The 545,170-nt window shown below is 44.1% G+C and overlaps 10 protein-coding genes, 1 long non-coding RNA gene and 2 other non-coding genes across 31 annotated transcripts; 8 read left to right on the top strand and 5 right to left on the bottom strand.

The window, feature by feature from the left end:
• The first annotated feature begins 20,360 nt into the window (after positions 1-20,360).
• On the top strand, positions 20,361-23,672 carry LOC118504282. The gene is made up of 3 exons (XR_004905283.1): positions 20,361-20,915; positions 22,173-22,286; positions 22,350-23,672. It is a non-coding gene; the product is annotated as an uncharacterized LOC118504282 (long non-coding RNA).
• A 30,201-nt stretch (positions 23,673-53,873) lies between these two features.
• On the top strand, positions 53,874-55,350 carry LOC118504220 (26S proteasome regulatory subunit 6A-B-like). The gene has a single exon (XM_036038427.1). The coding sequence runs from the start codon at positions 53,983-53,985 to the stop codon at positions 55,258-55,260; it is 1,278 nt and encodes a 425-aa protein (XP_035894320.1). The 5' UTR covers positions 53,874-53,982; the 3' UTR covers positions 55,261-55,350.
• A 14,151-nt stretch (positions 55,351-69,501) lies between these two features.
• On the bottom strand, positions 69,502-73,280 carry LOC118506353. The gene is made up of 4 exons (XM_036043358.1): positions 73,273-73,280; positions 72,811-72,967; positions 70,047-70,176; positions 69,502-69,963 (listed from the first exon to the last, which is right to left on the bottom strand). Exons 1-4 carry the CDS (start codon positions 73,278-73,280, stop codon positions 69,884-69,886), a joined length of 375 nt encoding a protein of 124 aa, XP_035899251.1. The 3' UTR covers positions 69,502-69,883.
• Positions 73,281-120,016: 46,736 nt separating this feature from the next.
• LOC118503504 (ankyrin repeat domain-containing protein 17) lies at positions 120,017-430,775 on the top strand. Its single transcript, XM_036036847.1, has 10 exons — positions 120,017-120,128; positions 121,867-122,328; positions 171,430-172,745; positions 397,842-398,012; positions 400,946-401,305; positions 403,955-404,140; positions 410,890-411,105; positions 414,265-414,456; positions 416,759-416,800; positions 418,192-430,775. Exons 3-10 carry the CDS (start codon positions 172,557-172,559, stop codon positions 419,806-419,808), a joined length of 2,973 nt encoding a protein of 990 aa, XP_035892740.1. The 5' UTR covers positions 120,017-120,128; positions 121,867-122,328; positions 171,430-172,556; the 3' UTR covers positions 419,809-430,775.
• A 17,921-nt stretch (positions 430,776-448,696) lies between these two features.
• Positions 448,697-501,468, top strand: LOC118503503 (bcl-2-related ovarian killer protein). Of its 8 annotated transcripts, none has more exons than XM_036036841.1 (6): positions 448,697-448,920; positions 449,407-449,532; positions 477,296-477,435; positions 500,138-500,701; positions 500,781-501,099; positions 501,180-501,468. In XM_036036841.1, the coding sequence occupies exons 4-6, from the start codon at positions 500,147-500,149 to the stop codon at positions 501,452-501,454; spliced, it is 1,149 nt and encodes a 382-aa protein (XP_035892734.1). In that variant the 5' UTR covers positions 448,697-448,920; positions 449,407-449,532; positions 477,296-477,435; positions 500,138-500,146; the 3' UTR covers positions 501,455-501,468. The 8 variants fall into 8 exon arrangements, with proteins under 8 accessions (XP_035892734.1, XP_035892732.1, XP_035892739.1 ...); XM_036036839.1 differs by having other exon boundaries at positions 449,097-449,532; XM_036036846.1 differs by having other exon boundaries at positions 500,781-501,089; positions 501,180-501,343.
• LOC118503502 lies at positions 486,514-488,925 on the bottom strand. The gene is made up of 3 exons (XM_036036837.1): positions 487,344-488,925; positions 486,951-487,216; positions 486,514-486,890 (listed from the first exon to the last, which is right to left on the bottom strand). The coding sequence occupies exons 1-3, from the start codon at positions 488,590-488,592 to the stop codon at positions 486,540-486,542; spliced, it is 1,866 nt and encodes a 621-aa protein (XP_035892730.1). The 5' UTR covers positions 488,593-488,925; the 3' UTR covers positions 486,514-486,539.
• A 1,683-nt stretch (positions 501,469-503,151) lies between the features above and the next one.
• LOC118503501 (bcl-2-related ovarian killer protein) lies at positions 503,152-505,336 on the top strand. The gene is made up of 3 exons (XM_036036836.1): positions 503,152-503,496; positions 503,570-503,975; positions 504,175-505,336. Exons 2-3 carry the CDS (start codon positions 503,769-503,771, stop codon positions 504,799-504,801), a joined length of 834 nt encoding a protein of 277 aa, XP_035892729.1. The 5' UTR covers positions 503,152-503,496; positions 503,570-503,768; the 3' UTR covers positions 504,802-505,336.
• A 1,907-nt stretch (positions 505,337-507,243) lies between these two features.
• LOC118503500 (protein transport protein Sec31A) lies at positions 507,244-518,799 on the bottom strand. 2 transcript variants are annotated; one of them, XM_036036834.1, is made up of 9 exons: positions 518,643-518,799; positions 517,001-518,214; positions 516,698-516,941; positions 516,511-516,626; positions 513,809-514,049; positions 512,308-513,743; positions 507,992-508,462; positions 507,848-507,919; positions 507,244-507,783 (listed from the first exon to the last, which is right to left on the bottom strand). In XM_036036834.1, the coding sequence occupies exons 2-9, from the start codon at positions 518,195-518,197 to the stop codon at positions 507,595-507,597; spliced, it is 3,966 nt and encodes a 1,321-aa protein (XP_035892727.1). In that variant the 5' UTR covers positions 518,198-518,214; positions 518,643-518,799; the 3' UTR covers positions 507,244-507,594. The 2 variants fall into 2 exon arrangements, with proteins under 2 accessions (XP_035892727.1, XP_035892728.1); XM_036036835.1 differs by lacking the exons at positions 507,244-507,783; positions 507,848-507,919; positions 507,992-508,462 and adding an exon at positions 510,973-511,857.
• A 453-nt stretch (positions 518,800-519,252) lies between these two features.
• Positions 519,253-531,162, top strand: LOC118503497 (zinc finger protein rotund). Of its 11 annotated transcripts, none has more exons than XM_036036826.1 (5): positions 519,311-519,329; positions 519,365-519,442; positions 519,521-519,538; positions 528,375-529,717; positions 529,783-531,162. In XM_036036826.1, exons 4-5 carry the CDS (start codon positions 528,397-528,399, stop codon positions 530,085-530,087), a joined length of 1,626 nt encoding a protein of 541 aa, XP_035892719.1. In that variant the 5' UTR covers positions 519,311-519,329; positions 519,365-519,442; positions 519,521-519,538; positions 528,375-528,396; the 3' UTR covers positions 530,088-531,162. The 11 variants fall into 11 exon arrangements, 10 of the variants coding, with proteins under 10 accessions (XP_035892717.1, XP_035892719.1, XP_035892725.1 ...); XR_004905187.1 differs by lacking the exons at positions 519,311-519,329; positions 519,365-519,442; positions 519,521-519,538 and adding exons at positions 524,903-525,312; positions 525,389-526,274 and having other exon boundaries at positions 529,783-530,285; positions 530,358-531,162; XM_036036824.1 differs by having other exon boundaries at positions 519,253-519,442.
• LOC118508599 lies at positions 519,976-520,079 on the top strand. The gene has a single exon (XR_004905816.1). It is a non-coding gene; the product is annotated as a U6atac minor spliceosomal RNA (small nuclear RNA).
• Positions 520,347-520,419, top strand: Trnar-acg. Its single transcript has one exon. It is a non-coding gene; the product is annotated as a tRNA-Arg (tRNA).
• LOC118503499 (thioredoxin domain-containing protein 15) lies at positions 520,586-521,861 on the bottom strand. Its single transcript, XM_036036833.1, has 2 exons — positions 521,716-521,861; positions 520,586-521,626 (listed from the first exon to the last, which is right to left on the bottom strand). The coding sequence occupies exons 1-2, from the start codon at positions 521,750-521,752 to the stop codon at positions 520,701-520,703; spliced, it is 963 nt and encodes a 320-aa protein (XP_035892726.1). The 5' UTR covers positions 521,753-521,861; the 3' UTR covers positions 520,586-520,700.
• Positions 531,163-532,495: 1,333 nt separating the features above from the next.
• On the bottom strand, positions 532,496-537,423 carry LOC118503496. The gene is made up of 6 exons (XM_036036821.1): positions 537,293-537,423; positions 534,527-537,226; positions 534,227-534,453; positions 533,905-534,153; positions 532,959-533,824; positions 532,496-532,896 (listed from the first exon to the last, which is right to left on the bottom strand). The coding sequence occupies exons 1-6, from the start codon at positions 537,306-537,308 to the stop codon at positions 532,596-532,598; spliced, it is 4,359 nt and encodes a 1,452-aa protein (XP_035892714.1). The 5' UTR covers positions 537,309-537,423; the 3' UTR covers positions 532,496-532,595.
• Positions 537,424-545,170: the final 7,747 nt, after the last annotated feature.

Here is a 545,170-nt window from a genome sequence, read left to right as displayed (position 1 = left end):
GCGGCCGTGCTTCGTAGAACAATCACGCCTGTGGCGAAGAAAGGCATAAGAAAAACCCACCCCATTAAGATGCTATTAAAGCCGAATAAATCTTTTCCACAAACTAATTTTCTTCTTCACACTGGCATGGCCGGGTTGGCGGGAACAAATTCTCACTTAATTATTCATTAAAAGGATTAGGACACTTCCCGGTAGATAGGGTTTTCTTTGAAGGATCACTGCAGGGAGGAAAGTTTCTGCCGGCGTGGCAAACTTCCAGGCGAGACACTCAAACCCCAAAAAAGGGGTTAAGTGTGAGGTTATGTTATCCGTTTTTGGAAAGTAAACACCGAAGAATCCTGCTTCACTAGCAGGATGCGAGCCGGTGCCCCTGACTGTGCTACTAGTTGTGGATTAGATATCTCTAATGAGATATAACCTTGTTTGATAGCGTATAGCGTAAAGGTGTCCGTCAGACACACAAAAGACACTTATCGATTCCGGTCACATGCGTGTGTGTCTCATTTTCGGACACAGTCCAGCCCGGAAAGGGTTAGTTGACGTGTACGTGTGCCGGATGATTAAAAGCATCTAGGACGGGGACCCGCAAGAGGAAGCCGGTAAGTGTGTGTGTGTGTGTGTGAGTGTGTATTTTAGAAGTTAGGAAAGTTAGGAAGTTTATGCGAACTGAATCCAACAAATGGGCCGATAATGAGTGTAGAGCGAAGGGATATGTGAAGTGAATTGTTTTATATGCCGACAGTGTTGAGAGTAAGGGGCTTAGGGGTGAAGGATGCCCAGTGACCAGTTGGGTGGGTGAGCCGAGATTTGAAAATTCATTAGATACAGAGCCTTAAGCGCATCACACATGGGCCGAATATTAAGTGTAATTAAGCGTATAGTTTGAGAGGAAATTGATGCGTACGAGACATAAGTACCTGCCAGCTGTGAGCAGATTTTATTCGAATCAGCATCAGCTCTGGTATACAAAATGGCGATTGAATTCTCCGCCTCTGCCTCAATTAGTTTTATTACACCGGGGAACATGTCTTTCGGTGCCGTGACCAGGGTAAAAAATTCAATTCCAGCATTTGGCACTCATTTCGGCACAGCAAAACAAACTACACAATCGGAAAATTACGACCCGAAAAATTCCGTTCCGGCCCATCCGGTTTAGCTGGGATGAAAAGGAAACAACTAGCAAAAAAAAGCAACACACAAACCTAATAGAATTAATATTCAACCAGCAAAATTATGTTAGCGTTAGTGAAAAGTGAAACGAAACAACAGTGCTATTTGTGTGTTCACATGTATTAAGGAAATTCCACTTTACTTTCGGTGGATAACATTTTTTGTTTTCGTTTTTACTTCAGCCGGCTACCACCTCTCAGTCGCTTCGGTTTTTTCCTGTCACTATTCGGCGTTAGGTGAAAAAACAAAACTGGGTCCGCATTTGGAATTGGTGACTACATACTACAATCAACTTGTTACCGTGTGGTGTACGCAAAAAAAGCGAACCAAAACAGCAAAAAAAAAAACGGAAAGGAAATGGACGGAACGATAGATGGCCATTGGTGGCGCGAATTTCGATGTTTTAGCCACCGTTCGGCTTTCTTGTCTAACGAGCATTCCGTCTTGTTTGGTGGCGAACGGTCGACTGGTTGGGGCTGGTGATATGGAGTTGATGTTTTTGCCCGGTGTCAGCTTCTTCGTTTGCTCATACAAATGCAAATGGAAAAATCACAGTATGAAAATTAAATTTCCCATTCCGCGAACCGTTGTGTTCCTTGTGGTGAACTGCTAGGCCGTGTAAGAAATTCGTTATGCGGTTCTGCTTACAATGCTCTAGTTTAATGTGCGAGACAATGGGAGGCTAACTGAGTGATAACCAGGACACTTGCACAACTTTGCTTTAAAGTGTATAATTTAGTGGAGAGTATCGTTTCTTTATTTATTCTTAAAATTGAGCTTAAATAGTTGAACAAAAATTGTCTGTCAAGCAGCTATTTATCTTATATGTATTGCTATTATTGTTCTAATTTTTGTTCTAATTAATACATAAATACATTAATAATTAATACATTAATTTTGATTTCGTTTAATGTGATATTTGTTTAGCATTTTTGTTTTTTGTTTTTAGTTTATTTTGTACATTTTTATTTATTCATTTGTACACTTGTCTTTTGCTCTGTTCGTTTTAGATTCATTAGTTAATAACTTGTCCAGGATAGCTTGAGTTCTATTTATTTCACTTATAGCATTATTTTTAAACAGTGAATATTTATTTCTCACTCATATTTGTTGGAACTATTTTCCTTCTGAATGTATCAGTTTTTAGATATTCATTTGAATTATTTCCTTTTCTTTCTACTTTCTGTTATCTCAATAATATATACTTCTTTCCTTTGTTTTACACTCATATCAAGTTTTAATTGTTCCTTTTTCCAAACAAATCTTTGTTTGTTTTTGTGTTGAAACATATTTTGTTTATGCTTTTATTATTATAATTTTACAGGGTTTTTGAGTTGATAAGGCAATAGCACCCATTTTTATGGCAGGCTCCTTAGATGAAATGGCAAACAAAGCTAGCTGATACGGAAACGGCTTCAGGTGATAGGGGAATCAAATACCGTTAAATTGTGATGTCCTCAGTTGATATTGTCATAGTAACCTTTGATATTCCACGCACTTACTCGAGCGCTAAAAGGACGTGTACACTGTCAATGGCTACTATGAGAATATCATGCGAGGACGTCACAATAAAAGGTCTTTGATTTTCCTGTCATACGAAGCCGTTTCCATATCAACTAGCTTTGTTTGCCATTTCATCGAAGGAGCCTGCCATAAAAATGGATGCTATTGCCTTATCAACTGAAAAACCATGTATTGCTGAGCTTTATAGTTTTTTTTGTATTCATGTATTCGTTTCTGTTTTTTCTTTTCTTTTTTCTCATATTAATTCCTAGCTTTCTCTTAGTATGTTTTACGTCTTATTCTATTATATTTTGTTGTATTTTTTAATTTATTTTACTTAGTTTGATCTTGTATTTTCGTTCATTTTGTTCGATTTTTTATTTACTTATATTGTTAATACTTCATGCTTTTTTGTTGATGTTCTTTTTATTTAATTTTATTTTTCTTTTGAATTTTCCTTTTTATCATTCAATTTAAAGATTTTTTTGTCAGTGATGCAAGTGTTATTTTATTTGGTTTTTAATCCTGTTTAATATTATCTTTATGATTTTCCATTCTAACCCATATTTCTATTGCTTGCAATCTGTAAAAAATATGTATATTAGATTCGCCCATGAAGTTGAAACAACCGGATGTATTGCTACTTGCTATGATTACAAAACAAACGGAAAAAACCACAACAGGACAACGTTATGAATTCAAAACAAGTGCAAATTTGCTTACATAGTGTTCCGGTTTCTTTACTCTCTGCACCGTACCCGTATCGTGTCTTCACACTGACTGACAAAGACTTCCCTAATTCTGTTGACAGTTGATTTTAATTTGATAATTTGTCTCCCTTTTTTTGTAGTCGCGAGTCCTTGTGGCATATTTAGTCGTCGTACGTAGAAGCGCATCACATCACGACCGTGTGTGTGTGTTTGTGCGATGAAGATGGAAAATTAATGAATTTGAATGACGGCAAGGGATGGTTAAAAAACAACAACAGTCCCGAACAGCCCATTTCCATAATCCCCCCCCCCCCCCGTTTTCGGGATGGGAAAAGAAAGGGAAGAAAAAATCGGTGAAAAGTGATGCGGAAAATCTTGCACCAAGGTAAGCTCGCTGTACGCGGTAATCACCGTATAATCAATATCCATTTCATGTTCAATCAAAACAATCTGTTGGATAAAAGGCCAAAAGCCGCGGCTAGAAATAACGGGGGAACGTCGTGTCTGCGTTCTTACAGCCCGGACATCGATGCGAACCGGTCGCATAATCAAAAAGGTAAACGTGACAAACTTAATAAGAGTCAACGGACAACACAAAAGGTCGCCTGTGGAAGCTGGAAACGTTATTACATTGCCAACTCATCTTCATTTGCAGTCGGAAGCGGAAGGCGCACTGGCGCGTCGAATCGTTTCGCAAGGGTGGTCCAGAGATCGAGCGTGTGCCGGCTCGATAAATGACGAACGGATGTCGTCAAATGGTTTTTGGGTTTGGTTGGCTGCTACTTGTTGTACATTTTTGTCACAGTTTTCCACCTCTGTAACGAACCTTTCTTTTCTCGCCCCAACCCGGGATTCCGATGTCAGTCGGAGGCAATTTCCTCCCGAATTAATATCGGAGAGAGAAAGTTTTACGATGAGATTTCCCGCTTTTCCTTTTCCGCTTTTTCGGGTGGTTTTTTTGTTGCGTTTGACGTCCCCAATAAATAGGAAACTTTCAACACTTACTGGCTCCCGGGGCTGCTGGAATTAAGCGCCCATGAAAATGGTAACGGTTACACCGATTGGCGGCCAGCGCACAGGATTAGCAGCGTGCAGCGCTATCGGAGGTTTAATTGGTTAATTAGACAATGAAGGAGAAGGGAGGCTAGAAGAACCAAGAATGGGTGAGTTAACCGATGAAACGAAACCCAGTTCTTATTAAAGGTTAGTCAAACTTTTTTGTCGTGTGACATTTCCTGTAACGATTTTGTGTGCGGGGGATGGATGGGCAATCGTCTTATCAATGCTACTGACGTGCTCATTAGCTGCAGATGCGTTTGAAATGCCATCTTTCCGTGGCCCGATTCGATGAACCACAATTGGACAAGCTGTCAACGGTGGTGGTGATTTTAAACGTAGTACAAATACCCAACCGTTTGACCCCCAATCTTAAACCCCCATAGCAAAATTTGGTGAGCACGCCGCACGCAACTGAACATAAAATTTTACGATAGTACTGTTTTGACAGTTTTTAACACAAAACTTTTCCCAATTATCAATCCTTGTCCGGCGGCCGCTCGGGTCTAAGAGGAGAAAGGAAATGGTGTTTCACATTTTTAGGTATTTCGTGCATCTGTTTTTGATAGATTCGAATCATCTGCGCCTCTTTTGGTGGCCATTGAAGGCGGGGATTTTAACGATAAGTTGAAGTGTTAAATTTGTAACTTGCTTTTACGATTTTACGATTGCTGACTTTTCATTTTATTATTACGAGGCTTTTGCTTTAGTAACAGTCAAACCTTAAAATTAATAAAAAAAGACAAACATTGTTTTTTGCAACATTAAAATAAAAAGAGTAAGCAATTAAGCGCGGCTAAAAATATTTTTGAAGTTTGAAAAAACATAGACATTTTTAAATAAATTCAAAATAAAGGACACAAATAGTATGATAAATAAAATTGAAGTAAACGCTTCCAATATGACAAATAAGAAAAACAAGTGACCTAAAAACACATGAAAGAAATGAAAAGTTAATAATCTGTAAAAATAGAAAGTGAAAATAAGGGCAGTCTGACCGGGCTAAGCGGCGCGGTGGCAGATGCGACAGCGGTGCCGGTCTTCACACGGCCGGACCGGGGTTCAAGTCTCATCTGGGCCGTTTCTCCATAGTGAGGACTGACTATCCAACTATGCGGTATCATTAAGTCTAGTAAGCCAGAAATGGGAGACATGACCTAAGAGGTCGTTAGGCCAAGAAAGAAGAAGAAGGCCGCAAAGCGTATAGACAATAATTAAGTCGCATTTTTAAAGAAAAAAGCTTAATATGATATGAAAATAGCCTTAAACATATACATAAAACCAATAACGTTATAAGAAAAAGCTTTTAGCTAAAGAAAATAAGTGTAGAAAACAGAAACCAGACCGAAGTAGATGTAAAATAAATAGAAAATTTATAAAAGTTTTTTTACGACATGAAACCAATACATACAAATTCAATGAAAAGAAACATAAATAAAATACAAACAAGAAAAACTAATTCACAGAATGAAAAGTAGCTCAACTAAGCAAAACAAAATCAAACCCAAGAAAAAAGTCGAACGAATGACAATGTACAACAATTGAAACTGTAACATTAAAACAAAAAATGGTAGCCGAGCTCACCCGGGATAAGGTGTCCTTTCACGGCTTGCAGAAGGAAATGTCTCCAAACCACCGTGAATTGTATTCGTTATTTAATCCTTTTTTTAAAACAATACGGCCTTTAAGCAAACAACTAACACGAAATTTACTCATTTTCCTAAACCATAAATACATTTTCCTTGTTCACAGTAGCTTTGCTCAGCTTGATTGTCCCAATCAAAGAATTAATTAATTTGTTCGGTTATTACCAAACACCAGTCCGTCCCGTTTTACTATGACTAATCTAACATCGCACCTAATTTGATTCAATCGAAAACAAAGCACAATAAAACGCGAAAAATTACAGCTCATTTGTGCTCAATCCAATGAAAAGGCAATCCACTCCAATTCTTCCGTGTTCTTTCTTCTGTGTGTAATGGAGAAGCCTGGGGAAAAAGGGGTTGATTTTCCTTTTTTTATTGAATTCACTTAAACGTTCCATCAAATTGTAGTTTATGGAAGGCGAATGGGAACAGTAAAACCCGGGTGCGAGGGTGAGCAAATTTAATTGACTTAAGAGTTTTCCGCCCGGCGAAAAGGGGGCGAGATTCCTTCACGGATGGCAACCAATCATCTGGCTCATTGTCTCGACTCTGTCTCCTCTGGCTCGTGGATGGAACGGACACTTTCCTCAACAACACTTCCAGAGGGGGGTTGGGGGGGGGGGGTGGCGACAGTGAAAGGGGTGTCGTAGTAGTAGTAAGCAAAACACTCGCACAAACACATCCACCGACAAAGGGTGGAATATTTTGTCCACGAAAAAAGGGCAATAACTGACAATGACTTACTCGCTAAGAAACCGTCGCAAAAACCACTTCGTCATCCAGTTTTGGGGACAACAAGATTCGGATGGGCTGTCAAGTGAGCGATGTATTGTTTTCTTGCTGTTTGGTTTGGGGGGGTTTGGGGAGTTGAAGAAAAGCGAATGTAAATGATGGTGTTGATTATTATGATAGTTGTCGAAAACAGAACGGAAGTGGAAACTGGGGAAAAAAGGGGAAAATAAGTAGGAAGAAAACACCACCCGCAGAGAAAGCAGGATTGGCAATGGACGGTGGAATGCATTATTTACTTCCAGCACTCTATGGAAATCGAATTAAGAGCTAGAGAAGGAAGGTTTCGTAAAGTAAACTGGACGAAAGCAGATGGATTTTGAACTGTTTTTTTGTGTGTGTTTATTGGAGTATCTTCTTCTTACATATTGCCTCTTATTTCATCTTATTTTGCATTACAGACACCATTATAATTCACGGTACGACAAATCGAATCGAATGGTTCAGACGATCAAATCATAGAGATAACGCCTACTATGTTCAATAAATCTGTGAGGACGTTTGCAACAAATCGATTGTCTCATGCTCGTGTGTTTTGCCACCGTGAGTACGACATTATTTTATATGAATTTATCATTATTTATGTGATGATTGTCGAATAAGAATGAAATATTTCTGGTACATAATAAGACCGAGAGGATGGAACGCTCGGACAGTAGGATGTTTATTCGCCAAATTCGATCGGATAAGCGTAATGAAAATACTATTCCTTTGGTAGGACGTTGTTTAGTGTGATAGAAGAGAGTGAGAGTTTCTTCACTGTTTGCAAGCTATATGTAAAGCAATAAATTCTAAAAGCTAAGCCTGTCCTTATCAACACTTTTTGGGTGCCTTATAGCAATTGCATACTTTTAGGGTCGTTTTTGCATACTCATAGCTGACTGGCCAGCTACGGATGAAATCGAGCTTAAACATTTCGAGGCTCTGCAATTATAAAATAAAAGATATATTAGTATGCCCATAAAGATAGAAAAAAAAACTTGAAACAGATGTTAAAATCAATATCAATTGGTTTAGGGGCGATTGTGGTCTAAGAGACTCAAAGCCTGTGTAAAAAAATAATAAAAAAGATAACAGGAGATAATTAGCGACCAATTAGTGTTTCTTAAGTGTCCTGCTACTCCTGCCACTTTAGAAATGGACTATAGTAGTCTAATTGATAAATGAATTCTCTTAGTTTAAGTTGAATCTAAAATGGTTATCAAATCATCTTCTCAAGCCTTGACGCAAGCACACAATCTTCCCTAAAACGGCAAACTAAATACAGCTGATCTTCTTGAAACGATTATGGTATACAAGCCGTCTTTTGTGCTACACTTGAATGAGCAGTTTTTCATTATCAAGCGAATTTATGAGCAAATAAAACCATAATATTGAATTGGAATATCTGTCATCACCACAACTATCACTTATCGCCTTAATCTATGCAAATAAATGTGTGTACTCATACAACTTTCTGTATCCAGCCAGTTCCAGTCAGTTGAAATTATACATGAATTTTGAAGATGATGAAGTTCCTAGAACGTCAAGCTGTACAGCTGAGGAATCCCGGTTACTGCAGTGGTGGATCTAGGCTCTGGGGAGCCCTAAGAGGTATGAGGAGAGGAAATAGTTGCTTCAAAGGCGTGTCTCGATACGGGCCCCGTGGCTTATCGGACGATCACCAATTTTTCGGGACCCCCTAGGCGACCACCTACTTTGCCCACCGTTACATGCGCTGCTGGTTTACGGATAGAGGCAACTGCTAGATAACGATGACAGTATTTATGTATCCTTCAAGTGAAGGTTCATTAACCCTAAAGGTTTTGTGTATTGTTAATGTTAGTTTAAATTATTATGATCACAATTATAAGTAAATATTTTTTTAAGAATCTAGTTAATAGAGATATGCGCTAGAATACAAAGTGTTGGCATTATTTCTGACTTCTAAGAAGATAATAAGAGTTGATCCGTATAGGTGGCTTCATTCATAAGAACTTTCAGGGTCTTCTGATGTTAAGGTTCTTTCAAGGTTTCTTCTCGATTTCTCAAATATTTTTCTATAAAGATTTGGATAATTTGGATTTTGTAATAGTCTTATAAATCTTATCATAATAATATCAGGATTCAGCCCAGGACAGAACAATTATCGAACAGTTCACTTAACTTATCTACAGCCTGATAAATTTCCTTCCGAATCAGTAATGTCTCATTTAATATTATCCTCAGCCTGATCAGCATTAGTACCTACGAGAAGTCTCCAAGATATCAATCGGAATTAAAACTTTCGCAAAAGCTTCCCGAATAAACCTCATTACCATCTCATTACATCACCAATCATGTTATCAAATACCAAAACAGAATCTTAAAAATAGGCCTCCTGTTGCTTCCCGACCAATCGCCACCATAGAATCACCAATCATTCTGGCGAGTGCTCTTTCTGTACGTCTTTCCCTGCCTGTGTATTTGCATTTATCAAAAGAAAAGCATTCTATCACACTTTTAATTTCCCTTAGGTATTTTTGTCACACGAGCCTTCCCGTGGCATATGCCCGCGTGCTATGAATCTTTCCGTACCTATTCCCTCACTCCACCAGAGCAAGAGTATCTCCGCCACGAGAGGACAAAACGTCGTAGGAATTTCTAAAGATCATCAACCCACCCCGGGATCCGGTTCGGGCCGGATGGGTTTGTCAATGGCTGTGTCTCAGTTGGATTTAATTCATTCACTGCTCCGCTCGGCATATGAAGACAACGTTATAGCATGACCCCAAAACCACATCGGAATGGGGGCCAACCGGGGAAGGTTTCCATGCTTCCATCCCGAGATAATAATTACCATATTTATTACAATATCTGTTGATGTGTAAAATACTTCGCCTTCGCCATTCGAAGAATCTCCGCTCCGTCTTTTCACGACCGGAGATGATGATGATGATGCTGCTGGAAGGATTCTGGAGAATTTTCTTCCTCGTTGCGTGAGTTTGTTGTGTTGGGTGGTGACGATGTTTGCTAAGTGCACTTCCGAGCCTTTGCATGCATTTGTGTCGAGTGAATAGATGGTGACTCGTCAGTATTTTTCCATTCTTATTGGAAGCCAGGAGGGTTGCATTGTTGAACAGCATATCGGTTCATATCGTAAATGACGTGTTAAGAAAGGTGGTGCGAGGTTCTTATTTTTAATAATACCAGGAAACACTTCTTTAATAACTCAATAAAGCTGCCCTCGGTCGAGCGAGAAAACTAATTTCCCATGGTGTAAGAAACACCCTACCAGTGGGAATAATCATCGGTCATCCTTCGATAGCAGTGCAAATAACCTTCGAGAGTTGGGAAAACCCTCAAAACCGATATAGCTTTTGCCACTAGTGGTTGGCCACCCAGCCTGTTGCCGGTCAACGGTCCAGCATGTTGGATGAGACGTCGCTATCTCTACTTGCAAGATTGTATGATTTCCCTTATCAACAAATCACTTATCACTGTCGCCACCTCGGACACTGCCATAGACGAGATGTCGGGATCGATTTCCCCGATGGAAGTAAACAGTGGCTTGGGAAGTGGAATAGTGGAAGTTTGATTATTCTTCTATATTGGTCACTTGACACGTCTTGGAACTCAATCCTCTCGAGAGAGTGAGAAGGAGCAGGAAAAAAAAAACTTCCAAAAGGACAGTCCACCGGGAAAAGCAAAGAAGAAAAAAAAGGCTTACAGACCTCAATTCCAAACCAAAGCTAATGTCTAAATCAGATAATAAACAAAATGCTGTTTTAAGTGTGATTCCATGCAGCCAAAAATTATTAGTTCACCCACCCTCCGCCTATTAGTATTTCATTCTGGGGGGTCCATCCATCTCGGTTGGGAATGGAGGCGCCTGGTGTTTTGTAAAAGTCATCGCCATTCGGACTCGCTGGTCGCGATCGCGACGGTCATAAATAATGTTTTATTCACACTTGCCCTTTCCCCTTTTGTACCCCCAAAAAGCACGCGCAAAAACGTACGTCTGCCGCGAAGCGGTAATTTACCTAATTGCCCAGGTATTAGGCAAATTAAAAGGTGTACGCTTCGTGGCTTCGTATGGCGCCGGGGGCAGACATTTGGATTTTTGATATCAATTTTTAGCATACAGTTTTTGTGTCTCGTTTGTTTTTGTCTTCTTTTTTTCCGATTAAGTACGGAACAAAAAATCCTTTTAGTCCTGCAGCTATAAAGCACAAAAGTGGACCCTGGACACGTTTTTGCTCTCTTTATGTTGCTTTTTTCTTCGATCAAAGCAGGCATTTCCCACAGCAGACCACAAAACGGTGCTTTGTCATTCGGTAAGGGGTTCATTGTACAGGGCAGCAAAAAAAAGGATAGGCCATATCTAAAGTACGTTCCTGCCAGGTTAAGCTCTGGCGTCCGGCTGACCAGTCTCGTTGGCGGCTCGGTACGATTCAATTAGAGCGCTGCACACGTACCGCGTCAGCAGGAAAATGCGTTCTTTCGGGAGAAATGCTCTTTTTTTGTCGTTGCTGCTTGGCTCTGACTTTCCTGGCACACAGGAGGGAGGTTTTTCAAATTATGCGAATGCAACTACGGAAAGCAATTAGCGGTATGCATTGGGACCCGTTCGGTGACATCATGTAAAGTAAGCGATCCCAAATGCAGCAATAAATTGGTGTGCTCGTGTGTTTGGGTCAGAACTATACCGGTTTACGGGGAATGGTTACAATTTTGGGATTCAATTACTATAAATAATTTCGATGGTGGTTTGTTTGTACGGGGTTGAGCGACTGTGGATGAAGAGCGCAGAAAATTGGGTTGCTCATTGGTAACGGTGGCAATGAGATTGAGATTCCAGCGTATTAGTTAATTATTAACAATTGTACTAACTCATTCATAAATGCAAAATATTTCAACATTTCACATTTCCAAATTTCATCCACGAGACTTCTGATGAAATACATTCTAAATTACTGCTATGGATTTCTTCAAAAAACATGTCAAGAATATGTATAGGAGTGGGCATTCCGAAAGAACCTGATACCCGTGGTTTACACTTTAGAAAGGTAGATCAAAGAATTGATATCAAAATAATAAAGGAAATGCTTGAAAACAATGCCAGCCAGAGTGTTTATTCCAGCCAAGAGATAATTCTGTTCTGAACGAGGTACCTAGAAATCCTTGGAAGTATCTCAAGTAATCAACATACTGTACTGTCGGCGAATGTCACTCCAGAATAAAGCAGAAAAACTCTAGAAAGTTAAGTACTTTTCTTACGTTTGTTTTCCTGGACATTTATTTGCGGTATTGGCCTGCTCCATCAATCCTCGATACCGCTCACGGAGCAAAGCCACCGTCCGTCAATGGATTATCCCAGCCGATTTGGCGGACGCATACCAGTTCGGGCCTACCACGCTTCCTGTGTCTGTGTGGACGGCCGAAAAGGACTTTACGGGCTGGGTCCTCCTGTGTCATTCTCATGACGTGACCAGCACACCGGAGCCTGACAAATCTAATTCACTGTATCAGCTCGTCATTGTAGCTGCTCCATTCATCCTTCCACACACACGGGGCAAAAATTCCTTATGAGCATCTTCCTCTCGAACGCGGCTAAGAGGGCTTCGTCAGTTTTGGACAGAGTCCATGTCTCAGAGGCGTATGTGAGTACTGGGACTATAAATGTTCTGTACAGTCCCAGCTTCGTCCGTCGCGACAGGTATTTAGAGTGGAGAAGTTTCCTCAGGCTGTAGTATGACCGGTTGGCAGCCAGCACCCTTACGCATCACTCAACATCAATGTTGTTGTCGGTGCAGACTTTTGACCCCAGATAGGTGAAGTTTTGGACGACTTCGAAGATGCGGTCACCTATCTGTACATCACCCCTGCGTACTAGTTCCTGAACAAGTATTGTTGATCTTAATCCGATTATACTGGTCGACTCTCCAGCTGTATAACTGCATCTAACATGTGAGCTTACTGTGCCTCAACACCTTATCTTTACCGGGCTCCAAGAATTGTACAGTGTTTCTCCAGAAATTGAGTTTGCGACTGGTTCTGTTAAAGAACTTTTAAGTGAAGCTTCTAAAGATCGAAAAGTTGCAAAATAAAGCTAATGCTCCTGAGAAACGTGTCTAGTGTCAGATTCATTTAGTCGATAAATTGACGCAGCGGATTTCTCGGCAGCGGTTGATACGTATGTTCAACTCTATACATTTCTGATACAGTTCTGATAAAATATTATTATCAAACTGATCACGTTAAGTAGAAGATTTTTTGGTATCCTCATGGCCTTATGTTTAGGCATATCCCCATGTCTTTTTAAGGGATTATCTGGCTTTTAATCTACCAACATTCATCATACTGGATACAATTGTACAGCTATATCTCATGCAGCATACTGATCTTCTCGATCGCCGCTAATTGCCAAATTTGGGTTTGAAGACTTTTGAGGAGTGAAGTCTGATATCTTTTTGTATTTACTATCAACTTGTTCTTCGCTGCTACAAGACGGCTATCTATAAACAAGTTTATAGTCTAATCTGGAACCAATCTGGATCGTAGCTTCTTGCCACGAAGCAATCAATGTCTAGGAGTTTTGATCTAGAGCTTTTGGAATATTATGCTGGTTTTAAAGGATTAGACTCTAGGAATTATTTCATGCAAACATCCTTATTCGATCAGGTTTTAACTGGCACCAGTAGACCGACTTAATTTACAAATAAGTTTCACAAAAGTTATAAGTTTCGTCTCAAATGACTTCGAAAGATCTCCATCCTTAAACCGTAAGACCTTCCAGCAATTCACCCTTTCAAGCACAATTTGCACGTTTGTAAAGAAACCATTTCCATGCCCGATTTCTATTCTGATGGGAAACCATCGCCAAGGATGTCGAGTGAATGAACTTGCTACCATGAAACCGGCTTATTACCATGACCGGTGCTTCCAATTGCACCAGTTGGCAGTTCGGGAGCAGAAGAAAAAAACAAGGGCGTGCGGGCTTTTTTTCCACTCAATTGAATTTACTCCTCCTCAAAGCCATTTTTCGAAGCTAGCAAAACGATGTCTTTACGTTTGTGCGAACCGACAATGACATGGCATATTTGGCAGAATTTGGATGAAATTCTTCCCATCCCCTACGTGCGCTCACATGGGCTCATGTACAACATTATTGTTGAGCGCCTTTCCGACAACCGGCCGACCAGCCAGCCAGCCAGCCAGCCAGAATACTTCTAAGGCCCCATTTTGGCCCCTGTTGTTCCCAACCATCCGGAGTCTCATCTGGCAGTCGTGCTGTCGACCGAAGGAGGTGGGGAAAAATACATGTGAATTGGATTTCTGCGCTGCACGCCGCCAAGAACACGTATGCGTACGAACGTAATGCGTGCCATAATGCAATAAGTCAATGTGTAGTAAACACTGCGAAGGCGAAGGCACACACAATGAGAAAATCTTCCACGAGCAAAAGAGAAAAAAGGGAGTCAATTCGCGGTGGAAAGAAAAAGGGAGAAAAAAACGCAGCTCAAAACGCACGCAACGTTCTCGGGTACGTGCTCGGTTGAAATTGGCACCCCGACGTGTGACGTCGTTTGTCAATTTGGTGAATAACATCGTTAAGTGAATATTTTGACACGTGAAGACAAATTTTCGCCTTCACCGCGGCTAAAGGCCTCTGGAGCTAAGGCCAGCTTTGTACCGATCCGTAGTCGAAAATCGAAAAAACAGACATGGACAGAAAACGCATTACAGCTGCTAATGGAATGGTTCATTTCTATGGAAAACCGAACAGAGCAGAGCACATCATTGCATCAATTGTCACCGTACCGCAAAGCAAAATTGATGGGTAATTTAACTATTTTGGGGTGTGTGTGTGTTTTTTAGTCGTTGTTGTTGCTTCTACCTTTGTCGAGGTAATGCATGGTTCGGTGTGATGAATGTTGATGATTGTGGGCGTGCGAAATGGAAAGCGGGATGTGACTAGCCCGAGGCATTTATTCCTCTAAATGGTGATTTGACGCGTTGGATGGTTTTTTTAAAAGTAAAGTTCAAAGAAGAGTCAATAAGATTGTAAGGAATTTTTTTGAATTTACCAGTTGGATAGATAAGTCTTGTCTTTTAACTTGATCTGATGATTGCTTTCCAGTTATCATTCTTTTAAATCCTTGAAAGGAAAATGAATGAAAAAGAAATATTAGACATTCGTTTGATAACGGCGCCGGTCTGAAGACGTCAGGACCGGGGCTCAGATCTCGTCCAGACCGCCTCCCTGTACGCTCTGACTACTTTGCTAAGGGTACAATCAAGACATAGAAAGCTAGAATTTGGTAGACCGAGACCTCTCCAGATTAAAGAAGAAGAAGAAATGTAGCCTTAATGGTATGGCAGCTTCAATTCAATTTTAGTCCCTTTTTATCTCTGTGTAAGGACAAAGACTTATATACCCACTTGCTGCGTTATAAGAAATTTAACAACAAAAGTGTGAAGTCGTTATTTCGCCTGTTGTGAAACTTATAGATTGGATCAACAATATACCCCACATTTTATGATTCTCCTAAATCAGTCGAAAACTGCTAGCAAATTTATTATGTTTGTCGTTTTGTTTTGTATTAATAAGGTTAAAAAACATTATTTTACTATAAATGTTTATAATGGCTTGCTACTTTATTCTCTTATAAACTGTTTAACGCAGGAAAGTAGCAATACGAATAAATAAAACAAAATTGCATACTTTCAGGCGTTGAAAACAATATTTATTTTCAGTCCGTTTGCTATAATTTTTGTTACGTTAATAATAATCAGCACATTTTTTTATGGGATGCATTAAAAAAATTTATGAATGAAATGTTTTCCAAAAAACTATTGTCAAAAAGTGTCGAATATTCGATCGAGCTCACCCGGGATAAGGTGCCCTTTCACGGTTTGGAGAAGGAAATGTCTCCAAACCGTCGTGAATTGTATTAATTTTTGTAATTTAGTTTTAAGCAATACGGTCTGGCCGTTCTTTATGAATAAAAAAGTGTCTAATAAATTTGAAAAAACCATCGTATAATTTGAGAAAAAACCGAGGTAGTATAGAAATGTTCAGACATATTTCCAGAACATTTAAAAAAATGAGAAAATAGCAACCATATGTAAAGAAGATGAACAAGAAAGAGATAAAATCAAGCAAATCAAAGAAAACAATAAGAAGTATGAAAGAACAGTGATTTATTTAAATTTCATGCTTCAGATTTAGAGGCTTTCAACGCCTGGAAGCATGCAATTTACACAGCATTGCAATTTTTATTAAGTGTTAGAAACAGTCCGGCGTGAGCTAAATATGATAGAATGTGTAATCAAAGAGTTAACATATATTATTTATTTTATTTATTTATTTATTTATTATTACGGACTGCTGCCGTATTGTCACCACCGCGTGTGGTGATTGTGAATTAAATTCACGAAAACAAACAATGAAAGAAAATTGACTAGGCATTTCCTCCTAGTCATTTGCCATATCCCGGGCATGCTCGGTTGTGTAGTGAAGATGAGTGGTTGTTGTCCATTTCTATTGTTTGTGCGTGTGTGTGTGTGTTGTAGATTCTATTGCTGTGGCTATGGCTTCGAAGGGGGTTGGTTTGGTCCGGTTGTCTATTATGGGTCTGGACTGAAACAAACAAGCACAGTTATTTGCACAGTACAAACATGAATTTTTCTGCGTGCAATGTTCTCCAAGCAGCCCAGCAATGACACAGCCCGTGATCAACCAAGTCAACATCGAACTCAAAAAAGATCGGCGGATTCCATCTCGCAACAGCTGGAGTGACTCCACTGTTTACGAGGCTGTACCCGCCGACCACTCCCGAGCCCAACGCCAACCCAGGCGACCCCGCTGTTCCAAAGCTGGACTGACTTGGAGCGCACTACTACAGACAAAAAAAAAACACACAAGCCTGCCTCCTTTTACGGCAGTAAGAAAATTGCCCTCGAATGCAATTGCTCCGTCAACGGATCACACATTGCACAACATAAAACATTTACCACAAAGACAACACAACATATAACAAAAGGAGTGGCGGATGTGGATTGGAAGGATAATAGGGATGCGGAATCAAAGGATGAGACCGTTGTCTCTGGCGAATCGGTAGATGAGCCTCATGTAGGCGAGGTCCCCAGTCTCCAACACTTCTCTTATTTCTATACCCGGTCGTCTGCCGATGCTCTCGACTGCGCTTAACAAGGAGGGTCTTGCAGTTTCAAACTCCACGCAGGACCACAGAAGGTGATCCACATCGTGAAATCCGTCACCGCAGCCACACACCTTCGTCTGAGCCAGAGTTATACGCTGAAGATGAGCATTCAACGCGAAATGATTCGACATAAGTCGAGACATCATGCGTATGAATGCCCGGTCAACAGAGAGCCCACCGAACCAAGGCCGCAGGGACACTTGCGGAGAGATCGAGAAAAGGAATCGCCCGAGATCATCCGCCTCCCACATGCTCTGCCAGCGAGACAGGAAAAGTTGCTGTGGTAGGCGAAGAAACTCTCGGGCCGAGATCGGACGGTCGTAAAATGCGCCTTGTTGGACGCCTGTTTTGGCCAGTGAGTCTGCCTTCTCGTTGCCGGGAATTCCACAATGAGAAGGTACCCAAATTAGCGAAATCCTGAACGCCTTGTCGAACATGGAGCCAAGCAATTCTATGATTTTAATGACCAGGAAATCCTGACTCTTAACAGCCTTCGGGGATCGTAGTGCTTCGATAGCGCTAAGGCTATCTGTAAAGATGAAGTACTGATCCGAAGGTCTCGCTGCTATAATCAATAGTGCGTACAAGATTGCGGCTAGTTCTGCGGTGTAGACACTACACGGCTGCCGCAATTTGAAAAATGCTTCGGCGGACTCACTAAAAACGCCGAAGCCGGTGCCTTCCTTAGAGGATGATCCATCAGTATAATACTGGCTTCTTTGGTCTAAATGACCATACTTATCCCTGAAAATGCCCGGAACTACCATCGGGCGAAGATCATTCGGTATGGTCTTAATTTCCTCGTGCAACGAGGAATCTGTTGTTAAAAGGGAACTGTAGGTCTCAGTAAGGGCAGCACGGTTTAATGCCTGTGGAGCGCTAGGATGCACTTGTAGGGCAACAAAATCTTCGCAGATTTTCAAGATCTTGCTCTTAGAACCTGTCTCTAGAAGCGCTTTAAAATTTTCTTCGATCAAGGGATTTGATACTGAAGAACGGACTAGAAGGCGAAGCGACAGCATTTCAAAACGAAGTTTTAGCGGCATCACTCCGGTCATCACTTCTAGGGACATGTTATGTGTGGATTTCATGCTCCCTAGTGCGAGTCTAAGACAACGATACTGTAGCCTCTCTAATTTGAGGATATGCGTGTTGGATGCCCAATGGAAGCATATGCTTCCATATTCCAACACGGATAGTACCGTTGTCTTATACAGTCGTAGGACGTCTGATGGATGTGCGCCCCACTAGAATCCTGTGACTGTCCTTAGAAAGTTGATTCTTTTACTGCATTTTTGCACCAGATGGGTGATGTGTGTACTCCAGTTTAGTCTTGAGTTGAACCAAACACCAAGGTATCGAAAATTGTCGGTAGTTGATATCTTTTCACCGTACAAAAAGACATCAATTTTCGGGTCAAATAGTCTTTTCTCCCTGTTTTTTGTCGTGTCGCTGAAGGGAGAAAAGACTACCATCTCAGTTTTCTTTGCAGAGAACTTGATACCAAGGTTTTCAGACCACTCGGCAAGGTTGTCCAAAGTGGTTTGTAAAGCCAGTTGTATTTCGGCGGCGTCCCTGCTTGCAAAAGATATGACGCCGTCGTCAGCCAATTGTCTAATGCTGCAGTTCGGAGCTAGACAAGAATCTATTTCGCTAACATAAAAGTTGTATAACAGGGGGCTCAAGCAGGACCCTTGTGCTAGTCCATGGAAACTGGTCCGCTTTAGCTGAACATGAGTTAACATATATTACCATGTTTAAAAATGTATAAATTAAATAGTAAACTCATACAAAACGTAGTCAAGCTTTAAAATAATTAAAACTGAACCCACAAATTATAAAAACCCAACGAATACAACATGAACGAATGAATATAAACGTAAACCTTTCCAGTAGATCTCAAAAGCGAAAGTGAAAATTGGTACGCTTCAGTAAACTTTAAAAAGCAAAACTCTAAATTCGCTTACTTGGAAAGTAAATTCCAAGTTTCCAAGCACGTCCTTAATAGCAAACTTCCTAATCCTCGCACGAGATAAGCCACCCGCGGCAAACCTGCAGCATCAACCTCCAATTGGCTGATCAATGACCGATTGAGGGTGAGAGATTTTCCTTCTCCCCCCATCGGGTGATAAGACAAAAAAAAAAAGCATGAAGTCCAAAGTAGGGCGTTGCCATCAATTCTTCACTTTCGTTTGAAAATGTCAAGCGAAGGTGAAACGCGCAACAGTCGGTTGGCTTCGATGGGATCGAGGGTTTTTTTCCCACCATAACTCACAACCACACCATCTAGACAGTTCGACGCCGGGATGTCAGGAGAGAGAAGAAAAAAATATAGAAAAGCCAACACAGACCAACCGCGTGTTATCAGTGATTCACCTATGTAACAATTAAAGGAAACGCCTTTTCCAACCGTCTCGCTGCTTGCTCTCAGACACGAGAGAGAGCCCGTTTTTTGTGCATCCGTTTTTCCAAGATGAATTTTCCCCGAAATAAAATCTAGCGGATAGGTAAAATAATTTATCCCCCACAAGTGGTAGAAAAATGAATAAAATACGACGACGCACACAGGTGCGAAAGAGACGCACGGCTAGTGTGTCAAAGCGGGCTAGCAATAGGTTGTGCGAAAAGTAGGCGGCGAACCTGAGCCGGGGCCAGGTTTTTATGTACAGTTGGAGCCTTCTTCCATATATCCCTTCCGAAAAATGGTTTATGTAACGAAAAAGCATGGCATACTTTTCTGCTCACCCGAAAAAGCGCAACATAAGTTCACGCGAGGTCTCTCTCTCTCTGTTTGGTTTTCTCTTGATGCGATGGGTTTTCCTTGGAATGCTGGCATTTTTCTCAGCCTGCTGCCATGCTCTCTTTCGAAGGTGATCTCACTTTTATGCTGCTACAGGATCTGTCCGGAGCAAATCCATTCGCCTGGTCGAATGTTTTATGCTCTCCGGTGTGTTTCCTTTATGTACGGTTAGCCGCGCTTTTTTACGATCGTTTTGTGACCCTTGCAGCATGCAGCAGGTTGTCGTGTGTCTTGCTTCCATTATCTACAGCGAGAAAACACGGGAGCATTCAGTTTTCCTTCTCTTTTTCGGTGTGCCGGACCAACATAAGGATGTAAATAAAAATGCTCCAAGCTAGCTGACTTCACTAACAGTGACGCACCCCTTTATAAAAGGCTCCATTTTCCGTGAGAATGGATGGAAAACTTTATTACATTTGCCGTTTTCCGCTGTATAGAAAGCAAATACATAAAGCATAAAACCACGCACGTACGCATAATTGTACTCACCCCAGCGCACGCCACATGTACTCCGGAATCGTCAGGTGAATCTGAGTGTTGGAGGTTGGCGCGGTCGCACTATTTATTTCCCAGCGTTGGCTGGCTGACGGACTTTGGAAGCTTTTCTCCAATTTCCGCGTGAGCGGTTTTATGTGTCACGTTTATGGGGGCTATTTTTTTTTTTGTTACGCTCCCTCAACTCACTTACCATTCCGTGATGGCGGCAGTTTACGCGCCTTTTTATGCAATGGAAAAGTGGGAAAAAAGGAGTCGTGGCTAACACGCACCGTATGCGTGCATTATGTACCCGTGGTTTGCTTTATGGACGGGAAGCGTGAACGCGATCGTTCCAATGGTTATTTGGTGATTCCGATGCCGGTTAAAGGGTCTATCGGTAGCATGGATCGGTGGAAATTATTTATCACGGAATGGCGGCTGGTTTGCGGACAGTTTTTTGTTGGTAGTATGGTACATGAAGCGTAATCATGAGTGTGTAATTAGCGTGTCGAATGATCGTGTGTGAAAATGTGTGTGATCAGACGATCAGTTATGAGTGATCGTTTACTTAACAATAGTGAGCAAATTGATATTTTACTATTCACTGTTTTTTACGGTTTGTTTTTAACTCATTTGCAAAATGTTTTCGGTACATATACTACTTTTTTTTGACGGAAATTGGTGTTATGCTAGGATAAACGATTTTAGCAGTAAAGAATAATAATTTATTTCAAATGTTAAGAAATTTTACTTACTTAATCAGAAGAACGACCATTAGTCATAAAGCCCTTACTTAAATGTTAAATCTTAAATATTTCCAGTTTTTTTGACAGCAATTTGAACAAGTCTTCTAAAGAAGAAGGTTGGCATAAATTGATCAGATTGAAATAACATAAGAAAAAAAAACAAGTTGAATTGAGTGTAATCAAAGCTTTTTCAGTAAATAAACTATGTAAAGGGACAGAAATTACCGTGACCACATTTCCATTTCCCTTTTTTTGAGGTTTCAGGCGCCTGAATGTATGCAATTACAGTTCAACGTTTAATGTTTAGTGATGTGGGGGATATTTTAAGTTTTTGTACCGAAGCAGGATAAGCAAATCCCCTACAAAACTCTTCTTTTTTCTCACTACAATCTCTTTTTGATGCTACAATCTCGGAAGTTGCAGGCCAGCCATAGCTGAATTTATATGATTTTACCCGATTTTAGCTGGATAGTCACAGTCCTGCTACGGCGGGAGGAGGTTTGGATGGAATTTAAACCACGGTCCTGCCGAGTGAAGGTCGGCACCGCTGTCACCTCTGCTATCGAATTCAACATATGAAATGTTTTAATAAGTAGAAGCATTTAACTAACTAAGAAACAGTTGAGTCACAAATATCTCAATAAAATGTCATATTCATTTAATATTGTTCAACACCACAAAAAGTGTTTAAATGTGAATGTACGTAAATTTTTGTTATTTTATTTTCTATTTTATTTTAAAACAAAACAAAAAAACAGGTGCAATTGCAATGATACTCGCGTAATGAGAAACACTTTTCTTTCACATGAATTCTCACGATATCAAATCCTCAAATCAGCATGTCTCACAATGAGCCTGGCACTATGGATTTTTTTTTTTAGTTCAAAGATCATCATTCAAATAATTGTCTAGCTGAAAAGTGATGAATCTGCATGCTTGTTTGTGTGAAACAGCCTTCATAACATTTTTATTAAAGCTATTGCATACATTCCGGCGCTTGAAGTACGACACATTTTTAACTTTCTTATCCGATGTGGCATTTATGTTATTTGAGCGTCTTATTTATTTTATATATTCCTCAACAAAAGTTTTAAGCCTTTCCCATTCTCGCATTAAGCCTGAAAGTATGCAACGTATGTCGAATCGAATGCGTTTCTACGTCAGCGCAACTCCAACTGCAGACCGCTCGTTAGTTAAATACGGTAATGAATAGAGCCCGACAACTACTGCTACCACTGCTAACCTGTTTACCAAACCCAAACCAGGAAGTGTAACATGATTTGCGGAAATTACTACCAGGGGCAGCGTTCCGGCTAAACGGTTCGATCTGTATTTGCACGAGCAAACCCCAAATCAGAAAGCCTGAAGAAATGACCGTCGATGGCGTCACTGGTACTGCTGCAAGCTCGCTGCAGATTGAAATTGGGTCGGGTGCAAGTAACACCGGTACGTACAACTAATTTCCGATAAATTAGTTTCGATCTTACAGTGACTCCGGGCGGATGTTTCCGGTGGCGCTGGCAAGAGTAATCAAATTATCCCACCGTACCAGCGCTGTAATTAGCCCACGGCCATGGCAAGAGATTACGGCGCTCGCCCAAGAAGAGTTGTACCGTAGTTAGTAGCTGTACTACAGTGCACACCATTGTCTTGTGCGCCCGATGCGTTCTTGCTCATCCTTCACCGATCTGACCGACCACGGGGAAATTCCGAATTCGTCCGGATGAAACTTGCAACCAACCAACTGCACGGAGAACAATGGAAAAGGCGGTCAGCGCCAGACACTGGCGGACCCGGTAGAATGATTAAAAATGCATGCCGCATTTTGATTATTTCTCGCACGTTTTCACTTTTTCCCTTCGCAAAACACACACACACACACAAAGTTAGGACGATGTAAGGATTCATTGGTCGCTTTTCTCTGTTTTCGGAATGGTCGGAACAATCTTCCAAGCAAACGTACCTCAACGTTAGAATGGGGGAAAACATAAAATGGAGCCCTGCCTCTGCCAGCACTTGCAATGCTTAGTACCCCGCTTGATACGTAGCCGGTCGTCTGTAGCATCCGAAAATGGAGCGAAAATTACTTCTTTTCCGGGATAATAATTTTCAAATTAGTTTTCATTTCGAGCGTGCAGTGGCGAAACCAGCGTCGTCCGGTAGTGCGAGAGGTATGTGCGAACGTGAGCTTTCAACGGGTGTGCTCGTGATTTTGCTGCACGAATGATAGCATTCGGGGTTGAAGATGGTTTAAGGTGTGTGCTACACTGATTGTTCGAATTTAAATAGATTTTTTAGGGTTTTAATTGATCAAAACAGTTTAAAAATAGCTGATTTTCGTAGCTTCCAATCCAACCCAATCCAATGCTCCTAAATGTTTTCTATTCGCTAGACAAAACCGTACTTCTTGACTTGGAGTATTTGTTTTCAAACCGTAGCGGTTTTTTTTTAAATTTTTTTAATATAAAGTAATTTCAACACTTCTTAAATTTCGGAAAAATAGTTGAATATAAAATTATAAAATGTATGCGTCATTTCAAGGCTAATTATATATTTAAGAGCTTATTTACAACAAACTCCCCATAATAAAAGCTCAATCAACCTATAAGATATTTATTAAATAAACTGTCAATGCAGTAACCCTTTTTGACATCGATCCTGAATAAAAAAATAAATAGGAAATTAGCTATTTAATTTCATGAAATGCATATGAGTTAAATATTTATATTACCGAAATTCATAACAAATTAATAATTTTTATAAAAAAGTTCTTTCCCTCCAACAAACGAGCGTTTTAGAACAATAATTCTCATCCAGACTCCTCTCCCTGTACGCAGGATCAACAATCCAGGTACCAGTAAAGACAAGGAACACAGGAAGCCAGAAATGGCCGGCCGACACCTTTCAAGTTTGTACTGCCAATTATTAACGGGGTTGTCTGGTGGCCGAGGCGATAACGGCGCCGGTCTTCATACGGCAGGACTGGGGTTCAAATCCCATCCAGACCGCCTCCCCGTACGCAGGGCTGCGACTATTTTGCTACGAGCAAAAACAAGTCACAGAAAGCATGAAATGGCAGGCATGACCTTTAAGAGGACGTTAGGCCAAGAATTTAGAGGCGAATGAAATCTCAAAGACCCAAAGCCTCTATAAATATACGAAAAAAAAGGTAGGCCAAGAAGAAAGAGAGAGGGAGAGAGAGAGAGAGAGAGAGAGAGAGAGAGAGAGAGAGAGTAATATTGAATGCCCATAGTGGATCGAACTTTCCAATTAGCAGTGGATTTTGTGTCGAGTGTTTGGTACATTCAGCATAACTGTCTAATCGAAAAATGTTATTGAATCGTTTTATTACATTTAAACCTTTTTTCATTTTATAAGTATCGCTCCGCATCAATCATGTTCAAATGGTAGCAGTGTGAAAATCATTCGGAACGCTTAACTTAATCGCTACTTCCCCAATAAACAGCTGTTTGAAAAGTTGCTATAATGTTGTAGTCCTTTATACGATTGGAAAGTTCCACAAAGGGCTTGCTAGTATCCTCCATCAGCAAGAAACTTTCTCTTCAGTGGTTCATATGTTCCACAATATGGACCTAAAGCTATGACCAAAGAAAAATGGAAAAATAACTAATTATAATTATTTAAGAGATTGAACAACAAAAAAGTAACAAAAAGTAAAACAGTTTGTATGAAAGAAAACAAAATAAAGAAAAATGCAATAGCTTCCAGAGATAATGTTCAAATGAAAAATAAAATTTGGACGAAAACAAGATGCATACCATAAGACATTTAGACGTCTACTTTAAATTTCGCCAATTATTATGAAGTAACCTTATGTATTGTACCTTGGCATTTTTTATTGTTCCAAATCCTACCTCAAACACTCTTCGATAAGCATCACTTGGATACTTCCCAGACATACCTCCCGAAAGAAATCTCCCCAAAAATTAATAAACAAACAGAAGAAAAAGTTTCATCAGCTTTTACTTAACGAATCAGACGCCGGTACACCAACAGCACAGCGTGCGTGAAACTGCGACGTGACAGGCCCGTTACAGGACTATACGCAATCAAGCTGTTGGGAAGCAAAATCCGAAACAAAAAAAGAAGAAAAAAATGGCGCTTGATCAAAACACATGCCTCTGTTAGGCCGATTGTGAGAATAAAATAAATTACGCAAAACTTATTAAATTACGCCTTCTTCAAGTAGCCCGTGCGTCACGTGTTGCCTGATTCAGCAGCACGAAAGCTGGGCACGGATGAAAGGCTAGCTGGCAGATGATACCGGTATCCCGGTTCCGGATTCAAGGCAAACTCTGAACCAAGTCTTAATCATCGGAACAACATCTTAATCGTTTGTCCGGAAGAAGAGTGCCGTTTGTATGCGTGTGCGAGTACGAGTATCTATAGTTTGATTTATGCGTTTTGCTACATCTGTATCGTATGCGAATCGGCTTCACGTGCGTCTTACGCCCAGTGTGTGTGTGTGTGTTGAGAAGTTTGCTTGGACTAACTTTTCCACCTCGTTCGTCGCCCGGTCGCTGCGCTCTAATCAGCTCGGGTCATCTTCTGCCGAAACGAAAGTCAAACCTCATGATTCGTTGGCGATGGGCCAAAGTCATCATGCCGGACCACTGGACCACTAGACAACACCGGGTAAGTGCAAAATGAGCTGAGATGCGTCACGTTTGCCACGCAGAGCCGGCAGGCCAGCAGCCAAAAGCCAATGCAGCAATAAATGAGACTATAAATAATTGGATTTATCAACGAAGCAAGACATCAGGAGGCCGGGACAATTAGTCCGAGGACAAGACTTTCCCTGCCCTGCCTTCCTTCCTTCGCACACTGCTGACGTCTCGCCAACCCGGGGACACAGGAAGAAGTTAATGATTGATATTTACTTAAAGGAGGACGACCTTTCGCAGATGTGGCTTGGGCAGTTCTGGGGCAACCGGCTGTTTCCACCGCAGAGGGCACCGAGCTCTGAACCTACTGAGTCTGTGTCTAGAATTATGACACACATGGTCTTCTAAGGGGGTGGCGTGATTCCAGCCACACCAGGAAGGTAGGCAGTACGCAGCACAGCAAGCGCAACGCTTCGGTTCGGTTTGAAAAGTCAGCTCTACACCGTTGATGACCGGTCATTTGTTAGGAGAATTATGTGATTCAGCAACATTCATCCCGAAGGCACATCGCCAGCACCACTCGATATCCTTGTTTGTGCGTAATTTGTGTAATTAATCACCGCCACGCACTGCACTGCCGGCGGAATCGAATTGGTGCGTCCGTTCGATTTGTTAAGCTGATGGCTGTGTGCGTGCTAATAGGCGTTTATTGATGAAGCCCGGGCAGGTGCGTGTTTGAGGTGCGTTGTAATACGCGCTCGAGTTTGCTTGTGGTGCGTGTGTCTGTGGTGAAATGATATGATTAATGCGGGTGAGTATGGCATTGCTTAGCATCTGATTTGGGAAGGGGTTTGAGGCGACTTTCTTACTATGATTGGGGCGAAATCGGTAATCCTTTCTTATTGCCTCGTCCAAGCTGACAAATTAGCTGTAAACAAAGCTATTGGAAGGCAAGCTCGTTGCGTGGACTGCATACTTAGCGGAGCCATCCTGATGAAGGTATGCTATTTGTAAAGCAAATCGAGCTTAAAACTGGCCTATCACATGAAACTAAGATATTAATTCCACATTTCGTCATAGATTGCGAAAAGACATTTATATCTGCATTCAGCCTGAACATGGGCTGTTAAAAGCAAATGTTTGAGCATAGAAAATTTCGCAACATTTTTTATATTTTTTCAATAAAATTGGACATAAAATGAGCAGTTTTTGGGTTGATTATATGAATTGAATTTTACCCATGCGTTGTATTCATTGCTGTTTTTCTCTTTGATTTTCCTGCTGGATGTGAATATAAAGATCAACTAAAACCAATTTCAGGAGGTAGAAAACATAAAATTGCATACTATCAGGCGTATAGATTATTGTTAAACATTTAAAAATTTTATTCTGCACGAAACAAAAGAGATGAACATAATTTTATAAGCATTGCGAGAATTGCAGCAAAAGATGACGAGTATTTTTAGGGTAGGTTAAGCCTGTAACACGATGCGGCAAATCTTGGAGAAGATGGCGGAGCAGCACCTCCACTCCTACCATCTCTTTATTGATTTTAAAACTGTAAGACGCAATGAGCTCTTTTGGAATCCCGGGCAAGTTTACCAGGCTTGTACGAATGACAATGACCAACATTACATGCCAGCTGCAGGTGGATGAAAAACTCTCAGGACCCTTTGCTACCACCAAGGACCCGCGCAAGGGAGCTGGGCTTACCTGTCTCCTTTTCAATCTGGCGTTAGAGAGAGCCATCCACGACTCGGAGGTGGAAACTTCGGGGACCATCTTCTATAAGTCAATCCAGATCCTGGCATACGCTGATGACATAGACATCATTGGTTTGAGGCTCTCCTATGCCCTATGTGGCAGAAACTTATCAAAGGATCGAGCATGCGGCACAGAACCTCAAGATAGAAATTAACGAGGCGAAACCCGAAATGATGGTGGCACTACCAGCGGCCATGCTAACAAACACTGATTTACGCAGGAGTGTGGTACAGATAAGTGACTGCATCTTCGAAGTCGTCCAAAACTTCACCTATCTGGGGTCAAAAGTCAGCACCGACAACATCATTGATGTTGAGTTACGCTTACGGGTGCTGACTGCCAACCGGTCATACTCATACAGCCTGAGGAAACTTCTTCACTCTAAATGCCTGTCGCGACGGACGAAGCTGGGACTGTACAGAACATTTATAGTCCCAGTACTCACATACGACTCTGACACATGGACTCTGTCCAAAACTGACGAAGCCCTCTGAGCCGCGTTCGAGAGGAAGATGCTCAGAAGGATTTAAAGGATCAGCCCCGTATGTGTGGAAGGACAATGGAGGACCCCCATCCACCATCGTGCAGTCAATTAGATTTCCCATGATCCGGTGGGTTGGTCACGTCATGAGAATGACACCGGACAACCCAACCCGTAAAGTCCTTTTAGGCTGTCCACACGGACAGAGGAGGCGTGATAGGCCCAAATTTAGATGGAGTGATGGCGTTGATGCTTCCGCCAGAACGGCCGAGATAACGGATTGGCAGACGACGGCGCTAAACCGAGAACTGCATCTAGGATTGATGCAGCAGGACAAGACCGCAAAGCGGTTGTAGCACCTGATAAGTAAGTAAGTAGTAAGCCTTTAACTATGCAATCACTTCATTTGATATCTGTATTGTCTTTAAATAGAATAATCTAATAAGTTGTTTAACTAGAGGCTTTGTTTGATTTGTAGGATTATAATGAAATTAAACCATTCCAATAGCATACTTGCAGGCGCTTGAAGGTGAACCCCAAAACCAACACATAGCCTTTACATAAATATTGTTTTGTAGTCTGAATGTGTGACGTACTTTATTCCAAAATTAGAGATCATCAAACAGTAATAGGCGGTTTTAAGCTACCTTGTAAAGAGGAAAGAACTTAAGAAAGTATTGCGAATTTGTATATCCAAAATAAAAAAGAGATACATTTTGCACCAGTGCCCACCACGCTTTACATATCCCAAAAACCCCGAAAACTCTTAAACTTGATTGCAAAATGGTCCTTCCCCCAAACCTGCCAGGGCACACACACTAATTCATTGCAATGGTTAAAGATTACGATCGTAAAGTAGACTGCAGCGATGGATGAAGGAAAACACGGCTCATCCAAACGAGTTGTGATCGTTATCCATCTTTACGGTACAGAAAAACATTTTAAGCGGCGGCTGCTCCGTTTATGACCGTCGATGGTATGCCATCTGCCTGTACCAGCCCGTAAGGGGCGTAATTTTTGCTCAATAACTTTATACTAATGAAAATAAGCTACGGTGGGAATGCGTTACGTTTTAATGCTAGAGAGAGAGAGAGAGAGAGAGAGAGCGAATAAAATAGATGCAAAACTGTCACCACGCGGAAGAACGCGTGGAGTGCTGATGCGTGGGTTATTCCAAGGTACGGAAAAGAATCGTATAATTTTCCTTCCGGATGTGCATTTGTGGATGGATTGGAGGGTGCAAGGGGGGGGGGGGGGGGGAGGAGATGGAGGTTCTGGACACATGAGTCATAACCTTATCTTTCCTTTACTTCCGTCCCACGCTCATTCCACTCACCGCAGAAAAACGGGAGGACACGGATGGATACATTTTTACTGTCATTTACCCATAATCCAGACATCGGGCACTCATTGTGTCGTGTAACGTTCGCGGTGTCTCCGACGACGCAGAAAAGTGGACACTGCACGGAAAGGATATGTTGCCGGTCCCATAAACCAAACACAAAAAAGCACAAAACTTGAGCCGTGTAAAGCTTTAAGATGCCATAAATCCACGCTTTTGCGACGTTGGGGCAAGACAAGAGCGCTGGTGTGTCGTGGGAGGGTGACTTCAAGAGGAGGACATAATTTTTCGCACATCAATCCACAAACCAGCGAAGGCATCAGTTTGGCAAACTTTAGCACTCGCTTCTCTACCCAGCACAAAGAAGTATTTTGTTGCCATTTTGGCGCACATTCTTGGTGGGCTATTGTTGCGATCTTTTTACGAGTCATTGTACTACTAATGCTACTCCGGATATTCCACGGCCATTCCAGCCAGCAGACGGTGAACAATTTTTATGCTTACGATTATTTTCAATTTTCGAAACTAATTTTCCCCCAATCCGATTCCCCAAGCTCCAAAAATGCACCCAACATCGCCAAGAAAGCGCCACAAGTTCCGGTGGTATCTCCGGCGGGCGAATGGTGAATCGGGTCCAATTTTTTTTGTTCCCACACCTTATGACCTATCACCCCCCCCCCCCCCCCCTCTTCTGCTTTCCATCATAACCACAAATTGAAATGTTTGGTTTCGGGGAGTTGCTGTGCATCGTCCCGGAGGCAATTATCGAAGGCACGTAGCCGGTGGATACGTCGGTCAAATTAGTCGGCTGCAGTTTTGCTGGAAGTCCGGAAGTCGGGTCGGGCGCCATCAGCCGTACACGCCACCGTGTACCGAGCAACGGACAATCAAACGGTGGACGGTTCGGTGAAGAAGGAAAAACAACCTGAAAGAACCACACGCTTCAAGAAACGGAACTCATGTTGTGTCCGCATTTCCTTTCGCGGGAGTCTGGCGCCACACGGTAAACACTGCAGTTAGCAGGTGCATGTCAAGCGGTAGTTTGCGCATTTTAGCTGTGCTCGTGTATGAGGGATGAGTTTCACCGACGACGGCGATGACGCTGGGACGCGTCTGTTGAGGATGGGAAGAGGATGGGTGTACAAGGGGGAGCCTCCCAGTGGAGCCATCCCGGAGCCAGGTTTGGTAATCATTTCTCGTTTGGACCTTATGTCCCTAACGGATTAACGGCACCAGGTTTTGTACGGTGCTGGTGTTGCTGGTAACTGGTGATGATTCTTGAAGTTTTTTTTTTGTGCGAAGCTGTTCTTTAGAGAGCTGAAATAGCATACCATTCTAGTGAGATCGTGTACATTAAGGAGGGCAGTAAGGAGAAAAATCTCGAACTTAAACGTTAAAGCACTGCCTACTCTACTTCACAGCTTGTTTGATGCGCCTGAAAATATGCAATTTCTATTACATGACTCATCGTGAATACTGCACTGAAGACCGTATGATAGGTTAATAGCATCCCATCGATTATTCTATCTACAAGTGCTATAAACTTAAATAAATTGTGTACTTTCTGAGGACTAAGTTCAAAATTATTAGTTCAGGCAAATCAAATAAATTCAGGCAAATTTTTTATTTCTGATGAAAAGGACTCTGCCTGAAAAATAGAGCAAGTTAACTATATTTTCACACCCAGATAATGGTGTAAAGTGACAATAGCATTGTTTCTTTTGTTGATAATGGTAGAGTAAAATATTTTTACAAAAGTAATTGTCATGTTATTAAATCAACCAAGACACAGTTCCCAAAATTCGAATTTTAAGATTTTTTTTATTATTTGACAGGAACGGCTTAAAAATCATAAAATTTTAAAGGCAGCATAATTTATTAACCTACATAAAAATAGCAACAAAGTTAGGGATTTGGATGAGAACACTTTTATGGGAATTTGTACATCAGCAACAGAAGTATTAGAATTCATCACTACATTAAGATTGGGTAAAAGACTCGAGAAGGCCCCCCTTAGAATCTTTTGTGTGCAGCACTGTGGCCTGTCATTTTTGTTGTACAGTGGAATTTCTGTATGGTCAAAACCCATTTGATGTAAACATTGTGCATTGTTCCTTAATACTGTTAATAGACAGCGAGTAGAACTTGATACAATACATTTTAACAAGTGGTTTGAGATTATGATATTCTTATGTTTCCTCCTTTGCTGAATATCAATGCAAGGTAACAAGTATTAATCGAATTACTGTTCCGTTACCGTCCGAGAACGCCGTGCATGTTTTAGGCCCGATTATTCACCCCTAGTGCGACTGAAAACTATTACAAAGCTCCTGTAACCCAAAATGAATGGTAGGGTTAGCGGAGAGGGGATTTTAATCAAATAATAACAATATTTTATTCGACTTTCTTCAACCAATTTTGACCACACTGAAAGCACACTGAAAGCTCACTGTGAAGCTCTCTCAACGTGTACTGCGGATTGCATACCTTTTGGCGTAAATCCTACAGCGCCTAACAAATTTTGTCAGGGGGGGGGGGCCTTCTCGAGTCTTTTACCTAAGATTGGGAATAGCTATACCCGATCCCGAAAAATTGCGTCGAGTTGAGCAAGGCAGGCTCTTTTTAAGTTATCCAGAATTTAAGCATGTATTCTTAATGAATATGCTCAAAGCTTATATATTATATATATCGTTTCCTGATGGGGCCCTTAAGCCTATTGATTCCCACCTGGTCCAGATCTTAAATGGCAAGCTTAAACCCTAGTTTTATATTTGTTAGGGAACGCTTGACCATATTGCTTCTAGTTGCTTCTAGTTCTCTAGTGAAGACTTATACAGTTGTCTACTGACTCTAGAGGCTAACAAGTTACAGTTAAAATCAATACCATTAACTTATTGTTGATAATCTTGAGTGTTGTATGGAAAAAAAAATAATTATTAGAGAAAAGAAATATTATAAGGCCAACATAATATTATCTATGAAAAGCCATTCCAATGCTAAAACTAGTAAGACACAGTTCCTCAATTTAGAATCTTTTGATTTTTTTATTATTTGATAGGAACTGCCATAAATCTTCAGATTGCTGTGGCAGCATAATCCTCGTCGACAAAATTCTCGTCAAAATTACGGATATGGAAGACAACACTCTCATGGGAATTTCTACTTCACAAGTAGCAGAAACGTTAAAGTTCATCACGCAGTGTGTTAGAGAATAGCTGAAGAACCCCAATTGAGTGTTCTGAATAATTTTGGTTCTAAATCTGTCTTTTTCCTGGGTGTTCTTCAAAGCAAGTAGCTTATCTTACATTCACAATTTGCTTAAGAAGCCCTTGAGCCTCGTCCAGATTTTACAAGGTATGCCTAGAGTAAGTCGGTATGTCTAAGTAAGGATTGTATGTAGTTTTTCTACTGATGATAGAAGCGCTCCAGTTCTTGGAGATAAACTATGAGACAATAGTTAGAATCATTAACCAGTTCATTTATTGTTTCTTCTAGAATATGCCGCACTAAGAGCAAATAAAGTTTACGTTAAAAGGATTTTCGTAAATTATACTCCTAAATGTATGCAAATTAATTGACAAGTCTCTTTACTTGTTTAATAAATCGATAATTATATGTAATTATACCATTAAAAATGAAGGAGACTGTTTTGAGACTGGGGAATAGTAAGCATCGATAGTCGACTTGAACACATTTGCGAAAATGAAAGAGCACCTGAAATGCATGAGTTATAAGCAATGCGCCTATATGTATGCAATTCATATAACAAGCTTTCCACGGCCATCATGTGATTCCTGCAATCAAATCCCTTTTAGCAACTTAATAAGTAATTTAACCTAAGTTATCCTCGTATCGATCCTTTCCTTCATCTATACTGGCTGTGTTAATCAATAAGAGCACACACATCTCGTAATCCTTATTGATTAAGATAATTTAAGATTTTCCTTGCTACTGCTGCCCACCCTACTGCATCTTGTAAGCCGTACGCTCCTGTCCAAACAAAAACGATCCGGCTACTCACAGACTGACCTATCGAAAGGTGACAAACTGCTTCGGTGACGGTGGAAATAAATCTCTCCCCCAGAAGCTGATCGTTACAAGAATCTTGGACAAACAAATCAACCCGCGTCCTGTTATTAGCCGGCCAAGGAACCAAACGTCCCCATGGTCTGTAAAATTGTCCTCGTCTTCCATTTTCTTAGCCAATGTAGTGCTGGGAGAAGAAATCTTCACCACCATCCAAATGGCACGTACCACCCGTTCCGTCTGTGTGTGTAAGTGGATTTACATTTACCAGCCAGCTCTCGGATGCAGGATGATAACCCATATTGAATGTTTTTAGATATACCTTTTTTTCTTCCACTCGCTTTGTAGAGCGACCCCGAGTTTCCATCACTTGCACTTGCACAAACACACGTGCACAATGCGAGGGGTGAATGCGGGCGGTTTCGCACAGATTCCATTAAGCAATCCCGGCCCTCGTCCCATTTAGCTGGGGCTGTAAAGTTTTGCCGTCGATTGCAGGAAAAACGTGGAAAGCTTTTATCTTACGTGAAACGCGGTTGAAATACGTTCCAAATGCTCGCCGGGATTTTGTTTGATAATTTGTTTTTCATGTGTTTTTCCTCAGTTTTTTTACAGCTACAGTCACACTGAAAAAAGGCGAAGGGCGAGAGCTAGGAAGCATTTTTCTAACCTGATGCATTTCATATGGATTTTTATATGGAACACACAAATCTCACTCAACACTCTAAAAACGTAACGAGTGTGGAAATGGATGAGCCTTCCAACTCATTCCGTAATTCCGGTGGCACTTTAGCAGCATTCCCTCAGTAAGATCGGTGTGTGCGTGTGTTTCTGCAAATTGTGTTATGCAATTTGGTTTTTGCTCGTAAGTGGATTTTCGCAAAACGCGTTACCGGTCTCGGTTTTGTTGGTAAAAACGTTTTTGAACCTCCCGGACCATTCCCGTCCGCTGGTAGGAAACCGTTACCTAACCTAAAGCTGCCGCTCCAACAGGCAGATCCTTTTAAGATGACAAATTTGCAGCCCACATTTCCGGCCGCGGAAGGAAATGGATGCGTAAAATTGAATCATGAGTGTGTAGTAACAGCGTAACATCCAATGTCCTCATTGTGTGAGACACTGGCTGAAACAAAAACAAAAAAGTGAGAGAGATGCGTATCGGTTTCGGTGTGAAAAAAGTTTAGCAAATTGACACTCAATTGAAATAAAAAACGGCCAGCGTCTGATCCGATCGGCAAAAAGTGCCGGTGGTGGAGTGGTGTAGCAATTTGCACTTTTCAAAACTTTCGAGAATAAAACTGCTTTTTGCCAGCTTCTTTTGGGAAGAAAATTGGTTTACAGGCTATTTTGGGGGGGGGGGGGGGGGGAAGGGAAAACTTTTTATTAATATGGCACAGGCGGGAACTGGTAGACCTTTTGCTCAATTGCTAACCAAAGAGGATTCTTTATTGAAGTAGCAGGATGCTGCTGTTGGGATTAAGATATGCAAGAGCAATAATTGTTTGATGTAGTATTCACTTCCAAGGTTTACTTTTATACTTGTTACATTAAATTGAATGATGTATTTCATATAATATTCAATATATGTTTGGAGGCACAACTTTAGGTAAATTGAAAATTTGGAGATTTTATTTATTTATTTACTTATTATTGAATATGACAGCAGACAGCGGTAATTTAATAGCAATTTTAATGCTGATCAGGTATAATAATCACAAGGAAAGTTACGAGCTCTCTTGCTGAAACAATCATTTAAAGTTAAACGGCCAGATTGTTTCGATTGAATATAAAATTATATGTTAGCTATTTCATAGCCTAGAACCAGCATGTATTGACAGAACTGTCCATTTGAGTGACTGAAGTTAAGAAAACTTATTAAAAGCTCACGCCAATTAAAAATTAGAAAAAGGCTAAAAAAAACAACGTCTACTGTTTACTGTTCCTTACTACATTTCCAAATACACGTGTAAGATATAAGAACACCTCATCATCGATGCTTAACACCTTATTTTCGAAGTACAGTGTACAGACGAATTGCGAGATGCTTTCTTCGTCTTCTGTGGCACTACAACCTCGAGAGGTCTCGGCCTGCCATTTCTGGCTTTCTGTTACTTTTTTTTTACCCGTAGAAAAGTAGTCAGCCTTTCGTACGGGGAGGCGGTATGGATGGGATTTGAACCCCGGCCCTGACGTGTGAAGACCGGCGCCGCTGTCGCCTCGGCCACCGGACCACCCCCACAACAGATGCTTTAACCAGCTTTATTGCAAGTGAGGAATCATTCTTCACTATGAGTTGCTTGAGGTTCAAACTATATTTGACTTGTTTATTTTGTACCAATGGAACTAATTTTATTATATTAATAACTTTTTAACATAAACGAACGCAATAAAATGGCTAATCGTTTCGAAAAAAGTATTCCGCAGTCGTATTTATTACAATTTTAATGCAGCTGCCAATCTAAGCTATTTACAGTAGATCGGAATAGTGAATTTTATAATCCTGAATTATTCTAGCTATCTGGACGTCTAGAAAGGAAAAAAAAGCGCTATTCCAACAAATTGCTAGCTGCTTGATGCTCTAAACTGAGCTTTAAGATTCTAGACTGGACATAGATTAATGTACAATGTAATCACCAGCAAGAGGTAGCTAGTGGTTTACTTGACTTAAGATCTTCTTTCTTGGCCTAATGACCTCTAAGGTCATGTCTGCCTTTTCTGACTTGCTAGATTTGTTGATACCGCATAATAGAATAGCCAAGTCCACAATATGGGGTGAACGGCTCAGACAAGATCTAAACCCCTGTCGTGAGAAGATCGGAACCGCTATGGCATCTACCATCTGGCTTCTCCAATAGCTGTTGGTCTTATCCCTTAATCAAGTAGTATCAACTAGAGTAAACTTCGAATCGAAATACTATGTTATGCAATAGTATGCAGTAATATTTAGAGAGTTTTTAAAACAGTTACAACATCTGCCATTGAACAACACACGAACGATTACCCTTTGAATCAATAAGCAAAGGAATGAGATTTAATTAAAAGTCCCACAAATGTGCGCGACCAAAATTCAACAATGGCTCTCGTAACGCATGGAAGAGCAACAGAAACTCTACGAACTGACGGGATATAATGTCTACTCACGACAGTCTCGTTACCAATAGGACTATGAATTTGGATAATACGGAATAACTGTGAAATTAATTTTAATTTTAACTTAATTTTAAGAATTACGACAAGGCACAAGGCAGAATTACGTCAGTCGAATAAAACATGCAGTAAAAACAGTTTTAATGCCGTACACACGTTAGACTGAACGAAAGGATAACGAAAAAATAAATTAGTATAAATCGCTGTAAAGTATGCTTTTCACAAGACAAAATGCATGAGTGAAGTGGGTTTACCACTTAAGCTTTAGGATACGATTTGATGCTCTTTTTGGTTGTTTGTAAAGGACCAGTGTCCTTAGCGTTCTTTTTAAGGAGAGCTCCGCACTCATGAATTTGAATTCTTCGAATGAAATAATCTTCAAAAGGGACGCTCCTAGCAATTATTAATTGATTTCACAATCGGGACCTTTCGTTTCAAAATACAATTCGCCGAATCAATTCATTTCCAGGTAAATTATTAATATGCTATCCATTTGCACAAAAAAAAAACAAAACCACCCACTCATAATTGACGCTGATCTGAAATGCATTAACGCCCAAACACAAACTACCCTTCGAAAACAGATAACCTTTTCTCCATTTCGCATTTCCTTAAGTACCTTCGCAAAACGTAAAACGTGTTTAGAAATCGTAAGAAATAATTACCACCCGAAACGTGGGGAAACCAATAAAACAAACCATCTTTCAACGGTAGACAGACATGCTATATTTCACATTTTCCACGGCGTCTTCTCACTTGAAACGCTTACGCAATGGCATAACTCCCCACCCCAGAGTGTTGGCCCTACTCAATTAGTAGACAAAAAAATGGAAAAGAAAACGATGACAAACAGTAGATCGTTTCGAAAAGGGGGGGATTTAAACAAAAAAAAAAGGAGCAAAACTAAAACCTTGCAATCGTCAGCAGGAAAAAAAGTGATATGTTTGAATTAATAAGCCAAAACATTTGCGAAGAGAGAGAGAGAGAGAGAGAGAGACAACGGGATGCCCACGTAGTGCAGTTTGCTTTGGTATGCAAATTCTTCGCTTCCGCCAGGCGAAAGGAAAGCGAAATGCTGCCCGAAGAAAGAAAAAAAAACCCATAAATAATATTGCCAGTTGAGGCAAGCAAAGTGGCTACTGGTTCAAGGAAAAACCCCTGCTGGCGCAAAACCCGGAAGGGTAATGTCGCGAACTGTCCCTAGTTGAGGGTGGAGTGATGTGTGTTTGGGCACTTTGGAGTTTGTTTTCTTTTTTAATTTTCCCTTTTCTCGTTTTGCTTAACAGCGAATAGTACCCGGTCCGGTAGGGTTAAATGTGCAACCGAGCAGAACCACCACAGCCACGTGCGGGTTTCCACGGGAAAACGGGAGTGTGTTTTACAGTGCCGACAAGCTGAATAAAACTGAAGAAAAAAAAATAATAATAATGGACACAGGAATTCCGAATGTAAAGAGTGAGGAGAAATAAATTCGTCCCCTGCTTAGCGCCGGTCGGAGCTGGAAGTTCTTCGGAGAAAGGAGCGACCACCAACACATAAACAAGAAAAAAACCGAATCGGCCAAATACTTCTGAATACCGGCCGATTCTTAAAAGAAGGGTTGAAGACTGTGTGGTTTTTACGTTTCGCAGCTAAGTCACCGGTGTGCCCCTGTGCACAGAAATAACTTCCAGCCTTATGAAGCACCAAAACAGTCACCAAAGCTGGAATGGATCCTTTTGAATGGTCTGTTTTCGTCTCCTTGCCGAGTTTCTTTTTTTTTGCAGATCTTCTCGGCCCGGGACGTGAAGGTTTCACGACCGACGACCGAAGTAGCAGGATTTACGTGTGTCGTTTTAAAGGCCTCCACTACTACCGGCGACATTCCATTCGACAGGGGTGTTTGCAGACAAATATTGCGACCCGCTGCCGGTTGCGTATGTGGGAGGGAACTTAAGTTCTAGGAAAGGGGGAGGGGGGGAGCTGTCCGGAAGTTACGGTTCCTGGTGTGAGGGAACCGTACGATCCACCGCCGGACATAAACTAGCGACCATAACTGGGTGGAAGAATGGTCTGCACAGCTGGGACCTTGGTGAGAGCTTACCTTTTTGGCGGACTGTTTTCGGTGGACCGTTTTGATGGTTTCACGGTGGTGTAACCGGTGGACATGAGAACAAAAAACAATTAAACAAAATTAACTAAGCATTTTCTCCTAGTTATTTGCCATATCCCGGGCATGCTCGGTTAACCATTGCAACAATGTGTGGAATAAATTAATAACTTTTTAAAACCATATTTTGAAGGAATATAAATAATAAACTATCTTGAACGATGAATTAAATTGCATCTGCACAATTGTCGTTGATTGTTGTTTCGTTGGTAAAACATGAAGAAAAGCATACAAAAGCTACCTCTTCTTCTTCTTCTTTTGCTCTTCAAACTCGAAAGGTCCTGGTCAGCCATATCTGGTTTTTAATGACTTGATTTAACCTGGTGGATAGTCAGCCCTGCTGAAGGAGAGGCAGTCTTCATGGGTGATTAGATGTCGGCTTTTGCCAAGTGAAGGCCAGCGCCACTATTGCTTCAGCCACCAAATAGCCCTGCATAAAGAGTATTTGACATTCAAAAAAATCAGGAGTTAAAAAAGTAGTTTTATAGAGAAGAAAGCGTCAAATAAATATTATAAAATTGGATAACTAGAGGAATGTGGAATGAATAATTCATTCATTGAAATATACAACATGGAAAAATATATTTATGAAGATGTTTCTCAGGTACGATAAGGCAGTAAAACAATAAAGTTTTTTATGTTTGATAGTGTTTGATAGCTGATAATTCCAAGTAGCCTCTTGTGACCTTAACTTTATTGACAAACAATTGCAATAGTAATCTATAGGATAGTAAGTAATAATTGCTGTAGTAAGGTAAAGTTGGCCCGGTGTACGGGGAGGCGGTATGGATGGGATTTGAACCACGGTCCTGCCGTGTGAAGACCGGTTCGGCTGTCGCATCTACCACTGGGCCGCTTTGACCACATTTACTACATCTACTAAGTATATTTAAAAAAAGTTTTAGAACTGAAACAATTCCATAAATTCAATAAATTGTCGTTCGATTGCCTTGTTTCAAGCGTATGTCAAAGATTCGTTGACATTTTCGCCCCAAAAGTATGCAATGAGCATAGCAAATCTTGAACTGATAGTGTACAATAATTTTTGGTTTATTTAATTTTAATAATACAGTTAAAACATTGAAACACATCACGTAAATATTTTTTTCCACCCCTCATCCCACTGTGCTGCGATCGCTCGTCCCCATATCGTTCACGTACCCATTGCACCAAAAGCTGTCGCTTTGAAGGACTCCGCATCGTTACCCCTTTGCGTCAGCATTCCACCAGCTGCACACACGGTGGAAAACACTCCCGCGGGATGAAACCACCTTCCAGGAGACACAAATTTTCCTCCCCCCACTCTCGTCCAAGAAAGGCAGAATGCAGATGAACTTTCCAACTGCTACCGAGAAGAGGTAAAAACCTCTGGCTAAGGTGGACGACATATTTATGTCGCATGTCCTTCAAGAAGCGTGTCGGTCTTATTTGTCCCTCCGCACAACCCCCTTCCTCAGGTATGCTTCCACTCACTCCTCCTCCCACGGCCTTCACATATGTATGCACATACATGTCCGGGTCCGAAGTCCTTAGGTCGAGACCTGCGGAACTGCTTGTTCCGTTCCTTCCAAGACACGACTTAATGATGTTTTTTTGTCTCCCCGTCGTCGTCTGGGGGAGGCCTGAAGAGAAGGAACGGACGAGGACGTAAGAAAAATGCCAACTTTGAGCCAACGAGCCGAGTTGGTCGGTGTGCGCTGCATGCAAATACAACCAACGGACGGACTCACACGCGCGCTGCAGAAAAAGGCACCGGGAACAGACTTTTGCTGTAAATGTGCTTAGAATAAATTAAGTGGTTTTATTGAAGTGTACGCGCCCGGGGCGTACCGGGGCATGCCTTCCGAAACGAAGCTCCTTTTTTGGAGGAAAAGCACGCGAGAGCTGAAACACGGTGCTCACAGTTCTGCAGCACGACGAAGCCAGGCCGAACGACCGACCGACTGGCGTTGACCATCATCACTCGGTCATTTCGTTCCTACAGTACGCCCCCGTGTACTGTGCGCCGGCAATCAGCTAGTTTGACAATTTATTGAAGAACTTTCACACTGCAGTTTAATGCAGTTTAATCGATACGGTCGCCTGTTCCTTCTCCACGTGCCAATGCTACTCGGGAGTCGGTATGCAGGTGACACTGTTTTATGATTTCCTGCAGGGTTCCTGCTGTGCTTTGGCTGTTTGATAATTAGTTTCTTGGAGGGATAAATTTGCTCAAAAATATATGAAAATGGAAAGTTTGGCAATTAAGAACGGGTTTAGAAAGGGAGAGCGAGCAAGCGAGCGCTTAGAAGTTGATAAGCTTCGTCAAAGTTTTCGTGTGAAGTGTTTAAAGAACGGGGAGGTTAAGAGTTGAATTTACAATGTGGATAATTTGGAGGACTATTTCGAACGAATACAAATGCTAAGGAGGTGGGATTTTTTATTGCCCGATCCCGAGGTTCTGTGCCGCACGCTTGATCCTTTGGTAAGAATGCTCCTACATAGGAGAGCCTCAAACCAATGATGTCTATGTCATCAGCGTATTCCAGGATCTGGATTAATTTATAGTAGATGGCCCCCAAAATTTCCACCTCCGAGTCAAGGATGGCTCTCTCTAGTGCTAGGTTGAAAACGGAGACAGGCAAGCCCATCTCCCTGGCGCAGGTCCTTGGTGGTAGCAAAGGGCCCTTAGAGTTTTCCATCCACCTTCACCTGGCATGTGATGTTGGCCATTACCATTGTTAGCTTGCCCGGGATTCCAAAAAAGCTCATTGCGTCGTACAGTTTTACCCTGGCTATGCTGTCAAATGTGGCTTTAAATTCAATGAAGAGATGGCAGGAGTGGAGCTGCTGCTCCGCCCTCTTCTCCAAGATTTGCCGCATCGTGAAGATCTGGGCAGCGGTTGGTTTTCCGTTTCGGAATCCTCTCTGATAGTTAAATAAGTTAGTTAGTTAGTTAGATTTTTAAATAAATAAGTAAAGCAAGCCAGTATTATGGGAAGTCCTGAAGACCTGAATAGAATCCAGAGTTGAGGGCAAAGAAAAAATGTATGATAAGAAAATTGATACACAGAATGTTCCAACCGCACTATTAGACAATATTTTATGAAAAAAATATAATGTTGACGAATTGTTTACTCATCCAAAGAAATAATGGTGCATACGGTTTTTCTTTAAGCGCTGAACGATTGGTGGACCTGTAAGCGATAAAACCGCCTGAAAGTAGGCAATCTGGGAAAGAATGAGTATTTAGTCAAATTGATTGAAAGGAAAAAATATTGTTTTACATTGAATTGATTAAAGAACAATTCATCATAACTAATAACATTAAATGAAACTAATTTAGTGTAATGTTGCTGGTGAGAATTAGAATCGCCAGGCTCCAGTAGGCTGGTCATGTCATGAGAATGGCACCGGACGACCCAGTTCTTTAAGTCCTTTTAGCCCATCCACATAGGCAAAGGAGGCGTAGTAGACCAAAATTGACTTGGATTGATGGTGTTCAAGTGTCTACCAAAACGTCCGGGATAATCGATTGGCAGACGAAGGCGATAGATCGTGAAGCGGTTGTAGCTTCAGTTAAGTACGTAAATAGGCATGTGAGTTTAGAACTCTCGTCTAGTACTGATTTACTAAGCAAGAAGTTTTGGGGCGGTCCGATGGCCGAGGCAACAGCGGCGCCAGTCTTCACGCGGCAGGACCGGGGTTCAATCCCATCCCGACCGCCTCCCCATACGCAGGGCTGACTACTTTACTACGGGTAAAATCAGGTCACAGAAAGTCACATTTTGGAATGCCGAGTCCTCCCGATGTTGTTGTGCCAAGGAAGAAGAAGAAGTTTGAATTTTCAATCCTTGATACATGAAAACGATTTCATAATTGAACTACGTCATTGAGATATTTTTATAAACTTGTAAGTTACTATTATTGTGCATGATACTTTAACAGTTTTTAGTAATAATTCCATTTGCCTTTCTTTTCACTTTGTTTATTTACAAACTTTTGTATAAATTTGTGTTAAGTGTCATAGAAAACCTTTATCGTATTACCATTTGTAGCTCATATAAAATGATGACAAATTCATGCTTAAACCCTATCTCCATTAATTCTATACTTTCCTTCGCAAGAACTATATTTCACAAGTTTCTAAGCAACCACATTCTTTATGTATCGCAACAGACAACAAACCTCCCCCAAACTGCACCACGTAAAATAAGCATAATCCGCTGCAGATATCGTAGCACCAGAACCCGGTGGCGAACGCGGCGGAATAAACGATCCTCTCTCTCTCTCTCTTTCTCTTCATAAAATGGCTTCTGCAATTTTCATGCACTCTCATGCATAGCAACGATTCCGTGCCGTACATGCACGGAGCCTGCAAATACATAAATGAGGTGCAACGGATCAGAACGGTGAGATAAAAATGTGACCAATTGCAGTCACGCCACTGTCCCGCTTCAAGTGGACCGAGATAGAGTTGGTTGGCGCTCGTTTCCTAAACGACACGTTCCGATCGCAACTGGGCAACCGGACTGATACTGGAGGTGGGGTGGGACTGTTTTGAGGAATGATTCCCGTGAACATCCCCGGATCGGAGAGACCATCATCCGGAAGTAGATAATTTCGAAAACACACACACACACATACACACCCCGGGACTGGCCGCTGCCGTCTTGGGAGCTGTGGCTAGTTTAGGTGAAGGCGCTGAGCCAAGGCCATAAATTTTTGCTAGTTTATGTTTATATCCCTCAACATAAATCCATAGATACGACGGGATGTACCGAAGAGCACCATTTGCTACGCTACGCCACGATCTAGCTCCCATCCTTAAAAAAAAAGTAGCTGTGGAAAAGTTCGCTGGACATCCGTGTGTCCTGTCCTACCCAAGAAAACTGAGTACGAGGGGGTGAAAATTGGTTCTTCTTCATATTCGTGCTAGAAGGTTGTTGGTAGAAGAGAAGCACCCATTTCCACATTCGTTCACACTACAGCAACGGAAAGGATGCTGTGAACCAGAAATCGACATTCGAGGAGCTCCCAGATGACATGCGGTGCACCGTGCAAAAGTCAAACTCCTTCGGGAGCTTCTTCCCTCCAAGGGAAGCAAGGAAGGAGAGAGAGGGAAAGAATGCTGGTGAGGAAAAAGGAAGGAAATAAAACACAATTTAATATAATTTTACAATCCAGTTAAACTTCCATTAAATATGTTTTATGTGTGGCAAATTTCAGTTTCGCCCCTTTCTACCGGTACCGAAGTACCATGGAGGAATCCTTTTTTCCCCCTTTCTCCCGAGGATGGTATCCTTATACTGGATGATCCCCGGCTCATCTTTGATGGAGCAGCTCGTTGTGTGAGAGAAATATAAAACATGTCCTGGGTTGTATGGGGTGGGTTTTTTTATCCTTCTTTTAAGTCCAGTACGGTACGAGTGTGTTGTTGGTCAAGACTTTATGTTCGATCCTCAAGACATCTTGCGAGCTATCCACGTTCCCTGAGTTGGGGTTTTCTATCGTTCGACCGCAACTCTACCGATGCTTGTGGTCGAGGGTTTGCGTCTTGCGGGAAGACTTTGCCCATGAAAAATACAATGCAACAACCACGGTGAACCATTTACCAGGTCCGTACAAGTTCCCAATGTGTTCGAAGCAACCAAATTAAGATATTCCTGGTTTACCGGGAGTTTACCTACGGAATCGGGAAATAATTAAATATTTAGCGAATGGTGAACTGGAAAATTGGTGTTTGGAAAAGGAGGTTCGAGTTGAGTTGTTCAACGCGGGGAAAAAAAAACCTTGATGGTTCTTCCCAACCAATCCGGAAGACGTCCCTAAATAAAACAGTAACTATGCAGAAAGGGAGTACAACGGAATAGCTGTGCCGAATTAACCTTCACGGTGTAAGACCGGGCTACCGGGTGGACTTTAAACCATGACCGGTGGACTAACCTTCAAGCGTTGGACTTCTAGCCATCTAGCAGACAGGAAGGTGCCACTGGCTAAGGATCAGCAGGATTTGCCGAGAGGGTTCACAAACATTTCATCTCAATTTGTTATGAGAAGATCTCGGATCGGTCGGAGGTGGCAGGAGTTGCGGTGACTTTTATTTGCCGTGGCGCTAACGATGAACCGTGGACACATTTCCTTGGAGACTCGTACAGCAACCTGCACGGTTCCGGTTACAGTGTTCCATTTTTATGACGATTTCCAACGGACGCCCCAGACACATATCGTTGTCGTCGTCTTCACAGCTTCGCCGGTGCGCGGTTGCGGATGATGATCCCCCGCATACGCTCGCTTGAAGTCTTGGCCGAAACCGACGTATATGCATGTGTCTTCCGCGAAAATTGACGGTAAGGATGTGACGCTTGCATGTGTACCAAGATGAGCATAAATTTTTCACGTCTCCGGGTGTGTTTTTTTTTGTTCGTCACAGAGTCTCATCTCAGTGAAGCCGGGCGAACGTTACAGGAATACCTTAAGCGAAGGGATAAAAACCCCGCCCGAAGGAAACGATGCACTTTATGAGATGCAATAATTTATTTATGCGCGGGCCTCTTCTTTTCATCGGTGTAATTTTGCCGCTCGGCTCGAACGGAACAGTTGAATGGGCTTCTTTATGCAGGTTCTGCGGAGCGGATGAAAATAAAGGCTTCACACCTAATGTAAGTGTTAGTGGTACGGGCGTTACAAATTGGTACAAGTAATCACTTTCGGACGAGATCCGCTCACGAGGGTTGCAAATTATCATGGGGATTAGTGGAATTATTTTGTGCATATTGTGGCTTTATTGTTTTCTTTATGGACGGTGTGCTATATTGTTGCATTTGTTGTTAATCTGCAATGGTCATTTTGTGAGCAATTTAACAACATGTTGGGATAGAGTATTAAAATTAAATTATGCTCTTCGGAAGACCGGTAATGTTGTCTTGCAACTTATCAACAGTCATTCAAGACACTCAAAAGTATACAATTACTCCTTCTGGATAATTTAGATACATTATCAGGATTGAGACTGACAAAAAATGGTGATGTTCTGTCTTAAAATGGTGTTGTTCTGTTGATTTTAATGTCAATTCTTGGCCGATTGGCAATTCGACGTGGTATTTGAAATTCTGTTTCTATCCAGAGCTAATGAGAGGAATGCTGCACCCGGACAATAACTTCACCTTGTCTCAGGGATGCCTATTGATATTATCACCAAGAAGTAGTAGATCCCTCCACACATGTCCACTCTCAGAAAAGGGAGGAGTACCAGAATGAAAGTCTACAAATGCTTATGCTTGTCGAGTTTAAGCGTCAAGAAAGTAGTGTATTCTCAAAGACTTAACACAACTGCTCTCTACTGTTGTTAAGATATGGATCTACAGTAATGGGTTGTCCATACTTTCACTAAATTCTCAAGATCACCATATTCTCCAGGTTTGTTAAAGTTGAATTTGCCTAACTCGGTTTCTCCCAGAAGCATCTCAGAGACATGAAACTCGTCAGAAGGAGCTTCGATAGAGTCAAGAAATTGCGGATACTATCTGGTACAGTATAGGATAGAGTAAATGAATAGCCTTCCGGCCGAGGGATCTCTCTTTCATACTTACTTTAGATAATGATCCCAGCACTTACAACACTGTTCGGAAAGCTAATTGTTTGTTACTGACTACACTCTCATGTTAGTCCGGTGGCCGAGGCAAGAGCGGTGTCGGTCTTCACACAGCAAAATCGGTGTTCAAATCCCATCCAGACCGTATTCCTGTACTGTTCGTAGGGCTGACTACTTTGCTTCGGGTAAAACTAAGTCACAGAAAGCCAGAAATGGGAGGTCTGAGAATACCTCACTCTGAGATCTTGCTCTGGGTATCAATTTGATTTACTATGGAAGGATGCATTGATTACAGCTTCGTACCGACAAGTGCACCGTCGCAACGTTTTATAGAAAACGCAATCCGCTTCTCTACCAGTACACCGTTAACCCAGCCTGATCCCATCCTGATGACCTGATCCCAGCCAAGATGCTCTAATGCTCTTTGGTACGTTCTACTGTTGAATACGGATCAGTGGGGTGTGGTGGCCCACAACGGCACATTCCCTAGCGCGTTTGGAACTTGCGCAACTGGAGCTGGACTGACTCGCCGGCGCTGCTGTCGAGGATTAATCTTAACCTTTCCGGTTACTTGACGTGGAAGAAAGCCTTAGTCGTTTTGGCTCCTCTGATCCGTTTAGTTGAAAGCAATGACAGTTCAAAAAACTACAAATGCGAGTAATTGCAATTTTTATAAAAATTCTAGTAGAAGAAGGAGTAGAAGGACACTAAATTAAGTGATTTTTGTAAACTAAAAATATAAACTTAGGAATTAACTGATATGAATATTCCAACACTTTAATATTTTAATGATAAGAGAAATTGTTATACGATAAAAACTGCCTGATCGTATTATTTAGTAGTTGGAAAATATTTATTTTATAGCTGTTAAGATATGCAAATTAATTTTGCCTATTTTCCTACCAAAGAAGGTCTTCCTGTAGTTCTGTAAGTATAATCGTACATGGTGCATTCATCATGTGCTGCATGAATCATTCTCCAATTCACTTCTGAAACAAGCACAAAAAAAACCTCGCTTGCGCTTCAAACACTCATTACGCCGCTCGATACAAAACCAATGTCATCCAATAACTGTTATTAAAAAAAATCCGGGGCTTGGTCTACAATTAGGTGCATGCAATGCAGATATTCTCACCCCATGCTCCTTTTCGCTAAAAACACGTGTCCATCCAATCGGGAGGGTGGTTTCCCCCGCTTTTTCTTGCTCGTGCTACAGTTGATTGCAGCCGGAATAGGCGCCAATTTAGGTAGAGTTTGCTGTGCGGCACAATTATTATGGCCCAACTCGAAACTCGCTACCGTTCCATACATTAGTGAAAAATGTTCAAACGAAACTTGCTTGTTAATTGTTAGTGCTGGAGGTGGAAGAAGCCAGGGGAAAACAAAATTGTTGCAGCACAATGTGCAATGAAAAATGTATTTATACAGTTGCGCTCGGTTCTGATTTAGCCAATCCTGCAATGAGAACCGAATTTCTTGTGCGAACGATAGGAAAACAAATCATAACTTCGCCAGTCGTGCATCCTTGAACCACTTGAAGGTGACTTGCGACTGGAAGGGATAACAGCTGATCGGGTATGCTTGTGCTACAATGTTTCCGAAGCGTGTTGGATAACTTGTTGGTGCTAGCTTATCCTTTTGAATCATATTTTTCTCCTCCCTGTAATCGAACGAACGGATCGTCTGTAAAAGTAGATTCGTCCAAGAAGCAAGTAATTCGTTAGCGTATCTTTTACCCCCTGGAAGCTGATGGCGAAATCTTTCAACACAAACTCTTTCCTTTTGCATTACCCATAATCAATTGAAATGATAATTTCGCTTTCAAAAACTTTCCTCACCGTATGACCTCAAAGCAAAGCAAACAAAAAAACTACCCCACATTGTCCCGTTTGAGTTTTCGGTAAGAGAAAATCGAAGGAAAGGATTCTTTGCACAACGACGAAAGATGCGTTGGCCGTTTCGGGGCAAGATTTATGGTGCCGCGGGAGCCAAAGTTTCAAGCTCATGCGACAGATTCAAGACAGTGGAACGCACAGCCAAAACCGAGATGTCGCAAGCAGGAGGGATTAAGAGCAAGAGCGTGATCAAAGTAGAGAAAGAGGGGTTTATTAGCTAGTGAAGGGCTCTATGCTGTCTGCGAATGCTAAAAAAAAATAATAATAAAAAAGGATGTACTATTGGGTGTGTGCCAAAGTTTCATCAATCATCTGTTGATGGAGATGATTCGAATGCGTTGATTTAGGTATTTTTTAGTTTTTAGTGTCCTAGCTCATAGTACATATACTATGTATACTTTATTTTTATATAAATGTTGCCAAAATATTTTGTTTCATTTTATTTCAGAGAAACCAATTCATTTCATCCTTTAAAAAATGTTATTAACTTCTGAATAAAAGGATCATTATCAAATTTAGAATTCTTTCATATCTATTGACTCAAGTTTGAAGGTCATAAGTAATGAGGTGGAGATGAAATTGATAAATTGAGATTTCTTCTATTAAGAATTTTAAAAATATAAAAATCCATCCAACCAAGTCTCAATTTTCTCAAGCACGTAAAATATGAAATTATGGTCGAACCTTTCAATTGTTTATGATTGATTCGTTATTGAGAAGCTGGTGGTGAGAATGCATCTTAAATAAGATATCATAAATGTATCTTAGCTACTAAACCAGCATTTAGTAATTAATCTTACAAAATAACAGCAACACAACTATTTCCTTCACCTAATTTAATGTCGCGTATAATGCGTATAGAAGATACGCACTGCACAAAACGAAAAACGAACACAACGACCGGTTATTGGTATCCTTCCAGTACGCACTAAAAATTGCCTAAAAATGCTACAAGAAAATATAACAACCCCTTAGCATGCTCCCAAACAAGGACGTTACAGTTTCGCTTGCCCGTCTAACGAAGCGGGCGCCAAAACGAGCATGCAAACAATGTTGAAACCCAATCGGGCCGGGTCTATTACAACGTCTGTGTAAGTGGAAATCTCATCGCAACGGGCTCCAATTCGCACATGTTAATCAACAGGGTAGGGTAGTGGTGGTGACGGTGGAAAAACCCCTTCTTTCTTGGGGCCACCCCAAACACGGTCCATGTTGCGCAAGGAGGCGCGTTTCGGAGCTCGCGGGACGAAACCGGGTTCCGGATTTTGCGGCGCCACCGGGTCGACCGTTCCGACTAGACGCGTCCGTCTGGCGCCAGCGGCAAGTTGCTGGTTTCAGTGAGCGTTCGCGACTTGCTTTGCCAACATTTCCCCTACGTGAGTGCAGCGAGAGAATCGCGCTAGCGGTGAGATCCTTCCCCGGCTTACTGCCGATTGCTGGGTGAGAGATGTCATGTTGTCTAGGATCGGTTTGCAAGGCGGATCATGCGGAGAAATCCACAAAAGTAATCGAAAGAAAATCGCCCCCCGGAAATGGTTTCGATTTCTCGACCTCGAGGAAAGGAAAATTGCGTTTGACTGTCACACCATTCCTGTGCGCTTTTCTTTTTTATTTCCATTCCCACCAAACCCATGGTGCCCTTAGGGAGCAGCCACACAGCACAGCAAAAAAAAAAATAATATGTCGACGACCATCCGTTGAAATAATGACACGAGACTGTTTTGGGATGTGGTGGGAGAGACGATGGCAAAAATCCATCCAGACGGAGGACAACGGTTGCAAAAGGCTGATGATGTCCGTTTTCCGGGGTGGGTGTGGAAATCTCGTCTCCTTTCCGGCGTACTTCCTGTATCGAAGAGGTTGGTGACATTTTGTGTGTCTTGTGGAGAAGACGGACAGCAGCGGGACGATGAAACAATCCGGGACAAATAGTAACGCATCGCGAAACGGAACCCTGTGTGGCCAAGGGTTCCCAGCCCGACCGACCCCCATGCCAGTTCCGTAATGGTTGAAGTTTCTTTGCTTTGTTTTGGATGAAGCAGGAACTGGAACAGGGAATGGGATGTATCATCAGTGGGGTAGCATTGTTCCATCGCAGACTAGAGCGCTAACCATCACTGGGAAGACAACAGAAGACTGACGGACACACATGCTGCTACCATTAGCGATTGGAAAGTTTAATTTATTGTGGTGAACTATTGGCAGCTAGTTTAGTGTAGCAACGAATAGCAGGGCCATATGTCACAAACGAAGAAGAATTATCAGATGAGGAGCAGAGTCAAGGGGGGGGGGGGGGGAGGATGCTGGGGAGGGGGAATCACAATCTAAGAAATTGTGATACCATGAAAATGTCTCGTTTACAATACGGCCAGGCCATTCTTCTAGAACAAAAAAGACAAATTTGAATTTACAAGCGCCTAAATGCATGCAATAACATGTTCTACCAATGCCAAGGACGTTGATTTCACTAATTTTTATAATATTTATGTTTTTTTATATTGTTTTACCTATTTTGAAAAATTAACTAAAAATATTTAATGTTACCTACAAAAATAGTTTTATAAAGCGTTATTAAAACGCTATAATTATTTAAACTGCGAAATATTGCTTTCTCCGACTCACACGTATGCATTGCGACTCTGGATAACGAATTAATTCAAGTTATCATCCTTTATATTTGTTATGTAAAGCAAACATTCTGAATTAAAATTCACTTGGCTGCAGCGCAAGAAATTGTGCTTGAAAAGATGTGCTCGTGTATCAAGCTTTTAGGCAGAATAACGAAGTTGATACAATTGGGGTATTTACATGAAAACTTTGAGGTCCAGGTGGCTTTATCACTCCGAATCTTGCACATTGGAGTCAGAGTAGTAACCCAAAAAGAGAAAAGTATGGGTAGAAGTCACAGTTGGAGTTGGATATATATATTCCTGAATTGTTTCTCAACGACATTCTGGTATGTTAGACGTCAAATCGTCGCCCCAACTAAAATCCCATAGATTAGTCTTTTTGTGCTGATGTTTCCTTGGCGGATTACAGTAAGCTAAACAATAACGAGAATCAAATGCCTGTTAGACATTATTGGTTTCTCAAAAAAATATTTCGCTAATAAATAATTCTAGTTTAATGAATAGGCTTAGGGCTCTGCATGTTGTAACATGAGATAGCGCTGGAAGATAAATAGATTGAAGAGATTTTTTTCTTTTGGAAAACCTAATATGACTCATTTGTTGCCAATATATTTTTTTAGCAAAAATTCACTAAGAGTATCTTTTATAATTTAGATGATAAATATACAAGTCCATGGTAGATCTAATTTTTGCTATGTTCACATTGGATCTAAAATTAAGAAACAAATTTTGTAAATAATGTTTTTGTAGTTATCTGTAATGCAATTATTAGACAATTTATTTTTATAAAGTCTTTCATGCAAGCTAAACTTTTAACAAAAATCATTGTTTTGATCTACCATTTGTAATTTTAAAGATATCCATTCTGACCATGTTGTTCTAGCCCGTACACCTGCCGGAAAACGTCTACAAAACCATTCAAACATGTAATTGCATACATTTAGGCTCTTTGATTTAATGAGCCTTTTCAACAGGTTCTTCCAACTGCTTTTAATTATAGTGCTTTAAAATTACTCTTTGAAGGTATTCAAAGCTTTTCATAAGCCACACAATTTACCAATAAAAATATCGAAATCCCCTCACAATGTCATTACATTTACATAGGTCTATGGTCTAACAGAAACACAACATCTTACCCTCCAGCATTCAGGCGATTTATCCTCTATTAGCCTTCATGAATATTTGCCACAGCAATTACAGCTAATTCGTCCAGCCTTCCCCTCACTGCCCGCACGTGGACATACTTAGCAGCGAGGCTGTTTATTTTAGCACACATCACTTTCACCAATCTAATACACCCCGGACAGTAGTGCCACAGTAACAGACGACGACAACGATATGTGTACCACAGCACAGGGCAACATACAGGGACGGTTAAGGCAAAACTTTATCAATAACAAATTTAATTATCATAAAGTCGTCTTAATTATGCTCGTTTTTCCTTCCATTTCTGCCCGCTGGACGGTGGTAGCAAACATTCGGCAAAATTTGTCCTTCTAGCCCTTTCCACTTGCAGGAAAATTGGGCTAGGGTCAGCCCGGGGTGGCGACCCATTAGCTTCCGAGAGTCGATGAGTTTGGCGGCAATTTTCCGCGAACCGTTCAGCGTATCGGGATGGAGGGATGTATGGACAAATTTTCCCACCCTACCGAACATGGCAAGGAAGGAAAACTTTCCCCATTCGGTGAATATTTTCCGGCATGACGACAGTAAGAACAGTATTTTAGCACTATCGAAGGAAGGAAACTGGCCTGCTGCTTGCGCCTGGAATGTCCGGAATGCATCGAACCGTGACGTAAACGATATGAGTCAGCTGGAGGAAAGCAACTCAGCGATAGAGAAAGAGAGAGAGAGAGAGAGAGAGAGAGAGAGAGAGAGAGCGAGAAAAATAAGTATTGGAAAGAACTCACCCGTCATAGAAGACACCGAGCGTTCCTTTCGGCAATGCAGTAGCAGCAGCAGTACGGAAGTTTCCCATTTAATTTCGCAGATGAAAGTTTTCGTTTTTCTTCACCCCAAACCCCAAACCCGGAGCTGCACAAGCGACGGTGGAAATGAAAAACTACTGTTGCAAACTCGTTCGAACTACGCGCCGCTGACGTTATTGTGGGACGTGATTAGAATGATCGATGATAAGTGTTATTGGCGAATCTTTCGAACACGCCAACCCACGAACCGTTCGCATGCTGACGCATCCTGTTTTCATCCCGTTTTGCGCCTTTGTTTTTGTGTGTCGGCTCCGGTGTGTAGTAGTCGCTGCTCGTGAAGGAAGTGAAAATTGGAAAGAAAAATTCGATTGCAGGTTTTCGGTCGATTCGTAGTTGCTGGCGTGGTATGTATGTTTTGCAGATCAAGTTTGAGGTTGAGGTACTGGACGCCACCAGTCCAGTAGCCCTTCCTGTGTTTGATGAGTTTTTACCCGTCTGAAGTGTGCAGGTCGAAGAAAAGTTTTTCCACAGCTTTTGGTATTTATTAATCCATTTACTCGGATCCATTGCACCGGTCGATCTGTTTCCGTCCGCTCCGGTGGTGACAATTTTGAAAAGTTGTAAATTGCTACTGCAGTTTAATGTTTTTTTTTTCATGGTGATTGCCAGTTTCTGAAGAGAATTAAAAAAAAAGTAAAACGATTTAAATTGCATCATGATTGTGCGAATTGAAAGCTCACAGTACAGACATATTAAAATTTCTGTTTTAAAAATCAAATGAGAAAGTGGGAATATTTGTTGACTTACAGAATAAACAGAGGCTCCATTACAGAATAAACATCGTTTAATAAATTGTTTTTTTTTTTTAATAAAATAACGAAATTGCTGAGTATTGAGCTATCAGCAAAGGGAAAAGAACAAAAAATGGAATAGTATTGCATTTTTCCTTTCCCAACACACGTGTTAACGATATTTTCAAACAGTTTTTTGTTTATACTAGATGATTGAAATGTTAACTGGGTAGAAACGTGTTCAAAAGCGCGCGTATTAATTTTCATATGTGAGTTTCATTATGATATATTCATGAAGTGAGCTTTTTATTAATCATTCCCGAAAAACCCTCAATTATCCAGAAATTTCCCACATAAACATTCAAAAAATTACCTTGTTTACAGAGCTGTCAAAAAATTGTTTGCCTTCGCTTTCATCTGTCATTCCGCAGCATTCAAATTTTGTGCCAGTTCATTCTTGTTTATCGCGTGTGCGAATTAGTTCAGTGGAGTCGCCCAACTTACATTCCGTTACATATTACAAGAAAGTGCCAGAAATCTTCCCACAATGGAGTATGTGAAGCCTTTTGTTGGTATTCCTGAGTATATTACATTCGTTGATTCCCTGTCCGTGGAGGACCTGAAATCTGAAATCGTGCGCCTTGAATACGAGATACGTACAATGAAGGAGGAAATCGGCAGCAAAGAAAGTCGTATAGCAAAATTGAAGGAAGCGAATGAAAAAAGTGCCAAATTCATCGCACGCCACCGTAAGCCACCCTACCTGGTGGCGACCGTGCAGGAGGTGCTGGATATGGATCCGCTGGCGGACGAGTCGGACCATGTGGACGGGATGGTGCTGCGGGATTCGCAGACCAAGTGCAAGAGTGTGGTGATTAAGACAACCTCACGGCAGACCTGCTTCTTGCCCCTGGTTGGAATCGTTGATGTGGAAAAGCTGCAACCGGGAGATATGGTCGGTGTGAACCGGGATACGTACTTGATTATGGAACTGCTGCCGAAGGAGCGTGATCCACGTGTGCAGGCAATGCAGGTGACCGACCGGCCAACGGAGCAGTACACCGACATCGGTGGGCTGGACAATCAGATCAAGGAGCTGATCGAAGCGATCGTGCTGCCCCTGACACACAAGGACAAATTCGAACGTTTGGGTATCCGCCCGCCGAAGGGTGTGCTGATGTACGGACCACCAGGCACGGGTAAAACGCTGCTAGCCCGTGCCTGTGCCGCACAAACCAAAGCGACCTTTATCAAGCTGGCCGGTCCCCAGCTGGTGCAGATGTTCATCGGTGATGGGGCCAAGCTGGTACGGGATGCGTTTGCCGTGGCGAAGGAAAAGGCGCCGACCATCATCTTTATCGACGAGCTGGATGCGATCGGTACGAAACGGTTCGACTCAACCAAGGCCGGCGATCGGGAGGTACAGCGGACAATGCTCGAGCTGCTGAATCAGATGGACGGATTTGGGCCGTCGGATGACATCAAGGTAATCGGAGCGACTAACCGGGTGGACATACTCGATCCGGCCTTGCTGCGTTCCGGACGGCTGGACCGGAAGATTGAGTTCCCGCACCCGAACGATGAAGCACGGGCGCGTATCATGCAGATCCACTCGCGCCGGATGAACGTTAGTCCGGATGTGAACTTTGAAGAGCTGGCCCGTTCGACGGACGATTTCAACGGGGCACAGTGTAAGGCGGTTTGCGTGGAGGCGGGCATGATTGCGCTGCACCGGTCGGCGTTTGAGGTGGCGCACGAAGACTTTATGGAGGCGATCATTGAAGTGCAAGCGAAGAAGAAGACTAACTTGGGCTACTTTACATAGATCGTGTGGCGGTTTTTTTTTTGCAATGTTCATCTAAATAATATTAATTTTTCTGTAAGTTGTTATGAACAATAATTAATGTTTCGTATATCGAAGGCTTTTATTTTTAAATTATTTCTTCATGCTTCGGGGGGAAATTGTGTTTGATCTGTTTTGTCGGATCGTCATTACGGATGTTGTAGCCCCGGATGTATGGGCTATCGCATGCAAGTCTGGTGAGTATTCATTTCGCATGATAGTATTATTTTGATTTCATGGGTGTGGGACTTTCATAATTGCAGACCGCATGATACTTGAATTCGATGATTCAGATGACAATGGTTGTGTGTCGTACCAGATTCTTTCTTGTGAGAAGAGACATCTATTCTTTAGATATTAGATAAATCCGGCAGTATCGATGCTAAACGTTCATCTGGAAAGTAATACTACGGTTAATGGAGATGATCTGAACCTGAGATAGGTATCTATTACACATATCCCCGATATTCTTAAAGGTTTAAGTCATGAATGACTTCAAACGTATCGACAAAGGAGGTGTTTTCAATTGTTCTATTGCTTACGATGCCTCTGCTACCAGGCAGTCAACGTGGTTGGATTCTCAAATCTCGGTAATCTTTCTATTACAATGTAGTTTTAAAAAAGCGCCACATCAGCAGTCATTCAGCATAGTTAGTATAATTTGTATGATGAGTTGCTTCAACAAAAGGGGCTGTGGCGGATAGACTGACTTCCGGCGAATGGTTGTAGAATGATGTCAACTTCCGTGGGGTGGATCTGGGGAGATCAGATTCTTATCGACTCTTATATTATTTCATTTCCACTGAGTCAAGAGTGCTGATGCTTCATGTATGATCGAGGTTGAACGTAGGCATCCTATGACGTTGTCGAGTACAGACCACTTCCGTAGGGTAGAAACTGGCATTTGCTGTTCAGTCGAAGTATGTGATCGAGTTACATTAGAACATTGCTGACTGTCTATGAGCAGTTGTGAGGAAGATCCACTCTCGTAACACAGCCTGGGTAGTGTGATCTAAGTCAGCAACTATTATCGTTGGGACCTCCTTTGTCGTAGATGTTTTTTGAGTGTTTGTCTCGGTTATCTCTCCTCATACCATGGTGCTAGGCTCTTGAGCTGAAATGGAATGACAGAGTGGGGTCCATTTCAACGCTGTTCTGCTTGAACGAGGTCTTTCTAAATATATATTTTGATGATGTGTTTATTTGGAAATTTACAAAAGATTTATTTTTTATGCTTCTGGCCATGATCATCATTATCTACAAGAAGATTCAAAGTTTTTTTCTTAAGCCTTGCAATTGTATTGTTAGAGATTCTTGGTAGGTAGGAAGTTTGAGGATTTTTATTCGCTTGGATGAAATCAGATGAAATATTATCCTTAAGGAAGTGATTTTGATCTGATCTATTTTAATGTTTTTTCCGCTCTTTTTGTTTGAATTTGAATTAACGCGATTTACTGTTTGATCTATTTTTAGGAAACTTCATTCCAGGTCGCTGTGCAGCCGAGCCTAACCGAAATTTAGTTCAACTGGAACTCCACAAGCTGAAGCGCACCACAATTGGACAGTCGCACACAAATAAAGCAACAAATGATAGGATAAGAACGAATAAGACCCAATTCGAAGCCGGCCCAACCCCTTGTAACATCTTGATGTCTTTATTGCGTAATCCTACACCACTCATGTGCCACGTGCTCTGCAGCATTCGCAAATCAAGTAACAAAATGAAGCACAAAGAAAAAGGGAAAGCAAAAACTAAAATAGCATCGCTTGCCAGAAATTCGATCAGCTTTCTTATACATATTCAATCACTTTCCACCATTTCCCTTCCGTGTATTTCTGGTAGACCGAAGAAAAAGGCGTATATAGGTGATAGAACCATACCCGGCATCGACGAGAGAAACACGTGTTTCCCGATCGTAACCCTTAACCGCAAAACCGGTCACACTCCGGGGGGGGTCGTATTTGTGTGTGTGTTCACATTGGTTTTTATTGAATTTTTAATTCATGGATTTGAATTTATTGCCTTTCACTGTTCGAGCACTTTCTCCCAATATGCTCCCGTCGTTCTACGGTGTGGTCGAGGGTGTCGTCCAGCCTGGTACGCCCCTACACCCGGAATGCTCGATTCGATTGCTGAGTACACCCCTCGTGTGTGCGTGTGTGTGTGTGCGGGAAAATCATGCGTTATAGTGCTGTGGGTAGCATTTTCTCACTTGCGTTGCGTTTTTCTCCGTGTCGTGTTGCGTGTCATTTTACTACCTTTGCACGTTTGCCGATGTCTCAATTGCTGCCACTAATTCCATCATTTTCCGCAACATATGTAGGAGCGGGTTTTCTCCTTTTTCCCATCTCTCTTTCTCTCCTTGCGGGTTAAATCTTACGCCCCTCGTTAACTTTATCCGACCGGCCGTAGGGATTGGGCACGGGAAAAGCGAATGATCTTCGGGTAACATGTTCCTTGTCCATTATGCGACTTCTACGACACTTCCGATATTGGATGGTTTTGGATGGAATTTTCCCGTGTTGTCGTGCCCCTTTTTCGTCCCTCTTTCAACAGCGAAGATGCTGGATGTGATGTTATGATTTTTGTAAGTTTTTATTGCCCCTTCATAAATTACTTTCCGCCTTTAATACCGACCGGGACGAGACGCGGTGGCTTTATAGAGTCGCGTTCGTTGCTCGGTTTTTTTTTTCTTTATTTGGCCCACCGGCATTCGATTTGTACGCTTTTGCACAATTTTCCATCAGAGCCCGTCCCGTCTGTCATAAACCTGGTGGTGAAGCTGGTGTGGAGAATTTCCCCTTTTCCCCGAAGAAGAAGAAAAAAGAAAACACACAGTAACTTCCTTCCAAATGATGTCCAATGATGTCCAGAACCTGAGCAGGTCCCGGTGAAAGATGGGGTCGAGTAAATCACTCGTTACTTATGTTTTACGTGTTTAGACACCATTTTTAGACCAGCCAGCAGCGGCAGGCAGAAATAATCCCGAAACGTGTGTAATTTTGTCCAGCCACTTTTATGCATTCACCTTACTGGTGGCCATTTTTATGATGGCGAATACCCCCTGGCCAAAGCAATATAATAAGCATGGAAAGGTAATCCTGTGATGCAGGTTGAGTTGTTGGCACGTTTTACGACACTCGTTGCATGCAGTTTTTCTGGAGCTGCCGGTGTCGGATTGGAGAGCCGTTTGTACATGCCGCAGTACCTAGACTGCTTAAGGTTTTATTGGGTGGGATAAGATGTCTCGAACCCTGGATACACATGGATGCTGGTTGGTGGAACTTGTTCATATAGGTTAAGTTATTAAAAAGGAACAAAATACAACTGCATCAAAAAAGGGAATGCTCCCACCAGGATACGAACACGTACTTCCGGTGCAGTAATATGGACCTCCCCCGACAAATCCTGCCCAGGTGCCTCAGGAATGGATTAGGTAGAGGTCATAACTCCTGACGTCCACTGGGACGTCGGCCACGATGGAAACGTATCATCAACGCTCCCGAGGACACACCGATGGTAAAGAAGTGGCGTCCGTTTTACGACCAGCTTCCAGCAACACTGGATTAAGATCGGTTTGCAATAAAAAAAAGGACAAGCTAGGATGTTCATCTTACTGTGGACCGGTCCATCAAACAAGCGCTGCAGCGCTTCCCGGGTTGCCCATTACAACCATCGGTAATGGATCGGACTCGGGGTTTTTTTTGCCTGTGAGAAAAGGTGTAGTTTCACGCTAATCACGTTAGGACCATAAACAATCCATTTAGTGTCACAATTTGCGCGTATGTGTCGTATTTTGGATGACCCGGGGCCCCGTTTGTATATTCCGTGCGTGTCTTTGCAGTGTTTTGGTGGAGATATAAACTGAAACCCGAAGCGAGCGGGCCTTCTGACGGCTGGTGGTAAATTTATGTACTGCAGCTATTTGATTTTAGCGATCTATTAGGTAGATGATGCTTGATGATTTGTTGGTTAATGTAGCCCAGCCTAATGCGGTTGGCTTTGGTGATGTACAGTGTGTGTCGTGCGTACAGTAGCTGCGGGATTTCTTTTATTACGTACATTGCGATTTGGAATTAATGGGTAGTAGTACTAGAAAGGCAAATATAACGAATGAGCTACAAAGTAGGTTTATGGCGTTGCAATAGAGGGAAGGTCTCAAAATGAGCGCAGCTGGTGGTATATCTTCTCTGAAGTATTTCTTTGTAAGTAACATAATTATGTTTTATTTTATTAGAAAGAACCTTTTATATCGTGCATTTTTTTTTTTTTTTTATTCATAAAGAACGGCCTGGCCGTATTGCTATATCGTGCATTTTAGAAAACAATGATTTAAATTACTTACTTACTTACTTACTTACTTACTTTCTTACTTACTTACTTACTTACTTACTAACTTACCTTCTTATGCGATCTGTCCCTTCGAGGTCTTAGCCTGCCACACAAGTCCTCGATACCGCTCACGGTCTACCACCGTTGCCTCACAGTCCAATATCCCTTCTGGCCTTCTGGTGGACGCAACGGGTGCTTCATCTCAGTTCGGACATCCCATGTCTCTTATTAAAATTGAGAGCAATAGAAGATGGAAGAGATAGAAGAAAATATTTTAAATTACTTTGGTTGACATCAATGCCATCAACACATTGCTTTATCCGGGTTACTAATTGATTATAGCACGGATGAACGGGTTCTTGGTAACTGAGACTGAGGTGGGTGTCTTGGCTAACATCTTCAACACTGTTTGAAGTAGCATAGTTAGCTTCAGTTTAATAAGAGCGATTTCACTTCCAGTTCCAGATTATAAAATATAGTCTTATATCACGCCGTTCGAATACTCCCGGTACCTCTCAAGACGAAGCGATCGCTCAAAAAGAGGAATTTGCATTAAAGGACAAAATGTGTAAAAATACGATATAGTTTTGATTATTTCCCATGAGTGTTAGACCACTTAGTGTTCGGTTTTTATTCGACGCTATGATCCTTCAATAAACCCAAAACAATCCTGATCAAAGCAATGCGAATGGTTTGTTTGTGGCGACATTTTCGGTTCCCCCAAAAGAAGCTTATGCTTTATGTGCGGTACTACTCCTACTAATCCGTTTGTAGGTTAGAAAACAGTACAGGGTGTACTAAGTTCCTAGAAAAAAATGAAATCCTCTCTCCCTAGAGAGAGGGTTGCTTCCCGAACCGTGCAGACCAGATGGAATATATCGGCTGCATAATAAATCAGAGCCGAAGTGATGTGCATGTACACGTTTATGATGCTCCCAGTTCGGTGCTGCACTCAGTCCGAAAGAGATGGCGATGATGCTGATGATGGCGATGGTAAACTCTCTGGTGACCGTCCCAATTTTCTTCCAATGTTTTTTTTTTTCTTCAGATTTGGAGGTCGGTCCTTCAGATTATTGTGGCGGTCGGTCTGTCAGGGATAATGATATTGGTTTTGCGCCTGGACACGATTTGGAAGTTATTTCATGACGGTTGGGCTTTAGTTGGGGAGGTTCATATGGACGATGAGATCCGGAGACGATATCATTTACGTCCACCGTTATGATGTATGTGTTTTATTTCAAATCAAAGCTCTTGTGTGGTATGGTTTCTAAGTAGCAACAACACATGCCCTTCTAAAAATTGATAAAAAGAAGATGAAGTTTTCTTAAGTTATTCAGTACGGTCAAGGTGCAGCAGACGCTACTGGTGAAGTTGCAGCAATACAAATGATATTTTCCCGTTTTGCCCTTCTATTTGCAGCCATGGTGTCGTTGTGTGATGTTTGTGTCCATTTACTGAGCTCGTGTATGAGTGTGCAGTAGGAGCAATCCCTTAAGGATCAGTCTGACGACGACGACGATGATGATGATGATGATGTTGGTGAGAACGATTACGATTGATGCTGACGGTGTACGGCTTAGGCAGGGAAATATAACCCCCCCCCCCCCCCCCCTCCGAAAGCAAAAGGTCTGCAGTGCGACAACCTCCAAAAACCTGTCGCAAGCAAATAAAGGGTCCGGGGATGGAAATAAAAATCCAATCAATCATAACTGGGCACATAAATCAGGGACCGTTTCAAGGTGGTACGTGCGAATGTTGCTCTTGTGTGAGTGGCCTTCCAGTTGTCCAACACATCCTCAGGGTAGGTAGGATATAACCTCAAACTCTGTTATACCATTTGAGAACAATTTAGAATGAATGCGAGTTCTTCGTGCAGCATTTTGCAAACGAACAGCCTGTTAACATTAACACATCATTAAGAACAATTCTCTGCTGAATTATTCATCATGAATTTTTTTTTTCGTGTTTCTCTTCCGGTTGTCCCACTCAGCGAGCATCCCCAAAGAAAGTGTCCACAAGTTACAAAAGCACGCCCGTTTGCTGCATCCACTCTGGAGCAGACTGTTCTGGGTGGGTCATTGGAAAATAATCACCACCTGGCCATCCCATCCAATTCCCGTGAGTGCTTTCGACAAAACAATTAAACAAGCGGTGTGTGAACTGCTGCACTGTTCCTCGGACTGTTGCCATCAGTTGTGTGCCATCGGCTACGGGTGGAATTTTTTTAAACCATTTTCGCTCGTTCGGGAAGTCCTCCAATAAGTTTGGGCAGTTGGAATGGGTAGTGCCAGAAATGAAATCAAACGATCAGCATGCCCTTAGGTCTGCTAGCTTCCATACATCCCTCGGACTCGGTTCGTACGGCTCGTCGTTTCTGGCTAGTTAAGCAAACGGTTCGGCAGCAAATCTGGCACCGGGCCAAACATCCATGCGAAAGCAGAGGCTACAAAGTGGTTCATTTACGACAAAGGCCCTGCGGTGCTTTTTCGAGTGACTTCCGTTTTTTTTCCCTCTTTCTTGCGCTGCATTAGAAGTCCAGTTGTTCTCACAAGTATGCACTAGTGAAAATGAAGAAAAAAAAATTAAACCTCGAACCATCACCACCAACGGTTTTGCATCGTCGGTATGGTTTATTGATGGGAGATTGGAAAGATTTTTCTCAGTTTTGCTCTTTGTATATGGGACACTCGAGTGGCTTTCTTTAAGCGGGCTGCTGACAAATGCTTCTACAACGAAAGTCAAAGTGCATCCTGGTGGAAAAAGAAGCGTAGAAAAAGCGGGGTTTTAAGAAGAAGCAAATTAGTTAGGATTTATTGATCCAGGTTAAGAGCGGAACGCTGGTGAACGAATAATGAGAAACGGAACGATCATTAGTCTTGGCTGGCAAGAAAATCTTAAATAAATTCCTTACCAGAGTTGGAGTTCTGTGCCAAAAAAACGTTTACCTTCTCGCCTCGCTGCTCCATCCCTTTCTGTACCACCCTTGAAGTCATTCGATTAGCGATATGTCCGCAGACCCGACCGTCCTAACGTCGTCGAATTTATGGGACCCTGTTGCGAGTGTCTCTCGGTAAGCTAATTTTTCTTTCGCATCCCGCCAAGTTCCGGCACTGTCTTAAAATGGTTCAAAAATCGCTTTCACGTTTTTTTACTACAAGCCAGCCGGGGTAAAGCTTTGAACAGAGCGGCGATTCTGGCGTAGCGTATGGTGGCAATGATTTATGAAAACTGCAGAAGTATAATTTAAGCGCCGAACGCAAACGCAACTAAGCGGGAAAAGGTCACCGAAAACAGTGAGATAAAATTGTGAACGTTATGACAAAACGTTTACCCGTGTAATCACTAGGACCACGACGGCAAGCGTCGGAAGCGTTAAATTAAATCATCAGGTTGTGTGCGGAAACCCTTTTCCTCTCGAAATCGTTACAACTTTGAGCTCGGTGTTTTTCTCGGGGTGCGTTTTTACTGTGAGATTATGAAATAACGAGGGGCTTTTTTGTTTGTTTCTTTGGCTAGTGCACACCTGTTCTCGTACGCAATATGGGCGGAAATAATCTGCTCGCCTCTGTTCTAACGCACAGCAAAAAAAGAAGGATTATTTATGAGCCGGATCTGTGAACGAGCGAACGAACAGCGGTGGGAAAATATTTACCAAAAACATTCCTCTTCCTTCGATGCTTCGATCGCCGTCTTCAAAGTGCTAGGCAACATTCCAACACTGCTAATGTGCCGGAGAAATGGGTTTTGATTTATGGTGGCGAACGAGCCGAATCACGGCAGCCGAAACGCTGCCGGTGGACATTTCACCTATCATTAGCAGGTGTATTTTTAAAATGTGGTGCTTCTTTTTACGCGTCTGTGATGATGGAGGGTTTAAATTGATTGCTGCTTCGTATGCTGCTCCAGTCTTTTATAATAAAGTTTGTTATTAATTATTAAAAAATGTTTTAATTAATTTACTAATTTCTCATTTCAATGGTTCACTTAAAAAAAGGATAGAAATGAAACACTCTAAATTTTAACCATCCTTAATCAACGATCGATCTAATAGTATCTAATCTGTTGTTTAAAATGTCTATGAGAAACCTCCCATTACTGAATGGACAATTGAAGTAGGAAAAGAGGCTTTTAAGAAGGTTTTCGACATCAACTATCTCTCTGTCTCTCTCTCGCTCTCTCCTCTTGGGCTAACGACCTCTTAGGTCATGCCTGTCATTTTTGGCTTACTAGACTTAGAGAGCCATCCGTGACTCGGAGGTGGAAACTTTGGGGACCATCTTCTATAAGTCAATCCAGATCCTGGAATACGCTGATGACATAGACATCATTGGTTTGAGGCTCTCCTATGTAGCAGCATCCTTTCCGAAGGAATCCTCGGTTTCGAGATCAACGAAACGAAAAGCAATATGATGGTGGCATTACCAGCGGCCCTGCTAACAAACACTGATTTACGCTGGAGTGATGTACAGATAGGTAACTTTCGAAGTCGTCCAAAACTTCACCTATATAGGGTCAAAAGTCAGCACCGACAACAATACTGATGTTGCGTTACGCGCAAGGGTGCTGGCTGCCAACCGGTCATACTCATACAGCCTGAGGAAACTTCTCCCCTATAAATATCTGTCGCGACGGACGAAGCTTGGACTGTACAGAACATGTGTCCAAAAGTGACGAAATCCTCCTAGCCGCGTTCGAGAGGAAGATGCTCAGAAGGATTTTTGGCCCCGTATGTGTGGAAGGACAATCGAGGAGCCGCTACAACAACGAACTCTACGAGCTGTACGATGATCTCACCGTGGTGTAGCGTATTAGACTCGCCAGGCTCTTGTGGGCTGGGCACGTCATAAGAATGACACTGGACGACACAGTCCGTAAAGTGCTTTTAGGCCGTTCACACGGACAGAGGAGTCGTGGTAGGCCCAAATTGAGATGGAGAATGATGGTCATGATGCGTCCGTCAGAACGGCCAGGATAATGGATTGGCAGACGACGGCGCTAAACCGTGAGCGGTATCGAGGGTTGTTGCAGCAGGCCAAGACCGCAAAACGGGTGTAGCGCCTGGTAAGTAAGTAAGTAGACTTAAAGATACAACGTAGTTGGATAACAGTACAGGGGAACGGTCAAGATGGGATTTGAACTTCGGTCAGGTCGTGTGGAATAGTTTTAGAGGTGACAACTGAAATATAGATGTGTTCTGCTGCAGATTCATTTATTTATTGCAAGCCCTGAATCTTTGTTCGAATAAGCAAGTTTAAAAATCGGAGTTGTACGGATTTATTCACCATGTCTCTGCCTAATTTAAAAATTCTTTGCATTTTTTAGTCGAAAATGTTGGACACTAGACATAAATTATATGAAATGAGTTTTCTGTGTCCTAAGGAGAGCAATAATTTTCAAATTACCCAAAGTATCAGCTTTCTATGTTGATGGTCTGCGCAATAAATTTTAAAGACTTTGTTATGTTTACTACGTCTGCAATGACTACGTACTGAACTGACTATAGTTTGGTGACTACGTTCTTGAGAATAAAGTGTGGGTGCCTACCACAATTTTGACGAAGAAAACAGAAAATGTGAGTTAACTAACCGTAGGAACATCGATACGTTTTGAACGATCAGTCTGTCTAGCGACATAAGCAACGCGACCCCGATGAGTGGCTACGTGGCCATGTGATCCACCCTTCTCACTATCGATTTTTCGACACTCTTTCGCAACAACGCAACCGAACTCTGTATGATGATCAAGTTAACTTAAAGTAAAGAAAGAACACTCTTAGCTCTTGAAATTAATTTTAATTGATAATTGATATGTCTTTATTATTATATAATTTTATTAGACAATTTTTATCAATATGTTTAGCCTGCAAAGGTTTATTGCTATAAAATGGCCCTATTGTTTCACGGTATCATTAGCTATTCCCGGTTTTTATATTTAATTATGACTATCAACTTATACTGTGAAGAGTTTTCAGAACCATCAGGTTAATGACAGTTTGCGAATTGTATAAATACAGGCGACTTATAGATTGTATTGCATACAGGTTGGCGTTTGTTTCTCTTTTCTGATTTAGATAAATAGAATATATGCCATTCGTCCCTGTAATAGTAATGTATTTCAGAAGAAGATTGCGATCGCTTTGTCAAGACTATGGGTTAAAATTATCAACTGAAATTGGTTGCAGGACAGAAGCTTTCCTAAATCATTAAAGCAGAAGTGTAAACCCTCTTTTGGATATCTGCTCGATTGACTGGCATTGATCGAAGAATCATAAAACAAAGGATCCGAGGACTTCAGTCCATTTTCTGTAATGCCCAGCTCTGGCTATGAGCTTCAAAGGTTTTATAGCTTAATTTGGATACTAAGCTATACTAATAATAAGTACAAATTTATCTGCACAAAAATAGAGAAATGGAACTAAAAATGAACTTCCAATTAGAACGATAAAAAAAAAACTATCTAACTCTCTTAATAAGGTATCTTTTAACTCCATATAGCTGGCAAAAAAGCTGGCCTTTTATGAACACTGCTAATGAGTTTTCGATATAACACCCCAAAACTGTAACATTATGCAGCTACCTCGATTCGATCCGATAAAAACATCCGTTACACCAAAGCTCATCAGCCCGCAACAGAATTGTTATTAATGTCACATTATGCCCGCAATGGCTAACATACGGTACGGTCTATGAATTTATTCGATCCTTTTAGGTCAAAATTTGGCAAAATGATGTGTGTGTGTGTGCGAAAGATTATCCTGTAACGAAATGCAAATTGAGCATTACCAGTTCTGTTGTCACCGCACACGGGCAGGGCTCGCCCATTCTCCTCCAGTAACGCGCAACGCAACGGATGCATTTTTTTTTTACTGAAGAAAAACGGACTAAACGTAATTTGGTTTACATCCCACAGAAGACGTCAGGCCTTGTACCGCGGGTGGCAGTGAAAGAGGGCAGTCAAAAAGCATCCGGCAAGTAATATGAAAAAAGTACCGAATTTTTACCACTTGCACGCCATGAATAAAATATGAAGCAAGATCGTGCGTTTTCCTTCTCCCTTTCCTCGCTTCCTAGACGGGATGGGCCTTTTTTTGTGGGAGTTTTTTCTTGTGCGTGAAAAGAAGACGCGCCTCGGTTAGAGGGTTGGTTTCATTTTAAATGATTTTCAATTCCGTAGACATCCAATTTGTCAGCCGGGCAGCAGCAGCACTAGCAGCAGCACAGGAATGGTACGTTTTGGAGGCTCAATGGGAAAAAATAAAGATTAATCGTGTTTCCGGAGCAAGTTACGCGTGGCTTTGTGGCCGGCCAACAAAAAGGCGGATCATTTTGCAGTTTATCATAACATTAGCAAAAAGCAAACATGGATTTAAATGGTACCGGACCGTTACGCCGTATCGGTGATTTGGTGGGACGGGCCATGGGTAGGGGGCATGATTTGAGATGATTAGGAGAGATTTGGAGGGTTAGACCAAGTATCCTTTCCCAAAACGCGAACAAAACATTACTCTTCGTTAGCTGGAAGATGTAACATTTAGTGGAAATCCTATCCAAATCATGTCTGATTCTTGGTAAAGCCTACCCAATCTTACCACGAATGTAACTCGCCTCTTCTGCTGGACACTTTGGCCACTCACTGAATAAAGGGAAATGTCATCACCGGTTACGCAAAATTCCCATGACATCGGCGAACGGTGGCTGCATACGTAAAAGCAGCTTTTCCCACCTGATTTTCCTTACCGTACCGTGCTTATTAAACTCCCTGCAGTACGGCAGGAAGAGGTGGCGTAAAGTTTTGTAATTAAAAGTTAAGACAAAATCCGTTCGGAGTTCGTGTTCGCTGGTGCCAGTGTGTGTTGCAAATAATTATTCTTCCCAGGTGACCAGCGAGTGGTGCGTTGTTAAATCGGGTGACAGGTTGGTTGGACAGTTTCGGTCTTTTTGCGTGCACATTGAGATGTTGATTTGCCGGCAGGCGCGAGGAATTAATTAACTTATCGGAACTTACGGAACAGGAAGCGGCGTGCGTATTTTTGTGCCTGTCATTGTCGGTGGAAAGTGGCGGGTCGTTGTGATATTTTTCGTCCTATGAATAGCGAAATTTATTGTGTTTTATTATTTTCGCTGTCATTCTGGCTGGAGAATGAAAGGAACATCTTCATAATTAGGATTCTTGAAATAGGCAATTTTTGGGGTTATTCCACTTATTTGCGGGAGAAGCTGCATAGTAAAAATATTTCGTCGTAAGGTGTAAAGTTGATAATAATTTTTAAGGTCAGCGAACATTTTTAGAATCAATCTTTATATTAAATCAGTATTAAAAACTTGGACTTAATTCAGAGAGGTTACTTAGAATCTTAGATGAAATCTGATGTTTGATTGAATAGATATGGCATTACAGAAACACCAAGCACTGCTACTCTTTTTACGAGGCTCTACAACCTCGAGAGATCTTGGCTTGCTATTTCCAGCTTTCTGTTACTTGAGTTAGATAAATAGTTAGTGCTGGGTACGAGGAGGTGGTCGCGATCGGATTTAATCCCCAGTTCTGTCGTGTGAAGACCGGCTCAGTAGTTCCTCGGCTATCGAACACTCTACCTTATGCTCCTTAGTCTGAGGGAGGAGTTCGCTATTATTTTGAAGTATTGCCTTGATTGTTAAAATCTTCTTTGAAGTCGTTTACTTATTCTTTTCATTTGGCTCTACAACCTACAAAGTGCTGAGCCTGCATTTCCTGACGCGCAAAGTCCAATCCAATTCATTATTTTAACTTTATAAGGTGTAATGATGGCTCTCCCAAATCTTTCTTATCAATAAATCATAGAGTGACGCAGAGGTAAATTATCTCTATTTTAAAATACAAAACCAGCGATCTTCAATTTTTGTTTCACTTGGAATTTTAAAACAAATACTCTCGAATAAGTCAATTTAAATCTGCTTTGTATGAGTAGCTATGGGTAGAACCATGTGATAGAACCCGTAGGTTAAGACATCTTGCTGGGGTCCCCGTTCACATTTCGACATAGGTATCTTCTTCTTCCACTTGCCACCCGACCGCCCGAGGGAATCGAACTGCATTAGAGTATTCGTACCGTCCTTAATAAAACTATATAAACAGCTCTTTTTAAGATAAAAGAAGGTCTAGGAAAGATAGCTAAAATTTGTATCCTAGCAAGTTGTAAAAAATATAAAACCCAAAGTTTGAAAATAAAATTGAAATCTAACGCTTATTTTGACAATTTTCTAACAATTGACTCATGCATAATTCATCCATGTCCATCCAAATTCATCCATGCAATCACTAATCTATACCACTTATTTTTCTTTGACACTAGAATTTTGAGATGTCTCAGCCTGCCATTTCTGGCTTTTTGTAACTTGAATTTACCCGTAGCAAAGTAACGTCCTGCCGTGTGAAAACCGGCGCCGCTGTCGCCTCGGCCACCACCGTACCTATAATAACATTGATTAACGAGAATATATTTTTAAATCGTTTTATTAAACGTCTTTGGCTCCCTTTCATACGGTTTCTACGTGCAAGATAGAATTTTTTTTCAACTCCGCCGCTTACCCTGGCCCAGACAGCAGATTCGACTCGTTAGAGACCTCCACCTTTCATCGGCTTAAGAATCAAAGAGTTTGATCTGCCACTGCTTTGTGTGCTTCGGAGAATTAAAAATAGGAGTGAGGAAGGATAGTAAGAAACACTTTAGGTCTTTAACGAACATATGATTAAAATTAATGGATGTTTAAATATCTAAATGATGAATGAATTTTGACGACATTTTCAAGGTTCCTTATGGATTTTTCAGCAAATGACGGTAATAGGTCCTTTCCGAGTTCTAGTGTTGGTCACTAAAATTACTTTAAGCTAAAGTTTGCGATCGGTCTGCGAAAACTAACTAAGCTTGTCGAGAGATAAAGCAAATAAATTAAATTGAGATGGTCGCTCCATTGTCTAGAGCTCTTCCTGAGAAGATTTAATAATTACGGTAAAACTTTTCTTGGTTTCCATCGGAAAATAAACACTTTCCCATTTTTTTAATCAAAACCCTTATGCAATTTGTGCCCGATGTACTGCTCATATCCTCACGCCAAATATCAACCTCACGGATAAAATCTCACCTTGTGTAGTACTTAACCTTTCAATTGTTGTACCTGAATGCATCTCAATCTTTCTCGCGCACTCAAAACCCACTCGTCCGTGAGGGTGTGAGAATATAGTGAAGAGAGCCAAAAAGAAAAAGCAGGGAAACCCCATCACCACCAACGCTCCCTAAACGAGTGTAGCGTCTACGTACAAGCCACAGCATACGTTACCGATACCCGGCCCTGAGACCGAGCAGAAAGGCATCACTGTAAGGGCAAATGAGATAATCAGGATCCTTTCCACACCGTCCGTACACCGCTTCTTCCATCACTTTCATCATCTCACGCACCGTTGTCCTTTTTTCCGCTTCCTCCGTGATGTGTGTGTACGTGCATTTTCCCCCTTGTTGTTTTCCCGCAACGCTCAATTATGTCCCTGTTTTGCTGGTTTTTGTGCGGGGATGAGTGGGCGCGAGCCGGCTGTTGAAAGAAGAAACACGAAAAAATACTTGTCACTGCACTCATCTGAAAACCAACCCCGGTGCTTGTGGTGTACTCTCTGGGCATGGGTGGACTGGGAAAGAACTAAACGGCAACTGGCCCCGGTTGTTTGCCCTGGTGATGGGAAGGTATCGTGGAGGGTTTGCAGGTTTAGTACTAATGCTGGGCCCGGCAGGGATTTGGAGGAGTTTTCGGGAAGTTGTTGCACACGAGCAGCGCTGGAATCACATGCAGGAAGGGGACGCTACACTGAAGCCCTGCTGCCAGTGAGTGTGTGTTTGCACAAGCTGATGAAAAATTTATGTTTGAGAAAATAAAACCGAATAAATAGAACGGTGGAGAACGCGTTGCTGGGGTTGGAGGTGAAACAATAAAAAAAGGCCTCACCAACAACATGTGCGAGGGCTTCGCATTTGTTCTTGAGCGAACGAAGCTTGGGACGATGGAAGTCAAGGGCCAAATCAAGAATCCAATAGAATGCCTTGTAGTTGTGGCCCACCATCACGGTCGTAGAATGGCACAAAAATGACTTCCCATGGTGCCGAGTTCTTGCTTGGAGGACATCCACTCTCCGGTGTAGGCGTACGTCTGGTTGTGGCAGAATGGTCTCCAACGAGCCAGAGAGTTTGCGGGTTCTTCCGGGGGCATTCGTGTCTTGCCCCGAACAAGATCGTAAAACAGGAAGATCTTCTTCTTCGGTTGTGCTGGAAAAACGAAATTTGGCACTAAAACTAGCATTGGAAGAAACCCGAGCGCCAGACACGTCTAGTCTAGTGGACCGTGCTCCGTTTAGTGACAGAACCTTATGCGAAAGCCGAAGCTGCTTGATGAGTAAACAAACACACTTGAGCAGGAAAAGCGTAAAATGAAGTACCGGTTGTACCGGCCTCAATCCGCTCGGTGGACACTTTCGGCACGTACCGGTTCGAACGTTAGGGATAACCTGGCCGTTGTTCGAAGGTTCAAACGCACCCGGCATCGGATCGTTCGCTCCGTGTCCGCCAATGACGCACGCACAATATCGAAGATCTCTTCCGTCGGTCATTCAGCTAGTGCTTAAAAAATTCTTCCTTCACTAGAAGTGAAAGTGGTGTTACGAAGGAGTTTTTTCGCGCTAGTGTCTCAAACTCCACACCATCAAATTACCATAGAAATGGGTCCGATGGTCTGGCGGCGAATCGGTAGAGTGAGGTCTTCTACTACCTCCAGTTGTCGAATTGAGTTCGCCATTTCCTTTACCGAACCGAAAGGGAAATAAACATAACCCGAACTGCTCCGGTTTATGGTCAATGTGATTGCGCTAGTTGGATTTTATTTTATGTCCACCCGTATGCGAACCGTGTTCACTTTGGGTTCATTTTCCTCGGACTGGGGATGCTCCTTCCAGACAGATGGTTTGCTGGGTGCGGTGAGTATTAGGAAGTCCTTCTGATGCTTTGTTTTAGCTAAAAAGGAGCTAAACATGTATCACCATGAACAGATTTCTAAAATCTTATTTTCGTAGAATTTATCTGAAGAATTTGTACTAAAATCGACCAGACGACTGGTTTAATGGTTTATGAGTACATTAGGGTTTCGTCTGCAAACTTTCAGTTCCTAATGATTAAAATTGAAATTCAGGATATTTTTTTGGCTTCAAATTCTGTTTAGTTTCACGAAGGAACATTGGTTGTACACCACGTGAGCAACAGTATTTAGAACAGGATGCTCCTATCTCCTGTTTTATTTTATTAGTACAAGTGACGTCATTGATGTACACTGTAAAACATTGTTCAGGGGATTCTTCTGGGAGCAATATCCATACTCCCTATGTTTGTCCAGCATTAAGATATGTTCCGCTATTGCCATCCGAACTCAACACTTCCAATGCTTCACGCGTTTCGGACATGCGCAATAGAAAGGGCACATTTATTTCCACTTTATTCAACCTAATATTGGGTAAAGAAAGCAGTTTTTCCTGTAGAATTTATACCAACAGGAATTTTAAATTTCTCAGAACCTAAAAATTGATGATATTTGATTGGGAAGAGGAGCTATAAATCCGCGGAACTTTAAGAGTAAATCATCCGATGAAGTCAGTGCTCTTGAATCACTCAACTGGTGACGTCATCGTTTTTGAATGACGCTGCTTGTACTTTCCTTTCATTATTAAATAAATTGAAGAAACTATAGTGCAACGAATATGTTGAGTAGCTAGTTATAACGCCAAAAAATCCCAATTTCAATATTAACCGAGTAAAGTGAAACAGCTCTCTCAGCGTTATCCTGGACACCAACAGGACGCTGGTGCGTGTCTTCGCTAAGCGCCGGTGTCTCGACTTCACACTATTTTCCCGGAATCAAGGATTTCCTTTGTTGAACAAAAGTACACACACCGGAACAACCGCCAGCGTGCTGTGCGTGTTCCCGGTGTGGGCACTCACGCACACCGACCCAGCTGTGCTCACTCACTCACCCACACACGCACACTCCGGACCAGCGTTTTGACAGTTCCTCGGTTTGACACCGTCGGCGGTACCTTTTCGCTCTGCTCGTGCTACTGTTTGCCTGCTGTTAGTTGTGCTCTCCGCTTTCAGTGTTCTTGTGTTTTGCGTTTGCCCGCGTCCACCCTACCTTCCCAACCGCCAACCGCACGCGCAAGGTGTCCGCTGACGCTGGCCGGACCGTGAAAAACCCGTAAAAGTGGCTGCTGCTCCAAATTCCGTGCGGTTCCGTACAGTGATTTTTCGGTCGGTCGGTGACGGTGCCAGTGAAAAGCGGTGTAAAAGCCCTTGTGTCATAGGGAGAAAGGTCGTGCGTGTCGTTGCTCACGTGTCGTGTGCGCCTGCCTGCTGTCCCAGGGAGGGGGATCTGTGTTTCGTGTGTTTGTTTGTGTTCCCCGTGTGTTGTCCTCTTCCTGGCGACCGTACTACCGTCGTTTGCGGTGAACGTGTTTGAAGGCGAAACCTTCGCACGCAAGATACAAGGCGCACAACCGCGTCCACACAAACACGCCGTGAAAGACGGTGAAAGTCTTCACCACACGGCGGGCAACGGTTCCGTGGGTGAGAACTGGGGTCGAACCAAGCTGCTCACCAAGCCATCCATGACAAGGAAAACAGTGTGTGATTCCGGAACCATGCGCTCGCTGTCAGCCGTACGGTGGTGTTAGTAAACCATACGTCTACTTTACTAGTGTTGGTGTGCCAGTGTACTAGCATCCCTCGTACGCACCTCGTGTGTGGGAAAACCACTCTCACTGCTCAGCACCACTACACCCAGCCAAAGCGTGCTGTACACTTTCCATTGGCATTTTCCCTCGCTGGACGAATCATCTGGTGCTGCCTAGAGACGTGAAAGCCCACCACTACCAACAAAGCCTTGTGGGGGCCCGTGTAATGTCCGTGTGTTTACGATAGAAACGTCGTGGAAACTCATAAACAGCTTGTCCAACGGGAGGAAACGCGACGAAGGGCACGAATTACGAGGAGGAAAACATTTCACTTCGTAGAAAGAAAAGCCGTCCAAGCGGAGGAAAAGAAGTGGTAGTGAGTAAACAAAGAGTGCGAAATTTCACACTTTTCATTTTGGAAAATATTGTCCGAAATTTTGAACACATCGAAGGAAAGCTCCTACACGGGAAAATAGGCTGAAGAGAAAATCGTGCCCAATTAAAACGTTCGTCGTGTGTCTATTATTAGCCTGTTTGGCGTATGTGTATTTGTGTGTGTGCAGTGGGGTAGTAGCTTTTCGCGGGAAAACTGTCCATTCGCGCCTCATCGTACAGCTAGCTGGATGTAATTAATGCGACACTGGAGATTCCTGTGGAGCGCTGAAATAGCAGGAAAGCAGTGAAACAGGTAAGTGTGGTTATGTTACTTTTATAATAGGGGTGGGTAAGACTTAACCATAATTTTCCAATGTTGTGTCAGTTGGCATCAATCGATGTAACCGATCGAATCGTTCGAGCGATTGAAAACCCTTAGTCTGTAGTTGTGAAGGTTGCTTTGCAGTCAGAAATATCATACATTTGCATTGTATTATTGGGAATCATCTTAAGTATGTAAAGAGAATTATGATCTTTTATGGAAGCGTAGCACTCTCAATATCTTGAGAGTTCTTCTTCTTCTTCCTTGGACTAAGGACCTCTTAAGTCGTCGCCTGCCATTTCTGGCTTTCTAGACTTAAAGCGGGGAAACGTTCCGGATGGGATTTGAACCCCGGTCCTGCCAGATGAAGACCGGTGCCGCTGTCGCCTCCACCACCGGGCCGCTCCTTCTCAGAGTTATATTTCTCAAATATACTACGAGATACTAAGATCGGATATCAATCAAGATCAGGTATCTTCATAAGAGAGCTTAACCTAGTTTTGTTGCACTATCGTGAGGATGGTTAACGTTTCACAAATCTTCCATGGACCATAATTTCTTCCTCTGACATTTGTCCTTGAGATCTCGTCCATCCTCGTGCAATATCTCAGTTATTGTATATTGGTAATAGTCTGCAATGAAATAAGCTTCTGCAACCTTCTTCGACCCGTTCTGATGTATGAAGACCGTTGCCGTTATGGCAACTAACATCGAGTTACTGCTTGGTCTCCATCAGCATCTGGGATCCATTAGAGGTAGTCGACATCTGCTGTCTTCTTATTCTTCTTCTTCTTCTTCTTCTTCTTCGTTGGCACTATACAACCTCGAGAGAGCTTGGCCTGCCATTTCTGGCTTTCTGTGACTTAATTTTACCCGGAGCAAAGTAGTCAGCCCTGCGTACGGGGAGGCGGTCAGGATGGGATTTGAACCCCGGTCGGCCCCGGCGCCGTGTGAAGACCGGCGCTGTTATCGCCTCGGCCACCGGACCGCTCGATCTGCTGTTTTATGGTCAATAATGTTCGTAGAAATGGATGAAGTTTACAGGTTGATTGAGAACTCACTTTATTCAAAGTCTTCAGTAGCAATATGACATGCGTAGTAGAAATTGCATCTGCACTCAGTTGGTGGAAGTTTGCTGTGAATGATCATTCGCCATGATTAAATGATCGTGCGTTTCAACTCATGCCTAACCAGAGTCTTTATTAGCAGAAGTAGTATTTTTTGTCTTGTTCAGCTAGAGAAAGCAATGAATAAGAATAAATTGGCCCTACCAATATTCTTTTAGACGTTTCAATCCTGGTTGATCGTCTAAAATTTCTTTACTTATAACCTCACTTACTTAGCAATACGGCCAGGCCGTTCTTCATGAATAAAAAAAAAAAAAAAAAAAAAAAAAAAAAACCTCACTTACTTTACCTGCCTTCTAATCAACTGAACCTGCTTCCCTCAATTACAGAGGCCCTTTTTGACATCCTGTGTCATTGAGAGGAACGATTTTATTTTTAGAATATTTGCATGTATAAATACTAAACATATTTAAATATTAAAGAAAAAATTGCATACTATAGGGCGTATCAATATTCTCTGACAGACTTACATCTGATATCAATTGCAGGCACTATTAATAGACATATATTTAGCAGATTGGTGTACAAAATCAGTCATAGGGTCATAATAAATGCAATCGATCAAACATTTATTATCTCTTGCCAAATATTGTTCCCTGGTCGAAATGGTTTCGAAAGCCCTTGTAATGTAGCAGGACGCTTATTGGGCTGTAATTCCGTACACAATGTCCAATCATAGTTTTAGTGCGCGTTTGTTTAGAATGGCTTTTAAAAAGGTCATCCCGTTTTCGAGTATTATAGATACAATATAATCCTTACACAAGGACCCACACACACACACACACTCGCTACCTGAATGTAAACCTACCCGCCAGGAAGTGAAGTGTAGCAGCAAATCCCAATTAGTGTTCTTTAGGCTGCATTCATCGAGCAGCACTTCTCCCATACGGGCGCAGCCAATCTGCTGAATAGCCTAATAAAATGTCACTGCGGGTGCACTGTTCTAGGTGCAAACGGAAAGGATGGCGAACACGGTGGGAAAATTAGTTTTAATAAAAGTGGTGATGCAGGTGACCGTTTGGAGCGGTTGTGTTGTCAACTCACGCCGCCGACACGCGGCTGCGGCCTCAATAATTACCGCTCAAAATTGGCAACATTCGATTGCAATTATAACATAATTAACCCTAAATAATAGCCTTATTACACAGCGCCTATACAGGCCACGAACAGGTAGTGACAGGGGTGACCGGTCGGCCTAGGGGTTACGTTCGTAAGTGTATTTTTCCACGAACAAATCGAAACTCGTGTACACTTTCGAGTCATGTCGACGCGGCGCTGCATTCGGTGTAATTTTATGTGCATGCAAATTTTTTTCCCAATGCCCATGTTTTTGTTTGTTAGCGATGTATGAAAGACCCCCCCTGTTTTCAGGAACGATTCATCGTGCCATATGGTTTCTTTAGGATGGTGTGTGGAGGACGACGACGACCCATCTTACCGTGTTCCACGCGCTCCCTCCCCTTGTTAGTGCATTAAGACGCAATGCACCGCTTCTGCTAGGACGCTGATTACATCGGCCGCCCGGGCAATGCATTTGTGCCGGAAGTCGGAAACGCGAACGTTAGCAGGTCGAAACTGCAGCGGATCTGCAGTTCGGGTGGCCTCCGCTCGCTGCCGTACGGTTGCACTGGGTAAGATACGATCGCAAGTGCATTAACGAAATGAGAGGGTTTTCACCAGGCACACCAGGAGCCAGGACGGCTTTCGGGTGCGTTCCTTGGGCGGTGTGTGAAGGTGTGAGCGTCGCTGAACGGAACACCGGAAATGAGCCACCTGAATCGAGCAGGGGGGAGGTGAGACGGTCGTGCGGGTTAGTGGCACACAAACACACAAGGAAGGGGTGGTTTGTGTGACATTTGGTGCAGTACAACACCGGCCGGGGGGAGCGAGCAGGCAGGACCCGAGGTGATATTAATCTAGTTAGGTCTGGTTTGGTTTAAATTATGTGCTTTTTATCATAATGCATACGTTGAAGGGCTGGCCAAGAGAGGAAAAAAAATCCCCATATCACCCATAATTTATTCGCTTGCAAAAGCAACACAAAAAGGATGCAGTTTTGTTGGTTAAAACATTAGCCAACGGTGATGAAAAACAACCGAAGGAAGGCAAGACTTCACTGCAGAGGGTGAGAATGTCATGTGGCAATAAGATCGTTACTCATTGTTGCTTTGTAGCGTTTCGAAGCATTTTGAAATACTAAATTTCATTGTAAGATTAGTTTGACACTGTTGTTTATTAGTTTAAAATGAAAGAAACAGTAAATTCTTCAACATTTATGAACTACGCCTAAATGTATGCAATCTGATGACTGCAAATGTCCTTTTCGTAGCTTTTGATCGCAATATTGTGCGAAACCCTATCAAAAAGTCTTATTAAAGCAAATTCTAGCGAAAATTTTCAAACATAGTTTGTATACTAAGAAACAAATGTTAAATTAATAGCCAAAATAACGAAACTGTGTTTAAAAGAAAATCCTCGGCCGCACACATATCAACTGCTTAGCAAACTTTCTGGCGAAACAAACCCCGTCCCGTTTCGGGCTTTCTGTTATTATTTCCGAGAAAGTGATTAAGTGTAATTTTAAAGTAAATATCAACCCTTTTTACCGAGTATCCCCCCTCCCTCCTTCCCTCTCCATCTTTTCACCCGGGAAAGCTCCCTACGGTTTGGGTACAGTCACTGTGTCGCCTCAATCACCCCTGAGCGCTTGATTGATTGAATTCGACATAATAACAAACGACGGAGGAACGGGGAAAGGTGAGCGGAGTTTTAAAGCGAAAAAAGAGCTGCCACCGAAGAAAAAATAACCCTTTTTGCTGGAAATTTGTAATGATCCAATTGTCCGCGCGGGCGGGCGGGTGTTTTTTTTTCATTTCGCTTTTGTTTCTTCTGGTATATCCCTACTGGTGAGGTAGGGAATGAGCTGTTGGTTTATTGAATGGAAACCACAGCTCGGTACCGCTGTACCGAGTTTCTGAATTTTAAACTGAACCGCTTGTGTGTAGCAGGCACAGAGAGAGAGAGGGCAAAAAAAAAACTGGCGCCTGAAATTATGCAATCAATAATTACGCTGTCAATTAACCTGCGACCGTACGGCGGTGGTCGCCGTACGTACGCCACCGTTTGGTTTAATGTTTGTCAGTTTTCCCCGAACTCGCAAAACCAGTGAATCATCAAAACCATGTCAAGTGCAGCTAATGATGGCGCGAATTACGATATCCGCGAAAAGCTAGAAAGAGTGTGGTTGTGTATGTGTGTGTGTGTGTGTGTGGTGGCACAATATTATATTACCTACCGGGAAGCGGGAACGCAAAACCAAACAAACCGTCGTTCGTCGTTTTGATTTCCCCAATTTAAGCTTGACCTCCGGTGAAATTTCCTGCGCTTGTCGTTCGACATCAGCGAACCAGCCGATGGATTGTAATGCATACAGCGTTGAGTGTAGCTAGGAAACATAACTATGGCGGGAAATGAAAAATAGAACGAAAAGCTAGTGAAAATTTGTAATCCGATGGTGGGGCTCCCTGGATGCAATAATATTGCAGTTTTGTGCATCAAACCAATGATGGTGTTGACGGTGGCGTGGTAGGAGCTTCACGTGGACGTGGAGTATCTATTTCCAGTCACCCGGGTCAATAACGGCACGGTGCAGCGGACGACTAGACGGACGATTTGACAGCAAGCCGTGAAGCAACCTGATGAATTGTCAGCCGTCAGTGGGATTTCCAGACACGGATCTCGGAATCCGTTGTGGTGGTTGGGAATCCGGTGGTTTGCCACTCCAAGCCGAGGCAGGGAGTGCATCGGGACCGTGCAGGGAGAAAACATGACACAATGGTTTGATGGATTTCCAGCCCAGGTTCTATCGCTGCAGATCCGCACAAACCCCGGAACATGTAGCACTGGTGAAGGAAATTAGAAATGCCTATCAATTAACCAGGCCCCCGGGTACGAAAGGGTTGGGACATTTGGAGAGAGTGGGCGTCGTGGTCAAAGCCCGTGATGAAGCTTATGTTGCTAAGCCACATGATTAGATTACGCTTTGTTTCGTGTGCCACCATTTAAATGGTGACCGATGCAAAATGACCTCCGGAAGATCCCGGAGATGCTTAAAATTAAGCTCGGGAATATATTATCGTTCGCTGCGTGTGTGAGTCCACCACCGGAGTGTTGGTTGGAGAGACGCTTGTTGTGTATCACATTTCTGTCCCGCCAAGGGCAAAGACTTCTGGACATTCTTGTACGCAGGTTTGTTGGTGTGTGCGTGTGTGTGTCGGATTCTGCTGGAAGTTGCAGCAAGAACAAGCGTCTCAAGTTTCGAGCATTTCTGCGAATATGCTTACGATACACGGGTAAGGTATCGCCCTAGTGCAGGTTCTAGAAGCGCCAAGTGATTCCGAGAATCATTGCCCGGACAACACCAACTCCAGCCAGATTCGTGGGGTAGCCATCAGGCTTGATTCGATTTGGTGATGCTATCAAAATGTTTTGCCACGATTTACATAAATACCACAAATCGATACCCGCGACCGGCGGCAGGATGTTGACGATTTTCACCGACGCAGAACGCATCAAAAGGTTGGACAAAGTCTGGGGCGGAGTAACGAATGAAGAAGGAGCACGAAGGCGGGAGAATGAAAATAATACAAGCAAAGCGTGGCGCAGCCTTAGGAAATTATGTCCTTTTTGAGTGTATCATTTTTTGTTGTTGCTTTCGCTCGCTTCTCAAAAGATTTCCTTTCTTCTAGCTTTCTACCGACGTATTGAGAGGACGCAGGATACGGTTGCTAGAGGGATATTGACTTACGGGGCCTGGTGCGCCGTCTGGCAGGCAGGCAGGCTCACTTTCATCGAACTTATTACTCCCGGGCCGGGCCGGAGAACGTGGTGCGCGCGGTCTATTGGATTAGGATTCATAATTTATTGGCTTCCTTTCTGGTTGCGATTTTTGTTTTGCTGTTGTTTTTGGTTCGAGTTTTATTGCGCTGGCCGCGTTTTGTGGCCGAGAAGTGTGTCACCGTGTTGGTGGGTGCGAGCTAGTGGCTGGCCCAGTGATCATGTTTCTTGCCGTGGAAAGATATGTTTCTTTTTCCTTTGCCGTTGATTTATTGCACGTCAATGATGTATCTTCGGCTGTATTGTTTTCTATTTTGCGACAGTTATTTTTCTTAATAGCTTGACAGTTTGGAATTGCTTTTGCATACTCTTAAATGTAGAAAATCTTGGTAGGCATTTCCTTATGATTAAAAGCTTTGATTTGAGTCATTTAGAACAAGCTTAAATCGATCGATGACTTACAATAATATTTTTCTTTGAACCATTTCACTGCTATCCTTATTTCACGAGTGTTAGTTCAGACTGATTATGTTTCATTAGTCTAGTTCTGTACTCGATCTAATTCCTAATCCTAATTATTGTTCCACTGATTGCCTACTTTCGGGCGCAAACAGGAAGAATTATATTTTATTCTTCGCAAAGCTAAAGCAATTCCACCAAAAATACGTCATAATGTTGAATAGCTAGCTTTCTAAATTGTAAACATCCCTCATGAATAAAAAAAGGGGTTAACATGTTTTTAAAGAAGTAAACAGGAATTATTAGAAGAAGAGAAAAACAGTGTATTTCATGGAAAAGATAGATGCAGTTTAAAAAGATATCGCTTTTATTTATTTATTTATTTTATTTATTTATTAATTATGACGGCTTGAAGCCGTATTATCAGTACCGCATGTGCTGACGAAATACAAATGACAAAAACAAAAAAATTACAAAGAAATTACCAAGGCATTTCCTCCCTGATATTTAGCCTTATCCCGGGCAAGACATCGCTTTTGACAAATGGGTGACAATTTTTTTGTCAATTTCAAATTACAAATTGATAATGCTGTTATAATACAACTGACAAGGGAAAAAGTCGGTTTTTTATAAATAATTAAAACTTTTAAAATGGTAATATCAAGTGAAAAATACCTTTCTCAAGAACAGCAGTTAAATGAGTGCCTATTTAATTATCTTCTTCTTCCTTGGCGCTACAAGCTCGTAAGGTTCCGGCCTGCCATTTGAGTTCTTAGTAAGTAAGCAGATTCTTTAGAGAAATTAATATAAAATTTACGATTTGACAATTTATATCTACTGATTGCTCTAAAAAAGATACCATAAAACGGATTTTATTTAAAAGGCTTTGGTATAATAAATACTAACCTGGGCGGTCCGGTGGCCGAAGCGATAACATTGCCGGCCTTCACACGCCATGGAAGAAGAAGAAGAAGTATAATATATAATTTTTAATTGTTGTTAATAATTTTTGCATAGCCTGGAAGTTTGAAAATATTTTATTTTACGATTTAAACACAAAACAATTATTTAAGATAATCAAAATAAAGTAATAAAATATGATTTTAATTGATATGAAGATCTGATTAACGTAAGAAAAAGATGAACAAACAAACAAAAACATTATAAACTATCAAATCATATTTTGTAGCACAAAAGAAAAATAAGACCATTAAACTGCTTCTTATCTTCATTTATGTTTTACAACCAAGAACACAAATTCTTATCATGATTTTAATTATTGTAATCTTCGTTAGCAATTTTGTGCAATCGCTTTTAATTTGTTTACTATTCGCCAACGATAGCACAAACTTCAAAGCCAAACGATAGTTTGATATGTTCGTGCTTGAGTGGTCCTCCGCCCCTGATTCCGTCCCACAACGGAACGGCTGTGTTGTCATTTTTTAACCTAAATGAGGTTTTCGTTTCAGGTTTTCGGCAGTCGGTTTCAGTCGATCAGCCAGCCAGTTGACATGTTTGTTTGTTGCTGTTAGTTTTTTTTTCTTCCGCTCTTCATTATTACTCAAACACTCATGTTTTGCAGCCACCTACAGCTACGGTGCCCTGCACGAAGTCCTCGCGTCGCTAAGTCGGTAGGACAACAACTTTTATGTTTTGGCGTTGAGTTTTAGCTTTTTACGATTTGCCTGCGTACATAAAACCGAATGGCGAAGGTTTGGCCCGTTGTTTGGACGGGCAGGCCCACAAACAGCCGAGGGAATCGATGGAAGACACGGTGAATTTCCGGTATCTCTGCACCCCTGTGTGTCACTCGCGGCTTGTGTTTCCAGTCCAGCGTCCTAATGGGTCGCCTGATCTATCTTGATACGAACCTGAAAAGGGGAGCACAAAAAAGGACGAACACAAGCACAGATACTCTGCATATATTCCGGACGGCGATTCGTGGACGACGACGTATACGGCAGCGCAGTCGCTTATTGCCGTTTGTCACGTGAGCATTAGATAATGGACCGTAGTTTGGTTAGGTTGCACGTCCTCCTCGTCCTGCCTTCCATTTTCGAGCATTGTTTTGAGCATTAATGGTGCGGAGTGTGAGGACAAACTGTACCATCGAGTCGCGTTGGTGGGTGCCTTTTTTTCGGCCACATTGCAACACGTTCGTCACGTTGACTTTGGTGACATTTTTATGTGGAGTGTATTACGGTTTACTCGTTTGCTCAATGTAGCCCATGTAAGCGGCCGAGTTCGTGCATGAGTTGGCTGAGCTTAAAATAAAATATCGCTTCATTTCTGGCAAGCAAAGAAATGTCAAATGTTTGTTTAAGCAATGATTCTTTTACTGTTCTATTGATTTTAAAACTGTTTGAGATTTATCATTTCACTGGTTATACTCAACAAATCGAGCTATGATGAAAATGCTCATACAGGATTTTAGATAAAACAGATGTCGATGTCTATACGATTTTAATTAATTTCGAGGCAATTTTTTCAAACTAGTTTAAAAGAAAGTTATAAAAAATAATGCAAAACCTGCGTTTATAATTGTAGATTACGCACTTACCCAAGTGCTAACAGGCTGTGTATAGTATCATTTGCAACAATCACAATATCATCTGGTAACTTCAAAATGTAAGTTTATCGATTTCCCGGTCATCTGAAGCCGTTCCAACGTCATCTAGCTTTGTTCATCATTTCATGTAAAGAGTTTACAAAAGGAATCGATGCTTTCACATTAGCGATGGAAATACTCTGTAAATTTATATTTTTACAATAGTTAAATTAACGGGAAATGCATACCAAGAAAAAGGAGATATCTTAGGCGAGGTGCTTAGCAATTCCAAGCAAACAGTAACTCTAGGAACGTTATTTAGTTTTTTAGTTTAATATTTGTTTTCCAAACTGTTCCGATTAAAAAATATTTTTTTTTTTGTAAATTTTAATGAACTTTTTTAAGTATTCCTTGTTGGTTTTTTTGAATTTTTTAGGAAGTATGTCATTGTTTTGTTGTCTTACGCTGTTATTTTTTTATTTTTTCCTGAGTCGTTATTGTTTCTTTATTTTTATTTGTTTTTTATTTTAGTTTACTCCTCTCTGCTTGTTTCGTTATTTTTTTCAGTTTCTGACTCAGTTTTCTTACTCGTTTTTTAATTAACATTGTTTTCATAATTATTCTGTTATTTTAGGTTCTTTATCAATTTGAAGACTGCTTAAACAAGCTTTTTAGATAAGTTTTGCTTTTATTTGAAATTTTCTTATTGGTTCTATAAATGCGTGGAACTTTTAACAGGTTTTTTTGTAACCTTTGTTCTTCATCTGTTTTATTTCATCGCACTTTTTTATTGGCTTTGGTCTTATTTTAAGTTACTATTTTATAAACTATTTATAAATAAGTTTCAGAATAAATTTTGATTTAGGTCAATTTTACTGTTTGTCTTTATCAGTATTGTGTTTCATGTTTTGTCGTTACGATTGATATTCCTCAATGGTTGATGCTCCTGTTTGTTGAGTTGAAAAACTTGTTGTTTTGGATTGATTTTGTTATGTTCTGCTGCTTTTAGCACACTGTTTGCAATTTGTATTAATTTTTATGCATTTTGTGTATGTTATACTTTCCATTTTCATGAAAATGTGTTACGCACTCTCTTATTATCTCTTATTTATGCGAGGTGATTTGCTTGAGGCGGACTGGTGGTCGAGACGACAAAGCAGCTGATCTTCACACGGCAAGACCAGGGCTCAAATCCCATCCCAGGCAGACCGAGATCTTTCGAAGGTTGAAGGTTGAAGAAGAAGATTTTCTTATCTCTTAGTTGTGGGAGTCCTCTAAAACCCATTTAAAGCCTATTTATGAAACTCAGTTAACATTGTGATGCACTTGTATAATAGTTTTCTTTCCTTCTCTCCTGTGACGTTCACCAAGTGTTGAAGGAAGAACATCAAGCACTATGTACTTCATTATTACTACAGATACCCGTCATATCTATTGAACAGTTTAAAAACCCGAAACCCCCTGAGCCCTCATCCCCACAGCATGACCCTGGTACAATATTGGCATGCCGTTCGAAGCATCCCATATACTTTTTTATTATCCTTCCAGCGTCACCGTGCCGCTTCCGGGTTTAATGTCGCCGTTAAAAGCGACCAAACTTTTCGATTACATGGCAACCAGGCGATCGGTTGTGGGGTGGAAAACATTACAAGATACATCCTCCCCATGGTAAAGCCACCGGCAATATGATGGGGGGTTGGTAGTCGTTTAATTTTGAATCGCAAGTATCATGCCTATCCGTGTCCGTGTTTTCTTGTCACATAATGATGCCTGCCTTTTTTTGTTGTTGTCTTGCCGTGCTTCTCGGGCTGTGTTTTCCGCCCGTGCAGAACACAACTATTATCCCGGCAAGGTAGGTTTGGTTGGAAGGTGACCTTTCGGTGGTGCGCACCGTCGCGATAAAGGAGCATCTTTTTTTCTGTGCTGTTGTATTTCACCGAAAGCTGCAAGAACACTCACAAGTGCTCATAAGCATTCATAATCTGGGTTAGTGGTTTTTGGTCGTGGTTCAATACCATTAACGATTCGTGTTCGCCGTTTTGGAGGTGAACTTGTGCCGTTCTTATTCGTTCTTTCCAGCGCAACTTGCCGTTTGGGCCTACACACACACACACACCGGTAGTCGTGTGTTGCTTTGGGGGGAAAAAAAAGTTTGGTGTAGATTCTTTGACCTCGTTGCCACCCGGAGCGAAGGTTGGACGGTGGAAAGACGGTTCCTAGGAGGGGGGGGGGGGTTTCCCCCGTTTTCCTTAGGAAGTTACCGCAGCACAGAACAGCGGCAGCAAAATCGGCATGCCTCGGCAATATGAAGTCGACGATCAACAGACACACTGCGCAAGAGGATGCGCCTTCGAATGGGTTTTCCGCTGGCGCCTGGCCAACGCTCGACGGACGTGTAGGAAACGCTTCTTTTCCAAACAGGGGAAAAGTGCAATCTAGCTAGCAGCCGTTCACAAGACCGCGGGCCGGCACGTACGCTTCTGTGGAGGCATTTTTTAAGTAGGTCTTTTCGGGTGTTCGGATGTACTTTTTTCGTGCGCCATGTTCTTTGGTTTGTTGCTTGTGTTTTCAGCATTTCCGAACAAGGATTTGTGGCGTTTGTGTCTTTTTTTTTAAGTAAAAGAAAAAAAGAGCAGTTTCTTGCCTAACTAAAGCACAGCAGAAGCAAAAAGAAGCGAAAAACTTCTCGTCTCTGCATGACGACGGGAATCGTTGTTCTCGAAGCATTAACAACGGCCAGAATGGAAATAAAATAAATGCTTAAACAAATTTGCCTGCATCACAGTGACGAACACACCGAGCGAAAAACTCACAGTAGAACCCTTGGAAGTGGAGCTGAAAAAATAAAACATTATCGAATGATAGAACAAGAAACCAGCCGATACTGCTGCCCGCTTGCTGTGCCGCGAATGGCGACGAATTGAAAACAACGTCAATCGTACGTGCCCCGTTGATAATGATTCGAGTAACTCTCGAATCTGGGGATTGCTGTGTGTGTGTTTTTTTTGCTGAGGGAAATGGGCCACGTACCACTGCAGGAAAATGTCAGCAACCGCAACCAGTATAAAAGAAGAATGAAGAAGACGTGGGTAAGTAGGCCGATTCACGTGATCGAGGGAATAAAGGATGTATATGGGCCGAGTATCGTGATGTTGTCAATATCTTAATATTTTCCTATAGGGAAGTTATACACTGATGTCCTTGCGTGTTGGCTTGCCCGGGGCTTGAAGTGGCATGTCGAAGTGATGAATCTGTTGATTTTATCCGGCATTTTGATTTCGATTGCGCCAATGATACGTGTTTGTATAGTGTAGCAGATTGTATGAGTTTATTATTTTCCAGGTACATATTGGCTTTATTTTTTAATGTTATTTCAGCATTTTTGTGTTTAGTTCAATATGATATGCTTATATTGTTGCGAACAACACAAAATGCCATGCGACTATGCAAAACTACGAAACATTTCTTAACAAGTATTTAAAAAGACAACCGATATTCTCTAAGGCGCCTTAATATATGCAAATGTTTTGTATAGTCTCTCTTTTCTTCTATATCTGGACTCGATACGTCTTTAAAAGGACCTATATTAGTGGTTCCCTCACTTACTTTGAAGTACTTTACTAAAAGTAAAGGAGCCAAACTTCCAAAAACTTCTTAAGAATTAATTACAGAAAAAAAATCTTCCAGGCGCCTGAATGTATGCAAATATTTGTGGAACCTCGCTTCTCTTCCAGTGCTTGTTATTATACGTCTCTAAAAGGACCGCGATAGTCCAACGGAAACGTTGGTGATTAACTCAATTACATTGCATGCCTTTAGGCGGTGTGGTTTAAAATGAACCTAAGGCTATCGTCAGTTTAATCGAATAGTTGCTTAATCTAAAGAACAATGAAAAGGCCTCTCTTAACATTATCATTTACTTTTGTTTTATGATTTTGATAGGAGTTTAATGAGATTCACGGCGATCGCCTTTGTCGAGTAATATTTTTAAACAAATAGAATGCTTTTAGGCGTTTTGTTAAGGGTATTTGAATTTATAAATTATGTTTAGTTCATGATCTATCATTAAGCCTCATGTTTAAAATGGTTATTTATTGCAATTTAATTGCAAAATAACGTCAGAGTTAAGACACGACAAGAAAAATAAAATAATAAAAATTATTTAAGCCAAATCAAATTGGAAAGAAGGTGTGTGTTATTATAAACTAAAAACGAAAAATTGCTATAAATCGTAGCATTTATAACCTTGTTGAAAAGAAACTTAATGCTCAAACCGATCTGTATTTATTTTAAATTGCAACCACACCTGTACAAACGTGACTTTGGATTATATTTCCTTTTAAAATTGTAACACCTGACTCAAAGCAATTTTACATTCGAGTGAAACAAACAAGACGTGGTGTAGTAAATGAGCCTTCGGGGTGATAAGGTGTCATCAAAAGTCGATCGAATGATTTTCTCATTTCACTGCCCATGTAGGGCCCACTTATTGGGGAACCATTTCCCATTTGTTGCATCCGCTGTCACAGTTATGTGTTTTTTTTTTCTTCTTTGGGTAATGATGGTGAGACTGCGTGGCATTTTGGCTTTTTAGGTTAAGAATCATTTCTAGTAACTTTATTCTGCTCGGTGTTTCAAATTTTATAAACATTCTGTTACAATTTAAAATCTATGTTTCTTTTAGGAACTCTACACAATGTTGCAATGTTCAGTGCGCAGCTTCTAGTCACCCGACATCATGTTACTTATGAATAAGGAAAGCTAACGAAGCAAAGGAACATTGGCGCGAAATGGTTAGCACAGAAATCAACTTCCGCCGAACACGAAAACTCCGTACCGATGGCACACCGGGGTGTTATTGGATATTTTTAGAAAATTCCAAATCACCTTCAACTACCGCAGAAAAACCCGTGCTCGTTGCGGTCGTATTGAGTCGAGAAATTTAGCGAGCACCCGAAACCACCGTTCGGGCGCGCATAAACAGGAAACGGAAAGGTGTCGTTTATGCTGCGGGAGGACACATTTGCAAATCCGCGCATTTAGAGTGGCATAGGGTGGCCGTGAGCTAAGACGCAGCGGGTCTGGTGCAGGTGAATTTAACCCCTTTTTGTGTGAACCTAAGACACAGCCCAGCTAGGGAAGAAGAGCTGGGAAGATGGAGTGGAAGGGAGCTCAGGTCCGGAGAAAAGAATAACCGGGTGGCACCGTTGGCTTTGCCCAGAACGTCAAGCCCGGTGTTGGTTGGTGTTGTTGCCCGAGTGAATATAAAATTAATGCAGTCATATCAACCTCGCGTATCCTGAACCCTTGCGAGACACAATATGTGTGCACAAATTCATGGTACCGGGCCGGTTGTGTAGGAAGTGTAGAGGGGTGTACCAGAGGGAGGAAGAACAAAGCAAAAAAAAAACTCCCGTGTAGGGAGTTGATTTCGATGAAACAAGGTTTAACTCGATCAAAAACTGTGTCCTTTGCGAACGCTAGGCAGGCAAAGGAGGAAAAGCAGTAAGGGCATCGGCACATGGGTCAGGACGATACACTTCCCGGTTTCGCTCGGGAAATGGCGCTCGTGGAATGCAAAAATACAAATTATATGCAAATGTACATATTGGAAAATCAACTACCGTTGGCATCAGCTGTCAGCAGCGTGCGTTGTTTCGGTGTGTTTACGGAGAAAATCGCTTGCTCTTTCTCTCGGTCTGTCCCTCTCTCTCTGTGATATCGCTGGCGTGATTTTATAGTCCTTTATGGGTGAGTTAGAATAAAGGATAACAGTAGTGTGACGCATGCATGTGTGATACAACCACACGTGGTCGGGTGTAGTACGTTTGGGGTCGTCTAGTTGTCGAACACAGAGTTGCACCTTCTTTGTACCCAGACGTCTCTAATGTCTCCTTTTGCTGCTGCTGAACCTTGTTTTTCTGGGTACGAGTTTAAAGGAGAATAAATTAAAATTAACCTCCTGTATTGGAGGATATCGTTAGGATGTGTCTCCATTTTTTTCTGTCCTGACAGACAGAGCGTCATGCTGAAGATGGTCAGCAATAGAACGAGCTTGTTTGGAGAAACATTTTTCCCACGGGATGATGCTGCACTCGAATTCTTCAAACTACCTTCTGAAGGTTGAATCAACAGCATCCTTTCTGTGTGATAAAACAGGAAAATCAGCTTCCGAGATCGGCTTTGAATCTCACAATTTAAAATTCATCTTCTAAGCTTGGTTTTGCGCTTAAAAGGATATGCTGGTCAGCTGCTCGCAAGATATCAGGATAGGGAGGGAGTCTGGGAAGGAATCCGCACCCAGTCAAACGAGTTTTAAATGTGACGGTGAGGATTTTTTTCTCCGTGTCTTCGGCTGTCACCCTAGAACCGTTTTTTAAAAGTCTCCCAAGACTTGTTTTCCCTGATAAATACAATTCTCCCTAATTCTTTAACTTGAAAGGGGTAAGGAAAAAAGCAAACAGCTTCTTATTGCAGTTCTATTAACGGGACGCTAGAGGGGAAAAAAAAACTATAAGCGGCTCGAAAGGACCGATTTAGGAATCCGGCACACGCAGGTGCTCTACCATGGCAAATTAAATGTGTTAATCGGACACCCATCCCATTTACATGCCGCGGCCGGGGCACTTGCGGCCTAACCCCTGATGGGGCAATTTAAAAGGCAGATTACTGTATAATTGAAGCTAAACAGAATAGGACTTGGAATGGTTGAAAGAGTGAAACATTAAAAAAAAACACACACACACACAACTCAACAGCAACATTACGGTCGGGACTTCACCTGTGAAAGAAACTGACGACGCCTTGGATGGTAAGGATATTCCGCTACGGCGCAAGTTAGCAACCCTTAGTTTTGCATTTTTCCTCGGTGAACGTTAACAACCCTTCCCCTCTAGGGTGGGCACGAGCCGGATAAAAATGGGACAAAAGTGTGCAGTGTTGCTGCAAGCATTAGCATTTGCACAAGGTAAATATCTTCCGGGACTCTACGGGACAGTCTGTTGGTGTGTCCATCTTGGAGGCGGTTTCCCCCCCCCCCCCCCCCTATTCGTTGGTCTGTTTCATGAACGTAAAGAATGTTTTTTAAATCACTTTTGCGGTGGTTATATTTTTGTTCGCTTTATGGTTAATTTTTGTAGCCAAACAAATGCGTCCCCAGTTGGTGGAAACTCTTTCTAGGTGCGTTGCATTGAGATTGGGGAGGAGGGCTTGTGCTCTAGAGATCGTCTGGAAGGGTGGTGAATATTAGTTGTGCTGTTGTTTTAGCAAAAAAAGGAGTTAAAAGCTTTTCTTGTGCTGTGGGTGGCATTAAATAAGTTATAAAAAACTAAATAGAGAATAGAAAAATTAGAAGGAAAAATACCTAAACTGTAGAATCAGCTAGCGCCTAAGTTTATGCAATTATAGCACTGCAGCTCGATTTTATATCTATATCACACTACACATGTTTCCTCTAACAATACTTTCAAACTGACTTTCCATTTTCAAAAAACTAAGCACCAATGCGATTAAAAGCGGAATTATTGTCTAATTTTAGCAACTGTATAATAGGATAAGCTTAACAACCTTGGAAAGAGCAACTATTTTGGCTACACATTGCATTCAATCGTAGAAAATCCTTGGTACAGCACCTTCCAAACACTGTTTTAAAGAAGTTTTTAATTTTTATACAGTTAAATAACTGAATTATATGTAAGTCTAGAATAATAAAACAGAGTTGGGAGAATTGTTTGATGTTTGAGGGCGATGTTTTCTTTCATTAATGTATCTTACAGAACTCGAGTATGGTAATGACTGTTATAAACAAATGGGAAATAACCTTTTTAATTCAAAAATTCTGTTTACCTGGTTAAATAATGCATTCTCTATAGTGTTTTGGCTTAAACATTTGATTTTGGTGACGATGCGCCTGAAAGTATGCAAACTTTTGACACCAAATTTAGTTTTTGTTTTAATATTGCTTTTTCATTTGGAATTTGGATCTAATAATCTACCAGCTGCTAGAAAAGCTGATACCTTTCAAATTAAACATGAAAATATTGCTATATAGTAAAAATATTGTTAAAAATGCACCGCTTATAGCCTTAGAATGCCCTCAACCATTCACTACCCTCAATACAGTAAATAATTTAACATTCCTTCACCCCAACCTCTCTACCGCTCATCAATTAGTGAGAAAATTTGAGCTCGAATGCCCATTCTTGCTTCACTCACCTTCACTGAACGATGCCTTTCTTTTTGCAATATTTGTACCAGCATACCGGCAAAGTTGAACCCCTACAACAATTTCTCGCCTGAATGAGTCTATCGTGAAGTTGGTGGGTGCAACTATTTGTTGCAGCTTCACTCACCACCACGCGCCCAGAACCACGGCCCCCTCCCTCGGCTCGGGATTAACTTAATCTCATTAATGCGCTCCGAAGCAGCTTCCGTCGATCTAGACTGGACCCGGTGCGCTTAATTAGTTGTCCATCACAGGCCGGAGTTTACTTGGGGAAGAAAAGCCACACACAACCATCCGAATGTGGAGTGAATGGTGACGTGCCACCGAAATTCGAAACGCGTTCCGAAGACACTACAGCTTTCGGTTTAGTGCCAAAAGCAAAAGGGGGGGAGCAACATAGTGTTTGCTGCACTGCACGACTCGAAAACCCATCACTCGAAGATGAAAGTGTGTTTGAAGATGCGAAGATTGGTCAGCTTCGTATCCGTTTCGTTTGTCCTCCCCCCGGCATCTCTTATCAGGGTTGTCCTGGTTTTGCTGGGTAGCGGGGTGCACCAGCGAGGTGAGTAATTTATGCGGTCGCTTTCCCTCGCTTTTCTCGCACCGGTAGAGGACAGCAAAAGCAAACGAGCAAAAAAAAAGCCACAAAACGAAGTCAATTACGTACCGTTTACCTTTACCTCGCTGTAGAGCAACCGGAGCGCTAAAAAGGATTCCGTCTCGCACCGGGCACGTGTGTGTACGTCCCGAAAATGAATAAATGCAGGATAAGTGCCCGGGCAGTGGTGTAATGTTTCTAAACGTTGGCAAGGGTTTCGGGTTTCATGCATTACTTGCGATGGTCCGGGATGGTGTGTTTACCCATCCACGCAAGCGAAGTCTTTTTTTTTCGCACCGGTCCCGTATAGTGGTTCAAGAAGAGTAAGAGAGGGTCTTATGTGGTTCGAGCAGTTTCGGTTTTTCCTTACACAGTCCAGCCAGTACAAATATCAGTGCACCAGTTAATGTGTTGATAGGATAATGGTAGAAAATTAGGAAACTTTTCTTGATTACGCATTAGATCGAGAGATGAAGGAATAAACTGAACCCAACAATAACCTGCCCCCCGAAAGGTATGCAAGTAATCGCGCAGCTCGAATGCAAAGGTTGGTTTATTTTTGCGCCAAGGTTTTCGTCTCATTTTATTTGTTTCAGGCTTTGAGCCTTGCTTTATTTCACCAATAAATCCTCAAACAGCAGTGTCTTGTGATATTGTGTGTGTGTGCCTGAAGAAAAACAGAAGCAAGCAAAAAAAAAACAGAAGGTTTACAGCCCATGTAAACAAACTTTGCACGGGCGGCCAATGTTTCCTATTGGCCGCGTGTGACATGCTAGCCGTGTAATAATTCTTACACTGTTTGATCGATTTTGACGTTGTAGCTGGGGGTGGTGGGGGGAGAGAAAAATGGCACAAAGACGTCCGGGGTCTGCGAGTTTTTGGGGTCAGAGAGGCGTTGGTGGAGTCGGGCCGTGTTTAAATGGTTTGAGGCTATTGTAGTGTTGTACTGGTTATAGCTAGGTCGGTTTTTTAATCTTTGTTTCAGTCCAAAGGAAAATGGTAATAATGCAAATGATTATCTAGACTTTATCAAAACTGTTTCAGATGATCACTTTTTAGTGCCTTTCTTGTTGAAATAATTTTCCTTTCTCGGATCATTTTGGTTTACAAACGTCAACTTCCTTTCGTTGTTTCAAAATTGAACGAAAAGATCATTTTTATCTTTTATTGCATACATTTAGGCGTTAAAATGTTTATTTTTGAGCAGATTTTATTGATAACCATTTTCTGTATGAATAAAAAAAGTAAAAAGTGTTTGACTGCTTTTAATGTCTTCTTGATGGACTTTAGCACCGTTGAACTTGAAAAAAAGCAGCCATTAACTATCAGTACAGTTGTCGAACACTGCAATCCACTGCATGAAACGATTCGGACAAGCATGTTACAACGTTCCATGTGTGCGCACTGCATTCACCTTTATCTTCCGAAGAAATTGCTCAGTGACATTGACCGCTGCTGGTTAGCTTCCTGAGTTTGGGCTGGGTAAAAGACATCAGGATCGCCCTGTCGCAATAACGTGCCAAACTACTACTGGCAGGCAACTTGAATTCTTGCATCCGGTTCGTGCAATATTAAAATGCTTCGATTCTGCTTTCGGTTCTGCTTAATCCCAGCAGTTCACCAATAACGGTGCAGCATTCGGCGAATGTCATCGTAGATAACCACTAGAGAGAGAGAGAGAGAGAGAGAAAGAGAGAAATTGTGGGGATCCGGACGAGTGATCCTGCTGCAAGGCCGGCACCATAAGGCAATGTACTTTCGGCGGTAAAGAAAGCAACCCTAAAGCAATGGCCACTCTTGGTCGGGTGGGGATGGTGATTGCTAGAAACAAAAGAATCCAACCCCAATCGGTGGGCCACACCGTGTGGAAAGCGTCTTACGTGCGCCCCCCCCCCCCCCCCCCCCCCTTTTTGTGATAGAACCTCGGATGAGATCGTTTTTCGCGTTGTTTTGGAGTGATTTCTTGCTAGAGATAAAGCGTCCGAAGGCTTGCCCGCTGTGGATGGGACATCCTTTACCATCCACCACGGTTTCTGTGACTTTAATGTTACCTCTTTTGCGGGGTGTGGGCTGAGATACTTGCTGGTTTTGTTTAGCCTTTCCTATGACACCGTCCGCTTGTTCATTCTCCGCCGGTTGTGCTACTTTTTATTGTTTATTGCTCCGCTGGTGGTTTGATGCCCCACGCCACTACAACGGCGGCAACATACATGCATTGTTGTTCCGATCCAGCCCGAATGGGGTTAAACAATGGTTTAGAAAATGCAAACCGAAACAAATAACATAAATACTGCTTGTGTGCCCCCGCCTCACCCACCAATGGTGCCCGGTGGAGTGGTAACCCTGTAAACTATATGTGAATGAAGCGGGTAAGCTCGCAGGACCTGGTACCACGTGCAGAAGGAACGTACACAGCGAGGACTTCGAGGTGTAGGTGTAATGTGGGGAGAGGTGGATGAAAGAAAATACAACTCCCCCATGGATTCATCTGCATATCTAAGTCAGATATCGAAAACCCCTTGGATTCTCCGGCTCCAGGGTTTTTTTTTGCCGGAGGTCCTCATCCTCCGCGGCACGGTTAACCTCCTGGTTACTGTGGCTCTTCTCCAAACACATCACACACACACACACACATACACACCACCCTGATAACTGGTGGTACGGATGATTGAGAAAACTCATCCCGCTGCTTTTCATGCGCTTCTACCTCTCGCAACCCGGAAAGAAATCATCTCGAAAGCTCTCGCGTCCTTTCTGCCTTAGAGCTTTGTATTTTGCGAGGAACAGAAAATGAGGCTTTTAAAGCAGGGAAGGTTTAAACGGGGCGGAAGGTAGGCGATGGTGGCTAACATCACAGAGTAGAAGATCTTTTCCGGTTGTTGTTTGACTTTTTTTTCTTGCGGAGACTTCCGATCGAAATCGCAAAAGCTCGCTCGTGAAACATGCAAAAGAGTTGTCTAAATAAGAAAAGAAACAAGACATTCGAGCGCACACGACGCGGTGGACGAGCATAGAGACACATGTAGTTCGCAGGCCGTTCGAGGAACGTCTAGAGAGCGGCTTCCGCTTCCATCCTTTACCAGTTCACCAGCTTTACCGAAATGGAATGAAGAATCCAATGAATTGTACATGAAGTGATATTACAATTTCTTACTGCTGGTTCCTTTGGCCTTTTGCTGGCTCTTTTTGGTGGTTGGTGAGGAACCGGTACGACGGACGGCACGAGCCAGCGTTTGGCTTCACTTTATCCATTTTTCGGCTGGCGTTGGATAGTTTCGAGAGATTCGGTTTGCCTTCTTGTGAGTGCTTTTTTATTATTATTCCTCGAGTGCTTTCCTGCCTCCGACCAACGGCCTCCCTGCAGTACTTGATTTTTCTTATTTTATTTTATTTCGTTTGCCCCAACTCCAACAACGGTTTCCCCCCTTTTGCGGCAACGTACACTTTTCGCTGGAGAAACAGTTCCGAAGGTGCACGACGAGAAAGCGACGGCTGGGCCTCGGAGGGCGGAAAGCCTTTGAATTGGTTCCGTTTCGTTTTGTTGGCCCTTTTGGTGCGGCTGGTAGAATTTTCCGATCCTCCAGATCTCGGTGCCTTAATCGCGCGTAGTTGCCAAAAAGGTTAGGAACATCGGCAGCAGCAGTACAACACTGGTGAGGCTTGAAATTTCAAGGGAAAAATATATTTGTTATTGGGTGGGTCCGCGGCGGGGAGATGAGCCCACGAATCTTTAACCTTTGCTCCCCTGAGATGGAGGGGGGGGGGGGTGGTGGTGAGGGGTGTAGGGTAGGGTCGGAAGGCCAAATGTGGCCGTTAAGCAGGGAGATGCGTCCCTCTGTAGCCTTGGGATGGAAGGATGCGCATCCCGCCGTTAGGCAACATATTGCAGTCAGTACCACAAGATCACCTAAATGGTTCCACCATGGTCGTCTGCTACGTGGGGCTTTCGTGTCTTAGAACTTAAGGAACTTATCCGGCACTCTCGGGGGTGAGGGGTGGGAAAAGGGAAACGAATATTCTTAGAAAGGAAGGATTCTCCATCGTTTCCCGTACTTCCCGCTCTCTGATCGTGCCAGCCACTTGTGTCTTACCGCTTACAAACGCCTCTCGCTAAAATCTGGACGAGCGGCAAACCCACATTCAGGGATGGCCGGTAAGGGTCCAGTTTACTCTAGCCCAATCCATCAGTGAGCGCACTGTTTTGGGACGGTAGGTTAAAGGTTTTTATATTTGGGGCTCGCCATCCTTTTAAGTTGTGCCCCATCCCTGGCATTAATGGAATTAAAGCAATAGTGGGGCCATTTTTATTTCCCACCCGTGGTGGTTGATTTCATTTTTGGTCTCGGAAGCGTACCCAGGATCAAGTGTAATTAACCTTGTTTGTACGTTGCTGCGGGAATGTATCATAACTACCATCAGTGGCTAAATGGGATGTACTGGAGGCGTTCGGATACCTTTGTTCGGTTCAGTTTGTATCGCGCTTAGTTCTTTGCACTTTTCTAGCATAAGCTACAAATAAATAATTATTTATTCTTCAAAAATGGTATAGTTATGAAGAAAATAAATTAATTTAAAAGCTTTTGTCATGAAGATTGCATAGCTTACGGCGCTTTATATCACAACGTGGGTCATAATCAAAATGCTTAAACTGATACTTGCCACGTATTTGAACTTTAATTGAGCAGTTACTCTAAAAATAAAATTAAAACAATAGCTGTTAACTGAACAAACTTAAGACAAATATTAAATACCAAACTTATAACATATATAATTCATTACACAAACTTCAATCAATAAATTATTTTAAATGAATGACATCAAAGAACATTGCAAACTAATTTTTAAATTTTTCCGCTGAATTGTATGAATTTTTTCGATAAGACTATTTTTTTGATTGGTTGATATAAAAATTGGAATGCCCGTTCAACTAAAGTAGCGAGAGCTAGCAGTATTCGAGATAAAAAATGACAAAAAGCTGATGGAAAATCCAACTCATAGATCGCAAGTTATTGATATGTAATCGACAACCGACAACTTCGCCTAAAAGTATGCAATCTGTATGACAAAATTTGGAAAAATTTAAAGAGGATATAATTTATTGTAAATTAATTGCGCTTTGAAAGTAAAAGTCTGATAAAGCTCAACCTCAAGAGGTCGTTGCTCATTGCACATTCCTCACTGCAGCCTCAAGACATCATTTAGAGAGGACGTCTCATTGCCCACACAAACCAGACTATAAATCGTTAGTTTTGATTTAATCATTATCAAGCAGTGCAAGCTCGAACAAGTGCGATCCAAACACAGTGTCGCTCGCGGAATGGAATGGAAAGAAAAACTCATAGAATCCTTTTCTCCTTCTAAACATCCGTGCGGAGGTGGTCCTGAGGTGGTGCTTATGTGAGCGGTACCTAGGGATGTTGCCACGCCAGCCAGCCAGTGCCAATTCATTCCACATTTCGGTCATGTTTTCCAATTATGAAATTTTATGAAACCGATTCCTACCGGCAAGAGGAGAAACCATCGCCGGCATCACCCCCACACCAGGAATACTGGACGGCGGGATCCACGTGAGAGGCACCGGTGAGCTAATGCTACTTTCAAGACGGCGGTATCAGCGCCTCGGCGCGTCGGTCCGAAGTCACATCCACCTAAGGTTTCGCAGTCGCCAGTGTCGAACAAAGCGAAATGATGAACCTTTTGCACCCCTCTCGCCGAACGCAGACACATTCTCCGGCTCTAATTCCAATTTATTCTCTTCGTAGCCGTGGTTTAGAGCAGAAGGAATGTCTGGACCGGCCCGAAACACTCCGACACGCGCACGCTGGCGCTGGCAAACGAGCTTGTTGAAACATTCGTCGAAATGCATCATTCAAGGCAACACGTTCCAGCCGGCGTTCTTAAGAGCACACTCCGGTCCGGTCTCGTTCGGTATGCAACTCAGGCAAACGGTTGACTCACGGGGATGGATCGCTTCGAACGTCTTTTTGCTGACGCATCGCGTCGGAGTTGCGGAAAGGATGCGAGCCGCTTCCGAGTCCTGAAACCTCGAGTGACGATGATTATGAGGAAATATAAATCAACGAAGATGAAAACCGTGCCATATCTAACCACACAAAATTTTACGCCCAAGTTCCACCCTCCCAAACCCACCATGGTGGGCCGTATGCAACATGCTTTATGAATACTAAGAGCGGTAGTATCATCGGATACCGCTCAGTGTCCGCTGGTGTGTGAGTTGCACGAACTTGCAGCATGCTGCAGCACGACCAGCGAGTTCCGGTCTGTGCCGGCTGGTCGTCAAACTGTCAATTTTGGGAGGTTTTACGAAAGGGATAGAGTTGAAGAGCTGAATTCTTGATCTTTTCCTGGCCGTATTTTTGAAGTCTTTTGTTTCCTGGCTGTCATTGGCCCGCTTAAAGTAAGGTCAAGATGTGTTGGATCGGCTTGGCGGCTGGGTTGTTTATTTGGCTTTTATTTACCAGCTCGGTAAACTTCGGTCGCGTCTGCCACTGACTTTGTAGACTGGTGCGTGAGCATTTATTAAGGATTAGATGAGTTCGGTGTGTCGGTGGGTTTTTTGTTGTTGTTTTTGTTGTTGTTGTTGGCCACCTAGCAACATCTTCTAATTCACTCAAACTCTCCACCAACTTAATGAGACAGTCTGCTGCTGCTGCTTGCTGACGTGCGCCAAGGAGGGAAACTTTGCCCTCACGCCATTTGGTTGATCAAAAACAAAACATGCCGGCACGGATGGAGGACGGCATGGGACGCGGAAAACGGAAGAGAAAAAGAGGAACGAGCGAATTGAGATGCTGACTTCCGGTAGGTTTGGCAACATTCTTCGTGCCTTGTTAGTGGAGACCCGGAGACGTGACTAGATTTCATCAATAACCGACTTTCGATTAATCAACTCCCGGTTGGGGTTTGCCAATCGGTTTCGGCTTAATTGACCGGCCATCTTGTACCGGACGCATTCCATCTTTATGTGTGCGATTGTGTGTGTGCGTGTGCTTGATGTTATCTCCTGAGGGGTGAAAATGAACGATAAATTAAGCTTGCACTACAAGGAAATGCTAATTTTCTTATCGCAAGTCTCTCTTGGTTTGGGTTTGGTTGAATAGAACAATTTTGGTGATAGTTATCATGCTGATTTTAATTGTTTGTTTGTTTTTTGGATCTTTTGAAGGGAAATCATTCGAAAGATACGTATAAACGTTAAAAATGAAATTTAGCGCCTAAAAGTATGCAATTTGAGTGACGAAATCGACAATGCAAGTAAAACAATCCTAGCGAAAGCATTCAGTGTAGCTAAATTTATATCACTCATGTAGCAATTAAAACTTGACACACATCGACCGTTTGTACAACTGTGCCTGAACATAAAATAATGAAAAGTTTTAATTTCCTCGTTTTATAATGATCACACGCCCATCTGCAACTGCAACTCATGCACTGCAATTTGCTCTTGCCAGTTTTTAGACTTCCGTTTTGCATGCATAAACATGAAGTAGATCAGATCGCAAGCTGACTTTCGCATCGCTTTCCATCTGTTGTTTGATATGGAGAGAGAGAGAGAGAGAGAGACAAAAAAAAACTGACATAAGCGATGGTCGGATAGAGAAATGTGTCACATTGGAGGGCGCAGTTAAAGTGACGTAGTTGTACGAGGTCAGGATGGAAGACCAAAAAAAAAAGACGTGGAGCCAACCCAACTCGAACTCATTCTTTGCAATGTGCACTATCACTATTCATTGCGATCTGTAGTGTGGGGGGGAAGGCAAAAAAGGTTTGTTTTCTTTTCTCTCCTCCCACCAGCATGGCTCTCATCCCTTCCGAAATAGCCAAATCGTAGAGTGCATTTTCCCGTTAAAACACCATCAAATTGAATCGACAATTTTCCAACTCACCGTCGAAACTCGGAGACTTTGCCGATGGAACCGGCATGGAAGGGGTGTGCCATGCCGAGAGCGGGAGTGTGTGCGGTATTATCATCATCATCATCATCTACGGTTTGGACATGTCGAAAGGTGAGCTGAGCAGTGGTGGGATGTAGGACGAATGCGGGGGGCTTTCGGGAGCATGGAAGCTTTGTCGGATTGAAATGAAATGTTGACTCGTCAAATGAAGATAAATGGATAATAATTTCACATTGAGCAGCTTACCGATTATCTTCTGCAGATCCGGATCATGATGATGATTGGGGTCGTCGGAGAGAAGATTCGGGTGACGAGTATTAGTGGTGAGCGGTGAGAGGAAACCGATGAAAATGCATCGTGAGGAAAAAACTCCACGTTAAATCCAGGCTCCAGGATTGAGTGTTGAAATCGAACTTCTGTCACATTTTCCGGACGCGGTTCGGTGTGGCGTTCGAGTGTGTCTTTCCTACCAGTGGACCGGAGCGAGAGAGAGAGAGAGAGAGAGAGAGAGCTTTACATGTCCGGGACCTATGTCATCTCGTTTCAATTAGTACGCCTACGTTAGTGTCTGCCTCCGGACCCTGATGGCTGGTGCAGATGCAGTTCTTTTGGGGGAACTCGGAGCTTGGAGCAGGTTGGGTTAGGTGTGTGAAAGTGTGTTTTTTTTTGTTGGTGGGGTTATTGAATTCTGCAAAACGAGTTTGTTTCTGGATGCGAATAGCGTGCGTGGTCCGGATGTAGGTCCAATGTCGCGCAGGGCTGGCACTGACTCTGGTGCACGCAGATCAACGAACTAAAACTAGAGTGTGAAGGTCAGTGCACATTTTTTTCAAGTCATCAATGTAGAGACTTGAGCATGAGTGCCGGGGTATCAAAACATCCTACACACATCTTGTAAATCTTGTCAAGTCTGCGAGGTGTCTGAATGGCTTCCGATAGTGGTTTGAAGAGATGTCTCTTCTGGCTCCCATAAATTATAAACCCAGAAGAGGGCGTTATTCTTTTGTAAAAGTTTTGCAGTAGTTTCGAATTATGTATTGATTCTCTTTATCCCGAAAGTAATTCTAGAATGTGTGCAGAATATCCTTCTTGCTTTTCTGTTTGACTTTACGACCTGCTAGGTCATGTCATCCATTCGAAGGCTTACAAGTATAAATTGGTGGGTTAGTCCTGTGGCCGAGGCAAGGCAGCGCTGGTCTTCACATGCCAGGAACGGAGTCGCCTCCCAGACGCAGAACTCCAGTTAGGGGAAAAATCAAGTTCTGGACAGCTAGAAATGGCAGGTCCATGACTTTTGGAGGTTTTAGAGCAACGTAAGAAGAAGAGAAGCCTTATTGGTACGACGTAGTTGGATAGTCAGTGCTCTCATCACTACGTCGAATATAGAAGAGACTTTGCGAAGAATAGTCTGAAAAGTGCCATAACAAATATGCTCAAAGCGTGTTTTTAGCTGGTAGATTAGCTATATGGAAATCATGCAACATCTGGTTCCTCAAGGTTAAGTCCTCAAGAGTTAAAAATCAATGCAACTGATATTGTATATTCAAACCACTTGTGTTCATATGAAGAGGTATTGTTAAGGGCTGTGTATGGACAAGAAAGACCTTAGTCTTTCAACCAAAGTTATAGTCTCTCCGTTGTTTGAGGAAGTTGCTCAGACAACTACCGTAGAAATGCTTATCACTGAAACAACCCTTGAGTTGAAAATATTTTAATGCTTTTTACTCATTTCTTGGTAACTTTCATAAAGTTGTTTCGAAGCGATTAATCGCATAATAATTTGATGTGAATGGAGCTTCTAAAACTGACATCAGATACGATTTTTTTTGTATAAACTCCGAATTGGTTCGATGACTTCGTGTCTCCTACAATAGTTTCCTCAAGAATAGCTACATCGAACATTAAATTAGGCTACTCCATCCAGCAGACAAAATCGAGCGCTCAAATCCGTTGTTGCATAGCATTACTCATTGCAATGTAACGCATGCAGCCACTCCAATTAAAAGACGCCTTTCGTAAGACCAACAATCCCTATGCTGCCCTCTCCACGCTCATCCGCCGAGATTAATTCCAGTCACACTTTCACTCTTCCGATCGGCATCGCAATGGAACCCTTGGCAAAGCGGCGTTCAATTTAACATACTGTGAGGAAGTGCAAATAGGCCGTTGTTCGATGCACAAACCACCGGGGCTAGTTACACGGCGAATGGCCAGTAGTAGCCGTACAAGCCGTAAATCAGTGATCGATATCATGTAATCAAATTCAAGCGAGCGATAGAGAGTGAGGGGCGGTCCACACCACACGCCACGGATGCAATGGTGCATAATCGGCATTCGGTGTGGTGCAATTGCCGTGATATGTGTCGCAGTGAGAAATGTTGCGATAGGAAGAAATGGAAGAAAAACAGCGAGACGCATAGATGATTCGGTTGCTTGGGAGGCTGATCGATTTGAGCGAGCGAGCGCGCGCTCGTGGCGACGCAACCGGATGCATAATGATGATGGGGAGTGTGGTTGGCCGGTTGCAGTCGCTACCGTAGACATCTTTACATCGACTGGCGCAACTCACAAAACCTGTCTTCATCATGGCAACAGGGGCATTTTGTTGGGAAGGAACCTACTTGGACCGGAGCCAAAAACCGGTGGACATTGAAGTTGTGTGTGATAACTCAATTCACCTCGTTGCACCGGGTCATCCGGCTTGGGACATGTGTGGAGCACGCGTGTGACACTGGATGTGACGGATCAGGTCTGGTTTGTACGTGAATGGCAAAAGCAAACACACGCACCGCGCGCCTACTGGACGCGCGAGATGACGATTTGCGTTTGACGTGCGATTTATCGTCCGGGTCGGTTTTCCGTTGCGTGGCGCAATAACTGGGCAACACAGTTGGTGGCGTGTTGGCCTTGTGCGTGGACGTGTTCTTCGGTGCCGAAATCAAATTACTCGTCGCTTCCGGTGAGGCGGTGAAGATGCTACAATCCGCTATTTAGCCGTTTGGCAACGGTGCAACGATTGGCTTGTGTGACTTCTGGCTGGCTGTTGGGGGGTAGCAGCTTTCGGAAGCTGGTGAACTGCGTAGCCAGCAGTGTGTCTCTCTTTCTTTGTTGCAAGGGATAGAAAGGGCTGACTTTTTGGGCTACTGCAGCGATTTGCTCCCTTAATCGCGTTCGATTCGGGAAATGAAAACACTCGGCAGATGACAGTTACAAATTGAACTGCACTCGAATAGCAAACATGTTTGTTTAATTTAAGGGTTTGCTGTCGAGTTTAATGTTCAAAATAAGTTCGAGGTATAAAATTATTTTTAAAATATGTATGAACGCTATCTTATCAGATTTCTTCTCGTGTAAGCAGTTTAATGCTGTCTCATTAAAGCTTTGTCTTGTAATCAATCTTTATAGTCTCGTCATTTTTTATCATTATTCCAGACTTTAAAAGGCAAAACCTTCGATGCAAGCCTCGAAGGCATCTGCTGTCTGTGTTTTTCCCCCAGCACGGACTTCCCTTGCCGAGTTTCGATTCGACGCTTTAAGAGTCGAAACAAGAGCGGGTTTTAAAGGAGAAATGAGGTCTTTTTAAGTAGAAATGGCCGAAGCGATAAAGGTGCCGGTCTTCACATTACTAAGGGTAAAATTAAGTCACAGAAAGCCAGAAATGGAAGGCAGAGAACAAATCTTTCTGATGAAGATCAATGACATCACTCCATTTCGATTCGATTATACCTTGCTTCCTTACCAGAAGCTTGTAGAGCATATGATTGTAAAATTTTGAGTTCTACCCTATAGAGCTTATGATTGTAACGATTACTTCAGTTTTTTTTTCTCAACATGTCAATAATACTCTCAATCATATAGGCTTCGTGTGCGGCTGTTTGAAATTTGCCAGCTATGACAGTGACAGTGTCCATGTATCTGAGGAATGCTTGGGTACTAGCTTTATATATATTCTGGGCAGACCGTTTTGAAAGGTCTTTTCGAGTAGCATTAGCTTGCTGCGCTTCACGACCTTTGTACGTACCTCAAGTTCCATATTGTTATCGGTTTTCATGTTTGAACCTTGATATGATACTTAGGGGTGGCCCGTAGAGTAGATGCGATAGCAGCACCGTCCTTCACACGGCAGGAGCGGAGCTCAACTCTCATCTGGGACGTTCCCCCATAGTGAGGACTATCCAACTACGTGGTATCAACAAGACTAGTAAGCCAGAAATGGCAGGCATTATGGCAGATAAGAAGTCGTTAGGTCAAGAAAGAAGGGAAGGATATGTTGTAGAAGACTTCATAATAGCAAACTGTCCTTTTTTTAGATTAGTATAGGCGATCTTATGATTCATCCAGTCATCACCATTTTTATCGGATTATTTGTAGCAGTTTTAAGTCGTTAATATGGTTAGATCTGTTTAGTCCTTCTAGAACTTCGATCATCGATTCTTCAAGGATTGCATGCTCTATGACCTCAAACATCATTGGTTCTACTGATTGCTCTCCCGCTCGCAGTTGTTTCATTGCCTGTCTGAATAATTTAAATTGTAAATTTTAACAGCTACATTTGATACGTTAAATTAAATCTTGTCCATCCACACGATCATGTCGATTCCACCAAAAACACAATTGATGCTCAAAACACTGCCAGCCGCTAAAACCATTACAATCACACCGATAAGTGCCACTTTACATGCAGCCAAATTCTTCCATCGGTGACGGAAAATAGTCAGATAAAAGTGACTGCTGTGCTGTAAATGCTAAACAGTACACTGGTAGGTCCCCGTCAGACGTTACCCGTCTGCGATGTTTATCCGAACCCTGTCAACAGGAGATTATGTGTGTCAAAGCGATGTTTTGCTCCCGTGGAGGGTTTTTTTTTTCGCTTCGGCTCCATCCACGCTAACAATCAACGTAAAGCAACGCTTGTTAATAGCCTCCGATCAGGTGAGGTGAGAAGGAATAGAAAGAGAGAGAGCACAAAATAACAGAAACAACTTTGCACGAAAATGGATTGGCTCACCTTATCGTGTTTCGATAGAGGGCCGAATCGAACGCGATTGAGTTATGCACTTACCGGGCACGATTTTCCACACAGGAGCCACACGAGCTTGTATAGTGTTTACTTTTCCCCGGCTTTCCTTCGCCATTTAAACTCAAGCTTTATCGCGAGATCCGTCTCGCGGGAGGTATAGATTTTGTGCAAATAGCAGCAGCAGCAGCAGCAGCAGATCGCAAATCGCAACATGCATAAATCCATCGTTTCTCGCGGGCACGTTCCACGGCAGCTTGGCACGAAATTTTGAAGGTGTTTGGCCGGATGATTGAAAGGCAGATAACGATGGTGAGCGTGCTTTGCCAGCAGCGGCACCCGTACAAGGTTCCGACAGAGGACTCCCGAACGGTAAGGGCAGAATGCACGGAGGGAGGGAGGGATGTGATTACCTAAAAGGTGTCGCCGTACCGAGTGCCGCCCCGATCTGTGACGCGGAGGATAAATAGGAACGTCACTTCTTAATTAACACCTGCAGTCGGAATCGAACTACGTACGGCGTACGAATCCCGCGTGGGGAATTCATCTGGAATTGAAATCACGCTCAGGAAACGTTAGGGAAACGCCTGGACCTCAACACGATCCTGCTCTGGTATATGGAAGCAGCACGAACTCACCTACAAGGATGCTGGTTGTTTTTCTGTCTCTTAAGGATTCGTTTTAAAAAGGATTTATGTTGGTAAGGGTCTCCGATTGGGAGGATTAACTGGACTGGGGGAGTGGAGCAGCACGGGTTGCAACATTCTAACAGGGAATGAATTTAATTCCCCAAATACGCTCCGGGAGTCAGAGCTGGGCGAAGAAACGATCGTACGTGAACGGATCATCGTGTGAAGGCGTTTCCAGCACAACAGACTGAAACGGGGAAAGAGGATAATTTTTACTCCAAATTGACTCCACGGATCGCAATCGATTCGAAATGACAGAAAATAAACCAACCCAAGGGCCTCACCAGGTACGAGCTCTTTTTTTTTTGCCTTCACCTCACCATGAAATCTTGCATTCAGTTCGTACATTGCTGTGGGTTAAGAGCTGCAGGAATGACCACGCGTGTGTGTGTGTGCGGTCGAACCAATCATCGTCGATAAATGTATTCCGATGGGATTAAATTTATTTTGCAATTTTAAATTATCGCAATCAAATTGAGAATCAAGCCAGTACGGATGAGGTTGCCATACGGGAGGAGGTTTTTGCCGTGACATTTTTATCCTCTCGTTTCGGGTATGGTTTTTGTTTCGGTTTGATCGGTTTTTTGTGCAAGGGAATGATAAGGTGATGTTTTCCGTTGAAAAAAAAAGTTAAATGTTTTTTGAAAAAATGAATAAGATTATTTGTGTGTATATTAGGAGGGAGGTGTCTATTTATGCGTTTAAGCTGATAAAATGCATAATAAGAAGAGTGTTGCGAAATGTGACAGACGTTGTACGATGTCTATATTTTATTTTAATTTTAGCTATCAAATGTGTCAAACCGTTTCTAAACGTTTGTTCCGATGCTTTATGATGTGAAGGAATGTTCGTTTCCTTTCATGTTACAGGGTTTCGCTCTATATAAGTGATAAGGATGTAATATCCATATCATCTATATAATGATAATTCCCAATGCATTTTGCTGTCTAAGCTCCTCGTCGGTGAGATAGATGCACCTGATCTAATGGCTAGAGCTTACTTGAATGTCCTTCATTGAATGTTCCTTTGCCACAGACCTATTACAACAGACCTTAGAAAACATACAGTAGGCATACAGCGAGCGATGGTTCATAAATTTAATTTGCTTTATGTGTTGTTTTACTGGCACCAACATATTAATTACAACGGAACTTATTTTAATGCTTGTGTTTCGTTTGGCTTTTCTTTTAAAACAATTTCATCTCTTTGGACAATATTTAAAAGAAGCCGATGACAGTTCATTAGGGCTTAAACAAGTTTAGTAGGGGCGGTCCAGTGGCTGAGGCGACAGCGGCGCCGGTCTTCGCACGGTACAGGACCGGGGTTCAAAAGGGCCTCCTGACTTCTTTACTACGGGTAAAATTAAGTCCTCTCGACCTCTCGAGGTTGTAGTGCCGGGAAGAAAAAGAAGGGTTCAACCAAAAACTCGACAGAGATATGGCTGCTCTTCGAATCTCTCCTCAAATTTAAATGCAAGGTTCCAATAACTGATTGCAAAATTCCCTAACAGGATGGCAATATTACACTTTATATTTGAAAAATATCCCTGAGTGTTTCAACAACTCCATCCTATGGATGGAAACCCTGTAAGACCTGTTGAGATTGTAAACTAACAAAGCAGAAGAAAAAAAAAACATGTAACGAGTGCTTTCATTTTTTCGGACAGCATTTATGGTACGCTTTGAAAACAGAAAATGTGTAGAAATTAGAGATAAATTTGCGTTGTGTAACAGCTGCCTAAAACACTATAAAAATCGTAAAAAAGATGAAAAGAAGATGCAAAAATACATGTCAATATATGTCGAATTTTTTGCTTCTTTTTTGGCCAAACAGCCTCTTGGGTCATGCCAGCCATTTCTGGCTTACTAGACTTAATGATACCACGTAATTGGATAGTCAGTCCTCAATACGGGGGGAACAGTTTGGATGGGATTAAAACCCTGGTACTGCCGTATGAAGACAGATGCCGTTGTCGCATCACAGCTTATTTAAACAGATCGCAAAGAAGTAGGACATAAAAAATGTTAAAAAATCAATGTGTAAAATTAACAGCCATCTAAAAATATTCAAACGTTTGAAGAAGATACACATATATTGAAAAATAAAATGAAGTCTGCATACAACTCGAAAAACATCAATTTGATAAAATTTTAATTGCAATTGTCATGCAACAGATTGCATTAAAGCTGTTTGACACCTTTTGTCCCTCCGCTCCCTGCTATGGTCGATTAAACGCTTCCGGCAAACGCTGGCTGTAGAACGAACCCGGAAAACACCGACGCTACCACATTATTAGGCAGGAAGAATTCCATCGGGATAAGCAAGACACGCGGGAGCAACAACGAACGAAAAACGAAAAAAAAGAGTTGTGCAAAGAGATCAAGACCGATTGGCGGCGGTGATGCTACCAATGGTTCGTCAGTCAATCTGTGTTGGCAATGGGGGAATGTGCCTGCCCCTTTCCTCAGCTTTCCCTGTCGGCCGCTGTTCTTTATCTTTATCCTGAGAAGAAGAGGATAAAAAAAAACATTTCACCCACCAAAGGATGCTAACGTCTTGTTCGGTACGATCGAGTCGATTTAGCTCTTAGCTCTCTCGGCAGGAGCTTTTTTTCCCGCCGTGCGCTGGAAGTAGAAAAAAAGGGAGTAAAATAAATGGAGTAAGTACCATCGTTGCCAGTAAAAGGCAAACGATTTTCGCTGAGTACAGAAATAATAGATTTCAATTTATTTATTTCCATCGCGCCCGCACCAGGAATCGGTGCCCACCCCCTGAAGCCAGCTCTGTGTTTTTTGCTATCGCCCATCCCAAAACCCTTTTCCGGAGGGTGGGTTTTCCCATTGATGGTATGCTTCGGAAGCGTTTTCACTTGTTTTGCCTTCGTTCGTCCTTTTTTTTTGTTGTTGCTGTGTGCTGCTTCTACGATTTAGGTTTGTGCCTTACCTAGAGTAATGTGAGCCGCAGGGCCTTGAGCTAACTGAGCTGCATTCGGCCTTCGGTAGCTTATTCGTAATCGATTTTTATCTGACTTTTCTTTAGATGCTTGTTATCAATGTTCGCGGAAGAAGAAGTGGGCAAGCACGAAATGGAACCGACCGGAGTGTGAGCAGTTTAACCGAAGCTAAACTCAAAATGGCTTTAGGAGTTAAGCGGAAAAAAGAGTAATACCAAGCGGACAGTAGTAAAGGCGATCGGTTGGGTAAGAGAGAAGACAAAAAAAAAAATCTGGCAATGCGGAACATTCTTGAGGGAAACCATCCTGTCCGTCAAATGAAAAGCTAAGGATGGGTTCGGGTTCCCATTTTCCAGTCGCGGAACGGGCAAAGTCAAGCAAATTGTGCGAAAATGGCATTCCGTTCGTGGAAAGCTTGCTGTCACTTGCAGCGCACTGCTTGTCGTCGATTGTGTATCCCTTAGTGTGTGTGTGTGTGGAGTCGCTATCCAAACGATCGGCTGTCGTTTGTGTTCGGAGTCCAGCATATTCAGTGAATCTTTAAATCTGCCACCGAGCAAAACCGGTAATGGGTCCAATGAAAGCTAATTTTCTTTGTTTAATTTTCATCTTGACCACGGAATGAGGTCACTGGGTTAATAAAGAGCTAGAGGACATGCTTTTGTAGCTCGAGCAGTAATTGGAAATATTTAATGAGGCTCTTAAGCTGTTGGGCGAATAGTTTTCTCTTAACTTGACTGCTTATTCTCCAATTTTGCGATGTGTCGAACATTGTCTTTTTTTTCAGCACGAGTCCTCAATAACTATAAGAAGTATTTAGTTTAAGAGAATTAACCAATAATTTATGTTTAACTACCGAAAAAGACCAAAAAAATTAATTACTTTAATTAAATGAAACTTTAATACATCAATTTTTTCGTCAAACGTTCAAGGAATATGTAAACATATGAGGACAAGCCTGACAGAGGCTATGAAGTCATACGAGTAGAAGAGCGTCACAGTAAGGGTCACAGTAAGTTCTGACTGTCATAAGAGTGAATACCTAATTAGTTTTGGATGATCGATCATCCTTCATAAATATGTCTGCCTGAACACGTGAGTGTGTGTGAGTCTGTCAACTTGAACACGTGACTCAATCATCTTTGCCTTGCAATATAGACCAACGTCAGGATCTATGAACCGCGAAACATCTCGAAAATCTCGTATTTTACTCACACTGTTACTTATAATTTGAGATGGTACGGAGGCGATGGCACCGCCAGTCTTTATACGACAGGACCGGATATCAAATTCAATCCCAAGCGCCTTCTCGTACGCAGGATTGATTATCCAGCTACAGACCAGTCCGGTCCAGTCAAAGAAAGACAGAAATAGCAGACCGAGAAGACCTCCCGAGGTTGTAGTGCCAAGGAAGAAGAAGAAGGTACACATATTTCCCAAAATACGATCAAAGATACAAATACGAAGAATACGGTTGCTGATTGAAGAGAACATGCAGTGTATTTTTGTCAATATAGCCGAGGATCACCGATATCAATATGCCACAGATATTAGCGTGACACAAATATTTATGAAATACATAGAATAAGCCACTCTAAAGAGCTATTCAACTTCGAATATCGCTACTTAGGCTGTAATGCTAAGTAATGATCATTCCAAGGAAGCAAAACACATCTGCTATCTGACGATCTGAATCACAAGAAGAGTCGAAACAATGGAGAATATTTTGTGAAAATCTTATCCCGGATGACGAACCGTGGGCTTTAAGTTTATTTCGATTTTAAGCATATTTCGAAAGTTACTTTTGCAGAAATTCAACACACAATGACAGAAAGAATTACTTTTTTTTGTTTTACATGGTGGGAAATCTTCTCCCGATGGGGGAAGACCGCATGCCAGATTCTTACCGATTAAAACCCCCGATGTGCGCAGCCCACATCTCTCCCACATATCGCTGTCGAGGCGTGGTGGGGGACGGGATCTGGGTCCTTATAACGGGCGTTAACGGGGACGATGTTACTCTGTTGGGTACTACCTCCGGAAGTTGTACAGTGAAAATGACGGTAACGTCCTTGTAAGATGACATCGAACGGCGCCGCAGCTCGTCCATTCTGCTTTCGGCGCTCTGGAAGAAGTCTGGTAGCGAAGAGGCCACCTGCTCTTGCTGCTTTCGTTGCTGGTGATCTGTGTGATCTCGGACTCGGGCTCTGCACCTACGTACCCGCTCCCTTCCGATGACCCATCGAGCTAGAATCGCCAACGTCGGAGGCGATTGGAGCGGGGCAGTGCGATACCTCACAGGAAGAATTGCTGGTTGTATTGCTATGTCGAAAAGTTTAAGATTGAAACTATTATCCAAGATAGAACAGCCGAGTTTTTTTGTTTAGTATACTTATTCTTACTCTCGCAACAATTCCGAGACAATAAAACCGAGACAATTCTAAGTGAATGTGTTCTGAATGTCATTATTTGTTTTTAGATTATTAAACAACCGTATGCACTTTTCCCTAGAATTAAGACTTGCTGGTGCAATATCCCCTCCTAGATTCTTAAGTAACCATTAACCTCGAAACGCTTCAAGGACCCTTTCCCAATCCTTTGCATGAAGTATGAGGTTGTGAGGTCAACATTCAAATTTAACCCCCAAAAATACCTTCCGATCCAATCCCGGAAATGCAAAGTTTATGCCTCTAGAACTGGTGGTGTTGATTCGCCTTCCTAAATCATTCCCTCATCCTTGCGGGCTACAAAATCATCTTTTAAACTGGGTCCCCAACTGCCTTCCCTGCTACTCTGCCTTCGACGCCCTTCTTGTTCCATTTCACAAGAAACAAGCTTTCGCACCGACCCGTGGGACCAAAAAGTGGATGAAATTAATCAGTGCCGGCAATAAAACTGTCAATATTAAGAAATGCGGAAGGTGCGGAAATTAATCCTATAATTTGTACCTTCACACACCCTCCTCGCTTCTACTGACCCGAATTAGGGTCACCGGTCGAGAGGACGAGGAGGAGATGGAAAGGACCATTCTGCTGGGGGTGGTTGGCAGACAGGTCGTACACCTTTTGACACCGAAAGGAAAGATAGAGGATTTTCCACAGATTTTTACTACCGGTAACCCTTTTACTGGGTATGTGGGGTAGTATGCGACCCACCACCCACCAGTCTCGGACGTTTCGGATTTTCTTCAGGTGGAAATTGAAAGGGTGTGTGTGTGTGTTGTTTTTCCCGTCCCAAACCACAGCACGCTCTGGATCCTCACACCTGCAAGAGGCTAGTTTAGGGGTTCAATTGGATTTTCACTTTCATCTAAATCGTCTGGACGCGTACCGAGCGAAGAAAAGACCTCCTTCCGTTTTATTTTGGGATGGGTTTTCCATCCTCGGGAAAATAACCCCGCCACCCTCCGCCTCCCTATTGTCTTACGTTTGGGATGGAAATCGTGACGCTACGCTTTTTAATGCACAACAGGGCACCTTTTTCCGACCTTCGAATTCGCAAGCCGCGGGGAAAATCGAGGCCGGAGGTTGAAATTATTTATACTAAATCAATTTGTCATTTTAAACCCCTCTTTTTGTGCGTGGTGTGTAACCCAGGGAAACGGTTTGCTTGCGTACGAATCGTGCCCCGAAAACGGGCATTCCGTTGGTAAGTGATAGTAGTGCCGGGCAGATGGACACAAACAGCATAGGAAAACTGCTACATGCTGCATTGACAAGAAGACGAGTTTAACGGTTGCCCTTGGAAAGATGCGCATTCGGCGGGCGTTGGAAGAGTGTGAGTGAGGGATATCTGATAAAGTGAGACAGTAATGGCCGGGGAAAAAGCCTGCAAAAAAAGAACGTCATAATACACGATCGGAATATTAATCGAATCATCAACCTCATCACTTTGGGTCTTTCGGTATAATGTGTTTTCCTGTGTCTTGGCAAAAGGTAGTTTTTTTTTGGTTTTGTTTTCGATTCTGTCTCACGGTGTGCATTTTTCCCTTATTTTCCGGGCTTCTTCTTCCGAGCGTCGTCAAACGACCGCATTTTCGAACTAAGTGAGCTAACAGGAGAAAATGAGGAGCTTAACGGTGCACTACCGCCAGTACATTATGGCGGTGGAGGCTTAAGTTTTCCACTGCTGCCCGGTTCGTGGCTTTCGCGTTGGAAAATTGAGGCACGTATCGCAGGACGAACGAAAGAAACCCTGCCGGTTGTTGTCTATTGTTTTCCCTTTCGTGTGATGTCGGTCGCATATGGTGTGCCACGAATGCCGGCGCATTGGTTTCGGGTTCGAAATGGGAAATTATCGGTTGAATATTTATGTCTCATTCTGGGGGGACATTATCCGCAGCAATGCTATAATGTTAACGTCTTTTTATGTGTTTTTTTTTTAATTTTTTTTTCGATGTGAGGATATATGTTCGATTGTTTGTCCTCGATCCTTTTCGTGTAGTTATCATGCTTGCTCGAGTTAGTTGGTTAGTTTTCCTCATAAAGTTCGTACTCTTAGCTAAGTTCATAGTTGTTTTAATTTTTTTAGGGTTATTTTTAACAGTTCTCTTGGAAATCACAATTTGTGATTATTGTACAATAAAACTACAACGAAATTATGTTTTATATTTTGTATTTGATGGACTGCCTTGCTTGATTTTCAAGTTTAATCTTTATTTAATTTAACAACGTTATCTTTTTCCTAGGTACTACGACCTCGAAAGGTCTCAGCCTACTATTACTGGCTTTCTGTGACTTGATTTTATCCATAGCAACCGGGTAGTTTTGTTGTACTGCCTACAGGAGAACGTTCTAGATGGGATTTGCACCCCAGTCCTGCTGTGTGAATGATATAGTGTCGTATTTTTGCCCATATAAATATTTATTTTTTTTGTACAGTATTTAAAATTTTTACATCATTTAGTTTTATTCAGTGTTACAGTGCCGTATTGCTGCACAGTGCGTAACAGAACAATAAGGCCACTAGTTTTTTGATAATAACTAGACAATTTGGAAGCTGTAAGTTCTCTTCTTCTTTCTTGGCCTAACGATCCTTTAGGTGATGCCTACCATTCCTGGATTACTAGATTTATTGATAGCGAATAGTTGGATAGTCAGTCCTCATTATGGGGGACCGGCCCAGATAGGATTTGAACCACCCCGGACCTGCCATGTGAAGACCGGCGTCATATCTACTACCGAGCTGCAAAGGTGAAAATTAAGTTAGGCAAAAGGTTTTATTTTCATATTTTAACGCACATTAATACAATTTGAAAAGCAATTCGGTTAGGCCGTTCCTCATGAATAAAAAAAAGTATCCTTGGGTTGTAAGCTGCCACTCCTATAAACAAGTCCTATAAAGCCACTTCAAAAAATCAATTTTTTTGCAAATCATACTTTAAAAATCGTAAAAAACAGCTTCTTATTATTCCTTGGCACTACAACCTCGTGAGGCTTCGGCCTGCCATTTCTGGCTTTCTGTGACTTGATTTTGCCCGTAACAAAGAAGGCTAGATGGGATTCAAACCCCGGTCCTGCCATGTGAAGACCGGCTGTGCTGTCGCCTCAGCCAACTGACCGCCCACCGGACCGCGTTAAAAATTACAGGTCCAGAATAATGTAAATAAATTTCTACCATTTTCTTAAATTATAGTAAAACTTCGGATGCAAATTTTTGAGTTTTGACGCAAAATTTCTAAAAATATATAATTTTTTTGAGTAACATTATATTTGAACTATGTCTCCAACTTGTGTTGGACTAGTTGTGTCCTTCGTATCCTTTTTGTTTTCTCTTTCATATGCTCTCTTTGCACTTATTGAAAAAAATTATCATTTCATGTTTGTTGTTTTCAAGCATTTGTTTGTTTTGTTTTTTGACGTTTTGTTGTTTTCAAGCATTGTCGTCACGATTTAAATACTATTTTTAAGGATTTGTAAACTTTTCTTTTCATTTTTTGTTTGTTTTGGATCTACATGTTTTATGTTACCTAGTTTGTATTTACTTTTTACGCTCTGTTTGGTTATTATTTTTGTTGTTGTACGTGTGTTTTTGTTTTAATTTTTCTCATTTTATTAGTTGGATTGTTATCCAAAACATTGAGTTTATGATTAATTTATTTATTCGACTTCTATTAACTATTCTATAGTTTAAAGGTTTATAGTGTAACATTTTTTTTCCATTTTCGTACTGCAATAAATTTTTTCTTAAATTTTAATTTTCTTAAACGAATTGACTCTCAAAACCCGTCCGGTCCGGTCAAAGATGCAACCGGTGCACAATATTCTGCTCAGGTTCACAACATTCACCTTAAACGCTTTGAATGCCATCATCCATCCCATCGGCAAACATACAGATCTCCTCTGTCTCCTCTGTCAGAAGACATATCGATAAATAGTGAGACATCGATTTCCTTGGGAAAAGTCATTGAACACGTCACGGGAGGGTAGTACGCACGGCAACGGGAAAAGAAAGTCCCGAAAAATGGGCAAAAACCCCTCACACTACCTCACGCCACATCGACTTTCGCTCTAGACGGGGCATCGTTCGTTTTCTTTTTTCGTGCCAATTTTCCGGGGACTCAAAGTGAACAAGTGAACGTCGGCGACGAAAAAGGAAACACACACACACACCGACCGGTAATGATTACGCAGAGGAATCGTCTTCGCTTCATTCCTTTACATCACCTCTCCACGTTCAGCTACCCTTCCCCTTTCACGCACCCCAGAAGAAGATGCCGAATTTTTCCACATTCTGTTTGCAATGGAAAAATCGCTTTTTCCAAGCCCGGAGTATGCCTTTTTCCGCTTCTTGGCGGAGGAGAGACGAAAAGAGAGAGAGAGCGCTAGAATGAGAAGGAGGGAACACGGAGCAAAATACTTCCGCACGCATACAAGAAGCGTTTAACCGGGGGGAACGGGTGTTTGTATTTGTTTGTGTATGTGTGTGGCCCGAAGATGTTCGAGGAAAAACCACTATTCCGTTTTCCCTTTGCTCGTCGAATGCCGAAGAGATGAAGGAAGAAACGTTACTAGCCGAAGCAAGTCCTCACATTCACTGGAAAGTGAGTGATGAGATGAGTGACTGTGAGTTAGCTGAAGCGAGTGAGAAGAATTGTTCTCACATGGAATATGAGACGTAGTTGGGAAAATTCTCACGTACTCACGGCTCGGGTGTGTTGGTGAATGTGTTGAGCGTTGTTCGTTAAACAGCAGTGCTCGGTTGTATCCTGATTTTGTACCATGAAGGGTAATGGATGCGTTTAGCAGCTAGGGTTGAAAGATTTGACTTGAATTGATTCTGTTCTTCATGTTGTGTTTGCTATTGTAGTGTTAGCTTTGTTTTTATCTTGTATCAAATTTATTTAAAAATATGTTTTTTAAATTTCATTTTCGAATAGTTTTGTAATGCTTTCCTTCCTATTCTTCTATAAAAACCAGGTTCGTTTCATCGCTTTCTTTCGGTATTTTCCCGTCCAATTTTCCTATTCGCTCCCCCTTTTGCCTGTACCTGCAAATTGACATCGATAATATAAACATGACGACAAAGATGAAAATAGATGATAACGGTGTGCCAAATAAAGATACGGACACAGATGATGATGGTCGGCCGGTGGGTTGGGGTAAATGTGTATCATGGTGGAAATTTTCCCTCCCGATAGCCGTTTGGTTTTCTTTTTGTTGTCCATTTGATGGTATGTAGCGTACCGTCAGCTGGAAAAATGGGGACTTTGAATACTTTGATTCTGTTGTGCGGTATGATGTGAATCTTTGATTACCAACACACACAATTTTCCTTGGGGCTTTGCTTCATTTTCTCTCTTGTGCTAAGCATTGAGATATTTTGGGTACGAAATTTGGAAACAAAAAAAGATTGCAGATTCCGGATTTGTCGGCAAGTTTACGGGTCGGGATTAAAAAATTGATAAAAGAATTAAGCGATAATGGAGAACTACGACAGCGTACAATCTTGTACAGTGAAAGCAAATCGAGAAGCCTTTGCCGAGGCCCACAGCCAGTTCTGAAGATTTTTATTCGGTTTGTTGGTGTCCCGTTGTCGAGGTGTAAGACACCGTAGGGGATTTGCATTTTCTTAGCAGTTTTTGGTCCCCGCCACACATTCCCAGACCCAACCAGACTGGGCCAAGACCAATTCCATCGCGAGAATAGTTATAGCTAGGATTTGGACATGTCGTTTCATTTCTCAAGGACAAGATTGTTGGTGCAAATTACAATGGACAACAGCGCGCTGGCAACGCCGAGCAGGTGGGCAACGCGTCGTTGAAGTGCTTCTGGGTCCGTCGTTTCGTACCGAAGGTAAGGGTGTTGTTCGTCCTCTTCCTCCTTCTTCAGTTCTTCTTCCTTTATGGGAAGGATACCGTGGCTTTTTGCACCCGGGCAGGTGGCGTGAAATTGATGCCATAAAGTGGAAAATTGCGTCAAATACGGCGACAAACGCAACGCGAGACTGAAGAAAGAGGACCGCTGGGTGATGATACCAGGGTAAATGTCCGGGGTCCTGGTAAGGGATCCTCCATCCCGTAGCCATCATCCTTACGCAGCATTATCATTCCGCGTTTGGACCGATCGTAATCGGCGCTAATTGTTGCGTCGGTTCGGTTGGGAGCCGGTCACCATGGCGTGGGTGGGCAATATTTATCCTGAGCCGGGTGGCCGTGGAACTAAATTTTCCGCCAAAACGACAAATGCCTGGTGCTTTCTCTGGTTGGTGCTCCAATGGCATTGCCCAGCGATGGTTGATTGTGGATGGTGCGACCTCGACTCGTTATGATAATTGTTCGCGTTCGTTCGTTAGTTTGGAGCGTTGGTGACGCATCGTTACAATATGTTAAGCGCTTTGAACAATTTTGTACGAATAAGTTTATGAGAAGAAGGTTAACTCTTGGATGGGCTCAAGAATTATTTGACAATTTTTTTTCTCTTTTTTTATTCATGCTATTGCTATTTAACAAATTTTTTAATCAAGACTATTTTTAATATTTATTTATATATTTATTCATTTTTGTATTTATTTATTTACTTATTTATTTATTTATTTATTTATTTACTTATTTCTTTATTTATTTATGTTTGTATGTTTTTATTTATTTATTTAATTATTTATTTATTTATTTATTCATTTACTAATATTTCCAGTATTACGGGAAGGATAAAGCTTTTCCTTTACTCTTGATACGATCTTCATTTTCATTTGCTCTTTTCTTTGCTTTTACTTTATCTCTTACTTTATATACTTTTATATACTAGAACATTTAGTTATCTTTTCTTTTCTAAACTTTTTTTACATCTTTTTCGACGTTTTTTGTCAATAAAAATTTAAACGTTTAATGTCTTTTTGAGGTGAAAAATAATATTCAAAATGCTGTTTTTCTTTCAATTTTGTTAAATTTTTTATTACTTTTCTATTACTTTCTTTTGGTTTGCATTTTTATATTTACATATTTGCTTATTTTACCCTTGTTTTTCATTTGTAAAGTAGTTAAACCCGATTATTACTTAGTTAACCCCAACAACAAGGCATACTTAAAAAGGCTTTGGCTAATTTTTGTGCACGTTTGGTTATTGATATTTATTGTTTAAATTCAATTCGAACGATATTAACGCATTACATTTTTTGATTATTTTTTCGCAATTTATATCTATATTCTCATTAGAGAATTGAAGATTTGATGGGACCATGTTCTAACAAGAGTAAGCAATAACTTCCTGTTTAACAAATAATTAATAATTTTTTGTTTCATTTTGTTTCTTTCAGCCATTTCACCCGTAACGCAGTCCACAATCCTTCGCCTGAGTAAGTATTGGAAATATTGTTTAAACTTCGTTTACTATTTTAAAGCACAACTCCAAGCGATCACGAGATTTGATCTTCATTCGAAGCCATTCCGAAGTTTGACCTTCCGGTTACTGGCATTTGTTTGAAGCATCAGCTGCACCAGGCCGCATCAAGATTCGCTCGTTTCCCAGACTGCTGCGATGGTTCGGTTCCGGTTCAGCCTCACCTCCCTGAACTCCTGAACTAACCTGACCGGTTGAACTATTTTCCCTCCCGAAATAGAGTGAACACTCGGCGGGAACTTGTTTTTACACGTTTGATAAGATGAAAAAGGTGAATGCAAATAGCAAATAACAAAAAAAAAAAAAAAACAACCTGGACACACAATGTTGAGAGTATTGAACTAGCTTCTTGACAGGATGAACAGGGGGAGTAAAAAAGTGTTTTTTGCCTCTATCTCACCATTGAAACAGCTTAGAGGGAAGGGAAAAAAGGTGGCTCATTACTATCAGCCCTGAGACAGCTGGGGGTACAACATTACCATGATTTTGTGGGGTTGGGAAATCGAACCGAAAAAAAAGAACAGGAATCTTGCAGTCGGCCTAGCCGCTGAGGACTGCTGTCATTTTTATTAAACTCATCAGTTCGCACTTGGACTTGGAAGTCTACTTTTCGAAGCGGTTAGAAAGTTAAAACTAGTTCTTGTATCTTGTAGCACGAAAAGAAGAAAAAAAAAACTGAAATAAGTGAAGTACAAAAGAGGAAGGAAAGGTCGTACAAATCGTCGTGTCGTGTCCTTTTTTTCTGTTCCCTCGTTACGATATCTCTCGAGGGCTCCAGGGCGAAAAACGACAATTTCCTCAACTCGCTGGCTGGCAAAAGCGAACGCAAACTCTCGCCAGTTTTCCACCACGACCACGGTGCAGGATAATGAAGTCAGCGGAAAAAGTGTCTTTTCCTCTCCGTGGATCGCGTGATTTTCGCCGACGGTTGCCGAACTCTTGAGAGAAACCTGACGCCACCGACAGTCCTGCGGCCGAGGATGACGAGCGGGCAGAAAAACCCGTCGGATGGTCGACCCGATAGCGCCCGGTACCGAAATCGTGTCGCACGAGCCGAATCGCGGAAAACGGTTTTTCCAGACCCGCTGTTCCGGCTGGTGCTGCTGCTGCTGCTGCTGCGTGCACGTGGTTTCATTGTACAGCGTTTCCTTAAGGGTGGGGAGAGTTTTACGGGCACTCACGAGAGAAATGAGTTCGTGAGGTGGGCAAGCAAGCCGAGAGAGCCCATTGAAAATGCCGGAAAATGAAGGGTGAATACATTCGGAAGAATAGCTGAGGTTGAATTTTCTTACGATTTTTCCAAGTTTTTTTCTTTTCAATTACCCGATTTTGGTAATCGTGTGGGTTATTTTAAAATAAAATCAAATTATTTCTTTCCAAACGCTGCTTGAAATAAACAGATTTTTTGTTTTATTTTTTATTATGAGAATGAGTTGCTTCTTGCCTGTGAGAGAGCGAGTGTTTGAGTGACTGGAGGGGAAAAACGTTCGCGCCATTCCCGAACAGGGAAAAGACGTTTGCGTGTGGCGCTCTCTCTCTATCGCTCGCACAACCCTTACCGGGTGCGTAAAAAGTCACCCCCTTCTACCACACACCTCCCTTCAGCCCTCCCAAAAGCACCTCTTGAAAAACCCGTCCAACCCCCGATCCGGGGTTCGGGTACGGCATTCGGCGTTCGGCGTTAGTTTTATTGATCCGAACCGTGCGTTCATCGGCATGAACAGGGGTTCATTTTGCGCACCACCGAAACCGGGCTGTATCCGCGGTCTGTCGGGCGTTGAAAACATTCATTCCATTCAGTTCTACGAGCGACAACGTTAACGGAAGGTCGCGCTGTTTCGCATCCCCGCAGAAATTTTTGCCGCTTATTGCTTATTAATGTAAGCTGAGTAGTGTGAGAGAGAGTGGCAGTAAATCGAAATAACCAATCTTCCGCGTGCAAACTTCAAACCTCTGCAATTGGAGCGGCTCTTCGAGTGTGCTTTTCTTGCGGTTTTCAATACTGAGCACATAGAAATCGTGCCCGCTGCTTCAGCCCGATCTGTCCGAAAGAAAGAGCGTTTTTCGGCCCTATTTTGCCCGCATGTTTGTGATGCTGAATGTGAACTTGGCGCGTTGTGACACCGGAGCAAAGAAAAAGCGTGTGTTCTAGTGAATGGTAGGAGTGAAAATCTTCTGCATGAAAAGTGTGTGCGTGTGTTTTTGTGTCGGAAAATTCTCAACGTCCCAACACCAGTTTTTTCAATTTGGGAACACCGGAAGAAAAGTGAAAATTCAATGGCCCAGTGTGCGTAAGGCACAAACACCCGAACGCACAGTCACCCGCCACCATTAAGCCAAGATAATAGACCATAGCTGTAAAAACGGTGTGGACGACAACGAGGGCCTGTGATGTTGCGAGACATTATTGGTCGTCGTGACCGTCGTATCGCCGTTGTGTAAAGAGTCGTCGTCGTGTACGGTGGCGTTCAGTGGAAGATAGCGAAAAAAGCAACTGCCCGGGGCCCGCTAAAAGTGACACAGTGCGTGTGTCTTGGTTTACGTTTTCTCATAAGTCATCGACAACACACCGGTACCGCTTGTTAAGGGGTTCTCCTGATTCCCACCCCGCCACCTCGTGTGGTGCTTTTTTTTTTGTACTGCGGCTGATAAGATCCAACCACTGACAACCTTCAGCTCTGAAGCTCGGCTAATGATAGGGCTGGCTGGGTGACGAAGATAATCAAACACGACGTGTGTGTGTGTGTGTGTCTATGTGGGGAACAAACTTGGAGCCAAAAACGTTCTGTTCGGAGCTGAAATTTCAAAAGTTCTAAATCTAAAGTCTTGCGGGAAGATGATATGCCCCATAGTGCTTCTAGAGTGTCTGAGTTGAATTGAGAAAATTTTCATGTGGACTTTAACTTCAGATATTGAAGATAAAACTCAAAAATGTTTATCAACGATTTGTCTACAACGGGACCAAACAATTTTGGGGACTGAGCCCTGTCACTAATATGACTTCAATTGGATGTTGTATTGGTGACCGGATAGTACGCCTTACGCCCTAGTCGTGCAGGGAATTAATTGATGCAATGTGTCAAATAGCCGCTTTCACGGTTATTTGTCTCGCGTGCTGGGTTTTCCTGTTGGACGAATCTTTTGGAGTTGAATTTCCTTAACAGTTAACATTAGAAATTGTTGGACAGTGATGGAGAACAATTGTCACCTCTTTAGTAGCTGATAGAATACATCAAGCAATTAGTTTGAATTGCTTTAACAAATCTTGAACTTTGGAATATTCAAATGCTCTACCGTTTTAGTTTAAGATGACTCATATGAACAATTCTTAATTTTTGGGTCCTTTATTGGTACTTCTTAGCAGTTGTACTGGCGTTCTATAACAGTTAAAAAAATAGTTTAAAATAAAATAGTTCGCAACTCGTAAGAGTCGCTTCGTACTGTCCATCTTTGGGATTTCCTCTTGTATTGTTGTGATTTCTTCTTGGATTTTGTGTCATAAATTCTTATGACCAAAGATGCATATGACGCTCGTGTTCTACAATTATCCTCATCAAACTGTGCTGTCCTGTTCCCGCATTGCATCTCCTGATCCCCGTTTCCCTTCTTTATCAACAGAGCTGTAATATCGTGTGAAAATTCAATCGGTCGATTAACGTCGAAGCACAGTGAGAAGTAGAGCGTTTTGTGAGTGTATTACAACATCAACAGAGAGAAGAAAAGCAGGAAAAAAGAGAGAAGCCGAAAAAGCCATAAGAATAAAACAAAACAAAAAAAACCGAAACAACGAAAATCAACAACAGTTTTGCAAAACACCACACGCGTTCGGTGCAGCTCACCCACCAAAAAGCGGAAAAATTCGGGAAAAATTTCTCGTGTGCCGGAAAAAAAGAAATCCAATCGGTTCCAACCTTAATATACACACGAGAATAAAAAGGTACGCGCGTGTGTGTGTGTGTGCCTGTGGCTGTGTGCGAAAGTGTCCCCGTGTGCGTTTTTTTGTGTAAGAAAGCAGCAGTTGAAGAAGAGAAAAAATCAGCCGCGTGAAAACAAAAGGAAATCGTGAAAAAATCGATCCAGGTAAGTGGTTAATTAAAAGCCGTGTGCCCCTTCGCAGTTCCTCCATTCGGTGTGAGAGTGTAGAGGAAAAAAGGAAGAAAAGGAAATGGAGGAAAATGTGCAATTTTATTGGATGGAATTAGGAAAGGTTCGGGTCAGGGAGTTGCCCATGGTGACCGGTACTGACGGCGGTAGACCTCCCAAGTCTGAAGTGTCGATTGTTTACTTATCTCGCTGTCTCTCGGTGTGTTTCGGATCGATCGATCGAAGATCCAACGAGTCCAAGTGTTGGGGATGGTGTTGAGGTTGCGCCCAGTATTTGGAGCGTGTCTTGCGTGCCTTGCTTTATGATCTGACCTCCTCACGGTTCCGTAAATAAAATTCCCCATGCCCCGTGGAACTACAAATGACCTTAAACAACGTAGCAAAAACCCAACCCCACCGGCATATTAAACCGGCACGGGAACGGGAGTTCGCTGCCGAGCCACGGCACATTATTCTGTATGCATCGCCACGATAGCGGACCCAAAAACGGGGGCCCTTAAGTGCGTGTTTCGGTGTAGTTGTGTGACACCACCGTGTGATAAACACGGCTCTGTTTACTCTTCCAACGCGCCGAGTCCGGCCGAGACTTGGGCAGGCCCTTTCGGGTGGTTGATTTACTTGGTTGGCTGTTTTGTTTGACTTGCCGTGTGTTTTGTGGGTTGTGTTGGTGTGTCTTCCTCGTGGTGAAGTTTTTTGTGTACTTTTTTTTCTACGGCTTCTAGTCGCCGACTCCGGTGCAGGCACGGTACACGTCAATCTGGTCAGCTGGGAACTTGGGAAGTCACCTGCAAGGTGAAGGAAATGTTTTTGACCACCCAACAAAACTCGCACGTCGCGCACTACTGTCTACACGCCACATAACGTTGATGCCGCTTGTTCGATACTGCCCGTGTGAAGGTGTGATGGAGCCACCCTCGGCTGGCTGTGAATGGTTTAGTGTGGTGCGATGAATTTACGCGCTTTTATACGGTGCCGGTATCTCGCACCAACAACCTTCGCGCAACGGTCTGTCCCGTCTTGCTTGGGGGTTTTCTCTAATCCCCAGCACGCTCTGTCTCAGCGGCGAGCGTCTCGAGACAACCAGATCGGAGTCGGTGCTCGGAAGCAAAAATCGAAGAAAAAAACACACACACACACACACACACACAGCTCCAGCTTAATCGACGTAAAGGAAGGAGAGGCCCGGTTTAGCGAAAACGACAGACCCCGGTGGTTGATGTTGTTGTGGGCCACGAAACGAAAGGGAAATCAAACACGATGCGTTCGCATTTTGGTGCCATAGGCCGCGGCCCAGTCTTATACTGGTGCTGGTGATCGCTGCTGACTTGGTAGCTTGCGGGAGGAGGAGATCTAGGCGATGGTGCTTGTGTGTGGAGACACAAGCTAGAAAACAGCGAAGGAAATGAAACTGAAAACCGATGGGTCACACACAAAGAACGGTAGTTGTGTTATGTAGCGGCGTGCTTTTCATTCTTTTGTTTATTTCTCTCCCTCTGTCTTGGGGTGTGTGAGTGCGTGTGTGCATGTAAAAACCATGGGGTTTGTTTTATGATGTAGGAGATGATGGAATGCTCGAAGCAGGAACTGGTTCGCTGTGCGCCCTCGAAAAAGCGGCGGACGGAACACGGTTTCCGATTACCACCGACGAAGTTAGCCCGTGAGTTAGATTGGACTGGTGGACGGCCGGGCGTGGCACAGAATGCAATTCTGCGGTTGTTGTTTTTTTTTTTACTTCTATTTGTTTAGGCACGAGGTCTCCGTCGAGACACGGTTTTGCCCTGGAGGGATGTGATTCCATGGTGTTAGATGTTTTACCGATTCCGGGAAAGAGCTGGAGAAGCTTGTTTCGAATTGGCGTTGCATTGTAACTAGTTTGACTGTAAAACGAAGACTTTATAGCGCTTCTTACTTACTGCATCAAGATCACACCTTGTTAGATGAGTTAATAGAGATCTTCCAATTGTCTAATCTTCTGTAAGATAATCTTAGGTCTTAATAGCTTATTTTAAAAGTTAAATTTTAATAACACCTTCACTCCATCTCATTTGATTCGCAATTAGCTTCCATGGGCCTCATGGACGACTAAAAACTTCTTTGCGAGATAGGTTGGCTGGTGTCATTATAGCGATATTGACGGTTCGGTTGAAGGATAGCAAGTCAGATTAGCGGCTCGTAAAATGCATAATAGCTGCAAATCTTCAATTGAAACTCAGTACATCTTCGATCCTGAGTTTTAACAAGCAGCTTCCTGTATGACATGGATACAAGATTTGCTTATTATAAGACGTTATTAGCTGCTGCTGACAGAGTCCTCGGAATCAAGTTGGTTACGTCAACAAAGTCTTAGCTCTCAAGTGGTAATATTATTATGATATTAATTTAAAGAGGATAACTTCCTAGGCACTGTAACGTCATTATATCTCCCAGGTGCTTCCAACTCCTTATTCTATTTAAAATCTTCTAATGACGCATTGTATTCAAAGCTTCCGGAAGTCATGTATCGGAAGCTCGGCCTGTTTGGCCCATCTCCTTCAAAAGTATTGATCAAGACATCGACGCTCGCTGACATGTGTGCATCGTAAATTATTTCGTTTCGAAATCTCAACCTTAAAAAAGAAAAGAAAAACCCCAACCATGTCGTGTTCAATTTTCCAGCCCATCAGAATTAATCACACCTGATCGGGATTGGGAAATGTAAATCCAACCATCCAAAAACCCCATCACAAACCACCAAACGGGGGTGAGTGAGGTGGAATATTTTTAGACCGGGGCCGCCAGACTTTACACAGCTAATGATGCAAAATACATCCAAACATCCAAACCAAACGGCAGCTGTGTATCGGTTCACGATTAATCATTTCCCAAACGGGTGACCTAATTTCGCGCCGTTCATCCGGCATTATACGTCACCGGTGCGAGTTTGCGATTAGTGCTGAATGTGGGCAGAAAAACCTCGGAGGTGGTGTGCTTCCGGAGCTTAGCGCTCGGAGTGTTTTTATTTCTGCCTTAGCTATTAACAGGTACGCCTGCTACCTATCACCTTAGCAATCGTCAACTCGTCTACCTAAAGGACGCGGGCAGATGATGGCAGAGCAGCATCTACCGTGGGGCATTCGATTTTCTGCCGGCTTTTATTAGCCCCCGCAAGCAAACCCATCACACTAATTGACCGGAGGGATTGGGCCGTCTTGTGGGCTTATTTCAAATCGCAGAAATACTCTTCTCATAGCCATTATGAAATCCACCTAATAGCTGCACGTCAGCTTTGATTATTCATCTCTGGACATACGGTCCACGGAGAAGATAGCGACCATCGGAGACGTTCCCGGAGTAAAGTTACATCTCAATCTGTCACAACAATTTAGACACACACACACCGCGTGTGTCACTGTGACCCATCTGAAGGTCATCCTGCCGTGGCCGGTCTTTTCGAGATGGGAAGTCGCCGTTCTCGGACATACCACCTGCAAGGGTCGGTAGAAGTTGAATAGATTTTTCGGAGAGGCAATGGTTCCGCTTTCTGATTTCATTTTCATTAGAATGGGGAAAACTTTACTTGATGTGATGGGAACGATGACAAACATGTTCAAATGAGAGAGACACACATTACCGGGTGGACATTAATTGACTGCGCTTGGTAGCTTTTGTTTTGTTCCGATGTCCGAATTTTTTGGGCGAACTTTTCGAGAGTTTTTCTTTTGTTCTCGTCTATTTGCGAATCTCAATGCTGCTCAGCTAGAGTGTGTCGTGAAAGGGACATATTAATGGGCATTATGCTCCTCAATTTTAATCCTCCATCAGATAGAATCCCTAAATCATCGCTCGGGAAATTAGACTTTCACTTTCCATCCGGATTCCTGTCCAAATCCAAAGTTCAGCTACGAAAATCTGTCACCGTTCGGGCGGATAAATGTAAAACAACGGATAAACGTTGACTTAACGGCGAACTTTACCTCCAGGGGAATTGAAAAACAAGGAGATAGAAAAGGGGAGCACATAACGGGCCACCACAAGTTATCCTTATGAAATCGTATGAATAATGACCAAAAAGCTGTCGGTCGGGATAGTTTTATTTTATGTCTCTGTGTGTCCCCACGCTCGTTATGATTCATGCACGCGGTTCGACAATCGGTACGGTTCGAATGGGGGTAAGGCAAATGAAGCTGCTCCCAGCTACTATATAAGGTAAAAATAATCATTATCCCTGAGTTCCCTGAGGGGCAAAAAAAGAGGATAAACAAAGCTGTTCATCCCAAAAAAACGCCCCAAACGCAACCTTTCGTATGGTTAATTTTGCAGTCGTTCATTTGTGCGAAAATTGCGATGGCATCGTCGCTATCTCTCTCCCGGCCGGCCATTAATCAAGTCCCGGCGCGGCGGATCCGTGTGGGTTTCAAGTCGGGTGGCGCGACAGAGTATCCCTTCTGGAGCACCGGTTTTGGTGTCTGGTTTACGTTTTTTTTTTTGTAAAATGCCCACCGTCTGGTGTTTCCTGGTCGTTTGTGTCGTTGATGTCTCTCGGTTCGATAGTTGGACGTGGGACGCCAACAACGGCAGCGCCTGCGACGTGGTCCAGGATTTTGTTGAAAGCGAAAAAAGAAGGTCCAAACTACGGAAAGGAACCGAAGGGGTGAAAAAACAGGATCAGAGGTCGACACGATCACGAGATGAAGTCACGGACACAACGGACAATCCCATCGCAAAGGGAAGCGAAATGGACGAAAATTCGCTGCTGTGGCTCTATAGTTTGTGTGTTTATTTCGCCCGGGCAGGATGCTGTGCTGTGTCCAGCCGGTTTTGTCGGTGCTGGATGGAATCGATGGACGGCAACACATTCAGGACACACACACAAAAAACAGACACGCACACTGCGAAAGAGAGAGAAAAACGAAGCAAAACCAGCAAAATAGGAAACCCCAAATTAAGCAGCAAAATGTTTTTGCAACATAAAACATACGGGACGCAAAAGTTTCGGGGAACGTGAAGTAACGTGCGAGGAACGGCCGCAATCAAAAAAAAAAAAAATGGACAAAGAATACACTCTGTTTCCCTGTCGGGTTTTGGGAGCCCCCGGATCACCCTTATGTCCTGCACGCGGGTCACCGGGCATAGAGGAAGACCTTAAATCAGGATCGAAAAGCCCGCGCAAAACGCAATGCTGGAAGGAAACCACTTTTCGGGTGAGCTGAAGACGATGAAACGCAAAGACCGGTTTTCATCAGAAACCCGGTTCCCTTTTCTGCGCACCGGTAAGATCTACCGGAATGCAATCTTACCGTTCCCTGTGTTTGTGTGCGTGTGGTTTTTTGGGGTTAAGAAATTGCTCTTATTTTGCTGCGTTCGCTAAATTGCCCATACACCGGGGAACCGGTTACCACCGGGGCTTTTGCAGTGATCATATTGGGGGTGAGAAAAAGGAAAACCGGGGTTTTGCATTTTTTGTTGGTTGAGGGATGCAACAAACGGCACAAACAGCAAAACGGTGAAAGAAGGTGAGAGTTTTTGGATGCATTTTTAAAACCGTGAAATAAAACACCGAACCAATCGAAGCCGGTGGAATCGTTTTTTTCCTGCAGCTCTTCGAAAGACGGGGTTGATTAGCAGTGACTCAAACATTGCAAGGTCATGCTCCCAGCAGTGGCACCTGTAAAATTGGTAAATCAATTAAAATGAAAGTATAAAACGGCCGTATCTTCACGTCGCTTTTAACGGCGATATTGTTTTACTTCAATTTAATATTACTCGGGTAATCGATAACGGAACATTATCGACTCTCAAAAATATTAAATGTTATCTTCACACGCTTTTTTTGACACCCCAACTTGGCAAGAGGCCTTTTCGATAACGAAGGTGCCATTTTTGAGTGTGTGGTTAGTGTGCTGATTTGTATTGGTTGTATTGGTGTTGGACTGCTTCCGGTTTCACACAAACTCACTGACGAGTGGGGGAGGTAACGTTGATAAGAAAGTGCATTTTATCAGCAGCGGGCTGTGTTTTGTTTCTTAGTGATGGATGTACTGCATCACGTGTGTGAGTTGGTTGGGATTTTGTTTATATTGTTACTTGAGTCATCCAACTATTTGCTTGCAATTGTTATTGTTTGGATACGTCATCTAAGAGTCTAAATATGATTTCTTCAGTACTTCACCACGATTTGGGGTGGTCGGACCTCTAGATCTAGTAGTCTAGATCTAGTAAACTAGTTTTCTAGTTATTGATTCAATTGAGCCTTCTTGAATAATAGATTTTTTAACTACTCTATGCTTAAACTTACTCAATTCTTAACAGACTTTGCTTCAATTAACGGCAAGATTCATATTGTTCCATGCAATCCCGTAGCATCTAAAGCGTTTTAAGCCCCTGTTGCAGAGACAGCCTAAATAGCTCCAGCGGTAAATGCACAATCTAAGTAAACGGTGGCGCGCTCTCACTCACTCAATCACTCTCTCTCTCTCAGGGAACGATCCTTGATTCGATTAGCAGCTCTCTTTTCGAGTTGTTAGCCAAAACTTTGAATGTTCAAATCGTATGGGGGCGTATTTAAAAAGAAGCAGATGTGGACCCTTTCTTCACGTCAGTCTTAAATGATAGTTTAGAGTAAAATATACAAAAAATATTTCTACTTTGATATTAAAAACCTGTAGATGCTAACAATTCAATTAAATTTAAATAAAATTAAGCTCTACTCGTTGGACAACATAAACTTCGTGGCCCCAAAATTTGTTATCTTCTTTTTTGCCTTATCATTCTCTTGAGGCATATTCACAATACGATTACTCTTCCTCCCCAGCAAACCCACTAGTCAAAGAATAGTTTCTGTATGTGCAACCAGCAAGAAAACCGGGAAACGATCTACCAAACCCCCGGGGGGACACACTCTGTTGCTTGAAGAGATCGCTTTTGGGATGTCGCGTCGTAATCCCACAACACCGTGTCCAAGCCAGGCGATCTTTTCGGCTCTTGTCTGAAGAGAAACGGGGCGAAACAGAAAGAGACTGGAATACCGGTATATATGCAGCTCTCGACAGGGTTTTACGCGCGGTCTTGCCGCCCTTTCGTTGCGTTTGTTGGGCTGCGTGTGTTTGTGGTGGTGGTGATATTCGGTGTCTTGATGGCTGGCCGGGTGGGAATAAGAGAGAGGGCTGTAAGTTTTCCTTTCCTCAATATTTATTTGGGGCAGTGAGGCGTGAGTAAAAAATGCACATAATAAACCACTTTTCGTCACCACGCACTCCTACACAAGTAAGGCACCAACACACACACACCAACACATTGGCTCGTGGTTTATGTAGCGTGGCTTGATCGAAACACGAGGCATGCTAGAGACTTTCCTTCAGTTTTGTCTGCATTAATCGTTGTTTCACCTTCCGCTAGTGAGTTGCAATGTGCAAACTTGCTTCGCATCTCATTTAGGTCCGCTCCAAAAAATACAAAATAAATAAAACCAGTTCAAAATGTCACACTAGTTCCGTTTTTGGTCAGCATCGTCTGGCGTTCACCTTTTTGGAGCATAAATTTGGTCTCTGCATCAGAGATTGGGATGCGATCGTCTCAGTCGCCATTTGTGTTTTGTGCCAATGTCCGTGCGCGTGTTTCTCGGTTTGTGCGCAACCGGCTATCCCACCACCATCTTGATCCGTGATCGCTTACCCTCTCTCTCTCTCTCTCTCTCTCTCTCTCTCTCTCTCTCATTCGCACTGATGCTTCATCTTGGCAGTAACTCACTCTCTTTTGCGCGACGAACGAGAGCAGTGAAATGGGGTGTGGGGTTTCGAGGGGTTGGCAAGCGTGGAGAAGAATGCATTTGCCAAAATAAAATAAAAAGGGTTTGAAGAAACCGAGCACGAAATCTAACCCCTTTCACTAACACACACACACCACCAGAGAGCACGACGGTCGTGGTTCTAAGAAAACCAGACAGATGGATGCAGACAGAGCGTTTCTGCGCATGTGTGTTTACCTTTGTGGCCCTATTAACCTCAAACTATCGAGACATGCGCGCCGGCTGCTGTCGAATGTGTGGAACGAGGAAACGCGCGCACACACACACACACACACACACCTAGCCACGATTTTATGGGGTTGGTTTTCGGATTATTTACGCCACCTTAGTTCGGCTGAAACGCATTCCGCATCGCAATCTACCGTTTTGAGGGTAGTTTAGTGCAATTTTAAAACCATTTTGTCTACGTACACCGATGACATTACAAGCTGCGTGGAAGCGAGAGAGTCGAGACGATCGAGAGATGATCGAGTTTTCGCATCCACATCCCCACTGAAAGATAAATAAATCATTTCTTTTCGCTTGCGTTTGTGTTGGTAAGATGTATCTCACGTGTGCGATGTATCTGCGTGTGTGTGTGTGCGTGTGTGGTGTATTAGAAAAACGGGGGGGATTTGTTAAGGGCAGCCTACCCTCCACACCTTTTGGGGGTGTTGTTTAGTGAATTCTTCGCAATTTCTAGAGGCGCTCTACTCCAAGGGTGAGAGACTTACAGCTGCGTTGCACGCGCACGCATTCATCCCCTATTTGCGCGCGCGCTCACGCTGCTAGTGTTGGTGTGATACACAGACTGGGGGATGAGGGGGGGGGGTTTGGGTGGTGGTTTAATATTTGTTTTCTTTTTCTTCCCCTTTCTTCTTTCACCCCCTTGATACCCTCCTTCTGGTCTTTGAGTAACAAAAGCATCAGCGCTGAGTGGTCTCAGTCCCTGTCTCTCGGCCAAATCTTTTATATCGGACAATATGAGAAAAAAGCAAAGACACTCTCACTCAACCACACACACACACACACACACACACGTTTGCGGTTTTCTTTTTCAAACCGTTTGAGTTGATCATAACCCCCCCCCGTCTGTGGGTTGTGATAAAATGGATGGGGTTGGTGGTTGGAAGTTGCTGCGTAATCAAACATGTGTTCGCGCTTGGTTCAAACGAGTTGCATACACATGCTCTGCATCGAGCGACGTACTTTTTTTTTCTGCTGCTACTGCTGTATCTGAATATCGTTTTGCTTTTACGGCATGTTTCGACAAAACTGTCTTGGGTTTTACGATGCGGGACCAGCAATTCGTGCAGCCCCGGGGTTTGGCGGAATATTGGACCGAGGCTTCGGGAGCGCAGGCGCCAAAAATCTCGGCTGCAAGCACATTACGCATACCAGCGTGCCGACACACGACGGCAAAGCAAAAATGTTCCACATTCATAAACATTGCTTCCTGCTCACTGTACTGCTTGCATCGCTGTATGGTGCGATCGTGTCTCTCAGTAAGAAGCAGCAGCAAAAGACGATCTTCCCTTTCGCGCGTTGCTTTGGAGCAGAGTCACCCTATTTTTAGCGGTCCGCGGCACGGTCTAGTCGGTGATGTGTTTTTATTTTTAAATTAATATAACCTCCAAAAAGGAAGATGAAAATGGTCGGAGCGCGCGTGTACGAAAATGCCAATCCACCTACGCGCGTGGCGCGTGGTGAAATAGATGGTGGTGCGCTTTACATTTTAAGGGAGTACGGGATTCGGGGCTTTTGGGATTGTGGGTGAGGGGAGGGGGGGAGAGCGAAGCAACGATCTAAAGGGAAAATCAATTATGAGCTAGCTGGTGAATGATTTTCCTGATGGTTTTCATGCTCGGTTGATCGAGAATTGTAAGAGGGAGAAGAAGATTTGGGATAAATGTTTTACCAAGATGCAGAGCCTGCATTCGGTGTTAGAAGTGTGAACTTTTGGAGTTGATTTTTGGGTGGTGGTGATCTTTGTAGCAGCTCTGTCCCCGGTAGAATGCCCTTTGGAATGTGGAGCGATGCGCTGTGTGGCTTATGATTCATGCGTTCATGCGTGTTTATGAGTCTGATGGGATTAATGACATTTTGAGTCTTATGGGAGCTCTTTTCTTTCACTCAATTTAAGTTTGTATTTTTTTTTTATGTTGATAAGCTTGTTTCACTTTATTTTGTCTTAAAAAAGGTTTAAAATGTTAGTTTTTGTTTGTTGTATAAATCACAGAATTGCTTAAAAGGCGTTCAACGGACACATTTTATTTTGTAAATGCTTTATCATATTTTGTAAATTTTAAATCATACATATAAATGTATAAATGTATAGAAAATTGCATAAAAGAGCTTGAAAAATTAAACACAAGAATATAACGAAAATTAGAAACAAATATGGAACATAAAACTCAAAGTAAATGAAAGGAAGAAGAAAAAAAGAAACAAAATAATCAATAAGTGGAAAAGCAAATTAAAGTAAAATATTATAAAGCAAAGTAATAGAAAAAAAAAATCAAAAAAAGTGAAGTTCAAAAAGTGTTAAAAAATAGTGTTGTATCAAATCAGCAAATTATAACAATAATTTGCTGTCCAATAATGAATGAAAGAGGATTAAATTGATAACTGTTAAAATGATTGCGCGATTTATGTTTTTATTCTCTTTTATCATTCATAGTTCTTTGTTGCTTGTTTTAAAGGTTGTTACTTCCTTTTATTACTTTCTTTCTTTTTTATTCGCTGTTACTTTCACTTTCTCCTGTGATTCTTTCGTTTTTCTTTGTTTCTATTTTTAGTGTTCTGAGTTTGTTTTATTTTACTCTCTCTCTCTTTTTTTCATTTTATCTTTTATCAATTGTAGTGAAAAAATGCTACCAATTATTAAAAGTTAACCTTTCTTTCCCCTGTTTGGGGCCCGTACTTCCTAACTGTTCATTTCTGCTGGTCGATTTATTTCCTTTCCGGTTATCTAGTTAGCGTGCAGTTTACTTACCTGAATTGCTTCCCGTACCACCTCGTCTGCACCCCACTCTTTAGCCGCCGCCATCACCGAACCGAAACTCCTTTCTCCTCCACGTGGCTTAAAGGTGACTTTCCACGCCAAAAGCGGTAGTTTCACTCCATAATCGGAGCACAAAATTGAGCGGTTCGGCCTACACCGGCCTATCGCAGCTGAAACGGGTACCGTTGCGACGGGTGTGTAGGCTCGCGGACGGAAAGAAAAGTCATCCCCCCTCCCCCGCACAGCCAACCACTGTTTCTGAGTCCACTCAGTAGTCACCCTTTGGAGCTTGTTTCGAGTTGGACAGTTGGACATCTCGCGCATGGTTTCTTTCGGCGTCCACCAATGATTTTGTTCATTATTATTCATTCGGGTGACTTTGGGCTTTGCTGGGGGACGTCTCACCGATACATACGGCTAAGGGTTGGCCGTAAACTGCACCTTCAAGATTTTGCTCACTCTTTTTCTCTCACTCTCCTATGGGTTTACGGGTAGCTGATCAGGTTTTGTTGTGTTTGTCGTCACGATGTACATGTTGGCCCGCTTTAAGCCGGTTGAGTGTTTTTTTTTTTTTGTTGTTGTTGCCCGGTCTCCCTCACCTCACCAAAAACAGCCTCACAGTTACATGAACATAAAACTGCTCGGTATTAAGTTTCGAACGGTTTAGCTGTGTTCATTGTTTCATTTCGGGTTTTACTTTTTGCAACCGTTTCCATTCGACGGGCTTTATGATGAGTTGGCGCGGCAAAAAGAGAGAAGCTTCCAAACACCATTCAAACCTTCGTCGTGAGTAGTGCTTTTTTTGCAGCACAGACACATGCAACCTTTAACTTTTGGAACGATTATTTGTCACTTAAAATGGGTCGAACGGTCGAGCCGAGTTTGTTTTGCTGGAATCTTAGTGACGCATAAAAGAACATCAACTTACCTGTTGTCCTGTTTTTTGTGCGGTATATGCGTCTTGAAGGCAGAAAAAACACATTGAACTTTGACAATTTTGGTCGGTTGTTTTGTTTGCGGATTAGAATGGCCGGTGAGAAAACGGGCCGCCATTGTCTTCCCAGCTCGCACCACCCGTTCGTCAAAGGGTGGTGCATTGTCAATTAAACCGCTGCGAAGGCTTTTACGCCTCCCACACACGCACGGTCAGTTGCAGTGCCAGAGCTCAGTTTCCTGCCGATGCTTATCACCCTGCCGGTGAAGGCTGCCGCACGAAACGAAAGCCTTTATGGGAAGCAGTTAATCACTTTGTCATGCTATTTCTTGGGGCCCGCTTTGGAGGGCAACCCGTACACGGTTCGGTTGTCGTTTGACGGTTGGATTAACCTTGTGCGTTTGGGAGGAGGTTTCTGTTGTTGTGTTTTTTTTTATTGCTGCAAGTTCGCGAAAAACGTACAATATTCCGCTGGACTGATCATTTGGGCTTCAGGTTCCTGCACCAGCCGGGGTACCGTTTGTTCCACTGAAACACTTCACTGTGCGGGAGTCTGTTTTTTTTTTTGTAATTTGGAGGTTCGTTTTTAAGTGTGTTGTGTTGCGGGAGTTTGTCGGGATGTTGAAGAGAGCGCAAGTATTTGAACCGGTTTCGGGTGCGATTTGTTAGACCTTGGAATTAAGCGTTTCAAAAGGAACACATTTTGTGTTGCTTTTAAGTCTTCAAATGAGATTTTAAAGGAGTGTTCCTAGGTGACGTATTATGAAATGCAGAACAATAATTACTGTTACAAATGGAGAACCATATTTCACTAGGTTTTATTCGATTTGAGATTTATCGGTTTAATATTTGAGCAAATGTTGGACAATTGTAAGCGGGTGGGGATTTTTTTATTTTTCTATTTAAAGGTAAATTTATCTTTTGTTTTCTAAACTCGCTCGGTGATTTTTTCGGTTAATTACTGAGTTCTTAAAATGTTTTTCAATTACTTATATGCTATTCTCTTCGTTGGTTTGTATGGTTCGATGGTTCTTTATCCATTTTACATCTTTTCTCGTCCTTTCCGCGATCTTTAGAATTATTTTGACATTTTCCTTTATTTTTTCGTTAATTCATTACAATTTAACGGCTCCTGATTAACTCTATTTGGCCACTTTTATAATTTTGAAAAGTTTTTTGTTTATCTTTTTCCGATTCTTTTTATACTCTCTGTGATTTAATATAACTCTAATGTGATTTATAATAACTGTGTTATTTGATGTTAAAATAACCTTAAAATTGACATTTTATAACATTTTATACATTTGTTTCGTCTTATTCCGTTCCTATTCGTTTTGTATTCCTTACATATTATTGTATCATGCCACTGTTATTTACTTGTTCCTTTCAATATTTCCCTCTGACAAAATTGTAATACGCCAATTAACAGTTTCGTAAAATTGTGGTTCAACTTTCTTACAAAAAAGGAGAACATTCTGATCAACAAAAAAACGATCGTTTACTCAGAGCAGCAGCACAACACCTTCCAACAAAAAAACGAACAAGAGAACAATAACCGGCTTCCAACAAAGAGCAAGATATAGTCCACACAACAACAAAAAAAAAAAAACCCCAAATGAAAAATAGCCTCCCCAAAGTGGATGTACGAAAGGGAAAGTTCATTTATGTCGACTAGAATATTTCCCACCCTGGATGGACGGCGGGGCTAGCGCCATTCCCCCACCGGAGCAGAGCAGAGCAAAATAACTTAAAAGTGAGAGTCATCTGTGACGGGGTGGTGGGTTGGGAAACAACAACACACCAAACAAACAGAAGCCAAACCAAATGCGAAAACAACACGGCAAGAAGAGGAGATCCGAAAAAGAGCGAACTTTTCACAGGTGACGATTATTACCGCCCAAATCGACTGAATATGGGGCTGTTTTTGATTGTGTGTGTGAGAGTTTTGTATGGCTCCCCGAAAGAAGAGAAAAAAACAGCTGCCCCAAACAACAATAAAAGGTTCCACCACCATGTTAATGGTGAAGGTTCCATATCCACAAAAATTGGTGTAAGTGAGTGGCGCAGTTTTTTTTACCGTGTGATGCTTCCAACTCTAAAGAGGAAAGCTTCCAGTGTTGGGCCGTTAATTTCCGCTCCGGGCCCAACATTCAGCATTTCCATTCATTGCGAAATGGAAGGTGATTTGAAGCGTTGTAAGGTATAATACTCTTTGCCCACTACTTTTTATTCCAAACAGATGGATGAAAATACCCGGATCGTTATCAAGTACATTTTTCACGGGGTTTTTCACATCTTTTGTACTTGTTTGAATGATCGAAAGAGTGAGCGAAGAAGTAAAAAAAAGCGGCAATGAAATTTTATAAAACCTGTAACTAAACGAGCCTTACTTAATTAGATGTGCTTGTTGTAATTGGTGCTGGTTACGTTTAGCTAAAACAAGCAAAGCTAAACACCATTCGCGTTGCCGATATCGAGGTTCGAAAGAAACGAACCAACGTGTGTTGTAATCGATATGTGTGCACACACACACGCCAATCGATTTTTCAATCGATTCCACTCGACCGCGAAAAACAGCACATTTCAATCGTCTGTTTTTCTTGCTTCTTGCTAAACGGAAAAGTAGAAGAAAAAAATACACGGGGACGAGATGGTTTAGAGGGTGGCCGGTACAATAAGTTACGTTATGCTATTCATAAGCACTTGAAGATGCAAAAAGGAAACACGATGTTTGAGTGAAGGCACGAGTGAGCCTCACCCCTTAAAGGTGAGCCAGGGGTTTAATTATAATGATCCAATCCCAGTGCCTCGATCGGGCGGGAAATTATGAGCAAGCCGAAGGGGATGAGTCCAGTTAGCTATGGGTGTGCGGGGAAGATCATAATTTCGGCTAGTTTTTCAAAACTGTTTTGCCGCTCGGCTGTAACTTCACAAGGTGTGCCTCATTTTCGGCTAATGGCTCTAAACAGGTGAGGTGTATATTGGTTAACAATTAATGATTATTTGATTACAGTCAATTACAGTCGAGTGAGGGGCGCGCGATCTGGTAGCTAGCTGGTGGTTCTCTTTTAATCGTTGGTAAAAGTGCACGTTGAGGTATGTTTGCCTGAGATGGTGTGTGCGCGATTTAATTGTTTTCAATAGTTGATCCACGTGCGGAAGATTATTTCAAAAAAATGCTAGAGCTGTCATTAGCGTTCAAAAGTACATGAGAGTAGAAGTAATGTGCGTGTGAAAGAGATAAACCCATCTGTTAATTGTTGGCGTTAACTGATATGTTTATCTTGTTTTATTTGTTTATTATAATCTCTTCAATTGTTTTTGTTTTTATTAGAGATTTAGTGCGTTTAAATGTTTCATTGTTGCATTTTGTTCATATTTAATATTATCAATTCTTTCTTGTTCCTTTGTTGTATTTTATCTTTTTATTTAGCAATTAGCAATATTAAAAAAGTTTTCATTTTTTATCGAATTTTCTTTTTATTACATGCAATCTTCCTTTCTACGCGCTATCGGAGACCTTTCAAGCAACTTTCAATTTATAAACCCCCCTTCTACGTCCTCTTTTTCTTACTATTATGTTTTTGGACCGAATTTTCAAAAACTCAATCGATTGCAGTTATACATGCGATAACGTGAAGCGATTTCTAATTGTCGATAACAGTAACAAAAAACCAAGCTGGAATGCATCCCCGAAACTCCATCTCCAGGTACTGGTGAAAGGAAATGGAAGAGAGTGGATAGTGGCACTTTGCTCTCCATATTGCTCGACAAATTTTCGAAACCGATTTAGCGACGGCCCTGTCCGAGCGTACCGTCACGGTCAAACGAGCGTACCCCCCAGCTGTGCTTATGAACCTCCGAGGGTGCATGATGACATACACACACACACGCCCCGCACATGTGCTCTCGATGGAAAGGAAAAAGCCGGTACCGTACTGGCGAGGTTTTTCGGCATCATAAAAATAGTCACTTTATATCCCTAATGAAAACATTATACCACTAATTAAACTTCAACACTTTCTCTCCACCGCTTGTTGGGAGTTGGGCGTTTTGGTGTTCGGGGAGGTTGAGTGACTCGTGATCACATATAAAAAGCAGCATGTACAGCACTCGTGCCCTCAAAGGCCCCGGGTTGGTGCTCCTCTGTGAAGTTGGTGGACGAGAGGAGCACGGCTACTTTCCGGGTTTAAATATGAACATGAGCCGAACGGTTTTTGCCCGGGCATTAGAACGTGCCAGCAGAGCAGCATAATCAAATCCTGGGTTGGCTTGTGTCTTCCTCCTTTTTTTTTTTGCTGCTCAACCGAAAGGGAAGCGGATTTGGACAGGATGCAGGTCGGGTGGATAAAAGTCAAAGTCCAAGATTCAAAGAGTTTGTGATGCCTCAGCAACGTATCCACTGGGAGCAACATTGCCCGAGCCCGAGTCAGCCAAATACAAGTTGGTAGTCAAATTCGAAACGGGAGTTCTCAAAACTCTCTGTCTCTTGACGGCCTCCAGAGGGCGGCATTCTATAGCTGGGAGGGCCTTAGGAGGCGCTTACTTCCTCTTCGACACCTTCCTGGATAGGGAAGGATCCCATGTCCCAGAATTTCGCATCCACATCCACCGGAAGCAAAACGGACGATCCCAGCTGTTCGAGCTATTCGTCGTGGTCGAATAGGCTTCCAGTGGCCGGCAACAAAAAACGGGCTGACTCGGGAGAATTTCGCCCACTTTTGACACAAAGTCGGAAGGATCTTTAGCTGCCGACGGAGCGCTTAGCTGTGGCCGACATCATCGTAGCTGTCATTCCTGGGGGTAGTAGGCAGCCAACGAAAACCAAAACAAAAAAAAAGGAAGAAGAAAAGGGCTAATAAGCGGCTGATCCGCTGATCCTTTCCCACATCATGTGATGGTCTGAGCAGGGGTTCGAGTCTGTCCAGCTCGGAAAACCCCAAATCCTGACAGTGCACCACACGGAAAGGAAGAAGCACGTGGAGCGGAACGCGCGGAAGGTTCGCTATGAATACATTTATGTTGTCTAACAGTTGTTACCCGGGGCTTGCGCAAGCCCGGGGGTTGGTTGGAGAGATTGGTGGTGAAATTTAATTTTTTGTACAAAATGAAAAATATCCTTCTGCCCTCCTCTGCCGGGTGGGTCTCTCCGCTCCGCTATATGATGTAGGTTTTACGGAGGATTGTTTGTCTTTCGGGTTTTCCGCCTCGCTTCGGTTTGGAAGACTGCTGGCGAGCAGCAGTGCACCGTCGAGTGCATGTTTGTGCAAAATTTATTCCAATATCTCCAGACTGTAGTGCCGAAGTCTCGGCAAGGCACCCGTCCAAACACCAACCAGCTGAGGGAAGCTGATGACGGCGATGATGATGGTTGGCGCATGTACTGCACTAGGTAAAGCTCAATGAACCACGAGCCACTGGCTAGGCTGAATGGTGATGGGTTGGGAGGGGTTTTATGAAATTTTTGCCTCCCCCTCAAATCACCCCCCCCCTCCAAGCCGTCGCATCTTGTTCGCATGAGTGCTCCAAATATGTTCCAAGAGATGGGATCAGTGTTGTGGTGGTCAGAGTTCTGAAGAGTTGGTGTCGAAAGGAGCAGGGACGTGAAAAACCATCTGTGACCAGCAAATTGTGGAACCGTGGATCCTTCGAAGAAAAGCGGATCAAGGATTTAAAGCGTGGTTCGCCGTACACCATATGTCCGGCAGTGCTGCTCTGTTGGTTTGACAGCGGTTTTGCTGAAGTTTTAAAGTGATCTTTCTAAACGGTGAAAGGCGTGCGTGAAAACGAAGCAAGAGAGAGAGAGAGAGAGAGAGAGAGAGCGCGAGAGAGAGTTGAATAATTTAACACACTCCTGTTCGATTTAATATTTGCATTATCACGCGCCGCATCTAAGCAACCGTTGTTAAAGTGTTAAAAATGCGTCGTTACCCGGACAATTGACTCCCTCAATCGAGTAGTATAAGCTTCTCTTCTTGCATGCGTGCGTCATTCCGGGGTTTGGTTTTTACTGCCGTTTGATTGACGTGAGCTCTGAGCGGTGCTTATGATATCCGGAAGGACTTTACGACATCGTACCCTGGAGGCATTGTTTCTATAAAATAGGACAGAAAAAAAGGGTTCTTACAGCACTCCTGCGTTGGTTGTTTGAGTTTCGAAGCAGTTGCCAACGATTCCTAGCCCAAGGGGTATGGATTGTACATTTGCTCCCTCCCTTTTTTTTTCTTGCCAGAATGCAAAATCTATTGTTTCTCGTACATAGTTCATTTGCACATTGCACATACATACATGTAGATGAGCCTAGGGGGGGAGGGGGCTTGCCCTCTTAGTGCTGCCGATGTACGTCGACGTAGTTGCACGTCCTTGAACTCACCCAAACACCCAAATGAACACGCCCTGTTAGATCGGCGTTGAATCAGGGACCCTTCCCTTGCATCGCTTGAGGTGCTTCTCAACTTTAAACGGGACGATTGGCCCGTTTTCTTGAAGGGATTTTGATCCCAGCTCTACCTTTGGAAGGGGTCGCCGCCATCTAGCGACGATTAATCGAAGGGAGGGTACCAAAAAGACTAGCGGTGTGAGTGAGATCCTTCTACATTTATTACGTCAACGACGTCTCTTCCGTGCCTGGAGGTTAACAATCTTTACTGTTGGGCATACACACACACACATGGTCCGGTTTGGCCCGGCCCACTGTATGGCTCGCAAAACAAAAACCGGGAAAGCGATAAATTGTACTCGTCCGCGCTAGCGCTCACACACAAACACAATATAAATTACGTGACATTTTTCGGATTCTCAATGTGCACCCCGAAACATTCCCGAGAAGTTCCAGGGCGCGAGAGGAGGGCACCGTCTTGAGCTGCCAGTTGTCCGCTACAGAGGAAAGGGGTACAAATGTTCTCGATTTTCTTGATTCAGCAGTTTGTAGTTCTTGTTGCCCGTGCGCTGTGCTTTACTTACATATATAAACTTCCAAACCTGAGTCTCCTGTCATCATGAAGTTCGTTTGTCCCAAAAAAAAGGGAAGAATTCAATTTCTGCTCGGATCGATATCTTGCCTTCTGTTGTTTTTTTTTGTTTTGCCACTGGATATCGGTAAGGCTTCCACATCACCACATCACCGGATACGGGATGCGTTTGTTTTTCTTGCTTTGCTTCTCTTTTCTTTTGAACCCCGACAACTCGCTACAAAATTAAGGACGCCAAGTTATACCGTTGGTAGGGGATGTAAAGATATTCTCGGTGCTCGGACCAAGGGGATGGTCTAGAATTAAAAAGTAAAATTGCTTCCCGAACCCCCTTTGACCGGAGTTGGTTCGGGGTTTGTCTATTCCTCTCCGCCAAGGAATCGTTTCGGGCAACAACAGAAAAAAAAGGATGCTCCATATTCAGTGCAAAGTTCGGTGACCAAGTTTTTGGGCAAATTTTGGCACTTTTCGCCTTCACCAGGTTTCGTGCGCTTGGAACTGACCCAACGGCGGTTGGCCGGTGGCCCAAAATAAGTGCACCGTATTGTAATCTTTGCACTTCCATCCCATCGTTTTGTGATGGACTTTGGGTGAGGATTGGTGTTTTTTATGTTATTCTGAAAGAGCATCACCAACTCCTCTGGCCACTTGGCACCCCCCCGAAACGCCCGGGTTGGTCGTATTTGTGTGTTGGGTTTTGAAAGTATGTGCGCTGCAGTGTGTTGTTCCGACAGTCTCGCTTTTGCATGGAGTCTAATTTGAATTACAGATCGCTACTGCTGTTTCTGGTGCATGTAGCGTTGTCGTCTCTCGGGCTCGGAATCAGTTTACGATCATCATCATCGTCATCAGACGTCACCCGAAAACCGGACACCACCACCGTTGCTTCAGCCACCAGGAGTTTGTTTGTTGTTTGTCGTTTGCTGATGTCGAAAAATGAAAGTCAAAACGGGGTGTCGGAAAAATCGTCCCCCGCTTCCCGCGCTTCCCTTCCCCCCTCGCCCCTCGCCTTTCAGCCGGCAGCCGTTTGATGGATGCAAGTTTGACCCGGTGTCGAATGCGACCCGTGCGCTGTAGCCTAGAGTGGCAAAAAGTTGTGACCACAATGTCACAACATGGGGCGTTTGCGTGTGTGTGTGTTTGTGTGTGTGTGAAACGAGAGTGAATTTGTTTTGGGGTAGGTTTATATAAATTTTTCCTTTCTTTCCCGTTCTGCTTTTCCATCGGGGCTCAGTGTTCAGTTTTCACCGGCAAGCTCTTTCCGAACTGGTTGGCCGCGGCAGTACGGTGGCCGTTTGGGGTTTGGGTGTGATTTTCCAACCACACTTTCACAGCTATCCAAAAACGCTACGTTCACACTGACACACGTACACTCTCACACATACGTGCAAATTGCACGAATCGAGTTTCATGCATGTGACCGGGCGGTGGTTTTGATTTAGTTTTAGTTTTGACTTTTTTTTTACGGTAAAGGCTTTCTTTCGAACTGTTTTTTTTTTTCAGTTTGTTGTTGCCCGGAATGTTTTGCACGAGAAGTATACCATCAATGGTGCAATTTGAACAAGCAATTAGATTCTTTCTACACACGGCTGGTTTGTGTATGGGTCGCTATTTGTAATAGTATATTGTCCCTTGATTTGTAAAATGTTTGTTTTATTTTTTCCTACAAGCAAATTGGTAGGAAAGGTGAAGGTTTAATTTGATTTGTCAAACAAGTGGAAGAGTATGAGCGATTTTAAGGGACTTTCTGAAGCAATGAGAGAAAAGCCGGTCGAGTTTGAGCGGGGCATTAGTGGAGACACTGGATAGCATTAGTGAGAGAGCTTTCGTCGGCTGTCAGGTAGGAATGGGGATCAATTCTTAACTTTGTCCGAGTTTTTATAGTAAGTATCGCTCGCCGTACATGCTGCTTCTGTTCGAGCGTATTTTATCTATCGGTGCAACTCAAATATTACCCACAATCCACGAGGCATTCATTCTAACTTTTCCAGTTGGAGAAAAAGAACTGTGCTGAGAGAGAAGTTTCCAATTTTATATTATAACCAAAACCCCTTTTCTCGTGTTTCATTAAACAACTCCAATACTCATTCAGCAGCAAATTGGGCATTTTATCCGTTTTGAGCTGCTTCAAAATCTCCAAACCAGCTCCCCCAGACGACGACGACGACGACGTGCTGCTGCGTGGTGCGCTAGAGAAAACCCGTCCCATTTCTTTAAAAACAACTAAACCCATTATGCAAAAGTCACATTTCAAGAATCAATTATAGGTGAAACTTTTTAACTATGCACGATTTCAAGCCACGGAAAATCAATGGATGGAAAATCGATTGCGCGGCGCCGGGCTCTGTCAACGAACTTCCCGAAACCCGAATGCCCCGAATGCTCTTTTTAATGCCTTTTTCCCCTCCTTGCCTTGATAAAAAGGGCTAAACGAGTTGGTAGAAGCGGTGGGTGGCTTTTATCCATTGTTTTCGTCTGTCAGCACTGACGATGTAGTGTTTTTGTGTTTTTTTAGCGAACGAATTTTCCCGCCCGCGCACAGTTGGGCCGGTGATGCTTTTGGAAAACCGGCGAGTAGTCTGCTGTTTCACTGCTCTGAAGGTCTTTTACGCGCGTCAAAACACATTAACATATATTTTCAATATGTTTTCATGCAAATTTAATTACCATTCATTTACAATGCTTATTATTGCACACACACACACTCAAATCCGTTGTGTGTCTGATGGTCGATGAGTTTGTCCGAGTTGGATTAGTCAGTTCTCTGTGGCCGTCCGCTTTGCTTGGTGGAAAATCTTTTCTCCCCATCGGCATATGCACACACACGCTATTAGTGAAGCTTATTGACAATCGAGCGAATCCTATCGTAAGCAGAATAACCTTCACCGCTGTAAGCAACTGCCCGGAGCTGCATGTGGCATTTTCTTGGGGAGAGTGACAATTTCCTCAAGTTTGCACTGCGCGCTGGCGGAAGAAAGATAACAACACGAAACGACACGAAAAACCCTTCGGTAACCTGTGTACCGTTCCGGTTGGCTAGCTTTAATTTATGTCTCGTTGCTAAATGCGTTTGCGTTAACCAACCTGACGAAGGTGGTGGTGGGTACCGACACCCTTTCGAAGGTTTTCTGTGCCGATGGGTGCCGTGGTTGGCAGGTTGAAGTAAAAAAGGGACACCGCCAGCCACATTGTTTCGTGGTGATTGATTAGAGGACGGTGTATAATTGTCTGAACGAGTGTAACAATCAAACTGGGGGTTGATTGTGAACGGCTCTGGTGGGTGACTTACCCGTTTCCTTGAGGTGTGCTATATGTCACACACCGGTCTCATAAGCCTCGGGAAGATCTTCCGATCAATTACCACCTTTCGAAGGTGATCTTTGTTTTTGTTTACCTCCTTCAATATAGCAAAAAATAAATGTAGGAGTAGTGTACCAACGCCTACCGGAAAAGGGAACCCTAGCTTAAACCTGCAGGAAATAGGGCGTCCAAGAGACTTAACCGCTTGTCTGTTCGGTTTCGAAACGATCCATTGATCATCGCTGGTGCTATTAGCGGGCCGCACGTCCCACGCACACCTGTCTGTGCGGCTGGCGTCTTCCGTCCTTCGGCTGTCCGGTGTTTGGCGTTCAATTTTCGGCATGATTAATGCTAGAAGTCAGCAGCATAAATAACTGCGCCAGAGGTGGAGCAGCCAGATCCTACGCCCAGTTTTTTTTTCTTCTAGGGCGAGTGAACGAAGCGCCTCACACATTCATCGATATTGAGGGATTTCTAGCGTGATGCAGCTATTTTCTTCGCTTCATTGCGTGTCTCAATTTTTGGGTGGAGAGTGGGGGCCCCCAAAGTTAGTGGAGCACAACTCCAATTATGGCGTTGGGATGGCACGTGGGCGAAAGTGATTGCGTGGCGCTTTTGGGAAGTTTTGGTTGGAGTTTTGGACGCCTAATGGGCGATCGCACCCCAAGGTGGCGATTAACGAACGGCTCCAGCTGTGGAGAGGATCTCTTGATCTTAACGTAAATATCATCTCCACTTCTTGGCGGAGTAGGTGATTAGCATTAAGAGATTGTTTGTTTACTGTTTTTTCTTTTGCTGGATGAAGCTGTTGTGCAAGTAGTTCCCTTTTTTGCGGATGACCCATTGCATCATGTGGATCATCTTGAGGACTTGTTGGTGGGTTGCATCCTTAACCGATGCGTTGTTATGTTTATATTCCATATTTGTGTCGCCCACGGGCGTGAGCTCTGTGCCCTCTCTGTCTCTCTCTCTCTCTCTTTTGCTAAAGTGAAAGCAATTAAAGTGGGAAAACCTTGAAAAACTCGTTCGGCTTTTTGCTCTCCCAGCACTCGGCACGCAACTGGGACCTTCAGCTGTTGGTGTGTTGAACCGATAACCGTGGCACGAAGGGGTCGAACCCAACCACCGGCTCTAGCCTGACCAGTCCTTCGCACAAGCCTACACACGGCAAAAATTGCCCCCCACGCGGTCTCACCTGTGTTCTTGACGTTTCCCTACGGATATACATTTTCCCGCTCCAATGTTCCAAGGGGTGTAGCGCAAATCCCTTGATGATGATGGGTGTGCGAAGTGTGCGCTACGAAAATCAAACAAATGACGTGTTTTAAGCACTCTTTCACGATCCCGACCGGGTACACGGTTTCACTTCGCATGTTTATTAGATTCGCCCGTTGTTGACTAACACCCGTACCGTGCTCGTAAGGGCAAATAATTCGCCAAATGCGATCGATTCGATTTGTGGACGGTCCCATTCTAGCGCTAGCGATTGTTTTAGAATGGTTTGCTTACATTTAACGAGCAAAACGAAATGAAGAGAGGTTTTTAAATGCGGTGACGAAAAGCAGTCGGGGGTAAGCCGAAGAAGCATTAGCATAAGTCGGGGCGGGACACATGGTGGCGATGGTGGTGGAGACTCTGAATAAACACTCACAGTCAGCGCACAGACGTCTGGTTAATGGAATACTATGCAAATCGGTTGTTGTTTAAACTGACTCGGTGACAGTGGAAGAGAGACCGTGGCGAGAGAGAGAGAGAGAGAGAGAAGAGGAGGGCCTGATTTTAGCATTCTTTAAACTGTGGTAATGAGAGTTGGAAACTCTGGCAAAGAAAGAATTATGACACGGCGAAACGCTTTCGAGAACTTGTAATGGGTTTTGCGCCCAATTCCTGATCCCACGATTGATGGTGGACCGTTTCGGTGGTTGGCTGGATTCGGGGAGAATTCATTGCAATATCCTTCCTTCCCCCTAGTGAGACGCCATATTTGGTGTGCGAAAGTACCACGAAATGCTTGCCTTTAAAGTCGAAGCCTTGTTTGGGGCATGGTCACGGGAATCGGTTCCTTGTTTATAATTTACACCGATTTTGACAGTTATCTCCGGTGCGGGCCGTGGTGCATTAAGAAGTGACGTTAAGAAATCAAATTTATGCTGTTTTTATGCTCCCTCAATTACGAGCCGGACTGGACTTTTTGACCTAGATCGACTCAGGAAGAACCTTAGACGATGATTTGCGACAAAGCGACATTCTTCGAAATGGGGACCTCATACTATTGTGTACCTTGTACCCGGCCACGTTCACGGGAATGTCTTGTAATGTGGGGACACACGTTCGCTTGGGCCAGATGACACGGCACAATGCGCCGAACAACGACGAATGGAAAACCCGAGCCCTTTTGCTGCTAACAATGCCGCCCGAGCTATTTGTACTCTCACCCCGAACCGTACGATGACGAATCATAACTCCAGCCGTAAGCCTCCCTGACGCCCGAAGTAACCTGAACTGGGGCTGGCTGCCGCCCACCTACCGGTTCGCTTAGTCCGTTTGTTAAACTTTCTCCTAACCGAGGGCATCTAACAGTAGTCAAGTAGGCTACTCCCTGTAGCCCACCGGTCGAGGGCGCTATGGTTGGTGACATCTGGGAAGCTCCTTCACTCCCGTCGGTTTTGAAGTTGGCGCCTTTGACGCGAACGGGTTTTGTATGATTTAACCCAGTTTTGCAGATTCACGCCACCTCAACGCAACCCGGAGCGGCACGGTCGAGAGATACCTGAGCGAAACGTTCTCGCGGGCAAAATGTCAGAACAATTATACGCCATTCCCTATCGACATTTTGCTCGGGCTTTCACGGCGCCATGCAGGCACTCCATCCGTCAGGAGTAGTAACGGTAGTAGTAGTAGTAGTCTCCCGCACCGAGTTTGCCGTAGTGATTATTTCTGTTCCATATTGTTCGCGCTCGTGTAAGCTTACTGTTTCATGTTCACTCTCGGCGAGCTTCAACCGCGGCCACAACCGTTCGTGACTTTCTGATTCTCCGGCGGGTGGTTGAGGTTCGGGCAAACGGGATCGCAGTTCTGTTTGCTCGTTTGCAGACCGAGATGGTGTTTCAAAAATCGTCGACATCATCCTTTGTTGACAGAAACCCCTCTTGTGTCGTTCGCTGTGCGAAGCGTGCGCGAAGCTAATCGGGCCAGGACGAAGCGTCCCATTGTCCGTCGACGACATTCCGCATGGCGCTTCGAATGTGCACAGGCCCACAGCATTTGTCCACCGATTTTAGGGCGAAGGAAATGAATTGTAAAGATCGATTCTTTACATTGGCAGAGCTGGGTGGGTGGATGAGTCTTATACTCGAGAAGGTTTCGAGCAAAAGCGAGATCCGAGCCTTTATTTTTGTGTGTGTGTGTGTGCACTGTTGCACACAAAAGAACTAGTTACTGTAGTCATCAGCTACAGGAGACAGGAGTCAGTTAGGTGCGTGCTGTACTTGTAATGGCAGGCATTTTTTTTGTTTGCTGCCTTAAACCATCTCATCTGCAGTTTGCGAATGCAGAAAGAAGACACTGTTCCGTTCGCATCAGCCAGCGCTTTTGTTTTCGCACTTATATTGAGAGCCATTCCAGTCATCTGCAGCACTCAACCCCGGGTGGGTATAAACGGAAAAGAAGGATATTGTGTGCGTGTGTGTGTGTGTGGGTTGTTGGCTTACCCGGTTTTATTATCTTCGCAATGGGGCCGTGCTGTGTGCAGAGGCCTCGGACAGCTCTGCAGATGACAGGGACACAGATCCGTGCTGACCCGTCCGTTGATCGAATCGACCGTTCGTTGATGCACTCATTGGTCTTTTTGATTGAAAGATAGCTTGATTGGCACCGAGGGAGTTGGGTCGGGTTTTTTGTTGTAGTTACTCTTCTTGCAAATGGAAATCTGTTGGTGCACAATTGCACTTTGCTCCTATTGTTTCCAATTACGATCGATGGTGGATGGATGCACGTTTTGGACATTCGCCCCACAGACAAGGTAACGCCGTGTGTCCGCAGTAAGTTTCCAAATGAATCGTACGACGATAGGGGGGCAAACAAAACCGCTGTTTGCAACTCTCCAGCAGTCTCCAACGGTTGGAGAGCGCGAGACATAGGAAGAAGAGAGCAACAAAAATGAATGGTTGATCTCACTGAGTAAGAAAAAAAAACCAAGTCGTTCACTGTGAGAAAACCCACCACGTGGGTGAACTACCCCTGAACGTTCAAGAATCAGAACACGTTTCAGAACTGGAGCCGGTTTTGTGGTGTGATTGAGGGACCCCTCGCCTTCACATCGCGATTTCCCCCCACCCCCCCCAACCCTTTCTCACTACGTGCTATATGTAGGTGAATGCAATGAACTGCAGTCAGCTGCAGAAGGCGCAGCCAGAGGGGCAGGCTACCGTCAGCGTCGTCTACGTCGTCGTGTGGTGTGCAATCGGATATCGTAGCGCCATGTTCGTACGCCCACATGAGGTTCGCTTTCGCTGCTCGCCTCAACCGACCCGAAGTCTCCCCACCCTTCTTCGGGGGAAATCATTGGACCAGTTTGTCTTCAAAGTATCGGTCGAGGTTTTTTGGTTGTTGTTGTTGCGTTGCTGCCGACTGCTGTCAACTGAGAACTTGCATTCATTTCACCATCGCCAAGCATGACTTGAGAACGTTATGCCGAACCCCACGGCCAGACATTAAGTCAAGCCGGAAACCTCCGGGGTCGGATAGTGTCGTTTAATCGATACCGAGCGCCTACAGAGGTCTGTGGCCGGCTGTATCGGTTGACATTTAGGAAATCTTGAAGCGTGTTACTTTGTAGCAACGTGAGTTGGTTTGTTTGTTGGCGGAGACCCCGGATCGCTTCCCCGGATCGTGGTCGGATTATCAATTTCGCTTTTACTGGACGCTGGAGCGGTTCGCAACGGAATGTAGCCGGGATTTCCGAGGCCCGGATATCTTGTATCCACCACAACTCTCCCCCGAATAGAATCTGTCGGTGGGGAAGAAATTCCTACGGGCATTATATCTCACCATGTACTCAAGCCGCCCCCCCCCCCCCCCCCCCAAATTCAGATGGGGGGACACCCGAACGCGTCCAATGTTTGCAGATTTTCGCCGGCACATCCGGCGGGTGTATCGATAGGTCCCGCCCTGTGTGGAATAAGGTGTGCTGCAAAACGATGCTGACAAACGATCTCAGCCGAACCGACGCTCCCCTACTATCGTCCTGATGGTCGACCTAATTGATTGCGAAACGAGTTTAGACAGCGCCTTTTGTCGGGTTGGAGTCGGCGGGAGCCTTCTACGTACTGGCGGATCTGTAGTTGGAGCAAGTTAGCACACACTCGCACACGCGCCCCCCCCCCCGCATTGCTGGGAAAGTTGTCGTGCCGAGTTGCATGTGAGTCCGTAAACAAAGCAGCGATAGTAAAAGTTACTTCCTGCTCTGTACTTTTGCTCCACAAAGGAGACATAAGCAACGTTTATCGATTCCCATTTCTGTGAAGGTGGTGTTTGTATATAAATTGGATCTGATATTAGGCAGCAAACTGGTTATTGCACTTTCAATTGACTGTGGCCGTATCGCTTTAAAAGATTTTCTCCCACCCCTCCCCCCCACCCCCCCTCCATAGTCCTCCGACTACAATCCGACAATATCCGAGATGATCTGGAATGAATTGGGTTGGGTTTTTGGTCCGGGCCCGGGAAAGCGTTTTTCAATATCGAAACCCTTATCTAGCATCGTGCTCGGTGCTCTTGTGTGTGTGTGTGTGTTCCTGCGTTAGTGACAAATGCATCACGACACTGATACCCGGATTCGCTTCCGGGCTTGCCTGGTTCGGATCAGATACGCAACGCTGGCTGGCTGGCTGGCTGGTGGGATGTATCGGTGTGTCTCCTCGGCAGGGTGCCTCTTTAATGATTCCCGTGAGCTACTGGTGTGTCGCTTTACTCCGTCTAGAGCGGCGGCTAGCTCTGTACACCCTCAAGGAAACGTGCCACTATCATCATGCTCCGCTGTACAACTCAACTGTTTGCCGATGGGATTTTATGCCACAAACGATGTGCCCGCTGCCGAACAAGTTGAATATAGGCACACATGCACACACACACACACACAGATATACAACATGCATTCCCACTGCGTGCGTGCATGTTTTTGTCATTATGCTCCGTTCGGAAGCGCGCGCGAGACCCAACAGCCGTTTTTAATTGCGCCAGTACGCTAGTACGCAGTGGGAAAGTATTTGCTAATGACGGTCGCACACTTTGCGTACCGCGGTTTTCTTTTTCTCGGGGTTTGGTGTTTTATTTGTTTTTAGCGAACATAAAAGAGAAGTTCTGTTCTTTTTCGGAGCTACGGAGCGTTTGAGGTGGAGAGAAAGATATTAATTTCAGTTGTTTGTGTATACTGTTGCGTTATTAGCATATGTCTTTGGAGGGTCTTAAAATATTCACCAATAGTTTCGTTGATTCTCATTCTCAAAAAAAAACCTAGAGTTCTTCGAATATCCCAGACGTGAAACTGTCATGCAAAAACTGCACGATTTGGAAATGGCGCCATTGCCCTTTTTTGGTGCTCAGGCTCATCAAGAAGCAACCACTGGGTACTGAGCACCTTTCAAAGGTCACTCACGCACAGTCCAAAAACAAAAAACACGGCTGCCAGCAGTGTCGTGAGATTTACGAGCATAACCTGCCACAAACGCTAATGGCGTCCGATCGTCATCGGTGACCGTGATCGGTCCCCCTGCATTACGAAACCGGGGAAAATAGTTAAAATTTGAATTCAATGGACACTTCTTCGATACAATACGGTGGCCGGGCATGGCCCACGCGCTGTTACGTACGGGAATCATCAGCTGGACAAGACAAGAAATGACATTTGGGAAGAGCAATCCCATCGGATTGCTGCGGGTCGGTCCGTGTGGGCCGAAGCAGTAACCATTTGACGCTTCTTTGTTTGTTGAATTCTTACTGGTCGGGTTTCCCCTAAGCTGCCCTAGATGGTGTTGTGGCTTGGTTTGCGCATGATCTCACCCTCGGTATTGCGTGTGACACATGGTTTCTTGACTAGTTCTGCAGGCAGCATTAAGAATCGGAAAAGCCGTTTCGTGGAGCAGGTTGAGATTAAGCCCAGATTAAGCCGTATTTAAGTTTATAGATCCTAAGATGTGATCTGTTTATAAATTAATTTGCTGAAAGCATTGTGAAGCTTGAAGTTTTTTATTCCGAAGGTTTTTAGAGTAAAGAAAGAGCAAAAACAGGGAAACGTGGATACGCAACGACGTAAAAGTGGTCTGTTTAATATCTTATCTTATCATACTCTGTTTGGATCCCTTATCGACCCTTATCGACGGTACCGCCCCAAAAAAGGAACTCTCCCCCGATGTTGTTTATCTACTGCGTATGCTTAGCAACACTAAGCTCCAGTTTAGTTTTATGGATAAAAATTGCATACCGATCGCGACCGCGTGTCCATGCGTTGTGCAACTTGACGCCGGTGCCAGCATTGGAGTCCAGTAATCTATAGCCATGTGCCTTAAGCGGGGAAAATGGTTTTGTGGTCGTCTAATCCCTTCTCCGCCCTCTGCACCATTCATTGCTCCGTGCTCTTTATAAGGTGCCAATGTACACCGGTACACTGAGATGACTTTTACCGGCTCTCTGCTGCCAGCAATGTATATGACGTTCAGGCGTTGGAACAGCGTACAAAAAAAAAAGGTAAGCAAGCGAGAGCAGGGAGCTTCTGAGCACATTGCGTCATCGTTTGGATTGCGCATACGCCCCGAGGACTGTTCTCTCGTGCTGTGTTTGCTGTTCGCGTACGTATGCTGCAACGAGGGACGCCCCGAGACGCTGATGATCGCAGCTGTCGCGCCACGGAACGAACGAAGCGTGCTGCGCGTCGAGAGCTATTTTTGCGCCCATGCGCTAACTGGAGCAAGTTGGAGTTGCTCAGCGATAGGGAGTATCGGTTAGAAAGGGCTTGCGAGGCAACTTTCTCTGGCAGCGTGAGCAAGGCCCAGAGCTCTACCATTGCAGGGTTTGCTGGTTAAAGGTCGAAACGCCACCCGACGCGAGTAGTCACGATCGGCTAGACAGGCGAAGTACATGAGGAAACCCTACCGAAACTGTCAATCTCATGCACCGCGCTCACCGCTGATGCTTGTGAGGTGTTGAGCGACAAGCTGGCCGACCCCAGGTTGGGTTAGGCTGCAATCGTTTTGCCTTCGAAATTAGTTTGCCCTCCGGCGGTCGCTTCCCACCTTAGCGTTTCACCCAAGCCCTACCCGTGGCGCGGTGGATAATGTCAGATCATTGATCTCTCTCACACTCCACATGCGGTGGTTGGCGAACGGTTCGCCTTACCATGGTCTCGCAGATGGTCAGATAAATTAACATAAACATTAACTAGTGCCCGGTTGTCACCCGTTCCGGTGGGCACGTGGGACGATTTGAGGCGTAATTGACCAATGGATCCAACAGCCGACCGCACCACACGAACCTGCAGTGCCTAGAATCGCTCTAAATCGAACAGCAGGGCACTGGTTCTGCCCGGTGTGACGCGTTCCAGCGAACACCCCCCCCCCTCTCCGTCCCCCAATTGAACGTGTGATGAGAAGATGTTTGGCCAGCGTCAATCGTGGCGCGATGTTTGCCCACCGGAAAAGATGACTCCCTTCTGCGGACTTCGGCGGGACGCCAGTTTTGGGCGCTGGATGCAAACAAAGCTCCCGGCAAGTGTTTGCACAACATTGAACGAGCGAATTTGGATAATAAAGCGCGATGCGCACACGTACACTGGCGGTGCGTACACGAGAATCGGCGGGGTGATCTTGGGTTGGGTCGTTCGGGTCACATCGACTAGTTTCTTGCAAACTGCTCCCCGAGCAGGGCCAATGAACTCATTTGAAGCGAGCCGAGTTTTGGGCCGGGACATTCCCTGGTCAAAGACCTCTTGGAACCGAGCGGTCGGTGTGGGAGGCACCACAACCGGATTGAGTGTGGACCGGTGTGGAGGAGGTGTTAAATTTCGTAGCCTGACTCGAAAACATGACATACCTTTCTTTGCGTATGCGTTAATAAGATGGCCGATAAGGTAGAATCCTCGCGGGTATGGAATTAATGATCGTTTTTTTTTTTTTTGTTGCTTGTCTTTCTGTCTTGCGCGTGTCAATGAACTGCCTGGGAAACTGCGGTTGAATGAGGCACCCCCGTAATCGGTAACACTAGAAGAGGGGTCCGATGTCCAGGTTTGGGTCCGAAACCATTTCAGTGTTCCGTGCTGGACTGCTGGCGTTCGCTTTTCGGGAGTTGAGAAAGGATGTGATCTCATTTTCGGATCTTCCTTTCTATGTTCGAGCGCGTGTAGTGTGGGTTGTACGTGTATGTGTGTGTCTATATTGTGCAATCCATAATCCGCCGAGACCGCATGAGTAAGCGGAGGTCTAATTTTAAACACGGCTCGGTGGTGTGTACGCTGCTGCATGCGATATGCCACTTGAAAGCGGGCAAATGTGGCGATCGGCAGTGGCGGGATTCACGGAGACACTTCGGTCGTGCACGATGGTTGATATCCATCATCGTTTGAGGGGTTTCGTTGGGACATGTAGACACACACACACGCACGCGATCGGTCGGTCGCACGCCCACACCCGGACCAACATTCTCGACCGCGGACGGAACATTACGAAATGGTTTTTTTGTTATTCGACTTTTAGACTTTTGGTGTTAGCGGAGGCGATGTACTCGAACATGGTGTCACAGTTTGGGAAGCCTATTAATTACGGCAAGAGGATGTTCTGGACGGATTTAGGAAGCGTTAGGTTTTTGGTGAACTGTGAGAACATTACCGAAAAAGATTGTCCCTCCTGTAACAGTAAAAACTGCATCAGACATCTTCAGACATTCGAGGACCTCCGGGAAGAAACATTTGCACCACAAAGTAACTTAGCTTAAGGGGTTTTAATGAAATTGTTGAACCAAACGCAACGCACACCTTAAGTGTGTTTCGTTTTAAATTCGTTTTTCCTTGCGAAGCAGCCTGCCTTTGCCACCAGCATTCGGTTGGGTTAGGTAGGGGTGAGTGTGCTAATTTATTCTACGGTGCATCCGCCCGAACAAGGAAGGAAACGCTTCTTAAAGGATGCAATTTTCTTTAAAGCATCGCCGAAGTGCGCTCCACCACGGCCCGGTTTCTTGTGGTCTTGCTTTACAGCACCGATTTTCACGCCTTCAAACGACGCCCGCTTCCCGCCGGCGGTGACCCGGAGCTGAGATTTTTGCATCTTCCGGAAGCAACCGAGCACGGTGCAGTTGCAGTTTGGCTCGGTGTGTGTGTGTGTGTGTGTCTGTGAGCATGGAAAGTGATCACAAAAACCAACCTCATCATCATCGTGGGGCTGTGTGTACGCTCGTCTGGTCTGGTCTGGTCCTCGTTCCCTGGAGAAGCCTGTGGACTCTGACGTTTTTTGCCTCACTCTCCTTGATGGGTCGTCCAGAGTAATAGTAATAACATGCAAATGAAGCGCTTTGGAATCGCTTTTCGGCTTCACTTCTCTCGCCTTCCCTTTGTCGCGCTCATCTCATCTCTGACTCTCCCTTCGCCAGCGGGAAGAAGCTGGTCAAAAACTTATCTTTCACGTGCTGCTCGCCTTAGCCAGGCTTCCCGACAACGGACTCTTGCCTCACATCGCCCTCGACGGTCGAGGACTCCATGGAGATGGTGTATTTTCCACCGTTTCGTATTCTCATTTTTCAACCTTCACTCGGTGGCTCGGTGACCGGGGGTGGGATAGTCATGCTTTTCACGTTGAATTGTGAGCAAAAAAAAACGGAGGCGAAACAAAACAAGAAAAACTGGAGCAAGATCGGAAACGAAGCAGCCGTTTCGCTATCAATTTGTTTCGATGAAACTAAATCCCAGCATAAATCAATTTAAGCTTGCAAATGGATACGAAATCTTGCCAGCCGGCGTTGGGTTGTTGTTGTTTTTGGTTGGTTGGTGTGTGTGTGTCGCTACATGCTCACCACATTTTCCGGGCCGGATTTTGTCGAGCTGCTTATCAGACGTCGGAGCGTTGCAACTGTTTTTTTTCCGCACCAGTTTTTACAAAACAGCTAACGCAAACGATTCTGTAAACGGAAGTTCCCGAACAAGGGCGGAAACTGTTAGAAAAATGGCCGTCCAGCGCCATATGTCGGAATCGGGGAGGGGGTGGGGGACTTTTTCCGGATCTTTCCAGCTCTACTGTTCTTGCTGGAGAAAAGCCTGATAAGGATCGCTTTCGCTGGCGGAGGGCTTATTCTTGTCTCCAAGAGTTAGCTTCGCTTTTCTTTGAATTGTTTTCCAAACTAGTTTTTGCCTCTTCGAAGTGGCCACCTCAGGAGCAGAAAAAGACACCTTGAGTGATTTGTTTTCGTTTTTTTCTCGCTCGACACATAAGCTCACATCTACTGGAGGGCTTGGTCAAGCGTGTAAAAAGGGCAGCGAAATCATGACCTTCCTCTCGTTAAACGGTTCCTTTGAGTCGCCCGGGACTTTGTTGAGTGATTTTTGTAATGTGATATCGGATATTTTACCTAGCAGTAAGTAGTGCAGACTGCTGCTACTACTACACAGGTAACAGCTCTGAGAGGCTTTCACCGCACTGTATGACCTTTTACTGGGCCGAACGGTTTCAAGCATGGGGGAGGCTTTTACTCCGACGCGACCCACAGGCCGGGAAAACCGGTTCAGTTCCGCAATCTAACGTACCCCTTTCGCGAGCTTCTGACCAATTGCCTTCTAAGGAGTGGCCCATGTACACGCTTGTCTACCCTTTTATAAAGTCTTTCACTTTTCTAAGACCCAGCGTCACGACTCGCGATGGTTTTAATGCGGATCGCTATCTATGTCTGTGTGTGTGTGTGTTTCTGCATGCGATTACTATTGACACGATTTGCCGATTTGTCCGCTAGGGGGCGCATGCAGAAAATTGGAGCATCGTGTCGATGAAGAAACCGAAAACCGATTCGGGCGAGCGTGTTGCGACGCTTTCGCGTGCTCGATTTAACTAGATCGGTTGGTTGGTTGGTTGGTTGGTTGGTCTAGAGTTCCACTGCGTCAGTATGCCATTCAGCTTTATGCACTTCACCTTCTCACCCAATCACTTCCTTTCCGTTCCCCCTCAAACAGTGAATCCTAGTGCCAAGGGTTGTTCTAAAAACATTATCGCCCGTTACCCGTTTGAATGCGGTTTTTTTTTTCATTGCATGTATGCTAATGTGTTTATATTTCTTCTATTTGTAGGTGAGGACATACAGGGCAGACACGGAGCAGTGTGTTAGTTTTGCGCACTATTATCGAAAATAAAGGGCCCCCATGCAACGGTTGTGGCAGCGCGTGTCGTTAGCAACACCACTTCCTTGAAGTTGTTTGGTGAGTGATTGGGGAATGTTAATCGAAAGTTGAGCGGGGTTTTACAACCAATACAAAAGAAAGGCTCAACACAATACAAAGATCTTGAGGCCTCGACAATCGGAATTTTATGGACCAACCGGTGATAGATTTATCATTGCGCACCCACGAACGAAGGCAGCCATTCAGTGCCGCTAAATATGCCGTGGAAGCACGCCTAATGATCCCTATTTGTGCGCGCAATGAGATGGAATAATTGATGGGTAATAGTGCGCTGGCCGTGGATGCATGCGGCCAGATGAGGCCCGCTGCCGTTGGTGTAAAGGCGGCAGTGATTTGGTGTTTTATTGAGTTCTTTCTTCCTGCTTGTTCGCCTCGCGTTTTCTGCCTCTTTGCCCTTGCAGAAGAATGATTTATGTTGCGTTACATTTTCATCTCTTCGTAATGGTGTGAGATGGGTAGGCTGTATCTTTTTGCGCGTGCTTCGAGAGAGTCGGGAGTCATTTTGAGTAAATTGTAAAGAAGATGTGGTTTGTTATAGCAGAGGTGACAAGCTAAGGGTAGAAGTGGAACAAAGTGGAAGAGTATGGTTAGCTGGGGTGCAAGGCACAACATTGACATTAAACGGATGGTTTGAAGAATTCTTCATTAGGGATGTAAATCAGGATCTTGAGATATAATATTTTATATTTCTTTGCCAGTTGACGTCCTTTGCACATAGCCAAACAATTTAAATTTAATTAAATATTTTCTTCTTCAAATAGAAAATGTATGGGTTACACACAACATCGCAAAACCACTGGTAGCGCCATCTTGTGCAAATTCTAGAAAGCTATAATACTAAAGAGTTTCCCGGTGTGGACATTTGTAGGGCTCCTTTCAGTATATTAGTGTGTCAGCGAGATGGTCAAAGCATGGCATTTTGTAGAGCTTTAAATCAAGTGAAACTGCCTTACAAATTCAATTCTTACTCAAATGTCAAGTCTTCTCAAATCTTGCTCTTCGGTGTCTAGAATCGCAAAAATACTTATTAATGACATGAAGATCAATCCTTTACCATCCAAATTCATCCAAATCATCCAAATTTTGCGATAGAAGTATTTCACACCTTCGTAAAAGTTGCTCACTAAAAAGTAAACATAGAGATGCAATTTTTCAAACCAAAGAAAACTCTAAAAATTCGTCCAAAAGAAAAACAAATTCCTCTTCTAACGTGGTAAAAATAAAGTTTTGGGCTACAAACAAACTCCGTCTAACTGGTAAAACAGCAAACCCCGAAACTGAACAGCAACATTTCTTCGTTATTCGCAAGTGGTCGTTTTTCTTGTTAAAGGCCAAAATCCGCGAAAAAAAAGGAGACACGAAGCACCCGAAACCGGTGGTGGAAAATTGAATTCCATCTTTCTTTCAACACCGTCAACAACTTCTTTTCCGTGCACCGTGGCCATCGACGGTGCGGGTGGGTTTATGTTGTATCTCCCTCTTATCGACCGACCGACGGTTTGGTGTGGGGTGTAGAGTGTCTTGAGCTAGAGAACGCAACAAAAAAAAAGGATGCCCGTGTCCGTCCTCTCACGCTGGCAGGCGAGACGTAGTCCAACCGGGCATGAGATAGAACGCATAAATCGTCGAATTAAGTAATTTCAAATTAAATGAACTGCGAATCGATCGTATTGAGCGCGTGGATGCTGAGCGCACACGGAAAACATTCTTTTCTTTCGCCGTATCCGGATCAGCGGGATCACCCTAAGGGGTGATCGCCGTTACTGCCGAGTTTTAGATAGGAAAGGAAATGGACACAGCGCTGCCCCGGCTGACACTGGTGTGGAAGTTGTTCGGTGTTTTCAATTTTATCCATCCATTACATTACAGAGCTCAGGAGATAGTTTGGATGGTTGGGGGCGCACATACGGACCCAATCCACCGAAGTTGGGTGTACCACAGTGTATACCACCGTTTATATTTATCGTGCTCGCGTCCGATTGCAATCTAGTTCACACGCCTTTGCAATAAATTATTTCCGTTTCGTTTGCCAACTCTCGCCGGCAAACGCTGGTGAGGTGCAGTGTTGGAGATGATGCCCGGCTTCGCTTCTCCTCGTGGTGAAAATCTGAAGCAGGGAGCCCACCACTCACTACTCGCTGAAATGATAATGATCAATGTGCCAGCTGTCGTCGGCTGCGTGTGCGAGAATCGTACGGAAGGAGTGCGCCCTCTGCAGCTCTGAGCTGAAGATGGGCGGATGGTTTAGTTGGACGTCGAGACACGAAAGTGACCTGTCGTACATGGATGTCTCATTAATAAGCGATAGCTGATGCTGTGAGTGTATCTAGCGTTTTTTTCCCTTCTGTTGTTGGTTTGTGCTTCCAATTTCTTACCGGCCGGCGAGAAACCTTGACTTGGTGATGATCCAGAATTGACGTCAGCCGGCAAACTTTCCTGCGCTGGGCCGGTGAAGGTGGGATGTCCGCGGAAGATTTGCACCGGGCCGTGGTTGATTAATTAATTTCATTCATCTAGATCCTCAACCACCGGGGTCCGGTCTAGCCGAAGATTCAAAGTAATGCCGTTGAAAGATCGTACAAACTGGTGGCTCACGGTAGAAGCGCGAAGTGATGTGCACCATGATTTCGTTTTTTTTCAAAGACACCTCACCTTCACATCAAGCTTCCTTTGCTCGGAGCATTAATAAGCCATTTTGCATCCACCGGTGAGCGAAACCCCACCTCAAGAGTAGAAGCGCACCACTAGGACATTGGAATTTTGCACAAAATGTATCCACCCGTATTAAGGTCCGCTAGATGTCACACACTTCAACGGTGGAAAACACGACACGGCAGCCAAATGACGGCACCGGTTAGGCACGTTCGGGGTTGACATTTTCCGATGAGCATGGGAGGGACGGAATGAGGACGGCGAAAAACCCTGAACGCTCATAATTTTGATCGTGCGTAATATTTGCTCTTTTCCATGGTGTTGTTTAGTGCGGGGCGTTTGTGTGTGTGTGTGTGCGTACTATAAATACCAATTCCTTCTCGCTCTTGCTGAGGTTCTTCCGTGCGTTATGATGATTCTGATGAACCCGGCCCGTAATATTTCATACAATGCTTAACAGATTATTAAAAGCCGAGTTGGTCGGTGACTATGGGTGTATTTTTACCTACTCGATTCATTACCCGATGGTCGTCGTCGGAACGACGGAACACACACGGGAAGCGTCATTATCTACGCCCACTTGTGTACACGTTCGGAAGCAGGAGGGTATCGCTGCCATGGAGCTGCCACCTGTCGTCATATAATTTCTGCTGGCGTGTGGCGTACCTCGAACGTAGTGGAGTTTTCCACCAGACAGCACCAGAGCTCACTTTCACTGTTCTGCACCTACAGCGCTCTGTGCCTTAGTCCTTGGGAATTCTGGTTAAGAATTTGGAGGGACGTAGAAGAAAAGACACACCATCAAAGAGGTTCCCAAAGCGAAGTAAGAAAAATCTTCAATTATTTTAATTAAGTCTACATCGCTACGGCTCACCAGAAGTGGTGCAGTTGTGGAAAATGCGAAATTAACAGTACACGGTGGAACCATACCGGGTACCGGGTGTTTTTGGTCGACGGTCTTACCCTGCAAAACAGCTGTTTACGATCATATGATGACCGCCTATGTTCCTCTAACTCTGTGGGAGTTATCCAACTCCGCCTGTATGGGTGATGAGGAGCAATTGTAACCTTTTCGCTGCCCGAGAACAAAGCCATGCAATCAAACATTGGACACACGTTGGCCAAGGTGAGAGACGGCCATGGGGGGAGGGTGAATAAAAAAACGGGGCAACCGAGATTGGCGTAAAAGTGAAAGCAAACCCGAACCAGATTGGGGCTCGTACACTCCAAAAGGGGCACCTCCAGCCCGGTAATGGGCATCTCTTGTTACACAGCTGTAGCTCAACGAGCAATTGATGCTCCGAGTTTCTGATGACGGCGGGGAAGAAATTACATCCATCCGAATTCGATTTCGTTGTAGGGAGGAGGCCACCTCTAACCTCACACAAGTCACCACCCTGGCCCTGGTTGCTGCGTCGTTTGCGTCTGTGAGGCTTCGGTCTAAATTGGGGAGATTCGAGCGATCCGATGGCAGATTGCCATCGCAGTAGAGTATCGTGTCGTGCCCAGCACGTGGTGTAAAGTATGTGTGGCTGTGTCGGTGTGCATGCTGTCAGCTGTCGCCATTACGGCGCGCCAACGCTATCGATCCGAAAAAGCCACAGGGAAGTTGACATTGGGGTGTCTCTCGCCTACCGAAGACACGAAGCCGTGCTGGCTGGCTGGCTGGCCAGGACGGGAGGGTAAACTAGAAAGGAAAGCCAGTATTTCTTCGCTCATGCCTGACGGTCTGGTTTGTTTTTTCTGCTTCTGCTTCTTCTCGCTTTTTGGGGTTTGAAATCGCACACCCAACATTGCACATTATTGCACAGCAGAACACTAAGCGGCGTTACTACTAGTTGGTAAGTTTTTCGCCGTTACAACGGTGAAACCTTCCATCCCTCCCTCCATGTTGGGGAGCGGAAAACCGCAGGCCAGAAAAAAACAGAGGGGGAACGGTGGAAGACAGTCGACGGTAATTTATGCAGTCACGTTTCGATATTTGGAGCTAGATAACGAAATTAATGGCGAAAACAGAAACATTTTCATTGCGCGATACACACAACGTCCCTAGAAGAAATCGAGTTTTTGGGTTGTTCGGAACACTCTGACAGTTTTTCCGGGGCCGTGGCTTGTACGGCGGGAAGGTGTCTTGCGCTAGGGAACGCTGGAATTGGGTCATTCATTTCGAATGACGGAAAGGCATTCGAGAAAGAAAACAGAGCTCCAACGTTGTTTAGGGGAGAAGGAGGTCCGTTTAGGATTCGGTTTTCCTAGAGAAAACAGATCTTGCCGGCGTGGCGTGGCGATAAACGAAGCGAAATGGCAATTGTAGGCGAGCTGGAATTGGCGGTATTGGTTAGTTCGCGTGCGGAGGTCAATAAATAATGCATTGTGTTGTGCTGTTATTGCTTTCGCTGCTAGTTGAAGGAAAGCGTCTCGAGAGTTGTGCGAGACAGATATCTACAAAAGTGCCGCACCGAGCCGAGAAAGTCCTGTCAGAGGCCCTTTTGTAAACTAAGATCGACGTAGTTCGCCGTCCATTGGCGATTTTCTTTGTTGCGTAGAAGAAATGATCGGGTAGCAAATTAATGTAGAAATCACTCGTCACTTGGCGGGAAAAACACACACTACCACCGCCGCCCCAAAGCAGATAGTGAGGAGACCTTGAAGATGTGGACTAATGATTGGTAGCGGTCTTGCGTCAAATGTTGCGTCACTTGGTAGCGCTTCTTCTGCTGACTGCACTGCCACACTACACTCACGCAACACAAGCGTCGTGATCAATCGTGAGGAAAATTGGAACTCATTTCAAACCGATGGGAATGTCTAGCTGTTGGAAAGTTTGGCCGATAAAAAGCGAGAACCGGATTTTCCACCCTTCATTAATTTTGTGCGGCTTTAATTAGTGTGCGTGTGGGGGGCTGTGTGTTGCGACTTGTGCCTGTTTAGCTTGTGTTTGGGATGGCACAAGGCACATTTTCGCCACAAGACGTGCCTGCTTGTTAGCGGCGGCAGTTCATCCGTCAGCCAGTGAGCCGAGTCAAAAGCCAGTCAAGTCAATCCGGACAGAGTCAGTTCATCCGTGCCGGCGTATCGAGCTGTGCTAGCTCCTTTCGGAGGGTTTTCTTTGCCACTGTGAAGGGAGAACGAGAGAGAGCGAAAGAGAGAGAGAGAGAGAGTGCGGGCGTTCAAGCGAAAAGTGGAATAATTTCCGTCTGGAGCTCGGTGGCTTCCTTCCGTCCGCGATTGGCCACCGAAGCGTGAGGGAACCCCGAAAAACAAGGCTCACAGTGACTCCGGTGTCCGGATTGGTGTGTATGAGGTTTGCACATAAAAAATAATGAATTATTCAATCATCATCGCACAGAACGTCGCATACCGTGTGAGCCTTGCCGGCTGTGTTTGCTTTTTTCTCTCTCTCTCTCTCTATCTCTCTGTTTCTACTGTGGTGGATGATAAAGTCCGCGTGGTTTACACTTTTTGCTGCTGTAGTTCCCAAGAACAGCGAGCCCTCCCTCCAACGGGGAGTTGTTTTTCCATCAGGCTTTACGATATTTATGGCGAATCGTTATTCGGGGGGGCTCGATCACGAACAGCTTCCCCATTGAGATGTAACGGCTCCTTCCCGCGGACTAAAATCGCAAACGAATAATCTAACTGTAGCAGCAGGAAGCTGGAGTTAGTAGTAGTCGTCCCCGTGGACGATCTGCGTCACCACGATTCAGAGACCCTGCCGGGTGGTCTGACAACTTGCCCAGCCTTTTTTTTTGTTTGTTTTGTTTCATTAAAGCGGTGGAGAAATCCATTCCAAGAAAAAGGCTCGTACACACAAAAACCGTCCACTCGAATTTTGGAATCAGATCCGACAGCGAGGGCGAATGCGTCGTACACAAACAAAAGACGCTCCGAAAAGTGCGTGTAATCAAGTAATCCAATTAACGCGCCTCAATGGCGACGAGTTTGGGCGAGCTGAAGTGAGGTGAAGAAAAAAAAAACAACAACCCCGGCACGAAAAAAGGTAGGAAAAATCGATCGAGAGAAAAATCAACAAGCAGCATGGCGGTGGCATCCAGGGGCACCAATAGCAGAGAGAGGTGTGAGTGAATCCGAATTAGACCGGAATGGAGTGGGGAGCGAGTGGCGAGTACACATGGGGGAGATATTGCCAATACGCAAGACAAACAAAACCTCACTGTAAGACACACACCCAACCAAAAAAAAAAAACTCAACGAGGACTTCCTGGAAGGTTTTCCGGGGAATTTGGAACAAAGTAATTGTGGATATGAAGGTCACCCTCTCTTTGTTGGGTAGCGAATACTGAACGTTCGGTAGGAACATTAGGTGGAAAAGTGCCTTTAAATACAGAGAATGAGCTAGAGTCTAATTTGAATGCCTAACCCCCTCCTTAACCACTATTCGGATTCTAATGGATTGACAAACAAAGGATCGGCGAATTATGGGCAGGATAAAGCAAGCGCGTACAGCAAGACTTCCCTCGGGGGATAACCTCCCCCCCCCCGTTGTTGGCTGGCTGTTGGATACCAAAAGGGTCAAGAAGTTTAGGACGATTTTTTGTTTTTATTTCGACGACCTCTACCCTTCTTGACCAACTATCAAGAACATGAAACCGTCCAAACAAAAAGTTGGTTTTGAAGCTGCTGGACGAGCAGACTGTATCACACGAGGATCTTTCGCCATACGAGGTGGGGCGAGAAATGGGAAGATACTTTAAATGCTCCTATGACAAATTCGATATTGGGACATAAAACTAAATGGAGTGGAAAGCAAACCTCGCCATGGATAGCATGCGCGCCTGCCAATGTCCCACCAAGACATGCAACAGACTGTCTCAGTGGTGGTGCTCCCATCGACACACGGTGAGGGCGAAGAGAGGATCAAATAAAACTATTCGATTATTTCCAGCCGAATGAACTGCGGAGCACCCAAACTGGTTGGAAAAGAAGGAAAGGAAGTCCACATAAAACCGATTACACCATGGAACCGGGACATGGACATGGGATTTCAAGTGGTCCTGCGGCACCTTTAATCCTCGCAGCCACTGCTGAGATTGCTGAGCACCTTTTGTTGCCTTGTCGGATAGGGCAGGGTCAGGTGAAAAATATCTTTCGAGGCTGTATGCAGTGCGCTGCACTCGATGGTCAAACAATTCTTGGAGTTCCCGCCACAAGGCTTTGGCTAGCGAAGGCTCTCGTGCTCAAGCATTTTACAACATCTGCAGGAGCTCGGTGGCTCGGGCACGGGCAAAACTAAATCCCGGCAAGAAATCACTATAAATGTCGTCCAAAATGGAGGCATTCGAAGTTGGCCAACTGGAAGGAACGGGCGTGTGTGTGTGTGTGTGGTTGGGACGATCTTCCTGGGTCGCTTCTTCGTTGAATTATTGCTGCTGTTGCTGCTGTTGCTCCCCCAGTTATTTGGCAACGTGCGCAACGTGCGGCCGGTTAAGATCGGTCGATAAAAATTCTACAATCTCCAAAATTTTATCTGTTTCGGGTGTGTCTTTTTTTTGGCTTGGGGTTGTTACTCCGTTTCTTTCGGGTTGCTTGCTCACACGGACAAACTTCTCAGCAGGATACTCGTGGAAAAGGATTCTAAGACGCTCGTTCGCCACGCGCCCGACAACATGTTGCCATACTTTGTGCTAGTTCGGGTGTCTTTCTTCTTTTTCGGTTTCGTGAGTTCGTCCTGGTCAGTGCCATTCTTTGGCGGTAGCCAACGGGAAGTGATTCGACTTGTGACGCCCTGCCCGCCCGCTGTTTCTTACCTTCCGCAAGCAAACCGTGCCGGACCCGGGTTTCTCATTGAAAAGGGGACAACAGGCAAGCAAAAAAGCACGTTAAAGTCCGCAGTCAGCGTTAAAGCTGTTTCGTGAGCTGTCAGTGGCTCCCGGGGATTCGGGTTTTTCTGTTCTTCCAGACTTTGGGATCTCCAAGATACAAGCGACTTCGGAACGTGGCAATCAAGGTTTGGAGAAGCGTTCAGCAAAGTGAAGGTGGGCAGATGATAAGGAAGGAATTCGCTTTACCACTTCGCTGTACCGCTCCACCTACGAGTCCTAGTGGAGCGCCGGTGAGGGTGAGAGCCTGGGATTGTCTTTTATTTCGGACCGTGCCAAGCTGCGTCGGGATTGCGGAAATGTGCCCACGGAAAAGTTTTTTCTTTCCGTTCCACCCGGCGGAGAGTGTGGAATGTGTTGCAATCGGGATGGGAATCGGGTTGTGGGCGCCGCGAGCGAAGGAAGTGAATGATTTGTATTCGAATTAAGCCACACTGTGGAAGTCAGAAGAGGATACAGCACGAAAGAAAAAAAAAATAGACGAGGAACTGCAGAAGGAGTGCCCACATAAAGCCTCATCTAGCGTGAGGTGATACAAGAAGTGATGGCCTCCACGTCTGGGTCTTTGGACTTAGCTCTTGTTTTTTTTTTTGTCCAGTACGTTCCTTTCCTGGGCGATGAATTCATTCCAATAGCAAGAAAAGTTGGACTGTAGTTCTTTCGCCCATCCGGAAAAGGGTGTCCACGGTTGATGGTTGATTTGGTTTTTCTTTTCTTCTAAAATATCCTCACAGGGCGGAAGGCAAAAAAAGATTAGGAAGGTCCGAACAAAAACTCTTCACCGGAACTTTGGTGTATTTAGCTTCGGGTTCGTGTTTTTTTTTTTTGTTGGTCGGGTTAGTAAAGTTTCCATCTCGGAATAGCAAAACGGAGCAGGGTATTGAGATTGCGCCGGCAAAAAGAATAGATCCCAATTTATGGTTGGATAGAAGATGTTACGTTAGAGAGAAAGATATCACCCCGGCAGAACCCGTCCTTGCCGTGTCACTCTTGCCGGCGTCGAGTTTTCCGAGGAAGTTTTCCAGTTCATTAGTACAAGCCTCTGGTCGGAAAATAAGCCATCCTTTTTGTTTTTTGTTTTGCTCTCCCGGAACCCGGTAAGGCCCGTAAAGGAAGAGCACTTGGAAGCGATGTTGATTTGTGGGATGATGGTTGTTTGATACGTCACTCTTCTGCGCGGTGCTTTACGTTGCTATTAATTACCATTTCTGGTGCGATGACCGTGAACGCGTCAGCGATATTTACATGTCGCTAGAGCGTGCGTCCCACGGACCGGTCGCGGTAGGTCTCGGTCATGTGTGTAGTCGATTGTTTGTGCGATTTAACGTTGTGGGTGGATTAGCGGTTTTTTGTGGTTGTTTTGTGGTTGCTTTGCTAGGCTACTCTCGAATCCAAAGCACTTTTAGTAACATCCCACCTACTGAAATGAGTGAGTACCACGCACCACACATTCAGGAGGTCTACAACCTTGAACTGGCGACCTTTTTGTGGTGCTTTGAAGGAAGTGCACCTCGAACGAAAGGATGAAGGCGTGACCGTTTATGTATGTACCTCCAATTTATGGATTGGAGGTTTAAGTGTGTCTGAAAACGGAGTAAAACCGATTTTGTTTTAGTTTATGCTTCAATTTATTACAAGGTACTTAAGCATCTTCGTCTTTTTTAAAGCTGACCAAATAAAATACTCTCGGTGGGACCAATATTATATCATGAACTGTGAGCTACACTCAGGTCTCAGTATATTGCCTAACTTAAGGCGACTGGATGTCTAATTTAATTACAAATTTTTAGTAAAATGAGCTAGAAAAATGAAAATTTCGCTTGGAAATAAAAATGAAATATACAATTAAATAATTGGTGGGACATGACGAGTATCGTTTAGTGCGAGCTTCACAATATTTTGCATAATTTTAGGCGCTTCTGCATGCAACGCGTTTTCACTGACCAGTTGCATTAATTGATGAAGTTATTGCAAACCAAAAACAAAAGATATTCATCGCAAACGCTTTCACAAACAGTACATGAAAAATGTTTTATTTAAACATTTGAAAGTAAACCGAACAACGGATGACCAAATATATGCTCGCCTCGAATGGTTTATTTATTGCGCCCATGCCGGGTTTCCGATCAGCGCGGCCAGCTCTCACTCACCGGCTGTCAAAATTATCATTTGAAAATATTGTTTTTCGCGTGGTGATAAATAGAACCAACACAACTGGCACACACATACACAAACACCCTCCTCGAAAAACACAACAATGCACGCTACATACTAATCACTTTGTAGCGCAGTTGGCACACTTGGCGTAACGCACAAATTCAATTGCAATGGTAGACACACTACCCTCCCACCGTTGGGGTGAAAATCTTTAATGAAGTGCAAAATGAGTGCATCTTTTAATGATGATGCACCCGTGCGCCTGTCTGTGCGTACACGCGTGCATCGTACGAACAACAACAAAAAACACCCCTGCATCCATTAGGCACGGTTCGTTTGGTACGGCTTCGAAGCGCCTATCAAGCGTTCCAAACGGTCCAATCGGTGCTTTTTCCCTTCTTGTGCAACTGTTTCTGAAGGGGATTTTTTTCCTTCTTGAAGCAATCTGAAGATGAATCAGTCACACGGCCCAACATCCAGCAAAGCAATTGATGGAAGCTGTCCTGTCCGAGTGGGTTAGTAGTAATAGCGAAAGCCGTCGTCACTAAATCATACGTTTTTATGAAACGGGTGAGTGAGAACTTTTTGCTCCTGCCCTTTTCTAGCCAATGTTAGCGCAACATTGTACCGGTAGCACAGTGGCACCAACGTTCGTATGTAATGTTTATGAATGAAGTAAATATTTGCATTTTATTCGCTTTTACCCCCACCACGGTGGGTTTGCGGGGTGATCGATCATCAGCAACTACCAACAGCTAGAGCCATAGGCCTGCAAAGCAAACAGAACGCACACAGAACGCTTCTTCAGCGGAGCGTGTGCGTGTGTCTCGGTGTGTGGACGAAGAAGCCGGGCCCGGTTCATGGTCACTCAATTACAAATTATTAACACAATATTTACGTGCATACGGTCGTGTGCTTCGGCCGAGAATCGTTGCCCACGTTGGTGTGGGCGCCTACAAGTGTGAGGTTCGGCAGCGACCGGTACCTTGGGATATTTGAGGTTCGCATTGGACACGCGTCTGTAGGGCGTGGGGCGGATTGTTGGTCTGTTTGTCAGCTGGATTACTGGAGAGTTTTGTGAGAGTGCTATCATCCAGGAAGTGGCTAATCCGTCTCCAAATTCTTATTGGGTGGATGAGATGTCTATAGATAGTATTTAGTCTCACGGCGAATATTTATGAATTTAAGTAATTTTTTAAACATAACATAACCTTCTTTTGCTATTTAAATATTTCTACTCGGAGAGAAAACGAGAGAGAAATGATAGTCTCATCAGTAAAACATATGGCACTGCGTGCAGTATCCTACATCCAGCCATGTGGTCGACGGTTTCAAGTTCCAATTCCTGGGATATTGCGTGTATCGAATAAATAAACATAACCTACATTCGGCACTACACCCGCAACCCGGGCAGAGCGAGCCGGAGGCTTAAACATATAGGTTCTAGCATACCAACAGACACACACACAGTACGCAACGATCTTGCATGATCTAATCCACAGACACACAGCATATGCGGAACAGTTTACTTTAGCCGGGCGTGTGCACCGATTTTTATGTTTATTTGGCGGTTATGTTTGCCGACTGCCGAACTTTATATCTTTTCCATGTGCAATTTTGCCAACCGTACAATAAACAAAGGGATTTATTTTATCATGTAGTGGGATCGCTCCTTAAAGCTTATTAATCGATCCAGCAGAGAGGGCAGCTTTTAACCGTTCCACTGCCCACAGTTAATGCAGACCTTGCAATGCAGGTCAGCACTATCAGCTTGCTGGTTCGCGGATCGTTGCGGAACCTCATCGGCAATGGTGCAATGGAGTAATTTCGTCCGCAAATTATACATCTCCTCAACTATACGGCCTCTCCTGTTCGGGCTGCTTGCGATTTACGGTGCAGCAGAAGTGGGTGTGTTGAAGCTGTCATTATTGTTACGGGGTAGCACCGTATATTGCCATTTTGGGACAACCGGTGAGGTCATTTTGGAGCAGTAGCTTAATCGTAGCTTATTCTTGATGGTTTGCTAGATCCGGTTGCGTTACCGGGTTTAAGTTCTTTCACTGAGATTATTTATTGCATCAAGCAGTTGTGAAAATCACGTGTTCTTCCAGTTGGTGTATCAACAAATACTTATTAAAGCGTTTTAAAACATTTAACAAAAAATAACTAGCATGTCCCCTCCTCAAGTATAGTTGTATCAAAAGCCGTAGACACACAATTGAACGCCCCCGGTGGAAACCAATTAAATCACGATTGCCCTCCCCCCCTCCCGGTTTGGCTGTGGTGTTGGCAATAAAGAAATAAAGATCATCTCAAATCTAAACACCCGGCCGCAACCCGGCCGCATCAAACTTGCGGCCAGTCCGTATCCGAAGGCTCACGAAAAAGAACACGCCAAACTGGAACACAGAGTGCACGTCCACGGGACGTTGCGCTCGGTTTCGGTCGTGTCGAAGCAGTTCCGTAGCTGAACTTTCTTAATTGAACTTAATTAAAAATACAACTCTCTTTCGCCCGCACAACACACATGTTGATCGGGTATGCGCCGATCGGACGGCGAAAGGCCAGAGCCAGAGCGATGGGGTTGTTTTTTAGTTTATTCATTGTGGACTGTGTGCTTCCCAACATCATCCAGCGTCGATCAAACAAACATTGATCGGTGTGTGCATACACTGTGTCGAGGTGCATACCGAGGCGGACTACGGTACTAGCATCCTCGAGCATGTGTTGCATCTTTTTTTTCTCCTCCCATCCTGAGCATCATCAGGCACCGTTGCTGTCCAATCGGTTGCTGAGAGAAAGTGTGAAAACGGAAGTAGAATTAAAAAAAAAAACCCACGAGTGAGGTCAACTGTGGGAGGACTAAACAAACGTTGGCAGCAACTAAATCAGCAGTTTTCTGCTCGTTTGGCTAGCGTTTGGTTTGGATTTAATGTCTCGGACGTGTCATCGGACCGGACCGGATGATGGCATCTAGACTTTTTGTGGTGGAAGCGGATGGATGTCGTGTGCGGGATGTTGCAGTTGAAGTGCTAGTGTCCATTTCAATCCACTTCAACTCAAACATGTTATTGGTGACAGTTGGAAAAATGACACGACAGAGAGAGAGAGAGAGAGTTTGTAGTTAGACGTGTTGCTTGTCCAGTTCTTCTGAATTCTGGAGGTGTTAAAGGTTGTATATGGAAGATACGCTTCTAAATATAGAATTTTGTCTCCAAAAATTTAAATTCACCCAACAGCTTAAACACCCCACTGCCTCCTGAAGAGTCCTGACTATCTCCACCATTAGACGAGAGATGCCTCCAGTGGTACTGAAAAAAAAAAACCGCTTCAAATTATCCGAATCATTACGCACATGGCGCATACACTCACGCTCCAGAAGCGTTAAACCGTTGGCCGTGTGGAGAGACAAATTACAGTGACAAATAAAAACATATAAATCAACCTACTGCCAGCGCCGTACCGTACCCCGCGGGTCTAAACGATCGGAGCTTAGGCCGATACGCCGAAGCATCGGCGCGTAATGCTGTAGCGAACACATAATTTCATATTCATGTCTCCCCTGCCCTGGCTATGGGAAGCGTTACGCATTTTACGATCATGCTAAATGACGCTTTTTATTATTTACGACGATTGCTGGCTTGTCACAGAGTGCTCTGGTGGTGAAGCGTTGGTGAAGCGGTCCTGAATCGCTTTATTATTTTTTAGGAACACCAGGAGTGTTCTAGCTGAGTGTGGTGCTACGCGTGCTATGCTGGATGCACGTTCGTTACGAATATTCAATATTTTGGAGGCTTTTATTTTTTATTGGCCATCGCTATTGTAAGGGCTCGCGTGTCGTTAACTGTTGTGGTAAAATAATTTTATTGCACATCTGTGGAATTATGGGGTTTAACATGGGTGTGTCCCACAGGAGTTGATGTTTCTACGGAGAGAATCCTTTGATTTGAACGCCATTTTCGATGTACATTTTGTTGCTATTGCTGTTATGACTAGTTGCTAATGAATCTTCTTTCTCTTCTTCTTCTTCCAGGCCGGTACCGATCATTTCGTGTGTGTGTGCATTTAGAGAAAGAGCATCGCCGTCCCATCCCTTCGCCCAGAACTGCTTGCCAGAAATTCCAAGGTTGCGCCGCTTTTCCGCATTCATCGTCCTTTCTCTATTATTTCCGTTACCCGCAACAATTATAAGAAAAGAACCACACACACCCAGAGACACATCCACAACCTCTCAAAAACACATACACACACTGTCTCTCTCCCCCTCTCTCTGTCTCTCTCTCTTGTCCAACTCATCCACACACCATAAGTAAAAGCAACACGGTAACGCACTCACTGTTGTTCACCTGCTAGATGTCCTCCTAGTGCCGCGCGCTCGTGTCGTAAAGCCTGCCGATAAAGCTCTCCAAGCCGCTGACTCCAAGAAAAGCTCCCGAAAAGAAATTTTCCCTGGAAACAATCCACACAGCAGCGCCTCTTGCTTTAACGCTTCGCATACATGCGCCCGTGCAGCCGCCGCCTCTAGTCAGCTTCCTTGTGAGCGTGAGCCTTCTGTGGTCGATCAGCCTAAACGGGTGGGAACAATCGGCACGTCAGTGCGTCAGTGTGTGTGTGTGTGAGAAGGGAGTGAGCCAACCCAGTGTTTGATGTTGTCTAGTGTTCTGTTGCGAAGCGCAAGATTTGCCATTGCGTTTTTGGGTGTGCGGATGTAATTGAAGAAGCATCAGAAGCAGCAGTTTGTGAGTGGCATCGAGCAGCGATTGTGTGGTACAATACAGTCAGTCAGTCCGTTCAAGAAAGTGAAGCAGGTTCAAGTCCTGGAAGCCGAAGTGTCTCGAGTGTGTTCTGTGTAAAAGTGTCGATTGTGCAAAGTAAGCGAAATCCTATAGAACAGGGAATCCTACTTCCCCAACCACAGCCAATAGTCACGACGTAGACGAGAGTCGAGTGTGAATTAGTGCCGTTGTGATATATATAGGAAATTGTATTACCCCCTCTCCGCACGAGGTTTCTACTGTGGTCCCACTCTTCTGGTTCCACCGCACCGCTTGATCAGCATCCAGCGTCCTCTCGCAGACAAAACCGTCCTCCGGGGAAGTGGTTTGCTGTTGGTTGTGCATCCGTGCGGTTTAGTGTTCCGATTTGCCTGAGCGACACGCTATGGCCGCTATGGTAAACATGACCAACCTACTGAACGGAAAGGATTCGCGCTGGCTGCAGCTGGAGGTATGCCGGGAGTACCAGCGCAACAAATGCTCCCGCCCGGACACCGAGTGCAAGTTTGCACATCCGCCGGCAAACGTCGAAGTACAAAACGGACGCGTGACCGCGTGCTACGACAGTATTAAGGTAGGTTCTAGATTTGAACTCTGAGGTACTTTCTAATCCGATGAATCCCTTTACGAGATAGACTACATGCCAAAACATTTTTATGAAAGCCTTATAGGCATGGCCAGAATTCTGGGGATCTCTGCCCTGTGACATTCAAATATGTTCTCACACGCTCAAATCCCTCTCCAACAAATAGCCCTAAATGTGAACATATTTTTGGACCTCATCCAAGATGAAGTCCTCATGATGTCCAAATGTGTCTCACTTGGTGCTCTACACCGAAAACAGTAACTATCCGGCAACTTGCTCCAGAGAAAACCCCTTTCTTCCCCTCTATGCGGGCATTCTCCTGCAGAAAAAGGCATCCAAAAGGCATGTCCAGACCTCATGTCGAGATAATGGGAGGTATCGTGCCGGGCGCCGGATTCCGTAGCTACCGTAAAATCGAGGTGGAAAAGTTTTTGCATTATAATAATTCCAAAATTAGAACCCAGAGGATGAAGTACCCTTACTGCTTTCCTTTAATGCGGACGGGAATGCTGGATCCGATACGTAAAATGGGGCTAGAAAAAGTTACTCCTAACCACGATGACTCTGGGGAGGACGGCTTTTAAGGAGGAGACTTCTCGGTGACATCGAGCCTTACCGGAATGTTGAACATAGTTTCGGCACATGTTTTCGAATTGATTAAATAATTACTGATGTTTTCACTTGGGCTTGCTCTCTCTCTGTCTCTCTCGAGAAGAATCATCTTCGAGTGTGTCGAGTTGAACAGAACACCACCGTGCCACTAATTGACTCGCTCCATTCGGTCGTTGGTTAGTCAATAAAGTTGTACTCCGGATATGTTGGGCGAAGAACAAAAAATAACAGGCTCATCTCCTGGACTAACATTTAGCCTTATCATGTTCGGAATGGTACGGAACCTGGAGTTAATTAGAGCGTAAAATGAGCATGAAAAGGAAGGTTCGCGAAACGCTGGTGGTACAGCGCATCCGTACAGCTAATCTAGCTAATCTAGTTGGTAATCGCAGTGGAACCAACAGCAAAAAAAACGAGGCACCAGAAACCCATCACATCCGTGTTGGAATTTGGTAGTCTCTCACATTCATTTCCGCTAACCTGGTGCGGAGGATACGTTTGCACGTTCCTATCCCATCCCGGCCCTGGTACGGGCAGGTCAGTGCTGGGGGGAAGAGAGGGGGTAGTAAATCGGTCAGCAGTACCATCGGGATGGCGAGTTCCATCCCGGAAGCATCGGCTTCAATTCAATAACCGTTTTTGGGATAAATTTAATCATGCTCCTTTCCCACTTCTGTCAATCGATACCGCGCACAGGGGTCCGCCTGACTACTTCCACCGACTTCGAATGTGCTAGGGGAGGGGACGCGTCTAAAACAGTGCTGGGCCAGAAAATCAATAACCTCGGTTCTTCCGTAGAAATTCGTGGCTGGTAACACACGATGGGAAATGGATACGACTTCCGATTTGAATTTGAGCCGTGCCTCAGCGTGTGCGTGTGTGCTGTGCTGGCATATGTTAGGAGTCGTTTTTTGACGAGCACGAGGTTCGAGTCGGGATGGCGGAGCGTAGCAGAATGGCCCGAGAACTCCTGTCAGTCATGACCTCCTTCCCTGACACTTCCGAAGCCTTTTTACTTGTATCCTTGTGTCTGTGTGTTTGCGGCCGGGTTTTTCGGTCGCACAAAATGGAGACTCATGGTGGTGGCGCGGCGTTAGTGACGCTCGGTTCCGGTCGGTGTCCCACTTCCGGACATTCGCGCCACACGGGCCCGGTATTGGTATGTTCGAAACGTAGAAATGACTGTGTGTGTGTGATGGGTGAATATTTCAACATACGCATCCGATGGATGGCAATGTTTTCCACGCCGATACGCTCGACGAAAAGCATGACACGCTTCGTGTTAGTGTGCGTGCGTGTGTGTGTGAGTGGAATTAAAACCGAAAAATCCACCCACCCAAACACTTCATCCTCCTAACTCCCCTTTTTACGCGGCACGGTGTATTAAAAAGGATTGCACTCACTTTTACTCAGTGATGTCTGTGTGTGTGCCGAGGATGGGTTTTTGTATCGAACCGTTCGATGTGGGGCGAACAACATGTTCGCTTACCAAGACCATACACCCGTTATGTTACGAGCCGATATTTTCAGCAATCCTTCTCCTCCACCCGTTTCTTCCCCCCCCCCCCCCCCCGATCGATCATCGGGGTAAGGTTTTGGGGACTTTTTAAAGGATCAAACGCGCCCGCTTCCGGGTCACAAGCATCGAGGAAAAACAAAAGAGCGTGCCGGGAGACAACAAAGCGGGAAAATCAAGCGGGAGTCAAGTGCAGGAGGTTACGGTTACGTTGAAACCCCCCCCCATGTGGCCATGTGTGTTGGTTGCCGAATCGCACACTCTTACTACAGTCACACGCAAATGCCATTTCTGGTGGTTGTGCAAAATTTTTAATCCAGCTCTCTTCTCCCTCAGCTCCTGTCTGTCCCGGGTCACATAATTGATAAGTGATTTGGTGCTGCAGAGAGTTGGATTTTGGGGGGTGCACCGATTCCTGGAACTTCCGAGTTGCGAGTAATCCATTGTTTTTGATTCTGGCACGGTTGTGATATTTGGAGAGTTGTTGCTGGTGAAGCAGTTTGTTGAGTTGTATGAGTCGTTGCATGATGCCGGTAGCGTTTCGTACTTTGATTGGTTGATTGGTGTGCAATTAATATGGGCAAAGATTGTGATTTTGAAATATTAACAAGGGTAAGCATTAGACGAGGGCTTATATAATTGAGGCATTGTTCGTCGAACCTTTCTTTGATCTCCTATCGTTTCGCTTGTATTTGGTTGATTTTATTTTATAAGGAATATTGTATTTATTTGAGTATTTCACTCGTTTCTACTTATTTATGCCTTTTTTATTTCTATATTTATATATTTTATTTTATTTTCTTGTAGTTTTCTTACTTTATCTGTCTTATTGTTTTAGGTTCTCCGCCTCTTATTTTTTATTTCTTTAGTTTAATACTTTTGCATTCAAGTGTTTCTGTTAGTATTTTCGTTTTCTTTTTAATTTTCCTATTTGTTTCCTCTTCCTGTACTCATTTACTTTGACCTCCTTCTCATCGCGTTATCAACAACCACTGTTGTTCTTACCACTTCCTTAACGGTGCACAACGCACAATTGAAACATCTTCATCGAAGGGCCGCACTTGACGAACACTTCTCATTACCCTACAACCAATAGCATTAAGTCATACTCCCACACGCACACACACACAAACACCAACCAGTACAGCATTAAAATGTAGCATCGTTTCTAACAAGCCTACAGGCAACAGAGGCTGCCGGCAGGTGGACTCAGTCCGGGATGATAATGCTAAAAAGAAACCTCCGCTCCGGTTAACACGCGGCTGGCGAGCAGTTTCAAGCGAGTGGCACCTCGGTCACTTCCGGGTGTGAAAAGTAACCATTTTCCAACACTCTTCATCCGGTGCGAAACACACACACACACTTACACCGTCCTCAGCACAATGTAGTTCGCATTCGTTGTCGAGGCTTTGTTTCGCAATTACAACGTCAAGAATTTCCTGTCAGCTTCCTGTGGGTGACAGAGGAGGTGGGGGGGGGGGAGTGGGTAAGTGGGTAAGGTTTTGATTCTCCTGCCATCCCTCACCGACCCCCTTCCTATCCCCCGGGGGGATTTTCTGCACACAAACGCACAAAAGCACAAGGAAAGGTGAAAGCGCTTTTCCTTGTTCTCGTCTACCGGGCAACTCGTCCTCCTGGGCATTTACCATTCCGTTTAATCCCGGCACTCCCCTTGTGCACCCTTTCCCTTACCATTCCCCCCTTCGAAGCAACATAAATGAGTGAGCATAACAGTAATGGTCTCATCGCCCTCAACCAGCAACGCAAGGCCTAAGGTTATAAATAATAATAACAAGCCGAGCTGTTGGTGGCGGTAACGCTGGTCCAATCGCTGCTGGTGGGGAAGTTTTGGTGTCCTGGCAAAAGGGGGGGGAGGAGATGGGGGGGGGGGAAGTGGTTAAGGTAAAAATCACGGATAATAAAAACCCGCCGAACAGAACTCCTTTACCTCACCGGGTCAGGTCAGGTGCTGGTCGTGTGCACAGTGAATGAAAAGATTGCAAAAAGAAAAGCGTACGAGCGAGAAAGGGAGGAAAACCCGGGAAAACCTGTTAAGAGTTTTAATACCATTTTTCTTCCCTGTTATGCCACCCCATCCCCTACCCCAAAAAGCACACCCTTGTCCCGGTTGGCACTTCGTTTATGCCATTTTGACACGGCACCGTGTGTGTGTGTGGTTGGTCCATGGTGGGGTGAGGTGCTCATGCTATGAAAACATAAACCACCGACGCTTTTTCACATTTTTCCGCCCTTTTGACGCGACAAACGAGTGGCGAACGGAAGAGCCCTCTTATGGTAAAACCTATGGAAGCAGGCAGGCAGGCAGGCAGGCAGTGACAAGAAGGCCTTCGGGATAATGTCACTCATGCTTCCACATGGTGGTACATGTACCAGCAAAAGGGGTGAAGAGGAGGAGGAGGAAAGAGGAAAGGGCGGTGTGGTGAGATTGTGTACGATTCTATCTGTCGCTCGGAATGCGAAACAAACCCCACACGACAGAGCGGCCAGAAGATTTGCCTTGCGCTTGGGTTGCATTACCTTTATCTCTCTTTCGCTGGTGTGCCCGGAACCGGAAATTCTCTTCTATTCATTGTAGATTTCGGATTTCGGGTTGATGGAGCGACGAGGGAAGGGAAAACAGGGGGTGACACAGTGCGAGTGTGTGTGTGTGTGATGCATAGCGAAATGGTTCCACTTTCAGCCGACAGCACGGGAGGCGAACTGATAGCTCCAAAAGGACATTCTTTAGAGAAGGTCCTGTGGCAAGGCAGGATGCGCTTCCGGTTTTCCCGGGGCGCAGGGACGGAGGAAACCGACCACACGACCACCGTGAATTCGTATCGGAAGGAGTGAGAAGAGGAGGGGAGGAGGGAAGGCGGAGGTTCCGGCGAAAACAAGGAGGCTCTCGAGATAGCGGAACAGTACAAAGCATCAACATGCCGCCCGCGGGGTTGATGTTGTTGTGTTGTCGTTGTTGTCTTCTTTTTTTTGTCGCTTGCTTCCTTCATCCCTTCCGTAAGGACAGTTCGCCCGACGATGGGCTCGGGATGAGTTTTCGTTCGGCTGACACTTGCCCGGTACACGATGTCACGGTAACTTTGGCTCCCGCCAGACACCGATACTCGGAGTGAGGGAGGAAGGTCACTTTTTTGGCGACGCGTTTTATCAAACAACCACCAGGCGGCTCCATCTGCTGCTACCGGTGCTGGGAACTTCCGAGAAACGTCCTGCGTTCTTTTTTCTCTCTTTGCCCACAGGTGTGTAAGAGTAACATCTCCGACATTTTTCTTCCGGTAGGCAGGAATAAGGCAGGTGTGTGTGTGAGTGTGTGTGTCACTACTACCGTGTACTGCTTACAGTTGGCGCCATTATGAATTATGACATTTGTAGCGACTTTAGCGACGGGCGCAAGATCTCCCCGAGTTTGTCGGTTGTTTTATCGCTGTTTTGTTGTTTTGGGGCACAGAAGCAGTAAATGCAACAACAAAAAATGCTTGATCGTTGTGGATAAGGAAAAGTTTGCACATCAAAATTGCGCGTTTGGACGTTACTAACAGCGACAGATGCCTTCAGGACATTCGCTGTCTTGCTGTGGAGTACCTGGTTTCGCCGTGAACTTTAAGGTCACTGGAGTTTGCATTGCGCCGAGTTTTATATTCATCAAAACCTTAAAGTGCGGTACAAGTGATGGTTGTTTGTGTATCAAAAATTTAGACCAAAAAGAGAATGAATTAGACTGTGAGATATTTATTTGAATTAGACTGCATACTTTCAGGCGTTAGAGAATATGTTTTATATTTTAACTTGCAGAATAAAACTGTGATGAGGTTTTGATGGAAATCTGAGCTAACCAATCAGTTGCTTGCTTTCAATTGCATACATACAGGCGTTACGGGACACGAATTAACATTCTTTTTTTTTCTTTAAAAACTACGGTTGAAAATTTATTAGCCGATTGATGAAGAAAAAGTTAAAAAATGGTCATTTTATTGCCAATCAACTAATCAGCCAGTAATGCGACAAGGCCTTTTTTGATGATTAATTAAAATATATGTCTTTTATCAAACAATTAGAATGTGTTAGGGTCGCTCAAATTTAAAAACTTACCAAAGCGTAAAAAAATCATTACAAAACATCAGCGACAAAGGGTTGTAAACTCGATCATAATTCAAACCGCAATTTTTCAAAATAATTGCATACAATCAGGCGCTACATTAAAATTCAAAATATGTATTGCATTCTTCCTGATCCTGTGTAAAAATATTTCTAATCATGAAAAACTTACAACAACATATGGAATCCAGCAACGAAATATGCCTTTAATTACAGAAAAAAGGCCTTTAAAATTGCATACTTTCAGGCGTGACGAGTGATTGAGAATGTACCGATGCCAACCCTCTTTAAAGGTGTTTATAAACCACTGATCAAACGATCTAGAAACACTTTAAAACAACATGCAGCAAAGCAAAAAAAAACAACACATCCTTCTGCCAACCATTCGAACCGGAGTCACATCAAACAGGCCTCCCCGTTGGTGTATGTACATTTGTTACATCTCACTGCATCTCTGTCCGACTACTTGCGCTTCTGCCTCTTTTCCTGCACAACCTCACCAACCGAAAGTGCAGTGATGTGTGTGTGTGTGTGTTTGGTTCATGCATCACAAAACACAAAACGAGTCAACGGATAGGGAGAAAGAGAGCGGCAGCGGGCAACAGTGACGACCACCAGACACCAAACGTCCTTCCTATTGTTGTTGGTTCGGGAATCGGGCCACAACCACATCAAAGCCGAGGGCCAGCTTCTGGCAGCTGTCAGCCAAGCATCCTTTCCGTTCCGCTATAACGATGGGTGAGTGTTGGTTTCGGTTCGTGTTTTTGCTCTTCTTGTGCTCCTATTTCCTATCGGTATGTATGTGCGCGCCAGAATGTAGACTGTCGTCATGTCTTTTGGGGTTGTATTTTTTCGGTTAGTGTGTTTCGCAACCATCAGCCCCAAATGGTGGAAGAAATGAAAAACTTCCATCGGGAAAGATGAAATATAGGATTTTCTTCCCTTTCTTTTTTGTGGGGATTGGGGTGCTGCTTTCAATTCCGTTCCATTTTTCGTTCCGTTATGGTCAATTGATTAGTTTCATTTTGTAGCCCTGGCACAAGAAGCATCGGCTTCGCCTTGGTTGATCCCCCCGGGCTGGCATGAACGTGTTCTCTATTTCATTATACGCTTGCCGAGCTTTTGCGACGAAAAGGACTTTTAGCGTTGACTGTATCAATCTTGCGGGATGAAGCGATGAATGTGGGAGGCTCCCGATGTGTGACACCGCCATCATCATCATCATCGTCGTCGTCGTCCGTCGTGATTCTTGACGTTCATTTCCCATCAAAGTTGAGAGCTGGGGGATGAATGGTGACAGCCGGCATCTCGTGTCGTGGCCGCTATTGTTCTTCCCGTTTCAAGTGATTTTTCCTCGCTTGGTCGGTCGGTGGTGGTTTTTTTTTTTTGGGGGGGGGGGGGGGGGGGATTTTGAATTACTGACTGACTTCTATTGCCTCGAGGATGGCGATGAAACAATGGAGTATGCCGCTTGTCAGCGGAATGATGAATAGTTCCAGAAATTCGTTATCCTGGAGCGTCTAAAAATTGACGACATCAATCGGTCGGTGCTCATCATCGTGTCTTTGGGTGGTGTAAACTTGTAAATTCCATTGCTTCATCGAGAGTGGGACTCTATAAACAATGAACACACAAACACCTGACGGCTGTGGCAAAAGGATCATTAAAATTAATTAAGCTGTTCAATCATGCTTATGATAGTTTTTTAATTGTTTGACCTTAGCCACCCAGGAGAGGGAATGATAATGGCCAGCAGCTCCACCGACAACCAGCTGTCTATCAAATCTTTATTTAATTGGTCTCCCTTTAAACGGTGTGCTAAGTTCATTAACCACCTCCACCAAGGCATCAGGCACCCCCCACACGAGTGCCGGGTGTGGACTATGTTTGATAATTACATCACACATAACAACATCATTAATCATCGGCGTGGGACCTAATCGGGAGCATTGGCAAGCATCGAAGAAGTTCCAGCTCGGAACGGCTCGGTGGAAGTTTAATTGCTGTACTCAACATGTTTCCTGCTGCTTTTTTTTCTCCTGCCACCCATCCGGTACTTGAAGTTCTGTGCGTCTAGCAATGTACGTTAAGCAAAGCGCAGACGGTACGCAACGCGAAAGCAACGCATGTGATTACAGTCTCGTGAGTTTGTAAACATAATGATTAGAGGTTTCCCTCCTCTCGCCGACTCGCTCTCACTCAATTCTTCCCAATGGTTTTGCAACTTTTCTGATGACAGTTCCACGTGATCGTACGCGCGGCGCAACTAAGCGTGACGCTTGTGGCTTCCTTCATTGCGTCATGTTTGCAAAACGCTGCGGTTCCACTCGACCGCGCCTGTCCGTACACAATTATTGCGGTTTTGTGTGTGTGTGTGTGTGTGTGCCGAGACCGTGAGCTGCTAATTTATTGGACCGATGGTTAGTCACCGGCGGGACCGATCGGGCCGTCTCCCACGCACGCGTGCGCCATTAAACGTCGCCGGAAGATCGCCGGTGATCGCTCGACCGAATCTGGATCAATGCCGGCATCTGCGCATCTGTCCCTCTCTCGCTCTCTGTCGATGTTCGATCTGCATCCCGCCTCGAGTGGACATCAAAGTCTGGGCTGTGTTCTTGTTGGCTCATCAACGCCTCTCACTGCTGTGACTTTGGTCGTGATGAATAAATTTGCTTTTACAGCATCAGCCACACACTGATTTAAAAAAAAAAGACGGCGGATGATTCCGATTGCTTAGCGAACGCGGCGGTGATTTTTTTCGAGGATGTCCATTAATGACGCCATTAAACACTTAAACGGGTAGTGACAGTCCCAAGACTACCCTACTCCAACTGGGGATTAATATCGTGAAGAGTCGTTAACCGAAACGCGACGGCGCGTAGGTGTGTTCGAACGCCGGGTCGTCCATCTGAATGAACTATTGTTTAATAGATGAGACGCAAATCCGTTTGATGGAGTGGATCTTGGTTTTTTTGTTGCTTTCGTGACTCGTGGGATATTATTGATGTTGGTTTAAATTTTGGAGAGGGTAGGAGCTTGAGCGTTCTAGGAGGTGCTAAAAAGTCGCCCAACCATGTCTCGCTGGGAAGATATTGTGGATCAGAGTGTTGTTTAAGGAGTTGAGAGTATTTTTTACTGCAATTATGAGCTGCCTACGCATTGCGTTAGAAGTTTTGGGCATAGACGATTTAATGGTGCTCAAGCAAGCAGGTAGAACATTGTACCCTGATGACTAGTGCTCGATTTTGGCGCCATTTTATACAAAGGTTCGAGGAATACAATGTTTCACCAAGATTGAGTTTGAAACGAAGATCTCTTCACTGCCGGGAAAAATAAAAGTGCCATCAGCACTTCCGGTAGTCCTTTCTTTCGCTTCGGAATAATAAAAAAACCGATGCTTCTTTTCATTGTTGTTGACCCTTTCGCTTTATCTGCTGTCAGTATCAACACACTCGCCCTACTGAACCCGTGATAAGTACGGGATGTGACCCCGAGGACACACACTGCCGAAGACTGAGGCGCATTGCTGGATGGGCCATTCGTTTTATCAAGTCTTTCTCCGTTCAAGCGATGGTGTCGAAAGGATGTAGATCCACGTGTGTGTCTAGGTGTGGGTATGTGGTTGTGTGCTCTGTTTTTGGGGGTTGCTTTCACGCTCCGATTGGTCACCAGCATACCAGGAAGGCTCGGATGTATCTTAGGAAATTTATCTAACCGTCCCTTCGTTCCCGGATCTCTGCTCCTTCTCTCAAAGGTATTTCCGAGGCTCCCGCTTTCGGTACGAGGTGTCTGTTTTTCCTGGTGCTTCGAAGGCTTCAACTATCCAAACACACTCAACACACACACGCACACCTTTCGGATGGGATAGGCACACATTATTCCTCGTTCCCCGAAACGATAGTCCAGCTGAGCTTCGGCTCGTGGAAGCGTGTTTAAAAACGTGTGGAGTTTTCCCACAGCACCTCATCAATTAATCTTCCTGCTCGAATCTATAAATTTCCGAACAGAAAACAGATTGAACAGATTAGCCATGTTTCACAATTGCCAAATCCATAACTTCCATAACAAACCTCCCGTTGGGGAGAGCCCGCTTGGTAAGACGAAGGTGTGAAATGTGTTCCAAACCCTGCCGACCCTCTGCATCGGACACCTTTAACGCACTGCACGCTTCCTGCACCGAGGGCAAAACTTCATCAGCCCAGCACCAGGCACCAGAACCGTTCGTTCGACAGCAAGAGCGGTATTGATTCTGGTGCGGCGATAGCCATTCCCAGCGATAGATTAGGTGTTGGTTTTTGGGACGAACGAACGCTCTGCATAACGGTGGCACATCCACATTTCTTGCTCTTCGGGGTTTTAAATCAGTGCACCATATTCGACTCCGACTTCCGGCATCCGGTTCAGCGTTGGGACAGCTGCGTTGGGCGTGCTGCGGGGAGGCGAAAAAAGAAGACCCCGAGCTCCGAAGCACGGAAAGGAATGCAAATGTCTGATCTCGACAGCCGTAATCCATCTTTCGACATGCATCCCGAGAAGAAGGCATGCCAAGGCATAGCGCATTTGTTTTTGCGGACCGCCCCACCGCCCGTGGATGCTCTCTCGCCACTCGTACATCTTCGTTTGGTCGATAATCAGAATGCAGCAAGTACGCTGGTACTGCTGAAGTTCCCACCGGCTGTTGGTCGGTATCGTTATCGGATCTGGCACTGAAGATCGCGCTTCTCACCCAAAACCCCCCACCCCTTTCTAAAGACATGTGTTACGGGTGGCGCAGAATGGAGTGCTGGACATTGTCCGTAGGGCATTCCTTTATGGTTGAATTTATGTTCGCATAAGCGGAGCTCTTCGCATAGGATAACATACGACATCGTGTGATGCGGAGGAAAAGGCTATCAGGGCAGGCGACTATCGGGCAGCACATCAAAAACATACGTCACGTCGTTTAGTGTCATTTTTCATCGATAGAGGGAGCCATTTGTGGTGTGCTGCTTCCTTGAGGAGGAGCTCTCTTTTGAACTCGTTTAGAGAGTGCAGATTTGTGCTGTGGTAGCGTTTCTTCGTGCTCTTTTGGAAATATCTTGAAGATATTTTGGATAGATATTTTAACTTAGTATATTTAACAAACTGGTCTTCAATAGAACCGTACCTTCCAGAATATCTCAATCCTGGTTAATGGATATTACCTGATCTCCTCCTAATGGAGGACCTAACATTCAGGCCACAATTACCTCAGTATGAGTGCAGTGGGAATAAAACAACGGACATCGCAGATTGAATTGTGCTCGCAAGCAAAACCTGGACACTCCAGTTTGCCCCAGGCTGCGGTCAACCACACTCCGACACAAATGAGCTTTCCAACAAAAGAGAAAATAGCCATAAAAGAGAAGGAACCCGGAACTAGTTTCGGTACCTTGAACGGGAAAGTTTTCATCTAACAGCGAAACGCCAAGATGAACTTTCAACCGTTGAAGTGGACGTACAATGGTTAGCGCAGCAGCAGCAAAAGGAAAAAATCGCAACAAGAAAATGGCGGTAAAGAATATTTCTTATTGTTTCGCATTTCGGGAAACTCTCCGGCGGGATTGTTTCCCATTGACCCGATTGAACAATCAATTGGGAAAGTGGAAAAGTCTTCCCCGGGAGTGTGGTGTGCCTCTCCCTGTCCCTGGTCGTTCCAGTGCTCTCTAGTGGCCAGTCGCTGAGAACACGAACGTAGCATTCGAAAGCAACTCCTTGACCAGGAAGAGCATTCCTCGTGCTCCAAGCGTTTCAAGCCCAGCCGAGAGGTGAGAGTTTTTAATTAAAAGTTTGCCCCGTTTCGTCACACCTTTGGCCGAAGAAGTTCTAGGTAATGGTCCTTTCTTTCGCCTTCGGGAACTAGTATTTGAAGTGGGCGAAGAAAAATGTTTCCCGGGATCATTTCGCAGTGGCGAAAGAGGGTGCTTAGGTGAGCTGAATAAAAAAAAAAAAGGAACAGGAAGAGGAATGAAAAGCCTTGGAGAATTTCCGTCTCTAAAGTACACATAATAAATTGGTTCCCAGTATCAGCAGGAACTTTTCCCGATCCCGGCAGATCAGTGTGCTCATCCTGCCGGCTGCTGCTTGCCTGGTGGTGACGTCTCACTGGGCGACAGCAATAGAGCGCACGTTACACCTTAATCTCTTTAGCACTGATGAGACGATGAGCAATTAATTTCTCCCTTACCTGCGCTAATTAACTGAAACAGGCGCAACATTTTAATCGATGATCTGCCGTTGCTTTGAATCTCGTTAACGGTATCGGGAGAGTACGCTTTCCAAAAACTCGTGGACGTGGGGTGGTACACACGCTAATTGTCTTCGGATTGTAAATGATTGGATCGTGAAAGTTGTGCAAGCTGGCATGTTCTTTGTGCTCTGCTAGAACATCTCCCAACTTCCATTGCCCGAAAGTGCGTCGTCAATTTTGCACAATCCTCCTCCTGATTTGTGCTGTGTACCGACATTTCATTATCATTACCATGTCGACACATGGCCTGCCTTGTTATAACCTGCTTCACACACAACAGCAAGACTACGTGCATTGGATTGCTACTCCCGATTCTCTACAGCTTCTTCTAACAGGCCAGCTTTTTTATATCCCCAGCGTGGGAGTTTAATGTCGCTCGTCATCAGGCGCGCTGATTAAGCGCTGCTTTCGTGCTGTCTAGGCTTCAGCGACTTGTTTTTTTCTCTTGCTCCTGTCCCAATACCCAGTGTCGCAGTGTTTGACGCGCCGAAATTAGGTCGTGCAAGCAAATCATACTCCCCCATCTCCGAGGGTGGGCGCTTTTTTTACCTGGGTTGCGTTGGCAGTCCTCGGGCAAAGGTTTTGAGGCTCACGGTAATAAGGTGAACCCGACCTGTGCCGGCAGGTTCGATTCGGTTTAATTAATTAAGCAAACAACTGGGGTCGAACGGGTTTTGGGGAGTTAATTTCCGAAAGTTCCTGCCGCAGGGCTCGGCCGGAAGAAGGTATTGAGGGGCGTTGGGGACAATTTACTCAGCAAACAGTGACGATGACACGGCGCGCCCCAGCGCTAGGATCGCTTGTGATGACGGGCGCGCGCGCACACACACGTCTATACCGGTGTATCCTTGGGACACGTGGTTGAGTTTACATCGTTAGAGCACACACACACACTAGCAAGTCTAGGTCTCGGGGGTTTGATGGGGTTGGCAGGTGATAAATAGGGGCGTGAGGAATCGCGTATTTGACGCGCAGTGTAAATTGTAATGAAGCTCCAGCGCCGGTTATCGCCATCGGTATAGGTGCGTCAAGGCGCTCGATCTGCAGGTATAAATGCGGGCCTGGCAAGCTATTGGCACAGGACACGTTGGTGCGCCCCACCGAAAAAGCAAACAAAACGCGCACAAACCCCCCCCCCCCGCCCCGTTGCGTTGCACGAGGTACGCAAATGAGCTTACGATTATGCTTAATAATCAGTAGTTGTGCGATTGTTTAGCTGATTGTTTGTTTCCAATTTGTGGCTGGAACTATCGGTGAGTGGAAGTTTGTTGTCGGTGTGGCTAGAGCTGCTGATAGGTTTTGTTTTTCTGCGCCTCAATGCCCAGCCCCTGTTTAATGTTTGCGTGCGAAGTAAGCGCGCGCGGTTGCTAAACTTTAACTCGAACCTCGTCGGAAGGTGCGTATCGCTTAGTAATCGCAAAATAAACATTCCGAATCGATTAATCGACTATCGGGTGCATCACAAACCCTCCAAAGTAAATAGTTTACAGTTTGGTCCCCATCTTGTGCCCATTATCAAAGTGCATTGGGGCATTCGCCGGTTCGCTTTCTTGCTCGTTATCCTTAACGCACGCATCTTAATAGCACCATTGGAGCGATTGAATCGGACGCTTTGTACGGGTGGCCCGGGTTACATCACTAACCATTTACCACCGCCCGTACGCAACTCGTTCGTTCGGTTCGTCCTAGTGATTGAGCGCTCCTTTGGTGAATTAAGTCGGTTCGTAAATGTTGGCACTTTTGCACCGATACGTGAGGTTATGTAAGGTGGAACGGTGGCAGGTTGTCTTCCACCGGAGGTCGGGATGGCCGGGTATTCATTCCATCACGTTCGTTCTACGGGCTCTTGTTTTATCGAGTCGGGGGATCCCTTTTTCGTTACGGACCGACGGCAAAATGGGTGTGGTTTCTGTTTCGGCGGGGGTTTGTGCCTTTTTTTTGCTGGCCGTTTGTACCCTTACTGATGGAGAGTGCCGGACAAACCGAACCAATTCAATCATTGAGTAAAGAGCAAAACTATGTACTTGAACTAGTCGATTCCCCCCCGCCCTCCCACGGAACTCGGCCTCCAGAAGGACCAAAAACCTGGACCATCTCCACATCGCCACAGTTTCGTAATCCACTTCTGACTTGCTGGTGCCGTGACCAGGAATACAGTGTTGGAGGATGAAGGGTTTGCGAAAGGGAAAGCGAGTCACAACGCAGACCGCATACGACGCTCTATAAGAAGAAGACTGTGAGCCCCCCTTCCCACTCGGCCAGTAGCCCGTCCGAAACCGTCATATACTCTTCTAGTCTTGGGCTTGTTTTATGTAGTGCATCATTTTTCAATCCCATTTCCTACCCATCATTCCATTTTGTTCACATGGGACATGGGACAGGATGTAATAGTGAAAAGGTTTGTCCCTCGCTCTGTGTATCTGTGCACGTGTTTGCTATTTGCGCAGTTGTGTGTTTGTGGAACGTAACATGGAATATCGCTTCGAGAGTGCTCCAGGAGACGATGGTAAACAGTTAGTGTCCTGCACAGCAAGATGAGCTGTGCCTGGGTAAGCGATGCCTCCGGTGAGTTGATGTTCATGATGATGATGATGATGATGCTACTGCACTCCTTCCAAAGTATTGGTGTCATTGTTTCGTGTTGTGAATTATTCCTATCTCACTGCCGCCTCCTGGGCAAACAAACTCCTTGGAGCTCCCCATTTTTCTTGGCGCCTTTCTGCTTGAAGGCCTGCCTGCCAGTGCAGTGCTGTTTTGCATAATTTTTAATCAAATATTTTCTTTTGCGATGCAACCGGGCTGTTTCGCTTCGCTTTTCCTTCTCCTCGTTTCGAAGGGGTCGAAGTGCAGCTGTTTTGCATCATCGTTATCCCCCTTTCCCCTTTCGGCCAAGGACGGGCCGGCACTTGAGGTTATGTGCTTTTGCATTTAAATTGCACTTAGTTTATAATTTCTTGTTTTTCCTGCGCCTTGATGGAAACGGGATGACATAACTTGTGTGAGCAGAATAGAGTGGAGTACACAAACTATCTATCTCTCTCTCTCTGTCTTTCGCCCTCGACCGATGTGTGGAATATGAATTTTTCCTACACCCTGTCGTACCGTCTGTCGATTGCAACCGTTAAGCCCTAACAGTCTTCACCTCACATCGTCGTCCATCAGCCCTGACAAATTAATTAAGTGCTCTGTTTCATACAAAACGCGCCAATCCCACTCATCCTTTCATCCCTCGCATCCAACCACCCTAGAGCTGGCCGTGACAGGGGGAACACTTAAGCCCAGGGAGAGCAAAACCTTTTTCCTACCCGCGAATAGCATATCGGGCCGATGGTGGCTGGTTTCCTCTCCAACTGGTCCAACAGTTGGAAATGTTGCCTTTTTCGAGTGGTTTCAACTGAAACTGTCGAGATACAACCACACACACACACACACACACTCACTTGTCTAACCACTATCTCGACCCAAATGCCAGACATCGCCCTCCGGTTTTGTGAAGGCCACGGCGGCCAGAGTTCCAAGGTTTTTTTTTTTTGTTGGTTTCTCTGTTCGCTCCTTCCCCGGAGCCCGGACGGGTGTGGAATGTCGCAGGTCACAACTTCCGGGACAGAAGGAATTCGTAATGCTCACCTGTCACACACGCTGCTGCGTCGGGGTATCCGGATCCAGGATATGCAACGGGGAAAGCCTTTAATGAAATCCGAGGAATTACACCGAGTGGGCTTGGGCCGAACTGTTGCAACAACTTTGTCCGGACTGTAGTTGTGCGGATGGGCTAGGGCCCCTAAAGCAAAAAAGTCAGCGCCGTGTGTCGGTTAGGCACGGGAGCGATGATGGGAAAACGTTGGCTTCATCGATGCGAAAGGAATTCATTCCCGGTGCTCGGTCTGTGTGGGGATGCTTTGGATGGATGGAAATCAAAACTGCCCTTGCTGGTTCAAACCAACTCCTTCCACAAATCCCAGGGGCAGAATGTGTTTTTTCGGTGTTAAATTGAGTTTGAAACACTGGTTTGTTGAGGGCTCTCCCCGGAATGGACATATTACGCGACCGGGATTACGTTTATTCCGATTGAACTGAAGTTTTGCGTGTGAGTGTGCATCAAATCCCCTTCTGCTGGACAGCAGACCGGTGGGTAGCATCAGGTTATCGTAATTTTAAACAGGACACACCAACACTACCCTGGACATGTGTGATTTGCAAGCGATTGTAAGCGTTTGAAAATTGAAACCGATTCGAGAATGGCTCGCATGTTTAAACTCACCAGCTTCATAAGCCAGAACGGAGGGGGGGGGGGAAATAAGATTACACATTCCCAGGTCTCTCGTGAAAGTTCGTCGCCCTATCTACCTTTTCAACAAAATAATAGGTTTACAATTTAATCCTACTTCAACAAAAAAAAACTTGTGTACACAGTTCTAGAGTCGGGTGTATTGTTGGTGCCGTGACCAGGATACAGTGCTCTAATGCATGCAATAAGGGAAGGAAAGTAGGAGAGTGGTGGAAGCCGGCTGAGGAAAATTCTAATGTAATCATCATCCTTCCGCTAGCTCCGCCGCTCACTCAGTCCCCCTCACCCCCTCCCACCCTCACTCCACCAAAAATAGGAGAGCAAATTTAAAACAACAAATTAAATTGAACATAATCTCATTTGTTGCGGTTCAATGGCAATAATTCCGACCGTTACACTGTACACGTTTTTGGGATCCTTCCCTGGCCCTGGCTGGGTTTTGCATGCTGGGGAGATCTTTTCAAAGTCGTACGCTTTCGGTCCATCCTTTGCATGCTTCTCTGTATGTGTGTGTGTACGTGTGTGCGCTCTAGTGCGTACGTTCTGTATGGCTTATTTTTGTATGCGAGAGTGCACACACTTAGCACACTGCTGCTGGGAACGGTCAAAAAGGAAGCACCGAATTTCCATGGGACCTGGCCTCCGGGGTCGGATTGGATTTTCCGCAAGGTGAATGTGTGTGTGTGTTTGTGCCCTTTTTGCCCCGGAAAAGTGGGAAAGAGATTTGGGAACGTGAGGCTAGTGTGGGTGCGTGTGTGTGTGCTACATTTTACATCGTTTTTTATGATTTTTTTTTGTTTTTGGTGAAGTCTGCCTGACAAAAGGTTTATGTATTTGTGTCTATTTTTATTTCTGTGTACATTGGAATGTTACGTTGCGGCTTTGTGATGGGAAAACATCGAAGGGGGGAGATTTTTTTTTGTTCCTGATGTTCATCGTTGATGTTTCTTTTATTTTATATGGCCGTGTGTCTACACTCACCCGATTCGCATGACTTGTAATGGGATTAGAGAGATAGAGAGCGCGAGAGAGAAGGGAAGCCTGGTTGGGATGATAGCACAGCGAAAATAAAAATGTTTCACATGCTTTCCTGTGTGTTTTTTCTCCATGACTCGCCGCTAGGAAAATGCAGTTAACGAAGGGAATGAAAATCGGGTTTCTTTGGCGGTATTTTGATGCCCTGAAAATTTGGTCCCGATAGACAACGGGGAAAAAAAAAAGAAAACAGAAACCGATGGGAAAATAAAGTTTCGCATCTGTTCAAGCACTTAAATACCTTAATAGTAGCTGGAAGGGGGGGGGGGGGGGGGGGGGAGGAGGGTGAACAGGCGAACCGACTCATTTCTCGGTCAAGTAGGTTGGATGGATTGGTTTAATTTTCCAAATCCTGCGCTTCGGTACGGTATGATTTAATTGCAATTTGCAGCAAAAAGGTGGGCGTTTTGAACGGGAAGGTTTGCTCTTTTGGGTAGGATACTGCCTTCACTCCTGTGAGCATGTTGATCGGTGGTTGTAAGGAAAATTGTTTAACTGAGCGCTTTAACGTATTTCATTGACATGACTTCCATAGAGTAATTGCTTTATTTTGGGGCTAAACATATTGTATCTTCCGAAAATGTTTTAAATAGTGATGTTCAAATATGTTGTAGAAAATATGTTGAAGCCTAAGGTTTTCTAACATGTCTAACAAAAACAGAATATAAGGAAAACATAGAAAAATTTCTAAAGACTCAAGAATTATTCATAAAGTTCATAAAGAAACATAAAAGAAATAAATCATCCGAGTTGAACCGTAAAAATACATCAAACTGTCAATCAATCTTCAATACATCTAAACAAAATTAAAAAAATAGAATTGAACAGAAGAATCAAGCAGAGTCAATCTTCTTCAGCTTATAAAAATACATAAATCTTCATTATTTTGTGTTTTTACCATATCAAAACACTTCTTTTAAATATGCCTTTAGAATTTTAAGACAATGAAGCAATTTGTACAGCATATTGCATACATTCAGGCGCCCTTATTTTTTACTCCACAAAAATAAAAATGATAAACTTTCTTCTCGTTTATTTTACATTTCAACTCATTTTACATTGCAAAACACGTTAAATCTCATCACTAATCAATTCCTTTCATTTTTCATCTCGTTACAGGTAACTCTCACATCCGGTTCATTGTCTACACGCCAAAAATGTCGCGTGAAACTGTGTTTTCACTTTCAGTTTTACTTTCACCGTTCCCTTGAGGGTAATATGTAATTTCTCTAGAACTCAGAATATTTTATTCTAAACTCCCAACAAAAAAAACCGTACATAACCTCACCACATTAAGCGTTAAAATCAGACGCTTTAATTATGCCGTAAAACAACTTCATTTGCATCTCGTCTCCTTGTGGCAATGTCAACCTCCCAAAGGCAAGGGAACAAAAAAAAAAAATCAGCCAGCTGGGTGTATACAGGTAGCTCTTTTATTTAATTTGACCATGGTTTTAGTGTGCTCGGGGGGGTGTGCTGTGTTCTAGGCTAGCATCCGGTGGCTCGGCGTTGTGGAGGACGTGCCTCATTTGCAGAGCAGCTCAGCACACATAAATTAGCTTTCATTTTATGCATTTGATTTAAAGTAGCAAAAGTCGTGCACCCACACACACACACACGTTCACACAAAATACATAAATTTTTGGGCCGTCCGTTCGATAGCATCTATTGTTTTTGATGGTGATTCTATTTTGCACCGGGCACATTGTGCTCGCGGTAGTCGTTGTCACATTGTGTGTTGCTTGTGCTCTATAAATGTCATTCGCAGCTTTTCGGGGCTGTTCCTGCGTGCGGCAGTGATGTGAATGAAAGTGAAACGGAACTGTGTTGGGTTGGGTGAAAAAAAAGTCCCCACCTGAAGGGGGAGCCTTGGTGAGGTGACTAATTATGCACAGCTTTTCCAACCCCCGGCTTTGGGGGCGACACAAGCAGCCGAGCAGCCGAGCAGCCACCGGTAAGAATCACTTTGAATGGAATGCCAGAGACACAGATCGTAATACAATCGGTGGCCAGCAGTTATGTGAGCACTGTCGCCCTTTATTCACCCATTTTGTAACCTCAAAACCTAGCGTTGTTCATCGTTATTCACAAGCGTTTTGTTCTCACCGTGGCTGGATGCGAGCGAGCGAGAGAGTCGGGGGTTTTGCAATCCGGCAGCTACACTTCCGTTTCTTTCTGTACGAGTGAATAGAATCACAATTGTTGCCGAACCACCGCCCGCTTCTTGGCAAAACGAAGTCAACGGAATTGGAAAGTGGATGCTGTATAAACCGTGTCCATTTCTGGCGCGGTCGGAAAGAATCCTTTGTGTTTCTTACTGGAATGATCCACGCTCAGCTTGCAAGCGCTCGGGCACGGCGAAGAAGTAGAGACCGTATTCAATTGGAACCCAATCGTGTTCTTGATTCTGGTTGTGTCATTCGAATGCCGCCTCCCTAGCTTTCAACTTCAATTGATTAGAATCGTCTTTCCAGTATCCTCCAGTAGTAGCAGTGGATGGTGGTGGATCCGAATCAGGGTCCGGTTCCACTCTCAGTGGACAAATTAAGTTTTGAAGCAAAGTTTTCGTTTCATTTTGTTCCGGTGGGGGAGTTTTTTGTGTGCCTCTGCCACGGAACGTGTCCTGGAAGAAGATGCAAGAAGTTCGTTCGTTTTTCGGACGTTCTAATCCAATACTCACATTTCGAGAGCGTTTCGTTCGGAGTTGTGACCATTTAGTCCGATTGGTTCGGCGGGACTGATTGGAAGGCCACTGCCGACGTGCTCAATATAGATTGAAATGGAAAAAATCGGATGCAATCGACTTTGGGAGATCTTTTTTTGCTTCTTCCGTTTCCCACTGAAAAACTCAAGCATGGAACGCCATTCCGTTCGTTCGTTAAAAGGCAAATTTTTGTTTCCGACACCCTGTTTTTTCTCTTCCCATCTCCCAAGCTCATGTTTGTTTGGTCCATTTTGGAGATGCACGCTTACTCAGTTTTCCCCGCTCGGGAAAGGACACTATAAAATGGCCGTGAAGATTTTCCGAACGGTTGTGGATAGTTTTCGCTTTAAATTTGTCTCCCGAATACTCCGTAGCAGTGTTGAAGAACAGACCAGTGCTTGATGAACAAAAGGTGGGCTTTAACGGAAAATTAACAACCCAAAAAGACACTTCCACCGTTCGGTAACATAGGGCAACGAAGGGGGTCCGAGCGACCCATCCAGTCCCATGCCACTCGGGGAAGAAATTTTTGCCGGGCCTGGTTTGGGGCACAATTTAAATTGTCTCAAAGAGCGTCCGTAAGCATGAAACTGAAGCATCCCGACAATGGGCAAATCTGTCTCGATGTCTTTCCTGTCGGTGAACTTCTTCTGCCATCGCAGGCCAGGATTGGGTTGAAGTTCATCATAAGACTTTGTGTAAACGGAAGGTCTGGGAAGACGGAAACGTTGGCAAGCTTGCCGAGGATGACAGCCGGTAATGCTGGTGCACTTCAGGTTCGTTTCCACAGCTATCTTGAAGACCAACCTCAACCGGGGATCGTAGAGGGCGTGGGGAAGATTATTTGTTTCCTCCCGAGAGCGAATGAATGAGGTTGTCTTTTGGGCAGTTTAAAGAACTCACTTTCGATAACTGTAGAGCTGAGACGACTTTAACGTGTCCTTTGGGGAGGTCAGGTTCTGTGCTGAGTGCTTCCAGAACCAGCCTAGTGAAGGTGTTCTAGCGCGCTTATCGCATCTTGGTGGTGGAGTCTGTGGAAGGCCGGAACACCAGTCCGCTTATACTGCACAACCACACCATCTCACACCCAGCCACTTCCGGTCCTGTGGCAGCGGCGACGATGACGGAATGTGCATCCGGGATTTTCGAAGAGTAATTACTTGATTTTCCGCCTCGGTGCACCACATTCAAAGTTTCACGACACACCGCACCAGTTCCGCTACGTGTCAGGGGGTGTCGGTTTCGAAGCATGAAACGTAAGCATATTTTAATTTCCCATTTTTTACAATTACCCTCCAGAGTGTGCGAAGCACTGTGGGCAAAAGTGAAGTGAAAACACACACACACAATTTAACCCGGCGAACTCGCGGGGATAATGTTGGTTCGAAGCAATCAACTAAGGATAAGAGATAGATGTCAAGTGCTAGGGTTCTATCGACGTTACGGGTTGCTCTTAGCTAAGAGGTGGGAAGCATAACAAAGCGAATCGAAGAAAGAACCAGGAAAAAGTGCCGGAAAATTAAGCCGGGAAGTTATGATGATGGTGGAGCGGCGAGAGACGAGAATACTTTGACTCACGTTATCTGTGCGTTATTAGTTGATGGTGCAAAAACATTCGCGTGTCTCCCAAAGCACTCCTGATTTCCTCCCTTATGCAACATGTTTCCTTTTTTTCCCAAATGGTGGGAAAAGTTGAATGAATGGGAAACTTTTTATCTGAAACGTTTTGCTCCTTTTGTGCTAGCTTTGACCCCTCCGCCTGTCACTGCTATCTGTGTCCCGGGTATAACTGTTTGTTAATCTCGGCCTTGAAGACTTTGTCTTCATGAAGAGCGGGTCGATAAATCAAACATTTTCCCGCGTGAAATCTCAAGTTCTGTGACCCTATTATGCGATCCGGGCTGGGGGGGGGGGGGTGGGGGGGACGCCATTTAATTCATCGTCAATCGGCGATGGAATGTCAAGTATGCTCCGGTTGGCGGTTGTAGAGATGCCAACTTTTTCCGAACTTGATGCAGCGATGACTTTTCACTTCCAGCTCACTCCACTCAAACACCACTGCCACCACACCATTTCAATGTCATCGAGCTCCCGGGCTACGGATCTATCGGGTTGCAGTTCGCACAATGGCAATAAACCTCCCTCACACCCGCCGGGTTAACTCAATAAAGCGATTTGCCACCTGCCGCTATGGTGTGGGGGGTGCTGTCAGCTGACTGCTCATCGCGCTTTACGCGCCAATGGAATTCCTCATCGAAATACCACCAAGATGGGGCAAATATTTTCCAAAGTAATTACAACGGCGAATTGTCTTGCCTTGCCGATGAGTGGATGTGGAGTGGATGGGGAGAAGCCTGCCACCGTTCCTTCCGCGCGCTCCCCGACCGATCCACTCAAAAGACACACAGTCATGAATCATTAAACTTTGGCGTACGGTTCGGCGTTTTGCGTCGTGGCGCCCGTGTGTAGGATCAGCTTTCGGAAGCAATTTTCCCCAAAAGCGTAACGCGATATAATTGTGCGGCCAACGGCACCGCAGCATGATGAATGCTATTTTGTGTCAACTTTTCACAGGTGATAAAGTTTTGTCTCGCAGGAAAACTTATTTGTCTCCCGATTTCCGGGCGTGCTCGTCACACAGAGAGAGAGCGCGCGGGTTTCTATATCTAGATATTGTGCTTTTGTTGAGGGTTTGATTGTGGTGTGTCCCCGGCGTAGGGACGTTTAAACTGGCGACATGATACTGTGCGCGGCGAAAGATATCCCAAGACCAACCAAGACACGGTGGTGTTTGGTGGATTTGAGGATAAATTTTATGAGGTTTTATTACGATACGATATGTACGAGATTGATGCTGTTTGCTGTGCCATAGGTTTGATTTCCTACACGCGTCGGGCTTCTTCATCCAATTTCTCTTGGGGGAGGGCGAGGGTGTTGCGAAAGTTGTGCTCGTTTACTTCCGTTCTGCCAGGTTTTAGAGTGCGCGCGGTTCCGCAGCTTCTGGTAGCGGCAAGTTGGCGAACTGCGATAAAACGGAGCAACATTGGCGAGCAAGTACATCGATTTGAGGTTTCATATCTGGATGGGATTTAAAGGAATTCAATTGATGTCGATTGGGATTTACGATGGTGTGGTTTATTGTACTGAGGGGTTGACTGGTACATACATACATTCAATTTTTCGCTCTCACCCATCAGAATTCCATTTTCCATCGTGACATTCATGGCACCTATTTTTTATTGAAGACGAGATTTTTTGAAACATTGTGTTGTAGAAGCATTTTCTTCAGAGCTCACCCAGAGCGCCTCAGAGAATTGTTCTTGTACAATAATTTATGCTGTCTGGATAAGTCTATTCTGGCTTCTAGCCCAGGTTTACCGTACTAGGTTCGAACTCTAAAGCTCTAAGCAGTCTATCATGCTTTGCAATCATGGCCACTAAAACCACATCCCATATAAGGAGAGAAAGAATATTTTAACTTCCACTTAAAAAAGATAATAAGCAGATGTAGATACTGACATCAGGAGAGATCTTAGTATTATAGCACACCGAGTGAGATCTCCACATACAGTGTCTACCTCCTGTTGACACATGTTAGTACAATGTGTGCCGTTTTGTTAGCACAACGCAATCTTCTTAGGTGATAAGCGAACTGTGAAAACTATTTAATTACCATGCTAAACCATCTACCCGGAACTAGCACTAGCCTTCCCTGGGCCCGTAATCAATTCTTTCGCATTTTTCGGCACGCAAAGCAAACAGCACCGAGCGGAGAGCGCTTTCCGGACATTTGTGCGGAGGTGTCAAAGCGTTTGATTGTTTGAAGGTAACTGGGAAAGAAATTGTTTACCTAGAACCCGTCATCCATCCATGATGGCACATTTCACCCCGCGTTGTGTGGTCGTCGTTGGGGATTGGGATTGGGGCTGCTACCCACACACCGACTGCGCTCAAGCTTTCGTCGGTCGTTGTCCCCAGAGTTCTGACGTATAAGGACATTGCAACAGTGGCAAGTTTTTGTGTTCTGTTCTGTTGGTTTGCAACGTTTCTCGATTGTAGCTGGAGGTCAATAAACGTCCAGCTTTCCGAAAAACTTCTTCGGGCAGTCCCGTGCTGGGACAGAAAATCAACCTGACTCATCATCATCATCAGTGTGGAGGCTTTTGCGCTCCACCGTGGTACCGTGGCTGTGGATTCGTGTAGGAAGGAAACGATCGATCGGTTGTTGAACAGCGTCCCCTTCTGCTCGACGGGCGGACAACTTGTGTGTATCGAGTGCATTTCTCGGTCCCGGAAGTAGGCGAACCGGTACCACGAACGCACGTACAGGTTGCGCCAACTGTCAAATCATTTGTGTACATCGATAGGTGTGCCCGACCGAGTCGCCCCTGTTGGGCTAAACCCCAACAAAAAAAAAAACACAAAGCATCTACTGTGACCGACTTCGAGTGGTTCGCTCGTCTTTTGCGGAGGCACCCGATACCGTTTTTTGGCGCTTGATTCTTTGTGGCCGATGGTGATTCCTCCCGGGAACGAGGCCGCCCGTCGTTCCCGATGACCGGTCGTATAGTGCGTGTTGGCGGAAGTCACACACTGAAATTCCAATCCTGCTCGGTGAACGCCTGAGGTTTTTCGGGACAGAGGACCCAGGTCTTCGGAATCAGTCATTGGACACGATTTACGTTATTGTCATACGTACGTACCTTTTGCCTAATAATTCGCATTTCAACCGTGCTGCAACCCGGTTGTGCTGCATGTAACCTACACACGGGACCTAGCATTTGCTGGAGGCCTCTCCAGAAAAGTGACTAGGACACTCAATGCGCCTATCTGCGCTGTCAAGCATGGACAGAACGTGTCGCATTGAGGTACTTTTGGGCGAATCACCTCTTTTTGCCGACCGGGATGATACCTTAGACGGTACGGTCGGAATTTTGGTGAACCGTACCACGAGCGGTACGCATTCGTATTCCGGTTGTGTGCGGTTGCGATGGTACATTTTCTTGCGGTTGGCCGAACCATCCATTTTCTCGATTACCTACCGAAAACGAATGGCCTACGGCATGGCATGTTTGTACCCGGTCCCGATCGTGGTGGTGGCATGTAACGGTTGATTAGATTTCGATTAAAATGTGCTCCCGCTCGGTTTGACATATTTTGCTCGCCAAACGGGGGAAGCCGAGGTTGGGATTTGGTGCCATCTGGATTCCAGAAAGTAGGGCTGAGAGATGTGTTTTGACACTTGAATAATTATACGTTAAATGTGAGTAATTAAACGTCATCCACATTGGTTTTGCGAGCGGATGAGCATTCGCCGGAGTTGCCCCCTCCCTGTACACCGCTTTCTTCTGGAGATAACGAGCATTTTATGTGCTGCAGTCTAGGAATCATTTGTCAGCATAAGAACTCAGGTTTTTTTTCCCAAAAGTCCCAGAAGAAAATAAAAATCAATCTCACTTTACAGATATACCTGTTACGAGCTTAATTTGTTCGAAAGTTGTCAACCGGTCACCTGCAGTCTGGAAATTCTCTACCGGAACGAACGTCAGCTTGTGTGGACAGCTGCGTGGCAACAGGAACAACCAAAAAAAAAATGTCCAAAGTTTTCCACCATCCCCCAGGGAACGGTCCATTCCGTCTGCAACATTTTGACATTTCACAGCAGCGCACGTGTTTGTCGCGCTTTCCATTAATCATCACACCTTTTCTTTCGGCGGCCGTGTTTACCGGCGCTTGACATCACACCGGAAGTACTTGGGACATATCCTCCAGGTTAGGGCCGGTGGCCATATTGTTACCGGCGGCTCACGTTATGCTCAGTTTTGGGAAGGAAAAATGTCACGAATAAGCAAGCACCAATATTGCGCCATTTCTTCGGTAGCGCTGCTCGGTGGGACGTGTCCGAGAAATGCTGACTTCCTGACACTTTCGGTCACATCTGGAAGTTACGCTACACGAGCTGCGGCCATAGTTGAAGATTTGTTGTGGCGTTTCTTTGCCATACTGCGGTAAAGATAAATGAGGTACGCCTTGATTCCTGCCGTAGCTGCTCGGTTCTTACCACGGAAATCACCTGCCTGTCTACCCTCACCAAGAACGGAACGGACGAAGGTGACAAGAATATCTAAAAACCCACCAAATCCCAACTTTATTCATAAAACCGACTAAAACTGACTGTTCGAAGTCATCCTTGCGTGGGATATGTTTCTTGCTGGGGGAGTCTGCTGACGTGCATGGTTAGGAGAACTCCGTGGGGACACAAAAAAATCCGGGAAACAGTTTGAATAGCAGACATGACTGTGTGCTGTTGTGCATTTTTCGCAACCCCGGCCTCTCCCAGCCAGCAGTGCTCGACGACTGTGTTTCTTCGTGACAGATGGAAATATGATTTTCTCTCACTCCTTACACCACCACCCGTGGCTTCTGGACGGGAAGTCATTTTTGGAATGCAGCATCGGGGGTTTTTTTGCCGTTCGTCTATTGCTCGCGTTCGCGTGTTGCAAGCCGGCAGATATACGTATCTCTACACACATGTCTTGTTCGTAGGGGAGCATGCCGGGAGTGTTGCTGACGCTCGGAATGTGATAAAACCTGCAAGCAATGCAAAACCGCGACTTGGCACGTCTGGCTGTGTGGAGTGTGTGGTGGCTCGCGCCCGTACAGCATGATGATAAAATGATGACTTTGGAGAGGGATTAGAGTGACAGAAGGTGTTTTATATCTTCTTTTCCTCACTTTTTCGTGTGTATTGAATAATCAGTATGCCACGGCTGCACTGCTGCTGCTGAATGCTTGATGATGTGATGTGGCCGGTTTGCGGTAGAGTTCTATATATTCCGTGCTTCATCCATCTAGATTACGGCCGAAGAAATTATGCGTTGCGGTAGAACGACTTCAACTATTTTCGCTTCGCTAGCAGTCGTATCTCGGTCGATTGTAGTCGTCAAGGTCCTGTAGAGAGTCCTGATCCCACTATTCCTTTATCGATTAGATCCAACCGAAGCGTCTGATACATCAGTCGGCTGGGTGCGCCAAAATGCGTTTCCGTGACGATTAGTAAATCGATCAAAGGTTCATCCTACTGCTGAACCTCTCGACCCTGACGATAAATCGACGATCGTGTCCTAGCGATATCTTGAGCCAGCCATCACTAGACCTGCTGGTGTGCACGTCAAACGGCAGACAGCAGGGTAGAAGAATTTAATCAATTAACCCGCTTTTCCATTTTCTTTACGGGCCGTTTTACTGCCACCCGAACGCGTGTGTATGTGTTAAAGGATGTTTCTATTGCCCATTTTTTTTTGGCCTTGGAGTTGTTTGCAAGACAGCACCATTCCGTCCCAATGCGTGTGTTGTGTGAAATCTAATAAAAACCCAACCCGATCCGGCTCGTTCACAACGCGCACCACGGTGAAAAAGGCGAGCAAGATAGCGAGAGGACCACCGTTGTCAATTTAGCATCCAGTTAATTAAACTTCTCCAATCGATCCCACCCGCTTGCCCACGGGGAAAGGAACCTCATTTGGACGATGTCATCAGGTTTTTGGGGGGTCACATACTGACGCACAAATAACAAAAGGGATGCGAAACATTAACGCACCGGAACGACGGGCGAAAAAGGTGACAGAAGTTTAGAAAACCTCGCTTAGATAGCGGAAACCCTTCCGGTAGGATAAATCACCGTGACACACCGTGGGTCAAGTCAAAAACAGGGGTAAGTCGTGACCTAAAAAAGCCGGGTTTTCTGGTTGGTTTGGACGGTCGCTTTTACCACTTCATTGCTGCTACTCATTAACTGCAGCACAAGATTTTCACCCTGGGCCTGGGGAAAATTTGGCAGGACCCGGGAGAGGTTAGACCACAACCGAGCGACGACGTCATAGACTGGTCGTAAAACATACACACGCGCACGCGGTCGGGCATCATCCGGTGAGAAATCACGTCGTCCAGATCACACCCCGGGTGGAAAGATTAGGGCCGAATATATGCGGCTTCATGTGGTTGAATCGCGTTTCCCGCCTGCCTGTGGTGTACGTGCGTCCAATTTTTTTTTTGTCGACGAACTCTCCAAAGAGTCCTTTTCACGTGCGATAATCCAGTGCGCGGCGGCACGTACAGCTACACCAACCCGAAATGTGGTATTCGAGTAATAAAACCACCAACTCTCTGGTCTGTATTTAAAAGGCAGTTATTAAAGCGGAGAAGGCAACGAGCACATTGGCGTGGATGTGTGGGGCTCTCAATAAGGGCACCCCTCCCAGGGTTGGTTAGTGTACCTGGGACACACGCTGTGGTACGGTACGGTTACACATCACCAAACGATGGTGGAGGTGGACACATAAAACACTGGTTCTTGGTTGCAGGTTAAACTACAACACGACCACCACCAGGACTTCCCGGATACTTCGCCGGTAGTCCAGTACGGTTTTCTTGTTTTTTTCCTCTCCAAACCTGCGTCCAGGCGCCTTTCCTGCCGTTATTTTTGCGTGTAGCTACAAGCCTGTGTTCCCTGTACACCCTGCAGCAAACGTGTACGTGTGATCGTGTTTTCTGGTATCGATAAAAATGTTTTACATGATTATATTTTTTCGTTGTCCGCCCTCTTGGAGCCACCAGCACCACCCATATGGACTAGGTGTGTGTGTTGTGCACCGGTCGAATTGCGATGCGGTTTAAAAACAGATTGCCGGCGCGGCCAGGTGGACGGACCCAGCGCTGGAAAGGATATCCATGGTGCGAAGGGAGGTGATTAAAAATTTAACCTCAATAATACCGGATGCCCGGTGGTGGTTTGAACCGTTGGCTACCGGCCGCCCGGATGGCGCCAATCGCCCAACAGCTCGGGAGGTAGGGTTCGTCTAATATAATGTCCAGGTGACCGAAGAAAGGTCACATCGTAAGCAACCGAGTGCAGCTGTATACACGATTATCCGTGTTGCTGTGGTCACGGCATGGTATTTTGCGGCAAAACTTAAAAAAAACCGAACTAAAGGTTTATTTAGACATTTTTATGTCCTGTGGCTCCTTACGCTCCTATTATACGGCAACAGAAATTCTAGCCGCTGGACAACGTTCATTAATAAAGATTTTATTTTTCTTTCACAGGTAAGCATCCAAGGCTCTTGCTCCCAATAAAACTTCAACCCTGTAAGTACGGTAGTTTTGTGAAGAAAAACTCACAACAAATCAAGGTACTCGCCTTGTAAGTGCTTTTTAAGCAGACTAATTTTCTTGCTTCAATAATAGCTGCCGGGGTCAGGCGGTGGGCAATTAAAAGTTGGTCGGGAATATAAACTTTCCACTTTAAGGACCTCTCCCCTTTTTTATGCCATTATCATCCAACCAACTCGGGGACTAATCAGCTCATGTTTCGATTCGATCCGTCGGTAGTTTGGCAAGCACTTGCCTTATTGAAAGAGAGCGTTCAAGGATTAAGCAGCCAACGATCAACTCGCTCTCTCTTTCTCCCTTACAAGCCGGACTTTTAGAGTAGTTGAAAGATTTAAAGGTTATTTATAAATCAGCTTGCAGTGCTTCAGGGTTTTTTATGTGAAACCTTATACAACTTACCTTTTACATCAGTCGACAAATATTTCCACACATACACACACACAAAAAAGCTTGATGTGATTTTATGGGTTAAATGCGAACCAAGCGTTTTTGCGCTCGCTTATCGGTCAGTTTTTGTCCGACCGACTTACTACTGCTCAGTAACTAAAGTTTGAAATGGATTTTATCACACACACACACAGAATAAAAAGAAAAACTCACCCGAACCGCCCGAATGATATTCGATGCGCTGGGTTTTCCTTCTTTTTTTTTTTGTTGCTTTTGCGTGCTGGGCGTGGGAAAAGCAGCTTTTCCGGGGCACCATAAACATTTCGGTTCGCAACCACCCATCGCCCACCAGCACCCGTGCCGATGCGGTGAAGATAAACTTTGCTTTCGTATCGCGGGTGGACGATGTTGTTGTATAGAAGAACTGGACGAGAAAGAGAGAGAGAGAGAGAGAGGATAAAAAAGCGAGATTTTCCTCACCACCGAACGGAGGCTATCCAAGGGCTGTCAGGGGAAGGGCCAGCAATAGCAATCGGTAAGCGACAAATGGTTGAAAGCTTTTAAGTGGATTATGGGAACAAATGTTGCCGCTTCTGCAATCGTTGTATATTTCAAGCGAGCTGGCTGATGGTGGTCAAGGACACACACACACACACACACACACACGAGCCAGGTGAGCGAGAAAAAGGTAAGCTCTGGTCAGTAGTATTCCGTGACCTCTGGCTCGCTTTGGAGGTTGGCGTATCTGTACTGCGCCTGGATCGATGCAATTTTCATCAATTAAGCTTTTACTACGAAAGAACACACATGGTGCACTGTATGATGGTCGAATTGGCAGGGCGCACAGGATAAACTCGGTCTCTCGTTCTCTCTCTCTCGCTTGCTCGCTTGCTATAAAAACGAACCATAAAAGAGTAAATAAAGAACTCTATCTTCTAATTATCGGCGGTGTAAAGTGGACTAAGAAGTGGAAATTAATTTCATTGTATCGTGTGCTATCCGATGACCAACCAGCCCTCCCCCTGGTTGTGTGTGTTTTTTGTCCCCCTTTGAGAGGGTAATTTCAAATGCAGAAAGCAAGGGCGTTTTAACACTCATTCACGCACGTGGCAAACGCCGGAAGTGTGACCGCGCTGACGAATCTTTGTTTAAATTTCGGACTAGCTCGATTCGCTAGAGGACGACGACGACGTGTTGAGTGTTAGGTGTGTCCTCTTCGGTGTGTGTGTGTTTCTGTATAAAGAGAGACAAAGTAGTCATACACTCGTTAGGGGTTTTATGCAAATCTCGTACCCATTCTCGCACCCAGCCACGGCGGTAGTAAAGGGATCGGAAAATCCGTCCCAAAGGGCGTCCACGGGACGGTGACCGGAGAAAAACACCCATTGTCCATTTGGTGAGCGCCGTTGCAGCACCGCACGGTGCGTCATATTTTAGCCTAGATTAATGGCGCTGATTACAACGCGCGCTCGCAACAGACCGACCTGTCCCTGGGTCTGGGGACACTGTGTGTGTATGGTTACGAAGCTCGGTCATATGCCGGGCTTTCCCTTTCGCGCTCTCACCGGTGACATGTGATTATGATGACAAATTGTGTAATTATGATCATCATGAATATATGCCCGAACTGCGACACCCCGGGCTACTCGTCTGTCTTTGCGTTTATCCGAAGGTTAACCCTAAGCGTGTGTGCGCGCGCGCGCGGTCTCCTGCGCCTAAATGTATACTATACTTGGTGCGATTTTCCACACCCGGTTCATTTACAAACGGCGACGGCGACGAATCTGTTTGCTGCCGGATTTAGCAGTAACAATTGAAGCAATTATTGAATTAGCCTTTGGGAATCTTTTCCGGTTTCCGGTCGCTGGTTGGCCGTTGCATCCTGGCACCGGAAAGCGAGCATGTGGTGTGTGTGTGTGTGCTGCAAACGACCCATTGGAGAACCATATTTGAGTAATGCATCTTTTATGGGGTGCTCCCCCTTGTTGGTTTGTTTGTGTAGGAGTGTGTTCGCTGGTGGTGGTGAGCGTGACCGTGAGGCTTCCTAGGTCCTCGAGTGAGTAAATACAGCAATAAACTCGGACGCTGAGTTACTTCCGTCCTGGTGTGTGTTTGTGTGACCTCTGGCGGTGGTGGTGGTGGATCGATGTCTGCTGCTTTGAACCCGGAAGTACACAATCCATTCTAGGAAGTTTGCTTGCAATCTCTCTCACTCTCTGTCTCTCTCGCTTTATAGAGGTAGGACCGCACACGGTGTATTGAGGTTTGGTGGGCTACATGTTTACTTAGACCTCCTGTTGCACAGTGGTCTAGCACAGGTCAGAGAGCGAACGCCTCATTTTGGTTATTTTGAAATATTTGAGTTTTTCATAGACTTTATGAAACTGTTGTAAAAATCCTGAATTTGAGCTCCTGTCAGGGAGGATCAAAACAGATCAGAAAATCTTTTTTTTAACAAAAAAAGCTTGATTTTCTTTAGAATAAGACACAAATTATAACTCCTAGACTTATATTAATAAAATTTGAAATTTTGTGTGCAAATTCACGGATAGAAAATTTTATCCCGAATGTCCTCGCCTGAACCATCGTGTGTTGGTTCAGTGCAATGGTAACCTGAACCGGAATTTCGTCCCGTCCGTAATGCATCACGCAGCGTAGGAAAGCAGCTGGTTTTCCATTGGTGTGCTGATGAGCTAGTTTGAGGGAAAAGGGGTCATAAAATAATATTCCGTTTTAGTTTATATGGCTATTCTGTGGTAGGTGAGGTTACAGAATTTATTTTGCTTTCACGAGCTGTGAATCTAAAGTCAGGATGTTTATCGTTTATTTAAAGACTATTATTTATTTGGAGTTCTCATTTTTTGTACATAATAATGTTAAAATACTTCCCCTTAAAAAAGTTGTACAAGGTTCCATTCAAATGAAACTTCATTCAATAAATCCTCAACTTACAGAACTTATGTCTCCATCTCAGTCCTGGAAGTCTTCGTCTCGTAGGGAATTCTACCGTTCCAGAATCCATTGACACAAACCGTAAACTCCCTTAAAGTGGTGCACCTCCAACGTGGAGTATGTAAATAAATCGCCAAATGCAAGATTCTACCACCGAGCCGGCCGTACACCCAACGTACCGTAAACCCACTGCATTGCATACCACTGAGGGCGTTTGCTGGTGGGCAAGATTTATTTCTGATTTTACATAAATCTGTTTATACGTCAATAGTTCGGTTGGCAGCATAAATAAAGACACCTCTCGGAGCGCCCCCCCCATCCCTCCCCACCACCCCGACCGACCGCAACCCGCTTCCAGGCCGAACCTGAACCGGCTCGTAAATCCATTGCACCGGGTCGGGTCAGGTCTGCCGAGACCTATTTGGTCGTTGACCGGCGGTTTGTGCAGTTAAAACCCGGGTGCGAACATTAGAAGTCCGGTGGTTAGTTGTTCGGCTTGCTTGACTATGCTCACCGGAGCCCCGGGTCGGAGATAAACAGTGAGTGCACTGTTCAGAAACGGCACCTCTTGCATCTCAACCCGCCCGGACATGTCGAAGACTGTGCAGCTCAGGCTCGGGATTGGGTAGAGAAGGTTGAAACTTTTGCCCCAGCAAGCGAAAAAAAAAACCCACAGTCCCGCGTGTGCCTGACGGCTGGAACACGGGCCGTCTCCGGTCGAGTCACGGAGAGTGCGATGTTCCGATGAACGAGTTCATCTTCGCTTTGATTCACACAAGTACCGTGTCTGGCCAGGTGCTAAACCACTGGAGAAGTTTGGCTTTGGCGGAAGTTTAAGTGGAAAGCAAGCTAAAACAATAAACCCTGGGTTCGACAGGCTGAACTTCCTGGTCGGGCGATTGGGAAGTTTCGCTGAAGTTTGGCTGTGCAATTTACCCTACACTAGCACACCACGCCGGGCTTGCTCTGGGCCCAATCAAAAGCTGACATCGGTCTCGGTGGGGTTTGGGTTGGGCGAGAGTGGTGATGTTTTCCTGGACGCTGGACTCTTGCAACGGATCGGGCGAAAGAAATGGCGCGAAGAAGTTTTTCCGATCGTTCCACCAGAGGCTCTCTACTTCAGCTTCCAGCAAATCGACATTGATGAAGATTGAATTATTTCTATTCCAAATAGTGCTCACTGGGCAGGAAACACGGTATTAAGTAATGCCTGCCCATTGGTCTTGCCAGGTCAGCCCAGCCTGGCTTAAAGCTTAATATCCCGCAGGATCTGGAGGAACGGAGCAACAACAAAAAATGGCAGGCACGCGTGAAGTGACAAGTAATTATACCAAGCCTTTCGATACTTTCGGTTCCCTTGCTGAAGCTGAGGTCCAAAGTAATGAAAGTCATCGGCGTCGGTTGGTTGTACTTCACCATGAGTGAATGTTGTGTCGGTGTTTGTTTTGTTTTTCATTAGCATATCATGTTTCCAGCTCACTGAACTTCTTGTTGAGCCACTGGACTATATGGTGAGTCATTGTGGCGTGTTGGTATCGGCTTATTGTTTGCTTGCTTAAGGTTAATTAGATTTTTCGATTTTTTCTGTGCAAGAAAAAAGGTGTTCGGAACAAGCTGGAAATGCCTAGATAGGGACAATGTTGTGACAATGCTTGGCGGAATGAATAGCCTGATTCTTAAGAATTCCTTAAAGTGGTAGCATTTTGCTGCATATGTTGATGCAGTAGCGCCTATAAGTATGCAATGGTTTTTTATAAGATTGTGTCGGTTGTACAAACGGGATGTAACCCAGTTTGATAAGCCACAATCGCATGATGTGTTCCAAGAGCTGTTTTCTATCATTTATTCGCCTAAAGGTATGCAATCAGCTCATCAAAAATCGATACATGTTTAAAATCGAGTTTTTTAGACATGTTCTTTTTAAATATTTGTCTATTTTAGCAAATGATTCGGTAATTCTATTAGCTTAATATTAACATCATTATCATCATCATAACAATTAGTTCTAAAACTGCAATTATCACGCCTTTCCCGGAACCCAGCAAGGTGGAACATCACCACGATGAAAAACGCCTTCTCCAACCATTGATTTGTGCATGGAAATCCGCTTTCATTTACCCCAAAAAAAGGGCCACACAAAAGCAGCTTTTTGCTGCCATGTTTTTGTCTGCCCGAACGTCGGAGCATCCTCGCAAGAAAATGGTTCGATACGGGGTACGCTATTGGAGTTGCATACGTGATTTGGTTGCGTCCGTCTGCAGGAGCACGACTGAAACGTTACTTCGTTACTGCTGCTGCTGCTGCAGCATTACCGGGAATGGGATCCAGGGAATGGTCCTTCGCTGTTGTACCATCGTACACACCCGGCATTGTCCTGCTGGCAGTGCTGAGCCTGGTACCACACCACACACACACACACACACACACACACCAAGGGGGATGGTCAGGGCTCGTTCACCGTATGCAGATAGTGTTATTATTCATTACCATTTTCAAACTATTATTCTCGCCGGCCTTTTCACTCGCTCTCTCTCTCTCGCTCGCTCGCTGTCCTCCAAGTGTACGCCGTTTCTGATGTTGTCGGCGAGTGAAAATGGTTGTTTTCCGTTACCCTGCCACACGTACGGTGATGAAGGGGAGGGTGCCAGTTTTGCCGAGCCTTTTCTCTTTCAACTGGCACTGTTTTGTTGTGTTTTTTGTGTCAGTTTGCAAACGAAAAAAACACAGAAATCCTTGCGGCTCGCGTTCCCGCTTGCGAAGTGGTGGTGGTGTACCGGTTGGCCAATTTTCGCAGTTTTTTGTGCCGTTGCTGTTCGCCTCCCGCCCTTTTTCGGTGTATCCAGCCTGGAGGCTATATGGTGTATCTCGGTCTGGTCAGGGGTTCGGTTGCAAACTGATGCCACTTTTATCACGATCGGTCGGTCAAAGCTCCACCTTCATCGTGTACCGAGAGAGAGAGACAGTGGCAAAAAATCTTCCGTGTAGGACGCTTATGAGGCACTAAGAATCGTTGGAAAATATGGAAATTGAGATCGAAACTAGCCTGCCAGCTCATGCACACAAACACACACACACATGGAATGGTTCGATTATTTGACGTTCGGTGTATGGTTCAAAAGGATTGTCGCCTTTTTTTTGCGATAGTGAACTGGAGATGGAGAGATTCCAGGTCAATCCGAATGGAAGCGGTAGCTCCTGTACGAGCTCGGGCATCTGGCTCGGTGGACAACGTGAGCGAAGGCTCTACTATTATTTAGTGCACACTTGTCTTTAATGGTAGAGACATGTCGCGCTTGTATCATGGTGACGTCAGTTTTATAGTGGAATGTTTCATTATTTCTCGGAGCAATTTTAAATAATCATTTAGGCTGATCCTATTTTACAGTTTACAAATTTAAGTATTTTAAGTTTTACAAATAGTTAAACGTAGAGCAATTTGATATTTTTCCTGGTGATGCCGTGACCGGGATTAGGGAACATAAGCTATGTCTTTAATGCCCTGCAATGTTGTGTTTTAAATTTAAAATATCGTTCGTGCCTGCCCATGTGTGTTTGGGTTAGTGTACGGCAGCCAGCACAGGGAGGAAAACTCGTCCCACCGTTTGCCACCGGGAGGTTTTAACTTTCCCTGTCAACGTACCCGAGTTCGTTAACACTCGGCAGTTGATATTCATTTGCTCTGTTCTTCTTCCTGTTGTGCCATCGAACGTACGGTATGCTTCCTACGGCCATCCTGCAGCAGCATGTTCGAGTGTTTGTGTCATTTCCTCATCGCTGGTGGTTCGCCCGCAGCTAACAGCAAAAGTATGTCCTTCTACCCACGCCGATAGGCATCCGGATTCTAGGCACAATCGTTATTATTATTATTATATACTACCGAACGCGCGCGCCTATTTGCGCTGCCTATAATATTGGGTATATAATCCATCCATTTTCAAACCTCCGGCCCGCAGTCATGAGCGAGGGTGGCCGTTCGTTACCGAGCTGGCTGCTTCACCGGGTTTTTGTTGAAGTACCTGTTTCACGTGACGATTTGGGCCTGCTCCAGTCGTTTGTTTGTGTCGCCCAAACATGCAGAGGGCGGCAAACCCCTCAGCGGACATCAGGCAACTCGCGAAAATGATTCTGCAGGACGATTTTCTGCGTGTCCTGTTTTGTGTCCTTTTGTGTGGCTGGTTCGGATATACATACATATTTCCCAGAATGTTTTGCACATCAACCCCCGTTCGTTCCGTTTGGCCGATCGGAAAAACTGCCAATTGTTGAATGTCCTCGTATCGATTCTCCGACGGTTGCCGAGGCTCGGCTTTTGTTCTTCCGGCCCATGCTATGAAGCGGCTTTCATCGAGCCTAACAACTTCGCTTATGAAAACAAACATCGACCGTAATGAAGTTATGAACGTTTGTCAGCGTGTCACACTGCTCAGGTGTGGCTCGCCCCACTTCTCGCTCCCCGAGTGATGGATCGCTTTTTATTTATATCACCGAGCGAAATCGATCCTTTCTCCACCTCCGGCTGTGCGCTTCCGTGTGTGGTAGGGGATGAGTTTGGGGAAAAGTTTTCAGATTAAAACAAATGCTCACCCACTTTGCGGATGCTTGGAAAACCCCACCCGAGTGAAAATCCATACCGTTTGAGTCCCTTCGCACGATCGTTACCATCAATCGTCCGCTGTTGCTTTGTTGTGAAAGAAGGAACCGTCCATTTTACGGTCATCTTTCCCTGGCACGCACCTCGCACACTCCCGGGCCACAATAATGGGCCTGCCAATTTTATCCCATTCCCCCATGGAGATGGAGCCTTCGGTACGCGTTAACAGTTGAATGCGCGTTTCAATGTTTACGATTATGAGTGGGGAGAAAATTGCCGACCATTCTTTGCACCAAAATTTTTCCACCCCACTGGGCGGTGTTTCTTTCGCGCCCGGTCCTTATTGGCCTTCCCGGTAGACCCTGATTTTGGGTTAGCTCCTGCCAGTTTTTTTTTCTGTGTGACTTTTGTCACAAACGGTAATGGTCAGTTGTTGCGATACACCCGCCGTCCCGTGTGTCCCGGTGGGATTTGTGGTGAAATGTTTGTAAAGAAAATTTTGGTTTCATTTCTCTTTTCCAAGTGCCAAAAGCACCGGGAACAACCGTGCGTTTGATAAACATCGCACGAATGGTGTTTATCACTAAGTGGAAATGGAGGAGAGAGAGAGAGAAAAAATTGGCGAATGAAAAAGCAAACCAAGGTGGAAAATTTTTCCACGCTTTCTTTCGCTGCGTTGACGTGTTTTCTTGGTAACGGTGCCTTTTCCTGGTGTGTGCTTTACTTCAAATTGAAGAAATTCAAGTAAAAGCACGATGGTTTGGTGGTGCTCGTCTCGTTTCCAGCACTCGCACACACACACACACACACACACACACACACACACACACACACACACACACACACACACACACACACACACACACACACACACACAAACAGTAAGAGGTCGCCATTATGCAAATGGCGATCGTGTCGGTGGAGGCACAACTAAAAAGAAAACCTCCCCCACGTGGAACCGGAAGAGCAAAACCGTGTGCGTATTACGATTTTGGAGAAAGGTAATTTTTGGATGGATGCCGGGCAAGAAAGAACGGAAAAAAGGAAAGCACACCATGTTTCTTTGTGGGTACCGAATCGATTTCCCTTTAAAGTGGCGTCAGTGTAATGGCTGCTGGGAACTGCTGCTGGCAGGCATTTTGACTGTAGAAGTTAGGGACTTTTCTTTTTAAATTTTCTTTATTACGTTCGTAATGAAGCAAGCAGTTTGGCGTGAGCGCGTGAAAAGCTTTTAATTTTTATCTCGATTTTTTTGATCAATTATGATAAGTGAAATACGAAGTCAAGCGATCAGTTTTGGCTTTTAAATTAGAGGAAACAAATGAAGCAAAGTGTTCTTTGTTTGGCGAAAAATTTATTTTGTTCGTTCGTTCAAAAGGTTTTATAAAACATTAAAATGTATACGCCTAAAAGTATGCAATTGTTGGAAATAAGGTCATATTTTAAGTTGCTATCGCTACATTACTGATTTAATAAGGTTATATAGTTTTTCTCATCCCTGGAAGAGGGCTTCTCTGGACTTTTTTTTCCTTCTTTAGCTTTACAACCTCAACTGGCTTGCCATTACTGGCTGGTTTCTTATACTCAACTTGAATTTGATTGTGCAAAGCTTATTGTTGCTCAATTTTACTAGTTTACTAGTCTTGAAATGTCTTTACTCCAATGATTATTAGCTCAATATTAAATTGAAATTTGTTTTTAATTTTATTGTTGAAAGGAATATGTCTTCCGGGACAGGTTCGAAGTATCTACAACCGTTACATTAACCGCTTAACAGGTTTTCTAGAAAAAAAGAGATCAAATGCTGATATACTGATTGTGCTACATGGGGCTCTATGGTTTAAGTGTTACGCCTAAATGTATGTAATGCTGGATATTTAAATTTTTCAATAATTTAGTAAAGTTTTATTAAACTTTTTTCTTGTCACAGGTCATATTTTGCTTCCCATAATAATTATGAGTCCCTACACAGCTCATCACATGCAGTTCATTGCATACATTCAACCATCACCGGTTGATTGCGCAGATCTGCCCGGAGCATACTAGCGGCATACAGAAAAAAAACCTCATTACGCCACGATAAGGATTATAGGAAAAGTTTTGCCGTTAGTTCCTCCCCACATCTCAACTTCAACGTCGACGGTCGATCGCTAAAACACATACCGCGCGTTGCACTCACATTAGGCAACAAACAACCGTCCGAGCGTCTTCTCCTTGAAAAAAAAAAACACAGCCACTGTGCACTCTGCACAAAAGCTCCGCTAAAATGAAGCGAGAAAATTGATATTTTCCAACTTTTATCCAATGTATTTTTGAAGCTTCGGCGATCGCCGGCATTTGCGCCAGATTTTTGCTTATTCCGCTCACTTCACTATATTAAATTTGCTGGGCAGAAAACAACGGAGAGCAACAGCGAACTAAAATAAGGCAAGCGGTTGTTTGCCTGGCACATACATACATACGTTGAAGTGCTTTGTGAAGCTGATATATTGCACACCAGCCAACATAGATACACACACAGACAGAGTGGGAAAAGAAAAATGTTTTCTGCATCAACGGTGGTAGATGTTATGAACGGATTTTGCTGCAGTACGTGAAATACGGCCCGTGCTGAGGGATGGCACTGGGGACAGACAGAGAGGGAGAGCGATAGAGCCAGCAGGGAAAGGATATCTCAGACGATTACCATAATATGTCGATATTGGATGAGGATTTTTTCCTTCTTCTTCTGCTTGGTGTTGTTCGCACACACCCATCCACAGCCACATGGGGTTTTCCACGAAAGTTTTCCCCCTTCCCATCCGGCACGGAAGCAGCGAGGGGCCGTATGAGTGTATGAATGGCATCCGATACAGATGTTTTCGCAGAGAGCAGTTTTATTGCGGCTCAAGGCAAGATTTCAGTGGGGGTTTTCCCCCCCGCTGTAGTGCAAAAGGAAAACTTTTCCCTCTGCAGCAGTTTTAGCTTTTTTCGTCTCCTGTTCTCCTGTGCAAGCCACCCTAGCATCTATCGAACGAAACACATTTCAATCGGATCATAATATTTATGATCGTACACTTGGGTTGCCTGAGAGAGGTTTGGGATGGGGACAATTTTCGTGGCTCAACACCGGCCATCGAGGATGGAAAGCTTCTGCGGTATCCGTTTAAGAAGCGGTTTAGGATGTTTCTTTTACCCCGCATGCAGTTCGCCTCTACCTTAAGCAGCTTTGACATGGACGAGGCGGCATGAATCTAAATCGAATCGGATAATGTTTGTGGTTTTTTTGGATTCAACCCATTACCTCCTCGTAACGCGGCGGTAATCGGAATGTGAAAACCCTGTTTTAAATGCATCATCAGCAGTGTTAAAAGTTGTCGCTGTGAGGATTTAAAAGCACGAGATCCCCAGGATCGGCACTAGTGGTGGCGGGGCCCTTTCGCACGTAGCAAACCACAGTTTTGATTAGACCAATTTTCCGGTCATTACATCCAAAGGCCATTACAAAACCGGGGCCCATATGTCCTTCATCGCTCACGAGTAGGCTGATATCTACCTATCGGGTTATGATGTTGCCTGCTGCCGTGCAAACCTGCTGCCCAACAACGAACCTGGAGAGAAGATTGCCTAGAACCGCAAAATATTTTAATTGCCATTTGATGATGACGATACCGGTGAGAAGACAGCGGAGGAAAGGTGGATGAGGATATGATGACACGATTATTTGCTGACGATGAAGGTGTAATTTAATTTTAAACCTCAACCAACCATCAACACAGCTCTAATCCACTCCAAACAGGCCAAACCAACCAACGTATCGAAGTGATTGTGTGTGAGTGTGTGTGGCTCAATGTGTAACTTTTCTCCTCACCACACGGCATAAGGTGGGGGGTGCATTTTCCTGTCCTCCCCCTCAAACCTGATCTGTATAATTTGCCAACAGCCATACCTGGGCCTGTCTAGCTGTGCGCCTTACCGGTATGGCTTATCGGTGGGTAAAACCATTTACACAAAGACAAGCACAAGATAAGAGGTAGAACGGTTGGGAGGAAAATGCGCCACCGCGCCACACACACACATCCGGTTGTGCGGAAAAGCTCTTCTGCATTGTTACGTGGAGCTGCCTTTCGAAAATCGAAAACTTTTCCCATTTTCCTCAACGGTTATGAGTGTGCAGCTCGCCGGTGAGTGTGTGTGTGTGTGTGTATGAGGTAGATATATGCAAGGCAAAGGAATAAACATTGCACATTATGATGTGAGCGCTCGTTTCTTTTTTTTTTTTTTTGGGAGGGCGTTCTTGATAGTTTGGGTAAGAAGATCTCTCATGGTTCCTCTTCGTGTTGCACTGGAACCCGTGGCCCTGATGCAGTGCCTGCGAAATGGATGTTGCAAATGAGCAGCTCGCACTCGTAAAGGAGTGTTTGCTCCATTCCAGCTTTTTAGGGGTATGTGTGTGCGCGTTGTTTTTGTGGGGTTTTTTTTTGGGAGATCGTTTTCCCACGGAAGGTATGATACGTTTCGGTGACTGGAATGTTGAAATTTTCGGTTCGTAAGTGTGGCCTGGAAAACGTGGTTCCTGGAGAAAAAAAGAAACTCTTTAACAAAGTTTTGTTTCGTTATTTTTTGCTGTTTTATTTTCGTCACAGATATTTTGCGAAGAAGATACAAGCGAGTGACTTTCCATGGAATTATGGTCAAATAACTTTAGATAAAGTGATACATGTGAAGATCCAAGCTAAATGTTAACTTACCGAATGACAATTGAATTGAACCCTGGTTCTGCCGGATGAAAACCGTCGCCATTTTCGCCTCGGCTTCCGGACAGCTCCTGGAAACTTACTTTATGGGAAATTTATTTTTTCTTCGGAAAAATTTTGTAAAATGTTTTAAACTTTTTTACAAAAATAATCAGAAATATGAACTCTTAAAAGAAAACTTTCAAGTATAAAAAATGGGATTCATTGTACGTCAAATTTTAGTTGCTAAGACCAATCTACATGATCAGCATTACTTTGTTGTCGTTCAGTTAAATCAACTTCCAAGTCACATCACGTATGACATGCTGCCGCTGACCCAAATACCAAAACTTCACAACCCCTTTGACCAGAAATCTTAACAGCAGCTGTTCCGGTCATTCTCCGCACGGTCACCACCGGAGCTCGTAATGATATGTTGGTGCGAAGGGTTCATTTGGGAAAAATAATTTTCTAACGGTCACCAAATAATCATTCCGCCGGCAATCGCACGAGGTGTGACACAACCGTTAATTACATCCTTCGTCTCACTTCGGTTGGTCCATTTTTTCCCCGGTGACCCCGACCGAAAAAGGGACGCTGGTAAATGTTCGGAATTTTGTTGCAGTTTTTCTTTGTTGATGTTGCTGTCGTTTCGCTCCTTTTGCGTAGCGCATGAATGTATGAAACATGAAAACCAACAGCGATCGGTGGCGATTCTCAGAGGCGCATCTGTTACACGTCCTACTTACTGGCACGACGGTGCGTTATGGTTCGCTCCATCTGTCGCCTTTCATTCCAGCAACGAGCTCTTGTTTTGGTGTGGAAAATAGTGAGGGTTTTCTTCTTCTTCTTCTTCTCTTCCACGAACGAAAGAAAGAAGGTCGGCGAGAAGAATTGTGTGGTCTTGTTGTTTCGGCATGCGGAAGAAGTTTCGCACGCGAAAACTCGCGCCTTATGGCCGTGCTGCCACTGATGATGACGCTGACAGCGGGCAAAGTTTTCCGTTGTGCGCGTTAGGAATGGGATGGAAAGGAGCGTGAGCGCATTTTCCTTTCGTTGGTCGGTTTTTCTCAGCCCAAAGCTCAGAGCTCCACTGGCCAGGATTCATCAGCACTTTGTCGTCACCGAAGTCGTCAGCGAAACGTGTGCCAAGAGGGCTCGAGCATCGTTTTACGCTGGCGTAGGGAAAGTTTTCCACCGCTTCCCGTGCAGAGAGAAAGTTCTTTACTGTCCTTTTTGGTGTCATTTTTGTGCTCATTTTCCAATCCTTCACCGGGCGGGAAAGGGGCGGGTGTTTTTGCTGTACGGGAAAGTTTTCATTCGCGACTGTGAAACAATGCGTCGGTTTTTCGGGGAATAGATGGGGGTGGAAAATGCAGCCGAGAAAGGGTAAAGCGTGCTCAAAACACCCGGTGGGTGTTTTATTCTGATTTTCTTCCCTTTCGGAGTCCTTCGGAGGGGGGGAGAGACGGTTTTATTTTTCTTTTGCAACCGGTAACCTTCAGCGAGGAAAACTGATTCACGAGAAAAAGGGTTCGGACTGGTTGGTTGGTGGTGGTTGAACGTTTAATAAACTAACGCTCGGGGTACATTTTTAGTAGGTCCAGTTTTTCTTCTGCTCTCAGTTTCGATCGTCTTTTTTTCTGTTACTAGTTTGATTTTACTCGTTTTTCCTGAGAAGTTTTCCCGCTGCTCACCGAAACACTTCTCGAACGAAAGTTTTTGATCATTACCAGAGCGTTCCGCCGTTCCTGGGGCGAAGGTTTTCCTTTTTATCTGTTCCGGTTACTGGCGAAAAAAACAGAGGGTTTTGATTTAAACACGAAGAAAGCTTGTAGTGAAGTGAAAAGACATAAATCTTGGGTCAGTTAAGCTTTTTACGCTTTGGAGGAGAGAATGATTCTCCTTTGAAGCTTCGATGGAGTCACGAAGTCACGGAAAAAGAAATATTGCATACCTTCAGGCGCTCGCTAGAGTTGTTGAAGATATAAAGATATCCTTCAGTGCTGGTTATTATTATTGGATATTGATATATTAAGGTTTAATCCAAACAGAACTCAATGATAAATGTCACTTTCTTTTCGCTCTGGCACTTCAAGCGGGTTGACTTAAATATTTGTTCTACTTACCAGACCACTTACCAGGTCAAACAATCAGGCATAGAGACGAAAGGGGGAGAGGGATGGAGAGAGATAAGAAGATCTCTATTAGCCTTAAAATAACAACAAAATTCATTTTTGCTGATTTAGAATATCCCAAGCAATAATACTCCTTTAAACCATTTTTGTAACGGTTTTTATAACCCAGAAACGGCTTGAAAGAGGTTCTGCTTCTTCAGATTTTCTCAGAATTCTTGTAAACGTTTTCTACATTTTTTTCTAAAATCCACATCTTCTTCAAATAATCAACCTTCAATGGATGTCCTCAAGAAGTTCCTCAAAGTTGCAAAGATTCCTGCCATGCATTGACTTACTGTCGACTGCCGCCTGTCATCTGTCCAACGTAACCGCAAACACCATTGGCCCACACACACCATGTCCACGGCCTAGAAAAAAAAAAACTGCTCCAAATCTTGCCTTGAAATCTTGATGCCGAATTACTACCGACCCGGCTGATACGGTACCCGTTCCGTGTACGCTGTCTTATATGCATGCAAATGAATAAACGAATTTGCATGTAAAACGTTTTCCATGGCGTCTTGATGTGTGCGTGTTTTAAAACTGACGCGCACGCAGCGCTGCCCGCCATTGTGAGCACGCTATCGGCGAATCGTTCAACCTTTTAAGATGACTGCGTATAATGCGAACGTCTTATCCACGTATCCCATTTCCATCGCTTGTCTCTCGGGCGCGCGTAAGCGAGGTCAGGAAATGAGTCTTGCTCGGGAATTTTGTTCTTGTAGCCGTTTACATAAATAAACAAATCGCAAATGTCCTCCGGGAACGGGCGAGAACGTGTTGAGCTGGCGTGTTGGAGGCTTTGTTGGTAAGGCAAGGACCACACATTAGGACAACAGAACAATTCTCCCCTCTTCTCGGATGACACATATTGAGACCTTTGTCAAAGAGGCATTGTTTTTCCTGTAAAACACTCACACACACAGCTTTCGTCCTACAAGGGAGAAAAAAAGGGGCGGACATCCTCGGGATGACTTCACCCAAAAAGCATCAAAGCCCATCTCCTTTTCGCTGTGTTAACAATGTCGAGGAACATGTGTCCACCCATGCGAGCTCGGAAAGGGCTCGATTGCCAGCTGGAAAAACGGATTTGTTTTCAGTGCGGAGAAACCTCATCGAAAACCGATTGGGATGGCCCGAAGCCACAATCAAGCATCACTTTCATCTTGTCGGTGCCCCAAAATCGAACGAAACGGTTCGTGTTCTACATGCCATTACGACACCGAACACTCGCCAGGGTTGTTGTTTTACCCACCCACCCAGACGCACACACACACACACGCTCAGGGTGGGAGGAAAAGGAAACGCGAGCGGGCACTAATCGCTTGCAGGCAGCCGAACGAAGGAAATCAGCGGAAATGGTTCATTTTGAAGATTTAAAGAGAATCTCCTTCGCAAAAGCCGTTTCCAGTGGGTAGGACAAGATGATGCAGTAGACGGACGAGCCTTGGTTTATTTAGATTCGAAGCGAGCGAGCGAGTGAAAGTTCCTGAAGGGGGACAGGTTTGAATGAGATGATTGAATTTCTGTGTCAGCGAGTTTATTTATTTATTTTACCCAACTGGTTGAGTCACTGGCGTCACTGAGTATGTTTGGGTAAGTCTTTCGAGTTACATATGAGGAGGATCCTCCTTTTTGGGTCTATTTCTTTGAGTTTTTTTTCTCTCTCTGAACTTTAACATTTTAACACATCTAATTGGAAAGAGTATGGAAAAAAAAATCCACTTAGTTAAAATAAACAAATAAGAAGCAAAAACCTTCAAAAGAAATGTGGAAAAGTCAAAGTGAAAAAAACAAAGACAAACAAAACTGCTTGAAATGATACACGAAAATGAACCATGAAAAACAGTTGAACCGGAGTACTGGTTCACTTGCTTTTTTACTCCGCCACCGAAAAAAAAACCCATCCCGACCGACCGACCGGGAAAAACGGTTTCCCGCCGTCTGGAGAAAAACAAATTAGTATCATGAAGTGATTTACTTCGTGTTTCGTGCGCTTTTTTGTTGTTGTTGCTTCTCTTTACTCTGCGTTCTGCTCGCGTTTCACTCCAACGAAACAAAGATGGGTGCGCTCTTGTGTTTTTCTTTCGGCCGAGTTTTTGAGAGAAGGTATTTTTCATCTCCGAGCTAGCTAGAAAAGGGATTTTTATTTCATCGGAGCAGGATGGATTCTTTTTTGCTTGCTTCTTCCGCCACCATCCGCTTCGATTTTGATGAGCTACTTGTCCAGGTTCGCGGAAAAAAGGAAGGAAAAACGCATCCAAAAGGAAGGTAGCAATTTGATTAAGCAAATAAAAAGGTTTGGGATACTGCGCTGTTCGGTGTGTGTGTGTGTTTGCGTCCTTTCTGCCGTTTCGCGTGCCTGCCGTGAAATGAGATGTAAATCAATACGGCCGTGCGGGGTGCTGTCACGACGACTACCAGCTAGCTGGAGGCTGCTTCTACTGCTATGTATTTCTCTACCGTCCTGTGTACGTGTGTTTGTATCTGGTGGTGGGAAGAGGCCGGGGTGTTCCGCAAAGATAACTGTAATTTGCGAGAGCGGTTTTATAATCAACCTTTATTGACATTCCGTGGCACTTATTAGCATATTTGATACTGAAACCCTGACAGTATCAGAAGCAGAAGCGTTTGTGGTTGGTTGCCATTCCAAAATTTACTCCAATTCTGTCCTTACCACCAATCAGAATGTGCGTGTGTGTGTGTGATTGGGTACTTTGCATGTTTTAATCTCGGTTGATTTTTATCGGATTTGTGTGCAACTGATAATTGCACGAAATGCACACGTGTAAATTATTGGATTTTTTGAGTCGGGTTTTGCCTAAATTTAGGCGCAATTTGTTAAAATTTATTTTTGTCCTTTTTTTCTCAACTCTTACCGTCATGATTTAATGGGTCGACAAATGTTCAGTATTCTCAATCTTTTCTTTCAAAAAATTAAACATTAATATTTACTCAAACTTGAGGGAGGCTTTGTTGGAAAATTAAGAGTTAATCAATTGTTTGTATCTGCTTCGGTAACTTACCAATGGTCAATTTCAACAACTTATGTTCATAGTATCCAAACTATAAGATAAGCAAATCAATTAAAATGAAATAGAAAGCTCTTGTAAGCTTTCTGTACGCTTGAATCAATACTGGCTTGATGGTTTGATACTAAGAATTTAATATTGAATCTCCATAGACAAATTCAAGTTTAAAAATTGAATAACCATATTGATTGCATACATTTGGGCTTCAGCTTGGAAACATCAACTGAATGCATTCGAATATTGATCTTAGGAAAAAATTAAATTAATTATTTAGTAAGGTTGTAGATATGCAGGCGTAAGCCTCAAACGATTGGTTGAGGTTATAATTTAGCCTAACAACACGCATATGGCTTTTACTGTCTTTAGAAATTACTACAAAACTTGTATATAGAGCAATTATTTTACCTATCCTAAATAATACTAAAGGAATGGCAAAATTGCAATAACTAACAAATTTAACAGCATTTTTTACTGTCATTGAAGTTAAACTTAAAGTCAACAATGCAACTTTAACCAATCGATCACTAAAAACACGATCTTGTGAGACAAACCAAATGGAATCCGATCGATAGTGGACGCCATGACTGCTGAAATCAATTATTCTATTTAATCCTGAATTGTTTCCCTTTCGCCTGTACTGTACAGCCCGTCCATGCACATATCCTTCTCGATAAAGTGCCTTCACTACTGAAGGGATAAGTTGATCCTACATCCTTTGCACTACGGCGCGGTATCCTTGCACTGCATATTCCAAAGGATAAAGTTTTAACCAAAGCTCACAAAGGCTCACAGGTTTACTTTCACCGAAAGTCTCCCGTTTCGTGCACATTCAACGACATTCAAGGACAGTCGTCGTCGTTGGTCCCCCCATCCGAGCGCCACTTGATTGCGGGTGTAACGCACGCAGTAAATAACCAGGATAATCACATCATATGTATTGGATGTTTATGATGATGATAATTTTATTACCCGAGATTAACTCCCCCCCGAACTCGGTACCCGGCCCCCGTAACAGAGCAGCGAGAGCATTGTGTCGTGCTAGCTGCAGTTTCGCAATTCACACCTAGCCCTTGTTGTTGTCCTTTTTTTTTTGGCTCGGTGTTTTGCGCGCTGCCCGCCAACCGAAAATTAGATTGGCGTCTGTCGACACGGCGTACAGCCAGCCGAGGCTTTGGGGGTCCGGTTTTTGTGTGCGCTGGCTTTACCACACCCAAACTAGACGCGCTATGATGTGCCATTGCTGATAATAGTGTCCTCCGCACGGCCCGAACGTGTCGGGAGGCTGTATTTTAAGCGGGCTACGGTATCGATGGATAAAAGCGAAAATTCTCGCCAGAGGAGAGCAAAACAATGCCCTTGGAAAGTGTGTGTAGGGTTTTATGGAGAACAAAAAAAAATCGACCCCATAGTGTCCGGATGGAGTACGGGGTATGAAAAATGAAACACACTATTTCATGAGTGCTGTACTCGATTGGATCGCGCTTGCTGCCAACTGCTTATTATCTGGTGGCAGAGTGCGCTGCCGGGCGATGATCACTTTGCCAGCTAGCAGCAGCTCGTTGAATAATCGAATTTTCGCAAAACTCGTTTAGCGATTTTCATCGAAATCACCCATTGAAAATTCACGAGGCAGCCGGCAGTAGCCATATTGCTTTCCGGACGGTTGCGGGAAAACAGTGCGCGATGATGTGATACTGGTAAACTGTTATTGTTTGACGAGCTGATTCTCTATCCATATGCACCATCCATGTGGTTGCTGGACGACAGTAACCCACCAGCAAAAAAAGCACACCCTAGAAGCACACTCTAGCGTGTCTCTCCTGATCGATACAATCAAATCGGGTTCAGTGGTGCCCGAATCGCTGCTTTTCCAAAACATCCAAAAACCACAACCCATCAACCGATGGGTGGAAGCGAGCACCGATTGTGGCACTGGTTGGGTTTGATGCTATCCCTATTACAAATGGCACCTGACTCGCACCACCATATCCCGCCCAGGAGAGGGGTTTGGACCGTTTTTCGCGACGCGGGATTCCGGTTAGGTTGATGCTAAAACTAATGAGATCACTTTTCACCGGACGTCCGTGGTGGTGCTGCTGCTGCTCAGTAATCGGGGTACATAATTAAAGAGGATTCACTGTGATTAGTAGCGGACAGATGCCCTGGGTGTCAGAAACCACACCGACCCAGGTGAGGCATGGTAAAAGTCAATTATTAGTTTAATAGTTGCCACCAGCGCCGTGTGTGTTGTGTACTTTAGACCTCATTCCAAATGCGAAGGACAACATGTTTAAAATTTAAATGAGAGCTATTTGCAAATATTTTGCTCTGTAATTTCATTTACACAAGGTCTTTTTAAGATAATAAGTCGATAAAATTCGAAATTAACCATATAAACGAGATTTTTGTACTATGGGTTGCATACATTTAGGCGCAAGCTTTTCTGTGTTGCTTTAGCATTTAGCATAGCATATTTCATCCATCTCTATTTCTGCAGTCAGTTTATGTACAGAAAATGGTAAAAATAGCATGATTTACCTGCATACAGATTTATTATCACAATGTGCACGGAACGACCCCCGTTCTTTGCAACAGAATCCTTTGTTTATGGGCGTTTGCAAGCTTCCACAACACACGCACACACCTCCGAATGTCCTACCTTGTGTATAATCGGTGCATTAATGCGGCGTGGGACTAGAGACACCTTGCCATCAAAACTCGGGGGCTCCGGTGTGGTACCTCAGTCTCAGCGGCTGGCACAGTTGAGGGAATTCTCCAGTCCCAGTCGTCCGCAGTCAAGCAATGCAGAGTGTGAACGCCTCACCCTCCTCAAACGCCTGCGGGCGGTGGGTGTGGGAGGTGACGGTGGGGTAGCTCATAAATTTCTTGCTCCATCTTCCCCTCGCTTTGCGTGCCACCAACCCCCCCCCCTCTCCCCTTGCCAAGCACATCGGGTCAAAGGTCGTGCTCAATTTATGACCACTGCAAGGAAATAATAAAGTCATGACAAGCAAACCCTGGCCCAACAATATACATATATCGCGGTGTTACACCACTCGATCTCTTTCTCCTGGTTGGCTTTAGGGGTGTGTGTGTGTGTGCGTGTGTGCCGAGGATTTTTTTTCACTCTGTGTGTGTGTGTGTGTGTGTGTGTGTGTGTGTGTGTGTGTCTCCCCCTTTCTTCTCGCTGCTGTCTCTTGACCTCCTCACTGCAAGATGGCCGTAGGTCCGTTGTAAGCATTGGGGAACAAAATTTGATGATTAAATATTTACCCGAAAAGCATATTCGCGTCACGTGCGACACACACACACGCGCGTGAATACAGGGTGAATAGGCAATAAATATGTCCGTGGTTCGTTCGTTTTTTTTTGGTTTGCCCTCCGGAACACGTACCCCGTAGGCACGTGTTGAAAGGAACTGCTGCTGCTGCTGCTACTGGATGTGGAGTGAAACCTCAACCTCCGGTTAATGCGCCCGTGAGATATGGAAGTAATCATTTCTCTTCGCACATGAACGGAAAAAAGAGGCTTTCACACCATCGAATCCTTCATAAGTAATTAGGAAAGGATAGTAGAGGCTTTTGGGAGGGTGAGTTGACAAGAGCCGGGAGGGAGTCGAGAAAGTTCAAAACAGAGTTCACCAATTATGATCGTTATTAATACAACCAACCATCAGGCTTCTGTTGGCGCTCGTCTAGGACCGTCCTCCGATTGTGAGTAACAGGTTCGCGGCGAAAGAGCCCTCCAGTTAAAAGGGCACCGGGATAATATTCGCACAATCATCACAATTGCTCGTGACCTCCGTCCGTGTGATATTGGAGAATGGAAAAGCTCGGAAGGCCTCTGCTAGAAGATGGCGATAAAGTGGGAAGACAAATGCACGCACTTTATCTTCCCCGAGCTGCTTCAATTCGCGCCGAGCGGAGCGGCTTCTTCATCCCCATTCGACCAGCTCTTTTCCTAGTGCCCGTCCTTTAGTGTGCCTGGTGGGTGTGCTTTCGCAAGACGCAAACCGGAAGTGCCACGCCACAGAGTAAACGAGAACCAACAACATACACACACAAAAAAATAATATGGCACACTCACCAGTGTTCGGACGTGAGATAAAATTAATATCGCCACTTGATATCCGCATCCTTTTTGGTCCCCCGATGGTGAAGACATCGTCCAGCGTGGTGTGTAACCGCACAAGAACCGCCCGAGAACACGCTCCATACAAACGCACGATAGTCAACAAGTTGGCTTCGGGCAGCAATTGGTGTAGGGGCGCTTCCGTGATAGAATGGCGGCGGCATGTTCGTTCCTTCGGAAAACTTCTGCTGCCGACAGCTCCGGCAAAGAGATCTCAATAAAAGATGAGTAGGATGGTCATTTTTTCCCCGGAGCGAGGAGCATTACGGGGAGCTGCCCACCTTTATCTCCGGTGTCGGAGACTTCATCCAAGCCCTTAGTCAGCGGTTCGGGGGCATCATCTAGCATCATTAAAATGCACCTTTCGAAGTCATCGGGAGGCCGTTAAGATTAGGCGGCATCAAGGCGGAAAAGTGATAAGCAGGATGCCGTTAGCCCTTAAAAGTTAGAAACCGGAATAGTGTGTATGTGTCGATAACCGTGTCTGGATACTGGATATTGTCGTCCTTGAATGGGTCGAAAGCTATCCTGAGGGTAATGTCCGGATGGTCCTGTCATTGCTGGAAGTTAGCTTCACTTACAGCGCTGTCTACACAGTATTATGCCTCCGTAACTACGGTACCACCTTGATGGCATTCTCTCTCACTCTCTCTCCATCTCACTTCAGAATGATGTTCAGCGGAAGTATAAAAATAGCAGCACCCACTGCCCAAAACAAAGCACGGCAGGAAATTAAACGTGCGGGATAATGTAATAATAGTTTTTAATTAAAAAAGAAAAACCACTTCCCTCCCATCCGGATGGTGAAGCCAGACAGAGAGAGAGAGAGAGAGAGAGAGAGAGAGTGAGAGAGAACGAGAGCGACATTTATCCGGGAGGCAATGGCTACTCTATTCATTTATATGTGTCTTTGTTTTCATTTAATTTTGCTTTATGTGATTGTTATGAGAGTCCCGAGTGTGTGTGTGTGCCGTTCTTTTTGTGTGTTGCTGGTTTTAAAAATGGTTGTTGAAAGGAAAAACTAGGATGCATGATTTCATTCGTGTGGAAAATCCCGCACGGTAGGGCGGGAAGCGGCGAGCACTGCTCAACTGTAAGCACAAACACACGGGCTCGTTTTCGTGGAAAATTAAATTAAGCCTGTATTTATTTTTTGTCTCTCTCTCTCTCTCTCTCTCTCTCGGCGTTGCATGCCCGCCTGCACAATATTTCCTTGCTTTGGCCAAGCCCCCCTGGCGCCTGTTTTTTTTTTTTCATGGAATAGTGGAAGATGCGATGCTGGGCAAATAGTTGAAGGTGTTTTTCTTGCCGTTTTATAACAGTTTGTGTGCTCTTTTGCCCCAATCGCATCGAGAATAGCAAGGTCCGGTAGGAACTCCAGAAACACAAACACACACAAGAGGGAAAAAATGAAAATGATCGGCTTACATGGTGTTATGCGTGGCATGTTCTTTTTTTCCCGCTGCCAAAATCAAAACCTGCGAGAGAACATCAAAGAGAGCTTCTAATCCTGTAATGGGATGGATGTGAAGGAAAAAACGAGGGATCCAAAAGGATATTGTTAATTGCAACATTGATGAGTTGCAGCAGAATGACGGTTGGGTTACAAAAAATTGCGGAGCGATAAAAAAAACGCTAAAAATTGTGTGAAATATGCATCATCCATCGCTAATCGGATCGTTCGTTGTAGTAATAAAAAGAAAAATTGGTGCATCATGCAAGTCAAGGGATCAAAGGGAAAAAATCCCACATACCGGATGTATTTTAAATTTTCCACGACACTTAACAATTCCCTAAATACAAATCCGCCTAATGGCATTGTAAACGATCGAATCTTCTCATCGGTGCGCCGATCGTCGAAATCACTCACCCGGGAGACATTTGGTTTGAATTCAATTAAAGGATTTCCTTTTCCCCCATTCCCTTTGGGCAGTTTTAATTGAAATACCATCAAACCGACAACAAAAAAAACGCCTCCCTGTAGCGAATTATTCACCAAGCAAAATGTTTTGATCACCGCGACCTTCATCAATCGAAGATTTTGCTGTCCGGCGTTTGGTCGTGTTTGGGACGGCATTACGCACTTTTAGTGTATCCAATTACGATTCCGTTCGCCTGGGGAACGTTTAATGAGTTTTTATGTTGTGCCTGAACTGAAACTGCCAACTACCAGGCTGCCAGGCTTGGCCAACCCCGCACGTCAGCATTCAGGATTCCGGGCGCCTGCCGTTTGCTATTTGTGAAATTGCGATTTTTCCTGCAGCTCTTTACCGCACGGCGAGCTCATTGTTGATCCCGTGCGCGATGGATGGACCGTGTTTGTTTTTTTGCTTCAATTTCTGCGCTCCCACTACAAGAGGGAAATCATTGAAATGGACATTTGGCTGAATGGTTTTGTATTGTGGTCAGCATCCAACGTCGCCCACCCAATCTTCCCTCTTTAAACGTATTATTGGCGTGTTTTTCATTTTTATATCCTCACTTGTCTCTCTCGCTGCTCTTCGTCCACTCGAGTGTGAGTGTTTTTGAATAATTTTCAATACATCGGAATGTCCTTCGGGACCTGCCCCGGACCCATCCCGGTGAGACAGCTGTGTCCGATTATGCTTCCCCACCCCACTTTTGCTCATCGCGTTCCGTGCGGTCGATTCCAATAGTAAGCTCGGAGCGGGTTTTGCGTCAAACGATCGGGAAAAATCACAATAATTCCCATCATTTGCGTTCGTGCGGTGACGGAAAAGTCATGACTTTGGTTGGTTTCGGTATCCCGTGCATCCTCCACTGGCTCGGTGCGGTGGTGGTGCAACAGCAAAAAAAAACCACAACAATTTTCATTTGTTTGACACGATTCATAGGCCACCAACCTCGGTCGGTCGGGGGTCGGTTGATTGATATGATGAAAATCCGATACACCGCTCGGTGGCGGATCGGTGAGAATGGTGCGGTGGTCGCACGCGTTGCGGTGCGTTTACCAACCATCTCGTGCGTTGTACGGGTGGTTTGATGCTGTGCAAATACAGGCACAGTAGCAATTGTAATGAACTGGCTTCAACGTATGCCAGTTCACATGCGAATTAAATTATTTAGGCCTTTTTTCAGGTTGCACAGTGAAGTTGCAGTTCTCGATGAGTGGTAGGTCACCGTTTGTTGCATTTCGATTGTGTATTTTTAATTTATGGCCTATCATAGCAGGGATCATACAGCATGCCGATGATGCGATCACTAGTGTACGGAGAAGGACCTGAACAATATGATTCAAAATTAAAGTTTTTTTTCATTCTATTTTTTAACTGATATGAAGGCACTTTAGACCGTCATAAACCGAGCCAATCAAATTTATTTCTAAAACAATTTATAAACTTTGCTTATAAATTTACGTATCCTGATTAGAGGTACCAATTAGAGGAGCTGGCTCTGGAATCCGAAAAAAATAAAATTTGGAACCTGTTCCAGAAGATAGGTGCGAACGAATTGCCCGGGGTCGTTAGAATCGCCGGAAAAGCCGGGACGAATCTCTTGGAATCGTTGGAATCGTCTGGAACCGTCAGAATAGGTTTTTTCCCGAACTGTCGGGACCGTTGGAACCGTCTGGTACTGTAATCGTAATGAAACCATCGTACTTTGAAGGAATCGAAAATTTGATGACGCTTGACATTAAAGTTGACGACGATGCAGGACTGTATTGCTTGATCAATGAATTGCAATACAGAAGATTTAGTTTCGAGACGATTCGTTTACCAATGGTAAGCTCATACTCACTTATACTGGCTCACTACGATTCCGAACGGGTTTGGACGCTACTGACAGTTCCAGCGATACCAATGATTCCAACGATTTCGACCGTTCCGAGTGATTTCATTTCCTTGTAATCGGAACTGGAGTTAAACCTGATCCGGAGTGGAACTGTTCGTGGACTCCAAATAAATTCTAATGTTAGCACAAAACATTCACATCAAATGCCACATAATTGGTGGACCCCAATTCAAATATATTGCCTGTAAAAAGTAAGATTTTAAAGCTAACGCCTAGATGTATGCAATCAAAATAACTTTTTACCGTTTTTGAAGTGTTTGTTTCTCGTATTTTCTTTCAAAATATTATACGATTCAAATAATTTTCTCCTATCGGAAAGTTTATTGTTTAGTTGAATGTAAAATTTAAATGAATTAGAGTTATTTTCATGCTTTTAGCAGGATTTAATTTTGTTCCCGCACGCAGTGTATTTTAACAGACTCCTTAAATAAATAATACGAAGTCTTCCAATTCCCATGAAAGCTCCCGTTTGACTAAGCTTTAAATGGATTCTTCAATAAACCGATAAACTTTTCGCCCAAATCGCTTTAGTACTCGTGTGCACATTATTCAATTGACACAGTTATCAACTTCGCGTTCGCGAGGGGCACGTTAATCAAGGCACAAATTTTATTTGACACAAAAAAGGAAAACAACCTTACTACAAAACCCTGCCAACGCTACCCGCTTTACGTCATTGGTTTTTGATCGCTGTTGTTACCGGTTCGTACCACCCACACACACACCCCTCGGTGGCAATGTTACGGCAGGTCGTTGCGGTCGAAAGTAATTAAATGCCAAGCTGTAAGTGGGATATAAATTTAAATCGTACAGTGATAAAGTACGGTGGGAGTGGGACGAGCGTATGTGTGTGCGTGCATGTAAGGATGTGATAAGCGGGTATGACGACGATTCTTGTCCTGTCAACCCATCCCATCCACCTACCCTCGTCTTACCTTTTACCGAAGTCTTGTGAGGTTTAAGTTGGCACTTCCAGCAGATGGAAACTGCGTAATGGATGTGTCTTGTGGGAAAGGCGCAGATCGCTGAGGGGGCGACCCGGGAAACCGGAAGCAGTGTGGTGACGTTCGTTAAGATAAGGAGCTGACGGGCTGGCTGGCTGGCTGGCAGGCAGTTCTCTTCTACTCAACACCAACCTGCCCAACCACGCAAACATTATCGATTCTTTGCCACAAGAGATTAGTACGCCATTATTACGCGCCCGCGTTTTCCACGACCCGTGGGTGTGCGTGTGTATTCTAAGGCTCGTACAACTCTTCCAATCACACACACGCACAGAGACTCGACGAGGATGAGGATCCGGCCTACGGTTGAATGTTGTGGCAGGGTGTGTTGTTTATTTCCGGTATCCAGGACTCTAAGGACCTGTGCAAAGAAATGGCGTTGAATTGTTAGACGGAAGAGCGGGCAACAAAAGGGGGCGAAAAAGAAAGCTCAAAGAAACGATTACATCGGGGAACGTTTCCTGCCTGTAAGGCGCGAACATATACACCCAGACGCACACACACAACCACTTGTGACGGGAGAGAAAACGGGGTGGAAAATTCACCAACCGATCAACCGATCGAAACCGTGGCGTTCACTCTAATGCTAATGGAGTTTCTCATTTGCAAACCTCAGCTTCGGAGGAAATGGGACAGGAAGTAGGGGAAAGCATTTAAAGGAGGGAGGGAGCGGGAAATCCTTCCTTGTTGGTTGGTTCCTTTGTGTGCACACGCGATTAGCGGCGTCCTTACGTTTCTTTCCACTCGGTGCTGTTGCTGTAGGTTTGTTAAAAGTGACATAAGACGTTTGACTTCGTGTCAGTTGACTTTTATAATTATTGTTTTGAGTTTTTAAATGTTTTCAAATTAGTTTACATAATTCGTTAACTTTCCGAAAATAGGGGAAAATTTGTAAGGAAACAAGAGGATATTTCTATCATTACGGTGATTTTACTTAGCGCGTTGATTTGATATTCAGAGTTTAAAATTTGTTTTTGTTAATAGCATTAGATTCCTGTGTTGATATTAATTTATTATTGTAATTTACTGTTACTTTTCATTTAAAAATTTTCGTATTCAGAAGCATAATAAAAGGTTTTGTCTGGTGGTTAAGAACCTGAGGTTTCCCGCGTTGCATAACTTTAAGGGGCAAATTTGTCGGGATGGAGGTTATACCGCTTTTACTAATATGTCTTTTATTTTTCTACTTTCAGGTAAGGAAATTATTCCACAATTATTTTTGATTACTTCTGCACATTCTACATATCTAAATGCAAGTAAGCTATTGATTATTGAAATTTTCTACTATCAATATGTTCCTTTCTTTCCTTATTCGTTTGTTGGCGCTCTCCTGTCTTAAGCTACCCATTATTTTCTTTGATCAATCCCAAACCGCCTCCATGTGTCAAAGTCCACTACAACCCCTCAAAACAATCGATAGTATCACCAGAAAAGTTTGGTAAAAAATTAAAAATAACTACCATCATTTGTATCTCATCCTCAACAAGCACTGGTACGGTGCTGCAACATTTTCGTATGCACTTCTATGCCTGCCACGGATGCAGCACATGCACCAGTAAAGCCTTTAAAATCGAAACGGAAGAAAAAAACAAAAAACGTTGTGTAGTTGTTACCGGAAATAGCTTTTCCTTTGAGCTTGCTGACGTTTTGTTCTCACCGTTCGCCTGCTCCATCGCACGCTGTTGATGGATGATGAAAAATCTGTGCTCGGCTGGCTGACTGCTGCCAGTAGCTTGTGCCCGTTGCTCTCTGTGACTGTGACAGGGAATGGGCAGTCGCGGCAGCGCGTGGGCAACGGTTGCAAAACATCAGCTCATCATCAAAAGTTGCGCTTCGTTTGATATAAACGATGGACGCTGAACGGCTGGACGGTAATATCCGCTTTTTTGATGATCGATGAGATGTTTCGAGTCGGGTTTTTTGTTTTTGATGTTTGTTGAAAAACATGAAACAGTTAAAAATAGGAGCCTGATTCCCACCAAAAAAAAAAGCTTTCACATCGTTACTGGAATTTAGTTGCAATGCTGCTGGCCAGATTGCTAGAATAATCCGTTCTAATAGCCTTGCAAAAAATCCGTATGAGTCGGATTTTTATGCGCATTGATAATGCTTTTAGGGAACTCAAATTCATTTTAAGCTTTACCACAAGAAAAAGTAATAAATCAAATGAAAACATGTTCAACATTTGCCAGCTAAACAATGTTGTGCTTCATATTGCATAACTTTAGGCGCATTTTGTTTCCAAAAGAATTTATTCAACTCCACCAAATCTGCAATATTCTTACCAGTTGTAACATAATTTAAAAGAAAAGAAGATCATCACTGCGCAAATGCTCAGTGGACAGGAAAGAAAACCTCTGCTCGTATCACAACTTTATCAAACCGCTGGTTCCAATTAGTGTCCTTAAGCTTTCCCCAACAAACCCTGCCGAGACAATAAATTATCCTTTCGCACAAAGCTCCACCTCTCCCTCCCGAAAACGCACTCGAGTAGAAAATAGACCATAAAATAAATCGACCCGAAGCATCATACTTCCGCAATGGGTCTGCGATCGATCTGCCTTACGTCAAACGGAATTTCTGTGGGACAAACGCATAACAATTGCCAGCTGTCATTTACTGTCAATTAAATTTCAAACCTAACTGCACCCCAAACACGGTCACACCGTAGGGCGGGGTGGGCCCGAGAAAGTGAATAATTTGTGCATAAATAGTCTCGACATCGAAGTGAGTCGATTTACAGCCCGGTCGATTTCTTCCCGGCGGTACCGAACCCGTCCGGGGTTCCTGTGACTTGGGGTGGGGGCCACGGTGAAACCTTTTCAATGCAAATTTCAACACTCGTCTCGTTTCGTGCCCGGAAGTTGGAGTGCATCATTTAAACATGCTTCGCTATTGCTCCCGCACATATGTACCGGGTGTGTATATGTGTTGGCATGTGCATTGGGTGAAAAACATTTGCTTTGCTCCGGGAATGCAGAGACTCCATTGAAATAACTTTACATGGTGAAATGGGGGTGGGGGGGGGGGGAGTTTTCCTTTTTGCAAGATGCTGATCAGATTACATCTATTTTCGAATTCAAGCACACTCGCATTTCTTTTCACTGCAAACAGGGATTTACGTTAAAACCTCCACGCAGCCCCTGGTGCCTTCGTCCAAGTTTCACATCTACAGGCAGCACGTTGTCATCGCAGCCGATAACTTCCTTCGAACGCCAGCAGCTGCAGCAGCACGGGGGTTTTTCGGGGACCAGGAGGATGTGATCGGAAAATTATTCAAACTCCCGGTTTTTCCCCCGGTGCTACATCCCCAGTCCGAGTTACAAAAGCAGCAGTATGGTTCGGGAAAAATGGGAATGGGTAACTCTCATCCTCGCAAACCCAAATACCGAGGCAGCCGGTGAAGCAGCTGCCGTGAGATGGGGAGACGCTACAAGCAGAAAGGCTCTTATCGATTTACTTAACAAAATAAATGATACAATCGATGATTCTAAAATACATTCCATTATCAGAGAGAGAGGGAGAGTGTGTGTGTGTGAGAGAGAGAAAGCGAGGAAGCAATCGATAGACAGACGGCTTTCCGATTTTCTGCTTCTTTTTTCCCCTGTTTTGTTCCTTTGTCCCGGACGTCCCGGCTGGGCTGGGAAGAGCTTGGTGGCGGAAGGTGACTTGTAGGATTTCAGATTCACCGGATTAAAGACGAATCGCTATCGCTTGCTCGATCGCAACGCCGAGCCAACAACCCTACCCCTTTCGAATCGCGGGCCGCCCTGCTGGTTGCTTTTGCACGCGCAATTTTCTGTCGCCGAATCCAAGGACACACAGTTACACCCCATTTTGTAAAGCGCCATCGCTTTGGTAGCAGCCGCTGCGCAGATTTCGTCGAACAAACTGGTTATTGTTTGGATTTTCCATGCCCGGGTTTTTCACGGTTGTAAATGGTGGAAATGGGCAAACATTTGAACAGCTTTACACGGCAACAGCGAGGCGATAGTTTATCGGGTGGAGAAGAAGGGTTTTTCGGTAACAGCAGAAGGCTAACACGGCGAAGAGCCTGGAGGACGAAAAAACAGGTGTGTAGCGATTTTCCGTGCGATCAGAGTTGAAGGGAAGCATGGCCGAAAAGGGCAGGATGAATCGATGCCTTTTGTTGAAGAGCAAGCTTGAGCCTGCTGGCGGTGTAAGATACCTGAGCAGAAACTCGCTCAAACCATTGGACTTGGATAAGGTACCATGATAAGCGATTTTCTTGCCCGCTTGTGTAACCTTTTATTTCTTGGGTAGAGCATGAGGACCAATGAATCCAGGTTTCTGGGATCTGATTAGGATGAGCTTGACCTGCTTGGTCTTACATTTTTTAGTCAAAAAGAGAGTGTAGGTCAGAAAGCTTTTAAGGAAAGAAATTTGTGTGCCATTCAACGTCATGAGCAACGTTCTGAAAATTTAAGAGCGCCTAAATGTATGCAATTTTTTGAATAAAATGCATTGAATACCGCCACACGCAACATACAATAATGTTGTTGGCGTGTATGACCTTTTTCGCTGCTTCTTCAAGATGTGGAACTTATATGCGAGGGTCTCTGAAATATTCAGCCCTGAGTCTCGGTTGACCCTATCTAGATTTAGGTCAGGAAAAAAGTCTCCTTTTCCCTGATATCAGTCATTGCTTTATGTAGCTCAAAATCCCTAACCATTTCTTAATGTTGTTATCCTAATAAGCCTAGAAATTCTTGCTCGAACTGCAAGACTTATACTAGAATTGAATACAAAACCATCAACATAAATGATGTTTTGCCATTTCAATTGCCAGACTATGCCAACCAAAATATTAGTGGTCCTTAGCTCTAGAAGCGTTCAATCGTTCGGAAAACCCATGGCCACGGTGAGTGTGAACGTGGTCTCACCACATCGTCAATGAGCGTGTAAGTAGCGATTTGCTGCAGTACGCGTTCGTTCCGTTTTGGCGTGTCTGGAGGCAATTTCCCTTGATGCTCTAGCAGCGCTTCGACGCCGCGGTGTCGGCTGCGGCTTGCGGTTCATATTCCCTATCCCGGTACAACGGTTGCGGGTAGCGTGATGGATGGAAACCGCGCACTCGTTACCTTAACCGGGTCGCGATTCACCTTGGAGAGTTTCCGTCCGTTTTCCGTAGGAGCCGATTTCTCGGAGCCGGAGGCTTGTTCCGGGAAAATGTCTATAAATAATTGACAGCTCTTCGACCTCCGTGTTCCTTCCCACTCACACACACACACTTGTACGTTACTGGAACGATTGTAAATAATATCACCTTTCCTGGCAAATAGCATTAAGTGTGTAATTATTTTCGTCTAGCCAGAAAACATGTTTCCCATGGCCATTGTTTCCCGGGCGCCGATGGCATCGATGTCCGCTCGCTGCTGTCTGATGTGTAGCAAAAATTCTTCGAAATCCGAACCACTGTGCACGGTGGGCGTGGGAGTTGCAGGACGGAGGAGCGGTAAACTCATTTTACCGACTCTATTAAAGACCCATAAAGAAGAAATGTTGATATCCTTTTTTACCACCGCCTCTCAGCGTGGTGGCGTCTTCCTCATTGTCCGGAACCACTCCCCTGTGGTGTGCGTCCCACTTGGGAAATGCGGCTTTCAGGGGGGCTGAAAGAGTTGCGAAAAACGGAAAAGGAGGGCTGAGGCACTCAAGAAAAAAAAAACAACACAAACACGCCACACTGCCGCAGTGTGACGTGTGAGCATTGTGGGACCTCGGACCAAGCTCACACACACACACGCTCCTTCCATAGTCCCCGAACGCAGACATGACGTCGCCAGTTTTATGACCATCGCACACGCTTCGAACGAGGAGTCGCTCTGGCTGGTCGGCTGGCCGCCAACTGCCGGCGTCGTGCCAGGCCGTGCCAAAACTCCCCTGGAATCGTGGGGAGGGGGGGGGAGGGGACATCGGTACGAGATCGGTTCGCTTCTTCCTCCAGACATCAATTATTCATATGCAGGCGCACAGGGTGGAAGGAAAATTAGCGCACGATAAAATGGGTGGGCCATGGCCGCGCGTTCGGGCACGGGTGGCGAACGAAATCATTACGAAAGCCTCAACTCTTCGAGGTTACGATTTTGCCACATTTCAACGCCAACTCTCGCCTTTGATGGTGTTGGGGTGGGATGGTGGCGAGGGGAGCAGGGGAAGGGGAAACGAATGAAAGTTTAATGTATAATGCAGGTTTCCTCTCTGCAGGGCGCCAGAAGCCAATCGGATCGGAATCGTGGTACACCGGAAGTCGTTTTGCTGGGCTGAGAGAGCAAGGGAGCTAGTAGAAAGAGGCTGGCAAGAACGGGCGGGAAGGGAAAGTCATTTTAAATCGTTTTATTCGAGTCCTCCGGTCAAGGGGAGCGCGAGCTGGTGGACTATAGTGTGTATGCGAGATTGTGAGTGTGTCCGGATACTGTACTGTTCCGATGCCATTAAAGGGGCCAATCAAGAGTTTTGGTTCGGGAGCCAAAAAGGAAACCGACCGACAAGTTTGGAGCCATTTTGCCAATGTTGTAAGATTTTGTTTGGGGCAGTGTGGGAATTAGAATAATTATATAATCTTGCCTGCATTTGAACTACAGGATTTAATATTACAATTTTCGAGCATGCATTTAAATTTCACGAATTAAACAGTAGACAATTAAGGATTAAGATTAGGACTACTCGACTGTTATACACTTACACGAACTACTCGAATTACATGTAAATCATTATGGACAAACGAATACACAGTTGCAAACCGACCAGCGATACGAGTGCACACAGTCTCACTTCAATCCTCAAAATATATCACAACCACCCCCTTTCGTGAACATTTTCACATTTGTTGGTCCTTCGAGCCGGATCGTGATATACGGAGAGGAAGTTTCATTCTGCAACCAAGAGTGGAACTCGGTATACGGAAATTGTGCAAGTCATTACGTGACAAATTCGCCATCGCATTCGGCCCCGCGTCAAGGGTAACGGTCGGTTACACTCCACCATTTCGAATTTCGCGCCAACGAGTTGTTCGTTACCGTCGTGTGATATTTCGTGTGATATTTTCGAGAAGCAATGGATAAGAAAATCAAGGCAGTGCAGTTGAAGAAAAGGATTGCTGTGGAAAGCATTAAATCCATGGAGCGGTTCCAGACGGATTTCCAACCCAACGACGCCCAACAGATTCCGGAGGTGTTAGAGAATTTGGAATCGCATCAGGCAGGGTTCTTCGCCGCTATTTCTAAACTGGAGGAACTCGACGAAAGTGATGCAACAATCGAAGCGTGCATTATGGAGAGAATCCACTTCGAGGAACGTTGCAGGAAGCTGAAATCATTTTTACGTGCAAATCAACCCAAGGAAGAAGGAGCGGTCAACGATACGACAGGTTTGGCTTCGTCGACACTCGCTTTTGGTCGACCGCACGCACCAAACCTACGCTTACCCAAAATCGAGCTTCCAACGTTCGATGGAGATCATACGAAATGGCTGTCGTTCCGCGATCGCTTCCTTGCTATGATCGACGCTTCGCCTGAGCTTCCGTCCATCGCAAAACTGCAGTACTTACTTTCATCGCTAAAAGGAGAGGCTGCACTACCCTTCGAGCACACACCTCTAACGGAAGACAATTACGCAATCACATGGGCTGCTCTGCTTAAACGGTACGACAACTCGCGTCTACTAATCCGTGAGTATTATCGGAAAATGCACTATCTCCCCGGAGTGCATTCGGTGTGCGTGGATAAGCTTTCCCACTTGGTGGATGAATTCACGCGCTTCGTGAACGGATTAGTGAAGTTAAAGGAACCGGTAGATTCGTGGGATACACCGCTGTCGAATATGCTGCTTATGAAGTTAGATCGGGAAACGCTGTTGGCTTGGGAAAAGCATTCGGTACACTTCACGCGGGACAAATACAAGGATGTGATCGAGTTTGTTCAAGATCGGATCCAAATCTTGAAATCGACCAACACTTTCGTGATGGATCAAAGCGCTGGTGGTACCAAGGTGGCCGGCAACAGTCGGCAGCCAGTGCAACGACGGTTCATCGCGTATGCAGCTACTTCTCGCCCGGCTCCTGTTCCTTCGTCTGCCCTCATCCAACCGCCAAAGTGTCCACTGGAGTGTTCCGAAGGTCACACTTTGCGCAACTGCCCAGTGTTCACAGGTAAAGAAGTTCAGCAACGACGAGACATTGTTGCAACGAATCGACTGTGCTGGAATTGTTTGAGCAGCAATCATCAGGTGAGGGAGTGTAAATCGGAATTTTCGTGTCGCATATGTCGGGAGCGTCATCACAGCTTATTGCATCACACTCCACGCTACACTCCTCCCACAACGGTTACAATGTCTGCTCAAACGGATGACGACAATGTGTTCCTTGCAACGGCAAACATCCAAATCAAGGATGACTACGGCAACATCCACGAAGCAAGGGCTTTATTGGATTCGGGTTCCACATCGAATTTCATCGCGGAAGACCTAGCTCGAAGGCTGTTGACCAGTCGCAAAAGGGTCAACGTCGCTGTTTCGGGCATCGGCAATTCGGTACAGCTGGTCAAGGGTTCGATCGTCGCCACCGTTCACTCCAAGACACAACCCTTCTCAACGGAAATGGCGTTCCTGGTTCTGGACACGCCATGTACAAACATTCCTACTTCACCAACGGACATCTCTTCATGGGAAATGCCGGATGTGGCATTGGCGGACAGCACCTTTAATCATCCGGGGCAAGTCGATATCGTCATCGGAGGCGATACGTTCTGGGAGCTGCACACCGGTCGCAAGCGCTCTATTGGCAGAGGCAAGCCGTGGCTGATTGAAACCCGTTTCGGTTGGGTTGTCAGCGGCATCTCTCATCATATATCAGCCGGTCCGCGGCTGTGTCATCTTTCTGCACACGATGCCACATTGGAGGAGATCCTGCATCGATTCTGGGAGAGCGAAACCATAGCCGAGGATCCTGTGCTATCGGTCGAGGAGAATGCTTGCGAAAAGCATTTCGCTGCAACAACTGTTCGCACTACAAGTGGAAGGTATGTCGTTCGTTTGCCTTTTAACCCCAATCCTAATGTCGTTTTAGGAGAGTCGAAACAAATAGCTGATCGTAGATTGCGTAGTATGGAACGGCGGTTGAACAGTAATCCTACAATGAAAAAGGAGTATGCCAAATTCATGAGAGAATACGAACAGTTGGGGCATATGAAACGACTTACCAGTCCTGCAGATGATTCGATAGATCACTATTACCTTCCACACCATGCCGTTGTTAAAGAGTCGAGCACAACCACGAAGGTTCGCGTCGTGTTCGATGCATCGTGCAAAACGTCGAGTGGTTACTCGTTGAACGACAAACTCATGGTGGGACCAGTCGTTCAAGAAGATCTCCTATCGATCATCCTTCGGTTCCGTTCTCGTGCCATCGCATTGTCTGCCGACGTAGAGAAGATGTATCGGCAAATTTTACACAGTCCCGATGATTGTAGATATCTGCGCATCCGGTACAGAGAAGATCCTGCTGAACCCATCTCAACCTTTGAACTACAGACGGTTACGTACGGCACAGCATCAGCTCCTTTTCTAGCTACAAGGACCTTGAAACAAGCTGCTATTGACAACAAGGAAGAGTACCCGCTGGCAGTGAACGCTGTCCTAAACGACTTCTACGTTGATGATTTGTTAACGGGTACCGATGATATCTATGAAGCGATTGAAATGCAGAAGCAGATATCAGGCATGTTAAATTCAGCTGGTTTCACACTGAAGAAATGGGCTTCAAACCGCACCGAAGCATTGCAAACCGTGCCGTCTGAAGATGTAGCAGTTCAACTAACGCATGAATGGAAGGATTCGAAGCAGGTTTCCACGTTAGGTATCATGTGGGAACCAGCTGCTGACACTCTACGTTTTCGGATCGATATACCACCTACACCATCCCGCATGACAAAAAGGCTAGTTTTGTCATACATAGCTAAAATATTCGATCCCCTCGGGTTGCTGGGTCCAACGATCATCATCGCCAAAATGTTCATGCAGCAACTGTGGGCTCTAAAGCAGAACGGAAGATCGTGGGATTGGGACAGCGAGCTACCATCGCACCTACAGCAAGAATGGTTGAACTTCCACTCTACCTTATCCTCACTGCGCAACCTGAGAATACCACGGTACATAGCTCAACGCACGGCCACAAGTCTGCAAATACACATCTTTGCTGACGCATCACAACTAGCATACGGCGCTTGTTGTTACATCCGCGCTGAAGGCTTGGAAGGAGTCACCGTACAGCTGCTAACAGCCAAGTCGAAAGTCGTCGCATTATCTAACTCACACTCTATAGCTAGGTTGGAATTATGTGCAGCGCGATTGGCCACACTCCTACACGAGAAGGTGATTAATTCACTGAAGGTTTCTGCTACTACAATCTGTTGGACCGACTCAATGACTGTACTTCACTGGTTGAACTCCGTACCAAATCGCTGGAAGCCGTTCGTAGCCAACAGGGTGGCTAAAATCCAGCAAACTTCCGGCATACAGTGCTGGAAGCATGTTCCAGGCACCGACAATCCAGCAGACGACATCTCGCGTGGCTTAACACCAGAGAAACTATTGGCATGTGAACGCTGGTGGCACGGGCCACATTGGTTAGCACGCAACGCTGAAGATTGGCCACAAAACACTTCACCACCAAACGAGGCTGAGAGCGCAGAGGAGGAGAGGTTAACTTCACCACGGGTTGCAACAACATCTACAATCTGCGAATTTCGGAACAGGTTGTTTTCCCGAATTTCGGCTTACCACACACTGCAAAGGGTTGTTGCATACGGCTTGCGCTTTATTCATAACGCGAAGCTTCACAAGGGAAATACGGCACATTCAAAACACATACCACCTCTCACTACGGACGAACTCAAGGCGGCAGAACTCAAACTGTGTTACCTATCACAACGAGACACTTTCTTCGAGGAGATACAAGCCCTACAGAAGGGCAAAGAGATTCCAAAGAACTCCAAACTGAAGTGGATCTCACCCTTCATCGACATCGACGGGATCCTGCGCATCGGTGGCCGGCTCACTAACGCACAACTAACAGAAGCAGAAAAACACCCGGTCATCTTATCTTCAAAGCACCCACTTGCCGCACTACTAGCTGTTTCGATTCACTTGCAAAAGTTGCATGCTGCACCACAATTGCTGCTATCTACTCTGCGCCAAAGATTTTGGATTATTGGTGGTCGCAATTTGTGCAAATCCGTGTACCACACTTGCCACGCGTGTTTTAAGGTAAAACCAACACTCATCAAACAAACTATCGCCGATCTGCCAACATCACGCGTCACACCAACAAGGCCATTCTCGGTATGCGGAGTGGATTACTGCGGGCCAATCTACCTAAAACCAACCATCCGCAACAGAAGTCCGATCAAAGCATACATCGCTATTTTTGTATGTTTTTCAACACGAGCGGTACACATCGAACTGGTTGGCGATTTAACCTCAACAGCATTCATAAATGCACTTCGTCGTTTGGTTGCACGCCGCGGTCAAATCAGGGAACTTCACTCCGACAATGCAACCACATTCAAGGGAGCCGCGCACGAGCTGAATCGCATCTACAAGATGCTTAAATGCGACGAACACGATCGAGCTGCAATATTTGATTGGTGCGCGACGAATCAGATGAAGTGGAAATTCATCCCACCGAGAGCGCCGCATTTTGGAGGTTTATGGGAGGCAGCGGTGAAAGCAGCTAAAAAACACATCATTAGAACCATCGGCACTACAAGCATCACGCAGGAGAACATGCTTACCTTGCTTGCCCAGGTAGAGCAATGTTTAAATTCACGGCCAATAACACCTTTATCCGATGAGCCGTGTGATTTAGAACCACTGACACCGGGCCACTTCCTTGTCGGTGGCAATATGCAAGCGGTACCAGACATCGATTACACCAATACGCCGAGCAATCACCTGAAGGAATACCAATTGGTACAAAAACATCTCCAATCGATTTGGGCCCGATGGTATCCGGAGTATCTGCAACAGTTACAAGCCCGGGCCAAATATTGTTCCGGTAAAGCAGCCGTCCTACAACAAAATCAATTGGTGATCATTAAGGAAGACAATGTTCATCCTACCTCTTGGCCCATGGGGCGCATCGTTGCAGTACATCCAGGAAAGGACGGGGTAGTTCGCGTTGTTACACTGCGCACTGCTTCAGGGAAGCATATCGTCCGCGCAGCTAATCGTCTAGCTGTTCTACCAAATCCAGACCCGCTAAGTCATCTTGAAACCACGGAAACCACATGCACTGATTAATGCGCACTTGTAAACCACGCTACATTGTTTACATTCACAAGTGTCAATCACGGATCAAGATAAACAAACACACGCCCACACGCACCCACATATACACACACACACATGATAACAGGCAGATAGGAGATAAGCATTGCGTCAGGAGTACACGATTAGTTTTGAATTCACATTTGCATGAAATTTAAAGAAGTTCCTTCTTTGGTGGCCGGGAATGTGGGAATTAGAATAATTATATAATCTTGCCTGCATTTGAACTACAGGATTTAATATTACAATTTTCGAGCATGCATTTAAATTTCACGAATTAAACAGTAGACAATTAAGGATTAAGATTAGGACTACTCGACTGTTATACACTTACACGAACTACTCGAATTACATGTAAATCATTATGGACAAACGAATACACAGTTGCAAACCGACCAGCGATACGAGTGCACACAGTCTCACTTCAATCCTCAAAATATATCACAACCACCCCCTTTCGTGAACATTTTCACAGGCAGAGTTTGAAGCTCGAAAGCGGTTTCAAGATTGTGGGAAGAAGGAGTAAAAAAAAAAACATGTACATGGCAATTGCTGATAAGGAAAAATAGTTTTCGATGTTTGAATGGAACAAGGGTGGCCAACAAATGGGCAGCAAAATATTTAAAGTTTGATGATGATGAAGCTTGAACTTTTAAATTGAAAATTCATACAAGGTTGCAAACATTTCCTATTCATATTTCCTAATCAACAGTTTCAAATAAGAGCAGAAAAGATAAGGTTGCTTTAGGAAAATTGGCAATGCAACAGAATTTAGTAAACAATTGCATACATTTAGGGGTAAACACGTCAGAACTTTGTTAACGCTATGAAGGTAGATGTAAACGGATTGTTATGCTAGATAAAACGGATGTCTTGCATTTAATAAATTTTAATTTAATATTAAAATAATCCAACGCTGCTGAACGTGTTAAGCGAACATGCTACAAAATCGAACTAGAAAAAAAATTGCATACATGCAGGCTGTAATCAGATAAATGCCTTTATGGGAAGAAGGACATAATTTTCATATTTTCAAATTCAAACAAAACATTTCATTTCATTTTCAAACAAATCAAGAGAAAATACGACACAAATACAAATCACCGCCGAAATGTATGCAATTTGTATAACAAAGCTATCTTTAAATGAATCAATTATATTTTCAAGTGTTTTGTCGAACTGCTTTTGTCAATAACCGATCTTTCGTCTAACTTTAAAGGAGATAAACTCTAAAGTGAAGTTCGCTTCAAGATTTCTTCTCCTTTTTGATCGCAAAATCAGAGCGAAAAAAAGTCTTCCAAGATCGTATAATAGCAAAACTTTATTAAAGAAACCACAACGAAAGTAAACTTACTCAAATTTACTCTGTAACGCTTGCAAAGGGAGAGAGAGAGAGAGTGTGAGCGAGTCAATTCTTTCCCCAATCGGTAAAAAGAAAACTATTTAAATTCCATCAATCCCGTCGCTGTCCCCGGTTTCGCTGTTCTGTTTGACGATAAAGTTTATTTTTCCTAGCGCAAAAAGTTTAATGTAAACGCTGAGTGACACAAGTGGGGTATAAGCTTTGACTGGGAAAATTCACCACGATACGACGAAGTTGAGTTACAGTTACAGAGACCGATACAGGGAGAGTATAATTTCTCTTCGAAAGAAAAAAAAACTCATGGAAGGCATGCAACCGCTCGGCTATGATAATTTGATCCTCGACCAACCCCTTTTTTTTGGGGGTTGGTGTGGTGGTGTGGTGTGGTGTGGTGGTGTAATTACATTTATTGCGGTAATGTAATCATAAATATTAGTTCTTCTTCAATACACCCGACAGCACCGTCCCGATCAGTGTTCGCCTGGCTGCATAGTTAGATATCGAAAGCCCGTCTCCCGGTTGTCCCTCTCGGTGTGAGAATGTAAATGAAAAATAAGAAAATACTTACCAACTTTATGTTGTTTATTCTCGTCTTGTTTTTTGCTTTGTTTGGTTCCGCCGACGACCTAGCGTTTGTTAGTCGTGAGATCCTTGTTTCGTCCTGGCAATAAGAAACCATAATGTCTCAAGCCTGTTTCCCGACGATGTGCGCACGCCTGTTCACGCACTCCAAACAAATGCTTCTCCATGTTCGAGAAGGTAGAAAATAGAAGGTCGTTACAGCGTTCTTTTTTACGATCCCCGATCAGGTTCCCATTTTTGGTTTTTTTTTTTTTTGACCGAATGACTGTGAAGCACTATGCAACGGGCTCGCTCGTAACGTATGTCATAAATACCAAATGTTTGTGCTAAATTATTTGTGTCCCAAGTCTCCGGTACGTTCTCCCTGCCTTTCCACATTCTTTTTTCCGGTGGGATTACCAGACAAATAAGGACACACGCATTACTTACGCAACCGCGAATACGCAACGGATAAGATTCCCGTGCGCAAGGTGTGTCGTAAATTTCGGGTTTGCCCCGTTTGTGATGTGCCACGAAAGGTTTTTACGATCGAAAGGGGTTGTTTCGTCCGCGTGCTTCCTGCGCGTTCCCATGATGGGTGAGGACCTGCTGCGTGTGTGGGGACCACCCCGGATATCCGTTTCCCTCGTCGTCGGTCTGCTAATGCGTGCGAATTTCTGTGTGTCTGTCACCGGACAGTACCGGAAAATACTCGAGCCAAATCGTAAAAACAGGGGGAGCGAATCGGTTTTGAAGACTTTTGTCTTATGAAGCCAGCCGAAAAAAAGGATCTCCCATTTTGCTCTTGTCAATTTTTGATTCCTAACGTACTTTTGGCGAACACCTTTCGGGGAGGGCCTTATTAGGTCTGAGGCGAGGCGTGGAAAGAAAGAAAAAGGATGTGTATGCAATTTTTATACCTCAACCTTAACCCCAGCTTCAACGCCTCCGATGTTTACTGACCCTTTTTTTGTGGCTTGCCACCCGGTTTATGTAGCCTGCCCGCCTTCCCTGCAGACACAAGGATGCTGTCGGTGTTGCGTGTTGTTAGCGGATCAAATTTTCATTTCATTCCCGGCTCGGGCTGGCTAGCTGGCTCAAACTGGCTGTGGAAAAGAAATGCCTTCCGACCACGATCACCTTTTTTTTGTTCATCAATAAATTATTCACTCACAATCCATATTGGATGAAGCCGTAAATGTGTTCGTGTGCGTGTGTTTTATCTCGAGGGTACTCTTAACGCCGCGAAGCCCCGTTTTTGCTGTTTGTCGATGGTATTTACACCGGGGCACGATAACATCTCGGTTTGGGGTTGTGTTTAGCGAGCGGATGAAGCGCGATGATTCGTATCTTGGAATCCTCTTTCCTTTTTTCTTGTTTGGGCAATGGGAATAATTTAGAGGAAATAAAAACTTGATGCTGCTCGGGTGAATAAGATAACGGATGTAAATAAAATAAGTAAAATATGGATTCAATTCCGCAGAGAAATCCCCTACGGTATGGGGTCCTTCTTTATCGCTTCTTCTCACTGTATTTGGTAATAGTGCAATCGAGTGTAAAGAATTGTATCTCCGCTCACATCCAAACATTATCCGATCTCCGACACTCACACAAGCTACCGAACGCCGATTTCGAGCGGTTTTATGTTTATTCGAACGATTGGAAAAGCTTTGGCAACTGCACCACTTACGCCCCGAACGGAGATAATTGCAATGATGCATAATTAAACACGCAAAACCTATCCCCCCCGCGGTTTGTGTGGTCGGTGCGGAGTAAGGAAGATGCGTGAAAGGCCTCACATTAACTGGCATGGCAAGCTCCCGCTCGCTAAACGAAGACTCAAACCACAGCCCAAACCAAACCCGGGGAAAAAAATGAGCCATTTTATACCCATTGGGAAATAAAATTTACGACAGCGCGTTTTGCGTGTGTGGGCCCGCGTTTGGACATTTTTATGAGTTGTACTTTCGGTACTTTCCATTCCGACTGTGACCGACGGTGTAATGGTGAGTTATCGTGACGATAAAATGTGTATGTTTCTTCCAGGTTACGCTGTTTTTTTTTTGCTTCATTTTTGTGGTTTGGTTTTTTTCTTCTCCTACCAAACCTATTTCGGGGCCTGTTTTATTGATAAACTGTGGGGAATGGAGATTAGTGGAGTAGGGTTAGGGAGCATTAAAGGGTAGGACTAACAAGAAGCACCCCGTGAACTCACACAAAATATGATTAGTAAGGGTTAATGTTGTCAAACTTTTCCAAAAAAGGCTCTCATGTATTTTAGTTTTGAATTTAATATTTAAGGAAATTTCAAAAATTATATGGAAAATTTTTTTCGCTCCTTTTCTGTAAACTTCAAATTTCATTGTTAATGTTCTCCAAGAGATCCTTTTCATAATTTCATAACAGACAACTGTGTCCAAACCATTTAAAACCCAGCAGTAGTGTTTATCCTACTTTATCCATCTTTTCTAAACATTTTCTAAACATTTTCACTCTAAGCTTCAATATATTCAAAGCGTGCAGAGAGTTGTGTTTCCTGTGAATCAGCGGATAATTTAGCCCTTTAGGCAGACCAGCACCAGTACCAAGTACCGGTAGGCCAAGGTATCACAGCCGTAGAATAATATTTAAATAAGATTTGTTAAATTAAATCCTCTCATTCCGTTTGGTTTTCCGTTGTATTTTGTGCCGAGGCTTGCTTCCTGATCTACGCTCCACGCGTACGCACACCAACCGAAGACGACTCACCACTGGAGGGCGTTTGTTTAGGGACTTTTTTTTTTGTCTGAAAGCGAGAAGGACACACTCACCGAAAGGGATGGGTCGCCGTCGAAAAAAAAAGAGGGACATCCAGTGGCACGTTTGATCGTTGAAATGCGAGAACGAGCGAGCGAGAGCACGGGGTGGAACAAAAAATAATAACAAAGATTAAGCGACTGAAAGATCACAACCACCGGTGGCTGTTTGAGTATTTTTGTTTTGCTCCTAACCCCATTTCGCTCTTAACCCTTTAACCTGGCTTGTTGTTGTTGTTGTTGGGCAGGTTCATGCAACCTGCCCCGGTGATGAAGCATTAGCCATCGGTAGCAGGTAGATTTCCTGCGTGCTTACCGTTTTTGGGCATGGATATTTACATTTTTCCCATGAATAATTTCAAACGCAAACCTTCCTTAAACGGTGGGGGGGCCGGAACCACAATAAAAACGGACCGGACGTTTTCGGTCTTCTATCTATCGGTTCCAAGGACGCACGGGTGCCTTGGGAGCGAAGGCAAATAGAAACGGATTCGTATTTTTCTCATGTCACTTCAAATGAAGATTTCGCTATAGTTCTTCCATTCAGCCGATGAGGGTATCTTTGTGAACCTTTCTCTTTTGTGTGTGTGTGTGTGTTTAAGTGTTTCTTTTTTTGTCGCCGTTGCTTGAATTTGGTTCTCGTAAAAGCGATCCTCTATCTAGGGGTTGGGTTAGAAATAGGGATAAAAGCCCTAGGTTAGATGGTTTCAACCTGTCTCGACGGTGATTTACGGTGCGTACCTGTTTGAGCACACCTGTTTGAGGTGTCCTGACGGCCGTTGCAAATGTAGGTCGTTCAGAGATTAGCTTTCTGGTGGGACACAATATTAAAAGGGAATTAGTTGTATAGTTTGAGGGGATTTATTTAGTGTTCTACATGATGCAGAATACTTTCAATTGCAATTTTGATTTATAATGATTTTTTAATAACATATTTAAGTAATGTTTCATTTATTGTAAATCAATTGGAACAATAAACCATTTATATTTGATATTTATTGCTCATAAAAAAATCCAAACTTCTCTCACACACAATGTTAAACAAAATAGAAGAATGGTTTCAAGTTAACAAATTCCGGTTAATTTTATGTCATTAAGTGTTCGCCATCGTTTTTTCCTCCCTGAATTGGTATTTTTTGTCAGCCACCAGGCGCCTCCATGACATCGGCTGTCGAACATGTTTAATGATGAGCTTACAGTGAATCTAATCGCCATCGAACCGTATCGCTCCAACCATACGGGAAAACATATTGAACCGAGCTGAAAGCACGCAGCAAGCAGCAAGAAGACGAAAAAAGAGTACCTCACCCTGCCCGGTAGCTGTTCCGATGCTACCGTGAAAAACCACTCCCAACCGGTGAGACTCTCGTAATGAATGTTCATTAAATGCTTTGTCCCATTCTGACCCGCCGTGGTACTGGTTCTGGTCCACCTGGTCCACCAGGACAATGCATAAAATAAATGCATCGAAACGCAATGACATCGTCAATATCGAGGGAGCAAAAGCGAGCAAACCGAGAATGGTGTGCGAATGAAACCGCACAAAGGATAAATTGGAATGGGGAAATGATGCTGCCTGTCCTGCTTTCTCCGGCGCTACAGAAAAGTGCAGGCGGCACTTTCACACTCACACACACTCTGTCTGACCGGAGCGCCTGGTAAAGTGCATAATTGTAATAATTATAATTTAATGTTAATGAATTTATTATTTTTACGATCATGAATAAATTATCGCCGTTGACGCGGGGCCACTTCAGGGCGTGTACACGGAATCAGCGCTTCTCGGGATGCTTCTGCGAGAGCTTCAAAGTGTGTGTGTGTGTGTGTGTGTGTGTGGGCTTCACTTTCATCCCACGCTTATTGGCACCTGAACGAAATGCATCACGAACGTTTGTGCAGGTGTGTTTGCCTGCATGTGATAAAATTATCGCCCGAATCAGCATCCGAGACGAAGTGTTGGACGGATCGTGGAGGTTCTGGAAAACGGGGACCTGCAGGCATATGTTCTGTTGCTGATGTATGGTGGTTTAAGGGTATTTTTTTTATCGTGAGCTTGGGTGCGTATGTCCATCCGTTGGCGAATATATGAAGTTGGTTAAACGGGGTTTGCATCAATGAACTGTATCTGATGAATGGGATGAAGGGTTTTCATCCCCTTCGCTAGCCATTCCCTTCACCGAGTGGATGGTGGGTAGCTTAGAATGATATTAACAATAGTGCGTAAGCTATAGCCATCGGTTTGAACGTTTTTGTTGCATAAAATGTGGCGTGGTATTGGATTCAAACTTGGATTGCGGGAAATCGGGTAGCGGGTGTTGTGAACGGGTGGGAAAGATTTATGCGCTTTCATTATACGATGGACAGGGAGGTTGTCGTTTGACAGATAGCATGGACATTCGATCGCTTAAATGGACATTTAAACAACTTTGTAGCACAATTGGTATTAAGCTTTTTGTAATTTATTTTACAGTGTGCGATATCACTGTGGGAGCGATTGCGTTTTCGTATCAAAATTAAAAAAATCGTTGAATACGCCTAAATGTATGCAATTTGTGGAGGAAAAGTTATTTTAATAGATATTTTTTTGCCACAGTGTTTTTGTAAACGATTTTTTTTAATTTTAGCTACTTGTTTATCACAAGAAACTAAAATGTTTTTCCTCTTTTTTATCGTTACAGGTATGCTCCCAAAATCAACAAGCAACAGGCTAAATTCGAGTAAAAACCCTCCGGCAGGAAAAAAATTAACTTTCAAACTCCTCAACTCAACCACATGCTTCCGATGAAGATTACTTGAAAAATTATCTACAAAAACCAGCTGCCCGAGTGAGTGGGGGCTTTGGGCAAAACTTTTCAACTGTCATTCTCACACAACCAACTGCTGCAGGCTCTCGGTTAACCCGGCAAGATGTGCCGGCACATAACATCTTTGTCACGTTGCACCAATTATAAGCGTTCGGTTTTGCTACAAGGCGCCCAGGTCAAGGAGCATACACTTGTTGCCATCCAACAACCAGCGTGTTCGTTCGTGTCAAACTGGTTCAGAAAAAAGTACAAGCTATGGAAGCTGAATGCAAAGAAAAAGCTTTGACAAAAGAGCCGAATGCACTTTACCATGCATTTTTCCTTTAACTCCGACATCCCCGTCCGAACGACCGAGTGTCATTGCACTTCTGCGAAGAAGAAGCCAGGAGGGGGAGAGAAAAAAAAACGCTTGTAAGTTGTAAAGCACAGCACTGTGACGTACGCGCGCACCGTTACATGACGAAGTGGAAAATGTTGCAGCAAAAGTTGCAAAAAGAAATCTTTTGCCAAGGACGAGAGGTGGTACTCGTTTTCGTCTGTTTCTTGTGCCACTTTTGTTGCAAAGTGCGCTGTTTGTGGCTTCCTGTGGTTTACTTTTGACATGCCACCCAGCAAGAGAGATGCAACTTGTTCAAGAACATTACAAGCATACCGACCGGGAAGCATTGCTTTCCAAAGTGAGGCAGAAGAGAAAAGAAAAACTAAGTTGCTCAAAAGGATGCCAAGTGTGTGGTGAGCGAGAGAGAGAGAGGGAAAAAAGAAGTGCAAAACAACCACAGCAACAGATCGCTTTTCTTGTTAAGCAGTGCGGAAAAGGTTTGTGGAAAACCGTGTGCTTTCTCTAATCCACCTACTGGGAAGGATAAATAATGAACCGGCTCGGTATTCGTGGCAGGGTCCGAAGAAAAACCCGTTGGCTCATTGGGTTTCACCGGGCACACACACACGCGCGCGCGCACGGGCACCCTATTCAAATAGCAAATTAACTACTGGGGAACTGGGGAAACGAAAAGTCTACACTGGCTGTGTGGAAAGCAGATGAGTTTTCACTTGTACAATCCTGCCCGGTTGACGGTGGATTGTGAGTTGAGCTTTTACGAGCAGCGCGGTGGTATGGGTGGGAAAGTTATTGCAATGGAAGGATGAATCGGGGGCTGGAGCGGTTTGGTCGATAAGCTGGTGTGTTACCCTGACGTATAGGCCTGTTCAATGCAGGTCGCCACCGCAAGGATTTTATTGAGCTGATATTGTGTGGGTTGTTGGGGAGGGGGAGCCATTTTTTATCTCCATTTTTCACGACCTCATAACGATGGCTCCATTGATAAGTGTGAGTGTGTGCGAGTGCACGAAGTGCATGAAAAAGACACTTGTAGACACGCATTTTACAGATTTGCCATATTTTGTACATTCCGGATATTCCAAGGATATATCTTAGAATAATTCATTCATTTTGTCTTAATTTTATCGCTATGAAATAAACAATAAAAGCTATAAAAATATTTGTGTAATTCCAAACCAGAAACATAAAAATCGAAAATCAGCCTTATTGCGTACATTCAGGCGTCAAAATCAATTTTTATCTAAAGGCTTGTTTTTGTCCCTAAAAAACTGCTTTATGTTGCCGCAATAATTGTGTACAGCACTGTTCCCACTGCATTATTAACCCTCAACTCGCTTACGTTGTGGTAGCTGGTTGCTGATTATGAAACTTTACCCTCTCCATCGAACCTCCAATACTCAGCCATCTCCGCTCACGTCCTCGCCGGACGAACGCCAAAACTTTGGCGTTGGCTCACGTGGCTTAAGCATTCTCACACACAGTACCGTGTGCGGCAAAACTAGGTCGAGAACGGAGCGTGCAGAGGTTTGTAAAGGTATGCACGACGACCTCCAACCAAACCATCCAACCAACCAACCAACCAACCATCGATCAAATAGAGTAACGCAAAAGCACTGATTCAGTCCTCTCCATTATGCAGTGCCTCCTTTATTCGGCGCATGTATTTGTGTGTATGTATGTGTGTGTGTGTTTTATTACCGATGAACTAGTTATGGCGCTAGCCATCGGCCTGGACGCTGCAGCCTGAATTTAATACCGTTCGCCTTTTCCATTTTCTTTTTCTTTGCCCCTTCCGTTTTTCGTGCCCTATCACACGTCCCTTCGCGAGCGGAAAATTCATTGTCAACAAATGTGACCCACCGCCATCAAATCCGATACTTTCCTTGCGCTGGAAGGACCTCTACTCTATGTGCGCTCACTGTCGAACGCGAAGGAATGAAATTAAAAGTTTATTTCCTCGAATAACAATCAAATTCGGGAAAATCGGGAAAGCTTTTAATGTTGCTCATAATATTTTTGACACAAATTTGTCTCTTGTTGTTTTGTCTTTTTCTTTGCTGTTTTTTTAAATTCTTATTAAAATTTGCCTTTCGACAGTGATTACTTTGAACAAATAGATAGGGAAAGGAGAGTCTTTTGGTAGTGTTTCCCTGGTTTATTGGTTTTAGCAGACCAGCACACTTTTTGAAGAGGTATCCAATCCATCGCAGATTGTAAGGATGTCTTCATTTATTTCATCTATTTGCTTGAAACCTAAAACTTGTGACAAATAATTTCATGCTTCAAAAAGGATTTAAAATAATCCTTTGCGTTAATATTTCCATGTATCAAAAATAATTCAAAATTAACCCTCGTAATACCATTGCTTTTGCACTGGATTTAAGATATTTGCGCCTAAAGTTATGCAATAACAAAAATTGTATATCATAGATTTAATGTTTAGCTATAACTATGATGAATAACAAAATCCTATGCTTAAACCGGCATAGAATCATAAAAAAGTTTAGTTAACGTAATCGTATACGTACACCATAAGCCATTCACTTTTCATGCTTGTATGCGCCTAAAACTATGCAATGTCCTTCGCAGTGCAACTTTTTATGTTTTTCTTCATACAAATTTGGACGTTTTGAACTAGAGTCTGATCGTTTTAATCTAATTATACGCCGCTAGATTTCGGCCTGTATTTCCATACTTTTAGGCGTTAAATACGCTTGATATGATTGAGACCAAATGCCAGCCCGTTTTATCTGGTGTGTGATAAAGAAGATTCGTCATTCAAATTAATTTCTCAAACTATGCAAGAGCACACTAACATTGTTTTCTTTATTCAAATTCCACGTCTTGCTATCGTACAGTTTAACACAAGAAGCTCGTTCACGCTCATCGATTGCGTGCCGTTAACGGGTCTTGAATCGTTTTTCGTCACATTTGTCGCAACGCGAACTTTACATTTATTGCGATCAAAAGCCACGAGCAACCGGATACGCACTGTAGGAATAGTTGGCACACACAAACTACTAGTTCCACCAAATTTATCTCCATTCCAAATGGCAGTGGCTGCCTGTTCAAAGTGTTTCCACCGATGGCCTGCTGCTGCACATTTCCATTTCAAATTTTCTTTCTCGCCACCAGAGAAAGGCACCGAAAGGAGGACGGAAAGCGAAAAAAAAAAACCGTCAGCTCAAGCTTTGTTTTTACCACAAAAACTGTAATGGTTGAACAGAAAGTTTGTAACCCATTGGGTGTGTGTGTCGCGTTGTGGATGTTTTTATTATTTTCCTTCTACCAGAAGCCTTTTGTCGTTGGCAACACTTTCCTTTCCCCGGTAGACGCAATAACAGCCGCTCCGGAAAAAAGCCGCTCGTAGAGTGTCATGAATCCCTGGCGATGATGGTTGATGCTGGTGGTGGTGCAGAAAACGCTCGCCACCTCGCTACGCCGTCCACTTCTAGCCGCGCCACGTTGTGAGTCGAAAATGAACCGGCCGAATAAATTTATGGCACACGCAGTGCGTTAGTGTATATATTGCAGGACGGTAAAACTGGTTAGTTGCGAGTCTGCGGTAACTCTGTGGCTGGTCAGGCCTAGTGTAATATGTTGGATGTTGTAGTGACGGGTTGCCTTGTTTTTTTTGTTGTTTTGGACCCGACTGGATAAGTTTTCTTTTTGCCCTCACCCCACCGCTTTAATGCCACGCATGGAAATGCGACCACTTCATCGAAACGCTTCATTTCCATGGGTCAAATGGGCGTACGACCTTTTAGGCCCTGTACTACCCGGTCGCTCACAGTCTGCTGTGACTTTATGGTATTTAATAAATTATTTAATATGAAATCATTCATCACTTCCAGCTGTCTGGATCGTCCGCGCGCGGTCCGTCGGCATGTTCGAGGGCTTGTTGTTTTTCCACCTCTCTCGACTGAGCGCGTATTTTTTGTTTTGTTTTTGCGCTTTCAACCTCCCGCTCCAAACCAAACTCCGTTCTACCGGAACCGGACCATTGCTGACCGTAATTTAGGAGGTTGGGAAGGTTATTTTTTCCGTTACGCTTTTCGATGTATCCACCTGGATGATTCATTGTCACACACACAAACGCACTGACGGGGGGGGGGGGGGGGGGGGGGAGAAGTGCGAGTGAAAGGGGGCAGGGGTGACAAAAACAGAGTTATTGCCTGGCGGAATGATCGAAATGTTTACCGCGAGCCATTTTTCGAGCCGATGAACAACATCGGCGGACCATGTTTCCACAGGACACACATTTTACTGGTCACTACCAGGCAGATGGCCGGCCGTGTGTGGTTGGGCCGGCCGGATGGACGATTTGCAATCGACACTCGATGCGATGAGAATGGCCGCACCAATCGTTTGTCTGTGTTTTGTGACCGTTCGTGTGCGTGTGTATGTGTGTGTGTGTGTTTGTCACATTTAGCCCACACACGCTCTTCCACCAGCCGGATAACGCCGGATAACGCGTGAAAAATTGGTCAATCAAATTCGGCGAGACCGATTTGTCAGGTGTCTCTTGGTTCGGTTTTTTTTTTGTTTTTGCGCTGCACGAATATGTTGGTTTGTCGGGGTAATTTTATAATGTCCTTTTTCGTACATTTTATACAACCGGTTAAGCCTTAGATGAGCCAATACAACTGTGTTGAATGTTGGGGTTGCGAGATAATGGCACGATTGATAGGATAGAGTTATTTATGTTTTTGAGCGGTTGGTGAGGGGTAAAAAATCCTACAAGCTTTTAGAATGTACTTTGCATTGTTCATTTATTTATTTACATTTGTTTTGTGGTCCTTTATTTTAAAGTATAATTTTATTTTGTTTAGTGCTTTGCATACTTCAATGAGCTAGAATAACAAATATGAAAGCAGTTTAGCATGTTGTTTTGATATGCGGATTGTATATATTTTTTGATAATTTTTTTATCGTAACTTTTCAATTGTACAAAACGTTAAAAAGTAACCTCTAAAAATACAACTGGGGTAAAATCAATTTTTCTCATGTAAATGTGCCCCTTTTGCATACTTTCAGGGGCTAAACTGTTGATGGTGGTTTTGTGCCTCGATTTTTTTTTAGTAATTACTATTATAAATTCAGATGAACAAACAACTATACTAAAAACGTAAAATATTACTTAAAAATTTTTTCGTACAATTTTATGTTTGAAAATAATTATTTAAAAAATATTATTTTAGTAGCAAATTGCATACTTTTAGGAGCTATTCTTTTATAAGCCTATTCTATCAATTTGAATGCTCCTACGATTATGAAAAAAGGTGTTAAAATCTAAAACAAATACCAACGCATTTTTCATCCATTAGCCAATGTCCCCCAATGTCCCTGTGATGTCAGCCCATCGGTTCCGCTAATGTATCCATCCTTCAATCACATCTGGCTCGCGTGAAATGCATCAATGGCTGCACATTAGTGGACATGCAAAACCAACTCAAACGAGAAAAAAAACAGCCAGAAATCCCATCAATCGCTCAACTCTCCTGCCGGCAGCTTCTCTGCCTATGCCCGTTACGCCCGTGAACTGTTCTCACATTTCATTGCATTTTTGCAGTCCATCATTCCGTGACTCTTTTTTTGTTGGTTCGATTAGCTCTGGAACTCCGATTTTCTTCTCTGCCACTGTAACCAGCTTTCGTGAATCCCCGGTACCAGCTTTTGTTCTGTTGCAGCTGCCTGCCCTCCCCGCGTCCGTGTGTATGTGTAATGTGCGCTTTGTTTTCAGTTCTGCACCAGTCTCCATCGAAAGTCCTTTTCCACCGGATGCTTTGTGTAACACACACACAGAGTTTCAGTTCCTTTCTGCCACCGTAAAAGTGGGAAAACAAATCGCTTTATCGGTACATGTGCTGGAATAAAAGCGCATAAATAAAATAAATTCGAGCAATAAATAATTCCAAACACCTTCCGCCTAAAACCTCGGCTCCCCCTTTTCGTTCGAAATGTTCCCACACCTCCTCTTTGCTGGCGTTGGAATGGCGGGCAAACTGTGAATGGGGGGGCTTACCATTACCCGCTCTGGAGCGTTTGTGGGGGCCCAACCTTCCAATTCGTTCCTGTGGGACGATTTTCGATGGGGAACGATGAAGTTACTCTTGCGCAAAAATGGGAAGTTGTTGTGAGTTGTTCTGGGAAGGCTGCTTTTTTTTCATTCTCCCTTTTTCAAAACTCTCCCCGAAAGCCTCACGAAACGAACGAGCTTCAGACTTTGAGTGGGCTTTATTGTTTCCGGCTTGCTGTGCTCGAGCCGGGCGGGAAGGAGCGTTTAAAAAGTGAAGGAAAACCCGAAGCTTACAATGATGCATGGAAGCTGGTAGCTGTGGGAGCTGCACCGCACGAGAAGCAACAGGAGCGCGCGCAGTCGAATGCTGGATGTGATAAAACAGGTGTTCTAATTAAAGCATCTGTTTATTATTTATAATTAGCACTTGTTGAAGTGCATTTTGGAACATCATTTTGAAGCATTTGCACCCGTTTTCCCCATCTGTAAAAGTGCAACGATTGTGGCTATGACTCTTGTTGTTTCTAATTCGCTACGAATTGCCTACATTTAGGCGCCATTTGTGCCGTACGGCATGAAGCCACTATTTGCTTTGAATTTTCATTCCCTTTTGTGTTTCATTGGTTAGTGCCGTCAAAGCGCTCTTTATCGATGGAAAACAAAGAACCCACCCCCACCCCCCCCCCCCCCCCCACCACCATGATTGAAGGTTTGAAAAGCCAATATAACCGTTTCCATCCATCCACCGACTGCTGGTGTTTCAAAATTATTCCGTAAACGTTTCAATGCTGTCGCGTGTGTAATGAAACAGTCAATTTGAATTCATCCTTGGCACAATGCATTGTTTCGAAGGGACGGTTTAAATCGGGGCGGGGCAAACCAGGGACCAAACCCGTGCTGCTGTTTGGAACCGTGTAAAGCATTTGAAAATCAAATCATGAACCGGACAAATTTACACCCGCAAAATCCCAAACCCAGCGCATCTTCTCTGTTGCCATTGTCCATTCGGCGTGAGTGGGCATGGGGGTGGACAATTTTAAATATGCAACACCCGTCGATGCCCGTTCCCCGTCGGCATCATCGGCATTCGGGGCGGCGATTACGATTCCAATTCGATGCGTCCATCTGCGTGCCACGATCGTCGTGATGCGTGTGTTCGATCAACTGGAAAACTGGAGTCCGGTAAGAATGAAAAAAACAGCCCGAATCCTTGCCTGGTAAATTCAACTTCGTGACAACACACAAGGGAGACCCTGTGGACATGTGGACAGAGGCAGGACAGCGACCGGAAGCGCATGTTGACATTTTATGAGCCTGTAACGAGTTCGGTACGTCCCACCAGTACGCGCCAGGGGTAAATCAATGCTACACCGCGGAAACATTTTCATTAGGTAATTTCATGGTGAATTTGTAGTGCTAAGTGGATTTTTTGCCGTGTGGCAGAGGGAAAAGGGGGAGAGATGAGAAGCAATGCGGCGGAGGTTTTATTTTTGTAAATCGCTTTTTTAATCGTTTGTTCCATTCCCTTCCGGAGTTTGGCGCCGCGTGACGCTGACCGCACCGGGCAATCGTTGGCAGTGATCGGATTTTGCATGTTTGGAGTTTATTTTAACACAAAGCTCCACTCAGCGCTCGGTTCGCTGCAGATGCAACTGTCAGCTTTGTTTGGAAACAAGCCAAGCGCTTGTAATCGTGTACAAAAGAGCAACTGATACTGTTGTAGTTATCCGCTGGTAGTATACCCCTCGATGTCTGTGCTGCGGGCTGATGAAATGAGCATCTCCCCATTAAAGCAGAGTTCCAGCTGCAGTACTTTAATTAGGTTCAACTAATCTGTAAAACATGTGTCTTAGAATAGCTTTCTCTGTCTTGCATATATTTTATTGATAAACTTTATTTATTAAATTATTTTGATTATATTTTTGAAGAGATTCTGTTGGTGGGCATTGTATTTAGATTTGCAGATTTCTTAATGCTAGGTTGTTACTTCATACCTGGTTGCGCCTAATAGATAGGCAATACGCATGCTCTTCTCGAAGGAGGAATATGATCGAATGAAGTAATAAACGGAGCTGTTTGAATCAGAATTTGGGATATGAAGTAATTTTAATCCTTCATAAGTTAGCATTCTTGATCATTATGCGTTAATTTTGGCTTTTTTAATCTTGGTCACAATTTTATTTAATATTTTTTCCCGACTCGAGCAGCCACAATTCCTGGTCTTGGACCCAACTGTTTACGACTTTTCTTTGTCAAATTTTTCTATTCGTAGAAGGTCGGTCTTTATTTAAGATTGCGTCGGGCATCAAAGTAGCAAGATTTATTGCAATTTTTATTTTAAAGTACAACAATTATCTCAGAGCGAGTCCGATTCCTATCCTATTCCTTTCGGATTTAAAATGCTCCTTGTGCTTGAATGCCTTTTCTCAATACTTTAATTAGCATGTTTCGAAAGATCCACCTGCTCTTAATACAGCCTCCCCGTATCGTATTCAGCACTGTATACGTACAAACACACACTCCGTAATCCCATTTAGTCCCAATTTACGAGCATCATATTTGCCGGTTCGTGAGTATCGGATTCTCCGCAAAAGGTGCGTATGCGCGGCAGCAGCAGCAACAGCAGCAGCACACCTTCCGGAAGCAATTTAATTAGCAGTTGCACACCAACGTTCGGCGGCGGAAGGGTTGACGGGTAGAATTTTCCTCCAAAAACATCGGGGGGAGAAGGCTGATAAAGGTTTGCCGGTGGATTTCACCTCACTTCGAAAGGGCTTGGGAGTGATTTAAGCAAACGCTCATAAATATGTCGAAGAATTTTAGCTTCCAAGTGGCTAAAGCACACAAACACGTGCCATGTCTCAGCGTTGGGGAACAACAGCGGGAGAGAGAAAGAGAGAAGAGATGTTGCGTTCTAGTGCGTTCTAAGCAGCAGCGGCAACGATTTGAATATTTATACCCACTAATTGATTCTGGCTTAGTGGCTGACAACTTTACACCTTGGCTTAAATCCTTCAGCTTACAGCTCACAGACGCACAATATTGTTTTCCCGCTTTTCCGGGGTGCTTAAAATGTGTCGAACCATCGGTTCTTCTTGGTAAAGTGTTTGCATTGGCTGAGGTGTCTTAATTCTGGCGACGGTAGAGAAGCAACTCGTAGTAGCCACGTTCCGGTTGATTTAGATGCTGTAGAACTGAAGATGCTGTGTTGAAACCAATTTTTAGCAAAAATCTACTGTTCACTGCACACATTCGCCACCGAAACCACACGAAAGATAACTTACACATTTCACCGCCACCGCCAGCCATTCCAGCGAAGACTTTCGCCAAACTGCAACCGGTAGACTAATTTATTCTGGCAGCCCGCAGCAATTTACCATTCACCCCAAGCCGAGGTGATGAGAGCAAGCGATTTTGGGGCGTATTTTCACGAACAACTTTGCCACAGAAACAAAAACAACCTCCCGGTTTTTCGCTCGCTACACTGTTGCACTGTTGCTCCGGTTCAGACGGTCGGGAGCGTCTGAGGGTGTGAAATAAATATAAAATCCTCCCAAAAAAACCCCCCGAGCGAAGGAACGGGCGACCTTTCGCGTCGCGGACGGTAGCAGCAATAAAACACCCATAAAAAGCTTATGCAAATTATAATTGCATTCGCCACATCCAAATTTGTCACCCCACTACGTGCGAGCGTCCGCTTCCTGGAGGCAGTGTCCGATTTTCCCACCCTGTCCGCGCAGAACCGTCCTGGACCGTTTTTCCGTACATTTATTTCTAGCGAGGGCATACGCGAATCGTCTAACGAGCGAAAGTTAGTCGCGTACCGGGAGCTGGCTTGCAGCCATTTTGCAGGACATTTTATTAATAGCAAAGTGTTGTTTTGTCTCACACCGAGTCGCTTTTCCTCCCCACCGGCAGTCTTTCCCATCGAAAAGTACAGGGCAGATGAGAGATAGAAAAATGTTCGTTCCATTCCAGCATTACGCTCTCTAAACGATGGTTAATTCTTAAGGCGATTTTTCTTTCGCATTTTCTTCATATCGATGGACAGCACAGAAGACCGGTACCGGTATCACTCACACTACCCAACAAGCATAATTTGTGCATAATTACATGCTTAACTGTGAAGCAAAACATTTGTTTTCCACCCCGTGTCATTGGTGCTTCATAATGGTGTGGAAACTTTGCCTATGAAAAATAGCAACCAACTTGCGGCCCGAAGTGGATGGAATTATGGTAATGGTTTGTCTGTTTTTTTTTCCTCGGTGCGCCCCTCCGCCTGCAAGGTATGCAACCGGAGAGCGTACATTCATTTCCTTATTTATTTATCTATTCCGCTTGCAGCTTCTTACGCTTCCTGCACCATTTTCTATCACTCTGCATCAGCATTAAAATTTTGCTAAGAGGATTAAATTTAATGGCATACTGTTTGACATTAGTTTTCGGTGCACAGTCTGGAGGAGAGCGGCCAAACTACACCCGGTAGCTACCCATTCTCCAGCTTAAGTGAAGTATTTTTTTATTTGAAAGTTTGCACCGTAGCGCAAGAGCGAATGGCTTCGTGCAACCCAGTAATGGATCAATCTTGGTGCCTGTGCCTATCGATAAACGTCACGGAACGAAGAAGCGATTTTACAAAGGTTAGCCCCCACGGGCAGCATTATCCGGTTTCCGGCAGGGTGCCTGTATTTAGGCGTTTACGTCATATTTGTCAACAGAGCAATAAATCAAGTCACCTTCACTCACTTCCGCCATCGCACGTTTTGCCATTGGTTCAGCCATCTTTCCCATTAGAAATTGCCCTCGCTCCTCTCCGCCCGGTTAATTCAACTCGACGAGCCGCTGTCGAGCCGGCTTGATGGAATCGCTTTTTAAAGGAGAGACGTTTTGCATCGATGCAGGCGCCTAAAACGTCAGGCACGATAAGTTTGGCGATCAGTTCCGCTACACACTGTCGGTGGCGGGATGGCAGCAGCACAACATCCGGACCACCGTTTCGGACCATAACCGTCGCTTGATCGTCGTACGGTGAGGGACGGAATTTACGGACGTCCGGAATAATGTTTCAAACACGGCACGAGCACCCGGGAACGGGTGGGGTGGATTCCCCATCAGATGACGATCCGGCGATTGGCGGTTGACCGCCGCTGGTTAAACGTTTCTCGGCAAATGTGCAACCGGCTAAGTGTTGCTGCCGTGTTTGGACGTTTCGGACGGCCACAAGCGGGACGCCCAAAGTTAGGCTAGTTTTCACTTTTGCCCCTAACCGTCCCGTCCCTAAGGAGAAGCAGTGCACGTTAGCGAGAGTTCGTTTGCTGCTGCTAAATGAGAAGCTGCTTGATAGAGCGGCCGTTGTTCGACGTACGAAACCCCTCGGAAACGGGTGACACTAGCGACGGTGCTTCCAAGACGCGTCCACCGTATTTGCCTCGTAATGGACAGCGAGATTTTCCTGGTAGCAACACCAGCCAGAACAGAATGATGGATGATACAGTACGCAGTGCCGCTCGGTCTGCTGCTCTGCTGTGGCGAAAGTGAAATGAGATTGGTTTTAGGTGCTCCGTAGGGCACCGAGTCTCGTTACCAAACGGAGACAGTTGAACCGGTCGCCGCCTCATTCGTGAGCCGGGAGTCACCTTTCATCAATTCCCCCGTTTGATCGGAATTCGGCGAACCGGGCAACGCATCAGTGGTGGACATCTTTCAGGAATCGTTTCGTCGTCGCTCGTATTGCATACAACCGGGCGCATCCGATTGGAAGTAAGAAGAGATTAGCGGTGGAGCGAATGCTTAACTTTGTTAAAGCACATTTTAAGCTTAGTGAAGGAGAAGCCCGGGCTTAATATTTCGCTGCTATCAAGTGGGCCTCATTTGTGTTGTGGTTTTTTTTGCGGGGTCCTTTTTGAGGGGTTCAGGAGAGTTTAAGCACGACAAATGACCGGTGCATGTGCAGGGACACAAATTACACCAATGAAGCGAACTTGTGCTTTCCGTGCCATGGGCCGACGCGAACTTTCAATCGATTTAATTGTCACCGTTTCCGTGCCCACCATCACACCTTGGGGCTTGGGGCACGCGAGGAACCAGTCCCGGATGTGGTTACACAGGCAGTGGATCATGCACCTGCGCTTTACAATAGCGCTTCACAATTTCCGTGTCCAGTGTTGGAGCGTTTTTCCTCTCCATTTGTTGCTGATTATGTTTGGACCTTCGCAGGCGATCGGGAAGGCGTTGGGAGGGAATATCGTTGGGACGTGTCCATAAGCGTCCATTCTTCTCGTGCACGGTAAGAGGACATCGACAAACGATGCCTAGCGATTGAAGCGACGACGCATCGTTTTGCCATTATCGGTGCCCATCATCATCATCATCATCGGTCGGTCGGTCGGTCGGTCTGGCGTGTCCGAAGGCACGATCTCGGACGGTCCCGAGCCATCGTCACACTGTCGATGCGTTATCGCAAAAGAATGGTGGATGCACCGAAAGCCAATGTGGAGTATAATGAGCTAAATCAAAAACCACTACGCGCTACCGGCCTGTGTGTGTGTGTGTGGCTGTGTGATGCTGCAGCGGCATCTGCACACACACAGGACGACCACAGGAGAGACGATGATTAATGATGCCACCACCCTCATCCACCATCACCTCCGAACCCGGTCCCGGTCACGGTGAGTGTTGGTCACGCAAACGATACGCTCATTATGCATGCCACCAGCAAGGACGAGAGGGAGTTAACTCCCACCGGGTGGAAAATGTTTCACCTACCGCATGGTTGGAAGTGGCAGTGGGGAAAACGGCCCTAACCCATTTCTCCCTCCAACACCGCCGACCTCACATTCACTCACCCACCCTCTGGAATCAATTGTCGTAGAGCATACGACACGCGCATACGCTTGTTTTCGGTCGGCGTATGCACATTTTAATTGCATGCCCACTCGGACGCGCCCCTCACTTCGTCTCTCACTAAACGACGGGGCCAAAATGCGTTTTCGATTTGGTACGCGGCCCAGTAGAACCGTCCGGTCTCGGTTACAGGTAGCGGTCGGTGCAGAATTTTTGGAGCGCACAATCGTTTCGTTTCGTACTTACGGTGATGGGGAATGTTGTGCGTCCTCCCGAATGCGGATGGTTAATTTACACTAAATGCATTCGATTTGCACCGACACGTTGGTCATCATGGTCGGCATAGTCGGCGGTGGCAAGGAAGGAAGGGATTGAACGATTGAAATTAGAATCGGCGAAATCGATACGAATTTCCGAAAGTTCATTAAATGCGGTGTAGATGAAATGAGGAAAAAAAGGAGGATTATTATCGTTAAAGTGTTGGAATGCGTTCGATTAAGAGCTGGGAATCGTTAAAACGCACACTCGGTATTGGGATTTATTATTTTAAGGCAAGTTGGAATGATGAGCAGCTAACAATTTGAAAATTGTGCGGTATTTTGCATACCTTTAGGCGTCTTGATGCAAATATTCAAGCACACGATAACCTAACCCAGTTTTTGTGTGTTTTTCGACTGATTTGTTGCTAGAATCTTATTAATCACTCAAGCTTTCGAAAAAAAGATTGTCGAAAAATAATCCAGACATTGCATAACTTTAAGCGCTATTTTTAAGCCAATGGTAAAATGATACTACATCACTCGTAGCTAGTAAAAGCATTGTGTGTTAATTCGCTCCTCAAACTCTGTTACGCTTGCCATCAATATAATTTGTTTGCAGAATGGTAATGACACAACTTGATTGTTCACTCGTGCCCTGTTAATATCCATAGTGTTTCTTTCCAGCCATTTCCCGGCCTCCTTCTGCCGTACTGCCTCGAGTGCAAATCCTTAAATTGGTTTAGTTGATTTCGCGTTTAAATTGCCTGCAGGATCCGATTTATCTACCACAGCGCAGAACCAGCCCATTACAAAACATATTCATCTCCGCTTTCCGGTTATAAGATACCCGTCGACGTAAATCGTAGGATTCGAGCTGAGTGCACCACTGGAGGGACACAGAGAGAGAGAGGCAGGGGTCGGTGGTGGATATTAAATTTGATCTTTGAATTACTGCTCCACCGAGAGTTTGAAGAAAGCGCACTTTCTTCGCCCTACTACACACTGTATCGCTGTTCGGATGTTCCCCCGGTCGAAGGCAAACTTCCTTCCGCACTTGGAGGTCGAAATTGTAAACTTCGACTTCGTTTCGGATTAACTTTTATTACCTTGCAGTTTGCCATCAGCAGCAGCAGCAGCACTGTTGCGAGGATAGGATGAGGCGATCGCATTAGAATTGGTGTGGCTTTGCTCCTTGCCACAAGCTTCAATGCTCCCTGAGTCTAATGGTTTTACTTGAGGCATACAATTTCCATTTGCGTCCAACAAAACACACACCTCTTGCTCGATCGGTGAAACTACTTTCACCGTTCCAATCCGTTTTTAATTTGAGCCTTTGACTTAAGTTTTCGGAGCAAACAGGTAACAGGAGATGCCAAGGAGTTGGGTAATTTCCCCTTTCATGTGAACAATTTTCCTTTCCGTATGCCGGTCAAAGCCTTATCTGTCGGAACGGAAATGCAACTGTGTCTGTGTGTTTGTGTGTGTGCGGGAAAAACGGGGGTCTAACCTTACTTTTAGCGATTTCTTTTCCACCCGCCCAAAACATCAACCCCACCACTGACTGGTCTGACTTCTGAAACCAGCAGGCAGTGGCCCGTACCGGCAGCGAGTCCGAGACCGACAAACCGACCGCCGAGAAGAAAGAACTCCTGTCATTATAATCGGATTAAAATGCCAGTTTTCCATTTGCGCCGTCCCGTCCCAGGCCACGGGTCTACGGGACGGGTTTTTCGACTCTTTCTTACTTTTCGCCCGGGCAAGAAATTCTGCAGCGGGGCGTACCGACTCGGTGGGTACAAAAAAAAAACGGATCAGAAGGAAATTTTTCGCTTTCCAGAGCATTATTTATTGCTGATGATTGTACATTTTATTCCTTTACTGAGTGGAAAGTTTTTCGCTGAATCGAGCGTTTTTTCTTCGGGATTGGTTGTTTTTCCTGCTTTTCTATTTTTCCACAGTGTATTTGAAGCTAGTTTTGCTTAAAGTTCTTTCTATTATGCTCGAACTGATAAGATAGAGTAGGGTGGACAACAAAGGGAAGGAACAAGTTCTTGTCAGTACGGGGAACTGAACATTTTGTACGGTGAAGAAATACATTTGAGCTAGTTTCTTTGGTCAAAATTAATGCTTAAATTGAATTTCGTGTGTGTGGTTTCTCTTATTTAACACCGAAAAGTATTAAATTTGCCCCAAATATTGCAAAAGAACATTAAAACTCTTAGTAAAGGGCAATATGCTTCAAAAATTGCATACATGTAGGCGTAGTTCTTTTAAAATTTTATCGGATTCGCCTTTCCGATGTACATGAAAGTCTTCCAGTTTGTATTTTCTTTTAAAACTCCCACAAATCCTCAACCACACAAGCAAGAGCTCCGACTGCGCCGATCTGGAGCTCCCTAAAGCAGCTAAAAATAGACAGCACCGAAAATGGAATTCCTTCACCATAAATCATCACCCCGCTTTAGCAGCTGAAATGCGAACGGCTTTATAATGATGGTGCGAGATGAAAGCAGAGATCATACCGCCCTGCGCCCATACAATACAAAAACACACACACACACACGGTAAACCCTTTGCCAGTATTTAGGGCAACGGAGAGAGCATACAGCAATTCACCGTGAATACTTCTTACACATTTCCGAAACCGATCCGATTGTATTTTTCACCACAATAAACCCGACGACGAAACAGCTTTTCACAAAAGGCGCACACTATAGCGCGTGACAGAATACTTCCTTCGTAATGGAATGGAATTTATTTATTGCAACGCAAACGAAAGCACGGCCGCCTTCACCCGAGAGCGGGGCCAAGATCACACTTTTTCCAAACAACCACACCAAAACACATCAACTTCGCTCCGAAGTTGGGTGGAAAATTTTAACGATGTTATGCGTGCGTCCGATGAATGTTTAGCATAACCTTAAAATGTGTGTGTTTTCGATTTTCGTTTCCAATGCTATTAATAGATCGTCGGTGATGAGAGTGGAAAATGCGGAAAACCCAACAGGTGCTACCCGTAATTAACACTCGCCACAAATTAGGAATGGGCCTTTTTTTGCGATCACCCACATCGAGCGATTAAAGGAACGTTCGAGGTGAATAGTTGATTGGAATTCTTTCGTTATTGCTTAATGCGATTTTTGGGGTTGGGGAAATATACAAGAAGAAACATTTTTCCCATGAGCGACAAAATACATCAAATTGCATAACCACAGGGGCAATAGAAGAAATCCAAAGGCAGCACGAAACACACAGTGCTACCGCTGCTCCAGTGGCAAGACAGCAACGCAAAAAAATAAAAAATAAAATGCGACGGTTTACTTTTATGATTTATGTTCACCAGGTTGTATACGGGTTTGGTAAATTAAACCATTCCGTAAAGGTTTTGCCACCGTGATCGTAAAAGCGAGCAGCGAAAATGCGCGCACAGCTGTGTCGCAGTAGTGTTGCGGCACACACACGGTTCGAAACAAACGCGCTACAGATCGAAAATGTTTTTCCTTTCTTTTTTTTAACACACCCTTCCAGAGAAGATATCCTCGGTAAAAATGAATTGTCTTACGTTACCATGCTTCCAACGAGCAAAATGAAGAAAATCCGGCTCGTGCATTGGGAGGTGGTTGATTTTCCTTCCCATTTGATGCGCGGCCCATCTTGTCGGTGTTCAATTTGTTGGTGAAGCTGGGTTCTATTCCTCCATGCCAATCCTGGCCAAGGTGGGCAAGGGTGTGCAAAGGACAGGGGTGGAAAATTTTCCATCTTATAAAGCAGATTTTCCACCCAACAGTCTGCTGAACTAACGCTTGGTTCCATCCCTTGCTAGTTATTTCAGTAGAGCTGGAAGTGAGAATATGTGTAAGTTTCACTGGATGTAAGTGGAAGGTTTTCACTTGTTAATACAAAAAGGAGCGGGGGGGGGGGGGGGGGGGAGAAACATTTTCCACGCCGCGTTACAATTTTTCCACAGCGCTAGTGAGACTGGGCACAAAGACACAAAACCACTCGCCCCTTTTTTGCGGATTGCGGATGTTTGGTAGGAACGGCAAACGCACTCATCGTTGTCGTCGTCGCAACATCGTCAATTGGTAGCATACTGCGACAGCATAACTCCGAGCATTCAGCTCCGAGTCCAGTGCGACACGTTGTGTTTTATTTCATTGCATGCGTCGCATGTAAAGGTATTTTTCGTTGGTAAAAACACACTCCCCGGTGGCAATCCGGTCTGAGATGTTCCGCGATCGCGCTCACACAAACACATCCACATGGTGGTACGAAACAAATTGAATAAATTTATGATTTTTATGGCTTCATATATGGATTTGTGGCAGTGAGCAGAGTCGCAGTATCGTCTCGCGTACACCCTCCTTGAACGCCACCAGGGCTGAGAAGAAAAAATCGATTCTCTTCATCTTCTTTGACTGAGGGTGTTACTACCTTGGAAAAAAAAACATTTTTCCAAAAATATTACCTCGCCTCAAACGTGTGTCAAATGGTGAAGAGGAACAGCCCTCTCCAAAAAAAAAGAACTACACCCCCAATTTTTCTCCCCCGATTCTTCCCATAGAAAACTTCACCACGTGCCGGGTGAAGAAAAACCCCTTGACAAGGAAACGGCATTCCATTTTTCCCCCCTGAACGTGGAAACGAATTGTTATTATTACGAATATGAATATCCGATGATGATTAATTTATTGCAAAAATTTATCGCTTTTATTGTGCTCGGTGGTGTGCGCTCACTTGGTGCTGCCAGCCACAAAAATCCCATTTCTCCCCGGAATGGAAAAGCGAGACGGAAAAGTGCATAAGCTTGCCTAGCACTTCCAGCCTTGCTTTCTCAACCACGGTGTACATGTGTTGGCTTTTAGTGGGGAAAGAAGGATGGAGGAGCGGTGGTGGTGTTGCGAACGACCGAAACCCATTGAACGGTGAAATGAAATTCGATTTTGATAGCCTTCCTGTCCCTTTGGGAGGTGGTGGAGCATATGGAGATTTAGCCTTTTTGTCTTCTTTTCACAGCTACCTGGGGGATTGGCTTACTGGTATTTATTTAGGTTGGCAAAGCTAGCATAATTTGCTTATTTTATAAACAAGAAGGATTTTCAGTTTAAACCACCGCTAAACGGAATCAGAGCTGATTGCTGCGAATGGTTGATAAACATTCGGTAATGGAGGGAGTAACAGCAGACATTAATAAAGCTGGTTAAGCCTTGTGGCTGAGGATATTATTTTAAAATTCAAAATTTGCTAACTTCTATGAGTTTCCTTTTTCGTTCATCTGCGTTTTATTACCTTTAACAATATCATTGATATTTTAATCCTCTTATATCCTATTTAAAATCACTCAATTTACAGAACTGTAGATTAACGATTTTCCTTTCTTTCTTTTTCTTTCTCTCATCAACAGGTAAGCAACTGCTTTCATCAAATCCCAACAAAAAGGTTCATGATACATGTGCATACAACGCCAAAGCCATTTTTCTGAATTTCAAAATCGGGGCTCACCCGCACTCACCAAATGTAATGTGTCGAACCGAGTTGTAAAGGTAATCAAAACGGTTTCACATGCAAAAACCCAACCACACACACACCGAATGTGTGATGCAAAGCAGCTCAATATTCGAATGGGCTGAGCCTAAATTTAGTCTACCAGCACCCAACCACGTTTGCTCGACGTGAAGCCTTAGCCATCTTAGCCTGCTCCCAGCCCCATTTCGACCCAGCGACCCAGGCAACGTGTTAATGTTTTCTTAGCAAATATTGCTCCAAGCGAACGGTCGACAGCTTTCCGTGTGCCGGCATGTGTTGTATGCCTTTAAAAGCCTACCTACCAACCGTACACGCCACTTTTCCACCGGCGCTGATATGATGCTGAGTAATCTGTTTTCGAAGCAGGAGGTTTTGTGTGGGTGGGGGAGGTTTTGTGATGGGATTGGATTTTCCTTTTTGCCATACCACTGCCCCTGGTGGTTTGCTATCCGCACGACGCGGTAATGAACAGACAGCGCGGACGTTCGCAGACGGAATGGCAATTGTAACGGAACGGTTCGCACACATCAATGTGAGGCCGTAGTTTGAAGGGATCCGATCCGACACGCGGACGATGGTTGGAGATTGGAACCACAAAAACCTCAAACATTAACATACCAAAGGAGGTTTCGCAAAGGAGCGTGTGTCGACCAGGATGGGAACACCTTCATGGGCGGAATTGAAGGAGTCAGGCGCGTGCTTCTGGTTACCGTCATCATCGTCATCATCATTTTCTTGTCCGTGTGTGTGTGTGTGTGTGTGTGTGTGTGTGTGTGTGTGTGTGTGTGTGTGTATGTGTGTGATTCCTACCAGTTAAAGCACTCCTCCTTCCGATGGTTGTGGTTTCCGATCCATGCAAGACCACACGCTTGAGACGTTTCGAATACCTCCAAGACTGCTCGCTCACCTTTATGCCTCACGGTGAAGAAGTGATTAATTATTGAGATTGAATTTAAATGCTCATCTCACCGCACGTTCTACACATTTATGAGTTTCACCCGGACCCGATACCGACCCTTGGATCGTACCCCCAGGATCCCAGCTTCAGGTACCGAGTACATCAGAAGCTTCGTTCTCTCACGTGTGCGTGTGTGCGCGTTCGAGCTGGTCGCGTGAACTTTTAGACCACGCGAAAGTGGAAACCCAAGTGGTCCCATTTTCGGTGTCCCAATGGAAAGCCCCTTGATAACGATAACGAAATTTTCCTAATTAAATTACCTCCATCGAAGCGCAAGGTCTTCTCGTGGAAGGTCTAGTAGAAGCCCAGCGACGTTCCCCGATCTTAAAGTAGCAGCGATCCTTAGCGATCCAACCCAGCCCGAAAGGGGTAGATTTTGAATCGATGAAAGAAACCGCCAGAAGTTGTGGTAAGGATATGAGGGAGGACCAGTCCGAAAGATGCCGCCACACTTTCACGGAGTGGGGAGATAAATTGGAATCGATATACGAGGTGAGGTGGTGACCCGGTCACGGCACAAAAAGGTCCATCAAAAGGGAAAGGCGTTCCGGTGTTAGGGTTAAAGTTTTGCACCTTCCAAACGAAGCAAGTATTTCAAGAATCTTCCACTTACTGACTTACTTTACCGGCGAGCGGCGGGCAGAAGTAAGTCGATTTGAAAGGTGATGATTCCTGGGAAAATGTTTCCCGAAAGATGCTGATGGGTAAGAAATGAAAAAGAGATCGATAAGACGGAGGGTAATGTATGACATTTTTGTGGGGAAAAAATATGAAACTATCTCACTTTAAAACCACGCCCGGAATGGTCGTTTTTGAAGTGTTACAGTTCAGAGAGTGTGGATCCGTTGAATGGGATTACTACTGCTTGCTTAATACGACGACAAATGGTAAGCGTTCCACAGCCAGCCAAAATTGGCTCAGCTCCATCACAAATCAAAGGCTTACATCTTTCAGCTTACCCAGCCACACACACACGCACGCAGAGTTGAATTTCACACCCGTGTGCCTGAATCCATAATGGGATTACTCGTGCCAGTGATATCGATTCCTTCTTTGTCGATTTTGAAATCGGGACCCAAAAAACCCGGTGAAACAGCCTATATAAACAGAAAGAGAGAGAGAGAGAGAGGGAGCGTTCACACCGTTTTGGGAGTTGAGTGTGATCCATCCATGCGACAGAGCAGAAATAGCTTTAATGGAAAACCTCCGGCGGAGCGGAAGGACACGGACAAAAAATAGACAAGTGAGCACACAAGTGTGTCTCAAGTGTGTTTCGTTCTCAATTGCCTCCATGGATGGTTGTCAAACGGCGATGGAGCGGCTGACTGTGTGTGTGATTAAAGTTTGTTTTCGGGTAGACTGGTATCGACTTCAATCCTTCTGAGGTTTCCAGTGTTATTGTCACATACGGTTAATTCCCCAGTGGAATACAATCGTGTAGAAATATCGAAAAGCAGTTTTAGTGCTAGCTTACGATGCACCTTCTTCATTCGAATGTGTTAAACTAGAAGCTCAAAATACTCTGAAAAGCGTCCCACCAATTTTGATGTTTTGTTACTTAAAATATCTTTTTAAATAGCAACGATAATATTTTGGCTCATGGTAGAAAATGTGAAATAAGTCCCACCGATTTTATTTTTCCTGTGTTCAATGGCTTGTTTATTGTGTCTGAAACAATAAGTTCTGATAAGCTGGGCAAGTCCTCTTAAGATTGAAGATTCATAGAAGAAGATGATTGAATATTATGGATTTTTAGAATCAAAGCTCGTAATAAAGTACGTACAGATTGTTCCACCAAAAATGTTTAATGAAATTTATTGAGTCGTTTGGCCTGTTTCACTTGAAGATTATTATTGTCTAGCATGTTGACTTAAGAACTTCAAGGTCTCCCGTTAAATTAATTAAAATTCCCTACTTAGCACTAATCTATTCTTTTTGATTTGATGATTTGATCGAAACTTTTTGATTTATTTAAACGATTTCATAATTTTCCTCTTCAAGGCGGTACCTATGCCCGTGTTTTGTCTGATTGATGCAGAAAATGATTAATATCTAAACCAACATGGTCCGGCAGGCTCAGCAGGCACCCCTCCCAGCCGTGTGCGTCTGCCTGTGTGCGGTTAGCCAAAGATGAAAAGTAGTCCACATGTGTTTTCCCGTCGGTTCGCACCGGGGGCCGAGTGGAAAATGGAAAACCTCACCCACCCGTTGCGATGCGATTGAAAAACAATAGGGAATCACTGACGCAGCGCTCGCTCGCATCTTCAGTTCCTGCCCATGTTTTTCCCCTGCAATAGCCTCGATTGCCGTTTGCCGAAAGGGTTTTTGAATCGGTAACCAATCAAAGAAATTCCCCATAGAATTCAAACGAAGGGAAGGCGAGAGAGAGAGAGGGTGGAAGGAAAGAGTAAATTAAACGGTTTCACTAAAAACTCATCCTGCCTGTTCGGCATACGCCGAGCCTTGCTGGAGAGCGTTGCCGGGGTGGAATAATCGTGTCCCGTTGGGAATGCCAGATGACTGTGTGTTGTGTGTGTGTGTGTGTGTCCCGTACACACGCCAAGGGGGGTGATGCATATTGTGTATGCGTGCATACGTGCATAAATTTTCCGCCCACGGGCGAACGCTTCAATGAAGATGGTCGCACAAACGGCCACGACGAGGCACAATACATGACGTTGGACACGCGTTTCGATGGAAAATCTTTCATCTTTCACGCGGCTATCTGTCCGTCGCCCTTGTCTGTGTGTGTGTGTGTGTGTGTGTGTGTGTGCATAACAATTGGTGGGGAAATAATTTATGGCCGTGATTCTCGAACCCGGACCGGCCCCCTCCGCCTGTGAAAGCACGTAATCCAGTAAAATGCAAATATGATTAACTCTCTGTCGGTCGTGCAAGGCCCCCACGTTTCGGAAGGCTCGCTTTTAATTGTAAGGTACGCGCGAATAATGATTTACGACATGGTAGGGTGGGACATGCGCGCAGCATAGGTACATTATGTTCAGGGCGTGCGTGTGTGTGTGAGCGCAAGGAATTAGTTGCCTTCCGTGGTATGATCAGGGAACGATTATCCTGTCCACAAAGGACTACCTCGGATCGATTGAGGTAAGACAATTATTTGAAAATGCATTACCTTAATCAAGGCGCCGGTTCGCTTGCAGCCCCCTGGTACACAAGCTTACCATATCATCTGTTGATTGTCCCGCTTTAAGTCAGAAGAGGTCCTTTTCAAACCCCCCCCCCAAAAAAAACCGCCCGAACAAAATCATTCCTTCCAAACGTGGCGTCTTTTCGTGTGAGCCGCGTGTGTGACCATTTGATTAAGCATAAATCACGTTGATTTATGGGCGCCGGAACGAAGTGCGAACAACGCACACCCCGGCTCATAATGAAAGTGGTCGCTAATGAAACTATAAACAGTTCAGCTCCCTGTTGCCCACTCGCCACAACCGGAAACACACACACACCGGCACACCACTTTTGGAATAATTTTCAATTGCACTTTTCGAAATGAATTTACAGGCAAAACAATTATTCCAAAAAAAAAGTGCCAAACTGAGTAAATAAAAGGCAAGTAAACTGGGCGGGGAAAAACAAAAGCCAAAGCGCGGACGTCGGATTCGGAACTGTGCAAACTTAATTTCGGCAGTGGCACAGTAGCGGCAGTGTTGCCGGGATGTGTTGCCTGGCACTGTACAAACAAGACACGGGGCACTACGCAGGAAGAGATTTATTTCTCCTCCCGGAAAGGTGGAATTAAATTTAAATTCAATCATATATGTGTCCCGGGGTGGGAAGAGGGGAAAACCGGGTGCACGGAGTGTCGGAGTGACCGTATCGAAATATGATTACAATGTTGATATATGGCTATCCCGGAGCGGATGTAGCGAGTTGGTGCCGCCGGGAGTGAGGAAAATAAAATATTGGTTTTAAAATTTTCCCAACCACGCCATAACGCCGCCTAACGAATTCGGTTTGGTTTTACGGTTTTTACGGTGAAGATGAAATTAAACGCACAGCCAAGCCGGCAGTGCAGCCGGACGCACGACATGTGTGCGTGTTGCGACGATGATGATGAGGGTTAAAATGTTGCAAACGGTGAATGTTCTTTTAATTAAACGTGGGCAAGTTGCGTGACGCTTCGCTAACATCTCTCTTTTTTTCGGGTGATAGCCATACATTTGTTTGTGTTCTGTGATAATCAAATTAATTCATTTAGATGGAGAAAGAAAACAATCCAAGAAAGTGGGTATTGCTTTTGCGTAAGCTAAATCTTCGGAAATGTATCTAATGCTTGCTATTACGTGTTAAAATCCTGCAAAAGATGTTGAAAAATAAATTAATTTCACCAACTAAGCGGCTAAAACATTCTTCACATCTCAACAGTTATGTGAATTGCATACATGCAGGCGTCTTCTTCAAGAGAGGTGGCGATATTCCTATAAAACAGATGGAGATTTTTTGGAAAACAAAAACCTTCAGATTATAAGCAAGATTAAGATTCTGAAGGTAGGCTCAGGATAAATTAAAAAGCGCCTAAATGTATACTATTTATTACACGGAATTTTGAATCTGTATTTTTAAGCGCTTATTTTTCATTAGTCAGATGTTTCATATGACATTAAAATGTTTCCTACGCATATTCTGCTTGAAGTAAACCACATAAGAAACCATTTTTAGTTTGTTTATCAAATACCAAAAGAAATTGTATCACGAAATACAAATTATTCCAATGGTTAGGAGCTTGAAAGGACGTAGTATATTTTTTACCTTCAGCAAAAAATCTTTAGACCGCCGATGAATTTCAAACATTCCCTCCTGCACACACGACTACCGAGAAGGATAAAATCCTAATCGGCCATACTTGCCAACACAGCCAGCACAGCAATCCTCGCTTGCCCGTGATTTGTGGTGATGCTGAAAGAAGAGATCCCCTACACCTAAGCTTGTTGTTTTTTTCTTTACATATCCCCAACGATGGAACACATTTTATGCAACAGCAAGAAAAAAAAACGGGGGCATCTTAAATCCCAACACAACACCAAACCCAGCGAGAGAGCAAAGGAGAGCCTAACATGACATGAATATCCGCGTGCTCTTCTTCACCAAGCGCGAACCGAGGGAAGTCGTTGAATATTTAATCCACGTGTTGTGTGTGTGAGTGTGTGTGTGCGCTGTGATGTGCATTGGAGCGCCCGTAAGTTATGCCTACCTGCACAACACGGTGCGTGAAAATGGAATGTGTACATTCCTGTGGTAGCGACGGTCTGGCTGGGAAAGCCTTAGAATATCTCGCACGCACGTCGCTAGCGATCCGTGCAAGGCGCGAGTTTAGAGCTTCATTATGTGTGCGTGTGTGTGTGCCAGTTGCCAGTCGTCGTCGACCGGTGGTGGATGAGGCCACCAAACCAAACAGGGTTGGTTTTATGGAGCAAAAGCCTAACCTATTTGAGGCTGAATGAACATGCCTTGCAATATGTCGATTATGCTGCGGGAGATTATTGCGCCCAGCCCCCCGCACGGTACGCCCGAATCCGAATATCCGAGCGTCAGGTTACGCCCGGAAAAAAAAGATGCGCGTAACGTGCGAGCCGCCGTGTGCTGGCAGCGTTGCGGCCATAATGAACGGCTGGCAAGTGTAATTTTATCCTGAAAATGAACATTCAATCCATCTGCCTGCCGCCGGGTTTTGTGCTGGTTTCGGCAAGAATACGAAGGATGATAAAGTGTATGGCACCACGGTAGTTCCACCACGGTTGAGGAAGTTCCACGATTGATGGTTGGCTTCATTATGGGTTCCTTTTTGGACTGTGTGCCTTTTTGGACTGTGTGCCCTCGCGCGCGCGCGTGTAGTTCCTTGAAGCTCGTCTAACCTCTGGTGGAGACATATGGAGGTTTTGCGAGATACTGAGCCAGCGCCACGGTGAAGAAGGTCTTCAAGGAGACGCATCGTACGCCGCATCATCCATCCAACCCAAGGATACGGACTATTGACGAAATTTTGAAACGTGATCCATGTTCCGCTACCACCAAAGACGCGCATTGGTGTGGCCGTACACGCCGCGAAACCCAGGCATTCCCCGGCCCATTGTACGTCACGTTGGGACGTGAGGGAAATAACGTTATTCACGTCACGCTCGGCGTTTCGCTTCTCGCAATATAAAACAGCTTTTTCCAGCTCGGTCCAATATATTTATGCCCGGCAAGATCCGTCGCTTTCGAACGAGCCGGCCTGCCGATAAGCCGCCTCACTTCAGCCTTCGGGTGCAGGCGTCACTTCATTAGGAAGCTATCGAAAATCAGAAACTTCCCCGCACGGTTACGGCATCGGTTCCGGGGATATTATGGGCTAGCGCATCCTTGAGGTGTTCGCTGTGCTCATTCTGTATGTGTGCTTCTCATGTGTGTATCTGCTTCTCAAATCCTTCGTATTAATGGGAGAGTAATTGTAAAATGTGCCTTTCACGCAACATCTCGTGCACAGCAGCTGCAGCGTTTTCGGAAGCAGAGTTAGTGATTTTATTGCATTTTCTCAGTGCAAATATTTGCCAACATGTGCGCTGCAATAGAATGGTACTGCATCTTGTTTCACCACAAGTGCACAGTGCTTTCCCGACGACGGATGCATTACACACGCCGCGTGCAACTGCTGGGTGCAGTTTCCGGGATGCTCACTCCATCACAACCCTCCCGGCGCCCGACGGAAGAAGGAAGAAACAGAGTAAATATTGTTTGTAATTATGGAGAATTTGCATTTTATGAATCCAGACGCTGTGTGCGGTGCGCGGTACGCTTCCGTTTCTGGCTCTTCGGCATTTTCCACGGAGGGAGAGAACCAACAACAAACAAAAAAATCAACAGCAAATCTTGCTTTTCGGGGGAAAACAAAGGCGGAAATGAAAGGCTTTTACAGTGCGCGCGTGGCATATGGTTGGAATCGCTTACGTTTCGGTGGTTGGAATGGTTTATTGAGAGTTAAAAACAAATTATGGTTGGGTAGTGTTTGGGTGATGTGGAGTGCTGGCTCGTAATGGTGGCAATTGTAATGTGCAATTGTTTATTTGACTTTGAGATGAACCAACCTTTTTTTCTGATTATTTTACGAAAGTTTAACTCATTTTAAATAGTTTGTTAATGGAATCAATCAACACCAGTTAACTATGACATGAAAAATATATAATCGAAAATTGCATACCTTTAGGGGTCTTCATTTAAAATTATTTGATTTCCACCGTTAACGGTGCTAACTGACTGGGTTATTTGATTATTCCTGTATGTTAAAATTTATTCTTCGTTGCCCTAACGACCTCTTAGGTCATGCAGTGTTATACAGCTAGAGAAATTTTGAAGAGAACACTATGCTTTGCAAATTGCATACTTTTAGGCGAGTCGAATGGACTCAACCCTTTACTAAATGCCTCCTAGAATGTGCTGCTTCCATAAAGCCATCTTAATGCCATTTTTAAATCAGAAAATTTGTACAGAAAGTTTCTATTTCTGATGGAAGTTTAAACATAATGCCAGAAAGCTTGTCTCCATTATATTTAGGCCTACGAGTTTGGTGTTTCAAATTCATTTAAAAAAAATGTGACCATTCTCCCCTGCTGCTCTCCATTGATTACCTCCAAAAACCCATCATCTTACTCCATTATTGACGCTCTTTGTGTAAACAGAAGCTTTGCTTCTTCTGGCGGCACATACCCGCGCAAAAAAACCCCAAAACTCCAACAAAAGCACCTGAAACCGTGGGCGAAAGAGACATTAATAACCGTTCATCGTGAGGAAATTTGTCATGTTTTGTCAAATAGAAATTTATTGACTGTGTCGTAAATTATGTTGCCCGAAGCATTTCTTCACCTGCCCCAACACGCTGTGTCACGCGCGTTCGAGCTTGCACTTCCGGCAGGATGAGAAGAAAATGGCCTCGTGCTATCGTTCCTTTATGGGTGTGTGTGTGTGTGTGTGTGTCTTTCTGCACAACGCAAATGGGACCGTTGGGAATTTTACATTGACAATTGTCCATTAACCGTGCCGTACTGTCGATGACATCAATCCCATCTGTCACGCGCTGGACGTCGCTCAGTAACTGGACTCAGTAAAGCGATGAAATAACTTATAAAAAATTCAACCCGGTACGGGATTGTGCCGGATGAAAGGCGAGTTGGAACGCCAGCAACGGTTCTGTCCACGGTCCAGATGACACAGAACTAGTGCAAAATTCTTTTATTTGATTTTAATCTTCAACGTGCATGAATGGTCGGCACGGGACAAGTGAGGACAAATAGAAAATTGACCTTAAAATTTGAATGGAGTTGCAAGAACCTTAAAAAAATAATTTAACTCAATGTTTAATGTTTCAATTTTCATCGTCAAACGAGCTTCTCTCGTTTGTGTTTCCAAAAACAATACCGTGCCCTATTTGCATGTTTGTCTTACAGCAGACAAACATGCAACGAACGTAATGAGCTTCTCCCAAAGCGTCCCAATAGATTCCAGCTTATTCTTCCCCAGCTTGGCAACCATTCGCTATCCATCTACTATCATCTGTGTGTGGTTTCGTTTCTTTAATGCTCAAAATCGGAGCAAATACGGTGGGGTTGTGTAAATAAATTTCGAAACACAAAACTGTACAACAATCTTACAACCATCATCACGGTTGGCAGCAGCAGCAGCAGCAGCGACATCATAGAAAAGCATTCCCTGATCAAATAAACTTCTTGAGCGATTTTGGTCCAATTTTTTTCTTTTGCTCAACTCTTTCTTCTCTATCTCGCTCCCTACCATATGATGATGGTCACCGTTTTGCGGTCGAAATTCTCGATTGTTCTTCCAGTGTTTGCAGTTGGATGATCTTCCCTCTTTTTTTTTTTTTTTTTTTTTTTTGCTGCTGTTGCTCCCCGGGGCAGCTAACCCACATGCAGAGTTGTCCTCGCTGTGGAAAATAAGAAACTCATCCACCTCCACCACCTGTGCGACTTTGATGTGCAGCAGCGTCGTGCTGTGCAACGGGAAGGATCCAACCCAACCAAGACAAACACTCAACAAAACTCCGGAAGTGTGTGCAACGGTGCGTGTGTTCCCCGTTTCTTCGGATCGAACGTTGGAAAATGCAGATCAGCGCTGGGAATGGTGGCGGTGTTGCATTCCAAGGCGCAATGCCGGTCGCTCGAATGGCTTGTAATTTTCTCAAGTGTATTTACCGATCCCGATTCCGGCTTGCTGTTTGTCTGTAGCGCAAATCTTGAGCCATCTTGAGCAATTGCGCTCGAGCACAAGCACCAAGTTTTGCTGTTTGAGTTTTTCGGGACTGTGCACGCTTCCAGCTGCATTCGAGGTTGTTCCGTGCTCAAGTGCTCGAATGCGGAGTGGGATGGTCGAAACCCGATAAGAAACCAGGAAGCGTGCTTTGCCTCTTCCAAGCGTTATAAAAGCAAAACTCAAGCAAAAGTGTGCGTGTGTGTGAGTACTTGGATGTTTTGTGCTCTCTCATCGCCCAGCACAAGAACAAGCGAGCAGTGCAGTTTTTGTTGATTAGAAGGAAAAACTTGTCATATTTTGATAATTCCTACATTTTTTTTTGAGTCATCCGAAAGCATCAGAATGTTACCAGAATGTTACTTGGATGACACTCCACACCATCGCAGGAAAGGAAACAACTGCAAGGGAAAATCCTTTTTAATGAAAAGCTGGCTCCACCAGCGCACTTCAGCGCAATACAAAACACCAAACAAAAAAGCGGAGCGACAAATTGTTGTAACAAATTCACTTTGGTGTCAGTGCGCCACATAAACCCTCCACCCTTCTGATACGTGAGTGTGGGTGGTGATAGAGAGGGAGGGGTGGGGAGGAGGGGAGCAACATAAATTGTAAAATTGTGTGCCCAGTTTTTCCCCAGCCAAACAGCAAGGTGTGTGTGTGTGTGCGTGTCACCAGTTGTTGCTGACTCTTGGCCAATGCCGAAGCTAACTTTTTCGTTTGACAGCTTAACAAGTGGAGTGAGAGCGAGACCCGCTTGTTTCATAAAGTTGAATTTCCTACTACATGGTTTGTTTTAGCTGCTTATTGGTAAAGAGGAGAGAGAGGGAGAGAGAGGGAGAAAAAGAAAGAAAAAGAAGAAGAACCAAAAAAAATTGGTGCTCGAGTAACCCTCTTCGAACGTCCGGATGACAAATTTCATTACAACTCCACCCGTACCCGGTGAAGACTTCTTCAACAACACCGCCAAGAACGACGGTTCTGGATCCTAAAACGGATTCTCCTCGAAAACAAAAACAGAAAAAACGGGGTGTGCAAGGGGTTCGAGGTGAAAGGTGACGGCCGGTAATATGCTTGTAGTGCGCTGCTAGTGCTGTCGTAAAAGTTTTGCTCGCCCTCCGGTACCAGCGAGCGTGAGACATTTGGTCACCGGACAGCCGTTGCATTTGTGATTAACTTTTACGTCACTTGGTAACATCACACCTCCCCCAGTGTTCCCTCCCCCGGTGGGTGGATGGGTGGAAAAACAACTGCAGCCTGCAGCTGAGGTTGAATCGGGTTGATGTGTGTGCATGCGTGTGTGTGTGGTCTAGTGGGATATTTAATGGCCGCACCAGACGGTCACAGCAAATGCAGCTACAGCAGCACCAGCTTCGCTAACCGGGTGCATTGCATTTCGGTTCCGGTTGTTGGCAGTTGGCGAAAAACGATTCCATACGGTTTAATTGAGGGGTTAAGCTTCGCGGTTATAAAAGTGAAGGATTAGGTTGAGCTTACGGTTAGCTTGGGGGAGGGAATTTAGAACAATGCATTGTCATGTGGGAAGTATTTAAACGAGTCCTCCCATTAGTTATCTCGCATGCAGTAGGATAGTGCAGGTTCCGGATATAGATCTGGACTCGATTTTTCAAAGGCCATTTGTTGAAGTTTTGGATCGAGAGACTTAGTGAGACATTTCTCTACATAGTGCTATATCCAGAGATACTAAACGTCTTGCTGAGATCATCCAATAAGTACCTCAGACATCTCTAAATGCAACATTGCTCATAGACTTATTTTCCCTACCTTGATCGAGAAGCAATTCCATCGGTAGAGACAACCTGGATACAATTTTGGATAATCAATTTGTTGTTCTTATCCCAGTTGTTCTATTTATTGCTATGTCTAGAGATTCTAGATGTCACACTGGGATGATCTGGGGCCACATTGCCAGCCACATAAATTTAAAGGCTAATTTTCCCAACTGTATCATAGAACCGTAGCAATTATCTTAGTATAGATCTCGCTAATCTGTTATCTGTTTGGTCAGCTCTCTCTCTCATCAACTTTATGAACTTATATCATCGTAAAACTATTGCTCAAAAAATCATTTAAATGAATGCGTCATCTACAGGCAGCTTCTACCTCACTGTTCTCATGGTATCGTATAATTATTTTTAAATAAAATCCCTACCTTTTGTCCTAAAAAGGATGCTAAAATTAGCCCTCGGACATCCAACTCGGAAAACAGAAAACAAATCCTACGCACAACTCAGCCTGCCTGCTGTTCGACCAGTTGTTAGTCGATGAATAAGCTGGGAACTCCTGACAGCCCCCCCCCCCCCCCCCCTTGGACAGTTGGAAGACGAGCAGCACAGAAAAGTGTGCCATTTGCTGAGTTGACATTTCCACTCGATGGTGTTCCGATGCTGCGTGGGCCACAAGTAGGACATGTTCGGTACTAGCTGCTCCGCTGTGCTGTGCTTCACTCATCAACTGGTGGTTTAGCGTTTTTCTTTCTTTCTTTTGACTCACTCCCCTCTAGAGACCGTTAATGATGAGTGAAGAGTACACAGGCAGCGTGCAAAAGGCAGTACGATTCGTTAACTATCGCTGCAGGAAATTAAATGCGATGATAATCCATTTCGAGTGGTTGCGTCGCAGAAGGTCACACGAACGGGCGCACAAACACGCGCTGTTCCCTGATAGAAGACGATTAAAAAATGATGATCCTGGATGAGAGCGAGTGTGTGTCTCTTCGCAACAGAAAATGGCTTGGTCGGTGACTATCGCTATCCTTTTGGGTGGATGGTTTGAATTATGGTGAGCCCGAACCGGCTCAACCTTGATATTCTCGTCTTCCACCGGCTAAGGCTGCAACCGTGAACTCATAAATCTAGTTGACATGTTGCTTTTTGCCGCCATCGCTCGCCCGGTTTTTCCACACAATCCTGCCCGGCTCGAAGGGGGTTTCAAGTTTCCAGCCCCCGTGTGCCGAACCGAGGCAACCGAGAGAAAATTGATCATATTGTTTGTTCCAGCCCGAAACGGTCCTTGAGCTGCGATGGGGGGTGGTCCGCAAGTCGTGAAAGCGAAAGGCTTTCGCCGGGAATGGTCTCGAACGTACAAATAGACAAGTCCCGGCAACATGTTCACCGGTCTGGGCAAGCGATCCGTTCAATGGTTCCGGTGCTGCTAGCTTCTACCATTATCTGTACGGCTTGCGTTTGTGTAACCTCTGCACATAACCCTCACGCATATTAAGCGCTGCTGTTAGGACGGGTCACACCATATTGGGATGGGGAGGTGATTTATATGAGAACGATATCACTTCCTTCCTGATGCCGGCACCAACCTGATGCGCCACAGTATAACCGTAGGCAGGGGGAAGAAATAGCCAATAGGATGACCGTTTACTTACGCGCATATGTTCTGATCGCATTCCCCAAATACATACGGAGTACCATTAGAAGGAAAGGAAAAAAACAACGACCATCCCCCCAAAAACAGCCCAGTGTCCCAACTGTCACAACCGAGAAGACGAATTTATGTGAGTATTTTCGGTTCAGGAGTATCAGCTTTTGCTTCTTTTGCTTCTTTCGAAAAAGCTCTCCGGCGAAAGGATGTTGGCGATGATATGCACATTCCAGTTTTTTTTTCCTGGAGAGGGAAGTTTCTCGACTGCTTGGAGAAGATATCGTTTGCCGAACGGGTGACATAAATAATAGAGCGTCCACATAAGACGGTTCGTTCACACCTTCACCAGGTCGGCAAATCGGACGAACAGGAAGGAATTATGTCACTCTTGGAAGGACTTTTTTCCCAATTTCTTTTACGTTCACCCTTAGATCGTAGAAGAGCTGTAGGAATTCGTCTTCGAGTAGACGATGACGACGACTCCCCCCTGGTCAGGTGGAACCTTTTGTGTGTCTCTCAGTCCACCCGTTCAGGAGCAAGATCTGTGACCCGCCGGGGCTCAGTATTCTGACCTGGCGGCTGATTAATATTCTAATGCGGTTCCTCGGTACGCCGTTTGATTTATATCGAATCCTTTTGGCCTTTTCGGGTTTGCGGGGCGCTGGGTCATGATTGGCGCACTGTCTAGTGGTGCAGTTCGTCGGTGCTCACGGCAGCAATGCCATCGCCCGTTCGATCAACGTACGAATATCCTGGTAGAATAAATTAGACACTCCATTACCTGGAGGCCTTCCGGGAGGTCCTTGCTGGCAGACAGTTGCTGTGTGCTTCCCCTGGTGAGCAATGATAAGAGAATAGAATGTTCCAATAAGATTAAGGATTATCGTATCAGGAATATTTCTTTCGAAAAGATTCTCGCACACCCAAGAAAAAGACATCATCTAAATCATTTTGAAATAGATTATCGTGAGGTCTTACGCTTTTCCTTCGAGAAGGAAGGCTTTAAGTTGATGGGCACTTTAAACTCTTCAGCATCTCCCAGACACACCAACTAACCAATCTTCCAATGGCTCGTTAGAAAGTGATTCAAAGTTCATGCCAACTCTCTTTAAAGTGTCTCGACCATTCTCGAGCTCGAGCTAATGCTTCCCGATGCGCTATCCTGGGCGCCCCCACTGTATGGAGCACCCGCGTGACATAACCAGAACCTATAGCAAAACTGCGGACCGAAAACTAGTCGTCAGCGTACGGTCGGGCACCAGGCAAAGTCCCACGTACAAGATGGTGACAGTTTCGCGTAATTCCAATTCCAAACCCAAATGGACAGCGAGCACCACCGTGTGGCAAGTGAAATGTGAAGCCGGTTGCCATTGCATTCCAGCGTATTTCTCTCACTCGCGCTACTACTTGCCGGCTACTGGGTGGAAATAAATTTTCGGTAACACTTACATATTTCATGGTTTTTCAGCTGTTACTGCTATCCATTTTGCCGATTGCCGTGGTGGTGATGTTGGCCATTGCGAACCCGAACCTTAAGACATCCCCGTCAGCTAACCGAGCACCACCGACCAGCCAGACGTACTGCATGCGCGGGCCAAACTCGCACGGGCAAAACGATCGGAACATTTTCCACGCGACAGTTAATCTCGCGCTGATGGAAATTTAAGTACCACACCACACACCACCGTCAAGTTCGGAAAATGTACTTCCGCTTTCGGTTGAAGATCTTGATATCTTCTCGCTCCTTCGGTGGAATGGCGTTGAGTTTTAGCGGAGGAGGAGGGGGCTACAAAATATTTACCCACAACCAACCATCTACAAACGTGGCCATCCAATTTTTCCGATGCGCGTTAGTGAAAGCACAAGGCTGAGCCGCCTTCCGGAGACCTGATAAAAGTCGCCAAAGCAGTTCGTTGCCTCAGCGAGTGCCGGTGCTGTCCATGGAAAGTCGATCCGGTATTGGTGAGCTGATGACTCGCCGTGATGTGAGAAGAGGAAGCAGCTAAGGATGTTGACGATGATGCTTGCAAATTTATCATCATTATTCAGGGCTTAGCTTGGGTTAGGTAGCGGCGCGTCATTTGGCGTCCGCTGGAAGGTACGGATTCGGAGAAGCAAACGGGGTTCGCAGCAGATCGTACAGATCTCGCCGACGGGTGATTTGCATATTTTTCGCGCGTCTTAAGGACGAGACCTGCCTCATTTGTCGTGCTGATGGTCTCTAACCCCGATAACGGTCGGCGGGTCGGAATCGGGCGACTAAATGGTCGGGGCGTTTTGCCCCTTGTTTGCATTCACTTGGTTAACGTAGTAGTAGCGTAGAATGGTTGAGGGAGCATTGTGGTTTGGTAGAAACAAATCGCTAATCTGACCTCCCGTGGTGATCTTGAGAGAATAGCTAGGTCGCGGTCGAGATGAGGCTTGGAAATGTAACGTCAGAAGGTGAATGAAGTGGCACAATTAAGGACACTGCTCATTAGTTTTTTTTAACCCCGCACTCGTTCAAATGTATTTGATTTTCCTCTCCTAATACCATCACAAACTAATGTAAAGAAGCTGATTGTCAATAATAAATTTAATGACGGTACAAGCTCTTAATAATTCAATGACGTTTTCAGCACCCAAAATGGATCACTTTTATTGCGGATGCGTTGTTCGGTTTGGTTTATTTTTCAGTTCACCTGGTTCCTTTCAAATCGATTTCGACCATTGAGGTGTAAACAGTGCCACCAGAACAGTATCATGGTCACGGCGCCAGCGAATGCGATAAAAGCCACCTAGCGTCTTTCGTTCAATTTAAGTACACCGACGGGGAATCGAGGACGACGACGATGGGGTATCAATTTAAAAGTTGTAATAAAAACTCATAAAGTCATAACCTCACTTCTGCGCTTCCCATTCCCTTTCCTCACCACTCCCCTCAAAGGCGCTTACCTTAGGAAGAAGATGGCGCAGTCTGGCACTGGGCAAAAGCGGAAATAAATTATGCAATTCGGTTTTTTTTTGTGTAGTCGAGGTGAAGAGGAAAACCAATCTACAATGATTTTAAACGCTAAGAAAAGTAGACGATAAAAAAAAAATTATGGAAAACTCAACGTGGTGGTGCCGCTAGAACCGACACGGCAAAGCTACCATTCAGGTGGAAATGATCGGAAAGTACATGAATGGGATCGACCAAAAGATTTACTCGTTGGTGTATTAAATGGAAATCTTTTTCCCCTTTTTCCCTCCATTTTCCGACTGACAATTGTGAGTAGCTTCTTGGTGAGATTCTCGCGCAAGTGCTACTGTCTACTCTTCTACCCGTCTTCCCGTTTAAAGTGGAATAATCTGCAAAATGCATTCCAATTATGCCAGTTTTCACTTTCATCCCCCCCTTCCCGATTGACGTTCGGAGGTTGGTTCACGCACGCAAGGAATGTGTAAGGAATGTGAAAACGGGTTAACGAGAGGTTCCGAGAGTCGAAGGTCATCGATCCGGCACTCGAACTGCAACTGTGTAGAATGTTTTAAATTAAACAATTTCCACTCGGTCCACGTTGGACGACCTTTTCGTGCAGCAGTGATGCAGTGACATGCAAATAATTGACACCCGTGTACCGTGCGCTTGGTTGCCTGTCTGCTTGTGTGTGGTCCCAGCGATTACTCACGATTAGCTGCTCTGCAGCTTTCTCTTGCAGGAAAACCTATTTTTAACCCGTAAGTTAAACTTGTGTTGATAGAAGCGGTTGCAACTTAAAAATAACCTCAACGAAACCGTTTCTTACATTTTCCTCTTCTTTTTTCCGCTCGATCGTTAAACGCCTTTTACGACCCAATCGTGCATCGAGTCTTCCCAACGTTTTCCTTCTATTCGCTACCACAAAAATGCTTGGCCACGGCTGCTGGCCTTCTCTGGCCGTTTGCAAGATTCATGCTGCGAGAACACCTGGGGGAGTAAATAGCTCCTAAATATTTGATTCTATTAATGAACCAACCCACCCCAACCGATACTGGACCGGGCAAACTGACTGACCTATCCCGGTCACGAACGGTAAGGTCCGGGACGCACTAGGTTCTCCCCTCCCCGAAAGCCAACTTTCTTTTTGGCCCCCGTAAAAACCTTGTGTCCTTGTCCTTGGTGGTGTAACACACACAAACACACGCACAACATTTTTGGGGTATCATCCCTTTTGTTTTTTCGCCCCTTGTTGCGAAAAACGAAACTGGTAGTTTATTTTCCCCCAGTGAGTGAACCCGAAAATGGGTGTGAGAAGAAAGAAATGAACGCCCCAACAACAACAGCAACAGAAAGACATAACTTTGCAGCAATTCAGGCTCACGCTCACCGGGGCTCATAAATAGTAATTTATTGAAATGAACGGAAGAACGCACGCGTTTTCCCTTTTGGTTTTCCCGGGGTCGAAGAAGGGAAGGGAGGTTATATTTCTTCTCGTTGTCGCCCTCGTCTTTCCCCGGCCGTCTGACCAAAAACAAAACGCTGGTAAGGAAAAGTTTATGGTTTACCACTTTCTATATCACAATTTTTCCTACCCCATCAGTGAAGCTGTGGGTGAAAGAAAAAATGGAGAAGAGAGAGGGAGAGAGGGAGAGACATAAAGCATAAATACAACAACAAAAAAACCTTATACGAACATGAGTGCAAAAATTTAAGAAACAAAATCCGCCCTTCCCTGAAGCTAGCCTGAGCAGAGAACGTTATACGGCGTACAGCTTTAATTTGGGTTCCGGAAGGGAAAAATGGCCAATTTTCTACCTCAACGCTTGTGGAAGCTGTGTTGCATATTTTCAAGGCCCATTTTCTTTAATAAAAAAAAACCCTGTGAAAATGCGCATGGTAAAGAATAATTTCATTTTGGGTAAAAGGACACCCAATGAAAAAACCCAAGACGAGACGACAGTGGGAAACGAGAAGAAAAATAAGATCCCATTTTCACACCAGGTTCGCTTTTCCGGTAAACGAAAATGAAGGTATGAAAAACAAAACAAAAAACACCCAAATAGAGAGCAAAAAGAGCGTGAATTCCCTTTTGTACGCTGCTAGTTTTATTAAAGATTGCACCCAAACAAACTGGAAAAGCGTCTACCGAGTTTTCCCTGCGTGTTTTCCCCTTCGATAACACTCACACACACACAAAAAAATCCTAAAAGCAAATCCTGTGCTGCAATTTTCAGGGCTATTTTGTTTACTTCCAACTCCATCCTTCTTTAAGGCAGCTCTATCTTGGCCCGCTTTGCCCATTTTCACCCCATGTGATGCGATAAAGATGAAAGGTTTTCTGCTGCTGTTTTGCTGGTCCTGCACGATGCTGCTCTGCTACTAAACTATCGTAACATGCATAAAGGAAAACCCCCCAACAGCAACAAAAAATCCGCAGGAAAATTCTGTACCCAAGCACACATTCGCTTTTCTTTACCGATTTGTTTAGTTGTTTCAAGGCAGCACGCTATCTTGGTCATTAATATTGTATGCAGTTTCCATTACGTTTTCCGGGCGTTTTTCGGGCGCTGGTGAGGTTCGTTTTCTTTCCCGTCCAGTTCTGGATTAACAGATAAACGATTTTTTCGGGAAGGCTTCCGTTTTCCACCGGTACGAAGCTAAACGAACCTTCGGCCGGTCTGGATCGGGATCTGTGGATGTACGTTGCCTTGCATTCAACTGGCTTTCCCTTTTTGAGCGTGCTGCGGGAAACAGATATCAGATCGGGAATGGGGTTTTCCGCAGTGTCGTGATGAGGTGCGCCCAACCCTATCCGCTTATCGCTGAATGTAAGCTAACTGAAACTCTGCAGTTTCAGGTGCATGGTGTTTTCTTGCACGAACCCGGCACCAAACGTTGTTGGCGTGTTGGGAAGAAATTAATCTAAGGCCGGCCGGTTGTTGCAAGGGACCCAAGAACCCGGCTGCGTTTTCTTTTCACTTGAAACCACCCAACAACCGGGGCGGGCCTGCAACGCAATGGATTGGATGGAAAAGTAAATTTAATTACAGTTTACAGTTTAGACGAATGACGCTCGAATGTGGTCGAAAGACCGTATGCCGAAAATAGCTTGCCTTATTTACTACTCTCATTACCCTTCCATAGAGACAGACGCACACACACACACACACATCCCATAGCGTTGAATTTCCTTCATTTGGAGGGAGACAGCGAAGAGCGAGAACCCGGGATGCAGTTAGCATTAGCCGCCATCATCAAGACGTACACGCTCGTGAGCTCCGACGCCACTATTTAGGTTGTCCAACCGGGTTTTGCGGTTGTGAAGATGCACCGCTCTAGGATTCCTTCTGCTGGCGAGGACCATGGTTAATTTTTGGCCATTCGAAATTTGTTGGTTTGTTGTCTAGATTTGCTTCAATAATGCCTCGCAGGCTGAGAACTTGTAGAGCTATGGCCCCCGAAGATGTAGAGTTGTCTACGTGGAGAGATGTGGCTAACCATTGGTTGGATATTCATTCTCCAGAGAGGAATGAATATTTCCCGACTAAAAAAAAATTTCCCATCCTTCTTGGTTATGTGGTCAGAAGAGAGTTAGAGAGTCTCGTTCTTCGGAGTGATATGGGCGAAAAGTTTTGCAAACCAATCCAGGAAAGTGTCGTTTGAGGTGACCAGTTTCGGAGGGTTTCAACTTAAACCTGAGGCATCTCCCAGCTGTAGTCAGTCAGTCAGAAAGTTAAAACGTGTACGAACGGATAAAATACTCTTCTCGATCTCCTGCGGCTCGTTCCCATGCAGGTGTCTTATATTTTAATTACATTTCTAGAACTTCTGGCACTCTTCAGATGTCTTCCCGATCTCCCCGGCGCGCTAAGCATCTCCTGCTCCCATACTGAGCGAGAACCCTTCAACCCGTCATCAACACCACACACTCACAGTCCGCTGCTTAAGCTGCTCTGCTTTAATCTTACCACTTGCGTGGTGTTATCACACACACACACATACGGGCGACGCCTTTTCGGGTGAGAAAAGTCAACGCAAATGCTCCGTATCAAATCGGATGCTCCGGTGGTTGTGTCGGATCGGATTTTTGGCGAAAGTACTTAAGTAACTGCCCGCTTTCCCATCCTGTCTGAACTGTCACCCGAATCAACGTCGAAAAAATTCCTCCAAACGTTGGAAGAGAGTAGCTTTTCGCACCCCACTTACAATATATTATTCAGGTAAAGCCTATTAGCGTCTGCGGCGACGTCTAAGGCGAAGGTGCGAAGTGTGAGTGTGATTTTTGCTGCTGAGTGGGGGTGTATGTAAATTCACATAAGAAGAGATATGTTGAGTGAGAAGAAGTATTCGAGTGAGATGACTGTTGTGATATGATTTATTTTTAATATTATATTTAAATTAAAGCGAAATTTTTTCAACCTTCAAGAAGACATTAACGAATCCTTCCAATTAATCTGAAAGCCTTTACCAATAAACACTTCACATGGATAACAGGTCACTAATTTCGTGTCTCTTTTTCTTCTCTCTCTCTCTTCTTACAGGTATGTTACCCCAGACCGGCAGACAGGCAGACGCTTTTCCTGCTCAAATTTAATGCCTTTTTTAACGATCAGCGCATAGTTCTTAATTAAGATTAACGGGGCCAGTAACGATGTCGATAAAGTTGGCACAGTCATAGTGAGAAAAAGAGAGTGAGAGAGAAGGACAGCGCTCGGTAAACAACATCGTCCCCGGACAAACAAGAGCAAACTGGCACAGCGTGAAAAAAGCCGGAGTCCTGGACATTATTTTTGCACCTGCGTTTTTTTGCTGCGCGCTATTTAAAGCCACTGTCCAAAATTGGGAACTTCGCTAAAAAAAGACGGCGTGAAAAACAAAATCATCCCGAGTGTTTTGGGCATTGGAAAATTAATTAAACCACCTGGTGATATAGCATCAACAGGGCTTCCCACCGGGGGGAAAAGTTCATGCAAACAGACCCCGGTGTGGAGGAAGCTCGTGAGCTCGTGCTATCGTAGCTTACCTTTTTCGATCGCGATTTATCCAATTTTCTAGAGAAATGGTTCCTTATTTGAGCTGCGCGAAGAGTGTTAGATAGCGTCCACAAATTATTGCACCTCCTTGCGAAAGGGCCATTTTCACGCGAGATATGCTCAGCAAAGCAAAAAACCCATCCACCCCGGTGTTGAATTATTTCTTTACGGTGGTCCTCTGCCGCCGTGTCGAGAGACACTTTTGCTTATCGATGGCAGGAAAGCAAAATGGCGCGTTCGCGACTGAAGTAAGAGATTACCTTACACGGTACGGTGCTCGGCGAAGATAACTACAACCCCGACTAGCCTGCTTGGACGATACTCGCGGCGAAAGCAGGAAGCAGTTGCTTATTAAAATCGTGACTCGATAAAAATCGGACCAGGAAACGAAAGTCGCCCCCACCACCGGGAAGATATGCTGAGCACCGGCTACCGCGAGCTGGAAAATAGTTAATATTTCAATTTTTCTTCCCCGGTACGGGTGTGCACACGCGACAACAGTGTCCGTTCCCGATAGTGTCGTCTTGTTGTTGCTTGAGACGCAGGAAAAATAGAAAATTTATGACAGCACCGGTACACGCTTGGCACGACGGTGTACACGGTCTGATTTATAAGCCGATTTACGTCTCCGTTGGCCTGGATGTACTTGAAAGGATGGCTAGCAAGCGTGGGGAGCACTAGGAGCTGTTGTTTGCTATTTTCCGGAATGGATCAGAAAAATAGTAGATGTCCACCTGGTGGTAAGAAAATGGCTGAGATGTGGAATGGAATGAAATGTCATCAACCCGTGAGCAACTTATTAGCATAATTTTATTTTCAAGCACGGAACTAAGCGAACTAGAAATAGGAGCATTGTGAGGTGGTCTTAAGATATTTTGGAGCTAGCATCACAGAAATAGTTAATCAACACTAATGCCTGGCAGATTCGATTCCATTCCGGCATTAAGCAGCTCAGAACTGATAAGCCCGTCTCTACTGCTGGAGGTATCATCTCGTGGAGAGATTCTTGGAAGCACATCACAACGGTTTCGTCTGTAGTCCAAATTCTGTCGCGACAAAAAAGTATCGCCGATATGGCAGCACGGACAGTGTGCCACATTGTCGACTTCCACGACCGAACCTCGATGGCCACCGGGGTACCAGGAAGTCTAATCCCTCCCAGTGCTCCAGCACTAGCACACGCACCAAAAACCGTACAAACCAAAGCACAGTCCAGCACACAATAATCACATAACAGTTCTAGTGCTTCCTGGTCGGGTTCCAATGCTCCCTGTGCGCTACACTTGTTTTGCACATTCCAGTGCTTTGAGGGGTGGGTTTTTTTCTTGCTCTGCTTAAAAATCCGTTGACAACTGTCGTACGGGTTTGCGGAGAACTTTCTTTATGGTTTTTGGTTTCCTTTCTGGGTAGAGTTCTGGGTTCCGCTTTTTTTTTCTATCCTGCCTTGTCCACAACTACTTGCTTTTAGTAGCAACTTTTCCAACTCGCTTGTATGGTTGGTTACGCAAGGTACCATTTCCCTGTCCTTATCACTCCTTGCGGGAGGACCTAAATGACGCGAGACGCGCTCTACACACACACACATGCAGGTCGGGCCCGTAAAGTTGGCGCCAGACTAGGGCACTTTCCACACTTGCAAACTACATTCGCCAGCTGTCGAACGCTAGTACTGACGTTGTTGTGACACGGAACGGTTCTACTTGAAACACGGTGCGTTCTTCGTTTGGAGGTAAAACAGCAGCCAGTTCTTGCCGGACTCAGTTTGCTACCAAACTCGTGGTGAAAGTGTACTGTATCGTTCAATCGGTTATCTCGAAAGCTTTGTGCATCGACCAGTGCCGCGATTGATTAGTGCCACAGGCTACAACGGTGTAGCAGGAGAAAAAGGGATCTTCCATCGTTTGACATTTTCTTCCCCATACCTGCCCAACGCTGGATAACAACGCGTTTTCGAAGGTACATAATTAATGATATCTCATTGGAAAATCATGAGTGTGAGTGTGCTATCGATACCGATTTATCAAGTTGCGCGACGTCAGCCATTTTCCGTCGGACGTCCGTCGTTGTCGAGCTAAAGCGCGAATGAAAACACATTTCATTACCGAGACTAATTGACGGATACACGGTACAAACCCATCCTTCTGATCCTCCAACACTGATTTAATCCAGAAGTCATCAATAAAGTGTTGCTGTGTGACCTCGAAGCTTACGGAGAGACTTGAAATCTCGGCTAGCTTCCACGACCATCACTACTTTGTACACGATGCAATTTTTGGGACAGTCCAAAAACACACACACACACACACACACTCACCTTATGGGTTCAGAACATCATGGACATCCGATCCCAGTGTTTGTGTGCATCCATTCATCTTCCCTGGGTACGGGTCGACATTCATTATCATTAGGAATTGGGCCTGGGGCTCGGTTCTTCACGGTAGCATCAGAAAAACGGACACGGATCACACAACACGGCGGCTGTCTCGCCACTAGATCCATATCCACTATCCCAAGCGGTGGTAGATTCATCCGTTGACCGGGACTGGACTGGACCGGACACAATCCTTCCTCCCAGCAGACACATAAATTTCAATCAAAATTCACTCATTCGACCATTTTATCAAAGCTCTCCCCGTTCGGTCACTAAATTCAATCGGTGCTAATTATAAATAAATGATGAATAATCATTAAGGAACCTCACTCGTCCCAGGATTTTAGTCCCATTCGTTCGGTCAGGTTCTGCTAAATGTCTAACCGTGCATCTCGGGACACCGGGCATTAGATTTGGCATCCGGAAAGAGTGTAGCCCGTCCGTCCGGTCGTAATGTAACCGATGACCGGCCCGCAATCAATCTCACTCGTTCGCTTCCGCCCTGAGTGGCAATGGGTAGCAGATGGGTGTGTGTGTAGGATCTGTTGGATGTGTCCCCCCGAACCGGAGGTATCACATCGTTCGAGTTCATTCTTTCTCTCGGGAATGAAAAGTGCCATCATGTGTAGCATCGTTTTTCGCACTGAACAACACACTGGCCCCAGAATCTCCTGCGCTGGATTTTAAAGCCAAATTCATCTGGCGGTTGGTTCAGCATTTAGTAAGGATTTTAGCATGTGCCAGCCAAGAAGTGACGCATGTTTGGGCTCGCATTTTAAAGCTTCTAATTTAATTAGAATGCTACTCAGCGTAACTCGGGTGTGACGAACGCAACCATGTACGAACACACACACACACACGACGGCGTGCAGGTTTTTATTTAATTACACCGAGTGCAACTTGAACTCTTTTCCCTGAGTTACAAAAAAAAAACACTCAGTGTCCGGAATGGATTTGTGTGGATCGATCGAAAAGTATTCGGTTACTGGTGCACTTGCAGAAATGGTTATTTGCGCTTGTACGAGGGAACGAACTTTAAGGCGATCCTTGGCGGAGGGTGAAATCCATAGAAAAGTATTAATTTCTGCTACATACACTCACTATTATGTCTACTGGAGCTGGCACTATCGTACTAGGAGCGGTCAAACATATTGTTAAGAAATACCGCATCGGTTGTTAACTAACTGTATCGCTTTCAAAATACTTTAATTTTTGTAAGAAATCTTGAGGATAGTTTTAACTTTGGACTATTAGTTTCTCTTGGAGGATGATTTTATCCAAATTTCCCATAATTGCTGGAAACACCATGAGGAACTCGTGCTTCTGTTTTCAAAGCAAAATTTTGACCACCGATAGTGGTCGCAACCGCTCCATAGTGCGGAGTGGTGGGCAGATTCTCCCGGCAGATGGACACAATATCCGCAGTAATGCTTGTCGAACCCATCCGTCCAGTGTTCTAGAAGGCTAGAACGCTCCCAAGCCCAGACGACTTCAAACCAGACAAGCCAAACCTTACAACTCTCCAACCCTCTAGCTCGAGGTAGAACTCGTAGCGGCACAACGGCTTGTCGCAGTCGTCCAAAAGCCCCACGAGAGTCGTACACAATTTGACATTGTTTTGTGGCTTTACATAATTTACCTTTTCGGCCCTGGTGTGTCTGTCTCTATGCGTTTGCGTGTGCGTGTGTGTTCGGCCCACCAACAACAACAAGGATCGGCTTTCGGTTCGGTTTTTGGGCATGAGAAACCCGTATTAGGATGATGACAAATATAGGGAAATTTTCATCATCATTATCGTATCCTCCCGGTGCGTTACTAGAATTACGAATAGCCGAGGGTGGTTGATGGTCAGTGTGAAATGGGTAGGATGTATTGTTTTTTTTCCAGTGTGTTTGTTGCACATGTACGTATGTGTCCAACAACCCACTTTCTGTATCAAATTACGACGCCCTCTCGCAGAGCCGTCTGGATGGTGTATTGGTTTGAAAATTGGAAAGAACATCAAAACTATCTCCTCACGTGTTCATGTGTTCCCTTATTTGGTGAGCTCTTAATGTGATGTACCGAAAGCTGTCTTGGTAGTGTGAAGAACAAGCGAAAGGGTTCATTCCTTCAAGCGACCAAATACAATCGCATTAGGCAAACATCGTTTCAGTAAAAGGGCTGGCGAGCGAAACCAACAAAAAAAAGGGTTCTGAGCCGTGTTCATCCAATCAAATCCAATACACCTTCGGGGTGTGGTGATGTTATCCACGTGCCGATAATCGTGTTCTAAAACAGGGCCCCTCTTAAAATCCAATCTTGAGATGAGCACTTTGGCTTTCGTTCTCCCTTTTTTTTCTGAACGGTGAAAGGTGAAAAAGAATAATCGGTTTCGAGGCAATGAATTCCTTAACCTTTGACGGCGTAACCTGTGTTTTTATTTTCGGAAGGGACTATCCTTTTTCGGGACCCCTGTTCGGGAACAATTGTGGTGTCGACTCGAACAAGTCGACTGGTAATTGTAAGGGCAACAGGCTTTTCGAAGATACAATTGGACAAATTAACAGACAGTAAAAGAAGAGGTGTTACCCTATAAGAGAGAGGAAAAAATTGAAGTCTTCGGACGGGGTGCTTTGGTGAAGGAATCTCCCAAGGATACGTGCGCCCATGGCACGTGTCTATTCAATTTTGGGACCCCTCCTTAAAATTAAAATTGAAGAACAGCAACCCCTAGGAAGCCTTGGCCACAGGTACCTGCTTGCGTACCAGGGTTCGTCGCTTACCACCTATACGGGGAACAGTGATTTGTCTCCCTGCTTTTCCTCCATAGACGTGTCCCGTGTTCGCGTAATTGATGGTCCTTGCTTTTGGGTGTTGCGTTCCAGCGCCCGGTTAGGGTAGCATCGAACGAATTGGACTGTCAAAAGTGTCCTCCGTATGATACAGTCTACCGAAAAGCACACACACACACACACTAGCTGAGTTCCCGGGTCCCCGTTTACTGTGGTTGCGGTTCATGAATGTCACCGGGCCGGTCGGTGCAATTTGTCACACCGAAGGTACCCAGGGTCCTCGGGATGCAATTCCCGAAAGGAGGGATGGTGGCCACCATTGCACGCTGTCTCATAATCGAAAGACGACGATGACGCCTAACGCACATGTTTGTAAATGGTGCATTCACCAACGGCACGGTCGGGTTTTTGTCTGGCGTTGGCGGGTGAAAATGATTTACGGCTCAATTTCATTGCATTCGGGGTTGGGTGAACCCGCAACCGAAGCAATACGATCATCGCCCGGAAGGTTTTGGGAGATGATGGAGAAAAAAAAACGGAACGAATTTTCTCCGATGGTTGAAACTTACACTCGTTACTAACGCTCGTCCGTTTTGGGGTAGTTAGTTAACGCAAGGAGTAAAAGTTGTGGTGTCATTCGGTGTACTTGACATCAGCCGACCATTTTCCAAGCGATGGCATGAGTGTGTGAAGTAGTCTTGAATGACAAATAGTTGTGGAAGGCATCGGGGGAGAGGGTTATGGACACGCGCCAGACGTGAGAATACAAAGTGCATAATTGGATGGAATATGGAGGAGATCGATGTGGTGGGTTATTGTTGCAAATAAATGGTTACTTTGTAGCGAGTGACAATGCAATTTTGTACAATCTTTTTAGTGCATTGACAAATATCGTTTGATATGTTATACCTTCTTTTCTGGAAATAGGTTTTGAGGAGAGAAATAATTTTGAAAAACTGGTTTTTAGACCTGCATCTTCGTTTGATGCACTGTATTGTTGAATATCTCCAGTTTTGTTTCATTATTTTATGTTTTTTTTTGCACTTGAAAAGCGTTATGTCTATTTTTACTATTTACAATTTAAATAAAGCGTATGCGTTTTCTTAAAATTATCTAATCGCTGAAAGTATGACTTTCGTATGCTGCGCCTAAATGTATGCAAAAACTTGATCTGGCCTCGTATTTATCAGCTCATCGTTCAGTGATTCAGTGTTCAGTGACGATGTGGAACAGATAATATGCAATCCCGTTATCAAACCTTGCCCTGAATTGGTCTTTCGCACAAAAGACACTGAATAGCTAGCCAGGGATGGAATCAAGTAGAAAGAAAGGCTGAGCACTCATGACGTTGTATATTCTACAATATGGGATGGGTCTTATAAATTGTTTTTTTTTTATTTTAATATTTTTCTAGCAGTAATTGATCTCATAAAACATCGTCAATTGCTATTAACATTTAGGAAGCCTAGCATAAATTTCAATTGCATAACTTTAGGCGCGAGAAAACCTTCATGTGAGTAGTCGTTAACTAAAGCCTAACGTTCATACGTACAACAATGATTAAAGAGCTTGTAGTTTACGATAATATACCCTCAATCTATAAATTGAATAGTTAAAATCTTAATAAGCATCCACAAAACCACTTTAAGCCCCAAAGAATATTTATCATCGTTGGATGTCCCTGTTAACCACGTTTCAATCCCATTCCCCGCTTAAACAATGCTTGATTGCAACAGGTTGCTTCATCTCCGGTCTCACTCTCGTTTGCTCCCTTTTTCTATCTCTAATGGCTCTAAGCTATGCAGCGGGCTGTGCTGCAATCCTGCAAATGATTTAACATGTCCCCACGACGGCACACTCTAAGCGTGTTGTATCGCATCACAAGCTAAAAGCCTACTTAGTACGTCGTACTCGCGCACGAACACGAGTACCCTTCACGAGGCTGCTGCAGCCTGTCCCATTGCGCGTAGGGAAGGACTCACACACAAACACACACACACACACACACACACACACACATGTATACAAGAAAAAAGAGGGCTCCAAAATGAGGTTATCGTTACACGCTGCGTGCGCACCAGCCAGGAATATTGGCAAAACAAAGGATAGAGCTCCAGCGCCACCACTTTACTTGGGCAATGATTGTAGCAAATATCAAATATCATCATATTTTCCTTCCGTTTTGTCTCCCGTTTTCCCAGTCCCGGAGTGGTGAGGGTTGAGGAATTCTTTTCCTCTTTTTTTCCTGCCAACGCTAGCTGCACTGCCACCGACATCGAAACATCCCTCTCGACAACACTTAAGTGCACTCTTCTGTTCATGAGTTCTTCGGCGGGGGGCTTTTTTGTTGTTGTTATGTCCTCCATTAGCCTTCCCGGAACGATCTGTTACACGCACACGCACACACACACACTGTAAGCCTTTTTCCAAAGGGCTTTCGGGTTGTTTGAGTTTCGACTCCCGGTTTTTCCTTTTGGTTGCTTTTCCACCCCCTTTTTTTGCTTTCCACGAAGCGGGATGAGCGCCGACTTGCAGTGGATACAGTTTTCCCACTCGCTTCAAATTCTTCTACACCACACATACCACCACTGTGCGCTGTGTATCGGATTAGTAACAGGAAGCAGCCAATATCTGTTGTACAGCGTCCCGTAATCACCATCATTCCCACTGCCGGAGCAAAAATGAATTAAACGTCAACCAGCGTGCTGAAACAATGCGCTTAGAGCGGGAAAGGAATTTTAAAGTGTGTGCAATGGGGGGGTTGGGATGGAAAAATTCTTTCCTCTGTGAAATGGGAAAGCCGAGTCAACTAGGAGAGGAAAAGGAATGCTGCGATGGATTTCGATCCGCCCAGCGCGCATACATTGTTGCGCTATTGTTTTGCGATCATTTAAATATGTTTCTACGTTGCGTGTGTTACTGTCATGTGTTGGATGTTTCGTTTATTTGTTTTACCATGCTAGTAATGCTTTGGGGTTGTGTTATTTTTCTTATCCTTTATCAACTCTTTTTACTACCTTTACTTTTAATCGAATCTCGATTTCTATAAGAGATGTTTTCTTATCTTATTTTGATTTGGTAATGTTATTAAAAAGTTTAGTTTAACTCATGTGTTTGACATTGTCTGATGGTGCTTTTTAATTTCAAAAAGTCAATTGTTAGTTTGTTTTGGTTTATATCGAGTCTTCGTGTCTGAATTTTGTTATTTCCAATTACGATTTTCCCTTAAACGATTGTTTTTATAAAGTGACATTAATTTGCTTTCACCTTCACGCAACTCTAAGCAGAAAAAGACTTACTGTTAACCAAAAAGTGTGCATGAAAACCTTACCTGCGCAATGCAAACAGCGGAGGAAATTATATGGATTGTTAAGCTTTGCAAAATCGTCACCACTTTTCCCCGCTGCTCTTACACGAACTTTCCAAACGCTCCCGTGTTGACATTTGCTGATTGACTGTACGAGCACAATCAGCATGCGGGAGTTGCTTCCACCCCTTCTCCCACCCATTTTGAATCATTGTCCTTTCCATCGCCCCTTTTTTTCCTGCCTACTTTAATATCCACCGTTCCAAGCATTCTTTTGCGATTCGAAAAGATGTTCGGCGCCCGAAAAAAAAAACCGACTGAGAAAATCATCAACCAAGGAACATTGCCTATCCCAAACGAAAAAAGAGGTTTCTGCTGCTTTACCGGTTAAAGAAACGTGCTGCTTGAAGAATAAAAAAAAGCTCAACACAAGTTTGTGCCAAAATCCAGCATCCAGCTACAAACGGCGGCCGTGTTTGTTTACTTGCTCTCTGCAGTGCAACTGTCGGCGCACATCGTCACCGTCGCAGCGGTTTTTTTTTGCTTCTTGTGATTGCTTCAGTACCCCGTATTGAAGCCTCGGTAAGCACGGCGGGTACTTTGAACTTCTCCTTCTAACACCACGGTCCCTGAAAAATGGGGTGCAAGGGGTGCAGAAAATCTTGTGCAAACGAACGAATCCCTCTTCCACCGGGGTAAGGTAGCGCATCTTCCTGCTACCCTTCGATTGAACGTTCCAGTTTGTCTGGCCGGGTGTGGATGCACCCAGCGAAGGATCAAAACAAGATATGGTGAATGTTTGCTTGATGCGGTGCCGTGTCTTGTGCCAGGTGAACCGGGTTCCTGTTGTCGCTTTGCTGTGATTGCTGTGCTGCTGCCAAGAATAACGAAAGATGCTTTTCACTTATGTGTGAGCGGTGGATTGTTGCTGATGCTGAGAGGGGAAAGAGGATGCAGAGAAGCGTGATAGAGGTGCAAACAGTGAGATGCACCGTCGGTACAAAACCTAACGAGCGAAATGTGTTTGAGTGTGGAAAAGCAACAACAAAAAATGGGCAGAAGGAATAAAAAGGGTGAAGGATTTATTCGGTCGGACAGAGCCCACGTGGTCCAGGTTCTGGTTAGTCCTTGAAAGATAGTGTTCGAATCGTTGATGTACTTTAAGCGAAAAATTAAAGACATCTTCGTGATTTTCTCTAGATGGTAGAACGATATTTTCTTGGTTCAAGATCATGCCACGTGAAAATGCGTATTTTGGTTGACGATTTTCAATTGGTTGATTAAGAATAAGAATATGATACTTTATTTTAAAGAGACTTGAGCTTTAAAAGAATCAACTTGTATCTTGATGTTGAAAAAAATCATTCTATCACCATCTTCACTGGTAAAGCGCCTAAATGTAGGCTTTATGCAACACTGAAGATTTAAAAAAAGATGTTAAGTGCATAGCCTACATTTCGGGGTTTTCACTTCCAAACCCAGCTCAACTTTGAGCTGAACTTTTCTGAAACAACTTGTTTGACACCCAGTGTGTATGATTTCAAAGAAAAATAAAAATTCTTCCTCAAAAAAAGTTGCTGGTCCGTTCGAACTTTAATATCAACCTGTTAACTCGCTGATCTTTTTAATACATATTAATTTCCTTATACTTCAAACACATATCCATCTCATCTGAACCTTTTCCTAACATTATCTGCTACATTCGCATTGGTCGAATTTAAATCTCATTGTTTATTTCTCTTCCATTCTACTTCCAGGTAAGGCAATCGAAATCCAATCCGATTAATGGAGTTTTTATTCGTGCGCGTTGCATTCCCGCGCCCGGCCCGTGAGTATCGCGTCCTAATTTGTAGGGATAAAAATTGAAAATGGGAATGCTCAAAACACCTCCGGACGCCCATTACCAACCAACCTAAACGTATGCTGTTTATGATAATCGGCTATTTGAATAGGATTTATCCATGTTGATCTCTTTTTGACGATGTTACGCTAGCGTTTGCCGCTTCTTTGGCAGCATTATTCCTAAACCGATTTGTATGGGCGTTTGTTATGGTACAAGCAAAAAGGAAAAGAAAATCCCTGCATGCCTAAATAATGCGCGAGCAAAAGAAAAATTCTACATCCCGTGGTGATCCGTGGCGATTTCATGTCACTGTCCCATTATCAGGCTGACGTTTGAATACAATCGATTCGGTGATATTCTTAACTCGTTTAGTGTGCGAACGAGAGCAAGTGTCATATTTCCGTGCCTCAACCTCAACCGAAAAGAGGGAGAAGCAAAGGCGAAACAGTAAAATATAATCGAAACATAGATCCAGCAGTTTGGCAATAATAACAGCCGGCCCAACAGAAGGCCAATGTGTGTAGGGCGCGCCACCACGGTCACGTGTGTTGCACGGGCCCAACAGCATCCGATTCGCAATACGACCAATCCATAACAATAAAAACATATTTTGACCCTTTTTTCTGTTGTTGTTGTGTTGTGCAGCTTCTCTGTTTTGGTTGGTCCTGGTTGGGTTGGGTGACCATGAAAGGACATCACCCTCTGCTAGAGAGCGAGACAGCCCGACACCATAATCAACCCATCCGTCTTATCGCGTTTCAGCATGACCATCATCAGCCCCGAACCGTTTTGTAGTGCGGATTCGTTTCGGGAAATTCTGGGTGGCCCGATGCTTATCGAGAAAATGGGAAACAATTTTACTTCGTTTTCTTCAATCCATCGATTTGTGATGTGTGGTGGTGTGATGCAAGAAGAGGCGGAGAGAGAGAGAGAGAAGGGAGTTGCTTCTGCTGGGAAAGAAAGGAAAACACACCGGGGAAATCGACGGGATGGACAACAATCCGATCACGTCGATTTCTGATATGAAACGGTCCGTTGCGCTCGGCTGGACATAATCATTGGCAAAAGAACGGGACGTGGTTCTCGCTTGATGCTGCTGACCGTTCGATTTTTGGAACGGGCTTTTCCTCTTTAGCTTTCCGTATCTTCCCGCCTTGGGTTCTACCCGCCCCATGCCAATGTCGTGATCTTGGTGGATTAGATTGGGTCCGAAAATCGTATTAACTTGCAATGCAAACATTCACTCTTGTGTGTGTTCGTGTGTGAGAGAGAGAGAGAGAGAGAGAAGGAAAGAAGGGCAAAAAAAAGTCCTTTGGCCTTGCTGATTCTTTTCCCTTCCAAGCCTTGGATGATTCCGCTTGACGAAGGATTCAACCTTAGCGCGGTGGTCAGTCTCGAGGAAGAAAATCCTAAGCTTGAATCCTGCAAGCTGTTTTCTTGTTGTTATTTCTTACGCTTTCCTCATCAACCCCCTCTTCGTTGCGTGTGTGAGCACAATCCTAAGCGCCGTGTCAGAACAACAACGTCGTACTCGGCCACGCGGAAGATCCTGTTTGCCTAACCTCGCCCCGGGAAGATGTTTGATCTCTTTCCCATTCGGAGCGCAAAACCATTCCCGGAACATGGACCGGTTCATTTGAGGTGGAAACCGGTCATCTGCGGAGTGGCTGTTTCGATACGGGGGAAACAACAAAAAAAGGAACCCAAACACAGGATTAAGGCGCGAGAGCAATCCGAACAATTTCGGCGAGAGTTTAGTCGTCCGGGGTGCGTCCTTGAAGAGACAAGCGCACCGAACTTTTTCGCTCTCACTTCGTGGCCGATTTCGGGAAGTCGCTCTAATCGGCGAGGGGAAGTTAGAACTCACAGGAATAGGAATCGAGCCGTATCCTACCTCAATATACCCCCATTCTGCGACATTTTGTAGCCCGTTTTCTTGGCAACACGCGCAGATAAAGAATGCGTAACGTTCGCCGAGTTCGATTGTTTATCTTTCCGAGACATTTGCTTACTTTTACGCGTGCTTTTCTTTTACACCTCGGTTTTCGGGAGAAGCGATATCGGCAGTTTTTATTTGCTACGGTTCGAAGGAAATGCGAAAGAGAAGCTGTGACTGTCAAGGTAGCCGCTGTTTCTGGAAAGTTTTTTTTGTAGTACATGAAAAGCAGATTGAAAATGATAGTTTCTTTAAAAAGGATATTGTACTTTTGCCCTTTTAATTTGTAAAAGTTTAGAGCGCTTATCGAAATGCTTTTATTAATTTTATACTTCGTAACGCAGCGTTGAAAATATCTCAAAAGCAAGAAAAAGAGAATATTTGAAAGAGATTGCATATCTTAAGGAGTTTTTTTCATATTCAAATTGATCATTCAGAGGCATTTCGGTTAGTACCATTGTAAAAAGCAGGATTGATAATTTTATTTAAGCTTCATATAGATTGCATAACTTTAGGAGCTTTTAAATCGCTCCAACTTTTCGAGTGTTCTCTTAAGTTGTTGCAGAACTCTTAAATTTATGCTATTTATTTTTTTATTTTCCATTTGGATTTAATTTTTAATTTCTTAGCTATATTTTAAACACTCAAGGCTTAATCAAGTCATGATTTTGGACATTAACAGTATTTAGGGATAGTTCTCAAATTTCAAATTTAGAAACGTTTAAGCCAATTTTTTACCTTTCAAAAAAATTGATAATGTGCTGAGCAATACGGCTACGCCGTCCTTTATGGACAAAAAAAGATAATGTACAGGATATTCCAGACAAAGCGCCTAAATGTGTGCAATTAACTGTAATATAATTAAAACTGACAGAAACGATTTATTATTTGATTAACATTTATCCAACTGTTTTTATAGTGAAAGTGTAATCCATTTTCAATTTCATATAATTCTTTATTAACTCAAAAGAATATCCAAACAATATAGTGCTTTACAGCCCAGCGATACCCAAGCGATCGGCTCGGTTGAATAATACAGTGATGCATAATTAAAGTTCCTGCCACCAAATTCATCCCGGCTCGAGTGATGTAATCAGCGCAGCACTGCCGCTTCATATGTAATGCTGTTTCTTTTTCACTAATCAACATGTTATGCAAATGAAATTTTGTATCCAAATTTCAATGCCTGTGACGAATATCTAATTAAATTCGTAGATTGCATCGCGCCGAGACCTGTCGACCGTTCAGCTGCTTTCGCTGCCGAAACAAAGAGGCATTCGGTCGGCTTGTACCGAAAGTACAAACACGGACAGATCGCATCCATTCACCACACGGCAGTGCTTCAACAGGCAAACATTTCATCAACCGTGGCAAATGAAATAGTTACGTTATCCTTTCAATTATCCCGCGCTACGAAATGAGCATGCAAGCGTTTGTGGTAACAAATTGAGTGCGTGTGTGTGACTACCCTCAAAATATTAACCATTCATTCATCTTGTTCCGTTCGTCGCACGTCGATGGGTTGAAACAACAATCCCACCCCTCCCTTGGTGCGTGCCCGAAATTATGTTGCAACTCGTACGGTTCGAACTCGAAATCACTCGAAGAAAGCAACCCCTGGATGTCTGATAACAGACATCAAAATAAATGCCGACATAGATAAGGACACGAAAAGGAAACGCATTTACCTTCCGGCTGCTATCAACGGCCTGAGTGCTTCGACTGTTGACAACTAGATGGCGCTTGCTCGCTTCAAGATGAATTTATGCTCGCTGCCAGCACAGAGAAAGACGCGTGTGGAAATAACCGTTTGGCGGAAAATTGTTTCCCCCGTTTTGGTCGCACCCCACACAACATTTCCGTGTGAGTTGTGCACCACGAAAAAAGGGGTTTCGCCCGCTGTCTGTTAATGTCTGTTTGCTTCCCGTCGATGTTCAGCTTCCCGGGAATGTCAGCGAGCCGTGTCGAACGGAACGTAACATTAGGTAAACAACTCACGCGCGCACCGGGCACACACGGGAACGATTTGCGCCCACAAAGCCGAGGCCGATCATCCAAATAAAGTCCCTGGGTTTTGGGTGGAAAAACCGCACACACACACACACCGACATTACCATCCACAGCGATTAAGACGTTAATTTCCCATCACATAATCAAATGAGAGGAAAGCTGGTGTTACGAAATATGCCCCCAAAAATACACACACACTCACACAGAGAATATGGAAAAGTGGGAAGGGAAAAATGGGAAAAGTTTTCAGCTGGCACAAAACCCCTTGTTTCACGGTATTGTGTTGCATGGGGAAGGATTGTGTTTTTTTTTATTCGCTCTCTCTCTCCCTCTCTCTGTCTTTCGGTCGGTTGGCAAAATGTTCCCCAGAGTTGTGTGTCGCCGGTAATGGAGCGAACTTTTCCCTTTTCGCCACCCGTTTCGGGACACCTTTCGGCTGGAAAGGCTGAGGGATATCGGTTAGAGTCCACCATCCACCCAAAGCGCCCGCCAAAACACGTCTGACGGCGGCGTTGTATGCGCTGCTGCGCTGAAGCACCATAGTTCAGATCCTTCACGGAGAAGCACGCGCGAAGGTTAAACTTTTGGCCGGGTTTTTGCTGGGAGTGGGAGAAATTTTAATTTTATCAAAACATCACACTTTCTCTTTGCGGTGGGCGACGGAAGATGAGGAGAGAAGGGCTTTAGGGGAGGTGGAAGAAGAGAGGCCGAGCTCACAGAGCAGTGCTTGTCTACATTATCCCTGCCAAACATCAGCATCCTTGTTTTTATGGTCTAAAGTTAGTTCATCGGATCGAGGCGTTCGGCATGTTTTGCTGCTCCTACACACGGTTGTGCAATGTCTCACGAGATAGATAAACGACCTTTGTCGGCAAGAAAGCAACAACAGCAAAAAAAAATCCGGCTAAGCTTCACATTTCAAATGGTGGCTGTTTAAGGCTGGGATTAGAATCTCCCCTTTAATTAACCCCAGCAGAGGCTTTTTCGTTACTTTAAAGAGTGATGATTTCGAATATGGGGCCTCCAGGAATCGCTTGTACCTAAAGATCCTGCTCCAAGTTGAACTTAAATCGAGCTTGAGACACTTTTAAGTAAACACAATTCACTACATTATGCATTAAACTTCACCATTTTTTTTTTGCCTGAAGCACGTGACGTCCCAATAACTGATTTCTGTGTCAGGCCTCTGTGTGTGACTTTCATCGGTTTACGGCGCCGTGGTTCATTGCGACAGTAGCGAGAAAACCTGTCTTTGTTTCCATTTTTTTTCCTTCCAACGTTCTCGGCAGTCTCGGTACTTGTCAGACCGTGTTGCGGTAGAGCGCACCCGCAACATTGAGGACATTCGTCCGTGCGCCCTCACACTACTTCACCTACATCAAAACCCCTCCGCCGGAGTGTCTTGAATGTCCTCGCGCTTTACCCACCCAGCTCAACCGTAATAGCAACCGTTCTGGCAGGCGACATCTGACGCGCATCAAAGTAGTGGTAGGCTTTAATGTTGGCAGCACGCGACGACGACCTCAACGACGTCTTGTGCGGGGAGGTTTCGAAAACGGCACAAACCGGCGTCCATCTGCCCGTTCACCGCTGCTCCGGTGGTTGAGTTGTGATGCCTAAGGGAATTCTATGACGGAAAGAGAGCGAACGAGTGAGTGGAAGAAAATCGGCCACAGTTGTAGCACAGTTTGCTGGGGCAAAAACACATTAAAGCCTTCTGTTGCTGTACCCTCCCGCTCTATCTCTAGGTTTTCGGGAAGGTCTCGTGCAATGCGATATCCGGAAGGTAATTAAATTTTTATCTTCCTCCCCGTAAAAAAAAGGAAGGAAGAAAAATACACCAGCACTCGCAATACTCTCTCTCTCTCTAAGACCTGTGCCATGCTACTGCGGTTTAGCTTTGGCGTCGTTTCAGTACACCGGTGTTCTGGCTTCGCGTTTTCCCCTCCCTCGCTCTCTCTGTGTATGCGTATCTCCGGTGTCCGTCCGTCCTTTTGCTGGCTAGCCGGATTCCATTTTCGGAGGATAATTTAATTTTCCACCATTGCGTTTGGTTGCGGCAGGTTTGAGTGCGGTGAGACATTTCGAATGGCCCGTGCCGCGAGTGCTCACCCATAGACTTCACCGGTCTGTGTGTGTGGTTTGGGATTTGGTTTTAATTCTTCCGTTTCCTTTTACGAATGACCACACGGCGGCGGTAGCAGAAGCCCGTTCGTGACTACCGTTGAGTGTTTTGTGTCGAAAAAGGTTAATGAAGGTGAAAGAGGTTTTGCGAACGGTGGGGGGGTCTAAATGAAGCTGAATAGGGTGGTTTTCATTATTTGGCTGGCAGCAGCAGAAAAGATGTTGAAATAATTCTTCAACTGAACAGCATGCTTGAATCGTGCCGTAAGAAATGGTTAAAGAAACAATAGGAAATTTGGGTTTTGTTTGTTAAAGTGTCCACTGAGCGGATTTATTGAATTATAAAACAACGCAAAAATAGAACAACAAGGCTCGATATACCTATTTACATGATAATGTTCACTAAAAAGTGCTTTAAACGATATTTTATAGCGTGGATTGCATACATTTGGGCGCCACTAGGCATGCACATGGGATCCGTTTTTTAACACTCACATTATGGAAAGCTCATTTTCTAGTCAAATGTTAGTCAGAAAAAAATCGCATTGTTCTGCGAATTGCATACATTTTGGCGCTTTAAAACATACTGCCATAGCAATGATCCGCAAAATGTCGTTTATTTACAACAACAAAAAAACTAACTGTATGGAAAAGATATTCACTTGTTTACTTTTTTTACAAAAATCACATTTGTGTGTGGATTGCAAACATTTAGGCACCACTGGCTGTACAGCCATACCAATCGACTGCTATAAAAGTCATTAAAAATACTCACACTATAGAAAAGCTATTTTTTGTCCATTTTTCCCTACACAAAAAAAAATCGCATTGTGGCTCCATTAAATGTTTGCGTGATATAAAGCAGTCACAAAATCGGTTATCTATTAAAAAAAAAAGGCTATGACTGTAACATGCTAATTGGACCTTAACTGTCTATTCTGATAAACCATACCCGCACACATCATCCAATAAAGTAGATAAACATGTTTAATTGAAGCTGCCATTGTGTACTTATAATTATAACAGCAACAACAACAAAAAAAACCAGTATCAATGAGAGCACTTAATTTCCACCACTACACTACTCACCGTCACCGGGACCGCGAGGACAGTCTGGATTTTTTCATCCGCTGCCCCAACCTTCTCTAATTAAACCAACCGTGCAGTATGCAAATATCATAAATATGTGATAATCTTGTTTATTATCGAAAGCTAATACATTTCCCGCACGCACCTCATCGTGCGGCTGCTGCCGCGTCTCCCTTACTGATTACACTCTGCCCTCTGGGGGTTGAGTTGTTTGTTTAATTTTCCGGCAGCTTTAGAGGACGTCCTTTAGTCTTTCTCCTTTCTTCCATTTTTTTTCTGTTCCCTCTCGTCCTGTTGAATTACAATGAGAAGTCTAAGGCGGAAGTAGGTGCGCCTTATGGTAAACGGTACTGCCGGGGAAAACTTACGTGGAGTTTTTTCTTTCTTCACTTAAGTCCGATCGATTTACCGAGTCGGCGGACGGTCCCGTGACTGTACATAATTTTGGATTTAGCTCACCCCTGGTACGGCGGGAATGTCCTCATAATCACTCGGGCATAATCGCTACCTGGCAAGAAGAGATGTCCTGGCTTCTTTATCGTTGGATAGGAAAAGTTTTTTTTGTTTCAGGTCTTCTTCTTCTTCTATTCCTTCGCATTTAAGGACCAAGACTAGACAATTTTTCAACCGTCCTTCCCGTGGCTCGATTACCGTGGTAGGAAAATAAACATTTTTCACCGTATTTTCACCTGAGCACGAACGATGGCTGTCTCCATCCGCTCCGCCTTCCCGGAAAGGAGAGTTTTCCCCGGGTGAATAAATTAATGTATTTTGATTAAAAATGAATTTATATCTATTATTTTTGCATAACTCACCCCGGCAAAGAGGGCCCTCTTCACACGCACCAAAAGCTGGAAGACGGCAAAAGATGGATTTGCAAATGGAAAACGATGACATTAAACTGTCGTTCCGTGTGCCCAGCGTGAATCTTTTGCCATTCCATCCGGGTTGCTGGAAACTGACAAAAACGAAAGCCCGAAAATCAACTTTTCAACCGATTTACAAATTATTTGTCATTCCGTGTCGGTTTCGGTACGGGGTTTCCTTTCTCCCCCATTTTACAACCAGCGATAGTGTGACTTGGTTTTGCTTCCATTATATCCAGCTGCTTGGGTGGATTTTCACCGCAGCACACAAGATCCACCAAGAAAGGCGAGCCGAGACACGACGACACACGAAAAAGGATATCCTTTCCGATCCGGGACGGAAGGACCAAACAAGAACCTCCCCGCCCTGGTCGCCCGTCTTCCGGAGGAGCTTTAAAACGAATGCGCTTCAGTTTTCGCTCAATGCTTTACGTCTGGCTGTCGTCCATGTGATAATGCACGCCTTTGCACCCGCGATAGTAGACGGTCGCCCGGTGCTTTGGTTCGACGCAAAAGATAGTGAAAATGACAAAGTGATTTCAAAGGATCACTTTTCCGGCGCAAGTCCTACACACAGCGTGAGGATACCGGCGCTTCCGGGTTTTCGGTGGCTTTACTTGTCACTGTTAAAGAAAAATGTTCTTCACAGCTGGAACACTACTTATCTGTGGCGCTGTGTGTGTGTGTGTGTACGGAGCAAAAAAGGGAGTGAAAAGTTAAATGGAAAGGATCAACGTTTTTGAAGTGCTGTAATTACTCAAAATGCTAGTGGCGGAGTGAAGATGTTCGACCAACAGACAGCTATTGTCCGACAGTTGGATCAATTGGTTAATTGGTGGACACATTAATTGAAGATTTAGGTTAAGTTTGCTTGAGTGATAAAGTGTAATTATTGAAAAGAATCGCTTTGTGTACTTAGCAACAGTGACGATTCATTTACTTGCTCAAAAATTGCATACTTTAAGGCGTAACTGTTTACAATCATTATAGAAGTATTTGTTTAGTACCTTACATCACTCAAATCTTTATGCATAAATGTACTTCACTAACACGTGACTACAGCTTCGGAAGTGTGAGATCAATCCAAAATCATATGCCAAAATTGGTGTAACACATTGCATACTTTTTGCCCCCTTTGTAATGTAGATCAACAACAGGTCCAAAATACATTTTTTACGTAATTTTACTGTTTATCTTAAGTTTTTTCGCAATAAATAACTTTAAAAGAAATTTTATAAAGCAGAAATTGAGTCATTTAATATGCTGTGCTGTGTAATTGATCGTAATGTCATTATTGGGTTGAAATTACAGTCTGCATGCACCTATTTCTCACCACCAAAAATCGATATATTATTAAGGGTTAGAAAAAAGACACAAAACTGGAGTAATCCTCATTTTCTGACCCCATTTTCAAGGCATTTCCGTTAATAATCTACCCAACCTGTACCTTCGAAGCTGCCCAGCCCAAAACCCAATTAAAGTCTTATTTTAAGCTGAAACTTCCTGCTTCGACCGTGCACCGCGTGTTCACCCTTTCGCTTATGGTTTTCCCTGTGGCTTTTCCATTACCGGGGGGAGAGTGAGTTTTCGGCTATCATTTAACGATTTTCCACCTAAGCAATAAGGCCGGTGGTGTTTAAAAATGCCGTTTCACACTTCCCCTTCGGTGCCTACTCTAATGAGCTCACGGGAGCGAGAGAGAGAGAGAGCGAGATAGTCACAGGGTAATGCATAAAAGCCTCCTGGGAGTCCTCCGTTCATCCGCTGGCAGCATCCTTATCGTGTACTCATCATCATCATCATCATCATCATCTGCATGAAATAGGATGCGATATGAGTGTGTGCAGGCCTTCTGACGGTAATGAAGTGATTTAATCTTCAATATTTTAATGAGTTCACACTCTCACGCAACATACACGCCCCTGCAGAAGCTGGTGGCCCATTTTTTTTTGGTTTGTGCACCATTTTGCTGCCTGTAACCGGTAGCGCTAGATCACATTTTGATCAACCCCTTCTCGGGGTTTACTCCCCCGTGACCGGTGGTACGATAAGACATCTCTCGATTGCTCACTTTAAAGTTCACACATTAATGTGGGTGTTCGTACCGTTTTATTATTTTTCACCCACTGACATCAAGCCATAAAATCGAGCGATTTTCTTTTCGGGAGAGTTTTTTCACCAAACAATGTCTTGCTGGTGGCACATTTTGCGGATTATCACGCAAATAAAAATTGGTTATGATTTTGCTTCTTCGCCCTTGTTTTCGTGCCTTTTCCACGATGAAGCCATAAAAACGCTGAACCCGTCATTGTCGATTTTATCACGAGTTTAAAACCGGATAAACCTTTCCGGGGGGGTTGGGTGGTAAAAATGTCATTCGCGGCCGTACGCGACACGTTCACACTAGGCTGTGAAAATCGGTGTCTCACTTTCTGCCTAGAACGACAAAGTCGTTAGCCATCTCATCATTGGGACAAGACTGAAGAAAATTTGCAACACTCGAACATGCTCAAACCGGCAGCCAGGCAGAGTATGGGAAACTGCTGGCACCGAAGGATGTGCTTCCTTCCGGAATTCTTCATTCGCTTGTGATAGCTCCACACGCTCGCCTCACGCTCTCGATCTAATTAAACACCACCACCGCGAGAGAGAAAGCAGCGTATAATATTTTTCGAAATAAAATTTATGAACACATTTAGTGCACATTATCTTGCCCCCTTTTTTTTCGGTACACTCCATTTTCACACATCGCAACGGATCTCGGTGGTGTCTGCATGTTCGGCTGCCATAAACATGGCCCGTGTTCCACCGTCTGTACACGGTCGGGATCGTTAGGGCGATGAGGATGAGGAACGAGAAGGACGATTGCGCCATCGTGTCGTGTGTCGCCTCGGGGTCGTTAGTCGGCTGCTCGCACTGCTGCAACGCATGTTGTGAATGTGTGTTCCTGTTTCAGACATGTTTGTTTGCTGTTCATTTTAACGTTCCACCACGTGCGCGTGTGTGTGTGTCGCTGAACACACACACACACACCATAGCCTCATCCCTGCGGAGAAAACACTTGAAGGATGTTTTCTTCTGCTGAATGCTTTTCTTTCTGCATCCGCATTCATTCGCTGTGGTGGAAACTTGAAATTAGCATTCATTTGCATCGTCGTCTCACACATGTGCAGAAGCGACGAGAGCGGCGGTAGGCAAATAGCTGGAGCTAAAATTGCACCCTGTGCAAAGGGAGGATACGAGTGTTGAAGATGCTTTTCTAACAACCTCGTTAGTTTTGAACAGCAACATAAAAAAGAGTCACGCAAAATGGGAAGTTTGTTGGAACAGTCGGTGTTTGCGTATGCGGACAGTGAATGATAGGTGCAGGGGGTGGCATTGTAATAAATGTGGGTCACATTATAAAGCGTCTTTTGGTGTGATGGAATTTTCCACTAGCTTTGTCACCGGTTTGTGTAATTTTAAAGCCTTATTTTGCGTGTAACGGGTGCTTTAAAATCCTTCCTAGGAAGCTCTAGGCAGGCTCTGCTTAATAAATAATAAATTCAACTTTAGTAATAAGCCTAAAAGTATGCAATTTGTGTGCCATTGTACGCGTATAGTATTTTTATTGATTTGTACTTGGAAGTCTTCACCTGACAGCGTAGTTAGGGTGCTCTAGAAGCCGGTCTTCACACGACAGGAACGTAGTTCAAATCCCATCCAGCTCGAGTTATAATTTTGTTACTGATTCAAAATAATATTAAAAAGACTAATTTAAAGCAAGTACAAATTCGTTAACGAATCATCCTGAAACGAGTTCTAGTAATAAATCATAAAAATTTTATATTCACTTACTGTTTGGTTTCGTAAGAGCATGAATGCATGGAAATTGCATATCTTTAGGCGTTTTGCTTCTATGGAGCAAGGCATTTTAAAGATTTAACACATCCAGCCACCCAAAATCGAAAACATCAACACAAAGTTTGATTTACAAAGCCATTTACTCTAACATCTTCCATTCGGTGTGTATTAATGCTTCACCCTCGATATGGTTATAGCATCTTTTGATCCATTTTAGCCGGCTCTATCCACTCCAGAAATTCTCACTTCCCGCTAGCGAAATAACAGACCAACGGGCACATACACACTGTTTTCAATCTATTAACTTTTATGAATCGATTCAGCAAAGCAGCAAGCTCAAGAACATATAAAATAACACACTTTGTTCATAATTGATGAGCATCCCACCGACATATATAGAGTCATATATTGCCGATACGACGTATCGATAAATGGCGAATATTTCTACTTTCTACTTCTCAATAAAAATGGCAGACCTGCATACTGACGGGGGAAAACAACACCTTCTTCTCGCCTCTCTTTAATGTCCTTACGCTCGGTTACGGATGGCAAAAGGGCGTATAAGCTTCCTCCCCTCTGCTACCATGCTACAGCTTCGAATCGACGAGCAGGGCACACAACTGCTGAGAAGACGAAGATATGTTCGATTTGGTGCGCATTATGCTTGCTCGGTTGTCACCTCTGGGGTGGGAGAGAAAGAAAGCGAAAAAAGAAAACAGCGAGACATACGTATCGAACCTTCCCACCATTTCGTGGAAAGGATTTTTTGGCAACATTACGATTCTCGAACTGCTGGCGGAGGCCTTTGCTTGTGGAGAAGAAAATTCGTACAGGCTGTGCCGATGTTTGCCGTTAAAGCGGGCGCTGCTGCCTTCGGTCGATTGGCAGCATAAGTGTACACTCACTTAGGACAATTTTCCACCAAACATTATATTTTCCGCCACACACACACACGGCTGAGGACACGGATGAGGACCTTTTTCCAGGCGTGAAAGGAACAGCAAAAAATCGTTGAAAAATATTGTCAACACCAAGTCTTTCTCTCTCTCCTAGCGCTGGGCTTGCCCTGCCTAGAATCGATACTTTATGGTGCAGCCGTAGAGGAGAGAGTCATCATCATCATAATCGTTACCCATCCAACCCTGCCGGCAACATCGTCCCGGGATGGCACCCGATACCATTCGATTACTCACCGAGAAAGGTGGCAAAGTGCACAATATGTTTTTATGGAAAAATATTTCGATTTTCCAACCCCACCAACGAGGGGTTTCGCTTCACGGCGAAGTTTTCCCTTCGATTGTGTCTTCGATTTTAAAGGGGGGAAAGGTATACACCTCTTCGCGCTGATGGTGTGCAAAACTTTGATTTTCACAGTCGCCGGAAAGTAACGTGCCGGGTGCCGGGAAAACTGGTGTGTAACAAAGATGGCGTGGTTCCATCGTTCCTTTCCTCATAAAAACCCCACCCCCTCGGCAGACTGATGATGAGATCGACTGATGTTGATCTGTTTTATATTCCACGCTTCGATGAAGCAGCAGGCCGTGCAGTGGAAAACTTCTTCCTGCAAACGGCGAAAAAGCAGCGGCAACAGCATCACGGCGAAGGATTTTCCATCGAAGTGACAACTAGAAAATCACCTCCCTGCACCTTCACTGTCCACTCCGGCTTTTCCCTAGCAGCTTTTGCTCGCTGTAATCGAAACGGGTGCCAGTGGAAGAGCAAAAAAACTGTGTCTTAAGCCGGTAGGACACGGTGGCGGTTTGGTTTTGCTTTAGCGAAAGAATGGAAAAACAGTGTCATGAATAATGTAGGGAAATTTCCGACCACAGAAACAAGCTGATGCACGTTAAGTTTAATGAAATTCCTTCGTGTGCCAGCTGCATGCCGGCGGAAATGGTGCGGATGTTCGCCTGCGTTTGACTCTGCTCCCACCCCGTTCGCTGTCTTCTCCATCGATCGTATCGATGATGGGCGGTGCCGCTGGTGGCAGAGCTCTGGGTGTGACATGAACGGTGGTGGAACTATGCTGAAATTGGTTTTTGCTGGCTGGAAATGCTAGACGCAAGAAGCCGGGTGTATGTGCGCTTATCGGGCGCAAGGCTAGAGAGATAATCTAAGGAACTTTGTCGGTTTCGCGGCTCTAACCGCTTATTTGTGTGCCGGTGGTTGTTGGTGGAGCTAGTGAGACACCTTCACAGAAGCCAAGATCGGGATCAAGAAATCAACACTTATAATTTAAAGAAATGGTTTAGGTTTTGCTGTTTTTGTGCAAATGCACATTGAGGATTGAAAATGGGTCACGGGCAATAAAATCCCAAAAGCTAAGAATTTTTGTCTGAAATATAGAATATATGTTAATGCTGGAAAGGCTGTTTTACGGCAAGAAAAGCTTAATCAGTGCCTAAACAACATGTCAAGCTTACTTAAGAACGCTTTTTTCTGATAACATACATAAAATAGCCAACAATCACACGTTAACCCTGCAAAGAGCAGTCTATTAGTTTCGTAGCGCCTAAAACTATGCAATGTGCATTGCTTTTTCAAGTCGACCAACAGTTTATTCTGCTGTTTTTTATTGATTTAAAATGAAGAAATGTGTTGCAAATCAACATGTTGAACCATAGAATTCTAACATCAGTTTTAACAGAAGCAGAGCAAAAGAAGTCCTTGAAAAGGGATTCGATTCCCCAATTATCTTAAAATCAGCCTTTATGACTCTAAGCAGAGCGCTCATAACACTAATCACGAATAAAATCACAAATAAAGTAGTGATAAGGAATCTGTAAAATCAACAGATTCTTCAAGCATTATTGCGTTCTTTGAGGCGTGTAGCCTCTTTCTGCTCAATAAATTGCTTCGCAACGCCTAAAGTTATGCAATTGTCGATACAGATTTGATTTTTAAAGACAATTTTGATTCTTTACCCAGGATATGTGTATCAAAGTCATCCAATGCACCTCTCAAAACGTATTCCAACCCATAATAAAACATAATTTTAGTACTTCACCTTAAAGATGTTAAAGCAGAGATCGACAGTACCTGATCACACCAGAGTTTCCTGATCAACGTTGGGAAAAACGCAGTGCTTCCTTTCTTAAAGCTACTGGTGTTTCCGCATATAAAAGATTTTTTCGAAACAATCTCCTCATCCTTTAATCTGTTAAGGCTTGCCTTAAAAAGCAAACGTAAAAACCTGACCAAGATTCCATAAGTCTTTACGACTGACTTATCCTGTCTGCTCGTTCCTGCACGCATTACGCACCACATCCACCCAAAAAGGCCACCCTACGAAAGAGAGAGAGAGGAGGCGGCCCAATAATTTTGACGATAGTTCTTCATCACGACAGGAGGCTCCTGTTCCTATGACGAGGAAACTTTTTATATGAGATATGCATCAATGGCTAACTTTTTCCGTATGTTTCGCCTAGCCGAAGTACTTCTACTTAGTCGGCTGCGGCTACTACGGTGTCACCGTGTGTGTGTGTGTACGAAGGACTGCATAATGTTTTCTTTGTGATGAATTTACTTTCCTTCCTGCTGGTGTGCCAGGTTCGAAGAATGCTCGTTCGTCCATAATCTGCTGCCGATATGTTCCGCTTCCTTTCAGCGCAGAGAAGAGCGAGCGGGCGAGGCAGATATGATATAATAACGGTTGGATATGCATCAGTTGGTACATTTTGTCGTACCCAGTGTGTCCTTTCACGCAAGCTATTGTGATGAGCTTCCGTGTCCTGTACGTGTCCCCCACCGTGGAAGACCGAAATGACGATGCAGATGAGCTCCATTTTCTTGGAGCGACGCACTCTCTCTCTCTCGCTCTGTCTCTACCCAGAAGCCAAAACTTATCCATCTTGAAGATGATAGCAGACGGAGCATGGAGGGATGGTGTAGCAGGAAGCAGGAAGAACAAATATTTTTCCATCTTCATTATTGGACACCGTACACCCGCTCGTCGTTCCTACCTTCTTTTTTTGCTCCTGGTCCTAGCTCTCTTCCCTCAACGACCAAAAAAAAAGTCAAACTTCAAACCACCCTCCGCATCATGTGTGCGTTTGTGTGTGTCTATGTGAAGGTTCTAGCTCGAACGTTCGCTCGAAGAAGGAACACAAACCCCCGGTTCTTATCCACCATCGTACGGGGGGTTGTTCGGTACGTTCGTTAGCATGATGGCAAAGATTTGCATGTCGCCTTATGTGGCAAACAAGAGCACGGTTTCAAACCCATCTTGATCGTTGAAAGTGGCTCAATCAAGAATGATGAAATTTTGTGGATAAATCTTCTCCAACACACTCACACACACAAAAGAAGGAAGCTGTGCCGATCCGACCGGCAGTCGTTACAAAACGGTCCATTTTGTCGTACAAAACGCTGACTTGGGCTGTGTTTTGTGCGAGTGTCTGGGTGAAGTTTGGGTTGAGTGTTATAAATTTACACAGAAAAGTGAGTGCGAAAAAGAGTCAATTTTCCTTTAGTTTTTTTCCTCCCATGCGTGTGTGTGTGTGTGAAGAATAACATAATTGATCACTGTGCGGTGGGTTAACATTGTCATCTTTGTCGGTGACGCTTACCAGCATCAAACTGGACACTCAATTAGTAGTCCTCGGTCCTGATGTCTTGCTGCGAGCGAAACGGATTCGTTTCACCCTCGAGCCCGATATGTTTTTGCATCACTTCACATTCATCTCAAAAGCATAGCTCCTAGGGGGAAAAACGGGGCTCGTGGCATGAAGTTTGCACACGTCCAAAATCTATGAAATTTCTATTGTTTGTCAAACACAGAGCACAACGACACACCTTCAACTGCTGCTGCTGCTGCTGCTTGCGTGATGAAGCGCGCATTCCAGATTGAGTCCCAATTTTTTGCCTCAGCTGTTGGAGGCTAGCGAGACGATTGACTCTAGAGCGTAGAGCGGATGGCAAAGACCACTTTTTGCCGTAGCTTCGTACCGCCGTGCGCTCTGTTTGCATAATCAATTGATTTTGGGTGCTGGAGTCTAGTTTGCGTCACCATTTTTTGCATCGCAAGTTCGGGAACGTCGGCCAATTTGGCCTGCTATGTACCGGTATGGGTTGTTGAGCATGATATTTATCGTGCATGTCATCTCTAGGCCTGACATTGATCGTGTGTCTTAACAAGAAGACACTGCTGAGCAAACTGGTGTGTCGGGGCCTCCAGAATTTCTGCCTACTGATGTCCTCCGGGGGAGCTGTACAGTGTCTAAATTTCGGTGAGTCCCCCAAAAAAAAAAAGCGTTGTTTGATGAGGTAATCCAATTTTGGGGAAGAAAAATATTTCAGCTACCTAGAATCAGCCAACGCCTGTGGGTTATCAGTGGGTGAGCGTTTACTGGTGCTACCACGCATACAGGTGCTAATTATTTAATCCAATTGACCACCAATATCTCTGTGGTCACTATTAGCTCCGTACACCACCACAACTGAGGAACAACCTCCAGCGTTTCGTTTCAATCCGCTAATCGCACAATCTACACTCACAAAACCTCTCATCGTATCGATTTTATGCGGCACTTTCTCATTGACTTTTTGTGTTGTTGGTTTTTTGTTTTCGAACCGTGTTGTGCTGGTGCCTTTTGAACCGTTTGCATGCCAATGTCACTCACCCGAAATATTATTTACACACACACACACACACCCCAAACCACCATGTTTGTGGGCCGGTTTGCGTTTGTTTAGGTTTCAAAGCCCACCATTTCTAACTGCGGAACCATTTTGCCTTCTACCCTGTGGGGCGTGTGTGTGTGTCCCAGATTTTGGGTGGTACTTGAAAGTGACTCGTGTGTTTACATGGTGTCGGCTTTTGGCAAACAGGCGAACCGAGGCGGTTTTTAGGAATAAACATATCCATTTCTCGATTTTCTAGCAGCTTTAATGCGAGCTACAGCGGTGGGTGTAAACATTTTCGCAACACTAATCACCCATCATCAAAACAATCATTTTGCAGAAGAAGAGGAAAAAATCGCCCCAATACAACCCTTGCCAGGTTCCGTTCACCCGCACGGCTGGCTGAAAGTAATTTCGGTAATTGATGTAATCATGAACACGACGGCGTTTGGATTTGAATGTGCTAAACGAATAAAGCTAACAGCAACTGAACAGCGGTGAAACAATTTTGTGCTACGTGTGCCATTACCATCCCCTTTATGTCGCTGCACAGTGGATCCTGGTCACGGCACCAGGCAGAAATATAATCTCGCATAAAGCGGCTAATTCGTTACCGGGCTACATCCTTTATTCGTTTTCACTGAAACAATCTGTACAGCCCCGCAACACAGACACCTTCGCTCAATCGGTTTTTGGTTAGTTAGAGAGCAAAACAAGGAAAACCGAGCAAGGGAAACTGGCTCCTTTCAGCAACCCTTAGTCAGGGTAGCTTCCTTAAGAAGAGCGAAGAAAAAAAAAACACTGATAGCTTTCGCGAGGGTTTTATTTTCTTCGTAAATGTTTAATAAATTCAATTATATCTCTCTAACATTTTGTTTCCTTTCTTTTCTCTCTTTCTTCCACAGGTAAGCGGAAAAACGTTTCCAATCACATTCTACCCGGGCGAGAGGACTCGGGGATTTTTTGTTGCTGTTGCCTTTGGGCCCGGAAAAGGAACTTCAACGATACGATTCCGATGTTTGCTTGCCCGATTCCACACCCCGGAAGATGGGCAGCTTCAATTCCGTCCACGCCTGTTTTTTTTTATCGAACCGTGGATCCATTTCTACCGGTTAGTGTGTTTTTCTTTTTGGAACTCAACCAACGGAACCCCACGGAAAGCACAGAAAATGGGCTCGGAAGGTATTCTATATGTATTTTTGCTTGAACCAATATCCCATTTTGTTTTTTTATTTTGCTCCACTCTCAATAATGAACCCGATAAGAAAACGGAGCCATTTGCCGAGCAAAAAACAGAACACGAAGAAAAAAAGCAACACTGAAACAACGAATGAATTGAATTAACCGAACCGCGAACGGAGGTCCTTCACACACACACACACACACAAACGAGGACAGCCAAACGAGCCGGAGAAAAAGGGAAATAAAATTAAGAAAAAGCGGATTGACATTCCCACCGTTTGTAAGGTGGAGTTTTCCCAACCCTCCTTAGTTTCCGACCCGACCAGCGGGCAGTTGAAAAGTGAAACGAAAGTAAAACCGGAAGACTGGCCCGTAGTGCACCTGAGGTACAGGTTCAAGTGGTCAGCTGCATTCGACGGTGCCATTTTGTCGATTGCGTTGCAGCCGCGATGCAATCCCGTATGCCGGGCCTGGGAAAAAGGAAAACACCGGTGTTTATTCTTTATGTTCGTTACCGCGCTACGCCGGCGAAGGAGTAAACGAGAGTGTATTGCGTTCACCGGTATCATCTAATTGGATGGTAGATTGGTAGATATAACTTCTAAGAAATTGACCATGTTTTTCTTTTGAAATCGAGTTTTTTACTTGCTTCTTTACTTGCCCTATCCAATCCAATCACTTGATTCGTCGTGCTGGTGGAGCTACCTGAGCCAGGATAAACACCCGCTCGAGATACTATCGAAGAAATGAAGGACTTTAGCTAAGCGAACCGAAGATAGTGCTAATTTTGCTGATGGTAGAGCCTTTTCGTTTGCGCACAGAAGCAATAGTGAAGCAACAACGGAACGGCTCCGACCTAGAAGGAAGCATCCTTCCGGGGTAGAAAAAGTCGCCATGGTCCTGCGAAGTAAACACCAAACCCCAAGCCTTTGCCCATCGTCTAATCGGCAGGAAACGAAGGATGGTGGACGCAATGCCCAACCTCCGGATAAGAGTTGGCCGTTGTAAGCTAATTAGTCTGCTCTCGTCTGCTTCGTGCCATCCATTGCGCTCTCCCCAGGGTTGCCCGAGAGACCCGGTGTTCGGTGTGCGGTGTGGCTGGGCCGTTTTTCGGTGTCCGTACCGGGTGCGGATTATAATTTCACAGTTTGTATCTTATTAAAAGTGAAACCCGAAGAAACCACCGAACCCTGGAGCTGGGTTTCTGGATGGCGACTTTTAAAAAGGGCAAGGGAGTGTTAATCCGGCAGCAGCCAATTGGAGCTAATTTTTATCATTTATTGCCATGGTCCATGTTTTGTGGTTAAGAGCGTTGAGCGTTGAGAGGTTGTTACTTTCTTAAAAGATTTTTTGGTTTGCTTTTCTTTGTTAACTTCTTTTCTTTTCATACAGTTAATATAATTTAGTGTGGTTTATTACAAAAATATTTTTCAAAAATTTCATTTATATAAAATGTTGAAATATTTTTTCTTGGGCAGTATTCAAAAAACTATTTGTGTAATTTTCAAAAGAAATATAAATTTCAAAAGCCACCTCCAATTTTTTTCTAAAATTTCTCACCCCCTAATGGAGCTCAAACACCAGGCGCCTCCATTAGCCAATCACTCGGCTCCACCGTACGCAAAAAGTGCCTTTAATTAAACAATTTATTCTGTAACAGAGCACCATTTTGGGCCACATTACAATCCATTAACAGTCACAAAACTGGCACAAAGCAAACACAGCAAACGGGCGAATCGTCGATTCGCGTTGTTCGAGAGCAGAATCTTCTTCGCTAAACTCCTTACACACGCCCACGGAAAACCAGCGCGTTTGCCCATCCGGTCAATTTCCTGCCAGGTTTTATTAGTGCTGCTGCTACTGCTGCTGCTGCTAGTTGGTTCGGTGCACCGGGTGCGATTAGAAATGAAATTAATTTTGACTTTTCACAGATTCTTGGTGAGCAGCTTTTTTTTTCCTCATCGCCGTTCCAACGAGATCTTCGCTAGCAAGAGGCACGGCAGAAGCAGAGCGTTGGATAACAAATGAAATTGGCCGGGTGAAATTCCGCGCTCGATTACAGGCACAATTGAAGGATATCCGTTCGGCTGCTTCTCTCTCTCGCTTGCGAGTCCCAAGTACCTGGGTTTTTGGTTGCCATTTTTATCCAACCCAGAGTGGGGTTCGCGCCAAAAGAAAAGGGCGATAAGTGTTGCGGTGTTGGTTGGTTGGTGGATTGTCAGTGAAAGTGAACGACGAAACTTTCCGACAGCTATTGAGCAACATTCCACCATCTATTACCGCTCCTGCTTAACTCACTCCCGCTCGCGCCTTCCCATAGCTGCTGCTGCTGCTGCTGCGAGTGAACAACAATAAGCGTAGCAAAAAATATGCGTCGAAAAGGAAATGTTCTTTTGGCTGGGAACCCCCTATGAAAAACCCCTTCATTGAACCAAAGGGAGAAAAATATAAGAAAAAGGGTGGAAAAAACCTTTCCCAAAGAGATTCAAATTTTCCAGTGAAAGGGAAACGATTGCCCTAGCTCTTACCGAGCGTTTCGTTTCCCCGTCCAGAAGAAGGAGCGTGAAGGTGTGCGTGCGTGAGGTGAGGAATGTTTGCGTTGAAAAATCATCAAACATTTACGTCCTGTTTCGACCCGAACCCTGTTCAACGCCAGCAGTTGGGTGGGGAAAACGGGCGTCAGCACGCAAACACTCAAAAAAGCTGACAGCTTACCACCCCAATCGGGGGCTACGGTGAAACGATATGAGTGGCCTTGTTTCGGTTAAGGTGTAAGTGCTCGCGTGTGTGTGTGTGCGATTATGCTGTGAAAGGTGCAGAAAAGGGTTGATTGATATAATCATTTTTTCGAGCCATTTCGAGCCCCGGAAAAGGGCGAGAGCGAAGGGTTCGAGAAAGTGGAAGTTCTCCTGTTTGTTGGGCCTATTTCTTCACATTTTTCTTGGTGCTAAGGCCGCGGCGCGTTGCGTTACGTGCGTAGCTAACCCACCTGGGAGCAGTGAAACAAATGGAACTCCGCGCGGAACGAGAGAAACGCCTAAAAACTGATGAAATTCCTAGGTGATTTGATGAAGTATATTTGAAATGGAGTTTGCATCAAATTAAATGGCTGGCTTTTCCTGGTGGAAAATTGATGTCTCGATGGCGACTGTTTTGCTTTGCTGGCTTTTTCAGTGCGGGAATGTAGAGGCTGGTTTTTCCTTTACCTGCTGTCCCTTAAGATGGATAATATCAAATCAATCGTTTTTAAGGGTTAGCAAAAAGGCTATAATATTGTTTCCGCAATGGTGAAAATGCAGGTTCTGCCATTAAACACATTGCATCCCAAAAGACAAGAATTGGGTGGGACCTTTTAAAAATAGTTTATTGTGAGCTGATTGGAAATGTTATCCAATTCAATCATCCAATAATTTATACAAGGACTTTTATTTCTTATTTTCGATTTGTTTTAACTTATTTATGTTTTTCTTGAATTGTTTTTCCTGTTTTCATAATTTTCGTTACTTTCTATCTTTCAATGGCTTGCTTTCGTGGTCATGTTTTTGTTTCATGAGTTTTATTTTATTTTCGCTTGTTTATACTGTTTTTTAGTTTGACATATTGATAATGGTCAAGTCTTATTATTACCCTAATCATAGTTTTGTTGGTGTAATGTTTTAATATGAATATTATTTATGTTTTTTAAATATTTTTCTTTTGGCAAAATGCAAAGAAAAGCAAATCCCTAGGTTCTTTAAATTGTTTTCCTTCTTCCTTAAAAAGCGAAGAACGTGTTTCCCTAACCACACATCTTCTACCCATGTAAAGCGCTCTCCACACTGCTCGCATACCGTTTCACAGCATTTTCCCGGCGGAAAATTTATGATGCTGCTCGTAATTTTTCCGCCATCATAGTGTGAAACTCAGCAGTACCATAACCACACGCACACACATGTGTCAAGGCGGTCCAAGTTGACGCATTTCTCTTCCGTTAAACTGTGTCATATTGGGTCCATTCCTTTCTGGCAAGTTTTGTGCCAAAAATGTATCCCTTCAAGGATGGTTGCCCTCATAAAACACACACACACGCATTCAGTTAGACGCTTTTAGGAACGGACTTGTCTTACTACACTAGCCTCGTAGGGACGGCATCGCCAAACACCAGACGCCTGCCAGCTAATGAGTGGTGTGTTCCTTGTGCGTCGCCCGTTGAACGAGCCTCGCAGACGCAACGCTTCCTCCTTTAAAGGTTTATATTCCATAAAGCCCCCCCCCCCCCCTTGTTTTTTACAGCCCTGTGTCCTTCAATAAATTATCCTTTTATGGGCCTCGGTTCTTATTTTCTCAGCTGCGCGTGCCAATTTGGTTCCCTGCTTTTTAAAAATAATATCATCGTACCCATACCACCCTTAAAAGCCCCGCTTTGTTTGTTTCGATGGGTGCGTGTGTCTGTGGGTTATTTCTACCCGCAAAAAGGTGGAAACCCATTTGCACCCGTTAAGAAAAGCGTCACGTTGACAGGCCCGTTGGAGCAACCGGAAAACTGTAGGAAACGAAACAGTTATCCACGCTTTCCCGTTGGGTGCTCCGTAGCAGGTGCAATGGGTGCCGGTCGCTCGGTGGAGGACCCAGATGATGATGTAGTTTCGACATCCGAACGACACCCCTATCGGATGATTGGCACCATAACTGGCTTGGATGGAAGAGCAGAAGTGTCAGTGATGAAGGTGTTCCTGCAGACGCCACCCGAGCTCCTGATAAGCTCGATAAGCGACGACTTCTTCGCCCGCCGGGTTCTACCCAAGTTCAGAACCCGGTATCAGTTAACCTTTTTCGGTGCCTTCCCAACCTTCCACATCCCAAACGCCACCACCGTAGCACCGTACAAGATGTGTACGGCGAGATTAAATGGGATAAATGAAGTGTCGTACGTGTCGGGCTTTAGGTTTTCTGGACGCGGATATTCACGCCCCGCTGCCAACATCACGCGACGCGTTAGTGTAGTAGAAGTGAGACACAATATTTTCCCTTTCGGAGCTAAACATTCGTTTAGCCTCCCGAACGGGGGGGAAAACCTTTTCGCGCGTATTAAGGCGACGTTATCTTGGCGCGCGAATGTTCCTCATCCCGAAGCGTGAAGCAGATGAATCGAAACCAAACTATCTCGGGCATGAAAATCTCCGTGGCAAAGGTTGGCACAGAGTTGGTAAATTTTCTCCCAAGTTCCATTTGCCGGTAAGCGAAACACACGGAAAATGCTTTCAAAAAAAATCCTCTCTCCACACACAGCCGTTCCGCTTTATTTCACTCGTTTATCGGTAGATTAAAATCTTTATTTATGCTTTCGGTGTTCGGCGATGGTACATACACTTTTCCCACCCGGCTCACTAACATTCCGGTGACATTTGGCCCTGTAGTTTGTTTGTTCGGAAAAGCAACGAACGGCCCCGAACGAACGAATTTGTGCTGGAAAACATTTTTACCTTAACGCGTTTTCACCGTTGAGGGGAGAAAATGACAACCTTATCAAGATACGGAAGGCAACCACCACCATCACCGTTTTGCCTTCCTTTCTATCCGTCCCTTTAAGCAGATGAGAATCGGAAAGTGAACCAACCGAAAAGCTGCAAATCTCATCGCCCGCGCTACGATAAGTGGCGTCCCCGCAGCTCGGCTGGTGGGATGTTTTATTAAGTTGCAAATCTGAATGTGTTACCCCCTACCCCTCGAGAATGGCTTGCGGCAAGGTTCGGACTTTAACTACTTTTCGGGCTGAAGCTCGTAATGTTGCATAAAATTATGTTAAATATAGTTGGATTTCTTTTTTTTTTGGGAACTTTTTGGTTTTGCGTGGAAGATGCCTAGAAATGAATATCAAGATAAGTTTTGCTGTGTGAGATGAAGTTAAATGGTCGCATTGAAATTTGCATGAAATGATTGTCAGGGTATAGAGCAGGTATTTGGGTAAAAAAATATCAAAAAATATTTTTAAAAAATGTTAAGAATAAGTAAAAAGTGTGATGATTCAAAAAGTTCATTTTTTTTTGGGAATAGCATAATAAGAAACTTAAATTCCGCTCATTAAAACGCTTTAAAACGTTTCTTAGCACAGTGTTGTGATATTGCATACCTATCAAGCGCAAAGCTAGAATATGGTAAGCTAATTCCTATGTTGATTTTAGCTTAAGTCTGTTTTCTTAATTGAGCAAGTTCAATGCGTAAAATAAGATTAGCTATTCAAACTAACAAGTTTAAAAATACAACCCATCCAAGCATTTTTCTCTAATTGCATACCTGTTAGGCGCTAACTATTAGACTCTTTATCTTCAACGAAACGTATCCTAACAGACTTATATCCAATTCAATTTCGCATCATTGTACGAACTTTCCAAGCACGTCTTAAAGTATCACATACGCGAAATACTCTCCATCTTCCCTACCTCGCCCTTTTATAATACACGTCATTCATCAACCTCGTTTATCTTACACTTCAGAGTGACTCCCGGGCGCCCTTCCGGCCATTAATTCTTTTGCCTTTTAAAAGCGAGCGACGGTATCCTTAACCACGAACACAAGACACTCTGAGCAGGTTATTAAGACACTCCACAGTGCAGTGCTTACCGTTTCACAGGTGAACCCAGTGACGACCCCCACGGCGAAGGTTGCATACTTTAGCTGCACCTTTGCGAAAACAGTTTTCTTCTACCCGCGCCTGCCACGGGGTTTTCCACATATTCCCATCCCCCCGGATGCATTTGGCTACATTCGAGCCACGGTGCAAAGGGCTGGTGCATTTGCATTTCTTCCATCTGGCGGTGGTCGTGGTGGTGGTGGTTGCATCGTAATATGGGAACCTGGCACATCCTTCGCTCTTGGCAACCTGTCGCCAAACCCGATGGATGGAAATCTTTTCTCAAACTGACTTTTCTTCACTCACCCCGAAAAAGAAGCTCGACCCGCGCGGTGGGCGGAAAAGCTGTCACACAACAGGGTTGACAACGCTGTGCCGTAGCCTTTACCGGTGGGTGGGGCTCTGTTCCGTTACCATGGTGCGCACGTACACACCACGCTTCCTGCCAACCATTTATAGCCGACGACGACCAGAAAGAGCACCGGCCAGAAGGGCGGAAAATGATAAATAACCAAATAAGCAGCAACTGGCGTTACCGGTGGAACGTTTGCCAACGGATGCAAACGGTTCGTTTTGGAGCGGCCAGGCATACGTAAGAGAAGAGAAGAGGACAAAAAATAGCAACACAACAATGCATTACGGCTAAGCTTGAATAATTTATTACCGGGCTGCTGATAAGCCGCAGCCGGGTTGCCCGGCTAGCCCGCCCGTGGATTGGCAAGGCAAAATCCGTTAACGGGTGAAAATAAACTCAAGCTTTGCTGAGGCTGATGATATGCGGCCGTAACGGGTTGACGGGTTCGAGGGAGATGATTTTCTAGGAAAATTCGTTTCACATTGCACCAAGATAGTGGTTAGCGTATGAAGCGGGTTGTTTATGCAATCAGGAAGTGCTGTGGCTGGTCGAATTTGTTGTTTGGGGGTTTTTTATCTGAGAGCTTCTTTTTCCTGCATGAAAGAGGTTTAACCGCAATGAATCACCATTAATAGTTTGATATAAGGAATCAACTCATCTGCTATAAAAATATTAATTAAAAGAAGGTTTTTTTGATTAAGTTCCTTTGGGATTTTAATCAAACTCATTTTTACTTATCCAAATAACATTGATTGTTAATTCAACTTAGATTATTAGTTGAATTTTGGAATTTTATTGCATTAAGTTCAACTATGTGGTGCAAATTCCAATTAACGCTCCCAAAGCTACACCAACATGTGCTAATTCGACTAAAACACGTAAACTGATCCAACCCACACAGACACACCGCCACTCACACACACACACTCACACGTTCTCGACCTTGGTGTGCACCGCATGGAAGCAGAAGCGAAAGCACATAAGAGCGCCATAATTGGAAGCTTAAAATTCCGTGCTTGTAAAAGATTATCCACCAACCTTTACCGACGCCCTGACCTGAAGGAGGCGCTCGAGAACAACTGGGAGTGGGAAGCACGAAACGGAAGGACGGAAAGATTCCAAAACAGAAAGCGTAAAGAAAGCGCAAGCCCCGCCAAAGTCTTAAAGGTCCTTGCGACCTGCTACGCAAAATCAAATCGCGCCAAGCGCACGACGGGAGCGCGGAGCCTTACGCGCGAGTCTTTCCGTTGACCTCTTCCAGCATAAGTTAAGCACACACTACGTTAGACAAGATAACAATCGTTTAAATCACCCGGACCCACTGCCAGCCACCGGGGCTCACAATTCCCGTCCCGTCTTCCGGGGTTGCAATTTACCGGAAAGAAGCCTCGTTAGGCCAAACCGACCGTCTACCATCCGCCCCGTGCCTTGTGTCTTTCAAGATGGTGGGGCAAAAAATAAAACGGTCCCTTGTTCACGTGCTTTCTCTCTCTCTCTCTCTCTCTCTCTCTCTCTCTCTCTCTCTCTCTCTCTCTCTCTATCCCGATTTGGAGTATTTCCCAACACCGAAGTAGTTTGTGTGTGTGTGCCTGTCCAGGATGTTGGAAATCGATTTTTTCCCACTCGTAACTTTTGCAGGACGGGTGCAAGTGGGTGTGTGTGTGTGTGTGTGTGGGTGTGCCTTTGCGCGGCCCAGCAACGACGTAACGGATTCGGGATGCGCGCGCGTACCCGATGCTATAAAAATCTTGCTGAAAATGCAGCATTAAGTATGCAATTAACATTATTTATGATGTAATTAAATCTTAATACTCTCCGTGTTCGCTAGTGTTCCTTCGCTGGCAGTGAAACAGGACGGCCACTGCTATCTCTTTCACTCGCTGGTAACGGGGTGGGAACGGTTTTCGTTTCGAGTTTGTGTTGTGCTTCTACGTTTGCTTCGAGCCTTGCATCGTAAAGGGCTACAAATTGAGTGCTGTGCTCTAGTTAGTAAGAAAGAAGACAAATCAGAGTGTAGTAAGTGGTGGTTGAACGAAGAAACCCGAAACGATCTCTTGAGGGTCCCCCCCTCGCCCTGTACTCGGGTTGGAGGGACTCAAACTCGCACGACCAACTGGTGGCGTGTGTTAAGCCTACGCGGATTAACTGCGGGAAGATTGAAACTAGACTCGCGCTCGCGACGAAAAGGGATTTAATATCTATGCAGTTGATATGTGGTATGCAGACAGGAGAAAACAGCTTGCCAGGAAGCTGTTGGAATTATTATAGGGATCATTTCATAGGTTAGTTCACTAACATTCTAATAGATGGCGCTAGTTGCGATTGCTTAGTAGATTGAAGCTTAAAATTCTAAAATTATAGCTCCAATGAGACCCCTTCTTGAGGACACGATTAGAATCCTCAAAGTTCTTGAAAACAGTGGTACAATGATTCACCTTCTTTAGCCATTCACTCCATATGTCACGCTAGTATTTATACGTCAATCAAATATGATGCCTTCACTGACTTTGTCGTCTCACATTTCACCGTCTGCTACTTTTCTGTATAAGAACCCCTCATAAATGACCTCTGTCAAAAGAAGAGAGAGCAAGGCATCATTCAACAAAAATGCGTACAGAAAACTTGCTGATGAAAATTGTCACCCACCGTCGAGGTACCCGGTGAAACTTGATCCACTAAGAACGCTAATGTTGCGCTCTTTCACCGTCCAACCAATGGGAACGCATAAAACAGCACCGTCATCATCATGATCCACACACACCATTCGGATGGGTTTCGGTTTCCGCAGCCTCCCAGTGACCAGCCGGGGTTCCATCGCAACAGCCCGGCCGGGAACGAAATATCTTCGACAGGCCGGGCCACACTCCATTATCATTAAGCGAAATCGTGCCGCGAATATAGATGGCGCTAGTGTGTGCGTGTGTGTGTGTGTGTGTAAAGCACTTGCAATCAGAGTGTGCGGTGTGAGCGGTGGAGGCAAAAACGCACGCGAAGTTGACCTTGTCTTCGGTGGTCTGCCACTCTGCCGTGACCGGCAAGTCCGGATGGAAAATGTCCATTCCGGTGCGACCGTAATTGTCAACTGCTAGTACCACCGGTGCTCCTCCACTTCGAACTTCTATAAGTGGCGTGAAGTCGAGAGTGAAGCCTCGTCCCGGGAGAAAAATGCAAACGGCTTTTTATGACTTTGACTAATGCCACCGGGGTTTTCTTTGCTTCGATCCAAAAACGACTGCAGAATTAAACAAACAAAAGTAAGCTCGGGTTGTGGAACAAAAGCAAAAGCAAAAAAAAAACACAAATGGCTGCTGCAACCGAGGATAACAAGGGGACCAATTTTTATTAACTACGCGGTTCCATTTTGTCGCTGTTTTGCTCGTGGTTGAGTCGGCGGGCTGGTTCGAACAATTTCCGCCACATCATTTTCGCGTGAAACGGAACGAACCTTTGCGAGGGCAAGGGTGGCTCGGTAAAGGGATGATGCTGCGTCCGTTCGCTGACCAGCGAGTACCGCACGGTGCACGATGATGATTATTTTCTCGGAACGAGTGCGCCGAAGAAGAAAAAACAAGCCTCAGCTCTCCAACGACAATGACAGCAGGCCAAACATACGACGTAGGAAGGAAAGAAGGCAAAACCCGACGGCTTCGTTTCTCTTCACCGTGGCATAAATTAGTCATTCGCTTGGTGTGGGTTTTTTTCTTTTTGGTTTGGTGTCCATTCTTCTGGTATTTCATCGGTTGTGGACACTGTTTTCCTGCTGGCCGGACCGTGCCGACCGTGTCTCATTAAGCTTTGACGGCACGTTCGCGGCTGCCGAATTACGTGCAAATTACGATGGTGAAGAATAATTGCAGTCGAACCGGTGGAACGTGCCGTTGCTTTGCTGGGAAGCCACTTTTTTGAATTCAACGGAGAAAAAAGGAGTTGGTTTGTGTGTGTTTTTTTTTGTGTGTGAGTGCGCTGTTTGAGTTTCCCATCCTTGGCCGCACTTTAATCAACATATTACACTTAAATTAAATGTCAAGAAACTTATAGATCTTTGCTTGTAATTGTACTGCGCGGCATTTGCATCGAAATGAATAGATTATGTCGTCAGTCATCAAAGATATAACGATGCGCTTGAATATTTGAATAGCGTAACGCCTAAAAGTATGCAATGTTTTGGTTTAGGGGCATTTTGAATGAAGTAAAATCTGACAAACGATTCGACCGATCCTGCCAATGAAAACAAAATGTTCAAACTCATTTAAACTATTTTGAGATGTTTAAAACAGTATTGCATACCTTCAAGCGCTATAAGACAACCATACCTTAAGGAGTTAAATAGTAAACTACAATTTGTAATTAGTTATTTACTTTGCATACATTAATGCGTCATACAATTTTAAATCTTCTACACTTTGTCTTCTAGTACTTAAACCTAAAAGAGCCTAAAGTTGGGCTAAACAGATACTATTTGATCATCAAAGTTATCTTGATTTCATGTTTGTCTTTATTTACCCTAGTATTCCTTAACCTTTGCCTTTAACCTCAAGGCGACACATCTTTAAAACTGGCGTCTGGTTTAACCTTTTCATTTGCGCGCTTGCAACGAACCGAGCAGTGCAAAGGCAGCCAAAACCTTGCGCAACACACGGTCACGGAAGCATAACCCGAAAGGAAGGATACTAATATGGTTCGTTAGACCATTACAACTAATTCAATAATTCATACACACGTGCACATATATGGGGAAGGATTCAGCCCTATCCGATGGCAGTGCCTGTATGTTAAGCGAAACGAAACGAATAAGGCAAATGGAAAGGAGCAAACCTTTAACGTCGCAAAGTTACAACGACACTCGGAATTTGTCCCTGGCGTGCACAATTCTCACGTGGCTTTACGGCTGCTTAAGAAGAAGAAAAAGGCGCACAAGGCGTTAGGCGAAAGCTCTTACCGGGCGAGAAACGATCTAACCCACCGCGGTCGTCGGTCGTTGAACGGCAGGAGGTCTCCGTATGGAGGGAGTGAGCCTGAGAAATTCAGGATTTTTTGCTACCCTACCATCGTATAGTGATTGCCCGGTGGAAAAAGTTTGTCGACTAGCTGAGCTGCACTGCCAAGACGCAGACACAGCTCTCGATCGCACACACGCTGGCAGGACCGATTTCTTTTTCGCCGTTGTTGCTTCTGGACGACATTTTCGTAATCAACTCGTTCGGATGCTTGCTGCGATGAGCACATTCCGTGTTGAGTGTTTTTTCCCGTTCTTGTGTGACACCCTACAGATGCCTCCAACACACGCCGGCTGAGTGGGCATTGGGGAAAATTGAATTAACCGAATCCAACCGAAAGCAGGCCTCCTCCCGTGTTGCGCACAAATGGTTCGACGTGAGGCTACCGTGAGGAGACGAAAAAACAAAACAAAGAAAACTCTCTTTTTCTTCTCCAAATAGCATCACCAAGCGGTGGCGTGGTGGCATCATAATCACCATCCAAGGGCAATCGAAACACGGCCAGCCACTAGCGCCAAAACATCGTCAAAACGATGACACCACAAGCGTGGCGTGCCGTTGCTTGCCCACCGTACGGAACGAGATTGGTAAAAACTTTTCTAATTATTAAAACCAGCTATTTTTCCTGTGACGCGAACCGTACGCGAGGTTACGTACAGCTCCGGTACAAATCGAACAGCCAAACAAACGCGCTCTAGCCGTGTTTTCATCCCGGCAAGCGGGCGGAAAACACATTATCACCAAATGTGACGTTGGTTTATTTGACGACGAAAGTTTAATAACTAGAGACTTGATGGTGCAAACAGAACGGGGAAAACAAAAATTCCGCCAGCATGACTGGATGATAATATTGTTGTTCGGCAGCTTGCTAGCGACTGTGGAAGAATGCTCCAAGGTTATGTTGGCTTGGCTTATTTGGATTCACTTGTCTTGACGGCCACGATGAAAGGCGTCTGTGGTGGCAAATTAATGGAAATGAAATGCGTAAAACACCTCGTTCGGCGTCAACAAGGTCATAAACATCTGATTGGACGAGAATTCTGCGAAAAAGTTGATGAATAAGCTTCTCTGAAATAGTGCTGTTGATAAAAACGGCATGAAAATCGTCAAATGCGCAAATTTGCCTACATTTAGGCGTCGAATAGTGTACAATCCTCGTAATATTCGTTTAAATATTTTTAAAAGAGTTATTATAGTGAAACCACTGTATAAATGACACACTAGCTCCTAAAAATACAAAATAAAACTTGTGAGCGCCTAAAAGTATGCAATTTGTATTACACATGACATTTGTGAAGGCTACCAACGTGCAGATTCGTCTAATTTATTATTTTATTTCAACGTTTGTCTATTTAAACTGTCTCAAAGATCCCTTTTGCCGCGCAGATTATCGCTATCAACGCAAAATTAAATAAACTACCAAAGAAGCAATCGCTTTTTGCTTCATTAATCATCGTAGTCACGTGCCGGTTCATCGGGTTTTCATTGCGCCCAGCGCCAGGCTAGACGTGTACGGTTTCGCTTATTGAAGTGACTTCAAACACAGGCAAAAGCTTCGTTCACCGAACTGCATTTGTAATGTCGGCTTCTCAAGATCTCACGAAAGCCTTCCACAGTGTGGCTTTGGAACAGGAAGAAGAAAAAAAAAGTACAAAATCATCAAATTCGCTTTGCAACCGTTATCAAACTGGATCAAACGCATCCCTCCGAACAACGACACTCATCGGATGGTTTTGAATGCAGACAGGATCCGCAAGGCCAATTGTTCGAAGTGGAAAGTCTCGATGCTTGGAACTGGTTCGGAATTTTTGCATCGAATATTCCGCACAGTGTCCATTCGCATGCAAAAACGTCCGATTGGACGTCGTCTTTGTGTGCTGAATTGTGTGTTTTGTTCCCTGTTCTTTCCTTTTCTTTCTCTATATTATGGAGAATTTTATATCCTCTTTACAAAACTCGAAAAAAACCCGTTCTACAAAAACACTAGCTAGCGCAGTCAGAGGGCCAGGGCAGATACTACCGAAAATACCTTTTGAATACTAATAAAGCACTTTATGCATCTCACCATGCGATGCGATGGTCGCTCTTGGCGTGCGCATTCAATGAAGGAAGCGGTCCCGAACCATCATCATCATCATCATCTCGTGCCTCGTACCTGCGCCCATTTGCCACAGCACTGCTCCACCCGCAAACGGTTGCATCGACGAAAGAAGAACCACAAACCACAGCGCGCGGGCAATTGCGACGGTTTCGGAAGAAAATTGGAATCGTTCGTCCGCTGCTAACGTGGGTACGCGGAGCGATTGAAGGAAATAAATATATTTTCCAATTTTGGGGGCGTACCGCCGCGCGTACATCCGGATGCGGGACCAGCGCCTAGAGGTAGGCTACGTGCACATTCTTTTCGGTGCCTTCCGTGTCCTTTCTCTCGTTTTTTTTTTTTGCAAACGTTTGCAAGATTTTTTACGACGATCATGCTGATGATGGTTGGCTGCGATGATGAGGTAGCTACCAAAAAAAAATCGATGCAATTCCCGTTCCCGAGGGACACACCCGACAGCCAAAAAGAAATAGACGCACCGCCGATTCCTTCCTATCACCGGACGGTGGCGGCATCTTGTCAGACCGCTTTGGGTTTGGGGGAAAGATTGTGTGTGTGTTTGAGGCTCATTTTAAATTCGTTTAGCCGTTCCCTTGCCGTTCCCTCCCCGAGACCTGTTTGTCTGCATTTTGAATATGAGGTGCTCGCTTCTCGGGAGAGGGAAAAATGGCGGTTTCCGGGTTTATGCGTCACACCGTTTAGTTTGTTTGGCGTGGCTTTCTTCCCTGTGACACGGTCTAAGCGCACGGGGTAAAACTTCCAGTCCAGCCACGCAACCGGGAGGGCTGGGAAGTGGGACGGGTGGACAATTTTATTCCACTCAACATCACGGCGAGTATGAAAAATGGGGACAACGCGCGGTGCAAAAGCAGGCTTGCACAATATCCTTTTCTTGGTGTCCGCTTTTTTTTTTCCTCTTCCACACCACAAAAATCGCTTTGCGTTAAGTTTTTCTCCCGTTCCACACCCCGCCCAAGTTGGCCGCAAATGACCGTGTGGCCGCTACCCCGTGGTCGCAACCATTATTGCAAAGTATGTTTTTTTTCTTTCTTCTGCCTGGCTTTGTTTTTCCTGCTTCGGGTGACGATGATAAATGACCTTCCGGTACGAGTCACCGCAACGCGTGGCCTAGGCCGCGTTTGCCGGTCTCCGGAAAGTTTTCATCGTTTTGGGGGTTTTCTTCCTTTTTTTTTTTTTTGTTTGATTGGGTACAGTGTAGTGGTAAAAAGAAGAAAAAACCTTGCAGGCCTTACTTAATGTTTTATGTTACGTTTTTTTTTCCTTTTTCCATTAGTCGTTTCAACAAGCGCTTATGATGGGGAGTTGCGTGAAGTGGGGTATTGAACAGGGACGAATGGTTGAACGAAATTGGGCACTTCCGGGAAAATCGAAGTGTTTTTACTTATTTTCTTTATGGTGCACCAAAACACGACGATGGTAATCGGTCGATAATTAGCATTTGGCTTGCTGTGGCGACACATGGGATGTTGGGTGGAATAATGTTTGGTGAAGCTTTTCGAGTTTGTTTATTTGATATTTAGAATGGAAAAAAAATGTTATCTAAGTAAGTAAGATTTATCTGACGCTTTCTTAACATATTTTTCGTTCAATAATCTCCCGACGAAAGTTCTTCGATAACTACAAATCTTAAATTTCACTCATTCCCAGCCAATTGCCTACATTTTGGCGTAAGAAGCATTTTTATTTATTTATTTATTATTACGGCTTGATTTAGCAGAATTTTTGTGGGCATTCATTTGATTTTAAGTCTTGTTTTTATTATGAATTAAACGCGCTCAAATAATAATAATTTTTCTCCGGCGTACTTAGTCGACATAGTCGACATTCCTTTGTCGACCTTGCACTTAACCCTCTTAAGCAGCCAAACATGCCTTCTCTTAACGATAATCTGCCGTACGGAGAATCACTTCTATTAAAATCCTTCGCTCTTAGTCTATCTCTCCCTCTCTCACCCGGTTGCTTCCCATCGCTATTGCTGCTTAATTGTGAAATACTGTAAGTAGTACAAACACATATCGTGCTGTGTCTGTCCGCCGTTCCGAACGCTCGCACACGGGAGCTAATCTATTTATCTATTGTTGTCTGCCGTACCCGATAAACCATCGCCCAGCGTCCAATAAAACAAACCCAGGAAGACACACAAGATTCCTTCATCTCCATTAACCCACCACGGTACCATTACAGGCCACCTTTGCCAAACCAAAACCCGGATCGGGTGAAATCGGTCTAATTGCATTTGCACGCCGTTCCGTTTCGCCCGAGACTGAACCGAACGCGGATGCGGACGAAAACGCGCAAATAATATATTACATTGAAATTCATTTGTAATTTAATAAAGTAAATGAATTTATTTCACCTCGTTCGACCCCACCCACCGGGTTCGCTTTGGTGCTCGTTGTCGTTAGCCGTGGAGACGTGTACGTGATCGTAGTCAGCATTGGTGGAAAACAGGAGGCAGCAGCAGCTTCAGTTTGAGGTTAGGATGAGTCTGCCGTGTCCTCCCATTCGCCGCATGTCAGACACATTCCTTAGGTTGGATGCACAACTTCAGTTCGAATCAGTTAATGAACGGAAATAGTGTCATGCAAGAAGAATGGTGGCGTTGGATATAACGAGTTTTTTTTTTTAATTACTGCACCAGTCCGCCATTTCTATTTTGCCTGAGCAATAATTCGAGCAAACTGAATTCCACCAATTCTCGAGTTTTTTTTTGTGTTTATTTACTTCCGTGAAAATGCTAGTCTCTCGCACTGTTCTTATCAACTGCAAATGCAACTTGCTAGCCGGGATGGGGGAAAATTTAATAAAAATTTCAAAGATAAATGACTTACGCCCTGAAGTTGTGTATGCGTTTCTGTCTGTGTGTGTTAGTCTGTAGTGAGTAAAGTAACCACCATTGTTGCCGCACGCGCTCTAAGCAGATCCTTTTGATGTCTCGTGCGCTGTCTGTTTCCCATCCATCTCTTGCACGGCAAACAGGAAATCCAGCCACCCTGTGAGCATGGCTTGCAGCCAACCATCAGCAGGATAAACATTATTATGAAATAATTAATTGTGTTTTTTTGTTTGCCGCTGCTGTAATGCTTTCGCGCCGGGTGACTACTGCCACTACTCCGGGCTATGATTATAGTGGTCTGGATGGTTGGAAATAAAAAACAAAATCGCGAACGAAGATCCTTGCATCGCTTTATCATGCTGTTGAAAGGACTAAAGCTTCCTTCACTTTTTTTCTCTCTCTTTCTCTCTTTTTACTCTTCACCCTTCCCGACACTGATACCGATCAGTTTAATTACAACCCCCTCCATGATGGCACTGCCGCACTCCCTAACTATGCTAGTGCAAATTTACACCCCATCGTTAGATCACAAACGATTTAAAACTGTCGGAAGGAAGCTTCCATTTCTTTTTTGTCTTACCAACTGTACATTGTACGCGTCGCTGCAGCTTCAGATCGAGAGAAAATTATTAATTCCAGCTCACATGCACACCGCACACACACACTTTCCGCACAAGAAAACGGCACGGAAAACCGAACCGCCAGGATTCATTTGCGCTTTGTTCATAAATGATCAATGATGGTAAAGTCAGGGAGAAGCGGTCCCCAACCCAACGCTCGACGTTCGCCCTTTGCCTGCGGTGACGGTTCTTGAGCCGTGTGATACTTAGGCCGGGATTATGAATGCGTTTTAAATCCGTGCACTTAAGCTAGTGGTGCATTTAATTAGCCGTTTACCATTGAAGCTTGAATGAAGTTAATGAAGAGTATGATTAGCGCCGGTGGTTTCGTTTCGCTGGGTAGTTGCTCTTCCGTTGGTTGCTGGGCGCCGAGATCCCGCTGTGAAGCGGAAGGGGATTTTTTTTCTTCCGCCCGTTGATGCCGTTCGAGTTGACTAGCGAATGGCCCGTGGGTTTTGTGGGCTGTGGGTTAAGAAAAAAAAGCTTTCCCTGCTTTTGCCTTCGGGATCCGGTGTGAGGTAACGTGCTTTTTTAATTAGTTTTAAATGTAATTATGGATGACTTCGGGTTAGACATGATACTTACGATTGTATTGATCTAGTTGCTTGGAAGGCTTGTAATTTTTTTAATTTCTTGGATGAACTTTCAATAGTAGGATTTAGTTAAGATTTAGGGGAGGATATTTCCTTGGCACGTCCAATTGCATACTTTTGGGGGGCTGAAATCCATAACAAATGGAATGGGAGATTTTGAAGGACTCCAGAACAGTCTTGCGGATGTATTACCAAGTCTCTAATGTTTTCATAACGATTGAGCAATGTATTTAGAATTTTGCATACCTTCAGGCGTATTTATTCGAGACAAATACCATATCAACGTTCGTGATTAAACTTAACTTTCTATTGATAATATTTTTCACTTCTGATAACTAATCAACTTTATTTTCCTTTTTTATATTTTTAGGTAAGGAATACACATCTTTCATCATCAAAATAAGTTTGCCTCAAATTTCGATATCCGAGTGGTCTATTGGGATGGCTAACCTCAGACTGCACTGTAAGTAAATTTTAAAACTTCCAAAGGCAAAGGGCTTAGGGAACGCGTTTTAGGACACTCCATCATCCACACAATGGCCCAACATTGCTGCATTGCATTGCTGAACGCGCGATGGCTCCGCGTGCAAAAATCCATGCCATGCACTTATTGGCTGTGGTCGAACATGGCCGTTGCTCATCGATTATCTTCCGGTGCAGTGGAGTTGCCCAACTTCACATACCATCGCGCAACAAGCTGGTGGTGCAAAAGATTCGTCCAACTTTGAGCGGTGGCTCTTGACCGCTTAGTTTGGCACGTTCTTGGTTTATATTCGACACAAAATCCCCGTGTGGTTGCACCACAAACGTTCCTCGCCAAACAAAATGGATGGCTTCGCATCGCCATGCATTTGAACTGGTGTACATTGCCGGGCAAAATCGTACCCTCTTGAGTCCACGTCCAGCACCACGTGATGTTATTGGGGTTCCGAAAAAAGCGTGCAAGATTGAAATAAGTTGGAGAAATGTTCGGTTTTATTCGCCTGCTGCAAAACGGAAATCGCTCGTATGTGTGAGGGTATATGTGAGGAAAGGATGGTGTGAACACAAGCACACGTCGGTGCCCATTTCTTTTGTTGCACGAAATTTCTTCAATCGAAGTTGAGAAGTTACCGTCCCTTCAGAGGTCGCGGTACCGGGGGGTTTTTGGGGCATCCGAGCGGGGCACAAAATTGTGTTCAATCCTGGTAATTGACTGTGAAAATTGGAGTTTTCCCTTGCTTCCGTTTCTTCCTTTCCGTGTTCGACTCTGTCCACGTTCCAACAACCACACACGGAATGAGTTCTTGGACCACTTTTTTACCGTTTGCATGGAGCTGGGTTTCCCTTTGCACGTTCTCGGAAGAAGAAACCAAATATTTCACACTTTTACATGCTCTCGATGCTACATGCCATTACACACCTAATTCTCACATGCAATTTGAAGTTCCTTTGCGTGTGCCGGGCTGGAGGGGTGAGGGCCAGACGAGGTTAGAAATAAATGAAAAATTCTTCCAATGAACGTTTTTTTTGCTAGGAGGGAAATGGTGACTTGTAGGAGAGCATTGCTTTGACTTTCGATTACCCCTGTCCCGTCGTCGAGTCTAGCTTGGCACTGTTCGTGTGATGGGCGGGAATGAATTGTAAGATATTTCGGGGAAAAAAATCCCAACGAAAACTCATTCATTGTACACGTGACAGCACGTTTTCAGAAAGGTGCGGTGAGAGCAATCGGTTCCGATGATAGTTAAATGGATTAGCTAACCTCAGGAAATATGTACGGACCAAAAAAAAACTGTCCCAAGTCTATGTGGAAGATTGTCTCAGGGACCACACGCCTGAAAGTATGCAATGCATGATTTGGTAATCCTCTTTGTGGCAGACGCCCAAGCCTGCGTCGCATCAAAAACCAAAAATTTCATACTTTCATGCGTTTATAAATACTTTTCTTGTTTCTTATGGTTCAAACTAATTATCTTAAGGAAACATTTTGATAGATGGAAAACAAATTGTCCCATCCTAATCAGAGACCTCTTTTCGGAGACAAATTTCATTCACTCATCACATTACATCGATTGCCCAATTTCCGACGAACGGTTGTCGATTGTGTTTGCACCATTGCCAGCTCTCGGACATGTCCTAATTCAATTTGGAGCTGGATTGGATTGTGATTTCGCATTTGATCAAGTTACGGTCCGACATAGACGTTGCTGTTGTTTTGCATTGCGTACCATATGCGTTTGTGTACGAAAAAGTCTGATTGTGACCACAAGCAGAAAACTATAGCTAACATTGTATGGCTAGAGTAACTTTTTTTATTTGCTTAATATGTTCTTCGACACGGTTACCGGTAGGCTTGCTTAAGGGAAACCAAGCTCGAAAACAGCCCAAAAAATATTCTTCTTCGTGGCTGCTCCAATTGATGGTCCATCTTCTTCGAAATGGTTCGGCTGCCGTCATTCCTTGGAGAAATCATATCGACTCACTGTGTGGTAAAAGATACTTTAGTCCCCGGTGGCAAACAAAATCCACCACCATTGCCGTGTACATTTTTTTCTCCCGAAAGAGAGAAGCTAAAGCGAGCGAAATCGTTCCACGCACCAGTTTGGTTTTTTTCGGCGGTGACAATCGGCGTAAAGGATTCGATGTGCTTCGCTGGCAAAAGCGTGTGTCGCTTTCATTTTCAATCCGTTTATTTCTTCCGGGAAAATTGGCCCCACCGGAGAGCGGTGGGATTGGTGCTTGGGCGGGGGCGAGGCCTTTTAAAGGGCCAGCCAGTAAGCGTCTCGCACGAGGAAGTATGTGTCTCGCCGAGCAAGCGAGCGAATGTTTTACTCCGAAATGTTACCCGATTCCCCAGACGATTTGGGGCCGCCGATGCTCCATCACCGCCAGCACATGTTTGTTCTTTTCTTTCGCAGGGAAACTTTTCTTTGCGCAATGAGCGCCGCATACACAAAACTCAGCTACACCTTCGACCTTTTTTGGCACCCCTCCCAGGCCTCCCATACAGACAGCGGCATCCAGACAGAATGGGTTTTGCGACTGCAAAAAGTTTGTATGATGTTGTGAGGCGAGCAGAAGGGATGGCGAACCGCTACGACGTGATGTTGATTTGGTTCGTTTATCAAGCGGCTCGTCAAGGGGCAGCCCGGCAGCAAGAAGCAGCAGCATCCTTGACGGGTGTCTACCTACTAACCCTCGCCCATCACCACTTTATTATGCGTCGCCGTCACCCGTTCTGTCATCCGTGAGCAATCGTCGGACGGTTTGTTGTCATCGATTGGTAGGAAGTCTTGCTGCTAGTTGGATGGATGAGACACAGTTTGGATGACATTTTGTTTCGGGTTCCTTCGGACCGATTCTTTGACTTGCTCCTAACCGTTTTTTTGCACGTGGAACCGAACACACCCATACACACTTACTGAAAACAAACCACCATGAAACCCAGCTTTTGTAGCTACATTTGTTTGTTGAAGTTTTTCACCCTCTGCCGTTTGACTGCCACTGTTAGAGCGTTCCGGCTGCACAGGCTCCATGGTACCCTTAGCAATAATATCGAGATATCCAATTTGTTGCTTTTTTAATAAAAAAAAAATCGTCGGCAGGAGAATTTATGTGAGGGTGGTAAATATTTATCCCAGAGGCAGATTGTGATTTGTTTGATGCTATTTGATTGAACAGGAAGGTCGGTTTCTGATTGGCAGAAGTTGGCAGGGGTTGTGATTGTTCTGAAGCGGTTGCATGTTGACAATGGGATACATCAATAAATCACCGAGTGTTGTGATATTAGTTTTACTAGAAGTTTTTATTTTATTTTGGAATATCTCGACGTTACATTTGGCGTCCACCAAGAAGGGACATAACTACACAGCTTGTTCATCAACAACTAAGGGAATTTAATTAATTCTGCGAAGTAGAGCCTATCACAATTTCTAACGCTGATTAAGCAGCCCACCAGGCAATTGATGCTTCAGTCGGTGGAACTTGCGTAATATCTTTGCAAACGTTAACACCCAGACGCTCACAGTTATATCCTGGCTAATAAAGCAAATGACTTAACTCGTTTGGAACTCGGCAAGATCTAGACACTCACCAGGTTCCGGCCAAACGGGCATACCAAAACTCTGATCCGTTGTTTGTTTGCTGGAGCTTCCCGTTGGGGGAAGAAAAATGACACAACCTCTCCATCTTGGTCTCAGTTTTCCCAGCAAGATGTGAGTACGTTTTTGCATACGCCCAAACAATCCTCCAGACGTGGTAGACGCGCGATAAAAAGATTCACCAACTCTACCGAGCAGCAAAGTTACACTAATCTTTCGTTAATTTTCCTCGACAGCCACAAACTCTAGCACAGAGCCACCGGCCAAAGTGTTCTTCCGGGCCGCTCCTTGGCAGGGGGCGTTCTTTGCCTTAATGCGCAAAAATATCTTCCCAGCGTGCACGGGCGCACGAAATAATTACGGGCAGAATTTATAGCATCCCGGGATAATTATGACTTCTGAAGTCGGTTATAAATTCATCCCACGCGCCGGGCAGCTCCCGCCGCCTGTTTGGGCACTGGACATGCTCCGTACGGCGAGGAGGAGACCTCCTGCCGGAGGTGTTGGCAGGGAGAGCAGGACTATTAAGCACTGAATTCCCCTGAGCAAAAATGAGCAAGAGTTTCATCAAAGTTTGCCTGTTTGAAGAGATGTTTTTCGTTGTCATTTTCTCCCGCCGCACCACCCTGGCAGCCCTGTTTTGTCTTCTGCCGGAAGTGGCGACGACTCGAAGCTGCAGCTAGCTGGCACATCCTTCACAACAGGGTGGGAATAATTCCTAGAGCCATAAGTTTTCCGGTAATGGTTTGGTGGCGATGGTTTTGCTGTAAAACTCTGCTCATCATTCCTGCGTCCTCTGGGGGCGCCCGACTCAAACGCGGAAGCCGCTGGAATTGTTGGCAGGAGACGAGTTGCAGTTTAAACGATCGTGCTGTGTGGATCATCTCCGGACATCGGATGGCGAACAGGGTCGGAAACAAAAGGTTCCGACAAATCTTAATGGCTCACCGTCTACCGCCATGCTCCGGCACTCAATCAAATCTCGGAGTCTTTAAGTGATGGCAAATCTTCCTCCGGTGGCAGGTAATCGTTTGGATGAGAATTTTAAATGAAATAGGACGGCACCGTTCCAAGTGCCGTGTCAGGTGGCGCCCGGCCGTCCTAGTAGTAGTTGTCATGTTTGTTTAGCCGTTCCGAGAGAATTACGGCTTAAACATTATTTGCATTATGTTGTATTTTTCGGTTTCAACTTCCGGTTCGCTCTAATGCGTTCCTTAAGCAAACATGCTGGACTCCCATCGCACAAAGACATCGTGCGTGTGAGTGTGTGTGTGCGGGGAAAAACGCCCTAAACCACAATTAGGCAAAGAGGCTTGTGTGACAGGCTTGGCTCTTGCGTTAAGTGTTGCAGCGTGCGGTGAGAAGGAAAATAAACACCCATTTGTCGGCTTGCTTGTCCTTAACGTACTGCTGCGGTATTGGTAGTGCAAACGAAGCAGCTAACATGCCGGTTATCTGGTCTGTTTCTAGTACTGGAGGACGAACTGGGACGATAAGTGTGTTTTGTGGTAATGAACACAATTGTGAAGCAGCAAGAAAAGAAAAAAGCCCTCGTCCATGGCCTACGTAAATCTGACTATGGTTATCTGGTTGCTCACCAATACTAAGCCACTAACACACGAAACGTTGCCGGCGCTCGGTCGACTAATGGAGAAGGTCATTTTCGTGTAGGAAGAGGCTTTCTTAACCACCTTCTGAAAGTGAACGGCAGTCAAATGTATCGGGAGCATATTGAGAATGGCCGTCATGCATAATGCATAAACCGTAATACGCGTACACGCTAGTTTTTGGCAAAGAACGATGCGACAGAGTGCGTATTTAGCCGCGATGTTCCAGTTTTCTCTGAAGGTGAAAATGTTCAAAAACGACACGAAAGGGTCTTTTCTACTTGCGAGCGTCTAAGTGTGTAATAAACATCCAAGAAAAATAATTCGCAGTAGCTTTAAAAGAGTGAGTTTATGGAGAAAAAATATCTAAAAGGCGCCTAAAAGTATGCAATTCTAATCACAAAATTTGAATATTTTTACAAACCAACAACGCACTTCAACCTATTTGTTATAGTATTGAAACTTACATGCTAAAAATTGATTAAAACAATGTCTTCTGTACATTCTTTCCCGACTAAGCCATAAATCCTAGAGTCTCCTATCCCCTCCACATCGGTCGGCTTTAATTCGCCGGACAAGCAAATAAACATCAACTTATTCGCTCCATTTAACAATCCATTTGACCGAATGTGCCAGGGTGCGAATGTGTCCGTGCCCGCCAACCTGCCAACCATAATTAATCCTATCAAATCGTTTACGCTTCCTATTTATCGCCCTAAAACAAGTCGTAATTTTCAACCAAATCTAACATCCCCCAAAGCCTCTCCCGGTTCAGCAGCACGGCCATCCCCTTGTCCTCGCCCTGTGTGACAATAAAAAAGTTTCGAACAAAGCTCATTACAAGTTAAATTGACATCGAGAAGAAAAACCTTCTACTCACTCCTCCCAATTTCTTGTATCGAGTGGTGGCGCTGCCGGCCGAGAAGAAAATCGCAACGGAAAGTCCTCCGGCCATCTTCTTCTAATCTCATCGGCATTGTTTTTCCTTCCACTTTGCACCTTCGAAATGTCATTCGATTAATAATTCATTGCCCACAAAGCTTTTTGGACCGCGGCGAGCAAATAAAAGGAAGCAGCCTATGAAAGAATGAAAAAAACACTACCCAACTCAACCGAGGAGAAAACTCCGATTTGCCGTGGGTTGTTTTTGTTTCTTCGCACGCTCGCCTCTTTTCCGGAGCATCGCTGATTTTCCACCACTCAATCTCTGTACCACAGTCGTCCACATTCTCTAGAGCTGCTGTAGGCTATTTGATGAGGTTTTAGCGGAATAAAATACAGAAAAGAAATACTACAACCACGCGTCAAGATGAGGCTCGCGCCAACACCAAAAACGAGGACGTTCAGCTTTTTTTTCCGTTCTTGTTGGGTTTTTCGCTTTAGTTCCCTCGGGGCTGCTGTAAAAAGGCGGCAGTGGCAACGGACGGCATGCGAGACCAGTAAATGATTCGGAGAAAATGCTCAAATCGCTTCGGCTTGCCGTGAGCAGCCGATGATGGTGTACACTGGCAGCGAAATCGTGGTGAATTATTAAATTCATCTTTTTAAACATTCATTCAATCTTGGGCGCGGAAAATGGAAGACCATAACGCCTTCCCAGTCAAGGCTCGGTGGTAAACGGGAGAGGTGTTGTAAGTATTTGTGTGTGTTTGTGTGTATTCATCCCTTCAAAAGGTGTTATTAACGCCCTCGAACTGATAATGTAGCGCTTCGTAAACACGCCAAGGTGCTAAAGTTGTTATTTTCGGGAAATTTAATTGTGGTCATGTTTTGAACCGAGCGTAAGATGATTAGTTTTGCATTGTTTTGGTGTTCTGGGGGAATGGAGATTTTTTAACATCAAGATTTTGCGCATTAAAATCCGAATAAGATATTCTTTCATTAAAAACTTGCATAACTTCAGGCGCTGTGTAAGTGTAAAATGATTCAAAAATATCAGAATTAGTCGTGCGATTGCATACATCAAGGCGTCTGTCATTAAAAATAACTTAATAACCGTGTATTTAATAATGGAAAAAACACTAAAATCCCAACTCAAATAAATCTTTTCAACGTTTCCAGCAATCACACAAATTGTACTTCCACACGAAAACGTCTCTGTTAGCTTTAACTCCCCCAGTTTTGTGTGCATCATTGTGTGCCAAAAGCGAATGAATTGGTTCTTTCAACACTGCCCCACTGGAAAGGTGACAAACCGTACCCGGTGCCGCTTGCCGTACCCAGTGGCCGTAAGTCGTCACCGTACGCCAGTATGTCCTCACCGACGAATTGAGTGGTCAATCGAACTCGGGACGAAAATGCCGTCCGCCCACAGCACAGAATACAGTTGGCAACAGTGGCGCAAGTGACGACGGCGACGACGGTACTCGAACGTTGCTTCAAGTGCAACCTCTTCAAGAGTAATTATGTTCGATGACTGACCGATAAAAGCAAACATCTCTGAATGGCGCGAGTAAAATCGATTCGGTCGAGAAAATGGCGCAGGGGGAAAATAAAATCCTAGGTCACCCCGCACCGGAAGCCTTTTGCCAATCGAGCTGAATGGGCCGCTGAACAGCAGCTCGAGAGAGTATGATTTGTGGCGAAGAAGAGGTGACGATTGGCTTCTTCACTTGCATTCGCTCGATTTGTGTTCAGCATTGCGTTAATCATTCTTGATGTATTGAGCGAGATTGTGTGAGCACAACTTAACCGCACCGGTTTGTGAAGCAATCGATCGTTAGGAAGCGGGGTTCGGGTGGGTAGTGTTGATTTAATGCAATGATTGTCATCAGGATCTATTGATTAAATGATATCAATCGTCGAAATGGAACGAAAGCGCTAATGTTTTGCTTGCTTTTGGGAACATGGCCCCTAACATTATGCAATTTTCTTGTTTTGAATATCTATTTTGAGGTATAACAGCTCAACGCCATGTTGTCTCTAGGTTTAAAATATTATACTCAAAATAGTTTCAATAGACTGGTAATAGTAAACTAATTATGTGTGATTCCCACAATGAAATCACTATGATTTTAACATTGTGTTGCATACCTTCAGGCGTTTTCTGTATACTTTTTGCTTTTTTATTGTACAGTACATGCTTGAAAGAGTTTGCAGTAACTTCTTGGTTTAAAATAAACAATTTTAAAGGCTAATTCCATTATTTTTCATTTCCTTAACATTCGCCCAACAAGGGGGGACTTAATTAGACCTTCTTCGTCCATAAAAAGCTATTGCCAGTCATTTGCAAACTACAACTTCTCGCTTAAGCTAATCCACCATTCATGCCAGCCAGGTCGGTATTAGATTGTTGCAAATTTGTACCTGCAACTTTTGTCTAACACTAGCACATTCTATAATACATACCGAATGAACGCGAACTTTTCCATCTGCTCCAGATGTGTACTGCAGCCAGCCGTTCCTTCTGGGTTTCCTTTCTTTTTCTCCCGCATCGCAATGACCATCCCACACCTGTTATTGAGGTTTGTGAATTTTTGCGAACATTTCTCAACTAAAGCATCCATTTTATCCCTCTGCCAACCGCAATCCACCTACCACCGAACGGGTGGTGCAATCCTTTCCTCCCGCTTGAGTGGTGCACGAAATCGAGCTCGCATTCGAATCGGTGTACCATTGCCTGCCCGTCTCTCCAGACCGAGCTGAATATCATCATAATCATAAATAACCACCGCATACGGACGTACTCGGCTCTCCGCCAGCCATCAACCCAACCGTCCCGGTAAAACTCGTTTGAGGAGAATTCGGAAAATAGAATTCCATATGCGCGCGCGAAACACCATCACCACACCACCGTTCCGCGCGGACATCTAATTTCGCAGCATCATATCATTATTATGCATAGGATTTTAGGGGCAGGGCGAGGTACTCGGGTGCTCGTCCGCCTTTAACCGAAGGTGCAGCCCCAAACTGCACGGTGCTGCTGCTGCTATGTGTGTATGTATTACAAATTGCCCTCACCCAATAGCCCACATCATTTTACGGGGTTTCTTTCTTTTTCGGGACTAAGCTCGTCCAAGTAGCCCCGAACGCGTTGGAGGACACGACGTTGGTTGGTTGGTTGGTTGGGACGAAGCATAATTTACTGTGAAACCTAGCAATAGCTCATTTCGCCGGTGCTTTGGCGGCTGCTCGATAGGAATTCTAAGCACTCGGGCAGAGTCTGCGAATTCTGCCATATTTTGTAGTGAAATTATTGTGCACTCCACACGATTAGAGTCGCTGCAAAGATGGAGATGCTGAACTTGGTGCTCCCGCGCACTGCTCGCGTGAACGATTCTTTCGATGGAACCGAAAAAAAAGACATGCTCCCTCTCCTTGAAGCCGTGTCAGATGTTGGAGAGCTATTTATGCTGCCCTTGTCGGAATTTCTCGACTTCACTTGCATGGTTAAACTTCCCACATATCGCATTCGGGTTTGTGTAGTTCAATTTAACCGCACCGAAATCAACGAACCAACCATCAGCGACCAGTTGGTTTTCGAATTTCCGAAAAGATTCTTCCTCATCAAACGTCAGCAAATGCTGAGCTGGGGCGCGTACAAAACATGCGCCCCGGTGTAATGATCGAAACTGCAAATTCGATTCACCATCGTCTACCCAGACCGCTGGCGAGGTCCCTTGAGAAATTCCACGTCATCGGAGGGCTTCTATGCTGTGTACCGGCGGTAGTCTACATTCAGGCGCTAGGTTCTCTACATTGGACGCCAAACAAGCTACTACTGCTACGCATGGAAAGCGTCCGGGGAGCTGATGCTCATTATTTCCAACTGAACAGGGAGATAAAATAATAAATTGATTTCCGGTTCCGGGAGTCTCACATCGATACCCCACGATGATGGTGATGATGATGATGGGGAGGCGCAAGGAGACCCAACGAAGTGTGCTTCTTTAGTTTGTTGCACATTTTGATGAGGTTAGTACGGGACGTTTCTCCACTGATTACGGTACACCAGAGAGAGAGGAAGAGGGAGACAGAGAGAGAGGGAGAGAGAATGTGACCTTTTTGTAGTTGAACCTGGCATAAGACCATTTTTCTGTCGATGTTTTGTTGTTTCCCGGAGATCGTCCTCCGGGAAAGAGGAGGGCACAATTTGTCGTCGGTGCTTGACCTTGGGCGACCGTCTTTCGCAAACAGGGCATCAGCAGACCTGAACACACAAAGACTAATAAAATCGACAACACGATTGGCATCGTGTGTGCTGGGCATTTGATGGGCGTCGGGATCTACCAAACAATCCGATGAGGACCACACCTTTGCGTAATGGGGTTCCTTTAGCAAGGCGGAACTATCGTCAGAGATTTCACTCTGCACGAAAGCGGGAACCAACCAATTCAAGCGAAATCGTCCGCTTTCCCATTTCCTTTTTTCTATCAACTTCATTTTATGACTGATTTTTAGCTCCAATGTCTGTGCCTCGTGAAGCCGGGTCAGCTTGCCATTATGTTTGATATGTTTTTCTGTCCGTGATTCGGTTAGCTGTCTCCCTTAAACTTTCTAAATTGTGGCTCTCTTTAGTGTGATTTCGTCGGACGGTTTTCATGTCGAACACAAAGCTTAAACTTTCTTTTAACAGCTTCCAACTCCACCGTCAACGAAAGTTCGGACAAGAACGACGATAACTATCTTGTTGACTTATCAAAATTGCTCAGCAGGAAGCAAGTTGAAGAGAGCAATGGTCATTGACGGCCAATAATTTCAATTACACTCGCAAGCTCGGCTGATTGCAATGTCTGAGCAAAGGTCTTTTGCCAGTTTTCCAGACAGTAATTTTCACCGTAAAGATAGTTTGGAAAGTTTTTTCTTTAATAAGCTTCACTCTGTAGAGTATGTGATCGATAAGAAATCGGGAAGAAGTTTAAATCGAATTTTCTGATATTCCACGCCTGAAAGTATGCAATGTTTGACGTTTTGAAGCATTTTTATATTATATTAATATGAAAGAAAGGAGTTACATTTTTTGATGATTATATTGTAAACCTGTTTGACCAATTTACTTCCACCATTATCCTCAAATATGTCCTAATACATCAGGACTTTAGTTCGAAATTAATGTTTCCAATCATTCCTGTCTTCGTATCTATTTTTTTTTCTTTCTTCTATGTGTTCAATCAACATCGGCCTGTTACATTTACCCATTGATTTGCAATCAACGATTTAAGCCGTGTAACGAATTACTTCGGCACGGCGTCTTCTCCTGGGAAGCCTTTTCATCTCCTCTTGATTGGTTGTGTCTATGATGGTGGTGAGAACCACCCCAATCAATACAAATGAAGCTTACTCGATGGACCGCAAATTTCTTGGCACGCAATTGTTTAAGTCTTTATTGGCCTTTGCTGCGAGTTTTCCACTCGAGCCCCAGTGGTAGTAGACTTTACAAGCCGTGTTATCCTTTGTAGTTTAATTGCTTGTTTTTAAGTAAAACATAAAAAAATCTTCTTTTATTGTAAAAGAACGACAGCTCAATTTCATTTTATTTTCATCATGATCCTAACATAATACAAAACAGATCGAACAGCTAATACAATTGTTTTACATGGCGTAATGCGGATAGCAGCCATTTAGGGGTCAGCTGTTAAGGTTGTGAGAAGTATCGGTTCTTTGTACTTTTCCATAAATTTATTTAAGTTATCGGGGGTTTTGGATTGTTTTTCTATTAAGCAATGTTAAACTTTCATTCCAATAGGGTTTAAAGCTAATCGCAACAAATTGTTCAATTATTCCCTGTCACTTTTCTCCTGCGCTGTGTTCCCAATCGTTCTTTTCATTGCCTACTTTAAAGCAAATCCCTGTCCTGTGTCCTTTTTGTTTGCTCCAAAGCGTCGCTCTAACTCTTGATCATCAGAGATTACTTTGTCTCTTGCTGGTCAGAACTGGGAGCAGAAACAAGACAAAAAATATCCCCAAACGACTGATGGCCTCGGATACATTGCTTATGTATCACAACATAATCAAATGAAGGCATTGTTTCACTGTCCCGATCCTGCTCGACCCGACGAGCGGCCGGTCCGATTAAGGACAGTGTGTCGCCGACGTGAATGTGAATGAGGCTGGCAAAAAAAGGGTCACCGAACCCACCACCACCAAACCCACCGTTCAACCCGACAGCCTGCAAAAATTGTTCTCGGGGCGGGCAAATTTGACCGAAACCCGAACAAAAACCCCGATCCACCCAGAAAGAGCAATCGAATCCCGGGCGCAATCAGTTGGAAAATCTATTAAAACTTACCGATTGTAGCCGGAACCGGTTGAGAAAACATAAGCGAAAATGGGAAAAAGGGACAAAAAACATCCACCCCACACACACATACACTCATGAATGCGGGCTCTGGTGGAGCAACACATCACTTCGTACCCGGCCTTTTGCATTGATATCACTTTTGTTGAATCGCTGGGTGCGTTTTCCTACCTACCTACCGTGGAATGTCACCGATTATCCGTACGGCCCGAGCCAAACAATAGGGGGGGGAGCCTAGCACGACAACAACAACAGCTACGGGTCGAGTGATCGGCTTTCATTTATTGAATCTCCAACCGATAATGATGACGAGCGGCACAAACACTGAACACGGAACGGTCACAGCCGTGCACGGGCGCAGCTGTGGCTGTATAGGCGGCGTGCACAAAGAAAAACCTGACACAGGACATGGTTGTTGACAATGATGATGATTGCTAGTTCTGATGACGATAATGACGAAGGCAATCGATGACGAGACCATTTGACAATGGCTACGGCACACAAAAAAAAACCTGGGGAGGGGAAAATACGAAAAACCGTGCTAGTCGCCATCCAAAATGAAGCACAAAATGGTGAAAATTTTCCATTCCAGTCATGTCGCGTCGTTTATGGAGCACACACACACATAGCAGGCAGGTTAGAATTTCCCGGAGCTCTGATGAGGCCTCCTATTTTGTCGCTATTTTGCCGTTATGTTTCCCAGCTATTGGTAGAAGTATGTTTTTCCTTCCCCTTTTTTAGTTTCTTAAATTTGAACGAACGGTAGAAGCGTTCGAAGTGGCGTTTGTATTGATTACATTTTTCTTTCCAAGACTCGCAAAATGGTCCCCAAAAAGGAACCAGCAAGAGTAAGGGAGAACCTATAAGAATATATACTTTATCAGTTCACCAGAAGAAAGCAAGCAATTTATTCTAGCCAGAGCCTCGATCAAAATTTAGGTCCTTCAGCTTTTTGGGAGATGGAATGTGGCGTGCTTTAGTTTTGTTCGCCACTAAACTAACTTTGAAGGTTCGTGCGTAGGGAGGTTTTCATTTTTCTTCGTAGAAACAAAGCCTTGAAAGGACACAAAGCATAATAAAGAATTCGGCTTATATCGTTTCACGCATTGTGGGATGTCACAGAAGCCCGGGCCGGTGGTGTTTGGCCAATGAGAATAGTTCTACGAAGGACAAGAAAACGATTGGGTTAAATGTCGTATGAAATACGGGAAAAAATATGTTTGTTGAAGTATTTTGCGTTTTACTTGCATAAATCTAGGCGTTTTTTCTTAAGTCGCCTGAATCTATGCAATCCGCAATGAATCACGACTAAAGTAATAGAAACACAAGCTCTGTAGTACAAATACCACATTCTACAAGACAAATCCTAAATATTCTTCCATTATTATAACACCTCCAAACAAAATGTCCAGCAACCGGCACACCGTGCCATCCTGTTTGTGTGTGTGTGTCACCTCAAGACGATTCGAGACAGCTTGTCTACAGCTCTCGAAAGGCGGTCGCCTTTGTAACGCAGTAACGGCCCCCAAAGTTACGGTCCTGCTCAACAAGAAAAACTACGTGACACGGATGTTTATTGATCATCATCAAGCATTTTGGGGTACATGTCTTGTAGAGAACAAATATCCCCAACTGACGGCTCGCTTCCCAAGAAGGGGACTGAGTTTCATTTCGGCCAAAACTTTGAAACGCACCCAGCAAGTTCCTCAACCCAGCCAGTGCTTCAACTAGCAGTGAACGAATATTGTGTACACGCGCCCAGTGTCCCATTATTCGGGAAGCGAAAAAACGTGCCCGATCCATGTGGTGTGACATCTTCCTATCGGGCGCACACACGCACACGCACACAAAGGAAGATAAAAATTTATTCCTATCAGCTTTTTTTTCTTCAATGTTCGGGGACGTTGGGGCAAAAAGTTTTTCAATATGGAACCACCGAACCACGCAGAGCGAAAACAAAAAAGTGGAAGGAAAATTAATGATTTTCAAGCGACTACTTCGGCGAGGTCCGGCTTTTGTTTCTCGGGCGCCAAAATACCTTTAGGAACTTGTCACCGAAATTAACCTTCTTCACGTTCAATAAAGAAACTTCTTTGCTGCACATTATTAGCTGCGGCAAAGTAATTGACGCTGCTAACCGCCTCCAATAATGATTATCGAAGGCTCAGGTAATATGTGTTCACGCCTAAAGGTATGCAATTTGGGGTTATATATAGGAACCTGGCTCGATTTTTTTAGGACTTCTTGATATTTACCGCGGTTATTCATCCTAGTTTGCAGACTATTTAGGAAGGTCCTCTTCTTACCGATTGCATACCTTTAGACGCTTTGTAGCTTTTTTCTAAGCAACAGAGAAAGAAGATAAGAAAATAAATTAGTCATCCTTCCGTAATGGAACAATCAACTGCAAATACTGTGAATTGATCAGCAAACAATGTTGCATAAAGCAAAACAATTACTTCGAAAACCCCACCAAATCCAGCTCGCTCCGAACCGTCTTTGTTTTATTTCTTAATAATTTTCTACAAGCCTCAACTAATAAAATCTCTCCTTCCACGCTTATTGTCTCATTCCAGGTAATTTTCTTTGAGCAAAAAGTGAATCTGCTCGCACCATGAACCCTCCATTGTGCAAGGCTTTTGTAATCGTAAGTGTTTTGAAAAGGATTTTCATACCATTCCGATGAAAATATGTCCTCCTCCTGCCCTCGGCTGATCGGAAATGTTCGAAAGCTTGAAGCTTTAATTAAAAATCAGCTTTCAGCTAGCATTTCATCCGAAATTAGCGCCAGCTTCTCGTAAAACAACAACCGACCGAGACCTGGCCAACCAATCGAAACCCATGAAATGCACCATTACAGTTCCTTAGCGCTACTCGTCTAGAGCTCGTCCGTTGCTGCCTGCTGTAAAAGAAAGTGTCTTCCATTCTTTTCCTCCTTTCTATACTCCTTTGCCTCGAGTGGACGACGAGCTTGATGATGGTGGGCAAAAGGATATAATCAAACAACAATAAAATATCCTTGATAAAGCGCATCGTACAAACCGACGGGGAAAAAAAAAGGATCCTCCGCCCCGAACGCCATATTTCAGCTGCGAATGCGAAGACAAGCGCTTCCATTTTTATCGCTCCGAGGGACAAATATTGAATTCAGCACCTACTTTATTACGTTTTATTACTGCTCCGCCACGATTCCATTGTCTTTATTTTCGGTGAGCCTTTCGGTCGCGCACCACTCACCGGGGAACGGCGCCGGACCTTACGGAAGGGGTTCACGCTCCGGTGCCAGCTCAATATGAACCCTCGGGGCAAGTTTGTCATTTGTTTTTGGTTCCTCTAGACTCGAGAACTCGCTCATTGAACGGTGCCAGGCAAGACCAGGCAAGCCACCAAACACACCTTGCATGCCACTCGCCCTGCACGTTCGTCCTAATGATAAGAAGCGCAAATATCCCTTTCGATGCTGCGCTTCCCTGACGCTGGTAATAAGTATTTTTAATGAAAACTTTCGCTGCAGTATCGTGGGCGTGTAGGCGTGGTACGGGTGCTTCCGGTTGGTCACTTTCAGTCACCTTCTCGCAAGACAGTACAAAGACAGCACGGGTTTACGACGATGGCGACGACGACTGTTGGTTTCTGCGAAAGGATAAGTTTTTGTACCGTCGCGCCACGCTCAATACGGTTTTGCAGCTCTTATTGCCGGACCATATCGTCACCATATTGTGGACCGCGGCTCTTAAGCAGAAGTGACCAAAAAAAAAAAGAAACAAAACCGAGGAATAAGAAAAGATTCTTCAGAACTTCCGGCACTTTGAAGGAATGGGAAGTCTTTTAGCAGATTAAACCGGTACCAAGATGTTTGAAGTTAGTCTTCCGCGAACCGTTCGGTGCTCCGTGACCGAGACCGGCTCCAATTTGTGGTGGGATGGAAAATGATTCTCGCTTTAATTCTCGCGCGCGCACCGACACCGGTGGTGTTAGGGTTAATGAATGGCACCATATTCATGGACGAAATGTGCAAATACTAGGTGCTTAAGTGCTCCGTATTCTCCTTTAATTATCCGAGAATTGATTGAAAACCCGTGTGTGTGTGTGTGTGTGGGTGCGAGTATGTTAGAATTCCAGTAACGGCTTAGTCTGGAGGATCCTCTACGAAAAAAAAAAAAAATGCGTGGTGAAAAGAGCACACGTCCCGGAAGAGTGAAACTCCCGCCGGAAACAATTTATTCACGAGCGTTATTTAAAATTCTTCTCGCCAGGGGGAAACAGCAACCAAAAAAACAGCTCCCCGAAACACTTCATTTGCACTGTCATTTGTCTATCTTGTCGTTTAGGTCGTTTTCGGCTCGGCTTGCCAACCATCTCGTCTGCTCGAGTGTTAGAGTACTTCTGGTCCTTGACGGGTTTTTTTTTCGTTTCGCTCCCACCCGCATTAGATCCGTGCTAGCAACCCTATTTACATACGAGAAGTCACATCATGAAATGACCACTAGCCGCCCGAATCCTTCACGCGAAACGAGGGGCGCCTTGACAAAAGCGGGCAAAAGAGTAACTCACGTAGGGAAAACTGATTATATCACATCCTCGCCGTATGCGGACTGCACGGTTGCACACGTCGTAGCCACACAAAACGGAATGGAAGAAAATAACATCCCCCAGAAGGAAGGCGTAAGGGATGGGTTTCACATACTGCAGTACTATACACTGGTGTACGGAAAAATTGGACGTCTGTAGTCGGTGTCGTCGTCGTCGTCATAGTCGACGTCTGTCTGTGCATTCCCGAGGTACTCGAGCTTTTTGGACGGAACGAAGAAGATGGAGACAAATAGATAATGTCACGCCGAGTCTAGCCGGGTTAATGGGTTGTGTTGATGTTTGTGCTATTGCAGCACCTTAACGAACGGTTTGGTTTGGTTGCCGGTGTTGGAACTTGTTGACAGTACGCATTCCAAGAATTTTGCCCAAGGTTAGCGTGGGCTGACGGTTTCGTTGTCTGGTCCTCAAAATTGGTTGGTTAAGATTGAAATTGATGGGTTGAAGGGCGTACAGCTTCTCATTTTTTTTAGATTCCAAATCCTCACCTAAGTTATTCGTTTTGTGAATTTATTTAGGGTCATAACGATGCTTTCAATCCAAAAACTAGGATTGGACTATAGGTCAAGACATTGACTAAAATCGTTTTCCTCTGACGTAATTCAAAACTACCGGGGTTCAAATCCCATCCGGACCTCTCTCCTTCTTTAGTGAGGATTGACAATCCAAGTACGTGTTATCTTTAGGTCTAGTAAGCCAGAAATGGCAGGCATTACTTAAGAGGTCGTTAGGCCAAAGAAGAAGAAGAATGCTTCTTCTTATCTCCTGAGTGATCCTGAGTGATCGAAATTCATGGTTTTTACATGAAAACAAAATCATTTAAGTATTTCTGTGACACCCTCAACGTCCTAATGCAAAGAGTTCTGAAGAAAAAGAATTCTGCCAATGGAAATACGATCAAAATTGCTCTTTAAACAAATAGAGATTTAAAAATTGAGCCTCTTCATCAAGCCTTCATCAAGGAAGATGTTCACCATCGCACTGGTTAATTGAAATGAGTTGGCCAATTCAACCATTTCTTTAAACAACTCAAGCACCCGATAATGATCAATTACACCAAGAACCACTCGAAAGCTCTAAGCACGCTCCTTTCAAGCTTAAACATCAGCTCCTACCTCAAGACTCTCGTGATTCGAAATGAACTCCATAACCCGTTCCCTTTATAAGCTGGTCCCAGAGAGAGAGAAAGCAAGTTGTCATCCATCACCGATTATTCATGCAGTTACGCCTTTTTATGCACGCCCAGCACAGTGTGTCCACCCACGAGGACAGTCGGAGATTAAGCGAAGATCTCCAAAAACCCCATTACTGTTCGTATGGGCGGAAAATAGCTCCCGAAAAAGCGAGTGAGCTCAGTTGAGTGGAAAATGCAGTTCCCGCCGCGACCAGCCCGCCAAAAGCGAAGAGTGGGGGGTTTAAAGTCAATTTTGTGCCTTTTTTCTCCATTCTCAGTTCTTTCTTGCTGCATGCACACATCTTCCGTACCACCATCGTTTCCGATTGGTTTTTTTTTTTGCCGGCGCGAATGAAATTTGTTGAGCAAGCGAAGCTGTTCTCTCGGTACTACGGGCTTCCTCTGGCATAAGAATCCCACCGACACTGCGCTTTGCAGTGCAGCTTGCGCCTTCTTCGGTCCGTTTAGATCACGGTGGGTTGGGTTCCGCCGATCCGCAGTGACAGTCGCTGGATGCTCCCGGTATGTGTGTTGGCTTTGTCGCCAACGAAACCCATTGCCAGTGTACGAACGTTGCTTAGCGCCATCCCCGGTCACATTAAGCTCGAGTGACAAGCCATTATTATTATGCTCTCGACTTTCATTTGCACGGTTTTTCTTGCGTCCCGAATGAGGAAAATCCACCGAAAAACCTCATGGTTTCGGAAACGTGTTTTTTGTCTGGTTGCATTCTGGTCCACACAGGGAACTGTTCTTCCAACACTTTGACACCTTGCCGCTGGAGTACTTCAGGTCCGGTGAAAGGGAGAGCGAGTGAGTGACCTGCCAATGGACGACACACGACATGACTTCCGGTGCGGTCCATTTCATTTCCCAAAACGGAGTAGAAGCGCTTCAACTGGGAAAAACCAACGAGTAAAAACGAGCCTCACGAAAAGCGACAAGAAACAGCATGTGTGTTGTTGGGCCTTTCATGTCACACACTCTGGCCAACCGAACTCTGGTGTTGTAGCCGGTGTCACCGTGCCGCCGTTCATTACAAACGATGTGATAATAAACGACTACTGCACCGAATACTGACCCGGCCCGTCTCTTGGGACACATCACCACACGAACCAGCACGAACCGTTCTCCGAGTTTTGGCCCGAAACTGATGTGCCGGTTTGCGCACATAAATAACGCGTTCGTTTTAAAACCCACCAATGCAGCGATATTCGGTGATTCGGTGTCACTGCAGAGTCTTTTGCATGTTGAGCGGTATGTCTCGTTTTTTCACTAAAACACCCCTCGACTGAATAGATGTTTGTACGTTTGCAAGGTGACAATGACAAAAAAAAATGCCTTTTAATGTTGCTTTTCCGTGCCGCATCCGTTTTCGATGCAATTTGCTTTGGCAAACAGGATGTGGAAGTGCCCCGTGTACACAGACACTCATTTTGGTGTAGGACGACAGGATCTTTTGGCCTTTAAAATCGAATGACGCTGAAGAAGACAACGGCCATATTGGCAAATCAACGCGCTCAATGGCACACCTTTTGTGTCTTAATTCATTGTACCAGGAATTGCCGACCTTCCGGAGTAGCAATATCCGGCACCGTCTTGAAGCTTTCTGCAAAAGGCAAACACGCGAGTCGCTCCGTACGTATAATTAGCATAACAAATTGATTAAGTTCCTCGGCATCTTGGCACGCGGGATAGGAGCAATCGAAGGATGCCATCATTTCCACTGTGAGACCTTTCAGCCCGAGTGGAGATTTGCGGAAGGTCGGATGAGTAATTAGAGCCTTATGGGTGTGCCTTTCGTTGTTGCCGTGCGGTCCGGTCTGGGTCTAATGTCTCCAACGAAACGACGGCTTTGCGGTTGATATTTTGATCACAAACCCAACGTCTCCACAATCTTAGTCTGGGATTGGCGTTTCGTAGGAAAAGTGACCTATAAATTTCATCGCTTGTTGGATAATTACCTGAGCAGCGTTGAGCAGTCGGTAGGCGAACAATTTTATCAGGTAAATTATTTGCAGATCAGCCTGAGCGAACACAAACACAACAGCGTTTGATGATGTTAAGACAAATAGACTTCTGAATAAGTTATTAAAGGTTGCCTGGACTTCAGGCACCGGGGGCAAATAAGATACTCGTTTTTAACCGACTCCGAGCATCTTCAAGACGTCTTAAAGCGGACACAAGAGATCTTGAAGATGTTGAGGATGCCGTGTGCCTCAGGAACGACGGTTTTCTTTAACTCCTTCGGTATGGAGAACTTACATTGCGCTGTACGATGCTCTTGAGGACGTCTCCAGTCGGCATGTAAATTTTTCATACTGGCCCGAAAATAAAAACCCGGTGCGAGCATCACGTATGTACTTCGCCTCACCGAACCACGAAGACTCCTCTTCAAACCCTGTCAATCCACTGCTCCAAGGATCCCGCTCCGAGCGTGGAAGGATAAGGCAAAATCTAACTCCTGCGTTGGTGTCCACCACCACCCCCACCAGCGCGGTGCCTTTGCCGGTAAACGAAGCACTTTCATTTGTATTCTAATCAACAATTTACGGACGCTGAACGAGCGACCGGGACACAACACGGAACCGACGACCGCCATGGTGGATACGCTGCCGGCTCGGGAGAAGAAAATTCCGCTTTTCCAAATGGTTTGCGAATTTGTGTGGACTTTATGGTGTGCACTTTTCACCTTCCCCTATGGCTTCCACGCGTTTCATCTCTTCAGCACGTCGCAATCAGCATCGTCGCTACAGCTCGAAAATAATCCAGAGCCGGTCTTCCAAGGAACAGGCCAACTGTGTGTGTGAGTGTCTGTCCCGGGAAGGAAAAAGATGAACCCTGTGTGTGTGTTTGTAGCTTCAATATTTGATGAAGGCAAGGAAAATGCTACCACGCAACCGCCCACCCGTGGCCGAACCGCACCAAGAGAGAGAGGAAGTTGTAGGATCGTGTTAGGATGCTTCCTTTCTTATTTATTTGTTTACCGAGTTTATGTTTCCCGAGGAGCCAAGGATTACGAGGAGTGCGGTTGGTTGTAAGGGGGCTTAGAGAAGAGGAGCACATTTTGTGTTGAATTGCAGATGGTCGATCGTTGCTATTTCCGGTCTTACGGATCGTACCGTTTATTTGACCGTGTGGACGCTGTCGAGAAGTCGTCCGTGTTCTGAACTTCGCCACTGGTCAGCTCTGCGATGCGCCTTTAGTTTGATGAATATTTGATACGAAATCGATATTACGTACGCTGTTTCCAGCGCTCCAGGAATAAGCGAAAAAAAAAACAAAATGCCGGCCTGTTCGTTGGTCAGGCCATGATTTTAGCTCGATTTCTCCCCGGGTAGTAGTTTCGACGCATCTGCCCGTACCTATTTTTGGGGCTAACCATTGACGAGCAGCTCCTCGTCGGAAGTACTACTGTACTGAACCCACTTGACCAGTGGGGAAACAAAACTGGTGGAAGAAAAGAACACAAACACACAAACAATGCGACGTTCGTATGGTTCTTATAATTGGAAGGTGTTTCGACCGGAAATGTGCTGACTGTGAAATATTCCGTTCGGGACAGAAGGATTTCGGTGCCTTTGTTGTGGTTGAAGTTGATTTGCCGTTGTTTTATGATCTACCAGAAACGGTTCTCACAAACGCATTTTACTAAATTGCATTTTGTTTTGGTTTCGTTTCAGGTTTGTACCAGCAAGATGATTTGAATGTGCAAGGTTGGCTTATTTCTTTGTACTGCCAAAGTAAGCCACAACCGTGCCAAGGAGGACATGAAAGTCGTGAGCTATGGAAGATTGTATTAGAAACTAATGGTTTGGAGAATGGTTGAATTTAAATGTGATTTTAAGAGCTATGTTTCGTTCAAAGAAGGTATTTGACTGATCTACCTATCAGCGCCTAAAGTTAGGCTTGTGATGTGTAAATAGTGGAAACTATCTAAACAAATCGAGGCGGTCCGGTGGCCGAGGCGACAACGGCGCCGGTCTTCACACGGCAGGGCCGGGGTTCAAATCCCATCCAGACCGCCTCCTCGTACGAAAGGCTGACTACTTTTCTACGGGTAAAATTAAGTCACAGAAAGCCAGAAATGGCAGGCCGAGACCTCTCGAGGTTGTAGTGCCACAGAAGAAGAAGAAGATCTAAACAAATCGATTTATTTAAAAACAAAATCGTCTTGCAGGTTTTTTAACCAATTTTATTACAATTGATTTATGCCAACTTAACTATTAAATATGCAGATTGCATACTTGTGTCTCGTTCGGCCTAAAGTTAGGCTTTCGATTTACAAAGTGCCCTGATGGCCCTGATAAGCCCCATGAATATTCTAGATACCATAAACAGCATTAAAATACGACTTGCAAGAACATAAACAACGACAAATAATAAACAAAATACGCTCCCCGTATCGATTAGCATCGAAAGGACAAACAAATCTTTAAGTGGTCCCGGAACACTCCCGGCACTCACTTTAAAGAGCACCCAGGACCTCACGCAAAATTCGTTACGCTTCAGCCAAATCCCATAACTTCTGGATAATTTAACTCCATAAATCCGTAAAACCCACCAACCTTTCGAATCAATTCCGAGTCCTCTGCATTCAGTTCCCTCCGGGACACGCCACTCCCCCCCTTTAAGCAAACAATTTTGCTTTACTCTTTAAAAAGAAAGCATTCACAAACACAACCTTTAGCGATGGGGAAGAAATTTCCGTTTTTTATGACATATTTGCCTCAATAAAACTGGGTAAAAATGTCACACGGGCGGGCGGGCGGTCCACCCCTATCCGATGGGATGGTGCACCGTACTTTATGACCACCGAACCGACTTTGGTTGGCCGAACGAGGACTTATGGGCCCGTCTATTAACAATCAATAAATATATATTTTCCCTTTCCTGCAAAGGCCCAACAAAAAAAGAAACACTTTCTTCGTGGTTTGGTAGGAAAAGAAAGAGCGTGTGTGTGTGTGCGTGTTCGATATGGTTTGTTAAGGGATTTCTTTCGCGCTTGTTTTGCCCTGCTTCTAGCGGTTTTCGGTTGATCTGTCCCGGATCAGAAGGCCCCACCGCTCGAACCCACCGTTCGGACACAGTGCACGGAGCATAACTCATAAAATTTACTTATTTATTACTGGTCCTTTTGCGCGACGCATCAGTCCTTGCTTTTAGTGTGGCTTTACGACTCGCAACCCATGGGCGGATGGTGGTTGGGGTTGGAGAAAATGGAGCTCAGGAAATGTTCGGGGGTGAACGACAAGAGAGATAAAACATACACTGTTTAGTTTGCTACATAAACTTCTTTCCTTAATGTGTAGCGCCTGGCATCGTACAGACACACACTGTCTATCGTTGTCTATTCTTCAAGGACAAGTTAGTTTACTGTTCGTTAGTCGAAAGGGAGTTTGGCGTTAGTTTTTTTGCTTTCTTTTTCGTACCCAACCAACATTAAACCCGACGGGTACTAGTGAAGCATTTTACTGCTCTTGAATTGAAATACTTTGAAGCAACTGCCGACGAACGCAACATCAGTTACGGGTTTTGCATAGAGACAAGTAGATGATAGCATTAGGGGATCGCTAACTATGAGTTTTTTTTTATTGGCGCTCGCACAACCGTCGACATAAATCAACGACGGGAACCGTCAAGCATACAGAACTATAATAAATGTACCGAACGATAGACGATTGTGGTTGCGACGGAAATAGATCGGAATGAAGGGCTCATTTTTTTTTCTTCTGCGTAGGAAGCATTTCTTTCCACTTAAAGCAGTTGGCTACGTTGAAAAAGTTGAAGAAACAGCTATATCAATTGAATTATTTCGTTGAATTTAATAACGCCCAAATGTAGGCAATGTGTAATAAAAATAATGCTTCTTGAGGTAATTTTTATTATTTTCGAGCATTTAAAGTGTTTGGAACATTTTTTAAGGTTTTTAAACAAAGAAAACTTATGTTTATCACAGCTCTTGAAACCTTTAAATGCCAGTGAAAGCCAGTTTAAATTTATGTTTGATTCGTCCTCAAGCGCCTTAGCTTGTTATGTATATAATTATTCTCTAGTAAAGTTTTGAATTATACTTGATTTCATTACAATTTTAGAACTTTGATAGTTTTTCAACTATTTAATTCAAAAGAAATAATTTCATTTAATATTCTTGCCTCTTTAAACAGATTTTGCCAAATGAATTAATAGTGCCCCTAAATGTAGGCACTTCGTAGGTATCACTAAGAGTATATTCATGATAGGAAAAATAATTTGGAGCTTTTAGTTATTTTGCCACAGTTAATTATTAATTTCAATACTTTCTTCCTAATGAACTCAAACTGTATAGAAAAGTTTAACTTTTCCATCAAAAAATATCTACAACATACTTAAAGCACCATGTGCATGTACCTTCCCAAACACTCAGCAGCACACACTTTAAACTTGACGATTATTTTGGATGGGATTTTTATTCGTCTCCCTTTGCACCTAGCAAGCATGCAGTTTTAGTCTGCCAACTTTTGCAGCTCTTTTGTAGTAGTGTACAGAATTTAAAAAAAAATTCCATATCGCTCGTCGGCCAGACTTGCCCACGAGAGAGAATGCTTCGTGCTGAAAAAAAAAAACAGCTCCTTGTGCCTGATTAAGAGAAAAAAAAGGTCCCGATAATACCCGATAGAAGGCTCAAAAACCACCAAAGAACCCATCAAGGAAGTTTGGCATCCAAAATGGCAAGAAAGCGATATTGAATAATATCTATTCATATGCGGTCGGTTTTTTTGTTCTCCTTCATTCCGATCGACCGTTTTTACGAGCATCGGGTTGTTTCGGGATTTTTTTTCTCTCTGCTGCTTCGCATACTTGCATACTTTCCCGCTTCCCAGGGTTTGCCAGTTTGGGTTGTCACTTTTTGCACGAAACTTCCGGCGCTTCTTTGGTAGCGTTCCGATTGGATGACTCTGTTCTTTGGCCCCGCCGAGCGTCAAGAATGTGTTGTGCTTGCAAAAAAAAAAAAGAAACTCGTCCTCGAGATCGGTAGCATCGTTGGTGTTTTGTATTTCGACTTGACGAACACACAGAGCTAAGAAAACGAAGTTCGTTTTTCGTCGATGCTGAAAAATGTGGCTGTGCACTGTTGGAGAAGAAAATGTTGCTTGACTTCAAAAGATCGGTTCGGTCGGTGGAAGCCACAAGCGGTAAGGAAAAGTGGGCACAAGCAGTAAACTAGGGAAGTGAAAATCGATTTTCCTTTAGCTGCACCGTCTTTTTCTTGTGACAAAACGGTTCGAAGCAACAACAAAAAAACGAATCTTGCAGTAAAAGAGCAGCAGCAGCAGCAGAGGAGTTTCCCGGAAGAAAAACATTATGTCAGCTTTTACTTTAAACATTGCACCAGCCTTGGCCCCAACTCCGCTATCGGAGCCCGTTGGATTCCGTCGTTGCCACCATTTATAGTGTGCCGGTACAATGGGTTTTTTTGTACAGCACCCTGAAGCCGTCGTCGGATGCATCGAACATTACCAGCGTGCAGGGTTGGCCCTCGAGGCTGTCCTTCCGGTTTGCTGCTGCTTGAATGGGTGAGATATCACACGCAAAAATGCAGTTTAATTTTATTGTCATAAACCATACATCTGCATACGGGCAAGTTGCACCTCGGGTGAGAGCGCTTCTGATCGACACCTACGAGAAAAAAGCCCCCCTCCCTGGAACGACTACACCACCGAAGACGAGTCATACAAAACATTTCACTTTATCGCATCGTGACCACAACCATTTCGGGAACTTCCTGCCCCGGACCGTTTTCTTCGAGGACCGCCGTTTTGCTGTAATTTGTTGCTCGTTCGTTCGGGGCTGTGTAATAGAAGGAAGGAAGAAAAAAAAACACCCAAGCAAAATGGTGTCTACTTCTTGCGAGAAGCAATAACCATGTGTCAGACGTGAACTGTCGGTCTGTTCTACATGCCCCGAAGGCGACCTCTTCAAGCAAAACCGGGCACCAGTGTGCATGCATAAAGGTGCGTGTTCGAGGAGGTTTTTCACACACTTTACACCACCCGCTCACACAACACGCTCGGTACATGCCGTATGACAATGCCAAGCTTCCGGTCCTTGGCAGCCGAGATAGGGGGACGCATCTCGCGTGGATGGGTTTATGCTTCTTTGGGCGTGCAAAAATTTATTCACTCGAATGCGCGGTTCGTACACTTTATTAGCTATATAACCGTGAAATTATTTGCTGCCATGGGAGTGGAAGTTTTATTTGGAATGGAGAAACGGGGTTCGGTTCGCGCGTCATTTTGTTTTGCTTGAGTAGTTTATGTTATGTGAGAGGGAATCAGTTTGGTATGGGCGACATACAACGCTGTTATCAATTTACATTCGCAGGGAGGTACTTTTTCCTTTACTTATTACGCCTGCATGTATGCAATAATGTTCGAAGAGGTTCGAACTAATCAGTCACAATTATATTGCACACATTTAGGATTCTCCCAGCCAAGCATTAGCCAAGGTTTAATGACCAGGATCATACCCAGTTGTTATTTTTGTATGGGTGTATATTTTTATTTATTTGAACGCCTGCATGTGTGCAATGATGAACGTAACCCTAGAAAACGAACAGGCTGTTAATTGAATTCTAACGGTGAAACACTTACAAGGTATTTTCAGTACGGCTGTTAGCGTCAAATAGCATGTGCTAGTTAGTTGTAACACTAAAAACATCAGACATAGAGGTAAAAAATTATTCATAACCTATTAGATTGCATACATTTTGGCGACGTATATTGGACGAATTAACATGATAGTGATTCGTTCAGTTCAGACCATCAAATAGGGGTTGCTCATATTGGAAAAAATGATTGAATTTATAAGACTTTACGCGTTCTTTGTATTTAACACACACGTATTGTTTTATTGTTCCAATATTATCTTTGTTACTCTAATTAAAATCTAAACCCTACATTTTTCTACCGAAAAACTCTCTCGAACTAACAAACGAAAAATCACTATGATATCATTCCCCACACCTTGTCAGTGAACGTGAACCAAACATTTCGAAGAAAAGTGCACCTGGAATTAAAACCCCGTTTAGCTTGCGCTTTATCGTACCGCTTCCAATAAACCAAGCACCGACAGCTTGGTGACAATGGTCATCGGACACCATGTTTTTTGTTTGTGTAGGCCACACTGCTATGGCCGTAGTTTGAACAAAGCAAAGGCCCAAAAAACAAAAGAACCTCGAATTGGATTTGAATTCAAATGAAAACTCCCTTCATCGCAGTGCTTCCACCTCTACACAGTATGGTAGAATACCAACGGTCATACGTAGAAACTGCGAGCCGGGGAATCTCACAATCACAAAGCCTTTACAAGAAATGGTTCCACTGTGAAGGTTTCCTCTGCAAGGTAAAAATCGGTGCAGGAACGTCCAGCTTACGGTGAGTGTCCTTTGCCGAGTCTTTGCGATAGGGAAGTTAATTTAAATTCATGGCAAAACGTACACACACGCACACTGCCGGACTCAGTTTCCTTCAGTGAAAGGTGCACGACGAAGCGAGCTAACTCAGTCAACAGAGAGGGAAAAAACTGAAACTATCTGACGTGACAAACGAGAACGAGATCGCTCACATTCGAATGGCGTTGTTGATAGAAACAACACACACAAATTAAAATCGCTTACATCCTTCCTATTCCTGTTGGTCGTCGGATCGATTCTTCCCTGCCTCGTAAAGAGGTGACAGATCGTCTGGGCAAGCGATAAGCCGTTTGTCAAATTATCAATATGCGCTAAACGTGTTGCGTCCGTTCGATTCCTACTTCTCCGGTTCGATTTGCATTTTCGATTACCTTACTCCAGTCGCGTTTGCAAACAAACCAATCATTAATCAAAATTAGCTCCCAACGTCGTGTAAAAAGCCCCTTCCTAGCTAGGGCTAGGAAGATTTTTTTGGGTCGAAACGCCCAGCACGGTTGGAGTTTTTCATTATTTCACTTAAGCGTTGCGACAACGCGCATAATTTGTTTCGTGCTGTGAATTTGACAGCTCCGAGTTTGGGTTTGTTCTTCCATCATTCGCTCCGTCTCTAAACTAGAACGCTTCGTGATTACTCGAATCGAAAGTGATTAGCCATCGACAAGCTAATGAATTGTCCGGAACGGTTTTCCATTTTATGCAGACTGTTTTTTCCAAAGCTTGTCGGGGGTCGGTACATGATTTGATGCTTATTTGACTTCGGTCGGTGGAGCACTTCTCGTGCGGGTTTTCAGCTGGAAAGAGCGAAAGAGCAAAGTAATTTCCCATCCACCTGGCCTGCCCCTAATTTCATGCCTCCGTAACAGACTGAACAGACGAAACAAATGAAGAAAAATGGCACGAAAAACAGAAGAATCTAATTACTTCGGCTTACTGGCTGCTACTGGCCGTAAGCATTAACGATGCGAGGTTGATTTTCGGCACTGTATCGCTGGCACGCGCAGCTGGGCCTATTGCTTGGCTGGGGCCCGATTTTTCCCCCCCTGCCGGATAGGGAATAGGTAGGAAATTTACATTACTTATGCAAATTAATTGTTATCAAACTGTTACCACCACGGCGGAGTTGCTTTTAAGGGTGGCGCACAAGCTTAAAGAACTTTTTCCTGATGAAATTTTTGGAACAGTCCTCCAGTCGTCTAAAACAGGAACAAAGACTCGCTAGCTGGCAAGTGTAGGCAGTAAAAACGAACTCGAACGAGTGTCAAATGAGTCACCAAACCCGTGTGCTCAGCCACATATGCGTTTCCATTTTTAACTCTAACGACACGTCAGCTCCCGTTAGTGACACACTCCCAGCAGTCGTTATCGGATACTGGCTTTCGGATAGCGGAAAGCGAAATGGATGAATCATCCATCGAGTCAATCGGCTGACGAAGTGCCCCCATCGGTCGCATCGATCTCCAATCTGGGCTGGCGCACATTTCTCGCACTCCACACTGACTGGGCGGGAAAAATGGATTAGCATCGTAACCGTTAAGGAGCGTACCACGAGAAGCGATCGGCTGTATCGCATAGCGCTAGTTCGCGAAGTCTTCCCATCTAGTCCGACAACCGGATAGCTTGGTTTGATTCCGCGCTTTCTACGATAACAATAATTCACTTTGAATGTGTCCCTCTTCTGTGTCTCCAAAAGGCGGCCTCCACCTCATCTCCATTTTTACCGCAATAGGGGAATCGCCTCGAAGACGACGACAGTGTCTTCGCCCCGGTATCAGTTGGTGCGTTGCGCCTTTTGACGAAGGTTTCTTCCCGAAACCGTTTTTCGGACGATTACAGCGAAACCGATCCGATGGTACCGACATCAGACAGAAATAGAGCCACTACTGCGCAGATATCTCCGTTTCCGTGTTCTCGGTGCCGTCCCCTTGGGAAGGAGAGACAAGCGAGAGGGTGGTGTGAGAGTGTGTTGGTGGTCGCCGTTTTCCACCTTCCTTCCGCACGCAAGAAGATAAAATTTGTAACATAATCCTATTACTTATTGCCGTTGCGATAGCATATCGAGCGTTGCTATTCTTCGCTGCTTTGGAGCCGCCCGGTCTAGGGGAACGGTGGAAGAAAGTTGTCACGGTGGCTGGTTCTGGTGTATGTCTGCTTAGGAAGTACCACCACCCCCCGGGGTACCTTAACGATCTTCACCTTTTTCACCACATGGCGTCGCGCGCACCGTACTGGCGTAGAGCGGTAGCAACGCAACGCAGAACTAAATCCATGGTATTCAATAAATTGTATTTAATATGTTTTTCCTACCTCTACTGCTGTAGGTCGCTTTTCATTTTCGGTTTTTTTTTGTTGTTGCGAAACGCACGTGCCTTCGCATATGGCTATAGTGTGTTAAAGTGCGTGATGCCCCATCTTTTGGTCCGCTTTTCGTTTTATTCCTCGCCGTGTCAGTGTCCTCAAGGACGCGTAGGCTCACAGAATTCCTACACTCTTCTAGGGCTTCAACGGTTTTGCTTCCGTGCAACCACTGCGCCTAAATTTATGTTTGCAGCAATTCAGGCGCTTCGGTCTCGAATTGTTGGGTTGTGTTTTACTTTTTCGCTTCGATTTCTAACTTTGAGCACATGCGTGAAGAGGCACAGAAAGGAATCAAGGGGAGGAAGCCCTCCAGGAGGTTGTGAAGTATCGTTTTCCATTTCACCTTGCCATGGCTGGTCGGTAGAGCCAGTCAGACAGAGGAGAAGCCTTATGGAAGAAAAGCAAGGAAAAGAAAGAATTTTTGTGTTGTTCATGTGTAGTAATTTACGATGTTTTCCCTGCTCAAAGCTATAGCTCCGCAGAGCAAAACAATCTCATGCCGGTAACATTTATTTCCACGGTCAATGAGGTTTACTTTTGTTGGGATTTTTCTCCACTGTGTGATTCGCTTTACCCTCAACTTATTCCCAAATGTTTTGTTTTGCGTTTCGTTTTTTTACTTGTGTCCTTCGCGCGCCTAACAGCAGAGGACGCCGCTAATAAAGTTTATCGGATTTCGCACAAAAGCTAATCGGAAACCAACCGGCGCACCGAGCGACACACCTCACATTTACCTGGAACCATAGTCCAGTGCTCGAGGCTAACGATGCCATCGAAATGGCATAATTAAATGTTTATAGTTTCTAATTACATCTGCATATAGCGAGTAACGGTGCGGACCACACCGGCGCACACCCCACCTAATGTCACCTGATCGTCCCCCGGGGGGGGGGACCGAAGTCACTCAGGGTCGGCGGCCCCCGGACGGTAAGCAGTGCGTTTTATGGTTGGTATAATGAGGCACAGAATGATGGACATTAGTGAAACGTGTCACCGCAACGCGGAATGCAAAAAACGCTCGAGTGATTCGAATCCTTGGCGAGACGGGACCACCACTTTTACGCATCGTGTTACGATTTATGCACGTAACATTAAGCGAAGGGCTCAAAGAGCATTGCATATGCCGAGGAGAGTGGCTCTAACGTTCGTTAGCGAGCTCTGTTTGTCATAAAACCGTGCTTAATTATTTTTGAAAGACATTTAAATTACTTTATTTTGAGTATTAATGTTACAAAAAGAGCCGGTGATTGCATACCTTCAGGCGTGAGTCGTTTAGAGGAGCACGGATTTGTTTCAAAATTAACACAATGTTGCATAATTTTAGGAGCCACACTTACTCAACTTTCGTAAAAGAGACAAGTGTTGTTTTTTAAATACAAAATCTACATTTGATTGCATACCTTCAGGAGACACTCTACGCGTAACGCGTTCGGGAGCCATCTACGTGAAGTGTTTTTCGTCCAATGTGATGCGCGAATGGTGTGACAGTCGTAAAAGAGTTGAAGAGACAACACCAAACAACTTCAGCAACACGAGACGCGTAATGCAAAAGAAATGTGCGAAAACTTTTCACTCAACCATGGATTATCCGAACTTTTTCCTGTGCTTTTGCCCTGAGACGAAAAAAGGGCGTACAGAAAAAGAGAGAGAGAAAAAAAGTACATGATACGATTTCCTTTCTTTTTATTTGCTGCTGGTAGAAAGATCATGATGCGAACCTCTCCTCGCCCATCCAATCGAGACTCGCTGGAGCTCGTTGAGCTCGACTCGTTGAATTAAATTCACATGTTTTTTTTGCTTTCTCCTTTATTATCTTACTCTTTTTTGGTGGATTAATGTGCTCCCTTACATCCCCCAACATGAAGGATATTTGGGGATAAAAAAAGTTTGGACCTTCTCAAATCTAAATCGCTTCAATCTCAGGGCTTCGGGCGGGCGTTGTGTGGTACGGAGCTACCATGTACGCATCCATCTAAAAGACCTTAATCTAAAGGTGCTTCAGTGTGTTGATAAAGTTGTTCCCACCAGTGCCAGTGGCCTCTCGAGGGAAGTAAACACATTCCGGCACAAGCCGGCTACCAGGGAGCTGTTGTGTGAGTGAGAGAGTTAATGAATTTCTAGCACCTGATAAATGATGTCAGGTGCAGACAGAGTTGGAAGGACACACACACACACTCACATTTATTTAGCAACCTTTATTTGCGTTAGGAAAAATGCGTTGTTCGGTTCGTCACAGGAGACATTCTTCATATGTGTCCTGCATGGCAGGCGAAGCATTTCCACACGCAAACAACGAGTTGAAAACCACACACACTCACACACACACACACACACACTCCCAATGTGAGAAAGAAGAAGAACTTAACCTCAAACACCATCACCACCATCACTCAAAACCCCGCCCAGACTCCCATTTCCCACATGATGAGTGTGAAGCCTCCGGAGAGTTTATCAAGTACACGCCGGGAACCGAGGCCCGGGCACATTAAGTGCTGAGCCGAAAGCCTCGAGAGCCTGCCCCGGTTGATGATGTGAATTTGAGGAATTTAATTAAAATTTTATCACTCGTAATTCTTTCACCGACACTCGGGGGTTTTTTGCTGCCTCTTGGGACCGGAATTTTTCGGTGCCACAACAAAATAAAATACCCCTGCGAATGGGGTGGAATGGGGCATCATCAAGGACGAGCCACGAGGGTTAGCATAGTTGGTGCCGAGTTGCGATGCCGGGGCGGGTGCTGTCATTCTTATTGATTAATTTTCCTAATTAGAGCACACTGCCATCCACGCGCTCGCTCGCTGTTGGTTACCGACTTTCTAAACAGGTTGGCTCTTTTGGGGTCAAATTAATCCACAGCCAACACAGAAGCAAAGCGAAAAAAGCGAACGAAGGTGAATGTTGAAATTAATTACACCTCATCTTCCACTTGATAGGTGAATTTTAATGTAGTAGCAAGCTCCCTTAAGAGGGTTATCATCTTTCAAGGATTAATATGCGTAGGTCGTTATGGCTTGAAGCTAAGGGTTCTTTTTTTTGGGTGAGCAAATATGTTTATTATCCTTGCATATTCCTCACATGAGCTTCAATTAGCAGGAACTCTAGTGAAACAGATCGAACTAATTTTCAATTGATTGCCCTGACTCGTTCACTGCGTGCAATCCCTTTCGGCAAATCGATTGACAGTATGCACGGTACCTGCAGCGATAACTTGTCAATCAGATGATACCATTTTACGGTTCGTTTATTACATCTATGGCGCATTCCGTGAACCTCCCCCAGCCCTACTTCATTGATCGACAACGACTGACGAGCTACGAGTCGGTACGTACCCTCAATTATGCTGCAGCTCTACCTGTAACTAATTCCATTAACCTACTTTTCAATAAAGCTGAACAAATTGAGATCCCACCCGGAGTGTGTGTGTGTGTGTGTGTGTCTGCGTTCGTTGCTGGGAAACTTTGACATATCGGATCGGGGTATGAAAGGTTTCCGAGAGCTATACTCCACGTATCGTTGCTTAAGGGACCTCGCTCGTCGCTCTCTATCCTGCCCTAGGAACGCTTCCCAACGCAACGAACTTTCCCGACCGGTTTGGATTAAAAACTATCCCACTTGCACCTGTCGAGAAGTTTTGCCCCTTAAAACCCTGCTGTCCAGAAGGGCTCGAGTGCACGTTCTGTGTGAAGAACCGACCGACCGACCGACCTGTCCACATGCGCTCCATGTGTTTTCGAAATGATAATCTAATCCTTTAATGATTATACTCTGTTGCCAATCACGGTACCGACCTGACAACGGGCGGAAAGTGTCAACTGACGACGACGATGACGATTCTGCAGAACTGAAACGCCCGAATGCAGACTACCCGCATCACATTAGCTACGGCCACTTACCTCTTCCACGTGTTTGTTTGTGCGATCTTGTACGCCGAAGACGAACTGACAATTGGAAGCGATGTGGTTTTATCACTCGCTTTCTCCTGCTGGCTCTAGCAACTCTGCGGCTGCTGCTTCTTCTTCGCCTACCGAACCCATCAAGAATAACCACACACACACGCTGCCAGCTGGAACATAAAATTTGATTGCATATACATATGCGAATGGTCAAGGCGCACATTGGGCATTTCGTTGGATAAAACTTTAAACTATCTAACTTTGGCCTAAGTACTTAAAACTGAAGTATTTCTTCCTTGTGTTTAATTGTATGAAATTAGTTAATTTAAATTTGAAACAGTGATATGCGATAATATTTTTTTATATTTATAAAATATAATATGACACGTGTCATAAGCCATTCAAAATGTAATTTAAAAAACTTTAGTTAAAAAAGTATCAAAAATATGTTTCACTCGGTAACAGGATCCATAAATTTTAAAAAGTCAATCTTTTTCCCAACAATTGCACAAAGGTTACCCACTGTGCAAAATGAGTGAAGTATATGCTCGAGCTGAATATTAAATCTGGTGAAATGTTCGCTTCAACACGAGCAATTTGACGGCCAAGCCACAAGTACGGGTAGAAGCGATTATCTTTGTTGCGCTAACACACACACACTCACACTCGTCGTCATCAACTCATATCGTTGTGCTTGGAGTGGCGCCTAAATGTATGCAAGTGCTGCTATCTACTGCACTTATTTGTCTGCCGGACGGACATCGAGTTTACCCGTGCGTGTGTGTGTGTGTGTGTGTCACGCAACTCGCCACCGGTAGCAGACTCGCTGCACGCTGCAAATGAAGTGTAGTTTTGCTTCGGGAACAACGCAGGATGAAGGGCACACCTCGGTGCTTTGATAACTAGGAAAATAATAAAGACAAATATGATTTTTCCAAAGCAAAGCACATTTATACCTCGGCCGAGGATGATTGTGGTTTTCATATTTTACTCATGTTGTTGCTGTCCCTTTTTTGTGTTGTTTTGCTACTCTTGTTGTTATGTTAGGGTGAACGCAATTGGCTTAGTGCGATAGGAGGGCAGAAGCGGTACTGCAACATCTTAGACATCCTTATTAGATGACATGAACCGATGCAGAATGTTGCTTCCTGTGTGTGTGTGTGTACGATGAGCAAGCAACCGATGGCTAGCCCTTTTTCTCGGTGACTCGAGTGCCACCGCATCCGTGTCCGGCTGTGCTGGGTCTCTTGGGTGTTGATCCAACAATAACATGACCGTTACCGGGGAAAATGGATGGCTTTCCCCGTGCTGCTGATGACGACGACGACGATCCCTCTGTACGGCGTGTCGCTACTCTGCACAACAGCCCCTCCTAATTGCTGCACAAACATACCATTTGACACGACCCTGAAACAAGACACGTAACCGGCCCGTCTCGACCGAACATCACAACACGACCATCCCCCGGGGGTGGAAAATTAGAATGAGAATCTAATGCAGTAAAGCGGACAATGACTTGAGATCGGATTCAACGCCTTCAACGGACGGAGAAAAGACATTACGCATCGACACACATTGAGGCCTTGGCAAGACCCGCTCAAGCATCTTCAGGCCGGTGAAATGAAGACGACACGCCGCCGTCATCTACCTAGCACACCGAGATGAGGTTAAGAGAAACCGAATTGGATTGCGTGAAGTTTCCATCATCCCGATTCCCGATGGCCACATTTTTTCATCATCATCGTGCCTCACTGCCTCAACCTGACCACCACCCGTTTGTCCAGGGCGCGCCCTCTTTTCTGATTCATTTTCCGAATGAACCCGGAAAACGGAAACCCAACTGCAGACTAAATCAATGTTTATGTGGGCCCCTGTTTTTCTTTCCGCCCTTTGATGAGCGCCTTGGGAGTGGGCTGGAAGTTGCGAAACAAAGGCGCTGTGTGGTCAAGCCAACCTTTCGCTGAGGTTGCAACATAATGGGCGTCGCATAATTGGATGCAATTCAATCACTCCCCTGCTCCATGGGTTCCTGGTATCCTGGAACGGATGGATGAAGATGTGTGTTGTTGGTTTTCTTTGATTTTTCCATTTTCCGATGAAACGGTTCGGTAGCTTACGGAACAACAGGACATTGCATTGGTGATGAAGCCGAAAACAAGCTGACTCAGTGGCGGTAAAACGCGTGAAAACGTAATTGGATGGCAGACTGGCAAACGATGTAGGAAGAAGTCGATGTTGGTATTGCAAACTTTGGTTGAATAACAAACAGAAAGGAAAAATTTATCATTGCATTGCATAACTTTAGGCGTTAAGCGAGAAACTTTTTCCAAGACAATACCATCGTAAGTAGACGATATTTTGCTGTAATTTTATCTGTAAGCAAACAAGCTTCAGAACACGCAATTTGTTCTCCCGTTTCATTTCCGATGTCAATCCTCATCGATAAAAATCTTCACCGAAAGCAATCCAATCCCTTCATCTTGCACAAGTGTCATTACCTCGTAACGCTTCTGATGATGATTGAATTTTCCCTCCCCCAAAACCGCCACCCATTTAACCCTTCTCATCCAGCATTCCACGCTCAATTTCCTCACCTGAAACGCTTTACACAAAGCAAAGGCGAAAGATTTAAGGATTTAGCTCATCACCATCAAAAAGCGATCATCAGCGGTAGCGGGTAGGCGCACAACTGCTCGCTGGAATGTTTTTCTTTACACCAAAACTGTTTGTAGGTTGGAAAAGCAATTTTCACCTTACAAAACTTGTTCTGTTTTTGTTTCTTGTTAAACTTCTACCACAGGTAGTGATATGGTATGTGTTTTCGTTTGGCGTTATCCGATAAAGCCCGATACCGATCGGTTTGCCGTAATGCGGTTTGCATAAATTGTGGCGCATCATTTTGTAAGATACCAATTTTTGAACTGATCAATTTAGTACGACAGTAGGATTTGCGGGCATGTTTTGTCCTTCGTGCGGTTTGCACGCTTCATTTATATTCATCAGTAAAAACAAAAAACCCGGGACAAAAAATAACAGTTCTGCTGGGTAAGGTCGATTGTCCTTGACAAGTATTTGGAGTACGCAGGAAGGCACAGAAAAAAAACAAAAGGGCACCGCGGTCAATGAAGCCACCCAGGATGGGGCGGGGCAACATGGAGCGGGAAAGCCACTCATAAGGACTACCGGTAATCCTGCATCTCTGCCTCGCCTCCCATCCGCTCAGCTCAAAGAACCGTCTGCCTGCCATTTAGACGTCAGGAGCCCGGTCACAGCAGAGATATAAGGAAGAAAAAAAGCTGCCTATTCATCTGCCCGAGCTCCAACAATCTTATTGAAGAAAGGCAAAAAAAACCTCCAACGAAAATCTATCCCCAATCTTGGTTTGGCTCCAGATAATCGTTACGGAACTTGGTGGGAGAGCAAAAAAAATATCCCAGAGCACCATCGCCTCCATATCCTACTGGGCGCGTGAGGTGCTCATCTTCCGACAACATAATCCAGGGATTTTCTTCCGTTTTCGGTTTTTATTAGTCTCAGCTATTTTTTTTTTTTGTGTGTCCTTCCTCTCTAGCGCTTCCTGGGCAAGAGGCTTCTGTGTAGGATACAACAATGTGACAGGAGAATGTGTTCTCGGGGGTGATGTGTAGTCTACGCGCTTTCTCTGGTCGCGTCCTTCCAAGATGCCAGCGATGAGATGCGATGCGAGACAGGATCAAAATTAGTCTCGCTTGAGAGTAAAGAGAACAACAGTGCCGCAGATGGAGGAAAAAGAAAACCTTTCTTCCTTTAGAAAGTGCTCGAAAGAGTCTAGAGTCATCGCTCCGGTTGCCTATCTGCCACGTTCCCTGTTTGCAGGGGCTCGACAAATTCGGACGGATTTGGGTTGATTGTGAGAAAAATATTTTAATGAAGAGATAAAAACAAAACGAAAAGCCGACGGATCGAAGGAATTCTCTGGGACGCCTCACGCAGATAGTTGGAAGAGGGCGTCCCGTCGTCCCAAGGGGGGACCGGTGGATGGTACATGGTAAATATAAAAAAGGGTCAGCAATTTGTGTCCAAATTGCGGCTAGCTTGAACCAAAACCATAAAGAACCGATGATACAACAGCGAACAACTGGGGTGGGAATAAACACAAACCTCCCTCACCCCCCCTACCTAGGTCAAGACGCTCCTACTGGGGATGAACGAGCTACGGGACTGAGCGAAAGAGATGGGTACACCACAAAATTAGTGTATCCTTTTGTGCTGCAACGGGGGCCAAGGGGTTTTCCGGCGGTGGCCCGATTGTTGTGAATATAAATTTCTCACCAAGGATCAAGCGAGCAGCAGACAAAAGCAAGCCACCCGAAACGATGACGTTTGTACCGATAAGAACGAAGTGTTGATTTTGCGGAGAAAAGACAAATGTCAAACGGGCGAAGGCGATAAGACTCGACCGGGCCCGTCCATCGCTTACGGGGTTTTTCCTTTGCTTTCCCAGCGTTTAGGCGGGTTTGAGGTTAAGTGGTCAAAACGGTCACCCAGGCATTTGGGAGCTCAATTACCACCGCAATGAATACGTGTTGGCCTCTGGTTGGCTTTAATTCTGCTTTGCTCGCTTTCGGATGTCTTAAATCCATGTCTTGTTCTTTGTGGAAGTGAACCAGGAAGTGCAATTCTTTTTCTTGTCCACCTTTAATTTTACGCCCATTGGAAGCGAAGGAAGCTGGTGTTTGCTTGCATGGGTGAATTAAATTCTTATTTTTGACATTCGTTTCTCATCCCACGGCACATTAACTCACCTGCGTCCGGTGGATGATGCGTCAAACCGTGAAAGCTAATTATCCTGGCAGCCACCACGTTGGTGAAGTTCGCTTAATTAGGAGGCGCTCGAAATGTTTATTTCGGGGCAGTAAAAATGTACGACGTATAAAAACACGACTTATCAAACACTAATTTGAGAGTCGCAGTGGTCTATTCTACTCGCGACAGCTAGTGACATCTGTGGGGAAAATGTACAACCATTGGGAGTGATAGTCGTCGCGTTGTCTACCCACACCAGTGTGTATTTAATTAGTCAAATTTATTGGTCGTTTATTTTTATTATTTCCTAAACAACACTGTCGTCCCGTCACACTTATCTTCCTGCCGAGGTGGTTTCATTTTCCGAGCGTAACGCCATGTTTGAAGGTTGTGCCTTTTTAAATTATTCTCCTGGTCTTGGGTGGGCTCACCTTTTCTTTCGTAAGATAAGGGCGGTAAGAAGCATCGTCTGTGTACCGTAGCGTGATTTATCCCATTTCTTCGGGATTGTCTTTTTTTATTGGCTGTTTGTCCTTGTGAAGAACAAGACTTCCACTCTTTTACGCTTCTCTTCTTCTTGAATCTAAACTTATCATGCCTTTTTTTCTTTCTCTTACAGGTAAGCTTCAATATCAAATTATTTTTTAACGAGTTGATTGACGGATGGATGGATGGGTTTCTTTTTTTGGTAAGTGATTATATGATGCCCTCAACTTCTCGCGGACGAAGTAATGATCCTTTTCACCCTTTTGCCTAATTTTCTCTAACCTATGCTTATTGGCGTAGTGGAGTAAAAAAAACGGCTAAATGCCAATAAATCGGTTCCCTTACCGTCGTCACGGAAAAGGATGACAGATTTTGGCGATTTTTTCAAAGAAGCGTGTCGCGAATGACATTATCGGCCATCAATTAATGGCCGTGTTTCGGTAATAAAATTAAGGACAAAGATGTATTTAAACTTTTCTGAATAAGAGCGCATTAATTCCTACAATTTCTTTATTCAAAAGAAGGCACTCTTTATCAATTACTCATATAGCTACAAGAAGAGTCTACATTTAGGGGCAAAATGGCAATTTTAAATTAAAAACACAAGAGGGATACTGCTCCCTCGTGTATGAATGTCCAAACTTTTGTTTATCGTAACGCCAATAGTCTACATTTAGGGGCAAACAGAATAACTTCCAAACCATAGACTAAATGAGACTATGAATCTTTGTTTTTAGGCATTGTTTTGTTCTTGAAACACAAATCAATACTACTCCTTTCATCAAACACGGACACACACACACATCAGACGTATCTTATTTTTAATCGTTCCACACAATATAGTGCTGCTCTATCACGCCATCTTCCGAGTCCTTTAGATGAACTCCGCACGAAACGAAATTTATTCTAATGTATGCAACCCAATACAACTGCCCATCCGGAAGTGGCCATCTTTGTCGTCGTTGGTGGCCTACTCCGAACCCCTCCCCTTCCTGTCCAGCACAGTCTAATGCCGATTGAGTCATCAGAGAACGGCGAGAAAATCGAGACGCCTTGATTCACAACGGCACAGCTGCGTCCCTTGCTGCAGAATGGTCACGGTACGGCCTCCATGCCGGTGGTGAAAACCCCCCTCACTAATAGCCTCTCGAGATGGGCCGACCACCACCAGGACCGTGTACGGTTCGCCCATTCCACACGGCTTATGGCGTAGTTTCGTTAAGTTCATTGTCGCATAAAATTCATGAATATATAATTAAATTGTAGCTATGCCCGGTCGTGGTCGGCCGGGGGTTGCGCCGGGAGGGCCGGACCATTTTGCTGGTCACTTGACCGGTGGCCGAGCATTCCGCACGGTGTGAGAGTTGTCGACAGAGATGCCCTCGACCAGTCGCCACCCCGAGGGCAAAAGGCTCGCCTCGCCCTTCCCGAGGATCGGAAGTGTACGTGAGGATGTTTTCAAAATTTTACTCCATATGTGAACATTCATCTCTTCCCATGCCGGCGGATGCTAGCGCTAGAAATGGCTGCATCACGGTGGACTGGCCCGAACGGGTGAAGGTGGACGGATGGACACTATCGATAAGACACGCTCTCAGAAGGCAGAAGCATACGCTGCCGGTCCCTTGCATGTATATGCACCACAGATGGGAAGATTATTTTATGGGTTATCTGTAAAGTCATTTAAAAGCCATCAAAATACTTTCCATGCAACACTTTCACCTGAGCACGGACGAAAACTCTGGGGAACACCGGTCTGATGACAGCTCGCCGGTCTGGTTAAATGCCTGAAAAAGGATATTCACGACCACGGGAGCGAATGGCTTGGCTTGGCTTCAGATTTATCGTACCAGGCACCGTACGTGATAAGTTTATCTAAACACACTCCATCAGCAATTAATCACTTTACGTGTGCCTTTTGTCATTGGAATGGAGGAGTCGTAGCGTGCGCGCGAGCGTATGTCGAAGAATCCGATCGCGCGAGTACATTATTTGCTTGCATAAAATAAGTGTCTCCGGCTTCCCAGCACTTCTTGGCTCTAAAAATTCTCCAAAGTACTGTTGATCCTCGCGGTGCGAACGAGCCGAACATTTAGTGCACTAACACGACGAGCTAACGAGCTAGCAAAACATGGTTTTTGATGGCTGGCAAACCGGGACTGTGAGAAGGGCTCGGCAATGTGCAAGTTGAAATGTGTTGAAAGTTGCACTTGATTTTATGGCTGTTGTGTTGAACTCTGCCCACTTTCTACCTCGAACCTATGAACCTAAATGCAGTTAGAACGCAACAAAACACGAACAACAGTCGTGACGCCGTTCATAAAGATAGCAAGTTCTTCCATTTATCTCACTCCTCCTCTCTCCCACCCAGAAAACTGGCGGCTGAAAGTGCACTTGAGCGATGCATATGCTACGCTCGCACAACGATTTTAGAAAGCTGCTCAAAACTTCCCATTTACGTTGCTTTTCCAATTCATCCGGAACGGGACGTACCGAAGCTACCAAAACATCTCGCTAACGTCCCGCACGGGAGTGAGCAGTAATTTTCTAGTCTTTTCCCACTGAATTATCAACAGCTAGTTCTCGGCTGCTGTTTGTAACAGTAGCAGGAATCAAACCATGTGTGTGTGTGTTTAGTGCTCGAGTGTAAACCAACAGAAGGATTTCGCTATAAATAACTGCACGTCAGGCAAAAGCGGAGAAAGATTCATCCCAGTTTCCTGGTGGTTGTACCAGCAGGGTTCGTGCCCATAAATTAAATCGGGATACGTATAATTAGAAGTAATTTCTTTTAATGTGTGTGTTTTCGCAACCGAATGCTATGCACGGTACGGTGCGGCATATCCTGACCTGTTCGCCTGTACCCTAACGTGTAAGCCAGGAAAAGAAAATGGAAACGAAAGTGCATGTAAACTCTTTCCGGGTTTCTTTTTTTTCCTAGGCGGTGAGGGGAAACGAGGATGAGTATTTTCTGTCTGTGAGAAGGTTTTTTACCTTTTCCAAATAGGTTGTAATTTAACGTTTTTGCTTGCTTTTTTATCATCCGGCAGAAACATTCACTTTAATTAAAGCGAAAACCCTCATTGAACATCTCTTTGATTTCGGTGTGATGCGTCGTGCATACCTTTCGGGCGCAATTTTCTAGCATCGCCTGTAATACATTACTTCTTTTGGCGCCTGATTTAATACTAAACGCATAAAGACTCCGTACAACAAAGAAAAAACGCCAAAACTCTTGCCCACAGCAAAACTGTGGCCCAGTGTAACAGGAGAGATATAAATTTTACAATTACTTCCATAAATTGTTCTTTGGGCAAACTTCTGTTGGCGGCCGGGCTTACGGGCTGTAATAAAGACCATTCCATCACCGGCTTCGACCACATCTTCCCGGTGCGACTGGTTGAAAGTTCTGGCCCGCGTTTCACCGCCATCACTCCACACCTCCTACTCCCCCGGCGAAGGGAAACCGAACAGCCATCATCAAGCAACACAGGCGCCCGAAAATAGGGAAGTTTTCGAATTTGGAAATCGCAACAGTTTTTAGATTAAAAACTTGCCCCTAAGGCCTGTGCGCCGCACTAGTCTGCTCGTTTTTCGGTGGACTGGTTCTAACCTTGCAGTTGCTTCACTCTGCAAGAAACGGAATGGAAAGTGTTAGATTGCTGTTCTTAAAGATCGCCCGTAACCATCTTACGGGCCACAGAAGAAAAAAAACAGGCATGATCGTTCCCTCTTTTTTCGTTTTCCACCCTCTCGACAGAGCCTTTCAGTGAGAGACAGAGCAGTGAATACTATGGAAAGAACTTCGTCTAAGGGTTTAAAAGAGGGTTGGAGCGCAAAAAAGAAAAACGATTGCACCAAAACTGCAACAACAGCCGGTGGGGAGGGAAAAACGCACTAAAAAACGGGAATAAGCATAAGTTTGCAATTTTTCCTGCATCGATTGCGTTTTTTCTTCTTCCTCTTGTTAAGAAGAATAGAGATGCTAGTGGTTCATGTGAATTCCCTTTCCCATGCCGTAGTTCCACGGCTCAGACGCTTCTTAAGCAAGTGTTGGCGGGTGTTGCCGGACGGTTTGGCTCCCAAGCACACGAGCCGCACGGGAGCTGGGAAAGGTTGCGCTGCACGGGTTAAATAGTGTGTGTGTGTGTGTACCGTATAGCGAGGGCGAACTTTTACTTCCGCTTAAACTATCGGCACTCAGACAAAAGCATTCTTCACGCCATTTTGTTTTACTTATAGTTTTGTTGTTTTTCCCCCTTTTTTCGGGGGTTCAATGCTGTCTTCCTTGAAAAGCGGTTCAAACCCTTTCTCGCATACTTCAAGGAGCAAAACCGGAACAAGGAGTCCCGCTGTTTTCTTTCGACCGAAAAAAGAAAGAAAGAAAAGAAAACAGCTTCAAGGCGTGTGGAGAAAATCGACAGGCGTGAAGGAAAGTTTTAAATTTATTTTCTATGCAAGCCCTGCAGCCGTTGCACTGCAGCGGTTGAAACGGTGCGTGTGTTTGTGTGGAATGTTTGGAGAGAAAAGTGCTCCACGAGAGAGAGAGAAAAAAAGACGACGCGAATGAATGATGCGCTTTTCGGGGGAAAACAATACTTCCCTACCTTTGGAAAACGGAAAATAGTTCCCAAAGAGCGATCGGTTGCAGTGAACTTCCTCTGCAAGACTTTTGTTTTTTGTCCGTCTTTCCTTGACGCCTAAAGGTATGCATTTTTCTTACAATCGATTGCGAAAGGGGTGATGCCCGCGCTCGTGTGCGGTGTGCAGTGTGTGTGGGGATTGCTTCGGTCTTATGCATGCAAAACCCGCAACCAGAAAGATTTATGATCATGTGTGGCAAAGTTATAATGCGCTTAGAGGTACGGCGAACAGTTTTGATCGCTTTTGAGCCAGCGGTGAATAATGTTTTCCCCGTCCCCGAGAGCGCGCGTCTCAGTCTGACTTACTCGCCGGCCATCTTTTTTTTTTTTGTGGGGCAGCATATTTTGTAACACCCTGCATTTATGCAATAAAAGTCACTCACTCAAGCGCGCATACACACACACACAAAGAAAGCATCTCCAATAAAACATTCATAACCATCACGAATGGCGCTACCCGGTTCGCCAAACTTTATGCGGCTGGTAAAAACACCACTAAATTTCTCTCACCTCGATTACAATCCGTAATCCGGTGTTTGGCCCCCACGAAATTGTGGCTGTCTAAAATTATGCAATTATGCGAGCAGCCAGCCATCATCGTGCTTTGTCGGTACCGAAATGGGGTAGAAAAACAGGGAAGCGCTACTAAACTTTGGCTAAAACCTTCAAAAACTGGTGAGGTTGCATCCTTAATACAATTTCTGGGAAGGGTTGTCTCAACTTGTACCGGGTTTATACTAGTTTTTTTTTAACCACTCACCACCATCCGTACCGCCAGCAGCGTTACTAGTGGTGGAGTGACAGAAAACTGAGCGAGAAACAGAGTGAGAGATAGTTTTGGTTGCTTCGTTTGAAGCACCCGACGCTTCAAAGACTGGCGAGCTGCAAAAGTGCGAGCTGTGGAATGGACAGAATCAAAGCTTAAGCTAAGGAACTTATCCTATTAATTCCAAACCCGAGGTTTGTGTCTAGCTCTCCGGTTGCTTCAATCTAGCCCCGTCCCACAACCAACCAAAACCTCGAACACATGTTACCTAAACTGCATGAGCTGTGTGCAACGCAACATAAATTATGGTCATTTTATTACCCAACTTGGGTGTGTGTGTGTGTGCTGATGCTGCTGTTGGGTTACTTTCGCAACAATAAATTGGTCTGCAACTGGTTTTCGGTTGAGAAGATTGGCAACAACAGTTTGGTCGAAAAATTGCAATATTTCACCATAAAAACAGTGCAAAACAACCTTTCAAGTACGGAAGTCCTGTCTAAATTAGAGACGGCTTAAATTGTTTTGCTCAAGGAAGGTCCCATGCGCCTAAATTTACACTCTGTTTTAAACGGATTTCCTTTTTCTTACTCATTAAGGACGGCCAGGCAGTATTGCTCTGATTTTGCTTGCAATACGCCTTAAAGTGTGCAATATGTAGAACTATCCTCTTATGATTGCTATAAATTCACTTTTATATTTGTATTTAACCATTTTGACTCTTTTTTTTCACTGTTTAGTTCTCTTAAACTAAACTTAGTAAGTAAAAGAAGAGTTATTACTATTTTTACACACGTTCCTCCTAATCAACTTACTAACTCTGGGCTGTATTACACCACTAGCGTCAGCAGTTCCACTCTCACCAACATTCAATAATATCCCCAAAAGCCAGTTACGAACGGCTTAAGTCCTCCCAACATTCTATCAAGTCCCGGCAGGAGTCACAATAACACCGCAGAAAAAAAAATGAACGCTAGTTCACTATCCCAGCAAAAAGGGAAACACACACACACACCTACAAGGACTTCTTCACTCGCCCACCATACGCTTAATCGATGCCAAAAGCAGTGGGTTCATTCTGGACCGTGCCGGTAGTTGCCGCCTTCACACACGTGAACTGCGAACCATTACGAGCTTCACACACACACACCCATCGAAAAACTCCCGGCACGGAACGAGCAATAAATCATAATGAAAATTTTAATTGGAAAATTTTGATTTATATCTTTGGAAAATTTCATCAATTAGACAAATTTAGTGGAAAACGTTTTTTTTTTATCGCACCGGGTTCGTTTTTATTCCTACGCTGGGTGAAAAAGGCACTAGTATTCGGAGCAGTGGGAAAACCCCGGAGAAGATAAGCCTTCGGTTGGCGCCTGAATCTATACACCGGTACGTGAACAGTGGCTGTCCAAAACAGGCAGCAGAGAAAGAGAGAGAGACAGAGTGAGCGAAAGCAAAAAAATCCACCGGCAAGCCCATATTAATTGAGAACTATGAACGTGAAGGAAGGCCGATAATAATTGGATAGGGTTCGATGAGGACGATACTGCTTTTCGAGGGCTTTTCCCAGTACTCTCCCCCGCCCCACCACCACATGTAGATGGGAAATTTCGATTTACTTCATCCGTAATGCAATCGATCGGGTATTGATAGGGGCTTGCTGTAATCCTTCAATATCGGCGGGAAACCATTGTCGGTCAGATTGCGCCTTCCGGTCAGCCGCGCGCGGTATGGCTGTGAGGCGAGGATTTATTTATTTTTTCGACCCACTCTCCTTAACCATCGGAGCCACAAATTGATGGTACTCAACCGACGCTGCTGCTGCTGCTGCCGATGATGATGGTGATGAGATGCAGCTCTCGTAAAATATTTCACACACAATAAATCGCTCGCCAAATTGCGTCATTTCCCACTCTTTGCCCACGGGACGTGCTCAATTGGAGGGGGTGTCGAGCATGGAAGGGAATTTTTATACCCGTCGGTGGCAGATAATGATGATGCTTAACATATGCGGGCGGAAAAACAAAGTTAAGGCTATCACTTAAGCATGATAACACATACTTGAATAGTCGGTTTGCTTTGGGAAGGTAAATTTTTTCCTTTATTCGAGCAGAAAACTTTTCTCCCCCTCTTGGTATGCTTTTTAACGAAGCGAATCAACGCCTTATATCCTTCCCGATAGCCCAAACATCCCATGGAAGATATGCACTCGGGGTTGCATCATATGATTGCGGTTTGGGATAGAATTTTCCTGGTGCAATCCTAAACGCTTCTTGGCAATCGGAGTTGCACTGGGGTTTTTGGGAACATCTCCCACACACACACAGGCCAAACCCAAACCGCAAATGGACCAACCGGACCAGGAAACTTTTGTGCTTTGATGCTTCCGTTCATTGAGACGCATCGCATCGGAAGAGAGAAGAGTGAAGAGGCTGCACTGCACTTAAAGTTTGCAGATGATGATCATTTGTAGACGGATATTTACGGTTGTTGGTTAAGGTTTTGGGGGTGTTTTTGCATTTGGGACAACCATTTATTTTGAAAAACCCCTGGCCCTAAATATACACATTGTCTACGGTGAAATAGTTTTAACAACTGTTGGTGTCGATACCTTTGGACACCAGGGCAAAAGGAGCTGTGCCACCTAAGCACAAAGCAGGTGAATTCATTCAGAACTCCAGGGGTTTTGATACGGTTGAAAGGATGTTTAAAGATGTTGAGTAGCTAGTGGTGAGAATGGAATAGGTAACGTTAAAACCTATTCCATTTTCGATGAAATAGCCGAAAAAATGGGTTCTGAAACCGTGTTTTCTATATTTCTGTTTTTAAAGCGCCTAAATGTATGCAAGTCTTCATGCTTTGAGTTAAGAGATTGCCCAGAAGGAGAGCTTTGTAGCTAAAAATTGAATATCTCTTGGCGTTTTTACAAAACAAGGCTCAAACTTCCTTTTGATGAGATTTTCGGTTCGGATCCGTTTGATTCTAGTTTCTCTCAAACGTTCTCTTTTCCAAATCAACCATACTAACTCGTTGCTCTCTTTTTCTCTCTTTATTCAAATTTCAGGTGAGAAGCGTAAGCCACCAGCAAGCAGCCTCGTCTCCCAACATCGTACAGCCGGGAAGCACCCTGCTATGCAAGACTATCATTTGTCACGCCAGCGACCGACCTCCACTACGAGCAACGAGCGTACCCTCGCACGAAAAACTTCTCGAGCCAACCCAATTTATGTCATCCTGATGGGCAAATTTCCTGCCGAACGAATTTCCGGCCAGTGATTGAAAAATCAAACCGAAATGGCTAATTTGCGATACATATCGGGTCAAACAAAAACCTGCTTTGCTGCCTTCTGCTTGCCGCTAGATCGTTGTCGGTATCTCTTTCTTTACTGCTGCAACACTTTCCGAATGATATGCCCGACAGATGGGCTTTCAACTGTGTCGTCCGGTCCTTCTGTCTGGCAGTTAATATGATGTGTGAGTGTGTGTGCCGTGTGCCCTGTCACCAAAACTGGACCGGTGGACCCAAAATTCAAATGCAAACCCTCCACAATCCCTTAATGGGTCCATTTCGATCCATATATCGGCACGGTTTGGCGAGTGGCCATTTTCACGTACTCACCATAACATCTAACGACAGCCGTTACTGTATCGTTACATTATGATGCTTCCGTTGTTTTTTATTCTCCTGCTTCTTGCGTCACGAGTAAATCATTTGCAGCTTGATTTTCTTATTGCCACGCTCCGCAGACGGCTAAAGCTAGCCCGAATGGAACTGCTAAGCAAGAAATTAGTATTCTGCCGGTGTAAAGTTTAAGGATTATTTCTTCAACTGTTCGTTTTTACGACCATCGGACCCCCGGCCCGGTCACGCTTTATCTGTTCGATCTGGCATTCCCGGAAAGCATGGTGAGGCCTAAAAGCGGAGCCCATTCCCAGTTTGGTTTTTTATTTCTCGGAAGACGACACCATCGACATAGACAACCGTGGTGCGTGCGGATTATGTTATTAGGTTGCACCGTATTTGGGTGACTTTTTTTTCTTTCTTGGATGTGGAGCCTTCCCTTTTATTTGCCCTTATTAAATTGTGTTTGTTTCCTGCTGATGGAGGCAGATTCTTGCGCGCGCCCAAGCTCACCATTTGTCGTGGAAGCGGATTAAAGAGTAATAGGCTTCCCCATCCCGTGGTGTAAGGTACCATCTTTGGCCTGGTTTCTTCAACGCCTTTAGAAGTTGCCGAACCGATGCGCTTACATAACATTGTAGAATTTATTCGTTTAACCTATTAAATTTCACTGTCCGTGTGCTAACCGAGCGCTTACCCACCGGCAGGAATTTTGGGAATTTAATTTAAATGAAGCTATTTTGCCTGCGACAAGCAGCAAAAGGGTATGGGGGCCACGAGCATGAAAAATCGCTAAATAAGTAGAATCGCTTTGGATTAAAACTCGGCTCGTTAATTCAAATCGGCTAAATCGGCATCGACTGACTGCTCGATTTTTATTTAATCCACCACTAATTGAACACAAAGATTCTTCCCCAAATCCTTCTGGGAATGGTGTGTGTGTGTTGCATACAAAAAGCGCCATAAGAAAATGCATAATTTAGTGCAAAATTTCCATTCCATTTCTACCACTTTTGCGCCCAGTTTGCTTCCTCCAGAGACCATTCGATACATTGCAATTTACCTCTCGAATTTCCATTATCGAAGGGCGAAGGTGTACCGAGGCGGTTACACATCGTCACATTTCACGCCTGGTCGGAAACGATGGAAGGTATGGCTGTGTTTCTATCTCACCCCCCGCAAAAATCAATCGCCCCGGTTTGCTCGCTCGCTTGCAGGGCGAAAAACTTTTCGCTTCACTTAAAAGTAACTCTTGCCTACCTCTAGGGGCACGTGAAATGGTGAAGCCCTCCACCGCCCTCGACTATTGCCATCGACATCTTTATGGTGCCTCCCGGGGGACTCGTTGGAAATGGTTGGCGATGTCGGTTCTGTTTCAGTCAGCAATTTTCCCCGGATTGGAACCATTCGCCTTTTTTGCTGTGTGGGGCGAGCGGTGCGAATGCGGAGTTTTTAGGATACGCTTTACAATCTTACTTAACTTAATACATGATGCTATCTGCCAGAACTTGCAGGACAGTATTCGGTGCTCGAATATATAAACTCTCGCTCTCTCTCACACACACACACACACAGGAAACTCCTTTTCAATTTGTACACTGCTTGTAAACTTTACGATCGGCCATTGCTGAAGTGTCATGCGTTTTGGGAGTATAAACACACCGGGAAAAAAATTGCGCCTAAAAGTATGCTCCCTTGCTGCATCGCCCGTAATGACCGGACCGTATACGCTATCGGGCGTCCTGTCAAAGTCCTGCGAGAGGTTAAAATTCTTCGTCCACCCAACTGCTTATCACTCGATTGTGTCCAATTTCCGCCCTTCAACAGCAGCTTATCGCTTTCGTTTGCTTCCGCGTGCGCCAGCTTGCTGCTCCCGCCACCCCCAAAACGGCGACTTGTCCGCCGGCCGTACATTGCGCCGTAAAGGCGTCGATAAAATCTCGGACATGTTTGGCAGAGTTTCCGTGTGTTGGGGTTTTCTTACGTGCTATAATCCACGATAAATGTGTCCACTTGAGGCAACCGGCATAAGGAGACTTTTGTCGGGTTAAGCCTACTACGGGGAGCGAAAGATATTGCTCCTCCCGGCTCACACACACACACACACACCGATTAGCAGCCAGCCAGCACCCTGGAGGTGTGTGGTTTTTGGGGGGAATGGCACTCACACTCGCATTTTCGGGCATCATGAGCCATGATAGATACATCCGCAAGATAATTCTCTCCCAATCTTTCGGTAGCTTTCTTCTTCGGATAGGATTTCGGAAGTGTACGGGAACGCGTAAGCAACGCTTCTTCAGGTCCGAGGTTTGAGGCGGATTATGAGCGACAAGTGTCCTATCGGAAGGTTGGGAACATTCTTTTCTATGTGCGGTCGCGTCTATATGCGTCATCGGGGGAGCTGTTGTTCGATAGTGATGTGATACCGCCCGGGCCTGTCACATAGCAGATATCGGTAGAGACCGACCGAGTTGCCCCGACGAAAGCCCTTTTGATGACCGGAAGAGGATACCTCTCAAGTGCCTAGCAAACGACCGAACGTCTGAAACGACTAGGCGTTTGTAGTTTAATGGATATTGCCCGAGCTTACGGCGACGGTTACGTCGGTATCGTCGGGCAATTAACGTCTTGCGCGCGCGTTTTCTGTCACATTGCGCCGTATCGAGAAGCGTTGATGGCGGTGCTGTGTGTTAACTGCATATGACTATCCATTCCACTATTCCGGACAACTGACTGTCGCGTAGCGTATATCGTTACGGGGAAATGACTGTTCGCAGTGCGGTACTTGAGAAATAGTTTCTCCCTCAGGAAGCTAAAGTATCTGTACATCGTATCCACACATCGTAGCTACATCAGGTGTAGTATGTGGCTGGTTTTGGTGGGGCGGGAGGTGAAATAACTTTAAATCGAAGGTATTTATATCGTACTTTGAAGTGAGATCTCTCTCTCCCTCTCTCTTTGTCTAGATATTGTTTGCGTCCTTCCAGCGTCAGCCATACATAGCTGACAGTTAATTGCAATCTGAAGGCACCGGCGTTGTTGTTGAGTCTTTTCACGCGAACCCGAAGAGGATGGTTTTAATAAAAGCTAAACATAATGGCTCCAGAGTACCGTGAATTCCCATCAGTTTAGCTTGTAGCTCTTTACCACGAACATAGAGCTGACGATGCGATGTACGGAAGCTCTGTGTGTGTGAGAGTGTTTTTCAGTCGAAAGAACCAACACTGGATCTGAAAAGTGGAAAAATATTGACTAGAGCCCTTAGACAGGTCTCTGGACTGCTAGGTCCGGTTGAATGGGAAAACAACCACGAACGTTCCTTTCTTAATCTCGTGCATCTCCCGCTGCACCGTCCATAACAACCTTTACCAAAACGGATCACTCTTACAGCGAGTTGGTGGTGGCTTGAAACAAATATTTATAAACCTTAATAAACCGCCAACCCACACCCACACGCACCTCGCCATCCGGTACCGATCGTTTCCGGTCCTTGGGAGAAGGTGTTTTGAAGCGAAATACCACAACGGTGCTCTCTATGTGTGTGTGTGTGTTTTTGGTGTGTTAGACGGTGTCACCCTCGGTCCGGGGACTAGCGTTGAGTCCGGTTTTGTGAAAATATTTACCAACTTGTGGACTCGTAGCTGTGTAAGTGTGTGTGTGTGTTTGCGTGGGGAACGATGCGGTCAGTATCATCGTGTCTAGGAGCTATGTCTATCCTAGCTCTATCCGGTTACATCCGGTCCATGCAGACGACCGTGCGTTGAGAGAGAGAGAGTTGGGTGGAAACCAAACCTTTTTTTTTTTTGCTCTTTCCCGATCCTGTTGCTTTCCGCGTAATGGAGCCAGTGTGTACACAGTTTGATTCAATAGCAATAGCTGGCGGGGTTGGGTTGTTTTCTATTGCAACAAATTAACTTAGGTGAGTGCTTACAAAGCTGAAGACACGATAAGGATATCGGGGAGATGGGCGAGGATGGGGAAGTGTAGCGTTCGGAGCGATACATTTGTTTAGTGGATAAGCTTGAAGTTGAAGCTGAGTTTATTTTTGTAAAGATATCGACAATGGCTTGAACTTAAAGAAATGGACATCTTGGCAAACTTAAACTTGGGAATGTTGTCTAGCTGAATCTCGTCTTCAATTATTTGAGATCTACATCATGCTCATCCAATTATCTGAGATAAACTTTAATTTGCACCGCGCTTGCAAAACTCCAACTAAGTGCTATAACACTCCCACTGTAATGCTATAAAGATGCTGTAATCCTCCCAAAACCCAAACACAGCTAATTGGCTAGCTTCAGTACAAGAACCGACCCTCCGCTCATCAGCAGGAAGCACAAATCGTTTGCTTCCTGTTTTAATATTTAAAAACAATTCCTCCACTCATCCACTGCTGGGCTGTGGTTTCGCCTAACTCGCAAACAAATAGCTCCACAACAGATCAGTCTTCCGCACTAGCAAACGGGCCAAACACACACACCCACAAAAAAGAAACCGGTAGAACCTTACCCGCGTGCTTAGACAACGGCCACAAGAATCATAAACTTCAATAGCAGACGTGTAGCAAAACAAACTCGTTGATTAAATTATCTTCCCAGATCTTACCCGTGCTCTTTCACCACTGGATGGTTGCAGCTGTGTGTGTGGTCGTGTGTTTGTGTGCTGGCTTGGGACTTTTTCTCTCTTTTCTCGCACCCGAACCGGAAGTTGTTTCTCACACCGACACCCTGGGAAAGGTGTTTTATATTTCGCTTGCAAGCGGTTCTTCTTCGGATGGGTCGGACAGAGTGTCCGGTAGAGGGCAGCAACGGAATGAAATGAGTAGAAAATTAAGCTCTTCTTGCTGGCGACCACACGGGACACTGGCAACGCACCAGAGCACAAGCATCACAATAATTCATCCTTATATCGTACCACGAAGCAGACAAGAAGGTTCCCATCCGGCGACAGCAAGAAGCAAAAAACAAACCCCAACTACAATAGGTTTCGTAAGAGAGTAGCAGGCGAAGAAGCTCGCTGCTCCAACTCGGCAAAGGAAGCGAGAGGGACCAGAATTAATGACACTTGAAAGGACTGGCACTTAATTTCTGTCGTATGAAAACACCCTTTTGTTCTCGTTTCCGATCCTTACTGGTTGGGACCTCTGCTTTTTTCATTCCCTTGCTTTCAACAGGCGCAACAGGGCGACGACGACGACGACGACGATTTGACACTTGGTGCTTCTAATGCATGCCGTCAGATGGCGCACGGTCTTCTGCTCAGTATACGCGCTCTCGTGTCGTCGTTCTGTGTCCTCATTTCAAGTGCACCACTGCCTACACTAACCACCGTCTCATAAATCTTCCTCTGCTGCACGCGCTCCACGACCGTTTGGTCATGACCCGTTTGGCCTGCCAAACAGCAAACAAAAAAAAACGCCAATTCTTCCCCGTACAGGGTGTCGCATGCTGAAGCCTAAGGTGTAAATGCACCACACCCCACATACGCTGTATGCAGCTGTGGTGGAAAAAGTGCCGGAGATCCGGTTTTTGTTTTTCGTTCGCCCCGTGAAATGTTCCTCATCATCCTGGCGATGCATTCTGGATGGGTGTCCGGACGTCCTGCTCGGTACGAACGCATTAAGAACGAACACAACACCGCAAACCGAGCATTAAACGACACACGACGAGAGCAATTTTGCCACCGGGCATCGCATCGTCCACCGTCTGGCCGCAGGCAGAACGGTTACGCGGAGTCAATAGAAGGCACAGAACGGAGGTTGTGTTTCTACAAATGAGAAACACACGGGGGTGGGAACGTCCCAGTACAGAAGTATTCTTCAAGTGCAAACAATATCATGAGCGGACAGCAGCAACAAAAACAGAGAACCTCAGAGCTAGAAGAATAGCTACTACTGTTACCATTGGAAGGAAACAACTTTAGGGCAAAGAAAGCAAAACCTCATCCAGGAACTTCAGGGGTTTTCTTGCTTCTGTTGTCCTTTTAGGGAACCGGTTGTTGTTGTTCTGTAGAGTTGAAGCAACAAGAGAACAAACGATTTCTCACCATACTCAACCGTGGTCGTTAGAACGGACAGACCGTTGGAGGACAATCTGCGAACATCATAACCTTTCCTCAAATAACATATGTTTATTGCCAATGAATGCAAAGGCGTGAATGCACAAAACCCCGGAAACCAAGGTTCGCCCGAAAAGCCCGACAAAAGAAAAGGTCATTCCATTGTGCGCGTATTTGTTTCTGGAGGAAACATTTCAAGTCTTTCGCTTCTGACACTGCCCAAAACCCGCAGAAAAAACAAGTCTGCTTTGAATGGCACTTGGGAAACAAAATGGTTCCAGTGGGATGGGGTTTTTATTCTGTTGTTGTTCTGTTTTTGTCCGGATGCCTTGCGTCTTTCCGAAACCACTGACCGGACTTGAGTACTTGTTGAATTAGCAATTGAAACAAACACACACACACACACGTACAGTGCTAGCGTGATGACAAAAGTGTTGAGAAGCTGCAGACGATGTACAACGCCATTTATGCCACCCCACCGTCCGGCAAGAGCGTCCCAGCCTGTGGCCCTTCTGCACGAAGTGCTGTGTTTCTCCTTGGCCGGGCTAGGGTGGGTTTTTGTGCTGGTTTTTTAACCCGAGTCGTGATGGTATGCACCGTTCGTGACTAAATGGCCATCGCATGGCCATCGCTTTTTGGTAGGCGTGCTAGCTACTGCTAGTACCGGCCAGGCCCCCTGCTTGTATCCTTGTGGAGTGCTTTTTTGTCTGTGGTGGTAGAGCAGAAGGAACTAATCATTCTCGTTGCTTCCAAGGCCGGCCAACCGCAGCGGGTGATTTGTTTAATAACGTTGCAAAATGTTTTATTCAATGTGCTGTGTATGTGTAGAGGAACATTGGTTGGGTGTGGTAATATTGCGCCAGTTAGCAGGAATTTATTATGGGTGCTAATAAGAGCGGGACATTACCCTACACAGACGGGATTGCTTACTACTTAATTTATGCAATTACTGTAACGATCCTCGACCAGTTTTTTTTTTTTTTGCTACGGGATAAAGTGAGCCACAGTTAAACTGTATCATTATAGAGCAATTTCCAAAGCAGTTAGCATAAATTAAGGCGTTTTACTACATTCCGCCTACAGTTATGCAATTTTCTTTACAAACTTATAGTCAAATGAATTTTTGGCTACTATGTTGTCGGTGGTAATACAATTTATAGAATAAAAACCTTTATCTCTCTCTCTAGGGTTGGGTTCGACATGTTCCTTCCTTAAGCAAATAAAATATGTTAAACAAACGAGCCACCATCATCCTTGAAGACCCATAAACAAGTCGCGTTCCCGCCACGTTACGCTAGCCGTCCGCACCGAAACGATCATGTTAGCCCATTCATTTCTATATCCCCAGTGGAGATATTTCTTATCCTGATCCGTTCGCCGTACATTCGCTTCAATCCCAACAGAACGACCCGTGCTAATCGTTAATGGATTCAGCAGAAATATAAAAAAAAACGAACCGTCCCGCACTGACCTCGGACTCGGGTGGTTTGCTTGCACAGAAGAACCACACCGACGGATACGTGTTATAAATTTCACCCATCGACACATTTCGAGCAGTGCAAGAACCACGGCGAGAAGAGCAGAGCAAAAAAAAAACAAACCTTTCCCCTGACGGAAAGACACTAAAAAACCCTGACCGATTCAACCGAACCGGAAGGAAAGCCATCCGCTTTTACTTTTACTGCTCCGGTCTGGGGGCGCCGCTGGCGCCAAGCGCTGTGTCTAGTCAGCTTTATTGCCCGCGTTCGCGTCTGCTGTTAGTTTCTGCCTTCACAGTTATTACCGTACTTCCGGTCCGAAAGTTCTCGGCCAACCGTCCATTCGATGACCGGCGTGCGCGAGTAATTTCGTTCTGGCGCGCCAATGCAACGATTAGATTTTAATGATCGTCGTATACGTTGAGTATACGGTTCGGTGTGGTGGGTTCCTGTTTTTCACGGTGTTGTTGACCGTGGTTCATGTTGGTTTGTGTGTGATCGAGCGGTGGGTGAACTAGTTTTATTGGTATCGTTTTGGAAATTTGCTGAAGAAAGGCTATAAAACGAAGAACAGAAAAATATCGGTGAAATAATTGACCATGCCGGGCGTTTCTTCATTTTATACCATTATTCGTGTCCATCAAACAGAGTATTTCTTCGTCAACTAGAAAACAGTTTGAACGCCCGTAGTTATGCAATGCTTATCATGAATTTCCATTTGAAAATATAAATTTCATGACGAATTACCAAGACAAAGTGTAAAAATAGCTGTGAGTTGAATAATGGATAGAAGCGCCTAAAGGTATGCAATTGATTTGATTCTTGGGCCAAATTCGATTCTGTGTTAGTTTCAACTGGTTTTGCTAGCATTTTAATTGTTATGGTTAACAATTATCAAGTTGTGACCAAGTTGTCGAATTTATTACCCAAACAATCTATCCTAAAACTGTCACCTGAAAAGGCTAGTTTCATACCATGAATAATCATAATCATCTTATACGTCACTTCCTTCAGGACCATCCCGTCATCGTCATCATCATCATCGTTAAGAAGCACACCAGAGGGCTGATTTTTTGTTCTCGCCCCTTACCGACAAAAGAAACGAAATTTGGTTAAGCGAATGGTGTTTCACTTTTGCCAACTTAATTTTCTCCATTTTCACTTGCCAGCTTTTCAGGCCGGCCCAGCGCATTCTGCAAACCGTTCAGAATTCCACTTTCACTTTCCATAATGGTGCAGCAGACTCCCTCTCTCGCTCTGGCCTCACTTCCAATCATCCCCCCCCCCCACCCATTGCGTTTACGTTTACCGCAATCCATCAACCGCCCAGGCCTTGCGATCCACAGGAAAAACCGGCCTCACTCTCCGTCTGTTGACTTGGATCGTTCCATTCTCGACGGTTCCTTCGGTCACGGCAACCATTGCCCGATGATGAACGGCAGACTGATGTTCGTAATCATAATGATAATGAATATTGTTTTCATTTTCCCACTTCACCATACTGCCCGCAGCGAGTGGCGTTTCGATGCGCCACTACGGGAGTTTCCATCACCATTACGATGCTCACGTGAAGGCATATCATCGTCACCGGGGCCCGAGAGCCTCCTCAAAACTCTCTGTGTGTTTGTGTGTGTGTGTTTAAGTGAGCCGGTGCGCGAGATATGTTTCACTTTATTCTACTTTTCCATTAGCTCCGTTGTACGGCCACCCTCCCGTTGTGGGCACCCCGCAAAATGGCGAGAGTGATTTAGAACGCGCAAACCACACAGACAAAAGTTATGGCCCAAAAAAAAAAAAGAAGCACGTTCGCACCGCGCTATTTTTTCCACCAGCGCAGCCACGGTCGGGAATGGTAGTTTGTTGCTCATTTCCACGGTGCGCCTCGCGGTGGGTAAGCTGTTAAAACAACCGGGCATCATACATAACATCGGGCGGAAAGTAATCATTTAATAAGCGAGATGAAAGATGTGTTTACCGTTTACCTGGGTCCTCACTTCCTCAGGTGGAGTAACTTGCGCCAACTTTATTCGACAGCCGTTCGATGGCACTCGAACATGTCTGCAGCGATGAGAATGTGTTTTAGCGAGTATATGTGTGTACAAATACCGACCAAACTCTAAAGATCGTAAATTTAATTTAATTAAGAGCTTGTGGAGATGATGCTGAAGCCTTCAGCGGTAAAAAAAAATGAAGCAGTAGCCGGTGTTAAAATGAGTAATTGTGTTCTTTTCTTTTACGATTATGCCCGTCCCACATCCCCTCACGTCCACCTTTCCCGGTTTGTCACCCTCAAGCAGATACCCACACCCACCGTAGATGGGCTTTTCATTTGTTGACACTTTCGCACCAGCATCCAGCCGGGCCGAGAAGAGAGAAAGGGGCCGTCAATTTTCCGTGCTGCCGCAGCAGTTGTCGTCGCTGCTTTATTTCATTATTTAAAACATCATTTTCCAACCGGTGAACGGTGAAAGCGAACCCACAGCCCACATCCCAAAATTAGGGAAAGTGTCGGGAAAAAGGGTCATGCAGCGTTCCAGCAAGGGATAATCGTAAAAGTAAGCTTATTTGTGTGGCTCTGTTAAAATTTGAGGACTTTTTTGTTGTTGGTTTTCTCTCAACATTCGGCTCATCGTTCCATTGACACAGCCTCCCCCCCGAAAATGGTCGACACGCATAACCTCTTAGCGAGTCATTTTTGCAGTTTTATTTATACATTTTACAATCTCTCCCACTCTCTCCCTGCGGTTGGTGTGAGTTTTGAGGGAAGTTGACCCATAAAAGTACTTCCCAATTTTTCCTGAAGAGTAGCGAAACCACAGCGCATCACGCACAGTGGACCGCACTTCAGCGTGGAAAACCCTTATCCGAGTGGTTTCATGAGGCGAAAAGTTCAAATGACGGCCAGCGGTGCGTTGTGGACAGTTTCGGGCTCGGTGATAAATAAATTAACGCAAATAAAATACAACAGGGGTCATATCGCGCTCATAACGCATAAAACGCATCACTCAACCGAGGCGTAAAGTACCATTTCATCGGGGAAGGTGACACCATTTTTAACACCCCATCGTTAACCGTCCGGGGCGGACAACAGTCCTCATTCGGACTTCATTTCGGACACTTTGGCGGGTTTGGCTCTCGGTTTAATGGTTCAAGCCCGTTGAACGTGAGCGTAGAGAAGGGTGAGTGTGCCACCGTTTGGTTTATTAATTTGTGTCTTCATAGCCTCATCACAAAGCGCTTGTTCATTGCGCATTGCATACAGGTAGGCGCCTGCTTTGCGGGCCGCTTTCTGACTCATTCGAGTGTAATTGCTGCGCAGCAACCAGAGCACTACACGAAACTCCATTAGACGTACCGGCTTGCAATGAAATGAGCAGCGTTACAACTAGCTAGCTGCTCGGTAAATCGGCTTATAAAAAGCTTCCACCCAATAGTGAAATGATTTTTGCGGAACAACTCAATCAAAATGGTGGTCGAAAAGGAGAGCGGCCGGTTCGACGGACACACACTCAGACACGGACCGTGGACATATGCTTCGGGTTTTGTCCGTGTTCTGGTTGATACCATTGCCCATAAAATGACCCGGGCATGCACGTCCCGCTCTGTGCAAATGCACAGTGCTTCAGATCCGACAGATGTGTGTTGTTGTCTCGCAAGCACACACACACACACACAGTGGGTGGGGTATTTTAATTTTGTCTCGAAACATGTTCAGCAAACGAAGAGGTCCGCAGTGCTGTGTGTTAGCATGGCACAACCGCACAGCCGAGCCTACCTTCTCCCTGTTGGCTAAAATTAATTTCGTTACATTCAATTAAAGTTGAAAATTTAATTGCACAAATCGCCTACCGATATAATACCGTTTATTAGATGCACACCCAGCACGGTTTGAACTGTTGTGGCCGACGTCGTGCGTACAGCAACTGGAGTGCAATAGCCATTCGCTGCTAGCCGGCACACCGGTGGTTTCAGCGCATTCATGACTTCCGGGCAGGCTTGCTTTGGACGGTGGACGGTTGTGTGCCGGGTTTTGAAGTTTGTGAAGGTTTGACTTCACACAAAACGGTTCAGAGCTCATGTACACACCGTCAACGTTTCTCTAGCTCGCTCGCTCTACCGGGTGTTCCAACCCAAAGAGAGAACTCACAACCGGGTAAATGCGTCCCGATGATACGACAATGTTCCGACGCACTTGCACCACCGTCAGCCCTTGCTGGTGGATTTATTTTGACAACACTCCAACGAAGAGTCGAGGTTGGATGGAACATGGTTGTGTCTTCCCTATTGCATGTACACGGTCCCAACCCTCGGGAGCTCGGCAGCTAACCTCCGGAGGCCTTCGTGTCCTTTCAGCACAACCAATACATCGGATGCTGTGTGCTTCTCCGGAGATGTCTAGAGTTGAGCAGAAACATGTCGAGCTGCTTGCTTGTCGGCCTGCCGTTTTTAACATGCTTACGATCGGTACAAGCACGAACAAATATTAATATTGTCACAACACTCGGTCGAGACATCAGCGAGTACCGTACTTGGCCAGGTGGTTCCTTAGACGTTTCTCTACCTGGAAGATCTGATTTATTCTCATGTTTCTGATGTAAAATGAAGTTGCTGGTTGTATTTAACTGTCTCAAAACATTTTTCAGACTTAATTAAAATTTCATGCTGCAAATTGCATACTTTTAGGCGCTTATACCTGCAAAAATCATTATTATCATAAAAAGTCGCCCAAAAGTATGCAATTTGCATTACAATTTAAATCGCTTTTACTAACCTATTCTACGTTTCCTTCTTTCGTTTCCTTTTCCAGGGTCGTTGCAATCGTGAGAAACCACCGTGTAAATACTTTCATCCTCCACAGCACCTGAAGGACCAGCTGCTGATTAACGGAAGAAACCATCTCGCCTTGAAGAACGCCCTGATGCAACAGATGGGAATTTCACCCGGCCAGCCGGTTCTCCCCGGCCAAGTGCCAGCAGTGGTAAGTTCCCTGCCCGATCCCTATCCACACCTTCCCGGTAGCGGGTTTCAACCCCCTCAGATCGTGCGTTCGTCAAAAGTCCGGCTGGATCAACGGTTTTAATCATTAACTTTGATGTTTTAGATGATACGTTTCGTTGGTCGAAATTCCAAGTCTTCTTGATATGTCCGACATTGTGTACTCGAATGCCAAACTGAAGCAACACACCGGGTTCCCCCCCCATTAGTCCACGACAAACTCTTCATCACTTTGTTGTGTGTTTTTTTGGTTTGTTTCTTTCGTTTCCTCGATGGGTTCATTGCCACCCAAACTAAGTTCTCCAGCATCACGTTCATTTATCATTACGCATATTGGAATCTCTCATCCTTCCAAAATTCACTCGTTGGCACTGAAGGACTGCCACCCATTTCACTCACCATCACCACTCGTCATCCATACTCACCCCGAAAGCTCTCATTACACTTTATGTTGCGCGCTTACCATGCCACTCCACAACCCACTATCTCTCTCTCTCTCGCGCTCGCGCTCGCTCGTTATGATTTCGTTCCAAGATGCGTGCCCGTGCGGGTAGTTGCATCAACACAACCACACCAACTACAAGAGCTGCAGCAGTAAGCAAGTAAGCAGCAGATCCAAGCAGATCGTCAAACTCCCTCCCAAGAATGCTCGTCGGAAAACTTGCGATCGTCGGAAGAATGGAGCCTTCTGCGCCAAAACAAAGGCATGCATGCGATGGGTGTGAACGTTTCTTGCGCGAATGCTGTGTGTAATGGGGGAGAAAAGGGCAGCGCCGTTCCGCTGTTGCATTAGAGAACTAACACCTCCGGAAGTATCTACCCGAAACACACACACACACACGAAACAAGTGTTAAAGTTCGTTGAGTGAAAGACTAATGGTTTGCAAACTGCCTGAACAATTCTAACGTGAAAAGCACACTCACATAATTTGATGGAGTCCGGAAGAAGAAGGAAAAACACCAAACAAGCTGCATCCTGTTTTTTGTTTTGATTTTCCCAAAATTATGGTTTGTTAGCATCTTAGCAAATTGCTCAAAATCCCCTTTGATTCTAATTTCTTCCGCTGCTTCATAATCTCATTATATCCGTCGTGGCCAAAATTCAACCCCCGCCAATTGACCTCAGAAGTAGGTGTTTTTTGTGTGTGGCGTGTGTCACGAGCGAAAGCTTCAGACTTTTAATTGCCGTCAACTTGTTCTTCTGCTGGTTTAATCGAAATTCAAAATTTTCACCTCCAACTCACACACTCTCTCTCTCTCTCTACTGCAAGCAATTAGTGACTTACAGAGCGCCGGGTAACGAGCCCTATGCGGAGTGTCCTTCAGTAGCAGACCCCCCCCCCCCCCCCTCCTTAAAGCAGCACCTTTAGGCAAATGAAGTACTGCCAAATGCTCTTCTAGAAAACTCTCGTCTCAACGGTTGAAGTAGAGAAAGAAAAAACACCTTCTCTTCCAACAACCACAAAACATCGTCCAACATCACGCCCCATTGTTGTTTGCCCAGTGTGGAAGGCAGAGTGTGGAGAAGTACAAAAATTAAGCACGAAACCGTCAAGTGTTGTTAGGAGAACTGGTCTCTCGCATCGTCTACCACTATCCCCCTCCTCCGTCTAGCGATAACTCCCACCGGTTAACTCAACTTTGTTGTTCTGTTGTAATTTTTTGAAGGTATTGAGACCTAAACATGGACCCGTTTTAGTGCAGCTGACGGTCGAGCAGACGTAAATTCGTCAACCCCGCAGGTCACGATATCTTTCCCGCTAAAAATCGGTAAGCGTGCCCCCGGCCGGTTCCAACAGCCCTTGGTTGGAACGCGTAGTGATGTACTCTCCTCCCAACGCTACTCGCGCGCTTTATCGGGCTCTGATGATATGGCACAGTATCGCTTGTTATGGCCTCCAGTAGTGGAAAAACGTCAGCAGCGAGCTTCGTTAGCGCAGGAGCTACGGATCTCGGAAGTGCTTTCGCTTGTCGGGCTAGGTTGACTCCCCCTTTTAGACTAGAGCTATCGAGGAAGAGGTTGCGGCAGGAGACTTAGGAAGCGTACGATCCAAACCGACGCTGCTTATGCTCAGCATCCTTTTGCCAGAATATCTTCACGTGCCCGTACCTGTACGAATGAATTGGCCTGCCTACATCTTCAGCTGCCCTGCACGGTTCTGCCTACTGGGGGGTGTGCTTGCCTCAGTTTCTTCTTTGCCTTTTTAAGCTTAGTATTCGTATCTGTTACTTCAATCGAATGTCCCGCAAGATCATTCCATCCTAAGGCTGCCGAGAGTTACCACACTATAAGCTCTCTAGCTAATTTTTTCCACACAGCTCCAGGGTTTTTTACGGAAGTGATATTATTTTGTTCAGTAAATAGCTTCAAGCTGCTTCGCAGGTATCGTAGAAGGATGGTTCTGCTCCGCAAACGCATGACTTTACGCTTTTTGAACACCGAATTGCATACATTTAGGCGTATCACACGAATAAGGTATGCAATACACATAGCAAAACGCCTACAGTCATGCAATACGCTTTGAAATGATGCAACCTGATACGAGAATCTAGTGGACAGCTTGTTTGTGTTTAATAATTTTCCCAAAAATTCAACATCAACCGAGTACCTCAACAATAGCCCGATTAGTGACATAAAAGACACTTAAATAACTAAACTAAACAAATTAACCAAACTAACAAACAGCCCCCGGAGCACGGTTGGACAACTCTCTCCCAATGCCAACACCGGTGGAAGATCATCGTCACCTGTCCGTCTCTCTTCGTTCATATTACTATCTCTCCCTTTCTCTCTCTCTCTCTTCTCTCTTTCTCTCTCTCTCTCTTTCTCAATCTATCTCTCCTGCTCTGCTCTGTTTTATCGTGCCCACTTTAACCCGTGTGCACTAACCTGTGACATGTTTCCGCAACGTTCAGAACGGCGCAACGGTTGCGACGACGGTGGCCACGGCCGTCCCACCGGCGGCTGCCGCTGCCCTCGGTTTCACACTGGCCTGGGGCACGGCACCGCCACCACCGTACACTACCTACGTCGTGAGCCACAGTCCGACTGCGGTCGTCACCCATCACAACGGTAATGCACCGCCGCCGACGAACGGGGTGACGCACTGTAACGGCACTAACGGCATCGGTAGCACCAACACCACCACCAACAGCAACGGTACCAGCACGGTCAACGGCCACAGTCACAGTGCCCCCGGCGGCAACAGTAACACCAGTAACCACTGCAACGGCAACAGCAACAACAATAACAACAATACTACCACCACCTGCAAAGTAATTACTCACACCGTTACAGTCGGTGACCATACCATTCTGTTTTTGCTCCAACACCATTCCACCCTTGAACCACCCACCCCACCCCTTAGCTCTCTAGCTCTCTCTTTCTATCTCTCTGAACCCTCAGCCTCACTGCCTATTACCCACATTATCTCTGGCTGTCTATCTCTCTATGTCCGTATCTTGATCTCTGGCATGGACTGGAGGACACATCGCCAGAGATCATCACCACTATCTCTAGACATGTCCTTCCTGTTTGCCAACGTGTTTTGCTGCATATTTAATACTACTTCAACCTACTAACCATTTGCTAACCTGTTTGTTTGTTTAAATACACCGTACGAAGGTATTTCTTTTACCACATTACTACTTCTTATCGCTATCTGTATCGGCTGTGTGTAGACCGGTGTGTTTGAAACGAATTAGATAAGTTATAGCTACTTTTATTATCTCCTTTACTCTTCGTTGAATGAACATAACGGCAACATTTTCCTCTCTACGGCAAATGTTTCTTTCTTATTATATTTCTACTGATGTTAACTATTATTTTGTCCATTTCGAACGTTATAACTAGAGTCTAGAATACGTTTTCATATGAGTTTCACATTTTCTTTCCTCACGTTATATCTTCTGGGATTTGTTTTTATTTTTGTTTTCGTTGATGTGGGAGCTCTTTTTCAGCGAGCCCCATTTATCCGAAGAACTGAAGTTCATTTATTGGTTTTCTTCCCTTAAAACATCAATCACTTACGAGCTGTTACTGTGAGCTCGCCATTTTTCCGTACATGAAGTTGCATGAAAAACGGCAAACCCAAATCTGCTTCAAACAGCTCGAGGAAGCAACGAAGTTTGCCGAGTTTAGAAAAGCTTTGCACAGTGTCCACGCGTGTGTATTCTGTATGCGTGCTTAGAGAGTGACTATACTAGGTTAAGCGTGTCTCCCTGTGTGCTTTCGTTGTTTAGTGATAACAGAAAATCAAACCAACCCAAACAGAAACTGCCTCATTGCATGCTTCCATTTAGATTCAACAGATGGGATATGAATATGGTTCCTCCGAGGAACTGTCTGCTTCCATCACACACTTGTCCCTCTTAAGCGCTTGCCGGCTAACGACTTGCGACTGTTGACACTAGTTTCGCTTAGTTTCGTTCAGCCCCCAGTGCATATACAGTTAGCCAAATCCACTAGCCGACGCTCTCAAGGCTTTCCATCAAACTGCTGCTTCTTGTGGGTGCTGCTTGTGATACTGCTGCTGCTACTACTACTACTTCTACTACTGCCACCGCTGCTGCTGCTACTGCTGCTGCTCTACGTACACGGGTCAAGCCCCCGTGTTGTTTGTGTGTGTGTGTGTTTTTGTGTGTGCGTGTTTTGTCGCTATTCATATTTTACTTTTTTTGTTATAGAAGAGCGAGTGTGCGGAAGTATTCCGACATTCCGACCATGATCATTTTCCTCTGCCAACATCACCATCATTTCGTTGCCATAATACGCCATCTTCCTTTTTAGAGTCATTTGCCACTATTCATCAGCTGGACTGGTTCAGTTGTTTTTTCAGTTGCCGATTATCTCTTTACCTCCTTAGATCAGTTGGTCCCGGTTTGTGGAATGGGACCGCTTCTCGATAGTTGCGGGGCTTCGATGTGTATGTGTGTGCTGTGCTGTGCCGTGAGCCCTTCCGGCGTGTGTTATGAGGTGCATGAGCCTAGTTACTTGAGTTGCTATAATGGTGTTCTTAGTGTTTCTAGAGAAGATGGTACAATTGAACTGGGCGGGTTTTATAGGAGTTGCTGCTGTTTGCTTCCAGATGTTGATCAAGAAAATTAATCAATTTAATTTAGCTGTTTAGAGAGTTTGTTTTACATTGATTTATTACTAAGTAATCTTCTTTCGTAGCAAGTGATCCATGCTCTTAATTTGAATCTGATACCATTTTTACTAGCAAAAAGCCTGTATTTTTCTACTTGCTTAAACCTTTGAACATTCAATTAATGACCAATAAATTCCTCCAATATTTTCAAGCATTTAATTTTGCAAACTGTTCACTTAAGAAAATCTTCATCGCAGCGCCATCTAGCGGCAAACAGCAGAAACTCTGCCATAAAACCTCAGCTATAGAATTGAAATGATATACTTCCTTCCCATTTCTCTCAATGTCGCAATACACACACACACACACACACACACACACACAAATGCTCGTACACCCACATGCACTCGTGTTGCAATTCTTTAGTCTCCCACCCTCCTCCGTTTCCCTCTTCCATCCACAACGAATTATTCCTCAATTTCCGCAGAACAAGCATAGATAAGCGCTTCAAAAGGTTGATCGCATTTGATGTTCCCTCCCAGTGTCCTACCAGAAACGATCCATCCCAAGCGATAGGAGAAACGGTGCAAATCGCTTGTATGCCACCCATCCCAAACCACCTCCACCCCAAACAACAAAACCACCCGCGGAAACAGTTGCGGTGGTTGCGGCTAACTAAAATCGCTTTAATTCGTTTTTGTTTCTTTCTCTCTCTCTCTCTCTCTCTCTTTTTCTCTCACCTTCCTCCCACCTCAATGTAATTTTACACCCTCCCTTCTCCCACAATAAAAAAACCAATGCAAAATATCGTCACTATCCCCCCCAACTGACACAGGCAACCAATCCCTACCTGGCTAGTATGCCAGCGAGCACGTACAGTCCATACTTTCAACCCGGTCACCTGGTACCGACCCTGCTCGGTCCCGTCTCCGACCCGTCCAGCGTGTCCCAGCTGGGCCCGGTAGTGCAGCAGGCCGTCGTCTCGACGCAACAGAAAATTCCACGCTCCGACAGGCTCGAGGTAAGTGTTCCCGGTGTTCCACTGGCCACCACTCTTTGTTAAAACCAACCATCCCCACAAAACTCCACTGTTCTCTAGACATTAAATGGGGTGGGATGGTTTCCTTAAGAAGTCATCCCATCCCTACCAAACTCTTCCCCTTAGAAATTGATGAAACCCCTGAAAATTTGTAACCTCCCTTAATCCCCCGTTCCTCATTGTTTCCCCGTTCCCGTAATTCCTGCTCCTCGCTTCCGGCCATATCTCACCACGATCTCTCTCTCTCTATATATATATATAGTGTGTTTTATTGAATGTAAACCAAAACCCCACTTACCGCCTCCACTGTTAGTTAGTTCTAACTGTTGCCTCATCGTCCCGCCCGTCGGGAACTCCCCCTGACCCCCTGTTTAGCTGTAAGATCTAGTGCATCCTACCATGATGATCTCCCAGATGATTCCCTGTTTTTCCCGAAAAAGAGTTAAACCTTCGTTTTATGTTTTTGTCGTACATATATATATACATAGATGATTGATACATATTTACTACTATTACTACTACTACTACTACTACCCACTGGTAACCGTTACTCTTACTGCACCCACTCTAAATTGCGTTACAACTGTTGTTTTTTGTTATCTATGTTTTTCCTTTTGTGTTCACTCGTTCATTCGTGACCTAGATGTGTGACATTGTCTAGCCCGTCGATAGTTTGGTACCTTTTTTCTTTGGGTGTTTCCAATGTTCGAATGTGAGGATGTTTAAAAAAAACACGTTTTTTCGTTTTTCGCAAATCCTATACATTAAAAACTACTGTAAAGACGAGATTTCTCACAGTGTTTTTGAACAAAAAATCGATGGAATTAATTACTAGACTTTGCGAAAAAATGGAAACTAAGCATTAATATGTATATTTGTACAGTACTTTTTGCGTGTTTTTCGTTGTGCTTTTTGTTGTGAAAACAATGTTAAAATTAAACTCACATAATTCTAACTGTTACTGTTACATTCTTATGAAGAAAAAAATCAGCATTCTATGTGGAAATCATATAAAATAATCGATCTACTCAAAATGGCCACTGTAAATAATGTTTTTTTCTTAAACAGAAAGTTTGTTTTTATTTGTCTTCTAAATCCATTCAAAATTTTCCATTGTTTGATTTACTTTATGCTGTTCAGTTGTTTTTTTTTTTGGGTTCATTTCAAACAATATTCAATACACACTTTATAAATATTAACTCGTTTTTTTCTATCAAACATATACTATAAATCAACTCAATGTCTTGTCTTGCTGCATCTTTCCTCCTCTACGCTTCTGCGCACGGTTGTAAAAGTTTCTTTTACTTCTCAATATCAGAAATACGGTTTTTCAAACACAAAATCTATAGCATCGAACGCCTTTGTACCGCAAAAAAGGAGCCCGAGAAAAACCTAAGCAACACCAAAAAAAGGACGGCAGAAACGAATCAATTTCCCACTATTAGATGGTTAAGAAATTAAATTAAAGAAAACAAATGATTTGATATGTGATACAGAGCTCGGGTGCGCGCGTGCCCGCACTAATATTCGAAACGAAAGTGTACACCGGCAACGTGAACGAAACTTCAAACGTTTTGAGATACCTAAAACAAATACCGAAATACACAGCGGGGCAGTTAAAATGCCGAACGCTGATTTGTGCCAATGGTCAAAATCAAACCGATCAAACCGATTTAAATGACTTCATTCAAACAGCCGGGCATTCGATTCGATGAAGTTGCAAAATTTGCCCCAAAAGTCACACCCTTCCCAAAAACGGTGAGAACCTTCGTCGGTCAGTGAAACAAAATAAGAACAGTCAGCTCTTGCCAGCCGACTAGCGGGTTGGCTGGTTCGCCCAAACACACAGCAGCTGTGGGCGTAGTACAAAAGAACTGGGCGCTGTGCCGCCCATTAGTGAAATGGACCGAACCGTACGGTTCGAAACATAATCTGATTTTCATTTCGCATACAAATAAACATGTGACAAATGTGTGCCAGCGCGTGTGTGACAAATCGACGCCGGCAAGCGTGAAAAAGGCTCAACAATGCATGTTTGTGTGTGTGTGTGTGTGTGTGTGTGTATGTGCGCACACACACTGTGCATGTCGGATGCAGGCGGCCTGGCCCCCTCAAACCCGACGCCTTGATGCCGGAACGGACGAGGGACATTTGTTTGGCCGGTCAACCGTGAAATGTGCAGCGACGGCTCGATCTGACCTACAATCGATTGGCGGGCGCATCGTCCCGTGTGCGGGACGCCAGCACATGCCAACTCAGCATACGGGTGCATGGTTTTGCAGCCGGTTCGGTGGGTGGGTGGACGTTGTGAGGGGAGGGGTTCACTCCAACAAAAGGGCTGTTTATGGACTGTTGCAATGGTCAGTTTAAATTACGGAAAGCGATACTGAAGCGCTGGGAGTCGCCCTTTATGGTAAATAATGTTGATATTGTTTTGTGAAGTACCGGGCGCCTCCATCGATACATATTTAATTTTTTTATAATTTTTTATCGTTTATTTAAGATGGTAATATTTTCATTGTAAAACGGAAATTGAAAAAAATCATTATATTTAAAATCCAAAAAAAAATATAATATTCGAAATTGTGGGCAACGACTTTTGTTGCAAAAATCGTAAATTACCAGGCGTCTCCATCATAAGTACTTTTCAGCTTAAATTAATAGCTTATCCGTTTCAAGCTCAATTGTTCGTGTTGTATTGCTTTTTTCGCGGAAGTATTAATCCTGCCCTCTAAGCATTGCCTTCAGACCAAATCAAACATGACGCCGGGAGCATCCTTCTACCTGACTGTTAATTAATTATTGAGTACCGCATCGATAAATCAACATTAAGCAAAGTTCATCATATGCCAACCACACATCGTACCCCCAGGGAGGCTAACTGTGAAAAACTATCTGCATTCCTATGGTGCTGCAACCCGCTTGCGGTTGCCGGCCGTTTGCTGCAAAAGCCACCACCTCCCATTTGCCATTTCACCGAATCGATTTTAATGGATTATAAATAACTTCTCCATTCACTGATTGAATGCCAATAAATCAACGCACGTTTGAAGTTCGTTCATCGATTGCCGGTCGTGTAGCCTCCCTCAAAATAGCTCCACTTGAAAACAAATGAAACCGGCACCGAAAACGCTTTCGTTCGTATATTTGCTTACCGAATACATAGAATATAGTGATAATTATCTAGAAAGCCTAAGCCTGTTCGATCGGTGCCAACCCGAATCGGTGCGTTAATATGCTTACTACCTAGAATAGAATCAGAGAGCGCCGGAAGGAAAAAAAAGGAACCCAGATCGGGCCCATGTTTTGTAACCCGGATTGGAGTTCGGAAAACTCGAACGAAGGGTCGCAACCACCAATCGAAACCCAAAACCAACATCGAAAGCCATAGTCTCTAGTGTGATAATTAACGCCAATGTTTCGCTTGCGATATGATCCGTTGTTTTGCCGTTTGTTCGTTTTCTTTTTCTCTCAACATAGATGTATGCGTATTTTTGTAATACCGAACACTCACACCAGTAATAGCGCGATTTTAGTGATAGTGATTTCTTGTTTACTCTACCAAATGTGTTCAGTGTTTCTTGCCTACTCGCTGCTGTACAGATTTGAATCATAGCTGTAAGAACGTTTTAATAAGGCAATATTAATAATTCAAAGCTAACACACACACACAGCGAAAATCGAAGAAGAAGAAGGCAGAAAACGCTAACGAAAACTCGGTCAACTGTTCGTTAAATGACGTCCAAAATTTTATCATCCGTCTACTCTACTCTCTGTCCCTCTCTCTCTCTCGCTCTTTACCTTTTCGAACACTAGTGAATGCACACACGTTTTCTCGTTTAGCGTATGAACTAGATTTATAGACATTTACTCTAGCTTTAGAATCACTTTCTGGCTCTTGTTTCTTGCATCTTCATCATTGTTTTATTGTTTCTCGAAATAGTACGTTCATCCTCACTGTCCGATCTGATTTCATTACTAGAATGGCTAGATTTACGTTGTTAGACGAACAGTTTAGTTACTTCCTTCGTTTTGTTTGTTTGTCTCTCTTTAAACTTCAAATACCTTCTTCAACTAGTTGACTCACCGAGAGCAGTTAATAAGGACGTAGAATCCTTAGTGAAACGTGAAACCCAATTCCCCCAGTGTGTTTTTCATTAAGTACAATCTTCGCAATATACTCGGTATGGATTCTACCCATACCCCACGCGTCATTCGAGGTGTCAGTCCTTTGGCCGTCAACGTTTCCGGCACAACACAACACAACACCCTTGTTACTTCTTCCCGTACACCACCGATTTCACTTCCCCGTCACTCTTCTACAAAGCTTTTCCCACCTTCTATACCCTATCTATCTATTTCGTTTTCTCTTTCTTTCTATCTGTCTATCTCTCTCTCTCTCTCTCTGTCACACTTTCGATATACTTCGATCCACATCCACCTTCACGTCTCACCGTGCGTCACGAAAAGCCTTTGCTCCTTGCCTCGTAAGACGTTGCCTGCACACCATCTGTAAGCGTTTGCACTTGGGCTTGTGTGTATGGAAAACCGCGCTTTACTGTGCATCTTTTCGTCCCTTCTTTCATACACACAAGCACACCGTGATGCAAACGCCTTCAACCACAAGAAAAAAGCAACCGTTCGATATTCTTTCTTGCGACCAGGTTTGTTTGTTCGACATTCAAATGCAACTCTCTCTGTGTGTTTCGGTGTGCATTTACGAGCCTGGTGCGAACAGAGGAAGAAGCTAACCCCGAATACAGAATAGCCTCACGCGCGTTCACGACCTCAGTACTACCCCTTTCGTCGTCCTACTCACTAGTGTCAGCTACCAGAGTCCAGTTTTTCTTCAGTGTGATCACGTGCTGTGATCACCTTTGCTAATATTGCGTCCTAATGATCAATGACAATGATGTCAATGATGACCTACGCAGGCCAATGTGTTTTTTTGGTTTCTAACAAACAAGCTTGCTATTCTCAATCCCTGGTATTTATCCCAAAAAAAGACAAAATCAATATTATTTGTAATTACTTTTATTTTCTTAAATCATATAAAACTCTGAGCGCGTGTCTGTTCCGATCAACCCATTTCATTCAGCTTAACAGAAAAAATAAGATAATGTTTCAATGATTAATAAGAATTCTATTAAGAATATTACTCCAGCTGAATTAATTTAATAAATAAAAATAGTTACTCTTTTTCTATTCCATTAGAACGTCCGCATTGCTCAACTTGTCACAAGCATTGCATACATTAAGGCGTTTCCCAGCCTACTTTTGACTTTCGCTGATTAAACCCCTAAATGTTTGCAAATTTTGTGACCCTTACCTTCATTTCAAATTAAACTTTATAATTATTCTAGCCAATAGCAATACTTTGTCTTCTATAACGTAATAATTAATAGGAAGATGATCAGAATAAACATGGCTCTAGTGTTTGATAAGTTCTTCCCAGTCACCCTTCTTATTTATTTGTTGTACCGGTAAACAAAACGAATCTCTTTTTATTTCCAAATACAGCACACACACATCAGCAGTATGATTTATCAGCAAACACTGCTCGTATTGCGCTCTCCATTTGTTCCACACTTTCTTGCGTATGAGTTCTCTCTCTCTCTCTCTCTCTCTTTTCCAAACTGCTCGATGCCACCTTATGATTCGCTTCGAAGCAACACCTTCAGAAAGTTTACGCTGCCGCTCGCCAAGTGCTCGATGTGCATCTGTTTTATTTTGTATTTTGACGTTTTTGTTTTTGTTTTACTTAACTTTTTCTTTCCCTCAACTCAGCTAGCTTGTTTTTCTATTTTTATGTTGTTTTAACATCAATTAAAACAAAACTATGCTTGCCTTTTTGTCACATCTTTTAAAGCACCAGATGTGAGAAAAACGTGCGACGAGTTAAATGATCAATTTTGCAATACTTTTTTTGACATTTCGTTTGCTAATCATTTGCTACCACTACTACCATTACTACTACTACTACTACTGCTGTTGCTACTGCCGCTACTGCTGATATCCTGCTCGCTCTGTTTGCGTTTGCGCCTTCTGCTGTTCTTTGTTTTTCTTTCGTTGGTTTGTTTCCTTCGTTTGAAATTCTGTTTGTTGCTCGCTGTGCTGCATTTTTCCAACGGCAAATTCAGTTGAACAAGCAACAAAAAAACAGTCTGATTTGCATAAAGCATTTTGATTTTACTTATGCTGCCTTACCTTACTACCACCAAAACTTTACTACTACCACACACCTGGTTTGATCTGTTGTTTTGTTTGTCTTTTTTTTTGTGTTCTACCCGTGTTTTGCCCTTGTTCCGTTTTTCTTTTTGCATTGCGAAACTGCTCGTTCTGTGAAGAAGTTATAAAACCAATAATGCTAAACTAAGTTTTACTTCTTAAGTTTTTTTTTTCCTTTTGCAAAAACAGTTCAACAACTAAACAGCAAATTATGCAAACTGCTCCTACTACTACAACTGAAAACCCTGTTCCCCATCTTACTACCACCTACCATGAATTCCAATAATTGTTACTAAAAAAAATGTTACAAACAAAAAATATTCCCCCCCTTCAACAACAAAACATACAATCAAACCTTTCCCAAAATTCAATTTAAAATAAAAACCCCCAAATACTCCCCCCTAGACAAACCCCACACCCCGCACCCACAACTCCCCCCCTCCCCCTCTACTGAAACCTCTCAAATATGAAGACAAACATCAATTAGCCGATAATGTCTTTAGGTATGTCGCGAATTCATGCGCGGTGCCTGCAAGCGAGCTGAGTCCGAATGCCGTTTTGCTCATCCGCTGGAGAGCGTTACAACACACGAAGACGGTTCCGTCACGGTGTGCATGGATGCCGTGAAGGGTAGATGCGCTCGTGAACCTTGTCGCTACTTCCATCCTCCCTTGCACCTGCAGGCTCAAATAAAAGCAGCGCAGTCACGCGCAACCGCGGTATGGCTATTTAATCCAACAAAACAACAAACAAAACAAAAAAAAAGATGAAAATACTTCTACTCTTTGTTTCCTTTCGTTTTTCTTTGTTCTTGTTTTTGTTTCCGGTTGTTACTTTCATCTTGTGTGTGTGTTTGTTCGTGTTTCCGTAACTTATTGTTTTTTTTTCGTGTTTGTTTTTTTTTTATTTTTGTCATTCTTTTACATCCATTTTCTTCTTTCCGCATCGTATCATCATGTTTTATTTTGTTTTCATGTTTCTTTTGCTGATTTTCTATAATTGAGTTTTATTTTCATACAAGTTTTCTACCTTTGTGAGCTTGTATTAACAGTTTATACTTTCGTTTATTCATGTTTGTACTTTTACGTTCAAATAATTTCAAATTTAACATTTTAATTAGAAAGCCTGTCTTATTATTAACAACTTTCGTTTTCCGTTATCTTGTTACAGTTTTCTTTTTTTATTGTGTTCAATCATCTTTTTGAAACTGTTTTCGTTTACTTATTACTCTTCATGCCACCCTTCTCTATTTTCTTATGGTTTTCGGTTTTTCTTTTCTCCATCTTTCTGTCCTCTCTATCATTCTTTCTGTCTGTCTCTCTCTCTCTCTCTCACTTTCTCTATCTTTCTATCTATCTTCTCTTTGTAAAGATGTGTACCTACTCTACCTATCTCTCTACATTGTTTGTGTGTTTCTTTTTTCTGCTCTTTCTCCTCTCACAACAACAACCAAAAAAAACCCTTCTCCGCTCCCCGTTTTTCCAGAGTGACACCAACTGCAACTACTATCACTACTAAAAACAATAGATAAATGCAAACGAACAAGAAAGCCTCTCACACACCGAACACTACAACACAGCCTAGCTCGTTCAAAACCAACGATTCTCATTGTGCGCCGATTTTTCCTTTTGTGTTTGTGCGTTACAAAGTACATCCCGCGGAATAGTCCCCTTCTACCTGTTTGTAGTATGTAGAATAGCTATTGTTTCTAGTACGCGAGAAGTCGCTCGCTCATCACTCACAGAACACACCGTCCCACCTTGAAACACAAACACACCACGTCACCTCTAGGGAGCAGAAGTCCTTCTGTGGAGCCAGAAGCGAAGGGCCTTCCAGGAACACCCTAATATACAAATACCGTAGCGTCCTCCGATCAAGCGACTCCAATATACAGCGCGTACCGTGTCAGTAGTAGTCGGTGACACAATGTTTCCAAGTTTCAATCTTTATATTCTAACAGTAGAATAGAATTTCCCCAAAACGTTGTTTTTCTTTTTACTTTACCTCCCCCACCGTAGTGGTTGTACACTAGAGTAGAGATGTTATCCCGAGAACGAGAAAGAAAGCAGGGGTGTGTGGCAACAGTAACAGAAGAAAATCCTTCCAAAAAGCTACAGATACATACTCCTGGCGGAAGCTTAAGTCGTTTTAAGTTCTATCTATCGGTTATTGGTTAGCGCTTAAATGCCAGCAGCGACCAGACAGCGCGCATTCTTCCTTTTATTTTAAGTACGCAGACATGAGTTGACGCCAAAGCTAGTCCGCTGCGCCTGGATGCGCTAAAATTGTTCACTTCCGTTAAAACGCTCGGAATGTTTGTTGTGGGCTGCGTATATACCTGCAGAGAGCAAAACAAAAAAAAATCCAATAAATTTTTGTAAATATTCACAAATACTATTATCTTCTACTCCATTTTTACTTTTCTTGCTCGTTCATTTTGTGGCTGCTGAAATTGAAGTGCAAAGAAGTAAACGTCTATGTCTATGTCTCCTTAACCGTCCATCCTACTTTATCTTAGCTCTGTGCTGCGTCTGCTCTCTTTCTCGCTCTTTATTGTTTAAGGATTTTTTTTTCTTCGGTTTTTCGTACACACAATACGATAAGTTAGTTTTGCATGCTGTCCTTTTTGTTTCCCTTTCATCATTCTATCATTGTAATGTTCTCTTCAACATGGCGCACTAGGTGTCAGATTTCAGAAAGAAAAAAAATCTTTCAGAAGTAATATTTTACCCTTACTTTATTCGTCTGTTTGCTAAATTATCGCCAAACAAAAATCCTTCAAAATGTACTCATTCCATCTGAAATGAAATATTCGGAAACAAAACTTATAATCATAAGAATAATATAAAATAAATCGAAATAGTATAGCAAAAAGAATAGTTTAAGAGGTATATGATAAGAAGCAAATAAAGGGCACCGTGAGTGTTCACCATCAACGGCAAGCGTACGCTTGAAGCAGTAAACACAAGCTAGCGCAATATGGAAACAGTTTAACATGAATGCTTTTGACGCAAGACAGCATCTGTGGGTTTCGAAAGCTGAACAAAAATTTTAGTTAAATTGCTTTCTTCTTCACAAAAAAACAACTCGTAAATTTCATTCGAAAAAAAAAACTATTTCGTTAAGCATTTTTTGTTTAATTTAGCATAATTTTTACATCTTTTTATTTCGTTCATTAAGTGTTGCGTTTTCTACTGTATTTTTCATCTCATCGTATGAGTTTGATTGTCTTCTATCACGTTTTGATTTAGCTTGTTCTCTTTTTTTATCTCATCTATCTCTTATTTGTTTAGTTTTTTTTTCCTGTTTTGTGTGTCTATTGTGCACTATGATTTGATCCTATGTTTTGTTTCTTTGTATTTATTTGTATCTTTTTTTATTTTCGTATTTTCGTATTAAGCAGTTACGTTGATCGAAATTATAGAAACATATTTTATTAAAACATTGCTTGTTATGCTTCTTCTTCTTCTTCTTCTTCTTTTTATTCTTTATCTCGATACACCTTCCACCACACGCCACCGGACATGGAAACCGATAAAAAATAAAACCGATTTTTTTCTACACACAATTTTGTACAAAAACTTTCCTGCACAACACAATGACTCGGACCGTTTTTTCTTTATTTTACAACAACTTACAACTACAAAAAAAACACACAAACACACACACACACACGTGACACATGGACTGTGGACCCGCTTGGCATCGGATTTGCTACTGCGGTTGCATTATGCGGAACGCTCGCTCGCACCAACACACACACACACACGCGACCCACAAACATCAACTTCACACACATACGCAACACGACGTACGCAACTCAACACTGACACACACACCGCCATCTATCTGTCGATCTCTAACCTAACGATCATTAGACTGCACCCGTATCTGCTGCGGCCGCTGTAGCCGCTGCCGCCGCCGCTGCCGCTGCGAACATGGGCCCCCTCCAACCACCACCGCCACCGCCCGGGGCTGTCACTTCGACGAGCCAGCTGTCCATGTCTGGCGGCCAGTCTCCCCTGGAGGTTGGCAAAAAGCGTGCAGCCGAAAATGACATGATACAAATGGTATTGCCATCTTTATTTTTTTTTATCTCACCCTCCTTCTCTCCTCGATTTAGTTTTGTTTTAATTCCTCCCAGGTGTTGTTACTGAGTAATCTTGTTGTTTACTTTTGATTGAAATTAATTATTTAATCCTTTTTGCCCCGTTTGTCTTCCCATTGTTAATTCTTTGTTGTGTCCTTTCTAATCCTTAAAGTCTGTTAACGTTAAAGTAACAACTCTTATTAGTTTTTCCTGTGTTTTTTAGATTACGTTTATTAATGTTTTATTCAATCGATAACATTCCCTCCCCTTTCTGTTAAAGTGTTAACGGTTAAGTATTAACGGTAGTATGATTGATCCCATGTTTTACTAAACTTCCCATGCTGTTTATCTCCTCCGTTGGCAACCCCTCCCCTTTCCCCAGGTTTACCATCGCGACACTAACACCACTACCACATGCCATACAACGATTTTAACACCCATTTCCTACGCAAATCTGCCGACAGTGTACTAATACTAACAATTCTTTTCTGTTGCTGACCTTTACAAAAAACAAGCATCATTTATCCGGTTGTTGAAGAACATTTTCGATTACAAAAGACTTTTCTGTCACAAGACACTTTCTGTTGGCGGTTGAGTAACGTCTCTTCCTACCTTGCTTACGCTTGCACGATATTATTTATCGGTTGTGGAAACATAGTATCCTACGTTTCTGTTTTGTTCCTTGTTTCGTCCCCTTTTTCTTCTTCACAATTTTTTTTTTATTTTGTTTTGTGTGATCATCTGCTAATGGTAGTGTTGGTTTATGTAAATTCATATATGATTACCGATCGAAGAAGAACGCAAAGAAGAGATTAAATTGTCAAAAAAGAAATATTAAATTCTGGAAAGCATTTTAAAATTTTATTTAAAATTGTTAAAATTTCTTAAAAATGCTCGACATTCTTTCTTAACTGCTGATGCTTGTCAACCAAAAAAAAAACATTGAAAAGGCTTAAGATTGCTTGAACAAATAATTAAACCGTGTTAACTGTTTTAGCCCGTTCATAACAACTAAACGTCCCCTTAGGCTGGCCTGCCCTGCGCAACTCACTAGGAAGCGGATCGGGGAACCGGTGTTAACTACACGGTCTTTTGAGCGGGAATAAGGAAATTCGCAGCATCGCTCACCGGAATGACCAATTAACATATTGATTATAATGTCACGTTTTTGTTTTTCTTGTATATCTATCGCTAACCCCCCCGATGCCTTTACATCAACCAAGTACGATACACATAACAGTGCTCAAGGCGCGTGCTTTGAGCGTTTAGTTTTTCTTTCCGGTTTTCGGGTGGTAATGCAATGCAGCCATTGGTGAGGCAAATGGCGTTGAGAGGAAAAACTAGCTCCCGTTTTTTCCGCCCGTACTCCCCTTGATTCTTAGAACGGTGGTTTAACCAATTCAAAAGCAACCGGTCAGCAATGAAGCGTACGATGGAAAGCGCGTCTCTACTCACCCGCGCTCAATCTTTCATCTTGGGAAACTCCAACTCAAACAACCCAACCAACCAACCCCCCCCCCCCCCACCACCCCCTTGTTGCGTAGAATCAACCACCCCGACCGTGAAGCGTATTGCCGCCATGCCCACCATTACTAACCCAATAGCCCACCGTTACTAACACACTCGTTACCCATTGTTGCGTTATCATATCTTAATATCACCAATTTTACCATGTTAAGTTACCGTACGTAATGTGTTTCTCCGTTTCGGGTTTTTTTGTTTTTGTTTGTAGCGGTTACAATCATTTAGTTATGATTAGTCTTTTCTTTTTCCTTAGTGTTAGTTTTAATTTATAAAACCTTTTTTTTTCTTTAGAACGATATTCACCCCTCCCAAATTGTGCGTGTGCGTGTGTATGTTACTTACCTTACCCAGGACTAATGAATGTTTTTTTCATTTTTCTCTTTGCTTTTTTTCTCTCTTTCTCTCTCTCTCTCTCTTCCCCTCTCTTCCTATTGTCACATATATATATGTTTTTCGTGCGAAATGAATGAATGTATATGACGTTTGTTTTCCGAAAACCCCGTTCCATTCTCATAATATCGCACCATACTTTCTCTCTCTCACACACACACCTCAACACACATCCACACATAAACACATTCAAATTCATCCAAAAAAAAAACCCCTATAACTTCACGTCAACGTCACCCTTTCTTGTTCCCCGCACCAACACCACCACTCAACACAACAACTACAACATCTACTACTCCTGCTACAACAAACAAAATAATCTAAAAAAAAAACCAAAATCAACCAACCAACCCCCACAACTCCTCCAGATGGACATGAAAACGATGGGATCTATTTACTATGAAAACTTTGTAAGTAATTGATTGACACTTTTTTATATTGATTTTTGTTACTCTTGTTTTTACGTTTCATTTCCTTCTGGTTTTATTGCTATCGTCCGGCAGCAGTATATCGTTCCCGTTTTTCTTTGTTTTGTTTTTGCTCTATTTGTTTCGTTTTACTTTATTCAACATGTTTAAGTATTTAATTGATGGCGCGGAATTGGTACGATCCTAGGCAAAGATCGATGTAGCTACTAGTTGCGCTTTTGGTTGTGGTATTGTATCGGTTATGGTGCGTATTTTTGATTTTTGGTATTGTTTCCATTTTGCACCGGTTGATCCCTGAAGCGAGTATCGTTTTGTTTTGGCGGAAAGTCATTTTCATGCAGCAACTGGTCCGACAGTCTACGTGGGTTTGGTACATTTTGTTGGATTTTTTTTTTGTGAGCCGCTCCTTAAACTTGCTTGTTCGGAATAAAATAATAGGTCAAAAAAACTTGAGAAGAACACTGCCATAAAAATGTTGTGTCGTACTATAAAATTAGAAAAATTATAGCATAGTTATTTTAAAGCTATTTTAAAAAATAATATTCTTTTTATTAATGGAACAAAATTTGTCCTCATCGTATCCCACTATGACAAAATTCAATATTCAAGTGACAGCTATCCGGTAGCAAACTTCTCGAGTTTTTCTTTAAACCTTGTCCGAACGAACATGTCCGATTTTTTCCCAAAAACCAACAGTACAATTTTAAAATGATACACTTCATACAATCTGGTCATAACAGATCCTCACTGTGATCCTCTAAGCACATCTAACCTCATCTCTAACTGTACTCGAGCCAATCCACTCCTATCTTAGTATTTGTTCTCCCTCTCTCTATCTCTCTATAGTGCTGCCCTCTTGCGTGTAAATTAGTGTAACTTCTATCGAACAACAAACCCGAAAAGGCCTCCTAATAAATGTAGCAAACCCTTCGTTGTGTAATGCTTCATCTCATGTGTTGCTTTCAACTCACACTATTGCACCAGTCGCTCTATCTCTCTCTCTCTCTCCTCCTCCTCTTTCTCTTTCTATTGATCTCGCTCTCCATCTAACTGTCTTTTCTTCTCTTTCATTTATATTTCCTTGCTCTATCTGTCAGTCTCTGTTTGTTTCCATCCATTTTGTCGTAAGACCCCTGTTCTGTTACAGAACTACTACTTCTTAAATCTCCCTGTTGTACAAAATACAAAACCTTACCAAACTCTCTTCCCCCCCAGTTTTATTTCTCTGCTAATGTTAATGTTATTTAGTACCAGTAGAATGTTGTTGCAATCTGTTTCATCTGTTTAGCAACCGATGTCCGCTTGCGCCACGCAATTCACTAACACGTTTCCCGACTTTTCTTCTCTCTTTTCGCACTCGGTCACGGCAACAGGCGTTCCCGGGCATGGTTCCGTTCAAGCGATCGGCTGGCGAAAAGTCCGGAATACCCGTTTACCAGCCGGGCGCCACCTACCAGCAGCTGATGCAACTACAGCAGCCGTTCGTGCCAGTGTCATGTGAGTACCCTAGTACCACTTCTAGCGCCGCTACCTATATTCCACCAGCCTCCACAGCAACCCAAATCGCTAATAATCTCGCCAGTCTGGTCAACAGCAGCAGCAACAGTAGTAGTGGTGGTGGTGTTGGTGGCGGTGGCGGTGGTGGTGGCGGTAGCGCCGCCCTCGCCGCTGCCATTGCCGCCAGCAGCGCCGGTTACAATCCGTCGTCGATGTTACTCGGGGGGCTGTACTACACCACGAGCGGTGCCGGTGGCACGAACGCCATCGTCACCTCGGTTGGTGGGACGGGTGCGGGTGGGTGGGCTGGCAGCAGTACCAGTGTTGCCAGCATGCTCAACAACAACAGTCCGAAGATGAGCAACAAGAATGCACCGCTCGCCAAATCGATGTCACTCCAGTCGATGGCATCGCTCAGCGGCTCGATGAGCCATCTGACGGGGGCGGCTAATGGACAGGCGGCTCACTCGGAGACCGATCTGAAGGAGGCGGGCGTTGGAGAAAAGGAGGACTCGCACGGTGGTGATCTGCTCACGCCGAGCAGTGGTGCCTTGTCGAGCAGTTCCACTACCACCACCACGGCTGGTAGTAGTGGTGCCTCACTGGCACAGACCCTCGCAACTTCCTCGTCACAGGCCGTTTCGGTGCCGGTGACTAGCCCGCTAATGCAATACTCGGCGGTGGCCAACTCGAACCATCAGGCCGCCTCGATGCAGGCACACCTGCAGGCCGCTCAGGTTGCAGCCGCCCAGCACGCGCACGCAGTTCATGCACAGGCAGCCGCCAACCAGAACGCTGTACTGGCGGCGGCTGCAGCTGCTGCTCAGTACCCATCGGCCGCCGGTACACACTACACCGATGCGGCTTCCATGGCCAAGGAGGTAGCGCACAAGAACTACGCCCTTAAGCTTCACGGCGGCTCTAACGCGCTCACCGGCAAACCCTTGACAGCGCTCGGCTATACCGGCGTTGCCCTGAACAAGGGTGGCTTGCTGCCACAGCCGGGCCAGCAGTACGCTGCGGCGGCTGCAGCAGCTGCGGCCGCCTCTGCTACGAACGCAGCGACAGCCGCCTATCCACAGGCAGCCGCCCGGCTTAGTACACCGGCCGTGGGCGTTGCGGCGGCCACTCCACAGCAAACGCTGCTCGCCCCTTCACTGACAACCCGTCCACCGCCACCGATCATGTCGCAGCCCGGTGCCGCCTACCCACAGTTCCTCCGTCCACAGATGCCGGCCGGCTACGGGTCGAATCCGTATGCGGCGGCTGCCGTCGCCCAGCAGCAGCTCATGAACCAGAGCTTCATGTATCCGGGCGCTGCCTTCTCGGCCGCTGCTGCAGCAGCCGCCGCCGGCTACCAGTTCCCGATGGCGCAGGCAGGCATTCCCTCCAACCTGACCGCCATCCCGACGCCCGTACCGCAAGTGTCTGGTGCACCGGCGGCCGGCAGTGCCGTTGTGCTGAACCCGTACAAGAAAATGAAAACCTCCTAAATCAGTGGCTTACCCCCGGAAGGATGCAATGGGCGTGTGTATGGCTGGGTGGAGAAGAAGTTATAAACGGGGTTAAATTTGAAAAAAAGAAACCCCTTGAGCGAGGAGCAAACCTTGGGTTTGCTCGTTAAAGATACAATATTGCCATAACACGGTAAATCGAAACATACTGTAGCTAGTAGTATCGTAGTACCAATCAACTAAGTAAACTCACTCACACAAACGTACACAGCCACACACACACCAACATTATCTTAAAGAATATACTGCCCTCCTAGAGAGCAGATCCGTGTGTGAGGTGAGGTGTGTGAAAGCTATTTTGATCGGTAAAGAATAGGAAGAAAACCGAAAGCGGGAGGAGGGTAAAGGATAAGGAAAACAATAATTTTTGACACGCAAAAGAAACAAACACCCATATAGATATAAATACGTATATTACCACACACATACACACAAGAATCAGTGCCTCTGCGAGCGAGAAGCGCATCTTACTTTTTCACTATCATCAAGTAGTGCCGGCCACGGGCTACTTTGAGTCGCATACAAACACACAGAACACACCAATGGAAAAGAAAACTTAACTGATAGTGAAGGGTAGAGATAAGGTGATCTCGAAAAACAAACATGGACGATCGTCGGGTCGTGATCTGCAAGAAGATCCTAAGATCATATTGAAACAACTGTGATAGCTTCACATAAAGAAAACCCCACGCTGCTGCAAATTGCTGAGGTGCGTGTGTGTGTGTGTGCACTACACACACACACACACACACCGACACCGCATGCTTGTCCACCTAGATTTTGCTTGCCACCCAACAGTTACACCCTCGCTAAAGCTTGCCCCAGTTTGAGTTACTGCGCAAGCGCACGAAGAAATTTTAAGCATCGCACTGTTTGCTATAAACCCGCAAATTCAAACAGTGCTATAAATTGTACGAATAAGGCCAAGAACAGAGAGCTGAACAAGCTTTCATCGTTTGACGCATCCATTTCCTTGTCCCATTTTAATCCGGTTCCGGGGTACGCTTTCTTCATGCGACCCCTGAAGCGGCTGCAACAAGTTTCTTAGTAATTATTATTATAGTAAAATATTATGCCATAATGCGTGTACTAGTACAGTTTTCTTCGACAATTAGCAACATCCTAACAATCATATTACAAATAAAAGGTAATCGAAAGCGAGTAGTAAACTAGTATGCATAGAAATAGTAGGGCAAAGTATTGCGCATTTCATTTCTTTTATGCAATTAGTGCTCCTCGTAAGGGTCATCCAATCCCACGCATAATAAAACTAACCGCAAACATGATAATCAAACTAGAGTTTGTTTAGTGTTCTGTTTGATTTTCCTTTCTTCTTCCCCTTTGCTAAGTGTGTGCACAAGTGTTGTTAGTACGCGTTGATTAAACATTCAGTCCCTTAACCCAGTTTGATAGCGTTAGTGTGTAAGAGAAATTACCAACATTGAAAAAAAAATCGAAAAACGTTTCAGAAACGTTTATCGATGCTACTGTTCCTTTTTGTTTTGGACGTGTGGGTTTGAACGTTTTGTGTTTTGCATTTCTTAAAATGCAGCCTCTGTTCATAGCAGACGAAAGTATTTTTCACTTACAAATTAGACAATTTGTCCAAGCATAGACCTTAATTGTTCGTTTTGTGAGCTTAATTGTTTGCCTTTCGTTTTCAAAATCCTACAAAAAGGATTGTTTTTTTGCAATGTAAAATGTATTAATTTCTAGTACAGTCTTAGTTAGTAAACTCGTTTGTTCGTTTGTTTAATTTGTGATAGGATCTATATCGTCTAGTTGTTTTATGCTATAATCGCATAATTTGACCAACTCTAGTGTGTTTGTTTGTGTTTTTTTATTGCATTTCTTTGTCCCTTGTTTCAGCTGTACCATAAAGAATTTGTTCAACATAAATTACCATACAAAATAATCGAGTTGTGCTCGGGGGAGGGTAAAAAACACGAGACAATTTTAAACTAGCATTTTGGAAGGATTATTCACTTCCGGAAGAGTGTGGTTTCACTACTAAATGGTTGTGTGAGAAGAAGCGAACGAAAGACGACGACACCAATGCATGGCTGCTGGGTCAGTTTCTAGCACCACCACTGTCATCCGTCACCATGGTCACCATCGAGTAACATCGTCTGTCAAAAATTTAAAGCCTTCGCTCCCAAAACATGTTTGCATCCATCTTCTCTTACCATGTGTCTACTCACTATCTCTCTCACTGTCTCTCTCGGTGTGCGTGTCAATATGTGTGTATGTCATCGTTACTGTAGAGGGCGCTGCAAAAACCAAAAGTTATTTTAGTGCTCCTACCAGTGTTGCAATCACTATCGGCGGGCCTACTACTATTACCACTACTGCTGCTACTACCACCATCACTACTACTACTACTGCAGCTGCTGCTGCGTCAAGTTTTACCAGATACTATTACTACTACTACTACTACTACTTTTACCGCTAGCTATAGAGTACAAGTTTGTGTAATATGAGTATGATTCGTACTTTATAAAACAAAACAAAAATCCTGCGTAATAAGAGAAAACTTCAGCGAGTGTGTTGTTTTTGTTTATTCTTTTATTTTTCTGTATTTCATATAATTATTCGTAAGAATTTGCGATTGCGTGAATTTATCTGTAATGGTTGCTGCGTACGTACTGTCTCTCTCTCTCTCTCACTTACACCTATACATTCACACAGAAAACTAAATTCGTCCGCTGTTTAAAAAACAAAACAATCGTTTACAAAAAAACACACAGCAAACAACGCGTTTGATTGTTATTGCACTTGGTGGAGTAATTATGTAGGAAGCCTTTTTCCCAAAGTAAATAAAAAAAAACAATCAAGTACCCCCTATCTGCGCACTAGTACAAACTCGTGGGCCTATATTCACAACACGATACACACACACACACACACACACAAACACACACACACACACACACACACAAACGCACAGAACAAATAGAACAAACGTCGTATCACTTGCCATAAACTGCTAGTGCTAGAGAATGAAGCTCTACTGTAAACTTGCTTCTAAGTAGTAGGGTGTGACTAAAACTGACACAGAACTACGGAACACTAAAATGGCCGGGTAAAAGTAAAAGTGGATCAAATCAAACGACCTATAAAAATGATGGAAGATATGGGAGCTGGTTAGCAGCCAACTCGATTTTCCAGTGGAATTAATTTTTAGCTTCCTATAATTCGCTATAATACACTTATTACTGTTTTGTGTACTACTATTCAATACACAGTGGCTGTACAATAATATCAAATCAATCTATTAAAACTCTTCTATAAACACTCACTTTACAATGTTTCTACCCTTTTTAGTACATTGTTTCGACGTACCGCGTTGCACACAGATAAAATTGCTCGATGATTCAAAAATCTATAATTTTTATTATGGTACTTCTTCTACTATAATTGCCACTGCTACTACTATTTATACTTTGTATGTCTTACTGCTACTTTTACCATCTGCCACACTAACAACTGCCTACCACTGTGTACTACCGCCTGCACTACACAAACACCAACTCGCCCTAGCCGTGTACTTATCAGATTGTTGCGGTAGTATTCCGTAACTACCACACGACATTTCAATTTAAAACATTTTACGCCTGCTCCTCTTACTGCATGATAATTGTGTAAATCTTTAGCCAGCAGGTATACCACACTTACAGAAAACTTTCCTACAAATAGACAAATCAATCGACGCTAAGTGTGTCATTGCAAGCAAATGTTTTTCACTATTTGTGCTCCAATCGAAAAAATAACTAAGAACTGTATTTTTTTACAGTAACTGCCCCTTTTTGTTTGTTTGCCATCATAAAAACCCAATACCGCCATAACTTTAGACTCACACAAACATAAGACCTTATAAATACACGTGACGTTCTTCGTGCGGTTCTTTAATTTCGCCTTCCGATTGCTATTGCTGTATGCTATTTCAAACCGTAATAACACTTACACATACAGACAGACAAAAACACACACACACACATTTATACACTTGCAACCCGTACCATAGACGCGCGTGAACGATACAGGGAGGGGGATTGGCAAATGGGGGCAGGCGAACTGTGGCTGTGCTACTAAGTGTTATACAACATCATTTGTTTTTTTACCCCGCGGGAGCATGGGTTGTGGGGAGGGCACGAGGGGCACGCAGGGAGGGGCCGGGGCTTAATGCTGAGCCTTAGTTTTTCGTATTCCGTAATGTGTACTGCCTCAACTATGTGTTTTTTTTTTTTTGGAACTCATCCGTGGCTATATATCTAAATATATATACATAAACATAAGTTTAGTCGTTTGTATTAGTTCGCCTCATCAAACACCGCGCCATCGCCTTCATTTTGCACCAAGAATAAGAAATTGTTTAAGCTGCTTTGTAGTTATCAAATTGGTTTTCTTTTTATTCTACTTTTTTTTCGCTACCAAATTATGCTGTATTATATATTTTTTAGCATTATATTAAAATAACTTGCTATACTTTTTGTTATGATCAATAAAAAATTAAATTTGCCTCTTCATCCTTCTGCCTTTTTTGGGGTTTCTTTTACAAAAATTTGCATTTATAAGCTATTTCTCTCTTTCTTTGAAGCAAGTTTCATTTTTGTTATTAATTTTTTTGATAAATCATGCTTTCATGTTTTTTTTTTATCGATTTTTTGTTCTTCCGCTTATCACATGCCATTTCTAGTACATAAAGCTACGGTTTGGGCTGTTTAGGGTAGTGATGGTTGTAGCTTGCCATACGATTTTTCTGTTCTACTGCAGCATGTTTACACATTTCATCTCAAAATCATCCACCATCTTCACGAGAGAAAAAAAGAAAGTAAATAAATTGGACACTTTATGTATGTTTAAAAAATACAACGAAACCAAATTAAAACCAAGTGCTTGAAGGTTGCAAACCAGAATGCAAAATAAACTTCACCTCAAAACAATCAACAACAAAAAAAAAGGAATGCCTGACACTTATCATCCTCACAGTACACGGATATGAAACACATAGAAAAAAAAACATTGATATAAGTACACAATGAAACTGCTTTGTTTGTTATAAGTAAAAAAAAAATGTACGGGAGTTTGTTACATAAACCTATTTATATACATATATATGGCGCATTACATAGATATCTATACTTTCGTAAGCCTACTACTACTATTACTATTACTACTACTACTACTACTACTACTACTACCGCTCTTACTACCCTACCGATGAATGCATATGATCGTTATATGTAAGCTAGATTTCAACGCAAAGTCCTCCCCGTTCCTTACATGCCATACATCTTTACCTTAGTCGCTTACTTTGTGCTCCTGCCCGTAATCGATATGTAATCCCGCCTTTACAACTCTACACCTTTATCTGTTCGTTCGTTTTTCTTTTACTACTACTACTTACGCGTCAGTCAGTGTATAGAGGCCTTCACATTATGCAAAGCAAATATCCTAATTCAGCAAAATACTAAAAGGGGGCGATGTATGCCAGCTTTTGTCTAATGTATCCCCCTATTGTTTTTCTTCCCATTTGTGCACACAATACCTACTATACGTTGCTTGTTCGTTGGATACAAAAAAAAAACATATTCAAAACCAAATTCCGAAAATTGTTGCATCATGGCTACTCGAAATGAAATCCTGCTTGGTGGAATTTATGATTTCAAGTCCCAGATATGTTGCGCCATACTGTATCGGTTTTGATTGTTATCTTACCTGGCTGCGTTCGAGACTAGTGCGCTTTGTATAGAGATATGGACTGTTTAAGAAATATGCTTTCTAATTGTTGCGATCGATCGATAACGATTTGCCGATTGCCACAGAGCGGATGACTTTGGTACGATTTTGATTTTTTTTTTCCTCCCAATTTCGCATGGTATCCGGTAATCCCGTTTCAGTTTTGCTACCAGCCTCCGGTGTTACTGAAATTTTACTGCTACTTTTGTTTTTTTTTTCTTCCACTGTTTTATTTAATTTCCTTTGTTTGCACAATCGATTCTGACGCCTTCAAACGCATTTTTTATTGTTTGAATTTACTTACTTTTGCTTGGAACTGAAGGCGAACCGATGACGTAGGAATGCTTTGCAGATGAAGAGATTTTTTTTTCGCTTCAAGAGATAGTTCTACCATAAAACGATAGCGTTTGTGGTACGCTTCCTAACAAACAAACTCAAAACAGCGCTTCTCGAAACCAAAAAAACGCTTCCCAGGAAGAAAAAACAACGCTTCAAGTTAAGCGTTTCCTTAGCGCCTGATTACTTAGATATTATGCAGCCATAAATGAATCGTTTTTCTCAATGTGCACAATTTATAGCATCCGATAGCTTAGCGATTGCATACCAGCAGGCGCAACTTAAAAATGAAAATTGACCACAGAAGGGAGAGAAAAGAATAAAGTTCATTTGTATATGATCCATCGTTTGCGACCTAACACACAATCAGCACCCATCTAACACACTAGAGCGGGCTTTAACGACTTCTAAGCTTTATAGCTTCCGCTATAAACGAACATCACTAGTCACTAACAGTGTGTGTGGAGAGCACATAACCTCTAGAATGCAATTCGTTTCCCCCTACGTTTTCTTGAAGTTCATCGTCCAAAAAAGGGAGAAAATTGTGGTAAAGAGCTTTAAATTCCCCCTTTTTGAATAGTAATCATTCTCCTCGTCTTGTTCGGTCCAATCACGTTGTCTTGTGTTTCTGATGTGCCCCGTTTTAAAACACTTAGCGTCCATATTGCAAACCCCACACAACCAGCAACAACCAGCAGCAGAAACAGTGCAACTATCCGTCCAAGTAAATATCCGAACCGTTTAGGTAAGAGGCTGACCAAGCATACTCTTCTTTTCCATCTTGTACTGGTAACAGTAGCGTGCAGAAACAGACATAATTAGGATTTTCAGCAGCGTCCAAACTCAACGTTCTTTTTTTTCGCAAAGCAAACAAAGTAGTTTTACTGTGTGAACATACAATCGAGTTCCAATTATTGGAATGACGCAAAAGTGAAGGCAATTCCATCACCTCATTAGACCATTTCGTCCGTCAACGTCCACCGATTTCACAGCGGCTCGTTCGCAAGTGGCGGTTCATGTGGGTGTCGGGAGCGGGAATGGGACTTGAACGCGGAAAACAGTTCTTAAAGCTAAGCCTATTTCTCTGCCAACCTGTGTCGATCCTCACCTTGCGTTCGTCGATGGTGCGAGTAGCGTGTAGTCCAGTGGCCCCTTCTATTTCACACCATTCTTAGCGTATTGGGAAACTGTGTCCAGAAGGGATCTACACCTACAGAGCGCAACCGGAAAACTGCGAGAGAGAAAGCGCACACGCACAGGAATCCTGATTTTTTTACGGAGGAAAAATCATTCCCTTACTAATTCTTTTCATGCAAGTGCCTATTGTTATTGGAAACCGTGTGGTGTGAGAAGAGTTGGTGCGATGTTTTAAGCTGCACGGAGAAAGGAAGAAGAATTGTAAAAACAAATAACAAGTGAATTGAATGTCGGAAAAATAACACTAGTAACACTGAAAGATGAGATAACAGAAGAAAAAAAACTAAGAAGAGAACTAAACAGAAGACTAGAACGAGTTACCAAGTTACCAAGCGTTACAGCTGGAAAAAGTGTGAAGAATAGGCGCAGACAGCAGCTAAAGCCAATGGTGACTAAGATGTGGAGACTAGAGCTGAAGAGCCGACAAACACACACACACACATACACACCTCCACCCGAGATGTGAGTGTGTGTGTGTGTGTGTGGTTTTCTTTCGGCGATTTTGTCATAGTAATTGTTCCTAGTGCCGTTAGGTTTCGTAGTCGTTTTTTCGAAACGTTCTTACTACTTACTACTCGTTCCAGTGTTCGTAATAATGGCCGTTTCTAAGCAGTCTACCGTAGCCACTAGGGATGGTGTTACTACTACTACTACTACTAATACAATCACACCTACTATTACTACTGTAATCTCTAGCATACTTTCACCGTTCTCGAAACTACTTAGACCGTTTAGATCATATTTTGCACGGAGCGGTAGGGGAAGAAAAACGAAAGGGACAACTCGAAACCGAATGTTTACTAACTAACAAACAATCAATACTTAGAAAAAAACCTACCACTTCTACTACTACAACTACTAGTTTTGCAATGCTACGAATGGCATGATGTGTAGATGAGCAAACATTCAACTTTATCGGGGTGCAGTTTTGAAATGTACCACCAGCATTAAATTAAACTACACCCATTCACACACACACACATGAGTGTACATTTGTCGTAGTGGATCGTTCACTTAGTAAACATTCAAAGATCGAACCGAAGTTGTGCCAGGTAGCTCATCTTAATCCCACTTACATAGCGAACGTTTTCTTTGTAATCTTGTCCGGTGTGCAAAATTAGCCAAACATATGGAATAGTCGCATTCGGTACGGTTTTACGGTAAAATACATGAAAAAAAATGCGAACGAGGAAAAAACACAAACACAGACAAACAAAAAACAGTAAGAACAGTTCTCTCTTCTGTCTCTTCGTATTCGCGGCCCCTCACAATCGGTGGCCCTGCATGAGTCAACTTCATTTTCAACTACCCAAACGAGACTCCAGATGCGTAAAAGAAAGGAAAAAAAAGAAGAAATAAAGAAAGCAAACACACTTACATAGTTATTATAATCTATACTATTCAAATGCAAACTATTATTATTACTTTGTAATACTACGAACAATTCACTAGGAAGAGGGAATGGTAGGAATTGCAAAACTGCAACAACAACAACAACTAAAACAAAGTAACAAAATGAACGAGAGAGAGAGAAAAAAACACACACACACACAAACAAACTTAACCTCCTTATAGCAAAAAGGAACTTAAGAAGAAAAAAAAACAGTAAGTAAGACGGGAATTGACAAAATGAAAGGAGAAACCAATACCAGTGAGAGAGAGTAAAGGGGGGGAAGTTAAAAAGGAAAAGAAGATAAAAGGTAGAGCGCAAACCTTTAAAAAAAAACATCAACAAAACTTAAGATGGAAAAACAAAACAACAACAACAAACAAACAAAAAACGTTAGTAATTTCATTGTACTATTAATAAAACAAACAAACTGTACCGCTGTTTACGTAAACTATTGAACGAGAGAAAACAAACTGTTGGTGTGGGAGCTGATGTAGGAGGCAAACGTCAGACATGCCTCCATCAACCCTCTTCCGGTCCGTTCTCGGTTGTGCCGTTGTGCCCGTTCTCTTTCTTAAGCTTGTCTAGTCTAGCGACCTGTCTCCCCCTTGCTGCGGGTTTTTTCTCGCCTTTTCTCATGTTTTATAGTGCAGTCAGTGTCTTGATTGATTGGTTCTGTGTGTGTGTGTGTGTCTGAGCGCCATTTTTGGTCGTTTCTTCCTTCTTTTTTTTAGCGTGTGCGTTGTGTATTTGTTCGTATTTTCATTCTCAAGTGGTGTGTGAACTTTTTTCCCCTCTTTTTAGCGTATTTTATATCTTTCAAAAACCCCACACGCACACACCCACATTGGACACATTGGTAGTTTTGTTTTCCCTGTGTATTTCTTTCTGTTTCATTTCGGTGTCTCACAGATGGTTGAAGGGTTTGGGAAAAAAAAAATCATTTCATAAACACTAAAACAAATGCGTTACCCAGTGATGTTTCGTACAAGGTGGCTGCTCTTTCTGGCGTTTCGATTGCTCTCTTTAAGTTGCTGCGCTCTCTACTTTACTATCTAGTCGAATTGCACTGAGTGTGTGTTTTTTCTCATCTTACTTTGCTCTTTCTGTGTTTCCTTTTTTTCTTTCTTTCTTTTGTTAATAAGTTCACTGCCATCGTATAAGAATTGTGCTGACTAATGCTACATCTTGAAATTAATGTTTTCATACTATATAATCTAGGTGAAGTTTGTATTATAGTCTGCCACCACTGTTGCTGCGATTGTGTACTTTTTTCCCACCCCCTTATCAAATGCTCCGCCCTTTTGCTTTCATACTTTCATTATACAATTTATAAAAGTGTTAAACTAGCGTGTTAAACAGTACGAAAAGTAAGCTCTTTTATTGTACTCAGTACTCCATAAATAGAATAAAGTTTAGCCAAAAAATAGAAAGGTTTAGTTTTTTTTATTTATTTTTTATCTTGTCTACTTGTTGCACAAATGAGATTCTTTTTGCAAATTTTATGTTTTCTACACGTGTATTTTATGTGTTGCTTGAACTTGTGTTTTCATGTCAGCTTTTCTACTTTACTTGTTTGCTTTCAACACTTCCATGTTTTTGTTTTACTATTACATCCCATTTGCGTGTCATATGCCCTGAAATGTTAACTTTTTCTTGTCATTTTTGTACTGTTCCCTATTTTCACTCTTGTTGGACATTTATTGTCTCCCAACTTTACAAATTTTTCTATAGTCTTTCTCACGATCTATTTTGGTAATTAAGTTTTACCAAAACATAGAAACAAATATAAAATTGTACAACTTGTTACTAACTTCTAAACACCTTTCAAATTTATTTGCTCAATTTTCGCTCTCTTTTCGTTAGTTTTTGTATCATTTCATACTCACCCTCTCTGTCTCTCTCTCTGTCTCTTGCTCGCTCTCTGTCTCTTTCTCTATGGGGCTTTGCTGTCCGCCTGTAATACAGCGAAATACACACACACACTTGAACACAGCAACCACAATTATTTATTCATATCTACATACAATAGAATACTGTTGCTTTATTAATAGGAATGGGAGAGTTCGGCTGATGGCGGATGATGGTTATGTTCGTTATTGCTTGTGTAGAGCGCTGTTCGCGTACGGTTTGCAGTATTTCAGTGTATTTGCGATTTGCCGATTCTCCAAACAATTCCGCTCGAGAGCCGAAGCAACCCAATATAGTCACGTGCTAGTTGTATTCTACACCCGCGTTTATACTACTCCCGCTCGATTGTTTACTCCACGCACAGAAAAAAAAAGAAAAAATCCCCAAAAACCTCCTGTGAGTGCATTCTTCTGCCAGTCTCTATTTCATCAGTTGTTTTTTTGTCTGTGTGTTAAATATATAAATTGAACCTGAATCGGTATTCTCCCGTTTTTTTTTTATTTTGGTGCGTGGTGTGTTGTTTAGTAAGCAATATGGAATGAAAACAGTTTAAACGTCGTTTTTGTTTTGCAAATCTGGCAGCAAGTATCATCATCAACTTTTTACTTCACTGTTACTCCAAGGCAAGCTCATCCATCCTTCAGTAGCGTGTCGGGACCAAACAAATGGGAAACAAGTCCTTTCATCACTTTTCTCTTCATCGTATTTCGATAAGATTGTTTCAATTATAAATTAGACTTTAAATATATATACATGCCATTTCTATGTATTTGACCGTTTTCAGTTGTTATTATCTCTTTACCTGGCAGCAATATATATGTTTATCTATTTTCTCTACCTCTCTCCTTCTACACACATTGATATATAAATGTATCGACAACAACAAAACCAAAAAAACATGTTTGAAAAAAAAAAAACAAAACAACATATTTAAGCAATGATATCATATAATCGTACCTATTATACATAATATAAGCGCTTCGGCTGATGTTGCGAGCATAGGAGGTAAGAATTGCACTGCTATTTGCTTTCGTAGTACTTAGTGAACTAGTTTCGTAAGCGTTTTTCATTTATTTATTTTCTTTTTTTACTCACTGTTACTGTGATAATTAAAGAAAACAACAACTAACAAACCCGCTCACTATCATCAAGAGAAAATAAAAAAAAACACAAAACTAAACAAATAAAATAGAAAAAAAAGGCACTCATACACAACCACATCACTAACCGATCAATCCGCAATCATCAAAAACAAAACAATCACACTCGCATTTTAGCTCATCTTTTTAAGTCATTTTACAGGGGTTTTCAGTTGATAAGGCAATAGCATCCATTTTTATGGCTGGCTTCTTAGATGGAATGGTAAACAAAGCTAGTTGAAACGTCTGCGTATGACAGGGAAATCAAAGACCTTTTATTGTAATGTCCTCGCATGATATTCTCATAGTAGCCATTGATATGGCACGCACTTACTCGAGCGCTGAAAGGACGTGTACAATATCAATGGCTACTAGGAGAATATCATCTGAGGACATCACAATAAAAGGTCTTTGATTTGCCTATCACCTGAAGCCGTTTCCATATCAACTAGCTTTGTTTGCCATTTCATCGAAGAAGCCTGACATAAAAATGGATGCTATTGCCTTATCAACTTAAAAAACCTGTATCATTAGTTTTTTTTTAGTTTTTAAATGTTTTATGTCACACTTTCACTTTTTTTTATCTTTTCCTTTCCTTTTGTTATTTATGTCACCTCTTTACTTTCTCTTCTTCTTTTTTCCTCTATCTTACAGACCACACTAACAACCACTGATATTTTTTGTCACACTCACACAAACACATAAATACTTTTACGGTATAATTTTGCTTGTGTTTTGCTCAACTTTTGTTTCCGACATTTTGTAACCCGATAAGATGAAGCTCACGAACCGGCCACAACACTCACACACAACTAATATACACAGAAAACAGACACACACACACACACGTGGAGTGCATCCAACATCCAACGGATACATACAGATACGTGTCTTGGTTTGATTGCTTTGTAGTTTACGTTAGTGTAGTTAGTAGCATCAATATTACTAGAATGATATTTAATATAAAATTATAAATATATATATTCTACAAACCCTCTTTCCTTCTTCTGTTTTTCTGCTCCACGAAACCATCTTATTTAATAAAATTTTCCATCTTCCATTCTTCCATTCTTCCATGTTTCCTTCTTTCACTTTCATGTTTCAGTTTTGTTTTTTTATATATATTTCTTCTTCCCTGTTTTTACACCCTTTACTCCCCATTTTGTACCCTCTAGAAAATTTCCTTCGGTATTTTCGTATTTTTCCCCCCAGTGTGAAAGATCGTTGCAAATGATGTATTGGTGTGTGTGTGTGTAATTTTGTTTTGGAACAAAAAACTTCATGAAAATAAAAACAATCCCCCCAATCTATCCGCTTTTTGAACGTACTTTTTTATCCAAACCCCGCATTCACTTGCATCGATATAAATATGTTCGTATGCTGCGTACAAACAAACACTTTAAAAGAAGAACAAACACACCTTTTACAAATACAAGCCGCTTTTTCTTGCCCTTTTTTATCCCAACTCAATTCTTTCCCATAAGAAAGTAAAAGACCCCGCGTGTAGGATAGTGACAAAATTTTGCCCCATTTAAGGTCCCTCCTTTTTGGACCGTCAATTTTGCTCTTTCATTTTCTTTTTTTGTTAGCTCTCTGGACATATTTCAGTAACACACTTACACGTACACACACACACACGACCTAGATCCGTCTCGATGGTGCCCGTATTTTTTGTGCCTTTTTTGTACCTTCACTAGCTAAGACACTAGAGCTAACTGCTGCTGCTGCCTCTTTTTTGTCGCCTCTATTTCTCAACTCTCGGTGTTTGCTGCTTTCCTGCAGTAGAGATACACATTTCTTGTAATTTCAATGCTTTCATTGTACTGATACTCTTCGCTCCCAGTAGACTTTCACACCCTGTCGTGTGTTTGTATTGTAACCGATAGACGTAACCACGACCGATAACCGCGTTGAGATTGAATTAGTTAAAAAATCACAACACCCAGATTCCTAGGGGTTTACTACTATTAATTTGTGCTTTTCTTCCTTTTTCCTTCCCCCGTGAATAAACGGTGCAGCTTTCTTTTTTCTCGCTTGTATGCTTCTGAGATTAAAAACAAAAACTCTGCTTCCCATCTATTACAAACCAGACTGCCGTGCATAGAGACAGAGCGCTTTAGTGTGTTGCATGTGTACTTTTGACGTGTGTTTTATTTTCGTTGCCACGAATCGACTGGAAGCTCGCTTTAATTTGTAATGGACCTTTTCCCCTGAATGCCAGATGCTGCTTTTCCGACCGACCCCTTGACCGTGTGTGTAATTCCGATCCTTGCGTGTGTGCCTTAGACTGTTTGTTTCCCTCCTAGAATAATGACCAACTTTGTAAAGCCTTTAAACAATTAAATACTTTCTAAAAGCTGTTTTTACTTTTACTTTTCTTTTCTTTTTCTGTTACAAAAAAAAACGCTTTCCGCCTGGGTTGTGGAACCTCAAAATTAATTTTGTTCGGGAAACTGTCTATGTGTGTGATGGTGGACGACGACGACGACGACGATGCATGCATGAAAAAATATTTATTTTATATATATTTTTTTTTCCTCGACCCGTTTTTCCGTCCCACAACCAATTTTCACAATGAAAATATTAAAAAAAAACGATTCACGTCCCTATTCTATTTATCTCCCATTTCATCAATTGCCTGTCCAAACCGCAACTGATTGTGATACTGTTTTTCTTTTGGATCGAAAATTAAATTGCCTTGTTGATGTAACATTAAACAATTGGAATCCTTTTCCCTGTTTTTACTGTTCGCACCATTTTCTTTTGGTCGCGGAAAATAAATATGCCAAATGAATCTCATTTTCCACCGGGTCCGGTTGTGTAAACCGAAAAAACCCTCTCCGCGATAATATTATCGTTAAATCAAAAATCGCCCAATAAACTTGGGAACAACAGCTTCACCGACAAACATTCCGCTGAATGCACCGTACGTCGTGTACACCGACTCGAATGGGCAGGTCCGTGGCCGTGCATCTGGCAGCTTTGCATTGATTGCCGATTGAGTTGTTGGCTTCCCTTAACAGAGAGAATTGCTTCATTTTGCTTTCTTTTAACAAATTATGGGACAAAAATTAGCCTTTTTCCTTTTTTTTCTCTGTTGCACGCATGTACTAAATAAGGGGTTGTCTTTATCATAAGAAAAGCTTCTCTTGGCAGCTTTTTTTTATTAAATTGCTTTAAAATGATCTTATTAAATGGAAAACCCTGCAATTTGCTTTTTGTAATTTTAAATTGATGCTTCTTTATAAGCATCATCGCCCTAGCTTCATTCTATCAACTCGTCTTCCATACTAACACACGACCCTGCTTTAACAGCTTCCGTTTTTGATTGCATCTTAGAACAACAACAACAAGAAATGCTGCTTCTTCTGCTGCTTCTTCCGCTGCTGCTTTGGCAGCTTTGCAAACAATGTGCCTTGTTGTGTTTCTCTTCGCTGCCTACTTACCTACTTACTTTGCTTTCAATGTGTGTTCAATGCGCTTTTCTTTACGGCAACACAACAACAAACCCCGCCCCGCTTTGCTCGTTTGCTTTTCCGATTTGTTTTTCGTTTTTCGTTTTACTTGCCACTCTTGCTAACACCACAATCACGCGTCACATATTGTGCAACCTATGGTGTGACTAAAAAGTAATTTAAAGCCATCCCAACCCCTTTCAAAAACACCCCCACCAAGCGGAACACAGCATTAACGGCGGTCACTAATAGCGGTTGAGCGGGTTGTGTTGAGTTTGGACCGCGGACTCTACCCCTTTTTACCGACTAAACGAAGCTTTAATGCACCGAACGAAATATACACAGAAAAAAAACCCCATCCCAACTAAACACACGGACACGTACACCAAGCTAGAGGTTCTCCTTTTGTTAGTAGCTCACCCTGAACGAGACCTTACTAAAGCCTTAACGTGAGCAGGAGACCGTCCCCAAAGTACCTTGCGTTCACAAAATTGGAAAGCAAAAATTCTTAATCATAAAAAAAACAGCAAACTACGCAGCACTTACTAAGAACAAAAAAACCAAAACTTAAAGTAAAATATGAAGCATACAAGTAACGCACAACACACACACATTTTTTGGTTGTTTTTAAAAAACTTGTTCCAAACAGTATCAAACAGAAAGAAGCAAACCCGTCTGAAGTCATGAAGCAAATTCATATGAAGAAGCAAAACTTCCCCCGGTTTTTTTTCCTCGTTTTTTTTAAGTCCCTCCTTTCAATCCTTTTCCACCATCAGAAAGCTCATGTGCAGTTTTATCACTTTTGAAGTTTCTTTCTCCTTTTTCTGTTTTCCCTTCTTCTTTTACAATTTTTTTTGTACTATTTATTTATCTCTTTTTTACACCAATTTTCACCATTTTTTAAAGTGGTCTTTCTCTTTTTTTCTTTCTTGTTTGAAGCGAGAAACAACACCATCCATAAATGGTTGTCGTTTTTTTATTGTTCTTGTTCCGTTTTTGTTTTCATTCCTGCTATCTTCTAACTACTAATACAAAACCACTTCTTTTGTTTCCCTTCTTTGTTTTATCTTGTTACCTGTTCCTTTTTTTCTCCATCTCTCCACACCATGTTCTACCTTCTTCATAGTTGTTAAAAGTTTTGTCCTTCCCCCTTCTTTATTTCCTTCTTTAGTTACGTTTTTTTATCTTACCTTTCCGTTCGTTTGTTCTCTTACTTTTGTTTCTTTTCCTCTTCTTCTTCTTACCAAATTCACATAATCACATTTAAAAAAAGCGTCATTCCTTCTTGTGGCAGTGCAAATCTAAAATCACCCTAATCGAAAGTTTGTCTCTCTTGTCCGACCGTTACAGTTACTGGACACCCTCCCGGTGTGCCAAGATTTTAATAGATCGATGTGCACGCGCCCAACCTGTAGATTCGTTCATCTAATGGAGTGTAAGTATGCTAAGAAACCATCAAAGGGGGGGGGGGGGGGTGGGGCAAAGAAAACAAATCGGGCTCAATGTTCTTATATTTTTCTTCTTTTTTCCCCTTCGTGCTCCACAGGTGATAAAGTAGAAGTATGTGATCAGCGTGTGGCGGTCTGTCGTGATCATGCGAAGGGAATGTGTAAGCGGAAACAGTGTAAATATTATCACATACCGATAGTACTGCCACCGGCGAACGTGATGGCCGCCACAGCGAAGCTAGCCGAGAACCTATGATTGTGTACTATCACCGTGCCGAGGGCGAGGGAGTCCGAGCGGAGTGGAGTGTTGTGTGGGAAGGAAGCTGCAACAAACCACACGAGCGTCAATCATCGAATGCAAGCAGTCAGCCAACTCCTTCATCCCAATGATTAATGCCATCCAGTGGAGATCCGACTAGAGCACTAGAGAAGCAGCCGCTAGAAGCCCGAAAAGCAGGCTCGCCCGAGTGAAGCGTAGCAGTAATTAGTAGTATTCGAGCAGTTTCTTCTCGAGCATCGAGACGTTACATTTTCAAGTAGACATTCACCACTTCCATCAAGTGAACGTACGTGAACGTGAGGTAGAGCGGATAGTAGTTTGGACTCTTGATTGGAAAGCTATAGAAATTGCCCACATTTTTAAGCCATCTTCCACATCATCTTCTGGTTGGTCGTTCCGTATAGAAAAAAAAAACACCCCCGATTAGGGCACGGCACGCGTGTACACATTCAACCCCCTTACTCGTTCACATACCATCCTTTCGCTCGATCGTCCGACGAATGAACGCCCCGAAAAAAGAGGAAGGGATTTTTGTGTTTGTGTGCGTATGTTTGTTAGATGCAAACCCCCTCAGCAGAAGGATCAGGCGGACGAACGAACCGAATCAATCTCTATGAGTATTATTTTGAACAATTTTCAAGTGTCTGTGTTGTGAGGAAGCGGCAGCGTATCAGTAGGGATTTATATATACGCATAGATATATATTTGTGTAATCGTGTGATTCAAATTTGTTTGGGTTCCCCTTTCTCCAAGCTAGAGTCTCGTTTTGTTTTGTTACTAAAATTTAATTGTATTAGTTCCTTAATGCCACCCTTCGGGGTGAGGGTTTGTTCTGTTTTTTTTTTGTCTTTGCATATGGTTTTAAACCCTTCGACCTGGCATAGCAAAAACAGGAGAGTGGAGAAAAAGAAAAAGTAAGTAGGAACATTAGCCTTATATGTTCCTTATAATTGTTTGTGTACATCACTAAGAATCGATTATTATAGAAATCTCATGTAGTTTTTCCCGTTTTTCATTTTATTTTCTTGATTTGTTTTTCACACGCACCTTAAACGTTCGAACGCGTCAAACGTGTTCCGGACAGTTGGTGCGTGTGTAAGTGTATGAGAGAGAGAGAGGTGCGAGTGCGAAAAAGGTGCGAGAGTGTGTTGGTATTTAATAATTAAAGGAAAAACCCCCCCTTTTAAATCACCCAAGATGGTGATTTTTTTTTGTCTCTGTTCGATTTTTTTCTCCCAAAAAAAAGGGAAACAAAAAAACACCTTAGCACCTTCTCCTTGTCACCTTATTAAATGCATAATATTAAATATAAATAAAAACTATATAAATATATCAAAAACTTGTAGGTAAAAGTGATTCCCCACCCGCGAGAGTCACGAAATAAGAACAAGCAAGCAGCACTCTCTTTCATCCTAGTAGAACGATTGCATTACATTGAATTCCTTCAAACGAAAGCAAAGCAAAGTAGAGAAAGGGAGTAAAAAAGGGGGGAAATTCATTCCCTATCGTGAATGTTTCTAGTTGTTTTTGCTCTGTGCGTTTTTATATGAACAAGCAAAAAAAAAGGAAAAGGCAAACGAAAACGCAGCAAAACAAGGGGGAAGGACAGTTAGGAACGAACACAAAATCATTCTTCGAAAAATCAGAATTAGTCATTAGAAAGTGAAGGTGGGAAGTAGAAAAGAAAACACACTAAGCAGCGAACCAGTATCCGTGGTGCAAGGGCCATAATAGGTTGGTGTGAGCAAGAAAAGGGTAAACTGCAAAAACGAAAGAGAAGAAGAAGGAAAAACCGGGGAAAGGAAAACAAAAACGGAAAACTTATAACAAATAATCTTATGGTTGATATAAACAAATATTTACATATTATTTCTAAGAAACAAAGCAAAACAAACAAACAAACAAAAACAAATAACGACAAAACAACAGCAGTAAAACACTAAACGAAATACCGGAAATACAAACACGGAAACACGGAGGTAGAAAAAATAGGACGAAATAGGTAAAACCAACAACAAGGAAACACACATGAAAAAAAATCTAAAACTTATACAACTTTTCATCGACATAGGAATATAAAGGTCAAAAGAAGAAGAAGAAGAAGAAGAAAAAAAGGAAACCAATGGAGATATGAAGCAAGCGAAGAAGGAAAGTAAGCCCCTTTTAATAAATAGTAGTGACAGTGAACATGACGGCACCGTACCGTGTGTGAGTGTGTGTGTTGTGATGTGAAAGAAGAAGAAGAAAAAGAAGAAGAAGTAATTAATAATTAAAAAACAACAAATGGGAGTGATAAAACACATACAACTACACACAATTCAATTGCAAGTGTTATATAAAGTTCCATTAGCGAGAAGATGCACCCGATGTAGAAACACTTGTGAGTGTATGAGTGTGTGTGTGGTGTTACCATGTTCGTTTCCTTCTTTTTTGTACTAATTCAATTACTCCAGTGAATAAAGAAGACGAAGAAAAACAACCGTACAGACTCCATGTGTGAGCGTGTATGCGTGTGAGAATATGCGAACAAGCGAACAAACGTTTTTGGGCAAGAGGTATGTACCATGACATTATACATCATCCCGTTATATTGCCTGCAACATATACAAACTCAAACACACAAACACACTTTTTTTCAAAAATTTCCCTAAAACACAATTGGGAGAAAAGAAACAAAAATTTAGTTAAAAATTCATAAAGTTTCAGAGGATAATTAAACAATTCTTTTATAAAACTTGGAAAAAGGAAGAAAAAAAGTAAAAAAATACAGAAACAACAATGTTTGAGTAAAGTAAAAGATGAAAGAAACAAACAAAAAGAGCAACCTATGCAAATGAATAAAAAAAGATAGACAAAATCAAAGCAGGCCATCGGTTCTCCTTTTAAATTTTTTTTTTCGAAAAATTAAACTAAAATTATGTTTTATTTTACACCAAAATATTTTTTATTATCAGGTTCAATGCTATTCTCACACGCATACACACTCACACAAGTGAAGCATAGTTCGCGAGAAATATAGAAAATAAAATCATGGAGTGAATAAGAATCTAAAGCATTAACAAGTAAAAATGCTAACGAGAATCTCACACACACCTCACACTTCACACACACACACACATACAAAACTGGGTCGAAAGTATAAGAAAGGAAAGGAAAGGAAGAAGAAAAAACCTAGAACAAACAAAGCCCACAACTACTTACTATTACTTACTATTACTAAAAATGATATAAAAAAAAAGAAATCACGTCCTATTGGAGCAACGATAACGAATAAAAGAACAAAAACAAAAAGGATAGTTTATATGTTCGATATATATATATATATATATATATATATATATATATATATATATATATATATATATATATATATATATACATACCTTGTACATTATTGCGTATGATCATTACGACTATTATTATGATTATTATTGATACAAGTGTAAGGAACGTTTAAACCTACAAAACGACGAAGCAAAATTTGCAGACTAGAACAAACAAATCTGGTAGTGTGTAAGTGTGTGTGTGTGTGACACAAGACACACAAGACTAGGGTGCAGTGGGGTGGGAGAACGAACGATTTGTGACCGCTGTAACGGTGATCTCTTACATTTCATGTCTCAAAATATGCCTCCTCCCTTTCACACACACACACACAAACACATACACATATACTTACTTCATGTGTTAACTCATTTAGTTTCTCTTGTTGGATTTTGTAGTGTTATTTGTTTCTTTCTTTTTTGTTCTTTTTTCTTTTCTACTTGCTCATGACAGATTCTTGGAGGTTTTTTGTAGTGTTGTAAAGCCTTATTATAACTTCTTAGTTGGATTACAAATTCTTAACTTGTTAAGAGAAAAAAAATATTTTTGTTCAAATATATTTTCCTATTTCTTTATGGATTTCAAGGAGTTTTATATTTTTTATTGGTTTTTAGAAGTTGTTCATATCTTTAACATTTTTTTGTAATAATCATTATGGGAAAAATTGCTGTGACATGTTTGAACGAAAATAGGATGAACACACTCACACACACATACTAACACACCTGCTGTGTAATTTGTTGGTTCTTTGTTCCTTTTCATTCCCCAGTTTTGTGTCAGGAATGTGTAGAAGGGTGAGTGTGACCATACTCTCACACACACATAAAAAAAACACATGCAAATCACTGTAAAAGATAGTGAAAAAGTAGCAGAGAGCGGATAGGCCGTAATCAAGTTTCGACAAAATCATAAGTAAAAGAAAACCTATTGGATGAAACGAAAGCAACAATAAAGAAGTAAAATCAATAACAAAACAACCGAACGAATGAAATGGAAGAGTAAAATATGTAAATGCTAGCACGACACGTTACAGACATTGCAGATGGCAAAAATGCTTCTTTTTTCTGCTGCTGCTGCTGCTGCTGCTGCTGGTTCCTTTCTAGCGAGTCTGGGACATCCTTTTCTGTTTCACTCTTCCCATATCAGCACATTGCCTGTTTGCCTTCTTCGAGTTGCCTACTTGCTGCCTTCGTTTTTGTTTCGATATCATTTCTTTTATACTTTCTTTTCTTGTTTTAGTATTCTTCTATCTGTTTTTATTATTTTCTTTTTATTGCAAGCAATTTTTCTTTGCCTTTTCCACTTTTCCTGTAACATCCATTAAGCCGTTTTTTACGTTTAAAAAATCGTTTTACGCTTTGAAAGAAACCGAATCGCTTTGCGCCTCGCTTTCCGCCGCATCAGCTTGACCTCAAACCAGCGAACCGCAAAAGGTCCGCAAACAATCTGAAAATGATCCCCAATCGCTGCCAACCCCTGTGCAGGGGTTCTCGCTTCTTTGCCTCCATGGAACAGCGTGACGACATCCGTGACGTTTTGCTTCTGTTTTTTTTTTCCTTTTTTATATATCGAAAGCCACTACTTAATGGCAATGAATGGATGAATCAGGTTCGAATGAGCTACTTTGTGAGAGAAAATACTGAGAGTAATAGTGAGAGAACATACGCGAGAAGGCACTGCACGGGCGGGATTGGAATCAAATATGATTTGTCTGAAGACTGATTGGTTGGAGAATTTTATAAAAATTGCTCCCCGAAGTAAACGATAAAACACAACAACAAAAAAAACACTCAACATACAATTTGCTAAGACAAAAGGTGCAAGCAATCGAAAAACAATACAAACTGGCAAAGCTGAAAGTAGAGGGGAAAGTAGTGGGCGTTTTTGTTTATTTTTCTCTTTGAATTTTTCAAAAGAAACTTAACGTCGTGATAGGAAAAAAAATATATCGAAAGTATGGGAAACCCTTTTGCGTTTGAGTGTGAACATATCTTTCGGAATGGGCAAGAAGTAAGGAGGTGAGAATCAAACAAGCAGGAACGGGCCGAGCCAGAAACGGATGACAGTACGGAACAAAGTTCGAGTTAAACGTGACATTATTAGTCCTTTTTATTTTTGATATTTTATTTTTTTAAGTTATAAATTCTATTCTTATTTCACCTATTTTATCACCTTTCATACCTTCATATTCCACCACTTAAAAAAAGGGGACAATTATACCCCTTCCTGTAAGGAAAAGAAAAAAAACTAAAAAAGGGTCCCCAGAAGCACTTTTCGGTGTAAAGCAGCAAGAAAAAAAACATCACTAACCCATCACTACAAGACAAAGAAATCTTGAAACTTGAAAAAGAAAAGTAAGAAAGAGATAAACGAAAGATGCAAAAACAAAGCAGCAGCAAAAGAAAAACGGGAAACCGGTTAACCGTACGGGGGGATAAAAAAATGAAATGAAATATTTTTAGATAGCTAGGAGATACATTTTTATTATTATTACTAATTAACTAAAGGCATGAAACAAAACTAACAATATCGTGAGTCGTGTAAGAGAGTAAGAAAATAGTTGAACAGAACAGCGCAGCGGATAGGGGCGAAAAGCGAGCGAAAGAGAAAAGGAAAAACTAACCTGAAATATTAGTCCTGCAAGGGCACGCACGAGGTGCCGAGCAGTACGAGACACACCCAACACACTCACACGTACACACACACACACACAAACACTCACATATAAATAAATATATTTTAAGAATATTAGTCCTGCAAGGGCACGCACGAGGTGCCGAGCAGTACGAGACACACCCAACACACTCACACGTACACACACACACCGATAATGGTAAAGCAGCGTGGAATTAAGAGTATATTCCCTCCCGATGTGCTGGAGGCGTACACATTTGTGACAACACTCTATTGTTACTCGCGTAAGGAAAAATTATTCTAACTTATACACAAACACACTCAACAATAAAGTTTGAAAACACAGCAAAAACAAAAATACCTTCACACGTTCACACACATAGAGGAGACACAAAGGAGACAACAAATGTTAAGATATTATACAAACAATGAAGAAAATCACACACTTACTCTCACTCACTCAACGAAATCACTACAAGTAAAACAACAACAACCAAAAACGAAGCAAAAAAGCAAAAGAAACGACACAACAACAAAAAACAGTTGCAAAATAAAGATATGAAAAAAAATTATCAAAAAACAAACTAAACCCCCTCTAGAGTTTTGTTTTTCTCGTATAGTTCTTTATCATTTGTTTTACCTTCTCTTTTCTTCACCTTAAACCGGATTTTTCTCCAAACTTTTATCTTCCAGCAAAAGATTGTTCCATCACTTTTAATTCGATTTCAACACAGACACAAATAAAGCAGCAAATACTGTGATATATTTAAAACAAGCACACACGCACACCGACACACACACAAAGATATAAAACAAAAGCTAAACGCCGATAATTCCGTACCGATTACCGAGATAGAACGAAGCACAAAGGTAACAAAAACTGATATTTGTTTTGTTTGTTTTTCTTTCTTGGTAAATGTTTTTGTACAGGTTTACTTTTCTACGCGCAGAATGCACTTTAAACATTCACTTTCATGTATTTTCTATAATTTCGGTTTGTGGGAAAAAGTTTTATAATTTTTTTTTCAAACCATACCAAACCATCAATCAAACCATAGAGTGAAATTGAAACACAGACACACAGATTCGCACCGACGTTTTTTTATACATAAAAATAAGGAAAAGCACACACCACACACACACACTCACACTCACACACACACACACACAATTCGAATCGTGCTCTAAAGTGAGAAGCACACGAGACGTGACATTTCAACCGAATCAACCAATATTCTAATCAATAAACTAAAGTGAAAATGGAGGGGGGCGGAGGGGGGGCTAAAACCGATGTGATGGCCCGGTTTTGCTGGATGCTAGCCCCCGTTCCCAGTAGCACTTCAAGGTGAAGTATGTGGTAAGATTTTTAGTAACAGCAGTTTATTATCAAACTCTTTACACACACTCAACCACACACAAACAGAGTTTCCGAAGTGTGTGTGGTGGTGGTGGTGGTGGTAGTAGCGGTTTAGTCGTTTGACATGGTGTCATGTAGGTTTAAATAATTATTAAAAAACAACACACTCTTTCACACGCATACACACACACAAAATGCACAATTTTACACGCACACAAACACAGACAGTTATAAGGAAGGACAAAATAAGGAAGGAAACTTTATAAGCAGCAGTGGTCTAACCGACGTACCCTATGTAATAATACAATTACAATATACAAATATTTAAAAACCAAATATCGATTGACGCGATTGTGTGTGTGTAAGTTATGAAACGAAATAGTGCTATAGCAAAAAGGGTAACCAAAAAGTGAAAATTCCATTACCTAATCTTTTGCAAAAACAAAAGCAAAAGAGATAAAAGTCCAAATGAAAAAATAACAAAACACACACGAAAGAAGATTCAAAAGAGATGTAACAACGAAGTGGACTAGCCGAGAAGTAAAAGTAAAACATTCGAAAAGAGAAGTGATAGAATGACTAGTGAGTGTGTTGAAATAAGAAGACGAGAAAACAAACTAAAAGCACACAGAAGAGAAAAAAAACACAACACCACCATTTACATCGAACGAAAGAGAAAAAAACAAAGCAAAAACACACGAAGGAGAAAATCGAAAGAGACAAAACACCGGCAGCAGCAAAATACCCAGTGGTGGTCACGTGTGCATTCATCACTTTGTCTGTGATAGTTATAAAGAAATTTTTTTAAAACCGTAACTAGATCAAGTATATGGTATTAGGAGGGGGGATGGGAGGTGTGGCGTGCGGTTGGATCCATTGCACACAGCTCCACGTTAGAAATGGCAGAAGAAGAAAAAAAACAAAACACAAACACGAGGAAAACGGGGTAAACTAATGGAAGAAAAAAAAAGGAAAACCCAAAAAACCGTTCACACATGTAGAAGTCAAACAGAAAAGAAGAAAACATAAGTAGAACAAAACAAAAGAGTGTTGCGTTAAATGTCCAGTAAAGAGAAAGCAAAACACAAGCAAAAAACAAGCAAAAAACCACCGTTCAATGAGTGATGAGACAAACGGGACAAAAATGGGAAGAAAAGAAGGAGTACAGCCGCATCGAAAGCGAACAAACTGTAGGTGAATAATTTCCAAAGTATTGTAGCAACGTGACCTAAATAATACATACAAATAAAAAAACAAACAAACACACTGAATAAATGATATTTGAAACTATGGACGAAAGCGAAACTAGGTCTGGTAGCGATGCATCCTACATCTCGTACATGACAAAGCGATCAATCACAAAGGGTGGATGGATGGAGGTGGGACGAAGTGGAAGAAGAAAAAGGAAGAAAACTAATTACAAAAAAGGTAATAAAATAATGTTAAAAATAAATTGTTGTTGATAAAGAAGTAAACTTATTGAAAATGGGCGTGAAGTGGAGGTGAAATAAGTAACACAAAACACTCACTTTTATTAATGAGATTAAAGCAAAAAACAAACAAACCCCCCGGTTGAGGGAATGGCGTTGAGACCCTAGAAGAAGAAAACATACACACACTAAAAAATAAATAAGAAACACAACACACACTCACACACTTATATACAAATCACACTTGTATTAGTTGTGTAGTAATACCTTACTCTTAAGGCAATTATGGAAAAATATATTATCAAGTCTCGTTCGTACAGAGAAACGGGAATGGAGCAAAACAATTTTGGTGTGTGCGTGCGGAAAGTGATTAAGTAGAGGAGATAAATACCCACACAAAGAAGCAGGAGAAAAAAATGGCATAAAACAGAGCAAAACACAACAAGAAAAAAGGAAATGATAATAGAGGAAAAAACTGGTAAAAATGATACTTTGAAAGGAGATTGGTTTTAAACTAGTTCAACCACCAATTTTCGTTTTTGAAGTTTTGTAACATTTTATTTTTTTAAGAAATACTTCCCATTTTCTAACACCATCAAAAGCACTGTTTTTGTATTTCATCATATTTCATAAAAATAAAACATTGAAAAATGCAAAAGTAACTAAACGGAAGCAGTACCCAACCAAGGTTGCAGTTTTGTTTGTAATAAACACTCTACTTTTTCACTCAGAAAAAAAAGAACTCACAATAAAAGCAAACAAATCGGGTCAGAAGAGAAAACTCAATTCAATAAAAATAAAACAACAAAAACTAAGAAGAGAAAAGGAAGTAAAAGGAGGCAACAAATAACTTTACAAAGCAACATGAAGCGTTAGTCACCCGTTTGGTTGACAGGTTGATAAATAAAGTAATAACACACACTCACACACACAAACTTTACACAACTAGGAAACTCTACAAACACACTCACACACACAAACCTAACCAAAAAGAAAAACACATGACATTGAACCTATTGAATAATAAAACAAAATATACAAATCAAGGACAAAACAAAAACAAAGGTAGCAAACAACAGCAGTAAAGTAAGTAAGTCGAGTAATCAAGCAACGCAACGGAACGGAGAAGACGGAGAAGTTGAACAGAACATATGAAGAAAAAAAATTGCAACGGTTTATGCAAATTTGCGTCCGAGAGTGCGTGTGTGTTCATGAATTGGCTAGCAGTATGGTCGATTGGGAAGGCACCACAGTGAACGAACCACAGAGTGAAACGAATGTGGACAGACAGAGGATCAGATCAGAGGGAAGCGAAGGAAGGGGCGGTGGGAGAGAATGGGAATGTAAAACTGATTTATGTACTAAAATTATTTTCAAAATAAAAACATTTCAATTCAAATTTAAAAATAAAATTACTGAGGAAGGTTTTTTTATTCGCTAAAGACGCTCTCCCTTTCCTGCGTTGGAACTTTCATGCAATTTTATTTGAAGGTGTACTGCAGATTGCATACCCAAAGGCGCTTTCAGTGTTTCGCTCTCTTGTTCGAATGAATTTAACACGCAAAATGTATTCGCCTGTATAGATTTTTGTAACCTAATTACTGTATTGCATTGAAAAGAACCTTTTAATATCACATCGTAAGCCATTTAAACTGTCTAAATACCTTGTAAATGGCACCGTTTCTCTCACTGCGGCAAGCACTGTGATTGAACTGTTTGGTGTGGAGAGTGGAGAGCATCGTTCACAGCTGTCGTCGTTTGTGTGCCTACTATTGTGCCCGAGTTGCTTGAGCATGTGCTGTCTTCGGTTTTACCCATCTGTGTCAACTCGTCGAACAAGTGTTTTCACAGGCCCATGGCGAAAGGCACTATGGTGCAGCATCATGCAAAGATGGTAAGTTATTTGCTTTACTTTGTTGCAGAAAATTATTACCAATAGGTTGATTAACTATTCAGTCAATCTATATGAAGATCACAAATAAAGTGTTCAATGTTGAAATATGATCTACCATAGTTTTGCTTTTTGTGTTTTGTTATTGTATTTTTATGTTGAGTACACGGTGCATTTATTTATTGAGAAATTAGGGGGCTTTTGCACTACACAGATCGATACAAGTAATGATAACGTTATAAAGTTGTCAATCGAGTACAAATACAAATAGTTGCTCAGTGGACATTTTTCAGCTGCAGTATTGAGCTCAATTTATTGTTACTGAACAGATTAAACTAATAATAGGACTGCATAACGTCCCAGAAGGGTAGGTTTCTTTTTCTAATTTATTAAAGTTTATTTAATTTTATCAAACTTTATTTTATAAAAAATTTCACTCTAAAAGTTTTCTCGAAGAAAAATACATTTTTTATAACAGTCCCCAAATGGTTGCTTTTTACAAAACATTAGGAGCGACTTTTGAAGCGATTAGTCAACAAAAACACATATGGTTTATTTTATGTTTTTGTTTTTTTTTTTTTTGTTATTAAATTATTGAGTCGAAAATTATTTACAAAAACGGTCTAACTTGGGCTAGATAATTTATAAGAAAGTGTTGAGAAGCTGTGGAGTAAAGAGGTGAGTGTTTCAAAGTCCAAAGCATCCGAAATGTCCGCTTCTTCACACACAAATCCTTGCTGAAACCACTACTATTAGCAACAGCTCTTATACCTTCTAATATCGAAAGCTTTTAATTTTATTCAACGCTGCTCAAAACCTCAGATAGCTTAACATGCTAACAAAAAACACTTTTTGAACAGAAACTGATAAAAAACAGTACCAGTTGTTCGAATTTGTTGAGTTGCGTAAATCATTTTACAACTTTCTAATAATAATGGTGATTTTTTAACTGTATAACAATCTATTTTAAGAAGCCATTAATAACATTCATACCCTTAAAATTCAATATGGATGGATAAAATCTACAAATTAATAAAATTGGTTATGACTCGAGTATGTTTTTTTTTATTGTAATTGCGGAACCTGGCCGTATTGCTAGCTCGAGTATGATTTAATATTAAAAAAATATATATTATTTTAATTTTTTTCAAATCCTTTGAAGTTGTTTAATCAAAGCTTAAAATTGCACAATTTTACTCATCTGTACCAACAACACAACAAACCAACATTTCTTTCTCCATTTTTCAACCCCATCATCACGCATCAGCCCATAGTGCTAAGCAGGGGCGCGATCGCACCGACACCGAGGGCGGGTTTTTTCTGTTTTGCGCTTTGTTTCGGTTCAACACGCGTGCCGATAAGACGCGCGCCGCGTTCGCAACGGTTTCGAAGATCTGCTTCGCTTCAACCCCCTTCACCCCCCATCCCACCGAAAGGGTGGAGATCGTTTCTTCGCTTGGTCCGACCACCGGTCCGATATATCGGTGTGGCGCTCGGTGTTCTTCGATGGTGGTTCTGGTTGGTTTCGCGCCCTAGCAACGTGCCCCGTGATTGCAACAGGTGTGTGCGTGTTTGAATATAGCAAAACAAGGGCGAGTGATAAGCCTGGTAGCGTCATACCGTGTTCTGCACGTTACGCTAACCACCCGCATCACTTCACGGTGCTATCGGCAGTGCCAGTGGTCATAGGGTTTTTCGAAGGTTAAAGTGTAACCCACATCGATGCAAATTTACAGGGCAACATTGTGCGTGCGTCATTTTACCACCGAAACGGCGTGATAGTGAGCTATGGTGGTGTTTAGTGATGTATCAAAAATAGCAAAGTGTGCTGTGGGGTGGTCGCTACCGCACGGCGGAAGGATCACCATTTTAGGTGTGTTGGCATGGTGACGCAAAATCTTCGCTGCAATGTGATTAAATGTATCAGTATCGAGAAAGTTAGTAAATCATACAGCCCAAATTTAAGGGCGCGTACGTCGAAGTGAATTCAAAAGTGGCTGCGTTCACCGTCTGGTTCATGTCTGGTTTATGTTATTTACCCAAAAGTGAATAGAAGTGTGGCTGGCGTGAATTACCAGTGCGAGAGGAGGAGAGCGAGATAGAGCAGTATTTAAACAACATTAAAGTGCGACAGGAAAATCAACATCATCTCTCAGCCATATTATCACACCGGTAAGTGACTGTTAGTTAATCAAACATCATCATCACCGTCGTCGTCGTTATTGTCGTACTAAATTATTTATATCTATTTGATTACGGCGTGCGCGCGCGTGTGTGCCTGTCTTCATTCCACTTCATCACTGTGCTGAGTACATTAATCGCGCTTTATTGCAACTATTACTCCACCGGTGAGTGGAGATTCCCGACCACAGACTCGCGTCTCCAAGTGTATAGTTCTTCCCGCTAGAAGTAGACTTGCGAATACCCATCCCAACTTATCCCTCAGGTGTCCCACTTTAGTTTCTCTTCATCGTGCCTCAACAGTGGCAGCAAAAACTATCGCGTGATTAATCGTGAAGTGATGAAGTTGTGATTCTAGCGTCAGGATAAGTTAAGCATATTCTCAGACGACACGAAAAAGTTCGACAGTGCGCCCTTGCCTTTGGTGCACTGTCAATCGGAGCTATTCTAGGATTCGATCGATTCGGCAGTCGATTCAACGCTGGTTGGCAAGGATATTTTTTTTAAGATCATTTTTCGATTTTCTGTACCCATGTAAAGCAATGCATGTCCGATATTTTAGAATTTTTCGCTTTAACTATCAATTTATGGAAAAGCTCATGCGTGTCATATTGTTTAAAAGCTTACTAAAAATGACTTAAAAATTTTGAACGATTTTTAAAATTATTTTCCATAAGTGTTCGTATAGTTATGCTATATTGAGCAATTTTGCAGATGCCAAAAACATTGTTTAAGTGTGTGTAATATTAAATTTTTTCTTCAAAATGTGTGTTTTTGAAATTCTCTCCAACTTACTAGAACATCATGTTTAGCTAGCTCTTCTAGTTCTTCGTTTTGATTCGTAAAAAACAGGTGTTCGTATAGTTAAGTTTAAGGATTGTATAACCTTTTTCTTGTATCATAATTTACTGTACTTGCTGTGACCCGTGAGCATCTGAAAATTTGATCTTCAAATGCTTTTTATTCTTATAAATGAATTTTTCCTTTTTTTATTATTTCATGCAGAATAAAAAACAATTTTAAAGTCTTACTCTGTAATCATTTAAAACCATGTGCTGTTCTTTTGAGATATCTCAACATTTTCTGAACTAAAAAATGGCAGCCGACTTGAGCATTAAGTGCTTGTGTAGCCATCCTATGACCCGGACGGCCCAGTGTTGGAGGTGATAACGGTGCCCATCTTCATACGGCAGGACCGGAGTTCAAGTCCTATCCCCCTAGTGAGGACTGACTTCTCCAACTACCTACGAGATATCATTGAGTCCTGGAAGCCAGAAACAGCAGGTATAATCGTAAGAGGTTGTTAAGCCAAGAAGAGATAGAGAGAGGGCCATCCTATCACAATTGGTAAAAGAGTGTCGTACCCATGACAATTTATCAATTAACATCAATTTATTTATTTTGTTTATAATGCACTGCTCTTAATATTTAACACAGCATGATGCACATGTCTTTTTAATAAAAATTTTCTCAACAATTCTTTACATCTTTTCGTTTTTATCGAAAAATAAACAGAAATTTTGTCTAAAAACTCGACAGAGCTTGCAGCTGCCTTTCCGAAATCAACTCCAAACGGTCCGGTAACGATCGATTCCAGCGATAGTACTCTCGAAGAACTTCCGACTGCACGCTTCCAAGAAGGTTAACAAAGCGGGGAAAAAAGCATTTGAGTGACAGCATCATCAGATAGTGATTTATTCTGATCGGTGCCTGAGCAGAGGCAGGATAATCTCGAGACGTTTTGCAAATGTTGCCGAGTGGGGGAAAAAAGGTGGCGAAACGAAAAGGAAAAACTGAAAAAGAAGTGCATCCGATGCACCAAAACCGATGTGCAGCGGTCGATAACGACACACACACATAACTTTCGGGATTGGTGCAGGATTACAGGAGGATTATTTACTTTTATCATACTTTTATCCCACCAAAAGAAAGTCAGGGGCGTCGTGGGGTTTGAGCGCTGGATTTTCCTTTCTCCCGGCGACATAATGAAGCCTCGGCGAGTTAACTTCATGATTCTGTTCGATTTTTTTTTGGAGCGTGCTGCTTATGGAGAAAAGGAAATAAACTAAAACGATGCTTAAACGGTTGACGATTGCATCAAAAACTCATTGGGGGTAATTTCGTTTTTTAACGGCCAAGCGTCTTTCCTCGGCACTAAAGTTCAATGAAATATGACACTTACTTTTTTGTGTTGAGATTTTAGTTTATTGCACCAGGAAACGATTGGCCCAAAACATAACCTCCAACTCATCACCGAACCGCGCATCAGGGGATTGCGTACCGCCGAGTACAACTTTCTGAAGCACCGTCCGACTGTAAATTGATCCTAAATGCGTTTCGCGTGGGCAAATATTATGTTCGCGGGCGTAAACATCGGGCTGGAGGAGAACTCGGAGCTATTAAGTGCTGGAATGTGCCGGTGAGGAAATATAAACACAGCTGTGTGGAAGCAGCAGTTGCAGCAAACCTACTCGGTCAGCTTCATTAGCAGCTCAACAAGCGATCGGGCTTGGTTGTTTAGAAGAATTTATCAAGAGATCTTCATGTCCTCTCTGGGGTGCTTTTTTTTTTGTTGGCCGCCACTCACCGTCTGGCTGGTCCGTTCATTAATAATCTCCTCCCTTTTCGACTGCAGAGTAATTGAATTGCACGTCTCACTGCACTTCGTCGAGTATCACGTCGAGTACCCACATGCGCAATCGAACCCATCTCATTACCCGTCACTTCCAATCACAGCTTCACAACTTTAATTTATGCCCGTTTAAGTCAGAGTGTGTCGAACAGGCCACGGCTTGACAGACGGCCCGAAGCAATTCTCCATCCAAAAAAAAAAAACCCCCCAAACCTTCTTATCAATTGCGGCGATCGGAAGCGCTTAAGCCATTCACCATTGGCGACCAAGACGAGCACCCGTTATTATTGACAATTAACGAGGGAAAGAAGGGAAAGATGTTTGGCACAATGCTCCGCCAGGGATTTATACACAGCTTTTGCGTGTGGCTTGTTATTTTTCAATCACATAATCACTGCTTCAGGGCACACGGTGGCAATGGCAGGGATTGAGGCGCAAAATTGTTCATCGCCGTCGCAGTAGGCGTGCATACAGCATTGCGTGTCGGTGGAAGATTGGCGTACCTGGCTTGCAAGGATTTTATCTTAAAAGTGACACATTGAAACCTTCAAGACATTTTTCGCCAATTAAATCAAAAGAGAGTGTGGTAATTTATAAATTTAAGGAAAAGTCTGAGATTGAAGCTACTTTGAATGGCGCTTCAGCATTCATGTGTATCCTGGGGATATGTAACGGAACTTGATCGCAATTAAGAGACTCTCTGGCTGTTGAAGAAGGTGGTTGATTACCGAGGTTCATTGCTAGCACCTAGTTCGCCTTCTTTTATTTTGTCAGGCTTGCTGTGCTGCCGTTGGATTGGATCTTAAGTGTGAGAGGAACCTCAAACCAGCCCATTATTCTACTTGCTGATGCCCTATCCCCTGCTGCTTGAATGATCGTATTGGTCAAATTCTGGACTCTTCCAAATTCTGGTAACTCCAGTTCATTAAGTGTTGATCTTCAGGCACTGATTACACTGATCACCACAGCATTGAAACAGTTTAGGGATATAGCTACTGTTTAAAAGAACTATTCTAAATCAACTACCTTACCTCGATACCACTCTTGGTCTAGCGCCGTCACCTGTATCTTAATCCAATATCCCGGCCTTTCTGACGGACGCATCAGCACCATCACTCCATCTCACGTTGGCCGCACCAAGCCTCATTTGTCTATGTGTGGAAGGCCTAACACGACTTTACGGGCCTGATCCTCATGCCATGATCAGCCCACCGGAGGCTCTTCTTTTCCTTAGCACTGACAACCTCGAGAGCTCTCGGACCGGCCATTTCTGGCTTTCTGTGACTTAATTTTACCCGTAGTAAAGTAGTCAGCCCTGCGTTCGGGTAGGCGGTCTGGATGAGTTTTGATCCCCAGTCCGGTCGTGTGAATACCGGCGCCGTTATCGCCACTGTCACTCGACCGGAGGCTGTTGAGAAACCAGCAAGAATGGTGAGATCACTGTATAGGTTGTGCAACTCGTCATTATAGCGATTCCTCCATTGTCCTTCACCTAAGCCTTAAGATATTCATATCAACTACGACTCATAATATTTCGTCCTAGGAAAGAATGACTTCTTTCTTTAAAAATGATCACAATGCAAACACAGTTGCTTATTTCAGGATGCCTCCTTGGGACATACTGGAACTATCATTATCTTCATCGAACGTGCACCAATCGATGAAGATCGTTTGCCTATTCTCCAGAGACTTATCGCCTACTTGCGCCCATGATCATACCCGATGTATTCTGATCAGCAAGACCTGATGTCTACTGCAAAACTTCTAGCACATGAACCGCACTCTGAGCTCACATAGACATCTACCTCTATATAAATTAGCCTACAGATACTCACGATAACTAAGATCTGTGATGGATGAGCTCAGATGGATATCTTTTGTTAGAGAATAGAAAATGTCCTCTGATGTGGCAAACCTTATTTTCAGAGACTGATCATCTAGAAACCATGCTGAAGATCCCCAGCATTGTCCACCATTGTTAGAAAATATAAAAACAGTCAGCAAAGTACGAGACCTTGGATCACCATTTCTGCTACGGATAAATGGAGAATCAGTATGCCAAGCTAGAAGAGATCATTAAACATACATTGCCATCTCTCTTTTCAAACCGCTGTAAAGATCTTTTCTTAGTTTTTCACCATATCAATACCCTAGCCCCGTATGAGAGTACTTAAACTATGAGTAAGGCTTGCGTATTGTACGTCCCTAACCGCTTTGGCAGTCTTTTCTAGATCGGATTCGACTCAACTGCAAGCAGTATGGTAGAAAACCTGTTGCTATGGGTTAATTTGTATTTAATGGGACACAATTGTTCAATGAACACACTCTATTCAGTATTGTTTAAATTTAAAAGAACGTCTCTCCTAAAATTAACCACATCAGGTTCCTCTGTTGAAGACTCTGTTGGATACTCCGTCTCTCGATTATGCACCCGAACAAGAGAAGAACATCTCCAACATTCCTCACACGCTAATCTTCCTTAACGCTGCATCCTATTACACATCTGCGGTCAGCGTGCTTCAAGCTCCAAGTCGAGCAGCAGCCACAACGACTTGAAGGCTATCTGTCATTTCGCGGTTTGTATGACAACTGTAGCTAGGAGCAAAACCGGCATCTCCAATCGCCGGCAAGTGTAATGCATTTAGTTCCAATCCATTTTTCAGCCTGGTATCGAATTTGCGCACGCCGAACATCAAACGAACGGGACGATGCAACAATTCGAAACCGTGCCTCACAGTCGTAAAACTGTCACTCAATCATTCGGACGGCGTTGTGGCAAGAGACTCAGGAGAGGCCCAGAAGCGCAAAACACGCTGCATGTGAATACGGTGGCACGATTAGTTCCACCGTTCATTATGATTGGAGGTTCCCGTTTTCCGTGTTGCGTTCGAGATTAAGCTGTCTGACAAGAGCGAGTGTTTGATGCTCTTTTTGGAGAATGTTTTTGCCATATTCGGAAGGAGTTTTTTTCGTCTATATTGAGGCAAAGAAACGGTACGCCTGTCACTGTGTAAGATATGCAAGCACGTGCAATCATAATTTAATAACTGTTGCCTCTCCACTAAAGGTCGCTCCCTTGAACACACAGACACACGTGTGGTACTGCAATTGCTGCTCAAGAAGGTGCATTCTGTCACCTTGCAACTATACAATGCATGTGACACACACACCGTTTTGCTCACTGCTCACGTCTCCTCAGTTAGCATTGGTCTCACACGCATCGGGCCGCTACGGGTCTCGATCGATACTACCGGAGACCTTGAACCAAAGTAAACAGTTCCGTTTACTAGCCGGCACGGTGAGCGAATTCCTGGAGGAGGCACGGCAAGGCATGCTGACAGCGCGCTGTAATTTGAATAAATATGCACAGGTTGGTGTTGGGATGTCTGTTACGTTCTTGCATCAAGTTGCCACCGGGAAACACATCGGCATCCGCAAGGTGTCATAATTGAAGATGCACTCAGGAGAGTGATGACATTTTTGACAGATGCTTCACTTGATGCCGATCAGATTTGCGCTCGAAACGTAGTTCGAAACCACAATTAAAGCGATGCATTACCACATTGCCCTTTAAGTAGCTAGCGGATCGGTTCTCGTGCAATCTCGCTCCAGCACAACGCCAAACCGAACTCCATTCATTTGTAACAATTATCAGCATTGATCGGCCGGCCAACCGTACGCTGTTCGTTCGTATGCACCCAGCGCTGCTTGGACGTGCACGATCTCACGTTTCTCACATTATCGTTGCAGTCGCAGTAGTCTCGGTAATGGACGGTAACATCCGGTAACATTCTGCCTGCCGCCTTCCCGACCGACCGATCATTACCGATTTTGCCGGTCAGCGTGTATCCTTCTATTTTCCATCTGCAGCGGGCTGCTAATGAAGATCAACGGTGCACACGACGGTGTGTCGATTAGTTTGCGTCGAAGGGCAAAGGGCACGATAATCAGCGGAAAGGGTAATTATGGGAATGCAACACCGAAACGTCCTGATTTATGGGTGGACCGAACAATGCACCGCCGGACCGAGCTAAAGAATTGTCGGCATTGCTGTTTTTTTTTAGATTGGGAAGAAAAAAGTGTGATTGAGTAACTGTGAAAATTTTTCAGGACGTGAATATCTTTGGAGGTTACATTTAAGTGCAGAACCGTGATTTTTGTTGTGGCCTAATGCCCTCAAACCAAGAGTCAGAGGTCGAGCCGATGTAATAGCTTGCTTATAGGTATCACGAAGCCGTACAGCCCTTCCTTACTACGGGGTACCATGCTAGAATCATTTTTGAGAGCAAGTTTTCGATTGTTAGTACAAAGTGAATCCAAAAGATGGCGCTGTCTTTAAGTACACGATTTATAGCAACTTAACGTGTTCAATTTTTTCTACAGAGCGCATTATTCCAAAAATCATAATATTGATGCTGGTTAAAGCGATCACGAACGGCCCCGTCAGTTGCCTATTAGAAAGACATAATATATCGTATAGGAATATCGTTGTTTAATGGGATAAGGAACCAGATGGTATAAGGAACCAGATTACATCAGAATCGATCTGATGGCCTTCAGCTTTCATTGCACCTAGGTGCTCCAAGCTGCTTGTTCCGTGACTGTTGCTACGGCATTATATTCTTCTAAATGTGTCTAGTCAAAGTGAGGGTAAAATGGAGCTCTCGAGGTTGTAAAGCCAAGGAAGGCGAATAGGACTATTGCATTTTAAACTTAACTTAAAGATATTTTATTTATGATCATAAGATTCTGGTAGGTAAAGGTCCGATGCGAATGTCTTTATGTCCCTGGAGTGTATAAAATATTTAAAAAAAAAATTATATTTTGATTCTTTTGGTTTGATTTTCAATGTTTCTAATTTGTTAATTAATTGATTGATTTATGTTACATTTAGGTATATCAGTATACTTCTCTCTCTCTCTCTATTTATTCTACATTTTATCTTACTTTTGTTCTTAACTCATATCGGGTGGTCCGACGGTAAAGATTATTGTGGCGCTGGTCTTCACACGTCAGGGCCGAGGATCAAATCTCATTCAGATCGTCACTCAAGTACGCAGGCCTGACTATCCAGCTACGGGATATATACAACTCAAGAAAAACCAGAAGAGGCATGCCGAGATCTCTCGAAGTTGTAGTGTCATTATTTTTCTACAAATGAAGAAAATATTTTATACAAATAGATACAAATTTAAAATAATTAGAGATAATTACACTAATTAATTAATAATTAATTAGTAATTATTAATAATACTAATAACACCTGATAATTAATAACACCTACTTACAAAATATTGTACTTTTATTATTGCACTCTACCTTATAAAGACTTTACTGCGTTTAAGCAAATCTACCATCTTGTCAATTTTATTCTTAACCGTCCACTGACCCTTTAAAGTTGGGGCGGTCCGGTGGCTGAGGCGACAGCGGTACCGGTCTTCACACGGCAAAGCCGGGGTTCAAATCCGATCCAGACCGCGTCCCCGTACGGTAAGGCTCACTACTTTGCTATGGCTAAAATCTAGTCATAGAACGCCAGAAATGGCAGGCCGAGACCTCTCGAGGATGTAGTGCCAAGGAAGAAGAAGAAGAAGAAGAAGATCCTTTAAAGCAGTTATAATGGCTAAGATTTTAAGAACTTTAATTCAAGTTGCAACCCAGCTTTTTTCAAGTCGTCTTTCCCTTCAAAGTCACACAGACAAACTTGTCTCAGCTGGGGAGGGGGGGCGCCAACATTGGACCATTAAAGTTTCACACTACGTGACATGATGCAACACACCGCATCGACATCTGTACACACCAAAGCATCACACCCTTAAACGATACCGAAACTCGACCACGCAATCGCGATCGTAAGCGACACACACGAAAACCACGCACGGTATTGGTGCAAGGTGCAACCGGGCGGTACAACGCACCGGTGTGCAAGCATTTTGATTGGTTCTAGCCCCTTCACCACGATCATTATAATCTGCTGCACCTTGCTCCGACGCAGCACTCACTCCACCAAATCATGGTGGAGTAGCTGGGGGGGGGGGTTTCCTTCCCTTTCCAAAAAAGGGAAAATCTCCACCCCAAATGCGTTCGTGCAGGGTAATGTTGCTCCAGTTTCACGGTGCACGGCAATTGTGCAATTTAAATTATTTCACATCACCAGCAACATTCGCCTTACGCCTAGCTCCACACTCGGTTCTAGCTGGCTGACACAGCATTCTTTTTGGCGACAGCGCCCTCGGTTTTCCTTTTGCACGCCGGGTTCATTTGTGCGTGGAAAAATGTTAATTGAATTTAAACTATAGCCCACCGGAGTGTGGTGGGGCGGCTTCACTGGCCCGTCGCTCCGTACCTCGAGGGGTTGGATTTTTCCGAGTTTCACCCATTAGCTCACGATGTCACCTCGTTTCACGGCTTCGCTTTCGAACGGCATTCCATCTAACCGATTTATCGAGACGATCGGACCACTTTGTCGTGCGAGCGAGAAGACGCGCTGGCATTCTATCTTGGAGCATAATTGCGACATAATCGTAACCTACCGAATGCTGCCTTTAGTGAACAGCTATCGAGAGCTTGAAGCAAGTGTCAAGCTTATGATTTATTTTTGTAGAATTTATATGAAATTGAAATTGTTTAGACAACATGTATTTGGAAAATTTGTCCTGCTATCTATGGTTGTAACTTGGTGATCTCTCAAGGCATCAAGGCTTGAAATCGGTCAGGATATTGTTTAAAGCTTCACAGATACAGGTACTTATCTATCGGTACTTGAGGCCTTCCAGAACATGTACTCATCATTTTCTATACTCTAAAGAAAATATGTTAAGAAACCAAGATCAGTTCCATTCCAAGCCAACATGCGGTCTACTACAATTTATATAATAGGTCTCTCTCTTTCTCTCTCTCTCTCCCTCTCTCTTTCTCTCTTCTTGGCTTAACGACCTCTGAAGTCTCTTCTTCTTCATTTTCTTCTGCTTATTTCTTGGCTTAACGACCTCTTATCTCATGCCTATCATTTCTGGCTCATTTAGACTTGTTGATACCATATCGTTGGATAGTCAATCCTCACTATGGGGAAACGGCCGAGATGAGATTTGAGCCCCGGTCCTGCCGTATGAAGACCGGCAGGGCTGTTACATCGTGCCGTCGCCTACCTCTTAAGTCATGACTGCCATTTCTGGCTTACTAGACTTAATGATGCCATGTAGAAGGATAGTCACTCCTCACTAAGCGGCGATGGTCCGGATGGGTTTTGAGATTCGGTCCATCCGTACGAAGACCAGATGCCATTTTTACCGCCAAAAGCTTATAGCTAGGGCTAATAACTCTTGCTGAATATTACATTAGAAAAACAGATTAGTAATGTTTCTTATCTTTCACAATCGATTGGTACTTCTTTTTGGCTGCAGAAATATCCGATAAAATCCTCCCATGAAGGTTTGCCGTGAGAAGGGTTCAACGCTACGCGGCATAAATGCCTAATAGGGTTCCCGAACGCACAAAGACCTCGCTTCCAAGAAGCAGAATATTTGTGATTCAGAATTCCTTTCCGTGAACCATATTCCATTCCACTTCGAACCTCTAAGAGTCAAAATCCGCCTATGGGTTTTACAAAGAAAAGCTTATGAGCGCTTCTGAAGTTAGCTGTGGATCTCTTCGAACGATGATACACCAATCCTCGTAAAAATGTTGGTCAACAGCGTGTGGCACTCATTCTGAGTGATTGTCACATGGACGACTTCTTTTCAGGAGAGTAAATTTTGTATGATAAATTGCTTCTTCAAGGAGGTCCGGTGGCCTTTCAACTATGCGTCGTCTTTCTACAAACATCAGGAATGGAGATCAGATCCAGTCCAGAACACCCACATAGTACACAAGACTGACTTTCCAGCTACCAGTAAAATCAAGAACAGAGTAACAGTAACCTTTTTGAGGCTGTAGTACCAAGTAAGTAAGTTAAGCGGACAAAACACCCAGTCGATAAAGCCTTTGTATCCTCGTCAGTTTCTGATGCAATGGGTGTGTCTCTTTGTCCATTTAGAACTGAAATATGCATCCTCTTCAAAACTGCATAGAAGTTCTCCTGATTTCAAATAATTCATTATTGCAAACAGATTAGTTTAAGTCTAAGAATCAGCAATTCTTGCTGCAAAGATCCAGATTAGAGTCACATAAAACATTGAGATCAAAGATTCATTAGAGAACTCATAACACGGCACTAAACGATTAATTTATCTCCTAATATAACCAGTTTCTTATTAAACAAATGTCTACTTAAATGGTTAAGAACCCTATGTACACTCCACACTACAGCTCACAATGAAGCCGTAAGTAATCAGATTACTATTTATTTGCAAGCCCTGCCTGCCTGGACCATCGATCATCATTTCGCCAAAGGAACTATATTAACACGCTGTGTAAACATCTCGACCATATTGACCGAGTTATTGATGAACCTTTCTTGCCCATTTTATCTCCACTATCGGAACTACGCTCCAGCAAAGCAAACCAACTCCTCCATCTTAACCATGCCACGCTCCGGACGGTTCGTAGCAAGCAGGATTCGTTTAATAAAATCATACGTTTCATAAACGAGGCCGATAAGGATAAGGTAAATATTGTGCTCGGTAAAATTGCTTCATTGTTCGACTCAGTTTATGCCCTGAGCGAAACTTACGCTTGCGGTACGCACGCACGCAATGCACATGCACACGGTTTTGAGATTTGCTCCTTGAGATACTCTGGTCGATGGTGGGCAATGCAGCTACGCCCAAACCGCAACGGCATCGAAATTAATGCCGTGTGTCCATAAATTTCCTCCCTAACCGGTACACCGATACCCAGCGTACACGGCGTTGTCTTATATCCACCACACGCAATCCGCGCTCCGTGCGATATTCGATGTTCTCGCCGGTAAGGCGTCTGTACTGGCCCGGTTTCGATTAATACATACCATAAGATGGGGTAAAGCAATTAAGAGTAAATCACCCCTCAGTTGCTGGAGCCGGATTCTCTCGTTAGTCTTCTTAAGAAACCGATGCCCATGGGTCATCTTGGCGGGAAACCTGTTCCGGTCGAGAAACCTTTTTTCTGCGTACACCAAAATGCAGCTAAACCGCTCTGGGACATCCTTTTGGGAGCACACGAGCACCGTGTTTATCGGTACTTTAATTTATCGGCTTACCTTCCGGGTGTTTTCATCGCAAGCATTTTGCGTCGATCCCAACAGCGACGGGATAAATTAGTTAACAGGAATGAATTGGACATCGCCGTTTGTTGCAGTTTCCTTTTTTGATCAATCGACCACATGGTGCTGCTCTGCGGGACTAAAGAAATTGTCACATGCATTACGGACCGTTTAAATGTGGAGGCAGAAATATTGGTGGGCTTCGGAAACGGTTTTTGTTTTAGGGAGAGTCGTTTATTTCTTTATTTCATCATGAAAAATCTCTTAACTACTTAACTTCAACGCGTAATGATTGGTAGCAACGTTAATTCAGCTTCAACTCTTCGATGCAACCAGGATAGATGGGTGCTTGTTTTGAAATTCAGTTGCAAATGTCACATTTTTTTTAATCTACCAAAGTAGGCCTAGCAGTGCAGCCAACATCAGCAAATTGCCTAAATTGCTCGGAAAAAGCAACAGAGTGCCCTTCAAGATGGAAAACATTCTTCACATTTATCATCACTATCACACCAGATTTGGAACGATTCCTGCCCGAACACTGGACGCGCTGACAACAAGTGAGCCACGAAATCCTTCGAACCAACCAGCATCATCAATCGAACTAACCGTCAACACATCCACCATATCGTCTGAAGCGATGAAGTTTCGCCAAGAATTTAAAGACTTTGCACTCTTCAAAGGAACATCTTTCTAAAACCGGGGGGAAAAAAGCTTCACCTCAGCTGATGATCGATATATCCGGCCCTCTGGCCGCGACAACATTGTAAAGCACAATCGCAACAACCCTGCCGCGAGTGCTCCACCAGCGAGACGATGGGAAGTTCCTGGGCAAACGGTGCATCTCAACATGTCCCACAATTTACATGCGTAATGATAGGTATTTGCATGTAATTAAATTATAGTAAATGATTATGAAAAATGTTATAATTAAATATAATCCACTTCCACTGTCAACGGGTGGCACATGCATGCCGTTCGCTACCTGAGCGCTGGTTAAGACTAATCGGCACACAATTGATACACCATTCCGAAGGTGGCGCGTCAGGGAGGACAGGTTCCGGTCGTTAGGGAATCATCATCTTCCCATCGCATCAACACCCGTCACACACATAATGTGAGCGCATCATCATTGACCTAACTCAACAGTCGGTGGTGTGGCGTTATTGCTGCAGGTGTCATTATGGTGATGATTTATACACATATAAATCTAGCGTACCTTCGGCTGCTTGCCATCAAGGCGCTTGGCAAAGGAAAAGGTCCCATACCCATCACGCTCGCAACTCGATTAGCACCACCAGGGCCACCGTGATGGTTCCGAGTGCAATTAGCATTATAATCTAAAATAATTTGCCATAATTTGGATGCGCTTTCGCATCACAACATGCGTGTGATGCACTCCGTTACGAACAGGTTGAGCCTCCTGCCCGACCAATGATCGATTGTGGTGCACGGTTCAATCGGAACCGAAACGTCGCCGTTCGTCGCGACCGAGCGCTGAAACATGAAGCGGCCGGTCAGATGACGTGATTTTGACGTGTCGGGTGCGCACCCTACTCAACTCCACAAGCGTGTCGCCGAGCGCACCTAGGTCTGATCATCATTACGGTCACACAAGTTGTTTGATGGGAGCTTCCTAGCACAGCAAACCCACGAAACCGTTGATAGCATCAACAATTTTAACGAAACGAAGAACCTGAACTTCTTCCCTCAAGGACGCGGCTGAGAAATGTATGACAATAAGAGCTTGCTGATCTGTCCACGCGGTGCTGGTTGCGTAGGGAACCGGTTTCGTTCGGCATTCGTGCCCCCATCGGCTCAACGCTGGTTGGACCACAACGATGTGACGTAAGAAGCTCCACCGCCAATTCCTTCATCCGGCTTCTGAAGAGGGCTGTGGTTTTTGTTTTGCCCGGTTTTGGATAAAAATTCTAAATTATTCCACCAAAACCCTCTGCCTTCTTTGCATACAATCGATTTGGTTTTCGGGCGTACGCAAAACTAAAGCTCGCTTTATCTTGACCAGATAACGCACGGCGAAGAGACACACCGCCAACGGAGTCGCTGCTCGTCGTAGGTATCGCTTGTCTCAGATTGACGTCATTGACAACGATCGGCATGCACCGGAATCTAAATCCGGCCGATCGTATGTCAACTAGCAGATTTAGGTGTTTGCTTTTAATATTAAAATGGTCCCCGCTTGTTGATTTTCAATTTGTAGGTAAATGGGCCAGTTTTCGAAGCGCGAATAGAAGGCAATATTCTAAAAAGGGATTTGGTTCTTGACCATCGCTAGAAGCAAAATCACTTGAAATAGATCACAGATATGGCTCTTTTCTCACAGATTCTCACCGTTTTGTTGTTCTAAAATCGTTTTAAACCTATTAATTGATGTTTCTAGCCCGATTCTTATAGCATGTGGGACTCGACAGCTCACAGAACATAATATTTAACTGCTCCCACCGCCTGTTGAAACAGCACAACATGACAATTTTAAATTCAAATCTCGTTCAAATTATTAAAGGAATCCTCACAATCTTTGGCTATTATTCAACCGTATTCAAATGTCTTAATACAAGTGTAAAGTGCTGAATATAAAAGTTCCAACAAGAGATCACATATGCAATTTGCGAAACATTCTGGTTATGGTCAACCTATATTTCGACATCTTGCTGACTTGAGAAGCCATAATTGTCTCTTCAACAGAATTTTTTAGTATTTTATGTAAACTTATTAGTCAAGAATCATTTAAAGCTCAATTTAACATCTGTATTAATTAACTCACCTTGGGAAGGTCCAAGGCGATAACGGCACCGGTCTTCACACGGGGCAGAACAGGGGTTCAAATCCTATCCAGACCGCCTCCCCGTACGTTTACTACGACTAGTATACTACGGATAAAATCAAGTCACAGAAAGCCAGAAATGGCTGGCCGTGACCTCTCCAGGTTGTAGTGCCAAGGAAGAAGAAGAAGAAATCTTCATAACTCATAAGGGATATTGTGTTGGGTATTAATTATTTTATAGAACATAGAATCGAACTTTACATTTACATCAATCAAGTACTTGTAAGCTAAGAACTCCCAACCAAGAAGTCTGGAGGCCAAGAAGTTAGTTAATATTCTTTGGATTGGGCCAAGGTTAAAGCTACTCTACTCCAAACGCGTCCCCAACTGTGTCAACTTCTCTCTGACATTTCTATTAGCCTTTAGCGAATGACCCGCTGTCAAGGTAGCACGCGTCATAATTAAGCTCATCAAGCAACAGTAATGAGCAGCGAAGATGATTGGTAAACAAATTTGTCATCCATTTACCTACCCCGCACAGTGCCATCATCATAATTCTTTCCCTCGCTTCCAATGATTTCTCTCCCCCTTCCCCTTTCCAAAGTGAAGTACTTTGGAGCTTCATACATTCTACGTAGGTCTCAAAGGTGATTCGTAGCAGCCGAGAGTTGTTCGGCGCTTGTTTGCCTACACGCTCGAACTCCAACGCGCCAACGGACGGTTGGTGGCAGGAATTTGTGCATTCCGAAATTATACTATCCATACCACCATCTACTGATGCTCGGTTCTTCCACATTCTGAGTTCCCCCCCCCCCCTCCCCTTTGTCCGTGGACCTTGTTTTAATTATTTTTATCTCGTAAACATCCGATACACTGCTCGATAGTTGTTGCAGGAAACATTTTTTTTGCTGGAAACCATTCTGTACCACGATTCCAACATCCAGAGTAAAAAGAGAGAGAGAGTAAACAAGTCTGGTTGGTTAAGATTTAAATTTTTGGTACGATTTTCATTACACATCGCTCGGTGGGTAGTTTGCAAACGGGGGAAGAAAGTGTTGGACGAGCGCGGTCGAAGTTGGCGAAGTTTTTGTAGCTTGCTCGCAGCGGGATACCAGTGGCTTTAATGCTTCTCCCGTACACCGTGGTACAGAACAAATTTATCTTCCCATTTTTGGAAGAAAACAAAAACAAACATTAAGAAAATGAGCACCGGTGCTTCGGCTGTCTGCCGGGGTATGCACACGCGGTAAGTCACACAGCGTGGGGCGTGGGTTTCCACAGCACGTTGGAAGCATAAGGCACGCACGGTACACCCAGGGTATGCCAGGGTGTGCCCACCCATCATCGGAGGTCGCCACAGAAGTTAAGCGCTGAATTTATGAGCCGTACACAAATTATCGTTCGAATTATCGCGTTATAAACGAATTGACCCTAGGAGGACAGTTCAGTAAACCTTTATTCACGACTCTTCTCGCCCAACCGGTATGGTCACCACTTATCTATCCGTCATTAACATATGGGTTTTATGTTGCTTACTCTTGTTATCTCGTTCTGCTCTTTTGCTCACTTTTTTTCTGGTGGATAATTTCACCACCATCCATCGGAAACGCATTCACCGGGCGGGTAATGTTGAGGGCTCATTATCCTCATCTGTCTGTCCTTCTGGTGAGCGCTTGGCTGCTCATACATGCATCCCGGTGTATTTTATGCTCCAAAAATAACCGTTGACCTGTATCCTCGGGTTTGTAACCCGTAACCTAGGTGACTTCGAACCGGGAAATGCTGCGGACCGAGAATGACACTCCGATTGGGATGTACAGCAGCAGATGGAGGAGTAATCACAGCTTATATCTATTTCTGAAAATATAGGTCGCCTGATCATGGTTCAACGACTGTACAGGTGTGTTTATCGGGAGCTCGATGCTTGTTCCGTCACTGGGAGCATCATCATTTGAATAGATATTTATTTCCAAGAAAAAACAATCAATCTGCTATTCAATCAATGCTTGATTCCGATGTGGTACGCTTATTTAGTGTGCTGTGTTTATTACAACTGCAATGTGTCACCTACATTTAACAATTAACATGCAGTAATTAAGTGTTCACATTTTTAACTAGAACTGAGCATGAACTCCAACAACTGCAGAGTTTTGTTACGTTAGATAAATGTGTTGTATAAATGTGATAATGTAATTATGTAGAATGTATCTACATTTGATGGCAACGGTTAAGCTTAATCACACACTACTTCATCCTCAGATCTATTTTGACACCTGGATCATTACTAAAATGGCTTTAGAATAGAAACAAAACTAGTGTTAGAGGCTTTAATATTATTTCAAGAAGTGGACCGTCCAGAATTCGTTCTCAGTCTTCATTCAGCTGACCATGTCATCATCCCAAACTGTGATATAGTCACAGTATAAAGTCACGTCCGGTTGCTGAGGCGACAGCTGTGCGGTCTTTACACGGCAGCACCGGGATTCAAATCCCATCCAGCCCTCCTCACGGGTACGCAAGGCTTGACTACCTTGCTACTGGCAAAATCAATTCACAAAATGCCTGAAATGGCACGGTGAGACCATTCGAGGTTGTAGTGTCAAGGAAGAATAAGTAGATATAGTCATAATTGCCTGCAAAACTACTGAGGACCATGTTCGTATAGTTGATGCTAATTTTTGATTTTACAATTTACAATTTCCGATGCATAGAGTTGGGGTGGTCTGGTGGCCAAGGCCATAACGAGACCGATCTTCAAAGGGTTAGACCGTGGATCGAATCCCATCCCAATTATCTTCGCGAACGCAGGACTGTTCAGAATTGTTCAGCTCAGTGGCGAATCAACCTAGAAGTGGAAGGAGCGACCGCTCGGGCCTCGTTGGTCAAGAGGGCCGCATCGATGACAGGAAGCCTGTTGTTTCCCTCTAATATCGCAATAAGAGGGGCCTCAGCTGGAATTCCGCTCGAGGACTCCAAATATTTTGACCCACCACTGGTTTAGCTACGGGTATATTCAAGTCACAGAAAGCTAGAAATTGCAGGCCGAGACCATTCGAGGTTGTAGCGTCAAAGGAGAAGGACTTTCATATCTTTTTTTCTGCGTTGATGATGATGGCGCACCTCTTACCTCGAACAAGGATTGAGAATAACGAATGTGTTACTAGAATATTTCAAGCATACCTGGCCCGGTGATAGTGTGCGGCCCGGTAGAGATGCGATAACAGCGCCAGTCTTCAAACGGCAGGACCGGGGTTCAAATCCCATCCGAACCGTTCCACCGTAGTGAGGACTGACGATCCAACTTTGTGGTATCATTAAGTCTAGTGAGCCAGAAACGGCAGTCATGACCTAAGGGGTCTTTAGACCAAGCAAGAAGAAAAAGAGATTTCAAAAGTACAACAAAAAAATGTATGTGTAGAAATCCGGGCGTTACAACTTCATCCATAATAGTCCGGATTGAGACACAGCCTACAACATAGTTAGCCACTTTAGACTTTAGACTTTAGACTAATCCAACACCATGAACATTTGCCTAATTACCTACGACATTGCAACAATATCGCTCTGATATATTAATTAATCTTTACAATTGCCTATCACGGTAGTCCGTTCTATCACCACTTCAATTTTGATTTGCGTATGAATCTCTGTGGCGTCATATGAAATAAATGAATTTATATTTAAAGCTTTGCAGAAGGCTTAAGAAATTCCAAAAGTTTTTAAAAATGTTAAAGCGTTGGGTTTTCTAATAGCTTTCCATTCATGATTTTATTTTAGGGGAATACGCTTTAGCCCCTCTCTTAAGGTCTTCAGAAGTTGTCTCCAGAAATAATTCATCCGACTTTGTATTACTCGTCAAATATAAAAAGCATACGTCATCGTTCCTCATGTAAATATATTTATTTCTCTAAAGACAGAAAGCATTCTCTAACAGGCACTATTAATTTCCGTTCCAGGAACATTATCCCTGTAACGTCCCAAACATTCGCCCGTGCACGGTCATTGTTTCCTACACTGCACGCCGTACACGGGATGATCACTTGTAATTGAATTACAGCCTGCTGGATGGACAAAATAATAATGTCCATCCTCGTCCCCTTTGGATCCATCCAATTTAGCGAACTTTTACTGGAACGCTCCTGCCGTGAGTGGAGTCTTCGTGTGTTCCGCATCGCAACCGTCATCGTCCGAGGTTGATGATGATGACAGAGATGTGTTGCCATAATTAAAACGCAACTCACACAGTGCGCCTCCTCAAGGGAAGGTTACATGGTCGGTTCGGCTATGGTGCAGCGTATTTGCATTGCAAACGCACATTTATCAACGATCAGGTTACAAGGATTCGAACAAAACTGACCGTAGCGGTTCAAAATCTGAAATATCGTTGGGGTTTTTAATAGAAAATATGCTTTAAAATCTTTAGATTAAATAATTTATTTCTATTTAATTAATATAATTTTCATGAAAAACTTTATCAATTTCAATGCCCAACTCCTTTAGCTATATAAACATTAAACCGTCCTGGTGAAACAAATCCAACAGGAAAAGCTATTAAATCGAAATATTTATACCCGGATAATGCTTCTCCCATCTCCAATCCAACTGCATCCACTGCAGTGGCGATGTCGCTCGCGGGCTAAAATGCGATTTTCCCGACCGATCCGATTATAGACGTTCAATTAACAGATAGCGCCGGGTTTTGCAAAATTTGAATCTGCAAATGTTTGTGCGGTGGTTCAAAAATCGATGATTCGCCTGGCAAATCGGAACGCTGCTCGACGGTTTTTAATTGAAATGAAAAATAGCCTACCGTACAACGTGAATCGCTCAGTATCTCCGATGCTGATGTTTGTCTTTATTTTCCCTCCTAATGCTCCAGGCATTTGGCACTATTTAAAGAACAATCTAACAACCCTTGTGTTCCAACGCGCTGCACAAAGCTGAAAGAAAACTGTGAACATATTATTCATTCAAATAAAACAGTTTCGCTGTGGCTTTCCGATAGCATGTGAGTGAAGGTTGTGTTAATTGGTTCGCCCGAACTAAACAGCACCGACATAAGCAAACAGAGCACAAAACTGCCGACCGGATCAGGCATCGATACAAATCGCAACCCTCCCGTTGCAGGTGTTAAACAGTTTAATTTTGGGTTGAAAATCGAGTTTAAATATTAAAAGCCCACAGGCACGTAATTGACGCGTACTTTGACTCGTGGCCAACTTCCGTGGCCGGGGAGGGGCGATGAAGAACGGTGCGAAACAAATTATCAGAAAAATAATCAAATTACTAACCACACGCACTCGATACACTCAGTTCGTTCTGGATTGCTCGGTGGATCACACAGAGCCGGGTGCCATCGTTTTAAAGCCACGAACCAGCGTTTGACATACTGGAAAGTTCTGCTGCCTGGCGACATTCGACTTTTACCGATTTTTCTACCTGTACGTACGATAAACGATAGCCTTCCTCGCTAGCCCCGAGCAAACCATTTCGAGACAGGTGGTTCAGCAGCAAATTAAATAATCACGGCCGTTAAAACGTTTGTAATTGGTACCAATTAAATATTTAACCGAATGATCATTGTGTCAATTATCACGATCAACAGGCGGAATCATCCGCGAATCCGTTGCGCTGCGGTGTGCCGTGTTTTACGTTTTTTAATTCGATTATAGAAGAAACAAACTGGGCAGGGCTGACGATGAGCGCGATTGGATACAACTCGAAAAGCCATTTCCTCCCCGTATTCTGGATGACACCCGGAGAGGTGGTGATGGTGATGGTGGCCGTGGTCAGCATGAAATTATATCATTAAATTTCGATGATTTGTGCATGCATCATTGATGGAGGAATTAATGTTTGGGGGAGGTGGATGCGGTGAGACATTTTGCACGTTCGCTGCATACGCTTGGCTGAATGCAATGCTGAATCTATTTTACTATGTTAAGAAAATCTTATTTTTTATTATTTATTAAAACACTGAAACAGCAATACGGCCAGGCCGTTCTTTATGAATAAAAAAAAAAACACTGAAAACTTCTCAAACATGTCAATTAAGGTTCTAAAAACAATTTCCTTGAATATTGATACTGTTACATACATTCTCTGTTCGTACAATTAAAGTAATCCCTACTGTTCCTTAGTCTTTAGTATCATTTTTTCTCCCGAATGATCACAGCGCCATCTATTGTGTACTTAGTTGGTCCTGGTGACTTTCGAAACTAGCGAATCAAATTCAGCTCGCAGCTTGCATAGCTCGTCAGTGTAGTGGCTCCTTCAGTTGACTGACGAGTTAGATACTGAGAAAATCAGGCTGTATAATGTTGCAGACGTGATCATACTACTTATAAAAAAAACATATCGCTTACCATAACAACTTCAGAATTTGATCAAGAGTCTAAAAAAGCTGGCAAGTCCAAAAAATCTGCTAGTCGATTTTTGTTGACTCTGTCTAAGCCTTCTGCTTCTTCTTCCTTGGCACTACAGCCGCGAGAGGTCTCGGCCTGCTTTTCTGTGACTTGATTATATCCGTAGCAAAGTAGTCAGCCCTACGTACTGGGGGAGGCAGTCTGGATGGAATTTGAACCCCGGTCCTGCCGTGTTAAGACTGGCGCCGTTATCGCTTCGGCCACCGGACCGCCCCACTGTCTGAGCCTTGCCTGTGAATAATTCTTGAAGTCTTGAATACAAAAATGTTAGGTAAGGTCCTCCGTCATCGTTTGTACGCTGATGAGGTCAATTGGGGGTTTTCTTCGATATAAAACGTAATTACTGTCTGAAGGTTATTTTTCAAAAGCGTCGTTAATCACTCATTTTTAGCAACTGTTTCATAAACTACTTCAATTGAAGATATGCTCGATGAGGTTTCTATATAAAAATGCCCTTAAATCCAATTACCCTTAAATTCAAGTTTGACAACGATGGAGACTCCTGCAGGTGATGAGACGCTCCCGTGGCCGATTCGTTAGCGGTGCCGGTCCACGTACTTCACACGGCAGGTGCAGGGATCAAATCCAGTCTGGACCGCATCCTCGTACGCTGAACTGACGATCCAACACCAGGAAAAACCAAATCACAATGATAGGCTAAGACCTTTCGAGGTTGTTGAAACCAAATAATAAGATGTAGAAGCAGGTTCCTCCAGACTAGATGAAGCAGGGTTGAGAGTGCCTTGGCCATTGAAGTTGCAAACCAACTGACAACGTTATAAACAACCATAAAAGAAATGATACAAAAAAAAATGGATATTGAGCTCTCAGGAATTAATAAGGAGCGTCTCATGAAGATATTAATTATTTAATCTAGTTCAGGCAACAAGTTATTACGTCTATGCGTATTTAAAAATAAAGATATAGAGATCACAGGGCTAGAAAAGGTGAAGCAAATTGTACAAGACGCTAACAACAGGAAGAGATGATCAAAATATATGGGAGGATAAATCAAAAAGATAATGCATTTAATCTTCGGTTATAGAAATGGTTTACGGATGCCTTAAAAACGTCAAATTTCTTGCTTAGATTCACATTACTTACAGTGCATGTGTAAGCTAGTGTACGTGAGCAATCCGTACAAACCACCACTTAAAGTGAAGTTAAAAATATGTATAACCCCAAGGACCACACAGACATAAAAATTCCATATCAAATCAGCGAAACACGCACAACAATACACCGACATCTAGCACATACGCCATATGTACGTGCCATAAATTACACGCGAGTGTCATCCGCAGCTACGGCAACCGCCCTATCAGTCCCTGTCCTGCCCGCCCCATTGCCAATCAGGTTACACCGTTGAAGCCCATAAAGCAACCAACCCCAAGGACGCGGGTCGGCCCCAATTCCGATAGGTGCCCTCGCATGCCACGACCATGGCCACGTTTGCAGAAATCAGTCTCATTTCGTATTCGCCACTCGGCGTTTGGTTGCAGCCCCAAGGATGACACTTCAGGGATGCGAAAGGGAGGCATTCGAGTCTACCGTTTCGAGTGATAAGCGTTTAAATGGCGTGTAATTGTGTTTGATTCAAGCGTTGGGCCTTTTGCGCGCGTTTTCTTTGTACCGATGGACGTTATGCTTTAATGCAGAGCAAGATCCACTACGAAAGGGAGGGATTCGTTTTCGCTTAAATAATTCCAGCTGCATGCGATACGTTGCAAAATCAATTAACTCGAGCGCTGAAACGCAAACCGTCTTCGACACGCGTGGAATCAAATACCAATTGCTCTCCCGCCTTCGCCCTGCATCCTCCGGACTGTCCGACCGGCTAATGAAATTATAATCATCCGGGAGGGAGGAGGAACGGGTGGGATTCGTATGGGAGTGAGAGTTGCTTGCCCGCGAAACATAACTTATCAATTGGCACTTTTGCCCTGGCCAACGACACGACCATCTTCCGCAACATATCATTTGCGACGAATCCGTCCGACGATTAAACGAGATGATTGCTCAGCGTAGCGACTGTTGTGGACCGTGGTGGTCGGCGACATTCTACACACGCAGTCTGTGGTTTGTTGCACGCCGCTGACGAGCTTGTGGGTCGATCGAAGAGTTTTGATCGTTTATTTTATAGAAGAATATGAATAGCTGTCTATTTTGCTTAGATTAAGAATAAGGATTTTATTTTTATTTTTGGACAACATTTTATTTTTATTTTTGGATTTTAGTGTCATATTTTACTGTTTTGTATCAATCTAGCTAATTAATAGTTGGTTTTATCAGTTATGAAGTTCGTTAGTTGGTTTTGCTTCCAGTTTCCTTTATCAATTGAGTTTCAATTTTTTATATTTCTGTTCTGTTTTTATTTGTCATTTCATTTTTTATCTTCTCTTTGTTTTCATTTTTATTTCCTAATTTTGATTTCATTGCTGATTGTTTGATAAGATTTTTGCGAAATTCGTATTTTTTATTAATTTTTTTCCTTCTTTTTCAATCAAATATTCATTTATCATGCTTTGACTTTGACTTAGTTTACTTTTTTTCTTAATTTATCTACAGATTAGTATTCCTCCTTGAACTACCTTTGCTAAATACTGGCTAGAACGAGCTCTACTATATGTTTCAAAAATATTTTCTACCACCCCAAACCAACGAACAATTTGAAGCACCCCATCATGTGCGTCCTACTTGAAATAATACATTTTATGCTACTCAGCTTATGCCCACTACGCCACCCCACGTGCTCCTTGGCGTAAACATTTCTCCGCTAATTAACCGTTTGCCGCGAAGGCTGTTAAAGGAAATGTCCATTTTTTTTCTCGCTCTGCATCTGCATCCTACCAGTGCTCGTCCCCCGTTCTGCCAGCGCCATCGTAACAAGCTGACTGATCCAAGGGTAGCAATCAGAAACCAATTTTCCTACAGACGCCTTAATTATACGCTAACGTAACCATGCCTCTAAACCTGCTCCAGTACTGTCTCTCTCTCTCTCTCCAGCTTCCTTTACTCACATGTCCTTCCAATCAACCTAAAACCTCCACCAAGACGGAGGTCGGCGATCATCCGCTCCCATCATCCGCTACCATCCTTGACGCAGTTCGATTTTGTCCACCGAACGAACCGGCTTTCGGGTGGGAATCAATAATTTCGATGCCCAAGACGACGTGCCGCGCGGCCTATTATAATCAACACACCACCCGACCATCGCAAAACCAAACCCTTCACCCCTTCGCGTAATGTGATCTTTAAAGTGCCGTAAAAAATTATTGATCTATAATTACTTTATTTGATTATTGGGTCTCGATCGAGCGTGCTCACATATTCGATTCACCGCGTGAAGCATTATTAGCACGTTTAAGAAAATTGCACCTAATCGCCAGCCGCGCGCACAAGCCGCAACTGACGTAAACAACGTGAGGATGTTGTCTGGCACGGCGCACGTACGCACTGGAGCCGCTTATGGTAAAAGGTGTCAATTGGAGGTTGCTTTCTGCAAACAGTACAGTATTTGGTACGGTTCGTTCGAGGGTGCTTCATAATCGATCGTCAATGAGGTGAGACGAGCTGGTTGGAAGGAATGGTAGGGACAACTTTGCACAACAAGCCGCAACTTTGTAGCTCTGGGCCACAAAAGAATGATTTTTTTTGCTGAAGAGAAGTTAAAAGATTAAAGTAAAATTTAGCAGAGTTGCATAAAATGTCCTTAAACTCTTTTTTTACAACACAACTTCTTCTTCCTTGGCACTACAACCTAGAAAGGTCTCGGCCTGCCATTTCTGGCTTTCTATGACTTAATTTTACCCTTAGTAAAGTTGTCAGCCCTACATAACATAATACGGTCGTGCCGTGTGAAGACCGGAGCCGTTATCGCCTCTGCCACCGGGCCACCCCAATATTTCAGGAACAAGAATTTTATTCGTATTGTAATCCGAAAAACTGAGTAAAACTATAAAATGCCTATGCCTGAACTATAAATTAGATAAATCTTATGAAATTCAATTCAATCTTATCAATGAATAACAAAGACAAGCAAGCCTGATAACGAAAAACTCGAGCAATTTGTAAAGAAACAGCAATTCAATGTGTCACAAGAAATAAGTAGGTTAAATCGCTGGTTCCCGATCGCAGTCGATAAATCTCAGCTCTATCGAATTTGCAATCAGTGCTGGCTTTGACAGTGTTCCTCTCGATCTGCTGATTGGTTGAATCGAATTGGGGGTCGATTACTGTCTCGACTGAAGACTTACCTGCTTTCGAGATCGTATGGAGTTAGAGTTTCGTCCTGTCTGTCCGACTCTTTCGTAGGTTCCTCGGGTGTTCCTCTAGGTAGCGTCCTTAGTCCTTTTTTATTTCTGTTCTTTGTTGTCTGTGTCTGACTGTTTTTCCACCCTCCCCACCTAAGGTTTTCTGTTTTACGCAGATAATCTCAAGTTCTTCCTTCCTGTGACCTCATCTGTTGACTACTGTTTTCTCCAAACCGCCCTACGTTCCATCCTGTTTGGTGTCCCCCAAATGGCCTACTCCTGTAGCCCGATAAGTGTTGGCTGATTTCGTTTTCCCGATCTCCTACGATTCCGTTTAGCTACACCCTCTTTGATGCAGTTATACGTCGTGCATCCTCTGTGAAGGATTTAGGTGTGTGGCTCAACGAGACGCTGTCCTTCAGTTGATTATGTTATCAGCAAGGCTAACAATTCATTAGGCCGTCCGAAATCCGCGATCCCTTCTGCTTGAAGTCCCTGCACTGCTGGTGGGATACGCGGCTGTAGTCTGGTCTCTCCCAGACTGTACTGCGTTGGCCAGACTGGAGAGTGTTCAGCTCAAATTCACTCGTGTAGCTGTTCGCCGCTTCCTTACCGGTTATTATCTAGCTCTCCCTCCCTATCCAGTCCGCTGTCGTCTTCTTGGGGTAGCTACCATTGAGGATAGGCATTTCCATATCCGTGCAAGCTTCATTTCAGGTCTCCTGTGCTCCTTCCTGTCGCCTCCGCGATAGACCTCCCCTTTATATCTCATCCCTCCACACCCGCTACGATTCGAACGATCCTCTGCTCCGAGCTCTATCGGCATTCAACAACTGCTATCATCTGTTCGACTATTTAGAGATTAGAGATTTTTCTACATCCCTATAATTACTAACGAACAAGTGATGCCCTCTAACGGAATTATGTTGCAGCAGCTGCCAACAGCTTGCACGTATCTTATTAACATTTATTAACAAATTAATGTCGAATGTACACGAAAACAAACCACATCTTGTCACACAAATTGCAAACGTGCGCATTTAGTAAATAGAATTATTAGAGTAAAAAGACAGCTCGTTACCTTCCTAAGTGTCTAGTATGCGGCTGAACCATAACATCACAACACTCCATCTAAGGTGAATCGTATTAAATCACTAGCACACTAATTACACAGATAAGCACCCTTTTTTTGTACGCTCCTTAACCCGTAACAGCTGTTTCATACTGTCGCGCTAATCAACTCCGCATAAGTACGTTCGCATCTCATTCACCATAACCGTCAACGGGTCGGGATCATCCATCTTCGTGAGAAAACTTCACCGCCCAAGCCGGCTCACCGCAGTACGACGTGCGGGGCTTAATTTATATCGATTTTCTCATGTTTAATTTATACCGCGTCAATCGCACGATCGACCGTTTCGCTGAGCGCACCAACGAAAACAAAAACAAAAAAAAAAAACATCCTAAACGAATGTACCGGCCAGCAAGAAGTTGCCTCATTTGGTGACATCGTGCTGGGCGTCCTCTCATGGGGCGGTCTTGCCAGCTGCGTGAGACCCAACTCCCACCGGCCACAGAGAGACTCCCGCGGTCATAACTTCATCAGCCCAGCTCTGAACCGAGACCCGTCGGTTCGGTTGGTCATCATTTCCTTGCGGTACATAACTTTGATCGACTCCAGGGAGTTACGGTCTGTGTGGAGTCCCTACCGAGCCTGCAGCACGGGTCCCAACTGGGCCGCTCAGTGGAGCGTCTGTTTTTTTTTTTTTTTTTGCTCGCTTATTGTGCTCCCAACCGTAAAGCCAAAGGTGGCAATGAGGTCTCGAGGGACACCGGCGAACCAACTTCAAGAAGCTGCGTTCACTCACGCGATCCGATCGCCCATCGATTTATGAAGGCGCTCTACCCCCAAAAAAGGGTCCTCTCGGTTCGTCGCAGCCCATCTGTTTCTGTGTGTGTGTATATGCGTATGTGTGTAATAAATTAATTTTAATTACATCAACTATCCGCTAAGTCAATTAAGAGTTGTAAATAATTTATTTACCCGCCGGTCATGCGACACGCAATCGGGACCGACATGCACGGGATTTATTTACATCTGCACACGGACAGTTTGGTCCAGCCGGACCGTCGGGCTGGAGAAGTCGCGGGGTTTGCTGTTGCGATGTAAAGCGGGCTTAATTATAGACCTTTCGGGAAGCTTTCTGCGGGCAGTATTGGTTTTCGGAGTGATTGAGGTGGATGCTGTGCTGCAAAGGGATTACATTCTAATAAATTGCAAATATGTAGCCCGACAGCCAGGAGTTATTGTGGCTCGTGAATGTAAACAGTCCATCTAAGCTCGTTCGGGACGTGTGCGTACAATATTGTTTCATGTTCCATAATGAAAGTGGAGGTTGTTTAGTTAAGTTAGACTACAACAAAAATATTCCTCATATCTCTATGAATTTATTTATGATTATTGCTTTAAATCTTTCACAGGTCTTCCCAAGAATTTACATCTGCGAAGAGTTCAACCAGCGGCTACAGGGCTATAGAGACAATTTTGCTGTCAATCCATTTATCGATTCAGAAGTTGATGGAAAGCTGTCTTATCCTTCTTTCAATAAACGTTCAATACGGTAAGCCATTCCTCAGTTTATCCATTACTATTTTATATACAGTTACCGTGATATATTAACTCATACCCAGACTAAACACATTTATGGTAGGCAGGACTATAAAGTCCGTTCGTAGACTGATGATGTCTCAATTCTGGAGATTTGTTTTCATTATTTAGAAATAACTCTGCAAGGGAGATTATCCCAATAATAACGAGCTACAATATTCTTTAGAGCTACAAATCTTCAAACTTAGTCATTTTAGACCTATATTAGATCTTGGGGAAGACATCTATAATTAGTTGGAAATCTATTCCGAAACTAAGGTTTAAAACTATGATTTGATGGTGCGGATAAAACTGCGACACTGCTGTTAAAATCTTTGCATGAGGCCCTTCTTTGTCAAGGCAGGTTAGATGAGCGGGGAAATTTCTACTCTGATTCAGTTCGGAACATATTTGTACAAACGATGGTGAGGCTCAACAACCATCTTGTGCTGGAGCTGCTCCCCCTTCCCCTTCTTTGTTAGCGAGCTATTCCACTCTACGATACAAGAATGCAGCTTCTTGGGTATTCCTAGGCTTATTGCTAAAAACGTTAACACCAGACCTCTTGATGAGTGGACCGACAACCATGCCTTGAACTATGTCTCTACACCTTGACTTAGGTTTAAACTTCCTTTTCCCAATTTTATGACTTTCTAGTCATGCCATCCAGTTCATGGTTTTGAAGAAATAATTTAACACACCAACCCACAGTCAGTCTGAGCTAGAATAGAACAGACCAGATGGCTTAGGAGATCGATTATGTACTGTAAGAGCCGATGTAACAGATTTTTCTCTTAACACGAGTCCAAACACAATGACGGAGGCTACTGTTTATTGCTGAGGCTGACCTTATTGCTAGTTTGCCACTGGACTACTGAAAGGCAAACTCTCTGATAAGCAGGAACAAGAGCATTGCAACGAATTAGGTCTCTATTAGGATTATATATTAGGACAAATTAGGACTCTCTATTTACTTGTGAAGACACGCTCAAGATGTATGCTAATAGATCGTCATTGGAAAGAGGTATTGGAACGAACATTGTTGAACGTTGTATTTTGACTTCTGGGATCAAAGGAGCTCTTTCTCTCTGTCCTTCTCTTATTGGCCACATAGGTAATGTCTGCTATTTTTGGCTTACTAGACTTTATAATACGTAGTTGACGTAGTTGGATAGTCAGTCCTCACTACGGGGGAACGGTCCGAATGGGACTTGATACGGCAGGACTGGCCGTATAAAAACATCGGACCGCCCTCAAGGAACTATTGAACTCCCATAGATACAGATTTATCAGATATTTTTGCTTTCAAATTTTGATGTCAAATTGGCTGAAAGAGTTAAACAAAGCTTCAAAGTTCTAAGTAAACAGCAAAGCAAAAACAACTCATTCTACCTTTTCTCAACCTTAACAAAAATGTATCTTCAATCGTCAACATTTTAAAGGGAAGTTTCCCTAACGACCACCAATCGGTAGCAGTTTTCCTGCACCTGCCTATCACAAATTGCAATCATAAGTACAACTTGTACGACCAGAGGGCTTCACACTTACCCCGGCGATGCAATTGATGCGGTGATGCTATCACTCCCCAACATAAATCCTTACCGGTCAATTGGAAACGCCACCGACATGAATGGAACCGATGTCGGTACACGAGCGATCAACCCGGTCATCAACAACTCATGAGCGCTTAAGATAAGCCTATTTAACGGCACGCCAAGAATCAACTCCCTGAAGTCGGTTACCCACCACCTCCCCCGGGGTCCCGGGGGGTTACCCGCTTCCCTCCAGCCAACTGTCAGCTGTCATATCGCTGGGTCGCAGATTTCATCGTAACGGTCCTCGCGCCGATTACTGTAAAAGGCAACGCACAGACAAAATGCCGCCAGCGGTACAAGCCGTGCGACAGGATCGCCGCTTGCTCCAATGTCTCCACAATTAAAACCGGAACGAAATTATGTATCGCCTGTGCTCCCATATATCTCTCTCTCGCTCCCTCTTTAGACAGATCAATCAAAATTGTCAAGCCTACATAAATTTGATTGCCTCCCGATAATTTCGTCTGCCCGGTGTTCCCCGGTGAAACCATTCTTGTTGCATCAAAAATCTGCAGTCACAATTGGCCGCTGCAGCCACCACGGCACGACACCTGCAAGCGTGTGAAAGAAGCAATAAATTATTCCCTCCTACCTCTTACCGCAACCCCCTTCGACCGGCTGCATTCACTGCACCGGACCATAAAGAGTATCGGCGTGACGAAGCGTAACGAGAAGTAGCAGCAGCTACAGCTCACCCGCGTTTTCTTCGCACACCTCAGCACTGCCCGCCATGTTGGGTAAGGGCAAGATGTACGTACATTTCGGATGTAAATAGAAGCCATATCCCGGAGGCTTTCGATTACCGCCCGCCTGTCGTGGTCGTGCGGTTTCTTATCGTCGCGACACGATCGCTCACATCGCACGAAACGCACGAACGACACTTTGTTTAGATGTCGCCCAAAGCGGATGTAGCGGCGGGTGACGGTTTGGGTTATGGGATCGCTAGAACCGAGAAACGGGCCGCAGGCGGCGACCTGCACGTCAACCGTACTACTCTACACCAACACCATATAGGGGACGTGTGTGATCGGACAAGATATGAGTTTGTTGCCGTTAATTTCATAATTTGCCGCTTTATGGGTTGTGTGCAGTCGAAAGGGTTGCGAATGGGGACAGCGCTAACCGTTCCGTCCAGCTACTGCAGATAAACAGTTTTCTTGTGATTTTCGAAAGGCTCGAGGAGAGTAGTTGAATATTGGCCATTGGAAGCTTTTTTACAAGAGTGGCGCGTTTTTTCGATCCATTTTCTACAGCGAAAGAAGAAGATTCCATTATGAATTTTGGATTATTGTCAAACTAATGGGTTTGGAGAGCGATATTAGCTACGGAAGCTGATAATCGATTCATTACTCTTCTTAATGCACCGGGGACAGTAAAGTCTCGAATAAGCTTAATAAATTCAACTTTACCTCCATATTTGTAATTCAGGTAATTTATAAGATAGTTCTAATTCATCAGGATAACTGCCGGTTGTTTCATAGTACTTTAATTTCGCTTCTTGAATTTTTCTCAACTGCTCTAGAATGCTACATACTGTTAAGATGACGACTGAGCTTCTCCAGAGTAATATCTACACTTCACACTGATACAAAGCTATACTTTTTGTGTCCGACTGCTGTAGAGATATCGCGTCCTTAATTTTGAGGAATTTAAGGAAATAATTGAATTCCTTATTGATTGAGGTACGGAAAATCTGGAATCGGCTCTAAATATCCCAAATCGCTACAACCCAAAGCCTAGAGGAATTTATACAAATTTTGGTAAACTGAGACTGGAAACCCCGATCATTTCGTGTAAAGACCGGCGCCACTATCGCCTCGGCCACTGGACCATCCCATGTCGTACAATTTCACCAGCTGTCAAATTGTTGTACTTTGTAGCTGGAGCCACGACAGCAACAAAGATGTTAAGATTTGCGCTGTCATCCCAATCCCAGTACTACGTCTGTAGTCCAAGTACTCCAAAATGCCATTATGTTTGGGGGCGGCCTGGTGGTGGAGGCGACAACGACGCTGATCTTTATTCGGCAGGACTGGGGTTCAAACGCCATCCGGACCTTCCCCGGTAGTGAGTCTAGTAAGCCAGAAATTGCAGGAATGACCTAAAAGGTCGTTAAGCCAAAGAAGAAGTAATATAAGAAGGCTCCAATATGCCTCTGAGACATGGAATGTCCAAAACTGACGAAACGCACTTAGAATCCTGCTAGAGCTATAATGATGAGCTCTAGAAACTGGACCATGTCACCATCGTACAGCGTATTAAACACGCCAGGCTTCGGTGGGCTGGTCATGGCATGCGAACGGCACCGGACAACCAAGCCCGTAAATTCTTTTCGGACCAATAGATGAGACTAGCCAAACCCAAATTGAGATGGAGTTAAACTGTTCATGCTTGAACCAGAAAGGCTGATATATTAAACATAACATCTCAACTAGACTCTAGGCGATGGCAATTCACTATAACTTAGTTATAAAGCTGCTATTGTTATCTTCACAACTACTAGCAATATCCGTCAAGATTTGTATAAATTAAAAAGGCCACCTGAGATCTCGCTTGAGCTGTGCTCAGTGAATTTTAGTATTCAAGCGTTAAGTACAGGTATTAGTAGATTAGTGAGTGTAAATTTAATATTCAAACAATTTTATTTGCTCACAACAGATAAAAACGGACCGCAAAATATAAGAACTACTTAGTCTTAACATTATAAAATATGATAAAAATAAAACACAGCTACATATAGTTCCATTTCAAATAGCCCTCATACCAATCCTTCCCCGTAGCATACCTTTTTATTTACAATCGACAAGTGACTCCAAAAATCCATCCTTGTCCCTACCATAGCGAGACGGCAGTCCACGCCGGTGTACATTAATTTACTGCACTTCTGCCTGATCCTCGGCTCCCGTTTTGCTACAATGCTCATAATGATGACTAAATGCAGCTACCGGAATATGGCCGGGTGCGAGTGCGGTTTGTGTGTGTGTGTGTGTTCGCCGGCCCCATGAAGGCGATGATGAGGCGGGCACGGGACGCGAGAAACATAATTTATAAACTTCCATTCACCCGGAATGCTCCCCACAACAAGCCGGCTTTTGTGCGTGTGCGTGTGTGTGTGTGTAAAATGGGGTTTGTTAACGCGTGTGCGCTTGTCATCATAGAAACGAGCCCATTACTCAACGACAGCCAACCGTCATAAGTTATGCGAACTGTTGCAGGCCGGCAGGCGATTGCGATTCATTGCAATTCCGTTTGTCAACTGCACTGAATCGATTCTTCCTGTCACGCTGCTCACCCTCAAGCCCTACCCTGATTTCCCAAATGAAGGAAATCCGTTGTGGTCGTTAAAGTGGAGCCGTCGTTCGGCTCGTGTTGTACGCTTTTTTTTCTGTGTATGGTTCCTCTTCCATCGGAAATGCGATGCAAACCCAAAACGAAACCGGAATCGCGTCAATCGCCCAAACCTGCGAACAGGTCTACGCCGAAACAAAACCACCGTTCGCCCGGATCTTTTTTTCGGGAGGAAGCAATCGCATTGACGAGCGAGCATTCAAAGCAAAAGCAAAAAAAGGGGGACGAACAGCAAGTGTTAAAGGTTTCGTATGACGCATTCAACACCTTCCGGGGACAGAATTCGCCGGAAAGAAGCGAGAATGCGTGAGGGTGGCCACCTTTTTTTTATTGATAGATATTTTCGTACTTCCTTTCCCATTTCCATCTTTCCAACCCCGAACCATGATCGATGATGGCCCATCGAACATCAGCATAACATCGACACCACGAGCGTACCGTTATCGAAGGCAACGTGGAAGAAGAGCGACAGAGAGAGAGAGCTACAGACTGACGGTATCGCTTCCAATAATTTATTCATAAGCGGCAGCACGATTTATGGGACGGCTGTTTGATTTTGTAATTAATAAACTTGTGAAAAATTATCAACCTACCGCTACACCACGGCCAACGGTGCCTTGCTTGGTACGTCATTTCGATTTTCCGTTTTGCCTGCACGTTTCATGTGTTTTTATGATGTTTTTAGCATAAATTTATATGCACCCAAAAAAAAGCTCTACGGTTTATTGTTCGGTTTCGGTGATGTAAAGTATGCGCGTCGTTGAAGAAGACAGCAGAAAGGATAATAAATAAATTACTTCCTTATTCGGCACGGGACGTTTGTCATGTGGAGGTAGGTAAGCAAGATGAATGTCGCCAGAATGGTTGCGCAAGACACTAAGATGCTTTGTCCGAGAAGTTGATAAACGTCCGGGAGAGGCTTGTAGCTTATTAAAAGGAATATTTTTTCAATTGCCGATTGCCTGTCTTATTAAGGTACAATTGCTGTTCCGAGGATTGTGTGTCCCATCTGATACACCGATTGAGCGAATGCCCTGGAGAACATGTGTAGGACATCAGTTAGGTGTGCCAAAAAGAATAACAAATTCATCGGATCAACAATACAAGCCTTCCTTTCGGCACATGTTCTCAGTTAGAATCTCTGGTCCATGTAACAGCTCTGCTTTATGCGGGTCTTTTGGAGACTACCGGATCGACTCCCTAACACTACTCTCTGGGCTCCCAAACTGGGTCGCTTCGCCCAAGGCGTAGTGCCGTGAATATAATTGTATCAGTAATCGTCATCAACCGGACATGCCACGCGCTGCTCTTTTAAATTGTATTCGAACTGTCCGTCTTTATAACTGTTAAGTGTCTTAGCAACTAGGGTTCAAGGGAGTCCTACGTGGTCCGTTGGATTATAATGACAATAGGCAATAAGCTTCGCTTTATCAGCTGAAGCACACGACAAGACCGGGGTTTAAATTCCATCAAATCCCATACTTCAATAAGCAGTATCAGCTCTGCTGTATGGTGTGGTTTATTGTACTTTTCTCCCTTCTTACACAACATCAATATCAATCAACAATACATACAGCTCGAAAATAGTAAGAAGTGTATTTGTAGGTTTGATAAACACCGCTACCATAGTCCAGGACATGCAGACGACTAGTGGACTTACAACTAGCATTTATTGGACCGATCTTGAATCTGATAATTGCCATGTCTTCCACACTGCCTTCTCTGATTTTGATCTGAAGTCTGAAATAGCTGATCACCAGAAAGTTATTAGAATCTTGGTCAAGAATTCTGGCTTCTGGGAGAATTCTGAGGTGGCCCTGCAGCCGTGGTGATAGTGTCCCTGGTCTTCATACGGCAGGACCAGGGATAAAATCCTATCCAGATAGCCTACCCGTATTCAGGACTGGCTATCCAGCTATGGGTAAAATTAAATAACTGAGAGCCAGAGATGGCAGGCTGAGACCCCTCGAGGTTCGAATGCCAAAAAAGAAGAAAAAGGTCCTGACTTCGTCATTCGATCGTCATTCGCATGACCTAGACATTGGAATCAGATTTATGATAAGCAGTAAAAAAAAGCCCATGATCGTACATTATGGAGCAGGATCGGAGTTCAAATCCCTTCCGGACCGTTCCCCTGTGGTTAAGACTGTCTTTCCAATGGCAGGCATATGGCCTAAGACTAAGAGGTCGTTAGCCCAAGAAGAGAGAGAATACTCTATGCATGCAACTAGTTTTAAATTGCTTAATTGCTTCTGTCTTGCTTCATTGCTTAGGTATCCAAACTGGTCCGGCTTCAATAATAGAGATATCCTTCGAACTTGTTAGCTGATTTTGTCTGCAACCAAGTTAGCTATTCTTGATTGAATAAACGCTTTTGTATAGTGATTTGCGTACATGCAATTCCTTGCTTTGTCAAGTGTATATTATCACCAATATTTCATTGTGACAGAACCACTATTATTTAGCTAGATAACAAACCCAATATACTGTCATACTGGTGCGATAATCGGCGTAGAAATTTCGTCAAACGTTCCCGCCTGTGCCTGTTTTCGTCAAATTAGGCTTGGAGTTATCTGAAGCTATACTGAATTATCGTTTTTGACTAGAACAAAAATGTAACTGAAAGGAGCGAACTTCAGGAAAATTAAGGAAGATTAATATTCTGATTTATGAAAGGATTGATAGGATTTCCATCTACGAGCTAAATCAAGTGGGGGAAGCCAGAAATAGTTGAGATCTCTATAGCTTGTGGAGCCATAGAAGAAGAACCAATGCCTGTTCGAAAACTAGAGATGTTTATCCGATAAACTACAATGCTCCTCTGGACCTCTCGAGAGGTCTCATTGCCAATGAACTTGTTTAGAGTAAAATACTAGAACTTAGTAACATGTAGAAAATAGATTCACAACCATCTATCAAAATTGATCTCTTCACACTCGCTACGGATTCTTAATCCGTACAAGAAACACCTCCATTTGTCTCCGATTACATACACCGCTATATTTATTTACGATTGCACCATAACATAACACCGCACCGTGTGTGTGTGTGCACCAATCATAAGCTGCTTAACATTATTCGCACACGCTACCCGACAAACGCATTCCTTTCGCACCACCCCACCCCACCGACCGCCGAAAGAACTTGTCGCCTTCGTTTCATAACTTACAATAATATAAATAATTAATCGCCACAAAGCTTCGGGCTGACCGAGTTGAGCAATAACAATAACCTAATTAAATAACCTTTTCCGACTGGGAAAGCGAATTCTTCACGCACGACTCCACACACGCGCGGTAAGCCTTCGGTCACCGATCCAGTTGCAGTGCGCGATGCCGATATGCAGTTCGATTCGGCCGAGCAAAAAGCAGCACGATCGCACTGCGCACGGCACGGAGGAATTCTCAACGGATTTCATTAAGCCTTGCGCTGCGTGAGCCCTTCTGCCCTTTTCGCAACAACGGCAACAACAAAAAAGCATCGTACAAACCCCGACGTTCACTCACTGGCAACTAAGTCAGATTCTTTTTTTTTCTCTCCTGTGACTGCCATCTACTTATGCTTAGCCTACCGTTCGTCATCGATTCGTCATGGCTGTTGGAGAATGGAGAAGTTTCTTCTTCTTGCCTGATCTTCAACTACCTTTTTTTGTTATTGTTTGAGGCAGTAAACCAAGTGGCACCAAAGCAACTTAAAAACGCTTTATGTCTCTGCGGCTGGTCTTTTTTTTCATCTTCGTGTTTTTTTCTCTCAGCTTACTTCACAACCGGGCAATGTTCATGTGTGTGATGCGCATTTGGCGGCACCGTCCGAGACTTTAATAACTCACTTAACAGCTTCCACGGAGTTTGCACGGAGGCGGCGAAGTGGCAACTTTTTTCACGTGCTCCTTTCAAATCCCTAGAGCCGATGGCATCGGAGGTTCGTCGCTTTATCTCTTTCGTTCTCGCCGCGAAAGACGACTGCTGAAGCGACGAACCTTGCTTTAGAAAAAAAAAACCTATACAAGAGACTCAAGAATGCGCGCATCAACTAATAGCACCGGCACGTCCATTCACATCACGTTCGCTTTCATTCATCGAAGGTACGGTGTGCGGTACGCTCGCACAGCCACGTCTTTAATCCGGGGCTCACTCTAATCCGCCTGATACTCATCGTAATTGGGACGTCGTTTGTGGCGCAATCGGAGCAACACCAGCGCCAGCACACCGACGCCGACGAGCACGATCGTGGACGTCGTGCCGACGGTGATCCAGAGCAGGGAATGGGACGGACCGGAAGGATAATCCTGCCGTTCGGTCGAGGAAGCTACCTCGGGCGGTAGCATTATACGGAAGGCGATCGATGCCGTTTCGGCTAGGGGAGGTGCTGGTGTTGTGCTGGAGCTAGTGAGGATAGTCGGTGGAGTTGTCCCATTCGTTTCGTGTCCTTCGGGAGCGGGACTTTCTGTTTCGCGCTTGGAGCGGGCAGTTGTTTGGCAATTTTCCTGTGACAGAGGATCGTTTGATTAATGGTGTGAGGATGAGCATATTGTTAAGCCACGTACCACAAGACACTCGCGCCGATCGACACATCCTACGATACGGACACGCAGTATCATCTCGTCGCCACTGCGCATTCCCTGGAACATGGCGGCCCGAAACCCTAACCGATAGCCGAGCGGTGCCTCAAAGACGGGTGCTATCGGGCTGATGGCACGCATCAGCGGATTCAGGCATCCATTCGTGTTGACGAGTGAGGCCGAATTGAGTACGGTACCGGTTGGCGAAAGGCGTTGCATTACCACCTCGGAGAGTCGTGTAAAGTTCCAACCTGGGGGAAGCGTAGTATTATTATTATGGACTTAACTCAAGTTGGTACAGAAAATGACTTCTTCACTTTCTACTTTGCGCCAGAGAACCTGCCGTTACTAAGGTATATTGGCCAGTTTTTTACTCACCATCGCCTGCAGAAACCTGTGTCCTTAGCATCAATTCCTCTCCCAGCATCACCGCCCCACCGGCCGGCAATGCCCTGGTAAACGATCCACCACCGTTCTGCCGTCGAAAGATCCCGAGCTGCGATCGAAAGGGTCGTTGCGAACCGCCAATCGCAAATGCGGTCCCGGTCGATCCAGCCCGTGCCTGCACATCGTCAGCCACACCGAGCCGTACCGAGTGTGTCCTGGCGACAATCCTTTGCTGTATGCGACACTGTAACGTCAGCACCGGATCAACCGCCGTTCTCATCCCTGCAATCGCGGGAAAACGAACCCGCAGACACAGCTCTCGGGCGGGCGTTTGTCCACAAGGTATCACTCCACATCGGCCAAAATCGGGCCACGCAATGTCTATGAGCAGGCGAGATTGATCGAGCCGTACCTCACAACCGCTAAGATCTCCACCATCGTTCTCCACATCCACCAGCGGAGAGCTTTCGATGGAACTTTGGACGGTAAGGGATGCACGGAAGTAGCCGCCACTGTTTCGCAGACAGGCGAGCTCATTCAGCTGCAATCTTATCGGTGGCCTTTGACCTGCTGGATCATCTCGCAGCGAGCGTCCTACACCGTTGGACGTTGGTGGGATGTAGATGTTGGCTGGTGGATCATACCGATAACCACCTTCGTTACCATTTCCATCCTCAAAGCCTTCATCTCCTAGAGGAGCGAAGGTTGAAGTGGAAGGGGTTGTCGGAGGGTTGTAATAGTACCCGGGCGCTACCGTTGTTACCACAAACACTTCATCCCTTTGCGGTGGTTCGTTCGGTGGAAGATAATCCTGGGATGGTGATGAAGGAAACACTGGTTCATCTTGAGCAATTGGTTCATCCTGGGACACGGGAGGCAGGTAATTGTTGACAACGGAAGGTGGCACTGGAGCTGGTGGTTCATCAGCGAAAGGAACAGATTCCGGTGGAAGATATCCTGACGCGGGCACATCATAGTTATATCCGACTGGTCCACCAACACCTTGATCTCGTTGTGGGGGGACTGTGGAGCTTGCGGGCGCACGGTTCACAATTATTTCTGGCTGAATTGCACCATATCGATTGCCGAGCTGGAGTGAATCCCTTCTCGGAGGCACTAGGGCACGTGTTATAGAAGCGGAAAAGACACTTCCACCACCAATCACCGGATCTGACAAAGTCACGTCAGAGAGGAATAAAGCTCCAACAATGCATATCACACACCACGCACTAGAATTCATCGCTGTAGTTTGAAAAAATTGTCCGCAAAACAAATATCGAACACACACCCACCGTGCGCTACCGTGAGGAGAACTGCACCAAACGAAACTAACCGCCGAATGGTCAAACGGCAAGGCTTTTTATTACAATTCCCACCGGAGATTTTTGGGGAAACAATAATTTCCCCACCCTGGAAAGGGAAGTGACACTGTTTCCATTTTTTGTGTGCAAGAATTTTTAATCATCCTCGCACGGCACGATTCGGTCTGGATTCGTCACCGGCTTCTGTCGGCCTCCGTGCACGCGTGTTAAACGGAGCACTATGGGGCGAAAAGGGACAAAACCGGCGTCATCAATTTTGTTTTTCAAAGAGTTTGGTTTAAATCCGTAAGGTTTTTGATGAGAATACTTTTTACACTTATGAAAAACTTCATGTATCAAAATACTGTGCCAATTTTGTAAGTGGTTTATCACATTTTTGTGAATATTTAGATTGTTAAAAATTTATAATTTATTTTATTTTTAAGACCACATTAATCCTTCAAACGGAATGGAGAACGAAATTGCATACCAATAAGTGAACCAGTATTGTGTTTGAAATGAATTTGCAACATATAAATCTGAAATTACTGGCAGCAGTCAATAAACTCTAACTATCAATAAACTGAAAAAAATTACATTCGCTGTTAATTCTTTAAAATTATATTCCTTATAAAATGCATAAAAATCACAACAACTATCAATCCCCGCAGCAACTGAGAATGCCAGGTGAGGTATACACACGGCAGAACCGTAGTTCAAATCCCGTCCACACCGTCTCCCCGTACGCAGGACTCACATCCCAGCTATCAAATAATAATAACATCATTCCAGACGAATAAATCATATCAAAATTTGCATAAAAAATTGAGCCAAAAAAGAGGGAGATATTTTTTTTGCCACCTTCATCGCAAAAATTGCCTGAGAAACAGGAATGAAACCCTGAGCATCAGCTATAAACCGTCAATCGATTTCGATAGAGTAGACTCAGAACATATAAAATTTTCTCATAGATCCTAGTAAGCCAGAAATGACAGACTTGAGCTAAGAGGTGGTTAGGGTAAGAGAGAAGAAGTTATTTGACAAATTACTTTTTTTCGATAAAAAACAGCCGAACTATCTGTTCCTTGCCATTACACCATTACTTATAAAAGAGTTAAAAATATAAACTTGGCTGGGGTTTATACTACTAGGCACTAATATGACTTATTAATTGTCCTGCCTCGCAAGATTAAGCACTAAAATGGATAAATAGAATTTTCTTTCTTTCTTAACTAATAACTAGAGAAAGAGCAGAATATTTTAAATCCGAGACTGCCAAAAAAACAAAATCTTTTGACCATTCCCACCCTACTGTGCAGTTCAATAAAACGAAAGACTTCAACAGAAGCGACGAACCCTACGGACGGTTCCATTTCTCGTCGTGATTGAAGCATTCCGGGTCATTTTGATTCGATTGTGACAAAACGTCACGGGGGTGGAGGAAAAAAAACGGCCATGAGGGTGGTAAAACGGTAAGGTCACTTTAGTGCGTACCGAAAGCATTCAAAATAAAAAGAAACTCTCTTTCCACCCTAAGGCTTCGCTCAAACGACAGGAAGTGCGCGAAAGCGCGCGTACGTCAAAATATTGACCACGATGCGACGCGTTGATGAAAATCGTGACCCAGGCGGGAACGAAGCAAAGGTGTTTAAATGGGGATGAGTGAGACTAAATTTCGTTTCACTCCCTTTGGGTTGGGGCACAATATGGCAGCATTGCGTAGTTTCACTTTCGGTGACCTTACTGCGTTTCTTAAATGCATTTTCTCTTCTGTTTGCTCGCTTTTGATGTGCCAAAATAAAGTTCGTGATGAGGTGTGAATTGGTAAATTAGATTTGGCGTGACTTTAAACCACTTTCCTGTGCCCGTTTTTTGTTTGTTCCATCCCGAAACGAAATCGTCGAAAAGGGAACAAAACGGGAACCAAAAGAGACCAGTGATTTTAAAATAAATCGATTCCCCAATCAAACCAATTTTAAATTGCGCTCCTGTTTATCGACCATTGCCACGGTCTCTCTTTTTGTTGCTGCTTGTGACGTGGAGAGCCTCCGCCAAGCTTTTTTTTCCACCCAATTCCCCCAATCGATCATTATCAAACGACACACGCGGACACCAATTACCGGTCGTCGCTCGAGTCGCCCATTATAATTGCCTTTCGCCAGCGTTTCCCTCCAGATGTTTACATTTTTTCTGAACGGGGTTTGTTTGGTTTATTTTGTGTTGCAAAAAAACAACTCCAACAGTCATTTTTCACCTCCAGCCGACACTAATGGATGTTCGATTAAGATACGACCGGCTGCAATGGGTGCAAGTGCGTGTACGCAGCAACAAAAAAGCCAGACGAAAAAGCTTGTTCGACTCGTTGCAGTTACAATTCAATCGTACTATTATTTCACTTCGTTTTTTTTCCACTGCACTCTAGGAACTTGCTCTTGAAAGGTGTAAAAGGAAGTGGGAATGAAGTGAAAAACAAGCTCCAACTTGCAGCCCAAGAGAGGTGCCTATGACTAGCCTTACCGTCCTTCCAGGCGACGTTTCTTATTAACGATTGCTTTAATCTGTACATGCGTTCAGTAACACCGAGACAGCTAGCATTACCTAGAGAAGGGAGGTAATATGAGATAAAAGTAAAAACATGCACTCACCCTGTCGGAGTGCATAATTCCATCCCCCGAACGCGGGCAAGATTAATAAAGCAAGATAACCGACGGCTGCGGCAGCGGTTTAAAATGTGATAAAATCTTAATAATGTTATAATTACAGGCCGATGCGCTGGGATGCTTGTGATGCACCGTAAAATAAACATATCGGCACACCGGTGCATCGATGCACTGCCTGCTTGGTGGCTTCTCTGTCAGCCTTCCATGCTTACCACACGCATCGCACTGGGAGGGCGAAAGAAAAGGATAATTAGTTTGTTTGTGTGGTATCGGGCAACGGCTAAGTGATTTTCTATGTGTGTTTGATTGTTTTGCTTTAGTTTTTTTTTAACTGTTTTTGGTAATTTTTTTTTATTAAATTCGCAAAAAAAACATAAAATATCCAAGTTTTGTTCATTACTTATAAGTTAGGATCTAGCCGGTGGTAGATGCGATAACAGGGCCGGTCTTTACACGGCAGAACCGGGGTTCAAATCTCATCTGGGCCGTTCCCCCATAGTGAGGATTGACTATCCAACTATAAAGGATCAATAAGTCTAGTAAGCCAGAAATGGCAGGCTTGACCTAAGAATATTTTTTGGCCAAAAAAAAAGAAGAAGACCTAACCGAGCATGCCCGGGACAAGGAAAAAAATACAAAGGATTTTTTACAAATTCATGAGTTTATGCCATGTAAACGATAGATACTTTAAACACAAATAAATATTAGTTATATTCTCAAACTTTATAAGTGATGAATGTACAGGGGTTTTCAGTTGATAAGGCAATATCATCCATTTTTATGGCAAGCTTCGTAGATGGAATGGCAAACAAAGCTAGTTGATATGGAAACGGCTTCAGGTGATAGGAAAACCAAATACGTTTTATTGTGATGTTCTCGGATGATACTCTCATAGCAGCCGTTGATATTGTGCACTTCCTTTCAGCGCTCGGGTAAGTGCGTGCAATATCAACGGTTACTATGACGATATCATCTGAGGGCATTGGATTTCCCTGTCATACGAAGCCGTTTCCATATCAACTAACTTTGTTTGCCATTTCATCGAAGGAGCCTGCCATACAAATGGATGCTATTGCCTTATTAACTGTAAAACCCTATAAAATACATTTAAATACAGTATCTTGACAAATCTAGATGCCTATTATTTGGATTAGAACCGCTCCAATATAGGAGAATGACAGCACAGTGCATATTTTCCATAACAGATCAGTGGCAATATTGACGTCCTGTAGGTTCTGGAGAAGACATCTCCTTCTTCTTCCTTGGCACTAACTACCTCAAAAGGTTTTGGCCTGCCATTTCTGGCTTTCAGTAACATGATCTTACATGTAGCTTGATAGTCCCCGTACGCAGGGCATACCCCGCGGTTCAAGGTATATTCAAATTAAACGCATTTTATCTACCTACAGTCTTCTTTGGTTGATTTAATTCTTTTTATTTTCTTTATTCAATAAATATTTATGTAAAATGTAATCTCTTTTGAAGCAAGACGGTCAGGCCGTTCTATTCGAATAAATAAACATGATCCCCTTTGAACAGCAACCGCACCGATCGCAATATGCAAACCCACCCATGTTTTTCCACCCATTTACATTTTCTAACATACCAACAACGGTTCCTGGCTTATCTGCAACAACGATCAGTCAACGGAGAGAAAAAAAGGATTACCGATCGTTTCCCCTCCTGACTTCTTCCCATTTCCATCCCAGTCCCTCACCATCTCAGCTATCTCCACAATCTATAAATGCAAAAAATGCGCTTTGCAAACACACGATCAATCGCGATCGCATGTTGTTGGGGCGTATCGCGCCATGTTGTACGCATCGTATATCCGCGGGCCGCATCTCATCACCATTCGCACCGGCGACGGAACTCGCAAGGCGTACTGCAAACGCACATTAATTGCCCTCAAGGCACAGCTCGATCGGGGCGGGACCGTGCTTTTTGTAAAAAAGCAAAACATTTCAATTTTCACGCATCCTTCGTCAGGGGCGGGCCACGCTTTTTACGAGGACGCAAAGCTGAACATACCACCACCAGCGGTTTGCCATCCGACCAGGGCGCGTAGGTTGCACTGCTTTCGAAAAGGGGATTGTTTTAATTACATCTTTATCGCTGATGGAAGAGCGAGGCTGCCTGCCGAGGTGTGGTGGGCCGAGTGGATTTAATTGCATGAACGGGGGTTTGGTTGTTTGCAGGTCAGAAGGATTCTTACCATTTCCCACACGTTTCCGCAAGCGATGGATCGAATGTTAGCCTGATTTTTATAGCGACAAAACGGTTAACGGTGTCGGTTCCGAACGCGGAAATGGGGTTTAATGTTTTATGTTTATGGCGATGCAATGGGAACGCTGTGCGTGAAACAAGGGGGCAAATTGATTTTATACCAAGAGTACGGAAATGGAACACCATTAGGAGGGGGCAAATATATTGGGAAGCTTTTACCGTACTGGATTGGTTTTGATTTAGTTGCATTTCTGGCTGGCTTTTAAAGCAAAAAGGAAACCGAAGCTTTAATGTGGTCTTCTTGGGATTGAATTTAGTTGTTATCTACTGAAGTGAAGACTGTGGCTAGGCAAAGACTAAGGCTTCTTCTTCTTGCTTGGCCTAACGACCTCTCAAGGTCATGCCTGCCATTTCTGGCTTACTAGACTTGTTGATGGATAGTCAGTCCACACGACGATTCAGACGGGATTTGAACACCGCTGCCGCTGTCGCATCTGCAACCGAGCTAACTGAGGCTACAATTACTTACTTATCAGGCGATTCAACTGCTTTACGGTGTTGATGTGCTCAAACAATACTCTATATCGTTCACGAAGTAGTGCCGTCGTCTGCCCCTTAAACAAATATTCCGGCCTTTCTGACGGACGTATCAACGCCATCAGTCCTTCTAACAGGAGGCCGTACCACGCCTCCTCTGCCCATGTGAAGGGCTTTAAAAGCCTTTACAGGGTCGTACGGTGCCATTTGCATGAGCTGACTTACCTGCTGGAGCCAGGTGTTACCGACGTGACGAATCGTCAGTTCTTTAGTCGGAGGCACTTCTCCGGTGTAAACGAATGAAAAGGCAGCAATTCGAGTGGAAGGCACTTCTTCGGTCTCGAAAGCAGTACGATAGCTCCAGACAAGTCGGAGGCTATTCTCCGGTCTTGTCAGAGAAAAAAATCAACTCGGAGTAAAGCTCCGGCGTTGAAAGTCGCGACGACAAATACCAGGCGTGTGTAATTCCTTGCACGGTGGTGAAGCCATGGAACAGCCCGTAGAGCTCATCATTATAGTGACTCTTCAATTGTCTTTTACAAATACGGGGCCAAAAATTGTTCGAAGCATCGTTTTACATACACTTCAACAATCTACAACAAATACAAATTTATTTAATTTTATTATCTGTAAATAAATATATTCTTCTCTTTTCCTGCAGTATGCAATCTTTACAAACATGTATCAAATATCCTACTAAAACAGGACTGCAGCTTTAACTAAATTTTTCCAATAACTCCATGTTTTGCTGGACAATTTGGTAGATCGAGTCCTTTCAATTTATTGATTTCTCTGATTCTCTATGCATCAACAAGTTATTCTGCTGTCTGATAAGGGAGCTGTTGGAATACTGATCGATGATCATGTTGCCTACGACTAGGATTCCAAGAGAGTGTAGAGGTAATTTTATCAGGCTCATTGCCCGCAAGATTCTTCCAGTCTTACTGCACTCTTCTATTACGAAGACAGGTGTTGGTTGCTTATATTGCAGTCACTAGTAACTCTTAGATTGATTTCAAAGTCGAATTATCCTTCATTGCTTCTCTCAAACCATGAGACAAAAATTAAATTGAATTGAATTATTGCTTGATATTATGTTTATAGCACAAAGATGTATTAGACGATGGATTGGACTTTTAGAGGACGATCTATAAAGCATTTAATATCTGTTCCGTCTCTCGATCAAAAAACACGATCTTGGAACACCTGGAAAAGTCTCGGCCTGCCATTTCTGGTTTCCTGTGACTTGTTTTTACCCATAGCTGGATAGTCAGTCCTACTTGCGGGGAGGCGGTCTAGATAGGATTTGAGCCTCGCTCCTGCTGTATGAAGACCGGTACCGCTTTCGATTCACTCATCGGATCTACCTACTTACTTATCCGGCGCTACAACCGCTTCGCAGTCTTGTCCTGCTGCAACGATCTTCAAAACAACACACGGATTAGCACCATCGTTTGCCAATCTGCTAGAACGCATCACCGCTCCACCTTAGTGTCAGCCTACTATTCCTCCTTTATCCGTGTGTTAGGCTTAAGAGAGGCGTCGTTATTGTTACGGCTGCACCATTGTCCTTCCACACATCCAGCATCCAGGATCTAGAGTTTCCACCGCCAAATCACGGATGGCTCTCTCAAGCGCCAGATTGAAAAGGAGACATACAAGTAGCAAAGTAGCAAAGGGCTCTGAGAGTTTTCCATTCACCTTCTCGTGGCATGTGATGTTGGCCATTGTCACTCATACAAGCCTGGTAAACTTGCCCGGGATTCCAAAAGAGCTGATTGCGTCGTACAGTTTTACCCTGGCTGTGCTGTCATATGCGGCTTTAAAATCAATGAAGAGATGGTAAGAGTGGGGCGGCTGCTCCACTGGCGATCTTCTCCATGATTTGCCGCATTGTAAAGCCTGCTCTATTACTCAAAAACCTCTCGGATAAAATTATATTACTGCCTCATTATACTAAACGTCGCAACAAAGAAGAGGAACCATATAGAGCATGTGATCGCCAAGGAAAACGTTAAGGCTGTAGTATAGAGCTTTCGGAAAAATCCTTGGCAATCGATATCATGAAATAAATACGAATGATCATAAGAAGGCAAAAATGGCCGCAGATTATATTCAAGTTCCTCAACAAGTACCACAAACAAAAGCAAAACCACAAATCATTCCATTGTACGATCGATCGCCTCTCTTTGCATCAAGATATCATCCATCCTTTCTCGTCCTATTGTTGTATCCCATTTTTAATCCTGATCGCAATTCCCAACCTTGGAAGAAATTAAAGAACAAAAACCATTACCGGCCTTGAGATCACAAATCAAGGCCCGTAAAGCTCTCACTTACCGTCGCAACAGAAACCCATCACCTTTTGATTGACTTTTATCACCATCGCGAATTTACTACCACCACACTTACCTACTTTCAATCGCACACTTGCACGCATATCACTTTACCACCAGACAACCACCTCAAAGAAACTCAATAACTTTTAGGTTGATTCGGACACCCAGGGAAACACTTTTCCTTCCACGCCCGATCACACCGAATGAAATTTGAGTTGCTTTGCGCACATGCAAGGCTTTACCTTTCACTTGGCTACGGTACCAGGCCGGGACGTGGGATTGGGTGGCCCCAACGATCCCCAACGTAATTTACATAAATTTTGTGTCAGAACCAATCAAAATAAAGTATTTTGGGCGTTGTGCTTGTTTTTCTCTCCCCGATTCTGTGAATTCTCGCGGTTTCAGTATAAGCAACGGACAGTGGAATGTGCTCAATAAATAGTTTTAACCTCATTTCTTCCCCATTTTATTGCGTCCTGGAAGACGCAAACACACTCACACACGCATTACCAAATTAATTTGTAATCAATCGCCCTGCCCCATCGATCATGGAGCTCCCGAAAAGAAAAGATCAAAACACAATTCGGTTCTTCGATTCTGTTGTTTTCTTTTCAACCAACTACGCATAACCTCAAAAAAAGCAGCCGGGGATATCTTCATCGAATGCCATTCCATCATCTTTGCCAGGCGGTCGATCGAAAGAAGGCTTGGAATTCATGTCCCAATCATGTCCGAATGCGAGTCGACTCGAGCCTCGGGGGTTGCCAACCGTTACACAGGGATGTCTATCACGGTGCTTTACCGTGCCACCGTCGGTACGTACGTGCCAAAAACAAACAACAATTTACGGTATCGTTGCGGTACCGCGACAGTACACGCGTGTACACCGCCGTCCGAACGGTCACAATTATGGTATTGTGCAAATCGGCAAACTTTCCCTGCCTTCCACCGGACCTGGCCCGGGCCCGAACCTCAGTCCTTTTTTTCAGGTTCGGTCGATCGTATGGACGGATCGATGGAGGCTTGTACCGAGTACCGAGTGAGGAGTTAACTCTTCGGTGTTCAACTTGGGTTAAACATTCGTGTGTTTGCCACCTTGTGGGAAGTCCAGGCAAGGAAGAAAAGTATTAGTAAAATTTAATCATTGTTCTTGGACTTAACTTTTTTCTAACTTTACTTTGCCAGAAGCTGGCCTTCTACTTACTTACTTTATTACTTACACGACAGTAATCTGTCAATCGATTATCCCAGCTGTTCTGGCGGACGCATCAACGCCATCACTCCATCTCAGTAGGCCTCCAACCACTAATGTTGGGTAGTGAGCTCGAGAGCTACCGGGAGGCCTCGTTTCAATAAAATGAGGGCTATGAGCGCGCTTTTCGATTTCAAAAAGGTAGATCCGCACACTTCGGCCTCTTCGCGCTCTTCGACCTCTTTGCCCTCAGTGAGCGCGGAGCTACATGTTGTAAGCAGTTGCCCTCTCCTCTTTAAATAGAACTACTTGATTCAACACTACCTAACACGCATCCACTGTCCGTTTGGACGGCCTAAACGGACTTTACGGGCTGAGTCGTCCAGTGTCATTCTCATGACGTGACCAGCCCACCGGAGCCTTCTACAAGAATTATAAATCCATCTGATGGGCTCAATCATACCAAACCTTCCTTTACCTTGTAGAGTACTTTTATGGTAAAGTTGTCCGAAACCTGGGTTTTGTGACGTTATCAGACATTAAACTTGATCAACGATCGATGCTAGAAATGTAAATTGTTCTGAGTTCTGAAAATGGCAGTTCATCAGAAAAAGTCTGTAGGGTACGGCCTACTCCGGGACGCGTTTTAATTGAGGGAGAAGGAAAGGGAAACTAAGAGTGGATGCTGTTCCACTTGAAACTACCAATCTTGGAGGAAATGTGGGAAGGAAAGCCAAAAACTAAGCGACATATATCAAAATATACCAGAGAACGCTAGTGACAGTTTGTGGATCTAACAACTTGGTAATAATGGAATAGAGACACAAGTCAGACTCCAAATATCTTTGCTGTTGTAACTCTGTCTCTCTCTCTCTCTCTCTCTCTCTCTCTCTCTCTCTCAACCTAACTAACACCCCTTTTACTACGGGGTTGATTAGCACACGCTCTGACGACATAGGGATCAACGCATAGTTCTTCTACTGGCTACTAGATGGCGTTTTGCGCAAAGGATGGCTAGTCTTACGCGGGTTGCCTACTGCCTAGGCTCTTTAAATAATCCTTTCTATAATCCTTTAATAATCCTTTCTATAACTTTAAATAATCCTTTCATTGCATATACGTAGCCCCAGTTTTTTATCCACTTTATGTGAAGTTTTGGACAATCACGATTGTCTGAATTAAGTTGAATAACTGTTTAGTTCCTGATAGATACATAGATCTATCTTCTAGATCATCTAGATCTAGATCTAGACATTATTTTGATATGTATTTCCTTCATTCTATATTTCTTGGTTTCATGGTAACTTTTTGGCTGGAGATCACAGCGGCGCTGGTCTTCACATTGCAGGATGAGGGTTCAAATCCCATCTAGACCGCCTCCCCGTACGCAGGGCCTTGCTACGACTATCTTGCTACGGGTAAAGTTATGTCTCAGAAAAGCCATAAATGGCAGTCCAATGACTTTAGAGGTTGTAGAGCCAAGGAGGAAGAGATTTCTTTGAGGTCTCTAGGACCTCATTCGCCTCATTAACTGACTGCGTTAAAAATGAAACAAATATTATTTTTTTCTCTATTTAAGGAATGAAACAGATAGAGCATGAGACATAAAAACTGAAACGCTATTTAGAATTAAACCTGTCCACCCATCTAATTTAAAAGAGTTTATACAATATTTAAAAAAAAAAACGGTCCAAAAAAAGTTAAAGGATCAGTTAAATCTCAACTGATCTAAACTACCCCTCAGATTACACGCACCTAATGTTAATCCTCGATACTTCGAAAGCACCTTCCCACCGAAGGGTTAACTGCTAAACCGATCGATCTTCGTTGGGGCAAAGTATTCACAACAGCAGCAGCAACCGTGATCGAGACGGCTTCAACGACCGATCAAACACGATGGGAACTCGCTCAACATGGGTCTTTGGGAGGTTATGTTTGTACACCCATCTTCTCCCAACCATCCCCTTCCTTGGCGGTTATGTTACGTCGGTCGGCGCAAAAAAAAACAAACCTCCCCAACCGATGACACTCCCCAAAAGCAGGGAGATCTGCTCATTTCTTTTCCCCTTTTTTATGTTTGCTCCACGATGTCTCATCTCATCGTATGTGTGTCCGTGGTCTTGTCAGGCGTCAAATATGGCAAAGCCGGGGCGCGTGTTCGTCATATTCTGTTTTTTTTTTGTTGCCGTTGCTTTCCTCGCGCGCTGCCGTTTGTCGTTGCCGGATCGAGTGCTATGAGAATCTCTTCTCTGATCAATCAATCGACAAGCTGTCGGTCAGATGTGTGTGGCTTGTGTTTGAATGGCTGACTGTTTTTTTTTTTTTTGCTTGCTTGCTTGCTGCTCGTATGCCATTCTTGATCTTGAGTGATCCTGCCCATACAAGCGGGCGGCCCTTTTGCGAAGATCCGGGTTCGTCGGGTGTCACGTGTTGGCCCGTTTCGATAGGTCCTCCCCTAGCCTCTTTATCATTTCAATCAACTTAGTAATGTGTTTTCGTGTTCGATTCTTCTTTACCTTTTCCCACCCAGCGTGACGTCATGTCTGGCGGCGGTCTGCTAAAGGTGGAACATCCGGCCAACAATGGAACGGGCCTGGTACCGGGACGGTTATCGCTCAGCAGTGACAACCTGGCCACCGGTAGCCGTCTCGGCAATGGGGAACGCGGTGGCTCCCTCACACCGAACCTGCCCTCGATGGACCGTCTCAGCGCTCCGATCCTCACGCGGCGCAAGTTTAGCTTCCCGGCCAACCTACACTCAACCGCACTGCTAGGCTTCCCGGAGATTGGTCACCGAGATGGGATGGGTTCAACGCTGTCCACCTCCAGCACTGCCCTGTCCGCCCGCAGACGGCTCAGTAATGTGAGTGATGTGGTCACACGGAAGCTGTCCAGTACGATCGGCTGGAAGCAACCGGTACTACCCTCCCAGGACATCATCACCCAAGGCAAATGTTTGTGCGGTCAGTACATCCGGTGTCGATTAAAGCGGTCCGGTGTGTTTAATCGTAAGCTGGGTCTGCAACGCATACGAAGCATCGTCGGGACACCTTCGATCCATGTCGTGCGGGAAGTATTTCCGGCCCTATTGAGTGTAAGTAGAAGCCTGCCGTCTCACGCTTAACAAGAAGGACGCTCGGTTTACTGAGAAGGACAACCAATTGCTTTTCCAGGTGGGCGAGGAACTGGAACGGATGTATCCACGCATCTACAACGGCATTGCACGGCAGTTGACTCGCTTTGGACGGGGCGAGCTGAAAACACCCGAAACGGCCCCAGTACTCCTGAGTGCCATTGCACGGGACCTGTTCAAGGCGGACATTACCTGGGGCAAGGTGGTATCGCTGTTTGCCATCGCCGGCGGCCTTTCGGTGGATTGCGTGCGGCAGGGACATCCGGACTATCTGCCCAAGCTGGTCGAGGGTGTGGCGGACGTGATCGAGGACGAGCTAGTCACCTGGATCTCGGATAACGGTGGTTGGGTGTGTGTGTGTGTGTGTGTGTGTGTGGGAAGAATTGGAGGGAAAATCCTTCCAACAATTTAATCCTTTTTTTCGATCTTCCATTTGCAGATCGGTCTAGCGAACAAGGTGCGACCACCGCCGGAAGAGATCACGTTCACGGTACGGTGTCTAGTAGGGGCGAGCTGTGTGATAGGACTGTTTATGTTTGTCTTTCTGCTAAAGACGCTAGGGTTATATTTATTTCCAAATATATTCTCTTAATTTCGACCATCTTCAGTGTGTTTGCTTCAGAGTCGTATTTGAGAAAATGTCTACTAATCAGCGTCAGCTTCAACTCACCATCGGTGCCTTCGACGAGGCCCCTTGGGACGAGACTCCAATAGCTGAGGATCCTTGGATGGAGCGACTCTTTAGTATTACCCATCGTGAAATCTATGACTGTTTTGATCTGACCGGCTTTATTGGAGGTTGCGACAAGGGAATTCAATCCTCTCCAAGATTGTAATGCCGGAGAAACGAGAAGGAAAATTAGGAAAATTAAGTGACTTCCGGTAAAACAATCTGGAAAATCCTAAAAGGGCTGGACATTAAAAATATAATTTGGTTTTGATATAATTGGCCTCGATTGTGATAAGTATAAGAATAACGCGATCCAAAACAATCTCTATTAATATGAACCATCCGCGCGGGACTTGCGATATCCAATCCTCCGAGATTGTTTACTGAACACAATGTTTCCTAATCATTTCAGTCCACGTTTGTTCCTTATTTTCCAATCAGGCCAAGCATGGTAGCAAATAGCTCCAACCGCTGTGCCGAAAATGTGCCGAAGCCCATGAGTCACATCAGGTTTCAAAAGCTGATCCCAGTTCAAACAAACTAAGAGTTCAGTGCTTTCAAACTACCGAGGCTTATTCCATGTTAAATCAAGTTATTCGTCCCTAGTTTCTGGTGTTTGGGCGACCGAGGTTCAAATCTCATCCAAACCTGACTGCTTTGCTACTGAGAAAATCAACTCACAGAAAGCCCCAAAATGGCAGGCTGAGATCTCTTGAAGCTGTAGTGCCTAGGAAGAAGAAGAAGTTTCATGTGTTCAAGTATTCTTGATAAGCTCAACGAGTCCGTCCATTATAAAAGATCGTTAAATACTCTTCTGCGTCTACTTTTGTGATCATATCCCATGAAAATGATTATTTTTCAGTTTTTAAATTCTAGATCGTCTTCAATCTGACTCTCTGTTGCTAAATCTATATAAGCAGCTGGTAAAAGACTCGAAAAGGTCCTCCCTAGAATCTTTTGTGTGCAGCACTGTGGTCTGTCATTTTTATGGCACAGTGGGATTTTTGTATGGTCATAACTCGATCCATATAAACATTGTGCATAGTTCCTGAATACTGTTACTGGACAGCGCGTAGAGCATGATAATATACATTGTAACAAGTGGTTTGAGATTATATTATTCTTATTTTTCCTGCTTTTCTGAATATCTATGCCCGTTAACAAGTATCCATCGAACCAATGTTCCGTTACAGTCCGGGAACACCGTGTATGTTGTAAGCCTGATTGGTCCCTGCCAGGGTGACCCAAAATTATTACGTAGCTCCTGTAGGCCAATATGGTCAGGATAGAGAAAGGGGGGTTTAATCGAATAATAAGCGATTATTCGCTTTAATCGTATGTTGTAAGCCTGATTGGTCCCTGCCAGGGTGACCCAAAATTATTACGTAGCTCCTGTAAGCCAATATGGTCAGGATAGAGAAAGGGGGGTTTAATCGAATAATAAGCAATATTTCATTCGATTTTATTCAACCATTTTTGACCACACTGAAAGTACTCTGTGAAGCTTTCGCAACGTGTACTGCGGATTGCTTACATTTAGGCGTAAATCCTTCAGTGCCTAACAAATTTTGTCAGGGGGGGGGGCCTTCTCGAGTCTTTTGCCTAGCAGTCACTTCCTTAATAAGCATCAGCCCGTTGTTAAGGTGATCTTGAACACGCGATTTGTTTCCTGGGCCCTCGATTGCATACTATCTACCTACACTTGCAAGCAACCATCTACCATCCATATGTCAAGCGAGCAACAACATCCGACAGCTGGTGGTCGTCGGATCGGTTGTCGGAACGAAATGGGGATCATTTTCAAACACGGTTTTCACATAAAGCAACCATTTTTTGATTAAATAAAGAGTAGTATTTCTGTATTGTCAATAAAACACTTCCAACTGGAAATGAAAAGCCCCTTATCATCCACGGAAATAGGACGTCTCCGCAGAGGGTCGTTTGGCCCCCACCATGTTTCCGACACTCGATCATCAAGTGTTCGATTATCATCGGCGAATGTACACACGGAGAGCTGCTGCCAGTCGTCGCTAAACAGTGCTCGCTTCGCTTCGCATCCCGTACTCTTCTTTCTTTCCCTTAGAAGGTAACCATTTAGGCGAGTGTTGTTTTCATTCCAACCCGGTGGTTCCAACAACTTGCGTTCCTCTTCTTTCCAGCCAGTCAGTGTGGTGGTAGGAAGCACAATAATCATTACACTCCCTCACCGAACCGTGCGCCCGTAGTGCACAATCACGGGATGACCGAACGGCACCACCCACCGTCGTTGTTATTGTTGCTACTGCTACTACACCCAGCATCTTCTCTCGAGTGATAGTGCGTGTGCCTGCTGCGTCCGTGCGCTCGCCGGGGTTAAAAATGTCGTCCACTTCCGCGGCAGGTTTGCAGCATCATGCAGCTTCCCCTCGATCGCCCCCCCGTTCGCCGATAGTGGCCGCCGCCGTTGCAGCAGCTTCCGCGATCGGATCCGCCTCGGTCGGTGGCAGTGCCGCCAATGTGCCCGGCTGGACGAACAAGCGAAGTCCGATCCACCATCTCACCACCAGCCAGGACGTTATCAATCAGGTGAGTGCATCAGCTTGGCCAGCCGTTCGCCACCATCATGGCGCCCTTTCAAGGTTGTTTGCGCACGGAGCGTCAACAATCGCCACCGTCGGCCGCGAAGGTGTTAATCACCGCCTGTGTGTGTGCGCGTGTGTGTGTGTGAGTGTTTTTGCGCTCCCATTACTCATCCCGTCCAACAACAACAACATCACTTTTCCAGGGCAAATGTCTTTGCGGTGAGTACATACGCGCACGGCTGAAGCGGTCCGGGCTGCTGAACCGGAAGATCCTGCAGCGGTTGCGCAACTCGATGGAGCACTGTGCGGCGGTCGGTGGTGGCGTCGTGGTACGGGAAGCCCTGCCCATACTGAACGGGATGGGCGAAGAGCTGGAACGGATGCACCCGCGCCTCTACACGAACGTTAGCCGGCAGATCTCGAACGAGCCGTGGGGCGAGCTGACGGAACCGGACACGGTCGGCTACCTGCTGCACGTGGTGGCGAAGGATCTGTTTAGGAGCGGCATCACGTGGGGCAAGGTGATCTCGCTGTTCGCGATTGCCGGTGGGCTGGCGGTCGACTGCGTGCGGCAGGACCATGCCGACTATCTGCAGCAGCTGATCGAGGGCACGGCGGACGTGATCGAGGAGGATCTGAGCGGGTGGTTGGTCGAGCGGGGCGGATGGCTCGGGCTGCAGGATCACGTACATCCGCCGCAGCCGGAAATGTCCGTCACCGGCTGGCTAAGCGTTACCGCGCTGACGCTCGTCGTGATCTACGTCGTCTCACTGTTCCTACGGGTGATCGGTGCCAGCTACATCGAACCGAACCGATCGGCCACCAACTAACAAGCCTAGCAGCTTCATTCCTTACGCTTTAACGTTATCTGATTTTGGGTTTGCTTTGTTTTAGCAGCATCATCATCATCACCATCATTCCGCAATCTCTTTAAAATATCTTCTTCTGGAACCAATATAGCTAACGCGGCGAAGCCAAACCGGGAAACATACATCCTGGGGGGGGGGGGGGGGGGGGGGTGAATAAGGGGATCATTAGAGCTAAATCTGTGCGTGCAAATATGTGTTAATGTGTTTGTTTAGTTTTAAATTATGATTAGTTCGATCTTTTTTATGTGTGTGCGTGTGCGAACGCTGCTGTTTCTTATTTAATTTGCTTCCTGTTTTTAACTGTCCTTTTCTCCATTTTTGTTTTAATTATGTTATTTGAGCTTGTGAGCAGGGGGTTAGACACCTCTAAATGTAGGCTATATATTTACACACACACATTTCTATATGTATGTAGGAGGGGCGTACAATGCAATAAATATACAAAACAATATTGGTTTGCTGCTAGACGTTTAACGCAGAAGCAGCGATTGTTATACAGATTGAGTTGTGTTTGATTGGTTTGAGATGATAAGGAGCTTTAATTGTTATTAATTTTCTTATGTAAGTTTTCAAATTTGTTTAACCTTTTTTAACTCTCAACAATTTTAAATAAGTTTTATATCATACTTACTTACTTATCAGGCGCTCCAACCGCCTAGCGGTCTTGGCCTGCTGCAACAATCCTCGATACCGCTCACGGTTTAGCGCCGTCGTCTGCCAATCCATTATCCTGGCCGTTCTGACGGACGCATCAACGCCATCACTCTCAATCTCATTTTGGGCCTACCACGCCTGCTCTGTCCATCCTTGGACTTTACGGGCTGGTTCGTCCGGTGTCATTCTCATGTCGTGACCAACCCACCGGAGGACAGAGTTCATGTCTCAGAGGCGTATGTGAGTACTGGGACTATAAATGTTCTGTACAGTCCAAGCTTCGTCGCGACTCCTGCATAAAACCTGTGTTTGTTAGCAGGGCAGCCATCATTTTGGTTTTCGCCTCGTTAATCTCCAACCCGAGGTTCTGTGCCGCACGCTCGATCCTTTGATAAGCTTCTGCTACATAGGAGAGCCTCAAACCAATTATGTCTATGTCATCAGCGTATGCTAGGATCTGGATAGACTTATAGAAGATGGTCCTCGAAGCTTTCACATCCGAGTCGCGGATAGCTTTCTCTAGCGCCAGATTGAAAACGGAGACAGGCAAGCCCATCTCCCTGGCGCAAGCCCTTGGAGGTAGCAAAGGGCCCTGAGAGTTTTCCATCCACCTTCATCTGGCATGTGATTCTTACAAGCCTGGTAAGCTTGGCCGGGATTCCAAAAGAGCTCATTGCGTCGTACAGTTTTACCCTGGCTGTGCTGTCATATGCGGCTTTAAAATCGCATCGAATTATGCGAATCGGGTATCGCATAATTGTTTCTGCTTTCCGTAGTCGGTAGGTTACTTGAGGCAGGGTAACTGGCCCTGCGCTCAAGAGTTTTATATCATAGAAGCTTAAAAATCAATATCTACTAGGAATATTAAAACATATTTTAAATACCTTCAAAATGACTGAGAGTTGAACATTTGGAAACATTAATTAGGCTTAATTTTATATTAATTCGCACCCGAGCCGAGGCCACTTTTCTGAAATATTAGAAATAGGGAACACAAATTGATAGAATCATTCATCTCCTTGAGCAAAGTTTGAGATGTTGAGGTTAGTCAATCCAACTCGGCTTCTACAACATCTCCCCTTTTCTGTAGAAAATCGAGGGCAAAGAAAAGGTTCAGGCCAATCGATAGTCATGTAAAATCCGAAAAGGCACCAGAAGCTACAGAGGAACACTGAGGATGGCTTCGTCGTACTACACCTGAAGCCGAAAGCGTCAGCTCCTCAGCTAATTCCTAAGCAACAGATAATCACTCAGAATGGTTGGCTTCAGAAGGCACGGCTAAAATAATCCGTAAAAAAAATTCAGACCGCTGACGGCAGACGTCATAGATTGAAGCGAATCCCATCCTCATCACCCAACAGTGTCCAATACATGAGCAGTAGTACTCGTTACGTTTTAACCCTGATCTTGTAAGAAAACTACCCTTTAAACAAAAGAAGAAGATAAAAACCTCCCCATACTCCTGCTAATTAGCGACAACTGCTGCTAACTAATGGGATCGACCACCAACAAGATCTCATCTAATGCGCGCTGCCGTTAATTGCTTCGTGCTCGATATTATCATCAAAACGATAGCAATTAGCGACAACAATTAGCGCGCCCAACCATAGAACCACGAGACGCCCGCTAATAGTTACTAAACAGACACTTAATTATCAAACGTGAGCGTCAGCCTGTATGTGTGTGTGTGTCAATCTTTTATCTTAATCTTCTAGTTTCGGTTTCGGTTAGCAAACGAAAAAAGCTGACTTTGCATCGGATTATGTCGCAGCTATATTTATATATTAAATCATAGCGATGTAAATATAGGTAGGTTTATTCATTTCGTTATCCAAAAAAAAACCTAATCATTAGCACGGGATTATACACGTATTTAACTACCAGGATTTATATCCTTCCTCTGCTGTATTATCAATGATGAACTAGTGTTCGCCCCATTTTTTTTTTTTTCAACCATCCTCTCCTCGTACCCGTACACGAGTTTGAACTGGCGCAAGTAAGTATAAGCCAAGATGGCTTTCCGAGCACGAACGGTATACACACGTGCATCACACAAAATGCAGTTACAACCTCTCAACACACACTCACACCGGTCGTGCCTTATCGGAGGTACACCTGCAGCTGCATGGCCGACTGCAGCAGCACCTTTATGCCCGGCATGAAGCTAGCGATCTGGGAAAAGTCCGGCCCGGATACCATCTGCGTGTGGAGCCCGATACCGTTGGCGTAGTCGCCGGCCTGTATCAGGGCCACCAGCTGGTTCAGTGAGTTGAGAGTGTTTTGCGAAAGCTGAAAGAGACGGTTGTGCGGTGAGTTTCGCTTCCTATTTTTGTTTAAACCCCCTTCAACTTACCCTATTCTCGCGCAACAGATCGTACAACATTTCTAGCCTTTTCGAGACGTCCTCCAGCTTTCGTTTCGTTTGCTGCGAAATACAAATGAATAAAAAAATGTATTAGTAAAATGATGTGTTAAGAGAAAAGCCTTCTCGCCTTACCGGATTTCCCGCCGACGCTACACACTGCTTCTTCAGCTCCTCAAATACTGTCTGCATAAACACGTACTGCTCCGGTAGCGGTGGCTTCTGCTTCGGTGGTTCCGGTGCCGGCGGTTGCATGGGTTGCTGCTGTCCACCGTCCATCGGTTGCTGTCCCTGGTAGTACATGCCACCGGTCTGCTGATATCCGGCCGACGGTAGCGTTGGCTGGAAGTTTTGATAATTGATCGTGCTGGACTGTGGCGGCAGTCCCGGGGCAGCATTCTGTTGCGGACCACCACCGATCGTCGGATTGTACATCGTTGACTGGGGCGTCATGTAAGACTGGTGCTGCTGCTGCTGCTGCTGCTGTTGTAGCTGGCTGGCAGCCTGCATGTAGTTACTGTTCGTGTCCGGGTATCCGTTCGAGGGTGCCAAACCGGCCGGAAGTGGTGACGTGATCGGTGCCATAACGTTCGGCTCAACTTTAGGCTGGATTTGGGAAGAGAAAAAGAGACACACACACACAAAAAACATTCAGAGAGAGAGAGAGGGGGAGAGAAAGGCAAAAAAGCATTAGCGAAAGCTGGTCGTACTGGGAATGTAAAACACGGTTCGGTTCCTATCGGCAAGCCGCGAACTAGTTAAAGCACAAAAAGGCAAGGAGTTGAAAGCCGTCCAGTGGTTGAGTGTGTTATAAGCCAAACCGCCGAATAAAATCCTTTTTAAACCAAAGTAAAACTAAAGCATAATAAAATAGAAAAGTTCAACAAGTCTTAAAATGTAGTTAAAAAATTTCAAAATAATAAAAAAAATGTTTATCATAAAAAGGTGAAGAAAAGTTTTAAAATGTTAACAAAATCATCATCAATCAATAAACAAACATTTAATAATTCAACTATGGCGAAGTTAAGCGTTTAATAATGATAAATTTGTGAAGAAGAAAAAGGTTAAGCGCATGTTATTCAGTTAGATAGCGAGTAAGAAAAAGAGATTATAAAACAGTCTATAAAAAAGGAAAGCAAAAGTTAGAATCGTTAAGAAGTCGGTGATAAAATAAATAATGCACAGTGAAGAATAGTAAAAAAATGATTCATAAAGAGCAACAGCGAAAACAAAGATCACAGGAGAAAACAGAAAATGAAAGAAAAACTATTTTCTTCAAATCCCTGTACAATCCCTATACAAGTTCTATAAAGGACTAACGCTGTGTTACGTCTCCATGGTTACCAGTGTTTAGCGGCCCTGCTAACAAACACTGATTTACGCAGGGGTGATGTACAGATAGGTGACCGCACCTTCGAAGTCGTCCAAAACTTCAACTGTTTGGGGTCAAAAGTCAGCACCGACAACGTTGCTAGCTGCCCAGCGGTCATACTACAGCCTGAGGAAACTTCTCCACTCTGAATACCTATCGCGACGGACGAAGCTGGGACTGTACAGAACATTCCTAGTCCCAGTACTCACAAACGCCTCTGAGACATGAACTCTGTCCAAAATTTACGAAGCCCTCTTAGCCGCTTTCGAGAGGAAGATGCTCAGAAGGATTTTTGGCCCCGCATGTGTACCCTGTACGTTGATCTCACCGTGGTGTAGCGTATTAGACGCGCCAGGCTCGGGTGGGCTGGCCACGTCATGAGAATGACACCGGACGACTCAGCCCGTAAAGTCCTTTTAGGCCGTCCGCACGAACAGAGGAGGCGTGGAAGGCCCAAATTGAGATGGAGAGTGATGGCGTTGATGCGTCCACCAGAACGGCCAGGATAATGGATTCGCAGACGACGGCGCTAAACCGTGAGCGGTATCGAGGATTGTTGCAGCAGGCCAAGACCGCAAAGCGGTTGTAGCGCCTGATAAGTAAGCAAGTACCACTGTTGTTCGTTCCCCGTTCGTTCCCCGTTCGTTACCCGTTTGGTAGTTATCAAAGTAACCGATGCACACAAGCGATGCAAGTGTGTTTGCATGGTTAGTTGAAGAAGTGATTTTAATGTAATTTTTTTGCATTTTATGAAGTATAAATGGTGACTTTTCCGGAGAAATTATCCTAATGTTGTTTCTAGAACAATGAATGACTTTGAATCACAGGAAGAAACTCTGGAAAGTTGGCAGGTTACAGTACCCCACCCTAAAAAAGGCACCCGCCGAAAGGTTTTAACGGTTGAACCGCCTATTAGCGTCAGGCCAATAGGAGATGTCCTCCGGACCGGGCGGACCGGGCGGACCATGGGTGATAACCTGACAAACTGGGAGATGAGCAGCAATGTCTCCAAGTGAACACTTGGGTTCTCTTCTTCGGTGGCACTACAACCTCAAAAGGTCTTGTGTCCTGCCATTTCTGGCTTTCTGTGACTTGATTTTACCCGTAGTAAAGTATTCAATTCAGCCTTACAAACGGGGAGGCGTTCTGGATGGGATTTGAACCCCGGCTCTGCCGTGTGAAGACCGGCGCCGTTGTCGCCTCGGCCACCAGACCGCCCGGAGACTGGGGTTCCCAATGTTTTATAAGGTGTGGCCGAGGGATCCTTTCTCACGGGCAACAACCATCGAGGCCCTCACACCTTTACACCCTTAATGCAAGGCACCTAGTTCAAGGCAAGGCCCCTTGCATAAGGGGTCACCCACTGTTCACCTGAGGCGCGGACCTGATTTGGAGTAGTTTATGCAACAAGAATTAATGGGTTCTCTGACCACCGGCGAAACCTCTCACCCCGGCGAGCTTCCGGGCGAAAACCTGTTCTGTTAATTTTCCACTGACTCCTGGATCCTCTTCGTTCCCTGGAGCGATATGCCAATAGCGTCGAAAATGTCTTAAGTTAAAGTTTATACATTTATCTCACAAGAAGCCCACTAAATCTCTACAGTAAAGCTTCTTCTAAATTCCCAGTAAAAACAAGAAAATAGGTTGCAAAACTGATTATGCCAACAAAGTGACAGATTGGAGAATTCGTCTACAATCATTGTATGCTTATGCATATGCATCAATTTACCCTAAACTTGATATGTTTGGTTGGGATGGCATTTTTGAACCGACAAACCGACTTTTTGTCAAATTGAAACAGAATGGCAGTTGATCTCAAACGGTCATTTGTACCGCTCCAGAAGACAACAAAATGGGCTTTTTGGTGTTAGTGTCTGGAATCAAATCTTATCCAGATCGCCGCCCCGACTTGACTATTCGTCGTTACGGGTAAAATCATGCAACTGACTGCAACTGTTCAGACATGAACAAAATTGACTATAAATAGGACTTAAAAATCACTCCCGCCGAATTGGGGAACACCGTGGAGTTTCCGTAGCGTAGCCCTGTTACCGGGCCACATTCACTAGTGTTAATAAAACATTCTAAAGCGGAAAAAACAAAGACAAAACAAGACAATGAAAGGTGAAAAGTGCATCAAATGAATTGAATATATAAAATGAAGTATTAATCGGAACATATCATCTTTCTGAACAGTATTAAAGTGAACATGAAAACAAAACGTAAACAAGAAGCTTGCAAAAATATGCAAAATGCAGCAATGAACATTATCAAACATGAAAGCGATCGTATCCCTATGGAATGTCCTATTAGAAAAAAAAGAAAACCGAAAATTGAACTAGCTTTCGTTCAAACTGTCACTTAAGTTTGTAGTTCTCGGCTTAACAAAACTAACTTTCCAATGATACCATGAACTTGCAGATGCACAATGGACGTTAAAAAAAGGACAAAAACCGAAATAGAAGAGGTAAAAAACAAAACAGAACACAACAGTGCGCAACGCAAGGATCGGACGTTCGCTAACCTGTGGCGTGGAACGGTTCGAATGGTCGTTCGAGTGCGTATCAATAATGCGGCGCCATCGTCTGGTGCCGGCGTGGACGGCGGACATTTCGTACTGTTCGGAATACTACGCAAACACACATTCGGTACAAGGACATTAGCGAACCGTGTGGCCGACACACATTCCAAAAACATCCCCACACAAGCACGATAGAAATAGATACACAGAGAAAGAGAGAGAGAGAGAAAGGTGTAAAGTAAAAGGGAAAAACATAACATAATTGCCACACCGATAAGGACATTATTAACATTGGAAAACATAAAGATAGAAAAGAAACAGAGTATAACATAAGAAAGAGAGAGAGAGAGAAAGAAGGAAATAAATATGTACAATAGAAGGTAAGTGCACAGGAAAAATGATTATAAAATAAAGAGGACTCTCATAGGAGTGGATTAAGTGGATTAAAAATGGTATGGAAATGTAAGAGAGAGAGTGAGAGAGACAGCTACATATCCTAAACGTCTCATTCGACCGTCTATACAACCAAATAAAGACCCGTTTCCCATTCACACTCACTTGCGGTCTGCTGGAAGATTTCAGTGCCGGTGGATCGTTCCAGCCGGGTGGTGGCGTTGGATTCCGTTGCACGTTCGCCATGGGTGGTGCGCCAGCTTGCGACGGTGGTGGCGGATAACCCATTCCGGGCTGCTGTTGCTGCTGCTGCTGCTGCTGCGTTACATCCAGAGGAGCTATTCCCGGCATGTACGGTGAGGCTTGCACAAGCGGTGCCGGGGTGAAGGGTTTAAAGTTAGTTGTCTGACCCGGTGCATTCGCCGGATTGTAAAAGTTTGACATGGGCTGTTGTGGCGGTTGGTTCACGATCGGTGCAGTTGGCTGCTGTGGCTGCTGCTGGTAGCCCATTGGGTTGTAGAAGTTGGAGCTCTGCTGTCCATAGCTCGAACCGGACTGGACCGATGGATCGAGCACGTACTTGGCCCGGCCCAGCGTGGTTCCACCCGACTGTGAGCTAACGCTTGATGGGCGTGGTGGTTGGGAAAGATCGTTACCGGCACCGCCGACGGACGGAGGCGGTCCTACCGGGGGCTTTGTGGCTAGGGGTGGCGGTGCGACAGAGTTTGCCGCAACCGGTGGTGGCATCACACCCATCGGTGGCTGTTGGAAGGGAGAGGTGGACCAGCTGGGTTGTTGCTGCATGGTGGCGGCGGTATTGAGCGTTGGAACCGGTGCCGGCGGCATTGTTTGCCCGTATGCCGCCTTCATCTTAGCCGCCTGTCCGATGGTGGGGAACATCGGATTGAACGGTGGTTGCTGCTGCTGCTGCTGCTGCTGCTGGGAAGCGTACTGTGGCCTTCCCGTACCCATCGGGGTGTACGTCTTGTGGCCCAGTGCGTAATAAAGTCGATCGCGCAATTCCTCCATCTCCGGATCGGTCGAATTGCCCAAGTAAGTCAGCGCGGATGGCAGCGATCCTTGGGCAGCTAGCAGACTCGCATATTGTGACAACAGGTCGGCCAACTTGCCAGCAGCCGGAGATGCACGGCCTTGTTTTTCCAGCGCTTTTTGCAACAGCATCGACACCGCCACCAGTTCCTGCAGATCGCGGTTGCTGTTGTTGTTTTTATCGAGCTCATCATCTCCCCCCGCAGCAAGCTCTCCGTTGATCGACGGTGCACCCTTCGAAAGTTGCCACGCTTCAACCAATCGCTCCGTGCTGCCGGCGCAAATGTAGCACAAAATAGCGTTCCGGGCAAGATCGGCATTGCTGGCCGCTTCCTGCTGGAGCCGCTCGCCCAACCGTTCGCAGAGCAGCGGTAGCTGATGCTTGCAGTGGGTAATGGCCGCCACCAGCGCTTCCTTCCACGAGTCAATCGTACACTGCGTCACGACACCGGTCCAATCGCACAGCACCAGCGCCGAGATCAGGTTCGACAGGTAGTTCTCGTTGTCGCGCAGATAGCGATACTGCACCTTGGCCAACAAATCCGAACCACCTAAAACCAACGAAATGCTGTGAGTTAATTTGCTCTTCTCGCGATCGCCCTCATACTGTACTTACTGTTCATGGCTAGGATTAACGCTTCGCTCGTTTTGCCCGTTTGCATGCACAGTTCGATCGCTGCCTCCAGATTGCCGGTCAGCAGTGCCTCACAAATTAATCCCTCCTTATCCTGACCGGTGCGGATCTTGTACGGCACTTCACCACCCGTTCCATTTTGCTTGGCGGCCGCCGATTTATCCGTCTCGGACTGTTTGCTACCGGCCGCGATCGCATCGAACACTGCATTATTGTCGGTGATCTGTGGTGTGATCAGTGGGAATGGGGAAACCAGAGTGTTATTAGCATTTTACCTAACAAAAGGGGTTATATATTGCCTAATTTGAGTCTTGTTAAATCATAATTATAATAAAGCAATTATTTTCCTATTTCGTTTGACTATAGTTTAATTCGTTTTTAAGTTACTTAAATCAGCTCCTAATATTTTCATCATAATTAATTAAGTTTGAAATCAAATATCAAATTGACCTGTATTTTTAAACGCATTTTAATATATTTGTTGTAAAATGAAATTATAATTTTCAGAACAGTATGTGAACTTCTCGATACGAAAGATCGCAAAATATAGCAGCAACGTCACACAAATAAAAGCTACAAACAAATAATTAACATTAGTAAGTTTTGTTGTGGAATAAACCATATAAAATTAAATGAAGCCCATAAACAAAAAAACTTCAAAGCAAGAATATATGTTACAAAGTACACAATAATTAAACCAAATTGGGTGCGCAACATAGTTATAGCTGTCCTTTTTTCTTTCGCCAACGAATAAAAAATTCGGCTAAGAAGTAGAATAGGCCCACAAGTTGCCTGGAACACATTCGCACGCAAGATTTCGTGGAAGTGCACAGTGGAACGAGAACATGGCAAGATAGGACAAAATTATTTAATTTAAACTAGTGATGAGAATAACCAGTCAGTAGCGTGAATGAGTTACAATAGTGAGTTACATCTTATACTCACTCTTTAAGGGTTTATTCTTGAATATTTATTTAACTCTCCTTGCCGACTAGCCACTCACTCACCTCGTTTTTACTCACTAGAGAGTTAAATATCGTATTGGCATATCGCATTGATCACAATCACACGATGATTTAAGAAAATACAATACGGTAACGAGGATATAATACGGTAACGTGGAATACGGTAACGTAAGGATAGATTGTTCATAAAAATTTTTTTAAAAGGGACTTTGTAGATCTTTCGCTTGTTTGTACGGCCGCTCTAAAACTTTCAACTATACTGCTCGTCAGTTATTATATGATGTCGAAGCGATCTTTGGGCAAAACTTTGTTAATGCATCGCAAAATGTCAATGAAGCAAAAACAAAATGTTACTGAGCATCGGAATGAACTCGCGATATGCCAATACGATATTTAACTCTCTAGTGAGTAGAAACGAGGTGAGTGAGTAAAAACGAGGTGAGTGAGTTAAAACGAGGTGAGTGAGTTAAAACGCAGTGAGTGAGTGGCTAGTCGGCACGGAGAGTTAAATCAAAGGTGAGTTGAAATAACTCTTCGTGATGATTTAAATCATCTAATTCATTGCTAAGATTTAAGTCATTCACTCATTCTGATTCAGTTTGCACATCACTAATTTAAACCCCCTGTAAGTTGTGTACATAAAGTAATGTAAAGCATTTTCATTTGGAGTGGTAAAATGTAGTTATAGTTATGATATGATTTCTAAAAATTTTTAGATAAAATTATGAATATTAAACTATTTTTCTAATAAGTCATGTATATAAATTATTGTTATTGATTCATAATATTATTGTTATTTTATCTGATTTTAATGAACACTTTAACAAATTTTCATGACACTTTATAATGACTTTCAACATCTTTTTTACCTAATTAACGGTTAATTTAAACATTACTTTTGTGTCCTAAATCCCCATGCACACATTTCACCGTAAACTTTCACACAACTAGCATACAGTTGCGCCCCGTACAACTGGTGAGCCTATTCTACTCCTTAGCCTTTGTGATTATCCAGTCCAAGACCGTCCCAGGTTGTCGAAACACAGTCGAAAAAAAGGTTCAATTTTAGGGGGTCCAAATTTAGAACCATTTTGTACAGAAAAAAAAATTAACTTTCTTGCGCACCTAATGAAGAATGAACCAAAACAGAAACCCGAAACATACTCCACATCCAAACAAATGAAAAGGAACAAACCTGGAACCTGTTCTAAATGTGGCTCGGTTAATCTAAACAAAGTTCAAATTCGTAGGGCAAATGGGCAGATGGATCGTATAGCTTACCGATAGATCAGTACTGTCGTCCGTACTGGTTTCCGTTTCGGTTGAATTATTCTAGATAGATACACATACACACAAACACACACACACACGCGCACATACATACATACAGCCGCACGCACATTAAAGCATCGTGCCCGGGGGGGGGGGGAAGGTCGAGAGAAAGCAATTGCAGTCGCAGTTCGAAGAAAACGGTAGTAGTGATTTGCGTTAATTGGCCGTGATACAAGCTGATATTTTAATCCACAGAAAAATCAAACAAAACCGGGAATCGGTAATAAGGGGAGGGGGGGATAGAGAACACAATGCTTATTTACGAACCGAAGCCAGGGAGGGACGATTGGAACTAACTTAAAAGCAAACCGAAACAGTGCGTATAATGGTGTAACTTAAGGGTAAGAAAAACGCTAACGGAAAGCTTGTGCATGGTAGTAAACTTACCCGACTTAAGCCAGCCATCTGGTCGCTGAGTCCATCCACCGCATTGGAATCCTCGTTTTTCGGTCCATCCAACACGTACTGCTTGAACTTGTTTGCCGTATCATCCGCTTGATATCCTGCATAAACGAAAACATTTCAAAGTTAGTATTGATTTGTGATTTTTTGTCCACATGTTCCCACATCCTACCGAGCAGATTGAGCATTTCGGCGTGCGGGTCATTTTCAAAGTTTGCCTTCAGGAAGTACCACATCAACCGCGAGTACTGATCGGTCGTTTGGTCCGCCTTCTGGCGACAGTACTCGATGAAGTTGCCCTCGTTCAGCACCCGCTCGAGTTGGTTCGAACGTTCCATCAGTTCCGGATCGGTAACGACCTGATTCACCGTCACGGTGCGACTGTTTCCGTTGAAGGTCACTAGCTTGCCACCGAACTGAAAATATAGGATGTTTACAGTTTGCTCCTTGCACGGTGTACGATCACAAAACTCACGCCAAAGCAAGCGCCGGCCGGTCTTCGCATCCAGCGCGGTGGACGCTTCAGATCGTTGCTAACCGCTCCGTGCGATTGCAGCGGAACCGATTGCGACGGTTCGTGGCCAATGTTTTCCATTCCGGGGAACGAATCAGCGATCTTGTTGCTCGTCTGCACCTGCTGATGCACTCCACCGTGGATCGAGTAGATCGTAACATTCCCGTCGAAACTCGACCCAGCAATCAGGGCCGGATTCCGTGGGCACCAGGCAACGTCAAAGTTCCACTGGTTCGTTGTGGCCAGCTCCGAAAGCACCTCGCCGTTCGGATCCTCCGTGTTCTGATTCCAGCAGATGATCCGATTGTCCTTACCGCACGATGCCACCAGATCGTGATCCTTCGAACACCAGGTCAACCCCAACACGCCGCGGTGATGGATCTGGAACGTTTTGGCCGGTGCCGTTGCGTACCGTAAATCCCACAGCTGTACCGTTGGGGACTGGTCCTCCTCGCTGGCAAGCCACAGCTGCGTGGCAACGTCCGGATGCCACTGGGCAACCCGCCACCGGATCCGGGACTGCGTATCACTCAGCTTAATGATCGGTTCGTTCTTGCGCAAATCCCAAATCACACACCGGGACGGGAAGACTGATGCGAGAATGTGCTGCACCTGCCGGTTCCAGGCCAAGCCTTGCACGTCCTCGTGCGGCGTCACCTTCGCACCGGGGCTCATCGGAACGGCCGTGTTGTTGAGATCCCAGATGAAAATTTCCGACTCGGACGCACCGCTCGCTACCAGGTTGTGTTGGAACGGGTTGTAATCGAGACTACGGACCGCACCCTGGTGCTTTTCCTGCTGGGCGACCAGTGCATTCTGTCCGGCCAGCAGCTGTGCCACGTTGTACACCTGCAGCACACCACTCTCGCAACCACCGGTAATGAGCCCGCTCGGTCCGGTGGCCGGGTCACCTGCCGCTGCGCCGGCCAACGGTGACCAGAGCAGCTTGTGAAAGCGGTGTGTGCTCGGCTGGCTGCCCTTCAGCTCCAGATCGTAGCTCGGATCGGCCAGATTGATCGAGTACAGCTCGAGGGAAGCGGTCGTGCTGAAGGAAGCATCCAGCTGCTGTGCGGCCGTACCGGCGGCCAGCATGATCGGGACCTGCTGAGCCGGCGACCAGGCCACATTCACCATCTTCTGCAACTCCTTCACCTTCATCGTGTATTGCTAGGGGACTACCGGAAGCGAGAGGGAAAGAGAGGCAGAGAAAGAATTTTAATTAATAAAACACACTACACAAACCGAGACGATCTGGAACTGGAACACCGGAAGTTCAATGAACTCTCTGCAGTTAAAGTTCTTATCTTTGGTGCTGGAACTAGGGCACGAGGTAGAGATCTCTAAATGGGTTTGTTTTCACACAAAATCTTACGTTACTTAAATTGAATTACAAAGCATGAAGAGACCAGCAAACATAGAACTGTAATATGAGCTTCCATAGAACAGTATGCAGCAGTTATAGTGTGGTTGTGTAGGAATTGATGAGTTGGCCGAATACCAAACGAAAACATTACGGTACGGTCCAATAAACAATGCTCCCGAAACTCGGTAAAATGCACCTTCAGCAAACAAACTTTGATCGCCGCTTGTCGCCTGTTCTTACCTGAACACAAATAAATACTAATGCACAAATTCACGAACAAATAACGACCCGTTTCGGCCGATTTGTAATCCCACCCACAGAACGGACACAGATTTTCCAAAATGTTCTTTGCGGCAAAATAATACACGTCACCCGCGCACCGAGGTTCCGGACTGGCGATCTTTGCCGTGACATTATGGAAGAAAAATACGGTTAAAGTTATTGTTAAATGATAGGAAATAATATTCCAACTGTGAATAAAATATTTTGATAAAACTATATTGTAAATACACCTAACGCAAGGGCTCGAAAAGTTGTACGAGCTGGAAGTAAAATTATTTTATAAATCGAAAAACTCCACTTATTAGCTCATTACAAGACAATATATCGGAAATTAAAGTTTAAACACTTTAAATGGTAATTAAATATCACATTTAGAACAAAATATAGCTCCGTTATAGCCTAAAATTTAATAATTTACACAGAAATGTACAGAAAATAAATTATTTGTTTGCGAAGCCGCTTCCCACAGTGCGCTGACAGAACATGTTTTGACAGTTCAGGAAAACGCTTCAGACACAACGAAACGCTTCAGAAAAGCCGAAACTCAACGAAACTTTTTGTGTACACATTTCATCAAACGAAAGTCCGACGGAAAGTGCATCCAGTTTGTTTACAAATATCGAGGAATCACAGGCAAAAAATCCCTGCATTGCATTTTGCATTTTAAGATCATTGCATGATCCTGCATTGCATTTTAACGAACTGCGTCGTGGACTGATTGATTTCGAATAAGTTTTAGTGGGTTTAGTCAGCAGAAGGTATGTGCGCTAGCATGTAACACAATCGCCTGAAGAATATGTTAATGGGGCCAATGAATGTTTCTTTTCTCTTTTCAGACATGGCTTGGCAAATTGGTAAGAAGAGCTATATCAATTGCTATTCTATCTTAACCTCCCTTACTAATTAATAGCTTTGTAGAAGTAGAACAGCGCTCTGGGATATGCGATACTTGCATATTGCTTGCTTTTGTGAAGTAGTGGAGTACGTAACATTGTCCTACGGTACATGAAAGTTCATCGTACTGTTGTGCTGGACGCTTATTACGAAGCAATCTTAAACGAATAAGTAGAGCTTGTAATCAGGATAAGCAATATTTTAAAGAAAATACTAATCTGTTCAACCAGCTGGTCAGCAATTAATCATTAGGGAACATTTTTTAATACGTTTTTACGGAACGTTTTTACGTTCCGGTTGCACTTTTAGCGACTGTTGTAGTGTTCTTCGCTATCTATCGCTAGAACAAGAATTTTACGTGAAGGGTATATATATCGAAAAAAATTCGAGGAAATTCGTGTCATTTGAAAGGAGAGCAGGTTAGCACTCCCCTTGACAAGGATGGAACACACAATCTGAGATCAGTGGGCACCTGATAGAAACTGGTCTCGGCCATTTTTTGCTGCCCCAACTGATTGTTTTACAGCTAGTATTGTAATATTTTTAGTAAAGAGTTTATTAGAACGTGTATAAACAAAGTTACAGAGCAAAATTATTGCTTTTATTCGGCAAAGGATGAGCAAACATCTTGAAATGAGCAAAAAATTTACATAAGCAGAACAATTGAGGTAATGATTTTAGTTCAAACAGTAAACATGCACTGTATTGAAACCATCGCTGTCATTCGCAAAACATCAAACGATGTTTAAGACACCCTCTTCATAAGCGGGTCCTGTGGCGCAATGGATAACGCGTCTGACTACGGATCAGAAGATTCCAGGTTCGACTCCTGGCAGGATCGTTGTTAAAAGTTTTTTATATCTCTTCCTCCACATGCTTTTCTTTTGTATTTTCCTAATAATGCACATAGATCGGACCCATAGTAAAAACACAACCAATAAGAAGTAGAACATATAACCTTAACACGAACGTTTCTGACAACGAAAATTGTAAAAGTAGCCACTAAATACAAGTCGAACCAATTTGGTACGTCTATTTCTTTAATTTTACGTTAAAACTAAACGCAACACATCAATAACAACTAAGCAGAAGGAAACAGAATTAGATTGTACTCCTTCCTGCTTAACTATGCTGCGCTGCCGATTCTCGCCAATTTCGCTTGATCATCTCGATGATCTGTGCGTACAGCGTTGATTTCGAAAAGTAGTAGCACGTGCAGACAAGGATGAAAGCCCACGCGACATACAGCCAGTAATCCGTCCGGTACTCCACCTTGTTCGACAGTGGACCTTTGAAATCGTCCGATATGTAGTGCAGTACCGTGGTGCTGCTCTTTTGGTTCACCAACCGTGGTTCGATGCCTGTGTGCCGGGTGACAAACTTGGCCAGCGACGTGAGCGTCATCTCCGTACCGTTGTACTTCACCAGCGGACGTCCCTGGTGGAACAGCATTATCGTGGGCAGTCCCACGATTCCGAACTCACCGTTTAGGTAATGGAAGTTGTACGCATCAATCGCGGTCACCAGCAAATCGGGAAAGTGCCGTGCCAGGGCGTTATAGTGCGGTGCCACCATCGCACTGTGGATACAGGTTTGCGTGTAGAACAGCATCAGAAAACAGTGGCCCGCCTCGTTCCGCTTGGTTGCATTGCCACCGTGCGGGAACCCTTGCACAATGTCCTTGGGCGAGGTGATGATGAAGAGCGTGCCGTTTGTTTCCACCGGATTGCATTTTACGCGCAGTGGCGATTTGCGACTACCGTCCGGACTCGTACCATCCTCCTGCTGATGGATTTGTACCAGCGGGCAGTACAGTTTGTCCCAGTACGTGATGTAATCGTACCACGAGCTTAGGTACCATTTGCGCTGTTCAGGTGGTGGAACTGTGCTTGGCTCGGTGTTTTCGACTTTCTCGTCCTTCGCCTTTTCTACACTCGAACCCCCACCGAATGGACTGGACGCGAAGAATTCACCGTTCCACAGTTGCATGTAGAAATCTAAACTCTTGAACCGAAAGGCGTTCGCATTGCTGACTAGTGGTAGGAAAACTACGAGTAAACACAATCCGATTCGAAGCGGTTGGTATTGAATTAACAATGGAAAATACGTTTCGGCCAAAGGAAAGCCATTCACTTACCGAAAATGAGGAGAATTTTGTGGTTTAGAAGCACCATTTTCGTTTTCGTATCGTATAAGTGGCTATGCTTGCCAAGGATAGGCTTTGTTTACGTCTGGTGTGATGTTTTCGAGAGCAATTTGACAGCTGCTGTCACATGGTGCATTGGTTAACCCTCAAAGCGACCAGTTTTCAACCGTTTTTGAAATTACGTTCTATTACACCACATATTTGAATTGGCCGGAAAATCTGATGCTTTGCGCGTTTCGAACCGCCATTCAAACCGAGTTTTATGTGCGGAAAAGAACAACTACTTTTTGTCAGAAATTTGATTTTAAAAAATATCAGCAAACCGGTATGAAATCCCTTTCCGAAGCGCCTCACCGTACACAGGACTGACTATCCAGCAATGGGTAAAGCTGGTCAAGGAAGCCAGTAATACAAGGTCAAGAATTCTTGAGGCTGTAGAGCTATAGAAGAAGAATTAGTAATATTTCAAGCTAGACCACTATCGACATTGCGATGGGCCACGGATACTCTGGAATAGTTTTCACACCGATATCAAACACCCAAATCGTTTCGTATCCTACTAACCACCGAAAACCACGAGAATTCAGAATTCGTTTCAAAATATCAAACACAGTCATCGTTTCTAAAATTGCGATTTCAGTCTGTCTCCATTGCCACGCCACGGATGCCACATCTAAACACACAATATCAAAACTTCTCCCCATTAATACAGTAGCTTGATTTTCAAGTTCGATAAATTAACAGTGTGTTAAAGAATTAAAAATTTCAAAATTTTAATAATGCAATGCACACAATAAGAGACACACCTTTGTCTAGAAATAAGCGATCGAAACAAACAGCGCTAGAATTAGGTCGATTGTTGACATGTTTCTGTATCTAATTTTACAAATAGTGAATGGTTCCACCAGGTTTATCAAAAAAATAATTTACCGCCAAAGTTGTAGGTCGAAGACTTCTAAAATTTAAACCTCAGGACAGTAATCAAATCAGGCCAAAATTAAATTAAATATTATTTCAGTATTCTACAGCAGTTAAGTACAAAGCGGCCACGATTGAATGTGTCGCGATGTGTTTGCTGAAATGAACTGATAAAAAACCGATCCCGCGATAATCGAGGTTCTATACGTCCATCGAGCCCGAGGATCACGTGCTTGCTGCTGAGCAATGCACCGTTGAATCGGATTTAATTTAAGAACAGAATTGATTCGAATGCAACATTATCACCATCAAGACTTCTATCATTTTCCTTAGCAGAACACCCTCAGAAAAGTAATTAAACCGTTTCGAAGATGCTGCACCACTTACTATCTGGTTTTTATTCACGAAAACCTCTCCAACAGATTAGATACACGCTGAGGCGCTTAACATTCTATTCCCGTGGCTCTGCTCTAGGCAGAATTCAATGCAATCTGGCATCTAAGCCAGATGCAGACGACGGTGTCCCGCGTGTATGTAATGACGGCGGGTTTTCCCATTCGTTCCCGTGTCCGAAAAAAGACCGCGGCATCAGAGCATCATATCGATGCGAGTGCCGGGGTTTGGCATTTACGATAAGAACATGCACCGTCAACATCACCCGCACACACCGAACCGAAGTCGCCGAAGTTTGGCCGTTTCGCTCGCTCACCCCTCGCTCTTATTAAGCGCAACGCGTTGCAAGATAGGCCGGCAGCCGCTTATCGCACCACCCTTCCCTTGCTGCACACCACACCCTTCCACGTGCCTTGTCGACCATCACGCGGTCGTTGGCAGGTCGTTGACGTCAGGTTCCCTCCTTGTGCGTTGCTGGCGCGAGAGGGTTGCCCGTGAGATGAGCAGTGTATCGGCAATAAGAAGGGCCTTTGCATCCAGGGAACGGCATCAAGAAGGGAACGAAGTACACGCGAGGGTGGACGACTTCTGAATGAATTTGTGATCAACACACACACACACACCCGCCCGCTACTCACAATGTATCGGTTTATTTTTGGGCACACAAGGATTCGGCAGTAGGAACAGAGACACAAAAGGTGCGTGACAGAGACAAGATGCGTTGTAATGTCAGGTCCGGCACGCGCAAACGCGCACGCGAGATGGAAAAGAGTGTTTGGTGGCAGCAGTAGTAGCAGCAGCAGCAGAAGCAGCGGCAGTATAATGTCGTCATCACGCGAGATCCTTTTTTGACGGGAAGCCCGTCGAGGGTTATCCATCTGTCTGTCTGTGTGTGTGTGCGTATGGTGCGCGGGCGTTTGTATTTACGTTTTGTTTTTCGTGAACCAATTTAATACAGGGTTTCCGAGAAGAACTAACGATGTGCGAGCCATTTCTGGGCAAAGGCTAGGTTGAAGTAAACAACTGCCAGGTAGAACTGGCGATCTGTTGCCCTTTCTGGACTAAAGCCAAGTTGAACTAGACACAGGCTAGGTTGAAGTGGACGATGGCCAGGTTGAACTGAAATGTCAAATTTGAAACAATTGCTGAAGCGTTCGCAAACGGTTGGGGTAACGCTTGATTTTAAAAAATATTAAAAAAATGACCGGTAAAACCATATTATTTGTAATAAATTTTTTTAAAGGATATTAATTGAAGAGAACGCTTCAATTGCAACGTAGCTCGTATGTAATTATAAAATTATTGTTTACAGCTCTTTGAGCATGTTTCAATGCTCAAAAATATTTTTTTTTGTAATGTTATTTTTGCTTTCCAAGTGCAGTGTAATTGAGCAATATACGCCAAATTTAGGTGAGTTCAATAAATATAATATCTTGAAGCAAGCCATTGCAAATTCTAAAGCTCAAAGCGCATTAAATAATAATTTTATAATTACATACGAGCTGCGTTGCAATTGAAGCGTTCTCTTCTATTCATATCCTTTAAAAAAAATATTACAAATAATATGGTTTTTACCGGTCATTTTTTAAATATTTTTTAAAATCAAGCGTTACCCCAACCGTTTGCGAACGCTTCAGCAATTGTTTCAAATTTGACATTTCAGTTCAACCTGGCCATCGTCCACTTCAACCTAGCCTGTGTCTAGTTCAACTTGGCTTTAGTCCAGAAAGGGCAACAGATCGCCAGTTCTACCTGGCAGTTGTTTACTTCAACCTAGCCTTTGCCCAGAAATGGCTCGCACATCGTTAGTTCTTCTCGGAAACCCTGTAAGGCACAAAAGAGAGACGGAGCAGCCTACCCGGTTAGTAGTGCTACAGTCGTACGCAGTTCGGATTTGTGTGTGGTGGCGAGTCCTCGTGCGAGAGGGGTCGCGCGCTGGCAAGACGGCTTTGCCAATAATAGCGTCGGGTAAAGTGGGCGACAGGCAGAGCAGTGTTTACAAAACATGCTGTACGCAGGATCCGCTCCGCAAGGGTGAGCAGCAGCGTATTTTGGGAGAAGCCGAAGCCGAATATAGCGAAAAACGCGCAGAACCGGGTGCGTACGGCCGTCACAACCGTTCCAAGTGCAGGAGTAGCAGCGTGTAGGTGCCGTCGAAGCAGGCGGTGAGTTGTTGATAACAACGCCGCGCATACAGTGTGAATCTGGTCCTCCATGCCAACCACCACGGACTATGTGGATGACGAATCGTAGTAGTAGTAGTAGTAGTAGTAGCTGGTGAGTGGATGATGGACATTCAGAACACGCGGTATTCCAGGTTCTAGACATCACGTCGCTGGTTAATTTTTCGAAGTTGCGGCATCTTTTCTTTTAGCCGAGAGAGCCCTTGAAAAGCTGCACTTTTGTTGACTCATCATTGACGGTGCGCTATCTCCCGCAAAACTGCAATCTGCTCCCCTGCGTAGATATGCCCGGCCACCAAAGCTCCTCCCGACCGAGGAATCAAAAGGTGCAATTTCATTCGCTCGTAAATCGATAAGAAATTCGAGCTGTGTGTATGTGTGTTTTTTTATGTTGGCCTTTACTGACGGATTTAATTGGTTCTCCCCACCCGGACGGTCCCAACTCACCATCCCCATTATCGGGTGTTCCTGCGGGATACGTATGGGATCAAAATCGAAACTCCCAAACAAAAAAAAAGAAGCGGAGTGTGAGTGTGTGCGTTTGGAGGAAGAAAACAGGAAAAACTGGGAAGGATAACTGTGAGGAAGAGTGTTGTGTGCGGCACAGGCGCAACACGAGCGCGAGGCGGTGTGGTGTGTGTTTTCTTGGCTGATCCCGTGCTCGGGTTCCTGCGGGTGGCTCGCTTCCTGGATGCGTGCGTGGCGACCAGTAGTGATGTCTCACACCAGCCAACAACAAGTCCACTGTGCTGTGTGGTGCTGCCTTACCAAGTGTGTGCTTCTGCACTTCTGATGTGCCCATATAAGGGTGGGGGGAGAGTTCCCAGAGGATAGCGTGTGGTACCTGGCACGCGAGACAGGATCAAGTGTAGTCCCCAACATAAGCCCGAAGAGTGAGCCTCAGAAATTCTACTTGAAAAAAAAACAACAACTTTTAAAGTTAATAATCGTAGTAGCAAGCGATTACTACGCATTCATCAGTGCAAGTGTCGGAAAACGAAACGAAACACTCCTTGTTGGGAAATACAACGGCCTACTACGTCGTACTCGTGCGAGGTAAGTTGGATTTCGCGGAAAAACATCAACCCACCCACCAACAACACAACAGGGAAAAATACTTCCACCGAAAAAAGAAAAAACGCTAGAAGAACTTCTCAATGGCCGTACGACGCATTACCGCATCGTGGAAAGGGATTTTGTTTTGAATTTTCGCTGCCTTCACGCCCACCCTTCGTTCAGCTGGCGGTAGGTAGAAAAGTGGAGCAAAGGACACGGCCTACAGCAGCTCCCCGGTTAGCACAAACATGGTGGCCGTGGTGAAAGTGAAAGTGAAATCCCCAGACCCTCGCCATATTACGCGTTATCCTTCATCGTCCGTGTGGGCGACAGGGCGACTCCATTCCACACCACCATTTTGTGTTGAATTTTCGGGCCCCTACTCTCGCTCTAGCTATCTCGCTCCCGCTTTCGCTTGATTGTTTTCCCTGCGAGTTGCCAATGGAGATCACACTCAGCAGAGTATAGAGAGCGAGAGAAAGAAAAACGCCGAGCCTCACCCGTATTTGGTGCGCGCGTCCACCATCTTCTTCCGGTCGTCTCCAGTGTGCGTGAGCGTTGCCTCCTTCCATCGTCCATTTCGTCCACCGATGGGAAAATGCCTTCACGTGGCTGGCACGCACACAACCACACCGGCCGCCCAGTGTAAGTGAGTGAGACGACCACCGGCGGCCTACCTACTGCCTGGCAAGAGGAAAATTTGGTGGTGCACCGGCGCACCGCGGTATTGGGCGAGTCACACCGCACCGCAACACTACCACACACGCGCGCGCGAAAAGGGCGAGAAGCAAAAACAAAAAAAAAATGGGCATCGAAATACTACAAACCGGAACCACGCACGCATACCAACGAGAGGATGGCTAAACAAAACACTCACCACCGTTCGTCCTGCACAAACCTACGTCGCCTACGCTGTATACACGCCTACGCGCGTTTGATACAAGCGTTTGGCCTAAATTTCCTAAATCCTCCCTGCCTTCACTCACCACCCGTCTTTTCGATGGGTGCGCGTGAACGACGAACAATCGAACGAGGGAAAGAGGGACCCATTTTCCGCCAGGACGGCCAGGGATGTATATCGCACCGTGCGCGCACGCACACACACAGAAATCAACACATACACTGGTAGCAATAACTTCATGTGAAGATTAATATGTTTGGTGATTAGGTTTTACGTTTTCATAGAAAAGATATCCTTACTGAAGTAAGCACACTAAATCACATTGCCCTTCAACCAGATCGTTGATTTTCCTTAGATAATAAACTGCTTTACTAGCTTTGGGTGGGATTGTTTACGAAGATCGGTCTTCTCTACATTGATTCATGAGATTTTTAACCAAACCAGAACTTAGAATTATTCAAGTTAAGACATATTGTGGACGTCAAATGTTCTAATGTGTCTTGGTTACGAAAGGTCGGATGTATGTAATTTAAATTTCAATCGTGTATCAAATACTTCTTCTAATGATTCTACACAACCACAATACTCGCAGCTGGATAGTCCTGCTTACCGGGAAAATCGGACCCTTTACTACCTCTGCCACCGGTCCGCTCCAGAATCAAATACGTATGCGGTTTGAAAAGTTTCGGATGTGTATGCTAATACTCGGTACTGCACTAAAAGCAATCGTAAATACAAAGATTGCATACTTTCGGGCGTTGCAGGAGCCTCGAGGGTTAAGACGATTTTAACGACCTCACGAAATTAGGCTTGAATTGGGTGCCGTTATCTAAGAAAAAATCTGTGTCGGCCATTAATTTGCGTAAGTGCTTTTGGGTAGTGCAAGATATTAGCTGAGAACAGGATTGGGGATAAATAACATCAGTTGTATCATAAATATGGCCATCACTGTACATAAATCACATCAAAGTTGTGAATGAAACGACGCCTTCCCTTTTACTTTTCCGAGTCTGCTTTTTTCCCGAGAAACCTGCCATCAAAAGCTCGGAATGTTATTGTAGCATCGCAAGACTTAGGCGAATGTAGAGTATTTTTATATTATAATTTAAAAAAATTAAATATTTCGGTTATTCAACACAGCTTATAATGATAATAATGATTCGCTTGTTTTTTTTTTCCTCTCCAATCTCATCCAACAGTTGCTGAGCCTCGCTTGATGCGATGAATTTTTCACCCTTCGGGACCCACTTTCCCGGTACGATACCGGGAATCCATCAGTTTGCCAGCTCGGGACTGGTAACGAGCGTACCGACGACTTCGCACGACTCCACGAATCGATACCATTCCATCAATTCGAACGTCAACATGGCCCACTTCAACCAGAGCCATGCTCCAATTCTTGGCAAGTTCCACCGGGATAGCCAGGAGTCCGGTGGAAACGCGGGCGGCGGTGCAGGCTCCAACAAGTACAACGGTCATGCGGCGGCGGGTTCGGGCAACAGCACCATCCCGACGACAACGACCAGTGGTGGAGCCGGTGCGGGACAGTACACGAACCCCTACAGCCAACATTCGCACGTGGCCGAACACAAACAGCGCAACATGTACCATCAGCCGTCCGTGGGCAACAGTAGCTCGACCGGAGCCAGTAACGGCCAGAGCGCACAGGAGCTTAGTCAAGATATTAGTGCGCTGTTGCAGCAGGCGGACAGCAAGCGTGTCCTGCAGAACCCTAGCTGGCAATCGCTAACACCGGGCGCATCCGTCGCCGACTATCTGTCCCATCTGCCGGGCAGTGCACTACCTCTTTCGCTGCACCACTTCCTGAAGTACTCGGCGGAGAACATCAAGAAGGAGGCACAGAATCCACTCACCAGCCTCGACATGTCACAGGCACAATCGCAATCCCACAGCACCGGTGGCGGCGGTGGTGGAGGACATGGTAGCAATAATGGGGCCGGAATGGTGCTTCCCGCTTCACAGACCATTGCGAGCATTCTTGGCCATCCGGGCCAACAGCAGCAGCAGCAGCATGGCCAGCAACAGTCGGCCGGTCTTGGAGGTCACCAGGCGGGTGGTGTACAAGCTGCTGCCGCTACCTCTTCTACCGGAGGTGCCGCCAATGCCGCTTCTGCTGGATCGGGAGCCGATGCGTCCACCGATAAGAAGAAGCGGAAGAAGAAGAAGAAACCTCCGAAGGAGCGTAAACCTCGTCCAAAGCCGGGAGAGATCCAGGTACGGACGGCGCTGGACGGAAGTCTCCTGTTCCTGTGTCCCGAGTGTCAGATGGCGTACCCGGAGCGGGAGCTGCTCGAGCAGCATCTGATTGGCCACAATCTGGAGCGTCGATTCATCTGCGACATTTGCAATGCAGCACTGAAGCGTAAGGATCATCTGACGCGCCACAAGCAAAGCCACAACCCGGAGCGTCCGTTCGCCTGTACCATCTGTCTGAAGGCGTTCAAGCGCAAGGAGCAGCTGACGCTACACTTTGTCATCCATTCCGGCGAGAAGCGGCACGTGTGTCAGGAGTGTGGAAAGGGTGAGTTACGAATAACTATTCCAATGCTATTCCAATACTAACGACCGGCGATTATCTTCTTGCAGGCTTCTACCGAAAAGATCACCTCAGAAAGCATACCCGCTCGCACATCGCCCGTCGACTGAAAGCGGAACTGAGTCAACAGCAGGGCGGCAATGGGACGGATGCGGGCGCCTCTCCAAGTACCTCCCGGGCCGGGCAAATCCAAGCACAAATCAGTGCTGCCGCCCAGCAGCAGCAGCAGCAGCAACAACAATCGGCACAGCAGCAATCCCCCATGCAGCAACCTCAGCTGGCCGGTTCGAACCAGCAGCTGCAACCGCCGCAGTACCATTCCCTCACACCAGGCCAGTCACAGATGATGTCGTAAAATGGGCGTGAAGAAGACCGCGCAAGTGTCCCTCTTAAGCTTAAGTACTTATTGTCCAAAATAACCCACGCACGGCTCTTCTGATAAGCAACAGCGCATCAAAAAAAAAACGAACAGAAAACAATATATATTACCCGGCCGGGTACACAACATCGGAAAAACGATTCCGACTCGAAAGGATGGATTGCAGGTCACACGGTACGTGAAGTTGTGGCGGATAGCTTAAGCATCATTATACAGAATAAATGCTTTACGAAAGTGAAATTCCAGCCCTTCAAACTCATGCGCGCCCTCTGCCGGGAAACGTCGTTCCGATCCGATAACCCCGGGGGTAGTATATGCGACACAACCACAACAAAAAAACGACACCGCCGTGTACAAAGCTAGCTGTTAAAAAAAAAAAGACGGAAAATGGGATGTACGTATTGGATTTTCGTATGCTTTCAGTTAACATTCATTCTCAAACACACAAGGAGAAACCCTCGCTCAGGTGAACACAAACACACACACGGATTGTAGTAGGCAAGAGTAAATGGTAAGCAAACTATTTTAATACAACGGGAAGCCGTCGGCTGGTAGCACAGATGGAACGCGAGGACAAAAAGATGGATTCTCGGCTGTAGATTCTTTCGGAGCGAACAACGGTGGTGCGTACGGTAGATTTAATTACACCCTAGTACGATAGTATCATTAGTGCACAGCTAGTCTGATTACTCTAGTCCCAATTTTAGGCGTATCTTTTGGCGGGCCGGAAACACAAAACCAATACCTTAACGTAATTCATTATCCAAACAAAACGACAAAAAAATACAAAAATTCTAGACTAGTAAACTGCAGGGACAACGTGTAACAAAAAGGGGCGCAAGACAGAGCGAGAGAGGCGAGGACGTCCAGATAGGGGGCCTGGTTAGTTGAAATTTGAAATGCGTTCGAACTGAATTTTAAGACAGCAAACAAACATTAGTTGCGTATCGCGCCATCGGTCCTAGATTTAACTAAATCAATATTCTATTTATCGGTAATACTAATAAAACAAAAAATAAACCCGAACAAACAGAACACAATCACATACAAAGGAGTGCGTTGTTTAAAGACATATATGCACATTTTTTCAGGTATTAGTGCAAATTCCACACAACCTTTTGGCTTGTGTTAAAAAACATCGACCGCAAAGTAAGGTTATTGGACACAAAATTAGTTAACAGAGGCCTGACAATACCTGTAGGTGGCATCAAGCTGTAATACTCCAAATATGGGCGCTGCGGAGTCGGCTCCGATCCTACCGCTCCGGAGCCAGATCCGACGGCTCTGTAACCGACTCTACGTGTTACTGGAACCGGTCGGAGCCGATTTTCCCATCACTATTGTAACAGGGCCAGCGGCTCTGCTAACAAACACTGATTTACGTAGGGATGATGTATAGATACGAGGTGACCGCACCTTCGAAGTCGTCCAAAACTTCACCTATCTGGGGTCAAAAGTCAGCATCGACAACAACGTTGCTGGCTGCCAACCGGTCATACTCATACAGCCTGAGGTAACTTCACCACTCTAAATACCTGTCGCGACGGATGAAGCTGGGACTGTACAGAGCATTTATAGTCCCAATACTCACATACGCCTCTGAGACATGGACTCTGTCCAAAACTGACGAAGCCCTCTTCGCCGCGTACGAGAGGAAGATGCTCAGAAGGATTATTGGCCCCGTATGTGTGGAAGGAGGCAATGGGGGAGCCGCTACGAGCTGTACGATGATCTCACCGCCGTGCAGCGAATCAGACTCGCCAGGCGGTGGGTTGGTGGTAACGGCATGAGAATGACCCCAGACGACCCTGCCCTTAAAGTCCTTTTAGGCCGTCCACACGGGCAGAGGAGGCGTGGTAGGCCCAAATTGAGATGGAGAGTGATGGCGTTGATGCGTCCACCAGAACGGCCGGGATAACGGATTGGTAGACGACGGTGCTAAATCGTGAGCGGTATCGAGGATTGTTGCAGCAGGCCAAGACCGCAAAGCGGTTGTAGCGCCTGATAAGTAAGTAAGTAATGTAAGCGGATGGGGCGGTCCGGTGGCCGAGTCACACGGCAATATCGGGGTTCAAATCCCCTTTTGAACCGTCGCGTTCCCGTACGCAGGCCGAGACCTCTCAAGGTTGTAGCGCCAAGGAAGAAGTAGCAGAATGTAAACGGATCACGAATGCTGTAAGGCTACGTTATTTTGGGGATGTAACTGCTCTAGTGTAACAACCGTTACTTACTTGCGCACCTAATATTGGCGGGAAATATTGACGCTCTGCAGATGGTGGGATCAATCAGAGATTGTTTACTGTGAGCTACTTATAACAGACCGTGAGAATTGATACCTCTAAACCCCTATTCTTTCTCAAAAAAAATAAAAAATAGTCGAACGATTCTTACACATTACCGGTATCACTATCCAACTCATAGGGATAAACCATTTCTTTTCTTCGCGCAGGATAGCACACTTACATAAACTTATATCAACATTTCTTAAGCCGACTTACCTCTCGACCGGTACCCGAGGTTGTCGTTACGCCTTTCGTACCGTTTCGTAACGGTCGTAAACAGTGCCCGGCAGCTTTCGTCCAACGTTCGCAGCAGGTAGGCCGGTGCATGCGTATCGTAGATGCCCATCAGGCTGAAGCAGATGTTGTACACATTGCTGGCGATGCGGTTGTGCTCGGTGGTCGAACGCTTGCACTGCACGATCGTGTCCAGTACTTTGCCCAGCACGTACGGGGCCAGCGTGTACAGCTGCTTCTCGAGCTTTTTGCACGCTATATTGACGATCCTGTGAAACGGGAGGCAACAATTATTTGCTCCTAACTGTGCAGCGGCAACAAACACACTTACCTTTGCAGCGGAAGCAGCAGATCCGAAATGGTAAGGATTTCGAAGCTGTTCAAAGCCTTTCCCATGCCCACGTCGCCTTTGTAGCAGATCAGCGCACCCACCAACGCTTCGTACACGTGCATATAGCTGGGCAGCCGCGTCACCACGTAGTTGGGGCGCGCTTTCAACAGCTGAAACAGTACCTCACTCATCAAGCGATGCAGCCGGAAGAATGGCGCCTCTTCGCCCTGCTGCACCGACGCATGCTTGCGAATGTTGATCGCACTCATGAACTGCAGCACGTAGTCGAGCAGGGCCGGGAACAGTGCCAGCTTCCGGTGCGCGACAATGGTCGCAAAGCACTCCAGTATCGTCTCGAGCAGAGGGTGATCGCGCTGGTGCTGATTCAGCACGCACAGCCCCATCACGTCGCGTGCAACGACGGCCGCAAACGAGCGCACAAACACTTTGCACGTTTCCTTCGAGACCGTGTTGGTAAGGCCCTTCTTGGAGAGAATGTCAAACACGGCCATGGTGAGTTTGAGCGGCGCAGTCGAATCCTTACTGCCCACGACATCGATTCGGTTCAGCAGGTTCAGCTTCTCCATGTACTGGCCCTCCGACAGGTGGCCGACGAGCGCGCTGATGATCGTTTCGATGCGTCGCATCTGTTCGTCCGTTTGGCTGACGGCAGGGTTCTGCTCGTCCAGTGCCAGCCCGTGCTCGCGATCGTCCTGCACGGCGACCTTTTCCTGCATCAGCGCGATGAACGTTTCCCAGCACTTTTGCTCGATTGCGGTGGTTAGGGAAGCGTCCAGCTTGAGGAAGTCCTTGTGGATGAGGCATCTCGTTAGCAGCATGTCGGAGTTGTAGCTAAATACCTTCAGCTGTGAAATGAAATCAGAAATTACGATTAGTTTGCTGGAAAGTTTTAAAACATGACTTTGTACGCCAAACAGCAAATTACCGCCTGCTTTATGAAGCCGAGCAAATGTTCGCGCAGCTCCTCGCTCAGTGCGCCCTGCTGACCTTCCGCTTTGTGCCGTACGCTGGTGAAGCATCCTTTCAGCGCGTGATTAAACCTAACCGGGTCGTGCTTACGCAGCTTCTTGGCGTTCTTCTGCAGCAGATAACCGTCGACGGCGGACACCAGCTCGCCGAGGAAAGCTTTACGCTGCTCTACGCCTACTGAGGCTTTACGGTTGCGTGATTTGTTCTGCAAATGGAGAGAGAGAGAGAGCGAGTTTAATTTACCAGGCAGCTTTTGAATCTTTGTGCCACACACTTACCCTTTGCTCAAGGTTGTAAATCAGCAGCAACAGCTCGAAGTGGGCATCGTTTTCGTTCGAAAAGTTGTTTAAAATGGATTTAAATTCCTCAAACTTCTCCTCCGTGAGATGTTCAACTATTTGCTGGAGCAAACTAATCACGACAGGCGATAAACCGAACAGCTTGACCAGCGTTTCCACGGTGATAAACTTCGCCACGTTTGTTGTGGTACCGAGCAGGATAAATTCTGGAATGATAAAAAAATAATCGCGCGATAAATGCTCACGCTCTTGGTCCCTTGAAGTCCCAAATTTACTTACTTATCAGTTGATTTTTGAAGCGCTCCGCAAGGTTTGCCGGACTGCAGGAGTTCAACTTCGCCAGCAGCAACAAATGCACAGCAATCAGAATCGATTTCTTGTCCTGCTCGTATAGATCGATTCGTATCTCATCCAAAACATCCAGCAGATGCAGCAAACCGTTCACGGTTGGAGGATTCAGCACGATTTGCTCCTCTCCCCGGTTGGTGGTGGCACTCTGTTCGAGCAATTGTTTCAGCTTGGGAACAATGGTTGTTTCTTCCTGTTCGAGCAGCTGTTTAAAATTTAAATTGCGCAGCATGGAAGCATCTTCCGAGCGTGCCAGTAGCTTGGCTATTTTTCTGTAGACTTCCACCAGAAAAACCTCCAGCAGGTCGTGATTGGACGTGACTTCCAATAGAATGTAGTTAATTTCTTCCAGCGGACAGTAGGCAGCATCAAGCAGCCAGTTGGCGACGGTTCTTTGCTGCTGCTTCTCTAAAAGCCCCATAAACCAAACGTTTGTGGCACGATCGAGCAGCAGCGGACGCACATGTTCACCGGTTTTGTCTTCTAGAACTTTGGCAATGATTCTCTGCCTTTCCTCGTGATTGTCCTCCGTTTGTTCCGCTTCCGTTGGTTGGTTTTGCTCGTCGAAGAAAGATAGGCGAAGTTTCTGCAACAGCACACGATTTAGCAGCGGGCGATACGGGCCGGGTACGCGTTCTTCTACCAGGCGCCATTCGGCATCGGTCAGGTAAGCGTACAGCTTCTTATAATCGTTTTCCTCGATCGAATCCGGTCGATAGTAAAGCACCATCGTACGATAATTTCCGTAGTAGTAAACTACGTTCAAGAACGCACCGTAAAGGCTCGTCCTTTCCGCTGCCTCATCTTCGCCGGCCAGCACCTTCCGGCCAATGTTGCCCAATATCTGATCGAACTCTTCCAGGCTGGCGACGAGCCGCGACCAGAAAAGGTTCGACTGTTCAATCAGCGTATTGCCGGCAAAGAAGTAACACATCCAGCAGAGAACCAGCTCCACCTGCAGCACGATACTCTCCGTCTGGTCCGGCAGTTCCATCAGGTCGTTCAGCATCAGCATAAATTTTTTCCAGTACGATAGGCTGCGCTTCGTCAGTAGCTGTTTGGTGTACTCTTTCATAGCTTCACCCAACCGCCCATCGGCATCGGGCCAAGCGAACGTTAGTTCTGGCCAAAAATTGTACACCTCGGAATGGTGCTGCATTCGTCCCGTTTCGTTGGAAGTGTTCTGGTCGGAGAACAACGCATCCCAATACAATTTCTTCCCAGACGGTAGCTGTTCGCGGGCCGGTTGTTCCGATCCATCGGCACGCTTCTTTTTCTTCGAAGGAGTTTCCCCGCTATCTTCGTCGAGCCTTCGCTTCTCGACTAGCTTTACCGTCCGCAGCTCGCATATCCTTTCATCCAGATCCTGTTCGTCGAGATAATCGCCCAGCTTCATAAACAGCTCGTCGCACAGGTTTTCACCCTTATTAAGCTTCATAAACATGTTCACGGTCGATACGAGCATGGCCTGGAAGGAGTGCAGCGTTTCCGGATGCTTGCGCATGAACATCACCTGCAGCACAATGTCCACGATGCTGTGCTCGAGTATCAGCGGATTGTATTCGTTGATGGCGCGAATCAGCTCGAGACAGTCGCCCAGCAGCGGGTCGGACGCGGAATAGGCGGTCAGATGTTGCTTCAGCTCGGTGATCAGTATGTCGATAAAGTTAAAGTCCACCATCAGCTGCTGATCGACGGTGATGTAGTAACGCTTCAGCAGCGTAAACACGTACTTGGTGATGGCAAACATTTGCCGGCTGTCCGGCACGATGGAATTTTCTACCACAAACACATTCTGCAGATAGTGTCGCATGAAGAACAAAATTTCCAGCTTCAAATCTCGGTACGAGCGCAAGAAACCTTCCATCAGCAGCGCAATCACGTGCAGCGGGTAGGTGCTCGGATCGAAATGTCCCATAAAGGCGCTCGATTTCTGACCGCCCTGGACGGTGCGGTTGTACGTGCTGACACGCTCGTGGCTAAAGTACACCTGCTGGAAAAAGTCCAACAGTTCCGTGCGACGCTCAATGCCACGGGTTTCCAGCAGCAGCACCAGCTCCGACAGGGGTGTTACGAACTGGTCGAACGCCAGTCTCCACTTCCCACTGTCCGAAGCCGATTTGTGGTAGATTTTAATGTCACCGAAGATCCGATCAACGATCTTTTCTTCCTCCTCCTTCGATCTGCGCTCGTTCAGACACTTTTTGTAGTAGTCTATGGCGACGCCGAGCACGGCCGCGTAAGCGTAGAAATCAAACTTGTAGAAATTTTTATACTTCACATCGCACGCGACAATCAGCAAGCTTTCGAGCAGTTGCTCCTTTCGTCCGACTGCTTGCTGGCACAGCACCCTAAACCTTCGCTCCAAACCTTCCACCATCGTGGTGGAAAGCGCATTGGAGGGGCAAGGTAGCAGCAGGAACGTGTTTACGATTTGCCACCGCTCGTTAAACTGTGTCTCGTCGAGGCTGTTCAGCTCTTCGAAGAACGTCATCACATTGTCGAGGAAGTACTGAAATAGAACTTCGTATTTCGACATGTAGTAGAAGCTTGGCGAGTTCCATAGCTTTATGCCATACGCCAAGCTGCCGGCGAAACCGCCCTCCTTGCTGGCCAGTTGCTCAAGTATTTCTACAAAAGATTTTCAAGTTAATCCAACGCGTTCCGTTGCCGGAAATGTTTTGCACCATTACTTACGACTTTTTATATCCATTTTTAACAAATTTAAGCAACAAAAAGGGAAATAAACTCTGAAAAATACACTCACACCCGGCTACCACGTGCGAACCGTGCGTCGCTTGTTTTGTTGTCTGTTGGTTTGTTTTGATGTCAAACGGCACGTGTTTGACAGGCTAGTTTCGTTAAGTTTAGGGGAGAGCACAACGATTCGTTAAAAATCAAGTTTGCTGTGACGTTTCGTTACAGTAATGGACAAATTGGATGTACTTGAAGATAGTGTCTGTAAATGTTTAAGGTTTTCACAAATTAAATGGGGATTTTTAGCATTTTAATAAAATATACTTTAAATTCTAGTGTCAATAACATCTCAGATAACCTCTTCTTCTTCTTGGCCTAATGATCTCTTAGGTCATGCGTGCTATTTTTGGGTTACTAGACTTGTTGACTCACTATGGGGGAACGACCTATATGGCATTTCAATCCCGGTCCTGCTGTGTGGAGACCGGAAAACTTCCATGGACGAGGAACTAGCTTCCACAGTAGCTAAAAAAACTGTTCGGCTATATAATAAGCAGATGAATTGGATTCGCCAGGCTCCGATGAGCTCGTCATGTCATGAGAATGGCTCCGGACGTCCCGGCCCGTATTGTCCTTTTAGTCCATCCACAAGGAAAGACTCGTGGGCGTCCGCCAAAAAGAGAGATGGAGTGATGACGTTAATAAGGAAGTAAGTAAAAAGAATATTATTATGAGTGTGTTTCATATTCTTTTGAACTACAGCTTCCAGAGGCCGGCTAAATTTGCTTGAATTAATTTTCTCGTTGCTCGAAAGTCAGTCTGTGCCCATCATGCGATTCAGACGAGGCGATTCTATAACTGATGTAAAATAACCAGTAGGCAGTTCGATCGAGCCAGCATTATTTAGCTTATCTTTGTGCCAAATATTGGTTCTAGCCATACCCACAAATTGTACCACTAGTTCTAGCAATACTCTTTCCAACCTCTATCCCTCCCTTCTTTCCCTTCCCCCTCCCCAGCACCCATCCTTCCAACAGAAAGATCTCTAATTTGAACACCTCGTTATTAACGGCAACTGAAACATCCCGTCACACACACACACTCCCTACATACCGGTGATGCATTAGTTTGGCTAAAGCCCCGTTTGATAATGATTAGCATTTCCAGTGAAACGGCTCGGCACCGAAGCAATCGCTAGGTATTTACATTAATTCAATTTCCACATTCTTAACCACCCCATCCAAGGCCGGCGCAGCTTCACGAAACAGGCGTTCTCACGTGCTTTACGTGCCGTGGCGTGTTCTTTACCACGTGCTTGGCGATTATACGTAAACATCAAACAAATATGGCGGGCCGCGTCTTTTCGGGCGGATTACAGAGCCGGCAGCAGAAGAAACGGTTACCCATATGCATACCTGTAGGCGTACAGTTCCTGCCAACAGCCGACGAAAAAAAAAAACACGCAGATTTGAAAAACAGACACCTGTAAAAGGAGATTTAATTCTGTTCCCATTGTTGCGGCATTGAATCGATTTGTGCTGTCTGCTTCGTGTGATGCCTCCAAATCCGATTCGCGCGCGCGCTACCGTTTTGGAAGGAAAATTCAAAAGAAACACTTAATCAATGCAAACTCCCCGGCCCTCGAAGGGCTGAATGCTGAAAGATGTTTTCGATGGGATTATCGTCCCATTCAGACCTCTCGCTGATGGTGTTGCTGCTGCCGGTGGTGGTGGCTGGTTGGCTGGTCCCTTTGATGGGAATTCCTGTCCACCGGGTGCGTACCTAGGAATAAAACCTATCAATGAAGGTTGTTTACGGACCTGAAAAAATAGCAACCAAAATTTGATTATGCACAACAAAAAAAAAAGCGGAACGAGTGGTCCAAACATCCCCCAAAGACCTCAGGATAGCGCAGCGACCCGCATAGCGAGAGCCCAAGAACACGGTGCGTAAGGATTCTACGCAAGGATTCTAATCTTTTTCCCAACTGCACAACTCCAAACCACTCGAAGCGGTAAAATAAACAACACTTCTGGCCTCCGTCATCATCATCATCATCCGGCCGGCACACACGCCGGGTTGACGATGCTGTTCCGTTCCGCTCTTTATGCGTGTACACTTTCCTTCCATGCTGTTGAAGGCCCGTTTTCTTCGGATAGAGTTCGGGTAGACGTTACGCACCCTTATGCGGTGCCGGCCGCGCGACGTCCCCTGTCATCAGGATTTTTTTTTGCTTTCCGATGTCTTGGAATAAAAAGGAGGCCTGCGACAATTTCGTTTTCCCTCCTGCAAACAAACAACATCTGTTTCTTACCCGGCCTTAGGCTGTTCCCCGTCCGTTCGTTCGGGCCGTGAGAGACGCACACCGAGATCCAGTGGAAAACTCGTCACTTGAGTGATTCCTGCTCAACAGCCTCAGCTGAAGGACCTCTACGCCCGGGCGGCTATCTTTCAACGACTACTTCCTTGCCAGTTACCCATAGCAACCAGCATCACACGCATTGGTGGCCGTCTTTTCACAGGTTGCTTTACCGCTCGAGAGCGAAACCATCACGTGCACGTTACATCTTAATTAATCCCACAGGGCGAATTACGCACCGAACGAGTGTGTAAGTAGGCACGAGAGGCACCCGGGAAGGAAAAGCAGCGTAACAAGAAAAGGATCTTGGGAGGAAATGTTTCGTTTTTTCGTGTTTTGAAAAATTCCCATACACAACCGCACCGAGGCTCTTCCGGGATCCGTCAAGTACGTCATCCGTCAGTTGACGTTAAGGGTCGCCGTGGCCCACCGCAACTGCATGTGCCCACGAGGAGCTGGAAATAGGAAATAAGATACTGCGACCCCCTTTAAGAGTTTTCGGTGTTACGCGACCCTTGGTGTGGGAAAAGTGGGACAAAATTTCCATGACCTCGTACCGCTCGGACGGGGGGACCGCTCCGAAGGATGGCGGAAGTTGCTGTGTGAGAAGAGGTCACCCGGTACCGGGCGCGTTCGGCGTTGCTCCGACTGAGATGAACATGATTCCGCTGTAATGAACATGATTACAGCGCTTAATGAGGCATTGCGGATGAATGGAAATGGCCTAGCCGACTAGAAAAGACCCACCGGGGGCTTGGGCCTGGGAGCAGGAGTCCGTACCACGGCAGAGCGTTTGTCGCTTTGTCTATGCTTCAGATGTCGCTTTTGAAGTGCGATGATGTTGCATTCGAGTGGAAAAACATCTGCAATCATTCCCTGTTCCCCTGTCCGGAAAGGTTCCAGGTTCCTTCGACGAGATGCTCAGGCTCAGGAGTCCAGCACCAGCACCAGCCAGGAGCACACGTATGGAACTAATTAAGCGCAAACTTTCATTCACAGCGCACACTTGGCAGCGTACATTGCAATTGCATGTGTGTTTACACAAAACCCAGATGGTGCACACCCATAGCAGCCGCTCCATGTAGCCGGCGCAACTCGAAAAGGGCAGAAAATACTTGACAGTAGGCGACCTACTGCTTTCTTCTTTGAACTGTCTTTATTGACTGCTTTACAACACAATTTTCTCATTACCGCCCACGGTAGCGGACCGTCCTGGGAGATCATCCTGGACCGATCCATTTATCATAAGGCTCACGTGCACATGTTCCGATTGGCCTGTTGACAATGTCCGGCACCGTGGCCGGTCGGAAGATATCGTTACCGAGCTCATAACCGAGGTTCTGAGGTGGAAAGTGATGAATGGTTTTCGATTGGAATTGTATATTAATGAGAAAGTACGCGTTGGGGTTTTACTACGGGCGGGCTTGCGTTAGAATTAATAGAATCGTTTGCAATGAAGCAGGCATATCGAGGCGGAAAAGGTAACAAACCATTTTCGAAGCCACTGTAGGTTGGCTCGTGGGAGCGAATAGCTAAGGTCATCAATATCTATTAAACTGAACATGAACCGATGAGGGATGTGACAGGGTGAAGTGTTGGAAACAAAAAGGGCCAGGGAAAGGTTCCTGCATAAGCAGCAAATTTGTTTGACATTTTACTCACGTCAATCCGTTGAAAATGATTCATTAACTATGTCGGCGCATAGCAGCTTCAAATTGGACATCAATTTACGGGGACGGGCGTCACGTACCACGATGGGATTTTATTCTTCTTCTCTTATGCTTCTGATAAGTGGGGAAAAATTCTATGAAGAACAAAGAAATAGCTAAAAGACGTTAAGTTGACGTTCCAGATAACGCACCGGGAGTCGTGCGTGGGGTGAAATCTTATCTGTACCTTGGGATATGGACTTTGCGGAGTATGACCGGTAAGTAGAATAGATAGATAGATCTAGCTTAAGTTGTTTGTTTAACATGAAGCTAATGTATACTTTAAACGCGTGCTAAAAGGCAAAAACAATAATGGATTCAACTATCAGAACCACAGCTCCCAGAATTATTTTCCCGACTATGAAGTTGCACGAAACATCAGCATCGATGACTGTTTCCCAGTCATGCAAAACTAATGCGTAAACAACACTTCCTAAAATCTACAGCCAGATTATTTTATCTCGTGGATGAGCTCAGTGCTCATTACAGTTTGCACAAAAACCATTTTGTATGTAAAGGATTAAGTTACACGTGTTAACGGTTGTTTTTACATCCTTTTTTTACCTTGTTTATTAACACCTGTTGCCGCTGCGATGGTAACGAAAATTTCTCAGAACAATATGATTGTTTTTTTAACTATGAGCGAGTGTTGTAAGTTATTTGAGCACTGTTTTTTAAACACCTTGTAAATTATATTATTCAATTCTTGCTACTGCTGGGAGAAAATTTAAACATAAGTAGTGCCTAAAGGTATGCAATTTGGTTTTGAATAAACTTTAGATTTTTGTTGTTGTTTAGATGTGTTGTTTAAATATAATAAAACTGTTTATTATGCTTCGTAAAACAATTGTGTTTAGCTTAAAAAAAACAATTTGCATACATTTCTGCTCTTCTTCTTTGGATCTACAGCCACAAAGGTCTCCGCCTGCCATCTCTGGTTTCCTGTTGCATACATTTAGGCGTGTATTATTCAATATTATCTTATAGAATCCCGTAAGAGTTAATAAACCCAGGAACGAATGGGAAGGATGATGAGCTAAAAAAGTTATCTCAATGTTCATGCGCTGTGGATTAAATTAAGGTCTTGGACCTCTACCTTGGATATATTTTAGGTGTAATATTTTTCTTAACGTTTGAACAATATTTATATCTCAAGAAGTGTGCATAAAACCTTTCAACATTGTCTAAACATGATAACAAAATGTAGAATCCTTGGAAAAATGTCTGTGCTAGTCTTTAAAATAGCGAGTTGCATACATTCAGGCGCAAAATTTCACATGTAGGCTTAGAGAAAGCTCAAAGAGTTAGTAAATTAAGATTAAGAAGGGTTATGGACTAAAGTAAACACTAATCACAATTTTCACGTGTTGTAGATTAAATCAAGCCTCATTCCTACCTTGGATATATTTTTGGTGTAATCTCTCTCTCTCTCTCCCCCCCTTTCTCTTCTTAGCTAAACGACCTCCTAGGTCATGCCTGCCATTTCTGGCTCGATAGACTTGGAAGACTTAGAACGGGTCTGGATGAGACTCAAACCTCGGTCCTGTCGTGTGATAAAATTGTTCATAATGCTTCGTAAAATAACTGTGCTATTCCTAAAAATAGCGAGTTGCATACAGTCAGGCGCAAAATATCAGATGTTTGCCTGGTGGACCCCGAAGAAAAAAAACGCGCCTAAAGGTATGCGTGTTTGAGTTTGAATAATCTTAAGATCTCTACAAAAATTCAAAATCGCAATGTTCATGCCTTGAGGATTAAATTGAGGCTTATTTATACCTTGAATTTATTCAAAGTGTAGTCTTCTTCTTCTTTGGCCTAACGATCTCTTAGGTCATGCCTGCAATTTCTGGCTTACTAGACTTAATGGATACCACGTAGTTGGATCGTCAGTCCTCACTGCGGGGGAACGGTCCAGAGATTTGAAGACCGGCGCCGTTGTTGCCTCACCACAAATTAACGTGACCGGCGTTTCCTTAACGATTACAAATTGAACGAAAGAAGCACCCAAAAGTTTGCAACTTTAGATTTGAATAAATGTTTTAATCTATTTAAAAGTTCATTAAGCCTCCCAGTATTCTCTAAACGCGATAAAACTGCTCCTTACGCTTCGTAACAAAAAGCGAATTGCTTACATTTAGGCGCTTCACATCAGATGTTTACTTAGAGTTATTAAACCCGGATCGAGCTGGATTGTACGATTTAAAATAAGCAACTGATCTCTATCTAACAATTACGTTTCATCAGCGGGAAATCCTTTAAATCCTTACGAGATTTGATTTTCACTGTTAATTTGTAATTTCCCATCCACAAACACTTCCCATCCAACAAGCAAATCATGCGTTTGACAGGTTGTGTCCTTTTGTTTTCCCCGGTCGCCGGTGTCCCAAACCCCCTAGCCCAAGGATGTCAAACAACATTAGGGCACTAAAATGTGAAAGTGGAGTGTCGCTTCTGGGAAGCTCACTGCTCGGGTAGAGCAGTTTCCTTAGAAAATGGCAACCATCCCGAACTGATTTGTTGTTACTAGTCTCGTGTGGCTTGTGCGTCACGCTCAGCGATGAGAGGCTGTGGTCTACTGTTGTGGATTTTGTGGTACAGTACAGCAAAGACAGGCGAGACACACACCCATACACACGAGCAGGATAGTGTGATGTTGATCGGAGTCATTCCTGCTCGTTGTTTTAATATTCAAGTGTCTCGCAATGTCTTAATCATACACTTTGTGAGTGTTTTTGGTAAAGAGACATAAAATCGACTGTAGCAAACGTGTTTGGAAAACCAAACCATTAACATCATGAACCTTGACATAATGCTCGGAATGGGACACCTTTCCCGTGATTGAACCACTCCAGCGCTTCGAGCCGGATCGATCACGCGAGCTGTCAACCATGAGTGCGTGTGTGTCCCTTTCATTAGAAGACGCTGTTGTTTTGTCGAGCTTGTTACGAATCTTTTTCCCAAAACCCTAACCTTTACTAATTCGAACCGACCGTAATGTTGGAAGATGTTTTTCGTTACCGTAGGCCGGGTATTGTTTTTCCTCCGGTTTTGGGGAGTTTTTTTCCTCCCCATTCATTCCAGTGAACCTCCGGGACTCTTGTGTGCTGTAATGTAAGACATTTTCCAACATAACAGTCACACGCGGAGGGGTGGATTGAAAACATATGTAACTTTTTACACCACCTGACGAGCGAACTGACTGTCCCCGTACCCTCTGAATCACTGAGTGGGGAAGTCGTAAGAGGAACCGTCTGTAACAGTTCAACTTTTGTTTTGATAATTACAACTACAGTTCTTTCGCTGTCGTTTTGCGGACCGAATGAAAAGGGCAGCTTAAAGAAGACAAAAACAAAAAAATCTGTCACCCATCTCCCATCCCGACAGCTTTGAATTTTAATTTGTTCCGGGTGGCATTTTTTTTTTTCTTCCCACTCGTCACGACCAAACGGGAACATTTTAAACGATGCACGGAAAATTGGAAATATATTTCTCCGGCAATTGAATGCAACGCGACCGAGAGCACCGTGAACCAACAATCAGGGAACGCGAGCCGGTAACGTTCGCCCATACCAACAGCCAGCCAGGAAAAACGACATTCCCTGCGTCGCTTTCCTCCAATTCGCTTTCCCAACCACCAGTGGAAAAATAACAACTTGTCAAGTGATTTATGCCTTGGCCGAGCGCGCTCTCTCTCTCTCTCGTGTTTGCCTTTTCTTTTGCCTCGGGAAAAGGGAAATTACATAAATTTAACCATCATTACCGGCATTCCGGTCCTTCTACAACTGCCAGCCACGGACGAAGATCACCCTG

This window comes from Anopheles stephensi, chromosome 2 (assembly GCF_013141755.1).
Source record: "Anopheles stephensi strain Indian chromosome 2, UCI_ANSTEP_V1.0, whole genome shotgun sequence".
In the NCBI taxonomy this organism is placed as follows: domain Eukaryota; kingdom Metazoa; phylum Arthropoda; class Insecta; order Diptera; family Culicidae; genus Anopheles; species Anopheles stephensi.
Note: the sequence above shows the minus strand (reverse complement) of the source record. Positions and strands in the feature narration are given on the sequence as shown.

What these genes read in the sequence shown, in the direction of transcription:
- LOC118504220 (XM_036038427.1), top strand. Translation starts at nt 53,983, where the DNA reads ATGGAGTATGTGAAGCCTTTTGTTGGTATTCCTGAGTATATTACATTC.
- LOC118506353 (XM_036043358.1), bottom strand. An exon ending in TGCGGTTGGCGGTTGGGAAG is followed by an intron (nt 70,177 to 72,810) that starts GTAGGGTGGACG and finishes TTCTTTCAACAG; the next exon opens with CCGGCTCGCGCCCACTCATC. An exon ending in AAGCGGAAAAAAGGACAACG is followed by an intron (nt 69,964 to 70,046) that starts GTGCGTGAGATG and finishes TTGCCCTTACAG; the next exon opens with TGATGCCTTTCTGCTCGGTC.
- LOC118503504 (XM_036036847.1), top strand. Translation starts at nt 172,557, where the DNA reads ATGGCCGCTATGGTAAACATGACCAACCTACTGAACGGAAAGGATTCG. An exon ending in CGTGCTACGACAGTATTAAG is followed by an intron (nt 172,746 to 397,841) that starts GTAGGTTCTAGA and finishes TTCCTTTTCCAG; the next exon opens with GGTCGTTGCAATCGTGAGAA. An exon ending in CTATTTACTATGAAAACTTT is followed by an intron (nt 416,801 to 418,191) that starts GTAAGTAATTGA and finishes TCACGGCAACAG; the next exon opens with GCGTTCCCGGGCATGGTTCC.
- LOC118503502 (XM_036036837.1), bottom strand. Translation starts at nt 488,592, where the DNA reads ATGAATTCTAGTGCGTGGTGTGTGATATGCATTGTTGGAGCTTTATTC. An exon ending in ACAGGTTTCTGCAGGCGATG is followed by an intron (nt 487,217 to 487,343) that starts GTGAGTAAAAAA and finishes CGCTTCCCCCAG; the next exon opens with GTTGGAACTTTACACGACTC. An exon ending in ATCGGCGCGAGTGTCTTGTG is followed by an intron (nt 486,891 to 486,950) that starts GTACGTGGCTTA and finishes CCTCTGTCACAG; the next exon opens with GAAAATTGCCAAACAACTGC.
- LOC118503503 (XM_036036841.1), top strand. Translation starts at nt 500,147, where the DNA reads ATGTCTGGCGGCGGTCTGCTAAAGGTGGAACATCCGGCCAACAATGGA. An exon ending in TATTTCCGGCCCTATTGAGT is followed by an intron (nt 500,702 to 500,780) that starts GTAAGTAGAAGC and finishes TTGCTTTTCCAG; the next exon opens with GTGGGCGAGGAACTGGAACG. An exon ending in CGGTGGTTGGGTGTGTGTGT is followed by an intron (nt 501,100 to 501,179) that starts GTGTGTGTGTGT and finishes TTCCATTTGCAG; the next exon opens with ATCGGTCTAGCGAACAAGGT.
- LOC118503501 (XM_036036836.1), top strand. Translation starts at nt 503,769, where the DNA reads ATGTCGTCCACTTCCGCGGCAGGTTTGCAGCATCATGCAGCTTCCCCT. An exon ending in GCCAGGACGTTATCAATCAG is followed by an intron (nt 503,976 to 504,174) that starts GTGAGTGCATCA and finishes TCACTTTTCCAG; the next exon opens with GGCAAATGTCTTTGCGGTGA.
- LOC118503500 (XM_036036834.1), bottom strand. Translation starts at nt 518,197, where the DNA reads ATGAAGGTGAAGGAGTTGCAGAAGATGGTGAATGTGGCCTGGTCGCCG. An exon ending in AGATGGCTGGCTTAAGTCGG is followed by an intron (nt 514,050 to 516,510) that starts GTAAGTTTACTA and finishes ATCACACCACAG; the next exon opens with ATCACCGACAATAATGCAGT. An exon ending in TAGCGTCGGCGGGAAATCCG is followed by an intron (nt 507,920 to 507,991) that starts GTAAGGCGAGAA and finishes TGTATTTCGCAG; the next exon opens with CAAACGAAACGAAAGCTGGA.
- LOC118503499 (XM_036036833.1), bottom strand. Translation starts at nt 521,752, where the DNA reads ATGGTGCTTCTAAACCACAAAATTCTCCTCATTTTCG. An exon ending in CAAAATTCTCCTCATTTTCG is followed by an intron (nt 521,627 to 521,715) that starts GTAAGTGAATGG and finishes GTTTACTCGTAG; the next exon opens with TTTTCCTACCACTAGTCAGC.
- LOC118503497 (XM_036036824.1), top strand. Translation starts at nt 528,397, where the DNA reads ATGAATTTTTCACCCTTCGGGACCCACTTTCCCGGTACGATACCGGGA. An exon ending in GTGTCAGGAGTGTGGAAAGG is followed by an intron (nt 529,718 to 529,782) that starts GTGAGTTACGAA and finishes ATCTTCTTGCAG; the next exon opens with GCTTCTACCGAAAAGATCAC.
- LOC118503496 (XM_036036821.1), bottom strand. An exon ending in TCGGCTTCATAAAGCAGGCG is followed by an intron (nt 533,825 to 533,904) that starts GTAATTTGCTGT and finishes TTCATTTCACAG; the next exon opens with CTGAAGGTATTTAGCTACAA. An exon ending in CTGCTGCTTCCGCTGCAAAG is followed by an intron (nt 532,897 to 532,958) that starts GTAAGTGTGTTT and finishes CCCGTTTCACAG; the next exon opens with GATCGTCAATATAGCGTGCA.